Raw genomic sequence first — 576,716 nt, forward strand, 5'->3', positions numbered from 1 at the left:
TTTGCACCTGCGATGAAAGTCATGGTTGATGCTTCTAGCGGGAACCACACTTGTGGGCAGGCAGCAGCAATGCGTCAACATTTGCAGCAATGATAAAACAGGCACTGGTAGTCGATGTGTGGATTTTCTCCTTAAGATCACCAGGTTGCACTTCCAAGGGTCCAGGAACTGGATTTGGCACCACTTGGCAAGTCATGACACTCAGCAGAAAAGCCCACGCACTGGCAGATGAAAGATTTAATGGGTCTGATACTTCATAACAGGGGGCAAGCTCAACGCAAGCCCTTGGAGAACCTTGAAAGCAGGATACAGAAATCAAAGTACAGTTCCTTCACTCCCAGGAACAAAAGCAGCAAGCAGCAGGCCAGCACAACAAAGCAACAGGCAGAGTGGCAGTCCCTCCTACAGCATCCAGCTCTCCTTCCTGGCAGAATGTCCTCAGTCCAGATATGTTCTGATTTTGGGGTGTCAGAGGTCCAATACTTATACCCCTTTCTGCCTATGAAGTAGGCAAACTTCAAAGGGAAGTCTTTGTAGTGCACAAGAAAAACCTCGCCTTTCCCTGACCTGGCTCCAGACACACTACAGAGGGTGGAGACAACTTTGTGTAAGGACAGGCACATCGATAGTCAGGTGTCAGTGACAACTCCTCCCACCACTCTAGCACAGGCAGGCTGATCAACCTGGTGCTTGTCCATCGGATATGTAAGGCACACCTCAGCTCCGTTTGTCTGACTGTCTAGAGTGAAAGCACAAGAGCCAAAATGTCAGCCAACTCAGACATGTCTACAGACAGGCAGAGGCACAGAATGGTTAAGCAAGAAAATGCCCACTTTCTAAAAGTGGCATTTTCAAGCATGCAGTTTAAAAACCAACTTCACCAAAAGAAGTATTTTTAAATTGTGAGTTAAGAGACCCCCCAAACTCCAAATCTCTATCTGCTCCCAGTGGGAAATTACACTTAAAAGATATTTCAAGGCAATCCCATGTTATCCTATGGGAGAGACAGATCTTACACTAGTGAAAAACAAAATTAGCAGCATTTCACTAGTCACACCAGTACATGTCCTACCTTTTAGATGCACAGCACCATTTCCATGGGGCTGCCTTGGGCCTACCTTACCAGTGACTTACTTGTAGTAAAAGGGCAGGTTTGGGCCTGGCAAGTGGTTGCTCTTGTTAGGTCAAAATGACAGTTTACAACTGCACACACAGACAGTGCAGTGGCAGGTCTGAGATATGTTTGCAGGGCTACTCATGTGAGCTGCACAAACAGTGCTGCAGGCCCACTGGTAGCATTTGATTTACAGGCCCTGGGCACACCTGGTGCACTTTGCTAGGGACTTACTAGTGAATCAAATTTGCCTGTCATAGATAAACCAATCACCAATACAGAAAGCATAGGCACTTTAAGCCTGGTTAGCAGTGGTAAAGTGCCCAGAGTCCCAAAACCAACAACAGGTCAGAAAAATAAGAGGAAGCAGGCAAACAGTTTGAGGATAACCCTGCAAAAAAAGCCAGATACAATGAAGAGGAGTGTGTGCGTGTGTTGCTATTCAACAGGTCCTAAATTTCTGTTGTGTGTTTGCTGTGTGATGAAAAGCATGCATGCAAGCATGCAAGTGAGTTTTGATGTGCGGGTCTGCTGTGGCATATGTTGTAGGCTGGGAATGTAGATGCTGTTGGTGCTTGTGTGACGTGTGTGTTAGGAGGGGGTGTCAACGCCGTTGTTATTATTTGTGCGTGTGTGCGGGAGGGTGGCTGCTGGAGAACCAGCAGTGGATGCACGTAAAAGCTCCTACCATGGTGTGAGGCGCCGCAGCAGTTGGGGGAATGGCATCTGGGGACTAGAAGCCTAAAGAGTGCTGCAGATAATCGTTCAGGTGTGATCAGACCAGGTTCCCTGACGCTGGGTGAAGTCCAGACTCAGATGTGCGCAGACAAGCTTGCCTTTAGTGCACCAAGGGGTGTGTGAGAGAGAGAAAGAGGCAGAGCGTAGGTGTCTGGTGGGATGGTTGAAGTAGAAGTGGCAGTTGAGATAAGCTGGTCCTATTTTGTGCAATGCCTTGTATGCATGTGTGGGGAGTTTTAATTGGCAGCGTTTGTGTATTTGGCAGCCAGTGGAGTTCTCCAAGGTAAGGTGTGATGTGGGTGCTCCGTGAGAGGTCCATAACCTAGCTTCCTCTCCTATTGTTGACTTTCTGCTTGTCTGTGACCATGTACAGCATTCCGCTGCATTTTGATTAGGTTTGCATTATATAAATTCCATAAGCATACATATATATCTGCATACAGTATGTATTCTTTACAGGTCAGGAGGGGCCTTGATTCCCTTGTGGCTGTATGGCTCACATCAGGGCCGGACTGGCTACCGGGCGTTTTGGTGTGCTGCAAGCTGGGGGCTGATTTTGTTGATGGGGACCTGCGTGTGCTTAAAACCATTCAAGTGCTTAAAACCATTCCTTTTGCTTTGTTGATTTAGAAGCACACGCAGGTCCCCATCAACAAAATCAGCCCCCACCTCTGTGAAATCAGCCCCCAGCTTGGCAGCACACCAAAACGCCCGGTAGCCAGTCCGATCCTTTCATGGATCATCTTATTGGACTCTTTGTCTCTGTATCCATAGGAGAGTAGAATGGCTGAAGTCCCGGTGTCTGTAGGCTGTATGCCCTTGAGAGTAAGGCTGTTTCTGTATGAGAGCTTCATGTAGAGAAACATGCTGATTGACTTCATGTGATCATATCTCAGGCAGCTTGTTAAATTTCCTGCATCCGTAAGGCTACATGTCTCAGAGGGCCAACCTGGTTAGATTCCTGGAATATTTATGGCTCTATACCTGTCAGGTGAAGGCTAGATAGATTCCCTACCCTGGATAGGTATAGCCAGATAGCCATGAGGGAAAAGGTAAATTAGATTCATTGTACCAGTATGGTGGCCAGTGTTGGCAGCTCCCGGGAGGCAGCAGTGGAGCGGGGAGGAGTTGGGGGGTTAAAAAATCACTTACCTGCCGGCTGGCCGGCCGCTGCCTCTCGTCTGTCCTCTTCCTTGCTTCTTCTGTGCAAACATGAAGCAGGAAGCATCCGGGCTCCCAGGCTCTCCATAGCCAATCACAACGCTGCAGTGTAGCGTTGTGATTGGTCTGAGCGGCGTAGTTCATTGCTCAGCCAGGGAATTGGAGCATGGGCATGTTCTCCACCCATCACTCCTCCTGCCTGCTCTGAGAGCAGAGCAGATCCGCCTCGCCCCTACAGGACGCCGCAGCAGGAACAAATAAAATGATCATAACGTCAAGTTATGATCATTTTCTTATTTCTTTTTTTGTACTGTGAAAAGCAGTGAGGCACGCTCCTCCGCCTTAGAGGAGGTACCGCCACTGATGGTAGCGTTCCCTGGAGGAGCAGGCTGGTAGGTTTCCCTGTGCATGCATGACCATTTGCCTGGAAAGGCGGGCTTTCAGGGCTTTGGGTTCCTGTATCTGTATGGTTGCATCGCTAGGGGCAGTATGGTTGAGACCTTTAGTTCCTGTAGCTATATGCTTGTTTGGTGGCAGCCTAGTTAGAGTCCCTGTATAAGTGCGGTGGCATAGCTGGGAGGGGCAGGATAGCTGGAGTCCTTTTTATTCTTTGTATATCCGCCTGCCAGGGACGTGCAAGTCGGTTTGGGCTTGGTGTCCCAGTATCTGTAAGTCTTTGAGTCTCTATATTTGTACAGCCGCTTGCCTGGAAGAGACAAGCTGGTGTGTTTCCTGGTATCTGTGTGGACACTTCCCTTCTACGGGGAGACAGGCTGGGAACTGCAGTCCTTTTCTCTGTATTCCTCGTGCCTGGGAGCGGAGGCTGCTTGTTGCCTTAAGCCCTTGTTTCTGTGAGGCCGCGTGCCACGCACAGACAGGTTGTTACTAATCCTTATATCGGTATGGCCTCGCGCCTGGGAGGAACAGGCTGGTTAGGTTCTCCGTATGGATACGGCTGCATGCGACAGGCTGTTTATATTTCCTGTATCCTTAATAACTTTCTGTCTGGAGCTGCGGTCTCCTGTGCGCATTTTAGACGGCACGCTGGCCGAGTCCTCGGCTCCTCGTTTACTACCAGAACGCAGAAGAGGGAGGACTTTTCACAGGCGCCTTCTGGGTGGGATGGGTTGACGTTTACAGCCCTGCTTTTCTTGTACACTTGAGGCCTTACTCTAACCTTACCTGTGCGCAATACTTCCTAATTCGGGGGCAGATTTACAAGCCCCTTGCGCCTCTTTTACGCTTCCGTTGCATCACTTTTGTGACGCACCGGCGGCACAAAACCAGCCCTATGCTACGGGGTATTTACAAAGTGACGCATCTGGGAGATGCGTCACGTTGTAAAGCCCTGCGCTAGAAGTAGACGTTCCTGCGCAGGGGGGGAGTTCTGTCGCAGGAACACCTCCTAAAAGTGGCTTAGGGAAATCTACAAGATTTCACTCAGTCACTTTTGAGCCCATGCTGCTTCAAAACGCTGCGCCTGCTTGAAGCAGGCGTAAGGATTGACGCAGCATAGTGAATATAGGGCACCCCAGAACCTTGCTGGAGCTGCGGCGCGCTTGCGACACAACTCCAGCAATGTGCTGCCTTTACGGCACAGATGCGTTACGCATCTGTCCGTTTTTTGCCCCATGGTGCGCCGTATTGAAAATGCGGCGCATCCATGGTGGAGGAGCCCTGACGCACAATAACTGGCGCATCCATGCTGATATGCAGAGATGCGTCAGTTATTGTAAATCTTCCCCTCCATATTTAAAATATAAATGGCGGCGCACCAATGTTTCTTTAGTGATGACGGTTTCATCGATTTAAATATTGAGGTCAAACGACCACAATTGAATTATTGAGTGCCGATTATATGAGGACATTGCTTGCAACTAAGACTCTGTTATTTCTTGTTTTTCTTTATATTTTGTACTTTTATCTGTATTGTTCATTCACCTTTTCTGTGCACCTTGATGTCACGTGTGGCCTGCACTGTAAGTATCCGTTACCATATTAACCTGTATATTTCCTATGTATAATTACAAATACATTGGGCCCGATTCACAAAGATGAGACGAAAGCTAACTTTACGTCTTTCGCTATTCAGAAAGGGCATTTACTACTCGTAAATGCCCTTTGTGAATACCAAAAGTCAAAAAGTGTAACTTTTGGTATGAACAAAGGGCATTCACGAGTAGTAAATGCCCTTTCTGAAAAGTGAAAGACGTAACGTTAGACTTTTAGGTCTTTTGGTATTCACAGAGGGCATTTACTACTCGTAAATGCTCTTTGTTAATACCAAAAGTTGAACTTTTCGACTTTTGGTATTCGCAAAGGGCATTTACGAGTAGTAAATGCCCTTTGTGAATACGGAAAGTCGTAAAGTTAGACTTTCATCCCATTTCGCGCTTGTGAATGGGGCCCATTGCCTTTTGTGTTATCTATTTATATGTGACCGTAGTGTGTGAATTTCTATATCCTACGAACACTACACATGAATCGAGTCATGTTAAAATTGTCCACAATGCTATTCAGATCACTTTTTTGTGTGAAAACAGGCCTGAGGGAATATTTTTCCTTATTTCACATGTGGGCGGAAGCAGCAGGCTGGTCGTTGCCTTGAGGCGTCTTTATTTCTAGGGCTCCATGCCTGGAGTGGCAGCTGGCTGGATTCCAAGCATCTGCATGGCCGCTTGCCAGAGATGGACAGACGGGTTCAATAGTCTCTGTATTTGTGGGTTGCATGCCTAGGAAGGACACTCTGGTAAGATGAATTGTAACAGTATCTCAACATGCATGGGAAGGACAAGCTGGTAAGATTTTCTGTATCTGTATGTCCACATTTATGGAAGGTGCACGGTGGTTTGATGGTCTACATTTGATTGGCCGCATAACTGGGAGGGATAGGCTGAAAAGAGTCACTGTATTTGTAAACCCACATGTTTTGAAAGGTGCGGGCTGGTTAGTGTTTTCGGGACCTGCACCTGTAGAGCTACATGTCTAGAAGGATCAGGCCGGTTAGATTCCCTGTATAGGTATGGCTGAGGCTCTATGCCGTGCGTTTAATTGGGCCGGTGCTCACTGGTACGGAGTACTGGCACTTTTCAATTTTCTCTCCAGGAGTACCAGAGCTTCTCCCTAGACAGGGTGAGTATTGGCACTCACAAGGGCCCAGCATCAGTGTAGATGTTAGGTACTCCCGGGCTCTGGATCAGCAGTAGGTCACCAGTTAGCAAACAGAGAGCTAGCTCTGCTGCGTGCGCTCGACTGCAGCCAGTCAATCGGTTCATTGATTGCGTGCGGCCTGCCAGTTCCATGTTCAAGTGCAAAACAGATTGGGAAATGTGTAACCTGATATCCCATACAAGAGGGAGAGAAGACACTGAAAATAGTATTGCAAATGGAACAGAAACAAGATTTTGTTCATTGTATTCATGAAAAAACAGAATCAGATAGTTAAAGAATTCCGAGCTCCCAATCTGGCATGAGGAAGAGAGGAGGGAAGATAGAGTGGTGCAGAAACAGGAGGTAGTAAGAGCTAACGACGGGGAAAAGAGATGAAAAAACCTCTAGAAACACAAGAGGAAGTGAAGGAAGAAGAGCAACTGAGTAAAGGAGAGAGACACATAGGAGAAGAAGAGACAGGACAGGGGACAGTAAGACGGACAAGGCAAAGGAGAGAAAGGGGGACAAGTATATGGAGGGACCAAAACAGGTGCAAGATGTGAGGGACAGAAAAGAGGAATTGTATTGTTGTAATAACATTTATATAGCGCCTACTACCCCTGACGAAGCGTCAAAGCGCTTTTTCGGAAAGTAGCACGCTACTCCGGAACCCATAAAGTTATAGTGGTGAATTAGTATAGTGAAATATGACAGTAATTTGAGCGGTGGATATGTTAGTCAGTTATTTGGATTGAGAAGGATAGTTGAGGGACAGAAATGGGAAAAAGGTTTGCATTTGCATAGCGCTTGCTACTCCTAATTGGCACGGGAAAGGTTTAGACATGTTGAATTGATAAAAGGCAAGGGGTGACATTATTTGGGCACAGAAAAGAGGTGTTTCGTGGGTAGAAGGAGGGGAGACAGCAGGGCAGTGGTGAGAGGCCAGGGCAAAAGCAAGGGAAAATGGCCATGGAAACCATGTAGTATCGCATCCCAACGGGAGTCTCTAGGAAAGATCTTTTTTAGCTTAGTCTTCTGGCTGCTCTGACATAACATCTAAATGGTTCAGTGTTTGAATATGAGTCCTGTAAGAATATTGTAAGGGTGCAATCAATCTTTTCTGATATAGCTACCTCTCTGCTGCACCCAATCAAATGCGGCTCTATGAAGAAGTATTCAAAGCTAGGTATAAAATCTAATTCAAATTATTCACATACTTTTTTTCGGTACGTTTTATTCTCTCAATAACTGTGCCATAGCTTCAGCCTTCAAAGCAGCTGGTCCTGTACCATGCTCCTTTCAATGAACCATTGCCCTGCACTATCAGCATACACATGCCGACCTGTAGGGATGGGTCTATGTCACCATGCTCGTGGCTGTGCGTGACTGACTATGCCAGTGAGCAGGACGTCGGCTTGGGACCAGAGCCAAAGCAGTAACTAAGGAAGGTAAAAGCAATTGAACATCCTAAACAGTTCTGAACTCCTGGGTCTCACAGGGCCTGCTTTGCCTGACTCACTTAGGCAGAATTACTTGATCTCATTCAGAATGTCATTGAAGAATTCTCCAACCTGCCAACTCATTTGTGATGCCTCTTTCCCGCCTCTGAACTATCATTCCTCATACTAACTTGCACTGAGGCAAATTTTCAGTTGCTTGTAAGATCTGCCAATCTCCTAGTTAGAAAGGGATCAAACTTAATCAATATGCAGATATTTTTTCACAAATTGAACACAGCATCAATAATTGTGCATAATGTGAATATGCAGATATCTTACTTGCGTCTTGTGTAAACTGAACACATGAAAGTTACCCATTTGTACATGCATTGATAAAAAGAATACTCTACAGATAGCAGAACTATTTCTGTATTATTGGCAGAGTTCCATACCAAGAAAACCACAAAAAATGCTTGTCTCCTAATCAGGCGTTTAGCCCCGCCCCAATCCCTATCCGGTCTCTTAAATTTGGTAAGTACTTGCACTTATTAGTTTCCATTTAAAGCATGGGCTGTATGCCAAAGAGGGACTAGCTGTTTAAATTCCGTTTATCAGTAGGGTTGCATGCCTTAGAGCAGTAACGTCGTTATTGTGTCATGGGTCCTAGGGAAAGGAAAGACATGGCCGCACTGGCAGCTGTTTGTACGGTGAAATACAGCGATATTCAGGATTCAATGAGCCTCTCAGGTTTCTGGGCCCTGCTGCCACTAAACCTCCCGCACAAATGGGAGATACACCTCTACCTAAGAGGGTAAGCTGATTAGATTCCCTGTATATGCACGGCCATATATCTGGGGGGGAAAAACTAGTTAGAATGTTCGTATCGATATGGCAGCATGCTTGGGAGAGACAAGCTGGTTAGATGTTCTTCATCAGTATAGACAAGCTGGTCAGATGTTCTTCAACATTATAGGCAAGCTGGTTAGATGTTCTTCATCAGTATATGCAAGCTGGTTTGATGGTCTTCATCAGTATAGGCAAGCTAGTATAGGCAAGCTGGTTAGATGTTCTTCTTCTGTATAGACAAGCTGGTCAGATGTTCTTCAACAGTATAGACAAGCTGGTCAGATGTTCTTCAACATTATAGGCAAGCTGGTTAGATGTTCTTCAACAGTATAGACAAGCAGGTCAGATGTTCTTCAACATTGTAGGCAAGCTGGTCAGATGTTCTTCAACATTATAGGCAAGCTGGTTAGGTGTTCTTCATCAGTATAGACAAGCTGGTCAGATGTTCCAGACCGAGACCAGGAAGACGGTCACCCAGGCCCTCGTCACCAGCCGACTGGACTACGGCAACTCCCTCTATGCCGGAACCACTATCAGACTCCAGAAGAGACTCCAGCGAATCCAGAACGCCTCAGCAAGACTCATCCTGGACATCCCCCGACACGGCCACATCTCCGGACACCTGAGAGACCTGCACTGGCTCCCGGTCAACAAGAGAATCACGTTCCGACTCCTCACCCACACACACAAAGTCCTACACAACCAAGGCACAAGATACCTCAACAACCGGGTCAATTTCTACACTCCCACACGCCAGCTTCGATCAACCAACCACGCCCTCGCCGCCGTCCCCCGCATCCGAAGAGCCACCACAGGAGGAAGATCCTTCTCCTACCTCGCCGCCAAGACGTGGAACTCCCTCCCGACCCACCTCCGCCTGACCCAAGACCACCTCGCCTTCAGGAAGCAGCTCAAGACCTGGCTGTTCGAGCAGTAGCGGACCCCCCCTCCCCAAGCGCCTTGAGACCCTCCGGGTGAGTAGCGCGCTATATAAATGCTGTGATTGATTGATTGATTGAACAGTATAGACAAGCTGGTCAAATGTTCTTCAACATTATAGGCAAGCTGGTTAGATGTTCTTCAACAGTATAGACACGCAGGTCAGATATTCTTCAACATTATAGGCAAGCTGGTCAGATGTTCTTTAACATTATAGGCAAGCTGGTCAGATGTTCTTTAACATTATGGGCAAGCTAGTTAGATGTTCTTCATCAGTATAGACAAGCTTGTCAGATGTTCTTCAACATTATAGGCAAGCTGGTTTGATGGTATTCATCAGTATAGGCAAGCTAGTATAGGCAAGCTGGTTTGATGTTCTTCCTCAGTATAGACAAGCTGGTTTGATGTTCTTCATCCGTATAGACACGTGTTTTGAATTTCTTCTTCACTTTAGATAAGCTGATTTGAATTTCTTCATCAGTATAGACAACTGTGTTTGATGTTCTTCAGCAGTATAGACATGCTGGTTTGATGTTCTTCATCAGTATAGAAAAGCTGTGTTCTTCATCGGTATAGACAACTTTGCTTGATGTTCTTCATCAGAATAGACAAGCTGGTTTGATGTTCTTCAGCAGTATATCTCTATATTTCCGACAGGAAGACAAGTTGGTTGGAATCTCTTTACCTGTCCTGTGCCTTGGAATGACAAGCTAATAAGGTTCCCTGTTATAGTATGGCTGCATCGCTAGGAGGGACAAGCTCACTAAATTCCCTGAATCAGTGCGACCACATACCTGGTAGGGACAAGGAGTTTAGAAACACTGTATCGGTATGGCCGCATACCTTGGAGCAGAGGTTTTTGAACTGGGGGGCGGGCTCCCCTGGGGGTGCCTTAATTTATCCCAGGGAGGGCGCCAGGCTCGGAACAAGAGAAGCATCTTGCTGATAAAAGTGCTTTGTTTTAAGTGGGAAAAAAAGAGTATCAGTAAGACACTCTGTAATGTGCAATGGCTGACACCTTTTGTCATTTACATACTGGCTGGGAGTAGATGTCAAAAGAGGAGAGACTCCAAATATTCCTTAAACTTCCCCCTCCCACTATTACTGATAATGAACTGTGGATACTTTTACACTTTAGTAAGACCTGGCTGACCAGAATAATATGTTTGGCAATCGTGTATTTGATCGCATTTTTAAAAAGTGTTATAGAACTTGACTGCAATATTTAAAGTGTAGACATATTTAAACATTGCAAATTTATTAAAATAATTGTTATAAATTCAAGGGGTGCCTGATGATTTAAAACATTTTTTTTTTATGGGGGGCCAGGCTTTAAAATGTTTGAAGACCATTGGCTTGGAGGAACAAGCTAGTTAGGTTTTCTTTCCATTATGGCCGCATGCCTGAGAGGGACGTGCTGGTTAGATTTCTTGTATATGTGTTGTGGCATCCGAGGAGGGTGCAAGCAGACCAAATTCCCTGTATCTGTATGGGCGAATGCTCCGGACGACCTGGTGGAGGTTCCCATACATGGGCTGGGTGTGCCAGGGAGCAGCAGCGGGCTTGGTGTTCAGGGATGGCCTGAGCTTTGCAGTGTAATGTAGATATGTATAGATCAATTTGGCACCAAAATCCAACACAAAGTACACACTTGAGCATATGGGTAACCACAGCTTAGCACACACTGTCTGTTTGGCGTGATTACCTTTGGAGATCTGCAAATATACTCGTATCACGTGCACTCATGACACATCTGAGAAAATATCCTTTCACACCCTGGAAGAGGAACTTTATAGGGACCAGGGCTTGACTCAACTTGCAGCTAGGCCCTGGCTCCATAATAAAAAAAAAAGGAGTGGGAGAACTTTGCGACCAGTCCTGTTGTGAAATGACGTTGTCCATTTCGCCTCATGCGGAATCACCCTGCCTGGAACAGCACAAGTTTACAAAGACACCCCGTCCACCCCTCTTCGTTAGTTCGACGCCCCCTCTGCCCCTCGGTACTCTTCACTACTGACTCTGGGGACTCTTACACAAAGCTTTACCATTCCCGCCTGCTGCCTGGCATTATTCTGAACTGGGTCCATACCCCCTCTTCCACGTATCTGATCCAAAGTGCAAATGAGGCTACAAGCTAGCTTGCAAATCTTCACCAAAAGCCCAAAATATAATTCAAATAAAAATAAGTAAAAACCTACACACAGTAAAGCAGTTCAACATTTACCTTAGTTAATGCCTCCTAACTGCAAGCCAGCAAACAGGGAGGCGTGCTAAAATCCCACCCCAACAAATCCTTGTTGTGTAAACATCATGGTGGGGAGTTTGTAATTCTCAATATTTCTCACGCACCGGGCGCGGCCTCTGCAAAGCCGAGGTATAGGTTCTGGGACCTGGGAGTGACCTTGTGTTGCCAAAGGAACATTTTGACAACAAACTAGGGAGCAAACAAGCCGTGAAGGTGAAAGTCAAACAGTGGCCTGCTCCAGAGTGTATGCCTGTCCGTCGGCGCTGCTCTTCCCAGGCTTCTGTTGCACCAGACTGTGGTGCAGGGACATCCACCCAGCTCACAATCCGTCCACTCACTAAGATCCACCCATTCCACTCAACCACCCGTTAGTCAATCCATCAGTCTGTCTGCCCATCCGTCCATCCCATTTACGCAAGCACCCATGTCCCTCCATTCACCCATCTGCCCATTCACTCTCCAAGGTCATCCATCTATCCTTGTGGCCAATGCCACCATCTATTCAGCCATCTTCTCACGCACACCCCATCCGGTCAATCCTACACTCTTCACCCATCCATTAATCCATTGCCCTGCCCATCCACCCCCTTCCATCCATCCACCCATTCATTCATCAATCTGTACACCTATCCACCTCAAACAGCAATGATAGAAACATCAACATCCTCAAGTTAAATGAAAACCTGCTGTGTAAATACAAACCTTAATCTCAAATTATATGTGAGGAAAATAAAAAGGAAGGAAAATAAATTGGAAAACCAGAATAAAACCCCCAAAAAGCAGGATAAGCAACAGGCCAGAGCTTTTCAAAAGTTCTACAACGTTATTGTGTTCTGTTAAACATGTCTCTTTGTTCCATTCAGGACTCGATGGCATTGGATAACTGCAGTGAAATCCAGTTTTGATACCTGTTCCGAATCAAGTTAAAATTGCATCGCGCACCTGTCAACGGATTAATATACCATTAGGCTGTAACACGTAACAGTGCTGAAATCACAGACACCTGCTGCTCTTGCTTAGCTCAATAAAGGACAGCGGGCATCACGCTGAAATCGCGGCTGCATGGGTGCTGCTGTGGGTGTTCCCAGAAACACCCATGGAATCTGAAACATTCCCAGATTTACAAGGTTTCGTAAACCACAAAACCCTGCAACGCTGGCATCCTTGCACTATGGCGAAAGGGAGCCTGCGATGGCGCATGGCAGCCCAGTGTGCTCCAGCGCAGGGGAAAGGGACACGAATGTGCTGTATCTCATAGATACGCGAAACAGCACCATTGAGCCCTTTTCTTTTGATGCAGGGCAGCGCCGCAAGATTCCTTGCGACGCTGCCCTGCGCCAAAACCTTGTAAATGCGGCCCTGTGTATTATACGAATAGGTCATCCCCACACCATCATCTGATAGTCGATGCCCGGTCCAATGCATATCATCATGTGCTTGCGGACCCCGACTAAGGCATGGAGCAAACCACAAAAATGCACCAGGGCGTTTACCCCTTCAGTCATCATTACCACACTGCATGTAGTGTTCTGCCTACATCATAATTTGTGTCCTGCCTACATTATTGTCCTAATATGTAAAGCCTGCATACATCTGCATGGTTTTATCTGTATCCTTCTTACATTAATATGACTCTGTGTGTGTCCTGTGTAAAATAATCACGGCAGAAGTTGTGTCCTTTGTATATCCTCCAAGTTCTAATTATATCCTGTTTAAATCACTACAGCTTTATTTGAACCCTGTTTATACCATCACGGTTGTAGTTGTGTTTTGTTGACATCCCCATAGGTGAATTTGTGCGCTGCTTACACCCTAATGGACATATTTACAGCCTGTATGTGTGGTCTGCTTTCATTAATATGCTTGCATTTGCTGCAGCGGCTGCCATAAGCAAAGGGTGGTGGGGCGGGGGGTCACACGGAGGCGTCGCGCAGACGGGGGTTGGGAAAACAATATAAAATTGAAAATAAAACACCTTCTCCTCCTCTTCCTGGGTGAGGTCCAAAACAGTCCATGGGACGGACTCCCATAGTAGCCAGGTGCTTCAGAGCAGCATGGGGATTGGTCTGAGCAGGCAGGAAAGACACTGTGCCCAGACCAGGGAGTCTGTGGGGTTTCTCCAGCCTGGCTGCCTAATGCAGCTGGGCTGGAGAAAACTTAGTGCGCTTGTGTGTTTTGGTCAGCCTGAGATGGCCGGCCAAAACACATATGCCCACTGTGGGAGTGGAGTGAACGTTGCACTCCTCCTCCCCCCTCCCATGCCTCAGCCCCGCCCCTCGCAACACCGCTGTCTAAGAGCCGGCAAATGTAAAATAAAATGATGCAAGAACATCGTTCTATTTTACATTTGCTGGCTCCGAGCCAGGCAGTGGGGCGATGCTCCTCCGCTATTGCGGAGGAACACCCACTGTGTATTTGTAACATTCTTAAAACATCATTCAAATAGTTGTTTTCAGCTTTTCCCGGTTTCATTCATGCATTGCGGGTTGGATCAAGGCTGGAAAATCTTGGAATAGAAAGGCTGGGCCGGCATCGGACACGCCGCATGTATGGCGGTCCTGCCGCCCCCGATGACCACACAGGGGCGGGCCTGTCGCGCGCATGGGTGACGCGACAGGTGCGTCCCGCCAATCGTTGGTCTCTACGTTGTTGGGGCGTGACCCGGAAGTGATTGTAATCACTTCCGGGGCACGCATCGCAGCATGGCTAGGCCGGTTAGAACCGGCCTGGCGCGAATAGATTTTTGGAATAAAAGGCTGTGGAGCGGCGTAGTCTACCTCTTTGCTCGCCGCTCCCACAGCCTGCCCCTTAAGGACAACAGCCTCGCTAGGAGGCTGTATTTTTATTTTCTTTTTGTTTGTGTTCAGGTGCCGGCGTCGGGCGGCGTTTTCCAGGCTTTCGGAGCAGCGAAGGAATTCCGGAGGTCAGAGCGGGTCTGGAGCAGCGAAGGAATTCCAGAGGGCAGAGCGACGTTGGTGCTCCATTTCCCGTCGGGAGCAGCGAAAATAATCACAGGGACAGAGCAGCATAGGTGCGCGCGGGACACAGCGCAATTGGTATGTTGTATGTGCGTTTGAGTGGAAGGTATTTGCTTAAAAGCAGACCTGGCCGCGTAGTCGTTAATGCTGGTACACTGAGATTTCTCCTTGAACCCAGTGAACAACAGTAACGCGCTTGCTTAGCTTAAAGGAGGTCGTTGTTTGTTTTTAGAACAGCTGTGTGAGGTGCGCGACCTGGTGCAATCAGCTGAACAAAGCGCGCGCTATATTAAATTCGGTGGAGGCACTGTAAACGAGTGCAGGGAGATTGTGGAGGGCGCGTGTATAGCGCCAATTTGTAGAGAAACAAGCGCGTTGAAAGCGTGGTTGGGGGGGCTTAAGTATAGCTCTCAGTGTCGTTAATAATTCTGCAGCTGACATTCAGTAGTCATCTCGATTAGAGACGCAATCTTGGAAACAATTTCAGTCGCGAGGCTCCGGGGCAATGTAAAGTACAAAGCTCTCGGGACCTATACAGTTGGCAGAAGAAGGTGCATGTGGCTAACAGCCTCTTTAGTTGTGCATTGCAGCAGTTTAGCGCGGCGCGTCACTGTGGCCTAATGGTTAAGGTCTTACACTCTTACTCTCAAGGTCAGTTGTTCAATTCCTGGTGTTAAGGTATCTGTTTCTTCAATTAAAGGTGTAGGAAAAGTAATTTATTTTGCCTCGATTAGAGGCTTCACTCGATTTGTTTGGATTTTATCTTGTAATTTTGTCGCGCAAGGGTTCAAGGGCTGCGTCTGCCGCCCATCTGTCTTTCTGCTTCTGCTAGTGCTTCGACTGCTCCAGACACAGTGGTGAACATGTGCAAGCTATTTGAGCCCTGTGGAGGCCTTTAACAGAGGCACTCCTTGACAAAGAAGTCTGGCAGGACCATTTGTGCAATAAGATCCTGTATTTAAAGGTTGGTGAAGGCGCGTGTTTAGCGCGAGGGTGCCAGAGCCAATTTTAGCAGGACAAAAAAGCATTAAAAGCACGGGGGCAAGCATAATTTGGAACATTCTGTGTGGATGGCGGGATTGGAGCGAGTTAGGCACAAATCGGAGGGGGTTAGCCATGGGGCCTGTACAGTCAATGCCTGCACCGTGGGATTTTGAGCACAGCATCAATCACCATAACGGTGCATCTGGCTAGCGTTGGAGGTGGGATATCTGAGCAGCCATGTTGGGGTGGGGTATTCCCCATTGGGTTAGCATCACATTTAGACGGTTGTGGGGTCAGGGCTGGGCAGATTATGTTATGAAAGCTCTGGTGACTTTTGAAAGGTATTTGGTAACAAACCTAGGGGAGTGCTATTGGGCAATGTGCTACCCACTGTTTTAGCACCATGTTTTGGGCTCACGTGGGAATCAAGGGCTGTTCATGGAACGTTTACTTTATCATGCCAGTTTTCCTGGATCATGGGAGGCACAGCTTCTCCCAGCCTCTCCGGAGGCATCACCCGACCTTGTTCTTGCTGTAATCTAGATTACAAGCAACTGGGTTCAACGCGGGGTGCGCAGCAGTTGGAATGTTAAAACTACAAGTGTCAAGACACCTTAAAACGAATTAGCTATTGTCAACAATGTACTTGCAACATCGGAAGCGGTTATTGGGTCTGTAGCTCGTTGGTGCGTGTTATTATGGCACCGTATTACATGTGCATTGATACTGGGTTGTTCCTAATGGGTTTAACATTTTAAGGTATCTCCAGCTACACTGTGAACTTACTTTTGGTTATGTTGGGCATGGCTGGCTTTCCCTGCATGATTTTAGCAACAACTTGTCTTTTAACTATGACTTCAAAGTGAACTTTGGAGCACCTCGAACAATAGGTGATATTTCCACCGATATCTCACGCATTTGGTGCACAAGTTATGTACATTTTATCCCCTGTGCGAACCTACTGACTTTCGCCATAACATGTGAAAAATATAAGGAGGTTACTCTCAGGCCTGGTTTTTATTCAGGCCTTTTTTCTGGTTACTAGTGCCTTTTTTGTCATAAATGGCAGGGCCTCATCATCTTCCCAGAATATATATAGTCTATAAGCTATCTATACAGGGAGGCTATTGTTCAGCTGACTGGTGTTAGGCAGGTACCATATGAGAGGGTCCATATATGCCTTATATGATCTACAGTGAGTGAGTGGCTAGGGTAGGGTTTAGCACAGGATCATATGGACTGCTCAAGTTAGGCAGCCACAATTGAAACTCACGCCGCCTGGTCCTAAAAGCCCACATTCAGCCAGCGATCACTGAGAAATTCTTTGGTCTGTGCCTTAGCTGATGGCATGGGATCGCAAAAAACAGTGATAGGTTTAGATCCATCACGTTATCATGCCTGTTTTTAAACCCAGAGAGAATGCAACTGGTGCTATGCTAAGCGCTCTCAGCGGACAGTTTGATGTTAATGCACGTGGTGCTATGCCAGTCCTCATTGAAAAGTCTGAAGTCAATGGTCGGCACAGTACTTGAATTTTTGAATAGAAAACTAAGAGCGAAGGTTTGCGCGCCCATGATGGTTTGTAACACCATGCATGGATAAGTGGGCTTTGGCCGCTTCACAAGGAATGCAAGTATGGCTTCGACATTTGTAGGATTACATTGAGTTTGGGCCGCTTCACGAAAAATGCAAGTTATAGATGCCGCTTTTGTCAGTTACGCATTCTTTTCACACTTAGCCCAATCTTGGGGGTTTACCGATTGGGGTAGTTACCTTTAGCGTGATGAGGGGGGCTGGTGCATCAGAATGCAAAGAGCTCAAGGTTACAGGCCCATGCGTGTTAATGGTCACATTGGAAGTGTGGCAGCGGCAGGTTTTTGGCACTTATGGCCTGGCCGGGGCAATTTGTTGCCATCAGGATGGCCGAATCATTGGCGTTTGTAGTACGAAACGTGATTTGCTCTTCAGTGGCCATTCACATCCAGATATTCCAAGCTGTCATGTGACAGCAACCCATTCCACAGTTGTGAGGTCGGTCCTGCGAGGCGCTGGCCCAGGTAAGGTCACTCAAGCGCATTCTCGCCACGAATGATGTCACATCAGTGCGTCCCATGCCTTGCTGTCACGCCTTCATGAGTACTTAAGCACACGTGTGCAGTTACACATACAAAGTAGGGTACTGCCGAACAGTATCTAGACACCCATTGCACCGACACCTATACATTAGAAACCCATTAGGTCACAAGGAGGGTGCAGCAATATATGCCGGTGGTTGTCACATGGTACCGGTGCACCCATGTGCTCTATTGATATGTATGCATATTACTAATTCATTGTGTCACACTTTATCTCTGCACCCAGGTGCCAGAACACTGGTTCATTGGATGTCCGTGTTGTAGCATACGCTACCCGTCCGCCCTATATACCTGATCAAGCATTAGAGGCATATGGTTTGTCACGCGGTATCTCTGCACTCGATTTCTGCGATACACTGTACCTACAGTTCATGGCTTGTGCACTTATAGTGTGTTTGGATGCCTATTAGATCTTGCATTCGTTTTGTGTCACACATTGTATCACGCTGTATCTTTTACCCAAAGTCAAAAACACTAATCATCTGTGTTTGATTCTCATTTATGTATGGCTGGATCCATGACTGTTACATGAGAGGCGCTCCACACCACAATGACTGCAAGATGTGGACAGACAGGGGGACCGGAAGATCCGGGACGGGAGTGGCAAGCAGCGGAATCAAGGCTGATGGGCGATCAATGGAAAAGCTCAGGAGGTGCCGGCGTGCAGGGGTGAGATGGTGCTGCGCATGCACTGGATTGGTTGAATAGATGTGTGTCAACCATTTGTTGTTGCCAGCCAGGGTATTTAGCAGTACGCTACTTTGCAGGTGTAGGTGTCAACCATTTGTTATTGCCAGATGTGGTATTTTAGCTGTACGCTATTTCACAGGCCTAGGCCTGGCCAGCTCGACTGAACCCAGGTTTTAATAGGCGGATCCAGCACCCCTGGTTGGGAAAAGGTATTCTGCCATTACGGCACCCGTGCTCGCAGGTGCCATCGTAGGCGAGCTGTTGGGATGCTCCGCAGTAGGGGTAGAAGCTTGCGCAGACCCTATCCCAGAACATAGTGGTCCAGTGTAGGTTGTGTTCCAATATATTTTCATGGGGGATCTTGGGGGGCCCGTAGGGGCCCTCCTGGTGTAGCCTTCCAATGGGGCACTTCCACGGCAATGGGTGTCTGTCTGGGGCATTGTGTCTATTGGGGCACATCGCGCTGCTATCAAGTGGGGCTGTTTAGGTGGCTCCCAGAAGATGTCATTTAAAAGTCAACCCTCGCATTATTATCCTACACTCAGGGTGGGGATGACCGGGTACGCTTGGGTAATAAGGGGGGCTGGGCAAAACACTAGTCACAGAAGTAGGCGGGTAGGCACGTCTATGCCCGGGGTACATCCGGGCACGAGGACTGCAAAGATCCCATAAGGGGAGGCTATCTAGGGCTCCACACCCCCGGACTATAGAGTCGCGCTTCTTAAAAGACGGCATCCATCTGTCAAAGTTAGGGATTTGTAATTTTTATGGAGGATCTTCTAGCCGAGTTAGTTGGGTATAGGGGCTGGGCATGACCTTTCGGTGAGTTTTTTGGGGGGGGCCTGATAGTCGGTCAACTATGCAGGCCTGTGGCGGTAAGGTCATGATTGGTGAGCAGTAAATTTAAGGTCCTTAGAGGGCGGCGCCATTCTTGAATGGCGTCGCCCAAGGGGGAGGGACAAGTGGTCTCTCATAGAACTCCAGGGGCAGTTACAGCCGGTTGGCTGGATGGGTGCGGGGGAGGGGGAGTCACGCTTTTCCAGTAGGATGCTTGGCCACCCCGCACGTGCACAAGGGCGCAAGTAAATGGCGCATAACTGCAAGGGCCCCTTATGGAGAGAAATTACAGGACGTACGGGGGTGACCTGGGGGGGAAGTACCCTCACGGGAAATGGGCTCTCTGTGCATGCGCACTCCGGTTGGAGGGCGGGCATAAGGGCGTACGGGGGCGACCTGGGGGGTAAGTACCCACACGGTAAACGGGCCCCCTGCGCATTCGCACTCCGTTTGGAGTGCGGGCATAATTTGATAAGGATCTGGCACCTGTTAATGACCTTGCCGTAGGCTCAAAATAGGGATACGCAGAAAATGAAATGTTATTGTTATGATTATTGATTATGTAATGTTTAGATTCGGATAGGAATATCTTTGTATTAGAGATATGTTAAGGTTAGGAAAATTACACCTGTACCTATCCAAGTAATCAATGTAATGGTTTTCTGCGAATTGTTTAAATATTATAATTAAAATTGTTGATTTAATTTTATGTTAATAAATACGGCCGGGGGTTTACGACTCCCTAATCCAAAAATATAAATCCCTTGTGTGAGGCGTGTTACTGTCTTAGTATTGATAAGGGAGGAGGGGGTCTCGGCTGTACCTGCCCATATAGAAAGGCGGGGCCGGCATCGGACACGCCGCATGTATGGCGGTCCTGCCGGCCCCCGATGACCACACAGGGGCGGGCCTGTCGCGCGCATGGGTGATGCGACAGGCGCGTCCCGCCAATCGTTGGTCTCTACGTTGTTGGGGCGTGACCCGGAAGTGATTGTAATCACTTCCGGGGCACGCATCGCAGCATGGCTAGGCCGGTTAGAACCTGCCTGGCGCAAATAGATTTTTGGAATAAAAGGCTGGGGAGCGGCAGAGTCTACCTCTTTGCTCGCCGCTCCCACAGCCTGCCCCTTAAGGACAACAGCCTCGCTAGGAGGCTGTATTTTTATTTCCCCACCCACCGTCCCCTAAAAGCAGGTATTACAGGGTGTATTGTGAAGAAGTTAATTTTCAGGTTCACATGGTCACATTTATCAGATGTGTGATGATTTTCTTTCCCATTGTTTTAGGAGATGGTTTTATTGAACAGGTCATGTTTATTGTTGTATTTTACTTCCTTCAAGTTAACATGATAATGTCTATTCATAGGTGTGACAGTTTATTTCCCATTATTATGGGAGTTTGTTTTTTCTTGAATAAATTGTTTATTGTCGTATTTTAGTGCTATTCCTTGGTCAGGCGGTAAGGTCATGATTGGTGAGCAGAATTTAAGGTCCTTAGAGGACGGCGCCATTCTTGAATGGCGTCGCCCAAGGGGGAGGGACAAGTGGTCTCTCATAGAACTCCAGGGGCAGTTACAGCCGGTTGGCTGGATGGGTGCGGGGGAGGGGAAGAACACGCTTTTCCAGTAGGATGCTTGGCCACCCCGCACGTGCACAAGGGCGCAAGTAAATGGCGCATAACTGCAAGGGCCCCTTATGGAGAGAATTTACAGGACGTACGGGGGTGACCTGGGAGGGGAAGTACCCTCACTGGAATTGGGCCCTCTGCGCATGCGCACTCCGGTTGGAGGGCGAGCATAAGGGCGTACGGGGGCGACCTGGGGGGAAGTACCCACACGGTAAACGGGCCCCCTGCGCATTCGCACTCCGTTTGGAGTGCGGGCATAATTTGATAAGGATCTGGCACCTGTTAATGACCTTGCCATAGGCTCAAAATAGGGATACGCAGAAAATGAAATGTTATTGTTATGATTATTGATTATGTAATGTTTAGATTCGGATAGGAATATCTTTGTATTAGAGATATGTTAAGGTTAGGAAAATTACACCTGTACCTATCCAAGTAATCAATGTAATGGTTTTCTACGTATTGTTTAAATATTATAATTAAAATTGTTGATTTAATTTTATGCTAATAAATACGGCCGGGGGTTTACGACTTTCTAATCCAAAAATTTAAATCCCTTGTGTGAGGCGTGTTACTGTCTTAGTATTGATAAGGGAGGAGGGGGTCTCGGCTGTACCTGCCCATATCACTGTTCGCATCAGACATATTCCATAAATGCTTAATCCCAGGCCTCACATCCATAACCAACCACTATTGGAAATTAGAATCAGATAAAAGATTAGGGCTCATATCAATGTGGTTCATGCAAAGGAGTGCTGCATGGACATTTCAGCCTACATTGATCGAACAAGGAAAAATTGTGCAAAGCCAAATCTACAAAGTCATTTGATGATGATGTCATTAGTGGTGTTCGTGCAAAAAATGACAGATCTTTGCATTGCTAAGTCTTGTTATACGATGCAAGGTGAGGGAGTGGTGTATTGTATGAAACTTGCAACCTGAAGTACACCCTTGTGTATAACCCAGGAAAGGGTAAGCTGTGTAAAATGAGTCTTTCACTTAATTGACGTGTGAGAATGTAACACAATAGTCCACTTGTTAATTTTTTGCACCTCGTTTCATTTGGTGGTACGCTTTCATGTAAAAATTTTGAAGCAATGCTAAACTAAAAAAGTATTGGCAAAGTCAGTCAATAAAATTAAACTTGTTCGGTTAATTAAAACCATAAAAGCATGCTACATTGTATTGGCAAAGTCAATTGATCTCGCCTATGTTATATCTATTAGCATTGTTAATGATTTTGTTTAGCCATGTTGTCATGGGAGTCGATTCACCAAAATGTCCTGGGGTAGCAGAAGTGACATCACATACCCTTTGACCCTAATTACATCACAGGAACTGACATCATATGAACCTTGACCATGATTTTGTCCAGGAAGGCATCTCTCATCACCCTAACATCACAATATTTGGCATAGCTAAAGTTCCACAATAACTGTATGATTAACACCCTCAGCTGTCCACATTTAGAGCAGTATCTTTGAACAAAGTAGTCTCTACACTGGCCAAGATGAAAAGCGGCTCTCCCCTTGACCCTGCCCCTGTAAGATCCTTAAAAACAGTGTCCCCTAGCATAGCTCTCACTATCATGGAACTAATCAACATCTCTCTTTTGCAAGGCTCTGTTCCTCCGAACTGGAAGAGCGCTGTTGTCAAGGCTTTTCTCAAAAAACCTCAACTGGACCCTGATGACATGGCCAACTACAGACCAATCTCGCTTCTCCCATGCATCAGCAAGATGGCTGAGAAATTGGTTAATGTGCAACTTTCCCAGTACCTCGAGGCCAACAAACTCCTGCGTCAGTCTCAAACTGGATTCCGCCCCGGCCATGGCACGGACACCGCACTCCTCGCTGTCATCGAGGAGGCAAGGTGCATTCTGGATTCAGGAGGATCAGTGGCAGTGATCCTCCTGGACCTCAGTGCAGCCTTTGATACGGTGGACCACCGTGTCCTTCTCCATCGTCTGGCCAGGGCAGGAATCGCGGGCGCTGCGCTCGCTTGGATAGACTCTTTTCTATCAGGCCGCTCATTCCAGGTTTGGGACGGCAACTCACACTCTGCCCCTCTACCACTCTCAAGCGGAGTCCCCCAGGGGTCTTCGCTTAGTCCCACCCTGTTTAATGTTTACATGGCCCCCCTTGAGGATGTCGTTACCCCTTACGGGATAAAAATAGTGAGCTATGCGGACGACACGCAACTGGTCGTCTCATTATCTCACCTTGACAACCACCCAGACAACCTATTGAACTGCCTCCAGGACGTTCACGGCTGGATGAGCGAGTCCTCTCTGAAGCTCAACGGAGTGAAAACTGAAATCATGCTCATGGGCAAGAAATGGACAACCATTCCCCCGTCGGTCTGGCCAGACGTTTTCGGTGAGGTGCCAACCCCGAAAAAGGAAATTAAGACACTGGGAGTCTGGCTGGAACCTGAGCTGACCATGAACACCCAGGCAGCCAAAACAGCAGGAATCTGTTTTGGACTCATGCGATCCATCCGCAAGATCCTTCCACTTCTTCCTCCCCTATCCAGAAAACTACTGGTTCAGGGTCTCATTCTTGCCCGGCTAGACTACAGCAACGCCGTCTACCTCGGTGCCCCCGAATCCACCTTGGCGAAACTCCAACGCACTCAAAATGCGGCGGCGCGGCTCATTATGAGTCTCCCCCCCAGAGCTTCGGCCAGGCCTGCCCTCAAGGCCCTACATTGGCTTCCTGTGCGCCAGAGGGTAGAATTCAAGGCTCTGTGCACTGCCCACAAACTCATCAACGGTGTAGGCCCAGCTGCCCTGAAAGACATGGTCACCCCCTACAAAGCTCCCAGACTCCTGCGCTCGGACAACGAACGCCTGGCCACTGTCCCTAGATTCAGGAAGGTACGCACCGGTGGGCGACGCTTTGCGGTCAAAGCGTCCTCAGGATGGAACTCACTTCCTCGCAGCCTGCGTCTGGAATCCTGTCACCTCCTCTTTCGTAAAAGACTGAAAACTTTCCTTTTTCCCAAATAGTATCCCTCCCCCTCCCCTCAGATCTCCACTGATCTCATAGCGCGGGGATGCCTCCGGGTCACCAGGCGCTCTATAAATCGCTAAATAAATAAATAATATAACAGCATAGCACAGATAAATGTCTATTTTAGATGCCACCTATTTTATGGTGTGGACTTGAAATGTGAAAGTTCTGGTGCATAATTCTTGCCCTGAATTGCTGAGAGTGATCAAAGTAAATAAGGTAGACCTTTTCTAGGCGGGGGTTCTCCCCCTGAGAAAAATTTGAAAAGGATGGGGTGAAATCGTGCATTTTAAAGCAAAATTGTGCGCGTGTGAACGTGTGTATATTTATATATATATATATATATATATATATATATATATATCATCCCCAGAATTCCACTTCGCAGTGAAACAAGTAGCACGCACTCACAGTCTGTTGAGTTTTACCCAATTATTTTATTTTCCTTTTTAGTTCTCCAGTCTCCAAATTAACCAACGCGTTTCGCCATCCACCGATGGCTTGATCACGCCATCGGTGGATGACGAAACGCGTTGGTTAATTTGGAGACTGGAGAACTAAAAAGGAAAATAAAATAATTGGGTAAAACTCAACAGACTGTGAGTGCGTGCTACTTGTTTCACTGCGAAGTGGAATTCTGGGGATGATACAATACGGCATGGCTCTGCCTTAGCACAGCACCGGATTAAGACGCGCCAGGGGTCCTACGAACGGAGCCGATTTGGGTGGATATATATATATATATATATATATATATATATATATATATATATATATATCATGTGAGCAAGGGCCGAGTGGCTCGAAACGCGTCATGGACTAGGCACGTAACCTTTTTTGAATAAACACCATTTTCAAGCACTGGCGATTGAAGTTGTCCGTTCCTATCGTTGTGCGAGACTGCACATTTGGGAAGTTTCTTTGATATATATATATATATATATATATATATATATATATATATATATATATATATATATATATATATATATATATATATATATATATATATATATATATATATTGGGACCCGCAGTGGAAAACTATATAAAAATCACCTGGTTTGTCCAGCAATGTGTGACAGAGCTCTTCAGTTATTCCATGTTTGTTCATTTCGTGATGTTCGTGTTTTTTGGCTGTGCAGTGCTGGTGACCACCTACCCTCATAGCAGATATGTCTTCTGTAAATTTAAGAGGTATGAGTTACAATTTGCTGCTGGCCGCTAAATCAGGCCCTTAGTATTTTTTGTGGCCCATAATTAATGTATACGCAAATACATAACTATATTATGCGACGGTGAGCCATAGGTCAGCTCTTCTTACCATATCTGCAAAGCGTAAGCAAGTTACTAATTGAGCTGTTTACAATTCGTAGGTTGTAAGCTGAGAATTGCGCTTGAGTGTGCGACTGGTTTCTGGGCTCTATTGCTGGGCTGTGAATGGTGCAATTATCTAGGAGATAGAAATGTTTTCAGCTGTCTTTGGAAGGGCCTATCCTTCTGGGTGCTTCTAAAGTTGGCCAGTATTGAGTCCCAGAGCTTGGCGGCTTGTACTAAGAAAGCAGTGCCTCCTACAGATGTCTTATGGTAAGCTATTATGAGAATCAGTGGTGCAAGCCTGGAGCACATTGTTCCGTTTGATTTGTATTGCTTGAATTTAACTTGCAGGTAGAGAGATCCTTTTCCTTGGGAGGCTCCTTGGACAATGCAGAGTACCTTGAACATTGCCCTTCTAGCTATGGGTGTAGGCTATATAGTGGATTAACTGCAAGACTGGAACCATGCTTTCTCTTGGATGATGGCAGGGAAGAAGCCTTACAGCAGCACTTTAGATGAGTTGTATTCTGGGTATGCTGAATGTGGGTCCACCAAGTGGTGGGCTATTGACATAGTCAAGTTTAGAGATTACGAATGTGAGGAAGGATCACAGTTTATGCTGGTATGCAAGGAATGGGAGGATACAACATAGTGTTTTCATTGTGTAGAAGGCACTCTTTGTAACATTGTTAAAATGTAGTATCAGGAATAGGTCTGAATCCACGATTACCCCTAGGTTTCTAACTTCTCTTGATTTTGTTGGTGGGGCTTAAAGTTCCTTAGGCCATATTGCAGTAGGCTGGTATTTTTGCCATTGTCCACAGGTCATGATCTCTGTCTTTATGGCAGCTTTAGATGGTTATTCATCATCCATGTGTTTATGGCACACAAGCAGTCATCAAGTAGTGAATTATAAAGGTCTTCAGGACTATCTGTAGGAAGCTGCCTCTGTATATGATATTGCCACCAGGTGGTAATACTGTGAACAGAGTTCAGGGGTTCCCCAGAAGTGCACAGGGCTCAATGTAAAGCCCAAAGTACTCTATTTGTGGTAGTGTGGTCGAGTAGCCTAACACAGAGAAGTGGAAGACATTTCTTGCACAACAGTGATCAATAATAGACACACAAATCTAGAAGGAGATCCAGACTAATTTAAGAAAATTATACTTTGTTTATATCTTATTTTTAAGATAAAGGTCTTCACCTTATGGTAAGGAAGGTTCTCATAAAAAATACTTTTCATGTTTCAGAAGCTTGACAGTGCAAATTTCATAGCAGTTCGATATTAACCAGTTGAGAAAAACAATTGTACAGTGTAACTGGTACGTATACCACTTACAGTTCCAGTTCAGTCCGCGGGTGTCTCAGGCCAACACTGTGGGCAATTTCGGTCGTGGGGGACTGGGGGCACCCAGAGGTGCGAGTTTCAGTATCTATGCCGTGGCGGCCGATACCTGCTATGATATATTACACTCACGATCTGACTAATGTAGTGGGGTGGTTTTCAGCAGACTACCAACACGGTTACAGTCACAGTCGCCGGTTGCTGACTGCTGTCGATAGAATGGAGAAGTTCCGCCATCGTCGGACCATCACGGGGAGGTCACGGTCAGACAGGCGGTTCTAGAGCGCCAGGAGGAGGCAAGTAGGTCCACATGCAGGAGGGTTCAGGCTCTCGGGCACCGGGCTGGGCACAACTCAGGTCAAGGGCCGGGAGGATCCCTCGAGGTCGTGGAGGCTGTCCTGCTGCGAGGTGTTCTTCTGACCGGGTAGTCACGTCGACACGAGTGTGGTCAATGGGCACCTTACCTGGAGTGTTCGTGAGAGGGGGCATAGACCTCGCCCTGACTGGAGGGGTCCCCCATCTTCAAGATGGGGGGGACTGAAAGTTGTGCTTCACCTCGCTTCCCCTACCTCCTATCATTTTGAATTTTCCCACCACATTTCCAGTCCAAAGTGGGGCTGTAAACCAGGGGCTGCCATCTGCTGCTAGCAGCAGAGGCTGGGGGTTGCATTACAGAGGCAGCAGGCCTTTGAAGCTCCCCTCTTTGAGTACTGGCCTATCCTGGGGAAGGAGGCAGGACACCTCGGCCCAGGATGTGCATTGTCTCTGGTCCCAGAGAACAGGGGCTCTCTACGCAGGGGTCCAGAAACATGTCGGGTGATGGCAGGCTGCCTACAGTCAGAGACCACACCTGGGTTGTTAGGGATTCAGGAGGCACCTCTGAGGTGCCCTCTCGATACATGGTACAATAAATCCTACACTGGCATTAGTGTAGATTTATTGAAAGGCGTAGTTTGGTACCAAACACTTCTGTATTCAGTGAAGGCATCATGGTGCTGTGGAACTCAAGTTGTTGAGTTCCCAGCCCATACACGCTCAATGTCTTCACTGGCACTTACAATATTAGGAAATGGTGCCCAATATTGTAGGGGCATATCTGCTTGTGTAGTTATGCACTCACCTGTAAGTATAGTGCTCCCTGCCTTAGGGCTGTGAGGCTTGCTAGAAGGGTGACTTACCTATGCCGTCAGGCCGTGCTAGCTGACATGGCACCCAGGTAGGGTGCCATGTCGACTTTGTAATTTTCTCCCTCACAGGGGTATGCAGGCGGCATGGGCAGTGGCATGGTCCCGGTGAGGAGGTACCTAGGGACCCTCCTCAGCTCCCAGGCCCTAGGTACCCAAGGTACCATTTACTAGGCTAAATGTCAACACAATGGATGGTAACTGTTCCTAAAAAGGGAACATTTCTGCAACTTATTCTAGATGAGACATGGTGTGTCCAGAGTTAGAGAAGGTGGGATAGAAATAGAAATGGGGGAATTCCTCCTTTAGAAATTAGTGCCCTCACACACCCTTGCGGGCGTTGTGCTTCATCATTGGGCTTAGTTCCTCGTGGGGTTGGTGCTGCAGTCCCCCACGGGCCCCGCGAGAGGGCTCTTTGTCGGAGATCTTTTGTAGGAGGTGCCGCAGTTGTGCATGCGGGTGTGTGGGTCTAGTGAAAACGTGAGTGTGTGTGAAGATACAATGACCTCGCCGGAACCCTAACACAATTTTATTCAAGGGTCTGGAGGATAAATTAAAATCATGGGGACTGGAGCCTATCCTAAAAACAAATATGTAGGAGGGACAGGTATGCTGCCGCTGCTCTCAGTCCGTGAAAGGGATGTGAAAGTGCAATAGGGTCAGCATGTTTCGCGCATCCGGTGGGTCCCTAATGGATCCTCAGTGCGCTTCGCCAGGCCCGTGAAAATTGATATTAAACTGTGGGAGTCAGAGAAAGACACCCTGTACTCTCACAATACCCAAAGGTAAGGTCAAATGCGTCTAAGGCGCTTGGAGACACGTATTGTCCGTAGTCTCGTTAGCCCAACCCCTCTGGAAGTAAGGATGGGATTCGCTGGCGAGTGCTTCGGTTGAGAGGAGATAAAAGTTCCCCTCTCTTGATAGCCTATTTACCTGCCCTTCCGATCAGGATCGCTGGCGATGGGTATGGTGACACCCGCAAGGGTGTGTGAGGGCACTAATTTCTAAAGGAGGAATTCCCCCAATTTCTATTTCTATCCCACCTACTCGACCTCTGCACACACCATATCTCAACTAGAATAAGTTGCAGAGTTTTTCCCTTTTTAGGAAGAGTTACCATCCATTGCCTTGACATTTACTCTTGGGAGCACTGGTACTGGACCTTTTCTTTTGTCCACAATTGCTCCCTGTCCCTCCCTTTTGTAATATGTTACCATTTACTAGGGACTTACAAGGGGCAGAAGTACCAATTGGGGAGTTGTTTTAGGGAAGGAGCACTGGCACAGGGAACCTGGTTGGCAGGGACCCTGTGCACTATGTTTGAAACCACATCAAAACCGTGGTGGGGGGGCTAACCATGTAAAAGAAGCACTTTCTCATACTATCCATTTTTAAACAATTCAAGTGTGATCTGCATAGTTCTACCAGATAAGTTGTATGATTTAATCATATGTGGTAAAGGGGTTAGACAGATCTTGAACAAGAAAAGGGAACATGGTGGATCCCTGAAGAAAACCATAGTGTTGTAGGTGAGTGGGTGATATGAAAGGTTGTAGGTAGACTATTGGGTTTCTTTCAAGGTAAATATTGAGTTTGTGGAAGTCTAGTTTTTTCCATTGTCTGTATGAGTGTTTGTTGTTTTTGATGTCTTTGAGGTGTTTTTATTGATAGGTCTGTTGATTTTGAAAGTGATGATGTGTTCACTCCAGCTCATGAGGCAGTTGTCTGTAACAATGACTTGTCCCAATGGTGCAAATATGACAGCTAGAGTGTATCCTACGCAGTGAGTTTGGACACAAACAATTTGTTGGAACTTGAAGTCTTCAAGGTTGGTTGTGATAGCTGTGTTTAAAAAAAAGAAAAAATAGTTTTATTCATAATCCTCATTTCACCATGGCTACTGCATTCTGAACCGTTTACGTGCACCCTCGATCCATCCATGGTCCATGCAGATTCAGACTCTTGGCCTCCATGGCACTAGTCTTATACGGAGCGAACGGGGTCCTCCTCCACTAAGTCCATGGCTTGATGTAATCATTGGACCATGTATCCAAATTCGTAACCAACCAACAAACTTTAAATTAAAACCCTATGCTGACCACTTCAATTAGTCCTTCCAAAACTCTTTTGGCATGTGTGGATTGCATTTAATATCTAATTTACATGTCAAATTTACTGTATTTTACCAGGCTACCGGGTGGGGAGGCAAGGGGTCTAGCCACCTTATACAGATCTCTCTTCTTGCCAAAAGCAGCAAATAGAATAATAGGCCCCTCTGCTTGCTGTTCAAAACCTGTTGGAAAACACTATCTACCCCATAAAACACCAGTGTTTCTGTCAGGACAATGTTCTTGGTTAAAATATCCCTTAAAGTGATTTCAACATTCTTCCAGAATTCTCGGATACCTGGGCAAGTAAAGAAAACATGGACATCACTGGCCCTTAAGGGATTACACCTCTTACAGCTGGGGACTGGTTGCGATACGAACTTAGATAATCTTTGTGGAGTCCAATATATCCTATGGATGACAAAAAATGATGATGTTTAAAATTGGGTTACAGCAAACAAATGATGGATGGAATGCTGACAATGCAAACATTCTCCCCCAGTCAAAAGATCTGGGTTAAATCCATCGTTCTTTTGCTCACTACGCCACCCCAGTTTGGACCCTGCCATATGCAAATCAGTCTTGATCCTGTGCTCCATGGGAACAGTCCAGACCAAACTGCCAGGCCAGATCCTCCCTGGACCGGAAACAAGCATCCTGGGACCGGTTTCAGGGTATGTCACCATTCTTCAGCCAGGCTAGCTTGAATCCTGTGGCACAGTGAGCAAGGGGCCCACGTCTGGGCATACCCATCCCACTTAGGGCAAAAAGGGTTACAGCAAACAAATGATGGACGGAATGCTGAGAATGCAAACATTCTCCCCCAGTCAAAAGATCTGGGTTAAAACCATCGTTCTTTTGCTCACTACGCCACCCCAGTTGGGACCCAGCCATATGCAAATCAGTCTTGATCCTGTGCCCCATGGGAACAGTCCAGACCGAACTGCCAGGCCAGATCCTCCCTGGACCGGAAACAAGCATCCTGGGACCGGTTTCAGGGTATGTCACCATTCTTCAGCCAGGCTAGCTTGAATCCAGTGGCACAGTGAGCAAGGGACCCACACCTGGGCATACCCATCCCACTTAGGACGAAAAGTGCTACAATTGGCCGGCGATACAGAGACATATAATGTTTTCAAAGATTCCATCCACAAAGATTGTATACAGTCTTCCTGTAGTGTACTTGTCCAGATGTCCGAGGGGGCCTTCACTTTATCTTCTTCTGCCTCCAAAAACTGCCACTTCTTTAGTGCCTAGGTTAATATCCTGTTGAGAGGCTTCAAAATCGAAACTGCCCCGCACCTCCTCTGCACTAGTGGAGGACTATAAGGTAAGCTGTAAGTATTTAAACCTGGGTAGCTTATTGCCTGTCCTATTGTTTAATGCCTCCCACGGAATCATTCCATCTGCTGATAGGAGATGCCCCCAGTTTGTTATTCCTGCCTGTGTTAGTGGCAAACTCAAAGCGTCTTTCATACACTCCGGTGTACCAGGGTATTCCCAAATTGGCGAAAAATCCGAAAAGTAGCCGATCTTTAGTAGTCGTCTAACTGTGAGCCATAGTTTCAATGCAGATTTTAGGACTTTTAGCCTCACTTTAAAAAAAAAATGTTGGGCTCTGAATTTATATAAGAATGCTTTAGGGCTTAAGTCATTAACCATTTCACTCAGTATTAACCCCCATGTGCTGCTCGAAGGCTCCCCTACCAGCATGCGGATGTTTTTAAATTGGAAGGCCATGCAGTAAAGTTTGAGGTCAGGCAGTGCTAACCCACCCTTTTTAAGGCCGCTCCGTAATCTTTTCCATGACAGGCTCACACCCCGGGATGCCCAGATGAAACTTGATATTTTACCTTGGATTTTGTTTATTTCTTCTTTAGAAAAGCTGAGATGCACTATCTCATCTGCTAACAATTTGTAGACTTCAATTGGTATAGAATCAGGTCCCGCTGCTTTTCCGTTTTTCATACGTTTGAGCTGCGTTCTGATATCCCCTTCTGTAATGGGAGCATCAAGTTTATCCCTCCCCTCAGTTGTTAAGACTGGGAGACACACATTATTTAACTAGTATTTCAATGCCTCTTCCTCTGGCCGCACTGAGTCCGTATATAACTCAGAGAAGAGGGAGACCAAGTTCTCCTGTATTTCCTCTTCTTTGTTTGTGATGGTTCCCTCCTGATTAATTATCAACTCCCTGATGTAGTTTCTCGTTCTCTCAGCCTTGGACTTCCAAGCTAAAAGTGCTCCAGCTTTTTCTCCGTACTCAAAATGTTGCATGCGCCCAGTGGCCCACCTTTCCCTACATTTAAGATCTAGTTTGATTTTATAATTAATCCTAACTTCCTCGAGATTTTTCAGAGTCTCCTCCCTCTGCTGTATATTATATGTTCCCTGCTGCGCTCTTCTTTCTAATATCCCGATCTCCTCTTTCAATTTTTTTAAATCAGCCCTTTCCGCCTTATTCTTAAAGGAGACCAAACTTTGTAGTACCCCCCTGAGATAGGCGTTAAAGGTGTCCCAAATAACTCCTATTGGGGCTGATTGGGTATTAATCTGAAAAAACTCAAGAGAGGCTGCCTTCAGGCGAGCGGTCGCATCTTAAATCTAATAGTATGGACCTTTTTAATGTCCCGCCGGGGAGGTAAGGCCTTGCTTCAAAACAACTATAATAACTGTGAAGATCCCACCCCCCCTCCCTCCCACTCCGCCATCTTTTTTTCCCCCCAAAAGTATTATATATATATATGTATATGTTTTCCTATTTATATTTATTTGTGCTCATCTTAATTGTATACATTTTCTTTTCCAGATCTGAGTTTTTGGGGAACATGGTGGCCGCGTGGTAAACGGTCACGGACCGCCGGGTGACGAAGGTGCATGTAATGGGTTTCGACCTCCCTCTTACCCCTCACTTCACCCATTCCACCCATCTTTATTAAAAATTGAGTTGTTTGTAGTCAAGCTAATGCAAAATTGGCCGTAACTTTCTAGAGAATGAATGAAAATAAAATACTGGAGTGCACACATGCCGATCTGTAGCATTCTGGCCAGGAGATCAATGGTCTTGGATTCGGCGCCAGGGGAGAGAGAGTGTCTATGTGGTTGCAGGCACCATGGCTCCTACGGCACGTTAGAGCAGCACGTATGCTGTGGGGCAGCGCTGGTGGTGTCAGCACCAGTCGGAGTGCGGCGTGCACGGTGTGGAGGAGCGTCCGCAGTGAGTGTATTGCAGAGGGGAGCCCCAGTGCAATGGAGAAGTTCTATAAGAACTCACACAGCGTTCATCTCGGAAGTGGTTGCCCCCTATGGAGAAGGTCAATGTCACGGCAGCTAAAGTTGGTGAGAATGTCGGTGTAATTCAGACAAAATATCAAGATACGCCCTGCGTACGAGAACCTTTGGCACTTTGGGAAGCCTCAACGGGGTAAGTGACGATTTTACTTTTTCTGCCAAAAGGGAGACAGTACTGCCAGCACCATCCCCTCAAGAGTGGTAAGGGCAAAACACCCATCAAAACTGAAAACTGCAAGGGAAGAGCCCACGGGGGTGAGGGGAAAAAATCTCCCCTACGCAAATTAGAGTCACCTCGTCCTTAAAAACTTATTATAAAGTCTTAACTTACGGCATGGCTTCCAGAGAAAAAGGGGTCGCAGGGAACAGAAGCATAGGGGAGCCGTCAATGTTACCCATTGAGACATCTGAGATGAGTGGAGCTAACCCCAGTTTGCTAGAAAGCAGCATTAGTAAAGGGGGGCAAATGGGGAGTGAAACAGGGAGCAAACATGGCGCTGAGATTCTTTTTCAGGACACCACTCAAAACATGTTTAGCGCTCTGTCCACTCATGAGGTAGATGACCGACCCGAAACGGAACAAGAGAACTTGTCAGGCCTGTTAAGTTGCCCCTCACAAGCTGAGCCTTCAGTAACAACTCGACCCAACCCAGAAAACTTAGATACGCCATTGGCATCCATTCTTATGGGCCTCCGGGAGGAATTTAAAACGCGATTTGAAACTTCAGAGGCAAATCAAGCTGATTTCAGGCCTCGTGCTCCGTGCTTGCGCAAAAATTAGATGATGTGGTCGCTCGGACAGGGCAATTGGAGGTGGAAGTCAGCTCAATGCAAAATTATATAACAAAAAACTCCAAAGGAGTAGAGGCTCTGGTTAAAGAAAATGCCAACCTTAGAGATGACATGGAGCGAACAGAAAATCATTCTTGTAGGAATAATCTGCGGATTATTAATATACCTGAAACAAAGGAAGGGTCAAATATAAAGGCTTTTGTGATAAAATTGTTAATGGAGACGGCTTTAAAGGACAGACTGGACATTAACCTTGATTTGGAGATTCAGCGGGTCCATAGGGATCCATTCAAGAGAAACCTGCAGCGGCAAAAGCCAAGAAAAATGTTGGTAAATTTCCTATCATACTCTGTCAAAGAGACTATTCTGCTTGCTGACTTTAAAAATGGCCCCAAAACACTTCAGAAACTGACGTTCAATATTAGATCAGACGTTTGCCATGCAACAGACCAAAAGCAATGGGAGCTGGGGAAAAGAATGGGGGAGCTAAATAGCCTAGGAGCTAAGGCTAAACTAAAATTTCCAGCCACGCACCGTGTTATGTGGAACAATCAAATGCGCAACATACGGTCTATAGACGAGGCAGATAGCCTGATAGAAGATATGAAAAATAGGTGGGCGGCTTTGATTAAATTATTGTCAGCTTAAGGATAGCTGTGGTTGTGGTTAGATTCTTCGTGTCAATATTTGAGGTCTCCTAGATTGTATAGGTTTGGGTGGGACAGATGGGTGTTCATTTCCGTAACAAGAAAGACATCTTTAAAGTTGGCATTGCTGGTTGGTGGTTTATATATTAAGAGGCAGGAATAAGTAATAGTTGGATTGGGGTTACATCTTACCATCAAGGAATCACAGCAGTCCATGTTGACGATTTAAATTGTTGCTATTAGTAGCATTTTCTTTTATGAATAACAGCCAAGCCTCTTTCAATTTTATAATACGATGTTTGTTATGATGAGAAAATCAAGTGGGATGATTTCATGGCATGAAAGTGCAGAATCTTCGCTGATCCATGTTTCTGTAATGAGGTCTAGTGTTGTTTCTGAGAATAGGTCAAAGATGTCAAAGTGATTTTCCTTAATGGATCATACAATTGAAGAGTAGGCATTTTAGTTGTTGCATTTCTTTATTCTTCAGTCCTGGTTCTTTGAAAAGGGATGTGTAGTGTCAAATGGGTGGAGGTAGGAGGGCATATTGGAGTTTGATGTGGCTGGTTTGGGGATGTATTGAGGTTGTGGCTTTTGGTGGAGGTGGAAGGGAGATTGTTTGATTAGAGAAATGAGAATTTTGAGATATGTTGATGTGTGTGGGCATTTGTGGTGGGTATTGGTGTTGTAACTGTTATGTTTGGTAATTTGGGTAGAGTGTGGGGGTTTGCAGTGGAAAGGTGCAATTTGGGTAGCTCCTGATCATGCATTTGCGTCTTCCTTATATTTATAGTTTCCTTCTGGCAACTGACATTTTATTTGTGAGTTATTTGGGTTCTGGATATTGAATTGTTATATTTTCTATGATAGGTTGTGTGGTGTTACTGTTCTGGCTGTTTTTGTTTTCCTAACGTTAGATGGCTGATGTCCCCATTAGTAGTGAAAGTCACTCAGTGATTGTATACAAGGGGTTTGCATTTAGTATGGGAGGAGTTTAGGGAGTATGAACAGATAACGTTTTTGTAATTGAGGGGTTTCTTACCTGAATATCTTATGGTGGAGATGCAGAGCTTCTGTTCCTGGACCCTTTCCAGCCCTAAAAGGCTCAAACATGCAACACCCTTAACCTACAGCCCTTTACATGGGTGCCTGGGCTGGACGCCCAGAGCCCTAGGGTTAAACAGTTTTAATGATGAGGTGATCTTGGGCCATGAGACACCTAGCCCTAACCCTGATGAATCAGAACCTTAGCCCTATATCCTAGAGCTCATAAGAACCCTAGGTCTAGCAAACAATCAGAACCCTATCCCTAGCAACCAATCAGTAGCCAAGCCCAAAGCCCTAGGTTCATTAGGAACCCTATCCCTAGCAACCAATCAGTAGCCAAGCCCCACGCCCTAATTACACTACGACCCTAGCAACCAACCAGAATCCTATCTCTATTACCCTATCAATAGCCAAGCCCTAAGCCCTAGATCTGCCAGGAAACCTAACCCTGGCAACTAATCAGATACCTATCTCTAGCAACCAATCAGTAGTCAAGCCCCAATCCTTAGGTCTACTAAGGACCATAGCAACCAATCAATAGCCAAACCTGAATCCCTACAAGCAGTGAGAAGCTTGGCCCAGGTGAAAATCCGAAACCAGGTACAGAAGCCATTAAAGCTCTTGGTTTACTAATCATGTGACCACAAACTTAAAGGCTGTGCAAGGTGGCTGGGAGGCCTGGGAGACCTATCATTAGGCCTGAATGGGATTTGAGGTGCATGAAGTGGCTACTTCTTCAACTCACACTCTCTTTGGTTATAGAATGGCAACATACCCACTTTCCAGTTCCTTTTCAACACCTGCAGGTAAGGCCTCTTTTATCCACTAAACAATGCTTTCATAGACTTCCAAAACTAGCTCTTGTACCCCGAAAACTAGTTGCTCCACTGCCAAAGACAATTTTACCCACAAAAAGCAGATTAATGCACCCTCTATACACGTAAGCAGGTGCGTGCATTCAGTTAATTTGCCCTTTTTGCTTGCTTTGAAGGGTTGGGGAAAGAGGGTCAAATGTGCTCTTTAGTAATGTAATACAGTGTGAGGAAAAAGGAAAGCAAGTTGAACAGTGGCACACTGCCAAAAACAGCTGGCTTAAAGTGAAGCTTTCTACTCTTATCACCTTTCACTCTGGCCTTTATCTCCGGGTTGGGCAGGGCTTCCAGTAGATGGGGGTGGCCCAAATGCAGATGGCTACATTGTGGTTCCTTCTCTAAACATAAGGAGCTGTGGAGGGTGAGGTGGGAGGCCTGCTTGTGTGATTCTGCACCCAGGCCCACACCTGTCAATAAATAGTATGCAGGGGTGGCTGGTGACATTTGAAAGTGGTGGGCGTAAAATGATTGGTATACTGCACCGTCGCGAGCGAGTGTAGCGAGTGAGCCCGAACCCCCATAAGGAGGGTTCGGGGGGGTTCTCCCCGTGAATATTTTGAAAAAAGAGAAGAAAAATGGTGCATTTTCAAGCAAATTTGAGAAAGCAGGAAGGTTAATAAAGCAATTGTGAAAGTGCAGTTATAACATTAATAAAGAGATGTCATATAACATAGGTAGCTGCTTATTCAGTATAACCACAGAGCTTCATAACAGACTTCGAGATACAATGCATTTCTGAGTACCTCACTCACAGATGTTTTTTATTTAGCAAACTAAACTGGTTGCAAAGTAGCAGCATTCAACATTGTTTACTTTTTGTAAATTTAATCAGCACGTCTCTCTTTAAGAGCAGCAAACTTCTCAATAACTTTAATGTTAAAGTCCGGGATTCAGTTTCCTTACCTTTAACTCTGGTGTTTGCTGGGTCGTAGCCGGGGTGAAAGAGCAGCAAAGGAGGTCTTGTTCTTCGCCGGAAAAATGACCAAAAATTTGGTAATGGTTGTCAAGCTTTAGAAGGTGCTGAAAATAAAAATAGAAACAATTTATTAATATATGTGATGGATGTGTTAAGCTTCTTCCTGGTACTTGTCAATTTCTTTCTTTGAGTTACAGAGTACGTTGATGTGGGATTTAGAGCAGAGAACTGAACAGACTAAAGGAAGAAAAGCCAAGTGGCTTTAACGTGGTGGACGTGCATCTATATTTGAAACAGCAGCTACAAAAACATGAGCATTATACCTTAAAAATGTTTTTCAACCCACACAGTTCTTGAAATCAACAGGAATGTTAATGGAGAAAACTGCAGAAGCTTTCTGAGTTCCAACGGATAGGACAAACTCCCTCTAAATCTAAAAGACACAACTTAAAAAACTGACAAATCCTTAAAAAACATCTATGGTACATTTGCTGTAATCACAGCCCAGCCTGTTGGCAAGTACTTGAAAATCTTGGAGTTATAAATGAATAAATGCATACGTTAATGCTAATATGAATAGATATCATTGTGGAATTTCTATTTTTTTTGGGTGTGCCATTATTTAGTAAAAAAAAGTCGTTATTATGAAAGCAAACAGTCGTGGGCTTTGCTTAGGGGTGTTATGGAGTTTGGCGGGGGCAGGGTGTATCGCCCCAGCTTCGTCTTTTTTTGGGTGCCTTCTTTAATCTGGAAGATGATGGTTGCCTCCACTGTACGTAATAGTTTTTCCAATTTAAAAAAAAAAGAGTTTAATAATTTCCCTGCACCGCTTTTTTATTGCTTCCTGTAAGAAATCACTTCATTAGGCGGGAGGCAGGCTTCAAGCACCATCGTTTCTAAACAGGACTCATGCTGTGTAGCATGAGTGTTTATCGACAACACAGTGCACTCTGATTACACATGACATGACCAGTACTTTTTTTAAATTGAGTTTTATATAACTTGACCCGAATCGGGTATCAGAGCGCTTTACGTAGCACCAGTTGTGTTACATGAGGACACATTCATTTTTGTTCGGCACGGGGAGGTTCAGCGTCATTGCCGAACGCCGAGAGCCCGAGAGTGAGACTCGAACCCGGTTCTCTAGATTCGAGGTCCACCACCACCCTAGCCGTTAGGCCGACTCCTCTACTACTTGCAATTGCAATTTCAAATACAATCTTACTGCCTCCTTCTAGAAGCCAGCCACTATGCGTGAAACTTTTAACTTAAAAGTTTCACGCATACTGGCTCAATAGTCAAAGAGACTATTCTGCTTGCTGACTTTAAAAATGGCCCCAAAACACTTCAGAAACTGACGTTCAATATTAGATCAGACGTTTGCCATGCAACAGACCAAAAGCAATGGGAGCTGGGGAAAAGAATGGGGGAGCTAAATAGCCTAGGAGCTAAGGCTAAACTAAAATTTCCAGCCACGCACCGTGTTATGTGGAACAATCAAATGCGCAACATACGGTCTATAGACGAGGCAGATAGCCTGATAGAAGATATGAAAAATAGGTGGGCGGCTTTGATTAAATTATTGTCAGCTTAAGGATAGCTGTGGTTGTGGTTAGATTCTTCGTGTCAATATTTGAGGTCTCCTAGATTGTATAGGTTTGGGTGGGACAGATGGGTGTTCATTTCCGTAACAAGAAAGACATCTTTAAAGTTGGCATTGCTGGTTGGTGGTTTATATATTAAGAGGCAGGAATAAGTAATAGTTGGATTGGGGTTACATCTTACCATCAAGGAATCACAGCAGTCCATGTTGACGATTTAAATTGTTGCTATTAGTAGCATTTTCTTTTATGAATAACAGCCAAGCCTCTTTCAATTTTATAATACGATGTTTGTTATGATGAGAAAATCAAGTGGGATGATTTCATGGCATGAAAGTGCAGAATCTTCGCTGATCCATGTTTCTGTAATGAGGTCTAGTGTTGTTTCTGAGAATAGGTCAAAGATGTCAAAGTGATTTTCCTTAATGGATCATACAATTGAAGAGTAGGCATTTTAGTTGTTGCATTTCTTTATTCTTCAGTCCTGGTTCTTTGAAAAGGGATGTGTAGTGTCAAATGGGTGGAGGTAGGAGGGCATATTGGAGTTTGATGTGGCTGGTTTGGGGATGTATTGAGGTTGTGGCTTTTGGTGGAGGTGGAAGGGAGATTGTTTGATTAGAGAAATGAGAATTTTGAGATATGTTGATGTGTGTGGGCATTTGTGGTGGGTATTGGTGTTGTAACTGTTATGTTTGGTAATTTGGGTAGAGTGTGGGGGTTTGCAGTGGAAAGGTGCAATTTGGGTAGCTCCTGATCATGCATTTGCGTCTTCCTTATATTTATAGTTTCCTTCTGGCAACTGACATTTTATTTGTGAGTTATTTGGGTTCTGGATATTGAATTGTTATATTTTCTATGATAGGTTGTGTGGTGTTACTGTTCTGGCTGTTTTTGTTTTCCTAACGTTAGATGGCTGATGTCCCCATTAGTAGTGAAAGTCACTCAGTGATTGTATACAAGGGGTTTGCATTTAGTATGGGAGGAGTTTAGGGAGTATGAACAGATAACGTTTTTGTAATTGAGGGGTTTCTTACCTGAATATCTTATGGTGGAGATGCAGAGCTTCTGTTCCTGGACCCTTTCCAGCCCTAAAAGGCTCAAACATGCAACACCCTTAACCTACAGCCCTTTACATGGGTGCCTGGGCTGGACGCCCAGAGCCCTAGGGTTAAACAGTTTTAATGATGAGGTGATCTTGGGCCATGAGACACCTAGCCCTAACCCTGATGAATCAGAACCTTAGCCCTATATCCTAGAGCTCATAAGAACCCTAGGTCTAGCAAACAATCAGAACCCTATCCCTAGCAACCAATCAGTAGCCAAGCCCAAAGCCCTAGGTTCATTAGGAACCCTATCCCTAGCAACCAATCAGTAGCCAAGCCCCACGCCCTAATTACACTACGACCCTAGCAACCAACCAGAATCCTATCTCTATTACCCTATCAATAGCCAAGCCCTAAGCCCTAGATCTGCCAGGAAACCTAACCCTGGCAACTAATCAGATACCTATCTCTAGCAACCAATCAGTAGTCAAGCCCCAATCCTTAGGTCTACTAAGGACCATAGCAACCAATCAATAGCCAAACCTGAATCCCTACAAGCAGTGAGAAGCTTGGCCCAGGTGAAAATCCGAAACCAGGTACAGAAGCCATTAAAGCTCTTGGTTTACTAATCATGTGACCACAAACTTAAAGGCTGTGCAAGGTGGCTGGGAGGCCTGGGAGACCTATCATTAGGCCTGAATGGGATTTGAGGTGCATGAAGTGGCTACTTCTTCAACTCACACTCTCTTTGGTTATAGAATGGCAACATACCCACTTTCCAGTTCCTTTTCAACACCTGCAGGTAAGGCCTCTTTTATCCACTAAACAATGCTTTCATAGACTTCCAAAACTAGCTCTTGTACCCCGAAAACTAGTTGCTCCACTGCCAAAGACAATTTTACCCACAAAAAGCAGATTAATGCACCCTCTATACACGTAAGCAGGTGCGTGCATTCAGTTAATTTGCCCTTTTTGCTTGCTTTGAAGGGTTGGGGAAAGAGGGTCAAATGTGCTCTTTAGTAATGTAATACAGTGTGAGGAAAAAGGAAAGCAAGTTGAACAGTGGCACACTGCCAAAAACAGCTGGCTTAAAGTGAAGCTTTCTACTCTTATCACCTTTCACTCTGGCCTTTATCTCCGGGTTGGGCAGGGCTTCCAGTAGATGGGGGTGGCCCAAATGCAGATGGCTACATTGTGGTTCCTTCTCTAAACATAAGGAGCTGTGGAGGGTGAGGTGGGAGGCCTGCTTGTGTGATTCTGCACCCAGGCCCACACCTGTCAATAAATAGTATGCAGGGGTGGCTGGTGACATTTGAAAGTGGTGGGCGTAAAATGATTGGTATACTGCACCGTCGCGAGCGAGTGTAGCGAGTGAGCCCGAACCCCCATAAGGAGGGTTCGGGGGGGTTCTCCCCGTGAATATTTTGAAAAAAGAGAAGAAAAATGGTGCATTTTCAAGCAAATTTGAGAAAGCAGGAAGGTTAATAAAGCAATTGTGAAAGTGCAGTTATAACATTAATAAAGAGATGTCATATAACATAGGTAGCTGCTTATTCAGTATAACCACAGAGCTTCATAACAGACTTCGAGATACAATGCATTTCTGAGTACCTCACTCACAGATGTTTTTTATTTAGCAAACTAAACTGGTTGCAAAGTAGCAGCATTCAACATTGTTTACTTTTTGTAAATTTAATCAGCACGTCTCTCTTTAAGAGCAGCAAACTTCTCAATAACTTTAATGTTAAAGTCCGGGATTCAGTTTCCTTACCTTTAACTCTGGTGTTTGCTGTCAAGCTTTAGAAGGTGCTGAAAATAAAAATAGAAACAATTTATTAATATATGTGATGGATGTGTTAAGCTTCTTCCTGGTACTTGTCAATTTCTTTCTTTGAGTTACAGAGTACGTTGATGTGGGATTTAGAGCAGAGAACTGAACAGACTAAAGGAAGAAAAGCCAAGTGGCTTTAACGTGGTGGACGTGCATCTATATTTGAAACAGCAGCTACAAAAACATGAGCATTATACCTTAAAAATGTTTTTCAACCCACACAGTTCTTGAAATCAACAGGAATGTTAATGGAGAAAACTGCAGAAGCTTTCTGAGTTCCAACGGATAGGACAAACTCCCTCTAAATCTAAAAGACACAACTTAAAAAACTGACAAATCCTTAAAAAACATCTATGGTACATTTGCTGTAATCACAGCCCAGCCTGTTGGCAAGTACTTGAAAATCTTGGAGTTATAAATGAATAAATGCATACGTTAATGCTAATATGAATAGATATCATTGTGGAATTTCTATTTTTTTTGGGTGTGCCATTATTTAGTAAAAAAAAGTCGTTATTATGAAAGCAAACAGTCGTGGGCTTTGCTTAGGGGTGTTATGGAGTTTGGCGGGGGCAGGGTGTATCGCCCCAGCTTCGTCTTTTTTTGGGTGCCTTCTTTAATCTGGAAGATGATGGTTGCCTCCACTGTACGTAATAGTTTTTCCAATTTAAAAAAAAAAGAGTTTAATAATTTCCCTGCACCGCTTTTTTATTGCTTCCTGTAAGAAATCACTTCATTAGGCGGGAGGCAGGCTTCAAGCACCATCGTTTCTAAACAGGACTCATGCTGTGTAGCATGAGTGTTTATCGACAACACAGTGCACTCTGATTACACATGACATGACCAGTACTTTTTTTAAATTGAGTTTTATATAACTTGACCCGAATCGGGTATCAGAGCGCTTTACGTAGCACCAGTTGTGTTACATGAGGACACATTCATTTTTGTTCGGCACGGGGAGGTTCAGCGTCATTGCCGAACGCCGAGAGCCCGAGAGTGAGACTCGAACCCGGTTCTCTAGATTCGAGGTCCACCACCACCCTAGCCGTTAGGCCGACTCCTCTACTACTTGCAATTGCAATTTCAAATACAATCTTACTGCCTCCTTCTAGAAGCCAGCCACTATGCGTGAAACTTTTAACTTAAAAGTTTCACGCATACTGGCTCAATAGTCAAAGAGACTATTCTGCTTGCTGACTTTAAAAATGGCCCCAAAACACTTCAGAAACTGACGTTCAATATTAGATCAGACGTTTGCCATGCAACAGACCAAAAGCAATGGGAGCTGGGGAAAAGAATGGGGGAGCTAAATAGCCTAGGAGCTAAGGCTAAACTAAAATTTCCAGCCACGCACCGTGTTATGTGGAACAATCAAATGCGCAACATACGGTCTATAGACGAGGCAGATAGCCTGATAGAAGATATGAAAAATAGGTGGGCGGCTTTGATTAAATTATTGTCAGCTTAAGGATAGCTGTGGTTGTGGTTAGATTCTTCGTGTCAATATTTGAGGTCTCCTAGATTGTATAGGTTTGGGTGGGACAGATGGGTGTTCATTTCCGTAACAAGAAAGACATCTTTAAAGTTGGCATTGCTGGTTGGTGGTTTATATATTAAGAGGCAGGAATAAGTAATAGTTGGATTGGGGTTACATCTTACCATCAAGGAATCACAGCAGTCCATGTTGACGATTTAAATTGTTGCTATTAGTAGCATTTTCTTTTATGAATAACAGCCAAGCCTCTTTCAATTTTATAATACGATGTTTGTTATGATGAGAAAATCAAGTGGGATGATTTCATGGCATGAAAGTGCAGAATCTTCGCTGATCCATGTTTCTGTAATGAGGTCTAGTGTTGTTTCTGAGAATAGGTCAAAGATGTCAAAGTGATTTTCCTTAATGGATCATACAATTGAAGAGTAGGCATTTTAGTTGTTGCATTTCTTTATTCTTCAGTCCTGGTTCTTTGAAAAGGGATGTGTAGTGTCAAATGGGTGGAGGTAGGAGGGCATATTGGAGTTTGATGTGGCTGGTTTGGGGATGTATTGAGGTTGTGGCTTTTGGTGGAGGTGGAAGGGAGATTGTTTGATTAGAGAAATGAGAATTTTGAGATATGTTGATGTGTGTGGGCATTTGTGGTGGGTATTGGTGTTGTAACTGTTATGTTTGGTAATTTGGGTAGAGTGTGGGGGTTTGCAGTGGAAAGGTGCAATTTGGGTAGCTCCTGATCATGCATTTGCGTCTTCCTTATATTTATAGTTTCCTTCTGGCAACTGACATTTTATTTGTGAGTTATTTGGGTTCTGGATATTGAATTGTTATATTTTCTATGATAGGTTGTGTGGTGTTACTGTTCTGGCTGTTTTTGTTTTCCTAACGTTAGATGGCTGATGTCCCCATTAGTAGTGAAAGTCACTCAGTGATTGTATACAAGGGGTTTGCATTTAGTATGGGAGGAGTTTAGGGAGTATGAACAGATAACGTTTTTGTAATTGAGGGGTTTCTTACCTGAATATCTTATGGTGGAGATGCAGAGCTTCTGTTCCTGGACCCTTTCCAGCCCTAAAAGGCTCAAACATGCAACACCCTTAACCTACAGCCCTTTACATGGGTGCCTGGGCTGGACGCCCAGAGCCCTAGGGTTAAACAGTTTTAATGATGAGGTGATCTTGGGCCATGAGACACCTAGCCCTAACCCTGATGAATCAGAACCTTAGCCCTATATCCTAGAGCTCATAAGAACCCTAGGTCTAGCAAACAATCAGAACCCTATCCCTAGCAACCAATCAGTAGCCAAGCCCAAAGCCCTAGGTTCATTAGGAACCCTATCCCTAGCAACCAATCAGTAGCCAAGCCCCACGCCCTAATTACACTACGACCCTAGCAACCAACCAGAATCCTATCTCTATTACCCTATCAATAGCCAAGCCCTAAGCCCTAGATCTGCCAGGAAACCTAACCCTGGCAACTAATCAGATACCTATCTCTAGCAACCAATCAGTAGTCAAGCCCCAATCCTTAGGTCTACTAAGGACCATAGCAACCAATCAATAGCCAAACCTGAATCCCTACAAGCAGTGAGAAGCTTGGCCCAGGTGAAAATCCGAAACCAGGTACAGAAGCCATTAAAGCTCTTGGTTTACTAATCATGTGACCACAAACTTAAAGGCTGTGCAAGGTGGCTGGGAGGCCTGGGAGACCTATCATTAGGCCTGAATGGGATTTGAGGTGCATGAAGTGGCTACTTCTTCAACTCACACTCTCTTTGGTTATAGAATGGCAACATACCCACTTTCCAGTTCCTTTTCAACACCTGCAGGTAAGGCCTCTTTTATCCACTAAACAATGCTTTCATAGACTTCCAAAACTAGCTCTTGTACCCCGAAAACTAGTTGCTCCACTGCCAAAGACAATTTTACCCACAAAAAGCAGATTAATGCACCCTCTATACACGTAAGCAGGTGCGTGCATTCAGTTAATTTGCCCTTTTTGCTTGCTTTGAAGGGTTGGGGAAAGAGGGTCAAATGTGCTCTTTAGTAATGTAATACAGTGTGAGGAAAAAGGAAAGCAAGTTGAACAGTGGCACACTGCCAAAAACAGCTGGCTTAAAGTGAAGCTTTCTACTCTTATCACCTTTCACTCTGGCCTTTATCTCCGGGTTGGGCAGGGCTTCCAGTAGATGGGGGTGGCCCAAATGCAGATGGCTACATTGTGGTTCCTTCTCTAAACATAAGGAGCTGTGGAGGGTGAGGTGGGAGGCCTGCTTGTGTGATTCTGCACCCAGGCCCACACCTGTCAATAAATAGTATGCAGGGGTGGCTGGTGACATTTGAAAGTGGTGGGCGTAAAATGATTGGTATACTGCACCGTCGCGAGCGAGTGTAGCGAGTGAGCCCGAACCCCCATAAGGAGGGTTCGGGGGGGTTCTCCCCGTGAATATTTTGAAAAAAGAGAAGAAAAATGGTGCATTTTCAAGCAAATTTGAGAAAGCAGGAAGGTTAATAAAGCAATTGTGAAAGTGCAGTTATAACATTAATAAAGAGATGTCATATAACATAGGTAGCTGCTTATTCAGTATAACCACAGAGCTTCATAACAGACTTCGAGATACAATGCATTTCTGAGTACCTCACTCACAGATGTTTTTTATTTAGCAAACTAAACTGGTTGCAAAGTAGCAGCATTCAACATTGTTTACTTTTTGTAAATTTAATCAGCACGTCTCTCTTTAAGAGCAGCAAACTTCTCAATAACTTTAATGTTAAAGTCCGGGATTCAGTTTCCTTACCTTTAACTCTGGTGTTTGCTGGGTCGTAGCCGGGGTGAAAGAGCAGCAAAGGAGGTCTTGTTCTTCGCCGGAAAAATGACCAAAAATTTGGTAATGGTTGTCAAGCTTTAGAAGGTGCTGAAAATAAAAATAGAAACAATTTATTAATATATGTGATGGATGTGTTAAGCTTCTTCCTGGTACTTGTCAATTTCTTTCTTTGAGTTACAGAGTACGTTGATGTGGGATTTAGAGCAGAGAACTGAACAGACTAAAGGAAGAAAAGCCAAGTGGCTTTAACGTGGTGGACGTGCATCTATATTTGAAACAGCAGCTACAAAAACATGAGCATTATACCTTAAAAATGTTTTTCAACCCACACAGTTCTTGAAATCAACAGGAATGTTAATGGAGAAAACTGCAGAAGCTTTCTGAGTTCCAACGGATAGGACAAACTCCCTCTAAATCTAAAAGACACAACTTAAAAAACTGACAAATCCTTAAAAAACATCTATGGTACATTTGCTGTAATCACAGCCCAGCCTGTTGGCAAGTACTTGAAAATCTTGGAGTTATAAATGAATAAATGCATACGTTAATGCTAATATGAATAGATATCATTGTGGAATTTCTATTTTTTTTGGGTGTGCCATTATTTAGTAAAAAAAAGTCGTTATTATGAAAGCAAACAGTCGTGGGCTTTGCTTAGGGGTGTTATGGAGTTTGGCGGGGGCAGGGTGTATCGCCCCAGCTTCGTCTTTTTTTGGGTGCCTTCTTTAATCTGGAAGATGATGGTTGCCTCCACTGTACGTAATAGTTTTTCCAATTTAAAAAAAAAAGAGTTTAATAATTTCCCTGCACCGCTTTTTTATTGCTTCCTGTAAGAAATCACTTCATTAGGCGGGAGGCAGGCTTCAAGCACCATCGTTTCTAAACAGGACTCATGCTGTGTAGCATGAGTGTTTATCGACAACACAGTGCACTCTGATTACACATGACATGACCAGTACTTTTTTTAAATTGAGTTTTATATAACTTGACCCGAATCGGGTATCAGAGCGCTTTACGTAGCACCAGTTGTGTTACATGAGGACACATTCATTTTTGTTCGGCACGGGGAGGTTCAGCGTCATTGCCGAACGCCGAGAGCCCGAGAGTGAGACTCGAACCCGGTTCTCTAGATTCGAGGTCCACCACCACCCTAGCCGTTAGGCCGACTCCTCTACTACTTGCAATTGCAATTTCAAATACAATCTTACTGCCTCCTTCTAGAAGCCAGCCACTATGCGTGAAACTTTTAACTTAAAAGTTTCACGCATACTGGCTTAACTACTAATGGCGGGTTCCAGAGTAGGGGGTGGCCTACACCCCAAAAAGGCTCTTCAGTGGTGTTATAGGAGAGCTCCTGTGAGGGCAGACAGCAGCCTAGCGCGTGCAGGCTGAAGGGGCCTCCTCCCCAGCCCTGCCGAGGCAATGCACTCCGAGGCATCAGTATGTCCTGCTAAAGCGGCTTGGATCTCGCATTCCAGCGTGTTGCTGTCGTGAAGCCCGGAGAAAACATTTTACCACCCTTCTTTAACCTCTGAACCCTCACCTCGGGCCGGAAGAAGGGGGCTGGCGTAGGGAGCAGTTCTGTTCTAAATAAAGGTCTCCATGTGCCCCGTGAAGAACTGTGTGAGAGAACTGACATCTCTCTTGTTCTTTCAATCCATCTATCGCCCTTGAAACTCTCACATGCACATATTCTGTCTCTCTCTGTCACCAGAGAGCGGGGCTGGGCATGTTGAGCAAAGAATAATGCATGTGTCCGTACGCATGTTTGTAAAATGACGGTGGCTGTCTGTGTGTTGTGTATTCGTGCGCGAGGGCGCCTGGCTGCAGATGTGTATAATGGTATGGATGGATGGTGTGCAATAGAGGGTATCTATGTATGTTGCTATGCATCGCGTTGTGCTTCTCTTTAAGGTGTTTATGTGATTGTGAGCATGGGCGTTTATGGGCACTTTGTTTAAATCAGTGTGTGCATGATTGTGTGCAACGTGTATGTGTATACGTGTGAATGAGAGAGAGCACGTGTCAGTGAACGTCTGTGTTCTTTAAAGTGTGTTTCAGTCTTCTTGGTATAAGAGTAGGTTTTCAGCTCCTTCCAAACTCTCTGCTAAGGGGATAACGTGCACCCCCTACCGTGGCCTCCTAACAGAAGGCTGCTCGGAGCTCCTTCCAGAAAGTAGTTCAATCTATAAACCCAGCGTAGGAAGAACTCCTGCTTAGCAACCTTTTTGTGCCGTCTCCCTCCTACCTTCCACGAGTTCCCTCTCTCACCTCAGAGGAACACACCTGGGTTTAACTGTCTCCCTCAACGACACCGGTCTGCCTATTGCCCTGTCGCAAATGTGCCCTTTTTCAAGCTAAGAACCTCCCAAACTCCCTTCTAAGGGGAAATACTCCTCTCTCTTAAAATGGACTCTTTTCTACTTCCCTTCAAATGTGAGCTCCCTCCGAGCTCTGTCGTTCCCATGTCTTCTTCCTAAGCATCGTTCCCGTCATACAAGGTCTCTCCCCAGCTTCCCCCTGGGTGAATCTAGGGATCAAGTGATCTTCCTGGCTGCCTCACTACAGCGTTCTCCTTTCTAGGTCCCGCCAAAAACGAGCTCCCTTCAAGGGCCATTTTGAGATGAACTCCCACAGGCCAGTCCAAGTCCACGTCTCCCAGTGCCTCGCTTTTCTTTCATATTGTAAACTCAACTGCAATATAGTAAATAGATTTATATCGCGGTTACGAATACGACCCCTAGCGACTCGCTAGGGGTCGTAACCGCGATATAAATCTATTTACTATTTGCAGTTGAGTTTACAATATGGAAGAAAAACAGATGAATATTAAAGATACATACTAGATTGTTCCTCTGATGAATGATGTGGTGACATTTTGCGACAGGGCAGCGAGATGTTTCAGGGCCTGTACTACTCACCAATGGACAACCGTAGACCGACGTAGTCACGGGAGTCAGGGACAACACAACAACAATTGCTGTGGACAACGATAGTAGTCACGTCAGTCACCACCACACGAGTCAACACGACGGGTCCGGGAGAGCTGACACACTGTATGTACAGTACACGTAGAGCAGTACACTGTTGTCACCGCCGCCACGAGGTGTGTATGGCAGACAGTGGCACCGTGCGTGATGACGCGACGGACTGCAGAGTACGCTGCGCACCTCATGGCCAATCACTGTTCACTGTGTTCAGACATAAGCCACAGTGATTGGCCATAGTTGCGCGGCACCCAATGCAGTTTCTTCGTAGGCTGCCGCGCGGTGTCTGAGACTGTCTCAGGCTCTCAGCCAATCCAGAGACGCTGCATTAGCAGCGCCTGCCCTGGATTGGCTAAAGAGCACGGATAGGGTTCGGCCATACCGAGAGACGGGGGCTGCTGCATGAGGCAACCCTCGGCCTCTCGGCCCCCTCCCTCTCAGTACAAGTGGTGCCTAGCTGGCTGACAGACAGTGTGGCGAATGCGCATGCGCTTGCTGGTCATGAGCCAAACTCGAGCATGCGCAAATTGCGAGCCGCTGTCAGTCAGTCAGTGCATGGGTGAAACAACTGAACTGTCACTCAACTTTCTTAGTGCTCGCCCCCCGGCCCCACCCCCTTCATGTCCCGACTCCCGCCCGGGGCCCGAAACACTAAGCTACCAATTCAAATATTCATTGCTGCTGCAAGCACGCACCGCGTGCGTAGTGGGGCAACGCCCCTACGCCTCAATGGACGCACCGCTGCTGATAGTATGATATGGTATAGTAAGGTATGGCCTGTCATTGTATAGTATGGAATGGTATGACCTGTCATTCTACAGTATCTTTTTTGTTGTATGGAATGTGTGAGAGACTGGCTTGGTATATGATGCACACTTATGTAAGTGGGCGCCCTGCACCAATTAAGACAACCCGTATAGTGGTTTTAAAGGTCTTAGAAATCCCCAGAAAGCTCTCTAAGTGGTAGCTGTGGAGAGCAGCCTTCAGGCTTAGTCCAGAAGGAGAGTAAAGCAACTTGTTTTACCAGAACACAATCTAATAGGTATAGATTAAAGGAAAAAGAACCACACATTGTATTTATAAAAATATGTATTTATTATAAGACACTCACTAACATATACAGATATATCCTACCCGGAGATATACACAATACACCCAATACTTTGCAATAGAAACAGGTAAGTAGCACAGACTGCACAGTGGTCACCAGGGGAGACCAAAACATATACTATAATAGTGGTATGCGAACCACGACTTGAGTCAAGACTATACCTAGAGGACTTAGAAGTGTTAGGGACCCAAGGAACCACCCAAGGTGAGTATCTAGAAACCCCACGAGGTTGTGTGCAGTGTGGGAACATGACCATGTTCTCTGTACAAAACAACATGTAAGTCACAGTTGCAATTTTAAAGAAAGAGGACCCTTCCCAGTGGACCATAATGAAACTTTGTGGGAGAGAAGAGGTTGGAGAGCCACCTCACCCCTAGATACCATTGGAACCAGGTTGCCTGCAACAGGGAATCCGGGTGCTTAGGTGTGAAGTGGCGTCGGAAACCTTTGTCAAACTCAATGGGAGACTTCAGGAAGATGCCGCTGCTGGAGAAGGTGAAAGTGTCCGGTGGAACCCATAGATGGATTCAAGGTGAAGAGTACCTGCAAGCAGAGGGGACAGAGTCTAGATCACTTGGGTGTGACCAAGGGGCACGGAAGACGAGTACCCACCGATGTCGGGTGCTGCAGGAAAGATGACGGTGACCTTGGAGCTGCAGCTGTGAGGACCAGGCGATGCTGTGGAAGGCCAGGAGACATTCACCAGCTGTCCCACGTCAGATGTCGAGAAATGAGGGGTCGGTGTCCGTCGGGAGCACCAACAAGCCTTGGCAACTGCAAATAACATGGAAAGCGAAGAAGGTGCAGTGTGGGGACCAGCAAGGTCAAGGGGACTCACAACAAGCAGGGGAGTCAGGGCAGGCCAGAGCAATCAGCGGAGCCCAAAGAATTCAAAGGTGACCCTTAACAGGACCTACAGGCCGGAGGCACTGGAGTCGCAGGAGGACCTCGAGCAGATCACCAAAGAAGCAAGCCCACGGTGCAAGTGATGCCCGTGAGGTTGAAGATCTTGGTCACTGGTGATGCTTGAGGTGGGGGCTATTCGGGGCCCGAAGATCTTGATGGAAGGAAGCCAACAAGCCTTTGCAACTGCAAATCGACGTGCTACACAGGAGTTGGGTTCCTGAGACTTTGATGAGGGATACTGGCCTCAAACTTGGTGAGAGGATAGGGCAGGCCTCGATGGATGTGTAGAACCACCACCTGTGTTGCTGAGCCTTTCGCATCCATGGGAGCCCAGGATCAGTAGACCAGCCAGCTTAGTTGCGGTGCTTGCAGATGCAGGGAATTGACTCCTTCACTTCAAGGGAGATTCCTTCAGGTGTCTTGGATGCCCATAGGCCTTGGAAGGTTTCCTGTATGGAGCACAGGCACAGACGTTGCAGCAGACGAGCAGGGTGAAGTGATCAGGAGCAGCGGGAGTCTTCCTGGTTGCAGCCTTGATGCCCAGAGCGAAGTCCAGAGAACTCCAGAGTGCCCAGACAGTCGAAGACAAAATGGTGTCTGAAATTAATCATGTCACACGGTGAATCTAGGATCCCACCCTCAGGTGAGCCCTTAAGTACCCTAAGGAAAGGGTTGAGATGATTCAGGGTTCCCTCCCAGGGGAGGGGTTGGACAGTGGGGAGCATACTCCCATGTCCTTTGTACAGTTTAGCGCCAGAGCGGGAACCAACGGCTCCCTCAGCTGGTTTGAACTAGACTATGCAAGGAGGGCACCAAATGTGCCCTTCAAGCAGACTAAGTGGCGCTGCAAGCGCTCCTACCAGGCCCCAATACACTAAACCCTGTCTGGGAGGTGGTCACACCTCCCTGTGACAGGATACCTATTGTTCTGCCTTCTCCTGCTCGAGCTTGGCTCAGCAGCAGGAAGGCAGAATTGGGTCTCTGGTCGGCAGGAGCCATGATGTGCTGTCCGGGTCTAGAAGACTGGTACCGGGAGCACTGAGGGCCTAACAGAGGGCCTTTACATTGCTTGGAAGCATACCTCCCACACCGGAGGTGTGATTTCAACATGTTTGATACCAAACATGACAGAGTTCGTTACAGCCAGTTTCGAGATGGTCATCGCGTAATGATGCGGTACCCCTCTATATGTTATATGGCTGTCTCACTTACAACCCGGGAGAATGGACACAAAAGTGTGCAGGAGTATCCTGCTGATGCAGGTGCACCCTCACACTTAGAACAGAGCACCCTGCCTTCAGGATTGAAAAGGTCTACTGCAGGAGTGACTTATAGGTTTTAAGTGCAGTGACCCTAGATATAGGGATCCTATATCTTTTGTAAGTGGTGTTAGCACCAGCTTACACAGGTTGCAATGGCAGGCCTGTAGTGACAGTTTGAATGGTCTCAATGGGTGGCATAAATTATTGCTTTAACACATGGGGACTCCTGGGGTACCCATGTCCTGGGTCCCTAAGTACCATATACTAGGGACTTAGAAGGGTACTCCAGTATCCAATCGGAAATGTCCCTAAGTACTTACCATAACAATTTAGGGGGGAAAGCAGAGAGATGGGGTCCTGATTAGCAGGATCCCAGTCAGACTAGTCAGAAACAGCATAGCACTAGGCAAAAAGTGGGGGTAACCATGCAGAAGGATCCTACCTTCCTACAGTATGGTATGGCCTGCCATTGTATATCTCTGCAATGTATGGTGGCCTGTCATTGCACAGTATGGTATGGCCAGTCATTGTGTGGTATGGTATGGTATACAGTATAGTACGACATGTCATTGTATAGTATATTATGGTTTGAGCGGCCATTTTATTCTATGGCATGGCCTGCCATTGTATGATGAGGTATATCCTTTTATAGTATGGTATGACTATGGTATGGCCTGTTACTGTATAGTATGATATGGTATGGTATTGCCTGTCATTGTATAGTATGGGATGGTATGGCCTGTCCTTGTCTAAGATGCTATTGTATGATATAACCTGCCATTGTATGGTATGATCTGGCATGTCATTGTATAGTATGGTATGGTATGGTATAGTATAGTATGGTATAGTATGGTATGGCATGGCCTTTCATTATAAAGCATGGTATGGTATGGCCTATAATTGTAAAGTATGGTATAGTATGATATGGTCTGTCATTGTATGGTATGGTATAGCTTGTCATTGTATAATATGGTACGGTATGGCCTATCATTGCATAGTATGGTAAGGTATGGCCTGTTTACTACAATTGACGCTTGAGTAAATGAGTTTTGGGCCGGGTTACTTGGGTTAGATTAACATCTTATATAAATACCCGACAGCATGAGTTTGGAATGGGACCAGTAATATTGTACAGCTTCATGATCCAAAGGGGGACCCGGCAGTGGTGCCCATTTTCATCATTGGTCTTTGCTCTGGCAATGGAGCCCCTGGTATGACAGTTGCGCCAACAGGTTGCCAACTGGGGGATCCTGGAACCGAACACATATCACATTGTATCACAACATGCAGATGATGCATTGGTATACCTACGCGATGTGGATGCCTCCCTCCCAGAGCTGATGCTCTAGCTGGAAGACTTTGGGGGCGCATCTGGCCTTAAAATGAATTGGACGAAATCCTGTTTCTTTCCCATGACCCTGACTCCTATACCGCTGAGCGTTACACCGGTGAGTGCACGTCTTCGCTGGTCTTATGGCACCTTTTGGAACGTGGGTGTCCAGATTTTCATTCAGAGAAAGATATCAAGGAGAGCAACGTACAAAGGTGATGCGCTCCATCCGACAGCTGCCACCATTATGGCTGTCACTGCCTTTGTCCCCGCTGGAGAGTGTAGTGATATCTAAGATGCTGGTGGTGTCTAGATTGCTCTACTTCTTCGCTGCACTCCCGATCATATTGCCCCAGTATTTTTTTCATGAGCTTCATGGGCTAGTTTTGGATTTGATATTGGATAATGTCAGACAGCGGGGTGGCTCTGACCACAGGGAGTGCCCCTTTCTGAAGGGTGGTCTTGGAGCACCCAACTTCGAACTGTACTATGCTGCGGCTCAGCTTCAGTGGCCGATGGGATAGCTTCCGAGTGCCCTGAACGGGCACCTATTTGCAACCTGCTTGGATATCTACACTTAGTTGTCTACTCCTGGGAAACGCCTTCCACACGAGACCCACCGGATGACTGTGGCTAGGCTGTATTGCCACCATTTTTGTACATGGCAGAGATCTCTGCCTCCCTTACTCTCCTGCCATAGAGCTGTGGAACTTGCTGACATCACTGCAGCAAGGTAAAGACTCAACGTAGACATTTGGACGGAAGCAGGAGAGTCCCAATTTGGAAAGCTGTTCCAAGATGGAAAATGTATGGCATTCCAGGATATTATGGGCTTCTATGGCCGCGCTTTACAGGCCACTTGGGATACTGGCCATATGGAACCTGCTCCGTCCCCCACATTGCACACAATCCTTTCCCATGGATTCATGTGACACAGCATTACTAATCTTTACACTTACCTTAACACTGTACACACGGGCTACTGTATATGGGCAAAAGACAAATAGAACAAAGTCTTCACGAAGCCAGACTCCGACAAAACCTGGACCAAACCTGGACAACAGCTGAAAGAAGTATCTTGCAACCCGTGTTTTTGATTCACGCAATTTAACTACATACCCCAGGCTTACTTATCCCCACAATGCATACAATTATGTTCCCGACCCTGACCTCTAAGTGCCCTGGATGCAGACAAGCAACAGCTTGGTTTTACCACATGGTATGGGACTGCCCGGTAATTCACGGGGTCTGGCAGGAGATTACTGCCACTGTGGGTGACCTTACAGATCCCACCCATGCCTCAACCATACTTACAAGGGATATGCTCCAAAGCCAAAGGGGACTAACACCTACATAGGTTCATTGACCTTGCCTTTGTACTGTTCAAAAGACAGATAGCGATGGCATGGAAGACACCTGCAGCTCCCGACCCCCAGCACTGGCTGACCACATTGCTGATCTTGGTGCTTGCGGAAGAAAACACCCTGCGGCTCCTTAGAATGAGAGGGAATACCAGAACAGGGGGCGACTGCGTGGAAACATACCTTACTAATGCGCAGGCAAAGAACGACAAAGAACGACACCCACCCACCTTGAAGGTACTTCTGTCCTCTCATAATTGACATTATACCTGTAGTGGGCTACATACATGGTACCGTTAGGGCTGCGACTGGCACAGCTGCCTAGATAGCCCATGGTGGTCATCCCGTCTGCTTCCTCACCCCCAGAACTCCCCTTGCCCTTCGAGAGTATGGTCTACCCACGCAACAGATGCTTTATTTTTGCTTCTTCAGGGGATGGTCTGAGAATATTGCCAGGGTTGCTTTGGGTTCCGAGTCAGGCCCTGTCAGGCCCTGCCCCCCCCCCACATGCTACAAGTCATAGCTAGCAGTGTACTGCTTACCTTCTAACACACAAACCTGCCCTGTCGCTTAACACATTGACGCCCTTACACGATTGACAGTATTTCCCATTATTCTTCTCTTTTACGTATAGGCTCCACAGATTAAGCTTTTATAGTTGGTGTTTATTACATGTTGATTCTAATTCTGCCCTTCCCTTTGTAGCCGAAGTTGGTTGCTTCATTGTATGCTCAGGACAATCGCAATGATGATTGGTACATGCCTTAATTGATGATGTCATGTTACAACATTGTTCCTTTCCTACACAAAAATGTCAATAAAATATGTTTGAAGGTATGGCCTGTCATTGTACAGTATGGCATGGTGTGGTATGATAAGATATGGTATGGTGTGGCCTCTAATTGTACAATATGGTATGGTATGGTATGGTATGGCATGGTATGTTATGTCCTTTCATTGTATAGTATGGTATGGTGTGGTACCACCTCTCATTGTATAATACGGTTTGGTATGACCTGTCATTGCTTAGTAGTATATGATATGATACAGTATGGTATGGTATGGGATGGGATGTATGGAATGGTATGGCATGTCTTTGTATATTATGGTATGGAGTTCTGTCATTGTGTGCTGTGCTGTGGTGAGATATGGGCTGTCACTGCATAGCATGCTATTGTGTGGCATGCTCTGTCATTATATTGTATGGTATGGAATGGTACAATGTGGTCTGCCATTATATAATATGGTATGGTATGGCCTGTCACTTTATCGAATTGTATAGTATGGTATGGCATGGTGTGGTATGCTATGGTATAGTACACCATACTATGCTATGGTATAGTACAATATAGTATGATATGGCCTTTTCTTGTATTGCATAGTAAGATATGGTATGGTATTAGCGTTGTACAGAATAGTATGGTATGGTACGTTATGGCTTGTCATTGTATAGTATGGTCTGTTATTGTATAGTGCGGCATGGTATGGTATGGCCTCTCATTGCATTGTATTTTATTGTATGGTATGATATGTGTTGTCATTATACAGTATGATATTGCCGGTCATTGTGTATGGTATGGTAGGGCCTGTCATTGTATGGTTTGGTATGATATGGTATGGTATGGTATGGTACGATGAGGTATGGTAAGGCATGGTATAGTGTGTCATTATATGGTTTGGGATAGTCTTTCAATGTGTGGTATGGTATGCTATTACATGGTATGGAATGTTATAGACTTTTATTGTATGTATGTTATGTTATTGTATGGTATGGCATGGTATGGCTTTACATTGTATGCTATGGTATGGCATGTTATGGCCTATCGCATGGTATGGTATGGCCTGTTATTGCATAGTATGTTAATATTTGGTATGGTATGGGATGTCTTTGTAAATTATGTATAGCATGGTATGTTTTGGTACAGTATGGCCTCTCATTGTATGGTAGGGTATGGTATTGTTTGGTATGGCCTGTCATTATTTTATATAATAAGGCCTATCACTGTATAGCATAGCCTACCATTGTTTAATATGGCAGGTTATGATATGGCCTGTCATTGTATAGTATGGTATGATATGGTATACAATGGTATGATATTGACTATCATTGTGTAGTCTGGTATCGTATGGTATGGCCTGTTATTGTATAGTATGGTATGGTATGGTACAGTATGGTCTATCATTGTAAAGTATGGTATGGTATGGCATGGTATGGCATTTCAATGGATGGTATGACCTTTCATGGTATGTTATGGTAGGGCATGGCATGGTATAGTATGGTATGGTACGGTATGGCCTTTCATGGTATGGTATGATATGGTGTGGCATGGCCTATCATTTAATGGTATTTTATGGAATAGTTTAGTATGGCCTGTCATTGTATATTATGGTACGAAATGGTATGTTATTGTGTAGTATGGTATGGTACAGTATCGTATGCCATGGAATGTCATGGTGTGGCTTGTCTTTGTATATAATGGTATGTATGGTCAGTCACGGTATGGTATAGTACGGTACAGAATGGTACGGAATGATATGATATTTTATGAAATGGCATCTTATTGTATGGCATGGCCTGCCATTGTACAGTATCATATGGTATGGTATGGTAGGGCATTGTATGGTATGGAATGTTCTGTCATTGTATGCAATGGTATGGTGTGTTATAGAATGGCCTGTCTTTGTACAGTATGGAATGGTATGCTCTGTCATGGTATGGTTTGCTATAGTATGGTATTGTATGGTACGGAATGGCATGGTATTGTATGGTATATTAAGGACTGTAGTTGGTTAGTATAGTATTGCCGTTCATTTATAGCATGACATAGCATGGCCTGTCATTCTATAGTATTTTATGGTAGGATATGGCCTTTCATTGTACAGTACAGAATGGTAGGGAATGCTAGCATATTGCCTATCATTGTACAGTATGGTATCATATGGTATGACCTGTCATTGCATGGCATGGTATGGCATTGTACACTATAGCCTGTTCTTGTATTGTATGGTATGGCCTCTTATTGCATTGCATGGCATCGTATGGTTTGATATGGTATTGTACCTGCATTGTACAGTATAGTATGGTATGATACATTATAGCTTGTCATTGTATAGTGTGGTATGATCTGTCATTGCTTAGTATGGCATGGTATGGTATTGCCTATCATTGTATTGTATTGTATGGTATGATATGTCTTGTCATTGTACAGTATAATATTTCTGGCCATTGTGTATGGTATGGTATGGCCTTTCATTGTATGGTTTGGATTGGCTTGGTATGGTATGGTGCAGTACGCTACGGAATGGTACGGTACAGTATGGTATGCTATGGTACGGTATGGTGATGTACAGTATGGCATGCCATTGTGTGGTATGGTATGGTATGATAGGGTGTTGCCTGTCACTCTTCTGTTTGGTATGCTATGGTATGTTCTGTCATTGTATAATATGGTATGGTATGGTATGGTATATGGCATGGTAATGTATGGTATGTTATGGTACGGTATGGTATGGTAGTGCATGGTATGGTATGGAATGGTATGGTATGGTGTGGCCGGTCATGTGATTATGGCCTATCATTGTTTAACATGGTATGGTCTGTCCTGCCATTCAATAGTATGGTATGTTATGATATGATATGGCCTATCATTGTATAGCAATGTATGGTATGGTATTGTATGGTATGAAATGCTATGATATTATCTATCTTTGTATATTATGGTATTCTGTGGTTTGGCCTGTCATTGCCTAGCATGGTACAGTGTGGTCTATCATTGTACAGTATGGTATGGCCTTTAATTAGATGGTATGGTCTTTCACTGAATGGGCTTGTATGGAATAGTTGGGTATGACCTGTCATTGTATAGTATTATATGGTATGGTCTGGTATTGCATAGTGTGGTGTGGTATATCTGTGTGTATTATGGCATTGTATGGTATGTTATGATATGGTATAGTATGCAATGATATTTTATGATATGGTATGTTATGGTATTACCTGCCATTATTCAGTATGGTAAGTCAATGAATGGTGTGGTATGGTATGATATGGGTTGTCATAATACAATATTGTATGGTATTATCTGTCATGGTATTGTATGGTATGGTGAAGTACTGGGTTTTTCAGAACCAACCCAGCGGTGCCAGGGAACACACCCGAAGACTTCGATTTCTTCCTGTCTCAGACCACAGAAACACAGAGTCTTCTAGGTGAAGTCAAAGATCGTATTTATTGGCTGCAGACCAATCACAGGTATCCGAGAAGTACAACACGATGTATGTTCTCAGGAGACTGCCCCCAACCAAAAACCAGTCTTTTCTAATATACAAAATATTACGCTCTGGGCAACACCGCCCCTATTTTACAAGTGGTCGTTCACATATTTTCGCTTCAAAGGAACAGAAAAGTCATGATGATAATCCCACATTTCAGCTCGGTCAGCACATAATTATTTACCCAGCGAGGTTCAGAACCTTCATCAGATTTCAGCGGACCCCAATAAAACGGGCACCTCCTCCTCGTAAAGCAAGCCATAAAGTAGGAAACAGAGTCAGGTGTGAAAGAGATTAGTCAGGGTTCGTGTGGAAAGAACCACTTTATGGTGTGTCAAGCCCTGGTGCTAATCCCATTTGGCCGCAGTAAAAGGAACCGGCCGAACAGGACTGACCTCGGGCAGTGGAGTCAGGTTGCACAGGTCACCAAGAAGGCACAGAAGGTGTGCGTGTCCTTTAGGCCTAGAAATGGCCTTAATTCGCTGCCTATGTGAGGGCAACCACAGAATGGTTACCGTTCTAAAATGGAACCCGAGGGTTCGATATGTAGTATCGTATACACGGTGAATTCATCGGTGAAACATGACGAAAACACTCATACATACCGCATTAGTCATTTGCATTTTGCGGATACCAAAATCGGCATGGTGGGACCATGCCTCCAACATGGTTCCGAAATTTACAGTACCACAGACCCTCCTTTTGCCCTTACATAGGCAATAACTATACTCATACTAATCTGAGTCCAGGTCTATATTCATAAGGCCATGGAGGTGTTGCTGTAGCATCATCCTATTGCTCAGCTCGTCCCTTGATACAGGTCTCCTTACACATGATGTAACACAGAGGCTACACATTACAGGAGCACACTGTACACATAGACAGAACAGGAAAAGAATGGCTAAGATCGTCCCAGTGACTATTAGAATCTTCCATCCCCAAGCTGATATCAGTCCCCAGAACCACCCCATCATCGACCAATCTCCTTTATCCACGTGAATGGATTCGGAAATTTTATGCAGTTTGGAGATGGCTTGATAGACTGTCGGAGCGTTATCTGGTATGAAAATACAGCAGCTTGATTGGATAACCTTACATACCCCACCACGGTCTGCAAGTATGACATCTAGAACCATACGGTTCTGCAACGTCATGAGGCGATCCGCTTGGAGCTCCGCTGTCAAGTTACCAAGGGCACCAGCCGTTACATTAACAGTGGTTTCAACTACACGAGTCAGTTGTCTCAGGTTCCTACTATTGACCATTGGTCCCCAAGACGGCAGGAAACCCAGGAAAAAGTCTCCAGCTTCCTGACCGGCAGTATCCTCCTTACTAACAATGCCTCTCACAACTCTGGTCTTGTGATAATCAGAGGCGGCAGTAAATGTCGGCGGTAGCAAATTTGCAACATAACACGTGCCCGAGAAATCAGGGGGCAACCATGTATATGCTCGATCATTACAAACAAAGTATGTACCCTTGGCAGCCAAAAACGCAGGGGAAAACTGTGATGGAAAAATGTACGTTTCAGCACAGTCACTCTTCCCTAATTGAGCTCTTGGATTCTGACCATTACCTTGTAAACAGAACCGACCTATGTGAGGTACGACCCAAATCGGAGATTAACTTTTACGCTGTTTCTCGCCCAGACTAATGCTATACCCCGTCGCGTTCCAACCCACATAAGCTCGCAACTCATCCTTGGGAATAGATGAATATGCATCGATATCTCTGCTCATATCAGCAACTCCTTTCATCAAGGCCTTATTGTTCGTGCTAGGTCTAGTGGAACGCGGTGGTCGCGGGGAGTAGGTTTCAAGCGCAAAAAGAAACATAGTCTGGAATGCCCATGATGACCCATTATAGCTAAACGGCAGCACTAGATATGGGATACCCTTATTAATGGTATGCGGCATCAAACCACACACCCAGCAATTTGTCGTATTCATAACTAGTTGGTGCTGGTGCAGAAGTTGACTAAACGAATTGTTTACGAACTCAGAACGTCTAGCTTGTTCGTGTTCAGGCAGAGGGTGGAAAGAGTGTGAGGAAACAGAAGGAGGAGGTATGGGCTGTATAGTGGGTGCAAACGGCACTTGAAAAGACAATAATACATAACCTACAGAAAACATCATCATGCTAAATAGGACAAACAGACATAATATTACAAAACGTTTGCCATTCATTACTTTACATATTCTGCTCTTAAAATGTATTTCCTCAGCGGGTCTCTTCATCTCGAAAAACTCCATCCTCTAATCGTGCTGTTCGCGGTGGATGAGTGTCTTCTGCTAAGGAGTACACCTGTCAGTCCAGGGAACGCCCTAGACCAACCAGACCGTTGACCTAATGTCTCCGGCTTGTACCCCAAAGTCTTGGCACCGCGACCCTGCAGCTGAATCCGGATGGCGGTTCGAAAAAGCAAAAATAAGAAAGTTTCTCAGATGGAAGAGAGAGCTGCACTTCTCAAAAAATAAAAAATAAAAAGAATTTTTATTTGTCCATAGTTCTCGGCCTCAATTTGTAACGACTTCTTGTAGGTACTGTTTGGTCTTGAAACAAGAGTTCAGGCTCTGTAGTGTCCAATTGAATTGACGGTGGCACAGTTTCTTGCAAGATGTCATCGCTTTCCTTCTGAGAAAGCGTTCCTCTCACTCGTGCATCGCTAAACGGCAGAAAACGAGGCACAATCTCAGTCTCTGAATCAGCGATCCCTTTCTGGACCCACTGGTCGTAAGGCAAAGGCAAAGGGACCCTTTTGCAGTGAACGCCGTGTATCCAGTTCTTTTTCCCTTTTACTCGAACAGCCGATCACGTTGAAAGAAGGACGAGATGGGGGCCGGTCCAACGGGGCTCATCATTCTTTGTCCTCTTGAAGTTTTTGACCAGCACCCATGATCCAGGATTGATAGGATGTCCTGGAGCTTCAGAGACCTGAGGCAGAGTATCATGCACCTGTTGGTGTAAAACACGCAATTTAGCCGTCAATTCATACAAATAATCAAGCAGTACTGGATGTTCGATCTCACTGAATTTTGTAGGCCTTGGCACTCCCCATATATTGGCCGGGCGGCCAAACACGATTTCGTAGGGACTAAGTCCCACTCGTGAATGCACAGTCATTCTTGTTGATAGGAGTGCTAAGGGCAGAGCATCAGGCCATTTAAGACCAGAACTTGCTTGAATCTTAGCCAACTTAAGTTTCAAAGTGCCATTGTAACACTCTACTAGTCCAGCTGATTGGGGGTGATTTGCAGCGTGGAATTTCTGCTTTATACCTAGTCCCTCACATACATTCTTCATCACTCGTCCCACAAATTCACTCCCATTATCACTCCATACCATTCTTGGCATTCCAAACCTAGGGAAAAATTCCTTGACAAGGGCTTTAGCTGTGGATAAGGCAGTATTGTCTTTTAGGGGATATGCTTCTATCCACCTTGAAAAGGCGCAGACAACAACAAGTACATATTTCAAATTGTTGCACCTTTCCATGTGGATGAAATCTAGCTGCAAAACCTCGAACGGATACGTTGGAGGCGCAAAATGACCAGCTGGAGTTGGGGTTCCCCTACCAGGATTGTATTTCAAACATACCATGCAATTTTTGACCACATTCTCTGCACACTTGGGAATTCCAGCATTCTGCCATACTGGAGCAAACAACTTACAAATCCCTTTCACACTGATATGCGCCATTCCATGTGCCATCGTGACCACTGGAAGCACATATGCATCAGGTAACAACCATCGCCGGTGCTCTGACAAATCAATCCAACAACCATTTTCATCCAATTTACCCTTACTTTCTTTCCACATGCTCAATTCTTTCTCTGTGGCTTCAGCTTGAAGGGACTTCACACTCTCTATCGTGTCTTCACACATTCCAACATCACCAACCCATCTTGCAGGACCTGCAACATACATTCGATTCGTCACATCTTTTGCTGTTTCTATCGCGATTTCGTCAGCAAACGCATTACCACGACCAACATCATCAATAATCTTCTTGTGTGCACTGCATTTCACAATCGCGACTTGTAACGGTAAGGTCAGTGATTCAAGGAGATCATTCACCAACTGACCATTCTGAATCTTAGTTCCATGCAAAGTCAGGAACCCACGTTCTTTCCACAAGCGCCCAAAACTATGGGCCACACCAAAGGCATACTGACTGTCAGTATATATGTTCACTTTCATTCCTTTCGACAACACGCATGCTCTTGTAAGTGCAATTAATTCTGCTGCTTGAGCCGAATTATGTGGTATACGTGCAGTTTCAACAATCGTGTGCAAAGTCGTGACAGCATATGCAGCAGTCGTATCACGATTCGGAAGCTTGAAGCACGAGCCATCCACCCATAAGGTACCATCACACTCAACCAGGGGAGTATCTTTAAGATCCACTCTCCCTTTTGTTTCTTCTTCTGTTCTGAACAGACAATCATGTTGTTCAATCTCATCTGTGTCTGCTGAAATCGGTAATAATGTAGCTGGATTCAACGTATTGCACCTCTTTATGTGCACATGACTCGCTAGCAGTGTCGACTCGTACCCTGACAATCGAGCACTAGTTAAGTGCTGTGTCTTGGTCCTGTTTAACAATGTGTCCACTGCATGTGGAACCATTACAATCAACGTGTTATTCATTACTAACCCAGCAGACTGTCGAATAGACACAGCTGCTGCCGCTGTGGCTCTCAAGCAACTTGGCAATGCCTTAGCTACTGGATCCAAAGTCGACGAAAAATACGCGCATGGACGCTGTCTGTCTCCAAAAGACTGTGTCAACACTGACAATGCACAACCTTCTTTCTCGTGAACATACAATGTAAAAGGTTTACTGTAGTCGGGGGTACCCAACACAGGAGCCGAACATAATGCCTTACGTAATTCCGAAAAACTCTTCTGACACTCTTCAGACCATGGGACGGGATTCGGTGTATCTTTGCATGTTAATGCTATCAAAGGTTTTGCCAGCAAAGAAAAACTCGGGATCCACTGCCTACAGTATGAAGTAATACCCAAGAAAGCACGCACTTCTCTCTGTGTTCTTGGCACACTCAATTGTGCAATGGCCTGAATTCTTTCTGGGGTCAGTTTCCTTCCCTCCTTCGACAAGAGATGACCTAAGTAGGTCACTTCTTGTCGACAATATTGCAGTTTTGAGAGAGACACTTTGTGATGAAAGCCAGACAAATGACGCAACAATGACAATGTAGCTTCTTTACAAATCTCCTCAGTATCCGCGGAGATTAGTAAATCGTCAACATACTGAATAAGGGTAGCACCACTAGGTAAAACAATTGCATCAAGCTGCCCTTTTAAAGCCTGACTGTATATTGATGGACTTTCACAGTAGCCCTGTGGAGCGCGTTTAAAGCGGAAGCTGCGACCTCCTAAACTAAAACCAAAAATATCCCTGCTTTCCTCTGCAATCGGAATGCTAAAGAAAGCATTCTTTAAATCAATCACTGAGAACCAAGCAGCGGAAGCTGGGATCATAGTTAACAAGGCAGTTATATAAGGGACAACTGGAAACTGTGGCACAACTATCTTATTGACCTCTCTAAGATCGATCACAAATCTGTAAACAGGTGGCTGAGAAGGGTCAGTACGTTTTAAAACAGGCAGAACCGGACTATTGCAAACGTTGCCTCTTGTCTCTTCAATTACATCCTTTTCAATCAAGTCATAGATGATCGCTAACAACGCTTTCTCACCTACATTAGAGATCTTGTACTGGGGAATGCATGGCAATTTAACATTGGCTTTCAAAGTGACCACGTATGGCGGTATTTCTAAGAGACCCACATCATTAGGACCAGAAGCCCAAAGGCCATCCGGAAGAGACGACAATTCAGCTGGCAGTTTATTCTTCGACAAATACATTGGAGAAATCACTTCCCTACCCAGTGTAAGTTGTACTCCCGAGGGGGAACAATATAATGTCGCATGTAATCTCTTTAACAAATCCAATCCTAACAGGTTTTCACCACATCCTGTCGTTAGGATAAGGGGTGCTTTCAGCTCACAAGGTCCAACAGAAAGGGGCATAGGACTAGAGATCGGGTTCCTAACCGGGGCGCCAGAAAAACCTACCGAAACATTCATTTCGCCAGACAAAGGCGCGCCAGGGAGTTTTGAGTGCATAATTGAACTCTTTGCAGCACCAGTATCCAACAAAAAAGGCTCTGACACACCCGCTGTAGTCACCTTAACATACGGTCCACTCTGATCCACTGGTACTGAAACAACTCCCTCTCTTTGTCTACGGCTGTCCTAGTAATCATTACCTTCCGCATTTCCATCTTCTGCATAATAGTCGTTATTATAGTACTGAGCTGTCCCACCAGTTACATTGGCCTGCTGATCAAAACTGTTCATCGTATTTTGATGCGGAAGAGGACTCGCGTTCTGGGGAACATTCCCACGCCCTCTACCTCTAGGAGCTTGCTGACCACCTCTACCTCTCGCGCCATAAGCATTATTCGTGCGCTGCAACAATATAGGACAACTATGCTTAAAATGATCTTCTTGTTTGCAATACGAACACTGATTGGGACCCACAGGAACACGCGGTTGGGAATACCCGAACCTTTGCGAGTTACTCTGAAACTGTTGGGGTTGTTGATAGTTACTCTGACCTTGCTTATAGTTATTCTGATCTCCACGTGGCGGGTAAGCCTGCTGTAAAAGAACCTTCGTCTTTAATTCTTTTGTTTTCTTGTCTGCTCTATCCTTCTCATCTTTATCCCTATTTTCGTAATACTGTGCAGTAGCCAGTATTTGCGCTGATGAGGAAACAGCCCAAGAACTCTCTGAATCTTTTAATTTCTTACACAACTCGGGAAGCAAATTATGCACAAATTTATCAACAAATAACCGTTGACCACCTTCCGTACTCATGTCTTGACCACTGTGGTCGATAAATGTTTCTTCAAACCTGGTGAAGAAATCAGACACTGTTTCGTCTTTCTTTTGTTTGCATGCGGATAATTTATCCCAATTCACACGCATCGCCGGCATTAAAGTCTTCATGTAGGTAATAATTCTACCAGGGAGTTCTGTTACTAAGGGCTCAGGTTTCACACCACCAACTTGTCTAGTGTCTGTAGCAATGATATTAGCCCATGTGCCACCTAGTTCTGCAGCATGATCTGTATTATGAATCAATCCCCATAAAGGCTGCGGAACGACATTCCCGAACAACATATCTATGTCAGCTAAATTCATGACACACGATTCTGCGGTTTGTGATAACTCCTTATAATATCCTGCAGGGTTTTTACGGGGGTCAGGCAATGTCTGCTTAAGCGCTATTACTTCAGCTCGCTTCCATGGCACGTGTACCAAAACACGCTGAAAATGTGGCTGAACAGGTGGATTAGCATTTAAATCACCAGGTCTCCAAACTGGAGGAACCTCACGCATCGGATATTGGCGCGCTTTTACCTTTTTCCCTACAGGGAACTCCTGTTCGAACAACGACTGATGACAATCCCCATTCCTGAAGGACAACAATGTCGTAACTGCTCTATCAACATTGCGTCCCACAATCGTGCCTTTCTCAAAATCGACCGTACATGACACAACTCCTGCGGGCTTGAATCTAGACCATGATCTTTCAATTCCTCACAGAGGAATTCACACATTTTCTCGAAAACGTATCTCTGTTTTGGTGCTTCCCATTGATGAAAAACATTTACAACAGATTCCACATCATATCTTGAAGGAAAAACAATCCATTTATGTGCCATGCGGTCTAATACTTCTTTCTCTTCAGAACCTGGCAGCTGACTACGCAACTGCGTACGTTGTGAACCAGGGGTCGCACTAGATGACCCGAAGAGAGGTGACATAAGACTAGTGACCGCACTAGCTATTCGTTGTCGTGTAGAAGGAGAAGTTGAGGCAAGAACAGGGGGAAAGACAGAGGGAAGAAAAACGGGTGCCGATACAGGTACAGGGGTCGTATCAGGAAGAGCGCCGAGGGAGGCAGCTGATGTACTAGGTAAAGTCGCAGGAAGCGCAGAAGAGATAGGCAGCGAAACCGGCGGCCCTTGAGAGGGCTGCGCCGTAGGGATAGGAGCCGGCTGAGGGGGAGCTGGCGGCTGCGGGAAGGCTTGCGGCAAATTAACTAGAGGCTGTACATTTAAGGGTTGCGGAGGTGCTGTAGCACTCTGCGCATACGGGGGTGGTGAACTCAGCAAATGTGACATTAGGGGATCTTTCTCCTTTTCTTTTGACGCATCTTGCTGAAGGGGCGGCAAAACTGGGTAGCATTTATCAATCACTAGTTTACGTTGCCTGTGCAGCTGCTCATTCATTTGTTCTTCTTCATTATCTTTAAACTGTAAGGCTGCTTGCATTATCGACATACCTTTCTCTCTTTTATTTTTCTTCACTAATTTAATTTCTTTCTGTTTGGCTTCCTTTCGCCATAGGCGGAAAGAATCAAACATCGCCGGCCGGGCTTTCTTTTTAAATAATTTAACTTCTAAGTTATCTAGGATTTCTGTGCCGAAACTACCATTTTGGGGCCATTTTAAAACACCATCCTTCCTGGTGTATCGGATCCATACTTCATTATACGCAATGGGGCCCACGCCATGTTTCACATAAAGCTCATACGTTGGAGTTCCAATTGGAGGAACCGGACACGAATCCTCTAATCGGGAGTCCCTATTACAACCTAAACAAAGCAAATTTCCAAATATACTAGAACCAGGCATCGTCGCTCACTAGTCTAGTTTCAAACTTCAAAGGATTATCGAATACGATAGTTTCGTGAATACACGAGTCCTTCGGCTTTGGCACTTGCAAGTTCCAAATCAAAGCGATCCCGAAGGGATACCAAACTAAGAACCAAACTAAGAACTGGGAGACGCTCCACTTATACTTAACTGAGGTATCGATGACGTCACCAGAAGATTCGTTAGATTGTTTCGCTCCACCAAATCATCAAGGGTCCAAAACAGGGCGATAGTCAGGGCAGCAGTCCTTTGTAGCCGTCGGGACGCGGAAAACCTCGCAGTAAAGACTTTCGGACCAAGTCAACATGCAGGGGTCGATGAAGTGGTGGCCTTCCTCCAGAATTTTCACACGATGCTCCTCACGAACCTCTGGCTTGGACCGGTACCGCTGAAATGGCCCACGTTGGGCGCCAACTGAAGTACTGGGTGTTTCAGAACCAACCCAGCGGTGCCAGGGAACACTTTGAGTTCTTCCTGTCTCAGACCACAGAAACACAGAGTCTTCTAGGTGAAGTCAAAGATCGTATTTATTGGCTGCAGACCAATCACAGGTATCCGAGAAGTACAACACGATGTATGTTCTCAGGAGACTGCCCCCAACCAAAAACCAGTCTTTTCTTATATACAAAATATTACGCTCTGGGCAACACCGCCCCTATTTTACAAGTGGTCGTTCACATATTTTCGCTTCAAAGAAACAGCAAAGTCATGATGATAATCCCACATTTCAGCTCGGTCAGCACATAAATATTTACCCAGCGAGGCTCAGAACCTTCATCAGATTTCAGCGGACCCCAATAAAACGGGCACCTCCTCCTCGTAAAGCAAGCCATAAAGTAGGAAACAGAGTCAGGTGTGAAAGAGATTAGTCAGGGTTCGTGTGGGAAGAACGACTTTATGGTGTGTCAAGCCCTGGTGCTAATCCCATTTGGCCGCAGTAAAAGGAACCGGCCGAACAGGACTGACCTCGGGCAGTGGAGTCAGGTTGCACAGGTCACCAAGAAGGCACAGAAGGTGTGCGTGTCCTTTAGGCCTAGGCATGGCCTTAATTTGCTGCCTATGTGAGGGCAACCACAGAATGGTTACCGTTCTAAAATGGAACCCGAGGGTTCGATATGTAGTATCGTATACACGGTGAATTCATCGGTGAAACATGACGAAAGCACTCATACATACCGCATTAGTCATTTGCGGTTCGCTGATACCAAAATCGGCATGGTGGGACCATGCCTCCAACATGGTTCCAAAATGTACAGTACCACAATGGTACAGCATGGTATGATATGTATGGCCTGTTATTGTTTAGTATAGTATGGTCTTTTATTGTATAACATGGTATGGTATAGTATGGTTTGGTATGGCCTGTCATTGTATAGTATTTTTTTATATGATATGGCCTTTCATTGTATAGTAAGGTAGGCTTTGGTATGGAATGCTAGAATGTTGCATATTGTTGAATAGTATGGTATCAGATGGTTTGGTCTGTCATTGTATGGTATGGTATGGTATTGTACACTATATAGCCTGTCCTTGAATAGTATGATATGGCCTCTTTGTATTGCATGGTATGGTACTAGCATTGTACAGTATAGTTCGGTGTGGCAGGTTATGGCTTGTCATGGTGTGATCTGTCATTGCATAGTACGCCATGGTATGGTGTGGCCTGTCATTGTATTGTATTGTATGGTATGATATGTCTTTTCATTGTACAGTATGATATGGCCAGTCATTGTATATGGTATGGTATATATGGTATGGCCTGTCAAGGCATGGTTTGGTATGCTATGGTATGGTACGGTAAAGTATGATATGGTGTGCCATCGTATGGTATGGTATGGCCTGTCACTCTACTGTTTGGTATGCTATGTTCTGTCATTGTATTATATGGCATGGCATGGTATGGTATGGTTTGGGCATGGTATGGAATAGTATGGTATGTTGTATAGCATGGTTTGGTATGGTCTGTAATGACTTATTATGGTATGGTGTGGTATGGTCCTTGTTTATTATTGTATGGTCTGCCATGTTATGGTATGTTCTTTCATTGTATGGTATGGTAAGTTTGGTACGGTATAGTATGGTATGGTAATATAAGACTTTTCATTGGATGGTATGGCATGGCATAGCATGGTATGGTGTGGTTGGTATGGTATGGTATGGCATGGAATTTTTGACCTGTTATTGTGTAGCATGGTGTGGGGTGGTCTGTCATTGTATAGTACAGCATGATATGTTATGGTCTATCATTATATAGTATGGTATGATCTGTCATTGTATGGCATAGTATGGCCTGGCATTCTATAAGGTATGGTCTGTTATGGTATGGCCTATCATTGTATAGTATGGTATGGTATCATTCATCATTATATGATATGGTATGGCCTGCATTGTATGGTATGGTATGTCATGATATGGCATTTCATTGTATAGTATTGTATGGCCTGTCATGGTATACTACAGAATGGTATGGTAATCTTTGTTACAATGTACACATTAAGTTAAGGCAGAGGTCTTCCAACTTTTTAATGCCGAGACCCCCGTCAAGATTTTTTAGGCGTAAGGACCCCCTCTTGACAAAAATTACTAAAACTTGGCACTCCTCATCATTGACAACTATCAACAACCATAAACGCCCCCAATTCCCATAGCAAGTCATTTTTACAGTGGGGAAAATATATTAAACAGTGTTTATCAAACAAAGGTCAGTGAGAGTGGAAGTCTGGTCAAAGGTGTGGCTAAAAACAAAGGGTCTCATTAATGAGGCATTGGCGTAGGGTAGCGCCGCATTGCCACGGTGGCCTACGCCAACGTGGAAGGGCAAGAATGCACCTTATTTATTAAATATGGTGCATTCCTGTCCTTTCCCCTGGCATTGTCACACAAATTGCTGTCAAGTGCCAATGTAGGCAGGATTGTTTTTATGCAGGAAGGGGCACCTTCCTGCACAAGAACTATGCCCAGAGGGGTTTCCTCTTTATATGTGAGCTGCAGAATGCAACACACATGAGGAGAGGCAAAAACAAGGAGAAATGAACTATTTCTCCTTGTTACACCTGCTGTGGAGAGGTGTAAGGTTTTGGCACTGCCCCAGGATTACATGGTTTTGTAAATCTGGGGCAGCATCAAAATCAATGGGTGTTGCGTGGGAACCCCCACCGCAATGCCCATGGAATGCCTACTTGACAGACTAAGGCAAGGCAGGGACTTGCGCTGCTTTGTCTTACTCCATATCTATGACGCAATGTAAAGCCACGCAGGGTGACTTTGCCTCACCTCATAGATATGATTTAGACGCTTGTGCTATCGGAGCATCAAAAAAGTGACGCTCCAGCGGCGCAAGCCTCTCAAAAATAAGTCCCAAAATATTCTGTACGTTTTTTTAGGTCTTTCACCATCAGGTAGCTACATATAAAATAATTGGTAGCTTAAATGAAAAATACATTTTAAAAAGTTGCTACTCAGTGGGAAATGCACTGTAGTAAATTATGAAACTTCTATTAGTTAATGCACTGAAGAGGTCTATGTGTAACCAGAGAGCCACAGAATTTTATTTGTTTGGTGCAGTGGAGAATGGTAACTTGTTTATTTTTAGTGCTACTTGGTAACAGCCTGTGACAAAAAGCACTGTAAATGTGTAAGTCATTATTTTATTCTTGCATTACACACTTTATAAGATGGACTGCTACAAACTGTGCAAATAGTTTTAGGATGAAATGGAGCTTCCAAAATGTAGACTTTAGTAATACCGGACCATAAGTAATGCATTTAATTGTTTTGCATAACGGTCCCTTCAACATCTCATCTTCTCAGGGGTACAAAGCGCTGTGTAAATTACAATTAAAAGCATGCACTTTACAGCCCAGTTGTTAACTCTTCCTACTACCTCTCAAAATAAAAGCAAATCTTTGCCATCACAAAGCAATTAAAGCTTGAACTGCTCCCAAGCACCCTTTACATTTGCAGATTAACTCATAACACACAATTGCATTTCATTTAGGCGCCCTGGCACGAAGGATTATTTTACCTGTCTGCCCAGCCTCTTCATTTCAAAACACAGGAGACTCAATTAACTTCAGCTGAAGCATTTTAACGACCGGAAGCGTCATGGTTTCCAAAAGGAAGAGCACATGTTTTAGATTCCAGGCAGAAGGGAGGCCTGGAAATGGGTGGTCCCCTTCCCAGGGCTCCATGGCCCTCCTCAGGGGTCGCACCCCACAGATTGAAGACCTCTGAGTTAAGGAATTAAGTGCAATAGAAGCAGCCTAAAAGACAAAAAAGAGCTACAAAATATAATGTTATTTTCATACTAGAATATTCTATCTAACCTGCAATCATTCAAACATAAACCAATTTAAAACACACCCTGTTTTTTGCATTAAACATTTTAATCATGCTAAAGAAATTCTATAAATCATGAAACACATACCAAAAAAGCACTTTGTTACAAACTGAACTAGTGATTACTTAATAACAATAGTGTGAAGCCATTAATGTGTGTTTTTAAATAATTTTGAAGAGTGGCCCGGTGAAAGCAAAAGTGTGGCGCAAAACCAGAGACAAGACAACATGAAAACACACACACTCTTACAAAAGACAGAAAGCAGAAGCAGCAAAAGGCTGCTCCCAAAACAGGAAGTAGTACTTAGTCTATAATCCAGGGATGGGGTAAACACACAATCAGAAAGTCAAAACTCGCCAACAAAACAGGATCCAGCAAATGAGACTGACAATGAAGCCAACACGTGGTAAGCAATGGGTGGGCTCTAAGTATTTTGTAAGTAAATTAAATATCAAACGCGCATGTGCGTTCAGAAGAGACCTAAAGATGAAGTAACTGAGCCTACAATTACCTTAAAAAAAAAAAAAACATAGGTATGCTACATGAAACTCACCCCACATTTGTGCTCATAATATCTGGGAAACCCTAGTAGTAGGAAGAAACACCTGCACAAACAGACAAGCATATTTTCTTTCAGTGACTGTATCACCTATGGTAGCAGGCCAGGGCAGCAGATGACACTGTACAAGCAATAAGACCCTCCAACACATGCACCCCTCAACACGAACTTCATCAATTGTCTCTCTGTCACAAAAGCACAGTTATCAGCAAAATCCAAGTGGCATGGAAGAGAATCTAGGGCAGCCAAAAAAGAGAAGTTCCACACTTCTACAAACAAGACATACCATAAGACAACCACCTCCACATAGCATACTCTACACAGGTAGGGATTCAATAGTTTTGAAGTTTGGCTTTCTATCCATTCAAATAATCTTTATTCAATCATTTCCCAGATGATCATAAAAGACGTACATGATTTAAAACACACATGGATTAATATAAAAACAATCAAATATTTAAGAATTTTAAAATGCAGCAATAAAAATAGAATACATACCAGGCACAAATGCGATAAAAAAAACTATTCTAAAAACGTGAAATAATGTAATACAATATCAAACATCATTAAAATGAGACTTATCTTCACAGAATACCAAGAGCCTCTAATTGGTGACATTTCCTCCAACATTATGTTGGGACATATCAGAACCTCTGCAAAGTCTTTAAAGCACAATTCAGTAACAAAGTAAAAACAAATCATCGGACCAAAAAATAGGTTTTAGAAGAACATCCCTAAGCTCAGTGCACCACAGTATCAACGGCTATGGCAATGGCACATCATGATCCATGTAAATCGCAAGAATCTTGGGAAGGTTTGAGACCTCATCCCCCTCCCACAGATCTATAAAATCAGTCAGAGAAGTTTACACAAACCATACCAAGCCACCAGTCTTCCCCTTCCAAGCAAGCAGATTGCCCTTGTTTGTCAATAATGAGGTACAGTTGGACTTAGTGGCACAATAACGTGAAAGGATGCCGAGCAATCATCAATACATGGGAACCTCACACGATTTTTTTGCATGAAGCAAAGGTCCTGCTTCCCAGATGCTGGTAATGTTCTAGTTTTACCAGAACACAGGCACGTTGTCAAAGGCTACTCGTTTGGAAACCCACTAGTAGGATTAACACCAGTGATCAATTAACCAACAGAGCCTAATACTCTATGAAAAAACACTTTTGTGCCACTGAGCAGATTTCTGCTGAACCTCTCAAAATGAACCTCTATCAGGACCAATAATTTAAATTGATGATACCACAGAGAGCAATTTTAAAAGTTGCTCTGGAGAATTGTGCCACAGCTCTCAACTGCCCAATGTGTGAAAATCTTCTGGGCACTGATGCTGTCTGGATTACACTACTCCAACGAGGTCTACTCAGAAACCTGCAAAAAATGCATTAAAAAGCTGCAAGGAATTCATAATCAAGCTCACAGACTCCACATAACCATGATTAAAATGGGTCAAATAATCACAAACCCCCTTTGGCGTCACACTGTTAAATCCCAGTGGGCCAGAGAAGCAAATATAATTTTCTGAGTTTATTGCATGACGTAAAGGTGTACAAGCGTGGAGCTCTTCAACAAACCGCACCCCAACTACATTATCTACCTTCCACGCAGGTAAAGCGGGTCCAAAACAACCTCTCGCATTATCTGATATCACGTCGTTCCATGCTGACTTTCAAGAGCTTTCCCTTCTGGCACGAATCCAAAAGGGGTCCCACACTCCCAAACCTTCCCCTTCTGCCTCTCTGCCATTCAACACAGGAACGCACCTTAACAGTCCATGAAGTCCAGAGAGATCAATCCCACCTATTGCTTAATTTGAGCCAGCTGATTCTGGTGCTCGGCACCGGCACCTAACTGCCGGCACCAGAGCTTACGACAGTCTGTCGCATGGTGGCACTGTCTGACTAATTTAGATATGAACATAACAGCTGCGTATTAGTTCAATTTAAATTTACAATGATTAATACCTGCCTCTCAAACCATTCTTATAGCTTTGGGGGCCTGGAATAGTATGAATTGTCACACATGTCAGAGTGTGATGGTTAGCAGCTGTATCTGTACTGTCATTGGCAGCTGGCAGGGGCAATGTGTGGTGCAAGCTGCAGTGGCTTCCCGACGTGAGCCCCGGCACTTATTCTTTTACAAATTAAGCATTGGTCCCACCTCAACACTTTTTAGAATGGAAGGTCACCCATTTCCAAGGTACCCTGCAATTTATCTTTTCCAAACTTGGTTCACCTTCAAACTGTTCACAAGCTACTTAGATTCTATGGGCCTTCATGCATTCCACCAGAAAGACCTCCCTACACACCATGCAGTGGACTCAGTACTGTGAAGTGACCATAATGAAAAGCAAAGCACTTAAACACGGTCAAAAACGAATTGTGGTAATAATAGTATCTAAAAATATCTTCAGCATGTGGAGGACGCATTATTGCCTGCCTTTAGTGTTCTACCCTAAAAAACGCAGGGTGACATTTTGCCACGAGCAACTGCAGAGTATTTTCTACAATTACATGTATCAGCACATACAAAATAACCCATGTTATACATGACACAGTATGTGTGTGATATGAACTGCATAGCTATTTAGCGGATAATTATGCACCTTGCATTTTCAGTATTTTAAAATACTTTTTACAATTACTTATTTTTAAATCAGTTTAGTTTGTTCAAATACTATTTATTTTTCAACATTAATTATGAATTGTGCTGTAATTGCTCTGCAAACTTAAAATATAATCATCCTCTGAGTTTAAATTCATTAATTTTAAATCTTATCTGAAATCTCAATGCATTTTGCAATTCAGAGAATAACTTTTATCTAGGAGACAAGTAAAACAAAAACCGATCAGGATATAAACCATCCCAATTTTATCATAGTTAGTGAAACAGCCTGATAGTAGTTATAGGCCACTCAGAAAACCTCATTTAGTCACTGGATCACTTGAGCCAACAGTCCAAGACCTTTCCTCCTTCTCCTTAGTTATGATAAATAAGTCACGTTGGGCCATATGTATCAAAATAGCATTTTGCGATTACCAAATTGCGATTTTTCACCGAATCGCTATTTGGTCATCGCAAAATGCTATGTTTGTAAGGAATCGCAAAAGATTTAGCGATTCCTTAATATTGTTAAATAGATTCAGTAAATAGGTAATCGCTATTAGGTAATACTACTTCATTTGTTCCTATGGGCCTAAAAGCCAGTAGGTGCAAATGGTTTTGCATTAGCTAATTTGCGATTACCTAATTGGTAATCGCAAATTAGGTCATTTATTTATTTGAAAGTTTTATATAGCACTGGCTAGACCGGAGGGCATCAGAGGGCTTTACAAGACAAAGCATTGATAGAAGGATTCACAGATTGCCATAGTATGACAAGAGGGGATAAAAGCAGTGTAACATAAAATACGTATTTTATGTAACCTAAAATCCTGCTTGCAGTTTTTGGAACCAAGAGACCACCTCCAAATTTACAAACGTTGTACTACAAATTGTGTGGTTTTAGGAAAGTCATTTCATTTGCTTATATTTCAGTTCATTACCTGCTAAAAACAAGCTAGGAGCGCCTATAGACTTTTCAGTTTAGTAAGCATAAACTACAATGACAGTGAACCACAGAGGGTATTCTTTTAAAAAGTAGTGGAAAGACATCCAACTGAAGAGCATGCAAAAGAAATATACACATGGGATTTCTGGTAGAAAAGAGAAGGATCTGTGAAAGAATTTAATTTGAAGTAATTGCCAATGTTAAGCAGAAGCCAAACAAATGTTAAACACATTGCATCAATACCCACAAATTGTGTTTAAAACAAGGTTCCACGCAATATGCACATACAATCGATGCAAAGCCAAGGGTGCCCGGGGGCCTGAGCCCCCCCGAAGTATCCCCCAAATATATGTGCACCTGTAAAGCGCACACATGCCCTAGGGCATGTGTGCGTTACATGGCCCTTTGAAAAATGCATTTTTGTGCATTTTTCAGAATTTGCACATGATTACCATCGACTTGGAGTCAATGGTAATAGCATTTTTCTAATTGCAATCATTTGGCAAATGCTTGTGAATTGTGTTAAGGGAATCTCAAACTGATTTCCTATTTGTAGTCGCAATTTTAGGTAATCACAATTTTTGCGATTACCTAAAATTACGACTACAAAGCCCTTCATACATCTTGAAAGGCTATTTTGCATTAGTTTGTGCATGCAAAATCGTGTCCCGTTGTTCTTTGTTTCCAAATAAATACTCGTTCCATCATGTCTCTGATAATGTCCTCCAGTCTGTAACATATTCCTTATTCTCACGTCCGCTCACTATAGAGGCGAGGTTGCTGGACCATTTTAGGCAGAACCCCATAGTGATAGACAATCTAAACAACAACAAACACATACATGAAAAAACTAAAAGAGTGCCAAATAGTGAACAAACGCCTTAGAGTGTTTTCAACAATTATATAGAATGGCTAACAGTCAAGAGCATATATTACCAGTTTTCACTGTCAAGTTTGAGGTAAGAGTTGGGTAAAGGATGTATAAGCCTTGAGATTATAACATCTATGCAACCCTGTTAGGATAAGGACAGACAGAAAGTAAAAATGCAAATATCTGGTGAAAATCATGATGAAATTACTTTTTTCGAGCTTTTGCATACATAAAGTTTCTTTGCAGTAGTGGAAGCTTTAAAAAGAGCAAATTAACTAACACTGGAGGGAGGGCAAGCTGCTGGTGAGAAGCTGGAGCTTCTACATCAGACGAAAGGGCAGAAGTCTGTTCCAGGGTGGAAGAGCCAGAACAAAGAAGGAGCAACCTTCCGACACCTAGTAAAAGTGGGGAACACAGATCTTACACTGGGTCGCAGAGCACTAAGGGTGCAGCAAATAATGGATGATCATGGCTTTCAAGACTTGTAAGTAAACATGTTAAACAACATGGAGAACCATACGGTGATATATTTGTAAGAAAATAAGTGCCAGGGCTCTCGTCAGGAGGCCACACAGGCTTGCATGACCCATTGCCCCAGCAAGTGCTGCCAATGCTATAGTCAACACAACTATTAACCATCACACCCTACAACTATGACAATTCAGACTTTTCCAGGCCCCCAAAGCTATAAGAAGGGCTTGTGCAGCAGGAGTTTGTAATTTCCGAATGTATATTGCATTATTAGAATATTGGAATGTTGGAAGCTCCATTAAAACAATGGAGTGCTCCGGGCTCTCCGGGCTTATAATGGCTGGTATAAGCCCGGAGCTCCAACATTCCAATGTGTCTTTGTTCACAGCTGTGGCTGTGAACAAAGGCTTCAGGGAGCCTGAGGGGATTTGAATCCCCTCGCGCTCCCTGAAGGCTTTGTTTTATTTGTTAGAACATTCTGCCCTCTAGTGGCAGAATGTTCTAATAGCTTTATAGCCCTTTGTAGCAGGGCTATACCGGCTATTAAAGTCCCGCTGCTTTGTTAAAGTCCCGCGCCTTCAGCTCGGGCCTTTAACGCTGCAGCGGGCCTTTAATAGCCGGTATAGCCCGCTACGGCAGGCTATAACGCTATAATAAAGAACTGTTATGTTCATCTCCAATTTAGTCAGTGACAACATATGGCAGTCGTTCATTAGTGCCAATGTTGAGAGTTAAGTGTCGGTGCCAAGCACTGGAAAGCACCGCTCAAAATAAGCACTACTGTTGGAGGGGCAGGTAGTACTTGGTGAACCCATACAGCGCAAACGTTTTCACATACATCATTTTCTTGTTACACAGATCCATGACGCCTTCCCTCAACTTCGCTCAGTTTGGGCCCAAGATCTTGGTCATCTGATAGACGATTATTGGCTGGAAGCTTTGGTATCCCAGCGAGAGGACACCATTGTGGCCCAGTTCAAAGATTTATACAGTTAAATACCTTCTTCAAGCTCATGTCACAAAGTCCAAGTTGATCAAGAGATCTGTAGAGACTGGGCTCAATATCAAGGAATTATGCTTAAGCCTTGTTTCACATGGTCCTCGATTTTGGACAATGAGGTGCGCACCTTTGGTACCTGATGGGTTTGAAGGGCAATGGTGGCTACACGAGGTGATTGAAAGAGTGGGCGCTGTATAGTACCTATGGCTCTCCAGACAGTTTTGTGCGTTAGAGGACAGATTTTTCTTTATTTGGATCTGCTATCTTGGGATGATAACTCTCCATTTCCTCCTTGTTTTAAATGCCAATAAAAAGTTTTACTAAAATATTGTGAAAAAAGCAGATGGAGCTTGAAGATGTCGAATGAAGGTGAAACTTTTGAATGTTGAAGTAAAAAATTGAGAAATAAGTGGGTTACTAACCCCTGAAGTGTCCTGACATAAACTCAGCACAAGCCAGAAAAAAGAACTGGAGCAGTGAGGCACATGCCAGTACAGTGCCTGCTGGGACAAAGAAGCTACTGGCTTTTTAAAGAAAACACTACTCTTATCCGGTATTTTACCCTGTGACCTGACAGGCACTCTTTCCCAGCATTTTCCCTAACACAGAGTGAAGATTAACAGGTTGTTGAGGATACTTTACACAGGTCTTCACTTAGGTGTTTCAATGTGGTCTTAAGACTTAAAACATAGACAAATGCTGGTAAAGATGTGCTATCTATATACTGGAGGAGGCTCTACTAGACTGTTTCACAGTTAAGTGTCTACCTCCAACTAAAGATTGACTTTCATACATAAAAGAAGCGTTTCGGGTTCTGGGTGCATAGGAAAGAATATTCTACATTTAAGGGCCTCATTAAGATGTCAGTCAGAGTTGCCTCCGACCGACATCTCTGCGGTTGCAGAACCGACCGACCTCCGTTCCGCAGTCCCAAACCCGCAATTACGATGCAACCACACATGGTGCGGTCGCAAGCTCCCATTTTCCTGTGGGAGCTTGTGTGGCGGTCGAAAACCATAGAGAAATGGGAGTTTCTGTAAATCCCTGCACCATGTGGCAGGTACCTCATGGTGCCTGCCACATGGTGCAGGGATTTACAGGGGGTACCATAGGTGCGTCTAAGACACACAACGATAGGCTGTGGAGGGAAGGAAGCCCTGCTAGAGACCCTCAAAGTCACTTTTCGATAGGCTTTCTGTGTCGGAAAGCCCCCCATGGAAAGCCTGTCGGAATCTGACATCATAGTTCCAATGGCGGAAATGCCTTCCGTTAGGGATTATGTGTGGCTTCCTTGAGCCCGTATGAAGCCAATCGGTTTGACCAGCAAGTTTACATTCCGACCACTGACATTATAATTCGGCGGTCGGAATGTAAACCAACTATGTCGGTCGGTAAGCCTCCGACGAGCGGTCAGAGGCTTAACGAACAGCATTGTAATAGGGCCCTAAGACTTTATTGAGGATCCTACAACACAGAAAAACAAGCTACACGAGTTTGGCCAAATAATTTTAAAACAGAAAATTTAATAAAGTTACATTTTTAAACAAAAATAATGAAAACAAATTCTGCTCCCTGAGGTGTCTTTGTTGAATTTGAGCCCGTAGTTTTCCATCTAGGCCCTGATCTCCACCATTCCGGTAAGACTGGCATTTGACAAGGGAGGCAGCGGGCTCCTAAGAAATTCTTTGAACCCTACATTTGCATGACAAATAAAACACTTATTACAGTGTAAGAATTATGATGGTAATTAGAGTTAGGGGTGTTTTAAGGGTTAGGGTGTGGAATTGGTTACCTTCACATTTTCCATTTGAGGTTGAGGGTAAACAGCAAATACTACGACCACCGAACAACGCGTTGCCTTTGCAATGTGGACGGAACAACGAATAAGTCTGAACTATGCATTCCATTTACAATGCAAGTCGTTACAACAGCATGCATTAGGTAAAGCGGTGTTGGAGGGGCAGGTAGTACTTGGGTACAGGAGTTGTAATAGTAAATAATACTATTCCAAAGTCCAGCGCCCCCCCAAGGCAAGTCGTTGTAAATGACTTGCGTTGTAAATAGAATGCGTGATTCCAACGCATTTGTTGTTCCGCCTTGTTAAGCAACACGTGGGAAAGGAAAGTGGGGTTGTGTCATACAACCGAGGTTGAGGTTGGGAGCATAGTTAGGGTGATGGGTTTACGTTTAAGGTTAGGATTGTTGTTATTCCTCAAGGCTCTGGTTTATATGAGGGCCATGACTGGGTTTAGGATTAGGATATCGATTAGTAATCAGGGATTTTGCATATTCTGGTGTTCATAATTGTTTCATTATCAGCAAACAAACATTTTTTTTCATTATGGGATTGATTCATAATCGCTTCTTCATAAACATATTCCTTAATTTTTGCATAATTCATCCCTACATGCATGATGGTTGATCTTTGCATCTCTACGTGTAATTGACGAACTTCCCTTCTGTATCAAAATCCGTTTTAATGTTGGACAGGGCAGGTCCTTGCAGTGCACTCTGCGCTCTTAAAAGGGACTGGCGCCTCACACGTTGTGCGCAATGATATACAATGGAGATTTGACGGATGTACTTCAAAATATCCTTCATTTGAAGTTTCAAATGAGGGGAGTAAAGGGCAGGGCGAGAGCTTTGTGGAATAAAACTAAATGTTTTTCTCATCCAGCCCTCTCCATCAGAGAGGAAGGAAGCTAAGTCTCACTTACAAGTTACATGCAATATACACAAAACATCCGTTCCCTTCTTGAGTTTATAAACAAACAGGGCCTCCAGAAAACATTTGCAAGGCTTTCAATTTTTCAAGTATTTAAGGAACACAAAGATCCCAGTGCTTTGGTCAAAGTGGCTATCTTCAGAAAATATACATATCACTGAAAAAACACAATTATAAGCTGAGTTATGGTTCTTGCTCACACCTTCACAACCACTGAAATTAGCAATTCACTGTATGGAACGCGCACTACCCACACCAGAACTCCAGTCATCCACCAGGTTTAACTCTTTTGTGATTACCTTTTTCCAGTGTCACTTGCAAATAGGTTTCTTTTGTACATTGGGAACGACTGTATTTATGGCGCGCATTGGCATTGTGTACATTGCATAGCAGAATTGCCGAATTACAGTGGTTTTGGAGTCTGAGCAAGAACCATGACTCAGTTTCTAACTGTGGTTTTTTCCCAAATAATTTCTATTGATTTCTTTCTCCCAATCCCCACACCCAGTCTTCAGCTATAAGAAGTGGGGAGTTGCCCACAACCCAACCAAATGTGGATCCTGGACCCCATTTACCGTCCCTCTCTCTGGAGTTGGGTATTAAATGTTTTACAGACATCACCGCCCTTTATCCAGTATTACAATGGATACAACCGAATAGTAACCACCTTTGTATTGTAAGATCTTCATTAGAAGTGATTGTCTTAAAAGGAGCTGGAGTTATGGCCTGTTTACCGATATATATCTTAGTCATTTATGAGATGATGCTGCTCTTATTGGGCCTGATACTATTATGTTTGTGAAGGTGTCATATTTATGTTTATGTTTATGGATTTATAAAGCGCATGGCTGCCCGAGGGCTTCCCAGCCTATCGGGCTTATAGAAATTTAATACAGTAAAGGACTCAAATAGGTCAGGCACTACAACATCTTGCCATATGGCTATTGAGACTCCTGTGTGCATAACACATTCAGACCGGTTGCATCCATAATCGCATTGTTCCCTATATATACAATTTAGATTAGGGACCTTACCAAGCAAAGTAGGACATGCAACTCTCGGGCAATGTATTTTGTGACTGTAGCCGGGGCAGAGAAGACAACATACAGTGAGAGTTTTTACCCGAATCTCATGAATTAAGACAAATATGGCTCCTCCATTGATTTCAGAGCTACTGTATTAGGTTTTACCTTAAAGTACTACAACTCTGCCATTGCACAGTTGTAGCTCTGACTTTGTCTCAGTCGCCTCTTGATTATGGTATCCACGGTTATTGGTGAATAAGAAGGCATAGAGAAATCGGAAGGAATGCTGTTTTACACACTAAATATTATGTATGATTTCAATAGGATTTCCTTTACATGTGTAAATGTGGGTATTTTATTATTTTTTGTGTATTTTACTCTCTTGATCTTTATGTTTTTGGTTTCTATTTTTTATCATACATTTTGTCACTGTTTTATGCTTTATCTGTCGCTGAAACAATAAACTATTTTAATACGTTTGTAAAGCTCTTCAGCGTTTTGCCCTGTTGCTTTTTTATCTCAGGGTAATTACTTTTTCAAACCCTTCTTTCTATTCAATGGTGCCTAATTGCTGTCTAATTCTTTCCGAAGACTGGCATTAAGTGAACGGTCATGTGGTGTCCTTTTGCTGAAGTGTGCATGGTGCGGTCACTATTGGCTTTAATTTTTTATTTACTGATTCAAGATGGTAAACATCGGTAAACATAAAAATAACAATTTTTTCTGCAAAAGTGGCAATTAAAAATAAAAAAAAGGACTGCAGGAGTTGGGGTTTCTATGAGGTAACAAAGGTGTGAGGGTAGGAAGGGGAAAAGCAGAACACAGATGGTGGGGGAGAAAAGCACACTAGGGAGAGAACACCACAGAAGTATACATGAGAGAAAGAGCAACACAGAGTATGGGGTGAAGGAGAGAAGCACGGGTATGAAAGAGACCGTGTGTGGTAGAGAGAGCAACATGAAGAGGGAGGGTGGACAGAAGCACATAAGAGAGAGAGCTGGAAAACATATGAACACTAGTGGAGGTCTTAATAAAAAAGAAAAAAAATAGTATCTTAAAAGTGAACTGTGGAAGAATACAAGTAAAGAGGATATCCTGTAGGTGAGGGGCAACCACAAGATAGACAAGGCAAGCCATCAATTAAGATGCAAGGAAGTGAGAGTGACAATAAAGCCAACCAATAATAAACAATGGGGGGAGAAGGCTTAAAGCCCACTCTAAGATTTTGGTAAGCTGACAATAAGCCTTTTGCGGTCATAATGTTGAAGCTATCTGTTTGGCTTGACCTAAAAAACAGCAGTGGACAGTATGCGTGGGGGGAGAGAAGGGGCATTTCTATGAATACTGAAAACATTATTCTGATGGGTAATTTTTATTCCAAATTCCTCATCTTTGAAATGTCCTCAACTGCTGGGGTGAGACCGAAGAACATTTTATGGTTCAAAAGTAGTATTGTCTAACCATAAGATGCTACCTAGAAATTGCAATTCAGAGGAAGAATCTTGCACTGCCGCACTTGTGGCATCAGATCCATTTCCACTCGGGCTCAAAAACAATGTTATCCTCATTTTGTTCCACAGAAAGAATCTTAATTGATATATTTTTGCCCAGTGGATCTTTAACTATATATCTAAGGAGCTTCCTGACTATAAATTTTGTCTGGTACCGATGTGTGATGCCATTGATGGGCACCCCCGGTCATTTGATCACAAGAGCTGTTTTAGATGTTCTTCTTAGTAGAAGAATGTCGCTCTTGGACCGAAAAATCTTTATTGCTTGATACAAGATGCCTAGTGTTCACTCAGTATCAGAGCACCCAACTGTATCTTTCCAGAGACACGGGTGCCAATTTGAAGTCATTTACCTAAGCCGCATTGGAAACTGCAAAAGAAGTGCTTTCAATTTGTAGCGAGGTCCTATCTTCAAAGGCGGGTACTGCAAGGAGGAGAAGGAACCTCCTCTCTGAAAGGGGACTCTGGGGGGGCGGTCCTTGTGGAGAAAAAGTGCAGATGACGTTGGGGGTCGTACAGCTGCTGAGTCTCTGTAATTACAGTGCATGCACAGAGGGAATTAGCATTCCCTCTGCGCAACAGAATGGATCTGGTGATGGATGGGAAGCTCCATGTTGGGATCACGTGCAGTCCACCATTGCAGTTGAGAGCTGCTCGAGCGGTGCTGGCACCTCAAGGGAAGAGTGGCCTGAGGGAGGTCTAGGAATTCCGATTTGGCGGTATTAGCTGGAAGAGATGAGACCCCCGCAAACGGCAAGGGGCCAGGAAGATGAACGCACGCTCACAGCACAGTGACGGATGTGTTGACAGACTGGACAGGCGTGAGGCAGGAAGGGTACAGTACTGGATGTGGGAAACGACAGATGGCCCTTCATAAGCAGTGTTAGGGCCTTGGCCAAAGTTCATGAAGGAGAGGAACAGAGGGAGAGCAGGGACAACAGTCCTTCATCAGGATGGGCAAGACCGGAAGTGAGGAAAGGTTATATGGCCCGCAGGAAGAAAACCTTGAGGGGCTGTCAGGGTCATCTTTAGTTGACAGCAGCAGGGGACAGATTCCGGAGGTGCTGGTCATGACGTTCACAGAAGAGGGAATGAAAATGAATATGGCAATGATGGCGGCGAGCATTTCTGAGCAGAGAAAGATGAGTGATTGAGGGGACCTGGAAGAGGTCTGGGGTGCCGGGAGAGAGGCTGGTTGAACTGCAGCCCCTGGCGCCATGGGAAAGGGCCTGGAGGGGTGAAGTTGCAGCTTTCAAAGGGGTGGTGCAAAGAAGAGAGCGCTGCCAAGAACAAGTCAGTCTCCCCGCGAGCAGAGGTGCAAGACTCAGCAAGTGAGTATGAGTAGGGGATGGTTGATGGGTGGCCTGGGAAGGGGAGGAAGACTACAGCAGGGAAGAAGAGGTTAATGAGTACCTGGACCTTTTCAAATTGCTACATAGGGAAACGTGTAGTGAGGAGCAGTCAAAAGTTGAAGAAAGGAATTTGACAAAAAATGCCCATGGTGACTGCCAATATTGACATATATAGATGGCAGTGTTCACAATTGACGCTAGTATAATGTGTAGAAAAAGCGTAAATGCAGCGTGGCACTATTTAAGTAAATGCACTTAATAAGGACAGCACATTTTAGGTTGGGGGTGGTATGGCTTTGTTACAACAAAGAGTTTTCAGCAAGGAGGGGATTGGACCCCCTGAAAGCATGGGGGAAGCTGGACAACAAGTTTTGCTTTGAATACATGACCCCAACAAGGCATATACCATCAGCACACAGAGCGAGATGTGTGCCATTGGCACACACTTCCTTTCAGGTGAGACCCACCCATGGGAGAGGGTGTGGGCTTAGGCAAAGCCCGCATCGAAGGAGCATGTTGGGACTATAACAAAGGTGCCCGTTACAGCGCCTCACGCAGGTTCCGGACCGTGTACTCCAGTGGAAGCAGGAGACATCTTTTCCTCTCGCTTCACAGGGCAAGAACCAAAGTGTGAGCAGAGGAAGTCAAAACGTGGTTATGGGAGAGGGTCAATACACCAATTGAGATGGAGGTAATGGCCCTCTGGCTGGAGAAATACCCGAACAGGGCAACTGTGGAAGGTGGGTTGACTGGGGGTTATCAGATCCCATACAGTGGGCAACGGGCATGGAGATGGGCCGCCAATTTGCGATCAATGAAAGGGTTGATGGGGGTAGTGCTTGTAAAGGAGATTGAGAAAGGCAGATTGGTGGGCCCTTCAAAGACCTGTCAATACCTAATTGAACATTTCCGTGCAAGGGATAGTGCCAAAGAGACTGCTGGGGAAATCCATATTTATACACCATTTGTCCTGGCTGGAGGGAAAATCAGTAAATTATTACATTGACAGAGAATACTGCATAATTAAGTATGAGGGTATGGATGAGGCAGTAACCTGGAATGAAGCTGTGGCAAGGGAGCGGAGATGGGAAAGACTGACATCCAGTTAGGTTTTTCCCTGTTGCCGGTACACCTAGCGGACTTTACACCATTGGACAGACAGTTCGGCAGAAATCTTTATGTTGACAAGGCAATGCCTATGGGGTGCTCAGTGCAGCATTTGAATGCTTTAGCATATTATTGAAATTAGGGGTGAATTTGGTGGCTGTCTCTGAGCCGATAATATATTATCAATATGATTTTCTTTTTGTGGCAAGGACAGAAGGACACAGGAATGTTCCAGATTGACGGCAGTGATGCAGCAGGTGGCCAGAGAGTTGGGGATACCGTTCGCCGTGGAGAAAGCTGCAGAAGCTGCCACCAACTCTTACCTCTCAAGGGAGTGAGCTAGACTCAGTGGCAGAGGTATCATGAATATTGCTTGTAGGGTTGTAACTCGGAGGGGAGCCTTTTTTTTGGGGGGGGGAGTTTTATATAGTGCCAACTCAACCCGAAGGTATCAAAGCGATTTACATGAGCATCAGTTGCGTTACGGATGGACACATTCATTTTTCTAGGCACGGGGAGATTAAGGGCCATATGTCGAAAGCAAAATTGCGATTGCAAACGCCGAAATTCGCCGAATTTCGGCGTTTGCGATCGCAATTTTGCTAAGTGGTATGTAGGAAGGCAAATCTGGGTGCAAAATAAGGAATCGCTAAATTTGCGATTCCTTATTTTGCTATTGCATTTAAGGAATCGCAAATTTTGCGATTCCTTAAATGCAATGTAAGAAGCACCAAAAAAGTGCAATTTGGCCTTAAGGAATCGCAAATTACCACCAACTACAGGTTGGTGGTAATTTGCGATTTCTTTCACAAATGCATATTTTTGCATTTTTCAAAGGGGCATATGGTGCACACACATGTCCTTAGGGCATGTATGTGTGCCACATGTGCACCCATGCTCGTTTCAGGGGTGCAACAGGGTGTCCTTTTGACACCCTGGCACACTTGAAATTGCATTCTCAATTTGCGATTCTCTAATTGAGAATCGCAAATTCAGAATGTCTTCCCATTCATTCCTATGGGCCTCTAGGCCCATAGGAATGAATGGGGAGGTATTCCTTAATTGCGAATTGCAATTTGCAATTCGCAATTAAGGAATATGTAGGATTCGCAAAAATATTTGCTAATCCTACCTACATTCCGTTTTGCAATTCTCTAATTGCGATTCCCTAAAAATTGCAATTAGAGAATCGCAAAACACGTTCTACCTACATATGGCCCCTAAGTGATTTGCCCAGAATCACAGGATGTTGAGCGTCCCTGCCGAGACTCGAACCCCCTGTTCCCCAGCTTCGAGGCCAACCGCTCTAACCATTAGGCCACTTCTGCAGGTACATGACACTGTTAATGAAAGGTGCATCCAAACTGCACCACAGGATTCAGATCACAGAAGCAGTGAGGCAGGACCTGGGAATTTGGATGAGATTTTTAGAGGATGACAATGGATTGTCAATGTGGATGGCCTGTAGACAATATGAATAGGGCATCAAGACATTTTCCTACTGTTCTGGGGCGGGAGGATTTGGTGTGTTCTGGAATGGCAAATGGTGCGCAGAGAGATGGACAATGACCAGACGAGATGGAAGGACAGAATAGCCTTTTTGGAATTCTTTCCATTATTGTTGGCAAGAGTGCTGGTAAACAGGAGGGTGGTTTTTTTCGGTATTGACAGTGAGGCAGTGGTGAACGTGACCAACAAATTATCAGCATCAGACTGGTGGGTATTGGGATTGTTGAGAGAGCTGGTGCTGAGATGCATGCATTTGAATGTGGTGTTCGGAGCGCAGTACATACATGGATGGTAAATTGAGATCATGGATATTTTGTCAAGGTTCCCGTGGTCGAGGTGCTGTGGTTTGGTGAGAGAAGGAGATCAGAGACTGGAGCAAGTTCTGGGGGTGCTGTGGGAGCTGAGAATAAGGCAGTTATTGGAGGGGTCCCTAGAGTCATCACAGAGCACCGCTTATAGATGGGCGTGTATGGAATGTGTTCTGAGGGTTGCCAGGACGAGAAAGAATGACAGGGAGGGGACTGAGTGTCTGAAGGAGGATGTAGTGAAATTCATGATGTTATTGGTGGGAAAAGGGTTGTCACAATATCTTGAAAACTAGCAGGAGTGGCCTTCAATGGGAAGTGCTTTTGTGGCTATGAGCCTCGTGGGGGAGAACGGGTGAGGAGAATACTCAAAGGATGGGTTCGGAAGAGGAGAGCAAAGAGGGAGAGTTGGAGGGCCATTTCATTGATGATGCTGGAAGATAAATTGACCCAGGCAAGAACTGTGAGTGCGTCCGCCTGGGAAGCAGTTATTTGGGGCTATTTTTTCGATGACATTTGTTTCAGAGTTTCTGAAGTGGTGGGAGCAAAGAATGGGGGATTGGAAGTGATGGATGTGGGCACGTATGACACATCAAGTTGCCCAGAAGCAAGAAGGATCAGAAGGTGAAAGGGTTGTGGGTGAGACTGAAGAGGTCGGGTAATGCAACAATTTGTCCAGCAAGGTCTTATGAAGCTTACCTAGAGGTGCGAGGAGATGAATCATGGAGGATGTTTAAGCAAGAAGGATAAAAAAATAGGTGACGGACAGGAAGGTGCTGGGAGTTCTGAGAAAGGGCTGCCATGCATTGTCCTCTGTGCAGAAGGACACATCTAACTCTGTGGCACTGCGGTTTTAATAGAGACGGGCTCCCTCCCTGTACGCTTTGCCTCTGGGTACCTGCAGCCATGAAAGCCTGTCCCTCATGAGGCATCACCTTATTTGGGTTCCATCACTCCACGGTATTGGAAGGGGCCTTGGTCAATGGATGGCCTCGGAATGGCAGAGGATAAAGGTCATCAGGTAGTCTTTGAACTACTTCACCTGTGCACTCCTTTTGATACAGTCAACCACATCTTACTTGCAAGGCTGGCCAAAGTAGGTGTCAGATGAAGAGCTATGTAGTGGCTGGCATCGTTCCTGTAGGGAAGAATGCAAGCAGTTCATCTTCCCCTTTCCGCTCTTCTTTCAGAGCATTCGGGCACAAATTATTCAGGGTTCTTCCCTTAGCCCAACATTATTTAATGTGTATTTAAAACCTTTTGCCAAGTTTATCAGATCCCATGGCATAAAGTTTGTAAATTATGAAAGCGATACACAACTAATCCGTATGTTAGATTACACTTCGCAGTCCCTCCAGTTTTTTTTTTCTTGCATACATGGGTAACATTTCGCACTGGTTGAAGGCCAAGTCAATTAACTTCTAAAGGGACAAAAGCAGGTTTATGTCTGTTTTTCAGGGACATTTTAGCATCCTCTGCCAGTGTGTTTTTGGACACTTGAGAATAATTCACTTCTGCGTACTGCAAAATGTGTTCAGAACTTGGAAGTCTACATGGGCAGTCTTCTATCTCTCTTCAGTCATGTCAATAGGCTTTCCTCTATCTGATTTGGCCTAATGAGTGCACATAGCAACATATTACCTTTGATGCCAACCCTCTTTTGCCCTCTAGTGGTGCAAAAAACATAATTCTGAGCAGACTGGACTTTGGCAACGCCCAGTTTCTAGGTGCACCGGGTTATCTTGTTCAATGCCTGCACCATATACAGGCTGCAGAAGCAAAACTTGCACTTTCTCTGCCACGTCACTCCTCTACTGCAGCTGCTCTGGAGTCTCTTCATTGGCTCCAGGTAGCCGAGAAAGTCCAGTTTAAATCACGTTGCATAGTGCATAGAGCTTTCCATCTCACTGACCTCCTCCATTTTGATACAAATTACAATGCTGCATTCCACTTAGATCTTTACACTCAGTTAATGCTAACATCCTGAAGGTTTCCAAATTTAAGAAAGCTTGAATGGCCGGTAGGGCATTCTCTGTGCAGGCAGCCAATCTCTGGAATAGTTTGCTGATCATGCTCCGTACCATCAGTCACTTTTACACTTTGAGGAAAGCACAGAAAATTTGGCTTTATAAACTCTAGGTTTCTGCATGTGGCTGGATTTTGGTTCTGATAGCCACGTATGCACAACATAATAATAATAATAATAATAATAATAATAATAATAATAATAATAATAATCACCCACGGACCTGATTTATTACAGTATTGCATCACCCTTGTGCCACACAAGGTGACGCAAAATCTAGATTCAGATTTACCAAGTTACGCAAGCCTGGGGGACCCTGTGTGGCTTGGTAAATCTGGTGTAACACCGCTGCCTTGCGTTACACTGAGTGGGGGGACTTTATGTGGGTGGAGCGTGGGTGTTCCTACACATCAACCCTTGCTTTCTGATGCATTCCCAGATTTAGCAACACTGGGAGACCTGGGAATGCATCAGAAGTGTGCGCCTCCCTACAGAGGCGCAATGAGGAGAAGTATGTTTAGTTCTCCTCACTGTTTCCTCAGCACACTTAGAAAGAGAAAAATGCCTTTGAGGATTGTTTTCGTGCAGGAAGGTGCCCCTTTCTACACAAAAGCAATTCTGGCTACAATGCAGGCACCCTTGCACTACTGTGCAAGGATGTCCGCATTGGCATTGCATTAGCGCAAGACAGCACATTCTGCGCCAGTGCAGGAAGAGAGCAGGAATATTGTCGCCTCCCTTTCACGGAGCGCAGCACCAAATCAGCATCATCACCGCCTCAACATCATCACAGCACCACCTCAGCACAGCACCACCTCAGCACAAATACAGCACCACCTCAGCATCACACAGCACCATCACAGCATCAGCACAGCACCACCTCCTCATCAGTGCACCATCACCTTAGAACCAGCGCAGCACCATCTCAGCATCAGCGCAGCACCACCTCAGCATCAGAACCACCTCAACATCGTCACCACCTCAACATTATCACAGCACCAACTCAGCATTAGCACAGCACCACTTGAGCACCACCACAGCACCTCCTCAGCACAATCTCAGCATTAGAACAGCACCACTTGAGCATCACCACAGCACCATCTCAGCATCAGCACAGCACCACCTCCTCATCAGTGGACCACTACCAGTGCAACACCACCTCAGAACCAGCGCAGCACCATCTCAGCATCAGCGCAGCACCACCTCAGCATCAGCACCACCTCAGCATCAGCACCACCTCAACATCATCACAGCACCACCTGAGCACTACCACAACACCACCTGAGCATCAGCACAGCACCCTCTGGCCTCAGCAGAGCATCACCTCCTCATCAGTGTACCACCACCAGTGCAGCTTCACCTCAGCACTAGCACAGCATCACTTCAACACCAGTGCAGCACCACATCATCACAGCACCATCTCAGCATCCTCACGGTACCACCACTGCAACAGCAGCAGAGTATCCCCACCATAGCACCAGCGCAAGCCCACCTCAGCAGGAATTAAGCACCAATGCAGCACCACTTCTGCATCAGTGCAGCACCACCTCAGGATCAGTGCAGCATCTCCTCAGCACGGCACCAACTCACCACCATTTAAGCATCACTCAACATCAACTGAGCACCACAGCAAAAGCACACCACCATCAGTATCACTAAGAACTACCTTAGCACCACCTCTGCACAAGCACACCACCACCTCAGTATCACTCAGCACCACTTCAACACCAGCACCGCATCAGTGCAGCACTACCTCAGCTTCAGCACAGCACCATCTCAGCATCAGAGCAGCACCAGCTCAGCATCAGCACCACCTCAACGTCATCACCACCTCAATATCATCACAGCACCACCTCAGCATCAGCACAGCACCACCTGAGCACCACCACAGCACCCCCTCAGTATCAGTACAGCACCAACTCAGCATCAGAACAGCACCACCTACTCATCAGTACACCACCACCAGTGCAGCACCACCTTAGATCCAGCGCAGCACCATCTCAGCATTAGCGCAGCACCACCTCATCATCAGCACACCTCGAAATCATCACAGCACCACCTCAGCATCAGCATAGCACCACCTGAGCACCACCATAGCACCATCTAAACATCAGCACAGCACCACCCACTCATCAGTGCACCACCACCAGTGCAACACCACCTCAGTAACAGCGCAGCACCATCTCGGCATCAGCGCAGCACCACCTCAGCATCAGCACCACCTCAACATCATCACCACCTCAACATCATCACAGCAACAGCTCAGCATCAGCACAGCACCACCTGAGCACCACCATAGCACCATCTCAGCATCAGCATAGCACCACCTACTCATCAGTGCACCACCACCTGTGCAGCATCACCTCAGTACCAGTGCAGCACCATCTCCGCATCAGTGCAGCACCACCGCAGCACCAAAGCAGCATCACTGCAGCACCAGCACTACCTCAGCACCAGGGCAGCACTACCTCATCATCACAGCACCACCTCAGCATGAGCACAGCAACACCTGAGCACCACCACAGCCCTACCTCAGCATCAACACAGCAGCATCTCAGTATCAGCAGAGCACCACCTCCTCTTCAGTGCATCACCACCAGTGCAGCACCACCTCAGTAGCAGCGCAGCACCATCTCACATCAGTGCAGCACCACGTCAGCATGAGCAGCACCTCAACATCATCACCACCTCCTCATCAGTGCACCACGACCAGTGCACCACCACCTTAGAACCAGTGCAGCATCACTTCAGCACCAGTGCAGCACCACCTCAGGACCAGCGCAGCAACACCTCAACATTAACACTGCACCATATCAGCATCAGCACAGTACTACCTCTGCACCAGCAGCAGAGTAGCCCCACCTCAGCACCACAGGAGCCCCACCTTAGCACCAGTGTAAGCCCAACTCAGCATCAATTCAGCACCAATGCAGCACCACTTCAGCATCAGTGTAGCATCTCCTCAGCACAGCACCAACTCAGCATCACTACTCACCACCAGAGCATCACCTCAGCACCACCTGAGCACCATCCCGTCAACAACACCTTAGCATCACTCATCACCACTCAGCATCACCTGAGCACCAGCACACCACCAGCTCATCATCAGTACAGCACCACCTCCTCATTAGTGCACCACCAACAGTGCAACACCAACTCAGCATCAGCGCGGCATCTCCTCAGCACAACACCGACTCAGCATCACTCAGCACCATGTGAGCACCAACTTAGCACCACCTGAGCACTATCGCATCACCAACACCTCAGCATTACTCAGCATCAGCACACCACCATCTTAGCATGAGCACAGCACCAACTTATCATTAGTACACCACCACCAGCGCAGCACCACTTCAGCATCATCGTGTGGAAACATGTAATATTTTACATTAGCATAAGCAACAGCCATTTTGGCTGTGGCTTCCATTTCGTTTCCTTCTTAATTCTTTTGTCCTCTGCTGTTCGCCTTTTCACCCTGCTTTTGTCATCAACTTTAGTTGACCTCTTTCGACATGGCTCAACAATGTACGTGCTGGGGGAGTTTGTAGCTGCCGGTGCACCTGGTCTTAGAGGCTATCTATTGATCGTTTACTGCTGCCATAAGCATTCCTGCTCCCCCTCCCTATTTGATGACCAAGTGGTCATCCATCGGCCCTTGTTTGCGATAGTTATTTCTGTGTTCAAACTTGTTCTTTCCATTTCTGTCCATATGCTTACATTGCAACAAAACTGTATATAAGGACGATGGTTTGTGAGTTCAGTGTACCTCCTCCTACAATACTTGAGTGTTGTGTGGACGTGGTCCCGCTCATGAGTGATTAATAAACTTGTTGTTTTACTTCAGCTCCAGTACCGATCTCTCTTTTGTTAGTCTTTGGACCCGTGGACGAGAGGGTGACCCTGCACCAGTGTGCTCACTTTTGGGTACATTTCCACAGTTGGCGCCCAGCACGTAGGGCCCCATCGGAGACGCGGCCGTCCAAACGGGTGGTTTCGAGGGAGGATCGAAATATTACTGAGGATGCGCACTGCATGAGGAGACCCTTGTCTTTGCAGGCCGACGTGACTTTTCCAGTTTTCCCGACTTGACCCTTCAGGTGGTGGCCGGTCTTGACTGGGGCTTTCTTTGGTGTATTCTGCAGTGACCATTAGGTCGACCAGAGATCAGCAGGTGGGAGTTGGAGACTTCTGGTTGGTAAGGTCGCTGAAGCGGCACTCTTGATTTGCTTGGTTTGGTTTTGGTATTCATTCTTTGCAAAGACTGAAGGCAGGTAATGTGGAGATTTTTCTCCTTTTGGAATATTTGTTTGGAGTAGTAATATTTTACATATACTTGTGAAAACATGCCTGTTCTCAGCACACTCTGTAAGTGGTGTTGCTGCTCTTGTGGTACCAAGAATGCTTCAGAACAAAGTCAGCCGGCTCCTCCAGAAGGGACGCCAAATAGAGAGATGTATATTAAATATGGTATTTGTCCCATAATGTATGGTTCATTGTGGACCAAATACACAAAGAAAGAGTCCGATTTACAATGGCCAGTTAATGAGTCATTCGATTTTAAGAAAGTTCAGTATGTAGAACAGTGTTTATTTAAAAGAAAGAGTAGACAGGATATGTTTGATTGTGTACGTATGTGGGATAAAGAAATTCGAGAAAGAGCAAAGAGAGCAGAAGCTATAGCAGACAAAGAGCAGTGAAAGATGATATATCAGAAAGGGGTGGAATTAAAAGACAAAGAAATGAAAGAAAGAATAGAAAAGGAAGATAGAGAACGTTGATTAGCGATAAATGGCCAGTATCCTATTAGGCGCCCTATCTATCCACTACTTAATACGCCTCAGGATGATTGACTCCTATTAGAACGACCCCCACCCCATATAAATTTCCCGCTCCAAGTGCCCCTGAGGATGAGGCTTTTGATGAGGAGCTCTCTTCCTAGGAGGATAAAGATAAAGACAAGCAAGTTGGGCGACAGACTCGCTCTACTTTGACTAAAGCAGAAAAAGATACATTAAAAAGCACTGCTAAAGAGGAAGCTCGTCGGACTACTACAGCGACGATCCTCATAAATATGGTTGAACCTTAGAATGATATAGACCAGTTATATTTCGTAGAAAAATTCTGTTGGGCGGTAATATATGGTTGGCGGCATATTTCTGACAAAACAGAACCAGCTGATCTGAACGTTGATTATAAGCGGTTAGTAGATGGGACTTACCTGTTTTCAGATATACCTGATACGATTAGACGAATAGTTAAATTACGAAATGAAACATTACATTTAGGTAAAGGAGCAAGAATTAGCTAGAAAGAGTAAAGTAGTAAAAGCAGTTCTATCCCAGGCAGAGAAAACAGATGTTCCGGTGAAAGAAGGCAATTCCGGCAGTATTAAAGTTACTATGAAACCAATGCGTGAAGCTGCACCCCTGTATGTTCCCCCCGAAGGGTGCGGGAACAAATGATGATAAAACTTCCGATGATGCAAAGGGATATTTTATATATAATTGGGTTTATACTCCTTGGAGCAGAGCAGATGTTATGGCTCTTAAGGCTGCTTTGCGCGACCCTCGGAAAAATCCCGCCAACTTCTATGAGGAGGTGGAAGGCACCATCAGCTCCTGCACTATGACCTTGCCAGATATTGATATGTTCTTCGGGCTCATTTTGCCCCCTGGTATGTGCAGAACAATAAGCAAGATAGATGACAATGTGGCTTTTGGTGATCCCTGGTAACATTTAGAAGAAATAGATGCAGACAGGGAGCCTGCGCAGAAACCTCAGAAGGAGATATTAGATCTTCCTAAAGCTATTGTGACTAAGTTACAGACTCTCACACCCCATAAGAAAATAGATTGGACTACGTTAGCATCTTGTAAACAGAAAAAGGATGAGTCCGTTTGTGATTTCTTTTCAAGATTTGAGGAGACATTCCATGATTTTAGTGGCCAGTCTTTTGCCGATGATACGGGTAAGCATTTGTTTGTCGACAAATTTATCTCTAATATGTTACCGGTAATAGTTAGTCACTTAAAGGCTAGTGAGAGTTCTTGGACCACGTCTTCCCCAGTTTCCCTTTTGACCATGGCCCAATATTATGAGCGACAGGAACAGGAAGTGAAAGGCAGGGAGGATAAGAAGGTTAAAGACTTAAAGACAAAAGTTATGATGGCCCAAGTATATGGTTCACCATTTAGGGGAGGTGGAAGAGGTGGACGTGCAATGTATACAACCGAAGCGCTCCCTCTTCCTCAGACAAATTTGTCTCCTGATCAGTGTGCCTATTGTAAAGAGACTGGGCATTGGCGTTCTGAGTGCCATCTTTTGCGAGGTCAGCAGTACCAGCGGGGAAGGGGAAGTATGAGAGGACGCCCAGGAAATTCAAGAAACAGAGGAGGTGCAGGAGCTCGTCCCAGGTTTGAGGTAGTTGAACAAGGGCCAAATTACTCTAATACTTTTGATAGACGAAATCAATGCCAAATGTCTGATTAGTCTGCTGATGCACTTGCAGATTCCGATTACTCATAGGGATGCCTAGGATGGGGTAAGGGACCGGTTGAGGTGCCAATAGATCAAATGGGTCCTTATGTTGACGCAAATGTCTTGGGATCTACTGATCGGTTTCTGGTTGTCACAGGGGCTACTCATAGTGCTCTGTCTAAAAGATTGGTTCCTAGGGCTCCCCTGTCCGGCACAATGATAACATTGATAGGATTCGATGGAACACCTACACCTAGTCCGCTATCACAGCCACTTGAATTCGGACTTGACAAATTCACTGCGGCATGTCCATTTTTGCTTTCCCCTAACACGCCGGACAACATTGTGGGTATCGATATGCTTAGATATTTTTGTGTTACAATACGTTGTTCTCCGGAAGGTGTGCGTGTTATTTTGAATGACAATCATCCAATGGTTGAGAGGTCCTGTCTTATCAATCAGGATGCCGCTCTGGCATCCCTACCTTGTACTCTGTGGGCCACATCAGATACTGACGTGGGTCAAATGGTTATTCCACCTGTGCATATTCAAGTAAGGGAAGGTGTCACACTGCCTCATTTGGCGCAATACAAAATATCCCGAGAAGGTGAAGAAGCATTTGCACACATTGTTCAGGATTTGATAAAAGTGGGGGTAGTGGAAGAAGTCTCCTATAATACTTGCAATAGCCCTATCCTTCATATTTTGAAAAAAGACACTGACACTAAAATTTACAGATTCATTATTGATTTGCGGGAGGTTAATAAAATTGTAGTGCCTCAATAGCTGGTAGTTTCCAATATCACAACCCTTCTCACTATGGTCCCTCCCACTGCCACTACATTTTCAGTGATCGATTTAAAAAACGCATTTTTCTCAATACTCATTCACCCTGAAAGGCGTTATCTGTTTGGATCCACATTGAAAAATAGATCCTTCTGGTTCTGCAGAGCTCCACAGAGCTATACAGAGAGTCCTAGCATTTACAGTCATGCATTAAAAAGACAGCTTGATTTCTTTCCTCTACCAAAAGGGGTGGCCCTTATCCAATACGTCGACGACATCTTGTTACTGCAGATACCCCTGAGCAGTGCGAAGAAGGAACACTGTTATTGTTATAATTTCTTGCCTCTCATATTTCACAAAGTCTCGCGAAAGAAATTGCAATATTGTAGACAGCAGGTTACCTATTTAGGTCACCTCCTGTCTAAGGAGGGACGTGCACTCACACCAGATCGCATTCAGACCATTTTAGATACTCCTGTGCCCCGTACTCAGAAGGATGTCCGTACACTGATTGGCCTTACTTCTTTTTGTAGGCAGTGGATCCCCAGTTTTTCCCTCATTATTAAACCTTTGTTGACTAAAGACACTCCGATGCCCCTCCCATGGACTACTGAATGTCAGAATGCCTTCCAACAGTTACGCCAAGCTCTTTGCCCTGCACCAGTATTAGGAACTCCAGACTACACTAAGACTTTCATACTCTATGTACACGAGAGGGAAGGTTGTGCCCTCTCAGTTTTAACACAGATACATGGTGATAAACAACCTCCTTGTGCATATTTCTCAGCTGTCCTTGATCCAGTCTCTCGCACTTTGCCTGGATGTTTCCGAGCAGTGTCAGCAACGGCTGTATCTATACATCAGAGTGAAGGAATAGTTTTGTCACACAAACTGCTTGTGTTAGTACCCCATTCAGTTGATGCTTTACTAAATCAAACGAAAACACAGCATTTGACTAGTGCTCGCTTGACAGGATATGAATTGACACTTTTGGCCCCTCCAGCACCACCTTAGCATCAGCGCAGCATCAATTCAGCACAACACCAACTAGACAGGTTCTTTAAATTAGCGAAGGACAAAAAAAATCTACCCATAAAGAGTAACTGGGATGAATTGTATAATCCTCACCAAGACTGCATATTAAAAGTTTTTGCTGGATCAATATATGTAACAGAACTACACGGACTGTGCATTAGGGTTTTCCCGTGTGTTTAGAAAATTGTATCGATTATTTTATGGTGTTTTTATGTATATCTTTTATTGTAGATTGTTAATGTAACGGCCATTGTTTGACAACAAATGTATTCATAGATTATTTTTATGTAGAAAGGAAATACAGTGAGATATTTTTAATTAATTAAAATCCTTTGATGTGGAATTTCGTCTTTAGTGGCATTTGTATTTCTAGAATTGGATCTGAGGAAAGTATGATTGAGTTGGGCGAATTCAGTAACTGGTTTACTTATTAAGTTATAGTTATGGCTCCAAGGGAAAGCCTCTTTTTTCTACCTCTTCCAGCTTAGCCACACACAATTCCACAAATACCTGCAGATTTGCCGTGCACTGAACACTTGCTGTTTCGACCTTACAGGCCTCCCTAAGTACAACCTGTTGGAGGCCCACCGGCTGATGGACAGCATCAGCAGCAACAGTGTTTCACAAATATATTGCTCATTAGTTCATAACTCCCCAGATGAAGTTGAACCCCTGAAGCTGAAATGGATGGTTTGGGTTGGGGAGCTTGATGGAGCAGACTGGTGCAATGCACTTATGGCCCCCAAGGAAACTGTTATATCGCCCAGACTGCAACTTATCCAACCGAACTTTCTACGTGTGAATTAGGGGTGATTGGGAGTTTGTTGGCATTGCGCGATATAGCACAGTAATGGAGCTCCATTACCCTGCCTTCAATTGTGGAATGGAGGAGGGCAATCTATTGGTGGTCCAAAATGGAGAAGACTTTGTTTAGAGCACGAGGATGCCCACTGAAGCAAATGGGGACAATGGTGGAACTACTATGGACTGGGAGGCATTACAGCACTGGGAACTGATGTGGGAACTTGTTGGGGTTGAGGTGGGGAGGTGGGTGGCGAGCAGGGTGATGAAGGTCGGTGTGCACTGACATGTTGTTAAAGAAATGTCAATACAATTTGGTTTATAAAAAAAAAGAGTCTAAAATGTAATGAAGATGTTACTATTTCTTACCAGAAGGTTTCTGTCTCATCCATTTTAAGGCCTACCCTGCACTTACAACACTTGTACTGAGATGTCCAGTACTGCCCTCAATGCATTGCTCCTCACCCTCTCAGCACCTGCCTCCCTAAACCATCTCTCATTAGCCCAATACAACTAGGGGCCTATTTTGGAAGGTATGTCACTCCTGCATTCATCATCTGGCCCCTTACTCAGTGTTGTTGGGTTTTACAGTATTTAACCAGCCCTGCGTGAAACTGTGAATTTATACTTGTAGACTTTTGTAAATATTTTGTCAAAATTGTTTAAAATTATGCAACATTTCTCAAAACAAAGCTTTACAGTATCTCACATGAAAATTGAACATGAGAGTATAACTCTATGCCAGAAGTAGGCTTATTACTTCCATATCGCAAAGGGCTAAAGTTAAAATCCCTTCAGCCCCTCACCAGACCCAAGAAAGACTCTCTGACAGTCCAGATCTCCTATATACAACAAATTAGCCTTTGAAATATCTCTCTGTGGCAAAACGTATTACATGTAAGTTCCATCCATCAATCAGAGGTTTGCGTGGCTACTCACCCGTGAGGGTCTCAAGGCAATGGGGTGGGGGGTGCTGATCCATCTGGGTGTGGAGGCTCAGTCGAAGAGCAAGGTCTTGTAAGATATCCGTTTACAGAAGAAAGGTGGCTTCGATTTTAGACGTTCTGCAGCCGGTAAACGGAGTCCATTGCGATGGGTTCTAGCAACCCCTATCAAGTGCCAGAAGATCATTGAGTTTGTCATATATGCAATTTAGCCTCACACTGCACAGGTTTTTTTAATATGACTATGCACCACAGTCAAAAACTGCACACTAAAATTCTGGCCTGTGTTAAAACGTTCTGTACAGAGGTTTACAACTTTTAACTATTATTAGTAAGAAAATGCATAAAACACTGCATTGAGCACTATTCAATTTCTAAATGGATCAAAACGGCACGGTCTGCTGAAATCTAACCTATATAGCGTATTTTCAGTAGATGATTTTGTTAAAGAAATCCCTGGGTTAAGGGTTCTCCTGAAAAGAGACTCTTTTGATGTAGCATGGTATACAGCCTTCGAATTCACAAAGCCCTTTTTTTAATGTAAGTCACAATTCAAAATGTGTGGAATGATTCTGGTAGAAATTGGGTTTTTGGTTGGGGGATATGAACTCTAAGCAACAACCACAATGTCAGTCCCTGAAATAACCTGTGCTTAACCCTCTGGTAGCTTGGCCCAAAAGCAGTCAAGCTTAACTTAGAGGCAGTGTGCAAATTATTTATGCCAAACCAAATTGGTAATAAAGTGAAAACAACACTGAAGAGAAATCCTACATCAATTTAGAAAAATAGAATAAAATCTAATCAATCATTTGACACCAAAATAGCAAAAATCCAATCAGTAGAACCGAAGTTATGATTTTTTTTTAAAGTTTTTAGTAAAAAATAGCTCCTAAAAGTTCAAAGCACCAAGCACTGACATCTAATTGTGGTAGACTGGGGCAAAGTTGAAAGTTATGTCCACCGCGATGAATAGGGGTTTGGGTATATGAGGTGGTGTAAATCTGGATGTTTTAACACAAAACATATTGGTGGCCAGATTCCCTTAACCGTGCAATGATCAAAATGCTGCAAATGCTCCTTTGCAACATGTTTGCTGCTTGGGAATAAGAAATTAAGTAAACGGTTTTGTTGCCAGTCGATATCATAAAAGGTTGTGTTGCCAGTCGATATCATAGAAAGATTTCAGTGACAACCCAAAAATGGCGGAAGCATTCTGAAAAAAATATATATATATATATTCACTATTAATTTCACTTATCTATATATCTGCATGTGTAATACAGCGTGACGAAGAGAGATGTTTATGCTTCAACGGTATTTGTTTAAAAAAGCAGACTGACATTGTATGATTTCTCATGCTTTCTTACTGAAAAATAAGGCAAACTGATATTGTATCACTCTGTATCATTTGTCACGTCTTAAAAGTGTAAACAATGTTTCATTCATTACATATTTTTTAACAAGAAAAATAGAACAAATTCAGTGTGCTCTCTTTTTTTCCCCATGCCAAAATATGTATGTAACATGTACTGGAGCAGTTTGCTCCATTCCTCCTTGTTTCAAAGACAAATCAGTGCAAATGTTTAATCCAATCTATTGATGGACATCCTCGTCAACATCTCAGTTCCTGACCAGAGCTATTGTCAGCCCCTCCTTGTAAGTCGGCCGATTCCTGGAAAAATAAGCTGCCTATATCAACTCATTTCTTAAAAAAGGGGACCCACCCAATATCCCCATATATGACAGAACTTTCAATGGTTGTCGCCGAAGCAAGCTGATTGCAAGAGGTGCCTTTGTGTCCAAGCAGGATCCTGCCAGAAAGAAGCAAAAGATAGGCACAAATCGCCATATAGGAAAGCATCGAGCTCACCGTGGACTCTAATGGAGTAGTGACATGCCTGACGCCTTTGATATGGTCCAACATCCCACTCTGTACCAGAGACTCGAACTGAATGAGATTCAAGGCGCCGTCCTACACTGGACTGAGTTCTCGTTCTCTCTCCCTCCTTTCTGCTTCGACCCTTTTGCCCTCTGATGCAGGAGTCCTTCAAGAATCCACCACTGCCTCCCTCCTCTTTAACGAACACCTCAGAAAGCATTCAGAGCAGTTCTTCATCTGCAGTTCTCACTGGTACAACTAGGTTGACACATAAATTTCAATAAAACTCCCAGCAATAAGTCATTTGGTGGAAATGAATTATCATAACCAAATCACAGCAATAATAGAGATACAATCAGGCCTGTGGCAAATGGACCACCTACAACCGGTCCACTATTTGACTAAAAGAGCTTGGCACACTTCCTTACCCATTGCTCCAAATAGGGATTTAAGATGTGGTCAGGGGCTTGAACTCCTCCCTGACCTATCAACTTAACCAAGTAACAAATGGAGCCTTTTATTTGATGAGATGGCTACATCAATGTTTTCCTTACTTGAGATTCCATCAAAAGGTACGAACTACTTAAATCTAGTACTCCACCTGCTAGACTACACCAACGGTAGACGCCTTGGAACTTCACTTTAAGTGAACACACATTAAAATAGCCAATAAGTCTGGCATTGGCAGTCAGCCTTTTGGCTTATTTAATGCCTGTTTTTTGTCAAAGGTTTTGAGAAATGTTACTGTTGGGAGTGCTGCTAAAAGTAAAAGTACTTTTTTTTAACTCCGAAAGTACACATTGCTATAGAAGCCCCTGGCATTTAAACGAACTACTTTTGTGTGCCCATGTTTTACTTGTGAAAGACAAAAATACCATTATTTACATTGAAGTTAGCAAATGACTTGAGTGGACTGGCCGGTTCCCATGCTGTAGTAGGTGGAAGAAAAATGTAAATTGCACATCAACGGAACAAAGTATTAAGAAGCCTGGCTGAAAGCCCCAATACCTATTTGACTTATACATTTTTGAAAAACACAAGGTCTTTGGATAACACCAGATTATTAAAAGAGCTATAGAGAATCCAGAATGCAGCGAGATAACTTCTTAACCTTAATATCAGGTCTCATGTTTCTCCAGCACTTCAATTTCTAAATTGGCTGCTCTGGGGGTACACCTATCAGTTTCAAATTAATGTGCAAAGATCATTGTCCAATTGCCCACTTAGGATCCGCACTTCCGCCAGCAAACACTGTGAGACAACCAAGGCGGATCACTTTGATTAAAGCTCACTCTGCTACCATATCCCGTTTTCTTAAATAACTTTTAGGGGGGGGGGGCGGGGGTAGAAATCCTTCTGGCTCCTAATGTCTAAAATAGAGAAAAAAACTTTTGCAGCAAGAATAGGAGTCAATTATAACCGTCCTAAATTCTAGATAGCACTTAAAAATTGGCTCTAACAGTGCTATGTTATTATAATTAACCCAGGAATTAGAATCTTATCCCCATCCGCAGACGTGTCTGCTCTCACATTATTCATCAACCCCTCATGAGCAGGTCAGTACAGCAACGCTTCCGCGCCATGTTTAGAGTCCATCTCAAAAAAACAGGCCCCTCCCCCAAACCCCCATACAGCTCAATGTATAACTTAACTGGCAGTCCAGAAAGGATGCCCGGGATCCTGGTGCGCGTTGGCGTGCTTTGTAAGCCCCTAATTGGTAAAAAACGCTTTATAAATGCTGTGCAGCGTGTGACTCTTGAATCCACTGAGTAGAAGGTTGTGCTTCAAATGTGAGACTCGCACTGAGAGAGACGGTGTAGCAGGAGTGATGCTTGCATTCAGTGAATGAGACAGGGTTCCAGGAGTGAGACTTTCATCCAACGAGAGACGACGCACTCCTGCGAGTGACGCGCGCACCCGCTGACTGACACTGCCCTCCTGCGGCTCTTGAGGGTGAGGCACGCATCTACTGAATGACGATGCCGCACAGTGTGTGACACTGCGCCAGTGAGACACGCGGGTGAGACGCACAAGCATTGAGTGAGGTTTCAGGCACCGTTTGGGAATGAGCGCTGAAGGCGGACAAATGAGCTCCTTTGTAATTCTTCCGCAAATCCCCGCGCTCCGGGCAAATTTATTGCACTGATTCAGAGGAAGTAACGGAGAAACCTGTGCCTGATTTATCTGCCAAGTTTTTTCTTCCAAAGAAGGCAGACAGAAGCATTCCACCTCAACTCCTGACACCAGGGCCGGAGCAGCCGCGGCTTAAGCTCTTTTACTACAATGTGTAGCACACACTGAGCAGCTGGCATCGCAGCGTTCGCCCGAGAAACCCCCTGAACTGTCCGCACTGAAAAGATGCTGCTGAGACAGCCTGCCCGATAGGACCTTTTTCAAGTTTCACCGGCGTACCAGGAGCTAGAGGTCGCGAATTCAGATGGGAAGATAGCGCCGCGTCGCCACACAGTCCCCGCTGCCACCTGACGCAAAGCGAGGATCCCTCCCTCCCCCTCTCTGCCCCGTTCCCGACTCCACACACCTTCCCTGTGCAGAAACTTTCTCTAGCGCTGGGCGACGCCTCCTCGCGCGCCACGCCGGCTGCGCTCTCCTTAGGATGACTTGTCGGCTGCTCGAGGCAGGTGCGGAGAGCTCCGCCGACACGGCCTTCTTCGAAGGCGCGCGGCCACAGGGAGCGGCGAGGCAGCGCGTGCAGGACGACCTCCAGGGTGCCATGCGGGCTCCTCCGCCGTCCCCTCAGACTCCGGCGCGCGAGGCCTGAGCGCCGAGAGACCTCTACACTCCCAGCGCTAGCCAGTCGGGAGCCTGGGACAGAAGTATGTGCCTGCGCCACATGCCATTTTGGATACCGAGGTCGCCATCTGGACTCTGGAGTTTGCCCAAGAGTGAGAAGGACAGGCTTTACCCGGCAGGTAAAATTGTGTGTGTGTTCTTTTATGTGTGTATTTTTTCATGTGTGCAAGTATACGTGATTGTATGTATGTATGTCTGTGTGCGTGTCTCTATAGAGGTGTCTGTCTCTTTGTGTGTATTTATGGGTGTATCTTTTTTTAGGCGCAAATCTGTGTTCCTCCCTGTGCGTTTGTCCCTGTGTGCGTCTTTGTGTCCGAGTGTATGTGTGTATGTGTGTTTGGGTGAGCGCGTGTCACCGTATACGTGTCTGTGGGAATATGCAGGGACGTAACGCAGGCCCCTGGTCCGCCGCCCCCCCCCCCCACCCCCCACCACCACACACACACACACACACCCTTCTGGGCCCGAAGACCTCAGGGGTTCTCATTTCAGCTACCAATGAATATTTGCGATAAATGGGAGATTTGGTGGCCCCTCGTCACATTCCGCAAGGTAGGCATCTTTTTGCGATATGACACTGGGAGTGTGTATATGTGTCTGCGTGTGTGTATGAATCTGTGTGTCTTTGTTTGTCCCTTTATTTGCGTATGTTTGTGTCCTAGTGTGTGGGTTTGCTACATGTGTTTGTTTATCTGTGTGTATGTAGGTTTGTCCCTGTGTGTGAGTGTGTAGATCTGTGAGTCGGTACAATTGTCTGTGTGTGTTTGTGTGTCTGCTTGCGTGAGTGGCTGGCTGTTGGTGCCTGTATGTCCCCAATGTTTGTCTTTCGGTGTGTTGTGCCATTTTCTGTACCAGAATGTTATATTCCATTCCTCCACTGTTAAAATAATGTCATTGTTGCGAGGATCGCTACAGCACCCAGGCATAGGTTGTAATGTGAAGAGGGCTTGAAAGAAGTACATCAGAAATACAGCAGACTCGGGTCTGTGTCGACTGTACCCCTCGTACAGGAGTAGCATAGTTTGCTGAATAATTTAGAGAAACCCCATCCCTCCTCTGACTATGTGCAACTTTAATGCAGACACGAAACCGTGACCCTTACTATGAAGATACGAATTACCATCCGCCCTAATGTGGGTACACGCCCTCCGTGATAATTGGGGTACAAAGCATCACTCGCTGTCACAATATGGGCACCAAATGAATCTACGGTTTGCATACTACACCCCTGGCAGTGTGGGCAGGGAACACCCCATATAGATGTGGGTATGCAGTGCTTTAAATGGGCCGGTACTGTTCGGTGCGGAGTACCGGCACTTTTTTTATTTTGAGAGGGAGAGTACCGGCACTTCTCAAGAGAGACGTAATACTTTTTAATTGGAGAGTACCGGCACTTCTCAGAAACAAGCAGGTACTCTGGTACTGAGTACCTGCGCTTCTATTGTTACGTTATAAGAACTGGGTATGTGAATGAAATGTCTGATAACCGAGGGAAAAAACGGGACCCGTGAACATAACACGTCAGTTCCACCACGCGTTCCGTTGTAACTCACGTACGACTGTCTCTGCTGTTCCCTCGCCGTGATGTGGGTCCGAGACGCTCCAGGGCTATAATTGGTAAGTAAACACCTCACTAGTAGTGTGGATATGAAACTTCGCCTGTAGTAATTCGGATTTGAATCGTCCCATGTAATGCGATAAAACAACCCATCGCCTTACGAATTAGGCCTTGGCGATCACGCGACTATAAAAGAGTTGTTTATCGTATAGTCGGAACGAAATAGGTGCGGAAGTGAGAAGCAGCCCCTGATACGCGAGTGTAAACCATCACCTGCCACTGTAAGGGGTGTTCACACGCAGTGGCAAAAACTGGCATCTCACAACTTAAAGTAACTTTTTAAAAACTTTGTAAACTATTCGTAGCGCAGCACTTGAAAATAAAAGTAGACAACTGTATCGGCCATTCAGAGCAGTCAGGGGGGCTGGAACTGAACTTCGGGAGGGGGCTAACACGTTAATAAGGTGGGAAGGGGCTAACAATTCAAGCAGTGGGGTGGAGCCAAATATTTAGCGCCAGTATGAGAAAATGTAATGCCAAATTGTGCATTTTAATTGTATATGACAACCCAATAGGATTGGAACAAACATGTTTTATGGATTTGATACTTTACAGGCAATTGACAGCGATCTTTAGATAGGGTTTTGGTGCAGACAACCCGAATGCATCTTCTACAGATCTCAGTACAAAGCACACTAGATTTGATTTTTCGCAACTTTTTAAAAAAGACAACTCTTTTTGCCAAGTCCTTCTGTGGCAGGTCGAGGTTCTCATGAAATATTTACCATTGCGTGTCCAAGAAGCGATCCTGTCCAATTGCTGACTAAATGTATTACTGTCCAGTGGGGCGTTGTAATATTTGCATGTGTGCAGCCGCATGAATGGGTGCATGTATCCAAATATGGAGCTCAGTGGGACACCACCACCTGATGTTGTGCTGCGAAGAAATCATTATAGGGGCTAAACGTCTCCACTGATGTTTTTAAGCAATGGACCCGCAAGAGCAATACCACCTCTTTACAGCATAATTTAAAGAAAAAACCAATAATCACTGTTTCACAATATATCGTAACTACCCGATGTCGAATCAAGGGTTTCCATCCACTATACATTTTTTGTGACATACAAAGAGAGAAAAAAATACATAGTTTTCAGTTTCCAAACAGTACTAAGTTGCTATATGGATTCAAATGAACAGTGGGTTATAGTAAGTGCTTCTGCTATGATATACTGATATGGGCAACTATTAAAATAATGACTGATCCGATCACAGGCTCCATAAAAACATATGCAGCTTGAATTTGTCTGACTCAACATTCCCACTGTAAGTGTTCTAGGAATTGCGTTTGTGATGTGTGTGCAGGTCTCTCGGTTTGTGGTTTGATGTTTTCTTAATCATGACTAACATCTCAGTGACTCCTAGCGGACTGCTTGCATAGTTATTTTACTGCCACAGACTTGCCACAGACTAAAAAGGGTTAATTCCTACCAGAAATACATTAGCATAAGCCCTAGTGTCTAAGAAGAGTACACCCAACACTAGCATTCAGAGGCATGTTTGAAAACATAGCTGTAATTGGAAGAAAAAAGGAGGGACTTTTATTGTGTGAAGTTATACATGTTATCCACATTTGCGTAGTACAGTTCCACCATTTTATGGGCCCGTAGTAGTTTTAAAAGAGGATGTGTTTGTACATACAAGTTTGGCTTTTGCTGAGCCCATCTTTATATAGGTTTTACAGACTAAGGAAGAGAGGCTTTTGCCCTGTTCTCTCTCACTAAACTCTAGCCTTGCATACTATCTAAAGAACTCTGCTCTGTTGTTCATCAGATCATTTGCTGGTGTTTTCCTCAAGTGCTATAAACTACACGGTGGCTGCTTCAAGCACCTGAAGTAAAGACACAGGTGGAGACTAAGATGGGTCTACAAAGGTATAGGTGGCAGCAGAGAAATTGGCATATTAAGCAAGGTCTGGTCTTCCTTGTGTGCCATCAATATCTATCTATATTCGATCTTGAGAATCCAGGGATGTGTTAGACATTTGTATTGAGCTCTATTGCTATTAGTATGATCTCGCATTGTTCTCAGGCTCAGGTATATTGTACTATGTTACAGGTGCATTTTTGTCAACCTTGATATCTCTTATTGTGGACAGGTTGCATGCTACTCCGTGAGAATGTTATGAATGCAAGATCCTGTGTTTGTCCTGTGACTTTCATGGGCAGTGTTTTGATATTACGAGTCAGACTAGAATTGAGCTCCTATTCCATTTTTTGCTGTGCCTATGCATGAATATGAAGTGAAAAGGAGTGAGAGACAGGTGGTTTAGACATTACATTCCAGTGTATGGATGGATACATGAAAGCAGTATGGCCTATGTGGAAAGTGCTTTGATGTATGTGTGTGTTAGAGATTACTTAAACCTCGTCATAAAAAGTGTGAAGCTGCACATGCACATATTGGTGTAGAAGAAAAGCGTGAGGACAGGTGCGTTTACCTATACGTGCCATTTTTTGCAGAGGTCTGTATTTCCAGTTCAAATCATTCTAGAATATGGTCCAGGATGAATCATTTACAGCCTTTCATGCTGTATTCCACAGAATACAATCATTAGCAGTATGGGGCAGGACCCTTATACCGTGTGCTATTCTAAATGGACAGTGAGGTCCACGGTGAGTGCTGATAGCCCAACCTATAATGGCATCAAGGAAACAAATGAGTGAGGGTCAACTGAGTGATTCTGAGGAAGGGATGTGTTTAAGTTACTTAACAAGAGAGGAGAGTAAGTAGGTTTAGTTAGAGAAAGGGCATGATGAGAAGGGAATGGCAAGTGGCCAGCCCTTACCTTACCCGTACAGATGGAAGACAGCCATAACCTCTCCACTCTTCATCTGGAGCTCACACCCTTTATAGGAAAAGGTGCATTGCTACTGTTCATGTCCCCAACTTCCATTTCTGCCCATTCATCATCATTTTACTCATTTGACAGAATGTATGCATTGTGCATGTATCCCTGTTACGTTTCTCAGTCGTGTGACTAGCTTCTTCAGTCCAGGTTCTTTCTTTGCTTTCTCATAGTTTGAGTGCTGTTTATCCCATTATGAAATGAGAACTACAAATCCAAGACTGCAAAGGAAAAACATGGGCTTGACTATCTAATTATACATGGCCCTACTGCACAATCTCTGTTTACCCACTTTTTAGTGTAAACAGACAAAGAGTAGCCCAATGCCCTTCTAACTACCCAAATGCCTAATTGCTCCCTATATGTTGTAGTCGAAGAGACTAGGTGCTGCTTCCCAAGGCAAGATACTGAAGTATGAAAAAAGTGATGGATTGAATGCTTGAATTAATCTCAACCACAGAAAATGACTCAGGCCCGCATCCCAGTCCATTGTTATTTTGCACACCATGCCACCCCAGTTGATATCCAGCTGTATGCAAATCAGTCTTCACCCTGCTCCAATGGGAACAGTCCAGCCCGAAATGCCAAGCCAGGTCCTCCCTTAACCAGAACACAGGCAACCCAGGACCAGTTTTGTCTGCTATGGGCTCATCAGACGGATTTAGCTTGGTCCCAGTGAAAAGGTAAATGCATCACTCTGGTCATTCATGTATGACAACCAAACACTCTCCCCATAGGATTACAACAAATACAGTACTCTTTCAACAGCTATTTTCCTGCAATGTAGCTGCTACCCAACTAAAAATGCACTTCCCCACTGCACCACACATAGGAGTATGAAGCGCTATATAAATGCTAAACTACAATGCAGCTCTTAGCCCTATGCCCCTATCCCTGTACTCTTAGCCCAGCATTCATATTTCTTTGTTCATAACTTTGTACCCATAGAGGTACACCCATAGACCTCTAGCTAAAATCATACATCCTATCGCCATAGTCGTGTATCTCCAACACTTAGTCTTGAGTCCATAACTCTTTACCCTTAACCCTGCATCTTTAACCCTGGAATTATGTCCTCTCATAGTTTACATCTAAACTAATACATGCTGTTGATATATATTTTTAGATATTGTATGCTCTGATTATTTAGGGGAGACAGAACTATCCATATTGTCCTGCACATGATGGCTACAAATTGCCAAATCAACCGAAACGCATCAACGTTTTATGTGTACAGAATCTGCTTAAAATTCTGATACCATAGATGTGAAATCGTTTGACTCATTAGGAATCTTGATCAATGATTATAGTGGATCAGCATCAACTAAATAGACTTATTTTTACTGTCTTATTGACTTCTCCCTTGCTCTTTTAGTTATTTTTGAGGGTTCATTTTGCGCCGCATTGGGGTGTTTTTATAAGCTATTGTATGATACTCTGTGATGTAATTTTTAATGTGGAACTTTTTATATATTAAGTGCTGATATTTATTGCATGTAAATTACACGCCAACTGTCATTGTGTTGAAGAACACGTCATTAAAACTTTGTGCATTTTTATATCCTTGTGGTACTTGCTTTGGCAATAGAGAATGATTCTAAAATAGCTTGTTTGATGACTGATTGTTTTGGTATGGTTTGTTGTAAAAACTTGTGGATGATACACAAGTTTTCCAAGGGGAGATTGCAACTTTACTGTTTTAAACGGTGCTCTGTCCCCTTGTTCGTGGGGCCCCTCTCGTTTTTTGATAGACTAGAAAACCTCTACTGAGCGAGACCGCAGGACTGGCTTTAGCGCTGGCCGCTCCCGGTGCGACAATCACCGTTGGCGCCCCCACACCCCATTACCGCCTCCTCGGATTCTCTTACTACCACCGGGCAAAAGTGCCCCTCATCTCTCCAATCATAAATTATTGCCAAACACAGTGACCCCCTGAGGTCAGCGCCCCCTCCACAGGTCGGCACCCAGTGCGGCCGCACCAGTCGCACTGCCCTAAAGCCGGCCCTGCGAGACAGGCAGAGGAAGGGAGTTGTAAGTTTGCATTTGTCGAGCCGTAGCTTTTTACAGGCTGCCGTTCAAGGCCTACGATAGTTCTTAGTAGTAATTGGTAAATTGTCCTCTAGGAACACAGATATGGTATATATTGCAATTGGAAACTCCACCTCTCCTGGGTGAGACATTTCGTTACAGTAAATCATTTGGTGTGTGTCTTTTGCGGCACACAAGATGGGCCTGAGGAGGGATTTGGGTTGCATGCCAGAATGCGGAGGGAAATTATTTTGTGATGAAAATATATTGTAGCCTATGTATCAAAATAAAAAATATTGTGAAGGTAAGTATGTTGTAGAGAAGTACAGATTTACTACTCTAAACTCCACCTCTGCATACCTTAAGAAAAAATATATATTTATGTGTATACATATGTATATTTTTTCAAAGAAAGAAAAACCAATGGTTGAAGTGAAATTATAATTAAGTGTTGGAATAAGTGGAGCTAATGTTAAACAAAACACAATAGCCACTGAAATACACTTATTGACCTGAGTGCAAGATGGCGGCTGAGTGATTAAGCCGTAGGTGGCTTCCGAGGTGACGGTGATATTCTTAAAAAAAGTATAAGATGAAATACTAAAATGTTGAACCCCCAAGTGGGAAGCATAAGAGCAAGCGGTTGAGCCGAGACTGGTCGAGCCTTACCTGGTTTGAAGAGCTGGGTTGCGGTGCTGGTGGAGATCGCAGAACAGCTGATTGCTGGGGTTGTAGAGGTTTCGAGCAGGAACTGGCCCATACCTCAAAGTGGAGCAGGGGGGACGGGTCCCCAACTTGCATGAGTATTATGGGACCAAAGACCGGCGCAAAAGGCAGAGACGCGGCCCTCCATGCCAGCCCACAGGAATCCCCACAGAGAAGCGTGGCAGAACTCGAGACGGCTCCAGTTACGGCTCCAGCTACGGCCCACGAAGCTCAACTTACGGACATCCAGTGGAAACTGGAAAAGTGTGAAAATTTTCCGGAATTGGAAGGCTGGAACTGGCCTCAGGAAATACAAAGGGCACCCCGAGTTCCGTATACTATGCGACAGCCAGCTCGCCCAGACGCTAAACCAAGGGCATTTCTGGGTTACTTCGGAAATTACAGACTGAGACAAAATGTGTTTGAAAAGGCGAGACCGGAAGCGCAGCGAGCTGCGGAAGGGTTTGCGTTTTTCACTTGACCAGATTTTTGCCACATCACCGTGGAACGTCTGCGCCAAATGATCAATCACTTTCAGGTGAAAGGAGCACAGGCTTTTCTCCTAAATCCGGCACGACTGAAAGTAATCTGGAACGATCAGACTAGTTTCTTCAAGTCGGAGATCAACGTGAAGGAGTTTTTAGATGCAGGGGGGAGATGACTTTTTCCTCTTTTTGGTTTCCTTCAACTTTGTCTTTGGCGCAGAAACTTCCCGACTACGTCCAGGAGGGATCTTGATTAATTAGGGCTCCAAGTGTATAGTGATAAGCAGCTTGTCTTTTTTTGGGTGTTTTGATTGTTTGCTTTCTTTTTTTCTCTTCTCCTCACAGCTCTTAGTAAAGTGGGGTAGGTAACAATAGATAAAAAGTGTGATGAGATATTAAAGGCACAGGGGGGACTATAAAGACACACATATTTATCACACAAGTCACCATCGGGAGGGCACCACCGTTCATCAACCACAGACCTAGGTAGGTCTATTGCTTCACAAGGCAGGAAGGGGGAGAGGGGTGAGGATGGGGTAGGGGGAGGTGGGGTGGAAAAGGGGGTAAAAAAAACTCAGAAAAGCAGAGCATTGTCGTAACCTGAATAGGAGGATTGAATTTAATTTGAAGGAATGGTTCAAGGGGCAACCCAGGTGTCAAGCAAATTTTAGGGATGGGTATGCTGACTAGTTGTTCTGTAAATATTGGGGGCTTGAATGATACGGGTAAGAGAGGTAGGACAGGTGAGGTGCTACGAACATTGGGTGCTGATATCATATGCCAACAAGAAACCTATATTCCTTGGCAAAAGAGAGGGCTCAATGATATCCCTGGGTATATTCAGGTAAACAGCTCATCACAGTCTACCACGACTAGAGGCGTTGCAATCCATGTCTCTAATCGGATGCCAGCCATCAATCGAACTCTGTCAGATAAACGGGGCAGGTAAGCGATTGCCTTAATACCTAGTGGATTAACATTATGTACGATCTACGGGTCGAATTTCGATGATCCAGATTTGCTGTTAGAACTCGAACTGGCATCCTGGCCATCCCCCTTATTATCTGTGGTGACTTTAATATCCATTTAGATACACATGGTTTCGTTAGGGGAGGGTATCAGGGAAGGAAGCCACAAGTTTTTAAAGCATTAAAAGCTCTAGTGGACAGTAATGGGCTAGTGAATATGTGGTCTCATAAAAAATCCGGGGACTCAGGGTACACCTATTTTTCGTGCCCACATAGGAAGTATGTCAAGCTTGATTACTTTTTTGTCTCCGCCTCTCTTAGAGGGGGCTAACATCAGGAATTTACCTAAGGTCCTGTCGATTCACAACCCTCTGTTGCTGGAATTTGAGGCTCAGGGACATGAAAGATCTTTTACAAAATGGTTCTTTGATCGGAAACTCTTGGCCACTGAAGGATTTATGGAACATGTGAGGGGGTGGACCAGGCAGTTCTATGACATGAATAGGTTCAGCACCTCGAGGGAAATTGTGTGGGACGCGTTCAAAGCAGGGCTTAGTGGGGAGATAATCAGCTATGTGGGGTTTCATAGGAGAAAACAGAGAGAGGCATTACAACAACTTACGGAGGAACTCTCTAAATATGAGGAAGAACATATGGTGGCTATAGTTCAAAAGCAGGAGGAGCTACAAAATCGCCTAGAATTAAAAGTCATAAGCACCAAGGCTAAAAATTAATGGATTTTACAATAAAACAGTTGCTGAAATGTTCCAAACCCGTGTTAGGGATCACTATGAATATGGAGAGATGACAGGAAAACATTTGGCACTCCAGTTAAAACAAAGGGCAGCAGTAACAATATCTCAAGGCTAAAAAGGAAGGATGGTAAAATGGCTACTGAGCCCCAGGATATATTAAAAATATTCGCTGAATTCTATGAGGATTTGTATAGCTCCAGGGGTAGTACACTAACAACAGTAGGCACAGGAACCAATGTAACTGCTCCAATTATTCAAGAACTAGAAGAAGATATCGCAATAAACGAGGTTATTGAGGAACTCCAGGCAATGGTTTCGGGTAAGGCGGCCGGCCCAGATGGGATTCCGATGGAGTTCTACAAAGTTTTACAGATAGATCTAGCACCCCTGTTGTTAGACCTGTTCCTGGCGGTTCAGCAGAATGGGATTCTGCCGCAATCTTGGCAGGAGACTAACATAGTCATCTTTCTGAAAAACGGCAAAGGCTGCAGAGGATCCAGCCTCATATAGACCCATCTCTCTGATAAATGCTGACGAGAAGCTATACTCCAAGATTATTGCGCTTAGATTAGCAAAAATAATCGCCTCCCTGGTGAGTCCATGGCAGCATGGCTTCATTCCAGGTAGAGGAACAACGGACCATGTCCGTCGCGTAATATGATTATTTTATATAGCGGAAGCTTCAGGAGAGCAGATGTCGCTGATACTACTGGACGCACAAAAAGCCTCTGATCAGGTCGAGTGGGCATACCTGTGGAACAATCTAAGAACTAATGACTTTGGCCCACATGTATTAACAGCCCTAAGAGCAATGTATGTACAATCAAACGTGAAGATACAGCTGATGGGGAGGGAATCGGAAAGAGTCAAGATCACTCGTGGCACAAGACAGTGCTGCCCCTGCTCCCCTATCCTTTTTGCGCTCTATATTGACCCCTTAATCGGATCAATGCTAAACGATCGGGCCATCAAACCAGTAGTGGTCAGGGGATATAACACCAAAGTGTTAGCTTATGCTGACGATATAGCAGTTGTTACCCCTGACCCATTAGAAGCTATAGGAAGAATTGAAGACCTTGCTTTGGAATTTGGCAGGCAGTCAGGCTACGGTTTAAATACCGATAAAACAAAGATTGTCTGCTCTAAATCCACTCTATGTCAGGATCCACGGAGGCAGCTATATATTTAGGGATAAACATAGCTGCGGAGGTTGGGACTATATGGGATATCAATTCGGCGCCTCTCCTAAAGAAGATAGATGAGGATTTAAAAAGAATGGATAATCTACATCTTTCCATAATAGGTAGAGGTAATGTCTTAAAGATGACAATGTTTCCTAAGATTTTTTATCTACTCCGATGTATACCGTTAGAACCATCAAATATATATATATTTTTTTTAAATAGATGGGATGTTCTCACAATTTATATGGGGCTATAAAAAGATCAGGAGATCACTGAAATTAATTACTCTACCACAAGATCGTGGGGGATTGGCCATTCCCAATTTATTATATTATCATTGGGCTATAACGTTGCAGCAAATGACCATCTTATTGAAACCTAAAACATGGTCGAAGCCACGTTGGGAGGTCAGGATAGGGAAGTCCCCCCTTCCATTTATGAGTTAGCCATAGGTGATGCAGCACCAGGAATTGTATTGAGGCAGCTGGAGGGTAGCTATTATAAGAGAACACGCTTCAAGCCCCTAAGAGCAACCTGGAATGTTTGGTGGAAGGCCAGTAAGATCTTGAAAATCCCAAAGGTGCAGAGATATTTATTGCTATGGCGATCATCAATATTCCCGGCTCCACTCTACAACAAAATAGGTAGAACCTGGGGACACGCTGGAATTAATAATCTAGGATATATTTCTAACCTGAATGGGATTATGTCATTTGAAGAACTCCAGGAACAATTTGGTGTCGATCCTAGGACATTCTTTAAGTATGTACAAATCAGGGAGACAACTAAACCGGTTGTTTCGCAGCTTACTAGTTTAGCTTGAATCCCGTTGTTAGAATGCCTATTGTACAGGCAGCCACGTGTTAATGATTTGTATTCAATACTGATGAGTGCTAACTCAGACGACATAGTCAGGTCAGAAAGTGCGTAGGCGGATAAACTTGAGAATCAGGATGTTGATCTGTGTAGATCTTTAAAGCTGTCTAAAATGATATTTCTATCTGCTAATCTCAAAGCCCAACACATTAAAACAGTATTCAGATTATATTTCACGCCAGCAAAATTGTTCGCTTGGGGGAAAAGGGAAAACAACTATTGCCCAAGATGTGGACAGGGTCCTGCAGATGTGGCTCACATGTTTGCCGATTGTGGCAAATTGCATGTTTTGAAACAGAGGATTGAAACTTTCTTGTATCAAACCACAGGGCGGGCGGTCCCATTAACTCCAACGATGATATCATTTGTCTTTGATGAGAGCTTACAGATTGAACCGACTCAAATATATTTATGTTTTATGGTAACAGCAATTTTCTGTATAATGATTGCCTCAAAATGGAAAGATGTATGCCCTCCAACATATCAGGAGTGGTATGCTAGACTTTTTCATGTGTACAACTTGGAGATGGTGTTGTATATAAATGTAAAGGTAGGAAAGCGAAGAAAAGGGGTCGTCAAGTATGGGGGCCTTTGATGGAGTAAGAGGAGATATAGGAATATTGAATTAATTAGTCTGGCTGAAAGGTGTTTCCTTCTACGACTTAGTCTCATTCATCTCCTCCTCTTTAAAATATTCTCTACCTCTTTTAAAATGTTCTTTTTGTTATCCCTCTGTTTCTTTGTTTCTTCTTTTCTTTATGCCTCCGTGTTCACTAAAGAAATAGATCGGGTAAATTAAAAGGAAGTTAATTATGGTCAGTGTGGGAGCTGGCCTCATGGCGTGGTCCTGTTTCCCCGCGCTAAGCCGCACGAGGTCCCATGCCCATCGGGGCCCCTCCATCTTGGATTGCACGTCACTCCACGTGACCACCTGTATGACCCTGCTCTACCCGGCCTCGGTCCCAGCGAGGTCCGACATCGAGACGCCAACCCCTGGCTCGGGGGATACCACGTGAGCCCTTCCCACTCTCGGCGGAGGGCAGTATCGATGGGACCCCCTACCGTCTCTCCACACCTGGGTGTGATCACCCCACAGCTCTCTGGGGCCTGGCGCCTCTCCTGCTGGGCGGCTGGCCGCCCCCTACCCGTCCTCTCCGCCCCCTCCGGGCGCACGGGTCCGGACATCAAAGGGCCCTCGTCCTATATCTGGGGCGACCCGACAACAGGGCAGTAGTTGTATCCTGGAGTCGAGAGCCCTGCTGATCGGATCGCGGCTGACCCTACGAAGACGACTCACCCTGAACCACCCCCTTGAGCCCTGCTGACGACGTCGCGGCTCCACCGTGCTTAAAGACCTTCACGAACCTTTGGGGCCCTGCCGACGCTGTCGCGGCCCGACCTTGTTGAACCTTACCACCAGAGCCCAGCTGACCTCGTCGCGGCTCGACCTAAGCGGAACTACCATCCGAGCCCTGCAGACGACGTCGCGGCTCTCCACATCCGAGCTGCTCTGAGACCCGCATCCAAGGTCTGGCGCAGAGCCCTCCCGTGCCTGGCTGGCACTAAGACTGTCCCGCTACCCTATCCTCTTGAACGAACCCTGAGACTCTGACCGGATCCCTCGATCCCTCTGTAAATATTGCACGTATTACTGCCGATAAAGAATCTAATCTCGCAACTACTATTGAGTCCTGTGTGGTGGTGTTACTGGGCCTAGTACGATCAAGAGAAAGACCTCCCCGAGGAGGCTTCTCAGCGGCGCTCGGCTATACCTTTGCGGTAGGAAGGTGCCGGAATAGTCTCCCCGACTACCCGGCGGGCCTCCCTTCAACATTTGGTGGCCAGCGGCGGGATCCGAGCAAACGCAATCGTACAAGCAAGTAACGCAACCACTACCTGACCAGACGAGAAGAGAAAAAGGGAACCATGGATGGCCAAGAAGCAACCATGGCCGCAACCCTCCAGTTGGAGAAACTGGAGGAATACACCCACAAGGAACTCAAACTATTCTGCAAAGACAAAGGGATCCCAACCACAGGATTGGGCACCAAGGAGAAAATGCAGAAAGCCCTGAAAGCCTGGGCAGAACCCGAGACCCCTCCACCCCGAGCCGAAGGGACCTCGGCCCGGGACGGAAACCTGCCGACCACGGCCCCGACAAACGGGGAGCGAACCATCCCAGACACCAGCCTTTCCCCCGAAGAGATACGAGAACGGGAAAGGGCCCGGACACACGAAATGGATCTTGCCCGACTCCGGCTGGACGGTGAGCTCCTACTGGCAGAGAAAAAGATAGCCCTGGAGCAACTACGACTACAAGAAGAAATCGAGGAGAAGAAAAGGCATCGGGAGCTAGAGGAGAAACGGCTAACCCTCGAGCACGAGAGGAGCCTTAAAGAACTTGAACTAAAAGCTAAAGCTGGGGAGACCAGCAACCCCGGAGCCCGGGACGCCCTGCCCTCGACCGAGCCAAAGGTGCACATCCCCAAGGATGTCGTCAAGGAGTACTATAAAAATGACGACATCCAGCAATGGTTCTGAGCGTACGAGGTAGCCATGACCTCCCATCGGGTACCCCGGAAGGATTGGGGTGCCGGCCTATGGGGGAGGTTCCTCAGCGAGGGCCGGGATACCCTGCTACAACTCCCCGACGCAGTGATGACCTCGTACGACCACATGAAGGAGGCCCTACTCACACGCTACGGACTATCGGCCGAGATGTACCGGCAACGCTTCCGGGACTGCAAGAAGATCCCCGGTACCACATAGGTCGAATACGTGGACTTCTTCAGCCGAGCGTTGGAGGGATGGATCAAAGGGAGCAAGGTCACCTCATATAACGAACTATTCGACCTCATTGTCTGGGAGCACCTCGCCAACAACTGCTTTGTGGAACTAAGGCAACACCTCCTGGACAGTAAACTGACCGAGCCCCGGAAGCTCGCCGCCGAAGCGGACCAATGGGTCAACACCCGGGTCCCCAGGAACCCCGTGGGGGACTACCAGCGGAGCACCACGGGACCTCCCCGCCAGCGCGGCGGAGGAGGGGGGTCCCACCGCAGTCGAGACTTCCCAGCTGAACCGCCCAGAAGTCCGCCACGAGGGCAACCAACCAACCCCGCTTCCCCGACCCAGGGCCGAAGAGGGACCGCCCGGTCTGGACCATGACCGACAGTAACCTGCTTCGGATGCCAACAGACCGGCCATTATGCAAGTGACCCGGCTTGCCCCGTGAACCGACGGAACGGGACCACGGGGCCACCTCCCCGACAAATTGCCGCCGCAGCCTTGGGGGAGGGAGAGGATGAGGAGGAGAACCACGACGACGGGTCCCCCGAGTGGGAACCAGCCGCCATGTCGCTTGTATGCCTAGGCTCCCGAGAAATGGTGCCCCGCGCCACCATCCCAAGCAACACCCAGAAGTACCAACAGTGGGTCACCATCAATGGGCGACGGGCCAAGGCCCTCCGGGACACTGGGGCCAGTGTGACCGCTGTCCGCTGCCATCTGGTGACCCCCGAACAGATCCTACCACATGTCCTCTGCCCTGTCCGGACCGCCGACAACACCGAGAGCATGTGCCGGATGGCCCGAATCCCCTTCGAGTGGGGAGGGGTGTCCGGCACCCTAAAAGTGACTGTCCGCGACGACGCCCCGGTGGACTGCCTCCTGGGGAACGACCTAGAGAGCTCCCCCTGGGCCCAGGTGGAGCGCCAAGAGCATCTGGGGATGCTAGGACTACCCGAGTGGGCCTGCGCCACCACTCGGTCCATGACCGTCCAGCCAGCTGCGGCCCCGGCCCCCGACAAACCGGCGGGCCCCGAACCATCCACCTCCTCCAGCCCGGAGGAACCTGACGAGGAGGCCGGGCCCTCCGAACTTTCTTCCAACGAGGCCGCTCCCCTCAGCGAGATCCCCGAGCTGGCCCAGTGGCGCCACGACGGGGGCCCCACCCGTGAACAATTCCAGCAAGAACAGAAGGGCTGCCCGTCCCTCGAGGGGGCCCGACAGCAGGCGGCCGCCCAGGCTGCGGGGGACCCCTCGGGAACCCACTGGGTCTATTGGGACAATGACTTATTGTATAGCGAGCAGAAAGTCGCCGAACTAGGGGCCAGCCGGGTGCTGGTGGTCCCCCTCCGATTTCGAGAATTCCTCTTGAACCTGGCACATGACGTGCCCCTCGCCGGACATCTCGGGCGGGACAAGACGTAGAGCCGCCTCGTGACCCATTTCTATTGGCCCCGAATGAGACGAGACGTGGACCAGCACTGCCGGTCCTACCCGACCTGCCAAGCTAGCGGGAAGACTGGGGGACGCGTGAAAGCCCCCCTGCAACCATTTCCAGCCGTCCACACCCCGTTCGAACGAGTGGGGATAGACATCGTGGGGCCCCTCGACCCCCGGACCGCCCTGGGCCACCGCTTCATCCTGGTACTGGTCGACCACGCCACCCGGTACCCAGAAGCTGTGCCCCTCCGAACTGTGACCGCTCCAGTGGTGGGCCGGGCCCTGATGGGCATCTTCTCCAGGGTGGGGTTCCCCCGAGAAGTGGTGAGCGACAGGGGGACGAACTTTATCTCGAAGTACATGAGATCCCTCTGGCAACAATGTGGGGTCACCTATAAATTCACCACCCCTTACCACCCCCAGGGGAACGGACTGGTCGAGCGGTTCAACCGAACCCTGAAGGGGATGATCAAGGGCCTGGAAGAGCCCCTCAGGAGGAGATGGGATGTCCTGTTGCCCTGCCTCCTGTTCGCCTACCGGGAGGTACCACAGAAGTCCCTGGGCTTCAGCCCCTTCGAACTGTTGTATGGGCACCCCGTCCGAAGGCCCCTCAGCCTGGTCAAGGAGGGTTGGGAGGCGAACGTCCAGAGTGCCCCGCCCGACGTCTACCGGTACCTCCTGACCTTGCGGAACCAGACTCGAAAGTTCCGTGCCCTGGCAGAAGCCAACCTTGAAGCCAGCCAAGAAGATATGAAACGCTGGTATGACGAGAATGCCTCAGCCGTCGAGTTTGAGCCGGGCCAGCAAGTCTGGGTCATGTCACCCGTGGACCCCTGCGCCCTGCAGGACAAGTGGACCGGGCCCTTCAAGATAGTTGAAAGGAAGAGCCCCGTCACGTACCTGGTCGATATGGAGTCTCCGAGGAACCCCCTCAGGGTCCTGCACGCCAACCGGCTCAAGCCCCATTTTGCCCGAACTGAACTAAGCCTACTACTGGCTACCGACGATGGGGGTGAAAGTGACTCCGAGCCCCTACCAGACCTCCTGGGGTCCTCGAGCCAAGACGGCTCTTTGGAGGGCATCCACCTCTCCGCCACCCTGACACCAGAACAGCGCCATGATTGCCAGAAGCTACTGCAACCCTTCGCTGCCCTCTTTTCTCTCACGCTCGGGGTAACCCCCTGGTGTGTCCACGACGTGGACACGGGGGATAGCCCCCCTGTACGACACCGCACTTATAGAGTGCCTGACCGAGTCCGGGCCTGCATAAAGACCGAGGTCGCCAAGATGCTCGCCCTCGGAGTCATCGAGCCTTCCGACAGCCCGTGGGCCAGCCCGGTAGTCTTGGTGCCGAAGGCTGCCGCCCCCGGCACGGCCCCCGAACTTAGATTCTGTGTCGACTACCGGGGCCTGAACGCAGTTACCAAGACCGATGCCCACCCTTTGCCACGAGCCGATGAGCTGATTGATCGCTTAGGGGCCGCCCGCTACCTAAGCACCTTCGATCTCACTGCCGGGTACTGGCAGATCAAGCTCACTCCCGGCGCCCAAGAACGATCAGCTTTCTCTACCCCCGACGGCCACTACCACTTCCGGGTGATGCCCTTCGGCATGAAGAACGCCCCAGCGACCTTTCAGAGGCTGGTAAATAAGGTCCTGGCCAGTCTCGAAGCCTTCAGCGTGGCCTACCTCGATGACATTGCTGTCTTCAGCGACCACTGGGCCGCGCACCTAGGACACCTTGGGGAAGTCCTGGCCGCTCTCCAAAGAGCCGGCCTCACAATTAAGGCCAGCAAGTGCCAGATCGGTCAAGGATCTGTGACCTATCTGGGCCATCAGGTGGGGAGTGGCCAGGTGGCCCCCCTCCGGTTAAAAGTGGATGCCATCCAGGCGTGGGAGCCCCCCGCCACCCAAACCGCTGTCCGGGCATTCCTGGGCCTCACAGGCTACTACCGATGCTTCATAAAGGATTACGGCAGCATTGTGGGCCCCCTTACGGAACTCGCGTCAAAGAAACAACCCAAGGCGGTGCACTGGACGCCCCGCTGCCAGACCGCGTTTGATACTCTCAAAGCAGCCATGTGCGCTGCCCCTGTGCTACAGGCACCCGACTACAGCAAGGAATTTGTAGTCCAGACCAATGCCTCGGAGTACGGGGTCGGGCGGTCCTCTCCCAGCTGGACGCCAAGGGCCTCGACCGACCTGTGGCCTTTATCAGCCGCCGACTGCTGCCGCGAGAACAGAGGTGGAGCACCATCGAGCGGGAGGCCTTCGCAGTGGTATGGGCTCTCAAGAAGCTCCGGCCCTACCTTTTCGGTACCCACTTCAGGGTCCAGACTGACCACCGGCCCTTGCGGTGGCTCATGCAAATGCAGGGCGAGAACCCCAAGCTGTTACGCTGGTCCATCTCGCTACAAGGGATGGACTTCACTGTTGAACACCGGCCCGGCAACGACCACGCCAATGCTGACGGCCTGTCCCGATTCTTCCGCCTCGGCGAGGAGAACCCCCAAGAAGATGGGTGACTCTCCCTGCCTTCAGCTGGGGGGGACGCGTGTGGGAGCCGGCCTCGTGGCGTGGTCCTGTTTCCCCGCGCTAAGCCGCACGAGGTCCCATGCCCATCGGGGCCCCTCCATCTTGGATTGCACGTCACTCCACGTGACCACCTGTATGACCCTGCTCTACCCGGCCTCGGTCCCAGCGAGGCCTGACATCGAGACGCCAACCCCTGGCTCGGGGGATACCACGTGAGCCCTTCCCACTCTCGGCGGAGGGCAGTATCGATGGGACCCCCTACCGTCTCACCACACCTGGGTGTGATCACCCCACAGCTCTCTGGGGCCTGGCGCCTCTCCTGCTGGGCGGCTGGCCGCCCCCTACCCGTCCTCTCCGCCCCCTCCGGGCGCACGGGTCCGGACATCAAAGGGCCCTCGTCCTATATCTGGGGCGACCCGACAACAGGGCAGTAGTTGTATCCTGGAGTCGAGAGCCCTGCTGATCGGATCGCGGCTGACCCTACGAAGACGACTCACCCTGAACCACCCCCTTGAGCCCTGCTGACGACGTCGCGGCTCCACCGTGCTTAAAGACCTTCACGAACCTTTGGGGCCCTGCTGACGCTGTCGCGGCCCGACCTTGTTGAACCTTACCACCAGAGCCCAGCTGACCTCGTCGCGGCTCGACCTAAGCGGAACTACCATCCGAGCCCTGCAGACGACGTCGCGGCTCTCCACATCCGAGCCGCTCTGAGACCCGCATCTAAGGTCTGGCGCAGAGCCCTCCCGTGCCTGGCTGGCACTAAGACTGTCCCGCTACCCTATCCTCTTGAACGAACCCTGAGACTCTGACCGGATCCCTCGATCCCTCTGTAAATATTGCACGTATTACTGCCGATAAAGAATCTAATCTCGCAACTACTATTGAGTCCTGTGTGGTGGTGTTACTGGGCCTAGTACGATCAAGAGAAAGACCTCCCCGAGGAGGCTTCTCAGCGGCGCTCGGCTATACCTTTGCGGTAGGAAGGTGCCGGAATAGTCTCCCCGACTACCCGGCGGGCCTCCCTCCAACAGTCAGAATAATTTATATATGTATAATGTATAGATGGAAAAATTATGAACTGTACTTGGTCATTATGTTTTGATGTCTGGATTAATTGAAATTACTGCTTCTCTGAATAATAAAATAAAAAACAAAATGGAAAAAAAAAAGAAATACACTAATTGTAGTTTAGTGAACTAACTATAACTTGCACCCCATTATGTAATGTTTATGACCTCGCATATATCACTCATGACATGTTCAATTACATCATTGGTGGCATCAGTCATGACAGTTCTTTCATAGCCTCGGGGCAGAACATGGTTCTAATCTGCCTCAAGACTTGGACTCAGTGCCTAGGCTCTGACAAAGCCCTACATCAAACCTTCTCAAAGCATCAAACCTCCAGTGCACATGGGAGTGAATCCACTCATTTTCCATATAAAAAAGAAAAATCTGTGGGACATTGCACCAGTATTTCACCTCTCTTAATCGGAGAATCCCGTAGGATTTTAAAAGGACTCTCAACACTAGAATTCACTAGTGGCATGCTTCATCATTGAATCCTTACCCACAGCACCAAGTGTGTCTGTGTGGGATTAACCTTCCGAAGGAGGGAGCACTTACTAAGCATGTTGCCAGTGGGTTCTGTGTTATATATATATGAAATTACCCCAAGTACTGAGTACACTTTATTCAGTATATGGGTACTTGGGTAAGGTTTAAAAAAAAGAAGTATGGCAGTGAGGATAAATGAATAGTGCCCTGCATCTCAATCAAGAAAGGTCTACATGTTTCAGCCACCTAAGCCCGAGACGGGTCTCGTGGCTTTCCTCAGGACCTATATCTGGCAGATCTCTATTCTCCTAAGCGTGAGGAAAAAAAACTATTCTCAGCATACATACATCCACTACTAATGGTATACAAATGTATCATAGTATGATGAGGATTACATTCATACATGCATGTCACAAACACTACACACTCCTTTGGTTCACTGGCCTTTGATATACCTATAAATATAAAGAGAAACACATAGAAAAAATGGAGGAAAGGTAACAGTCCTAGTTACGGGATACACTGTCCTGGAAGTAGGTGCCATATCACCAATAGTGAGCACTGCAGTCTCTACAGTATCAGGGGTTGTGTAATGACCTAACAACACACAGAAAACATGCATGAAAATACAGTGCCTTGGTGTAAGCCGTAGAGGCTGTGCTATCTAATACAGCTATCGTTGTATTTGTCAATTCCGCACTCATGCAAGATGATATGCAATGTAGTAGTAGGCAGAAGAAATACCTCAGTATGGAACACATTAAGGTCCATAGGGTATAATAAAGGTGGACAGCCCCTGTAGTCACACACTGTGAAGATGGCACAAAGTGAGATTATCAAAAATAACTTCTCAGTCCTCTTCTAGGTATGCGTCCACCCCCGCGTGGTCTGTAACTTACTTCATCAAGGGGACCAGTCTGGCTGTTGTACCTATTGAAACTTCTAAACCCTGCATCTTGCATCAACCGCGCACTGCAGAGGCTTAAAAACCAAACTGGTGAGGTGCGTTGTGACTCCAATAGATCCAGAGTTGATCCTTTTCAAAAAGAATGCTTTCTGTCTTTCTGGTTGGATTAACTGGAGTTTAAAGAATGACCCAGATCGGGTATTTTACAGTGTGATTCTCTGAAATATAATTGTTGCTTATTTTAGTCATGATATTTATGCCTCTTATGTTGCTTCTGTGTTCGTCTATCCAGATCTTCCTGCAGGTCATTTTAATTTACTTCATGTTACATGAACTGGTGATCATATTTGTAACATATGATGTGTTGCAGTTAATGTGTTTCCTCAATACCCAGGTTTTTTTCCAAACCCAGATCTGTTGTTTTGGTTGGGGTTGCAAAGTGACACACTGCATGAGCTTATGGGAAATGCCTGTGACAGGTTAGAGACCTCCACAATTGTGACTCAGTAGTAGTTCTGTTGATGGGGATGCATGGTCCAGTATTGACCAAATGGTCTTGCAGATTTACACCACTCTTGTGGGCAAACCTTGGTCTTTCAAAATACAGTTGACCGGAATTGATTAGGTGCCAGTTTTTATAATTGATCCTCTAGATGTGATTGGAGGTTATATTGTATGTGGCAACACAGGTTAGGATGTCCTCAGTATGAGGTGGAGAGTCAAGGAATACTTCTCTGTTCTGAATCCAATCTCTCTTCAAGCTTCTCGAGATAATAGAATCTGGATAGCTCCTAATCTTCAATTTATTGGATAGCTCCTCTGATAGTTCTTTGAAGTTGATGATATTGCTACTTACCTTATAGGCAATTTTTATGGCTCTCCTGAGCCATAAAAATTGGCTATAAGGTATGTTCTCACATAGCGACGAGGATAAAAACTTCTGAACTCAAATAGACTCTTCTTTCCCGTGGGTTTTCTGTAGATATTGGTCTTGAGTCCCCCATGTTTAGGAATGATGTTAATATATAAGAGTGGGAGAGTTAATCTGCTCATTCTATGGGTAAATTTCAAATGCCGATCACAGGTGTTCATCCAGGATTCGAAGTTGTGGACTGTGCCCTTGTCCCCTTTCCAGATAATCAAGATATCCTTGTTGCATTGTTTCCACAATGAAATGTGAGATCTGATGGCGCTGTGGTTGCTCAGGACAAACATATCCTCAAAGTGGTGTGCATACAGGCCCCTCACACTTGCGGCAAAAGTGCTTCCCATGTAAGACTTGTCAATCAATCAGGAGTTATAAAGAGTGGCTAATCGCCCAATAGGGTATCCAGGCGCTTTCCGGTCCCAGAGGCTTATTCAAACAGCCAGGTCTTGAGGGCCAATCGGAATTCTGGAGGTGAGGTGATGGTCTAGAGTTGCGTAGGGAGACTGTTCCAGGTCTTTGCTGCGATGTGGGAGAAGGAGCATCCTTCACTTCTGCTTAGGTAGATGCGGGGAGTATGAGCAAGTGAGAGGGCGGTGGAGCATAGTCTTCTCAATGGTTATTGGAAGTTCAGATGGCAGTTAATGTAGGTGGATCCTTGGTTGTGTAGAGCTTTATATGCGTGGGTCAGTAGCTTGAATTGGCATCTCTTCTGTACGCGGAGCCAGTGGAGTTGCCTGAGGTATGGATAGATGTGGGTTTGTCTGGGGAGGCAGAGGATGAGTCTGGATGTGGTGTTCTGTATAGTCTGAAGTCTCTGTAGGAGGTATTTGGCGATTCCTACATAGAGGGCGTTGCTGTAGTCCGGTTGGCTGGTGATAAGGGTCTGTGTCATGGTGCGTTTTGTGTGTAGAGGTAGCCACTTGAAGATCTAACGTAGCATGCACAGAGTAAGGAATCAGGCGGAGGAGACTTTGTTGATCTGTGATCCATGATGAGCTTGTTATCTATGATGATTCCGAGGTTTCTCGCGTGGTCGGAGGGAGTGGGTGTGGGTCCTAGGTCTGATGACCACCAGGAGGCATTCCATGTGTTTCTGCTTTTGCCAAAGATTAGTACTTCTGTCTTACCTGTGTTCAGCTGCAGTTAGTTGTTCTTCATCCAGTCAGCAACACTAGTCATGTAGTCATGCATCTATGGAAGTTGGTTCTGGTGGTGGGGTCGTCAGTGAGTGAGATGATGAATTGGGTTTTGTCTGCATGGGAAATTATGTTGAGATCGTGGAATCTGACGATGTTCACCTGCAAGGCCAGATATGCATTGAAGAGCATGGGGCTGAGGAATGACGCCTCAGGGACACCTCAGGTGATCTCCTTGGGTTTGGAGATGATAGGTGTGAGATGGATCCTCTGGGTTCTTCTGGTGCAGAAGGAGGTGATCCAGCTGAGAGCAGCTCTTTGGATGCCGATGTGGTGGAGTCTTCCAATCAGCATGTTGTGGGATATGGTGTCGAAGTCTGCCGTGAGGTTGAGGAGGACCAGAGAAATGTTTCTCCTCAGTCAAGGAGGGTTAGGATGTCATCAGTGGCTATGATCAGAGCGGTTTTGGTGCTGTGATTCCTGCGGAAGCTGGATTGGGAGGTGTTGAGTGGCTAGTTCTACTCCAGTTGTGTCATGAATTGCTTGTTGATGATCTTTTCCAGTACCTTCACTGGAAATAGGCGCAGGGAGATTGGCTGGTATTTTTTTGAGTTTGCTCGGGTTGGCGGAGGGTATTTTGAGCAGTGGTCTGACTTTAGCGTGTTTACATGCATTGGGAAATATTGCGGTGGTGAGAGAGGTGTTGAGCAGGGTGGTGAGTTCCTGCCGGGAAACAACCTTTACAACGCAGTTATTACATCGCACTACATTCACAACGCAGTCATTACATCGCAACATCCTTTACAACACATGTCACTACAACGCAGCCATTACATTGCATGTCACTACAACGCATGACACTACAACGCATGTCACTACAATGCAGGCATTACATCGCATGTCATTACAACACATACCATTACAACGCATAGTACCCCTACACTATCCAACACTTACCCTACTGTTGCACCCCCTGGAGTTAGAATAGTAATTTTTACCGCTACACTATCCAACACTTACCCTACTGTTGCACCCCCCGGAGTTAGAATAATAATTTTTACCCCTACACTATCCAACACTTACCTTAAATGCAATATGCGTTGTAATGGTATGCGTTGTAAAGGTATGATGCGATATAATGAAATGTGTTGTTAGTGTAGTTTTAAAAAATTTGTTGTAGTGGCATGCAATGTAAATGTTTGCGTTGTAAAGGATGTTGCGATGTAAAAACTGTGTTGTAAAGGCATGTGTTGTAAATGTATGCGTTGTAACGTCATACATTCGTTCCTGGCTGATCCTTTGGTTTCCGAGCTTGAAAATGTGGTACAGGCATGGGTCTGTGGTAGCCCCAGAGTGGATGGATTTCAAGGTGAAAATGGTGTCCTGGGTTGATTGTGGTGGTGGCGCATCGGCCGGGGAAGTCCATAGGTGTGGGTTGGGGTGTAGTTTCTAGATATAGTTGCAATGTTGTCGTGAAAGAAGTCAACAAAGTTGTCGCACAGCTCCTGTGAGATGTGATGTTGTTTTCCCTGACCGCCAGGTTGGGAAATTCCTTAACGATGTTGGTTTTGTTGGCGCTGGTTTCAATAGGTGCGGCTAGGGCTGCCTTTTTTGTTGCCCTCAACAGGTGATGGTAGAGGTTGAGGGAGGTGTTGGAGGCTGCCCTGTCGGAGATGCCCTTACTAGGGTGCCATCTCCTCTCCAGCTGTTTGCTGTCTCATTTTGCTGTTCTGAGTTCTTGTTTGTACCAGCTGGCCTTTTATTGATGATTTTCTCTAGATGTTTACGGGTTTGGAGGTAAAGTGTGCCTTGAAACTCACAGAAGTTTTCAGTAAAAGCCAGCCTCACGTATCCCAGTACAACGTATTGTGGGGTAATATCTTGAGGGAGGCCAGTGTAAAGGCTTTTAGGGGCATATAGGCAAGACCGGCGATAAAATTATCGCTGTTTTAGCGGCAGGAAACTGCCGCTAAAACGGCGATAATGGGCTTGCTAATATGCGTTATAGAATTCCAATAGAAGCCCAGGTTAGATGTGCAGGACATCTAACATGGGCTTCTATTGGAATTCTATAACGCATATTAGCCAGTCCATTATCGCCGTTTTAGCAGCAGTTTCCTGCCGCTAAAACGGTGATAATTTTATCGCCGGTCTTGCTAATATGCCCCTTTGTTTCTAGGCCTACCAACAAACTGAATGAAGGATTAAAGAATGCATTGTGTAGGAGCAGTAAGAGATCCTTTGTAACATTGAGATAAATAGGTGTACGTTGTACGTTTGGTTGAAGGAGGAAAAAGTCAGCAAAATGTTTTAAAGATACCAAAATCCAGTTCCTGATCCCTGCCTCCTCCACCATATTGTGTATGGTCAGCATCAAGCATGTGGGGATCTTCTGTGATCATCCTATAGCGTCTATTATCTGCTAATAAGCACTTGCATTCAGTCACGTAGTCATTGAAGGTCAGGATAACAATGCTGCCCCCTTTGTCTGCTGGTTTAAAAATGATAATTGGGTCACTGCCCAATTACTTTAGTGCCAACCTTTCTTCCCGGGTGATATTGTGGAAGGTTTTTATTTTTATAATGTGTATGGATTCTAGCTCCTTGAAGATTGCCTTCTCATAGGCTTACATCTCAATAGGATTTGCTGCCGTGGGAGGAAAGAAGGTTGATTTGATTCCAAGGTCTGTATCATCTTTCTTGTTAGAAACTTGTTGTTTATTGAAAAAAGTGCTGCACTTGATCATTCTGCAAAATTCCACTAGATCAAATTGTAAAATTCATCTAAAGGAGGTGTGGTGACAAAACCCAATCTCATGTTTAAAACCTTGGTTTGGCTTGGTGTCAGTTCTTTCTTAGTGAGACTGAACACTAAGAAGCACACACGCTTGTTCCCGATGTCTGGTCCTTGGTCTAGCTCCTGGTTTTGACACCCTGTTTTGTGCCGTCGTCTTGTACCTCCTTTTTTCCTCCCCATTGTTGACCTTGGCTTCTCCTAAAAAAATGTGTTCTAAACCTTGGAGGCTATCTCAGGGGGTTGGCCAAGTATAAAAGTGTCCATCCAAGCCCTAAAATGTGTTTGGGGTGGTTGAGAAAATGGGGTTGCCCAAACCTGGCCCTTGCCAGGGCTGGTTCCATCCTTCTTAGTCAGTGAATCTGCTATCTGAAGTTTCATTGTCTGTTCTTTTGGTAACTTGATCCTTAGACAGAATGTAATGTGATGTAAAGTAGGGGATGCACCTTCTCATGAGAAATTAATTTATGGATTTTTGACTGGGTAAGTAATTTCTACATTTCGGTCATGTCCTTGTTAATCTGGGCACCAACAATACACATAGACCTCAGTTTTGAATCTCTTCATACACAACCGAGCCCCCCCTTTAAATGCATTTTAGTCAAAAACGGCTGAATGGATTTACACCAAAATTAAAAAACATGCTTGATAAGTAAGGTTCTAACCTTTTACCAAATTTGGTTTAATTCTGTTCAGCTATTTTTTCTAAATTGGAGAGCAATATTTCCCATGGGAAATCACACTTTTCAAACCCACCTTTCTCTTGGTCCCCACTTGACGACAGATCAGTGCTAAAATTTCCAAGAAAGACCTTAAGTGGAAGTACATTTTTTTTGGAAAACTTTTCATGCAGATTCTCAAATTGCACCAAAGGTATTAGCAAAACAAAAATCGTTCTTCCTTTGAAAACACTGAGCTAATTATAAGTACACAGTGCCAACTGCCACTGTGTAATATATGTGTGTATGTGTGTGTATAGATATATATTTATATTTACCTTGAAGATATACATATGTCAGGGTACATACATGTGGAGTTACATACATTGTGTAAAGTCTACAAACATTGTCTACCTTAACCAGAAGAGAAGTTTCTCAACTTTCGCCCAACTTTGAGCCAAAGTACAAAGCTTTGCTCATCCATTGTCATAAAATAGAACTCTGGATACAAAACGTTGAGACTATTACATTATCATCAACCGATTAGACGTCCAAAATGAACTACAGATCCCATTGTCCTAGGTGAACATTGGTTTTGGCTCTCTTTTAAGGTTTTCTCAACCTTCGGCAACCTAGGTTTAGCTGTTCTGTCAGCTGCTTATACATCACTTTGTCTGATCGATGGTCTGGATCTACATCCAGAAATGCAGCCTTATGAACATTGTTATATTTGTATTTGATGATCCCATGTGCTTTTCGTCTATGCATATGACACCTAAGTGCCCTGAGGCTGCCACAAGGTGGTTCGTAGCGTTTTATAAAAATCCCACATAATATTTAAAACATTATGAAATATCAACATCTTTAGGCAAGCTATGAAACATTGGTTATGCCAACAGTCACTGAGTATTTACCGAGCCAGAGTTTTAACCACATGCTTTAGACACAAATGCCAGGCCCCATAAAAATACCCTCACTGCCTCACAAGACAAACATTGCACAAACTACATTAACCTAACTCCTACAACACAAGGTGGATCAAGGAAAGTTGATGTGGAGGTAAGAATAATATTTATATCCTTATCTTAATGATGTAATGCTAGGTAATGTGATGGCTGACTATTAAGGGTTGATTTTACTGACAACAAGATTTCTGCCTCCCCCCCCCCGCCCCCAGGATGATTGGGGGTTAGCCACAATTCTGTCCAGGTGGGGAGGGAGCAAAAAGAGCACTAGAAAACAGGGATATATATTTTTTTTTAGTTACAAAAAATGTGTTGTTTGTGAGTCGTCCAGGCATTTGGTCTATCCCCTTCCCTAATGCCCCAACAGTATTTCTGCCCCTCTGAGGCGCAGAACATCCCCATGGCAAACAAGAGGACATTTGGATTCTTTTGGGCTTGTTTTGACAGATGGACTGGTGGATTGGGGATAGATTAACATTTCTGCTCATTTGCCAGCTGATCGCTGTGCTAACTGGGCCATGTGTGGCTTCCACCCAGGGAAACCTACTTAATCCAAAAGTTTCTGAAAGCTGGACACTCAGGGGAGTCCATGGTGGTGTGCCTTGTGTGGATCACACAACATTCTCTTATCCACAATGCCCTTCAAATGTATAACTTTGACAAAAAAACATGCATTTCCCCATTTTTCTGTGAGAAAAATTACAGAATCTGTAGAGATCTACAAATGTCCTACCATCCAGCAATTCCACGCTTCTCCTGATAAAAACACTACCCACCTATGTGGCTCACCCAAGCGCCCACAACAGGAACAGCTCAAACCAGGGACCATGCCAAGACCATATTGACTTGGCATGGCCCCTGGTTTGATCCATTCCTTTCGCAGGCACTAGGCTCAGCCACACAAGAAAGAGGGAGAGATGGATAACAGAGAGAACTAGAAAAGTGAAGCGCCAACTGGTAGGCTGATGGATGGGCAGGGAGATAAGAAGGGGGAAACGCAGGAGGGCAATTAAGAAGAGAAGGATAGCGCGTTGGGGAAGGTAAAATGGGGACAAGGGCAAATGAAGAGGTGTCTACAGAAGAAGTAGTGGTGGAAGGAAAAGAGACACATGAGAAGTAGTAATGAAGAAGGAAGAAAGTCATAAAAGAGTGAGGGCACAGAAAAGGGAATGGGGAGACATAAAGAGGGCAAAGCGAGGGGAGAGAAAAGTGACAGTGGATGGAGAGAGGAAGGTAAAAGACATGGGTAAGAAGTGAGCTCTTAGAAAGAGATTTAAGAAGAAGTAGTAGAGATGGAGAAAGAGTTAAGGTGAAAATCAACGAGATCGAGTAAAAAGTGGAAGTGAAAAAAGAGAAAATAGAAAATAGAAGTGTAGGGAATGAGGAGAGAAGTGGAAGAGAGAAAAAGACAACAACATGACAAAAGGAGAGGTAGAAGGAGTTGGAGGAGAGAAAGGGGACGAGAAAGGTAAGCCTCTAAGTCAATTTAAAATCGCTCAAATTTGAACCAAAGTCATCGGCCGATGAGCCTTAGACTGGCCCATTTACACCAAAGTTCTAAAATATGTATTTGGTGGGAATTCCCAACAAGCACCTGTGTCAAGAGGTCATTAAATCCTGTAACTTCTGACCAATGTTGCTGTAACGTATGCTTTAGAATGTATCATTTGCACTGTTTTTCTGAAAACTATGGGGCATATTATCAAGAAACGGCGTTAAAATTATCGCCGCTTTAGCGGCAGAAAACTGCCGCTAAAACGGCGTTAATGGGCTTGATAATATGCCCTTGAGAGTTCCCATAGAAGCCCATGTTCTGGTGTCAACATGGGCTTCTATTGGAATTCTCTGCGGCATATTATCAAGCCCATTATCGCCGCTTTAGGTACAGTTTCCTGCCGCTAAAGCGGCGATAATTTTAACGCTGTGTTTGATAATATGCCCCTAACTATGGTCGGGGTGAAGGGGAAGTGTAGAGGGTGGAAGGTGGGGAGCCCATACCTGACCAAATACATGAGCCCGAGGCGCTTACGTCCCCCTATACCCCCTGTAAAATTAATTTAAATACTATTTAGCTTAAACCAAATGGTGCACCCGCCCTGCCTTTCGCTTTATGCCTTCGCTCCACAGCCACCTACTCCCAATAATATTCCTGAGGCAGATGCACGGTTAGAATTGGCGTTTTCTCGTCTTATCTCTCTCATCCATAGTAATACCTCATAAAATTATTTTCGATCTCTCCTGTGAGACGTGCGCTGGGGTGGTGCTTTGTGATATCTCAACAGCACTCTCTGGACAGCAGCATAAATCACATCGATGCGGGCCTGGGGTTGGTTTACAATAAGGGACACTCAGAGGGCACCGATATGCACAGTAGTTGTTGAAAGTAGGTGACGCAAGAAAGAGCTGACTGCCAAAAACACTATGGCATCCACTCAGGGCCCGACTGGGCGTAGGGGGCGACGGGCGTTTTCCCGGCGGGCCGGAAGGGTGTTTGGTACAGGGGGCCGGTTTTGCAGGAGTGCTGCAATATCGCCCCTTGTACCAAAAGCAGCACAGTGTTTCACACCAGCATCCCCTCCTCCCCCCGCCCAGATTTACTTGCCAGGGCCGGGTTCCGTTCCCATCCGGCCCTGCATCCACTCATTCGAGCAGAAGAAACACAGGCATAGTATTAACTGGTGCAGGGGTACAAGAACCCACTGCACGCAAATGTCGATGGTCTATTACCATCTAACCGCATTTTCCGTGATTGCATTAGGCACTAGCAGACGTGGTATGCCATTGAAAATACATGTTATGTCGGAGTGGTTGAAATCTTAAAATTCGAACACGATTTTGTAGTTTCAAGCCGTAAAACCCCGGGACCTTGGGTGTTGGAACTACATCCAAAAAAAATATGTTTATTCAAGTGAAATCTTGTCGACTTCGTCAATTTGTTTTGATAGTAATAGACACCCCTGCGGCGTACGTGCCCCCAACCTTTCTGGGGGCACCCATGGAGGCCAAGACCAATGATATCTGTGTGATCTTGGAGACACCAGGGCCCGAAATCACATTCTACAGGGTGTCCCATCATTTTGCGTTACTCCCCTGGATTTGCTAAACTGTATATGTGACTCTCACAAATATCCCTGGGGAATTCCTTTTGGGCCTTGTCTACCCAAGCACCCTGAAAGACCAGCTCCTCTGAAATCACGATAGGATCCATTTCTGTGCCATACAGAAAATTACCCAGATCAATGGGGTTATAGAGTTTGCCCAATTTTTCTCTCTCCCTCTAAACGGAGAAGACGAGCAGGAGAACAGACGGGACATCTTCTGTTTTATTTTTTGCTGATGACTTGTTACTTCCTTTTGGGCATAAGAATCTATGTTGAACTGTTGAAAACTAATGCTGATGTCTTGTTGCTACCTATCTCCAAGTCAGGCGTAAGAATTCTGCACGTGAATCTGTGTCAACATATCAAAACTAATAATGTGATAACATTTAACTTGCCAGTATTGATCTTTTGTGCTCTAGGATGGCTTTAGTTGTGAACAACACAATGTATAGAGTGGGCTTTTGGTCAGCCTTTTGCTTATGATTTGATGGCTTTATTGCCCGTCTCACTTCCCTGCTGCTGATTCAATAGCTTTCCTCCCTATCCTTGCCCCACACAAGGTGCATTTCGGTCTCACTGTATTTTTATTGGATGGCACACATCTTTCAACTGCTGAAGTTAGACATTGCACTGCAGCTCATTCGGGGGACTATTCTTTCTCTACCTCTCCCTGAAATGCGTAAACATTTCCCATTGTGATATTTGGGTCCTGAGAGAGGGATGTAGTGCTGTTTGAAGAGGCAGCATTCAGTCCTGAATTGAAGGATGGTTATGGCTAATCTTATAGGCACAGGGAGGTTATTCTAGATCCTGCGTATTTGGAGAAGACCTTTTAACTCTTTTTACATTTCTTCATCTCCAGGCTGATATTGTCCTGGGTGGAAGCATGATAAGAGACACATAAACAAGGCTAAGAGACACAGAAAGTGTGTACTTGCAAGCCAGATAGGCAGGGTACAAAGCATAATGACTTTGTAGACACTACACCTCCAAAAGAAGGTCCCAGACTTTGAAGACCGCTCTGGTGAAACAATATATGCATTCAGGGGGAGCACAAGGAGGCAGAGTGGAGCAACATGTCAGTCTTCTAATAGGTACAAAAGGGGGGTGGTGATGGACGGAGCATCAGAACCAATCAAACACTCACATTGTTGGCAGGGTATGCTCAGACGTGAGTCCCTTGCTCACTTTGACACTGGATTCAAGCAAGCCTGGCTGAAGACGGCTGAAATGCCAGAAACCGGTCCTAGGAACCTTGTTTCCGGTCCAGGGAAGGCATGGCTTGGCAGTTCGGGCTGGACTGTTCCCATGAGGCGCAGGGTCAGACTGATTTGCATATGGCCATGTCTGAACTGGGGTGGCAGAGTGGGCTAAAGAACGGTGATGGATCAAACCCAGATCTGTTGATTGGGTGTGAGTGTTTGATTGGTTCTGATGCTCCGTCCATCACCACCCCCTTTTGTAAGTCTTCTAATAGAGCATGTTGAAACAGCTCTTAGACATCCACTTCGCCGAACCACTGGAATTTCAGAGAGCACACAGGTTTCACTCACACCAGTCTCATACTTCCTCCCAACCTCAAGCAATCACTGATATCTCCTCTGACACACCCAGGTACACATTATCTTACAGGCGGCAAAAAAGCACGAGCGACCCTCCAAGCTGGGCAGCCAACAGATCCATATTAACGTGGACGTCTTATCATGATACATAGGTAAAATGCAAGAAATTCCTAGCCGTGCAACCAGCACCTCACCAGCATGATATCAAATATGGTCTTCTTGACACTGCAATGATGCTCATCACCCTCATTGGTCAAATGTCGGAGTTCTCTGACCCAGATACTCTAGCAGACATTTTAAGCATAGCAGGGCGCACAAAGATGGAGACGGAGCATCGGGTAACTGCAACAGGAAAATAGACTGCACACAAGCAGCCAAGATCAACGATCCAATAGGACGGATCCCATACTAAACATTGCACTCTGCACCATAGAAAAACAAGCAGCGTAGAACTCATCGGATGGTTGAAATTTTATCCCAAGACAGGGATAAATCATGCTCGCCATTAAAAGACAGGAAAAGTGAGGATACTGGGGCTTTTAAAAAAATATCCTTAATCATCACCTGTTACTCTTTGGGTCTTTGGCAAGTGAAATGTGGTAGTAACTATACTAGTTATTGCTGTCCCTATTGGGGTGTCCCTTTAATTACTACTGTGAAAGCCAACACTGGAAGTATGCCAATATCTGACTAAGATGCAGTAAGCTCTTTTCCCCCAGATATATCCAGGGGCTTCATCTACACTGATATCAGACCCCCTGAAGCAATAGACATATTTCGCTCAGAACGGCGGGGTGAATTGCCCGTGCCTTCCATGTTCCCATGAGGCACAGGGTCAAGACTGATTTGCATATGGCCATGTCTGAACTGGAGTGGCGTGGTGAGCAAAATAACGATGGATTAAACCCAGATCTGTGACTGTGGGTGAATGTTTTGCCAATGTGCAACATTCCGTCCATCATCCTGTGTGTTTTACTGTTCACCCTATGTGGGAAGGGTATGCCCAGACGTGGGTCCCGTGCTCACTACGCCACTGGAGTCAAGCTATCCTGGCTGAAGAGGGGTGTAGGCATGGAGCCCACCGCGGGACAGCCATGTTGCGCTGTTGCGCTCCAGCCCACTCGAGGGCATCGCTACACTGTTGTACTCTCTGCAACGATGCCCAACAGCCTGGAATCCTGGGCAAATTACTTAACATCCCTGTGCCTTACAATATGTAGGGTCCCCAGGTTACGGAATTGGTGCTCATGTAAAGGGCTCGGTGACCCGACGGCTCGGGTCGCAGCTCGCGCCATATAAAAACTCTATAAAGAATTTAAATAAACAAATAGTCGTAGTCCAGCTCTGCGGGCATACTAAGATCCAGTGACCCAGCTGCCCACAGAAAAGGCAGTGCCAGCACACAGTGGATACATGCTACCGATAAAATGCAGGGGCTTTTATGGTCCTTGTCAGGGACCCTAACGCATGCTGCAATTTTGCACTGGCCAGTCGCAAAGGGGGTCTAAAAGCAGCTACTTTGGCTCAGGTGCGCTTACCATGGCATTTTAAGGTTAGAGGAGGAATGTCTACTTGCGTACTACAGCACAGGCTGTAGTATTAGCAGCTGCCCTTGGTAAACACTTAATTGAGGGCCCCTGTTTGGGAGCAGCGTTGGTTTTGATAAAGCCCAGCACCCCCTTTATGCCCACTCAAGGGAAGGTACTGCCAGTACACGGGGACACCCTTCCAATTGCTAAAAATGAGTTTGCATACAACATTCAGGGTGGTGGCGCGTTCTCAACATGGTTACACAGCAGCAGCTCACTATTAGTACAGAAATAACAGGTACCCTCCCACTTAGCATACAGGAGGTTCTGTTTTACCGGTGAAACCGGCTAGTGATGGTAAGTGTGGAACATATGGCCTAAGCAGCGCAGGGGAAGCTGTGCAGGTAGGCATGCCAGGGTCGTTAAGTGAAGCGCTGTGGGTCGGTATTGTGACAATTGACGTTCGTTTGCTCCCACAGGTGAGAGGATCGAACTGAAACCAGTTCTTGGTTGGCACCAGCGGATTAAGGACGGCGTCCTTTGCGAGCAATAGGAGTTGGCTAACCAGCGGGTTGCTACATACAATTAGGGGGCCATCAACGAGGGGGGTCATTCAAAGGGTGGTCCAAGCAGACCCAGGCATCATAGGTTTAAGGCATTCAAGAAGGATATTAAGGGACCAATTTGAACAGCCCCGATTCCCTAAAGGCGTCGCTGTTCCCAGGACCCAGCTTTGCGAGTACGAACTCCCGGAGCTGCCCCGGTCCACTGGTCTTCGGTTAATAAGCTTTCATGGCTGCAGCTCCAGGGTTTTCAATTTCTGTTAGGTTCAGAGATAGCTCTCCACCAGCCAGGTCACATGACCGCAGATTATGCGTAGGCAGGTAAAGAAAGCACCTTATGTTAGTCAGCTCCAGATACCACAGGGGAAAGGTATTCAATTAGTTAGAAGTGGAAAGGTGAAGGTTTTGTTCCCACTAGCACAGGAGCTTTTATGCATGGGTGCTGTCATTCGCCAGGCTAGGAGGTTAGCTTCTCTATTTCAGAACAAGTGCCGAGTATGTTACTCCCTGTCCTCTCATCCAAGTACGGGCTAACTTCTTGGCATGTTGGGATACTGTAGCAAAAGGGTTATGGGACACATAGGCTGGGTAAGGGACGTACTCAAGATCAGTTCTCATGCCCATGGCCGGCCTGCCTTGCCACTGGTTAACAGCCCTTCAGTGGGAAGTATAATTGCACTCTCACCCTGGTAGTTATAACCCAAAGAGAGGCGCTGCGAAACGCTGAGCGGCAGCCGGCCCGAGGGCCTTATTCTTACATCGGCTGGCACCAAATGGACGAATACCATGCACTTGGGTGGGGCATCCCTCTGCAACCATGGGTAGGTTTGGGTCGCCCCCGTAAGACATAATTACCCGCGCTTTAGCCAGGACAGCAGGTGGGTGGTGGTCGTGGAATCTAACAGGGGTGCTGCGGTGTATAAAAGTCAGTATACACTGCGTTAGAGTCGAGTGGCAACGGGGTACGAATGTCCTGGCATTACCTTTATTCCGGAAAAAGGGCAAGTAGTTGCACAGAAGGTTCCCCGTATGTCTCCCACAGGCTCGCCTGCCCCCCCTGGGTTCTCCTACTATCCTACTAGGGGCTGAAGATTGGAAGGGGCCCCTCCTGTCACCGTATCATTAACACGGGGATAGTCAACGCAGGGGTAGATATACCATGAAGTGCATGTTTACTACTTTGGTTTTCCTAAGTTTTGGGGGTCAAACTAGGTTGGAGCTTTAAATACACAGTCATTAGGAAGCACCTAGCATTCCGCCAATCCAAGTAAGGGCAGTTGGCGATAGATAAGTAACAGCAAGGCGGTTAGCAGACACCGGCTGGTCAGTGACAGCGGGCCCCGGGGGCACTCGCGCTTCACCACCACAGAGAGGCAACCAGTCGGGTACCAGGGTGTACGCACAGGTGAGTGCGGTGTGCTTGTGCTACTCGAGGTTTTCATGACCAAGACGGTTTGTGGTAGCACACTAAGCTTATGGTTTAAGGTCATCCTGGGCCGCAATTACACAGCCCAGTAGGAGCACTTCATCTGGGGGGGAGCCTGGCCCATGTAGAGGTCACGCCTAAGGAACCCATGACCCAGGCGTTGCGTGGCATCGCCTGCAGCAAATGTTAGGCACCATAGTACAGACAGTGCGCCCTGTATTGAATCAGACAGTCTCCATGCGGGTATGCCTAGGGGGCTCCACCAGAGGGAGCTGAGCGGGCGAAATTCCCTGCAGGGAGAAGGGTTGCAGGGCAAGTGCTGGGGGCAGCCTGGCTCATTGTCGCAGGACGCCTAGTCATGGACATTCCTGTGCGCCTTCATTTGGCATGCACAGGGACCGTTCAAAGTTAAGTATAATCCTTCTTGCCTTAATAGCCAGAGTAGGCAGGCGGGTCGGGGAGTAGTCACCTAGCGAGTGGGTGCTGTTCCTTAGATGGGCACGCTGGTGTTCAGACACACTTGGCGCTAGTAGGACGGCAGCTAGGTGAGAGCAGCAAATAGATGGGGCTTTGTGAGCCTGGGAGTCGGCATCGCCCCCGCCCAGACTTGGCTCGGGGCTGAGGCAACTCAAGCAGTGGAACTTTCCCTCATGGGGGTGGATAATTCTTGGCACAACTTCCCAAGCCTAACTGGTCTTTTGTTTCATCAGACACTATCTGACCCAGGCTAGCGTCAAGGGCTTCGGGATATAGATGGGGCCATCTAAAACCATAGGGATGGTTCTTTTTCATCTAGATTGCAGGAAGCTCCAGACAGGAGAGGGGCAGGTAAGACTATAGCTGCTTTGGTGGGGGGCTCTGGTGGCGACGGTGGCCGCTTCCAGAGCTGTGGCGGAGTTACAGGGTGATCTGGAAGCAGGCCGGTACCAAGGGTACCTCTGCGCGGCACCATAGGGGGTGCCAGTGCCAAATCCGAGGAGCTTCAGGGTAGGGTCCCGGAAGCCGTGTCGGCGCCCCGCTAGTCCTTCGGGCGGTTGTGGGCCTGAACAACTGGGGGTTTGCCATGCTACGCTCCGCCCCAGGAAGGGGCGTGAGTAGAAGGTACCAACGGTCACGTGATCCTGGAAGAGAATCACTTGGACGGCAGCAAGGCGGGGTTCGCCCCAGTGCTGCCCGACTCATCAGTAGGGGTGGGCGGAATTTGCGAAATCCACTTTCGCAAATTATCGCGAAAATGTTAAAAATTATCGCAAACACGCGGAAATATCGCGAAGATGCGGAAGTTTTTTTCCCGCATGTTCGCGAGATTTTCTGCATGGTTGCGGCTCGCCAACTTACCCATGTGGTTGCTCGCGGGCACGGCCATCTTGTTTTCAGTTGTCTCGCGGTGCATGATCGCAAGAAGAAAGACGTGATCGCGCGACGCATGACGTCACTGCGGGCGCGAACTGTCGCGAGACAGCGCAAATGGCTAAAAACAATACAACATCTCATGGAGAATGCGACTGGATCAAGAAAACTTGTCGGCGAACGCAGGGATTCAGGTAAGGCGATCGCGCGCGCGAGAATGTATTATTTTACAGCGCGAGCAAGAAACAAATTATCGCCAAGCTGCGGAATGCGGAAATTTTGACATTTTCGCGCTTTCCGCGGAACGCGAAAATGTCAAATTATCGCAATTTCCAAGAACGGAACGAAATTTTAGCCCAGGCCTACTCATCAGGCAGGCAGGCGGCCCAGTTGGTTGCCTGCCCTTGGATCGCCCGTAAGATAACCCACCTATTACATAACGTGTATGTAATAAACCTGCAGCCTTTTGTACCCAATCAAACAGTCTGAGTGTGTGTTATTATTGGGTAACGTATTTTGTTGGAGGGGGGACTGAGGGGTGCCAATGGCGATACTATGAATATATCATACTTTAAACACTTACTCACTAAGTTCACAGTAGACACTGTGGGCGGCGAGTAATGTCACCTGGTGGGACCCTCTTAAAGAGGGAGACTGCCATTACAACAAATAGATGCCTGGCCAAGACATCTAGACGAGGTCATAACGAAAACCACAGTGACATACAATGCAGCTCACTCTACCCAGAAATGGCGCCAACTGGAAAGCAGATAAATTTGCCCTTAACCAATACTACACATCCATGGCAAAGAAGGCCTTCATGAAACGTGAGTGCCAATATTACGAGCTGAGTGAGAAAGCAGGCAGAATGTTTTCCCTCCAACTTCATCAAAGGGATGCCTAGTTGACGATCCCTGTTATCCGGAAACCAAGAGGAAGGCTTCTTACTCACCCAGGGGACATTTTGGGGGACTTTGCCTTGTGTTACAAGTGCCTCTACTCGGTTTCAACCTCGATCAATCATGAGGAGGAGGAGGACAGTTTCCTTGATTCACTCTCCTCCTGCCCTCTTTCTCCGATGAAGGTCGGGCACTCTTAGAAGCAGAGCCTGAGCCAGAGGAAATGCCAGCTATCTCTAACCTCCCCACTTGCATATCCACAGGGGAAGAGGGCTCACCAAGGGAATTTTAGAAGACTTGCAAACCCCCAAAGACTGACAAGGAAGCAGAAACGTCAAACTCCCTTGGTGCAATTTCCAACAATGCCATTATTACCTTGCTACTGCAAGGTGTTAAGGATCCATAGGACTGTGGGATCCACAGGGCCATCTGCCTTTTCAATTTGGATGTCAAAATCTTTGACAAAATACTGGGAAGGGTACTAGGTGGCTAGGGCATTTTTAGGGTTTAGGGTGGGTGAGGGTATTTGGGTGGCAAAGGTATTTTCAGGGTTTAGGGCAGGTAAGGGTAAATAGGTGGCAAGGGCATTTTTAGAGTTTAGGATAGATAGGGTTTTTTGGGTGGCAACAGTATTTTTAGGGTTGAGGTAGGGTAAGGGTATATGGGTTGCAAGAGTATTTTTAGGGTTTATGGTGGATAAGAGTATTTGGGTGGCAAGGGTATTTTAGGGTGGGTAGGGGTATTTGGATGAGAATGGTACTTTTAGGGTTTAGGACGGTTAAGAATATTGAGGTAGCAAGGGTATTTTTAGGGTTTATGGTGGGTAAGGGTTTTTGCGTGGCAAGAGTATTTTTTAGAGTAGGTAGGGTTTAGGGGTTGGGGGGCCAATAAGGTTATACATATAAATTTCTCGCCAATTTCGAAATATAACGCAGCACTCTCCTTGGGGTTTAAGCCCTCTACTCCTTCACCTACGCGTTTCACCCACACAGGTCTTGGTCACGGTGTATAGCGTTAGTCCATCTAAGCTTTCCCCTAATTATACCAACCTCCCACACGGCCATTTATGAGGCATTGTGGGATTGTTAGTTTTGTAAAATTAAACAAAAACAGAACATAATTAAAGACAACATTTTGCAATTATTTAAGTGGAATTATCGTTGCACAACTTATTAGCATAGCATGTAGTATGACCAGTTTCTAGTATGGATGTGAATACTGCTCACAAAGTACCACAGTTGTTTCAGTTAGCAAAGGAGCGTGTCTTAGTGACCAATGTGTCTTTATCAATTCCACTTCAAGTGAGTTTGTTACCATTGTTGGTTTTTAAATCCATCAGCCACTCTCATTGGTTGATTGTCCTGTAGTAGGTGTATTCCATACAAGTCCCACAATGCACTTCACTGGTTGAAGTACATCCTGATGTTAGTTGGTGCTTGTTTACACAGGGAACAATGCCACTCTATTTGTGTTCCTTTTCCCTCGCTCAACCATTATTGCCACATCAGGAACAGGCACACATGCAGGCGTTCGTTTTGTAACTTGCGCTCTTCGTTTTTGTAAACGACGATTTGTATCGGCTTTTGTGTTGCTCCTTCTCGGCTCATGACAGTTCTAGCTGCGTTCCTTAAATGATCCACCAAATGTCACTAGCTGGCAGCTGAACTCTTTTCAGAGTGGGTGCATCCATGCGTGCTAGTGACTGCCCGCCATAATATTTCTCACCAAAGTTCAAAAAAACAAGGCGCACTCACGGGTTGACACAAATCCAATTTATTGGTCCCAAGTTTGCGGGCAGGCAGATGCGTTTTCGACACCCATATGTCTTTATCAATGCCACTTCAAGTGAATTTTTTACCATCGTTGTTTTTTATATCCATCAGCCACTCTCATTTGTTGATTGTCCTGTAGTAGGTGTATTCTATACAAGTTCCACAATGCACTGCACTTGGTTGAAGTACATCCTGATTTTAGTTGGTACTTGTTTACACAGGGAACAATGCCACTCTATTTGTGTTCTTTTCCCCCACATGCAGGCGTTCGTTTTGTAACTTGCGCTCTTAGTTTTTTTTGTAAATGACGATTTGTATATATATATATATATATCCAGAAACAAAAGGCTCAGCCTGCAAGGACGCACTCGGGAGGTCACAATCATCCAAGGGCGCTGCCAGCACCACGACCACAGAGTACGCCTGACGCGTTTCGAGTTTCGAGTTTCCCCTTAATCATAGGCAAAAGTACTCGTTTTTACTCAGCTGCAAACAATTTATTCAAAAATGGTGGCCCGCCAATGGGCTTCTAGATAGAAAGTCCTGGAGATTTATGGGACTTGTAGTGTTGCAGCCTGAATCCTGACCCCAATGGGTATGGTATGCAATCATATTACACATCAGCCTTGAAAAGGCTGCGAGGTAGTGGCAGTGTCCAAAATCCATGGGCGGCCTCCCCACAACAGCGCAACAACATCTATTGCGCCCGTGGCCCCCTACATGTCCTGGGGTGGTGCATCCTCCGCGCCCGGAGCCGGCGCGTTTAACATCCAGAAACAAAAGATTAAGGGGAAACTCGAAACGCGTCAGGCGTACTCTGTGGTCGTGGTGCTGGCAGCGCCCTTGGATGATTGTGACCTCCCGAGTGCGTCCTTGCAGGCTGAGCCTTTTGTTTCTGGATATATATATATATATATATATATATATATATATATATATATATATATATATATATATATATATATATATATATATATATATATATATATATATATATATATATATGTATATATATATTCGCTGAAAAAACCATAGGTTTCAGGGGTGTTATAGTTAGCTGGACTTTTCACTTGTACAAAACCATTGAAATTCCCCCGTTATAGTTAGTTCAGCTAACTATAACTCGCGCGCCCGCAATGCACTGCTGATGACGTCACATATTACATCACTCATTACATGGTCAGTGAATTTCTGAGGTTTTTTAAATGCTAATTCCTAACTATAACGTGCCTGAAACCTATGGTTTTTTCTGTGAATTTCAAAGGTTTTTTAAATGCTAATTTCTAACTATGCCTACAGAGATAGGACATGTGAAGAAAGGTGAAAAAATGCACAGAAAGAAAAAAAAGAAGTGCAGAAAGAAGCAACAGAAGTCCTCAAAGACGAAGAAAAGTGCAGGAAGAAGGATAACGTGCAGAAAGAACAAAAAGAAGAGCAGAAAGAAGCCTTGTTGCAAAATCATCCTGTACCCTCAACTTTTTCAGACGGATACTGGTGGTAACTGAGACTGACTAACCAGTCCTAGAGCCAGTGCTATGTTAAAAGACACTTAAAATACAATGAAAACACCTACATACACTAGGGAACATTATGCGTTGGGGTCCCCCTGTGATTAGCATGACCTCCTCTGTAAGCCCCTAGTATATAATAGGGCAGGGGGATTAAAACTACCTCTTAAAACAGGCCACAGGGCGTTTTTGCACACATTAACTCGGGCCACGTGCCCTCCCTTCACCACTGTGTAAACACGCCCTGTGTCCGTTTTTAGTTGGGAGATTAAGTTCATTTGAATCCTGAGGGTCCCTAGGGTCCAACTAGCCCACTAGGTACCTCCAGTAAGTGCCACAGAGCTGCGTTGCAGAGAGGTGTAAAAAGTGGCACGGCCTGGACCACCTCTCTGCAATGCAGCTCAGTGGCGCTTACTGAAAGCACTTGGTGGGCTAGTTAGCCCCCAGGGGCCCTCAGTATTGAAGGGAAATTATATCCCCAATTTAAAACGTGCCATAGTGCGTTTTTGCACACATCACCTCAGACCCCGTCCCCTCCCTTCCCCACTGTGTAAACGCGCCCTGTGGCTGTTCTAAGTTGAGAGATTAAGTCCCCTTGAATCCTAAGGGTCCCTAGGGTCAAACTAGACCACTAGGTACCTCCAGTAAGCGCCACAGAGCTGCGTTGCAGAGAGGTGTAAAAAGGGGCTTGGCCTCAGAACACCTGTCTGCAGCGCAGCTCCCTGGCGCATACTGGAGATGCCTGTTGGGCTAGTTGGCCCTCAGGGACCCTCAGTATTGAAGAGGAATTAATTCCCCAACTCACAATTCGCCAGGGGGCGCGTTTGCAAGGGCTGCAAGGAGGGGGCGTGGCCTCCGGCACGATGCCAGTCTTTTATTTATTTTAATTTTTTAAGAAGGGGGGCTGTGTGGTTCCCCTTCTTATTCTAATTTAGTGGCCATGATGACCACCTCCCCCAGGGCCTGTCTCCTCATTATATTTTTTTGACCTCAATCCCCAGGGCCGGCCACTGTTTTTTATTATTTTTTAAAAATATATATTTATAGACACACCTAGGACATGCTGGACAAACCGTACGTACCTATCACCATGACGATTTGCGTGATATTCATTAAAAGGCGACTATGCATACAATGAATCCACGTGGAATGTATTTACACCACTAGTGAAGCTCTGACATGTCTGATGCCCTACCGTGCCTAATCCCGGTAGACACCCTTGTCGCTTATTTATACAAACATGGGTAGCTATTGACGGGCACATTTAATACACATGCACACCAAGCCATTCAAAGGGGATTCGACAAAAATTCGACAAACTATGCAAGAAACCCCCCTCACGGTTAATAAAACACACATCCACTGCCGGATGTATAATACTTTTTATTTTGCTCTCTGGAAAGGGGACGAACATCACTTGAGAGTCACAGCGCGCTCCTGGCAGAGCCCAATGCTGTGTTACACCCACCATTGCCTGCTGAGTGCCACACACCTCTGTGTTGTATTCCACTAGCTAGTGCATATGCTATGACACTCTCTAGCCCATGTGCACTGTAACACCACCCCGTGAATATGTCATGCCACACTTGTCTTCGCACGGGTTATATTGCCCCATCTAACGTGCCTTCCTCGATCCCTATGTTATAACGCACAGTGCTATGCCATACATATTACAATCTGGGATCCATATCTTTGTCACAGTGCATATGCAACGTTACACTCCCCAGCACATATTTTATATTACAACTTTAGAGACTAGTTAGGTTACACAACACTGCCCTGTGCATATTACACTCCAAGGCGCATATCGCATAGCACGCGCTAGTGCCTGTGCTATCTCGCGCTCTCCAATGAATCTGTCATTGCGCACAATGTATTGCATATTATATTTCACGCCCGGTTCATCTTATATCACACTTTTTGGTGCATAGTTTATACCATACACTATATCTAGTTTTCATTTTCAATCGTGCTCTCAGGACTATGTTCTATATAACACTGTGTGCACCTACCCTTTTCACGGGCATTACATTTTGCGATAGGGGGTGGAGGGTCAGGGGGTGTTTCTGCTAAGTGAGCCCGGAGTCACAGTCACAAACGTCCTCTTCTTCCTGAATAAAAGTGAGATTATGCTGCATACTTGTTCATATTTTAAGTAGTTCGCACAGACACACGTTTTAAAAACAATAAAGTTCCTAATACCCGCCTTCTCTGAACAGTTAGCTTGCTGCCCCATCCCCCTCCTCCCTATCCTCTGTTGTGTGAATCCATGGACTAGCCTCCTCCCTCCTGCCATGCATGGTCTGATGTGCTGCCACTGCCCTCAAATTAGTATGATGTACCAGTCCACTCCTCCTGCCCTCCATTGCCCAATTCTATGCCCCATCATTGAGCTCCTGCTTAAACTCTGTGCTTAGCTTGCTGCCTCTATTCTCCTTCCCCCTGCCCTCCGATGTCTTTGTGCATGCCCCTGCTCCATCCTTTTTGCCCACCATGTTCCATGGACCTGCCGCTCCTATCTACTCTGAGTGTTCTGTTGAGCTGCCACTCCCCTCCCACCTGCCTAGCATTGTCAGATGACTGTAACCTGTCCCTGCCACCTCCACCCTGCCTGTCCACATGCCATGCCCCTATCCTCTTCCTCCTGGCCTACATGGTCCATTGTACTGCCACACCCTTCTGCCCTCCCTGGTCTGTTGTGCTGCAACTGCTCCTCCTGCCTGCCCGTGTGGTCTGTTGTGAGGCCCCTTCCCCTGAACTTTCTTGTCTGTGCACAGGTCCTGACCCTCCCTTCTATCCTCCATTGTCCTTTGTGCATGCCCCTGCACCCTCCTTCTTGCCCATCATAGCCATTGTGCTGCCACTAACCCTCCCACTTGCCATGCATGGTCTTCTGTGCTGCCATGGCCCCTCCCACCTTCCCTGTGTGGTCAGTTAGCTGCCCCTGACCCCCTCCCACCTTCCCTCCATGGTCTGTGTGTATGCCATCACAGTCTCAGTGTTGCTCTTCATGGTGTGTCTTGCTTCTAGTGCCCATCCTGCCTGACCTCCATGGCTATCTTGCTGCTCCTGCCCTGCCCCCTTGCCCCCAGCCCTCTGTTTACATGTGCAGACCCCTACTCCCTCCCTCCTGGCTTGTCTGTTCCATTGTAATGCCCCTGATCCGTCCCTCCTGCCCTTTATGGTCTGTTATGCTGCAGCTTTCTCTCCTGTCTGTCCATTATGGTCAGCTAGCTACCATTGCCTCTTGCCCCTCTGTTCTCTGTTGTCCATGTGCATGGTCCTGTCCCCTCCCTCTTGCTTTCTATGGATTGTTGTGCTGCACTCCCGTCCCGCATGCCCTGTGTGGTGTATTGTGCTGCTGTAAACCCTGATGCCTGCCCTGCAGGGTCAGTTTGGTGCACCTCTCCATGTCCCTCCTGTCCTCTGTTATCCAAGTCCATGTCCCTACCCCATTTCCTTCCATGATCCAATGTACCATACTTGCGAACATTTTGAACTTGGTAAGAGGGAGATTTTGAAAAAAAACTGGGGTATTGATTTTCGCCTTTGAGTTACATTGAAAAAGAGGAGATTGTAGACAGGAGACAGATCAAATAAAGCCCATTTGTGCTTAAAAACATTGGACGTTTCCTGGCTGAATCGGGTCTGTTACTACCATTGCCTCTTCCTTCTGCCCACAATGGTCTATTACATTGCCACAGCCTCTCTTGCAAGTCCTGTATTGTTGGTTTGTTGCCCCTGCCCCCCTTTTCACTGCCCTCCATAGTCTGTTGTGCTGCCACGGCACTTCCTGCCTGCTCAGTGTGGTTAAATTGTTGCCTTTGCACCCTCCTACCTGCCTTCAATTTTCAGAGTCCGTGCCCCTGGCCTCTGCCTCTCAACAGTATCCTAATGAACAACTAGATTGCTAACATTCTATATTTATTACAAAAGTGTGGAACGCCTGACCTCATCTTGATGTAATCAAAACTGTAATACCTAGAGCATTTCCTTTAGAAATTACATATATGAGAGGGTCTTATTGGCATCAAAATTATGGTTAGTGCTCTAAAAGACTAAAATAAGGACATATTTTCTGAGTTTTCAAATAGCGACAAAGCACTTTTAAATTATTTGTTATCTTTATGTTTTTTTATCCAGTTGACCACTTGATTAAATGTTGCACTTAGGGGAGAGGATGTGGTGTTACTTCCAGAACTGCAGACTTTGCAACTGGGGAACCAGGTTGGAGTTTCTGCTTCAGCTCGACATTCTGTGATTCTGGTCAAATCACTTAGTCTCCCCATGTCTACAACCAAAATGAATTTGTTCTTGTGTGATGTAACCAATGCTCATGTAAAGCACTCCAATACCTGACAAGTCTGCACTATATAACACTGCAAAAACACAAAATAATAAGTGTTTTGCACACTTCTGTCATTGGGCTATATTTGGGCTACATCTGGGTGATTTTGGGCTACATTTGGGCTCTTTTGTCTCTGGTGGCCATCTTGGGAGACTTATTTGTTATGAAGTTTCCTAATTTCCTCATTTACTGCAGTCTCCTCAGTAGGAAATACTTTCAGTTTTTTATTTTGATTCCATCAAGAAGGCATTCAGATGTGTCACAGATTTGCCATAAATTCAGAATGTTAGCACTCTTTTTGCTCATTAGGGGCCTCATGTAGGTCGCCAAATACCGGTCGGTAACGGCCGATTTTCGGTAATTATACCGTTACCGACCGGTATTTTGGCTTTTGGTATGTAGGGGGATCATTTTTGAATTCGGTAATTTACCGAATCGGTAAAATTACCGAATCGGTAATTTTACCGATTCGGTAAATTCCGAATACAAAAATGAGATGTAGGGGGAGTGTGTGGGTGATGTTTTGAGTCGGTATTTACCACCAACTAATAGTTGGTGGTAAATAATGTATGGTTGTGTAAACGCATGTGATAGCGCTTAGGAGTGTGCAATGTGGCAGACATACATGCCCTTAGGGCATCTATGTGTGCCACATGTGCGGACATGGCCGAATCAGGGGTGCAACAGGGTGTCAATGTGACACCCTGCCACCCTTGCAAGTGTTCCCCCCTGTTGGAAACAGCCCACTCCCACTCCGCAGGGTGGTGGTGGACTCCCCGAACACACTGTGGTAGCTTGGCTCGAGTGGTCAGGAAACAGGCACAGTGCTAAGCATACAATATACCCATACAATAACCATGCGTGCATCCGTTCCAAAAACGACTCTACACCGTAAAAATTATGAAAATTTTCCTCTTTATCTTTTTCTCTTAGTTGCTGATTGGAAAAATAAATAGGTCAATCACAATATACAAGTTTCAATTAGTGCAGGTCAAATAAATATTGGCTGTTTGATGAAATAAATAGGGGTGATCATAAATAACAGGGCATAAATACAAGTGCAATATATACAGACAATTAAATACTTTGAGGCAATAAATACTGTACCCATAAATATTGTACACCATCAAGTCCTGTGGACCTATAAATATAGTGAAGCAATAAATAGGTAAAAATTCAATAAATACAGTACCCCCAATAAATAATTAAAAGTATACAGCAACCCTCATATAATCAGATGACACTACAATTCTTAAGGGCTGATTTGGCCCAGGCACAGCTTGTAGGGTTGTGGAAGGCTTGAGGGGGGGCTACTCCCTGGCTGGGACAAGGCTGAGGCCTAAACTGAGGTAGACCAAAGGGGGGAATACCAGTGCCCTGGCTTTCTCTCTCCACACAACCTCTCTAGGTTAGTCCCAGTTCACCCCAGGCACAGTCAGGTTGGTTTCAGCACCTCCCTAGCCCCTTAGAGCAGTCTCTCAGGTCTCCACAGGGCCTTAGGCGCCCTCTACTCCACTTACTGCCCTTTTTCTGATGTTCCGACGCCGCTGGAGTCGTGTCGATGCCGTGAGGCGGTTCCGGTTCGGTCTCGGCGGCCTCGGCACAATGTCAGTTCTTTGACGACGCCGGTAGGCGGTTCCGGTCCGATGTCGGTGGCCTCGGTTCGATCTCGACCTCCAATTCGACGGCGTCGGGCAGTCTCTTCACGATGTCGACTTCGGGCGGCTCCGGTCCGATGGCGCTCTCGGCTCCGATGACGTCAGCCGGCCTGGCCTCGATGTCGACTTCCGGCGACTCCGGGGTGCGATCCTCACCCCCGACCTCCGGTGCTCCTCCACACAGGATCCGGGCGACTCCGGAGTGCGATCCTCACTCCCGACCTCCGGTGCTCCTCTACCTCGGTCTCCGTCGACTCCGGAGGGCGGACTTCACTCCTCCGATGACGCCGCTCGCTCGACCTCGGTTCACTTCCTCCTCGACCTCTGGTATTCCTCACGACCTCCGTCGGCGCCCTCTCACGACCTCAGGCGGCTCCGGGTACGACGTCTGCTACTTCAGTCAGCGCCGCTTCTCCACCTCGGGCTCCAGGTCTCAGGCTACTCGACGCCGGACTCCAGGGAAACCAGTTTCCAGGTCAGGATCTTGCTGCTTTCTGCTTCTAAGGCCTGTTCCTGCTGTTCAGGTCCTTAGGATGAGTTTTTCTGTCCTCTTCCCACACAGGGCTATAGGCTGGGATCCATCAGTAGGGACAAGTATCAAGGGTGGGTTTATGGACCCCACTCCAGGCACAAGTTTCCACCCCTGCTGCTTCACTCCTTCCTCCTTCACTGTTGTGCTCCTCTCTCTTCACCAGTCAGGTGCCAACTGCCAGCTCCAACTGCCAACTGCCTCTCTTATCCTCCCAACATTCTAAACCGCCTCCAACTGTCACAGAGTTCTGGAATCTCCTGGAATGTTCTGGAAGGTGCTGGTAGGTTCCAGTGGATGCTGGTGATGTCACAGGTGGCCACCATCTTGTGCTCCAGGCCCTCAGACAGAAGTTTTAGGGGTAGCTAAAATGGCTCCCTGAATCTGCAGCAACACGAAAAAGTCTGGTGGTTCCCAAAAAGGAAAAATTCAAACAGGGTTTGAGGCAAAAGTGGGACAAAATAAATAATGATGAGGAGGGACCACCCAAAGGGCTGACAGGTCTAACACCCCCATTACCGAATCGGTATTTACCGAATCGGTAATGAGGCATACCTTCCCATCAATGGGAAGGTATGCCTCATTACCGAATCGGTAAATACCGATTCGGTAATTACCGAATTTTACCGATTCAGTAATATTTTCCGAAGGATTACCTACATACAAGTTACCACTTCTTAAATACTTATTCGGTAACGTTCGGTATTTAAGAAGTGGTAACTTGTATGCTACCTACATGAGGCCCTAGATCACTGTAGTAAAGCTACTGCTCACCAGGGAAAACTGCTTCTGGTATTGAAAGAGCATGCTTCAGTCTGCATGTCATAATTTTTTAATGAAATAGAAGAGGATTTGAGAAGTCACTCAAAATGTGCCCTAATTTTTCTTTCTGCAGCACTTATCATACTTTTTATGGGAAAATGAACCCCCTCATTTTGTTCCTTTTTAAATTAAATGTTTTAAGAGTTACCACTTTAATCCAAGCAAGATGGCTTCAGGTGTGCCATATGTTTATCATAAGTAGGACTGTTAGCGCTCTAGTTGTTCTTAGGAACACTCTGGGAAGCTGCAGTAGAACACAAAGGAATCAACTGACAGTCTCTGCCCTTGTTGGATGTACATGTTTTACTGAGAATGTCAGACTTCATTCTCACATGAATGAGAAAAATAATGTGAATTTACAGAAAATAAGCTCTCAGTTTAGCTTATAGATCACCTTCCAAACCTCTGTGGGAAAAGCATGAGAAAATATTTTTATATTTATAAATATTTCAATCATGATATCCCAGCAGAAGGCTTCTTCACATGGTGAAATCACCTTAGAACATACCACAATTCCTAAAATGAGTATGGTACCATCAACAAATGATTTATAATGTAACTAAAGTCTTAAAACCTTCTATTAACTGCAATGATTTTTAATGAGGTGCTATCATGTATATTGGTCCCAAGATGGCTGCCAACACTTCTTGGATGAAGTGCTGACAGCCAATCAGATCTCAGGATGAGATGTGTGGTTAGGCTCCGCCCACATATGTATATGATTTTACTTTTTATTTTCTCAGGAACTACTGAACAGATTGACACCAGTGCAAAAGGCACTTCCCTGACCTGAGGACTACCTCTCTGCCAAATTTCAAGTAATTCTGTTGAGCCGTTCGGGCTGTAGCTGTGTCTAAAGGTCCTATGGAAAAATGCATGGGGAAAACGCGTTTTGGGACCCCCCTTTTTTCTCGGCCCCCGCTTGACGAATCACCCCGAGACTTTCAGGGTAGGAGCTGAGCAGAGCGCCCCATTAGTTTTGAAAATGTCGCGAGGATTCGTCAACCAGCGCCAAAGTTATTCAAAATAGAATTTTGAGATTTCCTATGGAAACTAGGTTGTAACTATAACTATCTACTGGCGACCGCCAGTACATAATATATATAGATATCAATATTTCACTGTATATCGCTTGAGTCTTTCAAACAATGGATCCGGACCACGGTATGGTGCAATTATAATACTTTATTCAGTGCAGGACGGCATAACCCGTTTCAGCTCTCACGGGAGCCTTGATCACATGACAAAGTTCAGCGTTATCATTGGTGTAATCAAAGTGATTTGTGCAAGCGTGACAACATTCACCTGTGCAAATTGCGCTATAGACATAGAAAAGTTACTGTTACAAATTCGATAATGGATTGGTATCGGCATCTATATACACAAAGGTAAAATTGATAAGATTTGATAAAAGTAAAGCCTTATTAATTCACAATTTAATAGTAACAAAACTCTAATTTGATTTTGGTTAATACCCTTTTTGGTTTTGTTTACAATATAATCCTATAACTTTATTGATCACATTGTGTCCCTTGGTGTATTACTGCTTAATCATGCCCTTGCGTATATCCGCACATATTTTTAACTAAAGTGCTTGGTGTGTTTAAAGTGCTTTGTGCTACATCACCCAATTCCCTGAGTGTAAAATTAATATACAGGTTGACACATTGATTCTTGGTTTCATGATTCTATTTAGTTTTTCTTGAGGGCGAGCTTTCGTGGCTTTATTTCCGTCTAAATACTGGAGCCCCAGTATAAGTCCAGTAATGTGTGTGCTATCGGTGGCAAAATTGTTTGTTAGCAAATGGCAGATTCTGACCCAAATGGGGCATATGATTTAGCTTAGCTTAATTGTGTAAGTCAAACTACTTTATGACGGTGTAAATACCCATAAAGCCTTTTGTCTGTCTGGTGTATGCGGGTCAAGTCACTGTTCTTTATGTGTGCTATCATTTAATTTACGTGCTAATGCGTGACAATTAAAGTGCAAGTGCTATTTGTCCATTTATGTCACATGCATGACTTGTGCAAATTGGCATCAATGTATTGTTAATAAGATATTTTTGACAGTACTCAATGTATATAGATAAAATTATAAAAATCACAGTAAAATACCTTGATTGCATTATCCTTATAAATGGAAAAACGTCAATAGAGCATATAAAATACATATAAAAATCACCAGCTAAAAACCCTTGCATTTAAAATTTCCAGATAAATAACAATTTGATGTTCAATTAAATTAAGATAAAAAGGATTCAAATGTTAAGAATTGTCATTCAGTATTTTACAAACACCTATATAGATCTTCTGTAACATTCAGCCCCATAGGATGTTTAGAATTTAGCTCCAAAATGTATCTGGTCTCTAATTGGCGCAGACGTTGTTCCCTGTCCCCACCTCTTTTACTTGGTGGGACTGAATCAATCACAAAGTATTCGAGGTCCTGACTCCTTGATCCATGAACACTTTTAAAATGGCGTGCCACCGGGTAGGTGTTGTCTTGGTTATTTATCGCCCTGAGGTGCTGTAAAATTAGTTTGTGCACCTGTAACTTGGTGCTACCTACATACTGTAGGTTGCACGGGCAAATTAAAATATATACAGCATCTTCAGTTTTACATGTCAGAAATTTGGATATTTTAATACTTCTGGCACTGAATGGTGTTGTATACACTGTCCGATGTTCCCCTTGTTGGCATGCCTTACAGGTTTTACATCTGTAAAAAACCGTATGTGTCTGTAACCAATTGGTATTGTCTATGACCTCAGGGCTGGTTTTCACCAGTTCATCCCGCATTGAGGGGCCCCTACTAAATGTAATGGAGGGTTGAGTCGGCAACCTCCTACCAATAACCGGGTCACTCAGTACCATAGGCCAATTCTTTGTGATGATTGATTGGAGCTGTCTGTGCTGTTGGCTGTACTGTACAATGAATCTAAATTCCTCTACTGTTTCGGTGTTTGCCTTTCTATTTTCTTGTTGTGAGGCAGGGGTTTCTGAGGCCTCATTTTTGGATAATAGCAATTGATATCTATTGTAGCGCATAGATTTTAAGATAGCGTTGTCTATTACCTTTCTTGAGTAACCCCTCTCAAGGAACCTAACTTTGCTTTTTGTCTGCGCTTCTCTTAGATATACACACACACACACACACATATATATATATATATATATATATATATATATATATATATATATATATATATATATATATATATATATATATATATGTATGTATTATATATATATATATATATATATATATATATATATATATATCGAAACACACCTGGTCCTCAGTTAGTGAGCAGCGTTCATAACACCAACCTTTGCACCAAGGAGCCACGAACCACCGATTTGAAGCAACAAGATGTTTTATTGAAGCTGTTTAGTCCTCTTGAAGACACATTTCGGGCGTCACTCGCCCTTGTTCACATCAACGAGGCAAGGTAATTAAGCCATTTTTAAATAGGGATGCCTAACCCATGTGACCACACACCAAGTATAAACATAGACAAAATACTATGTACATACAATTATTTCAAGTGTATACAAAACTACAAAAACTTCCGTCTTAACGCTAAATTATTGCTTTCATCCATTTCATTGCAAGGAGTGCCTTTAGATATACATAATTGCTGTTTAGAATACATCTCAGTTGTAGAGCAAAGCAGAGAAACATATGTGAAATACATATGTTGTCCTTATAGAATCCAATTCGATATATTCTTGGAGTCAAAACAAAACAGGTCCAGAGTTAAATCTCATAACACAACAAAGTTATGCAGACGGCAAATTGATACAGTCCATGAATCCAATTTCATCTGTAACAAGGTGAGAAATAAAACAAATATAAATATGTATAAATACTCTAAAAGCATTAAAAGAGCTATTCAATAATATTGATAATGATATGATTACAGATAATGCAGCCAAGCCTATCTTCAACATATGTTAATCAACCCGACAGTGTTAACATATCTGCTCAGATGTTGTATGGACTCTTTGTTTGATGTTTATGAATTTTACTCTACAAATAAGACTAAAACATGGGCCACTATACTGTCCTAGTTATAGGACTGTGTTCTCAGCGTGAAGGAACCACCTAGAGCATTTGTAGTATGTGCAAATTACTCAAGAGTGTGATTGTGCAAATAGTAAAAAATGTATTTAGCTCATTATAGTGCCTGTATATCTAAAAACAACAAACATCAATTTTTCACATTAAACTGGAATATGCTATATACATAGAATGTCATAGCATAAATAATCCACATGTGACAATTACAAATATACAAACACTATATAAAAAATCTAAAATAAAGGGGAATAGAATACATATACGAAGTATAAATATAAATATAAAAAACACCGGACTTAAAACGGATATCAAAAAAATACATGAATGTGACAGGGCGTTCGATACTGTAGGACCGCCCTCCTATAATCCGAAATGTTGTACACCAGATGCCTCGTTGACCCCTTCTCTCCCCCTGCAGCAACCCGAAGTGACAGGACCACTGGAGGAGACATATCCCTATTATACGCAGGACTGGCCCGTGGAAAGCGGACAGGGCTCCTTTAACTTCGCCTTTCAGACTGACGAGACCACTCCCACCGATGACGTCACGTTGCTAGGATACACAAAAGCGGTGGGATTCCGGAAGACGACGGACGGCGTTTCCCAGGAGGCGGAAGGAGATTCAGTGCAGAGAAGGAGGACGATTCGAGAGGGGAGAAGCGGAGGTAGCAGTACGGACGAAGGGAGACCGGACGAAGACGACACCGACAAGCCAGGAGGCCAACGTTACCACGAAGCGCCCGGCCACGTTCCCAGGGGAGGAGCGTGGCTCGAGCAGGTACGTGGAAGGGTAGCGGGTTGGTTGGGGAGAGCCACCTCACCACCATTGATAAACCCAGACCCGTAACACCGAGACCGAATCCAGTACCCTGCCCTAGTATCCCCCCTCACACGTGCACCTCCCCTCACAGTCACGAGAGAGTGAGAGCACTACAAGCACTTGGTTTCCCTCACTCCCGGCCCTACTTGTGTCCCGGCGCACGAGATCCCCGACCTAACCAGTACTTTCGTCTCTTTTGTCCTATACGACGGAGGGAAGACACGGAGGGAACCAGACCGGGGAGTCAACAGCAGCGGACCTGAAGAGCGAATAGGAGCGTGTCGTCCTGAGTGTCAATCCGACAGTCCAAAGACTGAGGAAGCCGGAGACAGACCAACCTTGTACCGAACATTATTGGGAGAAGCCCTGTACCCGGTTGAGAATAAAGTGCTCGACCACCCTGCATTCTCTTGTTTGTCGTCTCTGCCGCCCCTGCCCCGTCACAATGAAATTCTAAAGTGCTGGTTCATAGGAAATTATGTAAATCCTCAGTATTGTTTAAACCGGATGGGAACTTAGTATCAAGTTCAAGAATAAGTTTAGATTCCAACTGTCTCAGGGCTTTTTCACGGTCACCGCCTCGACGTAATTTGGGGATTGCGGCTGCCACAAAGTAATTTAGACAACGAAGATCATTGTTATGCGTTGATTTAAAATGGCGAGCCACAGGATACGTGGTGTCGTTATTGACAATGGCACGTAGGTGCTGTAATATCCTGACATGCACCTGCAACTTCGTACTACCCACATACCTAAGTCCACAGGTGCATGTCAGGACATACACCGCAAACTCAGTTTTGCAAGTAAAATTACCCCTAATGGCTATTTTAGCTGGACTAAAAGGGGAAAGATAATGTGTGGTATTAATACCGAACTTACAAGCCCTACAAGTAGTACACTTGGTAAAGCCATTTTTGGGCTGTAGCCACGTTTTGGCTGTAGTTAGTTCCGGGCAAGCCTTTCCTATTTGTGTGCGCATAGAAATGCCCTTTCTATATGTGACAGTTGGTTGAGATGGTAATCTAGTAGATAATACTCCATCCGTGAGAATAATCGGCCAATGACGTTTAATAATGGCACAAATTTTCCTCTCTTGTTTGTTAAAAGCTGTGATCAACCTAGGGGCAGAATTGTCATCAGGTATGGAGTCCACTTTATTATTGAGAAGAGATTCACTGGATCTTTCCTTAGTTTTATTTAAGGCTGTTTTTAAAATCTTCTCATTGTATCCTCTATCTATGAATCTCCTGTACGCTTCCTCTGTACCTCTATTGAAGTCTTCATAGTTGTTACAAATTCTTTTTAGACGCAAAAATTCTCCATATGGGATGTTGTCAACCATATGTTTAGGATGCGAGCTGCTGGCATGCAAAGTCAAATTGCCAGCTGTTTCTTTTCTATATAATGTTGTTCCTAATGCTCCATCTCTTTCATATACTTTTACATCTAAAAAATCAATACTTTTACTACTTATGTTGGACGTGAATTTGAGATTGGCAGAATTGATATTCATTTCCTCAATAAATTGTGAAGCTTCAGTTTCGCTGCCCTTCCAAATTACAAAGACATCATGTATGTATCTCATCCAGTACAAAACATTTTCATTAAACACATTTGCATGGGTGATTTTGAGGACCTGCTCCTCCCACCAGCCTACATGCAAGCATGCATAACTGGGGGAGAAGCAAGCCCCCATCGCCACGCCTCTTTTTTGAAGGTACAAATCATTACCAAACATGAAATAATTATTATGTAAACACCAGGAAATCAAATTTAAAAGCATCTTATTGTGGTGATAAAACTCAATTGGTCTTTGGTCCAGAAAGTGTTTTATTGCTGCCAAGCCTGTGGAGTGTTCAATACTGGTGTATAGGGATTCTATATCCAATGTGATGAAAAGCAAGTCATCTGACCATGTGATATTTCTATTTTCTATTTTTGATAGAAAATCACCAGTATCCTTAATGTAGCTCGGTAGTGCTTTAACAAAATCTTGTAAAAAGAAATCAACATACTGGGTTACTGTTTCCCCTATACTGTTAATAGCTGATATATATATATATATATATATGCTCTATAAAGGCATACATGGTAAAGCGATATGCATGGTAAAATGTTTCCTGGTAAAGTGGTAAAGACTAATGAATTGTAAAGACCACGTTGTTGAGGCATGCATGTTAATGGCATTCATTGTTCCATCATACAACCCTTTTGGAGATGTGGAGTAAGGGGCTGCCTCCAACTACATGTTCTCTGGCATTGAACCACTCTCCATCCATACTAGGCCGCTATGTAGGCAGCTTTGGATGTACAAGGACTGCAGGTCCATTCATTGATACATCTGCCCTCCTTCATGACATGACTGGCTGTGTGATACCAAATAAACACAACCAGTGATGGCTTGCAACAGCTCTTGCGGCTGCAACGGTGTGTATTTTGAGGCATTGGAGGCAGCCTCCTCTCCCTACCACCACGGAATAGCTGACAGAACTGTTCAGAATCACAGGGTGTGAGCAGATAATATATGAAATAAATGACCAATTTGGACTTTTGAGGCTATAGTGGAACATTCTTTAAACCCACGCTGCACTTGGACTGAGACTACTAGACTAGTAACAGGGTCCAGTGGATTTTCCTTTGTTCTTCAGACCTGGGTGTAGGACAGGCTGAACTGTAAATATAGAGATTCAGCAGTCGTTCGGACAGAAAAATGTAAAAAGGGGTCTCAGCAGAAAATAACAAAGCCCCTCCTTCAAGCCATTTTTTGTTGGAATAACCGCAGATAGTCCTCAATCCCCACCTAACAGTCCCTTGCACTAGGTGGTGGAGTGTAGGGCAATAATTAGACGCAATAGGGTTTCAGACATGCCAAGTTTAGACAATTTTCTAGGTTTGGATGATAAACTTTATCAAAGGCTGTGGGAAAGTCGATGAAGGTGGAATATACTGGGGCATAAACTGGGGAGCCCCTGATAGACATATTTTTTAGTATCAAGTTGCAAAGCTGCAATATTATCTAAAATACCATGCTTTTTCTGAAGCCCAGTTGTTCTAGTGGAATGTTGCTTCAGTAAGCACTTAACAAAAACTTGCCCAATGGGACAATTACACTTCCGGTCCAAGATGGATGCACTGTAGACTTGGCATAACAAAATTCAAAGACTGGGAGAATATCATTGCCCAAAGTTTATCTTCCCTTTTATGACTGAGATTGGAACTTCATCTGGTCCATCGTGCAGATCGAAGCCTCAATCTTGTATATAGGGGGTGGTTCATAACTAGCTGTTAACAGCTCAGAACCTGCGGGGAGACCTCCAGTACAGAATGCAACTCCTGGATTATCATCATATAATTCCATTATAAAACTGCCCCATATATCCTCATTGATGGAAGAGGGGCGCGATCTGACTCTTGACCCCAAACAGTCTGCAATAATTTCCCAAAATGTTCTTACATCCTTCCTAAATGCGGCTTCTCTTAAATCAATACATTCATATTCTAAATTTAGTTTTTTAAACTTCTTTTCTCCTCTTTAGTAAGGTTATCAGTCTATCCCTTTTCTTTGAGAAAGAGATACATTGAATTCTAATCAATTTTTTCATTTATTTGTTCATAGAGAGGTGAGGAAAGCACAAAGGTTTATGAGAAGACTTAGCATGGATCTGGAAATCTTTACTAATAATATGCTTCATAAATTGACAAACAAAGTGACATACATCAGCTTTCCAGAGGCCTATCTCATTAACTGCCTTTCCAATAGCCCTTTTAGGTTAGAAATCCTGACAGGGATCGATTGCGTTCTGCCAGCGTTCTTATTAAACTTGGAATTAGCACCATCAAATTTCCACAACCCTACTGATGACATCATTACCTCAAGAGAAAAAACTAAAGATCTATGATCACTAATTTTCAAATCAAATCTAAGATTAAAGGCAGAATAAGAGGCAATGAGATAATTATGGAATAGCCCACAGAGATTTATGAGTATATTGGGCAAGAGAGTTATGGACAAATCTACGATTTATAATCACACCATCATTCTTTCTTTCTAGTAGGCCAAGTAGTAATTGTTCCCTCTTATCTGTTGTTACTTTTCACGGGAAGTGGATTGGGGGGGATAAGTAATGCTTCTTATTTTTCAACATCAGCAAACAAGCTGATACAGTGGTTAGAGACCTTACAATTTAAATCTTCAACTAAGATAACCTGGAGTTCGGCCCCCGATCTGTAACCTCCCTTATATAGGTGAAAATGTCAGGCAGCAAATTATTACGATGTGAATCTGGGGAAATATAAACATTTACAACTAAAATGGAATCTCTCATGATCTTGCCCAAGATTGGGTTACTCTTTATAGTCTGGAAAAGATTGAAAGAATACAGGAAGCTATTCCTGTTGCATGCCCTTACCTAGATGAAGCGGCATTACAGCTTAATACAAAATATCCCTCTAGAAACAGGGTCAGATGGGCACCAGGTTTCCTGAATGCGGATTACATCAGACTTCAAGCTATTTAAAAAATCCAATTTCTCATGTTTATTCATTAAACCAGCTGCTTTCCAGGAAACCACTGTTAAGCTATTATTAACTACAAGATTTAAACAATGGGTCCAATGTACCAGCACCATTAAGTGTACCGGCCAACTAATTCCATTTAAACCGATCATCCTCAATTATGAAAAGAGCACACCTGGACCCCATAGGACCACGCTTAACCACATATCTCCCTCCCTTCACTACCGAGACCTGTGGAGGCTTTGAGTTTTCACCAGAAATCTTGTTTGAAGTCAATAGATAGCACTCCAGGAGAGAGCGACTCAAATTTTCATACTATTGTTTATAGTTTTTATTTTACCAGGGCGCAGGAATTATATCAATAGCTCTACATTGAAGGGAGTCAATATTTTGCAGGACCAGACATGCAACTACTGCAGACTGAAACAAAACCCTTGCTTTACTCACTGAAGGAGAATGCAATAGTGTAACAAGGGAAATACCACTAATTTGAATTATCTTCAAGTTGTCAATATCCACAAAGCATGAGAATAAAAAGGAGGGGTTCAAAATTAGATCATGATCAAATAAGGGTACAAAATCCAACACAGAAGTAACTGCAGTCAAAGAGGAGAGAGAAGCATCTTTTCAACCTGCCCATGCAATATTTGTACTCTCTATCGGATCAGCACAAAAAAGGTTCAGCAGCTGGATTAAAATGAGTTAACAAAGAAATATGGGGGAGGGGGATGAGAGCAGCCGCAAGTACATCATCTACTCTTCTAGCCAGGGGCTCAATGGTAGACAGATCATTCTTTGAGAGGTGAACATCTTTAACCCTTAAGCCATTTCTATTGTCATTAACATTTGTATTCGCCATAACCCCCTCAGAGGCAATCTTACAGTTCTCTTGAAAATAAAAGATTTTGTGGCCTTTTTGAAATTCTTTGTCATTGGCATGGCTCGCAGGGTCAATAAGTGGTGCAAGCAGCAGTGGCCTCCTGACGAGGGTCCTGGCACTTATCTTTTACAAATCAAATGCTGAATAGGTAATCGCTACCAGAATTGAAGTCTTTCACGTAATTATCTTCATATTTGCACACAGTATAGGCTCAAGGGCCCAGGCATTCTAAGGCTACATTTCTATCTCATAATGGATAGGGCTTTGCAATCAGAGTGTTGGAAAGACCACAAATGAACACTTTGCTGAGTTTATTCAGCTAGGCATATATTCAACTTCTGTAATTTTGTAACTCCTAATAGTGGTTAGATGATCTCTCTAGAATGTTACCTATATGTCTGAATTGGCCAGAGGGAAAAGAAAGGAGAGGATAAAACCTATAGTGCATGTCAATTTATAAGAGATTTTGCCCTAGCCCAGAGACAAACTTTAAGTCATGTTCATTTGTACTTCTTCCGTGTTTAGGGCTTACTGGTTGCTGGGATGTTTGCCATTATTTTTTCATGAAGATTAATGTAAGGCTAGGGCAAGCTTTCAGGAACCATGGGCTAAGACTGGGTGATTGAGGGGAGGGATGAGATATTATGCCTTCTCTCTGAAAAATAACTTCACTGAAAGTAAGAATTTTCAGCCATGGATAGGTGGGGCCAGCATGCACTGTTTATATTCCCTCTGGTCTACCTTTCTCCTTCCTAGACTCACAAGATTCACCGAGTGAATGGCCTTATTGGAATACAAAGCTCAGGAGGAGGATTTAAAATTATATTCAGCATGAACATATCATGGGAACTGCAGAGAAATGTTTAACTGCAAGCTGACTATAACCTGGAGCACCCTGTCTCTAACTTACCCTTCCTCCATCACAGTGCTAAGCTCCATGACCTAGGCCATGACAAGAACACCACACTGGTCACACACACACACACCAAACCAAATCACTTCCCACGTAGGCTGTCAGCAAGTACAACACCCATTTAACCATGCACTCTGCCAAAGTAGAGCATTCACTGACACACAGACTCCCCTTTCCTCTGAAGAACAGCATTTCTTTAGGGAGACTGACTCATCCCACCCAAGAGGACTCTTTGAAACTGGGGAGCAAAGAGGTTTATTGAGTGAGCACTGTCTTCAGTCTTAATCAGGGCCACTGAAATTATGCTATTCTATTGTAATTACATTTATATAGTGCTTACTACCTCTAACAAGACATTGCAGCGCTTTACCCTGAGCAGCACACTGCTCTCGAACCCAGTTAGTTCAGTGGTTATCGTTGGTTATTGGGATTGCTTTTGTGCTCTGTAGGAGTCAATTCCATGCATTTACTCCAGTGTGTTTGTGCTGGTTTAAATTAGTAAGAGTTAAGTGTGATCATTAGTGGTGAATATGTAAGGTCATGCAGATGGCTGGTGAGATTTGTAGAGGAGCTAGATGAGATTACATATTTCTAGGTTGCAGGATATGACTTTCAAGGAGTGATAGGTTGTCATTCTTAAGATGGGGTGCAGGCAATTTACTGAAGCACAATAGTGGCGATTAAAGAAAGCATGCAAATAACTTAGAGTAGTCTGTACTCAGAGAGAGGAGGTATGCAGCGGATGGGAAGTAAGGAGAGGGTCATTCAAAGAAAAAAGAGAGGCGACAATGAGAGTCCTCATGTAACGCACTGGTGCTATGTAAAGCGCTCTGATACCCGATACCGGGTCAAGTTCGCGCTACACAAAACTACGTTAAAAAAAAAAAAAGATAGTGCAACATTAGGTTCTTTTTGATAAGCCCTATAACCAGGGGACCAAACTATCAGCTGTGAGGCTACTGGTAGACCACTGCTTCAGCAAAACCAGCTGAGTTGGAAGCTTAAAGTAAAGGCTCAGCGCATATATAGGAAATAATCCGGAGCTTTAGGCTGTGCTTGAATGAAGCAGTAACCTCATGATAAAAGCAAACGTGAGATAGTTTACAGGGTAAATAATGCAACATTTCTGTGGCTGTTGTATTTTCTTCATAATTCTGTGTTTAGCACACTTGTGAAATAATGCCCATCGGGGGCAAAAATATCCAATTTCGACATTAAAGGATAAGCAGTCATTTTACAGATGGTGATCGCTGTATAATCTGGGGCTAAAATGGTGCTCACCAGTGATGTAGCAAAATGTGAGGGGGCCCCTTGCAAAGTACATGGAGGGGGATTCCCCCATGCGCCAGACCCAGTAAGGAATTCTCAGGCCCACCCGTGCACAGTGCCGGAGGGGACCCTGGAGCTTGGCCCCCCGCAATGTGGGGACTATTGTTACGCCGCTGGTGCTCCCGACAGTATTAGCCTGTGTTGCATCAATGTAACATAATGTAGCATTGTCCTTTGTTCAAATGAGGCCTCTCCGTGCTTTCACTGGGGGCAGGAAGGCTGTGAGACCTGAGGATAGTGATGTCCTAAGACTCATGGTTGGGCATCTCTAGAGCTGAGCTAGTAAGGTATTACCCCATGCGTACGTTGAGGAGTCCAATGTATCAGGACAACTCTGGGCCCCAGATCCAAAGAAAGCGCCTCGAAGCAGGTTGGACTGCGCACCACACCATGACAGACTTTGCTCCTGGGGGCTCGGTTTTTATACTTTTCAGAACTGATCTCAACCAGATCCCAGAAACATGTCTTTCTTCTACAAAGTCTGACCATATACCTGCCAAGACGAGCCCAACTATTACACTGATTGAACAACCTTGATTCGCAAGAAGGCCAGGTTTACGGAAAGAGATCTGCACACCCTGTAACACATCACAAAGTTGACTCCTTGACCCACACTAGCCCCACCAGGACACAAGTCGGGGGTACATGCAGGTAGACAGCGTCCACCCACTTATTTCTCAGAGTGGATGCCGTCCACCCTGCCAAGGAGTTGGGCCCCAGTGAATTATGCTGAATTTGTCCCAGTGTGATTTTGCAATACCTGGACACATTCAGCAGTGCCGCCTGTGCGTTGTCTGCTTTCCTTTTCCAGCAGCAACGAGCAGGCCGGGAGTGGCCTTTGTTATTTTAAATTCGGGTTGAGGCCAAAACAAAGGCCGAGGTTAAGGGGCCATCAGGCCTCCTTTTGTTCTATCCTGGCTGGCAGCTATCTGGAGCCTCACACCTAGATGGAACTGCAATGGAGGGGAACAAAAGGCACGCAGCTTATCACTTCACAGGTACTTAAGAAAGGCAAGGTTTTTATTTTTTTCAGTCCTTGCGTAAAAGATATATGCACGCACTGTAAGAATGTCAAATGTATTGGTCTGTCCTAGTGTTTTCACAAATATCAATTTAAATATCACTATTCTGTTTTATTTCTTTTATAGCTCTACTCATCCCAATGCAGGGCATCAGTGTGCTTTACATCCCATATACACATTATATGATAACAAATCATTTGTTTGTAAATCAGTGTACAGGATGTGTCATATGAGACAGTGAGGGTTACAAGGTGTAGGAGTCACATCTTTCATAGCTCACTGTGCTATATTAGAGGGATTACAAGTTATGAACTGCAAGTAACAAAAGGATCTCTCTGTTTAAAGCAGTAACCAGTTTACCTAGCTACATGAAATAAAAATCTGTCATCTGCATGTTAGATGATGTGCTTTGAAGGAGACAAATTAACCCTCTATACTACTTTGATTCAAAACTGAGACTAGACAAAACACAGATCTATCAAGTAAATGTGTCAACCTCCAGAGTTATCCATAAGATATTTTAAAACGCACATTTTGCAATCAATTAAGCACAACAGATGTACTGCCACGTGTCTCCTTGTTGCCAATTTCTTGTGGCAGAGTTAAAAGAAAAAAATCTATAAAATGAGGCCCAAATTTTGCATCAGGATTGCGTCACTTTTTGGCACAACCCTGAAGCAAAATCTCATTTGTTAAATCTCGTAATGTACTTAAACGCACTCATACTAGACCTTCTAAACATGCGTGAGGTGTTAAGATCTGATGTCACTTCTTGTGATGTCACTTTCTGTGATGCAGTGCCCTGATGTCATGTGCCATGATGTCACTTGCATACTGTCTATCTTGGTTAATCCCTCCACTCCTTTTTTTAGGACTTGTACCTTGAGACCAACAAACACCTCCAGTTTCCTGCTCAGGAAGGGGGAAACATTGAAAACCAAAGTAAACAACCCCAGATCTTAGATGCCTGGTTAACGGTCCCTAAGAACAGGAGTTGCAAGGGGAATGCCAGGACTAGCAAAAAGCAAAAGAAACTGGATAACCACAGCTCTACTTGGTGCCCTAAATTGAGGGTCTTGCCAGCAGGTTTTGAAATCAGCACAATGGGGTGGAATACCTATTCTGGAAACGAGATATTGCCTGTTTTAAGACGAGACTGTGTTCTTAGGAAGAAAGGGATTGGCAGCCTACAAAGAATAGTGCTTCCTAAGTCATTTCTAAGGTGAAACATTCTTGTCTTTAGAGAAACCAAGATGGTTAAGATTCTCTAGAACCTCAAACATGTGGTTAAGTATGTGCTCTCTACCGGCCTATAAATCATCAATACAGGAGCTATTGCTTCTTTGGCTCACCTAAGATAGTTGGGTTGCACAGTTCAAGCGTAATCACAGTAAGCCATGGGTTTAGTGTTGGTGCCACATTCAGTATAAACTAAAAACTCAAACTCATAAAGATAAATGAGTAGAGGTCTTTACCGTGTAAAGAAAATATCGATTTTAACTCCACAATGCAAATAATATAGAGTAAAATTAGGCCATACACAAGAAAACTCTCTTGCTTTTACCATGCTTGAGTTCAGGTCTTTAAGTGGGATAAAAATCTGGGGGAAGGGGGGTCTCTCAAAGCGGCATGGCCAATGTAATTATGGGCGCAGCTTAAAGCACATAAGGTATAAATATGTGCTCAGCATAGTGTGCCGCCTGACTTCTACTTTGCTGTTTCTGTCATTGCATCCAGATATATGACACAACAAGTAACATCATACCTACAACAAGTCAGGACTATTGGCTTTGTCAATGGTTGTTAGTTGCATAAGATAAATTAGCAGCAACTATGGCTTGTATATAATATTGAAAAAGCTTCCACTTAAAGCCCTGGTGATACCACGACAATGTTGCTGCTCCTGAGTTTCAAAAAGAGAAGGGAAATCCAGAGAGAAAATGACTCTCTATTAAAGGATTTCCCTTTCCCTACAACTCTCACCTGGCATGACGTCATTCCGTAACTTCACTAGTGAGAAGTGAGCAATGTGAGTATGCACACATCCATGTGCCTGCTGTTACTGAGGTCTGGAAAAAAACGGACCGCCTGTGCCAGGGCACAAAACAGAGCCCGATAGAGACTCGTTTCGAGGCCCCTTTTAAAAAATGCCAGTGCTCAGCACTGGTGAGACCCAGCCTACTTAAAGTCCTGCTTGAGTTGCAACGCCAAATAAGCTGGTTAAAGCTGGAGCCTAGTTACCATGGGCACAATGCAGTCCTTATTTTGAGCCGGTGATTTCTTTCCCACCCTCAGCACCGGAGCTTGTTAACACCGACTCTAATGACAGTTCATCACATGGTGGCGCTGTCTGTGTAATTTTGAGATGAGCACAACAAGTGAGTTTTATAAGTCAATATACATTAAAAAGGAATAATACCTGCCACTCATGACATTAACCCCTTCAGTGCCCATGACGAGCTGGACTCGTCATGGGCTGCGGTGGCGCTGTGCCCATGACGAGTCCAGCTCGTCATGAACTCCGCCCGCTAATACAAAGCGCGGCACTGGGCGGGGAAAGGGGCGGGCATGCAAGGGGTTAATATTGCTTTGGCTGCCCTGGAATAGACTGAATCGTCACACTGGTAGGAGTGTGATGGTTAGTAGTTGTGTTGGTACTGTCATTGGCAATGCTAGTAGGGGCAATGGGTGGTGCAGGCTGAAGTGGACTCCCAAGACGGGCCCAGACACTTACTTTTTTACAAATTAAGCTCTGCCAGTGTTTAATGCGTGTCAGTGGATGCAGTTGGTGGGCACCAGCACTCACGTTTAGGGGCTGGCATTTATTTTTCATCATTATTAATTATTGACAAAAGCTTTAATTAATTATTGACGGACGGTTCAAAGCCTATAAGGTCATGTCATAATCCTGATAGTGAGATTACTTTTAAACTATAAGATAAACTTTATGAAGTTGTTTTCCACAGATATATATTATCCCTGGGGAATATATGGCTCTTCCATTTGTCTTGGCAAATATAGTGAGTGTGTGAGTTTGTTCATTGGCCTGTCAGAAGTGAGCATTTTGCGTAAAGGAGCTAAGTATGGAGTAGCACACTGGACCCCTCTCCAGCCCCCATCAAATTAAGTGAACTGCGAGTAGATACGAAACCTTCCATGTTTGCCCAACCGCCTTGATGAGCCACAAACGGTGAGCAGCCACAAATGGGGACCCAGCAGTGTTGAAGACGTCCACTCTTGGCTGAATGAAAATGCACACTGCTGGGGGGAGGGGGGGGGGGGTGGCCCTAAAGCACAAAAGTCCTACCCACCCGCCAAAGGGACTTGTGACTACTGCCCTATTTTAGACTCATATTGCCCTTGTGCCTCAGACATTGTATGGCCCAGTGTTGTACTTACATGAGTACTTCCTGGCGCTGTTTACATGCTGATTGGCTATTTCTACTTATAATAACACTGACTCTATTGCCATTCGAGACAGCAAGTGAGTTTTGTTTTTTGATGTCTCGATGCTTGTGCATTGGTAGGAGGTGGACTTTCCCCTGTGAGCATGAAAGGAGCACGCTTTACCGGCTTCATCCTTAAATATGGCGGCCATTTTGTACTCATTTTTACCTTCTGAACTCAATGGAAGCCGAGGAAAATGTGTGCTAATGTCATGAAAAAAATTATAATGAGACTCAAGAGTAGCAATGTTTTTCTTAAACTGGTTAAGTGCCTCATCAGTTGTACAGTGGAAAAATACAGGCAAAAGGTCAGTCAAGAGCTCTGTACTTAGACTCTTGTGTCCGACTGGACATTTCCATCCATGCATGACGTCTTCTGATTGGCACTTTAACCATTCTCTATGATACTTTCTCTTTCTCGTTACAGGTAAAACTTGCATCCCGCTAGGTACTAATTATTACGCCGTTGACCCAGTCTGCACAATATGGCCAGTTTGAGGCAATTGTAATGTTGCAGGTTACGGAAACAAAATATGGTTAGCCCTGTAAAAGCGCAAGGAAGGAACTGCTGTACACTCAGTCAGTGGGGCCAGCAGTAAGGTATCAGTGTTCAGTGTTCTCAGCATGGGGTGTTTATCACTCAAATCTACAATCAGCTCCAGTGCTGAATCATTCATTGTCTTATAGTTTATGTGCTTAAAGGATTTGAAAATCGCAGTGTGCCACGCTGCAGAAGTTGGCACCTGGTTACTAGCTAAGTGCGCGCACCACTCCTCCCTTAAGGCCTTTAAGCTCATGTGTGCCTGCGGCCTTTAGTCACATCACGGGTGTTTACCTTATGAAACCCTGTTTGGACAGGTGTACTGCGTTGATATTGAGAGATAGAAAAAGGACAGAGAACTAGACGTTGCTATTGGTACAGCTCGAGCGGTGGCAGAGGCAGCTGGCATCCTTACTAGAAAGGGCCCATGAAGTTCAACACTGACTCCACAAAATGCCCGTGCAGCACTGCAGCCCTCCTCCCCCTTAGCGGGAGTATTGACCAGCACATGCCCAAAGACCATGCATAGCTAATTGACTGACAAGACAGTCAATTCGAGGGCTCCGAATCAAGACTAAAATTCCATTCTGCATTTCCTTCTTGTGATGAAACTTTTGCTTCATTCATGGCGCGATTTGATCCATTGGGAGATTAAGGGGGGAGGAGGGGCAAGCCGACACCAGACCACTTACTGTGTGTGAAAAAGGCCGCTTTATTGAAACAGGTGCATATCACAATTTTAACTCCTTGGCCACTGCCTTACAAAACTAACGCCTCGCTATACAATAACTTCCTGACCCCTTGGTCTTTCCCCCCACCCCTACGATCCCCACATCAGTTCCCCCGTCCCCCAAAATACAACATAACATTCCATAACCAACATATAACCCAATCCTACACCATGTAGCCTTTCCAACTCCCAAACTCCCCTGACCGTAACCCCTACCTGCCTTCTGTGCAACTGTAACTATCCAACCTCTAATCTAAACTTATCCAAACTGGTTACCCTTTCCCTGTTCCTGGACCCAAACTACCAAACCTATAACAACAAACTCTAGCCAATCCCGGCCAACTGTCAACCACCCCGCCACCCAGACAGAAGGGGGAAGTGTCGGCGGATACGCCCCTTCCTCCCTTTTGTCTGCCCCCCCCACCCCCCAAAAACCCTGCGGAACTGCCTGCTAGGCTTAACGCCGGTAAACCCCTAGCAACCGCGCCAGGACCTCCCTCAGCTCCAACAAATAAAGATCCATCCCCATCCGGGACAAGTGTACCCCATCATCCCGAAAGAGCTCCCGCGCATCATACCGGAGGTCCTTATGAGCCACCCGTCCTACCCCTACCTGTCGACAAAATTGCACCATCTCCGTGTTGAGCTTCCTCCTCGCTTTATCCACCGCCCCAGGGTTTACCGCCCCCCTCCAACTCCTCCGCGGAACAAATTGAGGTCCATACAATGGAACACCCTGCCCATTTTTCCTTGATCAAGACCAAATCCTTTTTCATCGCCCGCATCAGCGCCAAACCTGTCTCCCTGACCATGTCATTCTCCCCCAAATGTAAAACCAACACATCCGGGCACCGCCCCCCCCTCAAAATCCCGTTCAATACTGTTACCAATTCCTTCCATCGCATACCACCCCTTCCCCGCCATGCCACCGAGAATAAATCTTTATTGAACCCCAGGCCCTATCCAAAGTAACTCTCCCGTGCCTGGACCTGTGCCCGCCTCACAAACGAGTGCCCCACAATCCAAATGGCCATCTCCCTGGCGAGGGGTCCCATAACCGAACCTGAAAAGAAAAACAAGAATGAAAACCAGGAAAACACCCGTTAAAACCCTACCTCTCTCTTCATTTTTACAGCAACCCACCCCCAGTTTCGCTGCGCACATACCGCTGATAACAATTCGATGACCACCTACCCAAGTGCATTATGTCCCCACTCTCCCAACCCCTCGCATGCGCCTCAGATGCCGCCCCAATTCGGAAGGAATGAGTGCCAAAACCCTTCTCCTCTACCCCCAGTCTCCTCAGCGCCTTACGCAGCACGGCCAGTAACTGTGAAGCCTTAACGCCGCACCCCTGCCGATGTACAAAGACCAAGTCCCCCCGCCCCCCCGAGCATGCCTGCCACCGCAAACCCCACCGAAACGGACAAACCGACGGCGAGCTCCCCTTCTTCAAAGCAACCCACTTCCCCCGGCTCTTTTGGTCCGTTTTAGCCTTCCTGAGCCAAATACTAACCACCTCCGCCCCGAAAGAGACCTCGCCCCAGGCCAGACCCCGATTCCCTTTGGAGCCCAACAATTCCGACACCCGAAAGGCCCCGAAAAACATCCATGACATGATTGTGGAAAAAAGCATGGCCTCCCCGTCATCCAGACAAACCCCCGACAGAGCCCCCATCACCCCCTCCAAGAGCTCCCAGGATAGAGGTTTCCTCACCCAAGCCGTGCTCCCACATTCCCGCGCCCAACCTTCCAGAACCGGAGGGGGCGTAGCCCCACAACAGCTTCCCGACAAAACCGATCCCCGCTAGCTTGCCCCCAATTGTCACCTTCGTCAGGCCTCTTTCCACTAAATCCAATATGAACTGCACCACATCCTCCTGTCTGGCTGCCCCGGAAGCCCGCCACCTCGCCCCTGAACGGACAAAATCCTCCCATGCCGCCCGATATGCCAACCGTGTAGACTGTGCTAATGAGCCTAAAACCAATTGTAGCATCCTGTGTTGCCTACTTCCCATAGTTGGTGGGGTATTCTGTCTGGATTCACGTCCGCGTCCTTGGCGAGCAAACGGAATCTCCCCCACTGCGAACGAGACAAAGCATCTGCAATGTCATTGTCCACACCAGGCACATGCACCGCGCGAAACGCCATATCATGTCTCAAGCACCCCAACACAAAAACCCTCAACAACTTGAGCACCTGCTCATCCCTTGCCGACTGCCTGTTGACCACCTGCACCACAGCCATGTTGTCAATCCTGAACGTGACCCTCTTGTTGGCCAACAAAGCTCCCCACAATGTGACCGCCACTACCAAGGGAAAGAATTCCAAGAAGGCAATACTTCTGCCGCCCGCCATCCAGTCTGAGGGCCAGGGTTCTGCGCACCACCTCCCCTGCCAGTACAGCCCAAAACCCTTGCTCCCCGCAGCATCTGAGAATATCTGCACGTCCCACACCATGTCCATCTCTTTCATCAACGGCACCCCATTATACTGTTGCAGGAAAAACTACCACATCCGCAAGTCTTCCCTCACCCCAGCGGACAGCCGCACATGGTGGTGCGGGGGCCTCTGCCCCTCCAATGCTCTCCCCAGTCGCCTACAGAACGTCCGCCCTACTCTGACTACCCTACAGGCGAAATTGAGATGTCCCAGCAACACTTGTATGTCCCTGACCGTCACTTTTTGTCGTGCCAACACACTTGCCAGCAGCTCCAACATGTTTTGTTTCTTATCCGCCGTAAGGCGCGCCTGCATCAAAACGGAATCCAGCTCAATGCCTAGGAAAGCTAGTGCCGTGCTAGGCCCTTGTGTTTTCTCTGGGGCCAGCGGCACGCCAATGTCCCTCGTGATCTCTTTGAAGCTGTCCAGAGCCTTCTGGCAGTCCGCGGAGCCCGAGGTGCCGACAAAAAAGAAGTCATCCAAGTAATGCGTCACGCCTTGGTGACCCGTCCGTTCCGTAAACAACCATTGTAGGAACGTGCTGAAACATTCAAAAAGTGCGCAAGACATGGAGCAGCCCATCGGCAATGCTTTGTCCACGTACCAGTGGCCGCCGAATTGTATGCCTAACAGATCCCAGTCATCTGGGTGAACTGGCAGCAGCCGGAAAGCTGACTTTATGTCGCACTTTGCAATCTGCGCTGTTGCGCCCGCGGTCACCACCAGTGACATAGCCACGTCAACAGAGGAGTAAGATACAGTGGCCGCACTTTCCTCAATAAAGTCATTGACCGACCCACCTTCCGGCCATGACAGATGCTGTATCAGGCGGAACTGACCCTGCTCCTTTTTGGGCACCACTCCAATGGGTGACACAATCAAATTATGCGGTGGCCAATCCTGAAAGGGTCCCGCCATGCGGCCCTCCTGTACCTCCTTATCCAGTTTTGCTTGCACCACCTGTGGGTGCTCCCGTGCCGATCTTAAGTTGTCTGCCCATCTACGTCCCCTTGGACCCTCATACCCCAGCCTGAAACCGTCCAGAAATCCCAATCGTAGTCGTTCCGCCGCTGTCCTGTCCGGATACCCCCCCAAGGCGCCTGACTGCCACTGCTGACCCCCTGTCCCCTGTCCCTGGGCCCCCCAGCACTTGACCAATGCATGCCGCTTTCCGCAGCCGGAGCATTTGTGCCGAAAACGGCAATATTCCCGCGTGCACGTTCCTTTATTATAGTCCCAGCACGCACCTTTCTCTCCTGTCGCACCTCTGCCCGCTCTTCCCACCCCCCCTCGGGTGGGACCCCCTCGAAAGGGCTGGTACGCGAGCGGTAGCCCACTGGCCGTAAAAATGGTCTTCCCCGACCCCGCGAGCCCCATCGTGTGCTGCCACAGATCTGTGTCCAGCTCTCCCCACTTTGCCTCCGTATCCCACGCCATGCGTGCCCTGAACTCTTCGTCGTATTGTGCCCATGCGTATCCACCCCCTGTAATTTGTGCCTTCCGAATTACGTCCATATATTTAAACATGGCCACCGACCTCTCTGGGAATTTCTCACAATACACACTAGCGTAAATGAGAAAAGCCGCCGTCCAATTTTCGATCGCCAACGGCACCTTAGGCCTCTTTGCCAACTCAAACTCTTCCTCTTTCGAGCCCTCCTTCGCCCTGACCTCCCTGTGCAGAAGTTTGAGCATCTCCACATATTCCCCTTTCCAGATCCTCTCTTTAGTCGTCACCATCAGATGCGCCCCCAAGGGCTTTGTGACCCCCATATACGGCAACCGCTTGATCTTGAGCTCCTTACTTTCCAACTTCGTCTCCCCCCCCTGTCTTGCCGTCGCCTGTCCCCTTCTTGTCCGTCACCCCCGTGTCCCTCTTCCCTTCGTCCCCCTTACCTGCACCGTCCGTGCCCACCGACACATCCACCACATATGCTCCCCTTCTCAACCTCCCCCCAACCCCCCCTCCCCCACAGGCTCACCCACTCCTCTGGATACCATCAATGGGCGCCCGAGCAAATGTTTATTACCTGGCGCCAGTGTCTCTGTTCGCCGCTCCTGGCGTCCTGTCCTGAGGGCCGAATCGGTCTCCCACCTCGAAGTCCGACCCGTGGGCCGCGCCTGGCGTTGTGACACCTGCAAAAGACTAGTCACAGTATTACTCGGCCCCCCCGCCCTGTCGTCCACATCACGCAACTCCCCCTCTTCCATGCTCTCCTCCTCGTAGTCTAGCTCCTCCTGTCCTACACCCCCAGCACTCCCCGCTGGAGGCGCCAACTACCTGTTCAGTAAACCAACATCCTCCGTTGCGTTGCTTTTCTGCCGCTGTCCCCCGGGGCGCTGTGACCCCATGGGTGTTGGGGCTGGCGAGCCCGTACCGGGCCTACTTATGCCAGCCGCGCCGTGATCCCGCGCCGGTACAGGATACGCCGCCCAAGGCTCCACCCTCCCTTCTCCTTGGTGCCGTCGAGCCGCTCCCAGCCCTACCAAGTCCGGCACCCCGCGACGGTCCAGCTGTCGTTCCCCCACCTGCAAAGAAAAGGAATGGTCTGGTGTGCTGGGCCTAGCTCCTTTCCGCCTACCATCCCATCCCCGCTTACCGGTCCCCCACTTACCCGCTACCCACTCCTTCCCCACTGCACTCCGATTCACCGCCTCCCCCCCGCACTGTCCCCGTCCTCCCCGTCGCTCCCCTCCCACGCCCCCGACCCCCCCACCCCTTGCTCGCTCGGCCCAGCTCCTTCCGCGTCCCCGTCCAGCCCCCGTACTCCTGCCCCTCCGTCGCCCCCCCTCTCCCCGCCCCACCCCATTCCGAACACCCCCCCACCCCATCAACTTCCCCCCCCGCCCCAAACGCCCCCCCTAAACCCTCCGCCCAGGACTCAAAAATGTCCAAGCCTTACCAATCCCGCTCGCTTCCCTCCGACTCGAAAAGCACCGGGGATTCCCCCCCTGCTGCACACCCCACCCCCCCGTCGTCCGCCTGCTCCCCCACCTTCCCCCAGCGTATGCCGTCAATCCCGCGCCCCCGCGCCCCCCTTCGAACCCCCCCGTGCCATGTGCTCCCCCACTCGCCCCCCCCCACCCGTGGGCCAGCCTCTCTGCCAGCCACTTTGGTATACTGACGCAAACCCCCTCTGGGGCCAGGCCCGTCCCCCTGCCAGTGCTCCCCGTCTCCCGCCCGCCCCACCTGAGAGCCCATCCGCGCGCCCCCCCCGCCTCGCCGTCCTCCCCGGCCTGTCGCGGCTGTCCCCCGCCCCCCCCCACCCTCTCCCAGTCTCACCAGGGACGGGGCGTGCTCCTCCGCCCTGCGCCGTCCACCGCTGCCCTCTGCCCCCGCACCGCCGCCCCGCCCCCCCGAACCCTCCCACTAATCTAACACAAACGGGGCAGCGCTCCTCTGCTCTGCGCTGCCCCAGGATATTGCCAACCGGCTCGTCCTCTCCTGCCCGTCTCCATGAAGCCTCCCACGCTCTGCCCCCTCCCACCGAACCGGCGCCTCCAGGGTCGCTCCCCTGGCAGAAGAGCGGCCCTGCCACGAATGTCCCCGCGCCCCCTCTACCGCTCTTGTTACGGCCGCTCCCCGTGTCCGGGAGCGGCCTTCTGATACAAACGTCGCCCGCGGCGGGAGAGCCCCAGACGCGCTCCCCCGCCGGGGCGCTCGACCCCGCCCCCGCACCAGCGACGCCCCAGTCGGGCCCACACCCTCAAATCCCGGGGCGGCGCTCCTCGCATACGCGCCGCCCCTGCCACTCACCGCTCTTCCGGGGGGCGAACATGCTGCGGCCGCCGCCGCCACACCCGCAGATGCGCGCCTCACGGGGCGCGTCGATACCGCCAACGGCGCCTTCGGTATCAGGAGATCCATCGTCCCCGCCTCGCTTAGCAGGCGAATCGCCTCCAACACCCGATAGTCGCCGCCAGCCGCCATTATCCCCCAACTACTCTAACAAACCTGACAAAAAATTTTAAACTTTACTGCCAGCGCTCCCAGCCACCAGGTCACCAAACCTAAAATGGTGGCTGGGAAAGCGCGTAACTGGCATATATACCTTTTGGGCTATTTTTACTAGAATTGGGCTACATTTGGGCTACTCCCAAATGTAGCCCAAAAATTACAAAATGGCCGCTTCGGCCACGCCCCCTCCTCCCCCCTCCCAATCTGCCCGGGGAGCGGACCTCGCTGTGCTCGTCCGCCCCCCAAGCTCCCATTGCTACCCTGGGATCTAAATTAATCAACATAGAAGAAATAATCTTTAACTAGTAGTGTATGAAGTTGCAAAGACTTTCTGCCTGTAATTCCTACAAATATAACAATTCCAACCGGCAGGTCACAAAGTTCTCTTTAAGTGGGGTTATCGCACCTTTCTAAGTTGTGAGAAAAAATCAGTAACAGCCAACCAGTTTTGAATATGGGCAGGTATTTTGCCGAATCCCCACCACCCCCAGACCTACCCTTTACCTGTTTACTTGTTGACATTTAGGGGACCACATACCCCCCTTCCCCCAAGGCATCCGCAAAGGAAAGTCAACACACAATAGCTTGGGTTAGGGGTCAAAAAACCCCGGCCATATTTTATTACAACATAACAAAACATTAATTTATATATTTGCATTATTTACAAATACGCAGAAAAGTCCAATCCCTTACTTTGCAATATACAGTACTCCATTGATGTGTACAGTATTCCAGTTGGCTATCCTTAACATGTTTCTGATACATAGCCATTCCTGTCTCAGCTAAATGTTCAACAATCAAACCTTTTCTGCGTATCCCTGTTTGAGCCTACGGCAAGGTCAATGACTGTTCCAAAGATCATGCTAGGGTCCACCCTCCTGCCGGAGTGTCTTGCACAGGGGGCGCAGTTTGCCAGAGGTTACCTTCCCTAGGCACCCCCTACACCCTTAAATATTATCTCTAAGGGGCTGCGCTGTCATTGCCAAGTTTCCTGTGCCACTGCACATGTGCAGGGGTTGGCCCAAAATGCCTACCGGAACCGGAACTTCCCCTCCCCCTGCACCCTTCCAGCCTACCGGTTGTAACTGCCCCCTGGAGTTCCAAGAAAGACAAAATCTCCTCTCCCCCAGGCGTCCTCATTTACCAATGGTGATGCCTACTAAAGACCAACAAAAGTATGCCCACCAATCATGACCTTACCGCCTGAAAAGGATACTTCATAAAATACAAAAACATTGCCCTGAAAAGAAAAACAGGTTAATAAAATTCAACTATTGCAACAACAGAAAACAGCATACTTATTAATTACAAAACAATTTTACGAATTTCTAGGGAACAAAACTTAGCAAACAATCACTTTAGCAAACACTAGAAACTTCTGCCTTAGGGGATGGTGGGTGGGGAAAGAAAAATGATGCGGCCTCCGTCATCCTGGAGACTGATCCAGCGTTGCGCAGCAGCTGTGGAGCGGTGATGCTAGAAAATACCCACCGCTCCACAGCCCCCTTTTATCCCCGACAGTGGGAACCGGCTAAATCCGGCTTTCGGTGTGTTGTTTGCCTCACTCGTGACCCGGAAGTACTTAACTACTTCCGGGTCACCTGCACCATTGACCAGTCGTGCGGGGGGGGGAGAGTCAGGGAGGCGAAACACGTCACGCATGTGCGACGCCCGCCCCTTGCCCCCCCCAAACGTAGGGACCGGCACAAACTGCCATAACCTGTGGCGTGCCCGAGTCCGGTTGTCTCCTCCACATATGGCCAGGTATTTTGCCTAGTCCCCACCACCCCCAGACCTACCCTTTACCTGTTTACTTGTTGACATTTAGGGTACCACATACCCCCCTTCCCCCAAGGCATCCGCAACGGAAAGGCAACACACAATAGCTTGGGTTAGGGGTCGAAAAACCCAGGCCGTATTTTATTACAACATAACAAAACATACATTTATATATTTACATTATTTACAAATATGCAGAAAAGTCCAATCCATTACATTGCAATATACAGTACTCCATTGATATGTACAGTATTCCAGTTGGCTATCCTTAACATGTTTCTAATATATAGCCATTACTGTCTCAGCTAAATGTTCAACAATCAAACCTTTTCTGCGTATCCCTGTTTGAGTCTACGACAAGGTCAATGACTGGTCCAAAGATCATGCTAGGGTCCACCCTCCTACCGGAATGTCTTGCGCATGGGGCCCAGTTTGCCAGAGGTTACCTCCCCAGGCACCCCCTACGCCCTTAAATATTATCTCCAAGGGGCTGCGCTGTCATTGCCAAATTTACTGCGCATGTGCAGGGGTTGGCACAAAATGCCTACCGGAAGCGGAACTTTCCCTCCCCCGCACCCTTCCAGTCTACCGACTGTAACTGCCCCCTGGAGTTCCAAGAAAGACAAAATATCCTCTCCCGCAGTCGTCCTCATTTACCAATGTGATGCCTACTAAGGAACGACAAAATTATGCCCACCAATCATGACCTCCCCGCCACAGGCCAGCATAGTTGACTGACTATCTGTCCCCCCCTGCATCTAGGAGTTCATGCCCTGTTCCATGCCCCCTCCAACCAAGCTAACAGGTTTTCTAGATACATTTTGTTTCCAAGCCTGGCGAGATGCACCCCATCCTGCAGAAAAACCTTTCCCCCTTGATGCACCCATGTGCAATCGTCTGCAACCGTGGGGAGCGAAACAATTTAACTATACGTTTATTGATTCCCTTCACCGAGTTGTTCAAGGCCCAAACAGACTCGCCCCGCCGCCACTGGAATCTGGGGATGATGTGCGACCATGCTATTACTGTCTGTGGGAACCTTTTCTCCAGCCAACCCACCTCGGTGACCAGTGTTCCTACCACACCTTTCCTGACCGGGTGAACCAGATCATTGCCCCTTAGGTGCAGAATTACTGCTGCCGGTAGCCTATGCACTCTGTCTAGTGCACTTCCTAACATGTCCCTCAGCTGGTCAAGACGCAAACCCCCCCGGCCATAGAAAGAAACATTGACCCCTGCCTGGCGTGCCCGGTGTGCATAGTTGCCTGAAAAGAAAACATGTTTTAACCTGCTTACATAGGAGTGACCAACTATCCACACTTCCGCTTCCTTGCGCCCCCAGGCGGGTACCTGGGATGCAATGGGATCCAGCGACTAATGAGCCTCTGCAAGCTTCCTCCCTGTGGGACAGGTCATGGAAACTGCAAACAAAGCCAAAAGATAGAAAACACCATCAGTAACACCTAGCGAAAAGCTTTTACATCATATGTCAACACGCACAGAGCACTAGACACCAGCCGCAAGCTTCCTTCCTGCGGGACAGGACAATGGAAACTGCTAAACAATCCAAAAGATTCCAATGATACTGTCAAGAAACACCACCAGTCATTCGAATTTATGCCACATTGTTTTTAATCGGACCTTTTGTTAAAATTATTCTGTGTCATTCCATTATTGCATAAATTGTCAAATTTTTTCATCATTTATGCTTGAATGAGAGTGAGATTGATGGATATGAATGTGAGAGATTGATTTTTTAAGTCATTGTTTGTTAAAAACATTTAAATAAATTATTTTTCTGTGCCTTTGATAAATATTTTGGTTACCTATGTTCTTTCCGTCCATTTTTGCCTTATTATCATCCACATATTCTAAGTTGGTTGCCTTAAATTTGTACATTGACTGATTATTGTCCCTACCTTAAGGAACCTTTATCTTAATAGTAGGGGGCCTCTTCTTTTACATTATAATGATACTGTCAAGAACATAACCACAACATAGCTTCCTTACAGCATATGCAACCACACATGGCGCCTGTAACAGTCTGAGGACCACCTACCACTCCTCTGAATCGCGCTCCCCGGTAATCCCCTGGCCGTGGCTTCAGTAGTGATCCCTATTCGAAAAGAGTGGGTACCAAACCTTGATGGGTCCAAACCGACCGCCGTGAGGGCCATACTCATTACCCTACTGAATTGGAATTTAGTTAATGGGGTTCCGTCACCGTGTATTAATAGCGGGCCCTCTGAACTTTGCGACCGCTGCGTGATGGAATCTTCCATATTGGTAATGGGAAGCAAGCACTACCCTGTGCTTTTTGAAGGATAATCTGGTCTCCTCTCCCACTTTGATCGGTCTTTGACCTAGGGATGGTTACCAGCAGTGATCCCCCATGCAATTTAACGTGTCTGCATTGCAGCCCCCATGCCAGTTCTGTTTGTTTTTTGCTACTAGTTCCCCCACCCTGAAAGCACCGTAAAAATCTAATGAAAAAGCCGCCCAAACAGAAACAAGAAATGGCAAAGCCAATATGTTTGGCTTTTTCATAAGTGTAAGTGCTTCTTCGTTGAAGGGCATTTTTGTGTGTGTGTGTTTGGGAACAGGTGAGTAGGTGAAAGTGTGAATGAGACAATAAGTAGATAAATGCATAACAAGTGAGTGCAGGATGGTGGAATGCATGGCACAATGAATGTGGGAATGGATGAGTATGTGATTGAAAGGTTGGATTAATGGATGAGCGACTGTATGAACAGGAGAGTAAAGAATAAATGAGACTTCATGAATGGACGAGTGAGTACTGAATGAATGAGTGGATGATTGACTGAATGATCCATACATGATTGAGTCAAAACATGGATGAATAGGTAGAGATGAGTATTTGCTTTACCTTATTACTCAGCAAACATTGGTGCAAGTTCAGATTTATACCATTACTCAGTAATCCTAAATGCATTCGGATTTGCACTATCACTGTGAGATCTTGAGTCTCTTAATAATGCATGCTGTCAGTGCTCCAAACTGCCCCCAAATTTTGCTCAATTTAGCGAGCTGGCATCCGATCGGGAGCGTTGTAGTCCCTGTTGGACGTTGCTGTTTCCCACTGGACCCGTTTCTCTTTGTGACAACGCGTGAAAGTACAGAAGACACCATTTAAGCATTTCTGAAAAGAACGACATCAAGCATCTTAGTTTAAAGGGCTGTTGGACTTGGTCCTTTTTGCAGGGTCCCTGAACTTTTTGCCTTCCTCCTGTATTTTGTCTGACCTGTTGGCTGTTTTATGACTCTGGCACTTTACCACTGCTGATCAGTGCTAAAGTGCATATGCTCTCCCTATTATATAAATTGATGTATGGATTAGTGATTCCTTGATTGGTTGGTTTGGTTTACCTGTCAGACCCTAGTACAGTGTACCAGGAGTGCCCAGGGATTGTAAATCCAAACACTGCTGGTAGGCTTGCAGCACTGGTTGTGCCACCCACAGAAGCAGCCTGTAAAAGTGCGTCTAAGGCCTGCCATTGCAGAGCCTGCGTGCAGTCTGGTACTGTCATGCTGACTGGGCAAGTGCACCCACTTGCCATTCCCTAAACCTTCCCTTTTCTTCATATCAGACACCCCTATGGTAGGCCCAAGGGCAGGGTGCATTGTAAGTATAAGGTAGGACATGCCCTGGTGTTTGTGGCATGTCCTAATAGTCAATTACAGCCATTTTTGTTTTTCACTATTGCAAGGCTACCTGTTCTCCGTAGGCCAGAATGGGCAGTTTGATTATTACATCTTATAATCCTAACTGACTCAGGGAACATGGTAGAAATTCGGATTTAGTATGCCTGAACTCAGAATGATAAAATACATCTTTTAGTGAAGTTGGTTTTGACATTCTGTGCTTGAAAATACCACTTTTAGAAAGTAGGTATTTTCTTGTCTAACCATTCAAACCTGCCTCTGCTAGGCTGTGTATTCCTTGTCTAGAGTTTGAGTGACAGGGCTGGGGATTCCAGGAGACGGTGAGTCAGCCCAGTGGTGAATAGAGAGATCTGCATCTAGATGGGAGGGAGGAGTTGCACCTGGGACGTCAAAAGGACTGTGCCTTCCCTCCACAATGCTGGCTCCACCTCCTGTGGTGCGTCTGATATCTCTGCCCTGCACTCTGAAAGGAAAGAAGGAGTCATGTAAACAAAGTGCTCCAGGACTGACCAGAACTGGTTTGGACTAGGCAAAGGCCTCTCTGCCTTCAGAGAACAAAGAGAAACTTGGTATAAATATTGGGACCCAAACCCAAGAACTTTAGATCACTTTGGGAAAGAAGAAGAAACCTTTGCTGAGGAGTGGAACCAGAAGAAACTGAGGAGAGACTATCCCTAAGCTGAAGTACTGCTTGGGGGATTGGCCTGCAGTGGTTGCCTGACTGCCAAAGAAAGGAGAAAGGACTTTGTGTGCATTTTCATTCAACTTGTGTAAGGATCTCCAAGGGCTTGAAACAGAGCTTGCCTCCTGCTGAAGTCTCAGGAACAACAGACTTCAACCACCAGCTCCCCAGAGTTCTTTGGAAGTGCCTGCGGCTGTTTTGGGCCTTCTAAGGGACTGCGTGTCTCACGGAGAAGAAGCATATCGCCGTCGCTGCCGTCGCATCACTGAACAAGGGTGTCGCCGCTGTAGCTGTCGCATTGCACTGCATCACGAGAAGCGTCCCGCAACACCGAAGAAGCGTGTCGCTGTCGCAGCAGCTGCCGTCGCATCACTGAATAAGGGTGTCACCGCTATCGCATTGCACCGCATCACGAGAAGAGTCTCGCATCGAGGAAGAAGCGTGTCGCAGCCGCTGCCATTGCATCGTGGATGTCGCCGCTGTAGCTGTCGCATTGCACCGCATCAAGAAAACAGCCTCGCATCCACAGAGAAGCATGCCGCCGTCAGAGCAGCTGCCGTCGCATCACTGAACAAGGGTGTCGCTGCTGCAGCTGTCGCATCGAGCAGAAGCATCTCACATCGTCGGAGAAGAGTGTCGCCACCAAAGCTGCTGTTGTCGCATCACCGGACAAGGGTGTCGCCGCTGCAGCTGACGCATCGAGTCGAGTCTTCTCGCAACATCGGAGAAGCGTGCCGCATCAGGAAGATCTTCATGTCTTTATTTCTTTGCACCAAACTTTCATCGCATCACCATCGTTGCAACACTTTCGTTGCCCTGTGTGTCGCATCTAAAGGTACATTTAAGATCTAAAAGAGAACTAAGCTAAAGTCTACAATTTTTAAAGTAACAGTATTGTGGATTTTTGTCGTTTATGGTCTTGTGTTAAATCTATATAAAGAATACTTATTTTTTATATAAAACCTGTGTGGTGTCCATCTGTAGTGTTGGCACTTGATTACTGTATGTTTTCACAAATGCTTTACACACTGCCTCTGAGATAAGCCTGTCTGCTCGTGCCAAGCTACCAAGGGGGTGAGCAGGGGTTATTTTAGGAGTGTACCCCCTTACCCTGACTAGAGGCAAGGGTCCCTATTTGTCACAAGTACCTACCTGTACCAACTAGAGACCCCCAAATCTAACAAGGGCCATTAAGTAAGAAAGTCTATAAGCATTTACATCATTAGGGATACAGCAAAAACTCAGTAAAGTTCTAATGAAAATCCAGCATTAACTTGCCTCCTGTTGCAGATCCAGCCAGGTCCAGTGCAGCAGATGAACTGGACAGACCTCTGGAGCTTGTTGTGTCTATGTAGGTCAGAACAGGAGGTCAGTCAGCTGACTCTTGGATTCACTTTAGCCTGTGGGCCTATACTCACACAGCCTTGTGGTCTTTGTAGTTATTCTCGCAGAGTTTCACAGTGGAAAACAGCAAAGCCCCTCGATTTGTTTAGAAGTCCTCTAGTGGGATGTTGAAAGAAGTAACACTGGGTCCCTGCAAGTAGACCAAACCAAAAGCGGTCACGTCGTTGCGTGCACGTTGCAGTCATATATATGATTTGATTTTGAAACTAATGGTTACAGGGACGTTATAGTTAGGAATTAAAATAATTAGAATTAAACTCACATACCCATTCACAGACCAATACAGGTTCTCACACACCCACTCACTGATTCATAGTGCCACTTACACATCCGCTCACTTATAAAGCCAGTCACACTATCACTAACTCATCCAAACACCTACTTTTGCACCCACTCGCTCACCAATACAGCCACTCACTCATCCAGTCATACAGACATTGAGACACTAACACACCCACTCATACACCCATATAGCTACTCACACACTGAGTCAATCACCATACAGCTACTCGCACTCCTACTCACTCACCCATACAGTCCCTCATCCAGCCACTCACTCACCTATACAGGTACTCACACACCCACTCACTTACTCATACAGATACTAACACATGTACTCACTCATCTATACAGTCGCTGGCACAAGCACACACTCACACATACAGCCACTCTCACATTAACTCACTCACCCATACAGTTGTTAACACACCCACTCACTCACCCATATACCACTTATGCACCCACTCATTCATGGATATAGCCACTCACACCCCATCACTTACCTATATAGCTTCTCACATACCCAGTTATTCACCCATTCACCACTGGCACGCCCACTCACTCACACAGCCACACACAGTCACTCACACAGCCATACAAACATTCACACAGCCACTTACCCACCCATACAACCACTCACACACCCATAGAGCCACTCAGTAACCTACTCACACATGGATACACACAGCCACTCACATGATATGTATTACAAATAATATCACTCATTAGTAGTACACAAACTATACTCATTTAACTTTTGTAGTATCTTAGTATATTTCTTAAACACTCAGAAACCTTTAGAAAACACTCTCAATCACTAGATGATGTCATGAATTACTGAGTGGGTGTGTGAGTACTTGCATGGGTCTGTGAATGGGTATGTGAGTGGTTGTGCGGGAGTGGGTGTATGAAAGATTGTATATGGGTGTGAGTGGGTGTGTGGGTGGTTCTGTGGATGATGTCATTTGAGATGTCATCAGTGGTGTCATGATTGATGTCACTGACCTTGTCATGAGTGATGTAATATGTGAGATCATAAGCAGTGCATTGCAGGGGTGTAAGTTATAATTAGCTCAGGTAACTATAACTTCTGAATTTCTATGGCTTTTTACAAGTGAAATCTGAGCCAAACTGTAACATCCTTGTGACCTTTGGATTTTCCAGTAAATTTTGAAGTTTCAAAAAAGTTTTGTTTTCCTAACTGTAATCTGTAGCCTTTGAGAGTGAGTGTGTGAGTGAGTGCATGAGTGTCCCAGGGGGTGTGTGAAGGAGTGCATGAGTGTCTCAATGGGTGTGTGCGTAGTATACTGGGGGCTTGGCTGGTGTAATTAAGGGTGTGGCTTAAAAACACGCAAGCTGAAAATCTAGCTTAGCATAGTGTGCCCTCCGACTGGTATTTTGCTGCGTTTGTCATTGCATCCAGATATATAATACAACAAGTAACATGACACCCCAAATAGATGTTCTACTGTAATATCCACCTTGTTCATGACAGCCCAGTCCCGTAGCATCTGCACCTCAACTGAGACACCGCACTATCTTGTACCTTGCTTTTTGCCAATGTAGTACATAAAGGTTATATTGTCTACTCTGATCAACACTATAGGTTTAGCCTTATAACCTAAAACCCCAAGATGTATATATAGAGTAACCTTAACTGTTCCAACCATAGGCCTCCTGTAAATGGTTCCTACATCTGAACTCCCCAACCTTTCCTCAATGCATGCACTGAAGACCTGCATTGAGATTCTCTCCACCAGAGTAGAAGCTGTTTTGGCCTTCAGGATACCAGAACCGCACATGTTCCAAGAGTATGCCATTGCTGATCCAGATTTTGCTGTATTGGATTTATCTGCAACCTGCAGTAGAGACTGCCTCTTGGGAACAGAAGGTCTCCACCAATGCTTGAAGTTTTACAACTCACTCTGCTGAGGGAAATGCTTTCCCATGCTGTGTCTAGGATAGAAATTGAATTACATAGTTTTTGTACATTCAGTTTTTGACCAAATTGATGGTTAAGGTTGAAATTAGTGGCCTCTTCCTCCAATAAAGCCTTGATGAGCCAGTTGTCGAAGTATGGATACACCATGTGTCCTTGTCTCCTTAGGAAGGTGGCCATGGCCACTAGGCAGTAGGCACTTTCTGAATATTGACGGAGCTGATTTTAACCCAAAAGAAGTGCTTTGACTTGTCAATATTGTCCCGCTACAGAGAAATGGCGATATTGTATGTCATTCTAGTGTATTGGGATATGAAAGTAAGTGTCCCAAAGATCCAGGGAGACAAGGAACTCCTCTACCTAAAGCACAATAAGGGCTTTATACAGGCTGTCCATCCAAAAGGATTGCTTCTTCAGAAATGATTTCCGTTCTTGAATGCCTCAACTGCCTAGTTTTCCAGATTACCTGGGAATTTTTGCACCTTCTTGATCACTCCTTTAATAAGTAGAAGTATTTATTTTTTCTGTTCTCGTAAGTGCAGATAGTGCTGCTTCTTGGGTGGATGACTGAAAGGCTTTTCTAGACATTTCAGGGTGTGCCCAGATTGTGCTATTTGGAGTACACAGCAATAGATAGGTTATCTGTCCCCATACTGCAGTCAGAGGGAGGAGACAATGATGAGAAGTCAGGGTCATTGTTAATCATCCTGGGCGCCTCAATGAGCAGTGCCCCGCTTTTTCCTTCTTGATTTTTGATTGCCCTGATGTTGGCCTAAGTTCAAGTAGTAACCTTGATCATATATGACTTGTCTGGTGGGGTAATATTGTTGTCCTTGACTTCCTTACTGGTTGTAGCCTCCAATGTAGACCTGAGAGCATCTGCAGCCACAAAAGAATGTGGAAGTGGTGCACCTGTATTGCAAGATATCTAGCGAGCATGCTGAATCAGTATGTTTTTTATATTGTGCATTATGACGTCCACATGCTTGCCAATCAGGGTTTATCCATCAAAAGGCATGTTGGGGAGAGGGCCTAGCTTGTCTGGCCTAAATATGGCCACGTCCTAGGCGAGCTCCCGATGCCGTCTCTAATACCCGGAACGATCCTTTGGCATCGCAGCTGGTATGCTATCCTGACCAGAAGCGAAATGTAAGATAAGTGCTGTGCCTCCGAGTGAGCCTACTCTGACCTTCGGTGGCCACCCCTTAGCTCCACTACGCCCGTGGTGGGAGCCGGCCGGCCGGCGTGGCCTACCTGCTCCCTGGGGTGCACACCACACATTGGGTATGCGTTCCCCTCCCATTTGCGGTATGCGATGCCCTTGGTTCCCGGGAGCGTATCAACCGCTAGAGGCACCTGGCTCGATTTGAAGCCTGGAACCTGCCAGCATCTGGGAGACGATCGCAGCAGGCCTCACTCCTGCTGCACCTATCCTAATCGCTGGAGCTCGTAGGTGTGAGTCTACAGCGGTACAAGCATGGTGCTCTGATCCGCCCCCCCCACCCCGCTGGGGCCCTCTTCTACTATCAAGATTCCTGCTTACCTGTTCAGCAGCCATTAGGTGAGGCGCAAGGGAGGCGGCAGACCTAGGATAGACTTGCCTGCATCCTCCCGTCTGTGGCCGGACCTGGGGTGCGTGGGACTGCAGCTCAAAAGGAGACAATACAAGCTGAGCTGCTGTGCAACCTGAGAGACAACGGGGGAGCGAACACAACATCTTCCCGGGCCCCTAGCTCACAATAGCTGTCACTAGCACCTGGATTCCCGCACCCCCATGATTAAGTGCACTGACTGGGATCTGGTACACGCAGGGGTGCACAGCCGGCGATCAACAATATTCAGCAATACCTAATTTTGATGACCCGCAAGTTTTCTACTCACTACACAACAAAATTGCACACTATGGACACATTCCACAGATCTGGGGGAGTATTTTCACTGTGCACTCTTTCCCGAACTGGATTGATCTAGGGGACCCCCAGGGAAACCTGCAGTATCCGCCCGAGCTATAAGTACGATAGCCGAAGCCAGCTGAATGGTAGATGCTTGGCAATATAAATTTCCTTAGGGTAGGTTCTACACACATTATTCCTCCGTACACGACATTCATACACGTATTGATTATTGTCTGGTATCACGTAGCTTGTTGTCTTGCATAGATCATTGTGAACACCTGCCCCAAACTTATTCTGATCACTCACCAGTGAAGCTAACCCTAAAAATTGGAGACATACAGCAAAGGCCTGTATCTGGCGCTTTCCACAATACTCACTTATAAACACAGTGTTCCAAGAGGAGCTAGCTCAGGTGATCGATGAATATTTCCATATTAACCTGGGTAGTCTAACCAGCATGGCCCCAATCTGGGAGAATTTAAAGCCTATATTCGGGGTATCACAATTGCAAAACACGGAGGGGTGCTCTGCTGTATTCGAAACCGATTATATAAGCTGGAAGACGAACTGAAAGAATTGGAGCACGTGGTGCAAGCTGGGTCCAGCCCACAGATACTAGCACAGACTAAGGCTAAGCTAAGGGGATATAATAAATTAGCACAAAACGAGTTGACGCACCTAGAAAAGTATGACTCAGCTAGGTTATAAGGCGAAGGTAAGTGACCAAGCGCCACTCTGGCGGCCCTACTTCGTCCTAATCGAGCAGAATATGAGGTCCCCATGGTGCACGATGCACAGGACGTGACAATACGTGGAGCAACACAAGTAGTGGATAGATTTCGCAATTATTATGCCGGCTTGTATACTTTGTGACAAACACAGGATGAGGATACCACGTCTGAGTATTTATCCTGCATTGCAATGAAGTGGCTCTCCAACGCTCACAGGGAGAGGCTGATGGCCTCTCTCTGCACAAGTGAGATTGGGGCTGCGCTTAAAGACAAGCCCAGTGAGAAGGCACCGGGATCGGATGGCCTCACTGTAGCCTTTTATAAGGCATGCCAGGACAAACTTATTTCACTCCTGGTCAACCTTTTTGAAGAGATGCCCCGAGAGGGCATTATGCCTCCAACAATGTGGGTAACACTGCTGAAAGCGTTATTAAAGCCAGGCAAACCCCCAGAGCAGTGTTCATCCTATAGGCCTTTATCATTGCTAAATACTGACACACAATTGCTTGCCAAAATATTAGCGTTCAGGTTAGCTCCTCTATTTAGCAGTATTATAGGCCCTGTATTATAGGCCCTGAACAATCTGGGGTTTTCCCCGGGCGGTCACTAACCAGTAATCTCTGCACTCTCTTTGGTGCAATATCACACATAGTCCCCAGTGTCCGAGTCCCAAAAATAATCCTCGATGCTAAAAAAGCATTTGACTCAGTTGAGTGGTCCTTTATGATGGCGGTGCTGCGATGGGTGGGCGTTGGCGATGTATTTCTAGAGCAAATTCAGGTTCTGTACACTAAACACGTGGCGTGTGTGCACATGAATGGAATACTATCCTCTCCAATATCAATTACAATGGGAACAAGACAAGGATGCCCGATCGTGCTGCTGCTATATGCCCTAGTTGCGGATCCGCTGGCGTACGCTTTTCGTGAATACCATGCTCATCGGAACATCAGAATCCCCAATTATAACCTGATAATCTATGCAGATGATACACTATTGTATGTATGTGACCCCAAACAAAATCTAACTCCAGTACTGCGCGAGGTAGTAACGTTTGGGGGGATTCGGATTTATCCATAAACTGGAAAAAATTCACTTACCACACCTACTCAGCTGGAATTCCCACTAGTGTGGACCAACAAACCAGTGCGCTTTCTAGGGATTCAGATACATACCGATCCAGAAGTGATAGTGGGAGAAAACTATGGGCGTGCAGTGCAGCAACCAACAGAGGTCATGGAAAAATGGATTTGACTCCCCCTATCATTGATAGGCTGTATAGCTATTATGAAAATGATTATTCTCCAGTGCTTTTTTGTTTGTTTGTTAATATACCAATACTATTGCCTAAGACTATGTTCCGCAATATACATACATTGCTGATCCGCCTGGCCTGGGCAGGAAAACAGGTGTGTCAAATGGTCCACACTGGTTCTACCCTACGCATCGGGTGGTCTTGACGCACCTGACCTTGAGGCATACTATAGAGCAGCGCCAATCAAGCACAAGTGTCATTAGCTACACGAGCCGCCAGAACTCCCTCATCTGTATTTAGAGAGAGAGGAAGCTGACCCACTGACACTCCCACAATACTTACTTAGTACTACTCGCCGCAAATTTCATACAACAGACCCCATAGGCGTCACAAGATATCTGCTGCGGAAAACAGCACACGAACTGTAGATTAAATTGCTGTACTCACCGAAACCCTCAATTGAATGGTGCGTATGGTTCCCTTTGAGGGCAGCCAGGGCAGCAATTCAGACGTTACATACCCTGAAGATACGCTGTATGGGTGACTTCTTTGTAGACGGGGTCCTCAACACCTGACATGACGCCGCTTGCTCGATACCTCTAACATAGGGCATGTCAATCACTGCGCACATTTTTAGGGCCAGACACATCAGAACCACAGGAAATGGCTCCACTGACCTAACTATAACAGACAAATTCCTCCCGCCGGGGTATTTTATCACTATATAAGCTCATGCGATCAAATGCTGCCCTGATAAACCCAGAGGTCCAACAGGACTGGCAGGATAACCTGGGAATAGGAATAACAGACAAAAAATGGCTACACTGCTGCACAATAACTAAAACTATGTCACAAAGTGGGCAGCATCGATTGGTATATTTTAAATACCTCAATCGGACATATTATATCCCAGGACACTTATACAAATATGGGTTGAGTAATGACGATAGATGTACGAGATGCAGAGCTGAGGGGCAGAATTTGGGCACCTAGCTTGGTTTTTCCCTGGGATCTGCAGATTCTGGGCTCCAGGAGGGGGTAGGGCTGTCACTACCAGAGTCGCCACTTATATGACCCTACTGGCCTTCGATTACGACGTACCTAAAATGTATGGGCGCTTGGTGGCTCTAGGTATTTTAATGGCACAGAGAAGGATAGCTATGCGCTGGATGAGGGGCCCCTTTCCAATAATATGGCACAATGACATGACCCACTGTAATACTCAAGCAGACACCTATAATGCTCTCAAACCGCGCGACATATGAGGGCCATATCAAGCACACTTGAACAAAATGACAAATATGGAAGATGTAGACAATAATCAGAAAGCAACAAAATCAGAGCAAGGGGTAGTTACTACAAGTGTTGAATGAACTGCGCAAGTAATGCCACTTAATAAAGGAATTGTCGCTGCTTGTCAAAGAATGCTGACGCATTTGCCCTCAAGGGTGGAAAGGAATGAGGAGTAAAATAAAATTCCCCTGGCATGACGACTGGTTAAAAACAAGGTGCGTGCTGTTTAGGCTCCATGTATAATTCAGTCTTAATTTTCTCTCCAGGCTTTATCTAAATGGATATGTACTTCCTCGCAATATGGAAATGGTTACTACTTGTTAAATGTTGTAATTGATGCTATTAGATGACACAAAGTATGACTGTGTGCAAAATGATAAATAAAGATTTTTAAAAAAATTTAAAAGGCATGTTGGGAAACCGAGTCTGCACCTGAGGATGGTACGACATGGACATAAACCAACCTTGTCTTTTCAGTACCACTGCTCCTACAAGCTGACAGAATCAAGCATTCGAAAAATTTATTGCTGCATCTATAATGGAAGCTGCTGCATTTTCACCTTTCTTCACAGTGGTCTTAGCCTCTTATCTCCTGTTCTCAGGGATTAAGTCTACGAGAGTTAAAATGCCATGCACCGTTTGGTGGTCAAAGAGGCCTAGCATGAGCATAGCATCTGCTGCTTGAGGGAACTCGCTGCCATGGAGATGACTTTACTGCCTAAGTTGTCAAAACATCTTTCATCTCTATCTGTAAGCTTAAGGTATCGGATTTATGAACTTTTTTGCAACCAAGTCATGCCATCACAACGCCTAAACTTCTCAACAACACTTGGCGTTCAACCAGTCCATGATATTTTCTTCAGGCCTCACCCTCTTTCCGTCCATCGTGGAGAATTCTGTACTACTCCTCTTAACTGTTATCTTTTCCCCTCTTTACATGTTTTAAAAGTGTAAAAATATCAATGAATTCCCTTTTCCTTAGGGAAGTGCCATGCTATTGATTGTCTTGGAGCTCCCCTGAGATTGAGGTTGTTTTTTCTACCTCTGACAAAGAGTCTACTGTAAGTACAGACTGGCCCATGTGATTAAACGACTGTGCCGTGTTGTTACTGCGGGTACCTGTTAATCTGGTCTGTAGTTGCTGCCTCCGTCTGATCCCATACATTTGTGACTAAAACGTTCATTTTTTTTTTTTTATTGAAAACCAAATGTAATACAATACAATAAATCCAGCTGTACGTCATATAAAATTTCATCAAAAATAATTGCACACATATTAATGAATAATAAATAGCGTATATTGATCAATACTTGGTATTTTCGTTCACTATTCTTTACATGAGCCATTTTCCGAATCCATTCGATTTTAGAAGGAATTAAATCTGATCGCCATTTTTGAAGTAAGAGAGATCTGGCGACGGCCATACCAATATAAAGTATTTTACTCCACTTCTGTGCTGCCTGCAAATCTGGATCATAGCCCCACAATATCAATTGATCATTCCAGTTAATTGAAATTCCGCATTCTATTGTGAAAAATTCAAAAATATCACTCCAAAACTTCTGAATCAGTGGGCACTGTAATATTATGTGAGTCCAATTTGCGGCTGGGTGGATATGGCAACGGAAACAATGACCCGATTGACTAGGATAGACCTTAGCAATAAAGGCAGGAGTTCTATACCATAGCCATTTACTGAAATAAAGCATCCTTCTCCAGTTAGCGCCTCTAATTGAACTGAAGTTTAAGCTATTGATTGTAGTCCAGATATTAACTGTAAGTTCTTGATTTTCATATTTACCCCACTTTGTAATTGCCTTAGTCTCCAAATCTGACCCTTTGATTCTAGTGTTAGAATCCGGGGTCTCTGGTTGGCGCAGGTACACACTTGTGACAAGCAGGGCCCCTTTCCTCTAAGTCAGGGCGTAGGATTATCTCTTTAAAAATAATCCCTGCTCACCCTCTAGGTAACGTGGCGCGAGCAGTCAGGCTAGATTCCAGAGGGCATTAGGTTAAGCGTTCAAGATATCCCACAGAATAATCACCACCCCACCACACAGAGACACAAGGCTGTATTTATGAAAATATAGTTCTTTATATAAATCTCTTATGCAGGCTTCAAATACAGTCTTCTCTCTTTAAATAAGATTCCAGTTACTTTCAAGGCTTTTAGGCAGTCCACAGATGTAAAAATGGCAATGTTCTACTGAAAACAAGCTTCTTTGGGGTATTGTGCGCTTCCTAGCGCCTCCGGTACGCTTCGTACCGCTGTTTTGTCGTGTCGTGCCGTTCCTCATGCTTCTCGCGTGAGCACGCGTACTCGGGACGTGAACCGTACGGACCGTACCCTCGTAGGTACGTGTCGTACATGTTCGGTACGCCTCTCTCCAAACCTCACGCTTCCCGCGTGAGCACGACAATGTATTTGATACTGGATGGGCCGCACAGAGACATGGACGTGCCGTACACGGACGACAGTGCAGGTACGGCTCGTACGGAGTGAAGTACGTGTCGCACCAAGGCGGGCAGTTCTCAATACCTTTGGTCTTGGGCAAGAGGGTTGCAGCAGCCTCAGGGGTCCTTAGAGGGGCGTCCCACGTCGCGTTGTTGTCCCTCCTGATCAGCGGGCGGCGATGGTTCGTGGGGCGCTTCGGATGGTCCCAGGCACACGACCCAGTTCAAAAGCAGGAGGGGCAGCTCGGGGGCAATTTCTTCAGCGCGTCGCGCTGTCGGCTTCACTCAGGGGACGAACGGTGCACGGGTCCTTGCAGTGATCTCGGCGGCGCAGGGTCGCAGAGGCTCGGCGCTTGGAGCCTTCTCAGTCTCTTCTTTGCGGTGCAAGCTACGGCTCGGGGGCAGTTGCTTGCGGTGCTTGGGCCAGGCAGGCAGGCCCTTGCGGTGCTTACAGTAGCCCCGGTGGCAGACGTCGCGGTGCTCAGATGAGGGGCACACAGGTCCTCTGGGGTCAGCGTTACAGGATCGCCTCCAGCAGCTTCTTTCTTCTTGGGGAAAGGTAGCGCCCACTGTTCCTGGGGCGCAGGTCAGGGGGCAAGTTCACCAGCAAGCCCTTGGAGATTGTTTAAAGCACAAGTTGATTAAAAGTCTTTTCTTCTCAAGTCCTTTCTTCCTCTCCTTCTTGCAGCAAGGCACCCACCACAGGCCAGTCTCACAGGTCAGAGACAGTAGTCCTCCATGCAGCTTTCCCAGGTCCTTCTCTTCGGGCAGAGTTTCTTCTTGGCACAAACAGGATCTGATTTCTACGGAGCAGAGCTCCTTTTTTTATAGCACAATTCTTTTGTTCTTTGTCGCCAGGGGGCCTGGCTCAGTCCAGTTTTGGAGCACTTTGTTGTGGTGACTCTGCTCTTTCCTTTCAGCAGCAGGGCAGAGACATCAGCCGCTCCACAGGGGGCGGAGCCGGCATTGTGGTGGCAGAGCACAGGTCTATTCAGAGTCAAAGGTGTACTCCTCCCAGCCATCCTGGTGTAATCTCTCTACCCACCACCTGGCAGCCAGCCTGTCTCCTGGAATTCCCCAGCCCTGCTCCTTTACTGTTACTAGGCAGAACACACACACACAGCAGAGGCGGACTGAAATGGCCAGGTCAGTAAATACTAACTTTCTAAAAGTAGTATTTACAAACACAGGATATTAAAATAAACTTTACTAAAATAAGTATTTTATAATTCTGAGTTCAGGCATACTAAACTTGACTTTCTACCATGCTCTATGAGTCCACTGGGATTACAGCGTGTAGTAATTCCAGCAGCCCATTCTGGCCTATGGAGAGCAGGTAGCCTTCAATAGTGAAAAACGAAAATGGCTGTAATTCACTATTAGGACAAGCCACACACATCAGGGCATGTCCTACCTTATACCTACAATGCACCCTGCCCTTGGGCCTACCAGAGGGGTGACTAATATGTAGTTAAGTGAACGTTTGGGGACTGGCAAGTAGGTGCACTTGCGCAATCAGCGCGACAGTACCAGACCGCGTGCAGGTTCTGCAGTGGCAGACCTGAGACACATTTTACGAGGCCGCTTCTGTGGGTGGCACAACCAGTGCTGCAAGCCCACCAGCAGCATTTGTATTTACAAGCCCTGGCACTCCTGGTGCACTTTACTAGGGGCTGATAGTAAACCAAATAAGCCAAACATGGACACCAATCAATGTATACACTTTTCCAAAGGGAGAACTTGCACTGTGGCACTGATTAGCAGTGGCACAGTGCCCTGAGCAGCTAACACCAACAAAACACAATGAGGCACATCAGCAAAAAGTGGAAGGGAAACTCACGCCAAGGTGCCAGGTCTAACATCTAGCTAGTATTTATTTCCACTCCCCAGGTTTTTTTATTAGTTTATCTCCCAGCAGATCATAAACTAGCTGTTTCTGAGTCAGAATATGAAACAAATCGAGATTTTTGAGAAATTTACTAAGGGTAATATATGAACCTTAGAGGAGAAAATCTCCAGGGATTAATTGAGACTTTTCTCTGACGCTAATCCATTTATTGTTCCGAACAAAAACCCAGCTTTCGACCAGATTTGAGAGAGAATAGCTGAGTTTTAGATACCTGCTTAGATAAAAAGTTCAGCAGTGGGAGTTATATCATTAATAAGTGGGATAGAATAACGTCTAAAAAAGGCCTGATATTTATAAAAAAAAAACAGTGCAGACACTTATATCTGACTAATTTTGGAGAACGAAATATTGCTAATGGGTGATGGATCTGGTTGTCTTTAAACATTAAGTTCATGAAAAAGTTAATAAAAGAACCCGACTGTAAACCCTGCTTAAATCTAGACATGTATTGTGCAAAATAGTATTCTTTGAGATTGGGGAGGGCTAAACCGCCATCTTCCACATTTTCATATAAAGTGCTGAGTGCAATTCTGGGAATTTTCTTATGCCATAGAAACGCTGTAAACATTGACTCTATTTTTGTAAAAAAGGAATTTAATAATACGCAGGGAATTGTAGAAAATAGGAAACTAAACAGTGGAAGCACTGACATTTTGATCAGGGCAACCCTTCCTAAAATGGAAAGCGGAAGAGAATCCCAGCAGAAAAATAAGTCCTGAACTTTTCGTAATAACGGAACGAAATTCAGATCATACAGATCTGAAACAAATGGTGAGAAGTAGACCCTTAAATACCGCTTAGGATTCGGATTAAAACAGGAAAGAATATAGGGCTGTAAGATCTCCGGTGTACATCCACTCAAAATGATCTCCGTTTTTCTTTTAATAATTTTATAGCCGCCAAATGACTTATATAAGTCAAACATCCGAAAAACTTTGGCCTGCGATTCCTCTTCAGGTTTTATTAAAAGCATAATGTCGTCGGCATATAATTTAATATTAGCCATAGACGGAAACGGAGGACTAATATGCCAATTCTTTCTGATCGCAATCGCAAGAGGCTCAATAAAAAAAGTGAATAGCACCGGAGATAGCGGGCAGCCTTGTCTAGTTCCCCTTTTTACTTTTACCTGACCGACCTGTGTAGAATTAATAATGATGTTAGCCGCAGCATTCTTATATAAATTTGCCACCAAATCTATAATTTTGGAAGGGATTCCAAATTTTGTTAAAATACAAAATAAAGTCTCCCATATAACCAAGTCAAAGGCCTTTTCAGCGTCCAAAAGCAAAACTAATGCTGGAATCTTTCGAGTTTCAAAATAATCCAGTGCTTCCACTAAAAAATGCATATTAGTTCCCAATTGCCTTCCTGCAATAAAACCATTTTGATCAGAGTGTATTAAATGCGACGCATACCCATTAAAACGATTAGCTAAAAGTTTCGTAATTAGTTTATAGTCTGTATTTAAAAGAGTTATCGGGCGGTAAGAATTAGGGTCCTCACCACTTTTCTCTTTTTAAAAAAAACTAACTACATTCCCTTCTCTAAAAGTTTGTGGTATGGGTCCTCCTTCCAAAATTGAATTAGCCAGAGTAAGGAAAAAATCCAAAATCTCGCTAGCAAATGTTTAAAAAAACTCTGAAGGGAGGCCGTCTGGACCACAGGCTTTACCATGCGGAAGGTTCTTAATAGCTTCCCCTAGCTCTTCTCTTTCCTTTTCCTGAAGAAACGCTTCCAACAATGGCTTATTAATGGGTTGTTCATAACCATATATCTTCTCAAAATGTTTGAGTATAATGTCTCCTATTACTTCCCTATCCTCAATGCGGTGGCCTGAAATAAGGCAGTTTAATGCCCGTTCCCTTGCTTGCCAAGCTAGGAATCTTCCGGTGTAATTACTCTCCTCATAGATTTTTTGCCTATGCTGCTGATAAGAGAGCTCACTTTTTACATAATAATTTTCTGCAAGATTCCGTTTGGCCTGCTCCCATTGTCTATGGTTTGCCGGGGTAGGGTTGGCAAGAAAATTATTTAGAAATCTTTGCAAATTTTGTTCAAGCATTTGTTTTTCCTCTTTCCTTCCCTTTGAGATCTCTGCATCTTTAGCCACTACAAGCCCGCGAATAAAGGCCGGAAAAGTGTCCCAAATCATATGTTAGGGGCTGAGCCATAATTTCGGTCGAAAAACTCTCTAATTTCAATTTTAATTAAGGAAATCCAGGTATCCTCTGATAGGTACTGATAATTTAATTGCCATCTTCTTAAGGCTTTCTTACCTTCCCCTAGTTATAACTCTAAACTAACCAGTGCATGGTCCGAAAACCCGCTCTGAAGATTTTTTTGTGATTTAAAACACAAACTCTGGGAGATAAGAAAAAAATCAATCCGTGAGAACGACTGGAATCTCCCTGAAAAACAAGTGTAGGCCGTTTCAGTAGGAAATGCAGCACACCAAGGGTCGACAATATCAAGTACTGGGCTGTAACTTTGAACCACTTTGAGGGATTGATGCTTTAGGTGTTTTTTCTCTTTTGTTGAAGAATCAATCTTTGGATTCATCAACAAATTAAAGTCACCTCCCACAATTATCTCCCCTGACACTAATAATAAAGATTGAAAGAATGCCTCATAAACGGTGAGATTATACTCCACTGGAGCATAAATACTTGCAAATGTCAGGGGTCTATTTCTTACCTTGCAAGTGATCCAGCACCATCTTCCCGCCTGATCACTTGCTGAGTTCACCACCTCTACCTGGATTTTCTTACTTAAAAAAATAGCTGTTCCTCTATGGGCAGCAGAAGAGGAGGAGAAAACCTTATGCACAGCCCATAATTTAAACATTGGGAACTCTGCTACTTTACCCGCTGGATATGTGTTTCTTGCATCAGGATTTCCCCTGGATATTCTGTCTTAATCCAGGCTTCTATAGCCCTCATCTTTCTCTCATTATTGAGGCCGTTAACGTTGAAGGAAATTACTTTCAACAATTCCCTACCCCCCTCCAATCTCCCTTTCATTAGATCTATCAAAACATCTCAAGCAAAATTCCCAATTGTTTTTAAATACTTGTGTAACAGTACCCAGCTCCCGTATTCCCAGGGCACCTAGCAGTGAGGAAAATAACAGTCCCCCCTTCAATTTATCTAATTCATGCTGGACATATGGATTAAGCTCATAGAAATGTTTTTCATTTTTCTCGATATGCTCCCTCTTCACCCCTGTGAACCCTCCCTTATAACCCCCCCACCCCCAAGGAAGTGTGGTAACTTCTCCTGACCACGCTGGCCACCTTCACACCCTCCCTCGACATTTGTTGGGTGTCATGACCTTACACCCTAGGTGGCCGTGAGTGACCCCTCTACCCTCCCCTTAGAAAAAAGACTAAAGTTAATAATATTACCCATTTGGCATTGGCAACTCTTTTTTTTCCCCTCTCCTTCCTTCCTTCCCTCTCCTCTCTTCCTTCCCTTCAATCTGCGCAGTGTAGCAAAAGAGTAAGATAAGTTATATGAGTGTTAAACAGAGCCAATAGATATAAGTCAACTACAACCCTAATAGATCTAATGCAGCCACTGATAGATAAATAAATAAATAAATAAAGTGCAATGTGCAATATATACGATGGGCCAAAAAAAACCAAAAAAAACAAAAAAGCCTTTCATGCAACAAAAGAGCTATCAACCACCTCCCTTCATAAGAAATTGAGGTAGACCATATATCAACTCCATATCAGGCAAGGAAAGGCATGATAAAGAGCATACTAAAGTGCAAAATATCCTAAATATTAATCTGTAATGCATCAATAAGCCTGCATATCACCTCTTCCACGCACATCGTGGAAAAAAGGTGCGGGCCTATAAAATGCCATAAAAAAAATAAAGAGATATCAGTAGATGCTCCATATAATAGCCATATAGAAGAGAAAGGATAAAGTGCGATATGTAATATGCAAAATGTGCAGAAAAGTGCAAGTTGTACATCCAATCTATGGGCTTACTATAGCATATAACTATATAAAGAGTTTGGCAAAACGGACTACAATTGCTGCATCCCCCTTGGAAAAAATACCCTGCACAATGCGTTACACAATGCGTTAAAGAACGACCCCGAGGGACAGCAAAAAAAAAAAAGTGGAGAGAATACAATGCAGAATAACAAAGAGAGAGAGAAAAAAAAAACCTGAGTTTAACCATTCACTTAATGAGAGACTATCACAGACTATGAAAAACTAAACTTAAGACTATTAAAATAAGTCTGTTAATCACTCATTTTTCATTGTCTTGGGCCATCTTCAAAAGTAGTTCTTGAGCTTCTTCAAGAGAAGACCATAGATGGAACCTTCCTTTCCATAGGACCTTTAATTTGGACTGCTGGGCAATCGAAGCCTAGTCTCCTGCATTCTTGAATTGACTCAGCAATCGTACAAAGTCCTTCCGTCTCTGTGCTGCTGCCGCCGACATATCAGGGAATGCTCGCACTCTGCCTCCACCGGGTAGGGCAATTTCTCTCTTCTGGATTGCTTTGGTTAATACTGTCTCTCTATGCGGTAATCCGAAAAGTTCACAATCATTGTCCTAGGGTACTTTGCTCCAGGAGATTTGTGAAAAGGAACTCTATGGGCCCTCATTATTGTAAGATCTTCCGGGGCGTTATCCAGCAGATGGTTTCTAATTAATGATTCGATATAAGCCACCGGGTTAGGTTGACCATCTATGCGTTCACTGTCCTCCGGAATCCTGGTGAAACGCAAATTTGAACGCCGTGCATAGTTCTCCATCTCGTCTATCTTATTCTGAGAGACCTGGACTTTCTTCTGGAGAGACGCAATGTCCGAATCACATAATGCAGAGTGGTCCTCGATATCAGATACTCGATGTTCCAATTCTTTAAGTCTTTCAGGTATTTGCTGAACCATAGTTTCAATCTTATCTAGACGTTGATGCAATAATGAGAGTTCCTGTGCTTGTGCGGTTTTACACTCTCGGATTTCTCCCAGAATAGTTTCAAAGAGCAGCTGCATCTGTGTTAATGGGACAACCATAGAGTGGGCCGAGTTTGCCGGGTCTACAGGGTTTACAGGGTCTAAAACAATATCAGTAGTATCCTGCTCATTATTAGTATTGTCCTTTCCCTGCTGGAACTCTGGATTCCTTACTTCTGGCCCTGCGTCTAATCCAGGTTCGAGTTCGAGTTCGAATTCGGGTTCTGGTCCCATTGATAGCTCGTGCTCATGCTGTACTGGGGGAAGTGGAGACCCCAGGGCTTCACCTCCCCTGGAATTATTTTGTAACATTCCCATCATTACCCCCTGATTCGCCTGAGCGGCCGCTAGCAGCTACCTAGGTTGAATCTGATCTACCAGGCTTTTTTCAGGGAGAGTCTCTGCTTCCTTCCCCGGCGGGAGCCTAGTATATATAGCAATGGCTGTGCCTTTCTCCTGATTTTCAGAGGGCCTTTCTAGAGGAAAAGTCTTGTCCGCTGAATTGACCAGTGTAGTCATCTGATTGATCTTACGATTCATAGAGAAAACCGGGTATTCCTTAGAGGGATTGGTCCCAGCACCCAAAGTTAACAACTCTACTACTGCTCCTTCCACGACCTTGCCTTCCACTCCAGTTCCTAGATCTGGTGAAAATTCCAATGAAGTAGAGGTAGGGGTAGGGATAGGGGTAGGAGGAGTTCCAGGAGAATCTGATAGTGTTGAGGAGAATTTCTGGGACAGAAGGGCCACTTGAGAGGTTGTAACGTTTCTATCCCTCTGAATATTCTGAGCAGTTTTACCTCTTCTCACAGCCAGGATATGAGCCTGGGCTGTCTGACGCCTGGCTTTCTGAGCTGATGAAGGGGAGGTAGGGGGGACTGTGACTGGGGCTCAAGCGCGTGCTGTTGCGCCTCTCAAAACCATCTGGCGCATAACTCTTAATTAAGTCCCCAGATCACTCCATTGAGCAGAGTAGGACAGAGTATTAGTTCACCAAGGGAATTTTCAAATCACAGCAGACTCTTCGTCAGAACTGGCCAAGCACTTTCCTTACTTTCTCAGCTTTTAATTGGGCTCTATGAGTGCAATCAGTCTCAGTTCGTTGCTCACTAACTTCTGCTGTTCAGCTCCTCGTTTCCTTTTCGCCTTCTTTTTTCTCCTTACCCCTCCTTTCCTTTCCTTTTTTCCTTTTTTTTTTGTTTATGCCTCTTTCGTGTCTTATTTCCACCCCCTCAAGCTGTATTGCTGTATTGCTCCACCCAGTCCCGGATATCTCCTCTGGATCCTCCGTACCTGGATTATTTCTTCTTCCAAGAGGCTCCTCGTCCTGTTTCTGTCCCAGTGATCTGTACAGCCGCCGTCTCTCTCCAGCCCCGGACAACACTCTGGCTGCCTCCTGAAGAGCGGCCGCCGAAGCACCAGCGAACACCGGGCAAGACAAGCTGCTGTCAAAATGCCCGGCAAAGTCGTGACACAGAGCCCCACCAAACTGGGAGCGCGAAGACCTCTTTACCGCTCAAAATCCAATGGGCGTCTCCAGCTCACTTCTTCCAGCGATGGCGTCCAGCTCTCAACAACCTCCAATTTCCGAATCCACGGCACCCCTCACAGCCTGCGCAAAAGAAGAGAGAATCCCTGCCTCGTCTCGTGTCCTGCCGCAGGCCACAAAGAGCTTCACTCGGCAAAATCCCGGCGAAATTCTCCCGAAAATCACCCGCATCACTAACACGCTGAAAACGCCAGCCAGGTACGAGTCGCCATTACTGTGGGTGGGGCAGCGGGTCACCTGTGGCTACTCGGAGGCGTGGTTCTCCGTAGCCATCCCACTGATGACTGAAACTTTCTTGATAGAGGTGTTGGGCTTGTTTTGATCAGCCCACATACAACTAGCTGCCTTTTTCCCCTTACCCAAAACAGTACCCAGAGCAACATCGTCCGAATGTATCGCTTAACTTAGTAAAGCCAGTAACTCACCCCAAAATTTCATTCTGGCCCACTATGGGCCTGTCTGAGATCGTAACCTTTGCCTCTGCTAAGTTTGTGGTTTCCTAAGTGGTTGGAGGGCAAAATGGGTCAACCCCGCTAGAGGCAAATTTGTGTGGGGGCTTCACTTCTGAGACAAGAAAGCTGCCTGTTCTACCTCCAGATCTGTCTTCTGTTTGTTTTTATTTAGAGGCCCCAACTCTTTTGGTAAGTCTTTTCCAGGCCCCAAATTGTTCTCCTTGTTGTGGGTTAATGTTCTGCCCCTCCCATATTGGGGGTTCAGGCCGGGGCTGCAGCCCACTTGTTGCTGTCTTGATTGTGTCTGACTCATTGCTTTCTCCTACCCATGAGCCTGTGCCAATGCTGCAAAACGCGCTCAAAATTCCGAAGCCAATGCACCATTGCCCGGGGCCAAGGAGCTCTCAGTGCATAATATCGACTTCACTATTCATGGAATTCATCCCGTCTCCCATCATTCTCCCAGACCTCCCTCAATGAGTGCTTGCCAGCGGTGTGGCTTTAGCTAGCTTGTCCATGGCATAACCAGTGGCTCACCAGCTTGTACTACTCGGAATCTGTATGCTCAGCACTGGAGAAGGCCTCACACTCTCCTTCCAGTATGTCAGACGTCAGCATCCAGTTTTGCGCTGCCTCGCTGGATTCCATTTTAAAAAAATTGTTTTTTGGACCGGTTTCGGGGTTTCACCCCTCTTCAGCCAGTATAGCTTGCCTCGCTGGATTCCAAAAGTGAGTTCCAGTAAGGTGGAGCAGGTTTACATACCCTCACGATCCCCATCCCTCCTGCCCATGGTGCAGCAAATGGCCTTTGAAGTGGCCAGTCCTGGCCCAGAGAGGTGAGAATCTTTCCTGGGGATGGGTGCAGTCTTTCCTCCTGGCTGGTGTAAGTTCCTTTCTTGGGGCAGCCTTGACCATTCCGGCTAATGTGTGAGGTGTCCCCCCCCCCCCAGGGGACCCTGGCTAGTACCCTGACCCCTTGATCTCCCCTGTGGGTATGGGCCAGGGGCACTCTTGCCAAGAACATGCAGGCTTCAAGTCTGCAGAGCAGAAACTAAATACAGTGTGTCTACATGTGAGTACAAATACTAATATGATGAATCTTACACTTTCTCTTCGTGATTTAAAGGAAACGTGCCCTGAGAAACCAGGTATGGGTTTTTCAATGAGCAGAGTCCAAATACAAACTGTTGAGTCTAAAGAAACAAGCAGGGAAACATGCCAAAAGAGGTGCAATTTTTCACGCTACAGACCCACTGAAACAAACACATAAACACAATTAAAATTAAAAGCCCCCACACCGCATATCTCACCCCGGTGCGCCTTCATCGGGCGGGGTTCAGTCCGACCACAGTTTGTACCAGGTGTGGCCACGATCCAGCTGACTTCCTTCACATGGTATGGACCTGCCCCCACCTGGCGCGGTTGTGGAGGGACATCGAGGAGGAACTCACCGAAATCTTAGGGTGGGAGGTCCCCCATGACCCAAAGCACATGATCCTGGGCATCACTGATGGACTGGATGGGTCTCGTAATGAGAAATTGTTTTTTACTACAGCTATGGTGGTTGCCAAGAGAGACATTGCGGCGTCCTGGAAATGCCCTGAACCCCCGAGTGTGGGGCGATGGCGGACTGGGGTGGACTGGTGCGCCACACAGGAGAAAGTCATGTATGTGGCACGGGGTGCCCTAAAAAGTATCAAAGAGTCTGGGGGACATGGTTGGGGGGAGGTCTAGACTTAAGGGGATCATCCTAATTCATTCTGCTTTGTGTTTATTAGTGTCTGTGTACTGGGTAGTGCAATTTTGTGTATGTTGTCCTAAATCATTATGGTATGGTGCTGAATGGTTGGTGCTTTCTTTTTGCAAATCAATAAAAATGTGTTTATCAAAAAAAATTGAAAAGCCCCTGAGGCTAGCCACTTATGGGTAGATACGCAAGCCATAATGACTCACGAGCACACAATTATCATGATCTCGCACATGATAACACTGGCAGCAACTTAAATGACATGTAATCAGTACAAACCCTATATCCCCTGTGATGTACTGCACACAAAACCACACGTAGCATTATAAATGACATCACCAATTATATTCCAATTGACATCACCAATGACATCATTGATGCCATCTCTCACAATTGAGTTAGTTAGAAAATGATCATGTGGAGTCATAAGTGCCAGGATCAAAGACCAATGCTGAAAAAATCCTATTCGAAAGAGAACAAAGATGGGTACACCGCCTCTGCACAGACACCAATGGATTGAATGATAACATACCCTGGTTAAGTTTCAAATAACTTCGTGCAAGGTCTTGACCCTGAACACCCAAAACGTGAGAAGTCCTTCCAAAACTATGCCAGATGCAATCTCATGTTGTACCTATGATGCGATGGACAATATCATGTTTAACACGAGATAATCATAATCCAGACCCCAACTTGCTCTCGACAAAACTTCCCGTTGTTTAGCCTTAAAGAGAATGACATTCACAAAACATCACAAGGCTCTTGCCGTGAAAAACAAAATCTAAAATAGATGTACTAACCAATCACCAACACATATCAAACGTTGAAACTTCTAAAAGTAAAGCCTTTTGCATGTATAGCCTCTTTTTCCATTTTAAATTTTAATTACAGCTCATAAATTATTTACAACTTTAAAAACAAGCCTTTTGCGAATACTACTTCTTTTTTAATCAAAACTACACTTCATAGTGCATATCACGTCATACACATAACGAGTCTTTCTTCGATTCATACCAACGATGACAGATAGAGTCCTTCCTCGATCTCTATGAAGAAAGCACAAAACGGCAAGAATACGGGATCTCGTTCAGTACGAGCCCTGCAAGCCAGCGTCAGCACAAGCTGTGCAAAGCCCGCAAAGGAGGTACGAAGGAGGAATCCTGTGAACGGCTAGCAGCTCTACAGCCCTCAACAACCACACGGTATTTAAAACCACCCTACCCCCACCCATCCCAGCCCTATCCCGTTTCTATTTACAGGCTACGCGCTTACGGTGGCAGGCAGCAGCCGCAACACGGATGCGCCCAAAAGGAAAAGAATAACCTTAAGATACTGGTAGAGTGATTGTTTATGAAAATCATCATAAACCCCATTCTTTGAACTGGAGAATACCGATTCACACATTCACTAGGTCCTGAGGAATGCCCAACGACCCCCTCCAGGGGCGCTAGAGGGGCAGAAACATGTCGACCATTTTTGATTTGGACACTTTAAAGTGCTGGGGTTACATAATCTGACCTACTGCACCACCATTTTTTAGAAGTCTACCAATACACCTGACAGAATAAATTTTGCTTTTTGAAGGTAGTACTGGTAAGACATTTTTAACGTTAACTTCTCACGTTATTTTGCACCTTTTTTGCACCAATATTTCTGATCACTACTGCGAATTAGCGGTTCCCTCCAGGTGGAGGAAGCATAACACACAAGAGACCCGATGATAATGCTTACACGTATTTAAAAGGCGGAGAACCAAGATACACCGCCAATACCATCAAAAATACGTGATTGAGGGTTCTCATAATACCTATTTAGGTATTAGTGGTTCAGAAAACGACCCGAAAGACCCCTATTTCCAGTTACAAGTGATCCATTCCCTTATGATTCATGATATATAACTAGGAAGAAGAATGGATGACTGCTCCTTCTAGCTCCCTTCTCTTGATCACAAGATAAGTGCCAGCAACAGTAATGCCATAAAGGATGCCTTATCTTAACATTGATGTAATAAAATGTGTTATTTGGGATGTCATTAGAGAAGTGTCATAAATGATATAATTTATGAATGCCATAAATGATGTCACACGAGCTCATGAGGAGTGAATGGCAGACGTTTGAGTTGTGGTTTGCATAGCCAAATACTACTGGCCAGCTTCAGGGGACACAAGGGTTTTGTTTCGCACCTTTAACTATACGTTTCTTTTACCGAAAGGTTTTTATATTATTTAAAACATATATTAATGTTTTATGAGCCAAACAAACCGTAATTATGCCTAACACATTTGTTTATGTGAATGTTATTTTGTTTTGTATATTATATTACATCCAACTCCCTTTTTTCGGATACCACTAATCCCAGCAGTCTGAATGGCCAACAACTATGTGCACAGCCTCCAGTCCTGTGTAATGGGGAAGGATGGAGTTTGCCCAATTTCTGCACCCAACACCATGCAGCATAACCCTCACTGTGCAGAGGATTGCATGCAACCCACTGTGCAGCTTATCAATTGCCTGCAAACCTGAGTTGGCCATAGGTCCTGGCTTGTGGCTAACACCTGCAGATATTGTGCAGCTAACTCATTTTGTACATGGCCTTTAGATGTGCATAATGCAGTTTGGTTCCAGTTCTTTCTCCTGTGACCAGGCCTGGCTCCCATTGCACTGTATAGTGAACCCCTACAACTCATAGCCTTCAGCATGTGCAGCAGGGATTGGCCATGCTCTGTGCCCAGGCCCTTCACCCAACCTTCCATGCAGCCAATCTACATTATGCATCACTGTTAGCCTTACCAGGCAGGGCTAGACCACACATAAAGTCTGCATACAACTTCCAGTGTAGAAATCCCCTGCTGTGTACAGCCTTTGGCCATGCAAAGTCCTTGTTTCCAAACCCTCTGTCCAATCGTCTCTGCTGACAATTCCCATTGCCTGGTGACTGGATGCAGGGCCTAGACTGTGCCAAACCACTATGGAGAAGAAGTACTATGACTTTTACGCCATGTTTGCGCCACAAAAGTGATGCAGATTGGCGAAAATTCTTCCTTTTCCTATTTAGGGTCTTATTTACTAGCCCCTTGCACCGCCAGTACATCACTTTTTCTAAAATTAGAAGTGAAGCACCAGCGGCGCAAGGACCTTGTAAATAAGCCCTTTACTTTCCAGTGCTAAACTTGTTTAATGCTGTAAATAACGTAAAAGTAAAGCAAAGCAGCGCTATTGCATTACTTAGCGCCTTGGGGGTGTTCCATGGGTGGACCATGGGCATTCCCATGCAACCACCCAAGGTTTGTGACGCTAAACCCAATTTACTAAGAAAAGTAGACACGGTTTAGCATTAAAAAAACTGTGCCCTTTTGAAGTAGGTGCAAGGAAGGAGAAATGCTTTCATTTTGCCTTCCTTTTCTGACTTTGGACGTGTGCTGCACTGTACAGCACACAAACAAAGAGGGAAAATGATTTAAGTCAATCTATGCATAATATTTTGTACTGGAAGGCTACCCTTCCAGTACAACACCTATAGTAGACTACCGGAGACACCCTTGCACTATGGTGCACCGCAGCTGATTTCAGCGCCAGCGCTAGGGAAAGGGGAGGAGAGTGCCATATTTCAGTAAATGTGGCGCTCTCCTGCTCTCTCCTTTTCACGCAGTGCAGCATTTGCTGCTGCTGCACTGCGCTGCATGAATAAGTGGTAAATCTGCCCATATGTGTTCAAACACCGCTGCACACTGTATTAAGCTGTTGGTCTGCAGCCAAGTCCTACATCCAATAGAATCTGCAACGAACTCCCCCTGAGCACACCCTCAGTCTTGTGTGGTTGCTTCATTTGCAATTCACGTATAAAGCAATGTTCAAAATGCCTCCCTAACTCTTCAGCAGTTATTTTCCAAACGTGATTCATAAATTGGGAGAGCAAATGTGTGAAACATTTACCAGAAGTCCGAGGAAGAATTATTAGCTTTGTTTCAGCCACTTCACTAACATTTTTTTAATGTGAATTTTGACTTTTTTGTGGGACATTTCAATTTCCACTCCTCGCTGATGCCTGCCCTAGGCCCTCAGGGGTTGTTCACCAAACATATCTGAACTGGACATGCCAATTCTTTATACGCACTTGATGAAAAAAATATCTAAGCTAATCTGATATGACATTTTATTCAAAGGTCAGCTTGTGAACCGGTTCATAAACAAAACTGTCAGTATAAATTGTAACAACATTGCACTGTTAATATTTACAAAAACACAGGACAAATTTACACCAGGCATAAACGGGTTACCGTTTAGAACACGCAGTACCTTCGAGACACGATGCGTGATAATCCATCTAGCTAGCAGCTTTTTAAATGTGCGCTTGACCAAATATTCCGTTAAAACTTTAAAGAGTAACTACACATTATAGGGCGAAAACTATGACTCCAACCCAAATAAACTTTATGCAGACTCGAGAAACTGTGCCAAAATTAAAAGCGATCAAAAGATTGCTTTTGGGATGTGCCACTAGACCTAACCATAACTACGGTCGCTATATTCAACTTTATATTTTGTGGGTATTTGTCGATGTATGTGTGTCACTATGCGTATCTTTGTGTGGTGTGTGTGTGTGAGAGAGAGAGAGAGAGAGAGAGAAAGAGGAAGCGCTTTGAGTTATTAGAGACATCAGTCGGATGCACGCGCAGATGAACGATAAGAGATTAATCAAACATCCTTTTCAGTTATCGATGGCTGTGCAGACCTGTAATATTTTGTGCGTGTGCGGTGACTTCTGAGTCCAACACTTTACAGTAGAATGTTTGTACCTATAAACACATTTTTATATTTGTATACACATAGTTAGATAGACAGGCACACAGGCGTTTACACTGAGAGAAAAGACTAGCTAGGCAAAAAGAAAGCCATTGGTAAAAAGCCAGCCACTATATATACAATAGGCATATTGGCAGGCAGGTGGGTGGGTGGTCACGTAGATGGGTAGTATATAGACAGATGGGCGGGCTGACACAGTGACGGATGGGCTAGACAGCTCAGTCGACTGACCGGTGTGGAGACAAAAAGACAAACAGCCACGCAGGCCTACACGAGCATACAGCTGTGTGTGTGCGTGTGTGTGTGTGTTTGTGATAGCAACACTCTATTAAACTATACCAGAGTGAAAACACAATGGAGTGCTGGTCCCATCTCTTGAATTAGAAAAAGAGGTGTTCTTAATGTGAGATATATATATATATATATATATAAAGGTATCATAATGTGCTGCTGTGACTTTTGATGAAATGTCACGGCTCCGGAATTGGGCCTCATTGTTTTTTGCTACACGATATATATATATATATGAGTTATTCCGTAGAACAGATGCAATTGTAACTCCACACCGTCACAGCATATACGGACACGGACCATGAGTAAGTGCTGAATTATTTTATTCTGTGCCTTTTTGCCGCCATAACGTTTCGGCTCCTCCGAGCCTTGATCACATGACATATATATATATATATATATATATATATATATATATATATATATATATATATATATAGAGAGAGAGAGAGAGAGAGAGAGAGAGAGAGAGAGAGAGAGAGAGAGAGAGAGAGAGAGAGAGAGACATCCGGAATAATGAACCCTTCACGAGATCGGAAACACACTTCAGGAATAACACTGCTTCTCTTTCATAGCCAAGTATTGGATGCAATTATGACTAAAAATAGTATGCTTGCTCCCTCACAAACATATGCACGTACGCTGCCAATCGGTTTATTGGATAATATATCTCCCTGCAGTGGAATTAGCTGTGACATGACGTGACAGGCATTCCCAAGCAGGAGACGCTGCCAGCACACTTGCCTACTTGTGCGCTCGCTGCCTCCAGCCATTTCTTCTGACATCAGCCATGGAGTCTGTCTGTGCCCTTAAAAAGCAGCGAAGCGTACCCACGACGCAGAGCAGGGCAAACAAGGCAAGGTGGTCGCGCCAAATGTGCAAGGGAGACTGACGCAATCAGGCTCCTGGCTGGCAGCAGACACCTGTGCCAAGCAGGGCCAGAGCCTCAAGCCTGAAAGTCTTGTGCTCCAATTCTTCATCAAATAAGACGAATTCCAGCTGTACACGAGGCTGGGGGAGCTCATCGCACCGGTTCATACCGCCTGGGTGTGGGAGGGCTGCTGGCGCGTTGCTCCTTATGGTAAAAAACATAGCCACCGAAAGGATGCAACACAAGTACTATACTTGAGGGTATTATTATGTCTTAGATGTAGGTCATCAAAAGATTTTTGAGAAGTCATCTCTCAGAGAAGTCGTCACATGAGGAAGCATGCCTCGATAAGTTGAGGTTGAGACAACTTCTCAAAAATCTTTTGATGACCCACATCTAAGAGTAGTCAGTAAACCAAATAAGATATAGCTGACATAATAATACCCGCAAGTATAATTCTTGTGTTGCAGAGATATACCTTACCCAAGGGTTTTCAATTAGGTACTTAAGAATTACAAGGGTATTATGAGTTTGGCTGGCAGTCCTCCAAAACACGGCGTTGGTGAAAGACCCACCTATGCCATTCTCACTGCAGTCCTACTGCTGTATTATAAGAGCCACGCGACTTTGGTGGGGCATTTTGTGCCAAAGGTGCATCTACACACACACCAGGAGCAACTTAAGCAAGGGAACGATGAGAGGCATTCTTTGTTTTACCTGTTTGCAGCTGTCATGCCTGTCTTGCTGGGAGCAAAAAGAACAAGCACTGGTAAATGGAATAGGTTTCACCTACGTAATTAATATACATTTAATATAATTTTGTTGTTGTTGTAAGTTTTAGCTTGGTTAGCAGTTGTGTGATATAAGTTACTGAAACTCCACAAAAGTGTCATGACTTGTTTATTGAGAAAGCCAATATATTGTGTAGTAACTAGTGGTAATATAATGCAGGGAGATTAGCCAAAATGTGAAGGACAAAGAAAATAAACATGCAGCAGCCAAGCACGTTTGAAATGTGTGCAGCCACGGGGAGATTAGGTAAAGGGTGGAGGACAAACCAAAGAAGCACACTGCAAGCACTGTGCTGGCAAAACGTAACACAAATGTCATAGGTTTGTCTGAATGTTGAGAACATTTTTTTGTTGCAACCTTTCAACCCTTGCAGGAGTGGTATAAGAAAATGTATCAGTTTTGATACAGATCCCGGCTGTAGGTGTTAAAAAAAGGTTCACAACACATTATGGTATTAATTGTTTATAGTGTATGTGTTTGCGTATGTGTGCATGTGAGTGACCAAGTGCAAGGAAGAAGAACGGAGTGTATGCTTGATGAGTGGCTGCCTGCTTTGGATCCTTAGCACTATTGCACTATATCCTTGAAATGCGTGCTAACACAAAAAGAGGAAATCAAAGACATCAGACAAACAAAAAAAACATGCAGACGACAAGCATGCTTCAAATGTGTGCAGGTTTACAACACAAAATGGTATCGTCTATACATGTGAGTGTGTGTGCATGTGTGTGTGTGTGTCTGTGTGTGTGTTTGTGTGTGAGACGTAGTACAAGAAGAAGACAGAGTGTAGGTTTGATGAGTGGCTGACTTCTTTGGATCCTTCGCACTATTGCACTATTTAATTTACTGTAGGGGAGGAGGCAGATTACACACAGTGGAAGTGCATGCTTGAAACTAAACCTTCAACAGCACAGGGTGGGTGAATGTATGACATTGTTCTGCATTCTGTCCATCAATCGTTCATTTTGCATTTGTCACTCCGAGTGGAACGGGTATGCCCAGACGTGGGTCCCGTGCTCTTCATGCCACTGGAGTCAAGCTATCCTGGCTGATGAGGGCTGAAAGCCTGAAACCGGTCCTAGAATGCTTATTTCCAGTCCAGGGAGGACCTGGCCTGGCAGTTTGGGCTGGACTGTTCCCATTGGGCGCAGGGTCAGGACTGATTTGAATATAGCTGGGTCCAAACTGGAATGGCATGGTGAGCAAAATAACGATGGATTTAGGCCCAGATCTCTGTACTGGGGTGAATGTATGACATTATTCTGCATTCTGTCCATCAATTGTTCTTTTTTCATTTGTCACCCAGAGTGAGACGGGTATGCCCAGACGTGGGCCCCGTGCTCTCCATGCCACTGGAGTCAAGCTATTCTGGCTGATGCGGGTTGAAAGCCCGAAACCCATCCTAGGAGGCTTGTTTCCAGTCCAGGGAGGACCTGGTCTGGCAGTTTGGGCTGGACTGTTCCCATTGTGTGCAGGGTCAAGACTGATTTGCATACGGCTGGGTCCGAACTGGAGTGGCATTGTGAGTAAAAAACAATGGACTTAGGCCCAGACCTCTGGACTGGGGTGAATGTATGACATTGTTCTGCATTCCATCCATCAATTGTTCTTTTTGCATTTGTCACTACAAGTCAATCTATACAGCTCATTCCAAATCCTCTAAGCTATCTTCTAAGCCGAGCCGTCCTGACGCAGGAGAGAGGAAACAAGTGGGGGTTGAAGCTCTGCCTTGAGCCACCTCTCTTTAAAACAAGTGCAGTTGGAGGTGGCTATGAGGGAGGAAAGAGAGAAGGGAGGAACATTACTGAGCTACGTTGCAAGAAGTTTATATGGTGTCAGTAACAGGAGCAGGGAAGCTGCCAGAAAAAAATCTCCTCAATTCAATCTAATCCGGTACACTCAGTATCCTCGTAAAGCTCAATGGCTGAGATGACAATGTGAGGCTCTGAACTTTTTGACCCACCTGTCACAAAATTGTCAGCAGTAAGTGCTTAACCCACTGATGTTTTATTTAAATGGCTTCTGTGCTAAGATCTAACACTTGAAACCCTGGAGGAAAATAGATGTTTACCCATACCCATTCGTGCTACGTGACCGGGCATGGTTTTTTTAATTGGAAAACAGAGGCGTGCCGTCAGTTCCTGTTTCCTTCGTCCAGCGACATCATGGGAATTATAATGTAGGGCTATTTCTTGACTCAGGCAGACACTCGATTGTAGGGAGTCGTTCTGTACTCGTATCTGCAATCAGTGAAAATGCATTTAAAACAAGCACTGGCATAGCCAATAGGTCTCGCTTTTGGGACCTTCTAAGTAATCAGTTATGCAGCACAATATCCTTGGTGCAACCACATCAACTGTTGTGTGGCTAAACACTTATAAGGTCCCAAAGGCGAGACCTATTGGCTATGCCAATGCCTGGTGTGGTTGTGTGTGTGGTTGTGTGTGTGTTTGTGGTTGTGTGTTTGTGTGTGTGTGTGGTTGTGTATGTGTGTGGTTGTGTGTGTGGTTGTGGGTGCGGTTGTGGGTGTGGTTGTGGGCGTGTGTGTGGTTGTGTGGTTGTGTGTGGTTGTGTGTGTGGTTATATATGTGTGGTTATGTGTGCGTGGTTGTGTGGTGTGTGTGGTTGTGTGTGTGGTTGTGTGGGTGGTTGTGTGTGTGTGGTTGTGTGTGTGGTTGTGTGTGTGGTTAGGTGTGTGTGGTTGTGTGTGTGTGGTTGTGTGTGGGTAGTTGTGTGTGGGTAGTTGTGTGTGTGTGGTTGTGTGTGTGGTTATGTGTGTGTGGTTGTGTGTGTGTGGTTCTCTGTGTGGTTGTGTGTGTGTGGTTGTGTGTGTGGTTGTGGTTGTGGTTGTGTGTGTGGTTGTGTGTGTGGTTGTGGTTGTGTGTGTGTGTGGTTGTGTGTGTGTGGTTGTGGGTGTGGTTGTGGTTGTGGGTGTGGTTGTGGGTATGTGTGTGGATGTGTGGTTGTGAGGATGTGTGGTTGTGTGTGTGGTTGTGTGTGTGTGGTTGTGTGTTTAGTTGGGTGTGTGGTTGCATGTGTGGTTGTGTGTGTGTGGCCGCTGGTGTGTGTGGTTGTGTGTGTGGTTGTGTGTGTGGTTTTGTGGTTGGTTGTGTGGGTGGTTGTGTGTGTGGTTGTGTGTGTGTGTGGTTGTGTGTGGTTGTGTGTGTGGTTGTGTGTGGTTGTGTGTGTGGTTGTGTGTGTGGTTGTGTGTGTGGTTGTGTGTGTGTGGTTGTGTGTGGTTGTGTGTGTGTGGTTGTGTGTGTGGTTGTGTGTGTGGTTGTGTGTGCAGTTGTGTGTGTGGTTGTGAGTGGGATTGTTTGTGGGGTTGTGAGTGTAGTTGTGTGTGGTTGTGTGTGTGTTTGTGTGTGTGTGGTTGTGTGTGGGTGTGTGGTTGTGTGTGTGGTTGTGTGTGTGTGGTTGTGTGTGTGTGTGTGGTTGTGTGTGTGTGTGGTTGTATGTGTGTGTGGTTGTGTGTGTGTGGTTGTGTGTGTGTGGTTGTGTGTGTGTGGTTGTATGTGTGGTTGTGTGTGTGGTTGTGTGTGGTGTGTGTGATTGTGTGTGTGTGGTTGTGTGTGTGTGGTTGTGTGTGTGTGTGGTTGTGTGTGTGTGGTTGTTTGTGGGGTTGTGTGTGTGTAGTTGTGTGTGGTTGTGTGTGTGTGGTTGTGTGTGTGGTTGTGTGTGTGGTTGTGTGTGTGGTTGTGTGTGTGGTTGTGTGTGTGTGGTTGTTTGTGGGGTTGTGTGTGTGTAGTTGTGTGTGGTTGTGTGTGTGTGGTTGTGTGTGGGTGTGTGTGGTTGTGTGTGTGTTTGTGTGTGTGTGGTTGTGTGTGTGGTTGTGTGTGTGTGTGGTTGTGTGTGTGTGGTTGTCTGTGTGGTTGTGTGTGTGGTTGTGTGTGTGGTGTGTGTGATTGTGTGTGTGTGGTTGTGTGTGTGTGGTTGTGTGTGTGTGTGGTTGTGTGTGTGGTTGTGTGTGTGTGTGGTTGTGTGTGGTTGTGTGTGTGTGTGTGGTTGTGTGTGTGTGGTTTGTGTGTGGTTGTGGCAGTGTGTGTGTGGGTGTGGTTGTGTGGTTGTTTGTGTGGTTGTGTGTGTGGTTGTGTGTGTGGCAGATGTTTGAAAGCCACCCTTGGCAGTGAACCAGCAGAGAGTGATAGATGTAATGTTTGCTTTCCTCTCACTATGCCCAGCCTGCGCCCTGTCACATGAGAAAGGCTCCTGCGAGCGACCTCCATCGAGAGAAGCGCTCTCGCCTCAATCCGCGGAACGATATTACCAGAAGCAAAAGCATGTGGCTTCAAAAACAGGAACAGGCCTGGGACCCAGAGCGCGCTTCCAGGAAAGTCTAACAGAAGCAAACAATCCAAGCAGACACATTGGATCTGTCAAAATCTCGGATAGCCCAAGGCAAGAAGCAGAACAGGAAACGAAGAGATAGGATGAAAATGAGAGGGCGCTGTGGGAATGTTTCTTTCCTAACCGCCTTCCAACATACACTTATTTCATAATAAGAGCAAGGGTGTCGGGCACGTCAAGAGTGTATTTATTGCCCAGGTAACAAGGGCATAAGGTCCACAAAGGCAAAAGGGGCTGCATGCCATTTTATACATCTTAGACAGGCAACACCAGATTACATGCTGTGCCTCTTAAAGCAAAGGCCCAAGCTTGTAAAATATAAACTACAAGTCCCAGAATGCAAAGTGCTGTTCACTAAATAGTCATGGCTGGATGAAAGCGGCACACATGACAAGCAGCCACTTGAGCAGCTGTGCATCTACATCAAGTACCCACGTTAAGTCCCACAATCTTGATATGAGAGTTGCCAAAAACCTAACCCATTGTGGCAATCTTGATAATGGAACGTGTACATGCCACCAGAAAAGAATGAGACATTTTAACTGCAGGTAATGCAAAAAACAACACCCGGGATACCATGTTCCACGTAAGTCTTCATTTAACACCTGAATGAATTTTGGGAGTTGTAGTGACTAACCACCCCTCTGAGTACGAATTGAGCTATATAATTTAGATTCTCCACAACAAATAAGTTAGCGAAAACCGCGTCACCACGAGAGTAGCGAGCAGCAGCTGTGTGGGAAGAGAGTGCGGTGTATTGTATTAGCTTAGAATTTAGGTAACGCTTTCTGCCCTTGGTGAGACGCAGGAGCGCTCTGCCGACATACAGCGTGAAGAAGAAAAGCCATAAGTGATCTTGGTGAAAGGGAGCTGGAACCGGTGAAAATACTCGAATGAGAGAACAGCTCTAAAACTTCGAAAGGCTCGTTGAAATAAACTGTATGCCACCCCTACCGAAAATGAACCGGAAGGGACTATTAAAAGGGACATATGTTTGAAATCAAGCACAATCGAGTGGTCTCGTCAGTGAAAAGCCAGCGTCTGTATAACTGTCTAAACAAACAAGGAAGACAAAAGTAGCGTGTGTCTTCCCGTGGGCTCGAGCTCCCCGTGCGCTGCTGTACGTCAGTCTCGTGCCCAGATTGAAGTGTCACTTTAATCTCGCTAAACGCGGGCTTTGAAGCGGCAAGGGGCGGGGGAGCGCATTCCAGGCGGGGGAGCGGACCCTTTGAAGTAGGTGCACGCGCCAGTGGGCTGAAGCGCTTCTCAAAAGTGGATTGCATGGCGGCACGATGCACGTGATTGTGCGCGTGCTCGCCATGAAATCCACTTTTGGGAGCACTTTTGGGAGCCCCTTACTAGAGTCTCGCATTGCGATTGCGACGCAATAGCTAGGCGAGACCTAAAAATGCATTACTAAGAAGACCGTATAAAACTCACGCTAGGAGCTACAGGGGAGGGGGCAGATTACACACAGTGGAAGTGCATGCTTGAAACTAAACCTTGAGCAGCAAAGCGTGGGTGTGGGAATTCTAGGAATAAGCGTGACATCACGCGGGAAGAGAGGAGGAGGGGGAAGTGAAATGAACAGGGAGGTGTACATGTGTGAAGGACAGTGTGGAGTATTGCTGCATACGGGGCAACTCACCAGCATCCATGAACAACAATGTGGCAGGGCAAGACTACCACAGGAAACCCACTGCTTACCTGGGCACAGTCGGCAGCCAGAAACCGCGCTGACACAGCCAGTATACAGAGAGTAGTCATTGCCAAGCCAAACCTCAACCTTGACAGAGCACACTTACCAAGCCTACACCCCATCAGGAATCAGATAAGCTTTCGTACAATGGCAAGATACAACATGATTCGAGTGATATGCGGAATGGTGCTTCCAGCTAGATGAGTGATGAGAGGATCTGACTGACTTCCATATGGTTCACCCCATGTGTAATTTAGGCAAACTACACTAATGATGGAATGCGGCCACAGTAAGCGCTGGTCATGAGCAATTACTCCAGCATTTCCATCCATTACATTGTTATGTTGTCTAAGTGAGGCTTTGTAAGTGACGTGTGGTACCTAGGCACGGGTCCTAAGCTCAATGCACCACAGGGCCATAAGTCTGATCTCACCAAGAACCCACCTAGGCCAAACTTCCTGTACAGCATCGAGTGGGTATTAGAGGACTCTGCCCACGATTGCTTCCTGCCTTTGGCTCAGGCAAGCAATGGATAGCGCCTACAGTATTGCTCAGTACTTCAGACAGATCAGAGCTTTTCATCCATGACTTTTGTGGTGCGAGAGTCATCCTTCAAAGGTGTTCAACAATGACAGATTATTTTGGACTTTCTGTGTTATATAGCTGATATGCTTTGAAGCTAACGAGGGTGTAGATGTAGCCAACATCAAGCACATCACAAGAACTCAGAGGGGAAACAATATGTCATAATTTGTCATACAAATACATATTCTCCCACAAGAAAATCTACACATAGTATGGCCACAAGTGCCTTAATGCATCATGCCATAGTATTTATGTGACGATTACTGTCACAGATTGGCACGTTCAAAGTGCCATAAGACAGATGTTCCATTACCACCAATATACACAGATAGATAGATGTATGGATGGATAGATGGATGGATGGATGGATGGATGGATAGATAGATGGATGGAACTTCACATTCAACCTTGCTTCTAGATTTCCAGCTGGTCGGTTGTGTCGTGTGTTTCCTTTAGTGACATTGTAATTTTCCCTATGTTGGCCTAATTATGAACGCTGTAGGCGTCTTTTGCTTTACACACGTTACCATAGCATACGCTTGTTTTTGTGCCACATCATATTTTCACATATAGTTACCACACATTTTGGTCCTTTTCTTGGGATTAAGTCTGCACAGCCTACGCAAGGTCAAATAACACTGCCTTTTATTATTCTCTCTGGTTGAGCACTAGCACCGAGACATAATGGATACACCCAGCTGCTGTTTTTGAAAACTCGAGTTTTGTCATATAACTCAGGAGATGTTGTTCTAACACACACAGAGAATGGAGACTGGCAGACAGCGCAAAGTTCCTGAGACACGAGCTGCATTAGCTGGGATGTAGAATAACTATCTAAGAATGCTAAGGTATGGGGTCCGCTGCTAAACCCAGAGATCTATAATCTATAACCATTTAGCTTTCGTAGTGAGGGTGGGTTTAGGCAAATTTGTCAGATAATATGACAGGACTTTTTATTGTTTATGATCTAATAGCTATGCTAATTGCATTACTGTCCTGTATTTGTTTGCTAATTGTGGTACAACTATTGCACATTAGAGCACAATAGTTTAAATAAACATTATCAACTTTCATCGTGTATCTTCTCTATTTATTGTGGACAAGAACGAGTGAGAGAGGAACAAGGGGTGACTTGCTTCCGCGATCCATGAGAGGGTTAGGAGTGTTGTGTTTTGGGGTGCCAAATCACTTGCCTCTCTGGAAAGGTTTGGAGGGCAAATGAGGCACTATAAACTAGTCGGGTTAAGGCCCATAGATAATGATGGGGTTTGGTGACTCAGTTCCTACATGCTGATGTTCTATGGTCCCAAGCATACGTCTGTTCTAGAGCAGAATCCCTGCAGCAGTTGTTAGCTATAAACAGGCAGAGGGATCACATCTTCCTCCTCGACTGTCAATAGGCCAAAATGTGTGCTTCCTTGAGGTTTTCGTCCCTCATGAAGAACAATGAAAGCAAACGTTTAGTGCCTGTTTTCCTACACTAATCAAATGAACTCCAGGGTGAAGTGAAAAAAGGTTTTGATTGATTGAAAACTGTATTTCATATTTGAGATAAAAAATAAATTCAGATAAAAACATTACTTTTAAAATAGGTATTTTTTTGAGTAAAGTTGCGCCACACTATAAATTCTGTGTAGGAGAAAATACTCTTCCAAGATGGCCGGTGTTTCCAGGCAGTGTCACTGTCTAGGACACTGCCTGTCCTTCAAAGAAGATTTGGACGGACGGAAAGTGTTGCTACTCTTACACTTCCATTTTTCTCTGGTAACCAAAAGGACTGCTATGGTCGCCCCGGCACCAACAATTGATCAAACCGAATCCTTCAGCTCGCAGTGTTGGTACTGGAGCGAGCAGTGTGTACAGAACTACCATGGTCATCCACTGGGCCCCACTTCCACCACCAAGAGCTGCGCCATGCTTGCTGAGTTTGTCTGAGATGACTGCTTCACCATCTCTGTGGCCAACATAGAAAATAAAGCACTGGAGGATTAATTAAGTGACAGCAACTGAGTGCCGGTTTGTTTAGAGATGCATATCAATACACTGAAAATATTACCACTCACTCTTAAACATGGTTACACAACAAGAAGGCATCCTTTTATTAAAATGCACTAACTATAAATGCATTTTGTTTAGTGTGAAAATGTAGGGGCTTCACATACCGTAGCAGTGAAAAACATGCAGACGACAAGCATGCTTCAAATACATGAAGGCAGGAAGAGATTATAAGCACTCTTCAAATCAGTGCAGGCAGGGAGAGATTAGTTAAACCTAAACAAAAACGAGATACAGTCGAAAAGGGAAAAAAAGAAGTTCCACCCACCAACGCTGATTGTAGGAAGCTGGCCCTGTATATGGTATTACCACTGGGTGGTGATACCGTGCACAGAGTCCAGTGGTTCCCCAAAAGTGTATAGGTCTCAATGTAAAACCCAAAGTGCTCTATTAGTGGTAGTATGGGCGAGCAGCCTTAGGCCTAACACAGAGGAGTGTAAGACATTTATTGCATTACAGTGATCAATAATGGATACATGACTCAAAAAGGAGATCCAGACCAATTTTAGAGAATTATACTTTGTTTGTACTTTATTTTAAGACCAAAGTCTTTGCAATAAGGTAAGAACGTTCTGAATTAAAAATACTTTTCACTTTGAAAAATCAACGCTTACAAACTTTTCAATGTTATCCTATAGGGAAAACAATATTGCGGTTAAACAGGTAAGTAAGGCACTTACAATCCCAGTCTTTGGAACCAATAGTCAGCAAGGGGCAAGAGTCAGGTGACTCCCAAACTGCACCACCCGCGGCACAGGGGCAGCCATGTGCAGAGGTCAAAATTTGAGTTTGGCTTAATGCTTTTCAATAGAGCCTGCAGTCACACTGCTTGCCGGTAGGTATATCTGTTGCAGGGGCCAGGCTTTGGGGGTAAACACCAGCACAGGGAGTGCCACAAAGCAGCACCAAACATACACCATAAGCAGGACAAGGGCGGCCGGGTGCCGGGTGCAAAATCAGCGTCCGGTACCCAATGCTTTTCTATAGAGATTCTTCTTTTAGCCGAAAGGCTGCAGGCGTAGCACCGGAGGCTGCAGGAGGGAGACCAACAACAGCAGAGATAAGGAGACATGTAGGGGGTTGTAGGGGCACCGTCAGTTAAGCTCACCAAGGTACAAGAACTTCGAGTACAGGGATGCCTTTCAACAGGGGGAGCCTCTGGATTCACACTGCAGGTGTCACCATAGAGATCAGGAGAGGTGAGCCAACAATGGACACAAGGTCAGGATTGCTAGACTGACTTCATTGTACAGGTGAGCCACTTAGACATGGGCTGCGGATGTTGGGTACAGAGTGGGTAGGAGACACGGATCCACCTGGATTCGAGGTAATTGGAGCTTGTTTCTTCTTGGACAGGTCCACTGTCCACAGGAGACTGGAGACTTTTTCAAATGCACCAGTCCTCCCGGGGTTTTCAGAGGTCGCTGGCTGCAAGACTGGTCACAGGTACGCAGAAGTTGGAGACAGGCCGGTTGGGCTAGGGAAAAGGCAGTCGTCGTCTTCAGTCTTCTCTGCAGGGTCATCTTCTTACTTCTTAGGTCAACACAGATCTAGTTTCTAGGTTTGGGCGAAGCACCTAAATACTAGATTTAGGGGTGTTTTAGATTTATGTCCGTTTTAGGGGAGTGCCATGTAGGGCCAATGGGCACCTTAGCTGGGGTGACTACACCCTCTATTATGCCACCCTTCTGTGGGAGGGGGCATAGACCTAGCCCTGATTGAAGGGGTCTCTCCATCATCAAGTTAAATGGGACTGAAAGATGGGCTTTACCTCGCCTCCCCCACCTTAGAGGTGGAGTTGGCAGACCTCCTATTCCTCTAAGTTTTCTCAATGGTTTTCCCACCCAGAGTCGCAGTGATAACCAGGGGCAGTCATCTGCTGCAGCAGTAGAGACTGAGGGTTGCATTACGAAGGCGGCAGGCCTTTGAAGCATCCCTCTTTCAGCACTGGCCTATCCTGGGGGAGGAGGTGTGACACCTGTGCCCAGAATGCGCATTGTTTCTGGTCACAGAGAGCATGGGCTCTTCACCCAGGGGTCCAGAAACATTTCTTGTGGTGGCTGGCTGCCAACAGCTGGTCAAAGACAGGGGTTGGTAGGTTTTCAGAGGGCACCTCTGAGGTATCCTCTGGGTACATGGTACAATAAATCCCACACTGGCATCATTGTGGATTTATTAAGAGGAGTAGTTTGGTGCCAAACTCTCCTGTGCTCAGTGAAGCCATCATGGTGCTGTAGAACTTCAGTTGTTGAGTTTCCAGCCTATGTACTCTCTATGGCTTCCTTAGCATTTACAATATTAAGGAATGGACCCCAATATTGTAGGGGCATATCTGCTTCTGCAGATATGCCCTCGCCTGTCGTATAGTGCGCCCCGTGTTAGGGCTGTGAGGCCTTCTAGAGGGGTGACATACCTATGCCCTCAGGCAGTGCTGGTTGGTATGGCACCCAGGGAGGGCGCCATGTCGACTTTGTCATTTTCTCCCTAACAGGGGCATGCAAGCTGAAAGAGCAGTGGCATGGTCTCAGTGAGGGGGGTCCCAGGGGATCCTCTTCAGCTACCAGGCCCTAGGTCCTCAGGGTACCATTTACTAGGGACTTGAAGTGGCAGAAGTACCAATTGGAGATTTGTTTTTAGGGAAGAAGCCCTGGCACAGGGGACCTGGTTGGCAGGGATCCTGTGCACTACAATTGAAATCACATCAAAATCAGGCAAAAAGCGGGGGCTAACCATGCAGAAAGAGGAACTTTCTCACACGGATGAAAATAAATAATTGGGCCTTGGGAGACTGATAAGAGTAGCACAAGTGGAAAACAACAGGAAATAGTATGCTACAGCCAATAGAAACAGAGGAAAAGTAAGTGGCAAGCAAGGGAACCAATGAAAAGTGAGGCTGGGATGTAAGCTCCTTTTAAGATTTATATTAAATGTAATAGATTTTTCTCAAGCATATCGCAAGCGCTGTGCAGGTGAAACCTAAATAATTAATGTAGGAAAGCCAGTTCTAAATTGGCAAGCCTTCTGATACTGAAATGCGAGCAGCTCTAAGGTGGATGGGCCACCGTCTATAGGTTTATGATGGCAGAGTCACCTAATGCTCAGCAGTAGGCAAACCAAGCTGTCCCACTCCTTTACATAAAGCTGAGGAACCATAGTTTTGTCAGACAGGGCATCTGCTGTGTGCGAATATGTGATGTTACAACGCGATCATTTACATCGCGGTTATTACAATGCAAGTCGTTACAACGACTTGCGCTAGAGGTCCTGGACTTAGGAATAATATGATTTACTATTCCAACTCCAGTATGTGTAACAGTAGGGAAGGTGTTGGAATAGGTTGGAATAGTAAATCATACTATTCCTTAGTGTAAAGCGCCATCCAGCGCAAGTCATTGTAACGACTTGTGTTGTAATGACCGCGATGTAAATGTATCGCGGTGTAACGACTGTGTTGTAAAGGTCGTTCGCCGCTGTATGCGGACTTTGTGCCACATCATTCTTGTGGACAAGCCTTTCGCCCCCAGGACTGTGGTGCCTAATTAAACTGCTCTGCAGTTGTAAGTGGCAAAATACTCATGGGAAAGGTGAGAAGGGTAGCATGGGCACCTCCTATAAAAAAAGGAAATCACCTCGGGGCAAACACCGGTATCGAGAGTGAGTCATGTGTGCCCCAAGGTGAAATTTCTGCAAATCGGACATCCCCTGACCTTTGACAGATGCCCAGCATCTGCCAAACCCTAAACTAACCCATTTGTTCTTTCTCAGCTGGATCCAGGGAATACAGTTCTGTTGAGAGTTTACAAAATCCTTAGTAGTGCTGTCCACTGAAACTAACTTGTGGAGTTTGTGCTCAGTTAGTCTCGTAGAATATGTTAGTCAGACATTCTACTGTTGACATAGTAGCCAGACCTTCGATTTGGTGCCAGTCTACCACTGCCATTCATTTTCAACAGTCTGCCACTCTAAGAGCCATACCTCATACCGTCCTGCCGATAGAGATACTACTTTGAAGGATTCATTGGCCAAGTCACCCCTTTAAAACACATTAGTCAACCTTTTGTCTTTCCCAATGCTTTTTTGTGGATGCTGAATAGCATTGACCTTTATTAAAAACAATGGTGTTGCCAATGCGGAAGAGCCAGCATCACGTCAGTGAGGTATACACTCATGCGTCACCAAGCATGATCACGTATGTTTTGTTATGCTGCAGTGGTCCTGGCCTCATGATCTAGGCCTGTTCATGCATCACCACACAACTGCAGGTATGTATCTGGATGCTGCAGTGCCAGTGTCCATTACTGTTTTATTTTACTGTACCGTTCCAAGACAGTGGTGTTAAACTGCAAATATAAAAAATAAAAATAAATTGTGCAAAAGCGCATTAAAAAAAAAGAAAAACCTACTAGCGAATTGCAGATTTAAGGCCCTCCCAAAAAGTAAAAATAAATAAAGAACTAGATGGAGAGGGGCAGTGGATCAATGTAGGAGTCGGTGTATGGGGTTGACGCCACCGACACCCTAGAAGTAACACTGAGTAAGGAGTGGCATCCGAGCACTGGAAGAGCTGGAAAGGGTATATAAAAAAATATAAGTGTGATGAGGAGGTCGAAAGGTGGATTCAAGGTGTGTGACTGCGGATTTAGCTTTATCCAGTGTTTAGGTAGGAAGGGGTTTGAAGGACTTGGTCGAGTAGCTTTGAGTTAAGAGCGTCCTTGTGGGACAATTTTGTGTAGGTGAGGAGGAATGAGTTCCAATTGATCACCCCGTCCTAGATACAGTTGTTGTGTCTCTGGTACTGAGCAAAGAACATTAGAGGCAATGGTGAGCTGGAATGTGACCGGAGTGGTATGCATTATATAAAGACTGGCAGAGGATATGTGCGCTCTCTGAAAGGGCAAGAATTATAATGCAGAACAATACGGCAACTGCCTAATTTTCGAGTGATATACTAAACGAATATCACTCTTCAAAACAAGGAAAAGGGATTTCACGTGCCAACTCTTCCCCTTTCAAGCCCCTCCCTCAAGATATCTATCTAAGTTTTTACTACGGTCAAAAACTAAGGCGTAATATAAATTAAATGACCGTAATAAATAGAATCATGAATGTTAAAAGGAAATGTTTCTTTAATCAAGAAACTTTGCAACATCTTTATTCTATTTACTACATAGCATCAAGCCCCGCTAGTTACTACAGCCATTAATTCAAGGCCGATTACGGTGATGCCTTATAGACAGAGCTTCCTGTAGATCTATTGTATAGGCCACCGGTAACCCAGAAAAATGTCGTAGGACTCATTTACAGTTTGGAATGTAGGAAAAATTTCTCTGAAAGCAAGAAAGCATTCCCTTGGTTACTTTTCAAAGAGGGCATTGAATTCAATTGTTGCTGTTTAGCGGACAGATACGTCAAAAACGTTGCTTTTAGTTACATACAGACAGAACCCCCTTCCACCCTATTTTTGTGCTTTGTTTTTTAGGAGTAATTGAGAGAACCTTCTGGGGCAGATTTACAAGCCCCGTGTGACACTTTAACGCCGCCGTTGTGTCACTTTTGTGACACAGCGGTGGCATAAACAATGCGCCACGTTGCGACACATTTACAGCGTGGCGCATCTAGGGAAATGCCTCAAGTTGTAAAGCCCTGCGTCACATAATACCTGCGTCAGGTATGATGTTTGCAGGGTGGTCGTTACCACGCAAAAAAGCCTCGGAAAAGTGACAGTGAAATCTACAAGATTTCACTGAGTCAGTTCTACGATGCCACTGTGTCAAAACCTTACGCCTGCTTGAAGCAGTCTTAAGGAGTAACGCAGCACATTAGAAATAGGCATTCCTGAAAATTGCCGGAGTTGCGTCGTGCTTGCGACACGACTCCAGCAATGCGTTACCGGTACACCAACAGTTGCGTGACGCATCTGTCGATCCTTGTGCCACGGTGCACCGCCTTGTAAATGCGACCCATCCATGGTGGCACAAGGGTTTTTTTGCGTCACGCAATTGAACTGATGCATCTCTGTTAATATGCAGAGATGCATCAGTACTTGTAAATCTACCCCATGGTTTTTAGATTCTGTGGTGTTACGGCTTTATGACTCTAGCTACGTAGTAGATAATAAAAGTAAACTTTAGTGCTAGTTTTTCATCATAATGCCAGCAATGCCGGATGTGATACCATGGGTTGAAAAAGGCACAGATGAGCACGGTGGTATGCTCTCTAGTGATTGTGGGTGGTCTGTGAACGAGCTGGGTGGTTATGTGGTTGTCTGGGGCATAAGATTGATGGATGTATTGGGTGTAAGCGTGTTCCTCATAGAGCTCACTCTGAATGCATGTGAAGTTGTGTGGGAAACAGCTAATGATGTGCATACAAACTTGTTTTTAGGGAAGTTTAATGTATGTTAGGCTTTCTCACACACCACATATCCACACCGGCATGCAACATTTCTTATCCAGTGTTCCCCTATCATACCGGGCCTTACACTCTTTCTGATGATTAGTAACTTTCTGCACTACCTCATCCAAACCCACCTTTTCTACTCCTTTACCTCTCATCAACCATCCTAGAGTTATCTTCGCATTACCTGTTCTTTCTCTCCAGCATTCAAAAGGATATATGCCACTGGCCTTGTTGGGAGCTCTATAGTGGTCCCACATTATTTGAATTTAACACTCTTCACGGTTTCCTTTCTACCCCCATCCGTCTAACACATGGCTTCATTACCCTATTTAACCTCTTGACTTTTGTGTTCGCTAGAGAATTATTTATAGCCATCCTTAATGTTTCACACCCCTTCCCCCCCCTTCAGGAAATCCTACATCTCCTTTGAGATAAGTTGTATTCCATTAGCAGAATGGTTTCCTCCACACTATCCAAGACAAAATGCTGTTTTACAAAATTCAACCTTAGTGGCAGTGTTTCACTATACCTTCGCACTTTGCACTCAACCATTTGGAACTATAGCTTGCAAGGTTCAAAATAAACCTTTCTGTCTGAAACAAAGCCTCAAATGGTCGAACAGGTAAACTTAGTTTAATCCACAGTTTTGAGGGGTTCTACTTGTGACGATGGTGAATTTCTTATATGTTTCCCTTCAATTGTATCTGCTTATTGGAAACCTGTTCTAACTAGCTCCTCTATCATTGTCCATTGTAGGCTACTAAAAAATGTCCCTGGCCTTATCCTTGGTCACTCTCCTGACCAAATGGCCTCTGTTGGCTAGATAAATACTTTTTCTCTAACTTCAGCTTTATAAACTAACTCAAACTATCTTTGGAGTCACCCTTCTTCAATGCATAACTTTTCTTTCGCATGCCAGTAATATCCAATTGTTGTTCCAGCCACCCTCCTGTCTGCCCACCCATGAGCCACTTGCCTAACATTTATCAGTCACCACCTACACCTCTTTACTCAGAGTGTCTTCTTCAATCAACTTGATGTTCCTTGAATAAACAGGTTTTGTAGAGCTCACTCTTACCTGTAAAGGCATCCTGCCACTTAAGGTAACTGACATTAGCGTAACCATTTACAAGGAAGTGAAGAGAACTGTTTTCACTTTTTTATGAAAAAGATAGTGAAACAAACAAACCTCAGTGAAAAAGGAAGTAAACAGGTTTTTGAGGGTGTAAAGCATAAAGTCCAATACAAAGAAGCTATAGGTAGCCAATGAGGAATCTTGAGATGGAGGATAATCGAGGTACATACTGAAAGGCATTTAATAAGCTTGGCAGACTAATTTTATTAAATTCCAGACAGCGGATGAGGTAACCAATAGTGCCAGGGTAAAGATAACTAAGTGGGACAAAACAGTTGTCTGACGACAGTCTTCCAACAGTTCATAGTCAAGAGTGGAATAATCTCATGAAGCATTCTGATGCAGAAAAAAAATAGTGAAGAAACTCTGCATATTTTGCCTGCAGATTTCGTTGCTGCTGGCAGACCAAGAACAGTGTCCAGGACAAGGCGAGTCTCGCACAGCTCTGAGTGTTACTAATGCAGCATTCACCAGTGCTACTGGCCTAACCCGTCAGCTAACAGGCGTGTGCAGCCCATGATTAGTTTCCTCATGAGGTCACTGGTCCCACCTACCTTCCTTCCGAACTTGTGCACAACAAAGGTTGGACATTACGAAGAGCATGAGACCTGGTAGCAAAGTCTATACAGATGTGCTCATCAATGAGTAAGTGCCTTCTGTGAATACCAAAATGGTAGTAAGTTTAGGATTTTGTCTTAAATTAGTTCTGCGCACGCCGTTTTGTAACTTACATGTGTGCTGCATGAAACAGCACACATGTAAGTTACAAACTGGCATTTTAGGTGCACTTACTCATTTTGGTATTCACAGAAGGCACTTACTCATCAATGAGTAAGTGCCTGCTGTGAATACCAAAATGAGTAAATGGTAGTAAGTTTAGGATTTTGTCTTAAGCTGGTTCTGTGAATCAGGCCCGCTATTTTTTTTTAAAGGTTTGTTTATGTACAGGAAGGGACACCTTCCTGTACATAAACAAACCATGGCATTGTGCATTTTCCATGTGTGCTGCACAAGGCAGCACACATGGAAACTGCAAAAACGAGGAGAAATAAAGCATTTCTCCTCGTATCGCCAACTTAAGACCAGGGTTTTCCTGGTCTCAAGTTTGGCGTTAGCTCCTATTTACGCTGTCCTTGTGAATAGGGGGCAGCGTAAATATCAATGGGTGTTGCGGTGGAAGGCCCACCACAACACCCACTGCACGCCCCTTTGACGCTAAACACAGCGTGAAAGGGGGCCTATTCACAAGGCAGCGTTAAGCCACGTTAAGTGGCTTAACACTGACTTGCGAATAAGGCGAGGCCCCTATTGTCACCACAACATCACTGAAAGTGACGTTGTGGTGGCGATAGGGGCTTGTGAATATACCCCATGTGTAAACTGTATAATTTCTTCAGCGATTATGGGTACCCTTAACTAGCTGCCCTTACTGAAAGAAAGTTTTATATTGGATATATTCCATTGCCTTAGTATATGTTCGTTTAGACAGCTGTGACAACAAATGTTACAAAACTGTGCTTCATCCAATCCAGTGTTGGCTATGACGTTCAATACATCTGTTTCTCATAAATATGGCGTTAATTTACAACAAAGTGCGAAAATTATCAGTCATATGCCTTTTTTTTTACTTTGCATGGAACAGAATACTAGAGTTCAGGCTTATTACGGCCAGATTGCTCAAACTGCCTACACTTTCAAGCACCTATGTGTGTGCCAGTCATTTTTGTGGTGGTTACTCAATCTATTGTTTGCTGTGCATGGACACATACTTTTGGGAGACATACACTAGGAAAACTAGACTTTTACAGATATTGACGTCACTCATACTTGAGCATCTTGCCTGAAGAGTCTGTTACTTGATACAGTATTTCAGCCTTGAAAAAGTATAGTGGCGAAACACGTGTCGGCTGCCCTTTCTTTTGATACTGTACCAAGTAAAGAAGACTTTGAAAGAATTAGAAGAATAACAAACAACTTTTAATAACCTGTACATCGGATATCATCATTGGGCTTACAGACCATTTACACTGAACTTTTGTGTGCTTCGGTACTTTTTTCCTATTGCTTCTTGGTGTAGCAGGTTCTACTGTGGGGAGTTCCTATCCTGCTACCGGGAACATGAAGGAAGAACACAAGGGCTTGCATGCTATTGCTTATCATTTTGACAGACACTACGGAGCATATGTAAAAGGGGATTGCACCACCGAAATGTCACTTTTACGGGTGTTCCAGTGGTGCAATGCCCTGCTCCATATTTACAAAGTGGCGTTAAGCCACTTTTTGTGGCTTAACGCCGCTTGTAAATATGGTACCCTTCCATGCAGGTATCTGCAGGAATGGGGCGTGCAATGGGTGTTGCTGTGGGTGTTCCACCGCAGCACCGATGCTTTTTGATGCTGCCCCTGATTTACAAGTATCTGTAAATCTGAGGCAGCGCCAAAAACTAACACCATGCAAAAGCAGGCGCTAGATTGCCGCAACAAAGAAAAAATACTTTTATTTCTCCTCATTTTTGCTTTTTCTATGTCTGCTGCCTTCTGCAGTACACATAGAAAGAGTAAAGTGCAATTAATGGTTGTTTTGTGCAGGAAGGTATTCTTTCATGCACCAAAACAATCAATAAATGATAGCGATTTGATTCTGCAGCACACATAGAAGTAGCAAATCGCCATTATTGATTGTTTATGTGCAGGAAGGGACACCTTCCTGCAAATAATCAATCATCCCTGCAACACAGGCACTCTTGCACTATGGCGCAAGGGTGTCTGTGTTGGCACTAGGCAGCTTTTTTTAGCGCGGGCGCTAGGGAAAACACAGGGGTGCGCCGTATTCTTGAAATACTGTGCATCCATGCATTTTGGGAATGGTGCAGCACGGCACTGCTAAATTTGCAGCTGTGCTGTGCCATTTCCTTTGCACATATGCCCCTAAGGGCATGAGTAACAAATATAAACTCAGAATGTAAACTTACTACAAAAGTGTAAGTTACGTCTTCACTCCCTGAGTATCGCAATTGGCTTACTCTTGTGTGGGTGGCAGTGCTTTAAATGGGCCGGTACTCACCGGTACGGAGTACCTGCACTTTTTAATTTTCGCCTCTTGAGTACCGGAACTTCTCCTAGGACAAGGAGAGTACCGGTACTCATGGCGGGGGCCTTGACACAGGTGGTGCGCTTCATTTTCTCGTGACTCGGCAGCACTTTTCACAGGACCCCTCTGCTCCTGCAATCCTGAGCTGAGTTGCACAGGAGCACGAGAACAGCAGCTCTTCTCACCTTGACACAGCAATCTTGTGCTTCTCTGGAACTCTTCCAGTATCGTAGGGTGGCTGGTGGGTGTTTGTTTACCCGTTGATCCTGCACAGTAGGAGTTGAGAGTCCATCCTAAAATTAATGGAGAGGGCGTGGGGCGCATTCGTCAGGGCAGTACAGCTTTTTAGCATACCATGGTTTGAAATGACTGAAAATGCTAGTTCATCAGCAATTTAAATTAAGCATTTTTACTTGAATGTAAATCCCTGCCCTTGCCGCCAATTTTACGATTACCCTCAAACAAAAAAACACTTTACAGGCAACACAATTTTTTTTTTGCTTTGGTGCATTTAAACCACTTGTTTCGTATGGGAAACCATGTTTAACCCAAATGCGACAGACAGCTCCATGGAATGCTTTAGACTTTTAGACAGTTATGGATTTTAGCTGGTAATGCTTTTGCATGCTGGGACTCTTAGTTCTCCTTTCTCATTCTAAGTAAGGGTTTCTAAAAATTCCAGCATGCAAAGCTTTCATGGCAAAATTCAGAGACGTTTTTGAACATACCCTTAATATTATTATTAGGGCCATAATCATAGGAGAGAAACTTCCGATATTTTAACTTTGCACTTGGATTTCTTGCATATGAAGCTTGGAAAGGTTGAAAACCTAGCCCCACCCCTGGCTCCGCCCCTAGTCCCGCCCCACACTCCACCCCCTAGTCCACCACTCTTTTTGGTGAGTACCTGCATTTATTTTTTCCATTTAAAGCACTGGTGGGTGGGTGACGCCCCTCCCTAAACCTTCCTAACTCCTCCCTTACACCCCCACCTATTGCAGTAAATCTGCCCCTTCTTTAAGCCACTCTCCTGTGTCCTTCCCACATTTACTACAAAAACGAATACTGACGTGTGAGGAGACTGCAATCAAGTGGAGAACTCTGCACAAATAAGTATAAGTAATGCAGAGGTGTAAAACTCTGCACATACTTTGTGAATTGCAAACTGTAGTACGTTTTTTGTAATACTACAAAACGTACTACTAATTGCAGTTTGTGAATCAGGGCCTATATTTAGTAGTTGGACTTCTTGTTCTGTACTCTGGGTGACAATGCGAGCACTTAAGCATTTTCGCGGGCCGATGCCTTGGATTTCACAGGTACGATAAATTGAGTAGGCAAGAGGAGAGTATCTCCGCCTGGATAGAAGGAAATAAGTAAGTGTTTATCTGAGAACAGTGACACTTTATAGCCATCTATACATATACTTTGACGTTTTAAAATTTGTATAGGGTTTTTCACAATTGACTTCTGGGCTGACTGATCTTGGCATCCAGGCTGTCAACATTTACAATGTCCCTCCACATCCCGGCTTCCGGCATCTGGAGAAGCAGCCAGACCAGGTATAAAGAAAAGGGTATTTTCATGGTCTATCAGGCAGCAGCAGGAAGCGAGGGATTTCTTGAGCAGCGGAAACAAGCCACGCATCCGCCTTACCTGGTGGCAGAGGAGCTGAATTTTTTTGGCATCACCTTGAATGCTAATTTGAAAGGAGAGCAAATACCGTGTGGCAGCGCAGCTCTGTGGAGGCGCAGATCCTGCTCCAGGGCGCAGGGTGGCCATGAAATTGCTTTACACATTTTTATGTGTGTGTGTCCCTGACCGATCGATGATGTGGACGTCTAATGTAGAATTTAAGAAAGAAAGACAGTGGTTAGCAAATAATTCTGTAATGGCGGCGGCTGTGACGCGATCCCGCAGTGCGTACAGTCTCAGACAAATGCAGGGGAGCTCGATGAACATGAGGAGAGCATAGGTTAGATAAGCAGTAAAAGAAGGCCTGAACTACTTCTGGTAAGGAGAATAATAAATACGTTAGTGCAGAGCGGATCGCGTGTGCGTATTTCAGATGCGGCAGTGGTGCTCACATGTAGTGTGCGAGGGAACGAATGTCCGCTGTTCGGTGTGAGTGCGACTGCAAGCAGCAGCAGCAGCAAGCAGGGGTTCCCAGTAAGGACTTGTTCTTACAGTAGTCCTGGCTTACTACTGAATTGTAGGAGGGGGTAAGTAGACCTTTACATTTCAGACTGGTTAGTGGTCGTTGTAAGAACGTTTTTTGTTTTTGGGTCGTATTTATTACGTAACTCTGAAAGGCCATTCCGAGTTCTTGATGATCATGTTTTTGTGAAGTTACCTAACCACATATTTGGAAAATAATCGGATGAAACGCCGAAAGTGCTTCGTGCAACCGACATTACCAAAAGGGCTTCTGGATTTGCTCCTATTTTTTTTTTTTCGAATGCCTAAATCTGTGCTGCAGGAAAGTGGGTATCAGAGATTGTTGAAGACAGTCTGGAAACCGGGAATGGAACAGAGCTCTTCATTTTCAAGAGCCTTCAATGGCTTTGCATCTAATTGCGTTTTGTAGTGTTGAGGCTGAAGTAGGTAAGTTGAGAGCATGTTGCCAAAAATGTATTGAATAGAGAGGGGCGCAGTAGTCAGTGCACAAGGTGTGCAAGGGCTGAACTAGCTCACTTGTTTGAGGGTCCAGTCTGTATACTTTACGTGTTGGAATGGCTTGCATGCAAAGTAGATATTACATGTGTTTGTGTGTCTATCTGTCTGGCTGTGCGTGACATTACAGGTGTTTATGTGTGTGTGTCTATCTGTGCGTGACATTACAGGTGTTCATGTGTGTGTGTGCGTGAATTTACAGGTGTTTATGTGTGTGTGTCTGTGCGTGACATTACATGTGTTTATGTGTGTGTGACTGTGTGTGTCTGTCTGTGCGTGACATTACAGGTGTTTATGTGTGTCTGAGTGTGTGTTTGTCTATGCATGACATTACAGGTGTTATATGTGTGTGTGATTGTGTGTCTCTTTGCGGGACATTACAGGTGTTTATGTGTGTTTGTTTCTGTCTGTCTGTGCGTGACATTACAGTGTTTATGTGTGTGTGTGTGTGTGTGTGTGTGTCTATCTGTGCGTGACATTACAGGTGTTTATGTGCGTGTCTGTGCGTGACATTACAGGTGTTTATGTGTGTAGGTGCATGAAATTACAGGTGTTTATGTGTGTGTGAGTGTGTGTGTTTGTGCGTGGCATTACAGGTGTTTATGTGTGTGTGTCTGTGCGTGACATTACAGGTGTTTATGTGTGTGTGCGTGTGTCTATCTGTGCGTGACATTACAGGTGTTTATGTGTGTGTGTTCGTGAAATTACAGGTGTTTATGTGTGTGTCTGTGCGTGACATTACATGTGTTTATGTATGTGTGACTGTGTGTGTCTGTCTGTGCTTGACATTACAGGTGTTTATGTGTGTGTGAGTGTGTGTGTTTGTGCATGACATTACAGGTGTTATATGTGTGTGTGATTGTGTGTCTCTTTGCGGGACATTACAGGTGTTTATGTGTGTTTGTGTCTGTCTGTGCGTGACATTACAGTGTTTATGTGTGTGTGTGTGTCTATCTGTGCGTGACATTACAGGTGTTTATGTGTGTTTGTGTCTGTCTGTGCGTGACATTATAGTGTTTATGTGTGTGTGATTGTGTGTCTCTCTGTGCGTGACATTACATGTGTTTGTGTGTGATTGTGTGTGTCTCTCTGTGCGTGACATTACAGGTGTTTAATGTGTTTATGTGTGTTTGAGTGTGCGTGTGTGTGTCTGTCTGTGCGTGACATGCTGTCGTGAGATCAAAATCCGTTAGTTAATAGTAGCAACGTTTTGACTCAGTTAAATAGTATTTAATAGTTAATAATTCCTAGTGAGTCATCTAGACCCTGGCAGCCGATCCGACAAGCCACATGGTGTGGTATGCCACGCCAATCAGTGGTCAACCACCTGCCATTATTACAGGTCTGGATTTTTTTGAAACACGACAGTAGCGCTGCAAGCCAAAATGAGCAACGTCAAGTGGTCGGCCATGTCATTGCAGCAATGCACCCCGACCACATTTTTTTGTTGTTGACACATCTCCAAGTGCAGGTTTGTTTCGGAAAAACAAATAATGAATGTCCCTGGTGTCTTGGGCGTGTGCCTCTCCCCTCTTAAATTGGGCATGCCTGTTACCCACCTCAAATTGGGCTGGAGCAGCGTGAGGAGGATGCACAGAGCATACCCGAGGACACCTCAATGCCTCGGACTTCTAAATGATGGCCCTAATCAATCCTCGTCCATCATAAAGTTGATGTGAAGCCAGATCGGCGCCGTATGGTGGCATTTCCTAAAGCTTTACGGTGCTCTGTTTTAAGATGCTGCCATTTGGACTCAACCATCCTCATGTGCATATGCAATGGATACATTATTTAAAGGGGTTAAAGGAGGGTTCCAGGGCTCCTCTCCAAAGATAACGAAGTTAAATGAGACAATACTTTACTAAAAACGTCAAGAATGTTGAAGATGCATGCGGATTACCAATAAGAAGTCTATGTGGAAAATAATGGAAAGGTGTTTTCCAAATCTGGCCTATTTCCATGAAGAATGTTTGCCCCAGAACCGTGACTCATTAAATATACTTTTAGGTTTCATCAACTATTGTGTGTGTTTTCCTAATAATTTTGTACAAAAAAAGTTGAAAAAAGAAAACATTCAAATTAGCTCATTGATAACAAATACTTATTTATTTATTGAACGCTCTAACTCTGTTGAGTGCAAACTAATTACACTTCAAAAGACAGACATTTTTACGTCAGATTAAAAAGTAACATAAACAAGGCACTAATGTTGCATGGTTTCCAAAGTAGATATAATCATATTGACTGTCTTTACCTGAGCCCATGATCTCCAGCTGTTCTACCGCAGATTCCTTTTTAGGAGACTGCTAATTCGAGTGCATTCAAAGCTCTGCATAAAGCTGAAACAAAGCATTCAGTCACTGAACAGAAGACGCTTATTCATGGACGCTGAAAAACCTTTATTTGTATAGAATTTTGATAATTTGTTTGTATCTAGCTCAAATAGGTCAAAAGTTATTAAAATCGACACAAACAGGGTTTAATACTTTACCTAAACTTTGCAGAAGTTCATTGGGCAACTTTCAGCTGTGGTTGCAGTGCTCAAGCCTTTGAAAATGTGTCAGTTTGGGTCAGACACAATAACCATCGCCCGGTTATATACTGGGCCAAACGTATTATCTGCAGCAGGAATCAAACATTTTGACTACCTAAACTGAATTTAAACAGGGTGGAAAGAATGATTACTTTCTTGCCTTAAAATGTTTTGTTTCATTATAAACTCATGCCCTGAGAAATGAAGCATGGGAATCTCTACATAAGGCCTCTTTAATGGGAGATAGCTCGGCTTATTGGAAAGCTGTAAAAGCACCCTTTTTAACTCCTGGAGGTGGTCCGACAATTGAAATTGTTATAACTGAGGACCAATGGATTGATCACTTTACAAGAGCATATAATGGTGAGGGTTACCCTGACTTGCAAGCAAATAACAATCAAGGGGAAATCTCCCTGGACTCTCCGGCCCAATACTCCTATCTCCAGTTTACACTGGAGGGAGTGAATAGGGCTATCTCTGCAAGCCTGGACGGTAAGGCCCCTGGGCCTGATGGGGTCCCTGTGGACTTGTTCAAGTCAAACATGACTCTATGGGGGCCAATTATCACCCAGGTAATCACTGCTAGTTGTTTTGCCCCTTTTTTGACAACTTGGGTTGAATCAACTATTGTGCCAATCTTCAAAAAGGGGAACCGCCAGGATCCTGGATGCTATAGGCCCATTTCATTATTGGACTCCCTGACCAAAGTAGTTGGTCGAATAATTTTAGAACGGCTATACGTATGGGCAGAAGTTAACAAAGTGCTATCTGATATTCAGTATGGATTCCGTGAGGGCCTAGGGACAAATGAACAGAGCTTAAATTTACCTATCTTTGTCAGGAAATACACACGGGTGAAGGAGGGTAGGTTGTTTTTAGCTTTTGTGGATCTTACCGCAGCTTTTGATTCTGTGATACATGGTAAGCTTTGGGAGAGCCTCGAAGAGATGGGGGTAGATGCCCAAATTATCCATTTTCTTAGGCGCTTATATAGCGATGCGAAGGCGCGAGTTCGATTTCGCCTGAGTGGTGATCGCACTGCCCCATTTCCAATAAGGAGGGGGGTTAGGCAGGGATGTGTCCTAGCCCCCTTTCTTTTTAGTCTTTACATTAATGGCTTGTGGGAGGCGCTGACTAAAGATAATCAAGATTTCCCCCAAATAGCCGGACATCCTGTACAGCCCTTCTTTACGCTGAAGACGCGGTTTTAATGTCACAAACGCAAGTAGGTCTGCAGAGGGTGCAAGATAGTTTTTCTAATTTTATGAGTAATCTTGGTCTCAGGGTGAACACCTCAAAGACCTTTATAATGAGGTGTGGCCGGGGTAGTCGGAGGTGTAGGGATATGTTTGTGGAAGGACAGAAGATAAAGCCCACAAAGAGAAGTTCATATTTTGGAATACTCTTTGATCAAAATGACTCATGTGTCCAAGCCGTACTAGTAAAAAAAACTAGCGTTTTTAAGGACTACTGCCGCACTTGTTAACTTTTCGAGAAAGTTGGGCAGGAGACCGCCAGTAGAGCTTATTCAGATTTACAAAGCGAAAAGTGCCTCCACAGCTATGTATGGGGCAGGGATATGGGGATTTGTTGACACATATACGTTACAAACGGTGGAAAATACCTTCCTGAGATATATTCTGTCTGTTCCGAGTAGTACATCTTCGTATGTGTGTCATGCCGAGTTGGGCTTACCATACATTTCTGATCTTATCAAAATGGAGCCTATTTTACTATGGTACAGGATATGCACAAAAGCAGAGAAACAGTTAAATAGGGATATTTTAATGGACAGCTTGAAATTGGAAGAGGTTCTAACTATCTCCAGGGTAAGGTATGTCTGAAATTCTATGCGTGACTTAGGTCAAATAGAATATTTTACTGACCCGACTACCATGCAGACTGTAACGAGAAAGGACCTAAAAAAAGAGGGTCTTCTGTTACTAGACACGTTAAGAACGTCGGCTGGAATTATAAAGCCTAGTGTCCAGTATAACCAACTGATTTTAAATACTTTTAATATTCAACCATATTTAACATTTGTACCTGGTGGCCATGACAGGTTCTTATTGACTACAGTTTGGTTTGGGATCTTTCTTCCATAGACTAGTAAGCTTCCCAGAAATGAATGACGGAGCTCGAGAATTGCAATTGTGTCCTTGTGATAATCACTCAGATCGATCCACTATACAGGAGGTCCTATTTTGTAGATTCTATAGTGAATACATAAAAGCTTGGAGTATTCCAATCTTAAAATCCCTGGGGATTAGACCATGTCGCCTGGCCCTCATTGTATTACAGCTTCTTGATAATGTACATAGAGTGTGGAGGACAGGAATGTTTTTAAAGAAAGTATTTAGCCACAGGAAAAGCATTGCAATCTAAGTGCTGAGGCCGTAAAGACATACAGGGATATTGTTATTAACTCTGAATTTTATAATTATTTATATATAATACACTCTTTTATTGCTATCCTGTGTAACAAATTGATTATTTTTATGTGCTTTTATGATTGTATGATACAGCGATCGAATAAAGCTACTCTTGACTTGACTTGAACTCATGTTTACATGTGTTTTTGTTTGGAGCCTTAGGGCCATATGTAGGTAGCTAAATACCGGTGGGTAACGTCCGAAAATCGGTAATTTTCCCGTTACCGACCTGTATTTAGCCCATTCTAATGTAGGAGGCAGGTTTTAAGGATTCGGTAATTTACCGATTCCTTATTTTAAGGAATCGGTAAAATACAGAATCCTTAAAGGCTGTGTAGGAGGCACTCTAGTGAGTGCATTTGTGCATTCAGGATTCGTTATTTACCACCAATTACAAGTTGATGGTAAATACCGAATACCTTTAAAAAAAGCAATAATTTGCTTTTTTCAAGGTGCCATGTGGTAGACATACATGCCCTTAGGGCATGTATGTGCGCCATATGTGCACACATGCATGATTCAGAGGTGCAACAGGGTGTCAATGTGACACCCTGCCACCTTTGAATATGCTCCCCCTATTACCGATTCGGTATTTACTGAATCAGTAATAGTGAATGGCTTCCAATTCATTCCTATGGGCCTCAGGGATGAAGGGGAAGGTGATTCCTTATTACCGAATCAGTATTACCGATTCTGTATCTTTTACCGAATTTTTAGCTACATATGAAATATCGATTCCTAAATACCGAATCGGTAAAATTCGGTATTTAGGAATCGGTATTTCAGTTTTACCTACATCGGGCCCTTTATTCCTAATATATTGTGTGTTTAACATGGAGACAAGAAGCATGAAGAGACAGGAACGCGTTCACTGTCACTTTAGTAAAGGATCAAAAATCAGAGTGGCTATATGAAAAAAGAGTACAACTAACACTAAGCAGAGTCAACTTACAGTGTCACTATTTTCCTATTGTGGGTGAGCCTCCAGTCTGAGGCCTGTGCGATGCTATTGGTTGACAAACCAGACTCTCTCTCTCTCTCTCTCTCTCTCTCTCTCTCTCCCTCTCTCTCTCTCTCTTGTGTATCAGGATCAGCTTTAATCAGTTGTTTTCCGTGACGTACAAACAGTCACACATGTTATAAAGGAGGGCTTCCCCCCCTCACTTCGGCGGGTAGAACAAGAAGTCGTAAATTTCAATCTAAGGACCAGTGTCCTACTGCTTTTTAGTGTCCTTTTCAGTGTGCTGTGGACCATCGGCAAAACATCTCCTGTACTTATGTTTGAACAAGTTCAAAAGGCTCTAAAAAAAAATTCTATCATGGTCGTTCAGAAACCACCATGTCCAAATTTCGGTTTCCTTTGCACTGAAAACGTTGGTTTAAAAAAAGTACAACAATCTATATTTTTAAACAATAAATACTATCATTTGTTTGCAGCGTTCAGTTTTCTAGACTATGTCCTGAATCAAATGGGCACTACTCACAATTATCCCATCTAATTCGGAACCTTCTGTCTTAGAGATGGTGACAGAATGAATTGCATTGTGAAAAGTTACTAAGCTGGGGGAAGATGAATTGTGGTTTATTGAGTTATTAGTGTCATCAACAATTTTTGACTAACTCTCCTTTTATCTCCTCCTTCTTTTCCAGGTGACATCGTCTGGCTGTGGAACTCATCTTTTTTCTGGACCCTAATTCCAGCCCAAAGAAGGCCTGTGAAACGGAGCTCCATGTGGCTTCTACATCAGGATGGCTTCCTAGAGCACGATCTCAAGAGCACCTGGCCTCCCACCATGAATGTGTCAGTTGCCCCAAATGCCACAGACTCACCAGATCCAATTGGAGGCCACGCCATCTGGGAGGTGGTACTGATTGTTTTGACGACTGGTATCCTCTCCTTGGTCACCATCATTGGCAACCTGATGGTGATGGTGGCCTTTAAGGTCAACAGCGATTTGAAGACTGTCAACAACTACTTCCTGCTGAGCCTGGCCTGCGCTGATCTGATCATTGGAGCCCTTTCCATGAACCTCTACACTATGTATATTATCATGGGGTACTGGCCTTTAGGGAGTGTGTTCTGTGACCTCTATCTTGCTTTGGACTATGTGGCCAGTAATGCCTCCGTCATGAACCTCTTGGTCATCAGTTTTGATCGTTACTTCTCTATAACGCGGCCTTTAACTTACAGAGCAAAAAGGACTCCAAAGAGGGCAGCCATAATGATCGGTATGGCGTGGACCATCTCTTTCGTCTTGTGGGCACCCGCCATCTTGTTCTGGCAGTACATAGTTGGAGAGAGAACAGTTGGCCCAGGAAAGTGTTACATTCAGTTCTTGTCAGAGCCGATCATTACATTTGGCACTGCCATTGCTGCATTCTACCTGCCAGTCACTATAATGTCGATACTTTACTGGAGGATCTACAGGGAAACAGAAAATCGCACCAAGGAGCTTGCAGCTCTACAGGGCTCGGAGAGTGCCAGCATTGTTCAGCCAGCCATGAACAGCTTTAGAAGTACAAGCAGCTCTGACCAATCTCAGGCAGTGGAGACACCAGCCGCCACAATACAAAGGCCGAGGGTTTGCTGCTTTCCAAACTGGAAACAAAGCCGGTTGGCTGAGAAAACTCAACAGGAGAACAGCAGCAATGGGAGCTGGAATAACACTGAAGAAGGCGGTTCTGCTGACTCCTTGACTTCTTCAGAGGGAGAGGACCAGCCATTTGAAATGAAGAGCATTTGCTCTGTTGTGATCAAGTTGCCCATGATCAATTCTGTGGTTCGCTCGCCCAATACAGCTAGTTCTGACGGGTCGAGTGAAACTTTAGATAAAGACAGCCCTCGGCAGGCCAGGGCCATGCTGATGAATTCCTCTAACAACACAAGCAGGAATAATACCTGTGATGTCCCAACGGGGACCCCACAAAAAGTTAGCAGTGCTAGGGCCAACAAGCGCCCAATGAAACAAAAGCCACTCACCTTGAACTCTACTGCTATAAAAGATAGGGGGACCCCCAAAGCACAGGCACCAATCACCAAAAACCAGATCAATAAGCGAAAGAGCATCTCCCTGATCAAGGAGAAGAAGGCTGCCAAAACCCTCAGTGCAATCCTGCTGGCATTCATCGTTACCTGGACCCCCTACAACATCATGGTGCTTGTGTCCACTTTTTGTGGAGAAGAGTGTGTGCCGAATACCCTCTGGGAGTTGGGCTACTGGCTCTGCTATGTTAACAGCACTGTCAACCCCATGTGTTATGCCCTTTGCAACACCTCCTTTCGCAACACCTTCAAGATGTTGCTCCTCTGCCACTGGGACAAGCGGAAATGGAAGACACACAAGCGGCCGGCCTCCTGCTATAGGACCCCGGCACACTGAGTCTCAAGATGGAGCTGCAAGTGAATCCTTTTATGGTAAGCTATGGTTCTCTGGCCTATATTTCACTTCTGGATCAGGCTTACTGCTGCCTGTAATTTCTATGCTTGGGGATTAGCAGGAGAGAAGTAAATGAAATAAAAGTGAAGACAAGGGGCTACAGTTGTGTTCATCCCAGCATTATTGTGTGTCATACCAGTAGATCCCTTACACCTACAAGGAAATTTGATCTTTTTGTTGAAAAGAGGAAATGGCAGGTCTCTCTCTCTCTCTCTCTCTCTCTCTCTCTCTCTCTCTCTCTCTCTCTCTCTCTCTCTCTCTCTCTCTCTCTCTCTCTCTCTCTCTCTCTCTCTCTCGCTCTCTCTCTCTCTTTATTCTCCATTAGAGAGGGAGTGTTAGGAGTCAGAAAAAATTCTCAGAGAACCTCTTATCTGCAAGCAATGATAAAGTGGAGTCCTGCCAGAGTAGCCGCAAATCAGAACGCGCACACACAATAAATGGTATTTTACAATTATATGATTATTTATAAATCATATTAATTATAATTATCATGGTTATTATAAACAACTCAGCAGATAACATGTAAATCCAGGAAAATGTTAGTTAAACCCAATTATATTTAATCACACATCCCTGTCCCATTATTCCATTCTGTACTTATTACGTATGAATGTTGTCAGCTGTTTAACTTGTATTACTTCACTAAAGTTTTATTATTTCAAGCCAGGTATAGATTCCCTGTACACCGTATGCTGTCATCGGGTCAGCAGTTTGAATTCATCACACTATCATTTCCCTCAAAAACCAATTTTTGTGTGTAACCCCATCCATGCACTGGTACTTTATATACTTTTATCAATAATGGGGTAATTGTGGAGTGAGCAGGGAGGCATTCATGCTTGGATCCTGTGTAAAAATGTAGTCGTAGGATCACAATTACAGAATTCTACAATAAAAATTCCACACATTTCCCCTTTACACAAACTTAAACACCAGCAATAAAAAAAGAGAAATACCAATAAAATAGTTTATTAAATGCAAATCTTAAACAAGAAATTTGTAAAGAATATCCACATAATTGCAGGATGAGAATATATACGCTAAATTGAGGAAAAAGCTGTGACATCGGATGATCTTCCTACCATAAGTTAGAAAACATTGACCTGGTTTAGACTTTGCCAAACAGTACTCAACCCATCAGGATGGTGAAGGACATTACATGCGTCAACCTGATGGACTACCATCCACCAAATTCTTATATTACTGCTGGTCATTCCTATACATTGAAAGTAACCATTGTCATAGCAGCTCCTTTCAAGATACAAAGGTTTTGTGGATGGCCACACTGGTTTTGATGACAGTCCACAGAACATTTCACATATTTTGTTTTTGAAAAACAAATTCCTAAAATGGGAGTTTAAACAACCTGAGAGAGTTTCTCCCTTGACAGAAAGCAGAAAGCATATGGTACTTCCATCTCTAAATGAGGCAAGCAGGCCGAGAGTTTGGGGAACAAGGTACATTACCCATTACCACACTGATGAGCATCTCCCAGACCCTTGTTTTCTCAGCAACCCCCTTAACTCCACCACACTTTCTCTGGGTGAAACCTTTATCATCCTGTTCAAATTCCACATTCTGTGATCTTCCATTTATATTGCATTGCAGAAGAGTTTGATTAATTTGAGAGTCTCTGAGAACTTAGATGTTTTCATCCCTAACCTGCAATTTCTTATTTTCACCAAATTGCCTACGAGTATTTCATGGGTTACACTGGCATTTTCTCCTCAAACTTCACTTTAATTTCCTGTATCTTACCTTCTTCTTTCTTCCTCAACAACATTCTATTCATACATCTCTAAATATCTGTTTCTCTTCCCATTGACCCACGATAGGCACATCACCAAGTTTGCCTTCCTATTTCCAAACAACTCAAAAAGTATTTTGTCCATGGTGGAGTGAGGTGTGAACATTATCCTCCTTCTTTAACTCTTCTTGCCAACATTGTCCTCTGGCACTTGCCCTTTGTATGGTTTCCTTGAACACTATGTTAAATCTTTCCATCATCCCATTTGCCTTGGAATGAGAGATCTTCTTGTGCATCATGCCTCTCCTCCCTGAGTACTCCTACATTTCTTTCAAAATCATTTACACACCATCATCTGTTATTTTGAAAACGTTTTCTCTGGAATACTTCTACCTTTCAAATTTCATTGGTGTTCATCACAGCAATCTCCGGCCACCTAGAATACAAGTATAGCACCACAATTTTATATTTGTCAGAGCTAAATAACATGATAGGACAAACTACGTCCTCCCAAGGACCTGTTGAAAGTGCTATCATCATCATGGGCTGAACTCTACCTTTCCAGATCGATCTTATCACTACATAGACATACTTTTTGTTACCGTTCTTCCCACATAAAAGATCCATCTCTTGCCATTGAAACACATCACTTAATCTCCCTTTCGTTTTTTACATCCCCAGTTGGTTCTCGTATGCACAACAACTAGCTGTTTTCTCAAACTTTCTGCCAGAATCAATCTCATACTACGCCAGACCATCTCTGCATGACAAGTCTTTGTTCTTCTATCCTTCGTTTATTTTACCCCAAAAGACCTGTAGAGACTGATGTTTTTTTCATCTCTCTTCTCCTGTCCTCTCCACTTCCTGTCCAATGCCATCAGTAATGACACATAACTTGGACTCACTATCTTCCTCCTCCGCCATTCATTTCTACATCATCAACAGATATTTGCTTGACTAGCCAAGAAAAGCAACCAGAAGGCAATCCTTTGCCCCTTAAATGAATGTTACCTAAAGTTTATTCTCTTGGAGTGAAAATACTAATTTCCTAACTTTGCTGGGATTGCACAATCTTCTTTGTTCAAAAATACTTCCCTTATTGGCTTATGGTCTACTTTTATGTCAAATTTATTGCGCCATTCAAATGTTTTCATTTCCTCACTGCCTGAATAATGCTAAAGCCTCTTTCTCGATTACAGATTACATGCATCCTTCCCCTTTCATTCCACTAGATAAAAATATAATGTCTTTTTATGTGCTACCTAACCCTTGCAGAAGCACCGTCCTGAAACCTTTTGCACTGGCATCAGTCATGATGAATGATTTATCTCCTGGCTCAAAACTTTGCAAATAAGGTTCCTTTTCAAGACTGTAGTTTATTGAATTAAATTCCTCTTCACACTCCCTGTACCACTGAAAAACTATACCCTTCTTTAGTAGTGCCCTCATGTTCTTGGTCCTCTCTACAAATTTGTTATACTTCTCTGTCATTCCCAAGAACTAAACTAAACCTTTATTCACATAGTTTGCCAACGTATAGCACTAACCACTTCCTTTTTTGCTTCAATGCTTCCTGTTATTTTATGCCCAATATGTTGTATCTCCTTGGGGTTAAACCTACATTTCTCCGCCTTAAGGGTAACACCACTTTCCTTCAGTCTTTGTAAGACCTCGAATAATCTTTGATCATGCTCTATGTCACTTTCCTCATAAACCAACACATCATCATAATGGCGTTTTAATCCAGCAGTTTCCTTTAATTCTCTCTCAATAATCCTTTGAAGGACTAAAGAAGCCGAAATGAGACAAACAACATTTTTTAAAATGTGTACTTTCTAAACGGGGTAATAAATGCCATCGAAACTTCTCATTTGGGATGCAACCTAGTGGTAGGTGAAGGTCATATCTACAGATCAAAAACCTTTAACATCTTTTTTCATGGACAACATTTCTGTGATATTGGAACGTGGGCAATGATCAATTACACACACTTATTTAGCTTCTAGGTTTGGGCACAGCCTGGCATCCCCAATGGCCTTGCATGCTACAACATCTAGTGCCAACTCTATCCTTTCAACCTCCTCTACATTACCATTCTCCTTCAGTTTCTCTAAGTCTGTAAATATCAATTACCTGACCCTTAACCTATTTCATAATCTGGTTCTCGAACAATATTCTCACCTATTCTAGATTGGACCCTTTGTTTTATTGCTGGGACTGAGTTAGGATCAGGAACTCACCGAGGTCCCTTTGGTGTAACTAACTGATTATAGAATTTCCTCTTATTGAAACAAATACTTTCCCTACAGCATGCACCCTCTAAACTATATTTTATCGACAAATTAGCCTCAAAACGTTATGGGTTCCCAATCAGGTTTAAAGAGTTTCACCTTGCCGCTCAGCTGTTTCTCTCAAAAACATTTCTGGGTATCAGTGTAATGCTAACTCCTGAATCAAATCACATTTTTACTTGCATGGATTCAGTCTACATCTCATCTATAAGTCCATTCTCACTCTTATCTTGAATTTGCAAAACAACCTCAACACTGGTATCTTCACTTTCATAGTTAACCTCTCTCAGCTTTTAGTCTGCTGTATGACACTATCTCCTTAATTCTGAGTTTGGCCGTCCAAGGACCGCCAGACTTGCGGGGCGCAGCGGTAGTGGTCCAGCCATCGCTGCACCGGCTGTTTGATCGCCCAATTACAACTTGGGCAGTCGGACCACCATTGCACTGCCACAACCGCCGTTCCCTGGTGACTGCGCAGCAGATAGGGCCTCAGCAATATACTGGCGTTCCTGAAACAAAGGGGGCCTTACAGGGCCTCCTATTGCCCATGTGCATGGGGATGCATTCAAAGGTGCATAACATGTACCCCAATGTGTGCATGCACCCCAGTTTCTGCATGGCATGGACTTAACAGTCCATGCCGTGCAGAAACTGTTTTTGACATTCCCACTGCGGTGCCCATTTTCAGAGGCACCGCTGTGGGACTGCCAAAATAGCCCGCCAGACACGAGAAAACTCGTAATCTGGAGGGTGGTGTGCACACGGGTTTGGCGGTGCGGGCAACCAGCTTGGCAGTCCACTTTTGCACTGCCAAATTCGTAATGAGGCCTATATCATTTAAAACAATGTCAGCATACACAAATATCAGAAAATTAAAAATATCCCAACCCTATCCTTAAACAGTAAACGCACAAATTTTGATGTCAAAAATATTATGGAAAAAATGTATAGAAGACAACATTGTAAACAAAGTTAAGAAATAACAAATATTGCCTACACTTTAAAACTACGGAAATATAACAATCATGATAACCAAAATATCAAAGAATGATATAAAAATAGGTCACTATAAAATTAATATACAACAAATAAATAAAGAAAACACTAATTAGCATTTACCATAAATAATGCAATAAAGTTCAAACTTGTCTCCAACCAACCTAACAAACTGAATATAAAAACAGTTAGAAAATCACAGTATGTTATAAAAAATATGCATAACTACAAATAAAAACATATGTACAATTCAACTAGATCATCATGTGTAATGGTAATTATTTAACAATAAAAATAGTTTTTTCTTCGAATTAAAAAACATTCCAAAAGCCTGTTGTAGTTATTGAAAAATATTGCACAGCAATACATGGTGTATATTAAATGAGATGCTTAGAAAATATATTAGTAATAAAATGTAAAAATGATACTGTATAAAAATGATATTAATAAGTAGGCTAACAATTAATTCTATAAATGACTGCACGTTTTTAATGTGCAAAATAAATAAAAAAGCTAACAGTTCATGGCTATCACATTTAGTATTCCCACCCCAAATATGACCACAATTTTGAAAATGTTGGGCTTTGGAGGTGTGATCAGATTTACTATTTCAGAACCAACTCTAACCATATTGGGAAAGTGTTGGGCTTCGAGGGGGATTCAGATTTACTATTCCCATTCCAAACTTAACCACATTGAGGAAAGTGATGGACTTGGGGCAGGGTTATATTCCTATTTACCATCCACACTTAGGGAAAGTGTTGAATCTTGATGGGGCCCAATTTACTATTCCCTCTCCAAACTTAACCACTTCGGGGAAAGTTTTGGACTTTGAGGAATTTAAGATTTACTATTCCAAAACCATACTTGACCACATTGGGTAAAGTGTTGGACTTTAAGGGATTCAGATTTACTATTTCAACTCCAATCTTAACCACGTGTGCAAGGTGTTGGACTTTGAGGATTTCAGATTTATTATTGCAACGCCAAACCTAACCCCACTTGGGAAAGTATTGGAATTTGCAGGGGTGGGGAGATCACATTTACTATTCCCACTCAAACCTTGACCACATTGGGAATATGCTCGACTTGTGAGGGCTGGGTTCAGATTTACTATTCCAACTCCAAACTCAACCACAATATTGAAAATGTAGGACTGTGGTGTGGGGGTCAAATTTTTCAATTCCCACTCAAAACTTAACAACATGAGGGATCCAAATGCAAAAGAAATAAACAAATTACAAAATCACCTTTTTTAAAATAAATAAATATATTAAAAGCAATTGAATCCAATTATTTTAATAAAACAAATACAATGCTAAATTTCTTTATCAAGGAACAAAAGCCTTAAATTAAATTATATTTTAAAAGCGTACTTATTAGAAATACATTTTTATAAATTACATATATAAGATTCATATTAAATAGTTAAAACTTAACAAAAAAAATGTAAATGTTTCATTTATTTAAAAAAATATATTGTATAAATCTTAAAATGAAAAACAATAATGAACACAGCAATTTTACCATAACAAGCTTAAACAAATAAAAAAAATACCCTCCACCCTATTCGCCATTTAACCAAAACATACTGCACCTAAAAGTATTATACAAAAAAGTAAAAAAATATACAATTTATTAAATTACATAAAATACACTTTAAAAATGATTTCAGTTACAAATATATTAAACAATGATATTTTAATATTATTCCTAAATATCAAATAAATGATAATCTTGAATGCAATATTGTGACCACAATATTTTTGACATGTAAGTGTTAAAAAAACCAATTTGTTAAAAGTGTGTTAAAAATACTTTATGTAGACAATCTCGTCCATCAAAGTGGCAAGTATAAGAAACAAAGAATTGTGCAAGCATAAATAGGTTCATACGTCATTTGTGCATATAAGCAGCGTCTCGTGCGATTCAGTCGATTCATATAGAGCATAATACAGATAAAATACGACGAGCTGATGCCGTAGAAATGTAAGTGATAATATTTGTGTCTAACGATATTCTTTTTAGTAGCACCCTTTTTGTCTATGTCAGATGAAAAACATTTACCAAAATTACCTTTTCTATCCACATAACTTGCAAGTGTGTGTCCATCCAGAAAATTCTATTTTATTGGCCACATGACCATACGCTCCAACAGTAACATTAGCCCTAGAATTGTTTCTCCTGTTTGACTTTGCTTTCATCCGATTATTGTGTCTTGATAACATAAGTTTCCACGCTACTCCCATTTTCTTTCTTAATTTCATCCTCACACTCTGGACTACGTTCACATCCTTTAGTAATTAATAAAATTATTTTAAGGGTGGGGTCGTCTATCAGCTATAACTGTTCTCTTGTCTCTTCCACACTGCATCCTGATATTAACTGATTTCTTAGGCTTTCTTCCAAGCTATTTCCAAAATTACATGTGAAACCAAGTTTACATAATTCTGTGACATATTCTTCTATTGATTCCCCCATTTCTTTGGACCCTCTTCCTAAAGTGAGAGCGTTCCTCGCGTTTGAAAAGTAATATAAGTCTACATTTTTAATACAGGTTTTATATTCATTAAGGCCTGAAGTTTGCTCACCAGTCAATTCAGGAAGATGTTCAAATACGTTTTAGCCTCTAGGCCCCAAAAATCCATTCATGCCAGTGTTATATGTTCTTTACTTAATGGTATGCTGTAGAAATGAGCCTAGTAGATATGAGCCTAGTCATTGAACAGTTTTTTCTCCATTTGCCCTATTCTATAACTGGATCGCCAGAACTAATTAAAAAATGTAAAAAAAAATTAAAAAACGGTGGATCATTTACATTTTGCATACTAACTAAATAATATTATGGATAGCAAGCTTAAATGTAGTTCTGAATAACTGAAAATATAAATGGAAAAAAGTTACTTAAAAACATACATGTGTGTGAGTGTTTATATATATATATACATATATGTATATGTTAGATCTGGGGTCTCTAGTTGGCAGGGTAGGTACCTCTGTCCAAGTAGGGACCCTTGCTTCTAGTCAGGGAAAGGGGGATACACTGTTAAGATAACCCCTGCTCACCCTCTAGGTAGCTTGGCCTGAGCAGTCTAGGCTATCAAAGGCAATGTGTAAAGTATTTGTACCAACACTCACAGTAACACAGTGAAAACACCACAGATTTACTCCACACCAGTTTTAGAAAATTAATGTATCTTTACTAAAAACTTCACAAGACCAAATACTACAGACAAACCAACATATAATTCAAAAGGTTACTTTAAAGATAGTTCAAGGGTTTGCAGAAAGTACTCCAGGATGTAAAAGTCAGTGTCCTGCACAATGCGACTCTCAATGCACAAAATGCGACACTCTCGTGCCCAACAGTCCCTGTAGTTGCGATAAGGTTCCCAAAAGCTATCACAAGGAAGATGGCAAAGGCGATGCGATACTCCTGAGATCCTGGGGAGGCTTTGCAGCAGCCCTGCTTCACGCAGCAGAGGTGGATGCGCCGGCTCCGATCTGTAGGGGGAGGATGCGATGACTTTGGCTTTCGTTGCGTAGGTTTCTTAGGGGGAAGCTTCACGCACAGGTTCGATGCGACACTCTTCGATGTGGCACAATGCGCGGCGCAGCGTTGACTTCCGGCGCCGCAACTCTCGATGCGCCACGGAACGGGACTCTGCGTCGACGCACGCAGCGACTGGATACTTTCACGCACCGGCAGTGGTGCGGCCCGCAAACTGGTTCTGCGACGACCCTCGCAGCGTCAGGAATCTTCTCGCACCGGGACGATACTCGACGCACTCGGCGATGCGGGGACTCCGGGAGCTGCGATGACGCCTCGATGAAATTCTCCTCGCACTCTCGTTCTTGCGACACGCAATCGGATGATGCGTTGGGTACCAGTTACTCTTTTTCACGCTTCTGCTTCCCAGCTCCCAAAACACAGCAAAACGACCTCCTGAGGCCCCAAGACTGGGCAAGCACTCCAAGGCAGGTCAGAACTCCTTCAGCAGAGTTCCAGGGGAGCTGGTGGTGAAGTCCTTTTGTTCCTGGGACTTCTTAACAGGGAGCCAGCTCTTCTCAGGCCCTTGGAGATCAGAATCAAAAGAAGGGGACACAGCAAAGTCCTTCCCCTCTCCTTGGCAGCAAAGCAAAACAGCAAGCAGGCAGTCTTCTCCTCTTCAGTTCTTTTCAGCTTTCTCCTTGGCAGAGGTTTCTTCTTAGTTCCAAAGTGATCTAAAGTTTAGGTGTCTGGGGTCCTCTTCTTATACCCCTCCAAGTCTTTGTCTCTCTTTGTTCCAGTGGGGGGATTCCCCTGCTCCAACCGGTTCCTGGGTGTGCTCTGCTCTGGAGCACCTGGTTCCTTTCAGAGTGAGGGGCAGGGTCGTTAGACGCTCAGCAGGAGGTGGAGCCTTCCTTGTGCCAGCAGAGGCAGAGTCCTCAGCCTGGCCAGCAGGGGGTGGAGCCAGCATTGTGTTGGCAGGGGCAGCCCTATTCAAACCCAGGGACTACTCCTCCCACCCATCTAAAGCAGATCTCCCTATTCACCCTGCTGCTGACTCATCCAGGCTCCTGGAGCCACCTAGCCCATCACATGACACCAGTCAGCCAACCAGCACACAGGCACACAGGAAGGTGAAACAGGAGAATAGCTACTTTCTAAAAAGTGCTATTCTCACAGAGTGAATTTAAAAAAACATCTTGCTAAAAAGATGTATAATTCAATTCTGAACACAAAGATACCAAACTTGGATTTTCTATCTTGCCCTTATGGGAAGATAGGCATGTAAACAGCCTTCCCCATTCTATCCGATGGGCAAGATAGCCTCTCAGCAGTGAAAAACGAAAACACACCTCAGTACATGCCCTACCTTTCAGATACACTGCACCCAGCCCAGGGGGGTACCTAGGGTCACCATAGGGATGCCTGACATGTACAGAAAGGGAAGGATAAGGCCTGGTCAGTGGGTGCACTGGCCAGGTCGACATGGCAGTCCTGGACTGCACATAGGCACTGCAAGCAGGCCTAAGACATTATTTTAGCGCTACTCCTGTGGGTGGCACAATCAGTGCTGCAGCCCACTAGTAGCATTTGAATCACCAGCCCTGGCACACGCAGTGCACTTTACTAGGGGCTAACAGGTGAAACAAATATACCAATCATGGATAACCAATCAATATAACAATTTATACAGAGAGCATATGCACTTTAGCACTGATCAGCAGTGGTAAAGTGCCCAGAGTCCTATTGCCAACAACCACGGGTTAGAAAAAATAAAGGAGGAAGAAGCAAAAAGTTTGGGGATAACCCTGCAAAAAGGGCCGTTTCCAACACAACCCCCTTCCAGCCGAAAGCCAGGGTAGACCAAGCGATACCTCGATGGGATTCCCTGCTTAGGGCGATAGAACACGGAAACTGGCCCAAACAGCAGGGCACTATTCCTGTTCTATGCCTTCCTGAACCCGGTTGGATCTCTCCATCCACACTCTCAGGGTCCATTACGCCAACCCATGTGGAACCCTTCTCTTCACCTGTGGACACCACCTGTACAGCACCCAGCCTTAACTTGCTCACAGGTGTGTCCCAAGAGACAGACAGCAAGCCGCAGTGACCAGTGGCAGTGGTCAGGGATGAGACCCAGGCCTTATGCCTCTCAGGGCCCTCAAACCCCTGTGGCATCAGAAGGTGGGGGGCAGTAGCCCCAGGTGCTGGGCACCCTTTGTCCACTTCCTTTCCTGTCAGGTCGGGTCTGACAACCTGGCACTGACCCACCAGCCCCGGGCCTGTATCCGGTGGCTGGACAGGAGGCTGGAATAGGCTTTTCCATACCCAGTCCTCCTCTTCCTTGGGGCTCTGTACCCTCCCACCTGGAGCGGTACCCCCTTCTAGAATAGTCAGGGCACCTGTGGCAGGCGTCCTGCACCATTCGCCCACAAGTTCAGGGGTTCTATCCTGCAACTGGGATCCCAGGTCAGGGGGGACACCCCAGACCTGGCCCTCCAACCTAGGGTCTACACCCTCCAGTCTCTCCGGAGGCGTGGGTTCGAATCCCACCGCTGCCACCAATGTTAGATCTGGGGGTCTCTAGTTGGCAGGGTAGGTACCTCTGTCCAAGTAGGGACCCTTGCTTCTAGTCAGGGAAAGGGGGATACACTGTTAAGATAACCCCTGCTCACCCTCTAGGTAGCTTGGCCTGAGCAGTCTAGGCTATCAAAGGCAATGTGTAAAGTATTTGTACCAACACTCACAGTAACACAGTGAAAACACCACAGATTTACTCCACACCAGTTTTAGAAAAATAATGTATCTTTACTAAAAACCTCACAAGACCAAATACTACAGACAAACCAACATATAATTCAAAAGGTTACTTTAAAGATAGTTCAAGGGTTTGCAGAAAGTACTCCAGGATGTAAAAGTCAGTGTCCTGCACAATGCGACTCTCAATGCACAAAATGCGACACTCTCTTGCCCAACAGCTCCTGTAGTTGCGATAAGGTTCCCAAAAGCTATCACAAGGAAGATGGCAAAGGCGATGCGATACTCCTGAGATCCTGGGGAGGCTTTGCAGCAGCCCTGCTTCACGCAGCAGAGGTGGATGCGCCGGCTCCGATCTGTAGGGGGAGGATGCGATGACTTTGGCTTTCGTTGCGTAGGTTTCTTAGGGGGAAGCTTCACGCACAGGTTCGATGCGACACTCTTCGATGTGGCACAATGCGCGGCGCAGCGTTGACTTCCGGCGCCGCAACTCTCGATGCGCCACGGAACGGGACTCTGCGTCGACGCACGCAGCGACTGGATACTTTCACGCACCGGCAGTGGTGCGGCCCGCAAACTGGTTCTGCGACGACCCTCGCAGCGTCAGGAATCTTCTCGCACGGGACGATGCTCGACGCACTCGGCGATGCGGGGACTCTGGGAGCTGCGATGACGCCTCGATGAAATTCTCCTCGCACTCTCGTTCTTGCGACACGCAATCGGATGATGCGTTGGGTACCAGTTACTCTTTTTCACGCTTCTGCTTCCCAGCTCCCAAAACACAGCAAAACGACCTCCTGAGGCCCCAAGACTGGGCAAGCACTCCAAGGCAGGTCAGAACTCCTTCAGCAGAGTTCCAGGGGAGCTGGTGGTGAAGTCCTTTTGTTCCTGGGACTTCTTAACAGGGAGCCAGCTCTTCTCAGGCCCTTGGAGATCAGAATCAAAAGAAGGGGACACAGCAAAGTCCTTCCCCTCTCCTTGGCAGCAAAGCAAAACAGCAAGCAGGCAGTCTTCTCCTCTTCAGTTCTTTTCAGCTTTCTCCTTGGCAGAGGTTTCTTCTTAGTTCCAAAGTGATCTAAAGTTTAGGTGTCTGGGGTCCTCTTCTTATACCCCTCCAAGTCTTTGTCTCTCTTTGTTCCAGTGGGGGGATTCCCCTGCTCCAACCGGTTCCTGGGTGTGCTCTGCTCTGGAGCACCTGGTTCCTTTCAGAGTGAGGGGCAGGGTCGTTAGACGCTCAGCAGGAGGTGGAGCCTTCTTTGTGCCAGCAGAGGCAGAGTCCTCAGCCTGGCCAGCAGGGGGTGGAGCCAGCATTGTGTTGGCAGGGGCAGCCCTATTCAAACCCAGGGACTACTCCTCCCACCCATCTAAAGCAGATCTCCCTATTCACTCTGCTGCTGACTCATCCAGGCTCCTGGAGCCACCTAGCCCATCACATGACACCAGTCAGCCAACCAGCACACAGGCACACAGGAAGGTGAAACAGGAGAATAGCTACTTTCTAAAAAGTGCTATTCTCACAGAGTGAATTTAAAAAAACATCTTGCTAAAAAGATGTATAATTAAATTCTGAACACAAAGATACCAAACTTGGATTTTCTATCTTGCCCTTATGGGAAGATAGGCATGTAAACAGCCTTCCCCATTCTATCCGATGGGCAAGATAGCCTCTCAGCAGTGAAAAACGAAAACACACCTCAGTACATGCCCTACCTTTCAGATACACTGCACCCAGCCCAGGGGGGTACCTAGGGCCACCATAGGGATGCCTGACATGTACAGAAAGGGAAGGATAAGGCCTGGTCAGTGGGTGCACTGGCCAGGTCGACATGGCAGTCCTGGACTGCACATAGGCACTGCAAGCAGGCCTAAGACATTATTTTAGCGCTACTCCTGTGGGTGGCACAATCAGTGCTGCAGCCCACTAGTAGCATTTGAATCACCAGCCCTGGCACACGCAGTGCACTTTACTAGGGGCTAACAGGTGAAACAAATATACCAATCATGGATAACCAATCAATATAACAATTTATACAGAGAGCATATGCACTTTAGCACTGATCAGCAGTGGTAAAGTGCCCAGAGTCCTATTGCCAACATCCACGGGTTAGAAAAAATAAAGGAGGAAGAAGCAAAAAGTTTGGGGATAACCCTGCAAAAAGGGCCGTTTCCAACACAACCCCCTTCCAGCCGAAAGCCAGGGTAGACCAAGCGATACCTCGATGGGATTCCCTGCTTAGGGCGATAGAACACGGAAACTGGCCCAAACAGCAGGGCACTATTCCTGTTCTATGCCTTCCTGAACCCGGTTGGATCTCTCCATCCACACTCTCAGGGTCCATTACGCCAACCCATGTGGAACCCTTCTCTTCACCTGTGGACACCACCTGTACAGCACCCAGCCTTAACTTGCTTACAGGTGTGTCCCAAGAGACAGACAGCAAGCCGCAGTGACCAGTGGCAGTGGTCAGGGATGAGACCCAGGCCTTATGCCTCTCAGGGCCCTCAAACCCCTGTGGCATCAGAAGGTGGGGGGCAGTAGCCCCAGGTGCTGGGCACCCTTTGTCCACTTCCTTTCCTGTCAGGTCGGGTCTGACAACCTGGCACTGACCCACCAGCCCCGGGCCTGTATCCGGTGGCTGGACAGGAGGCTGGGATAGGCTTTTCCATACCCAGTGCTCCTCTTCCTTGGGGCTCTGTACCCTCCCACCTGGAGCGGTACCCCCTTCTAGAATAGTCAGGGCACCTGTGGCAGGCGTCCTGCACCATTCGCCCACAAGTTCAGGGGTTCTATCCTGCAACTGGGATCCCAGGTCAGGGGGGACACCCCGGACCTGGCCCTCCAACCTAGGGTCTACACCCTCCAGTCTCTCCGGAGGCGTGGGTTCGAATCCCACCGCTGCCACCAATGTTAGATCTGGGGGTCTCTAGTTGGCAGGGTAGGTACCTCTGTCCAAGTAGGGACCCTTGCTTCTAGTCAGGGAAAGGGGGATACACTGTTAAGATAACCCCTGCTCACCCTCTAGGTAGCTTGGCCTGAGCAGTCTAGGCTATCAAAGGCAATGTGTAAAGTATTTGTACCAACACTCACAGTAACACAGTGAAAACACCACAGATTTACTCCACACCAGTTTTAGAAAAATAATGTATCTTTACTAAAAACTTCACAAGACCAAATACTACAGACAAACCAACATATAATTCAAAAGGTTACTTTAAAGATAGTTCAAGGGTTTGCAGAAAGTACTCCAGGATGTAAAAGTCAGTGTCCTGCACAATGCGACTCTCAATGCACAAAATGCGACACTCTCTTGCCCAACAGTACCTGTAGTTGCGATAAGGTTCCCAAAAGCTATCACAAGGAAGATGGCAAAGGCGATGCGATACTCTTGAGATCCTGGGGAGGCTTTGCAGCAGCCCTGCTTCACGCAGCAGAGGTGGATGCGCCGGCTCCGATCTGTAGGGGGAGGATGCGATGACTTTGGCTTTCGTTGCGTAGGTTTCTTAGGGGGAAGCTTCACGCACAGGTTCGATGCGACACTCTTCGATGTGGCACAATGCGCGGCACAGCGTTGACTTCCGGCGCCGCAACTCTCGATGCGCCACGGAACGGGACTCTGCGTCGACGCACGCAGCGACTGGATACTTTCACGCACCGGCAGTGGTGCGGCCCACAAACTGGTTCTGCAACAACCCTCGCAGCGTCAGGAATCTTTTCGCACCGGGACGATGCTCGACGCACTCGGCGATGCGGGGACTCCGGGAGCTGCGATGACGCCGCGATGAAATTCTCCTCGCACTCTTGTTCTTGCGACACGCAATCGGATGATGCGTTGGGTACCAGTTACTCTTTTTCACGCTTCTGCTTCCCAGCTCCCAAAACACAGCAAAACGACCTCCTGAGGCCCCAAGACTGGGCAAGCACTCCAAGGCAGGTCAGAACTCCTTCAGCAGAGTTCCAGGGGAGCTGGTGGTGAAGTCCTTTTGTTCCTGGGACTTCTTAACAGGGAGCCAGCTCTTCTCAGGCCCTTGGAGATCAGAATCAAAAGAAGGGGACACAGCAAAGTCCTTCCCCTCTCCTTGGCAGCAAAGCAAAACAGCAAGCAGGCAGTCTTCTCCTCTTCAGTTCTTTTCAGCTTTCTCCTTGGCAGAGGTTTCTTCTTAGTTCCAAAGTGATCTAAAGTTTAGGTGTCTGGGGTCCTCTTCTTATACCCCTCCAAGTTTTTGTCTCTCTTTGTTCCAGTGGGGGGATTCCCCTGCTCCAACCGGTTCCTGGGTGTGCTCTGCTCTGGAGCACCTGGTTCCTTTCAGAGTGAGGGGCAGGGTCGTTAGACGCTCAGCAGGAGGTGGAGCCTTCTTTGTGCCAGCAGAGGCAGAGTCCTCAGCCTGGCCAGCAGGGGGTGGAGCCAGCATTGTGTTGGCAGGGGCAGCCCTATTCAAAAGCAGGGACTACTCTTCCCACCCATCTAAAGCAGATCTCCATATTCACCCTGCTGCTGACTCATCCAGGCTCCTGGAGCCACCTAGCCCATCACATGACACCAGTCAGCCAACCAGCACACAGGCACACAGGAAGGTAAAACAGGAGAATAGCTACTTTCTAAAAAGTGCTATTCTCACACAGTGAATTTAAAAAAACATCTTGCTAAAAAGATGTATAATTAAATTCTGAACACAAAGATACCAAACTTGGATTTTCTATCTTGCCCTTATGGGAAGATAGGCATGTAAACAGCCTTCCCCATTCTATCCGATGGGCAAGATAGCCTCTCAGCAGTGAAAAACGAAAATGGCTGTAATTCACTACCAGGGCATGCTACACACCTCAGTACATGCCCTACCTTTCAGATACACTGCACCCAGCCCAGGGGGGTACCTAGGGCCACCATAGGGATGCCTGACATGTACAGAAAGGGAAGGATAAGGCCTGGTCAGTGGGTGCACTGGCCAGGTCGACATGGCAGTCCTGGACTGCACATAGGCACTGCAAGCAGGCCTAAGACATTATTTTAGCGCTACTCCTGTGGGTGGCACAATCAGTGCTGCAGCCCACTAGTAGCATTTGAATCACCAGCCCTGGCACACGCAGTGCACTTTACTAGGGGCTAACAGGTGAAACAAATATACCAATCATGGATAACCAATCAATATAACAATTTATACAGAGAGCATATGCACTTTAGCACTGATCAGCAGTGGTAAAGTGCCCAGAGTCCTATTGCCAACAACCACGGGTTAGAAAAATAAAGGAGGAAGAAGCAAAAAGGTTTGGGGATAACCCTGCAAAAAGGGCCGTTTCCAACAATATATATATATATATTAATCGAAATAAAGACTTAATGAAAAAAAAAAATAAAGAAAAAAATATATATTTATATATCAAATAAGGCATACTTTCTGATTAGAATTCTATGTTTGTGTATCAAAAAATTCTTACAGGATAAATAAGAGATTATATACTTTTTCATCCCTCCCCTAACTCTTTTTCCAATGAACAGATCTTAATGTTTGTTAATACTCAGAAGTGAATCCAGTCAAGCCAGTGTTTAGAATTATTTATATAATGTAATTGACTGTTTAGGGCTGAAGTTATTTTTTAAGGCAACCCTTAAGCTTGGAAGTGAGTGCTGACTTGATGTCTTGCGATGTTAAACCATTTATACAGCAGTGGGTGGCAACCTCAAAGGTGACCAACCACAGGGGTAGCTACACAGCTAATAATATAAGGCATGCATGAGAAAAAACACCTTATTCAGCAAGCGATTCTCGGAAGGTGGAGCACAGTGGGGGCAGGCACTGCTGAAAATATGTAAACACAGGTACCAGATTGGATATCGGTGCACCCACCATTAAAGAAAATGTAGACTTTTTTTATATATAAATATATATCTATATATATATATATTAATATAATATATATCTCTATCTATCTATCTATCTATCTATCTATCTATCTATCTATCTATCTATCTATCTATCTATCTATCTATCTATCTATCTATCTATCTATCTATCTATCTATCTATCTATCTATCTATCTATCTATTCACTGAAAAAACCATAGGTTTCACACATGTTATAGTTAGCGGAAATTTTACTGATAAAAAACCAATGAAATTGCCCCGTTATAGTTAGTGCTGGCAACTATAACTCACGCGACCGCAATCCTCTGCTGATGCTAATACTGTATTTAGACACTTATTTGCCCATGTCTTCTTCCATACATTTTTAGCTATACATATATTACAAATATTTTTTTTTATAAAGACACATATGTCATCAGCAGAAGATTGCGGTCGCGTGAGTTATAGTTGCCAGCACTAACTATAACGGGGCAATTTCATTGGTTTTTTATCAGTAAAATTTCCGCTAACTATAACATGTGTGAAACCTATGGTTTTTTCAGTGAATTTGCAAGGTTTTTTAAATGCTAATTCCTAACTATAACGTGTGTGAAACCTATGGTTTTTTCAGTGAATTTGTACGGTTTTTTAAATGCTAAGTTACTTTACGCCATTCGAGGCGTGCGCGCCCACTTAACGCAGTGCGTTCCGTGCACGGTTTTTATCAACTTTAATAAGCCCTGTACATTTGGTGGCCTTCGGCCACCAAAAGCACAGGGGGTGGGGTCAATGTGGATAGTGTTTTTTTTATTTCGATTTTATAATTTCATGTTGCCAAAATATAGTTTTTTTACTGATGTAATAAGCCCTGTACATTTGGTGGCCTACGGCCACCAAAAGCACAGGGGGTGGGGTAAGTGTGGATAGTGTTTTTTTTATTTCTATTTTTTACCGTACGCTTACGGTAAGCGTACGGTAAGCGTACTCGGCGAAATTGCCGAAAAAAAAATAAAACCGTTTTTGCTCTTGGGGGATGTTTGGGGACTCCCTCAACATGACTATGTGGGAGGGAGTTGTCAAAACAGCCCCGTAACATGTTTTTGGGCATCATGTTTGATAAATAACACTCAGTGCGAGAGACAAAATGGCGGACGCCGCTTCCTGGTTTCGGCCGATTCGAATGTTTACTAAGATCTAAGAGCCAATCAGAATCGCGCTCGCGCACGCCACCGTACGCGTACGGTAAGCGTACGGTAAGCGTACCGTAAGCGGGCTCAGATATATATATTGATTTAAAGGCTATTTTCTCAGAATCTACTGAACAGATTTACACCAAACCTACAAAAGGCACTTCCTTGACATAGGGACTACCTCTCTGCCAAATTTCTAGTAATTCTGTTCAGCCGTTCGGGCTGTAGCTCTGTCTAAAGGTCCTATGGAAAAATGCATGGGAAAAACGCGTTTTGGGACCCCCCTTTTATCTCAGCCCCCGCTTGACGAATCCCCCCGAGACTTTCAGGGTAGGAGCGGAGCGTAGCGCCCCACCTATTTTGAGAAATTCGCGAGGATTCATCGACCGGCGCCAAAGTTATTCAAAATAGAATGTTGCGGATTTCCTATGGAAAAGGGGTCCTAACTATAACTACCTACTGGCGACCGCAAGTGTCTCATTGTATGTATATATATATATATATATATATATATATATATATATATATGTGTATAATATATATGTGTATGTCTATATATAAACATATATATATAAATATATGTGTCAGTGTATACATAAATATATATATAATTATATATGAATTTGTGTGTGTGTGTGTGTGTATGACTGCAATCTTTGTGCACTTTCGGTGAAATAAAGAATAAAAGTTGATTTACAGTTGTTGTGCCGCTTCTTTCCTTCTCTGTCGAACTGTGGAAGAGGGGTTGCATTAGTCTGTTGAAATATATATATATGTGTATGTGTGTGTATATATATATATATATATATCTGTCCAAACTATTGATGGCTGATGCCAACAGGTATTTAAACCTGAACTTTAGCGTGTATCATGAATAATGAAATTGCAAGTTTGCACAATGCCATGATAGCGCTACAACAACTTTTTAGTTACAAATTTTAATACTGCATGTCATTTGTATTTTACTCATCATTTTAAGGGGACAGATTGAAAGTTTTTTCTTTAAAATAAATATATTTAAACATGTACTTCTTTTTAAACTTGATGTTGAAGGTCCCCTTGCAACATTGATGAATATGTTGTCTATGTCTATGGTCGAAAAACATGTGATGTTCAAATGCACTGGTCACTTTAAAAAAAAAATAATGTAACAAATGTATTTAAGCAATCACGCACCGAATAGCGCGTCATGTGATCAAGATCCCTTGAGGATCGAAAAGCGTCATGCGAGTGATGTGGTGCAAGGGAGCGGAATAAAACTTTATTGCACTTATCTGTGGTGCGTCCTCCGCTGTTTGAAAACGCCGGGTGAAGAAACGGCGTATGGAGTGTTCTACATATATATATATATATATATATATAATTCTCTGATTTCTTTAAAAAAAATCAAAATTAGCCAAAGCAGTCCTTTCTTGATGTTTATGTTAAATGATCACGTGATTTCTGATGTAAAACTGTAATGATGCAAAAATCTACATCGTGATCATCGTGCATCCGCACCGAAACGTGTAGATTCTTCTAACGATTTAATACATTCATTGGACTAAAACAGCACTGGAGTGCAGTCGTTTTTTTCTACTGTAAAAATAAATCAGAGAATTTTATCATTCACAGTGCTCGACGGAGCGCTGCGGCAGCTCGCCAAAAGAAGAATTATATATATAAATCAGCCGCGGTCGGTAGTAGGAGTACCTGCAGGGCGGTGACGTGGGGAGGGGGAGGGGCAGGGTGGGGGGCAGTAAACTATGGATTACGGAGGTTTACAGGTAAGTTAACATATGAATTTCATTGCGTGCACAGCATCGCATTTGGGGATGCAGTGCACGCAACGAAATTCGTTTTATTAATTTATATGTTAACTTACCTGTAAACCTCCATAATACATAGTTTACTAACCCCCACCCTGCCCTCCCTCTCCCCACGTCACCACCCTGCAGGTACTCCTACTACCGACCGCGGCTGATATATATATATCATCAAACGATTCGAGAGGCAGCGCGCACAGCGGCCGGTGCGCACAGCGGCACAGCGAAGCGGAATACAGCATCGAGATTAATTCACCACCAAAAAGTATTTTGTCGCACTCCAAGGATTCATATTTAAGCAAATTTTATTTTCTTGCAACCATCAAACCAACGCGTTTCGACCTACTTGGTCTTGATCACGATGATCAAGACCGAGTAGATCGCAACACGTTGGTTTGATGGTTGCCATAAAATAAAATTTAAAAAAATCTGCCGAAATATGAATCCTTGGAGTGTGACAAAATTATTTTTGGTGGTGTATATACTGAGAGAGAACAAAAATACAATCATCCAAAACTCCGACAAAGGGGGCTGGGGGTACGCTCCGTACATACGGGGGGCTGGGGGGTACGGGGGTACGCTCCGTACATATGGGGGGCTGGGGGGGGTACGGCGTGAACATACGGGGGCGGGGGGGGGTACGGCGCGTACCGGGCACTTGTTTGGACATCTCCATGGTTGCTATGGGAGTTCGCTCCGGACGGTCTTTTTTCCATACAGTTGTACAATCGGATGGATGGGACGGATCGTAATTGCGCATTTGGACTTCAGTTTTCCCATTTGTACGTAAAAATGTCCGGGGACGTGTCGGAGACTTTTCCCAACCCGAGGACGTGTGGGGGAATTTTCCCAATACGATTTGTATGGACTTTTTCCCATACGAATCGTACTTGGCAGTTTGTACGGCGCTTTTACCATTTGTACGGAAAAAAGTCCAGATTCAATTCGGTTGGGGACATTTTTTCCAGGATCCTAATCGGCACCACGGTGTTTTATCGTATATTAGTCAAACAGTATGTTTTTTACTTTTTTTAACACAAGCACTTTGCACTAAAAGATTTTTGCACTATTTGAACATTTCAGGCGATCGGTTTACATATGAATGGTTTACATTGAACAGTACTGTAATTATAGCTCTGATATTTGACCAAGTGATTGACGGCTTATGCCAATAGGTATTTAAACCTGGACGCCAGTAATTATCATGAGGAGTGAGGTTGCAAATTTGCACTATGCCATGGCACATTTATAACAGCTTTTAGTTATTTTTCAATACTGTATGTCATTTGTATTTTACATGTTATTTTAAAGGGACAAATTGGAAGTTTTTAAAATGTATTTAAATGTATACTCTTTTAAAACTTGGCTTTTAAGGTCCCCTTGTAACATATATGCAAATGTTTTCTATGTCTATGAGGTCGAAAGCAATGTGATGTTCAAATGCACAGGTCACTTTAAAAAGCAAAAAAATGTAAAGAATGTATTTAAGCAATCACGCACTGTGTAGTGCGTCATGTGATCAAGATCCCTGTGGGATCGAAACGCGTCATGCTGGTGATGTGGTGTAATGGAGCGGAATAAACTCGATTGCACGTACTTGTGGTCCGTCCTCCGTTCTTGAAAATGCCGGGAGAAGGTACGGCGTATGGAGTTTGCTTCATACATATACATATATACATATATATATATATATTCACTGAAAAAACCATAGGTTTCACACACGTTATAGTTAGGAATTAGCATTTAAAAAAACCTTGCAAATTCACTTAAAAAACCATAGGTTTCACACATGTTATAGTTAGCTGGACATTTCACTCGTGAAAAACCTTTGAAATTCCCCCGTTATAGTTAGTGCAGGCAACTATAACTCACGCGACCGCAATCCTCTGCTGATGACGTCAGATATTACATCACTGTATTTAGACACTTATTTACCCATGTCTTCTTCCATTAATTTTTAGCTATACATATATTACAAATATTTTTTTTTCAGAAAAACACATATGTCATCAGTGATGTAATATCTGACGTCATCAGCAGAGGATTGCGGTCGCGTGAGTTATAGTTGCCTGCACTAACTATAACGGGGAAATTTCAATGGTTTTTCATGAGTGAAATGTCCAGCTAACTATAACATGTGTGAAACCTATGGTTTTTTAAGTGAATTTGCAAGGTAGGTTTTTTAAATGCTAATTCCTAACTATAACGTGTGTGAAACCTATGGTTTTTTCAGTGAATTTGTACGGTTTTTTAAATGCTAACTTATGTATTTTTTTTTTTTTTTAAGGTTTTTCACCGTGCGAGTACCGTACGCCCACGTTACGCAGTTCGCAGAATTTTTCCGTTTCAACCGTACGCGCACGCTACGCGAACTCCGCGATTTTTCGCGAAACAATGAAAGGAAATTTTGGCCCTTGGGGGTCCTTCTGGGACCCCCTGACAAAGGCTAGGGGGTCAGGAACTGTCCACCCTGCCCCCTTTTCACGTTCTCCACCTTTGTTTTTCACCCCCTCAGACTGCGAGAGACAAAATGGCGGCCGACACTTCCTGGTTTCGACCGATTCAAATGTTTACTAAGATCTAACAACCAATCAGAATCGCGCTCGCGCACAGCAGCGTGCGCGTACGGTAAGTTTTACCGTACGCGCACGGTGCGCGCTTATAGATATATATATGCTTTTAAATGCTATTTTCTCAGGAAATACTGAACAGATTTACACCAGACCTGCAAAAGGCACATCCCTGACCTGAGGACTACCTCTCTGCCAAATTTCAAGTAATTCTGTTCAGCCGTTCGGGCTGTAGCTTGGACTAAAGGTCCTATGGAAAAATGCATGGGGAAAACGAGTTTTGGGACCCCACCTTTTTCTCAGCCCCCGCTTCACGAATCCCCCCGAGACATTCAGGGAAGGAGCGGAGCGCCCCACCTATTTTGAAAATTTCGCGAGGATTCGTTAATCGGCGCCAAAGTTATTCCAAATAGAATGTTGCGGATTTCCTATGGAAACACGATCCTAACTATAACTATCTACTGGCGACCGCCATTAGATAATATATATATATATATATATATATATATATATATATATATATATATATCTATATATATATATATATATATATATATATATATATATATAGATATATATATATATATATATATATATATATATATATATATGTATATATATACCTACTGTCAGTCACAGTAGGTAGTTATAATTAGGGCCTAGTTTCCATAGACAAAGTGTATTTTGTTTTGCTAATAACTTTGGAGCCATTTGACTGATCTTCACATGATTTTCAAATTATTACACCAATCGCTTCAGCAGCCATTTAGAAAGTTTTGGGGGTCAAGAAAAAGAGGGGGTCTCAAAACGCGTTTTAATATGTAGCCAAATCCCCCATTAAACTTAAAATAAAGACAAGGGGGCAGGGTAGAACCATTTTGACCCCTAGGCCTGGTGGTGGAGCCCCACAGAGACCCCGTCAGGTGCCAATAACATTCTTTTAAATTAAAAATCCTGCACATTCACAGAGGACTCGTGGGAAGATTAAAAAAATCACAAGCATGGTTTTCCACACTTGTGTTTTACTAACACGCCGCGTGCTCTCCCTCCTGGAGCCATTAATGGCCCGGGGGAAGCCATCCCCCAGGGCTTGCTCCAGCTATGTCCTGGTGTGCCCACCCCGGAACATAGGTGTTGCCCTTCCCACAGTGGTGTAGGCAGGGAAACCTGTGGTTCCTCTTGCTTGATGTGAGGAATTTCAAAGCTCCCACCAAGCGAGAGCAAATACTAATTCCACTTCCAGCGGGTGGGAGCATGAAAAATGCTGCTGCCCACTGGGAGCAGGCTTTTCATTTGTTTCCCTGCCAACACTGAAGTGGGCATAGAAGCAGGTGAAAATATTGCTCCCACCCGCAGGACCTCAACCCCTCTTTAAAAAAGCATGCCTCTGGGGATGGGGTCTCAAGGGCCTAACAAGGCTCGCAGAGGGGGGCCACATGGCCCCCTTCACTTTAAAAAAGATATGGCCCTTGAGAATGGGTCCCCAGGACTTTTTAAATGCTCAAGGAGGGGGGCACTTGGCCCCACTCCGTTTAAAAAACATAAGGCCCTAGGGTAGCCAGGTCCTTAATGGGCTTAATGAAGCTCAGGAAAGGGGGGGGGGCACTTGGCCCTCTCCCCTTTAAAAAAAGTTAGGTCCTATTGGGGGTTTGCTGTAGGACTTCGGCCATGTGCATGAGGGGTTCGGCTTTACGTATGGTATTAAAATACTAATGTATGTTTAAAAAAACCTAGAAATTCACTGAAAAAAACAAAGATTAAAGTAACGTTATAGTTTACTATGTTAAAAAGATGTCTTTTTGTTTACAAAAATACCCCATAGAAATGTACTGAAGAAAACAAAGTGTAAAGTAACATGATGGTTGGGTGAATATGTCAGTGACAACATAAACGTTTTGAATAAAAAAAAAAAGAAATTCACCAGTTATAGACTTACACCCCAGCCATGCACTGCATATGACCTCACATATTACATCACTCATGACATGCTCTATGACATTTATGACATCACTGATGACATCTCAAATGACATCATTGATTACATCACTGATGACATCATTCAATGAGTGTTCTAGTTTGTTTTACAGTTTACATAGTGGCAGGTAACTACCATAATACTTTTCTACCTAATTTTGTTTAGCCTGGGTCCAGGTAATGGGTGTAACTGTTTATAAAACACATGTGCTCCTAATGCACCATAGCTGTGCTCCTCACAATCTTTTGTTTCTGCAGAAAAAGGGGTATATTTATAAAGGTATTACGCCACAAGAGCATCACTTTTAACGATATTCCAGTGGCGCAATGCCCTGCTCCCCTTTTACAAAGTGCTGTTAAGCTACCTTTTGGGGCTTAATGCAGCTTTGTAAATATGGTACCCTTTCACGCAGGTATCTGAGTGAAAAGGGCGTGAAATGGGTGTTGCTGTGGGCATTCCACCACAACACCCATTGCTTTTTTAAGCTGCCACAGATTTACAAGGATCTGTAAATCTGAGGCAGCGCCAAAAACTAACGCCATGCAAGAGCAGGGATTAGAATGGCAATATGAGGAGAAATACTTTTATTTCTGCTTGTTTTTGCTTTTTCTATGTGTTCTGAATGCTGCAGCACACATAGGAAAAGCAGAATGCAATGAATAATTGTTTATGTGCAGGAGGGTGTCCCTTCCTGTACATAAACAATCATTAAATAATGAAGAATTGCTACTTCTATGTGTGCTGCATTCATCAGCACACATAGAAGTAACAAATCACCAATATTTAATGCAGGCACCCTTGCACTATGGTGCAAGAAGGCCTGCGTTGGCACTTGGCAGCTATATTTAGCACCAGCAGTAGGGAAGACACAGGGGTGAGCCATATTGCTGTAAATACAGCGCTTCCCAGTGTTTTGGAAATGTCGGAGCGCGGCGCTGCCAAATTTGGTGCAGCTCCGCGCTCCGACATTTCCTTTTACATATGCCCCCCAAGTTTCCAACAGGAGAAAGATTCTATGTAGTAAATATTAACTTTTCTAACCAGCTTTGAGTTATTAGAGTGAATTGTGTCAGCATGATAATTTATACTTAACATAGAAAAGGGTGTGCATCAGGCACTAACTCACATATGTGTGCTTGTTTTGCTTCAGAAGATGGGCTATCTGTAAAGTTTTCTCCACAGTATTAAGGGTGCAGATAGTATGATCTTGGCAGACTTCAGGTCTTGGTTATTTTTAGCAAATAGTGTATTTTTGACAACTGTTGCATGGAATGTGCACTGTTCTAAGTAGATTCTTTTGAATACTGTTGTTTGCAAACAGTGTGCTTAAAATGAACTCTCTTCATAGAGTGAAAACTGTTTACAGTACTCAGTTCTCCACAATATCAATTTCATTTCTTTATGTAGTTTTGGTGTGTTTCAGCAGTTTAAAGCAGATAAAAGATGTCTGTATTAGTGCTATTGTTTTGGAATTGGCATTCATCATTTTGGATTTCTCTGAACAGTTGTATACAGATTCAACACCGTACTCAACCGGGGCTTTCCATGTATCTGTGGTGGATTGTTAATGTGAACTAAGCTAGCTGTAAAGTGCATGGTATAGCGTCATCGTTGCAAAAAATGCATGCTTGCTATACCCACGGGAGTTGTATCTGTGATAGTGGTAATAATGGCTGATATTCTCCTGAGTTATTTTGTACTTACTGTCAGGACACTAATACCATATTAATTTTGAACCAATATGTGGGAAAGCTAAGTTTGGATGATGTCATCAGTGATGTCATAAATTATGTCATAAATCATGTCATGAGGGATTTCGAATGTGAGGTCATAAGCAGTGCATGTTAAAAGGCAAACTTATGATTAGTGCTAAAGTAAATTATTTTTTAGGGGTTTGCATATTAGAATAACTGAATAATATACCCTGTGTGCGGACATTATTCTGAAAGAGAATTGCTTTTGTATTTTAACTCAACAGGAAAGAGTGCATACGTTTCAAAATGTTTCAAAAGTGATGCTTGAGTAATACAACAATATCTGTGTAGAGATTGTCTATCGCCTCAGTTCTTCTGGCTCTCATATTGACAGGTTTTCCCAGCAGGTTCATTAATATTGTAATAGCATACTTTCCATAGCCTATGTATGTGTTTCTGCATTAAAGTTGCAACTATAATACAGAATGAAAGTAATCGGTTAAAAAAAATATTATATAGTATTAACTTTCATCATATAAGCTGATTTTTTGAGTGTGTGACTACTCTCACAAGACGCTTGCCGCATACGAATACACAATCCCCTGTGTGGACTCCAAGGGGTATGTACTTCCTGGTCGGCTCTCGTAACCATCTCGCAAGATCGTACATTTGGGATTAAGTTAAAAACAGTGTCTTCCTGTAATTCTGAGCAATGTAACAAATTATAGATGTTGATTGTGTTAGTAAAATTGATTATGATTTGTTCCATTGAATATATAATGCAATAATATGTTTACAATCTTGTGAGACGGTCATGGGAGTCGAACACACAATCCCCTGCAAAGACTCTGGGTATGCTGTGCTTCCTGTTCGGCTCTCGATAGCTACCCGAGATATTGTGCATTTGCAATTTGGTCGATAACACTATTTTCTTGTCATTCTGATCAAATTAAGATATTAGAGATTTTCCTTAGCTTAGAAAAATTGATTATGAATTGTTCCATGAAATGTATGAAGTAATAATATTTTTACGATCTCGCAAGATGCTCACAGGAGTCTCTCAAGTGGTCTGGGAAAGGAGCCACACCCTAAGGAAGGATTGCGATTGGTTCATATGGATGTCTTTATTTAGAAAAAGAAGATTCCATCCTTTTTACTTTATTTCCCTGTTGGATTTTGGTGATCTGGCTTGGTCTCCTTTCTTGTTTTCCTTCCAACACAAAGATGTCTTTATTAGACTCTGATGAGCATACAGGGGCACCAGTTCAGCCACCTCAGCATCCCAAATAATCCTTGCTGTAGCAGTTCTTTGAAATATGGCCTGGTGGTAAGAAAGTTTCTGCATAGTACGTCACCTTTGATCTTTGCAAGAAGGAGTTCAGCTGGGGAACCAGAAATAAACAGTATAGTATGAGTACCAGAAGCATGTGGAGGTATCTCAGATCTAAGTACCCGCAAAGGCTTGCTTGGGTAGAGTTGGGTCAGGCTGCGGGGCTAGACAACTCTTGAGGTGCTTCCACATCATTTGCTCTGGAAGATACTGTGCCTGCTCAGGTAGTAAGTGCAGAAGCAGGCAATAACCCTGCTTTTCTGAATAAAGCACTATTTGCTGCTTGTGTAAGCAGATCAGTTTTTCAGCAGAGACAAGCAGGTCTGCCCAGAAGAAGCTTGTCCAAGATCTCAAATGACCCCCAGGCAGTAGTTTTTGTTTTTAACAGTCTGTTTTCAAATGTTTCTCTTTTTTCTTTTTAAGGAGATGTTGGTGTTTGCTTCACACCTCAAGCTGTGTGTTTTTCTCCTAGCCCATTAACAACATTAAAAATAAATAAAAAAATGTTAGAAAACACAATTTTTTTAATACTCATTGAAACCTGTAAAAAAAAAGTCTCTTTTCTGAGCTACCCTATAGTTTCATGATTTCTGTTGTTTGTACTATGTTTTTCCTATCCTCCCCTCCGCAAAGCTATCGCGAGAGCCAGGGAGGCAATCCCTCGCGTCCAGTCCATGGGGCTAGTGATTCCTGGTTTGCTCTTGTGAACCTCTCGGGAGACCATACTTTTTATAATGGAGTTTGCATTTACACTGTATATATCCTGATATACTATGCATAGTTTATATACACCAGACTACTAACAGTGTGTTTCGTTTAATGAAATGCAATCCATTATATAATGGTGGGAAAAAATAAATCACTTAGATTTATGAAGAAAAAAAACACTTGTGTTATGTGCATGAGACCAACATTGGTACATAGTACAAACTGATACTCTTTTATTTGTTTTAAGTCCATTCATCATTATTAGAAAAAGTTCAATCAATATATATTCGTTATCCTAGGTAGACCACATAACAACAATGAATATGAACTTTAAAGCTTTTTCTCTGTTATATCTACATAGAAGTTTGTAAACATTTCTTCTATATTAGGGTGAGGGAAAAGACTAGCCTCTCCACTGACACCTCTCTCTGGGCTGACAGATGTGCGTAGAATGATGTGAGGAAAGACTGCCTTTCCTCTGAGACCTCTGTCTCGAATGACGAGTAACCAGTTTAAGGAGGGTCTGGCCTCTCCACTGCGTCCTCTCTCGTAAATAACTAATTTTGCAGTAGGGTGTGGAGAGTGACTAAGCTCTACACTGACATCTGTGCTCATATCTCACACAGTGATGAGTATGCATAGTAGGGTGTGAGAAGTAACAGTCCTCTCTGCTGAAACCCCTGTCATGGATGATGTTTACGCATAGTATGATGTGTGGAGGAACTAGACCCTATGCTGACACCTCTCTCTTGAATGAGGGATTTGCGTAGTTATGTGTAAGAAGGGTTTTACCTGTCTGGTTGCACTTCTCCCCAGGCTGACAGATGTACAACTAGCACGTGGTGAGGCAGAGACATCAATGCTGAGAAGTCTCTCTTGGATGACAAGCATAGAGACTAGGGGCTGGAGAGAGACTTTTCTGTCACGTCAGACCTCTCTCCAGAGTAACACGTGTGTAGTAGACTGTGACTAGAGACTGGTCTCCTTGCTCCTACCTCTCTTTTGTTGATGAATGTGCATAGCAAGGTATAGAAATGGAGTATCCTCTTTGCTGAGAACTGTGTCTTGGTTGATTGGTGAGGATAGTTGAATGTGGGGATGCACTCACCTCTCCCTCAGATCTTTCCCCATGGGGACAATGAGGAGTAGTAGGGTGTGCACAGGAACAGATTTCTCAGCTGAAAGTTCTCTCCAGAGTCACAAGCATATATAGTAACATGTCCAAAAGAACTGCCCTTTCCACTATCACATCTCCACCAGCTGATAGCTGTGAGTAGTAGAATATGAGGATGCACCACAGGCCTCTGTGGCAAAACCTCTCTTTTATATGAGAGGTCTGTATATTACAGTGAGGACAAGGACTGATCTCTCCAGTGAGACCTCACTATTGCATGACAAGTCACCATAGTTGGGTATTCAAATAATTGTCTTCACCATTAACAATTCTCTTTAACATAAAAGATGTGCTTTGTAACGTATAACTATATATGCATGCAAGAGCACTTCTGCACTCCCTGAAGATGCAACTTGCAGTTTTAGTCAACATTACAATACTGTAATAATATTAAAATCTATAACAACTATAAGCAAACAAATCAGTAGTAACTTTAAACTTGATTACAAAAAGCTATTTAACAACATTACAAAACTACAACAGCAACAACTACATTAACAAATTCTATCAATAACTAAGAAACAAAGCAATCAAAATTAGAATGTCTTCATCACATTATGATGAGCAGCTTGGGGTAGTTGCAGCATGTATGGCATATTTCTGTATTACGGCCAGCTAGCAAAAAAGTCGCAGTAACAATACACAGGAGTAGAGCCCGTTAACCCAGCTGAGACCGGGCATAATATGCAACAAAAAACAATGTCTCAACTGGAGGGTATTTTTGAGGAGAAAACAATATAGCGAGGTGAGGTCAATCACAAGAGAACGGAGAACAGGGAGGGAGACCACAGCATGAGCCAAGGGTAGAGAAATTGAGGTTTATATACAATTCTGCAAGTGGTTAAGAAGCACTACAGTACATATACTTGTACAATGACCATAACACACAGGGTGAGAACTGAACGTGCTGGTGAATTGTGAACGACGCAGTGACACAAAGGTGTGAGAAACAGCATGAACTGCGCAATGGACAAGAAATACAGAGGTCAAAAAACAATGTAAATATATACAATTAAGTACAAAAAATTATTTTGATGGTTTAGCTGACCACAGAAGGGCCTAAGTTCTAGGCTGTGTAGTCGACGGCGTTTCAACCTGGATAATTTCAGGTCATCATCAGGACAGGGGTCATAGGTTAGAGGGTAAGGCTTCTGGTGGAAATAAGGCGTCGCGTAAATAATTGGCTAAATGGGTGGACGCTGTATGATTCAAGGATTCCAGCCCGGGATCCAGGGAGAGAAGGACGCGAGCTGGCCAGCCGGCCAGAGCGTGAGGATGGAGGAGAGGATCCGAGAGGGGGGCCGGTACTGGGCGCAAGGGCAGTATTTATATTGTGTGGTCCCAAGTTATGGATTAATACGAATGGGATACTAGAGTTATGGATTGATACGAATGACATGGCTTGGATAATTAAGACTGGACTCACCCACCTAGTAAGAGACCTGTATTAACTTAGACCCAATACTATATCTATACCCTATCATAGGTGAGGGGTTGTTGACAGACACCTTATTCTTGCAGGTGTTTTCCGCTCTTATCCACTTGGAGCTGCTGAGCCCAATCGGTCTCACCTCTAATTCTTGTGAGGTCCCTCTTCATTCAGTCAAGGTAACTATAGGGATTGGTACACTTATTGATGCCTACTTTCCTTGTATAGCGTTTAGAAGTGGTAAACTCTTTTGTATTCTACTCTTCGGTGCCCCACCCCACCTTTCCTGGCCTACACCCACTATAGTCCTGAGGAAGACCCCGTTAGTAAGGATTACAAGGACCTATACCCATTGTTGCCAGTATTATCGACAGTACTTGCTTTACTGTGATTTGTTGTTTTCCGTACATGGCTATGTGATACACTGTATTAATCATTGGAATTATGAAATCTTTTGGCTAAATGACATGCCAAGTGAATTTTAAAATTGTGACATGCACTATACTCTAAACTTCATGTACCCCACTACTCTCACCCAAATCACCAAATTTTCCTTATTCTTTTTCCCTTTTTGAGCTGGCCACTCAATTTTTTAAAAATGTTTCCTCAATTGAAATATGTGTTCAGTGTGGTTAAATAACACTGTTGCAAAAATACGCTTATTTTTTATTTTGTTTGTACATGATTATATATCCTTTTGACACTGTTAGATGTACTACTACTGGGACCACTCCTTATTATACTGTCTTATACCCAGGTCCCAGTGATTTTGGGTTTACCCATTTATATAACCATAAAAACAAAGGGGCACTAGCTATACAATCCTCTACAAACTCTAGTCCCAATTCCTAGTGACATAGCAGGTTGGGGACACTATTCGGAGTCATCAATAACCTTTTGGTGAATTTGTTTTTCAATGTTTGTAGCTGATAGCTTTTATGATGTCGCCACACCCCTGCCCCATATGTTGCGATAGAAAGACAGTTTGCTTTATATAGGATAATTAATTCTCTCACAGGCTTATGTCCCAATTTACGTGCAAAAAAAAATAGCCATCTACAACCCTATTTGTATGAAGGGCTCTTACTGGGACAAGTGGTGCCGAATTCAACCGGATGTTATATAAATTCCCCAGGTCGTAAAGTTGTCTACCTTTTGTATTCTCTTATCTCGCACAGTAAAATTCTTGGTTTTCGTGGTCTTAGGGCAGCATACCATAATAAATGATTTAGTCAAATTAATTTTTAGGTTGAGTGAAGACATAAACTCGTTAAAAAGTATCAAGGGATTTCTGCAGGCTATTAGCTGTTGTTGCCATTAACACAGTGTGGTCTGCGTAAGCTAATAAGGGAACGGGTTTGCTACCAATTTTAGGAAAATTCAAATCCTTACTTAATAAAAGGGCCTACAGACCATTTGTGTATATTAAAAACAAGAAGGGGGCTAAAATGCACCCTTGTCTGACACCCTCTGTTGAGGCTATCAAATCGTCTTTTTCCCCTTGGGTGCCATATCTCATGGCCACTGTGGTATTCAAGTGTAACCTGTGGAAGAGGAATACCAATGCTTCTTCTAGGCCCATGCCTTCCATCATAGCCCACAGTTTGTCCCGATTAACAGTGTTAAAGGCACTGGACAAATCCATGAAGGCCAGGTGGATAGCGCCTTTCCTGGCCTTCACGTATTTGTTAATAATTAAGGACAAGTTAAGCCATACATCTATCATGCCTAATTCCCTCCTGAAGCCATATTGTGTTTTAGACATGACCGCTACAGTGGTTGCCCAGGCCTCCAAGCGGGCAAGGAGAACTCTACCTAGCACCTTGGCTGTGGCATCAGTGAGTGAGATTGGCCTGTAGCATGCCGGATCGCTTCTGTTACCCTTTTTGAAAACAGGGACCACTAATGCCTCCTTCCAGGATATTGGCATGAGGCCAATGATAACTGCCTGAAAGACGTTTGTCAACAGTGGTGCCCACAACTTGGGATTGCTTTTAAAAATATCAAGGGGCACCCCATCTGGGCCCAGCGCTTTCAAGCGGATCCTCTGAGCTAACTCCTCCTCAATCTCAGATACTGTGATGGATAAACTAAGTTGAGTGGCTGCAGATAGTTCTACGGGCAGATCCCTTTGAAACTCTTCTACCCTCTTGTGCTGGGGTTAAAAATACCAGTAAAATGAGCTACCCAGGCATCTTCCAAAATCAATGAGTCCATCTATCCCATTTCTTTAGTAAAAAAAGGGCGGTTGATAATTGTATAAAAATGTTCTTTGTAGCTTTTAGGGCTCTCTCTCCTGGTCTTCCCATGATGAGCTTCTCAATTCTGCTTTTATTTCCTCAATCACAAGTTAAAATATTTGTACTTTGCGGATTTGACTAAATCTATGTTGTGCGGAGTAGCGTGGTGTGCCCTTTTTAATTCCTTATGGGCTCTAACACACTCACAGTTCAACCATCAGGCCTCCTGGGGTTCCCTGAGTTGGACGCTCCTATTCAGCCATTTGGCGACATCAGAGCACAGTAACCCAAACTCCAGAACAATGTCCCTTGGTGAAGAGTATAACTGCAAACACCCCATTATTGTGTGATCGTAGTGAATAAATGATAACAGTCATTCTTCACTATAGTCTGTAAACATTTATACATCTTTCACCCACAATCACAAATTTACGTCTAGTGTGCAGCTAATTGTTATTCCTTTCCCCTGAAAAATTCCACATCCTCTCCCAGCGCATTTTTTTCACTAATAAATTATAACATGCCATCAAACCTGATTCCATAAAAGTTTATAAAGTAACATATTCCTCTTGAGACATCTTTGCTAACACTGAGCATAATGTTTCACTTTGAAAATAGCAGTATGACCACTCAAACACCTTATAGGTTTAAAATGTATATACAGTGAGGTGCATAAAAACACTAGGGTGTGTATTAACACATTCCACAATTTCTTTTAAATTTGAGAAACGATGCATAGTAAACAAGTGGAAGAAGAAATCAGGAAATGTGAGTGTTCCCAGGGTCCGTCAGAGCCTCACTGGTACAGGCTCCAATCTTCCATCAATCAGTTGGCGCTCTTGAGCACCGGCGGTGGAGCTTGCTTTGTCCTAAACTCGTTCCTAATCTGCACAATGTGTCGATAAAGGTGGTACACTTTCAAAGTATACTTTCTCTAACTAATATCCAAACAACAAGAGCAAAACGGATGCAATGTTTTTGTGTACTCCACTCCCTCTTTGGTACTGCTACTAAGTACTTTCCTACCTTATGCAGTCCATCCCTAATCTTTCTTGTTTTCAGACTTGGCGGTCCTCGTCCGAGGACGTAAATTGTACCTGGCCCCTCCAGGCATGGTGTGATCACTGAACAGAGGCTCCTGGATAGCTCATATTTCTGACGGAACAGCCTTATTCAAAACATCATCATTCTCTTTGTCACTTTGCGTCCAAATCAGTTTAACGTCACTAAAAGGCACGAATCTAGGCACTTGTTCACATTCAACGTCTCCTTTACCCTCCTTGACACCTGAGCATAAGGCAACCTCAAAGGTATTCTTTTACAATAGGTTGCATGGACCCAATTCTTTCGACCAGCAACCTTTACATCCGTTTGTGTAACCAGAAGGACTTGCTCCAGACCTTTCCACCTAGGTTCCAGATATTTCTTCATCTGAATTTTTTTTATGAGAGTGTAGTCTCCAGGCTGGATGTTGTGGCCAGGTACCTCTGGTCTTGGAGGTAAGGAATCTCGCACCTGTTGGTGAATAGAATGCAAACTTTCTGTGAATTGTCCAAGATAATCAAGCAACACAGGGTGTTCAATATCAGAGACTCCCCAGACATTGGCCGGGCGCCCAAAAACAACCTCGTACGATGATAAGACAGTTCTAGAATGTGCCGTAGTCCTAGTTGAAAAAAGAGCCAAAGGAAGGGCATCTGGCCAGCTCAACCCTGTAGTCTCCTGAATTTTTACCAATTTTCAGTTTTAGTGTACCATTGTACTTCTCAACCAGACCTGCTGACTACGGGTGATTGGCAGCATTATATTTCTGCTTAATGTGCAAGCCATCACATATTAGCCTTATCACTTTCCCATTGAAATGAGACCCGTTGTCACTCCAGATAATTCTGGACATTCCGAAACGAGAAAAGTACTCTTTAATGAGGACCTTCGCCTTTATGGTAGCCGTATTATTTTTTTTTGTTTTAAAAAAATATAAATATTTGAGTTTTATATAGCGCTGGCTAGACCCAGAGGTATCAGAGCGCTTTACATAAGGTTCCACAAAGTTACAAAATTACATCAGTTACAAGTTACATTAGTTACTAGAAAAACATTTCAAGAGCATAGAAGACGAGATAAATGGAGCTTAGAAGGGAAAGGGGGTAGGGTAAAGGGGTAGGAGGGAAATAGGATGGAGAGACGAAGGAGAGTCTGCCCAAAGTCCGGCTGTGTATTGTCTTTAGGAGGGTGAGCCATAACCCATTTACTGAACGTACATATAACCACTATGGCATACTTGAGATTGTTACAACGTTCTAGCTCAATGAAGTCCATCTGAAGGACTTCAAAGGGAAATGTAGGTGGTGCAAAGTTACCGGATGGTGTGGGGTACCCTTTCCTAGAGTGTGTCTCATGCAAATCACATAACATTTCACCAAATGTGCAGCAGTCTTGGAAATATTATCATTACACCAAACTGGGGCCAACAATTTACAAATACCTTTTGCACTGAACTGAGTTGGACCATGAGCCATAGTAACCACAGGGAGTACATATGCATCGGGTAACATCCATTTCTGTTCTCCAGACAAATCAATCCAACACCCTTCTTCATCTAAACTGGCTGTACTCTCTTGCCACCCCACTAATTCTTCTATTTTGGCCTCACTTTGTATCTCTTTCACACTCTCAAATGGGTTTTCAAACATGGCATTCTCTGGAACCCATCTAGCTGGGCCTGCAACAAACATTCTCTTCATCTTACTCCGAGCCGTTTCCTTGGCTGTCTGATCTGCAAACACATTTCCTCTACCTACATCATTTGTCACTTTTCTATGGGCACTACACTTCACAATAGCCATTTTCTTAGGAAGTGTTAGTGTTGATAACAATCACAATATCAGGTTTCTATGTTGTATCTTAGTACCATGGGAGTTAAGGAACCCTCGCTCTGCGAACAGGTGCCCAAAATTGTGCGCCACCCCGAATAAATACTGTCTGTCTGTGTAGATATTGACAACCAACCTTTCGCTCAATTCACAAGCTCATATAAGGGCAACAAGTTCTACTGCCTGGGCAGACTGATAGGGGACCCGTGATGTCTTAACTACTGTGCACAATGTATTGATGGCATAAGCTGCAGTGGTGGTGCCATCTGGTAACTTAAAACAAGAGCCATCAACATATAGTTCTCCTTGGGGATCAGATAAGAGAACATCAGTCAAGTCTACCCGTCATTTTGGCTCTTCCTCTGTTCAGAAAATACAGTCATGTTTGTCAACAGCATCATTTTCGGAAGGGAGGGATAGTAACGTGGCTGGATTCATAGTGGCACATCTAATCGTGATATGCTTAGCAAACAATGTCACTTCATAGCCGGTAAGACATGCACTGGTGAGGTGCTGTGTCCTTTTTTTATTCAAAAGTGTGTCCACAGCATGGGGTACCATAACTGTAAGGTCAGTATCGAGTACAAGTCCTGACGATTGTCTGACTGAAGTGGCCACAGCCGCGACCGCTCGCAGACAGTTCGGGAGCGCCCTTGCGACAGGATCAAGCACAGCAGAAAAATAAGCGTAAGGTCTCTGTCTATCACCAAATCTTTGAGTCAAGACAGAAAGAGCACAACCAGCCATCTCATGAACGTAGAGCACAAAAGGTTTCCAATAATCAGGTGTGCCTAGCACTGGAGCAGAGCAAAGCGCAGATTGTTGACATTCAGGCATCAAAGGCAAAGGCTTATACACTTCTTTTGTTGTTATTGCAAGCAGCGGTTTGATTAGTAAGGAATAATTTGGGATCCACTGCCGACAGTAGGGAGTGATGCCTATAAAGGCATGCACATCCTTTTGAGTTTGTTGACATGGCATTTTATTAATGGTACTGATGCATTCTGGCGTTAACCTTCTACCCTCTTTCGACAGAAGGTGACCTAAATAGGTGACCCCCTGTCGACAATATTGAAGCTTCAAAAGGGAAACCTTATGACCATGATGTCCCAGGTGTAACAATAATTGCACCGTACTATCCTTGCAACCTTGCTCCATATCAGAAGCAATTAACAAGTCATCTACATACTGTACCAATACATTACCTGGAGAAAGTGAGAGGGAATCCAACTGTCTTTTTAACTCTTGTCTATAAATGCTAGTACTTTCAGTATAGCCTTGAGTAGCACAACAGAATCATAAACCTTTACCAGCCAGCAAAAATCCGAACAAATACCTACTATCTGGGTGGATTGGAATACTAAAGAAAGCATTCTTTAATCAATCAATCAATCAATATGAACTTTATTCGGATAAAAACAACATATCCATAAAAGTACAAGTTTAAAAGAGACACAATTCATTATAATTAAAAGGTTATTCAGAATTAATAAATAGGTCATAATTATACAGAACCATTAGATGAAAGGTTTGAGGCAAAAAACCATTTGAATTAACCGGGGTGCATAGAGTTAAGGGTATGCACCGCCGTTTTCAAAAAGGATCCCACCCGAAAACATAATTCATCATCGCTTATAGCTAGCACCATCCCAAAGGCTGCCTTATAATCAGTTACATGTCTAGCTTTAAAATATGGGATCAGGAATCTTTTAGTGAAAAGTAGATAATAAGAGCAAAAAATAGGAAGTGTAACATTGATTGCTTGTGTGTATTATTACAAGGGCAGTATAAAAGATCAAGGTTGGCGGTAAAACCAATAGGAAATGACAGCAGATATTTAATTGTGTCTGTCCTTAGCCTAATAAGTAAGCCCCTTTCCCAGTGGCCAATAGGTTTTGAGAGATATCTAGGCATCGCTGGGATCATATTCTCGATTTGCATATATCTGGCAACTGAGGTCTTTTTACATTCAGTTGCTAATCTTGTTTCTTTATATGATGCATAAAGAGATTTTTTGAGAGTTTTAATACTAATGGAGCTATAATCTAAAGGATTTAGAAAGAGACATTCCATATTCACGCTACTTAGACTTTTGTGAACTGCTGCCAACCACGGTATGTCCATCCCTTTATCACATTTCAAACAATCTAAGATTATCTACCTTGTCAATTGTGCAGCGGGTTTTTCCAAATTCTCAGCCAGAACAAAGTCGGGCGAGCCTTAATATAATCCTCTATGTACGGTAGATTGAGTTCACTATGACCAGCATACGTAGAGGAGAAAAATGGCGCGCCCAGGACTTTGCGACAAAATCTATTCTCTTCACGCTGGATGGGGGTGCTAATCGTATTCCCCCAAACCTCCGCCCCATATGTAGCAGCTGGTGTACATTGCAATCTGTAGATTTTAACAATAGAAGCCACTACCTCTATGTTTCTTGGCTTAGGTAACCTAAGTATGGTATTGATAGAGTTAATAAACTTCCTTTTGCAATGGACCACGTGATCATTCCATAATCCATTAGATGCGAATACCAACCCAAGATACGGGAAAGTGCAAGTGCTTAATAGTTGATTAGAATTTATAACAATTGAGAGATTAGAATATTTCTTAGACCCACATGACATCAGAAACGATTTTTTAAAATTAGTGCATAAATCTAGAGTTACCATAAACTTCACAAAACCCTGAACCAGGGCGCGTAGGGCTTTAGGGGTACGCCCCATTAAAACTGCATCGTCAGCATATAACAATGCAGGGATTTTGTTTCCACTAATAATTGGGACGTCACGAGTTAAGATCACCAGGGATTTGGTTAGATCGTTAATATGGTAATATACAGAATGAATAAGAGGGGGGGCCAGGGCACAACCCTGTCTGACCCCCCTGCCAACTTCAATGGCTTTAGAGATCTCACCGTCCCTACTAATACGCACCCTGGCTTTTAGATCTCTGTGCAAATATACCAGGAAGGAGACTAATGAATCGTCTAGCCCAAGATTTAAAAGAGTTGACCACAGCCGAGATCTATTTACAAAGTTGATCTATCACAGAGAAAAGTTTTGCAGTAGATAGAATCATAGTTAGAAGCGTGGTGATATCAGGAACCACTGGGAATTGCAGGACCACAATTTTATTAACCTTGCGCAAATCAATTACAAAATGACATACATCACCAGCACCATTAGGAGAATCTTGAGTTGCCCTTTTTAAGACCGGAAGAATGGGACTATTGCATACGTTACCTGTAGTCTCTTTGACAACTCCCTTGCATATTAAGTCCTGAACAATATCAAGAAGAGCTTGTGCTCCTGCCTTTGGTATTTTATACTGAGGAATGCTGGGCAATACAGCATTATCCTTAACTTGTATAAAAACTGGGGGTATATGCAATAAGCCTACATCAGTGTCTCCAGTGGCCCATAACGTGGGTGAAACTTGTTCAAATTCAGGTAGAAGGGGAGCATCCTTAGATAAACATTGTCTAGTACCTACGTCCGGCCCATGGTAATTTAGACACCATCTGGTGAACAATATATGGTAGCATGCAACTTCTTTAGTAGGTCCAAACCCATCAAATTAAAACCACAATTGGATGTTAGAAGGAATGGAGAATCCACAGTAAAAGCCAACAGTAAGGCAAGAGGGCATGATATGGGGGTTACAACCGGTACGCCTGAAAAACCCACCAAAACATTATTATGGCCAGACAGGGGCACCCCAGGGACCAGGTGTCAGGCAATAGAGCTTTTTGCGGCACCTGTATCAGTTTTTGAACTGGTCCCGTACACTGTCCCTGGCAGTCCTAGCTGAAAAACTTCCCTGTCACAGCATCAATGTCATAGTCATCATTGTAGTACTGCCTATCCCTAGTATCGTCAGAATAATTGTCAGTACGATCTACAGGGGCAGTAGTGTGTTGCTGCCTATTGGTTCCGCGGCCCTGATTTCCGAACCTCTTCCGCTAGTGGACGAAGCATTGCGCAAAAGTACAGGGCACTGGTTACGCCAGTGACCTTCCTTGCAATAAGCACACTGATTCTGTCCCAAAGGTGTCATGGGTGGCTGTCTAGTGCGTGGAAGTTGATGTTGGGGTCCCCGTCCCGTGGTGTTACCTCAATATGCCTGGTGTAGTAATACCTTTGTCTTCAGCTCTTTATGATTTTTATCGCTTTTGTCTTTCTCTTCATCATCCCTATATTCGTAAAATTGCACATATTTAAGATCACAGAGGGGGAAGATGTAGACCAAGTGCTCTCAGCTGCTTGAAGTTTAGACATTATTTCGGGAAGGAGATTAGTGACAAACCGATCAACAAATAAGCAGACTCCTCCCTCCGTAGACATATCTTGCCCACTGTAATCTAAAAACGTTTCTTCACACCTAATGAAAAAATATGAAACACTTTTGTCTTTCTTCTGCCAGCAGGCAGTCAATCTGTCCCAACTAACTTTCCTGGGGGGAATGAGTGTAAGCATATATGTTATTATGGGACAGGGCAGGGCAAGCAACTCAGCACATGGTTAGTCTCCTGGCTTCCTATCTTGGTCCCAACCCCTAATTACATCCCACGTTCCACCCAACTCGGCGACATGATCTAGGGTATGCACCTGTGGCCAAATATCAACTGGAACTTGTAGGCCAAAAAACATATCAATATCAGCAAGGGTCATCACAGTGGAAGAGGCAGCTTCTGTCAATTCTTTATAGTGATCAGTAGGATTTTTCCTAGGGCCGGGCAACGTACCCTTAAGGGCCAGAACCTTACCTCTTTTCCATGAAGTATAGACCCATTGTTCCTGAAAACGGGCAGCCACAGCTGGTCTGGTAACCACCCCATGCTGATCTGTTAATTCAGTAATTTCCGCATGGTAAATGGGGTGAACTTCTCACATTGGTAATTGAGTTATGTGAGTAGGACTCTTATCATGTAGTCTGCCTCTATACGTAACGAATATGGAAATATTCCCGAACACTTGGCCCGGCTCCATGTTTATTACATAAGCGCCTTCATTAATATCAAATAGTATTTGGGGTGCTTCCGTTCCAATATGTGTGGGCCAGAGGTCAATTAAGGTGGAGGACAAGTACTTAAGGGCATGTTGCTGCAGAAAGGGGTCAAAGTCTTGCATTACCTGCCAGATATCCTCAAAATTATAAATTGGGTTGCGAGTCCACCTTATTGCCTTCTCCGCTATTTCTTTTCATTTCAGAAGATTTTTATTGATTGTTTCCAAAGCAAAGACTTACTTACAGTACAATACATGGGGGTTCTAACAGAATAGACATAGACATATCAAAATAAACAATAGGAATAGAGCAATAATTACACGACCAATCATCGTCACAAGTTCACAGAATGATATGCTGTATCTTGCAGAATAGCGCATGTAGTATCCCTGTAATAAGGTTATAACACTCTTTGTTCGGCTGAATCTGTCGTCGCTCACATGGGTAAAATCGAAGGGACATCGGAGAGAGTTAGTAGAGAGCCCTGGCATAAGAGGTCTTGTAGGGGGATATAGCTATAAGTGGGGAGATTCATGGAGGCTTGTGAGAGGTAAAGTAGTGGTCAAGGGTGTCCCACATGTGTCTGGAGGAAGGCCTCCATGGAGAGATCTGCTATTTCTTTCTTCTCTCTATCCCCCACTCCGGATCGCAGTAACGGACCTGACCATTCTCTGAATCCAGTCAGATCCCTATCTTCCAGGCCGCGCACTGGTGTGTCAGTAATTAATGACAATGGAGGATGAATGACTGGGACGGGCGTAACAGGTACTGCTGCAGTCAGGGATTGTAATAAGAGGGAAGGAGTAGGAGGCACGTTAACAGGGGCAGTAGGTATGACAGCAGTAGAGACTGATGCACCTTGTGCAGGCTGTTGTGGTTGATGGGGACAACAGGGTATATCCATTCTGGAACATATGGTGGCGGGGGTCGAGCATCTAGTAGGGTCTCCACAAAAGTATCACCATCTTCCTGAGCCATATAGGACCTATCAATTTACAACCAAAATCTCTTATCTTCACGTTCTATTTATTTCCTGCTTCTCCTTATCGTAAGCAACAGCCTTCTGTGTAAAGGTCTGCATACCTTGCTTTCTAGCATCCTTTTCCTTTTTCAATCGCCTCTGTTTGGCCTCCTTCTGCCAAGTACGAAGGGATCCGAACATGGACTGTCGACTGCTTCTTTTAAACAGTTGTTCATTTATAAATCCCACCTTTTGTTCATCAAAAGAGCCAGTCAAAGGCCACTGTAACTCTGCATTGTCCCTTGTATATTTGTGCCATAACGTACTAAACATAAAAGGGCGAAACCATGTTTCACATACATTTCTTTCAACCGTGCATCTTTAATAACAGCACAAACTCCAAAGCTTACTGAAACCAGGCATTGCAAGGCAAAGAAAAAACTAAATTGTTATTTTACCTGGCAAAGTATTTGCAAATTCTTTTCACCAAAACAGTCTTAGTGCTGAAACAAAAACGATTTACAGTGGTATCACATTCACAAAAACTGAAACAGACTCACCTGGTATCAGGATCTCAGACAGACCAGTTCTCCCCTGCCAACTCTTCCGACCAAAAAGTCAGATCACGAGTTTGCCGTTCAGGACTGCAGTCGGGATGATCTCTGGGCGAGGCACCTTCGGGTGGGACAGAGGCAGCAGCTGCGAGAAACGTATCTCTTCAGGCAGGGATCCCTGAGCCTTCGGTCAAAACTGATGGTGTTCTCGTCCTTCCTTCCTTCTGTGGAAAAGGGATGGGTCATGCCACGATGGAGTCCCTGTTTGGGCGCCAAATGAAGGAAGTGACCCGCTTAGGGCCACCCGGGTCACCGCAGACCACCTCTCAGCCTCCCATGCCAAATGAAGAATCAGAGGAACAGTGGAGAATACAAACCAATATTGTTTATTTGTATATGCTCAGAGCGGGGCTCCATCTGCACAGTCCCGCAAGAGTACTATAGAGGCAACTGACTTACGGCAAGCATAAAGATACATTAGGTACATTGTATGATTAACTAAGAACACGCCCACAGTGGAATTTTCCCAACAGATGCGGCCGGACAGGGTAAAAAGAAAAAAACTTCTAATCTCGTATCTTGCACAACTCGGAACATTTTCAAGGCCGTATCACCCTGCGCTGCGATCAAACTGCGAGGCAGGTGGGAGAGGGCCTTGCCCGAGAGGGAAAACTATGTGCTGACACAAGCAGGTCTTCATTACAGAAACAAAACTCAGCAAGGGGGATTTCGCGCAATAGGGAAGGATTCGTTTCGAACACCACACAAAATGGATATCACAATAGAATAACGGTTATGGTCCAAATTTTGCCTGCACACCGTTCGTCCCAAATGTTTTTAGATGTGCTCACTCTTTTGGGCCAACCGAAAAACCCAATTCTATGCATATAACTCCACAGTTTTGAGGAGCAAAACAGAACTTTTTTGTGAGAGTCTAAAGAGATCCTTTATAAATCACAAAGCTTATTCACCGTTTGAACTGTTTGGCTGTTTTCATCTTGGATATGTCATCCTTTTTTATTGTTGGGTGTGTGGAGGTACTGGCCTCTCTGGTAAGACCTTTCTCTGTAATAATGGTGTGCATAGTAGGGTGTCGAGAGGGACTGGGCTCTTCTTTCAGCCCTCTCTCTCAGATGATGGGTGTGCGTAGTAGGATGTGGTGAGGGACTGGCCTCTCCTTTCAGACCTCTCTGTGAGGTGACGGGTGTGCATAGTAGGGTACAGAGAGGGACTGGCCTATCCACTCAGACCTCTACCTTGGATTAGGGATGTGTGTAGGGGTGTGTGAGGAGGGACTAGCATCTCCTTTCAGACCCCTCTCTCAGGCGATAGGTGTACATATTAGGGTGCAAGGAGGGACTAGCCTCTCCTTTCAAACCCCTCTCTCAGATGACAGGTGTGCATAGTTGGTTATATGGAGGGACTGGCATCTCTGCTGAGGCCTCTCTCTGTAATGATGGGCGTGCGTAGTAAGGTTTGGAGAGGGACTCTGCTTCCTTTCAGACCTCTCTCACAGAAGGCAGGTGTGCGTAGGAGGGTGTGGGAAAGAACTACCCCCTCCTTTCAGACCTCTATCTCCGATGATAGGTGTGAGTAGTAGGATGTGCTAATTAGTCTTAACTCACTCACGCTACCCAAACCAATGAGCATAAATAGAACCTGATAAACACCATCTCCAGTAAGACTCCTTTCTACAGTAACAAGTGTGGAAAACAGAGGGGCATATTATCAAGAACATGTGATAACCATTGCAAAAGTTACTTAACGCAACCTCCAACATTGCAGTCTATCGCGGGAAACTTACGCTGTGTTAACCAAGTATTAACAACACGGCAGTACCATGCGATAGTCACCATATAACGCGTCAAATGGGCGTGTTAAAACAGCCACGCCGCAAAAATGAAAAACACGAATGCAAAAAAAGCTGCGATGAGGCCAAGCACAAAACAAAAAGCTGTGAAAACCAGCGGCAGGCCTGCAAATCCCACGCGTCTGGCGGGAAAATGCACCAGAAAAACAGAACAAGAAAAACACACCAGAAACAATCCAAAGTGCGCAGCAACATGGATGCACCCTGACCGAGCGCAGCGGGCAACGCGAACCCCAAAAGCCCCACAGACCACCAGCAAGGTACAACGCGTCGGGGAAGGCCAGGGAGAAGAGGGAGAGGAGGACGGGGTACAGTCCACATTAAAACAAGACCAGCGTCACAGAAGTGACAGAACACTACCATCAACTGACCCACAATCAGACTACCTGGAATGCAGCCGGAGTGTCGAGGAGGCCAATGGAGGAGGCCAAGAGGCGCTGGCATGACGTGAAAACCTAAACCAGGCACCAAGACGCCACGATTAGGAAGGCAGCAACGGCGAAGGGGTGTGAGCCCTGCGCCATAGGAGGAGCCAGAGGAAATGGAGGCCAGTCATCAGTGTGGAGACGGTGCAAAGAGGTGGGAGTACGGACACAGCTCCATAGGACCTTACATAACAACAACAACAGGGTGAGGAACGACGGGGGGCGTGGCCTGATGCCGATGTAGAAGGAAGCGGACCTCGGAGCTCCTCCGTGGCCTCACTCCGTTGTAATCGATCCTGCTGTATTAAGGAGGCCCCTAATCACTCATCCCGAACGAGAATATCTGGTGCCCTGGTGGGAGCTTCCTCGACAGCGTAGGTGGCTGGATTGCGGAAAAAGGAACGATTCTTTGTCCCGACTGTGCACTGGCCACGGCGACCTATGATGGCGGCCGCAACCTAACGGAGAGATCGCCGTGGACTACAATGTCCTGTGTGTTACGAACTGCACCTGAGGAGCGGCGGGGGGTCCTGAGTCTGACCCTGGCACAGAGGCTGGTGGCAGTTCTGGCGAGGGAGTGGAGTGCGGGAAGAGTGGAGCGCCGCGACCTGGCGCCGCATCCTGACCCCAAAATGGTGGCTCTGAATTGGAGTGGAGGAGCGGACTGGCTGTGAGCGTGGTAGGAGAGTGCTGAGTCCTGGGGGGCGGCGGAGCGGCCCCGGTGTCATTGCCGACGTGCAATGCTCGACTTCTGCTGGGGACCGGCAAGTTTGTAGGCCTCCTGCGGGGTGGTGCATGACTGGCAGGCGGCCTCCGCAATACGTCTGGGGCATTGGCAGCGGCGAGTGGGCAGCTGAGAATACAACCCTCCTCGCTGTGTTGGGAGTGGGCTGTGACAGCACTGGTGGGCAGTAGAGTCTTGCTGAGATATACCCTGCTCTACCTAAGGGTGGGACGGCACCCTGCCTCTCTCCCGGCCTGCCCCGATTGGATGGCCCTTGGTTTCTGCGGCGTGACTTGTATAGAGCGTGGGGGTCGTGTGGAGGAGCTGACCGCTCTGGTAGCGGCGGTGGAATTTGGGCATGCTTCTGGAGGCCCAGCAAGAACTGTCGCCGCGACGACACTCGGCCCATGTCGACTGCTTGGAACCAGGTGGAGTTTTTCCGGGGTGGCGGTCTTATAATGGTCGAGCCCTGAAGAGTGCCTGGGTAACCGAGTCCTACGTGTGAGCCGCTGGACTTCTGAGACATACTGCTGCATTGAGGGTGAATTGTGGCAGTGTTGGTGGGCCGGAGGACCTTAACGATATGCTGGCTGCCCCCTGAGTTGCATTGTCTGAACAGCGCTTCTTCCTTCCGCCCTTCTAGCTGAGGCCGGGGTGGAACGTGGATCTGCTCCTGGGATCACCTGGCCTACTTGCCCCCAATTATTAAATTAAAATGAGAGGAACCCTTGTGCCAGACCAGGAGATTAGGGTACTACTGACAACTAGAAAAGGAATTCCCTTGGTGGAAATTTTATGTAAAGATAAAATCTTTAAACTAGCAACAAAAATTATTGTAGCCCATGTGTTAGAACTTACACAAAATACGATTGGACAATACAATAATAGGATTTTAAAAATTGTTTTATTAAAATACTAGTTAATCATCTTAAATAAAAATAGACATATGACTGTCTATACTTATACAGCAAATTTGTGGGCCATGTACGCCTGTGTTATACATACATTAAAAGTAAACATATTTCATTTAAATCAATATTTCCCTAAAAAAAAAATTTGTAATGAAATCAACAAAGAAAGGAAAAGAGAGAAAGGAAAGATATTTCTCAAACAGATTCAATACATCGGCAAAACAATCAACAGAGAGACAAGAGAAGACAGTACATTTTGTCATTAATTATCACATCCAAATTAAACACTTGCTAGCTAGTCCTTGATACACTTTACTCGGTTTGTATCTATAGGATAAGCTGTTCCACGGATTGTGCAAAGTACAGCGTCGACGCGTTTCGATGTTTCTATTTAATATCCCATCTTTATCAAGACACACACATATACGTCTCTCATTATATGGGCACTGATTGGTTGCCGTTTATGTTTCAATCCTGTAAGTAGATATAGTATATTAGTTTACATACAATTTGGTAATAAAATCATTTTCATATTTTTTATACATCCAACCATTATACTTATCTCTTTTAATAGTAATGTACGCTACATCAAATGATTTGGCCATGTTGGTAAAATATTTCCTTTAACCTTGTACTTTTTCATTTTGCACATTTGCTCTGTTATGTTCTAGCAAATGGGCTAGTCTAGGTAAGTATCTCATGTATAGAAGAGAGGGTTAAGTCAGAAGATAAATAAACCCCCAAACCCTTTACTAAATGGGTAGATCACCATTGTGAACATATGTGGGCAAAAAAGGGGGAAGAAATTACCTTATTTCATCTCATTATATCCTGGGGTCTGTTTTTGTACTTGCCCCCAAGGCTGGGTGCAGCTACACCGCACGCCAGCTCTTGCTTGGGACTTACTCTGCTTCAACTGATTTGCTGGACGAGAATGCTCCAACAATTAGGCGCAGTTGTGATTTGCAGTATCCTGATTCTGGTGGATTCTTGCGTGGTCCCAGGTGAGCAACTGAGCTGGGCCGTGTGTTCAAGAAAAAGGGGCTCGTAGCCCTCCAAGATGAGGACGGGGGCACCAATCTGGAGATGAGGACGTTGAGACGTGGAGCTCAGGTGTGGAGGCTCCTGGAGGCCCTACTTTGGCGTATATAATGCAGGCCACCACTGCGTCACGGTAGGCCCTTGAAACAAAGATGGACACTATTGGTGTGGATCTCGCTTTGCTCAAGGATGACCATAAGAAGCTAAAGGAGCGGGTAAAGGCGACTGAGAAGACATTGGAGGAGGTACCAGACAAAATGACCAACTTGCAGCACTCCTTGAGGCAGATGGAGCTTCGAATTTTGGAGCTGAGGGTGGAGGACAGTGAAGGGCGCTCTCGCAGGAATAACCTCCGCATAGTGGGTATTCCGGAACGTACGGAAGGGGATGATGCTGTCTGGTACTTGGAAGGCTGGCTGAGGTTGGAGGTTGCCCCGGAGGGGCTGTCCCTGTTTTTTGCCCTTGAGAGAGCCCACAGAGTCACGGGTAGACCCCCAAGGCCGATGGTGGCAAAGTTACTACACTACCGTGACAGAGACCATCTCCTGCAACAGGCCCGAGAGAAGCAACATCTACAAATAGAAAACTCCAAGGTGATGCTCTTTCCGGACTACACCAAAGAGGTACAGAGACAATGCGCCTCCTTCGTTGTTCTTAAGCGGAAATTGCGTCAACTCCACATTCCTTATGCAATGCTCTTCCCGGCGCGGCTGCAAGTGGTGGACAGCACCGGCACGCTTTTTTTCACCACCCCGCAAGACGCGTGGCAATGGCTGGAGACACGTCAGACGAGGTCGAGGCAGAGTTTGACAGCGAGCAATGCGGAAAGACGATCCCCTGAAGCTACGAGCCTGTCGAGGGCTCTCACGCTGCCGGACCGTCGCCTTGAACGAGACAGAGCTGTGCAAGCAGTGGCTGCGATCAGCCAGAGTGAGACCAGCCCGGCTTCTGCTTCCTCTAACCGAGTGCTGGGGGACACTGGCTCCTCTCCAGCTGGCAGCACGAATGGTGACTCTAAGGCTGAGCTACCAGAGGTCACTCCGAAGACGGTGGACTTGTTTGGCTGATCTGGACACTGACAGTGGGGTGAGATAAATTTGCAATGCAGTTCAGGATTGACTGTTGAAGGGTGCATGTCGTGTGGGAAGAGGGGAGATGGCACCAATTGATCACTATTATCGGGGCTCCCAGGATGATGTTACTGTTCATATCAACACTGGGCGGGGGGAGAGCCGGGGGGGCCTTTGGGACCCATAGGGATGGCGGACGTCTCACTACCCATTTTGAGCAAGGTTGATGGTTCTTTCAGTTTGGATGGGAGCTAGTTTAAGGGAACCTATCCTGGAGAGGGGGAGTTGGGGGAGTTGGGGTGCAAGGGAAGAGGGGGAGGGTGGGAGCAAGCATGCCGCTACGGGAGGTAGGGAGGCCAGCATTTATTCCATCACGCCATGGGTACCGCTGTAGGTATTAAGTGTCTATCTTGGAACATTAGGGGGATGCACACTATCACTCATCGTCACAAGATTCATTCTTATCTAAGAAGACGTGGGGTGCAGATAGCACTATTACAGGAAAGGCACTTAAATAAACAGGAGGGACTGGCTTTGCAACGGAGGTGGCGAGGGCAGGTGTTCTGTACCACATACTCGGCTTATGCACGAGGTGCATTTGTCTGGGTTAGGGCGGGGGTACCGTTTCAGAGTACTGGGCAGGTGATTGACTCTGAAGGTAGAGATGTTGTGGTGACGGGGTGCTTAGATGGCAGAGACATTGTCCTGGGGAGCATATATGCGCCCAACATGGATCAGGCTTTCTTTTTCGTACACCTCTCCGGGGGGAAATTGGCACCTTTGTTGACTGGTTCGGTGCTCCTGGGTGGTGACTTCAACTGCATCACTGACGTTTCCCTAGATCATTCCCATCATCCCCTTGCAGACTCCCCGGTCCACAGGTTGGCTGCAGTGAGGCGGGATTTGCAACAACAATGGGTGTTGACTGACACCGTGAGGGCGCGCCACCCGTCTGGCTGGGACTGTTCTTACTTCTCATCGATACATGACCTGCATGTTCGGTTGGACTCGGCCCTCAGCTCCCCAGATGTCCACGTGGGGATGGTACACAGTGAATACTTGGCTAGGACATCGTCTGATCATAACCCACTGTTGACAATACTACATTGGCTGCGGGATCGCCTGCCATCCCCACTTGGCGGCTCCGGCCTGATACATTAGAGGGTCCAGTGTTCCGAGCTAATATTGGATCGGCCATTGAAGAATATTTTAGGGTTAACGCTAACACAGCATCTTCTTTGATGGTTGAATGGGATGCTTTTAAGTCGGTAGTTGGGGGCGCTGCATAGGAGAGGTAGTAGGAGTACGCAAAGTGTTGCTGCAAGACGTACTTAAGGCAGAACAGAAGGTACGCGATTCGGAGAAGGAGCGCCCGGAACGTCCGGACAGGCAGGCAGGGTTACTTGAAGCTCGAGAGGAACTAGCAGTTCAAATCGAGAGATTGCGCTGCTTCGATTATAAGGCCTACACGGATAAGGCGCACGCGGAGAGCGATAAGGCTGGGGCACTGCTAGCCTGGCTGGCCAATCCGGCGCCTAGAGGGACAATGATACTGGAATTGAGAGGCCAGGAAGACGAGGTGTTTTACACCCAAAGGGTATTAATGCTCATTTCTTACAGTATTATACCGAGTTATACCGGAGTAGGCTGGGTCCTGGGCTCCCGGGTGATGAGGAATTTCTGCCAAGGGCAGAGCTACGACAACATGAGGCCGAGGACGCCGAAGCTCTTGGTCGGGACATCAAAGTAGGCAAAGTGCGTAGCGCCATAAAACACATGGCCTGAAACAAGACACCAGGTACCGATGGGCTTCCCGTAGAATTTTACGTCGCCTACACGGACGTTCTGGTGTCCTGTTTGGTGGCGCTCTATAACAGGGCGTGGCGGGAGGGTGCCCTCCCTGCCTTTACGCACGAAGCCCTCATAGTTCCCCTCCTCAAGCCGGGCAAACCTGCTTGGCATCGCTCCTCGTACAGGCCCCTCGCAATGCTTAACCTTGATTATCAATCAATCAGTGACACTTGTAAAGCGCGCTACATACCCGTAGGGTCTCAAGGCGCTGGGGGGGGGGGGGGTGCCGCTACTGCTCGAACAGCCAGGTCTTCAGCTTCTTCCTGAAGGAGAGGTGGTCTTGGGTCAGGCGCAGGTCGGACGGGAGGGAGTTCCAGGTCTTGGCGGCCAGGTAGGAGAAGGACCTTCCTCCTGTAGTTGCTCTGCGGATGCGGGGGACGGCGGCGAGGGCGTGGTTGGCTGATCGGAGGTGGCGTTTGGGAGCGTAGAAGTTGACTCGGTTGTTGAGGTAGCTCGGGCCTTGGTCGTGTAGGGCTTTGTGTGCGTGGGTGAGGAGGCGGAAGGTGATTCTCTTGTTGATGGGGAGCCAGTGAAGGTCTCTCAGATGTCCGGAGATGTGGCTGGATCGTGGGATGTCGAGGATGAGTCTGGCTGAGGCGTTTTGGATCCGCTGGAGTCTCTTCTGGAGCTTGGCGGTGGTCCCGGCGTAGAGGGCGTTGCCGTAGTCCAGTCGGCTGGTGACGAGGGCCTGGGTGACGGTCTTCCTGGTCTCTGTGGGGATCCACCAGAAGATCTTCCGTAGCATGCGTAGGCTGTTGAAGCACGCCGAGGAGACGCTGTTGACTTGCCTGGTCATGGAGAGGGAGGAGTCCAGGATGAAGCCCAGGTTACGTGCATGGTCTGTCGGTGTGGGTGCAGTGCCCAGGGCGGGAGGCCACCAGGAGTCGTCCCAGGCGGAGGGAGAGGAGCCCAGGATGAGGACCTCCGTCTTGTCCGAGTTCAGTTTCAGGCGGCTGGTCGTCATCCATTCGGCTACCTCTTTCATCCCTTCGTGTAGGTTGGCTCTGGCGGCGGCGGGGTTGTTGGTCAGGGAGAGGATCAGCTGGGTGTCGTCGGCGTAGGAGATGATGCTGAGGTGCTGTTTGCGTACGATGGCCGCGAGGGGGCTCATGTAGACGTTGAAGAGGGTGGGGCTCAGGGATGATCCTTGGGGGACGCCGCAGATGACTTCGGAGGCCTCTGACTTGTAAGGTGGTAGGCGGACTCGCTGTGTTCTTCCGTCGAGGAAGGAGATGATCCATTCCAGCGCCTTGTCCTGGATTCCGATGTTGCTGAGGCGCCGTATTAGGGTGCGGTGGCAGACCGTGTCGAATGCCGCGGAGAGGTCTAGGAGGATGAGGGCCGCTGTTTCTCCATTGTCCATCAGGGCTCGGATGTCATCGGTGGCGGCGATGAGGGCGGTCTCGGTGCTGTGTTTGGCTCGGAAGCCGGACTGTGAGGGGTCGAGGGATCCGTTCGTCTCGAGGAAGGCGGCCATCTGCTTGTTGACGGTCTTCTCGATGACTTTGGCTGGAAACGGGAGAAGCGAGATGGGGCGGTAATTCTTGAGGTCGGTGGGGTCCGCTGTTGGTTTCTTGAGTAGAGCGCTGAGTTCGGCGTGTTTCCAGCTCTCGGGGAAGATGGCGGTGTCGAAGGATGTGTTGATGATGTCTCGCAGGTGGGGTGCGATGACAGCGTCGGCCTTGTTGAAGATGTGGTGGGGGCAGGGGTCGGTTGGTGATCCGGAGTGGATGGAGTTCATCGTGCGGATGGTGTCTTCTGTGCTGATCGGGGTCCAGGCGTGGAGGGTGGTGGTGGGGGGGGCTGGCTGGTCGGTCGTGGTGTGCGTTGGTTGGTTGTTGAGACTGCTGTGTATGTCCGCGATCTTGTTGTGGAAGTATGAAGCCAGGGAGTTGCAGAGGTCTTGCGAAGGGGTGATGTCGTTGTTTCCCGCGTTGGGGTTGGAAAGCTCTTTCACGATGTTGAAGAGTTCCTTGCTGTTGTGTGCGTTGTTGCCCAACCGGTCCTTGAATGCTGTTCTCTTGGCGGCGCGGATCAGCTGGTGGTGTTTCCGGGTGGCAAGTTTGTAGGAGGTCCTGTTGTCCGGTGTCGGATCCCTTTTCCAGACTTTCTCGAGGGCTCGGCAGTTCTTCTTGGAGCTCTTGAGTTCGTCGGTGAACCATGGGGCCTTCTTGCTGCCGGGTCTGCTAGGCGGGGTCCTCAGCGGGGCGAGTTCGTCCGCGCAGTTGCTGATCCACTTCGTGATGTTATCGGCGGCCTGGCTGGGGTTCGCTGAGCTGGCAGGAGGGTGTTGGCTCAGGGAGGTGGCGAGCTGGTCTGCTGTGATCTTGTTCCAGCTTCTGCGGGCGGTGTGTTGCTGGTGTTGGTGGGTCGTTGTTCTCTTGAAGGTGAAGTGGACGCAGCTGTGGTCCGTCCATTGAAGCTCTGTGGCGTGGCTGAAGTCGATGTCTGTGCTGGATGAGAAGACGGCGTCGAGTGTGTGTCCGGCGAGGTGGGTGGGGGTGGACACCAGTTGCTTGAGTCCCAGGTTGGCGAGGTTGTCGAGCAGGGTGCTGGTGTTGTGGTCGTTGTTGTTCTCCAGATGGAAGTTGAGGTCTCCCAGGAGGATGTAGTCAGCGGAGGGGAGGGCGTGCGGGCTGACGAAGTCGGCGATGTCGTCGCTGAATTGCGTGCGTGGTCCAGGGGGTCGGTAGATCAGGGTGCCTCTGAGGGTGGTGTTCGGGTTGGTGTGGATCTGGAAATGCAGGTGTTCGGCGCTGGTCAGGGTGTTGTCGGTGCTGGTCGTGAGGCGGATGGTGTTCCTGTGGATGATGGCGATGCCTCCTCCCATCTGGTTGGCGTTTCGGTCCCTCCGGACGATCTTGTAGCCCTCTGGGATGGCGATGGCGATGTCGGGAGCTGAGGAGGCGTTCATCCAGGTCTCCGTGAGGAAGGCAACGTCTGGGGCTGTGGTGTCGAGGAGGTTCCAGAGTTCGATGGCGTGTCTGTGGACGGAGCGGGTGTTGAGGAGGATGCACTTGAGGTGGGTGCTGCTGGAGTTCGACTTGGCGGGTGCTGGTGCGGGGCTGGTCCGGCTGCAGGAGAACTTGCAGGCGTGGCAGCTGAATGGTCCGTGGGTGCGTCTTGGAGTGGCTTGGTGGCATTCTGGGTGTCTGCCGGTGTTGAGAGCGGTGAGGGTGGCGGCTGAGTACGTCAGGCGGGTCGGTCGGGCTCTACGGGGGCCAGGGGTCCTGGCACTGGGCGCGGTCCAGGCGCGGACGGGCGCAGACGGGCTTACCTTTGGCGCGCCTTCGGCGCACAATCGGCGCGCCCGCTGCGCGTGACCGCTGCGCGTTCGCACGGTCGCCATTTAAGGCGAAGTGCGCGGGTGGGCGGGGCAGCTGGGAGGCGGGAGCGGGGAGGGTTACAGAAGAAAAAGGGGCGGGGACAAGCGGCGGTGGCGGGAAGGGAGGGCGGGGGGCGGAGCGGTAGGCGGACAACCAGGAAGGAGGGTACACACGATACAATACTGAACAGGCACAAAATAGCGACAAAAACGGGGAAAAGCAGAGAAAACAACAGATCAGTGAGACAAGCACAAATACCTGACAAAACAACCAGCCGAATTCTGGCCAGTCGTTTGATGCCCCATATGACGAAACTAATCCATATGGATCAAGCCGGATTTATACCATCTCAAAATACCGTGATGAATGTGTGCAGACTTATGCGCATTATGGGGTCCGACACCCATGACAAGGCAAAGGCCTGCATTTTTGCGGTTGATATCGAAAAGGCCTTTGATAGCCTAGAATGGCCCTATCTTTTTAATGTTTTGCGGGAATTTGGCTTGGGAGTATGCTTTATACGGTGGACGGCGTTGCTGTACGGTGCTTCTACTGTGAGGGTGAGGACTGGGGTCTTGATCTCTGCTGCTTGTGCAGTAGCTCGGGGGACGAGGCAGGGGTGCCCTTTATTGTTTGCCCTGGCGATGGAGCCCATGGCTGCACAGGCCAGGTCAGGGCAGAATTTCTCTGGGCTCTTGGTGGAGGGACAAATGCAGCATATAGCATTGTATGTGGACGATCTCCTCATGTTCCTGCCGAACGCTGGGGATGCCCTTCGCGGTGCAAGGGCCTTGCTGGAGACCTTGGGGAGGGTGGCAGGACTCCGGGTGAACTGGACCAAGTTGTGTCTGTTTCCTACTAGATCAGACAGGTTAGACCATCGGAGGGCGGGGGATGTTCCGTGGGAAGGCCGGTGCTTGCCATACTTGGGGACTCAGATTTATCATGTTCATGACGACCTCTTGGAGGGCAATGTGGGGCGAGCGGTGCGCGGAGCGAAAACCTGTTTTGATTTCTGGAGGACTCTTCCTCTATCTGTTGCAGGCAGGGTTGCCTTGGTGAAGATGGTCATCCTGCCCAGGTTTCTCTATTACTTTGGGACGCTCCCCGTTTGGATCCCAGGTAAGCTCTTTGCCCAGCTTAATACTTTGATTACAGGGTTTATATGGGGAGCTGGGAGACGGAGGGTTGCTCTGACCATCCTGCAGCAGCCCAGGGCAGAGGGAGGCCTTCCGCTGCCGGACCTAGAGGCCTATTATCATGCCAGGCAGCTCCAATGGTTTACGAAATGGGTGGTGGGCCATATTAGGCGCCCGGGGGACCAGGGGGGGTTGGATCCGAGTTGGCGTCTTTTGTCCTGTGTGCTGCTACAGATACCATTGGGAGGTGACTTGCTGTCACCAGACTTATGCACGGTGCAGCAGTGTTGGGCACGCCTGACCAGGAGGGCACACGTCAAGACTCCCTATGCGCCCAAGATCCCGCTGAGGATGTGTGAGGCGTTACCTCACGGGGGGATTGGAGCCAATTGCTGACCTGGGAGGAGGCGGGAGTTACCGCAATAGGTGACCTATATAAAGATGGCAATCTCCTCCCTTTTAATGATCTCAGGGAGCGACATAATCTCCCGCTATCAGGAAGCGCTGGCGAAAGGGATTGTTGGAACCTAACACGTCTCTCGCCTGTCAATATATAGTAGTGGCGGCGGGAACTTTTAAAGCGGTAACCTGCCTCTATAGGCATATCACCCGGGACATGAGTCAACCCTTGACAGCGTTGCAGCTCAAGTGGGAGGCGGATCTAGGGGAGCCCATTGCAGAAAAACCCTGGGTGGCGATTGTTGAGCGGCCATGGAAAAGTTCTCGGAATGCGCGCTTTCAGCTCATCCAATTCTATGTCTTACAGAGGACCTACCTCACGCCCGGCAAAATTAATGAATATTTTGGGGTGTCAGCCACTTGTCCCCATTTTAATCAGGAAGGGGCGAGTTTTTTCCATATCTTCTGGGACTGTCCACAGGTGGGAGGGGTGACGACTGCTTTGACGACTGTGACGGAGAGGGAGGTAGCCATGACACCAGGGGTTTGCTTGTTACATTGGTTTCCACACACTGCCAAGACTAATATTACCAGCAAGTTAATTGATTTGGGGTTGGTCTTGGCTAAGAGAGAACTTACTTCCCACTGAAAGGCGAGACAGGGACCTAGTCTAGCGCGCTGGGATAGGGAGCGGGTGAAATGGGCAGAAAGCGAAGGGAACTATAGATTATGTATGGCTCAGCGTAGTGGGAGCGAGAAGTCATTGGAAATGGCTCGAGCATGGGTGGCACTCCTGGAACTGGCCAAGCACCCGATTGTAGAAGACGAGAAAACACTCGATGAGGGGGAAGGTGCAAGGGCCCCCTGAGCAGCCCTCCCCCCACCTGCGGGAGTAAAGAGCAAGATGGGACCAATGAGACCCTGATAGGGAACCTCCCCCTGTGTTCCTTATCCGCTACAGACTGCGACCTGCGAGGTAGGGATTCTGATAGGTGGTGTGGGAATTTTGTTTGACTTCCTGAATATTTTAGAGACCGGCGGCATGCTTGGGTGGGTGGTTGGGGTGGGGGGTCTCTGTTGGGGTGTTTCGGAAGTGTGAGGGTAGGGAGGGGGGCGGGAGTTCTTGTTGCTTCACAACACCGGACTGGATCAAGCATGCAGACAAACTGAACTGTATCCCGGGTTCCTTGTGGGGGGATGGCTGATACTCAGTAATGTGCTCCTGAGATCCCTGGTAAGCTCTTTCGCTTGCAGTCACCCGTGGGAGATTGTTCAGTTTGTTATTGTAACCATTGTACTGCATACTGAGTTCCCAACTTGATCATCACGATGCCCACTGGGTTGAATGTATGTTTTCTGAAAATCAATAAAAGTCTGTTAAAAAAAAAAACAGGGTGAGTAACGACCAGGGACTGGGGTACGGGGGCAGATGGGCACAATGGCACACATGCACAAGTAAGTAGAGCACACTGCACACCCACAATGACCCAGGATCTTGTCCCCCATTCCTGTGGCACACTGCAGCACACACACATAGCAATAACAGCGCATCCCATGACAATGTGGCACAAAGTGCAACACCAACACTTCAAAACAGGGGACACAACTGGGTCCGCACATGTGCAGAAACAGGCCACTCACATTGAACAGAGCAGGAAACTGTGAGATGCATACGTACGTGTACTACCTCACATCCGTCACGTAGTCCAAATGTCCACTGTCCCCCCTCAAATTGCCAGCACCGCCCAAACAGTCACAATGTACATTGTCACACAGTCTGCATGTCAACAAGAACAATGCGCCCACATACATGTCAACATGCATCTCCCCTTCACATTGTAGAGGGACAAAAAACATCTCCAGCAGGCTAGACCAGACAACCCAGCAGTGATGCCAGAGACGACCACCACACCTTCGACACCGACGCCCTATAACAGCTCATGGACATCACAGGCAAACCATCCCGAGGAATATGGCAGCCAAGCTACATAGATGAGACCACAGCCCCAGCACAGACCACACAGCAGGAAGCACCCCCCACCACGGCTGGCTCCCAACACTTCCCCGAGGCACACATCACATTCCAATGCCAGGTGTCAGAATGCCAAAAGGAGGTGGCCGAACAGGTGCGGGTGGGCTCAGAGCTCATGGAAGCCGAACTGGACCACATATGTGGGTGTCAAAGTCCCATCAGGGACCACCTACACCCCACAAAGGAGACCCACACTGCGACAGAGACACATGCAGATGGACATTCACAGTACCGAACCACGCCCAGGGGCACGCACATATTAGTCACACACCCACATTGGCTGTGCATACGACGGCCCAGTCCACTCCCCTTACGTATTGAGTGACTGACGACAAATCTACATGTCCAAGCTCCAACCCGCTGCCTGCGGTGACATGTCTACTTCTGCTGTACACAGCACAATCTAATGTCATAGGCCCCCCAGGCCCTCATGCATACAACAAGACCACAGGGACACAAACATATATCATGTTGAACTGGCTACGGGCACGTGCGCCCGGCCCCTTTATTGGCAGGGCCCCAGGTACAGTGATGCCTGTGCTGGGTGTTTGTGGGGTGAGGATAAGCCAGCCCGCATGGAGTGCCTGGTGCTGGCAACAACTTAAACAGTGGACACCAGTGCAATAAAAACAGAAAACACCTGCATAACAGAGTCAACTGCTGAGCAACATGGAGGGAGCCGAAGCAAGTACAGAGGTCACCCAACATGCAAACAGAAGTGTTCGTGAGTTGCAGTGCACTGAGGTTGGGGCACTAGACATGAGCGCGCTCATGTGAAGAAATTGCTAGGATTGTGACCCTTCGGGTTAGTCCAGATGCAGCTGCAGTGGGAGGGTGTCACACCTGCATCATCTTCCTCATCAACGTCCCAGGTCTCCCAAACTGCCTAAGTTGACATTGCTGCGTGAGCTTCCCACAGCACATAACCAAAACAATAATGTACGAAGATTCATGGTGCACTGAGTTAGTGGCACCTGGAGTGCTGAGCAGGGGAACAGGCAGAAGATGGCATCCACGACAGGTGCGAGCAACTCCCTCAGTCTGCCAGTACGACTGTTTCGGCACTGGCAGTTGGAGTTGGTCATGATGGTGGTGGCGTGTGTCTCCTGCGGTGATGCGACGTCCGGGCCGGTCAGGACTCGATTTGATGTGTGAGCCCTGGTGGACCGCATTTGAGGCCGGAGGCAGCGGACAGCGCAGGGCCACATGCACATGGCGTCGATGTCCCCAAGACCACCGTCACAGAGGTCATCCAATATTCATTCAGACAGGGTCCCTGACATGAGCTGCACAGAATTAGTGGCCCCGGATGCACAGCGGCCGGCACAGGCACCCCACCACGGAACGGTGACTTGCGGTACAGTCAGATGGGCCACGCGAGCTGAGTGGGTCCTCATCAATGTCCGAGGTGTATGTGGCAGAGGGTTGCAGGGGTCAGTGGAAGGTGTCCTGCAGGGCATGATGCAGAAGTTTGATGTTATCCGGAAGCAGCAAATGGAGGAGTGGAAAGCGACAGCCTCGTTGCCAACACCAATTAGGTATCAGCCACATGTGGATGAAAACTACCCCCTAGTCCATAGACTCAGACGCCACCAATGTACGACCAGAAAGTGTCCATGAATGTCGGGGAACAGACTTAATGGCACCGGGGCTGGGAGGGGATGGAGTCTGCGATGATGCCCGTACACTGATATGAACTCTGCCATTGCTAAATCAAGGCTCTGTGACCTACTGGACCGCAGTGTAGGCCGGAGGCAGCGGTCGGCAGTGGCCCACAGCCACGTGTCGTAGGCTCGCGATGCACAGGGTTAGGAACACCAGGGCAGTTGTCGGTAGTGTTCGATCACCTCCGTAACAATGATCCTATTCCCTCAGGACTGCAACGCGTCATCCTCTTACGCCTCTCCTTGCTTGCAATATGTATCCTGCCTTTGAATAATCGATGTTCAGTTCCAATTCTGTGACCTACTCATGCGCAGCGTAGGCCGAGGGCAGTAGTCCGCGTGGGCCCATAGACACGTGTGATTGTAATGCTATGCACAGACTCGGTGGCACCACATCGAAGGGAGTATAGTGACATAAACACTGCCTTAAATAATGTTCACTGCCATGGTGTAATAAAGACTCAGTTCCAAATGTGTGACCTACTGTGTCCGCTGTGTAGACCGAAGGCAGTAGTCAGCAGGGGACAACAGACATGTCGTAAGAATGCCATTGACAGAGTTGGTGGCACCACATCGAAGGGAGTACACTGATATAAAATCTGCCATGAATATATGTACTCTGCCATCATGTAATCAAGGCTCAGTTCCAAATGTGTGACCTACTTGACCATTGTGTAGGCCGGGTGCAGCAGTAGAGTACGTCAGCGAGAAAGCGGGCCTGTGCCGTAGAGGCCGTGATGGTCTTAGGAGGCTGCCCGGGTCGCAGGCTTCGGGCTTGGAGCTTGCACCGGCACGTGGTGGGCCCTCCTTGACACACGCCGGTGTCGGCAGGTGATCAGTGTGGCCTGGCTGTGCAGACACGGGCCTGACGGGTTCGGGGTCCAGCAGGCCGGGGTACGGCAGGCGCACAGGATCGCAGGCAACTCCGCTCATGAGGACGGTGTCGGCCTCGTGGCGGGGTGAGAGGCACCGCCCTGGCAGAGACTTGGGTATTCCGGAAGAGGACCACACCCAGGGCTACGTACTTTTTATTCACACCCCTACGCTGGCCTGGTGTATGCTGGGCCATCCCACTCCGCTCACGCTTACGGGGGGGATGCAACAGGCAACATTTCTGTGTACTCCCCCACTGGCTGGGGTGACATGGTTGCATCCACTGTCCACTACACTCCACACACCAGCGGTGTATGTCACCATTGATATGGGTGTGTTCTGATTACTGCGGTCTGTCCAGCACATCGCCGCCACTCTTGGCATTGTGTACTTTCCCAATCATGGTTCTTCTGCCTCCTTCACACCTGCCTGGTTCCCACCTCTCCCCATATTCCGCTATTGTGTGGCTGAGGTGCCATGCCGTTGATGGCTCATGTTCACAGCTTGCCCAGGTTACCATTGTAAGTTGTTCTGTTGTGTCTGGTGGGTGGGCATATTGTTTTGCATGTTGTGTGTGATTTTGTGACGTGTGCATTGCCAGAATTGTGAGTTGCATGATTGTAGAGTTGAGGTGTGTGGGGTATTCATTTGGAACTTGCCAAGGGGCTGTGCATTTCCCTTGGTGCCATCCTGGTAGCGCTGGTTGATGATGGACTGTCGGAGGATGAAGGAATCATGCACATTGGCTGGGTATTTGGCGACGACGTTGGTGGAGATTCCACGGTGTTCGGATGTTGCTTGATGTGTGACGTGTGCTTTCTGTTGCGGTGATTGTGTGCTGTGTCACTAGGAGACACAGGTAGGACATGTGTGCTGTGGATTACCCCAACACGTGTGTGCATCCAGCTATGGCGTATGGTCCTTGCTTGGTCTCCAGCGGATCCTGTGCATTGTGGTGGACGTATAGATACTGGGGTCCCAGGCTGATGGTGGCATCCAGGACAGGCGTGAGGGACTTGGATGCGGCTGGCTGTGAGACTCCTCCGACTCTGGCGGGTGTTGGTTGGGGGGTACCAGAGGCCAACAGGTGCATCACAGCCAGCAGCTTTGGGTGGGGTGGGATTTTGGTTATCCGCTGTGTTGGTGCCGTCGGCCTGTTGGGCGATGATGGTCAGGATGCGTAGGACGGTTGTCCTTTTGAGCCTGTAGCGGGTAATGGCATCCTCTGGTGTTGAATCTGTGACGCTGGTGTGTTTCCTGTGTGTCTGCTGTCTTTGTCCGTGCTGCATCTGTGGTGGTCTGGGGAGGGGTTTCTGGGTGGGGGTTGTGGTCCTGGGTGTGGTGGCGGTGGGTGTTGTTGCCCTATTGGGGCTCCGGGCTGCATGTTCAGTTGCTCTGGGGCATCTGTTGTTCTTCATGTTTGGCTTTGGGCTGTGCTCCCTTGGCTGCTGCCAGTTGTCATCAGACTTTACACCAGGTCAGAGTAGGTGTTAGTTTCCTGGTGCTAACGCGCCTTATCGCATGTTTTGTGATCTTATCGCCAATCTGGCTGGTCGTTGAGAATGTTGAGGAGTGGTGTTATCGCAGCTTTTTGCATGGGAACGCCTACTCTGCATCTCATTAGCATTAGTTGCCGGGGTCATCTGTGGCGATGTTGTTTGTGGCTGCTATCATGGATATTCTGGTGTTATAGGCTGTTTACACCAGCTTGTGAATGGTGTGATAAATGTATCGCAACTTTGGCTGGAATAAAGTGGCGTTAGCTCGGCGATAGCTCCTTGAGAATATGGTCCAGAGTGTATTCAAACATCACTTACTCCTTCCTACTTTTCACAATCCCACGAGAGATACGCAAGAGAAACATCTACAGTTCTCAGTACGTATCTGTTGCGCAATTCTTCTAAAAAACGAGAACCACAATATGCATTCCAACTAGTATAGTGTACTGAGACCTCCTCTACTCCTTTTTACTATGCACGATCCCATGAGAGCCCTGCATGATCGTAAAATTTAGTTTAAAAAAATATACATTTATTTTCTTTACAGTAGTTATCCCTTATACACCCCCTTTCTAATCATAGGGGGCAGCATAGCTTTCTGCTGCCCCCTTATATAGCTTCTTTACTTCTTTTCCACTACACCTCCAATTTTTCACAGTAAATAGGAATGGCAGCAATTTCATTTCTAAAATTCCAACAGCCAGCCAATCAGAGTGTTCACCTTCACAGGACTCACACGAGCCTCTCGCTTCCACGAGGGTGTGAAGGCTCACGGGCCAAAATATACAACTAGAGTTAACCCTTAATATCTCAAAAACTACCTAACAGATTTACACCAAATCATAAAAAGCATAATCTGTAGACCAAGATCTAGCTTCCTGTCGGATTTGTGGCCTCATTACGATGTCGGTCGGGGAGTCTGACCCACCGATTATGATGGTTCTGAACACCGTTCGGTCGGACTTCCATTGACTTCAATGGTAGCCTGTGTTCCGACCGACAACACACGCTCCCATTGCAAAAAGGGGTGACAGCAGAAAACCCTGCACCCTGTGGCGGGCACGCCAAGCTGCCTGCCACACTGTGCATGGTTTGAAAGAGGGGCGCCATGGGTACCCCAACGGGCCCCAACTGGAGGCCTCTGAAGAAGGGGGGCCTGTTACAGGCCCCCAAATACAGTTACTGACAGCCTTTTCGTGTGGCACTGACCGAGTTGGAAACGCTGTCAGAATCCAACTTCGTAATCGGTCGGTCGCAAACACTGTCCATTGAGCTGTACAATTCGGCTCTGACCGACTCGGAGTCTCCGAATGCCGGTCAGAACCAAGTCTGAATGACGAACAGATTCCTTTTATTGTAATCGGTCGGTCAGAAATGTATCCGAGTCGGTCAGAAACATGGGTTATGACACGGGTTAGGAAAATCCGAATGCCATTCAGAGCCTTTCCGACCGACATCATAATGAGGCCCTTGGTATAATCCTGTTCAGCAGTTTTTGCTATAACCTCTCTTCAAGAAGTCTATGGAAAATGCATGGGGATTTTACATTTTGGGAGCCCTCCTTTGTCGTGCCTCCTGCTTGACTGTGTTTTTTCTCATGCATGCCTTATATTTTCAAGTGTGTAGCTACCCCTGTGGTTGGTCACCTTTGGGGTAGCCACCCATTGCTGTGGAAATGTTTTCACTGCGCAAGACTTCAAGTCAACACTCATTTATGAGGCTAAGGATCGGCCCAAAAAAAAAAAATTCAGCCCTAACCAGTCAATTACATTATGTAAATAATTCGAAAAACTGGATTGACAGGATTCACGTATGAGTGTTAATGAACATAAAGATCTGTTTACGGGAAAAAGAGTTAGAGGGAGGGATGAAAAACTATACCATTTCCCATTTTAGTTCCTAAAGGAATTTTTTGATTCACAAAAATAGAATCCTTATGAGAAAGAATGCCTTAGTTGATTTGGAGTAAATCCATTCAGTAGTTTTTGCATTTAAAAAAAGTTGCTCAATGCTATTTAAAGGATTGAACATTTCCTATATCCCTGCTGTTTTAACTTGTGAATCATTACTCACATATCCTGTCAATCACATTTTGACTTTTTTTATGAGATATGATTGGCTGGAGTAATGCTAAAAAAATATTCTGCCATTTTGAAACTGTTGTGAGTGTGCTCCAACTTGCAAGTTCCGCACTGGGAAAAAACATGCCATGGTGACAACCAGGACTATGGTTGTGGGTCCCAAGACATGTTAAAAATATTCAGTAGACAAGAAAAAAATCATCAAAAGCGGCATGCAACTTGCGAGCTCCTGTGCATTCACTTTAGATCTCGTATTCAACTGAAGAATAGGGTTTGGATGATGGCAGGTGGGTTGGCGCAGGGCCTTGCTTCGCTGTGCACGGCCTCTGCACTCAAATTGGGAAATAAGCGATTCATAAACAAGCACTTGCAATGCAATAGGTCTCGCATTACTGAAAGTTTGAGCTATTAGAGTTGCAAATAATAATGCAACGGCAATAGCGCAAACTTTCAGTAATGCGAGACCTAGTGCTCCAATACCTTTGGGTCGAGTAAGCGCTATAGGCGCGAGACCTGAAAAACTTCTTAAAGTAAGCACTGCTGACAGGCACATTATCTCTCTGAGGTGCCTGAGGTGGATTTTGAATCTGCGACTTGCTGGCTACACACAAAAAATTGTGACAGGCACGTTAACCCACTGATCTGACGTGCCAGGTGCACATGGAACTCTAAACAGGCACGTCAACCCACTGAGCTGTCTTAGTGGATCTGGACCCGATGATTACACACACATCTCCATGGCAGGCACATTAATCCACTGAGCTGTCTTGCTGGCATTCGAAAAATACGACACACGCACCGGGCGTCTCTGAGCCAGGCACATTAACCCACCGGGATTTCTTGTCCGCTATAATCACTAGCAGCTGTTTGTGGCCAGCATCTGGCCCGGCCTCTATGGTGGGAATGTTCAAGTAGCCGAGTTTATCGGTGAGAACTTCCCATGACAGCACCTCTGCCTGCAAGATGTTTTAGCGTCTCCAGCTCTGCGCCGTACTCCCACACTCCCCCCCACACACAGCCCAGCGCCTCGTCTAACAGCGGAAAGCCATTAATACTGGGAAGTTTTCACTTGAAGTGAGCGGAAATATAACATGTGTCCTTTTCACACGCAGGCTTCAATCCACCACCCGCTGTGACCTATTTACAGATGTCTGAGATCCGTTAGTTCATGTGTGTGTGTGTGTGGTGTGTGAAGGGGGGGGCGGGGCACGTCATGAATGGTATCTTGGGGACATCGTTATGGGGAATGTGGTGTAAGAGAGAGTCACCATTTGTCTGACAGATCCCGTGTGTATCGATTCACCTCACCCCTGCCCCCACGTGACCGCTGGCCCGCGCGCGGTCTCTGGCTTTGCCCTGCCTCCTTCATTACACTAGTCATCCATTATTTCCGCCCCAGGCCTGTTTGGGCCCATTTACCGCCTGGGCCTCCCGCGCTTATAAAGGCAGGTTATTCATTCCCCTTACCGCCTTTCCACCTGGAAATGTTGTCTAATGCACCCGTCCACCCTCCCGCCAGACCACCCGCTGGCATTTTGGGACCAAGGGCTTCTCCAAGTGCTTTTCGGGAAAACTGCAGGCTCGTGGTGTATGTATGCCATCGAGGGGTCACAGAGCCTTTCATGTGGAGGCAGAAAATGTCCAGTAGCAAAATGAACCTACACTGAAATCCAGGCATCTCTGTGTGACCGCGCCGTGTGATCCTGGTCAAATGACTTCACAGCTGCGTAGTTCGATTTCTGCCAAGTCTGGGCGCACGTACCCAAGAAGGGGTTAAATGCTGGCAGAAAGCCACTCCCTCCTCAGCATTGTGACTATATTTAAATATATATACATTCCTCACTCGCCTCTCATAGGAATTGTGCTAGTGTGAGTTGCACAGTGCGTGGTACGAACCGACGAGTGTGAGCTGTGAGTAGTACAGGGAGTGGTGTGAACTGGCGAGTGTGAGTTGAGTAGTATAGTGCGAGGTGCGAACCGGCGAGTGTGAGTAGTACAGTGGGTGGTGTGAACTGCTGAGTGTGAATTGTGCATGGGACGAGTACTAGGCTGGATTCTGACCCCTAGGCGCGTCTGTGATATGGTTAGTGGGGGGTGTATAGCAGCAGTGTGCCCAGGTCCCTACCCCTAAGAATGTTAGCGGATAGTGAGAGGCGCACCAGTAGACTAGCTGCCACTCTCAGAGGTCTGTCGGTGTTACTGGGTGGGCGGCATAGACGGATTCTGGAGTGTGGCTACCACATCTCGACCTCACGGTGTGTGTTACTGAGTGTGATGCACAGCAGTGAAGGGCGTCTCTTCCCACCCTCCGATCCCTACGGGTATTAGTTACTGCTAGTGAGATGCCCAGCAGTGCCGGGTGTTCTCGGGTCGGGCTCCTCGCCCATAGGCAGCGGCGGGCAGTGCTAGCATTGGCCCCCCACGCCCCGAGGTGCATCAGTCCGTGTTTCTGATTTGGACAGCAGTGCAGGGGTGGAAGATGCGCTCCCACGCCTATGAGCGCAAGCCTCTGTCCGGGTATGAACAGGGGGAGTGAACGAGCAGCCAACCTCTCTTTCCTTCTTTCATTTAGTTGCTTCCCCGTGAAATGGATCCAAAAAGAGAACAATCCCGCGAGTGGTGTGCGCGCGCACCACAGCGAGACATGTGCTTTCAATTATCGCGCCCGTGTCTGGGCATGATAATTGAAACCACATGGGCTTTGGTGCGCGTAACCAATAGGCCATGGGCGGAGCAATGCGCCCGCCTTTGGCCTATTGCGTGCTCTGTTTTAAAAAAAACAGGCAATCAAAGCCCAATCGTGGAACCCAAAAGGAAAAGCACACCCACGAGCGTGTGCGATTCCAGGGTCCGTTTTCAAACCCCAGACAAAAGGGCTCTCGCCTGCGCGAGCAGTGCTGCGCCCTGCAACGCAGGGCGCGAGGCCTAAAAAAAAACCCAATGAAAGTCACTGGAAAAAAAGCAAAGTTTAAAAGCCAATTACTGTTTAGGCTCAAAACGTGACAAACCATTGAAATTCGCCAGTTTATGGTTACCACATGTCATAAATCATGCCGCACGCCATGAGGCTTTCTTGATGGTTCTTATTTTGATTCTGTACTTCTTTCAAATTGGTGTTTTGTTCATGGCTGACGCAAGGAGTTATGGTGTGCATTTGTAACCATGATTGCCTAATTTTTTAGCTTTGTTATGTTTGTGCTTTTCCACATAAAAAGCACAGTTAAAGTGCAGTTATGGTCATGAATTGAAACCGAAAATTCATAAGTTATGGTTAAGAGCACAAGCCATAGTTTGCACTTTTTCATTGCATTCCCAACTATAACGTGCAATTTCCTTTGTTTTTTTCCCGTTATAATTCACAACCATATCTGCACTTCAACTGTTTTTAAGGGGATATCTTTTTTTGTTTTAACAAGGGTGAGGTGATATAGCCAATGCAAGCCATAATTTCACTTGAACCTTTTGTTGTTCTAGTAAATTCTTGTGTTTTTGATCATATACAACATCCAAGAGTTCACTGCACCCAGATCTCTATAGGTGGCCATCAGCCACTTTGCATGCCCTTTGGCAGTGTGCAGGGGATTTGGTTAGTGGCGGCTGGTGCTTTTATAAAGTGGCGGACAGAAAGTTAAATATAAAGTTCAAGCAAACTTGAATCAAGCGTAGGGGCGTGAGGGGGTGCAAAGCTCTTTTCTCTCGCAAGAATATTTGAGAAAAGAAAGTTGGCTATAATGTGTTTTTTAAAGAAAAGCGAACATTTACTCACAAAGACTCAGCACTCTCCTTGAAGTCACGCAGACACATCACTCACACTGCACTCACACAGACCCAACACTCACTATCTACTCTGCATGTACACACAGACCCCAGGCTGCAGCAGCTCTAAATACTCTCTGCCCACTCAAGCAGAGCCCTGCAATGTGTTGAGGAGGGACGGCAGGAGTGCCTAAGGCCGGAGCTGATGGTGAACCCTTGGTAAGTGCCAATTGGGGGCAGAGCAGACATGTTCTGTACTTTATCTTTACAGCCTGTTCTGGACCCAAGAGACCAAGAGTCAGAACAACAACTGCTGCTATGATCAGTATATCTTCAGATGTGGCCACACTTAAATATGTATTGTGCCAAGAATGGACTGTAAAGACAGAGGACAGAAAACTGATGACCTAAAATTGGAATTTGGAAATATATGTGGAGTTCCTGCATACCCTTTTAAAAATGAAGAAACTAAACAATAGGAGAGACGCAGAGAGCACAGGAGGATAAAGTGAGCTTCTTGTAGAGAAGCCTATTGCCACAACCAGACTTGCATAGCTTTTCTGCTATGAGTGTTGTAATGAGGGCTCTCTGACATGGACCCTGGGGGCCAGTGTCCCTTCCTTTAATACCAGAAATAAACATTGGTACACACTCAAAGCTAGGGGAGGCTCAGGGCCAGTCAACCTCGACTCCTGGCTGTTGCCCTATGTTCCTTTTGCACCTCACACTCAAGGAAACAGAAGAATTAAGACAGAGAACTTCCGGTATCTGAAATGTACAACCGCTTAGCAGCACAATCAATCAATCAATCATGAATTTATAGAGCGCACTACTCATCTTTAAGGGTCTCAAGAGCCAGGTATTGACGTCTTTTCTGAAGACTTGCAGTGTAAGGCTTCATCTGATGCTGAGGGGGATCGTTCCAGGTCTTGGCCACGATGTAGGAGAAGGATCTGCCCCTCATTCTGGATGAGAGGGACTTTGGCAAGAGTTAGGTCGGTGAAGTGGAGGTTTCTCTTGGGGGCGTGGAAGGAGATTCTTTCACTGAGGTATTGGGGTCCAGTGTTATGGAGAGCTTTGTAGGCGTGTGTCAGCAGTTTGAAGGTTACTCTATTTTTGACAGGGAGCCAGTGGAGGTCACGGAGGTGCTGGGTGATGTGGTCATGTCATGGGATGCTGAGGACAAGTCTGGCTGCGGCGTTCTAGACGATCTGGAGTTTGCGAAGGAGAGTTTTGTTGATTCTGATGTAGAGCGTGTTTCTGTAGTCCAGCCTGCTGGTGATGGGCGACGGTCTTCCTGGAGAAGGAGGGATCCATTTGAAGGTCTTGCGGAGTTGCGGAGGGTGTTGAAGCATATGGAGGACACGGCATTGATCTGGCGGTTCATGGTGAGTGAGTAGTAGAGTATGATGCCGAGGTTGCGGCTGTGGTCTGTGTGGGTGGGTGGGTTTCGAAGGGTGGGGGGGCCACCAGGTATCTTCCGATGCGGATGGGGTGGATCCGAGGATGAGGACTTCCGTTTTCTCAGAGTTGAGCTTCAGGCGGCTGCTGCTCATCCAGAATGCGAGGTACCTTATTCCTTCCTGGAAACTGCCTGATGATGTCGGGTCCTTGGTGAAGGAGAGGATGAGCTGGGTGTCGTCAGCGTAAGATACAATGTTAAGTCTGTGTTTTCTAACAATGGTTGCAAAGGGGGCCATCTAGATGTCGAAGAGCGTGCGGCTGAGGGAGGATCCTTGGGGTACCCCGCATCTGATCTCTGTGGGCCTCGGAGAGAGAGGGCGGGAGTCTTATTCTTTGTGTTCTGCCAGAGAGAAAAGAGCTAATCCAGTCTAAGGGAGTTCCCTGTATGCCGGCGTCATGGAGTCTGGCAGCTAGTGTGCTGTGGGAGACGGTTTCAAAGGCTAATGAGAGGTCTAGTAGTTTGAGGGCTGCAGTGTGGCCTTGATCGAGGAGGGTGCGGATGTCGTCAGTGACGGCTATGAGGGTGGTCTCAGTGCTGTGGTTGCTGTGGAATCCGGATTGAGATGAGTCAAGGATGTTGTTTGTTTCTATGAAGTGCGTTAGCTGAGTGTTGACAATTTTCTTAATTATTTTGGCAGCGAAGGGGACGAGAGAAATGGGTAGTTCTTGAAGTCATTCGGATCTGCAGAGGGCTTCTTGACGAGGGGTTTGACTTCTGTGGGTTTCCAGTTGTCAGCGATCATTTCTGTTTCGAGGGAGCAGTTGATTGTCTGTCGTAGTTCTGGTTCGATGGGGGAGGTGGCACTGTGGAAGATGTGCGGAGGGCAGGGGTCAGTGGGTGCTCCGGAGTGGATGCTTTTCATAGTCTTTGCAGTGTCTTCTGTGGTGACAGGGGTCCAGGTGTGGAGGGTCGGCTGGGTGGCCTCACTGATGGAGGGTGTTGGGTCGGTGCCTTGGTCTTGGCCCTCGAAGTTGTAGTAGAGCGTCCTGATCTTGTGGTGGAAGGAACTGAGTTTGTTGCAGAGGACCTGGGATGGAGGGACATCGGAGGTTTTGCTGTGGGGTCTGGTGAATTCTTATATGACGGTGAAGAGTTCCTTGGAGTTGTGGGAGTTGGAAAGGATTCTGTCCTGAATTAAGTTTCTTCTTCGTTGATCTAATGAGTTTGTGGTGTGCCGTGGTGGCGGCCCTGTAGGCGGTGCGTGCTTCTGGGGTTTTGCTGTTTTTCCATGCTTTCTCCAGTCGATGGCATGAGAGCTTGGATTCTTGGAGGTTCGTGGTGAACCAGGTGGCTTTTGTGTTATGTTGGCTGTCGGAGTTCTGGAGGGGGCGAGAGTGTTGGCGAAGTTGGTTATCCATTGGTGAAGGTCTTTGGCTGCAGTGTTGGCATCTTCTGTGGTAGGTGGAGGAGTATATGGAGGTGAGGTGTTTTTTGGTAATCTTGATCCATTTTCTGCATGGGAGGCGTGGCGTCGGCTTGTGTGTGGTGGGTTTTTTGAAGGAGAAATGGACGCAGTGGTGGTTCACGATGCACACACCCAGAGTTTGAGCTGGCAGTGTAGTCCAGCACACGTATCTGCCAGAGGCGAGCATGTTTACTTTTTGTTAGTTTTAGTTTGAGTTGGACAGCCAGAGTAGCCACATCACATCTGGTTGATGTAGGGGCCATCTTAGAGATATAGTTTATATTATGAATTTGCATACTACATCATTACCAGTGCTAAAAGCGTCACTTTGAAATGGTGCAACTCTAAGAGGAAGCAATAGAGGAAAAGTGGAGGGCTGCAATGCATCCATAGTTGGATTACAATAACAGTTATAATCTAACAGTGCAAATAGATTTGCAATGCTGTTCAGAGCTGTTCTACGCCTTGCACCGGTATATCAGTACTGAGGACAAGATATCGGGCACATCCTCTGCCCAGTAAATTCTGCTATGGATGAAGCTCGTACCCTGCCGGCCCTGGTGGTGGGAAGAGTGCACACAGAGGCCTCTGGTCACAGAGGCAAAGGGAATGGCTGAAAGCTGCACCCTGCCAGCCTCCACCCACCATGCATGTATGTAGGTGGGCTCTAGGGAGTGGTCTAGTATGTTGTGTGTTGGCTATGCTCTGCCGGCTCCGGGGCAGAGGTAGCGAGCACAGGGCTGTAACATTTGGCCACACTGCTTCACCAAGAGCCTGCTGTGCTTAGCTAAAGACTAAACACAACAGTGCTCATGACCTCACATGTGATGTCACTGATCATGAATTACATCACCAGTGATCACACTGATGATATAATGATGATCAGTTAAAATTACTAGCCATGCGGGGTTAAACTGCCATTCCTTAAGGTGCAAATTTAAACTAATAATTGTTCAGTGAGTGGACATGTGACTGACAGAACACAATCTCTATCTGTCTCATGTAGAGTGACATTCAACCAGCTGGGTAGAGGATGGGGCCAGGACTGAGTCTTGACTTCAGCTCAACATATTGTGATACTAGGCAAATCCCTTAATCTCCCCGTGTCTACAAAAAATGCTCTTGTGTAATGTAACTGGTGCTCATGTAAAACACTCTCATACCTTCAGGTCGACTTCGCACTCCATAAAATTTGAAACAGAGTATGATGCAGAAAGGCGATGACGAATGCCTTCTTTCTCAAACCTGAGAGCAATATCTTCTCGAGTTAGGGCTCTTACAACACCTACACCAACTTGCAGCAAGATGGCAAAATTATATGAGAAAATTAAATCATCTACTCATCCTGTGGCAGCCAGCATGGCTCCTGGGTGGCAGGGCAGGCATGGGGGGGAGATGTGCGGGGGAGTTTGTGCACAATGTAAAAAAAAAAAAAAAAAAACACTTACCTTGCCACCACGTCCAGCGTCTTTGCTCCTGCTCTCCTCATCTTGACTCGAGGAACAGGAAAACAGGAAGCACAGCCAGACTCCCCTGATTTGTCTGAGAGTCCTGGTTCGACGCTCAGCCAGGGAATGGGTGCCTGTGCATGTTCTCCATGCAGCCTGTAATGTAGCCTGCATGGAGAACAGGGAAAGTGTGCATGACTGTTTTGGCCAGCTCAAGAGGGTGGGCCAAACAGTCATGTGGACTTAGGAGTGGGCAAACCACTCCTCCCCTTCCCTGCTCCGAAAGCAGAACAGCCCCACCCACCCGCTCTCAAAGCAGCACAGAAACATAAAATAATAATAAATCAAAGTTATTATCATTTTATATCTCTTTTACGTTGCACTGCTTAAAAGGAGTGGGGCGACACTCCGCTGTGATAGCGGAGGAGCCGCCACTGTACTCATCACTGGTCTGGGTAATGGAGACAACACGAAAAAAAATTTGCTATTCTGCTCTCTACACAATCCCACATGGGGAAATGAAATGCACAACTCTGAAAGAAACAGATGCATGACCAATCACTGTAAGGCTTCAAAAATAGTCATACAGTGATTGGCCATGTTCTGTAGTAATCCCACCCCACAATTCTTTTGATCCCTCGTAAGTGTGGAGACAGATTATCCTGAATTTGCACACTGCTTTAGAAAACAACCAGTCCGTGCCTTGCTCTCATGCTTTTTTTACAAGTAAACAGAAAGAGAACAAAGCAAGGATTGGTGTGAGCAGGTGAACCCGGTGCTCCAAAGGAGACTGAGACTGCTGTGCTGTGTTTCCCCCTGGCTCTTTAGCAGGGCTAGTTTAAGAAGCCTAAAGAATGCATGTCTGGTTGGCCACTGTAAAAGACCTGTCTAACCCAACATGCACATTAGGCTTTACCTGCTGACTGCCAATCAGCAGGATTGGCACCCCCTACCTAACCCAGACAGACACATGGAAATCAGAATGGCACACTGCAGTAAAAATGACAATTTGGCACTATCGGTAATTGGCAATGTGTGAGGGGGCAAAAGGCATAGCGGGTTAATGTCCCCACGCCCAAATGAAGAAATTGCTGCTGGAATTGGCCACAGTGCCTGGCCTCCATTAGGCCCCTGTACTGAACTCATTGTGTGTGGCAAACACTTGCTGTGCACAGCCTTTGGTATTTTGTCTCTGGGCTGATCAAATAGCCTGACCTGTAAACAGGCCCTGCGCCCCACCCTTTGTGGGCATACAGTATCCGCTGCACATGGCCTTTGGCAGTGCTCAACTGGGGATGGCAGTAGAGTCTGCCCTCTGTCTGTGCCATGTGCCCAACTATCCTTGGGTGACCAATGCCCCAGTGCATAGCCTTTATCTGTATGCAGCTGGGCTTGACCTTGGGAAGGGTCTTCTGTTTAGGCCCTCTTTCCAACACTCCATGGGTGGCCAGTCTGTCTCTGAATGGTTATGCAGTGGGTTTGCCTGCAGGGCCTGGCCTCCAGTCCTTCCGCCATGTTCAGTGCGGATGGCCACTGGGCAAGGTATGGCCCTGCACCCGACAGTCTATGGGCAACTCTCCCTATTTGCATGTGACCTTCAGCTATGTGCAGAGGGGGTTGATAGAAGTGCATGGCCTCCAGCCATGCCCTTCACCAACCCTCCACAGGGTGCCAACACCTGCAGTGCATAGCCTCAAGTCCTGGATTGAGAGACCTTCTGCATGATCTGACCTACAGCCAGACCCTTCACCAAATATTTCGCAGGTGGTAAACCTCTGATGCACATGGTCTGTGACATTACTTTGTGAGGTGTTGGCTATAGGGTCTGGATTGATCCCACCCGCAGCATCGGACCAATTCTCACATCAGACTATTGGCAAAGCACAGCATCAGTGCTCCAGAGACGTCATTTTTTTAGAGGGAGGGTGTGGGATCCGCAAATACTTTTGCTATCTGCAGTGGGGTTGACCACAGAGCTTTGCCTCTGGCCAGTCCCAGCACCCAACTCTCTACGTGTAGCCAGCTCTTGATGTGCCTACCATTTGGTGGGTAATAACCAGTCTTGATAACCCTAAAATTAAATCTCTTCATTGCTAACCTGAACCATTTATTTAAACATTCATTTTTTGAAAACTACTGAACAGATTAACAACAAAAGCACCATGCTTAATGTTTTTTCCCTGTATCAAACAACAAATAATCCTATAGGAATTAAAATGGGAAATGACACTTTAAGGATCCATCTTCATCATGGTCCGTGCTTGACAGGTAAACACGAAACTTGCCATGTGGAACCCACAATGTAAGAACTTATTTTGAAGATTTTCATGCAAATTCGTCAATTTCCAAAGTTATTAAGAAAATTAAAAATGCCTTTCTCGTGAAAACTCTGACATAACCATAACTACACTGGGGCTATTGCAGCTGGTGAAAATATATCTATATGAATAAGTCTCAAAATTGGGCTTTGTATTAAATGGATGCTCCCTTTTTCCTGACATGGTTCTGCTGTGATGCCTCGCACTCCCCTGATTTGGGGGACCTTCCTGAAATCATATGCGTATGCTAGTCTGCAAAGCCCTGTTACTGTCTATTCACTAACACTTCTGAAAAATAAATGTTCTTCTGGCCTCGAAATAGGATGAAATTTATGACTCATCAAATTTGTTCATGCCCTCTTTTGCTTCCTTGTTTGCGAGTCCTATACATCCATACATGCATGTCTGTGTGTGTGGGTGTGTGTAATGACAGAGGAATATATATATATATGTATATATATTTTACCCAGTGGTGGTCGCCACTGTGTAGTTCTAGTTCGGACTGCGATTCCATTGGAAAAGCACTTTTTGGTTTCCTTATAACTTTGGCGTTGTTTGACAAATCTTTGGAAAAAGTTCCCCAAAACTTTTCTTCCACCTCAGCTCCTACCTGGAAAGTTTCCGAGTGAGCTGTCAAGTTGGGGCTGAGAAAAAGGGGATCCCAAAACACGTTTTCCCCATTCATTTTTCCATAGGAAAATTAGGCACAGCTACAGCCAAAACAGCGGAACAGATTACACCAAATTTGTCAGAAAGCTAGATATTGGTCCAGAAAGTGTGCTTTTTATGATTTGGTGGGAATCTGTTCAGTAGCTTTGGAGAAATCAAGGTTAAAAATTGTGTATATTTCATGCCGCAGAGGATCCTCAGAGCTGACAGATCTCAAGATGAGATCTGATTGGTTGCAACCCCATCAACAAAGATGTGGTGGCAACCATTTTAGGACTTGAGGACTGAGTCCCTAGTCCTCAAATAAAAAGTAAAAAAAGACATAAAAAGGCAAGGTATGGATTTCCTGTCCCCTATGGCCTGGTTGGGGTGGTGGTACAGAGGGACCTCCTAGTGGCTTAAATGTTTAAAAAATGAATTACCATAAATCTGCATTGAATCCGCAAATCAGCAGTATTTTTAAAAAAATGTATACTCATGCACTTATAAAAAAAAAGATGCCCTACATGGAGGCCAGGGCCCGGGGGCGGCGCAATCTACTTTAAAGTGGAGCAGGCAGGTGGCCCTCCCCCTGAGCTTTTATGAGGCCCTGGGCCGAATTAATTATTAAGGGCAGTGGGGCGTGTGGCCCCCATGCCTCAAGAGAAAGGCCCAAGACACTCCTTCTCCAAGGTCAGATTGTTTTATTACAGGAAGGGGGGTGCGCGGCCCACCTACCCATGCCACAAGGAGGTCCTGGGAACCAATCTTCGGGGGCTGATTTGTTTTAATTACGGGGCGATCCAAAGATCAGCTCTGGGAAAACCTACCCCTGAGCACGATCTCAGTATCCCAGGGACCCCATTCCCCGGTACCCTGCGGTTTCCTGCCTGGGAGAGTGCAGCATACCCTGCCTGCCTCCTCCCTGGCAGGGAACATAACTTTGCCCCCACCCATCGGAATCAGTAAAAAAAGCTGCTCCCTACCAGGGCAGGAGTAAAGGAATAATGCTGCCTCCTGCCAGCACCCAGTACGGTGCTGGCTGTAGAGCCAGCAGGGATTGCGGGTGCCTCAGGGTTCCCCCTGCTGCCCCAATGAAAGATTGTTTGTGAGTACCCCGGGTGGGCACTGGGACACCCACCTAAAAATTCTAAATGGTTGGCTCCCAACATGTGGGTCAACTGGTGCCCCCCTCCCCCACCACCACGACTTTCAACCAAAATTAAAGATGTGGGTATCCTGGGTATTCATAGGTACTCCCAAAAAGTAGAAAAAAATAATAAATGTATTCACCAATTATAGGTATCTCAAGGAACTATTACTTGTGCTCTAAAGTAACTATACCTCACGCACTAGCCATGCGCTGCTATTTACCTCCAGTATTACATCACTCATTACATGTTCGATGTCACCATTGATACCATCAATGCAACATTTGAAAATAAATCTTTGATGACAACACGGTGAATGGATGGGGAGCAACTTATAGTAACTTTAGAAAATGAGTTATATTTAATTTAAATAACTATAACTGGTGAATTTCAATGTTTTGTTTGTTTAAAATAGTTTGTTTTAACTGACATTTTCAATTCTCACCTAACTGTAACTTATATATATATATATCTCACTGAAAAAAACACAGGTTTCAGGGATGTTATAGTTAGTTGGACATTTCACACGTACAAAACCAGAGAAATTTGGCTGTTATAGTTAGTTCAGCTAACTATAACTCGCGCCCCCGCAATAATAATAATAATAATCCACATTTGTAAAGCGCGAACAATCACCCGTAAGGGTCTCTAGGCGCTGGGGGCCGTCGGGAAGATTAAGCAAGCTATTGCCCAGAGTCACATGGTACTGGGCTAAGCTGCCTCCGGCGGGGAACCGTGATCCCCAGATTCCGGAGTCAGTCGCCGTGGCCGCTGCGCCACACAGTGGTGATGGGAGGGGGTGGGGCCAGATATGACAAGTGTGCAAACACGCCATGTGGCTCATTTTAAGTTGGGGTATTAAGTCCCCTTAAATCCTGAAGGTCCCTGGGGTCCAACTAGCCCACCAGGTACTTCCAGTAAGCGCCACAGAGCTGCATTGCAGAGAGGTGTAAAAAGGGGCTTGGCCTCGAACCACCTCTCTACAACGCAGCCCTGTGGCGCCTACTGGATGTACCTGGTAGGCTAGTTGGCTCCCACGAACCCACAGGATTGAAGGGGAATTAATCCCCCAACTTAAAATGTGCCAAGGGGCGTGTTTGCACACATGTCACATCAGGCCCCGCCCCCTCCCTTCACCACTGTGAAAACGCGCCCCGTGGGGCTAGTTGGCCCCCAGGGACCCTCAGGATTGAAGGGGAATTAATTCCCCAACTTAAAACGCGCCACAGGGCGCATTTGCAGAGTGTTGCTGGGAGGGGGCAGGGCCTCTGGTGTGGTGTCGGCTTTTTTAAATTTATTTTTTAGAAGGGGGCTGTGTGGCCCCCCTTCCTTTCCTATTTTTTGGGCCCTGGGGACCCCATCCCCCAGGCCTGACCCGTATTTTGTTCATTTTATTTAAAAAAACTGAAGGGCTGGCCTTTCCTTTAAAAACATTTTTTTTAGGGGAGAGGGGCCGTGTGGCCCCCCTCCCAGGTTTCTTCTGGCCCCGGGGACCCCATCCCCCGAGGCCTGGCCATCCTTTTTTAAGTTTATTTTTGGGCCCCCCTCCTCTGGCCAATTATGGCCCCGGGGAACCCCATGGGCCAGCCTGCCTTTTTTAAAAATTATTTTTGAGAGGGGGGCCGCGATGCCCCCCTCCTCAGGCCATTTCTGGCCCTGGGGAACCCATCCCCCGGGGCCGGCCTGCCTTTTTTAAAAATTATTTTTGAGAGGGGGGCCGTCGAGGCCCCCCTCCTCAGGCCACTTCTGGCCCTGGGGGCCCCATCATCCGGGGCCTGGCCACTTTGTTGGGGACCGTGGGGAGACCCCAATACCCACATGGTCCTTGCCGGCTCCCCGCCTCCTGCAGGAGCCGGCATTGCTTATCCACATGGGGAGCTGCTGACATGCAGCTCCCCTTGTGGAAAAGCAATCTGCTTTGGATTTTGGAAGAGAGACTCTCGCTTCCAAAATCCAAAGCAGAGTTTGCTATGACAAGGCAGGAGCCACATGGCTCCCGCGCTGTCATAGCAAACAGCAGTGTCCTGGGGTGCCCACCCCGGGACACTGCAGGAGCTGGCCCTGGGGTTGGGCGGTCCCCAGGGCCATCAAGGGCTCCAGGAGGGGGGCGCACGGCCCCCCTCGCAATGTGAGTGAAGCCCCGGGGAGGTGGTGGTACCCGGGGCTCGGGGGTCCATATCGGACCCCTGCATTAGCATTTTTAGCCCCAGGGAGTGGCAGTCCCCGGGGCTGCAGGGGGGCCCTGTGCCCCCCGCAAATATTTTAGACAAGACCCAGGGGTGGTGGTCCACGGGTTGTGTGGGGTGCTCAAGCCCCCCACACAGGTTTATTTTATTTAAAAAATAACAAACCCCAGGTGGTGGTGGTCCCCGGGGCTGTGCCCCCCGCAAATATTTTAGAAAAGCCACGGGGTGGCAGTCCACGGGTTGTGTCGGGGGGCTCGAGCCCCCCACACAGGTTTATGTAAAAAAAAAACAAGCCCCGGGTGGTGGCAGTCCCCGGGGCTGCAGGGGGGGCTTGTGCCCCCGTGAATATTTTAGAAAAGCCCCATGGGTGGTGGTCCCCGGGGCTTGGGGGGGCCTTGGAGGCCCCCCACACATTAACATAAAGGAAGCCCCGGGGGTGGCGGTCCCCGGGGCTGCGGGAGGGCCGCGTGCCCTCCCGCATAGTATTTACATAGCCCCGGGGAGGTGGCGGTCCCCAGGGCTGCGGGTGCCCCCACGGGCCCCTGCATTTATAAATTATAACTTGGGCAATGCCCCCGGGACCTGGCACACCCGGGGGCCTCATTTAAATGAAGCGCGGAAGCCCGCGCTTCATTTTGTTTCAATAATTTCGGCAGGATTCACAACCCCAGTGTGAATTCCGCCGAAATTATTTTAAAAAATCCTTTTTTTTGCCCCTGGGATCCTTGTAGGACCCCCTGAGCAGGCCTAGGGGGTCAGGGTGTTTCTACCCTGCACCCTTTTCTTTTTTTTCACCTTTGTTTCACTAATTTCTTGCAACTCGGTTCTACCGAGTCACAAGATGGCTGCCAACACTGCCTGGTTTCGAGTCTTGGCAGCCAATCACAGTGAAGCTCGAGGTCGGGAGGATTCGTGAACCCACCGCATCCCTAGATATCGAAACTTTTATTTTTTGAACTTCTTAGCAACTACTGAACGGATTTACACCATTTAAAAAAAAGGTCGCTTTCTAAACCAAGCACTACCTTTTTGCCAAATTTGGTGTAATTCTGTTCAGAAGTTCGGGTTGTAGCCTTGGCTAAAGTTTCCTTTGGGAAATCATTTTCCAACTTTTATTTTTTGAACTTCTCAGGAACTACTGAATGGATTTACACCATTTAACAAAAAGGACTCTTTCTGAACCAAGGGCTACCCTTTTGCCAAATTTGGTGTAATTCCGTTCAGCAGTTCGGGTGTACCCGTGTCTAAAGTTTACCATGGGGAAAACACGTTTTGGGACCCCCCCTTTTTTCTCGGCCCCTGCTTGGTGAATCACCCTGAAAATTTCAGGACAGGAGCTGACCTGAGCTGATCACAAGTTTTGAAAATTTTGAGAAGATTCGTCAACCGGCACTAAAGGTATTAGAAAAACGTTTTTCTTATGAAAACTAGGTCCTAACCACAACTATCTACTGGCAACCGTCAGTAGATAATATATATATATATATATAAATATACATTATCTACTGGCGGTCGCCAGTAGATAGTTATAGTTAGGACCGTGTTTCCATAGGAAATCCGCAACATTCTATTTGGAATAACTTTGGCGCCGGTTGACGAATCCTCGCGAAATTTTCAAAATAGGTGGGGCGCTCCGCTCCGCTCCTACCCTGAAAGTCTCGGGGGGATTCGTCAAGCGGGGGCTGAGAAAAAAGGGAGGTCCCAAAACGCATTTTCCCCATGCAATTTTCCATAGGGACCTTTAGTCCAAGGTACAGCCCGAACGGCTGAACAGAATTACTTGAAATTTGGCAGAGAGGTAGTCCTCAGCTCAGGGATGTGCCTTTTGCATATATGGAGTCAATCTGTTCACTAGTTTCTGAGAATATTGCAGTTAAAAGCACATACATATCTATAGTCGTGCACCGTGCGAGCACCTTAACGTGCGCCAGCGTAATTCTGATTGGTGGTTACATGTTAGTCAACGTTCGAATCGGTCGAAATCAGGAAGTGTCGGCCGCCATTTTGTTTGTTTTCAGTGCGAGAGTGAAAAAGGAAGGTGGCGAACGTGAAAAGGGGGCAGGGTGGAGAGTTCCTGACCCCCTAGCCTTTGTCAGGGGCCGAAGGCATAAAAAAACATTTTAATTATTTTTTTTTAAATCGCGGGGGAAAAACCCCCAAAAAAAAAGATATTTTTTTTTTTAATATGTAGTTTATTGTAAAATACATATATAAAAAAAATAATAATACATATATAACTTAGCATTTTAAAAACCGTACAAATTCACTGAAAAAACCATAGGTTTCACACACGTTATAGTTAGGAATTAGCATTTAAAAAACCTTGCAAATTCACTTAAAAAACCATAGGTTTCACACATGTTATAGTTAGGTGGATATTTCACTCGTAAAAAACCAAAGAAATTCCCCCGTTATAGTTAGTTCAGATAACTATAACTCGCGCGGCCGCCACTCTATCACAAGGATGATGTCATCAGTGATGTCATGAGTGATGCCACTGACCATGTCATGAGTGATGTAATATGTGACGTCATCAGCAGCGGATTGCTGTCGCGCGAGATATAGTTATCTGAACTAACTATAACGGGGGAATTTCATTGATAACATGGTTTTTTAAGTGAATATATATAAATATATATATATATATATAGATATAGATATAAACATATATATATAGATATAGATAGAGATAGAGATATAGATATATATAGTATAAATATATATATTCAATGAAAAAACCAAAGGTTTCAGGGACGTTATAGTTAGAAGATTAGCATTTAAAAAAACGTTAGAAATTCACTGAAAAAACCATAGGTTTTACAGACGTTATAGTTAGAAATTAGCGTTTAAAAAACCTTTGAAATTCACTGAAAAAACATAGGTTTCAGGGACGTTATAATTAGTTGGACATTTTATTCATACAAAACCAGAGAAATTCCACCGTTATAGTTAGTTCAGCTAACTATAACTTGCGCCCCCGCAATGCACTGCTGATGACGTGACATATTACATCATTCATGACATGGTCAGTGACATCACTGATGACATCACTGATAACATCTCAAATGACATCACTGATAACATCATCCATGTAAAAATCTGCTGCACCTCCTCACACCTGAATATAACCTTTGATACACCCACTCTAAAATACAGACTACCATTTTCGAAATAAAAGACACATCAATACCAGTTACTAAATACGCACTGACTGGTTCATAGGTCTATACACACATCCACTCATTCACCCATACAATCACTCATACATGCAGTCACTCATCAATGCAACACTATCATATACACCTATACAGACACTCACACACTGCCACATATCCTGAGTTACTCACACAGCTAGACAGTCATGCAAAGAATCAATCACACTTCCATTTACTCACCTATAGAGTTCTACAGACACCAGCTCACTTATTCATACTGATACTAACACATAAGTACACTGTTATAGAATCATTGATACAAATAGACACTCATCCATGCAGCCCCTCCCACAATTACTGACTCTCACATATAGTTATTTATATACACTGTCACTCACATATACTGCCTTTTACATATGTAGTTACTTGCACATGGACCACTGAAACATCCATTCACTCACCAACACACCCATACACACACTCATCCACCCATACAGCTGTTTCCACATGTACTCTTGAACTCATACACCCAGTGAATCAACCACTCACACAACTATGCACAGAGTCACACACCTCCCACCCCCACATACACACACTCAGGCAGCCATACAAATTCTCAGGCAAGCAATCAATAAGTCTTATACACACTCATGCAGCTACTCACCAACCCATGCAGCAGCTTACACAACAACAAACAAACTGATACAGACTTTCACACAGTTTAGTCACTAACCCATGCATTCAGTAAGACACGATTAATCCCACACTTATACAGTCAGTCACATACCTAGTAAAGCCTCCATACAGACATTTATACAACCACTCATTCTTCAATGCAGCCTGGCATATATATATATATATATAAAACAAATTTAAACTTTACTGAAACACACAGTCACTGGATGAGGTCATCAGTGATGTCATCAGTGATTTCATTTGAGATGTCATCAGTGATGTCACTGACCATGTCATGAATGATGTAATATGTCACGTCATCAGCAGTGCATTGCGGGGGCGCGAGTTATAGTTAGCTGAACTACCTATAACGGTGGAATTTTTCCGGTTTTGTATGAGTGAAATGTCCAACTAAATATAACATCCATGAAACCTATGGTTTATTCAGTGAATTTCAAAGGTTTTTTAAATGCTAATTTTTAAACTATAATGTCTGGAAAACGTATGTTTTTTTCAATGAATACATATATATGTGTATATATATATATGTATATAATATATATCCAAGCTCAATTCCGCCGTTGATGCTCCTCAGCACTCTGGAATGGGTGCGGCGTTGCCGTGGTGGCGGGTCCATGAATTAATCACAGCTCGTACTCCCTTTGTTAAAAAAGAAGGTGCCGCACTCTTGGATGATTTGATATTAATTTATTTCATCAAAAGCAAAAAGCGGGACGCGTTTCAGCTTGCGCCTTTTTCGACTGCTATAAACTTTGTGGATTTAGCTCTGCCATTTTATTTTGCAGTCACATTTGCGTTATGACGCCTGTTTCATAAACATTAAAAATGGACATCTATTCACTGACAAAAATACAATGTCCAAAATGCATTGCAACTGACAATGTTTTTTCCACTTTGTCCCTCCGATTACCAACACTATGGAACATTGGTACGTGATTTGGGACTACACAGACTATATGATAAGCCCCAAATAGAATTGGTTTCTTTGAGGCTGGAGGATAATGTCTAAAGTAACGTAGCCCCAAAGAATATAGGAAATGTTCCTTTTATAATTCTTGGTAAACGGAGGGACTAAGTGGAAAAAACATTGTCAGTTGCAATACATTTTGGACATTGTAGTCTTTCAACAATACAATATGAAAAACCACACAAAGTCCTTCTCCGCTGTTCATGATTAGTGTTTAAATAACTGAAAAAAACAACTGTTCCAAAATTTGCATATGATTAAGACCTGCTTCTAGGTTGAAACGCGTCATGCTGTGCTATGGGGACCTGTTGCTGAATAAAAGCTTTTCTGAAAGCAAACTGGATGGAGGGCCTGACTGCACACTGAAGGCAGTGTGTGTGTCTTATGGATATATATATATAGATAGATAGATATATATATTCACTTAAAAAACCATAGGTTTCACACATGTTATAGTTAGCTGGACATTTCACTCGTGAAAAACCATTGAAATTCCCCCGTTATAGTTAGTGCAGGCAACTATAACTCACGCGACCGCAATCCTCTGCTGATGACGTCAGATATTACATCACTGTATTTAGACACTTATTTACCCATGTCTTCTTCCATTAATTTTTAGCTATACATATATTACAAATATTTTTTTTTCAGAAAGACACATATGTCATCAGTGATGTAATATCTGACGTCATCAGCAGAGGATTGCGGTCGCGTGAGTTATAGTTGCCTGCACTAACTATAACGGGGGAATTTCAATGGTTTTTCACGAGTGAAATGTCCAGCTAACTATAACATGTGTGAAACCTATGGTTTTTTAAGTGAATTTGCAAGGTTTTTTAAATGCTAATTCCTAACTATAACGTGTGTGAAACCTATGGTTTTTTCAGTGAATTTGTACGGTTTTTTAAATGCTAAGTTATGTATTTTTTTTTTTTTAAGGTTTTTCACCGTGCGCGTACCGTGCGCGTACCGTACGCGCATGGTGCCGCGCGCCCACGTTTCGCAGTTGGCGGAATTTTTCCGTTTCTACCGTACGCGCACGCTATGCGTACCCTGCGAATTTTCGCAAAAAAATTAAAGGAAATTTTGGCCCTAGGGGGTCAGGAACTGTCCACTCTGCCCCCTTTTCACGTTCTCCACCTTTGTTTTTCACCCCCTCAGACTGCGAGAGACAAAATGGCGGCCGACACTTCCTGGTTTCGACCGATTCGAATGTTTACTAAGATCTAACAATGAATCAGAATCGCGCTCGCGCACGGCGGCGTGCGCGTACGGTAAGTTTTACCGTACGCGCACGGTGCGCGCTTATAGATATATATATGCTTTTAAATGCTATTTTCTCAGGAAATAATTAACAGATTTACACCAGACCTGCAAAAGGCACATCCCTGACCTGAGGACTACCTCTCTGCCAAATTTCAAGTAATTCTGTGCAGCCGTTCGGGCTGTAGCTTGGACTAAAGGTCCTATGGAAAAATGCATGGGGAAAACGCGTTTTGGGACCCCCCCTTTTTCTCAGCCCCCACTTGACGAATCCCCCCGAGACTTTCAGGGAAGGAGCGGAGCGCCCCACCTATTTTGAAAAGTTCGCGAGGATTCGTCAATCGGCGCCAAAGTTATTCCAAATAGAATGTTGCGGATTTCCTTTGGAAACACGATCCTAACTATAACTATCTACTGGCGACCGCCAGTAGATAATATATATATATATATATATGCGTGTGTTTGTGTTTCTTCAACAAGTCAAGTTTGACCTACAGAAACTTTCAAAATTCTAAAGTTATAGTTATAACTTTCATTTGCAATTTATCCACCTCCATCAAATTATTATAATTAGCAGACCTCGTTACACACTCAATTCAATTGAATTCAAAATACCGTTATTCAATTTGATATAGCAAATTATTATTATTAACAGTACAATAAAAACAATTCAATATCATTTCATTATTAAAATGCAGTTTCATGAATAACAATGAATCATCCCCGCTAAAAACCATGATAAATACAAAAAGATTTCAATCATCAAAGAAATTAAGATACAGTAAGGCTAGCTTTGCTTGCTTAAAATCCAAAGGTAAATAAAGGGGACGGTTATATAAATCTATCGTAAGCTGGCCCATAAAAATAATGTGTAAAAGGTCTAGTGCAACAGCCATTTAAAATTAGCAAGACGTACGATCCAAGGGTTTATGCCACCCCACTAGTAGTTGTGAAAACAAATTCAGATGAAAATAGGTTAAAAGTACTCTGTGCAAAACCAGTACATCAAAAGTTAAATACTATTCAGTTTTACTCAAAGATTTCACCATAGCATAATGAGTGCACAGACTTTTGGACAATGAACATGTAGCCCTTTTGTTTTGCATATGTGCCAAGAAATTCCCCTTTGCCTAGACAATATATGATTTAGAAATCAACCCTGGATTACTAAAAGGTTTGGTTTACCCAGTTCTCCCAAAGTGATTTTTATATAATTCAACCATGGTATACGATGACAATGATCCAGGCCCAGACAGTCCCTTAAAATCTTCTTGTTAAACTATAGGTCGCTTTTTAGCCATCCTAAAAAACACAAGAGTATGGGGCAAATTGGTATGTAGTCCGAAATAAAGCTAGCACCCAATTCGTCTTGTACACTCTCTGAGGATAAAGTCTGGGGGGCCCGCAGTATTCTCCTAACAAATGTGTTTTCTGCTACTTGTAACAAAAGGCATGGCATTTATCATCAGATCTCAGCCCCAAACGACACTGTTGATACACATTTCGCTTTATAAAGATGTGATATAGACTTAATGTGGGTATATGTCCTAAGCGCCTATAGAAAGCATCAATACTGTATGCTATGCTGTTGAAAGATTGGACATGTCATCTCATCAGAGGATCCTAATTCATTTTACAGTCCAACAAAATACCAAGGTAGCAAAATGTATACACTCTGCAAATATGATGATCCTTAATTGAGCATGTTTTAGTTTTAACGTTTATCGGGCCTAGTGCCATGGTATATGATTTAGATTGATTATCAGTCCTAGATTTTCCATACAATCATAAAATGTGTCTAATAAAAGTTGCAAGCCATTTGTTGTACGTGCTATAAAGACGGTATTGTCCACGTACAGTAACTCTGGGACCAGCCTGGTTCCAACTTTCAGAATGACTTTACAATGATTTCCTAAAAACTGCTCTAGCTGGTTTATATAAAAAATAAAAAGCATAGGAGCCAATATGCGGCCTTAACGGAACAGAAAGTGCGCAGTGGATTCTCCATTTGGCCCAAATCTTACAGATACTTCAAGCTCCATGTGAAAATCAAGCAGAAAAGCTATGAGAGCATCATACACCGCCATGTACCTCAGCACAGCCCAACGTTTCGATCTATTCACTGTATCGAACGCTGTGCTGAGGACCATGAAGGCTAAATTAATACTTTCCTTTCCTGCAACCATTTATTTGGTGATTAATAGAGGTTCAGATTCTGTTCCACTGTTTCTTGTCCTGGTCTGAAACCATATTGAATTTCACACATAATTTCCTTGCTATCTGCCCATTCAATTAACTAATTGAGTAGAACCCTACTAAGAACTTTCACTGCAGTGTCTGTTAAATAAAAAAATTGGTCAGTAGCACCCTGGGTCCACTCGGTTACCTTTTTTTAAATTGGGAGAATAGCTGATTGCTTTCAAAATGTTGGAAAATGGCCTTTACTGCATTTAAATGTTGAGTAATTGATGGGACCCAGAGGTCAACACATGATTTAAAAAGGTCCCCAGGACCGTCCAGGCCAGGTAATTTACCTGATGTGAGGGCCACTATTCCTTCCCTCACCTCAGCCAAATCAAATTGTAATTTTAACTCTCTAACAAAAGATGCTGTGGGGTGGGGTGGCTGTCGTTCGCATGAATATGTTCGAAGTGGACAACCCATTTCTGAGCTGGGATAGTTTGGCCCATGTCTGGTGCTGCTAACTCATTAAAGAGGGGCTGGTTCACAGATTTCCAAAAGGCCAACCTATCTCCTGAGATACAGGCCTCTGTTAGCTCTTCTCAAGCTTCTCTTCTAAGAGCACTCTGCTGATTCCTACACGCCAGCGCATATAGCCTTCTGGCCTCCTTTACTGCTTCATTCGATCTTGGCTTATGTTTGCGGGCCATCTTCAAATCTTTATGAGCCTATGTACAGCACTTCTCGAACCATTTTAGTCCATGTCTGTCTAACCTTTTGCTTTTCCTAGTTAGGGCAATCTGAATCTCCTTACAGATATTTGAAAATGTATCCAACATAGCTTGATCATGGGAATCCAATAGCAGTCACACTTCAAATTCAGAACTACACATTTGTACCAAATTCCTCATAAAAATTCCCGGGATAATCTTGACCCATTCAGTTCCATGATCTTGCTCCTTAAATAAAATAGGTTATTTATATGGGTTGGTAGTCTCATCCCTAACATCATACAAACCAAACTCTGCTGTGAGTGGGTTATGGTTGTTGTTAGCGCTCCACTTTGTCTTTGTCTAAGAAAAGGAATAAGGCATGCAGTCACAAAGATAAATTCAATAGTGGAATTGGTAACTCTACCCTTAAATGAAGGGACTAAACCAGAAGATTCCTACTCATCTTTAGTCAAAAGATTATTAAGATTGAATTCAGAGAACATAAGATTTAAAATCTCTCTGACAGGAGTGACTAAAATGGACCTGCTCTAGATCATTATGTTGGCCCTGTTTCCACCTATTAGTACTACATGAGTAACATGGATGGATGGTAAAATCCCTGAATAGCTAAATTATAGTCGAGAAAGACCAAAGAAGTAAAGTTTTTTCCCAGAATGTTCTTAGCTCTACCAGCAATACCTCTGATGAAGGTGAGTTATAGATGTTAATTGTCAAAATCTTTACCTTGTGCAGGAAATATAAAAGGGCACCCAAAATGATTACTGAGTCGAAGGATAGTAGCCCTGTGCTGTAACCTAACCCTAAACTCACAAATGTTGCCAAACCCCCCTGTGCTCTACCATGTAGCGAGGCTTAGGCATTAACCTGAAATGCTGTGAACCCATCGAAGAAGTAAGTCCCCTCCTCATCCCAGGTCTCTTGGAAACACATGACATCAAAAGACTTACATAAATCAAACCCCTGTTCATCTTCCAGTAAAGATCTTATCCTTGCTACATTCCCACAAAGTACTGCCAAATTGTAATGAGTCTCTTTGTGAACCTCTTTTGTGCTGGCTTCCTTACCAATTAGGCGTGGGGAACCCAAATGAACTAGCACTGCAAATGTTTGACGCTATTGGGGCTATTGACAACCCTCTCCCTAACTGATTAGGGACCCGGGCAGATCGGATTATGCTTGATAGAAAAATCTCAGGGGCAGTAAAGCAATATTACTGGGTTCAAACTGAGTACTCTAATGTCTAAAAAGCAGACTTTTAGCCAAATATGGTGATCTGAAGTTGGCAATAATGCAATCTCCTTGCCGATCTACTAGCCAAGTTCCAATCCAACCCACCATCCTTGCCAACAAAATATTTTTGGCCAGTGTGAATGTGAAATGTTTGTGATGTCCCAGCCAATTCACAGTCTTATTGAGCAACTCTTCATGAGTCTCCTTTTGGTCCTGCCGCAAACAGGTAACTCCCAAAAGGATTATCACATATGGGCACGATGCGGGCGGAAGGCCTATTACCGGCTGTTTTACCAATTGGACGCCCCTCCTCCAAAATTTTCTCCAATCTATTTACCTGTGTCATATTAGTGGGGTGCCCCCTAGGCTGAATGCAACTGTTTCCTTTTGCAACGCCCCCTTGACTAATTGAATTGACACGGTATTTGAGCCAACACATGGGGGGGTCGAATCACTGACAGAATATCGAAGGTCAAGATATCGACCTACAGAAATATCGAAGTCAAGAATATCGACATCCTATCTACATTATGGTAAGTACAAAAATATCGAAAAATAAATATTGATGGAAAAAATATCGTTAAAAATATCGTTTTTTATTTAAGTTAAAAAAATAATGGAAAATAAAGTAAATAATACATATAATTAAAATAAACATAGTTAAAAATATTTTAAAATGTTTAATTGATAAGTAATATATATATAATGTAAAAATAAATTAAACATATACATATAATATATAATATATATACTTATAATTGTTTATAATTATTTTAATAACTTATAAATTGTTAAAAAATATCATATACATTATAAATACATCTATACACATAAAACAATAATATAAATAAAAATTAACTAAATATATATAACAAATTAAAACAATCACATTATTTTAATCTTTTTAAAATGTATTATATACTACATTAACTAAAATATTACAAAAAATATTAGAAAGCGGAGGGAATAAAATTACTATTCCAACTCCAAACAGTGCAACAGTAGGGAAAATGTTGGATAGCGTAGGGTTAAAAATTACTATTCCCAACCCAGTGAGTGCAACAGTAGGGAAAGTGTTGGATAGCGTAGGGGTAAAAATTACTATTCCCTCTCCAGTGAGTGCAACAGTAGGAAAAGTGTTGGATAGCGTAGGGTAAAAATTACTATTCCCACTCCAGTGAGTGCAACAGTAGAAAAAGTGTTGGATAGCGTAGGGTAGAAATTACTATTCCCACTCCAGTGAGTGCAACAGTAGGGAAAGTGGTGGATAGTGTAGGGGTAACAATTACTATTCCCACTCCAGTGAGTGCAACAGAGGGGCAAGTGTTGGATAGCGTAGGGGTTAAAATTACTATTCCCACTCCAGGGAGTACAACAGTAGGGAAAGTGTTGGATAGCGTAGGGGTAAAAATGACTATTCCTACTCCAGTGAGTGCAACAGTAGAGAAAGTGTTGGAAAGCGTAGTGTTAAAAATTACTATTCCCACTCCAGTGAGTGAAACAGTAGGGAAAGTGTTGGACAGCGTAGGGGTTAAAATTACTATTCCAACTCCAGTGAGTGTAACAGTGTTGAAAATGTAGGATAGCGTAGGGGTTACATTAACATACTTATTAATTAAATAATTTTAGTGAAATAAATAACATATTAATAATTAATTAACAAACAAATTAATAATAAATACCAATAAAATTAAATTAATATTTACTTAAATAACATTAAATTACTTCCCACCCTATTCCCCCATAAACACACAACCCGCTAAGCATAAATAATAACACAATTAAATTAACTATCAATTAATACAAATTAATTACCAATTAATAATAAATTAACAATAAATTAATTAACAATAGCGATAAAAAAGTATAATTAATATAATTATAAATTAATAATCTAATAAAAATAATTCGAAATTAATAATTGATTAACAATAAATTAATAATCAATAACAATAAATAAAAACAGATTAATTAATTAATTAATTAATTACAATTACATTACTTCCCATGCTGTTCCCCTATAAACCCACAACCCGCTACACATAAAAAAGAACACAAGTAATTTACTTGTCAATTAATAAAAATTAATTACCAATTAATAATAAATTAAAAATAAATTAAATAACAATACATCAAAAATTATAATAAATGAATTATAATTAATATAACGATAAATTACTCAATCAATAAAAATGAATTACCAATTAATAATTAGTTAACAATAAATTAATAATCAATGACTATAAATTAAAACAGATTAATTAATTAATTATAATTAAATTACTTCCCACCCTATTCTCCTATAAACCCACCACCCGCTCTGATACATGGGGGCCGATTCCGATCCTGTATTTTTTTTTCCCGTACGACTCCTATCCGTATTTTTTTCTGTACGAATCGTACAAGTCACGTCCGACCTGTGAAGTACGATTCGTACGGGAAAAAGTACATACGGATCGACCCGATCTGTACGAATCGGAGCGGGAAAAGTTTTACGAGACGGACCCGGACACTTTTCCGTACGAATCATAAAAACACAGTCCAAGCGTACAAGTACGATCCGGACCGGCTTACCGATTTACGATTTGTACGGAAAACGTCCGTCCCGTACACGGGTAATGACTTGTACAAATGCAATGTCTGTGTATGCACCGTACAGTAGCAATGTCGCTGTACGCACCGTACATAAGCGATGGCAGTGTACGCACCGTACATAGCGATGGCGGTGTACACACCGTACATAGCGATGACGGTGTACGCACCGTACATAAGCGATGGCGGTGTACGCACCGTACATAGCAATGTCGGTGTATGCACCTAACATAAGCGATGTCGGTGTACGCACTGTACATAGCGATGGCGGTGTACGCACCGTACATAGCAATGTCGGTGTACGCACCGTACATAAGCGATGTCGGTGTACGCACCGTACATAGCAATGTCGGTGTACGCACCGTACATAAGCGATGTCGGTGTACGCACCGTACATAGCGATGGCGGTGTACGCACCGTACATCAGCGATGGCGGTGTACGCACCGTACATAGCGATGGCGGTGTACGTACCGTACATCAGCGATGGCGGTGTACGCACCGTACATAGCAATGGCAGCGTACGCCCCGTACATACACAGGGCATGGGGCCGTGTGTCTGTACGACGCGTACCCCTGTACCGTACTGAACCACGGACACTGGAAAACAGCACAAGGAGGGTCTATTCGACTCGCACAACACCACAAAACACGTCTACACTGCACAAAAAATGTAAAGGACTCACCTGGACACATCCAAATAGGCAAACAGAGGGGCAAACTCACAACCACCTCTTATGACACACCCACCAAAAATTCAAACTGAGCCACACCCACAAATGGACCAATAAAAAGGGCCCACACACACAAACCATGAGCCTTTGCAACAGACGCACTGCAGCTACAGAGCACACACCAACAACTGCACCCATCCACCTTACCATATACACCTTCACACAACCTCCTTCACACATACCCCTCTACACATTCACACCCACACCGTCACATTCAGACCCACACACCCACAACCATCCACACCCTCACCCCACACCATGCCCACAGACAAGAATCCAAAGTTCACAAGGGAGGAGCTGGAGATCCTTGTCAATGAAGTCATCAGAGTCGAGCCACAGCTGTTTGGAACATTGGTCAGACAGACCAGCATAGCTGAAAAATCACGCCTGTGGCAGAGGATCGTCTATAGGGTGAATGCTGTTGCACCCATCAGAAGGACCAGGAATGAATGCCAAGCCAGGTGGTACTATCTGCGGAGGGCGGTCAAGCGCAAAATGAATGAGGACTACGCCCAGAACAACATCACTGGAGGTGGTGTGCCCCGCAGACCAGTACATTACCATCCCTGGGAGGAGGAGGTGATGGCCATGCTTCCGCCGGTGGGAGTACATGGACTCCAAGGAGTTGCAGAGCCTGGTGAGTACACAAACAACTTACGTAACATGGGGGTAATACCATCCACTCCCCAACTACACCAAATGCACGCAACTACCCCCAAGCCATCACCGGTCAGAACCACAGTCAAAAACTATTCTAATGCCAATAACATGTGTATGCCCCATTGAGAAAGCAAGGCCATGCTACGTCCCATGCTACAGAAAGCACCAACCCAAGAATGGATGTCTGGTATGCTGGGAGGGTGGGTGGCACAAAACGCATGTTTGAATCATAAATCAGACACAATTGCCCTCATCCCATATGGCCCAGCTACATACCCATACACCATGTGCAATGCACAGGGATTGGGAAAGTACTGACAAGATAGCTCACACTCGGCCTGGGTGTAGGCAGCACAAGGCCCTCCTGTGACCAGTGCAAACACAAACACCAAGACAACAAGGTCAGCTATCTAGGACAGGAACTCACACTCACTGTCATGGCAGCATGCTCCATGGGGGGACAGGTACATCACCTGGGAGCCCCACTGCCAAATCACACTACACCCACCAGCAGGCCCTGTCACACACACCCCTTACACCAGCAGACACCACCAGGACAGGCAATGGATTTACCCACTGTCACAATGGACATGCAACACAACAAGACCAATACATAGCCGAAGAAGCATCCAAGCCACAAATCAACATGTCAAAGACTCAGGAGAAAATATCAATCTGTCCCCCGCAACATACCCATCCACAAGTGAACATTGAGGAGATTGCTAGGCACATACAACTACCTGGAGGAACAGTGCCAACTTGAATGTGTATGAAACATGCAAGTTGCATGAAACAGCATTAACATTGTCTGTCTCTCACACACAGGGCAACATGATGAATATCCCCCCAACAATGGGGGGGAAGAATCACAGTCACAGGCTCGGGAGGAACCTGATCCCACCGGCAGCGACGCCTCTCAACACTCCGCGGATGACCCTGACTGACCTGGACCCTCTGGTGTCCAAGCCTCTGCAGAACCTGGTTCAGGACCATCTGTGCCAACCACCACCCCCATTCCTGCCACATCCCAGGAGACACCGAGGAGCCCTGCCCGCAGTGAACAACTAAGCCAGTCTGACCAGGACGGACAAGGTGCACCGGGCACCCAGGAGGAGGCAGACAACACCGACACTGCCATCCCTCAGGAGTCCCGTAGACCCGATGTGCCCACAACGGCAGGCCAGGCTCGTGTGGGCAGGGGTGGTGGGAGTGGAGGACGGCGGAGGCGAGAACCTGACCAGCCAGCTGAAGGGACCGGTATGTCACACATCCACAACATCATGGAGGCATACCGGCGTGACACCAGGGAGTTCAGCCAGGTAGTGCTGACCCTCACCGAGATCAAGAACCAGCAGGCCGAGCAACACGCCAGTCAACAAGAACACCAAGGACGGATGGAGGCAAGACTGGCTGAGTTCCTGGCGGTGCAAAGGGACATAAGCCATTCACTCCGTCGGATCGCTGACAACAAGGACAACCCTCCCTGTGCCACCAGGCAAAGACCACCACCAGCCACAGGGAGGGAGGAGGAGGATTTGTCCGACGGAGCGTCCCAAGCATCGTCAAGGCCTGCATCTGAGGGTCCCGCGAGGAAGGTGGGTCGTCCACGGAAAAGACCATGAGAGGCAGCGGCCCATCCACATCTCCCAGGTCACCTGGCCTGGCACCTGGCCTTCATGTGCGACAGCATCACCTCATTTACTGACATCATCTGCCACATGGACTTGCTGGTCACAGTCTGACCAATGATGCCAAACACTGTGGTCTGGACTCTGATGACTTCAAATGCCAAGGATCCCATCTTCCCCTGTGAACTTTGGATTCTATGGTCCCTGCATAGCACCTTTTTCTGTGCACAAATCATGCCCCAGAGCTATAAATAAAAAATTTAGACATGAGATTTTATGTTGCAGTCATTTAGCATGATTACACAACATACGTGTGGGGATATGTCGAAGTATGCCTGAGTGTGGAACAAATTCTAGCCATCCCTACACTTGGATCTGAGTCCGCTCGAGGACACACATGGGTCACAATGTATCAAAATACAGACATGGAGCCCAATACTCACACGTGATGGCCTCAAGATGCTGAGGGGGGGCTTGCAATACTGATCAGACAGACCAATTTGGAAGAGTATCATGAAGGTGTAGAGGTCATGGGTCATGTTGATGTGCCCGGGGAGGAAGTCCCAGGTCTGTTTTGCGAGGTGGGAGAACTATCTCCTGCATGCAGTTTTTATGTGGATGTGATGAATGGTGGCCAGGGCAAGGTGGGCTGCATGGAGTTGGGGCAACAGGGTGTTGGATGACAGACATCCAAGGTCGGTGTTGGGTCTGGGGTTGTGGACTGCCTCCTGAGTGTGGTTGAGGTGTCTGAAGGTGATCCTGCAGCACACAGTGAGCCATTGTACCTATCTCGGGTGGACGGTGATGGGGCTGGGGTGGGGGATGTTGCAGAAGAGGTTGGCGGATGCACCCAGGATGTGGACAACTTCTCCTGCAGTTTTGCTGTTGTTCTCCGTAGAGGTGCTGTAGTTGAGCCGGCTGGTGTCGTGGACCAGGGGGACGGTCTGTCTTGCCTTGGAGTGGATCCATCTGTGGGTCATTTGCAGCATGTGGGGGGTGTTGCAGCATGAGGTACAGATGGTGGTGAGTTGCATGGTAATTGTCAGCGATGGGTCCATGATGAACACCAGCTTGCGTGCGTGGCCACTGGGTGCTGGTGCGGTGCACAGACCAGTGGGACACAAGGAGTTGAGCCAGCTGTAAGGAGACAATGCTCAGATGATGACTACTGTCCTGTCCATGTCCAGCCTCAGGTGGCTGATGTTCAGCCATTCCTCAATGGATCTCATGCCTTCTTGAAGTTTGGATCCGGCAATGGCTGGGTCTTTGGTGAGTTGGAGGAGCATCTGGGTTTTAATGGCATACGAGATGAGGATGAGGTCGTGTGCGCATGTGATGGTGGAGAGGGGGGTCATGGAGACATTGAAGATCGTCACGCTGAGAGAAGAGCCCTGTGGCATGGGCCAGATGACCCCAGTGTACTACATGTTGCAGGGTGGAGGCAGACTCCCTGGGCCTTGCTGGTGAGCGATTTTCTGATTTAACCCTGGGCCCTCCTCTGGATACCAGTGTTGGAGATGTGTGAGCTGACAGTGAGGTAGCACATGGTGTAGAATGCCATTGAGAGGTCAAGGGTGGTGGCCTCACCATTGTTGAGCATGGCAAAGTTGTCGTTGGTGGTGGCAATGCTGATGGTTGCAGGGGTTTGATTACTGTGGAAGATGGTCTGGTGCCGGTTGCCTGGAGAAGGTTGCATGGAGGAAAATTGTCATTTGCTTGTTGAGTGTCTTCCTGATGACATTTCCTGGGTAGGGAAGCAGGGTGATGTACCAGGTGATCCTGCGGTACTGCCGTCCATTGTCTAAGAAGGGCCTGGGTCTCTGCATGCCTCCTGCACCCATGGAATGTGGCAAACTCAAAGGAGACATTCAGGACGCGCTGGACGTGGGCTTCAAGGATGTGGAATGATGTGGTTCAGATGTTGTGTGGGATGGGGCCTGATGGAGAGCCAGAGTGTAGGTTGCAATGAGCCAGGTTGTGTCATTGCTGCTGATGGGAGTCCATAACCTGATGGGGGTTTGTCCTGCGGATAATAGTGCTGTCTGCGTCTGTGTGCCAAGGCTGTCATGTTTGCCCATGAGCTTGCAGTGGTACAAAGTTGCAAGGGATGTGATCTGCCTTACAAGGCTGGGGTGTCTTGGATGGAGATCTGCTGTCAGTTCACTCACAATGCTGATGAGCTCCTTGATGTCATGTGTTTGGGTGTCTCGGCACTATCTGAAGGATCTCCACTTGTCCTTGCTGATGATATGGTGATGGCTGTGTGTGGTGTTTTCCAGGGCTGTAAGGTAAATGATGGCTCTTTGTGTTGTAAGGAGTGCACAAGAGTGCGGCTAAGTCTGTAGGAGTCCTGTAGGTCTGCCTTGTCCCAGGTGCCTGACTGTTGTTGTGCTTCACAGGAAAGTCCGTCAATGTGGTAAGATTGTTGGATCAGTTGCTGATCCAGTGCGTGAGATTTCAGGGTGTGGCGGGGGTGTTGTTTTGAGTGTCCCACACAGCTTGTCGGTGGTGACTTACATCAAGCATCTTTGGGGGATCGGTAGCGGGGTGTGGGGCAGTGTGTTGCTTGTCGGAGACTTGTAATCAAATGTTGATGGACCAATGATGGATGGTGGTGTGGTTCCCCACCAGCAAGAAGTTACTGGCACACAGCCACATGTAGCCCGTGGAGGTTAGGGCGTGCGTGCAGATGTACGTGTTGATGGCTTAGCAGAATAGTGGATGTAGTCCTGCAGTTCTGTAGAGGAGTGTTACACTGAGGGTTGCCATGGAGTTGCTGCAAACCCGGATTTGTGACTCTGAGGGTGTACTTGTGAATAAATAGCAATTCATCCCCCGGAACTGGTGTTGCCGTCCCTGCAGGTGGTCTTGTATCCGTGTGAGATGGCAATGAAGACGTCATGTGCTGAGGATGTTTTTGTCCAGGTTACTGTCTTGAGGGTGATGTGTGGGGCTGTCGTGTTGAGGAGGTAACAGAGTCCAATGGCGTGCTGGTGTACGGAGCGAGTGTGGAGTAGGAGGCACATTACCTGCTTGTTCTGACAGGGTCTTGTAGGCTGGGCAGCGCTGTGTAGGCAGTTGGAGTAGCACACTCAGCATGCAAAGGTGTTGTGTGTGTGCTTCGGGGTTGCCTGATAGCAGGAGGATGATTGTCACGATGACATTGCTTGGAGAGTGGCTGCAGCATGAGCCTGTTGTGTGACGTGGGTCATGCAAAGACTAGAGGGTCGTGCACTGTGCATGTTGCAGGCGCATACGTACCTGCCTTTGGCATGGCGCTGGGGCTACAGTGGCACAGAAAAGCTGCTGCCTGCATTTCGAATGGGTGGAGGGGGAAGGGCAGAGCATTTCGGAGGCGTGGGGGTTGTAGAATCAGGGCACTCGGTGGGGCGGTGCCGCAGGTGAGGCAGCAGCAGGCGGAAGGGGTTGGAAATTAGGCAAAAAGTAGCACACACAGACAAGGTCTGAAAGGCACAGTGCAACAGGTGTATGTAAAGGAAGGAGTGTCAGGTCACTCATGGGTCCTTACGAGAAAATGTATGAACAATAACCATAAATTACAGCCACTGGATCAGGCAACAAAATGCGGAGATGCGCAAAGGAGACACATCATCAGCAGGCGTTCACGTCCCGTTGTGGGGAGCAAGCTGCACAAATACATACCCAACAAGGTACTTCATGCACAATAGAGATCATTAGCCATAAAGCACTGCATGCATGTTGCCAAAGTACACATACACACAGATGCTCACTCTTTGACAATTATGCCATAGATGACGCATGCAAACTGTCAAGAGAGCTGCAGTGACAGAGATGAGGCACTTTGGATTGTGCTGAACACCTTTATTCCACATACACACACAAAGGGATATGCATCCATATTAACAGACTCACAGGTCAGTTGACACAACATGTGGGACATACGCTGGACACCCCCTTCACAACACGGATGATGTAAATCCCAATGAACTGGCACACAAGTTAAGGAGATGAGCCAAACACATCCTGCTGCACACGGAGAGGCTGCAATTCCCCATGGAGCCTGTTGTTGTGATGTCCCCCACTATGTCCACCCGTAGCATCTGCAATGTTTCAGAGGCAAGGTTTACACACATTGATGCCTTCATCAGACGGCACACTCCACTACAGATGACTATCAAGAAGGGTGACTATCATGTCATGGGAGTGATGCTACATGTTATATGCTCCATGGTGAGAAGACATGTATGCATGGTACTACAACATGCATAGAAACAGTCCCCACACATTCCAAACCCGAACCACCACAAAAAATCCTTGCTGCAAACCTTACCAAGACTGACCTTTCCACATGTCAGTGCATGGAACGCTGATTCAGCACACGTTGCAATCCTCATGAGGAATAGCAGGAGGACAACGATGACAAGAGCAGACAACAGGCGCTAAATACCTGGGAATGACAGACACACAAGAAGACACCTAAAACAATTCTCACCGCACACATGGACATTTACCAAACATGAACAATGTTTGACACATGCAAATTTCAATGAATGTCTCTCCGCAAAACTGTGTGGCATGACATCATCACTCTAGTGACACATCAGAACACACATCCAAGTGACTTTGCATTCAGTGAGCTGGACACACACATTGCAACACATGCCACTCAATGCTACAAGCTTGCACACTCATACCCAGTGACTCACCATTATGAGAAGAAGTTGCGTATGAGCTGATTCCGGATATCCTCCTCCTCCTCCTCACTAGCCTCGTGAGCAAGCCCTTGAACCTCCGGTTGGATGTTCCTGCTCATCCGGATCCAGGATGAGTGGCACTGCCTTCTCAACTGCCATGTTGTGCAGCATGCAGCACACGAGGAAGATTCAGCAGACCTTTTCCGGGGCATAAGGGAGGGACCCGCCTGTCTTGTCCAGGCACCGGAATCGGCTCTTCAGGAGGCCAAACGTCCTCTCAATCACTCGCCTGGTCTGCCCGTGTGCATCGTTGTACCTGTGATCTGCAGCTGTTCTTGGGTTGCAGAGAGGTGTCATTAGCCATGGCATGTTGGGATATCCAGAGTCCCCTACATGGAAACAACAAGTAAAAAACAGGGTCAGGAGATGCCGTAAGAGCCAAAGATACCGCAACACACAGGACAAACAGAGTATACCCACCAACAAGACATGCTTGTTCGTTGTGCAGCTGCAGCATCATTTGTGGCACCCTGCTACGCCTCATGATGTAGGCATCGTGTGCTGATCCTGGAAAACGTGCACAGACATGGGAAATCAGCATGTTAGCAAGACACACCACAAGGGCATTTATTGAGTGGTAATGTTTTCTATAGAAATCACCCTTGACATCTGTCAACTCCTCAGGAGTAGGAAATGTGATGAATTCATCAATGTGCTCCAACATGGCTGCTAAAACATCACGCAGGACACGGCTGAACATTGTCTGTGACATGCCACCACCATCAGCTATGGTGAATTGAAACGTACCTGTGGCAAAAAAATGTAGGGCTGCCATCACCTTCATCTTTGGGGTCAGTGCAGTAGGATACCTGTGTTGCGGTTGGAGGTTTGGTGCCAGCCTGTCGGTCAAGTCCTCAATCAACTGTTGAGTGAATCTGTAACGTCGGATGCAGGCACGTTCCCTCATTTCACCCAAGTCTGGCATTAGTCTTGGGACAGGTGGTGCCCTGCAAGAGATTGTTTGGATGAATGAAGATTGAGAGTCGGCCAACATCAATGTCAATGAACATAGCACATGCTACACTGCTAATACACATCAGGTAACTATGGAGTCGGGTGTGTGCAATACATCCAGGACACATATGCAAGCTTGCTGGCACTCCTACAAAAAGCCAGATACACCTGTTGATTGTCAAGTCTACATGGCATGCCCTGAAATGAGCTGGGGGCCAGTTTGAGTGAACAGCCAGAGATATCACCAGAGTGACACACATCCACATAGCTGCATTGGAAGGATGTCATCTCATCCACACAGCTGACTGCAAGGCACACGCACAGGTCACATGGAATGTCAAATGTACATATCAAACACATTGCGATGAAGGGGTACACGTGACAAGTAAAAAACACAGCCATTGAGACAACGCACACATGTCTGACTGGGAAAATATTATGCACAATGCACACAGACCGTACAGCCGTGGGAATCCACGTGTGGCATGGTGGGCGTAGATGTGTCCCATCTCCACACAGACCCCTGTTGGATGCACCAACAGCAGATGCAGTTGACGGGACACTGACATCAAGCTCATGGGAACACATGACACACACCTGACATAGTCCCAAAGGGGCACGGTGATCGAGACCTGTCAGTTGATAGAGTGTCCCTGTCCCTGGCATCAGGAGACAGGTGCGGGTGTTGATTACTGTGCCATCCCACTGCTGCTGTGCATGACACAGTTGGACTACAGACACACATGTGGCAAGTGGCAAGGTGATGTGTGCCACATAGTGCCCCATCACACATGACATGTGTCCACAGGTCATCACACATCAATTGTGCAACTAGATGAGATGACCTGTGCAATATCACTGGCTAACACACCTAGGGCCTGCACATGTAAGTATGCAATGACAAGTACTTGATGGACATCCACGTGCGACTCGTAGCCCTCCATTCATGGTATGTGTACGCCTGTATTACCATTGAAATGAGTACACGTACATGTACGCACTGTACTACTAGTGCATGCACCGTACGTGTACTACTAGTGCGTACCCATACGTGTACTACCTTAGTACACGTACGGGTACGCACTAGTAGTACACGTACCCGTATGTGTACTAAGGTAGTACACGTACGGGTATGCACTGTACTACTAGTGCATGCACTGTACGTGTACTACTAGTGCGTACCCGTACGTGTACTACCTTAGTACACATACGGGTACGCACTAGTAGTACACGTACCCGTACGTGTACTACTAATGCGTACACGTACCCGTACGTGTACTACTAATGCGTACGTGTACGCACTAGTAGTACACGTATGTGTACTACCTTAGTACACGTACCTGTACGCACTAGTAGTACACGTACGGGTACGTGTACTACTAGTGCGTAAACGTACATGTACGTACTAGTAGTACACGTACTCGTACGTGTACTTCCTTAGTACACGTACCTGTACGCACCTGTACGGGTACGTGTACTACTAGTGCGTACACGTACGTGTACGCACTAGTAGTACACGTACCTGTCAAACGCACTGTACAACTGGTGCCGTAGGGGTACGTGTGAAACGCACCGTACACCCGCAAACAGTCCGTGTGTACGCTTCGTTTCACCATTGTACTTGTGCCATAGGGGTACGTGTGAAACGCACCGTACATCCGCAATCATTGCGTGTGTACGCTTCATTTCACCATTGTACTTGTGCCGTAGGGGTACGTGTGAAACGCACCGTACCTGTGTGTGGATTTAAAAATTACATAGGGGACACATAAGAGACAAGTATTAGGCCCTAAATGCATGCTGGTTGTCATGGAGACAGAGTTTTCAGTTGGAAAGTGTCGATCATGTGTCCTGGAACAGTCAGTTGGCCACAAAATACAATGTTGCAAAGTGATTGTTGACTTGACATGATGCTCAAAATGTGAACGATGCGAATGCTGTCATTGGTGTATGTTTAAAGTCATTGGTGTATGTTTAAAGGGATTGGAGTAAACGTAGGATGCTAATGAGTCTGACCAATCACTATGTACTCCTCTAAATGAGTGCCCCTCAGCAAGACAGATATAAGGCAGCCAGAACCCATGAGAGGGCACTTGCCTGCACAACTTTCCAGTCGACAACATTGCTGCTGTCTCTGCTTCCTCTGGACCATGTCGCGTACTGTGGAGAGGGCCCAGCCATTCACCCAGGAGGAGAATCAGGCCTTGGTGGACGCCCTCCTCCCAGAGTATCCCAAGCTGTATGGGAGACCAGGGGAGCAGGTGAGTGCTGAGTCCACTACCTTTGTCTAGGCACCTGTTGTGTGACTGTCAATATTATGTCCAGGTGGGACAGACATGCTATGTTGTTTAGAGTGGGTCCCAGGGTGGGGGACATGCTGATGTCTCTCATGCAGAGCCTGATGTAGTTCCTGTGTGCACTCCTCACTTGCATTGTGCTTACTGTGACTTTCACTGCATAGTGCATGACACATTCAGCCTGTGAAATCCTTGGTGGCTTTTTTTCCTATTGTCCTGAGGTGATTCAGTGCTCCCCCCGGTGTGACAGGTGACTGTACCCACAGATGTGTATGAGTTGAGTAGACCTGTGGTGAGAGTGTCCAAATGATGTGTACGACCTCATGGACATTGATGTGTGTGAATCTTCCTTTACATGTGGGTGAGTGTCTATGTGAAGTGCTGTGGCACACCTGAATGGAGGTGGCAACATATCTACCCATCTGATGTGACAAGTAAGCCGTGCTGTGTGTCTGACTTGCATAGCTAGCATGACACCTGTGACACCCCACTGGCAAGTGGCACATGTGCAGTGTGAGGGTTGTATCTGCTGTTGTCAATGACAGGCGAGTGATCTGTGCTTGGGTGTGTCTGTCTAGTATGCTGAGGGTGCGTCAGTGGAGTGGGACATGTGACTGCTTGGCACGTGCTGGCCATCAGCCTGCTGTTGCATGTGCTGCACAGTGTGTGGCATGATTAGTGAGTGTGTCACAACCCTCATGCCAACAGGTTGACTTTCAATGCCATGTAGTGCATTGGGGCTTGCACACAGGCCAATTTCTTATTGTGTATGATGTAATTCCTGTCTGCATCCTATGCCCTGTTCAACATTTCTAAGAGGTTCAAATGTGTGTCTCTGGAACATGGAGCAGGTATATTGATGGTGTGTCACTTTGTCATCCTGACAGGTAACTACCTACGAGAAGGGGGTGATTTGGAACCACATCGTCAGGGCCGTGAGATCTGAGGTGGAGCGTCGTCGCCAGCTGCCACAGGTCCGCAAGAGGTGGCAGGACATCCGGAGCTGGACCCGGCGGATCGCCCATGTCCAGCTGGGGCTCGACAGTCCTCGCCCCCACGGCGGACGCCGACGGCTGACCCCCCAAATGAGACGTGTCCTGCCGGTGGTCTTCCCAGACCTCGATAGGCAGTTACAGGAGAGACTGCAGCAAGGAGGGGGTAGGTACATGGCTGTTTGTCGTGTTATGTGTCGCAGGCTTTTGTAAGTGCTCTGTAGCCTGGATACACTTCCAGAGTTGATATGTGCAGTGCATTTTCTGTTCCCGAATGTCACCTGTTGCTCTTTTTCATCCCTTCCCCTCCTTGACATATGTCCCCTGGTCTGTGTGTAATCACATTTGCACATGGTCATCTAGGGTGCCAGTAAAAGTGCACGTTGCTGTCTGCATCATGTGGGAGGGTGGTCTGTGACTTGTGTTGGTACCTTGCCTGTGCCATGAACTGTTCACTATGTTGGGGGTCCATAGTTGTTGTCACTGATGCTGATTCTCCACATAGGAGTGTGAGCTTTCAACTGGACACCCTTGCAGCATGCATGACCAATGTTGTGGCCTCAGACATGATGTGCATGAGTGTGAGATATGAATAGTGCCATGATGGTTGAACATGGTACAGTCAGCTCATTCCAGGACCACGGAGCAGTGTGCCCACTTCAGTCCCCTGAGACACCCTGGCCTCCTAATCATGTGTGTCATCCAACACTGTGCACTTTCTCTGTGTGTTCTGCATAGGTCTGCCTCTGTGGCATTGTTCTCTGGCCTAGTTTGTATTTTGCTAATGTGTGCTACCTGTGTCCACTGGACAGGGATACACCGTTTTGCTAGTGCGTACTCACACTGGGCAGTGCCTGTGTGGCTATTCACAACAATCTGTTGATGGTTTTTTGTCACAAATATGTGTTTGCAGCCTCACGATGTGATGTTGTGTAAATGAAGCTATTTTTCAAGCACAGTTGACATAAGAGGAGTCAGTTCTTGATCTGTATCAATCACATTGACTCAGGTATTGGGGGGGGGTGCGGGAGAGGCATACATGTGCAACCCTGATTTTTCATTGCCAGGTCTGATTTGTGTGTGAGAATTGCCTGTACAAAAATACACTGTGCAGTGCCCCTGTGATGGTGGCCAGTGCTCAATGTTCGTGCTTTGCAGCCTGTGTCATTTTTTTACAAACATGAATCCTGATCATACATTTTTTGCACCTGTGTGTGGTTCTGATGCAACGCATTTTGGACTTTGTGTGCTGACATCTGTGTGTACATTCTGGCTTGCCATGAGGGTGTCCCCACAGTACAGCTGGGCTTTTTTACCACCCAATTGCAGGCCCATTAGCTTATGCATTGTCCTGGGTGTGGACATGCGTGCCACTCCAGATGATAGGCAGTAGGTCATATATGTAGCCAACTGTGTAATCAGGTGACGGATGGCCTGGTGACAACTGACATAATTAAAGTTGTTACTCTTTCAAAATCGTACCTTGGCACTCACAGCACTTGTCAACAGTTGTTCATGTTTTAAATGTGGAAATTGGATGATTTGTGTTAAGTACACTGATGTGCCTGCATGAAAAAAGTCTACCAAGGAAGCGCACACCAAACAACATTTCAACTTTCATGGAACACACTGGCACCTATTCAAAGAAGCCACTGTTCACATTAAATGGTGTTGCAGATTCTCCATATACATGTTCCCACAGTGGTCTTGATTTTGTGAGATTCCTTTGTTGTTGGTGATACAAACTAACGAGTCTCAAGACATCAAGACCTCCGTGGGCCCATGTATATGTACTTTCTGCAACACCATTTATTTCTAACGGTGGCTTCTCAGAAAAGGTGCCAGCTTCTTCAATGACAGTGTACATGTACTTTTGTGTGCACTGCCTTGTGCGACATATTGCATGCAGCCACATGAGTGTTCTTTTCACAAAATGGCCAATTGGCACATTCAAAACATGTAGATTGTGTAAAGTATTGTGAGTCAAGCCTACCCATCTCACCGGGTCCGCCCGGTGAGATGGGTAGGCTTGACTGGCCCTGACACGAGCAGTAGAAACCTGTAACTTTATGGCTTCTCCCTTGATGTCAGATCCACCGGGTACTGTTGACACCCTATAACTCTAACCCTTAGGTAAGAGCAGTGTCATACAGGTAGTACAACTTATGTGCTGTATTTAAACTGATACAAACCATTAGGTCATGTTTTGTAGATTGTCGTTTTTTACTAGGTCCTGAAGAATCGCAGTCAATGTACTAGAAGCGAGAAACATGTTGACCACACCATTTGCACTCTAGCCCTGGTTCACTCCGGGAAACCATAGTCCCCATGAGCACCGGCTATTCTTGATTTTACTTGTGGCAGTGGACCACCAGAATAAAAATTGCTTTCCGGTACCTTAGGCCACATTTTATCCTCACCCACACTATCTACTCTGTCCTGGCCCCTCACCCCCACTTCACCCATAGGCAGTTGGACAAAAGATCTCGGATAAAGAGCCCCTCTTTGAGGTGAGCCCGTTGGGCATTGCACCGCCTGCCCAACGAGGAGCATTGCCGATGATGAAGCATGACACTCGCAAAGGTGTGTGAGGCCATTATATCCAACAAATTGGATACTCAGGGGTTGTTCTCCATTGAGCACTAACCCTGTTTCCCTAGTGATCCTTTCCTCCTTCCTTCCTCAAGGAACAGCCCAGTCATCTCCTTTTGTTGCCTCCATGTCATCAATGATGTCTGAGCAACGCAGGATTCTGCGGTCCATGGACTCTTCACTGACGGAAGCAGTTTCTCTCCTGCGGCGCCCTGTCCCCCCCTACCCCAGACCCATCCACACTACCCTCTCCCATGCCTGCCAAACGCACACACAGACAGTCACGGGCACGCACCCCAACAGACACATCCAGCACACCCCCAAGTAAGGCACAGCGCACACCTCCTGGCACGCACACTCAGGGGGATGTAGGCACACCCACAGGGTCTGGGGGCAAACGACAGACATGCAGCCTCACAACCCAGTCCCTCCAAAACCACTCCCCTTAGCTCCCCTGCCAAACTGTCACCCAAAGAGCTCTACATGGGTGAGCTGGCCCTCACCCCCACTGTGACACCACCCCGCAAGCGGGCGAGGAAGTCCCCAGGCAGGGGAGTTGAGTCCACCCCCATGTCCACCCCCTCCCCCAAGAGTGCTGCACCCCATCCCTCGGGTATGGTCCATACCTGAGTTGGCATGGTGCCATTGGGGTACGTGTCGTACGCACCGTACCCACGCATTCATGCGTGGGAACGGTCCGTACCTGAGTTGGCATGGTGCCGTTGGGGTACGTGTGGTACGCACCGTACCCACGCATTTATGCGTGGGTATGGTCCGTACCTGAGTTGGCATGGTGCCGTTGGGGTACGTGTGGTACGCACCGTACCCACGCATTTATGCGTGGGTACGGTCCGTACCTGAGTTGTAATGGTGCCCTAGGGGTACGTGTGGTACGCACCGTACCCAGGGTACGGTCCGTACCTGAGTTGTCATGGTGCCGTAGGGGTACATGTGGTACGCACCATACCCACGCATTCATGCGTGGGTACGGTCTGTACCTGAGTTGTCATGGTGCCATAGGGGTACGTGTGGTATGCACCGCACCCATGCATTCATGCATGGGTACGGTCCGTGCCACTGTTTTAATACGCATCCTATCCCAAATTTACTGCTGCCGTAACGGGGTACGTGTGGTACACACCGTACCCATGCATTCATGCATGGGTACAGTCTGTACCTGAGTTGTCATGGTGCCGTAGGGGTACCTGTGGTATGCACCGTACCCAGGGTACGGTCCGTACCTGAGTTGTCATGGTGCTGTAGGGGTATGTGTGGTACGCACCGTACCCACGCATTCATGCGTGGGTACGGTCCATACCTGAGTTGGCATGGTGCCGTTGGGATACATGTGGTACGCACCGTACCCACGCATTCATGCGTGGGTACCGTCCGTACCTGAGTTGGCATGGTGCCGTTGGGGTACGTGTGGTACGCATCGTACCCACGCATTTATGCGTGGGTACGGTCCGTACCTGAGTTGGCATGGTGCCGTTGGGGTACGTGTGGTATGCACCGCACACACGCATTCATGCATGGGTACGGTCCGTGCCACTGTTGTAATGGTGCCGTAGGGGTACGTGTGGTACGCACCGTACACGTCCACTTCCATTGTTGCGGTGCGCAGGGGTTGCTGGACACGCCCCTCCAAGTGACCAGACCCTGGTGGTAATGTATGGCCTCCATTTTATAGGTTTGGGTTTGAGTATGCGGTATGTTTCGTGCCCCTCACCCCCCCGGCCCCTCGGTGTTGTTCTCACCTTCTGCGGCGTGTGCGTCGGGTGCGGTGCACCAGGTCGTCGGCCAAGAGGACCGGGATGACACATACGATGGGGTTCATGGCGTGTACGTCGCATACCGGGGCTCTGTTGCGTAGCGGTTCGCGTCGAACTCTGCTTTTCCGGCTGTGTTTGACTTCCGTAAAAAAAGAGCCGTACGGAGTGACGTAGGGACGAATCGTACTTGCTGGTCCGGAAACCGCTGCCTGAATACGTCCGGACGTCGCGTACAAGCTGTTCCGGATCAGAATCGTAGGTATTTTTTCCACGTACGGTCTTTTGTACGATTCGTACGGAAATAGGCTTTCTGTGCGTATCGTACTTCCTAGGTTGTAAGGACAGTTAAGCGGGTGCGAGTCGTACGGAGAAAACGCTCCGTACGACGATTCGTAGGGCCTTTTTACAGGATCGGAATCGGCCCCTAAATCGCTAAATTTACTCTAAAAAGAATTACTAATTTCTAAACATTTAATATATGTATTTAAAAATAATAAAAAATATATTACAAAAATGTTTAAACATACATATAAAATACATACTAAAATACATAACACTAATATAAATATCGATATTATTAACAACAATATTTTTCCTAACGATATTACTTACCTTAAGGTCGATATTCTGTTCACCGATATTCTTGACATTGATATTCTGTCCCTACGATATTAAAAACTCGATATTAGAGTAGGTCGATACAAAAAAATCGATATTTTGACTGCGCACCGGGGTGGTCAAACATAGGTCTTGAAGTGGGAATGGGCAATCGGCTAGAGGGGTGCCCAGGTAAGTTAGTTTCTTCTGAGCTTTGAGACTCATCATTTCTGTGACCTCCATGGCTGAAGTACAAGAGTACCGTTCTGGAACATCCCGTAGCTTTTTAAGGTACAATAATGCACAGTCTATGGTGTCCCGTCATTAAAATATCGGGAGCAATTCCACCCGCAGAAGCTCGAACATTTTGGCCCAAGCCATCCTCAGTCAAGCTCCTTGACCCACTGATGTCCTAACCCTCATCATACTCTCCTTTTCCCGTTGATAATAAAGTTGGGTGGGTTTCTGCTTTGTCTAAGGCAGCAGTAGGGCACGGCGGGAGCTGAATACTCTGGGAAACCTTTTTGATTGCTTTGGGTCTAGTTAAACGCTTTGTGCATTTAGCCTCACCCTGAGTGTGTGGGCTATCAAGAGAACAAGAGGTCATCACTGGAAGTGTAACATCTTCAATAGGAACAGGGGAAACCAAAGACAATTGATTTGAAGTGTTCACTGGTAGAGCAGTAGAGCAAGGGGAGGTAAGTGGGTTGTTTTTAGGTCCCAGCCGAGCCACCACAGTAACAGACAGCATCTTTTCTGTATGATCTATTTCATTCCTAATAGCGGTCATTGCACACTGAATCATTCTGTCGAGTGAAAAGGGTGCCAGAGAGGGCATTGCAGTACTTGGGCCACCTCCCAAATTCTTCTTTCCTATTGTGCCTGTGCACTCCTATTCTCTCTTCTCACACTAAGTCAAAAATCATTCCTCATCCTAGGAAAGCCAAAAACCAAGAGGGTTGGCCCAGCCTAGCCTCCTCCAGGCTCTGATGTGCACCGACGGGCCCGCCCTTGACCCAGGCACATCCTGGACATGCCAGCATGTGTCCTGCACTGCGAGATTCCCTTGGTGCTTTTAAAGCATCAGCACCAGGCCCCTCTTACAATGACGGGGTGACTGCCGGGAGGCCGAGTCGCACTGCACTAGGGCCGCACCAGGAACCAACAAACAGGTGAGCATTGTGGGCCTAGAAGGGCCAGTTAGAAGTATCCCACGCTGCAGGAGTCCCTTGGCACTTTTAAAGTGTCAGCGCCAGCCCCTCCGACAATGGCAGGGTGAATGCGGGTGGACCATGTCCCACCACAGCAGGGCTGCAACAGGAGCCAACAAGCAGGTAAGAGTTGCAGGCCTCGAACGGCACGTTAAAAGTATCCCCTTATCCAGTATTAGGGGTGTCTTTCATAGATTCACATGCCTGAATCATTCCCCGTCGTCGAGACGGGAGCCTCCGGTACATAAAAAAGTAATGTCCTATAGACATACATAGAGAAAAATAGGCCTAAGGGCCTCCCCTTAGCCGCCTATCATAGTCCTTATGTAAAAAGGACCAAACTCCTAGAGCCAGCCAATCAGCTATCACCTCCCTCTAGAACCTTCCTGGCAGGAGCCTCAGTCCCTCAGATTTTCTACCGCACGTTGTGCTAGGGAGTCTCCAGCCTGAGTTCTCCTCAGGATTCCTTTCAAACCAGATTATTCACGATTTTTGGTGACTTTCTTCTTCAGGATTTCAACACTGACTACTTCAGGCCTCTTTTTGCTGCAGTGAGTTTTTATTTTATCTACAACTCCTGGCATGTCTGACTCCCAGAGGAAAGCCCTTTTCAGGGCTTGCTCTTCATGTGGGAAGAAGAGGCTTCATGTGGACGACAAGCATGAGCTATGCTTGTATTGCCTTTACCCGGACCACGTCCCTAAGGACTGCAAGATATGTAGGTCTTTTCCACATAAGACCTTGAGAGACAGGGAGGGCCGCCTGCTTATCTGGCTGGACAGGCTTAAGGACAAAGACAGTGTGGTGTCCTCAGAGGCGAGCTTTTCCGGAGCTTCTGAAATCTCCCTGAAGAGGCCGAGAGTGAAATCTCCTGGCCCCTCAGACGCTCCTCCTAAGAAGACGCACAAAAAGTCTTCAGAGGCAAGATCTTCGAAATCCTCAGCGTCTGGTAAAGTCTCTCCTACTTTCAAGAAGCCTTCTCTGTCGGCCTCAAAAATTGCGACACCATCCTCTGCGCAAAAAAGGCCATCAGGACACGTCTCCACAGCAACAACGACGGTGTCCACGTCCACAGCGGCGTCGACCCGCTCGTCGACGACGACGACTCCATCATCATCGTCTGCAGGTACCCCTATCTCGTCTATTATACTTTTGAAACCGTCGTCTAAATCATCGTCGACGACGAGGATGGTCCCGTCGAGGACCTCGTCGACGAGGAGCCCTCCGTCGACGGAAGAGTCGACGACGAGGATATTGATGACGAGCGCGTCGACGACGAAGGCATCGTCGACGAAGATGTTGACGAAGATGTCGACGACCAAGGCATCGTCGACGAAAGCGACGACGAAAGCGTCGACGACGGAAGCGTCGACGACGGAAGCGTCGACGACGGACGCGTCGACGACGGACGCGTCGACGACGGAAGCGTCGACGACGAAGGCGTCGACGACGAAGGCATCGACGACAAAGGCATCGACGACGACTGAATCGTCTACGACCACATCGTCGACGAGGACTTCGTCGACGAGGAAAATATCGTCGATGGGGACGCCGTTGGTGACACCCGAGCCGTCGACGGGAACGTCGTCGTCGTCCGTGGGACGGAAAAACACGGCGATTTCTGGGCAAGGATCTGCTTCCAGACCACAGATTACCCCGGAAACAACATCTCCAAGTAAGGTCCAAACCAATTTACCTCTGGAGATCCTGCAGAGTGAAGAGTCCGAAGAAGAGTTCTTCCAACAGGCTACTTCCCCTTCCGAGCTGTTTGTCAAATGCCAAAGCACGGACGAGGAGCAGGAAGATTCAGGCGCGCAGGAGCGCCCCGTCCAGGAACAAGTCCGCACGGAGGTCACCCCAATGGTCTGCCTCCCTCTGGCAATAGTTAAGGACCTCAAGTTCCTTATCAGGGATTACAAACAACGTTTCCCGGAACCACCAAGACAGGATACAGGGGTCCCAGTGCCAGCTACAAACACCCCAGCGACAGCCCCAAGGCAATCACGGCCGGAAACGCAGGTCTGCCACGAGCCGCCACCTCAGGTGATAGACTCAACGGATGAGGAGGCTGAGGAGATGGAGGAAGGCGAGGTCCAGGGAGACCTGACGGACCAGGATGACGATGAGCAGGAGGACTATGTAGCATCTTCACCACCTTCCCCACAACCGCGCCAGGCGGATTCACCACCTGTGGATATCGGGGGTTTTCATAGGTTAGTGGAACGGGCTGCGACGCGGTTCCATATGGCCATGGAGTCGACGGAAACCGAATGCTTCCTCCATGACTTTAAGGAGCAGACGAAGAAGACGGCCAAATCCATCCCTATCATTGACTTCCTCTGGGACCAGGGGAAGAAGTTGATGCTGACGCCAGCTTCAGTTCCTGCGGTCGTTCCGCGCCTGGACAAGAAGTATAAAGCACCGTCCACGGCGCCAGCTTGCCTGACTGGCCACCCGAAGCCAGATTCGGTCGTGACCCAAGCGGCCCAGAAAAATTCTCGAAACCCATCCTCTCCTCTGTCAGCACCACCAGACAAGGAGGGCAGAAAGTTAGACACAATAGGCAAAAGGTTTTCAACCACTTCGGCAATGACCATCAAGGTGGCCAATTCCATAGCCCTTTTAGGGCGTTATAACCGCCAACTTTGGGAGGATATTGCCCCATACTTAGCAGAACTTCCGAGTGCCGTACAGGATGAGGTGAAGGCACTCCTTTCGGAAGGCCAGTCTTCTGCGGCAGAGATCATCGATTGCGCCATAGATGTAGCCATGACAGGCTTCCGTCAACTGGCTGGGGCTGCAGTCCTGCGCCGCCAAGGATGGCTCAAAGCAACATCGTTCAGGCAGGAAGTGCAAACGAAGGTGCTAGATATGCCCTTCGATGGACAGCATCTATTCGGAGATAAAATTGATGAGGCGCTCCAGGCCATTAAAAAGGACACGGACACGGCTAGAGCGCTTGGAACCTTACAGGCGCGGAACCAGTCCTTTCGGGGCAACAAGTCTAGAGGTCAGTCTTCCTACAGAGGATCATTCCAGAATAAGTCCTCATATTCGTTCCAGAATAAGACCCAGTACCAGCAAAAGCAACAGCAGGGCCGACAATCATCTTACGGAAGATCCAATTTCAGGGGTAAGAACCAGAAAAGGGGCACCGGAGGACGCCAGTGACCACTTACTCCAGCCAGTCCAGCTACCATCTTCTTCTTCACAAATTGGAGGAAAATTGACCCATTTCCTAAAAAATTGGCGCATCATCACCTCAGATCGTTGGGTGCTCCAACTTCTCAGATTCGGCCATTCCCTAGAATTTACTGCCATCCCGCCTGCAACCCCTCCCCGCAAGTCTCCACACAGACATCTGCGGCTGCTGCTCCGGGAGATATCGGAGATGTTAAGGAAGGGAGCAATAGAGCGAGTTCCATCAGCTCAGAGGGAGAAGGGTTTCTACTCCCGTTTCTTTCTGATACGCAAGAAAGAAAAGAAGTGGAGGCCCATCCTGGACCTCAGAGCACTCAACTCCTTCCTAAAGAGTCAGTCGTTCAGGATGGTGACGCTCCAAGAAATCCTAGGCATTCTGGAGGAAGGAGACTTCATGACATCCTTGGATCTTCAGGATGCTTACTATCACATCCCGATACTCAAGGGGCACAGAAAGTTTCTACGTTTCGAAGTGGCAGGACAACACTACCAGTTCAAGGTCCTTCCGTTTGGCCTCAAATCCGCTCCGCGGATTTTCACCAAGTGCCTTTCTCCTGTGGCAGCTTTCCTACGTCAAATGGGTCACCAAGTTTTCCCCTACCTAGACGACTGGCTGGTCAAGGCGCCTACGGCCGTAGGCGCAACCAAATCCTTCAACGCTTGTACCAATCTTTTCCAACATCTAGGATTGACGCTCAATCTTCAGAAATCACATATGTCCCCAACGAAAAGCATTACCTTCCTCGGGGCTACCTTGAATACGGAATGCGCAAGAGCATTTCCCTCAGACGAGAGAAAACACAGGATCATATCCCTGGCCAAAACGGTGCAATCAAGGAAATCCCTGAGAGTTCGCACCTTCAAGTCACTCCTGGGGATGATGTCTTCCTGTATACTACTCATCCCTCACTGCAGGCTGCGGATGCGCCCTCTGCAGGAGGCTCTCTCGAGCCAGTGGACTCAGAGTGCAGGTTCGTTCGAGGACATCATAAGCATAACACCGCAAATATCCAGGAGTCTCGAGTGGTGGAAGGATACCAGAAACCTCTCGAGAGGACTACCGTTCCTGCTGCCAGCAGCACCACTGGTGATCACCACAGATGCATCTCTAGCGGGTTGGGGAGCTGTCCTTCAGGACCTCAGAGTCAGCGGCAAATGGTCGGATCAGGAGCAACGCCTCCATATAAATCTGCTGGAGTTGAGGGCTGTGTATCTAGCTCTGCAGGCCTTTTTACCACGCATCCAGAACTCTCAGGTGCTCGTCAGGACGGACAACACCACGACGATGCATTACCTGAACAAACAGGGAGGAACGCGTTCGCTCACGCTATCGCGCGAATCGCAGAAGATCTGGAACTGGCTTGTTCTCCAGGGGATTACGCTCAGGGCGGACTACGTCCCGGGAAAGGACAACACCATTGCGGACGCCCTAAGCAGGCAGAAATCTCTCTCCCACGAATGGGAGCTCGACGACAGTGCAATAACACACGTATTCTCGGAATGGGGAGCCCCAAGAATCGACCTGTTTGCCACCAGGGAGAACGCCAAATGCCCAAGCTACGCAAGCTGGCATCCCCAACCGGAGTCGCTCGGAAATGCCTTTTCCATAGGCTGGTTCAGCGTATTTGCGTACGCTTTTCCACCGTTCCCGATGATTCCCAGGGTCCTCAGGAAAATGAAGGCGGAGCCCTGTACACTAATTCTGATCGCCCCGTGCTGGCCGAGGCAGCACTGGTTCTCGGACCTTCATCGCCTCTCCATCAGGACGCCGATTCGTCTTACACAGCTCCCGAACCTACTGACGATGTCCAACGGGCAGGTGCGATACCCGAACCTCCAATCGCTCAGGTTATCGGCCTGGCTCCTGAGCACAGAGAGTTCTGCCATTTGAACATCCCGCAGGACTGCAGGGATGTGCTAGCAAAAGCGAGGGCTGACAGTACCAACAAAACCTACTCCCTCAAATGGAAGCGCTTCTGCGTCTGGTGCTCGGAGAAGGGCCTGAGACCACTTCATATCACACCGGAGCAGATATTGCCATATCTCCTGCACTTGGCACAGTCCGGATTAGCGCATGCATCCATAAAGGTGCATCTAGCGGCGATTTCACGTTTTACCAGGACTTTTCAAGGCCCGTCTCTGTGGTCCAGCAGACTTGTTAAACAGTTCCTTAAGGGTCTTTATAGGTCCTTTCCAAGGCCCCGACGGGTCCCACCGACATGGCACCTCAACTTGGTCCTTAACCAACTCATGAAGCACCCCTTTGAGCCCATTCACCGAGCCTCCATCAAGTACATCTCATGGAAAACGGCTCTATTACTGGCGCTCACATCTGCCAGGAGAGTCAGCGAGTTGCAAGCTCTCTCCATTCAGGAGCCCTTCATGCAGTTCAAACAGGACAGGGTGGTGCTGAGGACAAATCCCAAGTTCATACCGAAAGTGCCTTCAGACTTTCACCTCAACGAGCCGGTGGTCCTACGCTCCTTCTTTGCCAACCCTACCACGGCAGCAGAGAGGACGCTCCATTCTCTGGATCTCAAACGGTGTCTTAAGTTTTATATAGACAAGACAAAAACCTTCAGAAAGTCTTCGCAGCTATTTGTGGCCTACAGCAGACCAAGGCTGGGTATGCCTCTCACAAAACAGAGCATTTCAAGGTGGATTTCTTCTGCAATAGCGTTCTGCCATGAAGGGGCAGGACGGCCGTTGCGAGACAGGGTGGAAGCACACTCCACCAGAGCGATGTCCACATCAGCAGCGCTGTTCGCTGGAGTGCCGATTTTGGACATCTGTAGAGCGGCGACGTGGAAGTCACCGCATACCTTCTCCAGACACTACTGCCTGGATGCCGAGCTTACGAGGGATGCGGCAGTGGGCCAGGCGGTGCTTCGCCATCTATTCCAGTGAGGTGAGCCTTCCAACATCCCGCCATCCTGGTATGCACATTCTTTACTGTTTTACTATTTTGATGTATGCCAATGTTTCGAACTGTTATGATAATGCTGTATTATCTCAAATACCTTTATGGCATGTTACATCAGAAATGTGCATAATGTATTGCTAACTACTCTGATTCAGGCATGTGAATCTATGAAAGACACCCCTAATACTGGATAAGAAACGCGTTACTTACCTGTAACAGCAGTTATCCAGTATTGGTGTCTTTCATAGATTCACATGCAACCCTCCCGCCTCCCCTGGAAGGACTCACACCTCTCTCTAACTATATTACGCCTACCTAGCTTGGTGCGTACGAAAATCTGAGGGACTGAGGCTCCTGCCAGGAAGGTTCTAGAGGGAGGTGATAGCTGATTGGCTGGCTCTAGGAGTTTGGTCCTTTTTACATAAGGACTATGATAGGCGGCTAAGGGGAGGCCCTTAGGCCTATTTTTCTCTATGTATGTCTATAGGACATTACTTTTTTATGTACCGGAGGCTCCCGTCTCGACGACGGGGAATGATTCAGGCATGTGAATCTATGAAAGACACCAATACTGGATAACTGCTGTTACAGGTAAGTAACGCGTTTCTTTTCGGCTAGCTAACCAGACAACACTAACTATAACTCACCACTCAACATTGCACTGTGTTGTAACAAATAATGTCATGTGAGAAGTTATAAGTGTTATGAATGTTATGATTTCGTATGCTATATGTGATGTAGTATGCAAGGTATAAACAGTGCATGGAAAAGTCATGAGTTCTAGTTAATGTAGTGTAGCCAGTGAGGTGACAAGGCCGTGTTCGGAGGTGGGCAACTCATAGCAATTTGCAGGTGGTACATAAATTATAAATTAAAGTTAGAATTATAACTTTAACACATTTTTATGTTTGTACATTTTAGGTTGGGTTTCTATAGAACGAATACATGAGGTATTTCTAACTATAAATTATCTTAACCTTTGTCTTTTTTCATTTTATGTTAATGGTTATTATTGTTTAATGAAAATATGTTTCAAATTGCAGTGTGGAGTGTGATTGATTGGGGTGTCATAAAGTGGAGTTTAGTAGAGTGCAGAGAAGGAGAGTGTTGTAGAGTCTAGTGTCGTAGAGTGGAGTATTGTAGTGTCGAATAGAGTGGAGCTGATTAGAGTGGAGTGACGTAGGATGAAGGAGTAAAGTGTTGTATAATGGAGGGGTGTGGTCTGTTGTATCATGGAGTGGAGTATTGTAGAAGGAGTGGCATGTTGTACAGTGTAGGGGCATGTCGACCAGTATAGCTAAGTGTTGTACAGTGGAATGTCGTTGACTACTGTATCATGAAATGGAGTGTGGTGTAGGGGAGTGTCATCGAGTAGGGTGGCATAGAGTGTAGCAGAGTGTCATAGAGTTTAGTGGCATAGAGTAGAGTTCAGTGGTGTAGAGTGTGGTATAGTTCAGTGTTGAGTGTAGTGTCATATAGTAGAGTGGCGGAGAGTCTCGTAGTGTAGTGTTGTACAGTGGAGTATCATTATTTGTGAGAAAACATTTCATGGCAGAGTAGCGAGTTACAGTTAGTGTTGTCTGGTTAGCAAGATGAAATGAGTGTGTAACGAGGTCTGCTACTTATAATAATTCGACGGCAGTGGATAAATTGTTTAGTAAAATGCATTATAATAATTTGACAGCAGTGGATGAATTGTTTAGTAAAAGTTATAATTATAACTTCAGAATTTCTTTTATTTTTGTAGGTTAAACTTGGTATGTATAGGGAAAATACGTTTCCTAATTATAAGTCTCTTTAGTCTTTGTTTTTTTAATTGAATTTCAAGTGTTTTGAATTTAAAAAAAATAAAAATCTGTTTCAAATTGTAGAGTCCAGTGTCGCAAGTGGAAAGTTGTTATGTGGAGTGTTGTACAGTAAAGTGGAGGAGAGTGTTGTAATGTCTTTTGTCATAGACTGAAGTATGATAGATTTGAATCGAGTGGAGTAGTGTATCATACAGTAATGTAGTGTAGTGCACAGTAGTGTAGTATAGTGTACAGTTGTATAGTGGCATGGTGTTTCATATAGTGGAGTTGAGCATCGTAGACTGGAGCAGCAAGTTGTTCAGTGGAATGGCAGGTCAATCAGTAGAGTATGATGTCATAGGCTGTAATAGAGTGTTTTAGAGTGGAGCAGGGTGAAGTAGATAGAGTGTCATAGAGTGGAGTATTGTCAAGTGGAGTGTTGTGGAGTTCAGTGGAGGGGAGTGTTTAGAGTGGAGTGTTGTGTCATCAAGTCGAATGGCGTATCGTAGACCGAAGTTGAGTAGCATGTCGTCGTGTGTCATACAGTGTAGGACAGTGGTGTAGAGTGGATAGGCATAGAGTGTAGTAAATTTTTGTAGAGTGGAGTTGCATACAGTGGAGTAGAGTGTCGGACCAGTCAAACGGAATATAGTACAGTGGCAAAGAGTAACATGAAATGTAGTACAGTGGAGTGGAGTATACTGGAGTGTGGTAGTGTAGAGTGGAGTAAAGTGTCATACAGTGGCGTGACGAGTCATAGACTATAGTGGCATGGAGTGCAGTTGAGTGGAGTGGCGTAGCATACAGTCGAGTAAAGTGTCATAAATTGGAGTACTGTGTTGTTTTGTAGAGCACAGTAGGGTGTTGTACAATGTTGGAAAGTGATGTAGACTACAGTAGAGTAGAGTAGCATACAGTCTAGTTGATTTTTGTAGAGTGGAGTGGTGTACAGTACAGTGTTGGCATACAGTTTCATAGAGTACAATGGCATTGAGTGGCATAGAGTGGAGTGGCGTACAATGGAGTAGTGGAGTAGAGTGGAGTACTGTGTCAGAGTAGAGTGAAGAAAAGTAGGGTGCAGTGGCATACAAAGAGTTGCGTACCGTGTCCTATAGTGGACTAGAGCATCGTAGAGTAGAGTGGAGTACAGTGTTGTGCAGCGGCATACAGTAAAGGACAGTGTTTTGCAGTGGAGTAAAGGGGTATAGACAGGAGTAAAGTGCCGGTGAGTGGCATACAGTGTAGTAGAGTGTTGTAGAGTGGAGTTGCATAGGGTACAGTAATGTGTGAAACAGTGGTGCTGCATAGAGTGGATTGTTGTATAGTAGCGCAGGGTGAGGTAGTTTCTCGTACAGCAGAGTAGAGTCAAGTCGAGTGGTGTAACTTAGTGTGGAGTAAAGGACAATACAGTGTATTGTTGTGTTGTAGAGTAGAGTGGCATGGAGTGGAGTATATAGTGGGTGGTAAACTGTTATAATTTGGATTGGGGTCTCTAACAGTAGAGTGGAGTGCTGTGTCGTATGGAAAAGTGTTATATAGTGGAATGGAGTGTATGGGCTTTGAGTGGAGTATCGAGTTGGGCAGTGAAGTGTACAGAAATAGAGTGGAGTAAAATGTCATACATTGCCATGAAGTGTGGCAAACTTGTATAGAGTAAAGTTATATAGAGTGCAGGAGAGCATCATACAATGGAGCAGAGTAGAGTGTAGTATCGTAAATTGTAGAGTAGAGTGGATTACCGTATAATGGAGTAGCATGCAGTGAAATAGCGTACTGTGTATTATAGTACAGTGGAAGGTAGAAGACTGGAGTGGCACAGAGTGGAGTGGTATGCAATGGAGCGGTGTAGAGTGGACTAGGGTACAGTGGATAAGCACAGTGTGGGGTGGCATACATTGAAGTGGTGTAGCGTACAGTCAAGGAAACTGTTATAAACTGGAGTGGCATCTCATACAGTAGAGTGGAGTGCTGTGTCGTACAGTTTTGGAAATTGTCGTGGGGTGGAGTAGAGTGTTGTACAATATGGGCATAGAGCTGAGAGCAAATTTGGACATTGGAGTGTACCTGTATAGCGTTGAATAGAGTCTAGTAGACTGGCATAGAGTGTAGTAGAGTGGATGAGAGTACACTGGAGTGATGTAGATTGGAATAGTGTAGAGTGGAGTAGTATAGTCTGGAGTGACATGCAGTGAAATAGTGTAGACTGGAGTGGCATACACTGGAATGGGGTTGGGTATAATAGTAGACAGTGGAGTGGCGTCCAAGGGAATAGTGCAGAAGTGAGTGGGGTAGAGTGGAGTGGCATACTCTGGAGTGGCGTAAAGTGGAGTAGTATACAGTGGAGTGGCATACAGTGGAATTGCATAGAGCCGAGTAGCATATAGTGGAATGGCGCAGGGCGGAATAGCATACACTAGAGTAGCATATAGCAGAGTGGCATACACTGAAGAGGCAAAGAGTAGAGTTGCATAGAGTGTAATAGCAACGTAGAGTGGAATTGTATAGAATGTAATAGCATAAAGTGGAGTGGCAAAGAGCGGAGTGATGTACATTGAAGTAGCATAGAGTGTAATAGGTTTTCCTCCATCGTGGGCGGAGGCTATTATTATTCTAATTTTTAAAAAGGGCTCAAGGAACGATCCTGCCTGTAATAGACCTATTTCGCTCTTGGACTCTGCTGCCAAAATCATGGGCAAGGTGATTTTAAACCGTTTATCATTGTGGCTAGAACATTTTAATGTTGTTAGTGATCTACAGTATGGTTTTATGCAAGTTAGAGAGGCACTTGATGAATGTATTAATCTGAGCCTGGTGATTGAGAAGTATACCATGGCAAACAGGGGTACCCTGCATATGAGATTTATGGATTTAACGTAGGCCTTTGATCGAGTCAATTGATCTAAATTGTGGCAGATCTTGGGGGAATTGGGTATGGAGCCGAGTCTCATATCCTTCCTGAATTATGCCCATAATAACACCACTGCGGCGGTAAGGTTCAAGGAAGGTGGTAGTTTGACGGATTCCTGGAAGGTTAAGCGAAGGGTACGTCAGGGGTGTATTTTGGCCCCTGTGCTGTTTACACTCTATATAAACAAACTTGGAGACCTCCTCATAGTCAGTACTAAAGACATCCCAAGAGCAGGGGCCAAATGGGTCCCTGCGTTATTGTATGCAGATGATGCAGTGTTGTTTGCAAGGACCGCCATAGTCCTTCAAAATCTTTTAACTGTTTTAATTGATTTTATGCAGTCACTTGACTTAACAACCAATTTTACCAAATCACATACAATGACGATGGGCAGTAAAATGGCTGCCAAGACCAAGTTTTTTTGCAGAGGGGTGGAACTTTCGAAAGTGTCAACCTTCCCTATTCGGGGTGTTGTTCGACGATCATGGGACCTGGGCGGCACAAAGGCAACTAAAAAAGAACACATTGGAAAGAGCAGTTGGGGTCTATGGGATTTTGCATAAAGGTTGGGATCTAATCCAAAACCTTCCCTACTCAAGGTCTATAAAGAAAAGTGTATCCCTATGGCGACATATGGGTGTGATGTATGGGGCTATAAGGATGTGAGGGACATTCAGGGGGTCGAGAACATATTTATGCATGGCCTCCGTGCTCTTCCCTCAAGTACCCCTGCCTTTATTTTGCATGAAGAGCTTGGCTTGGGGTACATTTCCGATTACATTGCTATTGCACCTCTGATGCGTTGGCTGAGGATCTGGTTGAGTACCTCCACCAGCCTGAACCAGATGATTATAGTGGACTGTGTGGCCCTTGATGGGGCCCTTCGTATTCCATGGCTAAAATAAATCAGGGAGCAAATGAGGTGGCTGGGTTCCTCTGACATGTACAGCAAACCCAGACCCTTAGGCCCGGCAGCCATTAAGGATGTTAAATTGAAGTTTTTGGCCAGGCAGCAGGTGACCAGGGAGGGCTTGGAATTAGCCAAGCCCTCAATGAGAAGGTATGTTACCATATGTCTGACCCCACAGTCACAGCCCTATTTGTCATTAGTCCCTAAGTTGCAACATCACTTTGTTTTAACTAGAGTTCGGCTGAACCAGGTACCTTGGATTTTAGCCTTCCTCAAGGTGTATTCTTTGCCAGGTACCCTTCCGTAAGAAATTTATACTGTCATTATTGAGAGAGGCTAACTTTGTTCAAGTAAGGCCTGCATTACTAATTTTGCAAATGTTATCTTCCCCTGTGGTGTGTTTGGGGGTTGCGCGCTTTCTGTTCGGACCCATGAGATTCAGGAAGAAGATACCCCTGCAGTAGCTACGTAACATCTCTTTAAGCATGCTTATGGCATCATATGCTCTTTTTATGATCTTTCAAACGTCTAATTAAGGTATTTTTTTATAAAAACGTATCTCTTTATGGTATCCTAATCGCTGTATTTCAATTTATGTATTGACATTTGCTAATTGACTTTTTATAATGTGTTTTAACTTGATTAAGTGATTAATTGTAGTATATGCACAATGTTTATGATGGGGCATTCTTTTTGTAATGGCCATGTGCACTTTCCCTCTCTTAATGTATTGATTATTTTTTAACGTTTTTAATATGTTTTAATTGTCTGCTTTTATGGCTTTTAGTAGCCGAATAAAGTATGTTTGACTTGAGTGTAATAGTGTATAGTGGAGAAGCGAGGAGTGGCGTATAATGGAGTGGTGTAGACTGGAGTGGCTTACAATTGTGTGGGGTAGAGTGTAATAGCATACAGTGTCGCACATTGGAGAGGAGTCCGATTGAATAGCGTAGAATTAAAAAGTGGCATAGAGTGGAATGTCATACACTGGAGCAGTGTGAAGCGGAGTAGCGTACAGTGGAGTGTCATACAATGGAATGGCATAGAGTGGAATAGCATATACAGGAGTAGCGTATAGCGGAGTGGCATACAGTGGAGTGGAATACAGTGTAATAGTGTATAGTGGAGTAGCATACAGTGGAGTGATGTATAATGGAGTGGTGTAGACTGGAGCAACATACAGTGGTGTGGGGTAGAGTGTAAAAGCATACAGGGGAGTGGCGTAAATTGGAGTGGGTTCCAATCAAATAGCGTAGAATAAAGTGGCGTACAGTGAAGTGCCATACAATGAAGTGGTGTTCAGTGGAGTAGCCTAGAGCGAAGTGGCATAAAGTGAAATAGCGTACAGGGGAGTGTTGTAGACTGTGGTGGCATACAGTGAAACAGAATAGAGTGGAGTGGCGTACAGTAGAATGGTGTAGAGTGGAATAGCGTAAAGTGGAGTAGCGTCCAGTGGAATGACATACATAGAGGGACGTAGACTGGAGTGGTGTACAGTGGCGTTGCGTACAGTGTAAAAGCGTAGAATGGAGTGGTTTAGAATGGAATATCGTCAAGTGGATAGGTGTAGAGTAACTAGCATAGAGTGGAATAGCGTATAGTGGAGTGGCTACAGTGGCATGGCATGAAGATGTATGTCAAATTTGGCAGCAATGTAGATTATGGTGTGCAGAGTAACATGAAACAGCGAGTTGCGCTGCCTTGAGTTTCTCCAGATTTGCCAGCCAATGCAGGGCCACCATGGTGGCCTTGCGTTCCTTTGGAAATCTTACTTAAGTATTGCATTGCCCATGTGGCACCATGAATGACGCAAGTGAACCGCAATCGAATAATACAGCTAGGACTCAGTTATATTTTGAGCCATGGGATACCATGATAACTTTGCTGCATACCGTTGTACATGACAATGACAAGCCAGTGTATATTAATTGAATAATGACTGCTTTTAGAGAATGAAAAAGCAGCCATACTGTTTTTACTACACTTTGGCTGTGGTTATGTTATGTTATGTTAATCAATTTGTAAAGCGCAACGGTTACCCTGGGGTGTCCTGGTGCTAGTTACCTATCCTACTTGCCTTTACCAAGAAGAGTCAGACTAATTAGTGGCAGTGGGGCGATTTTAATGACTAAACAACCAACTCTTAAGTGCCCTTCTAAAAGGAAAGCAGATCCGGTGCATTTCTGAGCTGAGCCGGAAGATCATTCCACGCCTTAGCTGCGCCGAATACAAATCTTCGGCCTCCCCAGGAGACCTTATTTATCTTCGGAACCGTCACCATTTTAGCACCTGAGGAGCGTAGATTTCTTGTGGGTGTGTACCACTTGAATTGATTCTGTAGGTATTTTGGACCAATCCCATGAAGTGCTTTGAAAACGGTGCTCAAAGCTTTAAAAAGTACCCTCTTCCTGACTGGGAGCCAGTGCAACTTCTGAATTTCCTTGGAAATAGCCGCAAACTTAGGGACCCCGGTAAGTAATCTAGTGGCTGCATTTTGCAGCCTTTGTAATTTATTCAGGAACCGTTCCTGAACATTTAAGTAAAGGCTGTTACAGTAGTCAAGTTTTGACAATACCAGGGCAGAGACCACTGTTTTCTGACTCCCTGCTGGCAGGAAAGGCAGAATTTTTTTCACCGTCCGCAAGACAAAAACTGTAGAGGAGGATACTGAATTAATTTGGGCCCCCAAATTCAACTTGTCATCTACAATTACTCTCAAATTTTTTACTTTTTGAACCGGGGCCGGGAGTTTCCCCGTACTAACAAGCCACAAATTTGCATTCCAAAAATTGGGGATATTTCCAAAAATGATCAACTCTGTTTTAGCAGAGTTTAGCTTCAAGCAGTTATGTGCCATCCAACGACTCACTGCCATCATGCATTCATGCATTCATGAAAGCAGAGTTCTATGCCCCCCTCCAATCCTGGCCGTAAAGTTACCACGATTTGGGTATCATAGGCATAGGAAGTCAGATCATAACCCAAGGTCTTGATAATGGGGGCCAGAGCTGAAACATAAACATTAAACAGGGTCGGGCTCAAAGAAGATCCCTGAGGAACCCCACAGGGCAACACAAACGGCCTTGAACAGTGCTCACCCATGGCGACCACTTGGGATCTATCAGCAAGGAAGGATTTTATAAGATTCCAGGCCTTACCCTGAAGTCCGCAAGCCCTTAACCCGTCCAACAAAAGCTCATGGTGGACGGTGTCAGTGGCAGCGGACAGATCTAATAATATCAGGTCGGCCCTTCCACCCAAATCCACCACCTTTCTGATTTCATCCGTGGTCTTCAAAAGGGCTGACTCCGTGCTATGACCACTCCTGAAGCCATATTGTGTTTCATCCAACGCCTGGGTTCTATGAATGAAAGCTCCCAATTGTATATTCAGTGCCTTTTCAACCATTTTAGCTAGTTGAGGGAGCCTGGATATTGGGCGAAAATTTGAGGGGTCAGCCGGGTCTAAATTGGGGTTTTTTAGAAGGGGTAAAATTGACGCCTTTTTCCAAAGCCCCGGAAAGCACCCGGTATCAATCATAGAATTAAAAACTGGGGTAAGTGCCTTACTAAGTGGTTCTGCTACCAGTTTAGCAATGGCCACCGGACAGGGGTCATAAGGTGATCCAGAGCTAGCCGTTTCCAGAAGACTACGTACTTGCTCTAAAGGCAAATACTCAAATTTCTTGAGGACAGCACTAGAGGCGTTTCTCCGCACCAAATCATCCTTATCACGGTCACATCCCAATGCCATAGGTCCATTTAAAGCCGAAAAACTCACCTCAACTTTATTCAGAAAAAAAGTGGTGATCTTTTCACAGAGTTCCTGGCTGGGCTGTAATGGAACCGGACGCGGGGTGGAGAGATCAAGAACAGTTTTGAATAAAACTTTAGCTGATTCTTTTGCGAGCTCGATTTTATTCACAAAGAATTTTTGTTAAGTAGCAAACAAAAGTTGTTTATAGTTTGCTAATTCCATCCTATAAGCCAGCTTGTCTGCTTCCTTGTATTCTCTCCTCCAAGAACGTTCTAGATGTTTACACCTAAGTTTACCCTGTTTCAGTTCCTCTGAAAACCAGGGGGCAGACGGAGTCAATCTCTTGGGTACAATGCTCTTAGGTGGGGCTAACTTATTACAGGCATTTTCTACCCACTTTGTATACGTGATCGCCCCCTCCTCTGCTCCTAGATTTAAGTGAGCAGATGAGGCTGTAAGGAGTTCCATAAGCACTCCATTATCCATTTTATTCCAGGGTTGGATCTCAATCTGTTTCTCGACCTTTGCCGCCCCTGGGAGATGTCCCTTACTGGATAAATCAAACAAGATGGCTGAGTGATCTGTCCAGACCAGGGGCATAACGCCTATAACCTGGAGGCCGGGCTGATTTTTAAAAATGCCATCTAGCGTATGTCCTGCCAGGTGAGTAGGACCAGTGACCTGTTGAGTGAGGTCGACACTGTTCATGATATCTAAAAGAGTGGCTGTGTCTGGATTCGAAAGCGCCTCCAGATGATAATTAAAATCTCCCAAAATAGTATAAAACTTCTGACATATGCTGTCCTCCAGCAAATGACCAATAGCGGCAATAAAAGCCTGTTTGTTATTCGGGGGTCTATATATTAAGATACCTTTAAAGGTATGATGACTGGATGTATTAAAATTGAAAGCCAGCGCCTCGCATCCTACATTAACTAAAGGGTGGAATACTGCTTTAAATGAGCTGGGATATATTATTGCCAGCCCACCCCCTTTTTTTCCGCCACCCCTGTTCAGAGACTGGCAGATAAAACCTGGCGGAGTTGCTTTAAGCGAATCGGGCCCTGAGGAGTCATCAGTCCATGACTCTGTAATAAAAGTCAATTGGATGTCATTATCCTCAATTAATTGTGCACATTCCGTGCTATGTTTAACCAAAGATCTAGCATTTATCAACATGCATTTACAAGTCGAAGCATTATGGCGCCCGGGCTCAGACTCCCTCAGTTTATAGGGTGCTAAGTATAATATTTCAGGTTGTTACGTTTTACAAAAGGAACATTTCACCGTCAGGAGAGGTTTCCCTGAGTTAAAAGACAGCCAGTCACATTTAGAGTCTCTTCCCTTCCCATTAAGTCCCCGTTAAACTGAGCTTGAATAAGCAATCCGGGAAGGGATACCTACGAATGGTGGAGCAGGGGTCGTGGCACTCGGCACGGGCCCGGCGCGGGCTGGCGCGGGCTGGCGCAGACGGGCTAGCCTTTGGCGCGCCTTCAACGCGCCACCGGCGCGCCCGCTGCGCGCGCGCGCCATTCAGCTCAAAATATAGCGTGGGGAAGCCAGTCACTAGACCGCTCGCTACTCCCAAGATGGCGGTCGCGCAAGGTTCGTGTCCCCAGATAAGGTAAGACTCCAAAAGTCAGGGGTTTTAATGGCTAAAAAGAGATAAAAAAGACCAATACGTCCTACAAGTAAATCAGGCTTTTAAAATAGTTCCCTAATAGGTCACAACATAATTAATACAAAACGAGGCCAAAATCAGTGCAAAAGAGCTTTTAAAATAATTAAAATATACCGTATCTCAAAGGACCACTTCAATCTCCCGGCTCAAGCCTCAGTGTTAGGGCCTTAGATATAGGTAAATAGTAGATCCCCACCTATTACCAATGTATTAAAGTGGTCATAGTTAGGGGGATTTATTTATATTTTTCATATATATGTAAATACGTTTACAGCCATGTACACCAGTAGTTTCACAAAATGTTTTGAAATTCCATAAAGTACAGTAGTGACATATCTCACTAAGGTTAAATGCCTTACAACTTAAAAAATACTTACCCTTCTTATCTACAGTACCCAAAAAGCATCATCTATGCACCATCATGTGTTATCCTGCCAAATTCCATGTAAATTCATTCAGCCTTTTTCGCGCTATATCAAATACAATTGTCCTTGGAAAATGTATTGGTGTTAAACGCGTTTTGGGACCCAGTTTTATCTTTGCACCCTTCTTAATGGTTCACCATAAAAATGTACATCATCACAAAATGTAGAAAATACTACAGGTCTGGAAAGTTTTGTGATAATTCGTCAGACAGGTGGAAAGTTATTATGAAGCTATTATTCAAGGAATTCCTATCTTTGGAAATACTAACTATAACTACAGAGTGGCAATCAGATTTAATGTGATTTCGTTCTCTTTATCGATTTTGTTTGTTATATATTTGTTTATTGGTTTACATGATTATGTGACCATAAATGTGTCTTTAGTTGTTCATGTAGTAATTATGAAACTTTACATATGCAGTCTAGTTTATTTCTTGGACTTCTTTGCTACTTTCAGTAGACTTGTGCTACATATGAAGCCCAATGTGAATGAATGCAAATCATTGTTATATAAAAGTTGAGGTTAATATTTTTATTATTTTTTCCTGGTGGTCAATTATCATGATCTGCAAATAGTAGGTTGTGTGACTCACTGCTACGTGAATTTCTCATTTCGTATTATATATATATATAGTGAGCAAGGCGGTCCGCCGCCGAAACGCGTCTGGGTCATTTTGGAATAAATCTATCTTGCTTTGGTAACTAATCCACGGAGTCGGCGCCTTCTTTATCTGCAAGTTTGGACTGGTTTTGAGATATATATATATATATATATATATATATATATATATATATATATATATATATATATATATATATATATATATATTATCTACTGGCGGTCGCCAGTAGATAGTTATAGTTAGGACCACATTTCCATAGGAAATCCGCAACATTCTATTTGGAATAACTTTGGCGCCGGTCGACGAATCCTCGCAAAATAGGTGGGGCGCTACGCTCCGCTCCTACCCTGAAAGTCTCGGGCAGATTCGTCAAGCGGGGGCTGAGAAAAAAGGGGGGTCCCAAAACGCGTTTTTCCCATGCATTTTTCATAGGACCTTTAGACACAGCTACAGCCCGAACGGCGAACAGTCCTCAGGTCAAGGAAGTGCCTTTTGTAGGTCTGGTGTAAATCTGTTCAGTAGTTCCTGAGAAAATAGCATTTAAATCAATATATATATCTGAGCCAGCTTACGGTGCGCTTACCGTGCGCTTACGGTAAGCTTACCGTACGCGTACGGTGACGTGCGCGAGCGCGATTCTGATTGGCTGTTAGATCTTAGTAAACATTCGAATCGGTCGAAACCAGGAAGTGTCGGCCGCCATTTTCTCTCTCGCACTCTTAGGGGAGTGGAGGAAAAACAAAGTCCGAAAACAGTAAAAGCGGCTTGATAGACAGCTCCCAACCACCCAGTCATTGTTATGGTGTCCCCAAAGAACCCAAAAGGCAAAAAATGTTATTTTCGAAAAATCGCCGATTACGCTTACCGTACGCGTAAAGACAATCTGTAGATAACCATTAACAACGATGTGCCTAATACGGCCTCCGTGTGCGGACGGTGCGCGAAGCGCATCGTGCGTACATGGCCCATTTAGCGTAACGTGGGCACGCGGTGCGCGTAGCGCACCGCGTGCCCACCGTGCGTGCACGGCACTAACTGCGTAAAGTGGGCGCGGGGACGGTGCGCGAAGCGCACCGTGCGCGCACGGAACGAACTGCGTAAAGTGGGCGCGCACGCCACGAACGGCGTAAAGTAACTTAGCATTTAAAAAACCGTACAAATTCACTGAAAAAACCATAGGTTTCACACACGTTATAGTTAGGAATTAGCATTTAAAAAACCTTGCAAATTCACTGAAAAAACCATAGGTTTCACACAAGTTATAGTTAGCGGACATTTTACTGATAAAAAACCATTGAAATTCCACGTTATAGTTAGTGCAGGCAACTATAACTCACGCGACCGTAATCCTCTGCTGATGACATATGTGTCTTTATGAAAAAAAAATATTTGTAATATATGTATAGCTAATATTTAATGGAAGAAGACATGGGCAAATAAGTGTCTAAATCCAGTATTAGCATCAGCAGAGGATTGCGGTCGCGTGAGTTATAGTTGCCTGCACTAACTATAACGTGGAATTGTGGAATTTCAATGGTTTTTTATCAGTAAAATGTCCGCTAACTATAACTTGTGTGAAACCTATGGTTTTTTCAGTGAATATATATATATATATATATATATATATACATATATATATATATATATATATATACATATATATATATATATATATATATATATATATATATGCAAGCACCTAGCGCATTCTTCCACTTCCTGGCAGGCGAGGAGGAAAGCACACGGACACCAATCGTGCTTCACAGAGATTTATTTGGAAGTCAGCACCGGCATGACATGTCATTACGCGTTTCGGCCACCAGGTGGCCTTGATCACATAAGGTAACCGCCATACTAAACATCCTTATATACACAGCACTTTGTAATCACGTGATCATTAGTGATGAACGACATAGAAGAAATATATGTAGTCATGGCCAATCTATAACGGAAATCCTTATTGTGGGCTGAAATATTTCTTTTTCTTATCATGGTAAATTCTTTTGAAGGTGCACAAAAGCATGAACAGTAATGTTGCAATGTGCAAATGCTTGTTGTGCAAAATACGCAAATTGCAGTAACATTGTTGTGCAAAATACGCAATGATGGTGCAAAATACAAATATTCGCACGGGGTATATATACAGGGTGGCCATGTAGAGTCAATTCAAAATGTTTCATGAATAATTCAAAAATACATTGTGTAAAACATTGACATGGTTGCCTAAAAAACAATTTAAGATGTAAACTATAAAAGTTTTGTTGTGCAAAATACGCAATGATAATACAAAGAGCTGTTCTACATGGCAACAATGTTAACCTGGTTCAAAAACTGTTCATGAATGGAATGAAAAGCATCCTTCTAGTATTTAGCAAGAAATGAAAATAAAGAACTAGTGAACAAGCCCTAGGATTTAAAAAATTGATAACAAATATGTCGATCATGTAAATATTGTTCCAAAAATGTGAAAAGGGTGCAAAATGTGGGAGGATATAAAGGATGGGGAGAGAAGGGGAAGAGAAAGGAAAATGAATTTTTGAAAAATGCTGGAGTACATAGAAACAAACAGCATGTATACATAAATTCAGAGGCTGGTTCGACATACATATATGGAAAAACAGAAATTTGTATGGCTTCAGTAGAGATGGTCCCATATACAGTACGGCTGGCAGACACTGGAAGGGCCAGATTGTGTGGAACGTCAACTGGAAATACCGAAAACACCGGAACCGGGAAAAATACATATGACAACCCAAAAAAATTTTGGGGGGAAAAGGGGAGAGAGAAGGAAAGGAAAAAAGAAAAAAGACAAGAAAAGGAGGAAGAAAAAGCAAAAAGAAATGTGTAAGCAAATTTTCGCCATTCATGAACCAATGTTTCAATTTTCTAAACAGTCATGAAATAAAACATGTATTGTTGTACAATATCTTTCTAGATGTGTATACTTTAAAATTGGTAAGGATAAAAGGACTAAAAACAAGGAGCAGTAAACATACAAGCGAAATGTCGATGGATCATCTTCTTAAGCCAGATAAGGCGCTAACAAATCTCACATATAATATAATGCCTGTTTTCAAATACAATTATGTTGGTCTTCAGTGTTGTTGAGTCCTATTGGGGCCTGTCTGTCGAACTCAAGGATATACCTTGTTTCGAGCTGTCTTAAAAACTTTTCTCTGTTGCCCCCTCTGCGTTGTACAGGAATACTATCAACAACAAAGTATTTGAGGCAGCTGAGATCATTGTTATGACATCTCTTAAAGTGTCGCGCTACAGGGTAGCTAGAATCGTTATTAACGATAGCTCTTAAATCTTGAAGAATTCTAACATGGGCTTGGAGTTTGGTGCTACCTATGTAGTTTAATCCTCACGTGCAGTATATATTACACCTCCTGACCATGTGTGGTGCCGTACGATGTGTTTTAGCAAACTCTTGTCCTTTGTCACCAACATACTTGCCATTGAAAGGGTCAAAAAGCGGCAGTACGATGCATGCTCTCAAGCATCAGTGTAAACTGTAATCAGTGTTATAATACATCGTATAATACATAATTGTGCAAACTCTCACTCTTTCATTAACTTCATACCTTCATAGACTGGTGTCGCTGCGCTAACAGGGTGCGCTGTCAAAGTTTCCTCAAATCACACAACGATGTTTATGTGTGTACAATTTGCCAATGCACATCACATCGCTGCTGTTTATATATAGACAAAACCACTTGCAAAATACAGTACTTGTTAAATTCATAACATATCGAGTTATTAGTAATGTAAGTTTTTGCTTACAATACTGTCCGCAAAGAAACTTAAATACAAATATTGCATGATGCAGTTGTCAACAGAACGAAATCTCTAACTAGGGTGCACTACATGTGTTGGTACTCAATGCATCCCTCACATTTTTTCTTCAAGAATGCCTACTTAGGATTTCCTGACTACAGGTATAATAACCAGAATGGAATCTAGAGCACAACAATTGTACACCCTAATACACAGTGTATAAAATAATTCAACCTTGTGTTCGTGAGTGGCTTTCCTATTAGAGGGTGTGGTAATATGCCTGGTGCATATCCAGCATCTCAGGATGTTACTCCATCTATGCAGCCCAAGTGGGCAGTGCATATCCAGCCTATCAGGATGTTAATCTATATATATATATATAGAGAGAGCCCAAGTGGGCAAGAGAGTGTGTGGCATTCCATTATCCTCAACATCCTACCCCTGTTCCCAACTCTCTCATCTTTGTGTATTCTGTCTATTAAACTGTATTTGAGATTCTTCTCATCTCCCCCCATGTATTTGATGGTAATGCCTGCTACTGGGTAAGAAGTGTTGAAGTTCTTGATCGCCCTTAAGAGTTAAATGATCCTCTATTGTACTTGTAGAGTGGTGCTCCCAACATATATTTTGGGTTTACGTCATTTGATATATTCACTCTTTCATGCAAAGTGGCCTTTGAATATATATACCCTTTACCAAACATGAGAGTTTCAGTTAGATTCTCTCTGTTTCTGCATGCCTTGTACTTGCTACATGTGGAATAATGCCTCCCGTTTTGATGTAGATTGTTGATGCCATAAGCAAACAAATTGGAATGTACATGCTACCGGAGTATCTACATTCCTTTGGGGACATAGGAGTTATATATATATATATATATATATATATATATTCACTGAAAAACCATAGGTTTAAGGCACGTTATAGTTAGGAATTAGCATGTAAAAAACCTTAGAAATTCACTGAAAAAACCATAGGTTTCAGGGGCGTTATAGTTAGCTGGACTTTTCCATTGAAATTCCCCCGTTATGGTTAGTTCAGCTAACCATAACTCGCGCGCCCGCAATGCACTGCTGATGACGTTACATATTACATCACTCATGACATGGTCAGTGACATCACTCATGCTAATTTCTAACTATGCCTACAAAGATAGGGCATGTGAAGAAAGAAGAAAAAACGCACAGAAAGAAAAAAAAGAAATGCAGAAAGAAGCAACAGAAGTCCTGAAAGACGAAGAAAAGTGCAGGAAGAAGGATAACGTGCAGAAAGAACAAACAGAAAAGCAGAAAGAAGCCTTGTTGCAAAATCATCCCGTACCCTCAACTTTTTCAGACGGATACTGGTGGTAACTGAGTCTGACTAACCAGTCCTAGAGCCAGTGCTATGTTAAAAAAACACTTAGAATACAGTGAAAACACCTACATACACTAGGGACATTATGCGTTGGGGTCTCCCTGTGATTAGCATGACCTCCTCTGTAAGCCCCTAGTATATAATAGAGCAGGGGGATTAAAACTACCTCTTAAAACGCGCCACAGGGCGTGTTTGCACACGTCACCTCAGGTCCCGTCCCCCCCCTTCCCCACTGTGTAAACACGCCCTGTGGCCATTTTAAGTTGGGAGATTAAGTCCCCTTGAATCCTGAGGGTCCCTAGGGTCCAACTAGCCCACTAGGTACCTCCAGTAAGCACCACAGAGCTGTGTTGCAGAGAGATGTAAAAAGGAACACGGCCTAGACCACCTCTCTGCAACACGGCGCAGTGGCGTACTGGAAGCACCTAGTGCGCTAGTTGGCCCCCAGGGTCCCTCAGGATTGAAGGTGAATTATTTCCCCAACTTAAAACGCGCCACAGGGCGTGTTTTCACACGTCACCTCAGGTCCCGTCCCCTCCCTTCCCCACTGTGTAAACATGCCCTGTGGCCGTTTTTAGTTGGGAGATTAAGTTAATTTGAATCCTGAGGGTCCCTAGGGTCCAACTAGCCCACTAGGTACCTCCAGTAAGTGCCACAGAGCTGCATTGCAGAGAGGTGTAAAAAGTGGCACGGCCTGGACCACTTCTCTGCAATGCAGCTCAGTGGCGTTTACTGGAAGCACTTGGTGGGCTAGTTAGCCCCCAGGAGCCCTCAGTTTTGAAGGGAAATTGTATCCCCAATTTAAAACGTGCCATAGTGCGTGTTTGCACACGTCACCTCAGGCCCCGTCCCCTCCCTTCACCACTGTGTAAACGCGCCCTGTGGCTGTTCTAAGTTGAGAGATTAAGTCCCCTTGAATCCTAAGGGTCCCTAGGGTCCAACTAGACCACTAGGTACCTCCAGTAAGCGCCACAGAGCTGCGTTGCAGAGAGGTGTAAAAAGGGGCGTGGCCTTAGAACACCTGTCTGCAACGCAGCTTCCTGGCGCATACTGGAGATACCTGTTGGGCTAGTTGGCCCTCAGGGACCCTCAGTATTGAAGGGGAAATAATTCCCCACCTTACAACTCACCAGGGGGCGCGTTTGCAGAGTGTTGCAAGGAGGGGGTGTGGTCTCCGGCGCGATGCCAGTCTTTTATTTTTTATTTTTTTTAAGAAGGGGTGCTGTGTGGCCACCCTTCTTTTTCTAATTTATTGGCCCTGGGGACCCCATCCCCCAGGCCCTGCCCCCTAATTTTTTTTTTGAAAAAAAAAAAGTTTGGAAGCGGGCCGCGTGGCCCCCCTCCCGAGGCCTTAATCGCCAGGGGACCCCAACCTCCGGGGCATGGCCTTTTTTTTTTTTTATTGTTTAGGAGGGGGGCTGCGCTGCCCCCCCTCCTCAGGCCACTGAGGGACCCCATCCCCCGGGGCCGGGCTTTTTTTTTTTGGGATATATTTATAGAAAAGCCTAGGACATGCTGGACAAACCGTACGTACCTATCACCATGACGATTTGCGTGATATTCATTAAAAGACGACTATGCATACAATGAATCCACGTGGAAAGTATTTACACCGCTAGTGAAGCTCTGACGTGTCTGACGCCCTACCGTGCCTAATCCCGGCGCCCCCGCCGGTGGGTACTCTCCAAGTAGACACCCTTGTCGTTTATTTATACAAACATGGGTAGCTATTGACGGGCACATTTAAAACACACGCACACCAAGCCGTTTAAAGGGGTTTCGACAAAAATTAGACCAAACTATGCAAGAAACCCCCCTCACGGTTAATAAAACACACATCCCCCACCGGATGTGTAATACTTTTTATTTTACTCTCTGGAAAGGAGACGAACCTTACTTGAGAGTCACAGCGCGCTCCTGGCTGAGCCCAATGCTGTGTTACACCCACCATTGCCTGCTGAGTGCCACAGACCTCTGTGTTGTATTCCACCAGCTAGTGCGTATGATATGACACTCTCTAGCCCATGTGCACTGTAACACCACCCCATGAATATGTCATGCCACACTTGCCTTCGCACGGTTTATATTGCCCCATCTAACATGCCTTCCTCGATGCCTATGTTATGACGCACAGCGCTATGCCATACATATTACAATCTGGGATCCATATCTTTGTCACAATGCATATGCAACGTTACACTCCCCAGCACATATTTTATATTACAACTTTAGAGACTAGTTAGGTTACACAACACTGCCATGTGCATATTACACTCCAAGGTGCATATTGCATAGCACGCGCTAGTGCCTGTGCTATCTCGCGCTCTCCAATGAATCTGTCATTGCGCACAATGTATTGCATATTATATTTCACGTCCCGGTTCATCTTATATCACACTTTTTGGTGCATAGTTTATACCATACACTATATCTAGTTTTCGTTTTCAATCGTGCTCTCAGGAATATATTCTATATAACAATGCGTTCACCTACCCTGTTCACAGGTATTACATTGTGCGATGGGGGGTGGAGGGTCAGGGGGTGTTTCTGCCAAGTGAGCCCGGAGTCACAGTCACAAACGTCCTCTTCTTTCTGAATAAAAGTGAGATTATGCTGCATGCTTGTTCACATTTTAAGTAGTTCACACAGACATTTTAAAAACAATAAAGTTCCTAATACCCGCCTTCTCTGAACAGTTAGCTTGATGCCCCATCCACCTCCTCCCTATCCTCTGTTGTCTGAATCCATGGACTAGCCTCCTCCCTCCTGCCATGCAGGGTCTGATGTGCTGCCACTGCCCTCCATTTAGCATGATGTTTCAGTCCACTCCTCCTGCCCTCCATTGCCCACTTCTATGCCCCATCATTGACCTCCTGCATAGCCCCTGTGCTTAGCTTGCTGCCCCTATTCTCATTTCCCCTGCCCTCCGATGTCTTTGTGCATGCCCCTGCTCCATCCTTTTTGCCCACCATGTTCCATGGACCTGCCACTCCTATCTACTCTGAGTGTTCTGTTGAGCTGCCACTCCCCTCCCACCTGCTTAGCATTGTCAGATGCCTGTAACCTGTCCCTGCCACCTCCACTCTGCCAGTCCACATTCCATACCCCTATCCCCTTCCTCCTGTCCTCCATGGTCCATTTTACTGCCACACCCTTCTGCCCTCCCTGGTCTGTTGTGCTGCAACTGCTCCTCCTGCCTGCCCGCGTGGTCTGTTGTAAGACCCCTTCCCCTGAACTCTCTTGTCTGTGCCCAGGTCCTGACCCTCCCTTCTAACCTCCATGGTCCTTTGTGCATGCCCCTGCACCCTCCTTCTTGCCCATCATAGCCATTGTGCTGCCACCAACCCTCCCGCTTGCCATGCATGGTCTTCTGTGCTGCCACGGCCCCTCCCACCTTCCCTGTGTGGTCAGCTAGCTGCCCCTGACCCCCTCCCACCTTCCCTCCATGGTCTGTGTGTATGCCATCATAGTCTCACTGTTGCTCTACATGGTGTGTCTTGCTTCTACTGCCCATCCTGCATGACCCCCATGGTCATCTTGCTGCTCCTGCCCTGCCCCTTGCCCCCAGCCCTCTGTTTCCATGTGCAGACCCCATTGTAATGCCCCTGATCCATCCCGCCTGCCTTTTATGGTCTGTTATGCTGCAGCTTTCTCTCCTGTCTGTCCATTATGGTCAGCTAGCTACCATTGCCTCTTTCCCCTCTGTTCTCTGTTGTCCATGTGCATGGTCCTGTTCCCTCCCTATTGCTTTCTATGGATTGTTGTGCTGCACTCCCGTCCCGCATGCCCTGTGTTGTATTGTGCTGCTGCAAACCCGGATGCCTGCCCTGTAGGGTCAGTTTGGTGCACCTCTCCATGTCCCTCCTGTCCTCTGTTATCTGAGTCCATGTCCCTACCCCAATTCTTCCTGCCTTCCATGATCCAATGTACCATACTTGCAAACATTTTGAACTTGGTAAGAGGGAGATTTTGAAAAAAAACTGGGGTATTGATTTTCCCCTTTGAGTTACATTGAAAAAGGGGAGATTGTAGACAGGAGACAGATCAAATAAATCCCATTTGAGCTTAAAAACATTGGACGTTTCTTAGCTGAATCTGGTCTGTTGGCATGCATGTTTGTACTACCACTGCCTCTTCCTTCTGCCCACAATGGTCTATTATATTGCCACAGCCTCTCTTGCCAGTCCTGTATTGTTGGTTTGTTGCCCCTGCCCCCCTTTCCACTGCCCTAAATAGTCTGTTGTGCTGCCACTGCCCTTCCTGCCTACCCAGTGTGGTCAAATTGTTGCCTCTGCACCCTCCTACCTGCCTTAAATTTTCAGAGTCCGTGCCCCTGGCCTCTGTCTCTCAACAGTATCCTAATGAACAACTAGATTGCTAACATTCTATATTTATTACAAAAGTGTGGAACGCCTGACGTCATCTTGATGTAATCAAAACTGTAATACCTAGAGCATTTCCTTTAGAAATTACATATATGAGAGGGTCTTATTTGCATCAAAACTATGGTTAGTGCTCTAAAAAACTAAAATGAGGACATATTTTCTAAATTTTCAAATAGCAACAAAGCACTTTTAAATTATTTGTTATCTTTATGTTTTTTATCCAGTTGACCACTTGATTAAATGTTGCACTTAGGGGAGAGGATGTGGTGTTACTTCCAGAGCTGCAGACTTTGCAACTGGGGAAACAGGTTGGAGTTTCTGCTTCACCTCGACATTCTGTGATTCTGGTCAAATCACTTTATCTCCCCATGTCTACAACCAAAATGAATTTGTTCTTGTGTGATGTAACCAATGCTCATGTAAAGCACTCCAATACCTGACAAGTCTGCACTATATAAAACTGCAAAAACACAAAAAATAAAAAGTGTTTTGCACACTTCTCTCATTGGGCTACATGTGGGCTACATCTGGGTGATATTGTGCTGCATTTGGGCTTTTTTGTCTCTGGTGGCCATCTTCGGAGACTTATTTGTTATGAAGTTTCCTAATTTCCTAATTTACTGCAGTATCCTCAGTAGGAAATGCTTTCAGTTTTTTACTTTGTTCCATCAAGAAGGTATTCAGATATGTCACACACTTGCCATAAACTCTGAATGTTAGCACTCTAGTTACTCATTAGATCACTGTAGTAAAGCTACTGCTCACCACGGAAGTAGGCTGCTGGTATTAAACGTGCATGTTTCAGTCTGCATGTCAGAATATTTTAATGAAATAGAAGAGGATTTGAGAAGTCACTCAAAATGTGCCCTAATATTTCTTTCTTCAGCACTAATCATAATTTCTATGGCAAAATGAACCCCCTTGTTGTGTTCCTTTTTAAATTAAATGTTTTAAGTGTTACCAGTTTATTCCAATCAAGATAGCTTCAGGTGTGCCATACTTTTGTCATAAGTAAGACATTCTGTCATTGGGCTATACTTGGGCTACATCTGGGTGATATTTGTGCTACATTTGGGCTCTTTTGTCTCTGGTGGCCATCTTGGGAGACTTATTTGTTATGAAGTTTCCTCATTTCCTCATTTACTACAGTCTCCTCAGTAGGAAATACTTTCATTTTTTTACTTTGATTCCATTAAGAAGGCATTCAGATGTGTCACACATTTGCCATAAATTCTGAATGTTAGCACTCTAGTTGCTCATTAGATCACTGTAGTAAAGCTACTGCTCACCAGGGAAGTCTGCTGCTGGTATTCAAAGTGCATGTTTCAGTCTGCATGTCAGAATTTTTTAATGAAATAGAAGAGGATTTGAGAAGTCACTCAAAATGTGACCTAATTTTTCTTTCTGTAGCACTAATCATACTTTCTATGGCAAAATGAACCCCCTCATTTTGTTCCTTTTTAAATTAAATGTTTTAACAGTTACCACTTTATTCCAATCAAGATGGCTTCAGGTGTGCAATACGTTTGTCATAAGTAGGACTGTTAGCGCTCTAGTTGTTCTTTAGAACACTCTGGGAAGCTGCAGTAGAACACAAAGGAATCAACTGACAGTCTCTGCCCTTGTTAGATGTACATGTTTTACTGAGAATGTCAGACTTTATTCTCACATGACTGAGAAAGATAATGTGAATTTACAGAAAATATGCTCTCAGTTTAGCTAATAGATCACCTTCCAAACCTGTGTGGGAAAAGCATGAGAAAATAGTTTTCTCTCATACATGATTCATGATATCCCAGCAGAAGGCTTTTTCACATGGTAAAATCACCTTAGAACACACCACAATTCCTAAAATGAGTATGGTACCATCAACAAATGATTTATAATGTAACTAAAGTCTTAAAACCTTCTATTAACTGCAATGCTTTTTAATGAGGTACTATCATGTATATTGGTCCTTAGATGGCCGCCAACACTTCTTGGATGAAGTGCTGACAGCCAATCAGATCTCACGATGAGATGTGTGGTTAGGCTCTGCCCAGAAATATATGTGATTTTACTTTTGATTTTCTCAGGAACTACTGAACGGATTTACACCATTTAACCAAAAGGCACGACTGTGAACCAAGGGCTACCTCTTTGCCAACTATGGTGTAATTCCATTCAGCAGTTCGGGATGTAACTGCGATTAATGGTTCCTATGGACAATTGCATGGGGAAAAAACGTTTTGGGAGCCCCCTCTTTTCTCGGCACCCGCTTGCCGAATCACCCCGAGACTTTCAGGATAGGAGCGGACCGGAGCGCCCCACCAGTTTTGAGAATTTCACGAAGATTCGTCAACCGGTGCCAAAGTTATTCCAAATAGAATGTTGCGAATTTCCTATGGATAATAGGTCTTAACTATAACTACCTACTGGCGACTGCCAGTAGGTAATATATATATGTGTATATATATGTGTGTGTATTTTCCCGGAAAAAAAACCAAAGTCTTAGTGACCTTACAGTTAGGTGAAAATGTCAGTTAGAAAATAACATTTTAAACTCAAAAACTACTGAAATTCACTACTTATAGTTGACTGAGGTAATTGTAACTTGTGCACCCGCCATGCACAGTGTTGTGTTTCAAATGTCATCAGTGATGTTATTAATGATATCACATAAGATATTATGGTTAAGGTAATCTGTGAGGTCATAAGCAGTCCATGGCGAATGCGCAAGTTATTGTTACTTGAGTTAACTATAACTGGTAAATTTTCAGTCTTATTTGGAATTTAAAATGGTATTTTTTAATTGACATTTTCACCTAACTATAAAGTCATTTTATTTTTGTTTTTTTCCAGTGAATCTCTATGTTTTTCTTAACATAAAGTAAGATTTTATTACCATACCAACTTCCTACGTGGTTTCCCAACCCCCTGCTATGCTGCATGAGTTTGGGTGCAAAGCCTGGCGTCCAACTCTCTTGCAGGTGCACAACTCCCCTGTGGCCTTTGGCCATGTGTGGCATGGGTTTGGGGTCAAGGGCTGCCACAAGCCAAGCTCTGCACCCAACACCCATGGGTGCCCAGCAATCCACAGTGCACACCCTTCAGTTGTGCGTGCATTTTGTTGGACATAGAGCCTACCCCAACAGATACCCACCCCACTAGTCTTTTATTGTTTTCTTATCTAGCTGGACTCTTCCAGAAGTAAGGATTTGTTCTGGCTCCAGCAAGAGTTGCACAAAATCATGGCGCCACAAAAAGAAAAATAATCATTTGGCCCCAGGGGTTGTTCCTCAGAGACCATAGCACAAGCTCCACAGTCAAGGTACCCCTACTCTGCCCCCTTATACTTTATTGTGCTTTCATTTTCAGGACACAGGGACCAAGTCTTGTCCTGGAATTGGGGCTGCACCATTTCTCTTCATGCTACAGCCAACGAATCAGAGTACGAACCTCTGCATCAGTGGGAGTGAGGTGGTCAAATGGAAAAAGCCAACTCGGCCAAATAGATTATTCTATTATTTGAAGTTGCATGCCCTTTATGCCTACCCATCCCTTAAGCCTAATAAAAACCATTGCTACCCTTTACACCCCTATCCATCCCTGAACAATAAAAACACTGAGTGAGTGGCTGTATGGGTGTGTGAGTGGGTGTATGAGTGACTCTGTGGGTGAGTAAGTGGGTGTCTGAATGGCTGTATGAGTGGGTGACTGGGTTTGTAAGTGGCTGTATGGGTGAGTGAGTGGCTGTTTGAGTGGGTCTTTGGTTAAGCGAGTTGGTGTGTGGGTGGCGGTATTGGAGAGTGGATGTGTGAGTGGGTGTATGAGAGGTTTTATAGTGGTGTGAGGGGTTCTGTGGGTGAAGTCATCAGTGATGTCATTTGAAATGTCATCAGTGATGTTATCAGTGATGTCACTGATCATGTCATGAATGATGTAATATGTGAGGTCATAAGCATTGCATTGCAGGGGCATAAGTTATACTTAGCTCAGGTAACTATAACTGCTGAATTTAATGGTTTTGTATGAGTGAAATCTGAGCTTAACTATATCGTCCCTGTAACCTTTTTTTTCAGTGAATTAAAAAAAATAATGTTATTTTCTAATTATGATGTACCTGTAAACTTTGTTTTTTAGTGAATTTCTAAAGTTTAAAAAAAATATATATTTACTAACTGTAACCTTTGAGAGTGAGTGTGTGAGTGGCTGCATGAGTGTTTCAGTGGGTGAGTGAGTGAGTGTCTCAGTGGATGTGTGAGAGTCTGAGTGGGTCTGGGAGTGGCTGAATAAGTGTCTCAATGGGTGTGTGTGTGAGTGACTGAGTGGATCTGTGAGTGGGTTTGTGAGTGCCTGAGTGGGTGCATGAGTGTCTGAGTGAGTGTCTAAGTTGGTATGGGAGAGGGTGTGAGAGTGTCTGAGTGGGTTTGTGAGTGCTTCTATGCATATGTGAGCCTGTCTGTGAGTGGGTGCATGAGTCTCTGAGTGGGTCTGTGAGTGGGTGTGTGAGTCTGAGTGGGTATGTGAGTGGGTGTGCGAGTCTCTGAGTAGGTCTGTGAGTCAGTGTGTGAGTCTCTGTGTAGATGTGTGAGTGAGTGTGAGGGAGTATGAGTGGTTCTGTAAGTGGTTGTGTGAGTGTCTCATTGGGTCTATGAGTGGGTGTACATCTCTTAGTGAGTCTGTGAGTGGGTGCATGAATGTCTGAATGGATCTGCATGTGGCTGTGAGGTTGTTTGAGTGGTTCTGTGAGTGAGTGCATGAGTGGGTTCATGAGTGGGCGTGAGAGTGTCTGAGCAGGTCTGTGAGTGGGTGTCTAAGTGGGTCTGTGAGTGGGTGTATCATTGCCTGAGTGGGTCTGTCAGTCAGTGGGTGAGTGACTGAGTGTGTGAGTGGGTGTTAAAGTATCTGTGTGGGTGTGCCATTAGCTATGTCAGTGACTGAGCCACAATGGAACCGCACCTGCCCCTTTATCCAAAATGAGTCCACAGTTTTGCACAAAATATCTACCCAAGTGGAGTACTTTCTACTATTTAGTTACTAAGTGCTACCTCCTTGAATAAATGTCCAGTACGTATTCTACACTGAAGCCACATAATGGAGCACGTGGAAATATCACCAGTGACTTTGTGTGTGTTTTGGCAATGTGATTGTTCCAGAAATTTGTGATTACATGAATTTTCCTATAGAGAAGACGTCGCGAGTACAAAGCGGTAAATCTCCACCAAACAAAGGTCCTTCTTCTTAACTATATGAAGTGAGTGCTTCTTTGTTTGGTGGAGAAGTCCTCAAATTCCTCAGCCTCAAGAATGCATCACCATAATCGGTGCAAAAAGTGCTGGGGGCCTTTTGCTAAGCTGCTGATCATCCTGGCGAAAAGCAGGAAGACCATTGCAGACTAATAAGGTGTACGGGGCAGGGCCAAACTGACAGCACTTCAGGTGATTTTGCACATTTGTATACTGGTAGTCATTTAAAGGTATCCACTTGTCACAGTTGCTACATATTGCTCTCCAATAGATCAACAATGCATCCGCCTTCACAAAGCATTGCAGATCATTTTTCAATGTCGAACTGCAGAGAAAACACACTTGCCTTTGTCAAGCTCAGGCGATCAGGACCATTTGTCCTTTACAGAAGTGGAGCTTCAATTGGGGCACCTGCTATGTTTATCTATATAAGTGTTTCCTGTTGAGGTTTCATTTCTGTAAAAGTTTATCAGGTCCTCACGCCAGCCCCCCCTGTGACAGTTCTCCTGTCCAGCTTGCCTGCAGTCCACTATCATATGCTGCCTGTCTACCCCCTGCCCACTGTTTGTGCCTCCACTGCTTCTTTCTTGCTCTGTTGTGCTTTTTCTGCCATTTTTTATGCCTCTCCTGCTCGTTTTTCTGCCCTTTCTTTTGCCTTTTCTGCAGTCGTATGACAGAGGCACGCATGGCTAAATCACGTGTGCCTTTACCACACAGCCCTAAAAGCGACCCCAGCCATAAAAACTAACCCCACCAAACCAGGCCCCATCTCCCTTACCTGTCCATGTCCGGATCTTCCTGTTCCAACGCTTCCACCTCTTCTCGCTGCCCATCCTGAACACTAGCACGCTATCCGCACTAACCACCCATATGCGTGGTTAAGGCAGATGCGTTGTTCAGGTCAGCATGGTTGCGTTTGCGGTGTTCCGCCATGCGTGACTCTGCCCACGTTGCTCCAAACGTTCACCCATTATGCTTATATTTCGGCCCTCAGTTTTGCCTCCTTTTCAGCTTGTTTTCTGCCCTCTGTTTTACCCTCATCTAATCTGGTTTACCTTTTCTGCTCCTTTCTGCTCTCTGTTTTGCCTTCTGCTAATTTTTCTACCCTCTATTTTGCATTTCATCTTTGTTTTCTGTAAACTGTGAAGAAATCAGGTGCCCCAGCGGTGCAGACTCACTACACGCGGGGATGGTTCAATCTACGAGTAGGGATTTTATCTGATCTGGTGCCAGAAAACCTCTAGCTCAGGACAAGTAGCAAACACGTGCACTATATTAGCAACATTCAGGCTGCATTTTGGGGTATTTGTCCCGGTCTCTACCCCAGCTTCCCCTTTTTATGGGCCAGCTAACGATCCTCTCTGGAGTATTGATCTGTCTAAAGTTTCCAATGCATGATTAACTACTGTGGGAACAATGTCTGACTCCAGGATCTTGCTCTATTTTATAGCCAGCGTTTCACAATCATCCATCCTCAACTTACACAGGCATTGGTATATAGTGCTAATTACTGATTTCGGAATTTTGCCATACAGGCATGTCCACACCACAGAATTCGCCACTGTTTTTAGAGCCTGACATCTAAAAAAATAATCCCTAATCTGTAGATATTTAAAAAACATCTGAGGTGGGAGTTCAAACGAAAGTTGTACGTTTTCAAATGACCGGATCCCATTATGATCATATAAGTGCCCCTGACAATTAATACCAGAGCTGGCTCATTGTCTACCAATTGGATCCTGGAAAACCTCCGGGAACAACAGGTTGCCCCATAGTGGAAGCTTGTCATGCATGAGAGACAAAGAGCATTTAGTTAGAATTTAACGCCATATGCATACAATATCCCTGATAGTCTTAAAACAAACTTGTTTAAAATAATTAGGATCGCTAGTTCTGTATAGGAAATTCTACTATCATTGCCTAAAACAAGGCGATGACAGAACTCTTTTTTGTGTGAGGACAAGAGACTGTGAATGCAGCTGGCAAATGCTGCCCAATATAAAACTACTTAACACCCTCTCTAACTTCCTAAAAAAAATTAGGAACACATAGGTGAATAGATTGAAATAAATACAAGCATTTGCAATGCAATAGGTCTCGCATTTATAAGAGTTTGAGCTATTGGCATTGTAAATTTACAATGCCTTTTATTTATGTTTTGGTTTTAAAACAAATATAAGGCATTGTCATTTACAATGTCAGTAGCATAAACTCGCATAAAAGCAGTGTGTGGAGTGCAGCAGTGTGCGGCGTGCAGCAGTGTGCGGCGTGCAGCAGTGTGCGGCGTGCAGCAGTGTGCGGCGTGCACCAGTGTGCACTGCGGCGTGCAGCAGTGTGCGGCGTGCAGAAGTGTGCGGCGTGCAGGAGTGTGCACTGCGGCGTGCAGCAGTGTGCGGCGTGCAGAAGTGTGCGGCGTGCAGGAGTGTGCGGCGTGCAGCAGTGTGTTTCGCGTAGCAGTGTTTCGTGTAGCAGTGTGAGGCATGCAGCACTGTGTGGCGTGCAGCGGCGTGCAGCAGTGTGCAGCGTGCAGCAGTGTGTGGCGTGCAGCAGTGTGCTGCGTGCAGTGTGCTGTTTGCAGCAGTGTGCTGCGTGCAGCAGTGTCATGCAGCATGCAGCAGTGAGTAATGCAGCAGTGTGCAGCAGTGTGTGGCGTGCAGCAGTGTGTATGGCTGGGCATGCTACCTTTATTTTTAAAACCCTGGATGTTGGAATTTGAGATGTTCAAGAGACCACTATCTACATACATTTCTGATTATTAAAGCCGAAGTACAATGCTCAAAATTAGCATAGCAAACATGCAAAATCTATCACACTCTTCTTAGATCTAGGGAGAAAACTTCAGTCTTTTAGTGGAACTTTCTTTTTATTTCGAGCTATCAACATGAGGACGGCAGGTAAGATATATCCGCTTCTCATCTTTACTGAAGTTCAGATATACAAAGAGAGCAACAACTCTTGGTGGTTAGAGTAGTGAAAGCGTAAGCTGCACGTGATAAAAATTAATGTAAAGAATGTGGAGGAGACACGGCCCTAAAACAGTTAAATAAAGCAGCAAGAAGCACAGGGGGGATTACTGCAACCATTGAACTTTAAGATAGATATGGAATTACGCTGCACTTACTAAGAAAGATGAACAACTGGACAAGCAAGATTCGAAGGCAGAACCTCCAAAAAACAGTACTTAAGGTCACAAGTTTCCTGTTCTCACCAAGGTGTCAATGAAAAGTCAGAATTATCGGTGAGTCCTGGGAAACAGTGCAACAAAACAAGTTTATGCAAAGCGAAGAAAGGGGGACACGATGAGATTGAGGGATGCTCCCATATGATTAAAAATAGGGCATTATCTGTTTAACTCTTAGCTGGCCGCTGTGTACAGGAGCTATCTATATCTGTGAGCCTGAAGTCAGAACCTGTTTGTGATTAGCTTGAGTATAGTACATCTTAAAAGTTTATGCTCCAGGGGAAGCAGCTAATAACAAGACAAGCCCGGCGGAGTGTGGCGCGCACGCTTGGCGGGGGAGCGCATTCCAGGCGGGGGAGCGGACCCTTTGAAGTGCGATGCCAAACGGATTGCATGGCGGCACGATGTGCGTGATTGTGCGCGTGCTCGCCATGCAATCCGCTTTTCGGAGCACTTTTAAATGCCCCTTACTATAGTCTCGCTTTGCGATCGCTTACGCGATAGCAAGGCGAGACCTAATAAAAACTTTGGAAGTACTTTCATTTTTATGATGTTGCATTTTTCCCATTATGCCAATTGAAAATGTATGCCAACGACCCAGTTTTTTGGTTATGGATTGCAGCAATGAATCATAATTTAATGTTAATATACGTTCAATCTGTCGAGAGATATAAACCCCCAGATAAGTGGCTGTAGGACAAGCGCCCAGGACCATTGTCTCAGGCTGAAAATTAAGAAGCACTTGTGTCTTATTGACATTTAGCTTATATTCAGAGAACAAGCCAAACGTACTGGCTTCAAGTTCAATAGAATCTATTGCAGATATCGGGTCGGAAGGAAAAACCGTTATGTCGTTGGCATAGGAGTTAACTTTCAGCTGACACCTTCTTGAAATCAAGATTAATATCTGAGTATTATTATGCATCACACAGATGAATGGCTCGATGTATAAGGCAAAAAGTAAAGGGGTAAGAGGACATCCCTGTCTAGTTCTGCAGCGTATTGGAAAAGGAGATGAATGTAAAGTGTCATACTGCAGTTTGGCCTATGGGTTATTATACAAAACTTGTATTCATTTTATATATTTTTCACCTAGGCCAAATGATAAAAGAGTTGCCCACAGGTTGCCCCAGGCCACCTGGTCAAATGCCTTTTCGGCATCCGGCAAGACCATCCCACTATGCCTTGTTGACTTCCTAGCTAAATCGAACACCATGACTGTGGTGTTGAAATGGGCTGTAGTATCCCTACCCTGAATAAAGCCATGTTGCTGTTGAGATACTAATCCAGTCATCATGGGTGCAAGTCTGGTAGCTAAGATTTTAGCAACAATCTTGGCATCTGTATTTAAAAGCGATATTGGCCGATAAGAGCTACATTGCTCTGATGGCTTATCTTTTTTTTTTTTTTAAGAAATCAATGTTCGTCATATTACATGATTCAGGGGCCATACCATGAGCCCCAATATCCTGCATAACCTCCCTCATAAGTGGGACTATAATACTCTTAAAGGTCTTATAGCTTCTGGTAAGGCAGCTGGTAATGAATCCTCCCCAGCTGCCTTACCAGAAGGTAACATAGACAAAGCTTCAGAGATTTCATCATCTGAGATTTCTAGATCAAGTAAAGCTGAGTCTGCTTTACTCAGGATTAGAATATTACTATTATTTAAGTAATTCTGGAGCCCGTCCTGATCTAACGAATGAGTTTGTATAGAGAGTTTCTGGTAAAACAAAGTTCAACTATAGCCTGCGAGTTAGTATATGATATACAGTTCTCCCCTTTGATAGCCTTTATTTGTTTGTTAGCTCTATTTTCTGCCTGCTAATAAGCCAGCGCCCGCCCAATAATTTTGCTATATTCATATTGAAGGGAACGCTGCTTATTGTAGCTCACAGCTATTTTTTCCTTTATAGTCCTGCTCAAAGAAAGATGTTTATCTATTAATAAGATATACAACTGCTCCTAATTTTGAGGCCTTCATCGAATTGCATCTGCAAGAAGGAGTTCTATTGTTGAAAGAGCTTGAAAAGCAGCTCCAGCCATACGTTCGCATCTTGGTTAGTAGAGTCATTACCATAGTTAAGAACACAGTTAAATTCCCCATGATTGGACATTCATTCCCCTGCCATTCTAAAAACTCTAGATTTAAAAAGTCAAAATCCTTGGGATCATCAACATTAGGTCCGTAAATTGCACAGACCACGTACTTAGTACTATTGATCTCTCGCTGCGCAATTGCCCGTGTTCCTCGACAGTCATTTTTTACTCAAATGTCTTGATCCCTAATATTGTAACCCCTCTTATAGAGGCTCTCTGGGATGTGCAAACAATTGTTTGGTAACCAAGCTGCTTAAAAAGCCCATGATCTTTATAGGCTAAGTGAGTTTCTGTCAGAAGCACAATATGGGGCCAATACATTTTCAGTTCCTCCCGCACTAATTGACGTTTGCTTCCATTATTTAGGCCTGATACATTCCAGGCCATACATCTAATTAGCCCCATAAAGATTCGTAGTTAATAGCATTGCCAAGATCATTAAATGCCAGCCCATACTTCCTCAACAAAATATATTCACTAAAGTACCTGTCAACCTTATAACCCCTCATGTATTCGCCAATACAGCTCCCTGCCACCCTGTTTGGCCCCTTATTAGCACCCCTTTTGACATTTTTTCCTGCACCATCTCCCCTCTCTACCCTGAATCTCCTCACCACGACCCCGTATTGTGAAAAAGGAATCACCTCCCTTAAATGCTGCCAGTAAAAAGGGCAGCTATCAGGAGGCAGAACACCCAAAGTGCCCCCCACCTTGCCTCAACCACAAGAAAGAAAAGTAAAGCTGTGAGCATGTAGCAAAATGTATAAGAAACGTAATCTCATATTGTGGGCCCATATATTTAATCTAGGTTGTTAAGTCTTCTTGGCAGCCACTAATTGCCATTGACTTAAGGCTTGCTTAGCCTCCTGTTCAATATATAAGAACTGAAAGTGTCCATCTTTTATAGCCTTTAATCGGGTGAGCTCCTGTAGAAAGACTAGTACACCTGCTGCTTTGAGCGGGTCGATGAGCTGTCGCAGCTTCCAGCATCTGTCCATAGTAGCTTTGCACAAGTCTGATCTGACAAAGATGGAGTAAGAGTCCACCAGTATAGGGGTGCCCGGGCGGGCTTTAATGGGTATAGGCTATCTCAATAAAAAATTACCAGAAAAGATTAGCAGCGGTATAAGATAGCGAGAGCTCGCCTTATATGACAAAAGTTGCAATCTGTGAGCCCACTGTATTTGGCAGTCCCAATCCCAATCTGCAATGTTCCTTTTGGAATAACTGGACTACAAAGGCTCGGGGATCAGAGCCTTCCTTTCCTTCAGGAACCCCGAACAGCCTTAAATTATTGCGGTGTTGCTGGTTTTCTAGATCTTCCACTTTTGTCTGCAGAAAGGGTAGTTGATCATCATGTATTTGTACTAATCTTGTAGTAGAAGTAGTGGCCTCCTCTGTCTCTGCAACCTGTTGTTGTATTTCAGCTCTGTTTCTTATGAGTGTGGTGACCTTGCTTATCACTTCTCCCAGAGACTGCTGAGTTAAAAGGTTGTCTGCCCTGGCCTGCGCATAAAACTCATGGGCCTTCAATCTTTGGTCCTGCAGTACCTGGAGGATTAGAGAAAGTGAAGGCTCTTTAGCACTCTGTGTACACTTCGAAGGCAGCATTTACATGGCTGCCCCCCCCCGCTACAGGACAACCAGATGTTGACCCAGTGCCCGGGCAATCGGGGCTTGGAAGCGATAGGTGGATTGGTCATGAAGGCCCTGGCTAGGACCTGAACTGCACCAAATACCTGAACTTGATATCCATGATATGATGGCTTTCACATCACCCTTAGCTTTACCCCATTTTCGCAGGGGACTGCCATCTGGGGAAGCCTTTGTTCAAGTAGCAGGGCTGTGATGTTGCTGACTACCATAGCATTCAATGTCTCTTTTCACAATCTTGGTTATTTTAGATTTGCCCTTTTTCCCGGGGGAGAGACTTAGCATCCTCTAAAGATTTTACAGCTCCTGGCAAGACACCTAGCTCAGTCTGAGGCAGAACAGTTAATGTTGGGCTGTTGTTTGTATCCTGCTGCTCATGCGCCACCCCCAGAGACCTGTTGCCTTTCTGCTGTCTGAGCTGAATAATGATCCCTGAAAGCCGATGTACCCATGTCATTATAATCCTCTTTATAGTCCAAAGCTTCCGGACCAGATGGTCTTAGCCCCGAGGAATCTTCTGTAGAAGGGCAATCAGGTTTAATATTACCTCCTTTCAGCAAGCTTGCTGTTACATGATGTAGCGAAGCCACCGCTGTGAACTGCATCTCAGAGGGATCGCCATTGAGTGTAGCTTTGTTGCCTTCAATTGCAACATTATCGCCCTGGAAAGACCTGGCCTGTGGTGTCCCTCTGTGGATTCATCTGTCATGCAACCACGGCTGGGTGGACGGCCAGCTGAACCCATTAGGTGCCAGACAAAACCTCAAATGAGTTCTCTAATTTACACATAGTTAAAGTGTTGACATTTGCTAAGGCCACAAAAATGTAGATAGGGGCTTGAAAAATCGGAAGCCACACCAACCTCTCTACACACCTGATAGTACCCCAACCCTAAAACGTCCTACAAAACAATGCTGAAAGAGGCTTTTTTTATTTCAAATAATAATGTATTTGCTGAGGAGGGATGTCACCAGTGTCAGCTACCCTACAATTGAGGAAGGAGCACAAGTAAGGCCCTCTTCTCTCCACAAAACGTCAAGGACCTTCTTGGTTTTATCTTTCTTTTCGACATGCCCCAGTACTCCAGATTTTCTTTCTTTAGTTTTCAATATATGTTTTTTGGATTGTGTGTGTGTGTGTACTTTTCTATTTTTGTCTTTTAATTATTTTTGATGCTTTTCCTAGCATTTTTCACTCATGTGTTACATTTCCAACATGTGTTATAAATCAGTGTGACAGCACAAATTACCTTACTGTGCCAATAACAGCCCTTCCAACTTTTGGTGTCGCTTGTGAAAGGTTAAGCATTTAATTTCTGGATCACACATGCGCTTACATTTGTGCATGCAGTGACAACAATTGCCTTAATTTGTATGTTCATTATTTTTCATTTTCTCACGATCAGCTCTGTATATACACGTCGTACATCCGAACATGTAAATGTTATGCAAGAGGTAAAATTGATGTTTTATGCGTGGGCAGATTAAGTGATTTGCCCAGAATCACAGGATGCTGAGTCAACAACAGGACTCGAGCATGGTTCCATCGCCTCAAAGTCGCCAGATTTGTTTGTAACGATACACACAGCAAAACCTTTCTTTCTCGGAAAACATACACTGCGACTGCGAGTGCCTGCTTTGTCTTACAGCCACATGCGCACTGTGGATTATATTCATTAAGAACGTTGCCCTTTTATATCACAGTGACAATATACTTCATTTCGTTTTTCAACATACTTTTCTTAAAGTTCTTGCACAAACCTTTGGTGTCGCTTGGGAAATGTGTGCATACAATGACAATTGCTTTGTCGATTAAATTTGTGCATTCAATGACAATAGCCTTCATGCTTGAGTTCTTAATGCTTACATTGTTTACGATTAGTCCCCTTTATGTACAAGGCGTACATGCTTACATTTAATTGTTATGCGAGAGGTCAAATTGATGTTAGGCACGGGCAGATTAAGTGGCTTGCCCAGAATCACAGGGTGTTGAGCAGGGGCTTGAACGTGGTTCCCCAGCTCTAAAGTGGGCAGCCCCGCTCGTAACTATACCCATAACAATGCTGAGGACGGCATGCAATTTTCATACTAAATTACCGATAACGAAGGACGTTGCCTTCTTCCAACATTTCACTGTGAATGCTTGAAAGAAGACTCACACATACATTTTTGATACTTAAACTGCTACGATTCAACTTCATGTCCTGGTGGGCACCTCTGCGTTTAAAACATCTCTTTATACCATTAAAACAGCAAGCTATAAACAAAACAACATCCTACTATCTTAATCCCTTCACTTTCTTTACCTTGTGGGTGTCCAACATGGGCCCAGAGGCCAATCGTCAAAAGCATAATCATAATCACCTAAATCACATGCCCATTGAGCATCTGCCACTTCAATTAAAAATAAACATATTCTGATTCTTTCAATTGTTTATTTGACTACATGTTTTTTGGGATGAAATCTGTTTATTGAAGTTTGTTTTACAAGTTTCATACATGGTTAGCACTTTTGGAGCAACATTTTCCTAAGTATACATGGTAGTAATGGGACGGAGTACAATAGTGGGATTTACCTTGCATTACATTCATCTGTCTGAAGTGTCATCAAAATACTTGCAAGTCATATCACTTATCCCTTTAGTAATGTGAGCTTTACGAATTCGGACAGGGTGTGTTCTGTAAACAATGCTTCGCTTCAATGGGACCAGTCCTTTAGCTAGCAATAAACAGGTGAACTGAGTAAAAAGAAAAGTTAACATCAACAAAAATCTCCTGTATTCCCCTCACCTGCCCCCCTCCTCCCCACAGCAAAGCAGTTTCACACATATTAAGCAGTGAATTGGTATTAACATAGGGATGCTATGACCAGATGGTGGCTTGGAACCATGTGTAGAGCATGTGGTGTGTAGCACCTACAGCTCCAATAGCCAGCGCTATGTTAGTGTGCCATATCGTCTGATAGGTGCAGTGGTGAGTTTGTATCCCGTGTGGGGGCCAACTGAGCAATATTCCGTAGGTCTTCTAATATAGTATCCCAATTGGATGCCATAGGGTGTTTGCGAAGCCCTAGATTGTCCTCTGTGCAGTGTGACTCTTTCCACTTGAGCCCAAGCCAAAAGGGACTGCGTCCAAGTCGTGAATGATGGGGGCTCCTCTGTCTTCCATTTACGAGTGATGAGGCATTTGGCTGTTATCAGCACCAGGTTAAGGAAGAGTAAAGTGACCCTGTTTTTTAGGTCTCGCCTGGCGAAAGCAGCGCATGCGCTGCGTTCGCATGCGGAGCACCTTTTGGAATCAATTCTGCGAGGGCTGTAATGCACGCGTCTGCAATGGACAAAGATGGCTGCTCTCGCCATTTGTCCATTTCAAACAGCATGCGCTTGTCCGTAGGGACTGTGGACAGTCCCACGCCATCTTGCGTAGCTTTCATTGTCATAGCAACGAAAATGCCGCTTCGCGTGTGCTCTTAATTAGGTTGGCCTTCACGCGATCGCTTTCGCGATCGCTTTCACTTTCACAGCCAGCTTGTTTTCTTTTTGTTAATAAACATTTTCAAAATACCGATTCAGTGTGTGCAGATTTCTCTCACGTCATTACCCTAACTGACCTTAGTAACGTTTACATTTGATTTCCACCAGAAGTATGCTAACACAGAGCAAAGTTCATATCATGAATTCAATTTTATGTTTAAAATTCTCTTTCACTTCTTTAGCATATTAACAAGGCAACATGTCATATCGGCATAATTGCTTCTATAATTATTTATGTTTGCAGCGTACCTTTGTTGTCAATGTAATGACAGGCCTCTTGACACTGGTGGAGATCTCATTTACAGCAGCAGTTGCAAGGGGTGGGTAGGACCATTGGAGTGCACTCCATGAGCATTGTCCTTTAGCCCTGTGCATAGCCTCTGTTAGTGCGGTGGGCCTGTGTGTGTTGTGCACGATCCCAATGAAGGCTGATCTGAAAATGGGATCACTTTCTGCTGAGCATGTGCATGAAAGGTGACCGTGTAAGTCCTACTGTCTACCATGTTTGTGTGTGCTCCTTGAGTTCAGTCTCAACAGGGGCTGCTCTGAAGGGAAAAAGGGGCCTTGCAGACAAATCATTTACTATCTAATGTGTGAGTGTGGGGGGGTGTCTGCATGTGTCTGTCCGCTGGCGCTAGGGAGGAGGGAAGGAGGAGGAAACATGATGCCATGTCACTCTGGAATTGGTTTGAGGAGCTGAGGAGTCATCGCGCTCTGTTGACTATCTATGTGGCGAATGCGCCTAAATGAGCTGTCTCATGCCACTCACAATATTTGTACATTTGTTTACAAGTTCAAAGGGGTTGATTTCAGCAACATGTGAAGGACAAAAGACTTAGTAGACCCTGTCTGGGGTTGAACCTTGCCCAGGCTGAAAGCTTTCTTACCAATTGAAAGGATAACAATTAAGCTAAATATAGAGGTCTTTGGGCGTATGCACCCAGACAAGCCCTGGATAGGGCCACGGAGCAGTATATGACCACACTCCTTGACACTGGAACTCCCTGAACTCCCTTGCAAGAGTCTCCAACTGAGTGCCACCTCTGGTGTGGCACAGTTGCAGACTGACTGACAGCGCTTGTGTAGCACACACTGCCTGGGTCACCATGGGCCTTTGTGCCAATGTGCTTGCTTCAGGAATGTGGAACAGACATTCACATTACAGCAAATCCTCATTTGAGTGGGAGCCACTCTCATGTATGTAGGTATGCATTCTGCCACAGACGGCTGGGAGATTAATGAATTATGTAAAGATTTTGTTTCATTTCCTGGACCATATTTGGCACACTGACAGTTGCATCCTGCCAGAGTAACATACTGCAGCGCACTGATCCCAGCCTGAGGGTGACTACAGATGGCTGTGAGAAATGCAAACCAGTGATCTTGTTTTATTTCAATCAAATAAAGTACGGGATGCGCTGGCAGGTGATATACTACCAACCAAGAGAGACAAGCATTGGCATAGCCAATAGGTCTCGCTTTTGGGACCTTATAAGTATTTAGTTATGCAGCACAATATCCTTGGTGCAACAACATCAACTGTTGCATGGCTAAACACTTATAAGGTCCCAAAGGCGAGACCTATTGGCTATGCCAATGCTTGTCTTAGTCCTGCAATAGAAACCGAGAATGCACACCTCCCAGGCCTGCAGCTCCAAGCATCCTGTGCAGGCAGATAATTGTGTAGTGACTCCCTGCCAATAGTTTTGTAGATTCTGACATCCCCAGAGCATGTGTAAGAGGTCAGTATCTATGAGAGAACAGCGAATGGAGTCGGCACCTGCACGCCAGAAGTATCCGTTTATTTTTGCCGTGGTGAGGTACGCTCTCTGTATTATGTAGTATAGTATTAAACAAAATCTGGCATTGCGGGGGATATATGTTGGGACCCGCAGCAGCAGGCTTCCATTCCTTGTGGTGCAGGGATGGGCCAGTGCCTCGTCCCGCTTTAGACGAACGGGGTGAGCGTGGGACCAGTATGTGAGTGCAGCAAGTCCGCATAACCAGCGAATCTGATGTCTGCCTGGTTCCATTAAATACAGGTATTGCACAGTGACATGCGTTGGCTGCTCCAGCACCATATTGCCCTATCGATTTCCTAGGACAATCACTAGGGAGGTATATAAGGGGAAGTGACCTGGTGGGAGGACGTCCTCCGCCATTAGGGACTGGTAGGTTGGAGATTATTGTCACTGTAAAGGTCCCCGATTGTGTGGTTACCTGTTTCGTGCCAGGCGGTCAATTCCGCAGATAATGTAGTGGCATTTCGTCTGGGTATACCAAGCAAGGTTATCACTGGAGCATAAAGGGCCACTGCTCCTTTGAAAAAGAAAGTACGGATTAAACAATGATGCGCTACCCCCAACAGCAGGGATTTAGGTTTGGGCGCTAGTGTGCAGGGGTGGAACATGTGCAGTACATCCTGTAGACCACGGGCTGGTGCCATTATCGCTGTGCCCGTAAGTTGTAAGCCTGACATCCATTTAGCAACCCATTGGAGTTGGGAGGCAAAATAGTAGTGCTCAAAGTGGGGCACTGCAAGTCTGCTACAATCTGTGGGTAAAAAGTTTTGACAGGGCTACCCTTCAGCGGGAGTGGTTCCATATGAAATCCTGTGACAGCTTTTCCAGAGACTGGAAATCGGTAGCAGGAATGTAGAGAGGGAGATTAGCAAAATAATAAAGGAGGCGAGGAAGAGCGACCATTTTAACGAGTGCTATGCATCCTGCCACTGACAGCTGCAATGTACACCAGAAAGCGTTCTGTGCTCTCAGCGAGGCAACAGCCAATTGCAGAGTGCCATCATATAAATCCTCTTCCGCGTGGTACACCATGATGCCTAGGTAGCGGAATGAGGAGGGTTGTCAGGGCACGTGGGTCTCATCAAAAAACAGCTGTGGGTCTGCCAATCAGCAGGTGAAGGAGAACAAACAAGATTTGGTCCTATTGACCTCGAAGTCAGATAGATGGGCAAAGCAGTCTTACCTGAGGGCTAATTGTCCGGGATGGAATGAAGGTTGCAAAGATAGATGAGCAAGTCGTCAGCTTAGAGAGAGACGGAATGCAAGCAATTGTCCAGTAGAATTCCCCATTATGCGCTGTCGGCGCAGAGGGCAAGAGCCAGGGGTTCTATAGCTAGTGAGAAAAGTAGGGGTGAAAGTGGGCAGCCTTGGTGGGTTCCCCTGTGAATCTGGAATGAATCTGATATCAGGGGCCCAGTTTTGACCTTCATCGACAGGGCAAGTGTATAATAGTTAGCCAGTTTTAGATAGTGACATTTAATGCCTTAGTGTTTAGTGTTTCAAATAGAAAAGCTCATTCCAGTGACTCAAAGGCTGGCCAAACCCAGTATCAGACAGCCCACTCAGGCCACATTTCCGGGGCATATTTTAGGACTCGGAAGAAGCGTCTTAGGTTTAAGGACTGTGCAATGGCACCAATCCATTCTGGTCAATGTGTACCAACATGGGTACCATGGGTGTCAGCCATGTCACTAGGATCTTGGCGAGCAATTTATCATCTGTGTTAAGCAGCGCTAGAGGCTGGTAAGATCCCAGTTCAGTGGGGTCTTTGTGTGGCTTATGGACTGAGGTCAGCAGTTCTTTGCATATAGAGAGAGGAAGGCAGGAGGCTTCCAAAGCCTCATCGTATAGGGTGAGCAATTTAGGGGAAAGGATAGGTGTGTATGCCTTGTAAAATTCGACAGGCAAGCCGTCTGGGCCTGAGGTTTTGCCTGTGGCCAGGGCCTTGATCGCCTCTTTTACTTCGAATAGCGTGACTGGAGCATTTAGCTACGCTTTTTGATTGGGGTAAGACAGGGCAGGCGAATCACATTAAAGAAGGCGCCTATGTATGGGGGAAGAGCGGTGAGTCTGGATTAGTATATTAAGGAGTAGTGTTGGGTCCGTTCTAGGTATATGTCTCGCTGCGTGTAAGTTGTCAGTAGTGAATTTCAGTGCCACAATGGAGTGTCGGAGATGGTCCTATCTTATTAGCCATGCCAGTGCTATCCTAGACATATCAATAGTAGTATGTGTGCTTGCAGAGTCAGCAGCATAGTTCAAACAATGCAGCCGCTCCTGAAGGGAGACATGTTTGCGTTGTGCAGCCAGCAGGGGGCGAGAGCTATCGGGGTTACGTGCTGCGTCCGCCTCATGTTGCAAGAGGCTGTGTTCTATGTGAGATATATCAGCGTCCAGTTCCCGAAACAGACATTCCAAGCCACCCCTAAGCAGTGGCCTCTGGCTGCCACTTTGAGTGCATCCCACTCAACTAGTCTGGATGCTTCTGACCCATGATTGTATTAGAAATATTCTTTGATAGTGGCATGTAAAGAGGAGTGAAATGGGGGGGTCTTCTAGCGCCGCTGGTTGTAAGCGTCAAGGAGGAGGGCCATTATCCCATGTTAGCTGAAGGCATCGTCAACAGTGATCTGAATGGGTATGACCCAGGTAGTCAGTATATGTTACAAAGGGCAGTTGGGACTCTGTGCAAATGAATTGGTCGGACCTGACATGGAGATAATGTGATGAGGAATAAAAAGAGCACACTTTTGTGTTAGCATGGCACTGCCTCCAGATGTCTACCATGTGCCAGTGCTGAAGCCAATCACTTAACGCATTGGAGGTGCCAGGGTGCTGGGTAAAGGAGGGAAGGATCTGTCAAAGTCTGTGTTAACAATACAGGTAAAATCCTCACCTAGTAACCAGGGTATTTCACTCCAGCAAGAGAGAATCATTGACAGCCGTCAGAGACACAGAGTCTGCCCCGTGTTAGGAGCATATATGCTACCAATAGGAATGTGTCAGCCATCAAGGTGGCCCTTGACAAGGACGTAGCGGCCTTCACTGTCGGTCACTACCTCTTCAGTGGAAAAGGGGTCCCCAGGTCTGATCCATAGCCAGACCCCTTGTGTACAGTAGACGTTAGTAGCATAGACCTGTCCCCACAACAGTGTTGGAGTGTGTTCACTTCAGCTAATGTTTAGTGAGTTTCTTCAATAATGGCTACTTGTGTGGAGGGGCACTTGAGGTAAGCATAGACGGTGTATCAGCGGGAGGAGGTGTACATGCCATGCATGTTCCAGGTTATAAAAGTTGTGTGTGTCATGTCAGTGATGTGAGTACAGGAAGAGGACTGGGTGACATTAGTGACCAGGCTTGTGGCTATAGTGGAAAGGTATAGCGGTGAGTATCGGGTTAAATCATGACAGGGCATAGAGGCAACACCAATTGGGGAAGGGAGAACATGGGATGTAACCATTTAACATCGGTGGGCGGTCAAACAGTGGGTCTACCTGTCCTAACTTGTTGAAAAATGTATACAAAATACAGCAGTAAAACTAGAGAATGAGGGTCTTGTTGGTGGGAGGTGCAGTGGCCAAGGACGGTGTACCCCATACAATGTTGATGTGTGCGTTCCAGCCGATGTAAGAGTTCTCTAGGGGTGATCATGTGCCTCATGTGTGTGTGGTGTGTGAGCTAGCATTATGATGGGGGCTGAGTATCTATAATTGGAATGACAGCCAGTAACAACAACAACAGCATGCAACGTCACGTTAGCACACATAGCTGGTTGCCATTAATGCGTCATGTGCCAGTAAGGGCAGTTCAGATAATGTCATTGGCTGTCTGCGGGGTGACCTCTGATGGTGCCAAAGCATCAGTAGCCACAGGCCAAGTAGTAAGGGAATTGTCCTCACTTGAAGACCGCACAGATCTTTCATCTGGGTTGGTGTCAGGTCAAGTGTCGCTGATTGCCACTGCAGACTAGAGAGCCCATCTTCTTTCCTGTATGACCTGCTCCAGGTCTGGGACTGCCGTAGGCCTGAGAGGTTGTCTTGCCATTCTGCATCCTCAACAGTGTTGTCTGCCACCAGACCTGACGGCGGCTGGTTCTTCTTCCCCAGCGCAATGGGGTGAAGTGAGTCCGAAGTCTCCAGCCATTTCTAAGCGTCTTCTGGTGAATTGAAGAAACAAGTCTTTCCATAAGTCACAACCCATAGTCTTGCTGGAAAGAGCACTAAATATTTCAGGCTCAGGTCACGCAGGCGAAGTTTGACAGCTAGGAAGGAGGCCCTATGACATTGCACTGTTACTGTGTAATCTGGGAACAACATAATGCGTGCATTGCCCACCACAATTTCATTAAGTTTCCTGGCTTCACACAGAATGATGTCTCTGTCATGGTAATGGAGTTGGCTGATTAACATCAGTCTGGGGCTAGAGCCAGGTGGGGGCCTCCACGTCGAGAAGAACTGTGTAAGGGAATCAGGTGGCAGCAGGTTTCGCAACCAGTTATCCAGATAGGAGACAGGGTTATGTCCTTCTGAAAAGCCCACCACACACATGTTAAATCTGCATGAGCGGCCTTCAGCATCTTCAGCTCTGGCTTCAAGGGTGTGAATTCAGTCCATTAACAGCTGGATTGATGATGTAATTTCCCTGGATGCCAGTTGGAGCAATAGTTCGCTCAGTGGTGCACACTTTGTGTACTCTACTAGTGTACGATGATCAGTGTGGAGCAGGTTAAGGTCTGTTGCTATGCTGTCAATCTTACTTTCCAATGAGACGCAAGTGCTCTCCAGTGAGTCTTCTCCACCGCATCCAGTACCATGACCATCTTGTCTTCCAGAGATGTGGGGTGATCGCAGGTGTCTACAGGTTCAGTGGGGCAGACCAAGGTATAATCTCCACCAGTCATATTTGCGGGTGGCGCGGCGGTGCCAGAGCGGAAGCGGCTCATAATGAGGGGGGACACCCTCCCCGGGTCAAGCGCAGACTGAATTGGCTGGGAGCACGTGGTGTAATTATAATTGCATTTATATAGCGCTTACCACCCCTGATGAGGCATTGAATCACTTTTCGACGAGTAACACGCTACTCTAGAGCCCAAAAAGGTTTAGTGATAATTTAGTATAGGGAAATATGAAAATAATTTGAGCTGTGGACATGTGAATCTGTTAGTTGTATTGAAAAGGATAGTGGATGGATAGAAGAGGGAAGGGTCTAGAATGTGTTTATTTAGACATAATAGCAGTAGGAGGAGGTTTGGGATGAGTAAAGGAGAGATGGGGGGGGGGGGGAAGAGTTCCTAGAAGGGGATTAGGGAGAAAGATGAGGTATCGAATGAGTCTAGGAGGGATACACAAGAGAAGGGTATAGAAAGGCTTGTTTGGGAGACCTCAATATTAAAAGAGGTTTGAGAGGATGCAAGGAGGGGTAGAGGTGGGAAAAGTCTGGAAAGGGTTATTTTGGGGATCATAGTAGTAGAATGGGGTTTGGTATTAATCAGAGAGTAGAGGTAGAGAATATATTGAGAGAGGTATATGGTGAGATATAGGGCAGTGTATTGGAGATGCTGAATTAGGAGTAAAGTAATAAATATAAGATACATAAGTACATGGAAGGTAAATATGTATAAGGAAGGTAATATATCTGGATTTAAGTTGTATTTAATAAACTCAGACTTTCAAGTGTTTCTGTACTTTAAGCTAAATTATCTGTTTTTATATTTTGTTCCTTCTAATAATTTAACAGTTAAGCAATTGTAGCTAAATAGTTATGATAAAAATGTACTTATTTATTCAGTGACCTATATACATGTTATACCTAAAATAATATGACCTTAAGTAATATGTACATTTGCTAAGCAGACCTAACGCATATCTATATATTTATAAGCATAATCATTATACACATTTATACAAAGTAATACACATATCTAGATACATACATATAATCCAAATACATGTTTATATACACAGGGATATGCTGTATATTTATGTTTGAGTATGGTGGTTATGTGGGGAAGTGCAAACTCTTGAGAAGTCTTCTGAAGATAGGATAGTTATCCATGGCTCTTATGTTTGGGGGTAACAAGTTCTATAGTTTGGCTGCTTGAACAGAGAAGGATGTGCCACTTATGTTTTTTCTTGTATGATGGGATTTTGACGCAAGGTGCCAATCCAGAGCGAAGGTTCCTTTGTTGAATGCAATTAGTGATTTTATTACTGAAGAAGAGAGGTCCTGTTCCATGTATCGCTTTATAGATGATACAAAGCAGCTTTAATGTGGATCTTCTGGCAACCGGTAACCAATGTAGGGCATTCAAGGCACAGGAGATGTGGGCTTGTGGCTTTACATGTAGGATTAGTCTGGCAGCAGATTTCTGAATCCGTTGTAGTCTTTTCATAGTTGGTAAAGATGATCCGTGGTAGAGTCAATTGGCATAATTAGGTTTAGACGGTACAAGAAAGATAGTTGCCTGGACCTTGTGTAGAAATCCCAGGTGGTGCAGTTACGTTACAGAGTTGTTATAGTAATGAAGCTTGATCTTGCTAGTTTGTCCACTTGGGCATTCATTGATAGCTAGGAGGCCATTGTAATACTGAGGTTTAATACTTCTTTTGATACTTTATGTGGTGTTCCCAGATTGTCAGGCTAGGCGGCGAGTGGGTTATAATTTTCCAATCACCACATGTGAGTATTTCGAAGCATTCAGTTTGAGATGGCTACATGTCATCCACTGATTAGCAGCTCTGAGGCAACTGATGATTTGCGAGTTTCCAATGTCTTTGGGGATTTTCAGTTTTAGGAGTATTTGTGTGCCATCTGTATAGGTGAAATTCATTGATCAGTGCTGGTAATGATTTTGTGTAGATGTTGAAAAGCATGGGTGAGATGATAGAGCCTTGAGGGACCCCTGCTTTTGTTAAGTACAGTTTGGATAAGAAAGGGGGGGCATGGATTACATTTGTTCTGTTTAAAAGGTAGGCTGTGATCCAGTCTAGAGCAGTTCCCTCATGCCTGCTTTGTAGAGTTTTTGTATTAGAGTGTCATGGTCAACTGTGTCAGAGGTAGCTGAGAGGTCCAAGAGAAGGCCGAATCTCAACAACGAGAATTCTCATTGCGGAGATTCCGCCCCAGTGTGAAGTCTCCCCCATGACTGGGGGCCTCTGTCATGAGTGTGGAGGTCCTTTGTGAATCAGGTCTGGAGTGATTTATTGCATGGCATAATTGACAGCTAACATCTGACTACAGTGATTTGAGCTGTTTTCAAATTTTGAAGGCAGTGGCCATCCTTGCATTTCCCTTGTTTTCTGCTTCAGTATCGCTGCCACTTTATTTCAGCTTTGGCCACCTTATTTTTCTTTGATCCCTCCCACTATATAACCACCCATTAACATTTCCAAAACTGTGAAATTATAAAAAATAAGACTTATGGGGAATATTAGCTGAAGATACTAACTGCAATTAGCTGTCTCATATACTTTCTAACCATCTTTACAGTCTCTTTTGTTTACATTTCTATGCATCTTATATCTCATGCAAGCACCATCGCCCACTGTGCTTTACTCTCTCCAATTGTTGATAGAGTGGGTGAATATTGTTTTATTTTCACATCCTTTGTTACCTTTCTATTGCACTTGAACATATTAACTATAATTACTGTAATGTTTTTCATTATAGTTATTTTCCTATAAGCAATTAGAGGCAGGTGCTTGATCTCTAAATTCTATTAAGTCACTCCATTCCTGTACCTAAGCCTTAGAGAGCGTATAGCGTTTCCCCTTCAAACATCAACTGAGTCAAAAAGATCCAGATACATATTGAAAAAAAAGCAGAAATGATTTTGAGCCCATTTTTGCACCTGTGCCTACTTGCAGATGGGCAAAAGCTGCACTTGCTCGGTTTTCACACTCGGCGCTACCACCAGGTTTTTTGCTGGTTGTAACTCTGAGTGCAAAATATGTTAAATTCAGCATTAGCATGCACAAACATGCAAAAGGTTTTGTGCAAGTGTCATCCCTCCTTATTATTGTCAATTAGTAGATTGGGGCAAAAATACTGAGCAACTGGTGCAACAGTAATTTGCTCCAGGGTGTTTCGGGCCTGACATCATCAGTGAGATGTAAATGAGGTCACAATATTAGTTAATAGCTTCTGACAATATAGACATGTATGTCCTAAAATTGCTATCTCTAGAAGTTTTCACCACCCCTGCCTAAAGGATATACTGGAAGAACAGAACAAATAGTTCAAGCTAAGACTGACTCAACCAAATGCTTTTGTGACTCCTAAAATGAAGTGAAACATAAAAGGAGGGTTTTTTGAATTTCCTTTATAATCAATCGAAATGTTTTAAATTAATTTCACATTTCAAAATTATTTTGCGCTATAACATTGCTTAATTGCGCATTTATATCATGGACAAATCCCTATCTGACAAAACATATAATACATCAACAAAATAATCATGATCCCCTAAATTGAATCAAACAAACATACATACACTCATCAAACATTCATGGCCACTATACTCATACAAACTCCACACTGTACATACACTCTAAAAGACTTGGTCCTTGTAGCAACCTGTCTTCTCTTAAAGATTGATTACAACACCATTTAAATAACAAGAAACGTTTTGTGTTTTTGGTAGAAACAATAAAGTTCCAGTATTATTTTTGAAACTAACAGAGAAAGAATTTTTATGGGTGGTGCAACACAAGGACCGATCTGGTCGACGCGTTTCGAACCGTTATACTTTGGGTTCTCCTCAGGACCAACCAATTTCTGCAATGAACAATAAAAAATGCATTTTAGGAAGAAAACTACAGCTCAGAATTTCTACAAAGCACCACCAAGACAAAACCTCACCCACCTTAGAAATTGAAATCTATCTGCCTGAAATACCTTCAACTCGTTCCAAATGACGAGGAACCTAAACAGAAAACCATTTGTGTTATCGTTACTTACTTAACTGAATCCAGCTATACATACAACACAGGACAGACAACCAACTTTTGGACAACAATGGGATGCTATAACGACTTACCGGATCAGGGGAACGTGCCCTCTTTTCCGGCTAGCAATGTTTGTTTGGCTGTCGCTTTACTAAAAACAAACAAATCAATGAACTCCGATTACTACACACGTCGAATGACGTACATTTGCCGATATTCAACCTGCTTCGAGAGTAGAAACACTTACCCAGGTGAGTTAGTGCTTTCGTCTCAAAATGAGTTCCCGCGCCGGATTCTAAAACCAAAATGAAGCAATATGAGTCGTCACCAAAGCTCCTTAACAGTCCATACTATAGTCCTCTGAGCTTACTAACTCCTAGTGTTCTTACTATTGTCGCCAGAACACTTACCGGGAGTTCACCTCTCATAACTCGATGTCTGTGTCAATCCATCCGTGAGATTCACTTAGCATTGTGGGAAAATTATGACGATTTAAACCGAGCCGACTGCCGGAAGTCTGAAGATTGCTGGTAAATGTAGTTTTATCTGGCGACCAGCGAATAATGTGTAGAAAGATAGTAGGAAGGGCGACGTGGGCTTGTGGACAAATCCTTAAAAATGTTTAGAAAAAATAAAGAGTGAAGACGCTTTAACCTGAATAAGTTGAAATCACGTAATTTGTCCAAAGCAACCAAGTGGCTGCTGGGAAATGTGGTTTGAATCCCTTTGGTACAAGTGAGGAATTCTAATGGCGGTTTTTTGTATTGTAATGTAAGCTAAAACAATTCTTGATGTTTACCAAAAAGCGGAAGGGATTCCAAAAGGACCAGCGGTGGTGTGGCTATATATCAGCTGGCACTATCAGCAATCTTTCATAAAAGCAAATCCATGCATTGTTTGTTAAATCAGAAAAACAAAACACACAGGGACGTCAGTGGGTGCATCTGGACAATATCATTCTCTGATTAAACCAATGGTCTGAATATCTCTGCTACTTCATTCAGGCCGTTGATTGCCGTATTGAATTTCATAATGAGTAATGCCTCACGTTGGTTTAATCTGCCTTCCAAATCGCCTCCACGCGGGTCTCGATCAATCTTGGACAACACTGTCCATTTCAAATCCACCTCACTGTGTGACATTGTGACCCAGTGGCTGACTAATGGGGCATTTTCCACTCGTCGTCTAATCCTTGATTTATGCTGGATGATACGTTGTCGGACCTCCTGGGTTGTCTTCCCAATGTACAGCTTTGGGCAAGGACAAGTTATTGCATATACAACATTCTTCGTTTTACAATTGCTAAACGTGTTGTGTTTCCAGTGGGTAGTATTAAATGAAAAAACATCACCCTCAATGGTTTGTTCGCAACATATACATGTTCCACATTTGTGGTGACCAACAACTGGCGGTAATTCCAGCATGCTCCTTAAAGTCCGATGTTCCTGTTTTGGTAGAGCCGCCCGGACTATATAGTTGGCTACACTTTTCTCCTTCTTGTATGCAAACATGGGAGGGGTAGAAAATTCCTCATGGAGGTCCTTAATCAAATACCAATTGCCTAAGATGAGTTTCCGGAGTTGGTGGCTATTCGGGCAGAATGTTGTTACACAAACAGATCTACTGTCCTTATTCCTAGGTTTCTGCTCCAACAATGTCTCTCTTGGTGTCCACCAAGCTCTCTTTAAAGAGTGTTTGAGTAGTTTTCTGGGGTATCCCCTCTCCAGAAGGCGATCTCTCAATTTGTTGGCATGCATGAAGTATTCCTCTTTTCTTGAGCAGTTCCTACGAATTCGCAAGAACTGCCCATACGGTAAATTTTGTCTCAGACTCCGAGGATGGTTGCTAGAAAAATGTAATGCCTTGTTCCTGTCTGTCTGTTTCCTGAAAAGTGTGGTTTCAAGCTCTCCATCAGAAGCCACTACCTTAACATCCAAAAATGTAATAGATTCGTTTGATGATACGCTGCTGAATTTAATATCAATAGATCTTTCGTTGAGCCAACAGACGAACTCATCCAATGATTCCTTTGTGCCAGTCCAAATTAGGAAAATATCATCGATGTAGCGCATATAGTTAGAAATGTTTGCAGCAAATGGATTGTTGTTATATATGAAATTCTTTTCATATAACCCCATAAATAACACAGCCAGCTCCGGGGCAAAAGGACATCCCATAGCCACGCCCCTTGTTTGATAAAAAAACTGCGAATCAAATGAGAAATAATTTTTGGATAGTGCAAACTTTGCCAAAGACAGAAGAAATTCGGTTGGAACTTGAACTGGTCGCTCTCTTTGACCTAAAAACCACTCCAGTTCAAGTTCCAACCGAATTTCTTCTGTCTTTGGCAAAGTTTGCACTATCCAAAAATTATTTCTCATTTGATTCGCAGTTTTTTTATCAAACAAGGGGCGTGGCTATGGGATGTCCTTTTGACCCGGAGCTGGCTGTGTTATTTATGGGGTTATATGAAAAGAATTTCATATATAACAACAATCCATTTGCTGCAAACATTTCTAACTATATGCGCTACATCGATGATATTTTCCTAATTTGGACTGGCACAAAGGAATCATTGGATGAGTTCGTCTGCTGGCTCAACGAAAGATCTATTGATATTAAATTCAGCAGCGTATCATCAAACAAATCTATTACATTTTTGGATGTTAAGGTAGTGGCTTCTGATGGAGAGCTTGAAACCACACTTTTCAGGAAACAGACAGACAGGAACAAGGCATTACATTTTTCTAGCAACCATCCTCGGAGTCTGAGACAAAATTTACCGTATGGGCAGTTCTTGCGAATTCGTAGGAACTGCTCAAGAAAAGAGGAATACTTCATGCATGCCAACAAATTGAGAGATCGCCTTCTGGAGAGGGGATACCCCAGAAAACTACTCAAACACTCTTTAAAGAGAGCTTGGTGGACACCAAGAGAGACATTGTTGGAGCAGAAACCTAGGAATAAGGACAGTAGATCTGTTTGTGTAACAACATTCTGCCCGAATAGCCACCAACTCCGGAAACTCATCTTAGGCAATTGGTATTTGATTAAGGACCTCCATGAGGAATTTTCTACCCCTCCCATGTTTGCACACAAGAAGGAGAAAAGTGTAGCCAACTATATAGTCCGGGCGGCTCTACCAAAACAGGAACATCGGACTTTAAGGAGCATGCTGGAATTACCGCCAGTTGTTGGTCACCACAAATGTGGAACATGTATATGTTGCGAACAAACCATTGAGGGTGATGTTTTTTCATTTAATACTACCCACTGGAAACACAACACGTTTAGCAATTGTAAAACGAAGAATGTTGTATATGCAATAACTTGTCCTTGCCCAAAGCTGTACATTGGGAAGACAACCCAGGAGGTCCGACAACGTATCATCCAGCATAAATCAAGGATTAGACGACGAGTGGAAAATGCCCCATTAGTCAGCCACTGGGTCACAATGTCACACAGTGAGGTGGATTTGAAATGGACAGTGTTGTCCAAGATTGATCGAGACCCGCGTGGAGGCGATTTGGAAGGCAGATTAAACCAACGTGAGGCATTACTCATTATGAAATTCAATACGGCAATCAACGGCCTGAATGAAGTAGCAGAGATATTCAGACCATTGGTTTAATCAGAGAATGATATTGTCCAGATGCACCCACTGACGTCCCTGTGTGTTTTGTTTTTCTGATTTAACAAACAATGCATGGATTTGCTTTTATGAAAGATTGCTGATAGTGCCAGCTGATATATAGCCACACCACCGCTGGTCCTTTTGGAATCCCTTCCGCTTTTTGGTAAACATCAAGAATTGTTTTAGCTTACATTACAATACAAAAAACCGCCATTAGAATTCCTCACTTGTACCAAAGGGATTCAAACCACATTTCCCAGCAGCCACTTGGTTGCTTTGGACAAATTACGTGATTTCAACTTATTCAGGTTAAAGCGTCTTCACTCTTTATTTTTTCTAAACATTTTTAAGGATTTGTCCACAAGCCCACGTCGCCCTTCCTACTATCTTTCTACACATTATTCGCTGGTCGCCAGATAAAACTACATTTACCAGCAATCTTCAGACTTCCGGCAGTCGGCTCGGTTTAAATCGTCATAATTTTCCCACAATGCTAAGTGAATCTCACGGATGGATTGACACAGACATCGAGTTATGAGAGGTGAACTCCCGGTAAGTGTTCTGGCGACAATAGTAAGAACACTAGGAGTTAGTAAGCTCAGAGGACTATAGTATGGACTGTTAAGGAGCTTTGGCGACGACTCATATTGCTTCATTTTGGTTTTAGAATCCGGCGCGGGAACTCATTTTGAGACGAAAGCACTAACTCACCTGGGTAAGTGTTTCTACTCTCGAAGCAGGTTGAATATCGGCAAATGTACGTCATTTGACGTGTGTAGTAATCGGAGTTCATTGATTTGTTTGTTTTTAGTAAAGCGACAGCCAAACAAACATTGCTAGCCGGAAAAGAGGGCACGTTCCCCTGATCCGGTAAGTCGTTATAGCATCCCATTGTTGTCCAAAAGTTGGTTGTCTGTCCTGTGTTGTATGTATAGCTGGATTCAGTTAAGTAAGTAACGATAACACAAATGGTTTTCTGTTTAGGTTCCTCGTCATTTGGAACGAGTTGAAGGTATTTCAGGCAGATAGATTTCAATTTCTAAGGTGGGTGAGGTTTTGTCTTGGTGGTGCTTTGTAGAAATTCTGAGCTGTAGTTTTCTTCCTAAAATGCATTTTTTATTGTTCATTGCAGAAATTGGTTGGTCCTGAGGAGAACCCAAAGTATAACGGTTCGAAACGCGTTGACCAGATCGGTCCTTGTGTTGCACCACCCATAAAAATTCTTTCTCTGTTAGTTTCAAAAATAATACTGGAACTTTATTGTTTCTACCAAAAACACAAAACGTTTCTTGTTATTTAAATGGTGTTGTAATCAATCTTTAAGAGAAGACAGGTTGCTACAAGGACCAAGTCTTTTAGAGTGTATGTACAGTGTGGAGTTTGTATGAGTATAGTGGCCATGAATGTTTGATGAGTGTATGTATGTTTGTTTGATTCAATTTAGGGGATCATGATTATTTTGTTGATGTATTATATGTTTTGTCAGATAGGGATTTGTCCATGATATAAATGCGCAATTAAGCAATGTTATAGCGCAAAATAATTTTGAAATGTGAAATTAATTTAAAACATTTCGATTGATTATAAAGGAAATTCAAAAAACCCTCCTTTTATGTTTCACTTCATTTTAGGAGTCACAAAAGCATTTGGTTGAGTCAGTCTTTGCTTGAACTATTTGTTCTGTTCTTCTAGTTAACTGGGCTCAGTTCAGCTGAGTTTTTTGAGCCAAAACCCGGTTTTGTTTTTTTGTTAAAGGATATACTGATCAGTTTATTTGTTGAGGCTAAAAAACTGCTTGAAGCCAGCATATTTTGGAAACCAAAAAGCCTAGTTATTGCGTCCACAAAACAACCAGGAAAGTTTGCTGCTTGTTAAGATGGTGACCACTGTGATGTTTCATGATGAATGAACCTTTAAATATAATATTCTGTTGCACAATAGATTTTTTAGTACATGGTCCAAAGAAAACAGCTAGACATATGTGGTAGTGTGGGCTGCAAATACATGAAAGTACACACAGTTAATGACGGCTGACAATCCTATTAGCAGCACACACAGGGATGCCAAGTGTGTTAACATTTAGGCAGAGACTTTCTCAGGGTTGCTTGGGCACCCATGTAGTGCGGCGCAATTTAGCCCTGTGCCCACGGGCTTTTATAATGGTAAATCAACACAATGCTTTCTGTCGCTTTGCAACAAATAAGTGGCCATTACATTATTTTCACAGAGCAAAGGAGCATATTATCAAGCACTGCGTTAAAATTATCGCCGCTTTAGCGGCAGAAAACTCCCGCTAAAGCGGCAATAATGGGCTTGATAATATGCCGCAGAGAATTCCCATAGAAGCCCATGTTGACACCAGAACCTGGGCTTCTATAGGAATTCTCCAGGGCATATTATCAAGCCCATTATCGCCGCTTTAGCTGCAGTTTTCTGCCGCTAAAGCGGTGATAATTTTAACGCCGTTTGTTGATAATATGCCCCAAAATGCATCTGTGCCATACAAGACCCTAGCTCCACATGCTCCTGGTTCTACTTTCCTACTATTTACGACTTCACTGAAAAGACATTTATCCACATGGAACCCTCTATCCATCGAGGACACAACTGCAAAAGTGATGACAGGCCCCTGCCTCCACCATATCTACAACCTGGGAAGAGCCAAAATCAGCACTGCAGTCACCTTCCATAATCAACACCTACCTGAAGATAGCCACCTTCCCAGATAGTTGGACACATGCTGAAGTCAATGTCCTCCTCAAAAACCCTGACCCAGCCCCGAAGCACTCTGCAACTACTGACTCACCTCGCTGCTCCCCTTCTCAGCCAAAGCAATCGAGAAGATCATCCATAGACTACTCTCTGACCAACTAGAACACCACAAACTCCTGGACGACTTGCAATCTGGATTCCAAAACAACTACAGCAGGGAAACAGACCTTCTTGCTGTCACAGACAAAATCTGCACGATCCTCAACCGTGTACAGGACACCATCCTCATTCTCCTTAACCTCTCCGCTACCTTCTACACTGTCTCCCACCACATGCTCATCACCAGACTACACACAGCAGGAATACAAGGACCAGCTCTCAAGTGAGTAGCCTCCTTTCTATCCATAAGAACTCGATGAATGAGGCTCATGCCGTTCACATCAGAATCCTTTGGACCTCGTCTGCGGAGTCCCACAGGGATCATCGCTCAGCCCCGCAGTTTTCAACATGTACGTGACTCCTCTGGCTAACATCATCAGATCCCATGGAATAAACATCATTTCCTACACTGACAACACCCAGCAAATCTTTTCCCTTTCCGATGACACCATCACCAACAAGACAAACTTCAAACAGTGGATGACCAGCGTGGCCATTCGGATGAAAGAAAACTGCCTCATGCTCAAGACTGACACATTTGAAATGCTTACCTAAAGGAACAAGAGCTCACCTTGGGACTCCACCTGGTGGCCCACTGAACTGGGACCCACGCCCACTCCAACTGACCAAGCTAGGAACATAGACCTCATCCTGGGCACCAACCTCACCATGAAGTTCCAGATCACCGACGTCACATCCTCATGCTTCCATATCCTCCACATGCTATGTAAAAACTTCAAGTGGCTCCCACAGGACAGCAGACGTACCACAATCACAAACACAATACACTCTACGCCAGCATCCCAACCCATCTTCTTCACAGACTTCACACACAATTGGTCCAGTTAAAGTGTGCACTTACTTGCATTTTTTTTCTAATCCATGGCCGAAGGTAGCAAATTAGGTCCTCAATGGATGTAATCTGACAATGTTGTTAAGAAAGTTTCATATTTCAGAAGTTTGGGTGTTCTTTAGTTATCTGGTAGTGTGTTTTATACGCCTCAAAACCCAGTAACTAAATGCAAAGCCTAATTGGTAGTTCATATCTCTTGTTTTAGAGTAAGTTTGGCAGGCTGACATTTGCCTTTTACCTTCCTGGCCTTCACATGTCCTTGCATCCAAGCTTTGTGTCAACATGTGATCTATTGATCCGATGGAAAGCCGGGAAACCATTCATGCAAAACGTTCACATGCACGCATCATTTAAAAAAAGCAGTCCCGGGGCTATTAGACTGGAAAAGACCGTATTGATGTATCCATAAGCAATGTACACTTCGACGCAAATGTTTGTTCAATATTCTTTCGAACAGGGTCGCTGGTGTTTGAGGAACACACAGATAAGTGCTGTAGGCCTGTGCGTTCTGCTCAAACATCACTACAACTCATCCACTCCACACCGTGTGTGATTCAACCAAGTACACCCGACTGTCTCCATCAATCACCGAAAAGGTCACGATGTGGGCAGTCAGATAAATTATAGACATTCATCAGAAGAACGTGGGCTTCGGTGCGTGCGCCACGGGCACGAGCTCGATCGGTTTCTACCGGTGTTTTTGCCTCTCCCCTGAAGCTCCACTAGGTTCTTGCTCGAGAATTATCTATAACAATCATAATAACTTACTGAAAAGGGAGTTATGGATCAATAATACGCCTACTATACACAGCAAGTGGATTTGTGATCGAGAAAACAATTATTAATTCAATTACTTTTACACATAGAACTGTGAGTAAAAAGTACTTGTCTCAGCAATTTATTTCCAAGCTTGGGAAATCAGAGGCACCGCTTGCTATAGTCTGTGAGAAAAGTGAAAGGTGTGATTTTAATATTTAGCAGTAAAGAGTGCAGTCCAAGGGAAAGGGGTCTGAGCCAGGTTAGTGTGGAGATAGGTAAGTGGGAGAGGCGTCTTAGATATTTACTTGAATATGGTACCTGAATCAACTTAAAAGAATCCTACAAAGGCGCCTTGAGACCCTTAGGAGTGAGTACCCGCGCTTTGCAAGACACGTGATTGATTGACACCAGTTGTTCAGTCTGCATTATCAATATAGGTGGATATCAATCCCCTACGCTGCGTGGCAGCGAGTGCAGACATAGAGTTCATAGTAGTTTAATAGGTAAGCATTTTATGGGTCTGGCTTTACCATACACAATAACTCCACTGCAATGCGGGTGAAAACATATTGGAATATTCTTGATCTTAAGCCACACACTGACCATTCTGCCTGACTCTAATATGGTCGGATATCGCAAAAGCCAAAGGCGACTTGTCATTTTGTCATCTTAGAAACGGAGCAGTTTAGTGTGTTGCTTGAAGATGTGTAGATAGGTCATATACTACTCCTGAAAAATGGAGCCTTGCAAGGGTTTTCGTAAGAGGCATTAAGTTGAAGGACAGGCAGTAGAAAAGCCTTTTCCCCCAGACAAAACTCCCTCTCTTGCAGTTATACTGCACATGATTAAAAAAGGTGTAGTAGCAGCTCAAAAAACAAAAGACCCACCTTCAAATAAAGACTACAGGGTGGTTTACACAGAGAAGGGGGTTGGTGAGCACAATTGAAAAGACTGCAAAGATAGATGTGTACAAGGAGAAAAATTGACTGAAGTGTTGTAGCATTTGCAAAATTATTTGTCCTTTCTGTAACCAGTTTCTCTGAAAACAGAGGAAAATTGTTTCAACATTACAGGAGGAAGGATCCAGAGTCCCTATCAAGACATAAATAAGGCTGTACATAACGTGATAATCCAAAGGTGGAAGGAAGTTGAAAGGGACAGTTTCCCTAGAGTCCTCTTAAAGAGTCATCGTCTGGATCACCGTCTGGAGGAAATCTCGCCAGTTGTTGAAGGGGATTCACTGATGGCAGGCTTATCTTCCCAAGTAAGAAATATTTATGAAGAGTCTCCACCATCATACCTGGTGGATAAAAAGGTGGAGCTGGCAATCCAATGTTCTTTTTCAGTGTCTAACTTCCCCCATTAGAGCGGATACCTGTGCAACGTACATGGTGCATTCATTACTTAAAAGACTTTCAGACCCTTGCAGAATAATTGCCGAAAGGAACTGAACCGTTCTGACATGCTATCAGTGCTAGAATAGCATATGCGTTCTTAACCTGACATCTCTTTTGACAGTTTATGTGCCATGACCCAGCATGTAGTGCTTCAATTACAACTACGAAGAATATCTGGAGGAGGGCTTAGAAAGCAGATCCATCTAAAAAGACCTTTTTGATGCACCTTCCCTTTTTCCAGGTCAAAATTATGAGAATCTCAATTAGAGGAACTGGTTAAAGTATAAATGAAGGACTCCAAGACATCCTGCTGCCAAAGGCATGGTTATTAGGTTTAAAAGACTTGTGCAATGTTCTCCAAATGAATGGTTTCCAGCTGCATTATCGGGGTAAGGGCAGCTTGGGCGAAGACGGCTTGGAGATCCCACCCAGGGGTGACCATTATGAGGGAGCAAAACCTTTTCCACTCTAGTACTTATTGACTGTAAAGTAGATGGCTGCCCCTGTATCAGCTAGAATACCCTTGCATACAACAAAGCATCCTGAAGGGTGAAGTGACTTCCGACAGCAATGGGAGCAATCACATTATAGGGGCGGCGGACACATTTGTTTCTGCAGCAGTCATGAAGGAGGGAGCTGTTGACACTCACCTTTGTTGAGAATTAAGTAATGAGACAGGGGCCTTCCCTCATCTAGGGTTCTGCCCTTGCCATCACCTCGGTGCCCAGAGGGTCGAAGGAACTACTGAGGGTCTTGCAGTTTGCTGACTCTGTTGCCCCTCTGATTCTTGGCTCAACCCACCTTGCACTTGCGTCTCTGGGTCATGTAGCTGGGTGCTACAGGGGGACTGAAAGAGCAGATGGGCCGCCAACCAAACTATCCAGTCATGCAAGAGTTGGACTTTACAGTGACCCAACACACTCATGCTTTCTATGCTTGCCTCTCCTTATGCTTCTATAGGGGTAGCTGCTGCTTCTTTGATGAGGTGTGGGGGCAATAAAGTCCAGTTTACGTGGCGAGTTGGAGATATGAAGATCATCCAGCTGGAATAATCAACTGCGGGCCTGAACTGATTCACCATTTCGCTACAGCATTCAAGCCTCTCCTAGTCTGCCTTTCTACATTTACTGCCACAGACTACGGAGCTGTGAGGGCCGTTCCCGCAGACAGCTGCTCGTGCCAGCACCACTCCATGAGCACTATCATGGGATCCTCTTGGGAGTGTTTGGAGGTCTGTCTTAGGCCACAACAAGAACTCGTCATGCACAGAGACAAGGATCTGAGTATTTAAGTGGTCGCTTCCAATTGTGAACCCAACTCCATTGGGCAGACAAAGGGCCATAAAGTCAACTACACAGTCAGACGTTTCAATGCGGGGAGTGATGACCACTGATGAGTGCCCTCCAGCTCTCCAAATCTCTCGCTCTTGCAGTAGCACAGACGTAATCACCAGACAAGCTTGATCAATTCTTAGTGGCAATAGGAGACACAAAAGCAGGATAAGAGACAAAGAATGATGCAGTGGTAGTAGACCTCAATCTACTACAAGAGGATCACCATTATAGGAGATGATCCCGCACACCAGTGTCATGGTGAAGCAAATACTGGATCTTACAGACAGAATACGATTCCTGGGGGGCCTGGCCGAGGACGAAGAAAGTTAGGTTAAATGCAATATTCTGGGGCTTAAGGGGCATGTCTGAGAATATGGAGGGCTCTGATGCTACTCTATACATTGAGGTCTGTCTCTAGAAAGAAACAGCCCCTCAGACTTGTCGCCTTTTGTTCATATTAGAATGCACCCACCTAGAACCAGCCAGTAGACTGCCCCCTATAGCGTCACCTAGGCCAGTGGTAGTAAAGATCCTGTACTATCGCCATCACGACTTCAACAGATTCAAGTGACAGCTCAAACAAGCCCCCAGTGGTGACTCCACTGACAGCAGAAGAGATCATCTGAAACTGAAAACACAAGGGTTCTGATACAATCTACCCTATCTACCTCTGTATTATTCTGATGTAGGCGAAAGCCGTGAATAATGGGCTTACATGTGATGAATCTGAGTGCCAAGAAATGCTCACTCCTTCCAAGAGTGGCATGAATATTGTGGTGTTTTATAAGTTATGCAGTTGATGGGTAAAGTTGAATTGACTTTCTTTGATCTTCTGCCCACCTTTTTAAGCCAATTATACGTACAAGCAATAGATTCTTTCCCATGGGCCCTCACATGGGCTCCCAGCACCACAACAAATATACTTATCTGTCCAATTTTGGGATGGGTTTGGAGTTTGTTCCTTGCGTGCACCTTGGTTCTGGCTTCTTACCCCTCTAGCCAGAGCTATACTTAATCAATTGCGAGCATTCATCAGTTTTTAGGTTTTCAGAGTTATGTAGTTTTTAATTGTTTTGTCAGTTGACAATTGCATCACTAGCCAGGAGTTACATGGGAGGGTTGTGACAGCCTGTGTTGGGTCAAGCTGTGATGCCTGGCTAGCTTGTGTTTCCCTCTGTGAGAAAACAAGTTCCATGACATACGCATACATACATAGCCATATCTTGGGGACATAGGGCAAGTTCACAATCATTACCTAGAATAGCAGACATATGGGGTCAGCAAATAAACGGTACAAAATTCAGGCGCCACTAATAAGCACAGGTGTGTTTATTGTGGTCCTCCTGAAAACTCGCTTGAAAGACAAAGAGGGAGCTAGGCTTAAAAACATATGGAGAGATCAATTGTTTTTCACAGGATACTCCACATATGCCAGGGGTTGGCTATTTGGGTGCCGCCAGGAGTGCCATTTGAAAGTGAAGTGATTCACTCAGACTTAGAAGGGTGATATATATTAGTCAAGTGTCACCTAGATGTATGCTCTATAGTTTTGGGCCATTTATATGCCCCAAAAATGGATCAATCTGGTATTTTGGAGACAATTGCAGTCCATAATATTAATGCGTTGGCATTATGGTTGAAGGAACGGACACTAATTGACACTTGGCACTTCAATAATGGGCAGCTAAAAGAATACTCCTTCTAGTCACTCCCATATGGACAGCATGCCAGATTAGACAGGGTGCTCTGTTCCAAAAGGCAGCCACATGTTTATCATGTATCTTACCTGGGCAACACACACTCTGATCATAATCCCTTTGAGCTGAGTCTAGCTTGAGGACCACATGGAAATTTGAGCCTTCATGGTCTGAGGATGCCATGTTCAAGGATAGATTGAAGGAGACAACCACACACTATTTGGCATAAAATAGAGGTATCACCTCCTTGCCCCTACTGGATTGGGAGTCATTTAAGGTGGTAATCAAAGGAACCATCTTACGTTCCAAAGCTAACCTTAAAAAAATAGAAATCTCAATTCAGGGACTAGAAAGGAAAATAGTTGGGCACCCCAATCAGATGGAACATCTAAAGATACCTAAGGAACATCATGAGAAGTTACCTGAACAATTGCAGTGTACCGACTCAGTGACATAAATAGCTAAACAACTCTGAATATGATGGGGCCAGCAGATTGCTTCTTTTGCTGATAAAACGGAGCCACCAACACACCCCAATACTCTCTAGTATGGAGGGCTCTGGCAATCTGGCTCAGACACAAGGGGAGATTGATGCAGTTTTTAAGCACTACTATGCAGAATCATACTCTGTGAAAACTGACCTCAGTGCCGAAGCTCTGGATGAGCTACTGTTTGGTGTGATATTGCCTTAAGTGTCACTGGATCATGTTTAAGGTTAAAAGCTTCTATTTCTGAGCAGGAGATCCACAATACACTCCGTATGGTCTGAAGGGCAAAGCACCAGGATACAAAGGCCTTCCCATTGAAGTCTCTGCTGCTTAAGAGACTCAACTGGTTCCCATGCTGCTTAAATTCTTTGAGGAGGCCAAAGCCTTAGATCATGTTCCAGCTATTACAAACAAAGTGATTATCACTCTATACTGAAACTGGGACGGTATCCTCTAAACATGGCTTCATATTGGCCAATGTCACTTCTCAATGCAGAATACAAAATTCTGAGCAAAATACTTGAGGAAAGCTTTCTTCTGAAGTTCCTGGAACATGATGAACAAAGTGGTTTTATTCTGCGACAAAATACCTCTTTAATTAACCAAAGATTTTATCATGTTCTGGAGAGTGCCCCGCAGTTACGGTAGGATCTGACAGCCTGACACTAGATGTAGAGCAGGCATTCAACATGTTAAGCTGGAATTACATGTTGAGGATATTGTGATACTTCATGTAGGCCGCCTACGTGATTCTTTGTACTAGACCAATATCTAGTGGTAAAGCAGGTTGGCACAAATCAGATTCGTACAAGGTAGCCAGGTGAACTATACAGGGGTGCCCACTCTACCCACTATTGTTTGACTTGGCTAGTGATCCCCTATTGGTAAAAAGACTAATGGTGCCACCAGGGGAAATTCGAATATCTGGTGTCCTGCAAGCAACTTCCCTTTATGCCGAAGAAATGTCACTTTATGTACTTGATATTTGTGTAAATTTAACATCCATATCAGTTACCCTGCATGCATTTATTGGTGCATTGTGTCTGAAAGTTAATCCTAGCAAGTCATGTATATTCCCTTTCAGAAAATCTACACCCCCCAACGAGACATCAGTTTGTTGATTGAACAGCATCTTGAAATGGGCATTTCAAACATTCTGCTACTTGGGTATTAATACGCATCATGAAAGCCAGATATATTGGAAGGCAGCCTGGGAAGAGATGCACGCTCCCTCAGATCACGGATCTCTTTCTGGGTTGCCTTATCGTTGTCCGTCATGGGTTGTATTACAATTGCTAAAATGATAATGCTCCCCAACCGCCTGTATTACTTTGACAACTGCCCGATGCTGCTTCCCAATATAATCTTTCACAAAGCAGAACTTTCATTGAGTGACTATATATGGGGTTCGGACAGAAGGCAAATGGCGCTGGCCAAATTTAAACTCCCACTGCGAAGGGCCGTTTGGAAGCCCCGGACTTTCTGGGATACTACTAGTCAGCTCAGCTCCACTCGATCACTTACTGGCTTGTCAGTTATTACACCAGAGACACTGGGCTCACATAAGGTACACATTCAAGAGAGGATGATGCTGAACATTTTTTTACCAGGAGATCAATACCCTAAGAAAGCCCCACTGCCTAGTCTAAACATCACTGGGGTGCCTCAGACATAGCATTGTTTACATGGATACATGAAATCAATCTCCGCCCGAGTGCAGACCTAACTATAGTACTCTTAAATGCCCTTTGTGAATTCCTAAAGTTGTAAACTTAGACGTATGGTCTACGTTTAGACCAATCGTCTAAGTTTACCTTTGTGAATCGGGCCATCAGTTTAAAGTGACTTTATATTTAGATATGGTAATAAGAGCGGGTTAAAATCTCTTAATATGTGATAAAAAAAGCTAAAATACTAAAAAAATCTAAGATTACAGTGATATTATAGTTAGGCGGCATGGTAACGAGATTTTAATTTAGGTTAAAACAAATAGCACAAATAACCAGAGTTTAAAAAACAAAAAATCATTGGTGAATTTCAGTTGGTTTTTTGGTTCTTCGATGTTAGATCTTGAGTTATTCCAACACATAACTTTAACATCACTTTAACCTTTGATTTTCCAGTAACAAAGTTACTTTCTTACATCAGAAGAAAAAGGTTCTTACCTACAGTAACTATCATTCTGGTTGATACTCTATCTACCAGCAGATTCCTCTCCAGCAAAATAATCCGAGACGCCTGACTGGACCATGAAACTTCAATGCCCTCAAGTTGCCAGTAGGCAGCGCTGGCTTCATGATGTTGTGGAGAGGTTGTGGCCTAACGGCTAGGGAAGTCGACCTTGAATCTGGAGAAGCGGGTAAGAGTCTCTGCAACAACGCTCAACATCCTGTGATTCTGAGCAAATCACTTAATCTCCCTGTGCCTAACAAAAATAAATGTGTCCATCTGTAAAGCAACTGGTGCTCATGTAAAGCACTCTCATACTTGATACCTTCAGGTCGAGTGCACGCTATATAAAATTCCAAGGAAAAAAATTATCCTGGAAGTGGCATCAGATGACATCACCAAAGCGATATATAGCACCCAGCCTGGTGTTTTGGTGTCAATTTCCATCCATTTTTTTTGCCCACCTTCAAGGCGAGCAAACAAAAAGAGACATCAGTAAAGCTGTGGAGTACCGAAAGCAATTTGGGATCTTGTCAATTACTGGGAGGGGGACGGGTCTGTGAGGAAGCCACAAGTAGATAGAGTATCCACCAGAAAAATTGTAACCGCAGGAAAGTAACTTTTTCTTCTGATGGCGGCGCCTACCTGCAGATTTTTCACCTGTAGTATAGATTCCAAAGTAAAACCCTGCCCTGGAGGAGGTTTGATGGATGGTTAGGATAGAATATCTTGCAGTACGGAACCAGCAATGCGGCCGTCCCCGCGCACTTAAGAATCCAAATAGTAATGTTTGGCAAAGGTGTGCAGAGATGCTCTCATCACTTCTATGCAAATCTCTGCTATTGGCACTCACCTGACATGAGCAGAAGTGGTTGATTTGGCTCTAATCCCTTCTGGAGGGTCTATATTGGCCAAAACATAGCAGGTCTTAATTCAGAGGATTATCCATTGGTTATAGAGTCCTCTTCTGAACAGCTTTCCCTAATGCACCCTCGCCATGCACAGCTAAATAACCCCCATATTACATCACTCACGACACATTCTATGACATCATTGATTTGCCTTGTTGCCCTTTTGTGTATGGATCATTGGTAATAACACTGGAACATTTATAATGACATCATTGATGACAAAACTGTGCATGGCGGGATCGCAAGGTATAATTACCTTACGTTGTCACTTAAATGTTCATCTATTATGTCACTTCAACCTGTTTTTTCAGTGAGTATATATATATAGATATAGGAATCCCCAATAGGTAGTCATAGTTAGGACCATGTTTCCATCCGTTTTTTGACTTGCCTATATCTTTGGTGCCATTTGACCAATCTTCATGAAAGGTTCCCAAAAAAAAGTGCCCTGCAAATTCCAGTTGTGCTTGGAAATTTTCAGGGTGATCCATCAAGTGGGGGCCAATAAAAGGGGGTGGTCAAAAAAGTGTGTTTTCTATTTTAATTCCAATTGAGATTTTAGACATGATTACAGCCCGAACGGCTGGATGGAATTACACCAAATGTGGCAGAAAGGTAGCACTTGGACCAGAAAGTGTGCTTTTTGTTTTTTGGTGTAAATCCGGTCAGTAGATTTAGAGATATTAAAGGAAATTCAAATTTGTATATCTGGGCAGAGCCTAAGCACAGAGCTCACAGTGGGATCTGATTGGCTGCCAACACTTCATCCAGGAAGTGATGGCAACCATCTTGGAACCAATATGCATGATAGCACCCCATCCCGATTGAAATGCATTGTAGTGAATGGCAGGTTTTGAGGATCACGAAAAGGAAAACGTACAAAGGGTGATAACAGACTTTAGTTATGATATAAATCATTTGTTAATGGTACCCTACCAATTTTAGGAATTGTGGTGTGTTCTAAGGTGTTTTTAACCTTTGAAAAAAGACTTCTGCTGGGATTTTATCAATCATTTTTGAGAGAAAGCTTTTTTCTCATAATTTTCTCATTGAGGTTACAGAATGTGCTCCAGAATCTAAAATGAGAGCATATTTTCTGTAAATTTATCCTACCTTTTTCATATGAGAATGAAGTATGAAATTATCAGTAAATCATGTACTTCCAACAGGAGCAGCCTGTCAATTGATTTCCTTGTGTTTTACTGAAGCGTCCGAGAGTGTTCCAACGAACAACTAGAGGGCTGATTGTCTTACTTATGACATACGTGTGGCACACCTGGAGCCATCTTGACAGAATCAAACTGGTAAAACTTAAAAGATGTGATTTATGTAATGATGTAAAGAAACAAAATGAGGATAGTCAGTTTCATTTCATTTTAGATTCATGCCCCGGCACACATTCAGAATCATTGTAACAAGTAAATAACTTGAATATCAGTATGAATACAAGCAAACATGGGTAATTTTAATGCATTTCTTGTTGAGACTCCAGCCAACACGTGTATCGTTGCCCGGGACAAGACACCCGCGACTTCCTCAGGGCTGGAAAACATATCAAAACATAATGTAAGCACACCATCTTCGGAGCTTCAATAATAAATTACAACTCATGTAAATTATTGGTGATCCCAACTCTTTTCCTCTATACCCATCATAAGTCTTATATCAGTGTCAAAAGGTACCAGACAGGGGACAGTGACCAATTAACATTTCTAAAAAATCATCTTGATATATCCATTGATGACGTTTAATCGAAAACACCAACCAATGAGAAAAACACCATGAGGATAGTGCGAAAAGGTCAATACAATTGTGAGGAGTGCCAGATAGAAAAGCGTGCAGCTCGCGATCTATCACAAGTGACACAACCCGTGCCGGTTATCTACTAAAATATATACTGGGAAAGCCCAGGCCTACCTTCCAAAAGGTGAATAAATCCATGCGCCTGAAATTAGTAGAATCCAAGAAAGCGATTTATTACTCTAAGATTACAAAATAATAAGGTCCACATCCACTATAAGTCACATTCATGGGGTATAAACATACCTTCTGACTGGTTATAATTCCGTCCCAGCCTAATTGTGGCCGGGCATAGCAAGAAATCTCACAGAAGATGAGAATTATTTCACATATATCTGCAAGGATATAATGGGATCCTAATTAGAAAACCAAAGGCAGGAGATTCTGTTCACAAATACTATAATACAATATCATAAGTACATTTAAAGGAACATGGGCTTGTGAGAAAAGATAAAACTGCATCACATTCGTGATGTACACTCTATCAAAATTCAAAACTATAATCTGCCACTGTAAAGATAAAGTACCCGGTTGTGACGGTGAGGTCATCATCATTACAGAAATCAGATGATGCCAAAGTTTGATATCGTCTGCAATGCAGAGTCCCATATATACAATGTGATCAAAAGCAAAATAAAGTTTAGCGCCCCGTAAACCAACACCGTGCGCAAACCACAAAGGCCATCGCTGTGAAATTTATAAAAGAGGATAGGTGAATAAATTCCTTGTATCCGCTTACCAAGGTTGCATGAGATGAAATTAGCTCATGCCAAAAGAGGGTTACTATATTTGAATAGCCCACGACAAGCTAAAAAGACAAAGATAAAAATCTATTCAAGTCACTTATATCAGTCAGCAATAAAAATTCAATAAAAAACGAACGATCACCAAATCTACGCAATCCATACCTGTAAGTTACAGCAACACAGCCTCAATCAGACTCTCGGCTCCTCCGTACGGCCATCATGAAATGCCGAAAACCGGAAGTATTATTTGTAGCGTAAGAAGGCTGGGCAGAGCTCGTGCGCAAATATGGCAAACAAAAACCCAGAACGCGGCCGCCATATTTAAATGGCATGTCCTATTAAGGCGAACTATCTCAAAGGGTCCGAATGTACCTATAACGCTGAAAAGTCAGCGTGATCCGCTTAATCAATGGTAATATAAGGAAAATCCACCTTTATGTTTAATAATATTATCAACCAAGAACGTTCGATCAATATTTGATACAGAAGGGGAATTAGCCCATCAGAATGAACGAAAATTGGTGCATAGACCACAATATAAAGAAAGTAGTTCAGTATTGATAATTGGTCCCAAAATTCGGTGTTGTCGTCCTCAGCATTTGAAAAAATGGCCGCCATCATGAGTAAATTATCTCAAAATTGAAAGAAAGCTCAATACGCTTTATTATACTCAACAAACAAGAACATTTAAAGGCACTAACAGCGTTGCTTATAGAAATCCGTAATTGTCAATAGTTACTTAGGTACACCATAGAATGGTGAACCAGTCCATGACGTAACCCTATTTAGGAGGCAATCAATTCTGTTGCAACATGGTCATCATATAGCAATTAGGTCAATTCGGAAGCAGAATAAATTCAAGATAGAAAATATCTTCCTAAATCAGCACAAACCCCAAAGTTAAGTATTAGCAAACATGTGTCCCTATGTAAGAGGGGTGAAAGAAGAAAGGTCTGAAGAATATCTCCACTGAATATAGAAGAGCCCTGAATATAACATGCAAGGGAATAAAGTTATTTAGTAAGTCTCCAATGAGCCCAAAGGAGATCCCTTCATACGTGAAGTCATCTAAACTAATCTCTTCAAGCTTCACTAGGGGGTAAGAGAAAGAAACATGTAGAGCGTGAATTCCTCATTGATTGGTCAACGTCTCAATGTGTATACCGTACAATATAATTTGCAGATAGATCAACACATTTATAAGGTTGCAGTACGTAATTTTTCTCATAGCAGCAACACAAATTCTACAAATGCGGGGGATGCAAAATCTGCCCTTTTGCTATGAATAATAACAAGACATTTGACAGTCATCTGGGTAAAAAATATGATATCAGAATGATGATAAACTGCAATAGCCGTTATGTGGTATATATGATCAAATGTGTATGTGGGTGCATTACTTCTTAGGAGACTGAGACTTTTCCGCTCTAGGATCAGGGAAATATGCCCCTTGGCATTAATTTGCATATATATGAATATACGGGGACTGTTTATTGGGATATTAGTGACATATTTGAATCTGTCACTACGACTATACATTAATCAGGATGTCATACTATGTATGTAAAAAAAACCAAAAAAAATAAATACATTTTTGTTGCTGCTATGAGAAAAATTACGTACTGCAACCTTATAAATGTGTTGATCTATCTGCAAATTATATTGTACGGTATACACATTGAGACGTTGACCAATCAATGAGGAATTCACGCTCTACAGGTTTCTTTCTCTTACCCCCTAGTGAAGCTTGAAGAGATTAGTTTAGATGACTTCACATATGAAGGGATCTCCTTTGGGTTCATTGGAGACTTACTAAATAACTTAATTCCCTTGCATGTTACATTCAGGGCTCTTCTATATTCAGTGGAGATATTCTTCAGACCTTTCTTCTTTCACCCCTCCTACATAGGGACACATGTCTGCTAATACTTAACTTTGGGGTTTGTGCTGATTTAGGAAGATATTTTCTATCTTGAATTTATTCTGCTTCCGAATTGACCTAATTGCTATATGATGACCATGTTGCAACAGAATTGATTGCCTCCTAAATAGGGTTACGTCATGGACTGGTTCACCATTCTATGGTGTACCTAAGTAACTATTGACAATTACGGATTTCTATAACCAACGCTGTTAGTGCCTTTAAATGTTCTTGTTTGTTGAGTATAATAAAGCGTATTGAGCTTTCTTTAAATTTTGAGATAATTTACTCATGATGGCGGCCATTTTTTCAAATGCTGAGGACGACAACGCTGAATTTTGGGACCAATTATCAATACTGAACTACTTTCTTTATATTGTGGTCTATGCACTAATTTTCGTTCATTCTGATGGGCTAATTCCCCTTCTGTATCAAATATTGATCGAACGTTTTTGGTTGATAATATTATTAAACATAAAGGTGGATTTTCCTTATATTACCATTGATTAAGCGGATCACGCTGACTTTTCAGCGTTATAGGTACATTCGGACCCTTTGAGATAATTCACCTTAATATGACAAGCCATTTAAATATGGCGGCCGCGTTCTGGGTTTTTGTTTGCCGTATTTGCGCGCAAGCTCTGCCCAGCTTTCTTACGCTGCAAATAATACTTCCGGTTTTCGGCATTTCATGATGGCCGTACGGAGGAGCCGAGAGTTTGATTGAGGCTCTGTTGCTGTAACTTACAGGTATGGATTGCGTAGATTTGGTGATCGTTCATTTTTTATTGAATTTTTATTGCTGACTGATATAAGTGACTTGAATAGATTTTTATCTTTGTCTTTTTAGCTCGTCGTGGGTTATTTAAATATAGTAACCCTCTTTTGGCATGAGCTAATTTCATCTCATTCGCCCTTGGTAAGCGGATACAAGGAATTTATTCACCTATCCTCTTTATAAATTTCACAGCGATGGCCTTTGTGGTTTGCGCACGGTGTTGGTTTACGGGGCGCTAAACTTTATTTTGCTTTTGATCACATTGTATATATGGGACTCTGCATTGCAGACGATATCAAACTTTGGCATCATCTCATTTCTGTAATGATGATGACCTCACCGTCACAACCGGGTACTTTATCTTTACAGTGGCAGATTATAGTTTTGAATTTTGATAGAGTGTACATCACGGGTGTGTTGCAGTTTTATCTTTTCTCACAAGCCCATGTTCCTTTAAATGTACTTATGATATTGTATTATAGTATTTGTGAACAGAAGCTCCTGCCTTTGGTTTTCTAATTAGGATCCCATTATATCCTTGCAAATATATGTGAAATAATTTTGATCTTCTGTGAGATTTCTTGCTATGCCCGGCCACAATTAGGCTGGGACGGAATTATAACCAGTCAGAAGGTATTTTATACCCCATGAATGTGACTTATAGTGGATGTGGACCTTATTAGTTTGTAATCTTAGAGTAATAAATCGCTTTCTTGGATTCTACTAATTTCAGGCGCATGGATTTATTCACCTTTTGGAAGGTAGGCCTGGGCTTTCCCAGTATATATTTTAGTAGATAACCGGCACGGGTTGTGTCACTTGTTATAGATCGCGAGCTGCACGCTTTTCTATCTGGCACTCCTAACAATTGTATTGACCTTTTCGCACTATCCTCATGGTGTTTTTCTCATTGGTTGGTGTTTTCGATTAAACGTCATCAATGGATATATCAAGATGATTTTTTAGAAATGTTAATTGGTCACTGTCCCCTATCTGGTACCTTTTGACACTGATATAAGACTTATGATGGGTATAGAGGAAAAGAGTTGGGATCAACAATAATTTACATGAGTTGTAATTTATTATTGAAGCTCCGAAGATGGTGTGCTTACATTATGTTTTGATATGTTTTCCAGCCCTGAGGAGGTCGCGAGTGCCTTGTCCCGGGCGACGATACACGTGTTGGCTGGAGTCTCACCAAGAAATGCATTAAAATTACCCATGTTTGCTTGTATTCATACTGATATTCAAGCTATTTACTTGTTACAATGATTCTGAATGTGTGCCGGGGCATGAATCTAAACTGTTTATAGATCTGTTGATCTTATTTGTGAGGCGTTGGATGATTGCCTCTTCCCTGAGCACCATATTGTGATTTAAACCACCAAATATTTACCGTATTTAGTGAGCGCCATTTCCATCCAGGATATAATCATCCCAACATTTTTTATCAGTTTCATTTCATGTTAAAAGTTTTAAGAAAATCCCTTGCGTGTTGCCAAGACCCACATAGGTATACTGAAAGCCCTGCAATTAGATAAGATAGAAAAATCTAGAGACTCTGGAATTGACATGGAATTCAGTTATGGTCCAATACAATGACAACCAAATTGTGGAGTCAATAATACACAAAGCTTCCAAGCAAAATACAATTGCTTTGCTGAATCATCTCGCAGAGAACGGACACAAGGAGTCCCCTACTAAATTGCAGTAGGAGCTATGATAGTGTCTGAGGAACACATCCTGTAATCCAGAGATTGAAGCTTCCTTTGACACAGTCAGGATGTTTCTGGGACTAGTGGGATAATATTGTCAGTGGATTCCCAACTTTTCCCTAGTGGCTAAGCCTCTACAGAGACTTACACAAATAAGTTTCTGGTCTGCTACCCAGGGACATCAAATGCAGGAGTGTCTTCTTAGAGCTCAGAGCGAAGCAACTTCTGCAGTGCATCAGCACTAGGATTACAAGACATTTATCCTCTATTGTCACGTGTGAGAAGGCTGCGCACTATGTGTGTTGACGCAGACCCACAGGGAAGCAAAATAGCTAGTGGCTTACTTCTCCGCCATACTTGGTCTACTGGCCATGGCACTTCCTGGAAGCCTTAAACAATAGCTGCAATGGGTGTTAGTATCCAACAATGTGAGGGAATAGTTATGGGCTATTCTCTTATTGTGATGGTTCCATATTTAGTTGAGATCTTACTGGCCTGCACTCAAACTCAGCACATGATGAACAGCAGGCTCCCTGTGTATGAACAGGTCATTTTGGAAACAGAAAATGTATCTCTGAGGAAGTGTAATGTCTTGAACTCTGCTACTATTTTGCCAATTCGAGAGAATTACTCAGATGATGATGAGGTTGACCACAACTGTCTTGATGTTACCGAGTTGTGCACCAAGCCAAAGTCTGGCATTCAAGATGTTCCCTTGGAAGAACCTGATTTTACTTTGTGGATATCTGTTGTTTAAGACATGGATGAGGACTTCTGAGAGCAGCATATGCCTTGTGCACCCTATTTGGTGCTATAGAAACCTCCTCGTTGTGCAATGTAACATCTGCACAGGTATTTGAACTGAATGTATTGACTAGAGCATATAGTGTTTCCAACAGTCTTTTACTTCAACAATCAATATGGTCTTGGCATGATCCACAACTTCGCACAGTTGTAGCCTCAGAGGGATTTCTTGACCCCCTTTGGTTCCCCAATGAGGAATGGAAAATATGTCATGGATTTACCAGAAGCGCAGCCTCTGCCTAGAGAGGTACGGTTGTAAAATGTGCAGCACACAAGAGCAGATGGGATTTTGTTACTGCTGGAAACCACTACACAGATGAAATGGCATCGTATTTCGCTATTGGGTCCTGTATATTTAATCAAGAGAACCCATGTGCATCTGGCAACGACACTGTTACAAACATGATGTTGAGAACTATAAACACTTATATATTAGAATTAGGGGATGAAGCTCCAAAGACAGAGAAGGAAAGGTGGGAGAGGTCTGGATGTATAAAGAATCAGAATAAGATTTGGGTTTTTGGGGATAGGAGCCCTGTTTTACCTGATGCTATGCTTTCCCCAATGGCCAGGCATTTCCACGGTTCTATCCATTTAGGAAGAGATACCATGATCCACACCTTTAAGAACTATTGGTATCATTTCCTTTCCATGTCACTGCTGAGAATATGTGTCACAGATACATTACTTGTCAGCAGTTAAATTCAGGCAGGAGGACAGTTGTGACCAGAAGTCGCATAGGAAGGGCTGATGATTCTTTCAATCACATGCAGTTGTAGTTCAAAGAGACACCCATCTGAAATGGACTGCATTACATGTTGGTAATGGTCTGCCCCTACTCCCATTGGGTTGAAGCCAACCAAGAGGTGTGATAGCCTAAAGTTAGCCAAATTATTATTTGGGGAGCTGATCCGTCATTTTGAACTTGCGGTTTCTCTGTAGTAAGTTCACTGTATACACATCAAGAATGAAGTGATTACATTTTTGTATGTAGCACTGAAGGTTGACCAAAGATTGCAATGCTGCTACAAGCCAGAGGCTTCAGGCATTGTGGAGCAGATTAACGAATTCTGAAATCTAAGATGACCAAGGCGCGTCTACCTCTTTGAAATGGCCTAAAGCTCTTCTCTTTGTTTTGATGAATCTTCGCAGCACTTCAGTTTGAACGACTGAACTCTCCCCGCACAAAGTGTTGATGGGGAGATCCATGAGAATGTCCACAGTACCTGCAGGTGAACTTGTGAATATAACAGGTGATATGGTTCTTGACTACTGCAATAGATTGGCTGATGTAGTGCATTCTGTTTCTCTTCAAGCTGACTTGGTGACCCCCATCCCCAAGACAAGAGCTGTGGCATGACCGTAGTCTAGGCAATTGAATACTCTTGAAGAAACACATCTGGAACAATGTTGAAAGCGCCCTTTCAAATCATCCTTTTGATGAACACTGCTGTTAAGTGTGGCGGAGTGGATTCATGCTTCCCACACCAAGAGAGTGAGACAAGCCGGTGAAGAAGTGGGGACTAGAACTTCTGATTCGCAGAGTCAAACTCAAGCATAGAACAAATGCTCAGAGGGTGGAGAAGACAGCATGCAGGGGTCACAATTTCAAGTAGTAACAAGTGCCCAATCTGTGGGGTATGAACTGAGAATAATCCCAATAAACCAAGCAGCTAAAAGTCAGTTTGTTCACCATGAACTGGAAGAAAGTACAAGCACTTTTAGATGGTAAAGTACAGAGGGAAGAGAAGTAGCTGGAAAGTGGTGAGAGATTGAGAACCATTGTATCAGAAGAATGCATTACAGAGACAGTCAGGAAAGAACAAGAGTTAATTGAACAGACTGCTTGTGACAGTGAACAACTAGAAGTATGGAGACCAAAGAGACCAAGAGTGCTGAACCAAAGGTATTCAGCTCCTAAGGGGACCTACTTCGCTAGAAGCAATCCTGATCTGAAAGCCAATAAAATTCAGAATTATTATAGTGTTTTTGGAAATCACCCATGAAAGATGCTACCACAGCTAAAGATTGAATAATATTTTTGATTGAAGAACCCAATTGATATATGTCCAGATGTTGTACTGTCATGTTTTGCAACTTAGGTATCCAGACAAATATATTAGGCTTCCATAGGTATCAAGTAGAAGAGTATAATTCCCCCTTAGGTACCCAGTTGAAAATTGTAGGTTCCTAATCATAAAGTTAACCCGAACTAACAGATTTACAGTCAAAAGAACTGAAAGATTTGCTGATTTGCATAGTAGTGTCAATGAGTAAATTTTGTATTCCTTTTTCTGTTTGATCTGACTTGAGAGAAACTATGTAGTAAATCACCCCAAAAAGCTGTCAAATTTAAATAGTAATTGTGGTATTTGCCATTGTCATGTTAATGATTAACTTACTATTGGGCCTTAACTCACCTATCCAGCGTGCTTCAACTGAAACTAGATCTAACCAGGTCTATTCATATGAGCAACGTAGATTTAATATGAAAATATTACACAAAGATGGTTCTGAGGGAAATTATTTAGGCAGTGTTTAATTGAGACTGCTACATGAGTATTCCAAAGTTATAAATGTAAAAATGTATCACATCTGTGTGTATCTTCCTGTGGTCACTGCAGCTGGCGCAACTTACTACTACCTGCCCCTCATGTATTTTTTAACCTGTAGTCTAAATATCAATCAATTATACACAAACTGGCAGTGAGAGTGGCAAGCAAAGTGCGCACAGGTGTCTGTTCTGGGATACTTATTCTCAAAGTTCTGATCACGCTCTACTTTATGTTGTCCCACCGCTACTGGGCCCCCATCAATAACTACAATCTATACAAATGGAGCGTGTGATTCATCCAAATAATGATAGCGTTTCAAGCAGTGCGCTCATATATAGTCCATTCTCTGTGTATCCAGCAAAGAAAATCCCAAGGGAGTCTTGTTTAATTAGAAAGCCAATTCCGAATTCATTATTCAATCCAATTTTTCAACACAAAGGTGCATTATCCAATTTATCCAGCCAACGCTTTTCCTCCGACGTGGACATCATCAGGACTTCTAATATCATGATAATCATATGACTTTAAATTACATGTTGTGCGCCCATCCTTCTTCTAGTATCAATCTTTGTTTATTGCAAACGGCAATTACGTTCCCCCGCTTCCTTCTAGTGCATCTCTAAAAATGTCCTTCTTTCGTACACCATGTACAAAAGGACCATAGCACTACAGGGCATTAAAGGATTGAAATAAAACATGTAACTCCAACCACCAGTTCACTAACAGTAAGTGAAATTTAACCAGGCTGGAGTCATGTGGTCATTGCACTGTATTCTGCAAATGGTTTAATTCAGTACCCACTTAAGAGACAACGCTAGGAGGGCCACATAAACTGCATTGGAACAATCCACCCTAGATCAAACCCAATCTTCAGACCTTATTGCAATAATGAGGTGCTAGCTTATAAGGTTGAAGAGCCATTGCAACAAGAGACACCCGTGTTCATTCACGCGACTGCAAGACAAAAGTAAATACTTTTATTCATAAGAACTGAGGCCTCAGCACCAGAGTATGGGGGAACTTTAGCACACTGAAAGATGTTGGACCAAAGTGAAAGATTCTCAGGGAAATAAGACCACATTTCATTGTAAATTGCTTTCCAATTGTCTAAATGTATCAGCCATATTGTTTAGTGTTATCCTCTGAGATTATCTAGCGCAATTTAGCATATACACTTCAATTTTGGATAGTGCCACATCACACAGGGTCAAGCTCCCTCCCTTCCATTTTCTTGTAGCCAACTGTAGGCTGCTATTGCTGTATCACTTTCTTAATTAGTTTGTCAAAATGTGACTTTTTAGGTCTTGCCTAACAGCCTGCATGTGCTGTTGCTGTGAGGGGTACTGTATACAGTAAAGAACTTGGAACCTGCCTGTTACTTACCATTTGCCGACTTGATTGCAATTCTTTTGAGCTGCCTCCTAATTGGCCATCATATGCCGCACGTCACTTCCTTTTCGTTCTCTGGAGCATGGACCAAGTACTAATTGATTTCATTCGATCAACGCACGAGGCTATGTGTAAAGCACACCCCCACACTGACACAGTAAAACACACACAATGAGGAGACACCACTCCAGTTTCATTTAGGAGAACAAGTATCTTTATCTACCTCTTGTCGGGGTTAAAAATGCAAGGTTCTCAGAGTATGCAGGGTAAACGGTTTTTGTACCCTCAGGTCAATTCGGGCAACAATTCTTATGCAGTAATATATTCAATTCAGGCAACAATTCTTATGCAGTAATATATTCAATTCAGGCAACAATTCTGATGCGGATAAATACTCAATTCAGGCAACAACTCTTATGCAGATGTTCACTGCAGTTCCAAAGAAGACATCTCAGCCTGGGGGCATTTCCCAGACGTTTTTGCTCACATCTGGCTAACATCCCCAGGTATTCAGGCCCCAGGAGCCTCTGGGGCTATCTCTGCTGTAAATAGGTCGGGCCTCCGTGTTGGCATAGGCCCCAGGTCTTCCCGACTCACCAGTCCAGTCCCTGCGGGGAAATTCGGCCTCAACGCAGCGCCGGCTCTGGATTGTGCAGGACGCTCCTCCGTCCCCAGTCGGCCCGCTCCTCACGTCACTCGGGGAGTTGACTGGGGAAGGCGGGTTGACTCACGGGCATGCTCAGGGCTATCACTGCTGCTCAGAAGCCGGCCTCTGGAATTTAGGGACTCCCGCACTCCTCGGAGCCTCTCTCGCGTGGGTTTACAGTGAGCCCAGGACCTCCTGGACGGTTCCTTGTCCGGGAACCAATCAGAGTGCTGCTTCCCAGGGGCGCGGCCGATGACACGGCTGGCGTCCCGGTTGCCAGGCGACGCTCTTCTCTTCGCACCTTCTCCAGCAGCGCAGGGGCCTCAGCGGTGATCTTGGCCACAGCGTTTCTTCTCCCAGCAGCACAGGTAATGGGTTTCAGATGTCAGGCACACAGCGCGTCCCAGTCACAGCGCTGGTAATGGGTTTCAGGTGTCGGTTGTAGGGGAAGGGAATATGGCAGTCCTTGGGAAGGCACCCTGAAGATGGTATTCCTGGTTCCCCTCTCACAGGGCAAGGTCAGCAGGCAGGCAGGCAGGGTAACTCATTTAACTTCGGGCAGCAGCTCCTAGGATCAGTCAGCCTCAGTAGTGTAGCAATCCCCCTAGCTCAGCACCCTTCACTCCAGCGGAGGGTCCCCAGGTCCAGTGGTGTAACTAACTTATCAGGTTCCCTCATTTTCTTTTATACCCCTAGGTCAGGTGACCTGCCAAAAAGGCGGCAAGTTCTGGCGGCAACCTGGGGGGGTTGGAAGGTTCTAGAAGAATCTGGGGACTCTGTGGTGTCTGTCTATGGTAACAAGAGGTGGGACGGTCAAGGTTACAGTAGCATTAAGTCCCAGCTCTATCCCAACTACTGGTGCGCAGATAGGACAGTGGCCTCACCGCAGTAGCAGGGGCCTGTGGCAACCATGTTGTTAGGAGAGAGCACCTGCACCTCAGCACTGTTTAGCAGCGATAAGGCGCCCAGAGTTCTATGTCCATCCAAAAAATGGCGGTCAATAACGAGGCAAAAAAGGGGGGAAAATGTAGGGGAAGACCACCCTAGGGATGACCCCCCCCCCTCAGCCGAAAGTGGGGAGAGCTACCCAACCTCTAGGGAGTTCTCGTCAATAAGACGGAAGAACCTAGAGAGACCGTCAGCGTTGGCGTGGTCTACTCCGGGTTGGTGTTCCACCCTGAAGTCCATACCCTGGAGGGAAATGGACCATCTCAACAATTTAGGGTTTTCGCCCCTCATTTGCATGAGCCAACGAAGGGGCCGGTGGTCGGTCTGAATCAGGAAGTGAGAGCCAAAGAGGTATGGCCTCAAGGCCCAGACCACAGCAAAAGCTTCTCGCTTGATAGTACTCCACTGTTGTTCCCGGGGAAGTAGCCTCCTGGATACGAAGGCCACGGGCTGGTCAAGGCCCTCCTCATTGAGTTGTGCGAGTACTGCCCCAATGCCATGCTCAGAGGCGTCCGTTTGAACAATAAATTCCTTACTGAAGTCCGGAGCCCTAAGCACCGGAGCAGTGCACACAGCTTGCTTGAGGGAATCAAAAGCTTTCTGGCAAGCTTCGGTCCAAATCACTTTCCTCGGTTGCTTCTTGGAAGTTAGTTTGGTTAAGGGGGCCACAATGGTGCCATAGCCCTTAACAAACCGGCGGTAGTAACCCGGGAGGCCCAGGAAAGCCCTGACCTCTGTCTGGGATTGGGGGGCTCCCAGGCTAGGATGGTCTCGATCTTGGCCTGGAGTGCACCTTACCCCCGCCCACCACGTGCCCCAGGTAGACGACTGATCCCTGTCCGATCTGGTATTTGCTGGCCTTGAGGGTCAGGCCGGCCCACCGCAGGAACTGAAACACCTCCTGGAGATGCTCCAGATGGTCCTCCCAGCTGCTGCTGAAGACAGCGATGTCATCCAGGTAGGCAGCAGAGAAGGTCTTTAGGCCAGAGAGCAACTGGTTTACCAACCGCTGAAAGGTGGCAGGAGCATTTTTCCATCCAAAGGGCATCACTCTAAACTGGAAGTGGCCCTCTGGGATGGAGAACGCAGTCTTCTCCTTGGTGCCGTCCGTCAGGGCGATCTGCCAGTATCCTGACATGAGGTCAAAGGTACTTAGGTATCGGGCGGCCCCCAGCCGGTCAATGAGCTCATCTGCCCTGGGGAACGGATGAGCATCCATCTTGGTCATGGAGTTAAGTCCTCGTTAGTCCACACAGAACCGAAGCTCAGATGTGGTGCCCGGTGAGGCCGCTTTAGGTACCAAAACCACCAGACTGGCCCAGGGGCTGCTGGACGGCTCGATCACTCCCAGCTCCAGCATCTTAGTGACCTCACGCTGGATGCTGGCCTTCACTTTATCCGACAGCCTATAAGACTTGGTCTTGACAGGGGTGCTGTCCCCTGTGTGCACATCATGGGAAAACAGGTGGGTAATCCCAGGGATGAGGGAGAACAAGGAGGAGTATTGCTCCAATACCTGGCATGATAAGTAGGCTAAGCTCTCCGGGCTCCATGACCTACACCTTCTGTCCAGTATCCAACTCCACAGGCTGGGCATTCTGGTCATACCACTCCTTCATGACCACCTGGCTGGCCTCCAAGTTGTCAGATGCCTCTTTCCACAGCTTAGCTATCTGGCTGCGGAACGCCAACATGTAGCTCATTACATCTTGGGGAAGCCTCCTAGGATTCTTCTCCCACCCCTCCTTCACCAGACTGAGGGGTCCCCTAACAGGGTGTCTGTACAGAAGCTCGAAGGGGCTGAAGCCTACCCCCTTCTGCAGCACCTCCCTGTAGGAAAACAACAGACAGGGCAAGAGGATGTCCCACTTCTTCCTCAGGTCCTCAGGCAGACTCCTGATCATTCCTTTCAGGTTCTTGTTGAAACGCTCGACAAGCCTGTTGGTCTGGGGGTGGTAGGGAGTGGAGAACTTGTACGTCACCCCACACTCCTTCCACATGGCCTGCATATAGGCAGACATAAAGTTGGTGCCCGTGTCCGACACCACGACCTTGGGGAAACCCACTCGGGTAAAAATCCCCATCAGGGCCCGCGCCACCGCAGGTGCAGTGATGGTCCTCAGAGGGATAGCCTCCGGGTACCGGGTGGCGTGATCCACCAGAACTAGGATGAACCGGTGTCCAGAAGAGGTCGGTGGATCCATAGGCCCGACGATGTCGATTCCCGCCCACTCAAAGGGGGTACCAACAACCGGTAGTAGTTCCAGGGGAACCTTCAAGTTGGTCCCTGTCTTCCCACTTGCTTGGCAGGTCACGCAAGTCTTGCAAAAGGCATCAGAGGCAATCCTCATCCTGGGCCAATAGAAGTGTGGGACCAGACGAGCAAAAGTCTTATCTTGGCCCAAGTGTCCCGCCAGGGGGATCTCATGCGCTAATTCCAACAAAAAGGCCCGATAGTATTGGGGGACTACTAAGGCCCTTGATGACCCATGCACCGGAGCCTTGGGCTCACTGTAGAGGAGGCCATCCTCCCGGTAAATGTGGTAATTTCCAGTAGCATTTCTGGCTGCTTGGGCTGCGGCCTGTCGCCGCATGCCCTTAAGGGTGGGGCACTCCTTGTGTGCCCGACAGAAGTCCTCCCGGGTAGGCCCTCCTTCCACCTGCCACGCTGCAGGGGTTGGCAAGTCCCCCACGGGAACAACGTCAGCCTCCGTGGACTCTGGTGCGACCGCGGCGGGTGCCCCATCCATCTCATGGGGTGCATTCTCCAGGGAGTTTTCCTGGTTAGCAGGGGGCTGGGCCATTGTCCCAGGCTGCAGCCCTGGTTGACTCCCTCGCCGGGCATCCCTGGACCGGGTGATCGCACAGGTCCATTATGGTAATCCCAGCATCTCTGCGTGTGCTTTGAACTCTACCTCCTTCCAGGCAGTATGCTCAAGATCATTTCCCAACAGACAGTCAACTGGCATGGCAGGGCTCACTGCAACTCTCAAAAGGCCTGAAACCCCTCCCCACTCAAAGGGAACTTGGGCCACAGGGTAGTGACCCACACCGTTGTCAGCCATCACAACCGGGTGGAATACATCAGGAATCACTTGCTCCAGGGACACCAGCTGTCTCCTTACCATCGTCATGCTGGCACCTGTGTCCCTCAGAGCCTCCCCCCCCTGCCCGTTGACAAGGACCCTCTGCCTGTACTTGGCGGTATTTGAGGGCACCTGGGTCTGTGGGACCATCTCACTGTATCCCAGGGATACTAGGGTCAATCCTGCACACTCACCCCCTTATCTAGGGACAGCTCCTCCCCCAGCGCTACACTAGCCACCCCGGGGTTCTTACCTCCAGTAGGGGCTGGGGTCCTTTTACGACACTGGGGATCCCCCTTGTAGTGTTCAACCTCCCCGCACTCATAGCACCGGACAGTTCTGGGCTGCTGACCTTTGTCAGGATAAGTAGGCTTCTGGTAGCCAGATTAGGGCTGGGATCCAAACCCGCTCCCTTGCGATCTGTTTTGGGGGCCTTTGGAGAACTACTTCTTTTTATCTCCCCCACTCTCTTCTGGGGGAAACCCAGTCCACCCTTTTGAGGGTTCCCCCTGATCCCTTGTTGGACACCCTGGTACTGACCCAGGTGTCCGCCTCCTCCGCAAGCTCCCTCGGGTCGGTCAACTTGCGGTCAACCAGGTGTTGGCGCAGCTCTGGAAAACATTTTTCTGGAAGGTGCTCTCTTAAGAACAAATCATACAGCTCTTTTTAATCAGTTACCTTGCTGCCCCGCACCCAACCCTCCAATGCTTTGCGGGCGTAATCCAGGAAATCTACCCAGTTCTGTGTGGGAAGTTTGTGGCTATTTCTAAACTTCTGCCTATACTTCTCAGGGGTAAGACCAAACTTCTTAAGTAACACTTCCCTCATAACGGAATAGTTGGTCAGATCTGCCTTGTCTAGTGTCAGGAGTGTGTCCCTCCCCACCGGAGGCATGTACCTGTACAGGCTACCCCCCAATAACTCTCGGGGACCCCATGGGCTGTTAAAGACACCTCATAGGCCGCTAGCCACTTGTCGATATCGTCCCCCACATTAAAACTGGCCACAACATCTTTGGGCATGTAGAACCTAGACTTCCGTGGAGCTTCAGTAGGTACGCTGCCACCATTTGCGTTGTTGTTAGCCCCTACTTGTAGGGCTTTGATTTCCAGCTCCTTCAGGCTGAGCTCATGGACAAGTTTTCTTTCCTCCATAGCCAACCTCTTCTCTTTACGCTCCTTCTCTAACCTGGCAAGTTCTAGATTAAGCTGTCTCTCCTCCCCTCTGTCCTCGAACTCCTCTGCAGACAAGCTCCTTACTGAGACACTACTGCCTGCCCTGGAACGTCTTCCTGGCAATACATTATCGCTAGTATCTATGTGCAATAGGACCAGTTCTCCTGGAGCGTCATGCTCTCCCTGCCCCTTGTCACTACTCCCTTCCGGGTGGGCCAATGCCCATGCTCTCAAGGTTTTTTGAAGCTCCTCTCGCTTGGTGCCTCGCTTGAAGAACACCCCTTTCCCCTGGCAGAACTCCTTAAGCTGCTCCACTGTGTACGTTTCCAGGTTGGCCATCTCGAATTCCATCTTGCTAGGTAGGGCCTCGGATGTTTCCAGGGAAAACCACTAGGACTTAGGCAACAGGCTTTGAACAAGATCACTTGCAATCAGGCAGTCAGGGAGAATTGCGAGCTTGCATTACATCAGGTGTAGAATTGTGGCGCACACTGAGTCACCGTAGGGTGCTGCACAAGCACAAGCCCTAATCCCACTGCTGCCACCAATGTTAGAACCGGGGTCTCCAGTTGGCCAGAGCCTGCACCCTAGTCCAAGTAGGGACCACCGATTCCGACAAGGTAGCTTGGCGCAAGGGAGGTAGGCTTGCACGAGGCTATGTGTAAAGTAGTCGCGCAGCACACCCCCACACTGACACAGTAAAGCACATACAATGAGGAGACACCACTCCAGTTTCATTTAGGAGAACAAGTATCTTTATCTACCTCTTGTCGGGGTTGAAAATGCAAGGTTCGCACAGTATGCAGGGTAAACGGTTGTTGTACCCTCAGGTCAATACAGGCAAGAGTTCTTCTGCAGATATATATTCAATTCAGGCAACAGAGGAGCCTAGCGCGCAACCAAGATGGCCGCGTAGGTGCGAGGCTCCCGAGGACCTCCGCGACCTCCTGAATTAATCCTGGCGATATCCTGTCCTTGTTGAGGGGACTGTGTCGGGGAACCCGAGCTGAGGCGCCACCCGTTTTTCGGGCTCGAATTGGACCCCGGACACCGGTGGGAGCACCGATCGAAGGTTGCGGCCTTCTCCTCGCCGGCCCCCCGGATTGGAGTAGTAGGGCGATCCGGGGACAAAGTGAACAACAGCGGCGGGCAAGGCTGGGCGACTCGCGTACCCCGCACTTTCACTTTCGCTTTTGCGCCCTCCTTGCCCTCAAGCGAGGTAGGGTTGCGGAGCGGGGTGCGGTGGTGTGGTCTTGTCTAAGTGCCCGGCTGACCCGCCGGCTGTGGGTTGACCTGCGGTTCGGTGGTCGCCCCCGCCTCCCCCCGGCGCCCGTGAATTGGTATAGCGGCCCGTTCGAGGAGATTGGCACGACGGTGGGAGAGCAAGCATGTCCACCAAACAAGATGGCGACCGGGCGAAGGTGAAGACGACCCGCCGTGGCACGGCGCACCAAGCTAACAGTATGGACCGCTACACTCTCCAGAAGGGTTCTCCGGAGACATCGCGCACATCCCCGGCGGGCCCGACGGAGGCATCTGCTCAGCCTGTGGATCTGACCCTCCGGGACGTCATGGGCGCCATCGCAGAGATGAAGGCCTCGGTGGACCAGCGTTTCGACACCCTAGCGCAAAAAATAGACTCGGTCCTGGTGGATGTGAGCCTTGTTAGGGCAGACTTGTCCAAAACGAACGACCGGGTTGATTCCCTGGCCCACACCGCAACGAGCCTCACGACGGATGTGGTGGCCCTCCAGAAGGAGGTGCGCCGGCTTGGCCAGGCGAGCGCCCTGATGGACCGGCGACTGGAGGATTCCGAGGGTCGGGCCCGGAGGAATAATGTCCGTATTGTGGGGGTGCCGGAGGGACGAGAGGCGGAGGCGGCGGATCTTTTTGTGGAAGAATTGATCCTTACCCATCTCCAGCCCCGGGGGCTGAGTAAGCTTTTTGCGGTGGAGCGTGCTCACCGGGTCCCTGGGGGCAGACCTAAGACCGGTGCCCCGCCGCGGCCTCTCATTGCCCGGATTTTTAACTTTCGGGACAGAGATGCTATCCTCCAGACCTCCAGACAACAGGGACCGGTCAAGCTTGACAACATGGATGTGCATTTCTACCCAGACTTTACTCCGGCGGTTCAGAAGCAGAGACAGAGCTTTCTTGGTGTTAAACGTCGCCTACGGGACCTGAACCTTAAGTACTCAATGCTTTTTCCAGCTAAGCTGAGGGTGGAGGTGGATGGTCGCACGCACTTCTTTGACCGGCCCGAGGCGGCTGGGGACTGGTTGGACACTCTGCCTGGAGATCGGGGCCGGGGGGGCGGGGGGGGGCGCGGCTGGCGAGGAGGGCCCGCCGGATCAGAATTGAGGGGTGACTGAATAGGCCTTGCTCTGGACGATGTTCCTTCCCCATTTATTGATTGCATATGTTCCCCTCCTATGGAGGTCGTGCGGGGTCTGTTGGGGGCTTCCCTCCTCCTCTGGGGGACTAGTTAGTTTTTAGCTATGGGGCGACAGGCACACTGCACTTTGGGGGGGCTGTCTGGGCTCATGCAGGGGTGCAGGGAGGGGGGAGTTCTGTTGGGATGGGGGGGTGGGGGGGGTGTGTTGTTTGTTTGCACCGCAAGGCAAACCCGCTACTATATTGTTGTTTTTAAGATGCTCTGTGGGGGACGACCGATTGTTTCGACGTATGATGGGGGGTAGGGATTTGACTGTGTTGTCATGGAATGTTAACGGCCTGGGGGATAGGATTAAGCGTGGTGTGGTCCTGCAGTACTTGAAACGTATTTCACCAGATGTTGTCTTCCTGCAGGAGACACACCTTATAGGTAACTCCTTTCAGGCAATGAATCGGCGGGGCTATCGTTTGGCGGCCCATTCTGGCTTCACTTCGGGCTCGCGGGGGTGGGTATTATGATCAAGAACTCGCTCCCGTTGGAGATCGATGAGGTGCGCCATGATGAGAGGGGACGCTACACTGTCCTGGTGGGAAGAATGGAGGGTAGAGTGTTTATTTTGATATCAGTGTACGTCCCGCCTGGGTTACAAGCCACCACATTTGCGGACCTGGGGCACCTCCTCCTGGACCTTCCGAGTGGCCTGCTGGTGGTTGGAGGGGACTTTAATGCGGTAGCTTCTGGGTCTATGGATCGCCATCCCCCCAGGGACCTCCCCCGGGCACAGGCGTGGCTGCCCGGCCTTTTAGACACGTTGGGCCTGGTGGATTGCTGGCGACTAAAGCATCCCGCACAGCGGCAATACACCTTCCACTCGGGTGCCCATGGTAGCCTCTCGCGGCTTGATTACATCCTTGTCCCGGCGGCCCATGCAGGGAGGGTGGGGGAGGTGCGCCATCTGGCGCGGGGTATCTCAGACCACTCCCCATTGCTGTTACATTTCGATGTCTTCCCGAGGGGGGATGGCAGGGTGGCTCCAATCAATGCATGGTATTTGCGCGACCCCACCATTCGTGCCGATTTGATCAAATCCTTACAGCGTTATTTCGACGAGAATGTGGGGTCGGTCCCTTCGGCCATCTCCCTGTGGGAGGCTTTTAAGGTAGTTCTTAGAGGGGAGGCCCTCTCCTTTATCTCCCATGCCCGGCGGCGCGAGCGGGAGGAGGTGACCCGGGTAGAGGCCGAGATTGCAGAACTGGAGGGTGACCTGGGGAGCGGGGTAACAGATGCCAAGCTGCATGTTCTACACCTAAAGCAGGCGGCCTATCGGGCCCTCGTCACGGAGGCGGCCAGGGGCCTCAGTCGAGAGCAGCAGGGGCGATTGTATGATGTGGGTGATAAGGCTGGCAAATTGATTGCGTGGTTGGACAAGAGGGAGAGAGCGAGTCGCGTGGTTCCTTTGATTGAGAGTGCGGATGGTGCGTGTGTCACCGAGCCGGAAGCCATTGTCTCCTGCTTTGCGGATTATTTCCGCGAAGTCTACTCCCCGGTTTCCCCCTGCTCGGAGGAAGATTCCCATGCCCTGCTTCGGGACATCGCACTGCCCTCCCTTACGGTGGAGGACAGGGATTCGCTGGACGCTCCTCCCACCTCGGACGAAATTGCCTTGGCTATTCGCTCGGTTGCATCCGGCAAGGCCATGGGCCCCAATGGTATCCCCATCGAACTATACAAGCTACGCCCGGATGTGTTGGCGCCCCACCTGCGTGCGATGTTCCTGGCGGCACACTCGCAGGGTTCCCTCCCGCCGGACCAGCGTCTGGCTACAATCGTGGTGATCCACAAGGAGGGGAAGCCCCGTGAACGGGTCGCATCCTATAGGCCGATCTCGCTCTTGAACGCGGAGCCCAAAATCCTCGCCAAGGTGTTGGCCAACCGGTTGGTTGGCGTGGTGGGCGACTTGGTCCACCAAGACCAATCTGGCTTTATACCACACCGCAACACAGCGCTCAATCTACGGCGCTTGCACGGTGTGCTCGCGCGTGTCCCATTTGTGCGGGAGCCGGCCATCTTGGCGTCCTTGGACGCCACCATGGCGTTTGACACGCTTGAGTGGCCATACATCTGGGCGATGCTGGCGAAATTTGGATTTGGACCGGGCTTTATTAGCTGGGTCAAATTGTTGTACTCGGGCCCCTTGGCGCAGGTGGCGGTGAATGGGCGAGTCTCGGCCCCGTTCGCGCTGGGGCGGGGCACGCGACAGGGTTGCCCCTTGTCACCTCTCCTGTTTGCACTGGCCCTGGAGCCCCTGGCGGAGTGGCTGCGGTGGCACCCTTCCATCCGTGGTCTCCGCTGGACCCCCGAGCATGAGGACCGTGTGTCCCTCTATGCTGATGATATCCTCCTCTATCTCGCCTCCCCGCGTAAATCACTGATCGTCCTGGTTGATGTTTTGCGCTCATTCGGTCGCAACTCAGGCCTTGTCATCAACTGGGCGAAATCCTGTGTATATGTGCTTTCCGGGGAGGCTCCGGTCCTACCACGGGACTGTCCGATCCAGATTGCATCCCAGGGGTTTCGGTACCTGGGGATATATATCACTCTTGACCCGGAGGCCCGTTATGAGCGGAATTTGCTGCCCCCCCTCCAGCGCTTGAAGGAGGACGTGGTGCGCTGGCGGGGTCTGCCGCTTTCGCCGCTCGGCCGAGCGGCCTTGTTTAAAATGATGTCCTTGCCGCGCTTCCTCTACGCCCTCCAGAATACTATGGACTTGGTTCCGGCACGCTACTTCCGTGAGGTGGAGGGCCTCCAGCGGCGCCTGTTCTGGGACGGGAGGCCGCGCATTGCTCTGGCTAAATTGACGCTCCCGTGGTACGATGGGGGGGTCGCCCTCCCGGACATTAAACGGTATTACTGGGCCACCCAACTGGCTGCAATTAATCATGGCCTTTACGGGCCCGCCTTGAACCCGGCGTTTGAGATGGACAAGATGCTCCTGCCCGGTGGCGACTACAATCGAGCGCTTTACTCTGCCGCGCCCAACCCCCGTCTGACGGGACCGACGCGTGTCATGGTGCGTGTCTGGCACGCGGCTAATGCAGCTATGGGGTGGAAGGACCGTTTGACCCGGGCGTCACCGCTATATGCGTCAGAGAGGTTGGGCTCCCTGTGGACATCGAAGGGCTTTGAGAAGTGGGACACGATCGGAATCAGCACTGTGGGAGATCTCTGGACGAGGGGGGGATTCAAGACTTTTGCGACGCTGCAGACGGAGTTTCAGCTGCAGGGCAGTGAGTACTTTCGGTACCTACAAGTCCGCCATGCGCTGGGCTCCGTCTTCCCGGATGTCGCGTCCATTCCGGAGTCTTCCCCCCTGGAGGACAGAGTGCTGGATGGCCATGTCCCAGACAGCACGATCTCCCTCATATATAAAAAACTGATCAACGACAGATCGTGCCTGCTGACTAGTCTCCGCGAGGCCTGGGTTGCCGACGGGCTAGAGCTGGACGACGAGGATTGGATTTCCGCGGTGGCCTCTCCAAAAGAAGTGGCCATCCCGGCTCGCCTTCGTTTCGTCCAGCTTAAGATCCTTCACCGGGTTTACGTGACGGGGCCAAGGCTTCTACGTATGGGCTTTGCTGGTGACGGAATGTGTAAGCGTGGCTGTGGCGCGTTGGCAACTTTCATGCATATACTGTGGGAGTGCCCAAAGGTGGAGCGATTCTGGCGTGGTGTGCATGAGGTCCTGCGTGTGGTTACGCGTGTCGCGCTGTTGCCTGAAGCGAGGAGATGCTTGCTGAATGTGTGGGAACCAAATGACTATTCGGTCCCGCAGACGCGGTGGGTGACTCTGGGATACATGATAGCTAAGCGTGACATTGCTCAATTGTGGGGATCCCAGAGGCCCCCTGCGGTGTTGGCCTGGAAAGAACATATGGATTGGTGTATGTTTCGTGAAAAGGTGGTGTATGTGGCGAGGGGTAAGCCTGGGGCGTGGGTGAAAATCTGGGGCCCCTGGAACGCCTACCGCGGGGGTATTTGTGAGCCGCCACAGCTACCGGCTGCCTCGCCTGCTCCGTCTCCCTAGATGGCCCCCCTCCCTTGGCCCTGGGCACGCGGTCCCCCAGTCCCTGATCTATTCCCATTCCCCTCTCCAGAGTTCTGCTGCTGGTTGGGATCCCCCACTTATGGAGCACGTGCTGTCACTTTGGATCGCGGGTTGCCTTGCGGGTTTGGTTTTTTGTGTTGTTTTGTTTTGATAAAAGGGAACCGTACTGTGGGCATGGAGCTATGCGGCCTGCAACATTGATTTCTCCTGTTTTGCTAATCTGCACTGCCAACAGACTCTTACTGTATGTATGCAATATGCTTTTGTCACTCTAGCGGCCGGCCGAGTGGTTGTAGGCCCATACCTGTAACTTTTTCAAACTGCAATAAACGGTTTCAAAAAAAAAAAAAAAAAAAAAATTCAGGCAACAATTCTTATGCAGTAATATATTCAATTCAGGCAACAATTCTTATGCAGTAATATATTCAATTCAGGCAACAATTCTGATGCGGATATATACTCAATTCAGGCAACAATTCTTATGCAGATATTCACTGCAGTTCCAAAGAAGACATTTCAGCAGGGGGGGGAGGGCATTTCCCAGACGGTCTTGCTCACATCTAGCTAACTTCCCCAGGTATTCAGGTCCCAGGAGCCCCTGGGGCTAGCTCTGCTGTAAATAGGACGGGGCCTCCATGTTGGCGTAGGCCCCAGGTCTCCCCGACTCACCATTTCAGTCCCTGCTGGGGAATTCGGCCTCAACGCAGCGCCGGCTCCGGCCTGTGCAGGACGCTCCCCTCTCCCCAGTCGGCCCGCTCCTCACGTTACTCTGGGCGTTGACTGGGGAAGGCGGGTTGACTCAAGGCCATGCTCGGGGCTATCTCTGCTGCTCAGAAGCCGGCCTCCAGAATTCAGAGACTCCCGCACTCCTCGGAGCCCCTCTCGCATGGGTTTACAGTTAGCCCCGGACCTCCTGGATGGTTCCTTGTCCGGGAACCAATCAGAGCACGGCTTTCCGGGGGCGCAGCCGATGACACGGCTGGCGTCCCGGTTGCCAGGCGACGCTCTTCTCTTCGCGCCTGATCTCAGCGCGGCCTCGGCAGTGAACGCGGTGGCTCTTACTTTGACTCAGGGGCCGCGGCGGCGATCTGGGACACAGCGTGACTCCTCCCAGAGACGCAGGGGCCGCGGCGGTGATCTTGGCCACAGCGTTTCTTCTCCCAGCAGTGTAGGGGCCGCAGCGGTGATCTTGGCCACAGCGTTTCTTCTCCAGCAGCGCAGGGTCCGCGACGGTGAGGGGTGACAGGTCTAACACATATGTATTCTACCGAAAATGCTTTCATGCACCCCATATTCATATGCACTTAGGTGAAAGTGATGTAACCTAACGGCCACAGCTACTCACCACTCCACTGCAATCTGCCCCACTCCACTCCAATATACTGTACTCCACTCCAATATATCCCGCTCCACTCCAATATACCCAAATCTACCCCGCTCCACTTTACTCAACTTCACTTTCACTCCAATCTACCCCACCCTATTCTAATCTTCCACACTCCATTCAAATCTACCCCATTCCACCCCACACCAATCTACCCTACTCTCTACTCCACTCCACTCTACCCATTGTACCTCACTCCAATCTACCACAATCTACACCACTCCGGTCCACCCCAATCTACCCAACTCCATTCTAAGCCAATCTACCCAACTCCAATCCACCCCAACCTACCCTGCTACAGTCCATTCTACCCCACTCCTATCCACTCTACTTAACTCCACTCTACTCTACCCAATCTACCCCACTCCACTCCATTTCAATCCACCACTTCCTACTCTAACCAACTCCACTTCACTCCATTCTACCCCACCCCACTCCCATCTACCCCACTGCACTCTGATGTGCTCCACCACAATCTACCTCACTCCACTTTACCCCAATCTACCCCACACCACTCGAATATAGCCCATTCCACTTCCCTTCAATCCACCCAAACCCTCCCCATCTATCCCACTCCAATCTACCCCACTCCACTCCAATGTACCACAATCTACCCTACTCCACTCTACTCCACACCACTCCAATATGCCGCACTCCACTTCACTACAATCTAACCCAATCTATCTGAATCCACCCACTCAATCTACCCCACCCGACTCTACGCAACTCCAGTCTACCCCACCACACCCCACCACACTCTACCCCACTTCAATCTACCCCAATCTACCCTACTCCACTATACCCCGATCTAACCCACTGCACTCCAGCCTACCCCACACCACTTCAATCTGCCCCACTCCACTCCAATCTACTCCACCACAGTCTATCCCAATCTATTCCACTGCAATCTAGCCCACTCCACTACAATCAACCCCACTCCAATCTGCCTCACTCATTCCAATCTACCCCACTCACCCAATCTTCTTCACCCTGACTCTACCCCACTCCAGTCTACCCCACCTCACTCTACCGCACTCCAATCTACCCCACTCCATTCTACTTCAATCTGCCCTACTCCAATCTAGCACACTTCAATCTACCCTACTCCACTCCAATCTACCCCACTACATCCCAATCCACTGTACTCAATCTACCCCAATCCACTTCAGTCTACCCTGCTCCTCTCCAATCTCCTTATTCTACTCCACTCCACTCTATCTACCCCACTCCACTCCAGTCCTCCAGCTTCTACACCCGCACACCCTTACACTCCAATCTATCCCAATCTTCTCCACTCCAATGCACCCCATTGCACTCACATTTACCCCAATCCACTCCAATGTACCCAACTCTGCTCCACTCAACCCACTCCAATCTGCTCTGCTCCACTCCTATCTATCCCACTCCAATCTATCCCAGTCTACTCCACTCCACTCCATTGTACCTACTTCACTCCAACCTATCCCCACTCCACTCCAATCTACCCCAATCTACCACACTTCAATCTACACTGCTCCTCTTAAAACTCCACTTCACTCTTCCCCAGTACATTCCACTTCCATCTACCCAACTCCACTCCAATCTACCCCACTCCAATCTACCACAGGCTGCCCTTCTCCACACAACCCCAATCTACCCCACTCCAGTCTACCCAATCTACCCCACTCCAATTCATTTCAATCTAACACACCCCACTCTATCCCACTCCACTCCAATCTACCCCACTCCACTCCACTCTACTCCAACCTACTCCCCCACTCCAATCTACCCCATCTATCTCAATCCATCCCACTCCAATCTACCCCACAACACTCCAGTCTCCCCACTCCACTCTGCCCCACACCACTCCAATATACCCCACTTCAATCCAATCTACCCCGCCCAACTCTACGCCACTCCAATCTACCCCACCCCACTCTACCCCACCCATTCTACCTCACTCCAATCTGCCCTACTCCACTCTACCCCAATCTACCCCACTCTACTCAAGTCTACCCCACTCAAATCTACCCACCTCCTCTCTAAACTCTTCTTCGCTCATATCTACCCCACTCCAATCTACCCAACTCTATTCCAATCTACCCAGTCTACGCCACTCCACTCAACTCTACCACAATCTACCCAACATCCTCACCAATATACCCAAATCCACTCCACTCAATCCCACCCCACTTCAATCTAGCCCACCCCACTTCAACTCAGTCTTCCCTAATCTACCCCACTCCACTCAACCCCATACCACCTCAATCTACCCCAATCAGTCCCACTCAGTCTTTTTCACTCAAGTCTACCTAACCCACTCTAATCTACCATACTCCAATCTTTCACAATCTACCACAGTTCAATCTACCCAACTCCACTCCACCCCAATCTACCCTACTCCACCCCAATCTACCCCACTCCACCTCAATCTACCCCACTCCATCCCAATCCACCCCATTCTAATTTACCCTACTCCACTCCACTCTAATCCACCACTTTCCACCCCACTCCAATCTACCCCACTCCACTCCAATCTACTCCACTCCAATCTTTCCAATCTACCCCACTCTACTCCAGTAACATAACATAACGTGTATTTGTAAAGCACGCGTATCACCCAAGGGTATCAAGTAGCCGAATAACAGATGTTTATTGTTACCTAACTCAATGGTATTCATTTTATTGACTTTAGAAAGATGTAAGGCTGAATGGACTCAAAGGGATTTTAACCTATTACCATTAGGTCAAACACAGGCCCCTACAGTGGACACATTAGTCCACTAAGCCACCAGACCCTGCCCCAATGCCCACCCCAATTTGCCTCATTCTACTCCAAACTACATGACTTTACTCCAAACTATCCCACTCCAATCTACCCCTCTCCACTCCAAAGTACCCCACTTCACCCCAATCTACTCCACTCCAATCTACCCCACGTCAATCTACCCCAATCTACCACACTCCAATCTACCCCACTCCACTCTGCCCCACTCCATTTCACTCCAGTCTACCGAACTCCACTCCAGTGAACCCTACTCCACTCAAATCTATTACACTCCAATCTACTCTACTCCACCTCATTCTACCCCACTTGACTCCACTCCAATCAACCCCACCCCATTCCATTCTACCCATTCCACTCCACCCCACTCAACTCCACCCCAATCTATCCTACTGCAATATACCCTACTCCAATCTACCCCACTCCACTCTACTCCAATCTCCACTCCAATCTACCCACTCCAATCTACCCTAATATACCACTACTCCACTCTACTAAGATATAACCCAATCTACCCCACTCCCATCTACCTCTCTCCAATCTACCCCACCTCAATGTACCCCAATTTACCCCACTCCACCTTAACCCAAACTACACCAGCCTACCCCACTCCAATGTACCCCACTCTGCTACAATCTACCCCACTCTATCCCATCTTCCCCAGACCACCATACCCCACTACTATCTACCCTTGTCTACCCCATTCCAATCTATCCCACTCTACCACAGTCCACCCCACTCCACTCTACCTCAATTTACCCCACTCCACTCTACCCCACTCCTCCCCACTCCATTCTACCCAATCTACTCCACTTTATTAGGCTCCAATCTATCCCACTCTACTCTATCCAAATCTAGACCACTCCAATCTACCTCAATCTACCTCACTCCACCTACTCTACCCCAATCTAACCCACTCTAGTCTACCTCAATCTGCCCCACTCCACTCTACCCTAATCTACCTCACTCCAGTCACCCCGATCTACCCCACTTCAATCTATCACACTCTACTGCACTCCACTCCACCCCACTCTACCTCTCTCCATTCTACCCTCATCTACCCCACTTCTATCTACCTCAGTCTACTCCATTCCACTCCATGCCACTAACTTGTAGCCATGCTGAACAGCAGTCACACTGATGTACATTATGGCAAGAATACATTGCCAAAGTCAATATCTTTCACGTAGGCGAGACCATTGGCTTTGCCAATGCCTGCATCAAGTAGTGATCTTAAAGTTGAGCTAGATGGATGAAGAGCGGGTTGTAATTTAGTAAAACTGGGGTGTTTAGGGACTGGAGTAGATTTATTGTTACGGGTTTTGTATTTAAATCACTTTTCATACCATATTTGAAAGATGGTTCACGTGACTATGTTTTTGTAAAAGGTAATTCATCTAGAATGGTTTACGATGCATTTTTGGAAAGATCTTACTTCATTGCCTCTGAAAGTTCTCTGATCACTGTTATCCTATCTTTCGATAGGACATTTAAGCAATTCTGTGTAAGTAGGGATCTTGTTTACCCCGCTGATTTTACTTTAACTTTAAAACGAGGGTGATGGTTTTCGGTAATATAAATAAAACCCATCTCTTGTGATATCTGGGTTACATGTGTATTTGCCTACCCTCCATGAAGCGACATGGACAGAGAAGGTTCCAGCACCATAGCAGGGGATTGCACTCGGGGACCCGGGAGGCATTTTAAACCCTTTATTTACACTGCCTGCCAGGAAAGCTCTGGGAACACCGGTTCCTTGTAGATGTGGCTCTTGTTTGCGGATTGTTTGCTTTGTCTGTTTTCAGCTCCTCTAGCCCTCGGCGTGTTTTTTGTCATAGCTAAGTACACAGGTACACTAGCACGCGGCTGCACTGCAGTAGGTTTCTCTTCGCAGGCCTGCACTGATTTCTCTTTTCTTTTCCCATTTCCCCTCTCCCAGGTGGAGGCCCGTCTCTGATTACACATGGAGAACATCCGGCTCACCCTAAGACGACGAGGATGCTGGCTTGGGAAGGGAACAGTGTGGGGTGATGGGTGCCGTCCACACCACCCCCTCCTTTGGCAGGACAGCAGTGGGTTTCAGCAACAGAAGTGCGAAACCCCAAGAGGATCCGAGGCAAAAAATCTCCTGCGCGGGATACACGCTGAAGTCCGGAACACTGTACTGCGATATTCAAGTGTGATCTTCGGCTCTTTTTAAGTGGTGCCCCGATGAATGTTGCGGCACTACGAAAAACTGCAAAACAATTGTAAATGAAGTGGAAAACCCGTAATCAAACCGTGTGATGTGGTGAACACAGTCTTCTTTAGGAATCCCAGCACCAGTTGTCGCCAGTTACCAGTCTGGGTGCATTGCAATGCGCGCTTGGAACAGCACCTGCCTCGATGGAGAACAGTCGCCATCCCTGGAGTGGCTGCACGGGTCTTCGGGACTCTGGTGTCGGCTGCTAACTCAGCCTATGTATATGCGGTGTACATTTGCTATTTCCTAGATGTGTATGAAGTGTTTGCACAGTTATGGGTGTGGGGTTGTCCTCCAAGGCGTATGCCACGTACCTGCCTTCAGAGAAGCAGGTGGAGCCATTACGTTTTTTTTTTCGACATCTTTTATTTATGTATGCCAAAAAAATCTATTCTTTTGAAAACCGTTCCCAAATCGCCCTAGGGATTTTGATGTTTGCATTACGTAGTTGTTCAGAAAGTCTAGAGGCATTGCCAGTTTTCTGAAAAGCCAAGCCTGAGAAGTTACTTTGGGAAACCGGTTCAGACAAAAATGTCCGAAATCATAGTTTAATGAGGATGATTTCAAGAAATATGTAAAGGAGAAATGGTCTCAGTGTCATGCAAATGAGACATGTATAACAGCACTTTTTTAAGGGGTCACATTTATTTCTATTCTGTCATCGAAGGGAAGGTGGGGGAGGGGGCGAGGCTTGGAAACTGAAGGTCGAGTCTGACTCGAAGGTAGAATGGGCATTTCATCTAAGATGAGACCACTTTCTCTCTCAACAGTTTGTCACAGGCTTGCACCCAGAAAATTAGGTAATGGTGTTGCTGCAGTACTGGGCCTTGGTAGAGATAAGGCTAGTAATATGTAACCCTTCAAAACGAAATGGTAATGGCATTTTTTCCGGAGCATCATATACAATCACAACACCTGGATCAGCCCTTAGCCTTGCAGGCTGGGGGGACGCACTGCCATGGCAGCTGCACTACTGCAGAGATAAACAATACTCGTCATTGTCCACAGCCAGCGAATAATACCTCACCCAAGTCTCCTCAGTTGTGTCGTCATCAGGATCCGACATGGCACGCTCTGATCATGTAACACCAAGAAGAACAAAGCCCTAGATGATTGGTCATCCCTTTCATGAGAAAGGCCAAAGGGTCGAATAGTCCTGTGATTTGTGTGCTTATGAAACCAACATAGACGTTCAAAAGGCTTCGAACTGGCCTTTCCAAAGGATCAAGAGGTGACTATCTGCAGGCAAACATCACCATACACCCACAGGCGTTACCCAAATTCTTACAGGTTGGATTCAGGGCAGGGAGCATCAGTCGGGGGCTTGATTCGTAGAAGTTGAGATTAAGCCTGTGGAATGTCCTGGGTCCAATTATGCAGCGGGACGTACAGGACATTTGATTCATATAAATGGGATTGAGGCTGCAGAATATCCAGGCATCCCAGTTTTGACTGATAATTTGTAAGCTCACCGGCTCTAGCCAGTAGGGTATAGGCGCTTGGATATTCAGTGTAGATGAGACTGAATTGTAATTTCCAGGGGTCCCAATTCTTATAAGACAGACAGAGGCTTTGGTTGTTCTGGGGGCTTAGTGTCTAAGGATGAGATTAAGGCAGTGGGATGTTAAGGGGCAGGTGCGGATGAGGTTATGGAATGTCCAAAAGCTTCTCGTCTTGCAAATGGTGAAAAGTAGTCTGTATGATTAAAAAATGGCTGAAATCGAAGCTGGAACAAGACATTCAATGGAAGGGCATGGGACCTTTTGGCTTGTGGGAGCACACTATACCAAACAATTGGCCTCTGTTCATTGTTTTATACCCTAGAATAACATGGAAAAAAATCCTTCCTGGAAGCTCGTTCAGATATCCTCTACTTCAAATTCAGGGGAGATTTTGCAAAGGACTTTGCTCAGTGCACATCTGGACGTTGCTTTCACGCCTCTACCACTGCAATCTGAAACCACGGAAAATACTGTACAATTAAATAGGCACACAGTAGAAGTGACTTTGGGGAGATGGTTATTAAACACCAGCTAGAAGAGTAAATCTTGTTTAAACCATGAGTGGTCTCCTTCCTTTAATACATTAGAAGTGTTTCTTCTGCAATATGTACAGTCATGGTTTGCCTCCATCTTAGACAGGGAGATGGGGCATCATTACGCACAGTGTTTCATTAAAATTGTTTAAACTTGATTAATCTCTAGTGAGATTGGAATGTCCTATTACTTACCGGTAATCTTCATTACTCCGGGTCCCGTAGTCCTCGACACCGTCATGGACAAGTGAGATCTACTATCTCACTGACAGAAAAAAGAACGAAGGAATGCTGGACCTACCCTCCCCCTCCCACTGGGAGTACTTAAGGAGTACCGTCCCAGCATTCCTCCTGAAATACCAAGCACCAATGAAGGCCGGCAGACAGGGAGGGAGGGAGGGAAGTCATGACGGTGTCGAGGACTACGGGACCCGGAGTAATGAAGATTACCGGTAAGTAATAGGACATTACCCCCAGGTCTCTCCGTCCTCGACACCGTCATGGACAAGTGAGAAATACCAAAGCAAACACCGGCATTCATACCAGAAAACACAACAAACCACCAGGATAGCAAACAAACCCAGAGATTTATTGGAAATAAGCAGAAAAAAACATTTAGGAGCGAACAGAGCTCAACACCCCCAATGCAAAACCTCCATCATCCCCCAAAAGATTGAGGAGACGATAATGCCTGATGAAGGTATTAGAAGAGGCCCACGTGGCAGCCCTGCAAATCTCAGAGAGAGGAACACCCCGAACCTCCGCCCAAGAAGCAGCCACCCCTCTCGTAGAACGACCCTGAACCCCCAAAGGAGGAGGAGAACCAGACAGAGAGTAGGCCAAGGAAATGGCTTGCTTCAGCCAACGGCCGATGGACACAGAAGAAGCCTTACACCCCAGAGAAGCCGCACCAAAGGAGACAAAAAGGGAGTCCGACTTGCGGAATTCCGCAGTTCGGTCAAGATAAACGCGCAGAGCCCTGCACACATCCAACAAAGACCACCGGGGACCACCCGGAGAATCCAAGACAGAGCCCAGGGAGGGCAACACCAACTCCTGGCACCTGTGAAATTGCGAAGAAACCTTCGGCACAAAGGAAGAATCCAGGCGGAGGACAACCCCACCCTCCGTGAAAGACAGAAAGGGAGCACGAGCCATCAAGGCCCCCAACTCCCCAAGACGTCGAGCAGAGGTGACAGCCACCAGGAAAACCACCTTGAGGGTGAGAAACTTTAAATCCACCGTCTCCAAGGGCTCAAAAGGAGGACCGACCAAAACCCGCAGGACCAAAGGCAAGTCCCACAGGGGAAAGGAAGGGCGAGGCACAGGCCGGGAAACAGTAAAACTGCGAAGAAGACGAGAAACCAATTCTTCAACATCCGAAAGATTCCCCCACGGGGAACGAAAAGCCCGAACAGCGGCCCACTGGGCACGCAGCGTAGAAACAGCCAAACCCTTCTCGAAACCTTCCCACAAGAATTGAAGGACAACCGGCACGGAACAGAACAAAGGGGAGACACCCAACGCAGAACACCAGCGATTAAAATTACCCCAATGACGATCATAAGCCTTAAGGGTAGAAGGTCGTCGGGAACGCTGAAGAGCCATCGCTAAATGTTCCGGAAAACCGCGCCGTCGCCAACCCTGCCTTTCAACCTCCACACCGACAACCGCAACCGGAGAAGAGACAGGCACGGGGAAGACCGCAGAGGAGACGGAGACAGGGGAAGAAACCAAGGACCCTGCACCGCCAAAAGCCGCACCGTCGGAAACCAAGACCTCCGAGGCCAAAACGGTAGCACCGCCACCACCTCCCGATCCTCCTGACACAACCGGGCCAGAAACCTGGGAACCAGCGCCAGGGGGGGGAAGGCATAGAGGAGACGCGACGGCCACGGGAGAGACAGAGCGTCCACCCCCCAGCAACCCTCCTGCAGAAACCGGGAGCAAAAACGAGGGAGCTGAGCATTGTGCCGGGAGGCAAAGAGGTCCAGAAAGGGACGCCCAAACTTCCCGCACACAAGCCGAAACGCAACCGGGGTGAGAGACAACTCCAGAGAATCCGGAAAGCACCGACTCAGGGCATCCGCCACAAAGTTGTCCACTCCCCGAAGATGAACCGCCGTCAGAGACAGCAGATGGCCCTCCGCCCAACAAAATAGGGGCACCACCACCGCATTCAAAGACGCCGAACGAATCCCCCCTTGATGATTCAGATAGGCCACCGTCACCATATTGTCGGACCGCACCAACACGTTCCGATCGAGCAACAGAGCGCGGAAACCCATCACAGCCCGGGACACCGCCGTGAGCTCTCTCCAGTTGGATGACCGGCGGCTCTCCAGGAGGGACCAACGACCTTGAAGGGAGCGAGACCCCAAGGTCGCCCCCCAACCCAAGGCTCTGGCATCCGAAGTCAAGACCAGAGAAGGAGAAGACTGCAGGGGCAGACCTAAAGACAGATGATCCCTCACAGACCACCAAAGAAGAACCAGGAGGACCACTGGAGACACAGGAATGAGAATCTCCAAAGCGAGGGACCGGGGATCCCAAAGAGACAGAAGGTACACCCAAAGGGGGCGCAGATGAAACCGTGCCCAAGCCACTGTAAAAACAGTCGCCGCCATCAGACCCATAAGACGCAACCAAAGGCGCACCGGAAAGGCTCCCCCCAACCAGAAACGATGAGCAAGGGACACCAACGTCGTCACCCGAGGTTCGGGGAGGAACACACGGTTCAGATCCGAACGGAATCGGGCCCCAATAAAAACCATGTCCTGAGACGGAGTCAGTTGACACTTGGGCAAGTTGATCAGGAAACCATGGGCCCGCAACGCCGAGCACACCACCTCCCTGGCCTCCAGTAACATGACCCGAGATGGAGCATGGATCAACCAGTCGTCTAAATAGGGGTATACCATCACCCCTTGGAGATGAAGCCATGCGACCAAAGGCGCCACCACCTTCGTAAACACCCGTGGCGCCGACCGGAGACCGAACGGCAAGACCATGAACTGGAAATGACGTCCCTGAACACAAAACCTCAGAAACCTGCGGGACCGAGGATGGATCGGTACATGGTAGTACGCATCCTGAAGGTCGAGGGTACACATGAAGTGCCCCGGCAGTACCAACGGAATTATCCTTTGTAAAGTCTCCATGCGGAAAGGAATTCTGGCCACCCATTTGTTCATAACCCGCAGATCCAAAATTAAGCGGAAACCCCCCGTGTTCTTTGGAACCAGAAAGACCAGGGAATAGAAACCCAACCCCGTCTCCAGCGGGGGAACCTCCTGAATGGCACCTTTTCGAAGAAGGTCCAGAAGCCCGAGAGAAAGATGAGACCGCTTTACGCGACTCGAAGGCCAAGGAGTCGGCCGAACACCCGAGTCCGGAGGCGGAGTCGTAAACTCCAGAACATAACCCTGGCGAATGATGTCCAACACCCAGACGTCGGAACAAGACTGAACCCAGGCAGCCAGGAAGAAGCGCAGCCGCCCTCCAACCAACAACCCGGGAACCACCGCCAAAGAGTCAGGAACGTGGCTTGGCAGGAGGAGGGGATTTAGCCTTACGGTCCCGACCACGGCCAGAAGCAAACCTACCCTGGCCTCTCACAAACTGTCTACGAGAAGCAGGGCGAAAGAAAGATTTGGGTTTAGAAGGGACAGGAGCAGTAGTAGAGATTTTAAAGGAAGAGGAATGCTTCTTTTCCTTAAACAATTTGTGTAACTTCGCCTCCAACTCCCCCCCAAACAACATAGTACCCTGAAAGGGCAACCTCAAAGCGCATGCTTTCTGCGCAGAGTCAGTCTTCCAGTCCTTAAGGACAAGACTGCGCCGAGCAGCCACACAAGCTCCCCCGGAAAGAGCCGAAGCCCGCACAACGTCAAAGGAGACATCAGATAGGAGTTCCACCTGACGCTCAATCTGCTCCAGCAAACCAGAACAGTCCGTGGCATTATCCATAGACTGATAGAGGGACTTCAGGTCAGACAACAGTGACTGCGACACATAAGTCCCGTAGATGCCTGCTCGTAAGGCCAGGTGGGAACCAGAATACACTTTACGGAGCGCCACATCCGCCTTCTTGTCAACCGGATCCTTCAGTACAGCATCCTCAGCAAGGGAAGTACCCCCCACCAAACTAGCCACAAACGAGTCAATAGGAATCGAATCAGGTAGTTCAGTAGCCATATCCTGCAGAGGATAGAGTTTAGTCATGAAGCGCAGAATCAGGATGCGATCCGGATCAGCCCACTCGCGCTTCAAAACATCTCGGATGAAGGGATGGACAGGGACATCGACAGTGGCAGCACTCTGAAATTGTCGCAACAAAGGGCCCCTAGAGGTACTAGGCGCGTCTCCGTCAGGGAACCCCATGTTCTCTTTAACATGCTGCACAATTGCGGACATAGTCTCCTTGTCCACATATTTGCCTTTCAACTCCTCCTCTCCCAAACCCGCAGACTCATCGCCACTAGAGTCCGAAGAAACAGGAGCAGGACACCTGCGACGGGATCCAGCATCACCCATCTCAGACAAAGTCTCCCTGATCAAGCGCTTAATATGCGCATCAGCACCAGTATCACGGCGCCTGGATCTGGCAGGAGAGGGAGACCTGGAAGCACTAGAGGAAGAGGACGACCTCTCCCGGTGATGACGTTTCCTGGAATGTTTTCCCATCACAAAAACACACCAACAACAGCAATATTACCAGAGATAACAACCGCTATGCGGTACTCACCCCAAACGCTCGTTTTTAAACGAGTTTCCCCAAAGCCGGCAATCACGAGGCGCCTGACTTCCGTCCCCACGCTCAAAAACCGGAAGTCAGGCATGACCACATCCGGCCGGGGAATCAGCGCCATCCAATCAGAGGAGCAGCGCGGCCGCGCCCCCCAGCAAGCCCAGCAGGCCGGGAGAGGCGGCCATCGGGCCAGGAGAGAACCAACGCGGTATTACACCGCCGCGAGGTCCGGAAATGAAGAGGCCCGCGCCACTCCCCCCAAGCCCAGCAGGGAGGGAGAGGCAAACAGCGAAGGGCCGCCGGCATCCAGGTAAGACCCAGCAGCCACAACGCCCCATCCAGAAAGAAGGCAGGAGCGCCCACGCTCCTGCCGCGTCCTCACACTGTCAGGATGACAGAAAAAAGAACAGGAGGAATGCTGGGACGGTACTCCTTAAGTACTCCCAGTGGGAGGGGGAGGGTAGGTCCAGCATTCCTTCGTTCTTTTTTCTGTCAGTGAGATAGTAGATCTCACTTGTCCATGACGGTGTCGAGGACGGAGGGACCTGGGGGTAATGGCAGCCTTCAGCCCTAGTACACAATGTGAACGTTCTGAAAATGTTGGACAGAAATACTTTCCAGTCAATAACCATCGTTTTTTCTCAGAGGGGAGAAAGTAATGTTCAACAAATTTTACGAACAGTTGGAAGAACGCAGCAGTTTGAGCTTTTTCTCCAATTGTGCGAAACCTGTCAGTGCAAATATGAGCATTGGTTAAGAGAGCTGGCCAGAACTGGGACGTCATATTGAAACAAGGGGGCATTTCTAAATAGCCCTTTGCCCCAGAAAGGTAACTTGGGTTTCGGTCAGGAGCCCATGAAATGTGGTTGACTCTATCCGAGCCCGGTGTTTTTTTTCCGAGAGGTGAAAAGCTGTAAAAGTTTCACAATTTCCACAAGAACTCTCACAGCCATAGACAACTAGATCTTACTAAAACAGAGCCAATATGCTCAAACTTGTACACTAACCAGAAAATAAGATGACCAAAACACAAAAATAGAAAACATGTTTCTATCCCTCCGCTATCTTAGCTTACCAGCATCGAATCATCTCAGAGTTGAGAGGTTGTGCAAATCTTGTTTCCACTTTAGTAAATGCTTCATAACAGTCATTTAAGCAATTAAAGTGGGTACTTTTTTAAAGAAAGTATCTTAAAGGTATTGCGTGGCTGGCAAACGCTCTCACAAATTTGTAATAATAACTGGCATCGTCAAGGCAAGATTTGAGTTGGTCCTTGTCAGCCTGGGAGAGTGAATTCCCTGACTATCTTTCAGACTAAATGTAGGTCTTATTCCATTCTTGGATAGGGTATGCCATAGGTAGATCACCAAACCTACCTGTTTTGGCACTTGCTTCTTTTCAATGTCAGACCGGCTTCATTCAACATGTGTGACATCTTACACACCACATATTTGTACTGTTCCATACCACTCACCAACACTTGAATGCATTTTGGAAGCATAGGATGTTATGACGGACTCCCAGTATTTTTTGCATGACACATTAGAACACACCTCTGCCCATCCAAGCACAAATGGCATCATCCAAACCCAGTATGCCCGTATTGGAGTGATAAATGAAGTAAGGAGTCAGGAAACAGTAGTCAGAAAAGAATCACTAAAACAACTAGCATCACCAATTACATTTAACATTTCTGCGATGATGGCCAGAAGTTGGTGTATACAAGATTGAAGGTCCCTCAGGTCCACACCTATATGCAATCTTTTCTCGAGAACTGTTGATGCTAGGACAATTGGGGCTAGCTACTCAAAATGCTCAGTGCTTTCAATTACACATTGATCTAGGAGTTTTCTTGAAATTCACTAGGAGTTATGTTGACAAATGGGGAATCAGGTGTACTTTTCGGACAATCTCAGTGGCACACCTCTTTTAGCTTTATGTGGCGTTTAGAATTCATCAGTTACCTTAGCATTGAAGTGCCCCAACCCCACCCACCCAGTTAATCCACACAGAGGGGCTCATGAAAAATGCTACAATACATTTGGGTCGAGTTTGCGCTATATAAAACTGGAAAGAGGATATTGCCTTATGGCTAGAGCAGTCGCCCTTGAAACTGGGAAACCGGGTTCGAGTCTCGGCAGGGATGCTCAACATCCTGTGATTCTGGGCAAATCACTTAATATCCCTGTGCCTAACATAACATTAATGTGTCCTTCTGTAATGCAACTGGTGCTCATGTACAGTGCTCTGATAACTTTGGGTCAAGTTTGCAATATATAAATCAAAAACAAAAAAAGTCACTCTCATGAAGTGTTCTTCCTAACACACTAATAGGGTCAGATTTGTTAGGGTAAATCTGATGTCCTTCTCCATTTGATGTCTTCATCCCAGCAGATTCAAACCCTTTTTCATGTCTCCCACTCCTATAGCATAAATCCACCCTTTAACAAAATTTGCATTGTAACCAACTCTTCTAATTAAATGGAGTCTTCATTATATCCTGCAGCTTTGATATCAGGTTGTTCAACAATGTAATCCCGTTCTTAGAATGTGCATATACAAATTTTGCTACTCAACAGGGCGTGGTGAGTGCTAACATTAGTCATCACACAAAGTATCAGTCATCAGACATCAGGCTGGCCATGTAACTGTATTTTACAGGTGGATGAGGCTACAGCTGTGTCCTCACTATTAACCTGGGCCACCTCTTATTAATTCTTTCTTCCAGAGGTACAACCTCAAACATTTTCTTTGAGTTCATCTCCTTGCACGCTCAGGAAAAATGTCTAGTTTGATACACTTCCTGCACAACACTAATCTTCCATTGCACACTGGCCAATTAGCAAGTTGCTCAGGGATACTACAGTGATAACAGTTCATTCTTGCTAAGTCAGTTGACACTTTCTTTAAAAAAAAAAAAAAGCATGGAACTTGTACTTTGCCCTCTAATTTTGCCTCATCTTTAACAACTGTTGTTCGTTGGGTATTTTAATGTATTCAACACAAACCTTGGTCTGTTCAATTCCTTCTGATATAGCTATGGCTTCCTTTAGATGTGGATTTTTCGTTAACATCTGACAAGTTGGTCTCTGATAAGAGAATCACAGAGTTCTCAAAAACGGCAAGTATTAGATACTTTTCTCCAAAGAGCTACATATCTCAAACTTTAGTATATTTTGCTTGAGTTGTAAAGTTTGCCTTTCTAGAACTATATTAACCCTTCCCTCCAAAAGTCCCTGAAAGGAAACTGGAAAACATCTAGTGCTTCCCCTCCACCATCCTCTTGTATTGGTTCAGGAAAAACTCATTGGTTCAGGTATACTTTCCTTACACCCGACACCAAGATTAGGTAAAAGCGTGTATTGCTTCCTTAACAATGAGAATGCCCCTCCCCACCTTCAAATGAAATCAGGGCTGGTCTTAGCACTGGTGGCACCCTGTGCGACAATGTTTGTTGGCACCCCTAGTGACCACCTCCACCACAAATTCCCTCACTACCACACTTTAACAATGGCCCTCAAGTCTCCATAACCACTGTCTCTCAGATGCATTCAATTTGTTTTATAGTGCTACTCATGCCAGTGTAGGGTGTTAGAGCACTTTAAATCACACACACATTGCACAGAGACAAATAATCATAAGTGCGTAAATCAGTGCATAGGAAATGTTACGCAAGACAGAGGACTACAAGGTGTAGGAACAAGTCGCCCATACTGGTTCTATTTAATAACCATAATAGATTTCTGCCCAAATGAACCATTTTTGCAACATTATGATAAGGAAAGACTGGGCAATAAATCATAACGCTCTAATCTAAACCTTGTAGTTTGCATGCAGCTCTTTGATGACAGTTATTAGCTCACTGTTCTACATTTGGATTTTAACCTATAAACTGCAAGTAACAAAAAGGATCTCTGTGCCAAAAACAGTGACCCACTGACCTATTTACATTGTATGCACTCTGTGATCTGCATGGTACACGTTTTTTGCAGTGGGCATATTAACACACTGCACTACCTATTTCCACTAAACAAAACTCTGATCTCTCTCCAGGAAGAACATTAATCACCGGCGTTATTTTGACATTTTTATTGTTGCCTAAAAATTGTTGGAAGCCAGGAAGGTGGCAGCAGGTGCTTTTAAAATTATATAATGCTTGCAAAAAAGGTGCCTCCACCCGAAGTCAGGGCCTAGTGCCATGGCACCAGTCACACCGCCCTAGAGCCGGCCCTGAATGAAATGAAGTATTTGAAAAGTATAAGTCCAAAGGGCTTATTGATAAGCCACTTGCGCCACTGGTGAGTCACTTTTTGCGACGCTCGAGGGGTCTGCTCCATATTTACCAGGCAGCACTAAGCCACTTTTTTGGGCTTAATGCTGCCTTGTAAATACCGTTCCCTTTAACGCAGTTTGTTGTGTTAAAGGGGCATGCAATGGGTGTTGCTGAGGACGTTCCCAGCTAGAACCATTGCTTTTTGACACTGCCCCAGATTTAAGAGAAATGAGAACTCTGAGGCAGTGCCATAAACGTACACCTTCCCTAGGAAGGCATAAGGGAGGCACAAGGAGAAATACCTTTATTTCTCCTTGTGTTTCCTATTTCTAAGTGAGATGCGTTCTGCAGCACACGTAGAAAGTGGAAAACGCCTCTTGTTATTGTTTTAGTAGAGGAAGGTTTCCCTTCCTCCACAAAAACAATCATCACCGCAATGCAGGCACCCTTGCACCATAGTGCAAAGATGCCTGCATTGGCACACAGCAGCCCATTGTGCGCTGGCGCAGTGGGAAAGGACAGGAATGCACCGTATCTGATAGATAGGGTGCATTCTTGCCCTTTACTTTTGCCCTAGGGCAACTCTGCAGGTAGGCACTGCTCTACAGCAAAAACTCATAAATGAGGCCCCAAGTACCCATGGTAAGTTGGGTTCTCCTGCCTCAATGAGACTAGGTGGGTAGCTAGGACATTCCAGCATCAGCTATGCTGAGAACGGGACCACTGCACATAAAGAAATTAAATTGCATCTCAAAAAAGTATCACTGTATTGGACCACGAAGGATAATAGGTGTGCAAAATGTACAATATTCTAAACTCCCATAAACCATGAAAATGAGTATAGTGAGTTTTCCCAAACTTATTTACTGCATATAGTTTTCTTTACCACACTAATGTATCGCCTAAGATGAATACAGAAGGGAAGAGACATTCCAGGGTAGTATGAGAGACAGTGATAGCAGTCACACAAGATCTGGAGAAAAGATTCAATGAAAGGAGAGTTAAAGGATGCATGTGGTGGAACCTGATGAAAAGCCAGCATCTTGAGATGATCCTGTCAGATGCGCACTGAAGAGATCTTGCACTCCAATTATGAAGGAATAGTTTCTTACTTGTTATTCCAGTTCTCTCTCGAAGGGGGAACTCCATTGAAGTCATAAGCACTGAATAGTCTCAGCCACATGAGGGGACTCCGGAGCACTTTTTCACAAAATACATTCTTAAGTATAGATGCTAGCCTATCTTCAGGAAGGCCTGCAAAGTCACTTACGAAAGAAAACGATTATGCAGCCTATAGGAGCAAACTACAATGGCCAAATTCTTCATCTTGTAATTAAAAAGTACCAAGAGAATTATATATATATAATTTCATGATGTTTTTGTAAAACAACATAAATGTCTTTCACAACCCCTTTTTTGATAGAGTATAGAGATGAAGGAAATCAGGATAGTGTAGCCCTATAGGCTGTCATTGTATGAGTTAAAAATGGAGACTGTGCTTTTAAGAACCTAGAGACCACCAGTATCCCATCATGCTCCACAGGTGGCAGTTGCTTCAGTTCTTTGTGAGGTGATGCATGTTTAATGATATGTAGGTACCATGGTTACCTCTGCTCACTCTATCAGGGAGGAGGGAGGGTTGTTTATGGCTTCAACGGAAATTCCTCTACCAGAGAACTGAAGTTAAAGGTAAGAAACTATTTCTTCTCTCATAGAGGATCTCCAAGGATAGTCATAAGCACTGAAGAGAGTTGCAATCCCATCTCTACTAAGTGCAGTGGAGAAGGCAGAGGAATTAGTACGGTAGCCATATAATTAAATAGATTTCTAAACAAAGCCTGTTCTACTTGAGCATCTACTCTAGCATCAGAGTCTAGGCAACAGTGCTTGGTGAATGTGTGAACATATCTCCACGTGGCTGCTTTGCAAATTTCTGGTATAGGGAATATTCTTCCTTAAAGCGGCAGTAGCAGCTTTACCCCTAGTGGAGTGCACTTTAGGTCTAGCTGATAGTGTCTTGTTAGCTTTTTGATAGCAAAGTAGGATACAGGAAACTATCCATCGGGGAATGGATTTCTTGGAAGTGGCTAACCCTTTACGAACCGGACTATAGTTGGTAAACAATTGGTTTGATCTGTGGATGTCAAGTGCCTTATCAAAATAAAACTTCAAGACTCTCCTCACATCTAGAGAAAGACGTGTTCTTTCAACTGGAGTAGAGGGATTCCAATAGAATGTTGTTAATAAGATGGTTTGATTAATGTGGAAATCCAAAATAACCTTAGGGAGGAATTTCGGGTGAGTCCTCATGACCTCTTTGTTAGAGTAAAAGGCTGTGCATGGTTCTTGAGAACATAATGCTTGGATCTCGCTTTGCAGCTCCCCTCACCAATACTTGCTCGAACGTGGTAATATCATCCACTGGTTAAATGCGTGGTGATGGGGAATCTGAAAGTGTTGGAAAGTATTGTCCAATAGAAGTGAAGGATGTATTGATGGAACGATGGTGAGATCTTGAACGAGACAGTAGTGAATAGTGACGATGATGGGAGCGCCTGGTAAATGGAGATGAGCATCTGAAGCTGTGACGGTGACAACTTGAATGATGGCGCATTCTGGACCAAGATCTGAATCTCGGTATGGAAGTGTCTACTGGTCACAGGATTGGTACCGGTATGGTAGGCACAGGAGGCATTGGTGGAGTAAGCAATGGAAGTAGCAGAGGTGGAGGAGGGCATGACGCTGGTGGTGGAGAACTTGGTTCGACCTTTGAAGAAGGGGAGTATGTCTTGGAATACTCCAAGTCTTGGGATGAATAAATATGTCTCCTCTTTTTCCTTGCCTCCTGTTGTCTTGTCGACGTTGAAAGACTTCTCGACGCTGACCGCCTTCGATGCCCCGACGTCAATCTACTTCTCGACAGTAATCTTCGGCGGTGCCTCGATGTGATCCTTAACAGGGAACTTCTACGGCTCCTCGACGCTGATCTGGACCTTGACGGCAACCGCTGTCAGTGCCTCGTAGTCGATAGACTCCTCAACGTCAAACGAGGTCTGTGTGTTGACGTGGTTTGTGTCTTCGACGTCGATCAACTTTGCCTCGCCGATAATCTTCTGCACTTCCTCGATGTAAACCCGGCTGTTGACCGCAAGCAGGTCGGTATCTTCGACGGCAAGCAGGTAGGCATCTTCGGCTCTTCCTCAATGTCAACCAGGCTGTGGACCGCAAGCAGGTAGGCACCGTACTTCACCACGACGATGATCCTCTCGACGTTAACTGATACCAATGGGGTTTTTCTGCAGTTATCTTCCTTGCACGCCTCCAGAGACAGATGACAGAGCCCTTGTAGAGGACTGACCTTCTCCTCACTCTGAAGTCTCATCTTCAGGCTCCGTCTGTTGTCTTTGTCGCTCCTCGGTGTCATGGAAGTGGATTTTCTCCCTGTCTCTCAATGTACATCTTAAAAAGTTCCTTCAGTGGTGACAAGACTCAGGAATATGACTTTCTGGGAGACAGATGATACAAACTTCATGAGGGTCTGTTTTAACCTTCTTTCTCTCACAGGCTTGGCATTTGTGAAACAAAGAAGATATATTTATCTGACTAAATACCTTAATTTTCTGTCGGGAAAAAACTGAAAAAACCAAGGAGCGATCAAAATTGTCGAGTGGAATGGTTGTCTACAAAAATTCTGAGAATTTTGTGGAAAAAAGTCAAAATTGGCCGAGCTCAATGCTCTAGGATCCTGTCAGCAGGAGCAGGAAAAAAGAACTGACGCAACTGCCAACTGCTGAGCATGATGTGATACTGGTGGTCTTTAGGTTCTTAAAGGCACAGTCTCTATTTTTAACTAATATAATGACAGCCTATAGGGCTACACTTTCCTATTTCCCTTTTTCTCTATACTCTATAAAAATGGGATTGTGAGACATTTACACTGTTTTGCAAAAATATCCTGAAATTATATATATATATATATATATATGTATGTGTATATATATATATATATATATATATATATATATATTTATGTATATTCACTGAAATAACCATAGGTTTCAGGGGTATTATAGTTGGCTGGACATTTCCCTCATACAAAACCCTACAAATTCCCCCGTTTTATAGTTAGTTCAGCTAACTATAACTCGTGCCCCCGCAATGCACTGCTGATGACGTCACATATCACATCAGTCATGACATGGTCAGTGACATCACTGATGACATCATTGATGACATCTCAAATGACATCACTGATGACATCACTGATGATGTCATTCATGTGATCATTTGATGCTTCTTGTCACACCCTAATATAGTGAATTTCAAAGGTTTTTTAAATGCTAATTCCTATCTATAACTTATCTCTAAAGCTATGATGTTTAATGATTTTCATTGGATTTCTAAATTTTTCTATTTCAGTGAGTCAATTCCTTGAATTATGTTTTTTAAAAATATTTTTTATCACCATTTTTTAAACTTATTTTACAATTAATTCTTTAAAAAATATATATATATTATTTGTTTTTAATGGTTTTTAAAAAAAATTTAAATTTTAAAACAATATTTAAATATTTTTTTAAAATATTTTTAAACTATATTTTCAATACTTTATTATTATTTTTTTCCATTTTTGGGGGGTTCGCGCACCCTATGTGCACCTTTCTCGATCCCTGCGTGAAAGCATTCGCATACGGTATGCATTGGGTACGTGTTTTGGTGCGCAATTGTAATGCGACCGGTACGCGACTCCAAGCCTATACGCTTGGAGTCGCTATACGTCATGTATGACGCGGTGGGTGCGCGAATCCCGCGAAATATTTTACATTTATAAAAACATATATATATGTATTTCATGTGAATATTAATTGAAGACAAACTCTAAGCTACTCATAAAATTTGTACTTCTAATCCTATATTCCTTTTAAATTCAATTTCGCGGATGCGCGCTCGGTGCGTGCTGCCTATGCGCACGGTGCGCGGATCCCATGTGACCTGAAAAAAAGAGATTTGATTGGTTCATTACACTTCCTATTCTAACTATTGAAAGACCTCACCCATTTCAATCATTCTTCTTTGACCTTCAAAACTGCATCTTAGCCACCATTTTAGAAAAATCTTACTTTTCAGACTGCCATTTAATTTACAGAGACCATCTGAGTGTATCCAGACCTCCCTTCAAGATGCTTAGAGTGTGGATTGTGGGACACAGCTATATTTTCTGGAGCCAAAGGTATGCAGAAAACAAAGGCATTCACAAAGACCTAGGTTTGTCAAATGTAGACATTAAATAGATTGGACAGAGAGGGTTGATGCCATTGGTAAAATCTTTTATGCATCCAACACCCTGACCTCATAATAATGCACTGTGGTGGAAATGACCTAGGCACTTTGACTGGGGTAGGTCTGGAAATGCTTATGAAGGACACCTTTGCAGAATTGATTTCATTTTTTCCCAAAACTGCCTTTTTGTATTCTAAAATTTGCAAAAGGCAGAAATGGAACTGGTCCAATCATTTTTGTCCACAGATTGAGAAAGCTAGGAAACATGTGAATAAATCTGTTTCTGCTTTTCTCCGAGACTATAGAATGGGGTCCATTTACAATAACAATCTGTGCTTTCATATGCAAGAGATGTATAGGAGAGATGGAGTACACTTTACTGATGAAGGAAACAGAGTCTTCCTCAACAACTTTAGACTCTGTATAGGTAGTTACTTATAAGTACCAAAAACTCTCAATGTACACAAAGGCTCTTTTTAGAGCCATTCAAGAACGAAACACTTAAGCTTCATGTTTATTTTCCAAAAATGTCAGTTTTTTCCCTTGGATCCGCGCACCCAACGCGCTAGGAACCGCGCACCCAACGCGAGAGAAATCGTGCACCCAACGCGTTAGGATGCGCGACTCCTAATTTTACCGTAAAAAAAAAAATAGCCCCTATCACTAATTTAATTTTCCCCGGGGACCCCATCCCCTGGGGTTTATTAAAAAATGTTGAGCCCCAATGCCCCCACGGTCCCAGCCAGCTTCCCGCGTCCTTCAGGAGCCGGCATTGCTTTTCCACACGGGGAGCTGCTAACATGCAGCTCCCCGTGTGGAAAAGCAATATCGTTTGGATTTTGAAAGAGAGAGCGGGTTTCCCTGCTTTCTCTTTCAAAATCGTAACGAAGTTTGCTTTGGGAGGGCAGGAGACTCCCGCCCTCTCATAGCAAACAACAGTGTCCTGGGGGTGAGCACCCCGGGACACTGTAGGAGCCGACCCTGGGGGCTGGTGGTCCTCAGGGCCCTCAAGAGCCCCAGGAGGGGGGCCACACAGCCCCCCTCCCTCAAACAATAAAGCCCCGGGGGTGGTGGTCCCCGGGGCTTGGGGGAGCCGTTCAGCCCCCCCACCCTGTCTATATTCTAGCCCCGGGGATAGCGGTCCCCGGGGCTCGGGGACTCCCCTGGGCTCCCCATTCATTTTTACAGATTTTGCTCCCGGGATTTGGCCCCCCCAGGGGCTAATTATTAACGAAGCGCGGAAGCCCGTGCTTCGGTTTTTTTAATTTTTATCGGCCGGATCTGCGCACACTGCGCGCATTTCGCCGTTTTTAAAACATGTTATATTTAGGAATTAGCATTTAAAAAAACCTTAGAAATTCACTGAAAAAACCATAGGTTTTAGGGGTGTTATAGTTAGCTGGACATTTCACTTGTACAAAACCATTGAAATTCCTCCGTTATAGTTAGTTCAGGTAACTATAACTCGCGCGCCCGCAATCCACTGCTGATGATGTCACATATTAAATCATTCATGACATGCTCAGTGACATCACTGATGACATCACTGATGACATCTCAAATTACATCACTGATGAAATCACTGATGACATCATCTAGTAGATGTAATATGTGACGTCATCAGCAGTGGATTGCGGGTGTGCGAGTTATAGTTAGCTGAACTAACTATAACGGAGGAATTTCAATGGTTTTGTACAAGTGAAATGTCCAGCTAACTATAACACCCCTAAAACCTATGTTTTTTTCAGTGAATTTCTAAGGTTTTTTAAATGCCAATTTCTAACTATAACGTGCCTGAAACCTATGGTTTTTTCAGTGAATATATATATATATATATTTATATATATATATATTCACTGAAAAAACCATAGGTTTCAGGGACGTTATAGTTACTTGGATATTTCACTCGTACAAAGCAATAGAAATTCCCCCGTTATAGTTAGTTCAGCTAACTATAAATCACGCCCCCGCAATGCACTGCTGATGACGTCACATATCACATCATTCATGACACGGTCAGTGACATCACTGATGACATCACTGATGACATCTCAAATGACATCACTGATGAAATCATCCAGTGACTGTGTGTTTCTCTAAAGTTTAAATATGTTTTATATATCTGCCAAGGTGTATTGAAGAATGAGTGGGTGTATAAGTGTCTGGATGGAGGATTTAGTAGGTGCGTGACTGACTGTATAAGTGAGTGATTAAATGTGTCTTACTGAATGTGTGTATCAGTATGTCTGTTGTAGTGTAAGTTGCTGCATTTGTTGGTCATTAACTACATAAGTGTCTATATAGGTTATTGATTGGTTGCCTGAGTATTTGTATAGGGGACTGAGTGTGTGTGTGGGTGGGTGGGAGGTGTGTGACTCTGTACATAGATGTGTGAGTGGTTGATTCACTGGGTGTATAGGTTCAAGAGTGCATGTGGAAAGAGCTGTATGGGCGGGTGAGCGTGTGAATGGGTGTGTTGGTGAGAGATTGGATGTCTCAGTGATACATGTCCAAGTAACTACATATGTAAAATGCAGTGTATGTGAGACTAGGAGTATATAAATGACTATACGTGAGAGTCAGTGATTGTGAGAGTGGCTGTATGGATGAGTGTGTACTTGTATCAGTGATTGTATAAGAGAGTAAGTATGTGTTAGTATATGTTTGAATAAGTGAGGTGGTGTGTGTACAACTGTATATGTGAGGAAATGGGAGTGTGATTGATTCTTTGCATGACTGACTAGGTGTGTGAGTCACTCCGTGGATGAGTGGCGGTGTAAGAGTGTCTGTATAGGTGTATGAGTGCATATGATAGTGTTGTATTGATGAGTGACTGTATGTATGAGTGATTGTATGGGTGAATGAGTAGATGTGTGTAGACCTAGGAATCAGTGAGTGCATATGTAATAACTGGTATTGGTGTGTCGATGGTTTCGAAAATGGTAGTCTGTATTTTACAGTGGGTGTATAAAAAATTATATTAGAGTGTGAGGAGGTGCATCAGATTTTGACGTGGATGATGTCATCAGTGATGTCATTTGAGATGTCATCAGTGATGTCACTGACCATGTCATGAATGATGTAATATGTGACGTCATCAGCAGTGCATTGCGGGGGCGCGAGTTATAGTTAGCTGAACTAACTATAACGGGAGAATTTCTATGGTTTTGTATGAGTGAAATGTCCAAGTAACTATAATGTCCCTGAAACCTATGGTTTTTTCAGTGAATTTCTAAGGTTTTTTTAAATGCTAATTTCTAACTATAACGTGCCTGAAACCTATGCTTTTTCAGTGAATTTCAATGGTTTTTTAAATGCTAATTTCTAACTATAACGTGCCTGAAACCTATGGTTTTTCCAGTGAATGTCAATGGTTTTTTAATTGTTAATTTCTAACTATGCCTACAAAGTTAGGACATGTGAAGAAAGAGGAAGAAAAGCGCAGAAAGAAGCAAGACAAATGCAGAAAGAGGCAACAGAAGTCCAGAAAGACGAAGAAAAGGGCAGGAAGAAGCAAGAGATGTGCAGAAAGAACCAACAGAGGAGCAGAAAGTCCTCCTGTGCCCCCAACTTTTTAGTGACGGGTACTGGTGGTAACTGACTCTGACTAACCAGGACGGGAGCCAGGGCTATGCTAAAAGACACTTAGAATACAGTGAAAACACCTACATACACTAAGGAACACTTTGCGTTGAGGTACCCCTGTAATTAGCATGACCTCCTCTGTATTTGCCATGAGTTAGTGCCTGGGTCATTGCATGAGTACATGGGTAGTGACTGGATGATTAGAGTGCTGGAAGGACAGCGCATGGTGATTTTATAACTGCTTCGGTTTTGGCAGAGTGATTGGATAAGTACATGATGCTGGATGGCTGATTTGAGGAGTGCATGGGTAGTGACAGAGGGATTTCTGAAGTGCATGGGTACAACCTGGGTAATTGGAAGAGTGAATCAGTACTGTGTAGGTGGTTAGAGATCTGCATGGGTAGTGCACAGGGGATTGTAGCAGTGCATGTGTTAGTGTCTGGGTCATTCCATGAGTACATGGGTACTGACTGGAAGATTAGAGTACTGCAAGGAGAATGCATGGTGAATTTATAAGTGCTTGGGTTTTGGTGGAGTGATTGGATAAGTACATGGTGCTGGCTGGGTGATTGGAGGAGTGCATGGGTAGTGACAGGGCGATGGCTGAACTGCATGGGTACTGCTCAGGGTATTATAGCAGTGCACAAGTTAGTGCATGGGCATTGCATGAGTGCATGGGTAGTGACTGGATGATTAGAGTGCTGCAAGGAGAGTGCATGGTGAATTTATAAGTGCTTGGCTTTTGGCGGAGTGATTGCATAAGTACATACATGTCACATCAGGCACCGCCCTTCACCACTGGGCAAACGCGCCCCCTGGCCAGTTTTAATTTGGGGGATTCATTCCCTTTGAATCCTGAGGGTCCCTGGGGGCCAACTAGCCCACCACGTATCTCCAGTAAGCGCCACAGAGCTGCGCTGCAGAGATGTGGTCCGAGGCCACGCTCCTTTCTACACCTCTCTGCAATGCAACTCTGTGGCGTTTACTGGACGTACCTGGTGGGCTAGTTGGTCCCCAGGGACCCTCAGGATTCAAGGGGACTTAATTCCTCAACTTAAAAAGCGCCACAGGGCGTATTTGCACAATTATCACATCAGGCCACGCCCCCTCCCTGCACCACTGTGCAAACGCGCCCCCTGGAGCATTGTAAATTGGGGTATTTAATCCCCTTGAGTCCAGAGGGTCCCTGGGGGCCAACAGCCCACTAGCTACCTCCAGTAAGTGCCACAGAGCTGCATTGCAGAGATGTGTAAAAAGGGGCATGGCCTCTGAACACCTCACTGCAACGCAGCTCCCTGACACATACTGGAGTTACCTGGTGGGCTAGTTCGCCCCCAGGGACCCTCAGGATTGAAGGGGACTTAATTCCTCAATTTACAATGTGCCAGGGGGTGCGTTTGCACCCTTGCTATGTCAGGCCCCACCCCCTCCCTGCACCACAGTGCAAACGCGCCCCCTGGCGCATTGTAAATTGGGGGATTAATTCCCCTTGAGTCCTGAGGGCCAACTAGCCCACCACGTACCTCCAGTAAGCGCCACAGAGCTGCGTTGCAGAGAGGTGTAAAAAGGGGCGTGGCCTCAGAACACCTCTCTGCAACGCAGCTCCCTGGTGCATACTGGAGATACCTGGTGGGCTAGTTGGCCCCCAGGGACCCTCAGTATTCAGGGGAAATTAATTCCCCAAGTTACAACGTGCCAGGGGGCGCGTTTGCTGAGTGCTGCAGGCAGGGGGCGGGGCCAAGCAGCGGTGCCGGCTTTTTAAAAAAAAAAAAATAATTAAGAAGGGGGCTGTGTGGCCCCCCTTCTCTTTCCTGTTTTTTGGGCCCTGGGGACCCTATCCCCCAGGGTCTGAACCCTTTAAAAAAAAAAAATGTAAACGGGAAGGGGGCTGCGTGGCCCCCCTCCCGAGGCCAATTTTGGCCCCGGGGACCCCATCCCCAGGGCACGGCCATACATTTTTTTAAATAAAATGTAGGAGGGGGCTGCGTGGCCCCCCTCCTGAGCCCTCTATTTGCCCCGGGGACCCCATACCCGGGGCTGTGCTTCTTTTTTTTTTTCTTCTTTTTTTTTCTATTTGATGGAGGGGGGCCGCGTGGCCCCCCTCCTAGGCCACTCATGGCCCCGGGGACCCCATCCCCCGGGGCCTGGCCTCATCGTTGGGGACCGTGGGTGGTCCCCAATTCTCCCACGGTCCCGCCAGCTCCCCGCCTCCTGAGGGACCCGGCATTGCTTTTTCACACGGGGAGCTGCTGACATGCAGCTCCCCTTGTGGAAAAGCAATCTGGTTTGGATTTTGTAAGTGAGAGCAGGAAACCTGCACTAGCTTACAAAATCCAAACCAGAGTTTGCTATGACAGGGAGGGAGCCGCACGGCTCCCGCCCTGTCATAGCAAACAGCAGTGTCCTGGCGGAGGGCACCCCGGGACACTGCAGGAGCCGGCCCTGGGGGGTGGTGGTCCCCAGGGCCATGGAGGGCTCCACCTAGTGCACAGCCCCGGGGAGGTGGTGAATATTAGTGCCACGGGGCAGTGGCGGTCTCCGGGGCGTGTGGAGGGGCTCGAGCCCCCCATGCAGATGTCTTTCTTTTTTTTTTAAAACCCCGGGGGTGGCGGTCCCCGGGGCTTGGGGGGGCCTTGGAGGCCCCCCCCCACATTAAAAAAGAAGCCCCGGGGGGTGTCGGGCCCCGGGCTGCGGGGGGCTATGTGCCCCCCGCACCTCATAAATCTTGCCCTGGGGAGGTGGTGGTCCCGGGGCAGTGTGGGGGAGATTGGGTACCCCCACACCTTTTTTTCAGTGCCCCCGGGACCTGACCCACCCGGGGGCTTAAATACAACAAAGCGCAGGAGCCCGTGCTTCTTTTTTTTCATTTTCTCTGCCAGATTCACGCACCCGGCACGAATTTGGCCGATTACAAAAAATCATGTGACTCGGTTCTACTGAGTCACAAGATGGCTGCCAACACTTCCTGGTTTGGAGTGTTGACAGACAATTAGAATAAAGCTCTAGATCCACCTCGCCTCTAGATATCAATATTTTAATTTTTTACATTTCTCAGCAACTACCAAACGGATTTACACCATTCTTAAAAAGGTCGCTTTCTGAGCCAAGCAGTACCTTTTTGCCAAATTTGGTGTAATTCCGTTCAGCAGTTCGGGCTGTAGCCTTGGCTAAAGCTTCCTATGGGAAATTGATTTTTTGACTCTTATTCTTTGAATTTCTCAGCAACTACTGAACGGATTTACACCATTTAAAAAAAAGGTCGCTTTCTGAACCAAGCGCTACCTTTTTGCAAAACTTGGTGTAATTTCGTTCAGCAGTTCGGGCTGTAGCCTTGGCTAAAATTTCCTATGGAAATTAACATGGAGAAAACACTTTTTGGGACCCCCCTTTTTTTGCAGCCCCCACTTGACAAATCACCCCCAAACATTCAGGATAGGAGCTGACTTGGATGAAACATTGTTTGGGAGAATTTTGCGAAGATTCGTCGAACGGTGTCAAAGTTATTGGCAAAACAAAAAACGCATTTCCTACGGAAACTAGGTTCTAACTATAACCACCTACTGGCGACCGCCAGTAGGTAATAATTCTCCTGGACCTTTTTTTATGGTTTTAAGTACATAATGAAGAATTGGTCCATTGTAGCCTGCTTCTATAGGCTGCATAATCTTTTTCTTTTTTAAGTGACTCTGCAGGCCTTCCTGAAGAAAGGTGAGCAATTACACTTAAGAAGATACATTGTGAAAAAGTGCTCCGGGGTCCCTGTACATGAATGGGACTATTCAGTACTTTTGACTATTAATAGAGATCCCCTATGAGAGAAATGCTACCTAGGCATGTTCTGAAATGCTACCTAAGCATGTTCCAGCCCAAGGTCTGCAGGGTGCAACCACACTGAATGATGTTTAAATAGGCATGAAGTAAGATAACTGAATGGAAAGGTTTGAGATAAGATACCAGGAAATGACCCACCTCAGCTACAGAGCAGCACACAGCATGTAGTCCCTCAGAGAAAAGATGAACATCTAAATGAGTTCAGCCACGAAGCAAAACGCAGTCAAGAAGCACTGGTGACCATGGTCAATTCACACACACACAGCACTGTGCACCTCAAGGACAGAAGCATGGGCAATCCCTGGAATATGGTGCACATCAAGGACTCCTCAGCACAGCATGAGGATAGTGCTGAGACACAACAGAACAGCAGGACATTCAAACAACAGAATAACGACACATATACATTGCAGCAATTTCTTAGTAAGCACAGGCCACGGAATCATGAGGGCTGAAGGTGCAGTCAGTTACACAGCGCTGCCCCAGAGTACCACTAAATACCTTTCCACTTAAGAGAGTTTTAACGCTTTATGGAAGAAAAAGTTGAAGCACTACTAAAAACTTTCTCCACATGGAGTGTTGATGTGTGAAGTAAGCGAAAGTTCTTAGAGGGGAAAGGGACATAAGGGTTTGGAAGAGCACAGCAAGCGATTTGAGAAGACAACAAGGGCAAGAGGCATCACAGATTTAGATTCTAAATGACGCAGCACAATTATTTCGAAATTAATTAATGTATCCAACTAAATCACCTGACGGAAGATAATTGCAAAACAATCAATTCCAAATATGTTATAGAGTCTTGAAAGTTGCCACTCCTTGAAGGGTATGCCACTTGTGGCATGATTCTCGAGATACAATGTGCGAAAGCACAAAGTGCAAATGATTTGCCAATGGTGACCAAATGAACGAGAAAACCTTGAAAATACACTAACTGTATATGGTGTAGAAAATGTGCCTTTTCTGAGCTGTCATCCCAGGTTTTTCACCTTTTTCTGGAACCTATTTTTACTGGACTTAAAACTCTGTTCATGGTTACTCCTGCTAAACAGAGTAAGGTGCCTGTGCTCCCCTTTTAAACATGGTTAAATTGACTTACCCCAGATTTAAATGTTTAATTTGCTTATAAGTCCCTAATATACGGTGTAGGAAATACACTAAGGGCCTGGAAGTTAAATGCCACCTGTAGGTGTAGCACCTACTGTGCAATTCACAGAGTGAACCTACAAAACATGGCTACAGTGTAGCCTGACTGCTGAAGTGTGAAACCTGCACCGCGACCTGTCGAAAAACCCTTTCTACCAGGTAAAGACCTTTCAAATATTAATAAGTCACCCCTATCTAGGCCTTATAGTCCACACGGTGGGGTGCATGGTATTTAAAAGTGGGTCATGTAGAAAATTAATGTCACTATGTCCCTACAGTGACAAGGCCCTAAAAGATATTTACACTGTGGCAGGCCTGGCTGTCCTATACAGAAAACAGAGTAAAAGAGCACAGAGTAAAATATTAATATTGCTATGTCAGGTTTGGGACCTGCTAGAAAAAATAACTAAACCACTTTTTTTATTAGTTATTAAAAGTCAGATTCAATAGTGAAGTCAGATTTTTTAAATAAGTATTAAGCAAAAGTTAACCTTTAGAAAGTTATGTCTTCTCTGCCTGAAGCTCCTGGGGTGTAATTTGCATTACCTCTCCAGTAGCTGCCAGCCTTTCCTTATCTTTATGAGGTGTGATTCCTTTCAGAAGCCACACAACAGACACATTAGGCCCCTTTGATTGACAGGTCTACCTGAATGGGAAGGGCTTGCTGCTCGACATTCAGGGTGGGGGGGCTGCTGTTATTGGTGTTAGCACAACAGTGTCAAATCCTCCTGAAATGCCTCTCTGAGGCAAATGTAAATCTTTTGCAACCTTGAACGGGATCAAACAGGACCAGAATGCAATTCTTATGCATCCCATGACTTGTTGCTGAAGGACACTGCTTTGTCTTACCAAACCTCTGTGTCATTTTTTATTGTGGGTACAGGGCCAGCTTTTACTGGATTTTAGTGTTAGATGTGGCAGGACCCTAAAAAGTACAATAGCACACTCTCCTATACACCTCTCTCAGCCAACTTGGGTAAGCTCTCCAGCCAACTCAGTTCAACTACAGTGCTGGAAAACACCTGACTTGCTGCTCAGAATTTCCTTGTGGGATTTGAAATATTGCCTTCAGAGACTGCAGTATTACACTGGGTCTCACCTACAAGCAGCTTTAAGCGGACTGTAGTCAAAGAACTACTGTGAACAATACAAATACTTACAGTGGGCTTTGGGTCTCTCTCTCTCTAATTAGACCACAACAGAGATGTGAGCTGTGTATCTCTAATTGCACCATGGGAGAGCAGGAGTCTCTTTCTAATTACGATTAGAGCTGGTGCCATGAGAGTGTGTTAGCAGAACCTGAACAGTATGCAGAGACCATGAAGGAGCTCGAGACTGGGTAATGCTTACAGTGTGTTACAGGCCATAAAGGAAAAGACAGAGGGCCTTACCAGAGGCTCATGGCACGAAGGGGAGGCATCTGAATACTTTTACTTGTGGAAATTGGTTCTGGTCTATAAGTGTGTCTTGGAGTTGAGCTACAGATAGTGATGTTGCTGGTGTGCTGACGACGCTGGCCACCTTCGTGGAAGTGCCGCCACTCCATCAGAGGGTGCCACTGTCTTGTCCAGCATTGTCTGTCAAGAAGCGCCGTCCCTTGACTGAAGGATGAGGTGAGTTGCTGATATGTCTCTGACTTTACAAAACCAGAACGGGATTGAAAAGGAGACCAATCGTGCTCCCATGTAACTCCTCAGCCAAAATCAAACAAATACTGAGCAGGAGAACAACCACCAGGGCCACCTTGAGAATCGGGAGAAAATACCAGAGAATTAAAAGCGGCAAAGTTTTGGAGCCTGTACAAAAATGACTCTGTTGCATGTTCACCCCCAAAATTTTGGACTGATCCTCCTGGATTTTCGACTTTGAGACTGATCTGAGGCCTGCTAACCAGACGTCAGTGCCAGTGTTCTAACCTATTACAAAGTATATGTTGAAATGACTATCCCCAATTGGCATGGACTGACTTACTTATAAGTCCCTAGTATATGGTACCCAGAGCTTGTAAGGCATAGCGTCTACCCAGGTCTACAGCACTTATAGTGCCACCCTGTGTGTAAGACAAAGTACAGAATGGCTCCCAGCCTGCCATTGCAGACCGGAAGAACTGTTTTAAAACTGTAGTTCGACTTTTCCATTTAAACCAATATCAAAGCACCCACTTCCCTTAACAATGTGTGTATCTCCCTTAAGGAAGGCCACCCAAGCCCTAAGGCAGGGAGCTGTATATTATTAAGTAGGACATGTATTTCTTATATGCCCTAATGGCAAGACTTCCAAATTGTTGTGGTTCTTGTTAAAGAATGAGTAGCCCCATTGACTAACGCAGAGTTACCAGATGACCCCTCGGCCCAGCTAACTTCTCAATGACACTTCTAAAATGGATAAGTCAAGGTATCAAATTAAACATGGCATGAAACCCGACCTGATGCCAAAGTCGAATTAATGTAATTTCAATGGAAAAGCAACTTTTAGAAAGTTGCCACTCTGGAGCCCAATTTATCCAGTGGCTTCACACATTCACTGGCCACCAGAAAGCTTTCCGCCCTCCTAGGGAGTAATGTGAACGACTCCCAGCCTCAGGAACACTAGCAGCCTGCTATAGGGAGAGGTATTAACTCCCCCTTGCAGGAAGCCACTCAGGGTGTTGACCCAAAAGGAGAGCTTTAAAGGCGAAGCGGTCCATCGTGGGCAAATGGTGATCACACTCCTGAAGGGTTGCCCCTTTGTTCAGGTAGGCAAGCTGGAGGAGGAAACAGAGAAGGGAGACCAGTTGCCAAAAACGATTTTCCTGCGGCGTGTAGCGTGCAGAGAGCCACACCTCTAGAGTGGGCTACCAAGCTCCTAACATCCAAGGAAAAGTTCAGACATCTTGAAAGTGGACAGAATAGTGCACTCTGGGAATGCTAGATGTCTCACATAGCCGGACATTGTCGCAGGGCTGGAGAGTTCCTGGTAGCCCATTGGCTAGTGACCATGTCATCCCCCCAGGTCACTTTCTGGGAATAAATATGACACAGTTTGTACGATGAACCTCAGATCACTACAGAACTAGAGAAAGGACTGAAGAAGGACTGCCCTGGTGACCCCTGGACTTGGTAAAGAGAGGCACCACAGTCTGCTGAAATGCATTCGCCGCAACTTGGGCTAGCGAAGAGAGGACTGTGTCCATGGCTTCTGACTCGAGGATAGGATGCTCCTGAGCCCCAAACCAAACAAGTGACTCCAACATACCAGACACCTCTGCTCCACCTCACTCGCACACATTTCCCACATATGCAAAAGCAAAACTAGAATTTGCTCAGTCTCTTACCTAGCACCGAGACATGGAACGACCTCCCTCAATACATAAGAGCCTCCTCCTCACTTCTTGAGTTCACAAGAAGCTGATCACCTGGCTCCTCATTTAGACACCTTGGAGACTACACACCTACTCAAGCCCCTGGATACCCTCTCGGTGATTAGTATGCTATACAAATCAATATAACATTACAAAACAAGGATCATTCGGCTTACCCCCTGGAACCAGCAGCAGGGACATTAAAGTTGAAGGAGCCCAACTCAGTAAGTCAGTAGCCACCTCTGCAGACTCATCGCTGAGCACTACTGGTCTTCTCAAGAGACTAATCCTCCATGGGCAAAAGCTGCACCCAAACCTGCTGGATACAGGAATGTCATCTAAGTCCATATTGGTCTCCCAAGAGTTACACCATCCTCCACCAAAGGATTCCTCTGGGACTGCTGTGGAGGGAGGCTGGTATCACTGCATCAATTGGCAATCTACTGCCTCAAAGAGCACTTCGAGGGACCCCCAACCTCTGTGGTCAAAGTCACCCCATCTAACCCATGGACTGAGGAAAAAGGAAAAACCACAAGGACATCCCGTCGACCGCACAGCACTCAGATCATCCTAGTGTATCCTCCATCTCCTGTATCCTCAGCATCAGGATCACTCCATTAAAGTCTATGGTGGTTGTTATGTGAAGTTCAGAACTGGAATAGAGAACACTTTGGTGACCAGGTAACTGTCCAATCACTCCTTATTGCCCCCCCCTGACCTCTTCCCAGCCAGATTTTGTCTACTATTTCGGGCTGGAGTACTTGAACACAATGCTTACGGACTTTTCAAAAGTTTCCAAACATTACTGTTACCAATGCTTGTTTGTGGTTGCGCTTAAAAGTGCTGAGATTTACATTTCCTTTGAAAATCTATATTTCTGGAACCCTCTGGTGTACATCTTTGACTCTAACAATTCATAAAAATAGAATCTATTTTTATAAAATTGGTTTTGGATTTCTTTCGTGTTGTGTGACATTTTTATCCGGGTTTTTGGTGCTGTTAAATCAATGCTTTACACTAGTTCCTTCTTTTTAACCCATGTTGCTCAAAGCCACAGCTACCCAGGGCTGACCTAAAGGCTTTACAAATTAGCCTGACTGGACCCAAAACAAGTTTTGTGAGTGCATCACATAGTAAGGCCACACAGCCATACCATATAATACACCCAAATCCTCACATTGGTGCCTAGCGGTGGGATCTAGAACTTGTGTTTAGCTGTACCAGACCATTAATAAGGTGGTAACCATGGAAGAATCCACCAAGTCGATACTCAGAAGAAAGCTTTAAAGGTTTTGTCAAGCCATGTATATCCAATGTACCGTTTTCCAGGAACTGTCATATGGAGACAAAAAGTCCCCAAAAAGTTGGTCAATGTTATTGCAAAGTACCCAAAGATGGAAAACATAAAAATTGATTTGGCCACTCTGTCTCAGTGAGGATCAATGATATAAGGGCGCTGTGCAGGAATAGGAAAAACATCCCAGGGAGCACTGGAGGATGCCTTCAGACCTTAGGAGGAAGCCAGAAGAGCCCAGGCCCAAGTGGCACAAGAGATCACCCCTGACAGTGGGAATGAGGAAGATGGTAGAGATCTCTTCAACATGGAGGGGGACTGAGAAGACCCTCATGAGAGGAGTTGAGCCAGGGACAAAAGACTTGACGGCCTGAGACAGTTGGCTGTCAAACAGGAGGAGGTGATGTCACTAGAACTAGAACCAATAAGGTATACCGGGAGAAGGGAATCCTGTACGTGAGGCAAGGGACCCTGACCAGGGGCTACCAAGAGAGAGGTGGTCCCCCAACAGTACAGAGATTTCCTCCTTAATCTAGCCCATGATATCCCCTTAGCAAGATATCTGTGGCAGACCAAGGCCTGGGAAAGGCTGGTCAATCACTTCTACTGGCTCCAAATGTCATAAAAGTGGAAGAAGTTTTGCTGCTCCTGTGTCCCCTGTCAAGCCAGTTGCAAGGCATATGACAAACCAAAGGCTCCCCTTATACCACTGCCTGTGGTGGAGACTCCCTCTGAGAGGGTGGGGATCATATTGTTGGTCCCCTATTCCCTCTACTGCTTCTGGCAATAGGTTCATCTTGGTTGTAGTGGACCATGCCCCCAGATACCCTGAAACTATTCCCCTTAGGATTAGGGCTGGGCAGTAAACTACATTGCGCTGGTGGAGTTTGCAGAATTTTGCCATTCCATGCTCTGCTTGGAGTGTGGAGTTTGGCAAAAACTCCACCCGATACAGCATAACAGAGTTTACCAGCGCCGGCTCACCCTTAATGAGATACCGAGCCTTTACTGTGTGAAAGGGTCCGCTTGCCACACCCATAAGATTCAGTCACCCGCGGCCACCGTACTTGCATTGTGTGTGTGTAGAGTGGCGTGCAGAGATGCAGGATCATTCTGGCTGAAAATGTGAACCTCCCTGGTTTGAGTGCCGTAATTCGACATCTGGAGCCTCCTGGTCTGTACTTGCATCATAAGCTCATCACCTCCGCTTCACCCTCCCTCCTGCTGCTCTGGATTACTACACTTGGGTCTAGCGCCTCATTCTGTGTAACAATTGCAGGGTGCACTGCACGGTGTGTATGTAGGGCTCCCACACTCTGAAGCCCAGTTTGTGAGCTCAGCAGCTGGGAGCACAGAGTCTCAGACCCCTTTTGACCACTGCCTTCCCTCACTTTCACTTTGCAGTAGTGGGAGTTTCCATCCTGCAGTGGGGGGGCATCCTGACTTCGGTGGTGAGAGAAGGTGAGCTCTTACCTCAGGCAGTGTCGTGCAGGTATCAGCTTTTCTGAACCCCCTCCTGCAGAGTGGCCTTGCCTCCTACAGCAGCTTGCTGCTTCCCATGCCTCCCCAAGCCTCACTCCCTCCCTGGTCTAGCCAGCGACGGAAGGATCCCGCCGGGGAGAGGAGTTGTAGAATGGGCTATCAGTCACACCAAAGCCCTGGAGCAGAACAGCAGGCACACGGGGAGAGAGGACACGGACCCGCCAGAGAAGGAACAGGTACAGGGATGGAGGGTGCAGGAGCCACCCAGGATGGTGAGATGAACAGGATTCATCCAGTTTGTGGTGGGACATGAGCCAGATCATGGAAAGGCATTTTTTATACAGCTAATCTCCTTTTAAAGCTAATTTCATTCTCAAAGTAATTGTCTTCATTATTTATAAAAACTGTCCCTATGCCAATGGGAGGTGAGCTCCAGCACCACACGCACACTTGTAGGTGGATATTGGGGTGGCCGAGAAATCCTCTGCTCGCATGTGGAAGTCCATTGAATTTGGTGGCGTTTTTGGGACACTCTACGGAATTCCATGAACTGAAACTCCGCATGGTCTGCCCACCCCTACTTAGGGTAGTTACTATTTCTACAGCAGCTAGAGCCCTGCTTTGTATGTTCACCAGAGTTGGGTTCCCTAAGGAGTTCATTTCAGATAGGGGAACAAATTTCATGTCAGCTTATCTAAAAGCTATTCGGGATGAGTGTGGTGTGACTTATAAGTTCATTAGTAATGGTCTTGTGGAGGCTTTCAATAAGACCATGAAAGGCATGATTATGGGTTTGGCTGAGAAACTAAGAAGGAGATGGGATGTTCTCCTATAGTGACTACTGATTACATAGAGGAAAGTTCCGCGGGTTTCAGTCTATTTGAACAACTTTTTGGACACCCTGTAAGAGGTCCTTTGAGCTTGGTGAGAGAAGGTTGGGAGAGACCTCTCATGGAACCCAAACAAGACATTTTGGACTATGTGCTTGACCTTCGCTCCGGAATAGCTGAGTACATCAAGAAAGCAAACATAAACTTGGAGGCACGCCAGGAGCTTGTCAAGCACTGGTATGACCAGAAGCCCTCCATGGTGGACTGTCAATCTGAACAACTGGTGTGAGTCTTAGAGCCTCTGGCTCTCAAGGCCCTCCATGACAAATGGACTGGGCCTTACCCTATTTTAGAAAAGAAGGGTGACGTCACAATTCAGGTGGACCTGGGAACTACCTGACACCCCATAGAGTGATACTTGTGAATAATCTCAAGCTCCATCATGACAGAGCAGACATTACAATGCTCATGGTGACCGATGTGGGAGAAGAAGAGGAGAGTGAACCTCTTTCTGACCTACTATCTACCAATGTCAAAGATGGCTCAGCAGAGTGAGTAGTTCTCTATTCCACTTTGACGGAACAGCAGCATGAGGACTGTTACAACCTGCTCAGTCAGTTTACTGATCTCTTTCCTTGACCCCAGGTTTGACAACATGGTGTGCCCCTTATGTGGACACCGGTGACAGCTTGTCCATCAAAAATAAGATATACATGTTATAAGACCAGGTCAAAGCTGAAGTTGCAAAAAGGCTAGAGTTGGAGGTGATTGAGGCCTCTAATAGTCCATGGGCTAGCCCAGTAGTTTTGGTGCGTAAGCCACACTCCATAAGAGGAAAATCAGAACTGAGATTTTGTGTGGACTACAGAGGCTTCAATGCAGTAACCAAGACTGATGTTCACCCCATTCCAAAAGTAGATGAGCTTATTGATACGTTAGGCTTCAATGCAGTAACCAAGACTGATGTTCACCCCATTCCAAAAGTAGATGAGCTTATTGATACGTTGGGTTCTGCAAAATATCTGAGCACCTTTGACATCACTCCTGCAGATAGCTCTCACACCAAGTGCCAAAAAAGAGGTCTGCTATTTCAACTCCTGAAGGCCACTTTCAATTCAGAGTGATGCCCTTTGAACTGCAAAATGCACCTGCCACCTTCCAGAGGTTGGTGAATAGAGTATACTCAGGTTGGAAGACTTTAGTGCCGCTTATCTGGGTGATATTGCTGTCTTTAGTTCCACCTGGGAGGATCAACCGGTCCACCTCAGAGAAGCGCTTCAAGTCCTTCAGCAGGCAGGTCTGACTATCAAGGCAAGCAAGTGCCAGATAGGTCAAGGAACTGTGGGGCATATCAACAACAGCCGGCGATAATTATCGCTAAGCGCACTTAGCGCTAGGATAATTATCGCCGGCTAGCGTTGATTTTTATCGCTGAGATAGCGTGCTATTAGCAACGCTTATCTCAATAGCGATAAAAATCCTCACGCTAAATGGCTAACGTGAGATTATCGCTGGAAACCCAGCGATAATCTCACGTTAGCTTGTTGATAGGGACAGACAAACTTAGCCATGATATCCTCCTTTCATAGGATATCATGGCTAAGTCAGAAAAATACCAGACGTAAAAAAGCAGTGTTAACCGCGGTTAGCGCTGCTTTTTTTGTCTCTAACAGCGTTAGTGATATTCTTGATAATAGGAGAAATGTCACTTAGCGACATTTCTCCTATTATTTTACTCTGGAACGCCCCCTTTGCATCTCATTAGAGATGCAAGGGGAAGCGTAGAGTAAAAGGGTGCTAACATGCAAATTTGCATGTTAGCACCCTGTTGTTGATAGGGTGCTAGTTTTATCTCTGCTTTTTTGGCTTTTAAAGCCAAAAAAGCAGAGATAAAGCCCTTGTTGATATGCCCCTGTGTTTACCCAGGTCACCAAGTAGGTGGAAGCCATGTACAACCTTTCAATCACAACATTCAGACAATTCTGGCCAGGGACACTCCGAAGAAACAAACCCAAGTCAAAGCCATTCTTGGCCTGACTGGTACTGCAGAAGATTTGTCAAAGAATATAGCACCTTAGGGCAGCCTTTGACATAACTAACCCTCAAAAAGCAGCCGGAAATGTCATCTGAACTGACCAATGTCAAAGGCTTTTGATACCTTTAAGAAAGCTTTGTGTGCAGCACCTATCCCAAAGTCACCTGATTTTAGCAAGGAGTTTATTGTCCATACTGATGCTTCGTACCATGGGTTTAATGCAGTACTGTAACAGCTGAATGACCAGAGTCATGATCAACCAGTTGCCTTTATCAGCACACAACTCCCCCCAGAGAGCAGCATTTGTGTGCCATTCAGAGGGAAACTGTTGGAAAATGACCCTCTCTGAAGGGTCACCCAAAACGTTTTGCCTTCCTCCTTCTCTTTTTTTGACTTCTTTTTGTTGGCTTTAGGACTCTAAGCATGCTGCCACTGCTGACCAGTGCTAAAGTGCATGTGTTTCTTCCCTAAACATTGTAACATTGGTGTATTCACAATTGACATATTTAGTTTACTTGTATGTCCCTTGTAAAGTGGCATACCATATACCCAGGGCTTGTAGAAGTCTTTCAAAGCTATTTAAGGCCTGTCATTGCTAGGTGTGTGTGTGCAGTTTACTGCCAGTTCAACTTGCCATTTACAACCACTTGTTAAGCCTTAAACTACCCTTTTATTACACATAAGTCTCCCCTAGGTTAGGACCTAGGTATCCGTAAGGGTAGGGTGCTGGGTAAGTAAAAGGTAGAACATGTACTCTTATGTCTTGGATGTCCTGGTAGTAACAAACAGCTACATTAATTTTTCACTGCTGTGAGGCCTACTCCTCTCATAGGCTAGCAATGTAAATACTTAATATACTTTTAATCTGCAATTCCTGATTAGAAAGGAGTAGCTGAATCATGTTTTATATCTTTGGAACGGTAATGAAAAACCCTTTTCAATGGTACAGTTGGATTTAATATTACTATTTTAGAAATTGCACTTTTAGAAAGTGGGCGTTTCTCTGCTCTTACTGCTGTGTGTGACTTGCAGCCTGTCTCCAATTCACGTCTGGGGTGGGTGACAGCTACACTTTCTGCATTCTCTCTAGACAGCCACAAACACAGGAAGTGTGGGTGTGACAGATAACTCATCTGCATTCATCTGCATTATGATAGCTCTTCCTGGGCAGGGAGAGAAAGGGACCTGACACTTACACCTGCTTAGGAAGGTCCTGTATTCCACACAAAGGGCTGATTACCCCCTACTAATAGTTTGAAGCCAGGACTAGGATAAAAGGAGGACATGTGCATTTCAGGGGCCTGTTTTGAAATCACCTCCACTTCAAAGGCACTACTGAGTAGAAGTACTGGGGTTCTGGCCCTACGAAGACAGTACACTACTGGGCCTGCTAAGAACTCTGCCAGGAGTTAAGACTGCTGTGCTGCAAGGATTGCAACTGTGCTTGACTGCTGCTCTGGAAGAACTGTTATTCTGCTTTGCTGTGCTGCCTGCTGATCTCTGCCGTGCCGAGGACAAGGACTGGACCCATCTCCCTTGAACCCAGAGTGACTACAAGAGCTTGCTGGCTTGCACCCCTGTTCTGAAGTGTCCAGGCCATCAGAGACTTCCTTCAACCCCGCAACAGCACCTGGACTCAGCCATCCGTGAGTTCTGCCCTGTCAAGTGGTGCTAATCCAGTCCTGGGCCCTTGAAAGAGATTTCTGCTGTACAGAACCATCAAAATTGATGCAGTGAAGACTGCGCCGATCGTAACCGATGCGTTGCATTTCAATGTCAACACAGGAGCAGATCGACGACATTGATTCGACAAACTGCGCAACTCGATGACAATGGATAGCATGGCTCAATGATGTAGCGCCTGCATCATAAAGGGGTTCGTTGACGAAGCCTTTATCATCTGCGCGGATCAGAACCGACGCATTGAATCTTCAATGTCAATGCTTGCTCCATCCAAGCTGCTTTTTCAGCAGGACCTGCATTAGTCCTATAGCCGGCCTGCCCTCCATCGCGGTTGGCCTGAACTTTGGATATACCCCAGTCCAGCGCTACCTCAAGTAACCCCTAATCGCTATTTGCTACTATGCACTAATGTTTAAATTATTCTTTAAAAATTCATAACTTCGGTTCTACTTATTGGATTTTTGCTGTTTTGGTCTTATTTTGCTCATAAAAAATATCTGTGTTGAGTATTTTTGTGGTGTTTTCATTGTGTTACTATGTGTGTTGCACAAACACTTTACACATAGCCTCATAAATAAGGTTATTTTTTAGTGTGTATCTAGCTTACCCTGATGACTAGAGTGGTGGTTGTTGCTTGGACTGGGTGTATACCACTGCCAATTAGAAACCCCATTTCTAACAGAAACCTTTGCTGTGGTTTGCTCCCTGAAGAAGCTGAGACCCTTCCTGTTTGGGACTCACTTCAGAGTTCAAACTGACCACATGCCTCTCAGATAGCTGATGCAGATGAGAGGAGAAAATCACGAACTGTTGAGGTGGTCCATTTCCCTACCGGGGATTTACTTTACAGTGGAACACAGACCTGGGACTGACTATGCAAATGCAGATGGCCTTTCCAGGTTCTTCCACTTAGATGATGAGAACCACCAGGACAAATGTTAGTTACTCATTAGCTTCCGTCTTCAGGGGGCCATGTAAGGAAATGCATCTTTTTGCATGTCACCCTCCACGATTTTGGATTGATGCTGCTGGTTTTTTGACTCTGTGAGGGCACTGTGGCCTGCTAACCAGACCCTAGTGCTAGTGTTCGAACCTATTACAAAGTATATGTTGGATTGGCCATCCCCAATTAGCATAGACTGACTTACTTATAAGTCACTAGTATATGGTACCCCGGGTGCCCAGGTCATGTAAGGCAGAGTGTCCACCCATGGCTGCAGCACTGATTGTGCTACCTTGTGTGTGACAAAGTACAAAATGGCTCCTAGCATGCTGCTGCAGACTGGAGGACGAGTTATAAAACTGCTATTTCGACTTAGCCATTTAAAGCAAAGGCCAAGCACCCACTTCCTTAACAATCTATGTAAGTCTCCCCTAAGGAAGGGCTACCGACCCTAAGGCAAGGCGCTGTATATTATCAAGTAGGACAATATTTTGTATATGCCCTAACAACAAAACTTTCAAATTGTTGCTTTGCTGGGGAATATTTAGTAGCCCCATTGACTTAGGCAGAGTCACCGGCTGACCCCTCAGCTCAACTAACTTCTGAATGGGACTGTCAAAATGGGAGGTATCAGTTTAAAGCGTTGCATTAAAACCCATTTTGATGCACAAGTCAAATTTAATGTCACTTTGTTGGAAAAAAAACTTTTAGAAAGTTGCCACACTGTAGGCCTGTGTTTCCAGTGGTCTCATGCGGTCGTTGGCCACCAGACAGCCTTCTGACCTCCTGGGGAGTTGTGGGAACAAGCCCAATGCTCATGAACCATAGAAGCCTGGTACAGGGAGAAGTTTCATCTCCCGCTTCTAGTAAGTCACTCAGAGTGTTGGTCCAAAAGGCGGGCTTCAAAGATGAAGCTGCCTTTGGTGCCCCTGTGTTAAGGTAGGAAGGCTGGTGGCTGGAACAAAAAGAGGACACGCAGTATCCAAACCAATTTTCCCGTAGGCATGTAGTCCACAGGTAGTCACACCTCTAGGGTGGGCTAACAAGCTCCTAATATCCAAGGAAGGGATAAGACATCATGGAAGTGGGCAGAATAGTGCACTCTGGGATGCCACACATAGCCAGAAGTTGTCACAAGGCGGGAGGGTTCCTTTTAGCCCATTGGCTAGTGACCTCATCATCCTCCAGGGCACTTTCCGGACATAAAATGGCACTCCTGGCAACCTTCACCTCAGATCACTATGGAACTGGAGAAAGGACTGAAGAGGGACTGCAGTGCAGACCCCTGGACGTGGCAAAGAGAGGCTGCACCATCTGCTGGACTATACCTTGGGCTAGCGAAGAGGGGACTATAACTGTGGCTCCTGGCTCGAGGAAAGGATGCACCTGGGCCGCAGCTCAAAGAAGTGACTGACCCCCTGGAACTACCACCAGAGGCATCAAAGCTGATGTAGCCTAACTCAGCACGTCAGTAGCCACCTCTGGAGACTTGTCGCTAACCACTGATGAGCTTCCGAAGAGACCAATCCTCAATGGTCAAAAGATGCACCCAAGTCTGCCTCACCCGGGAGTGTCATCTGAGTCTAGATTGGTCTCCATCAAAGGATACCACTTGGACTGCGATGGATAGAGACCAGTAGCACAGCAGCAGCAGGCCTTCTACTGGCTCAAAGAGGAATTTGACTTTGAGCAACCCCGACCTCTGTGGCCAAAGTCACTCCACCTAACCCGTGGCCCAAGGAATAACCACAAGGATATTCCCATGACCGCCCAGCACCCGAAGCATTCCTTGAACATCCACCTTGTATCCTCAGCATCAGGACCATTCAGTTAAAGGCTATGGTTGTGATGTAAAGTTCAGAACTGGACCTGGAGTATGCTTTATTGACCGGATAACTGTCCAAATACTCCCTAGTGGCCCCCTGACCTTCTTCCTGCCTGATTTGGTCACCCTTGTCAGACCGGATTAGGCAAACACAACTCTTACAAATTTTCAAAAAGTTACCAACCTTTATAGTTACCATGCTTGTTTGTGGTTGTGCTCAAAAGTACTGAGATTTATATTTCCTTTGAAAATCTATTTCGCTGGAACCATCTGGTGTATTTTGTTCATCTTGTACTCTAAAAATTCATAAGAATACAATCTATTTTTGTAAAATTGGTGTTGGATTTCTTTTGTGTTGTGTGACTTTCTTGTGTGGGTCTTTGGTGCTGTTAAATGCTTTACACTAGTGTCCTTCTTTTAAGTCTTGCTGCACAAAGCCACATCTACCCTGGGTTGAGCTAAAGGTTTTGCAGATGAGTCTGACTGGACCCAAGACAGTTTTTGTGAGTGTATTACACAGTAAGGCCACACAGCCGTGCCATAAAATACACCCAAATCCTCACACAGCCAACCGTCCAATCTTGCCTAAGAGACTCAAGAGACCTCGTGATTGAGGCAGAGGTCCACCGAAACTCACAGGAGCTAGTTGGTTGCACAAGAAAAAAACACTGCTGATATGCCATATGTGAACAATGTGAAAAAGCACGCACAGTGACAGAAAAGCCGCTGATAAGAATGGGGAAGAGATTTTAATCCCACTCCCATGGAAGAGTGAACAAATATGTGGATCCAGAAATAGCGGAAAACAAAGTGTTGCATGTCCCCTGCTTAAGTATCAGAGGAAGCAGAGAGCTTCAGTAAAAAAGTCATCATATTTTTTACCTAGACAAATCACCATCAAGAACTACAACCTCTCCTTTGTGACACCAAGGTATCATTCTTAGCAGTGAGGAGATATCTACCTCATCCTTCTTAGTGTCCCAAAGGGCATCACCACTATGAGGTAGGGGCAAAGTCAGTACCCTTTTACTCCCTCAAGAGAGGTCCCTCATGGAAAAGACAGAAACTGAAGCTGAAGCTTTAGCCATAACTGAGGTCGAAAAAGGATAGGAAAATGGGAAAACTTCAAGGGCCTCAAATTCAGTCCAGAGCCCAGACACGAACAAACCATCACTAGAATCCAAAGTTTTGGATTAACAAACCGACAAACTATCACCTAGTAAGTTCAGTTAACTTAGCGAATTGCTTAGCACGACAGCACAACTCCCCCTCCAAAAGCTGAAAATCTTAAATGGTACTCCAGTAGGAAAATTCAGCTTTGTAAACAGCACACAAGAGAGAGACCTGGTAATGAACTGTGCAGAGGCAGTAACCAAATTGGATTTTGCAAATCCCTTAAATAACCACTGCAAGGAGAACTATGGTGGAACACTCCACAAAAACAAATTACCACTGAAAGAGATTTTTTCAACTAAAACCATAATCCCAGCCATTTTCCTGTATTTAAAAAACAAAATTTCCATGAATACTCAAAAGAATATAAAAGAGAATCTTACCTTAAATTCCCCATCAATAAAAGAGAACCAAACACCATTACATCAGAACAGCGCACATGGCAGAGCTATGGCAGTCAGCAATGGAAGGAAAGAAAGACTAAACTGGGTGAACAAGAGTAATACACAAAATAATGGAAGCAAAAAATCAAAACCAGCACAACAAAACCAGGAGGCAGGGCTTCAAAGAACCATCTTAGGGGTGGCAACCGTTTAAGTTCCCCACCTGAGACATGACGATGATAGGTCGAACGATTATGGCACCAAGCCAGCAGGCAGCCATGTAAGACACCACATTCTCAACCCGAGCACACTAAGTCCACATATAGGTTTACCTTAGGGCCCGTAACTAGGAAACAGCAAGGCATACACACAAGCAACTTTGCCAGATCATGAAACAAAATATGTTCATGAAAGATCCTCACAACTGGCCATACGAGCTGAGGCTGTTACAGAAGCAGTAAAATCCAGTCCCGGATTGGATCATTGGATGAACAAAGGCATTCTATGTCACGCCACGCAATCGAATAACACCAGCAAATGGAACATGCATCACTGATACACAAGTTATACATGGAAATAACAGAACTGAGGAGGAAAATTCAAGAGCTCAGGCAAGTAACCTAAGTGGAAAGGCAAGAAATGTATGTCAGCAAGAAGACACAAATGAAGGACGTTGGGAAATGGGGCTTACAATCGGTACGCCAGAAAATCCTACCGAAACATTATTTTGGACTGACAGAGCTGCCCCAGGGACCAGCAAACGAGAAACAGAGCTATTCATTGCACCTGTGTCCACTAAGAATTTCTCAACTGAGCCTTGCAAATCTGCGGTAACATAAGGACTGCGTTGATCTACACATATCTGGACTGGTCCCTCACCTGTCCCTGGCTTTCCTAGCTGTGAGACATCCCTGTCACCTCATCCAAGTCAAAATCATCGTGATAATACTGTCTCCCTCGAGGGTCATAAAAATAGTGCTGGTCAGAGTGATGCAATGTCCCATCGTCCCATGGGGGCTCACAAAACCCAGACCCAGTCCTGGATTGACTTCGTAGACTTCTCAGTAAAGACACTGGATGGTTGGTTAGCTGGACATGAAGTGCATGATTTTACTGGACTTTACAATTTGTTCATGAAGGAACATATATTAAGTAATTGCACAAATGAAAAGTTGCATCAGCATTTGGTAGACCTAGGTCTAATTTCTCCCCAAGAATTGGGAAAGAAGGCAGACCACTGGATCCAGACAAGGGTGACAAGGACAGCCACTGGGGGTGACCAGAAGAAGGTGGTCACAAAACCTCCCCAGGGGAAAGGTGGTGAGAATCCCCAAGATAAAAAGTCTGAGTCTTCCAAAGGGCCCCAAAAACCTGTTCAGGGAGGTGGGTCCCAAACTACTCCCTATGTGCCTCAACCCTATAGGGGGAAGAACTTTGATCCCTTAAAGGCCTGGTGTAATAACTGTAAGAAATCAGGACACCTAACTGTAGATAAATCTTGCCCCCACAACAAAGCACCTAAGGTACCCAGTACAGCTACTCCTGGGACAGCAAGTCTACAGATGGGATCAGAAGTGTGCCCTGAGCAAATCTGGGCACACACTGAAGCAAGTCTAGTTTCAATGGGGGAAGTGGAGTTTGCCACTGTAGCTGTGTGGCCACTCAACTTAAAGAAATATTTGTAATACCCCTGGGTGAATGGAACTAGGGTAGAAGCTCTGAGGGATACAGATGCCAGTGTCACTATGGTGAGAGACACACTGGTTTCCCCTGAGCAATATTTTATTGGGAAAACGTACCCAGTCACCAATGCTGACAGTGTCACCACTAGTCATCCCATGGCCATGGTGACATTAGGCTGGGGGGTGGAGGGAGGGGGGGTTACTGGCCTGAAACAGGTAGTGGTCTCTCCAAAGTTACCAGCTGCATGTCTGCTAGGAAATTATCTGGAAACCTCAGCCTAGGCTGAGGTTGAGCTAAAGGTCCAATACAGTCATGCTGGGCATCCCTGAATTGGTGTGCGTGCAAACCAGAGCACAGAGCAAGAGGAAGGGTGAAAAAGTAGGTCTGGAGCCTGAAATAATGGCCCAACTAACCAAGAGAAAAGGTAAGAAGACTGGGGAACCAGATTCTGTACAGCAGACCACTCAGGACCCCTCAGGACTTGGATACCTCTGAGGGAACTAAGTTCATGGAGCTTGACCCTTACCAGGTTGAACTCTTGGGCCCAGGGGGACCCTCTAGGGAAGAGCTGTGCCAGGGTCCCCAAGATAAAAAGTCTGAGTCTTCCAAAGGGCCCCAAAAACCTGTTCAGGGAGGTGGGTCCCAAACTACTCCCTATGTGCCTCAACCCTATAGGGGGAAGAACTTTGATCCCTTAAAGGCCTGGTGTAATAACTGTAAGAAATCAGGACACCTAACTGTAGATAAATCTTGCCCCCACAACAAAGCACCTAAGGTACCCAGTACAGCTACTCCTGGGACAGCAAGTCTACAGATGGGATCAGAAGTGTGCCCTGAGCAAATCTGGGCACACACTGAAGCAAGTCTAGTTTCAATGGGGGAAGTGGATTTTGCCACTGTAGCTGTGTGGCCACTCAACTTAAAGAAATATTTGTAATACCCCTGGGTGAATGGAACTAGGGTAGAAGCTCTGAGGGATACAGATGCAAGTGTCACTATGGTGAGAGACACACTGGTTTCCCCTGAGCAATATTTGATTGGGAAAACGTACCCAGTCACCAATGCTGACAGTGTCACCACTAGTCATCCCATGGCCATGGTGACATTAGGCTGGGGGGTGGGGGGAGGGGGGGTTACTGGCCTGAAACAGGTAGTGGTCTCTCCAAAGTTACCAGCTGCATGTCTGCTAGGAAATTATCTGGAAACCTCAGCCTAGGCTGAGGTTGAGCTAAAGGTCCAATACAGTCATGCTGGGCATCCCTGAGTTGGTGTGCGTGCAAACCAGAGCACAGAGCAAGAGGAAGGGTGAAAAAGTAGGTCTGGAGCCTGAAATAATGGCCCAACTAACCAAGAGAAAAGGTAAGAAGACTGGGGAACCAGATTCTGTACAGCAGACCACTCAGGACCCCTCAGGACTTGGATACCTCTGAGGGAACTAAGTTCATGGAGCTTGACCCTTACCAGGTTGAACTCTTGGGCCCAGGAGGACCCTCTAGGGAAGAGCTGTGCCAGGGTCAGCAAGACTGTCCCACTCTTAAAAGCCTGAGGCAGCAAATTGTTTCAAAAGCAAAGGGAGATGTCAGTGGTACCCACAGAGCTTATTGGGAAGAGGGATTACTGTATGCTGAGGCAAGAAACCCCACTCCTGGAACCACCAGGAGGGTGGTAGTGCCACAGAAGTACAGGGAGTTCCTCACAACTTTGGCTCATGACATCCCCCTAGCTGGACATCTGGGGCAAACCAAAACTTGGGAAGGGCTAGTTAGTCACTTTTACTGGCCCCAGATGCACCAAAAGGTGAAGGAGTTTGTCAGCTCCTGTGTTACCTGTCAAGCCAGTGGCATGACAGGTGGCCACCAAAAGGCCCCCCTAATCCCACTACCAGTGGTGGGGGTGCCCTTTGAAAGGGTAGGTGTGGACATTGAGGGTCCACTTGAACCTCCCACAGCCTCAGGGAACAAATTCATACTAGTAGTAGTGGATCAGGCTACTAGGTACCCTGAAGCAATTCCACTTAGGACTACTACAGCTCCTGCAATAGCCAAGGCCCTCCTGGGTGTCTTCACCAGGGTAGGGCTTCCTAAGGAGATGGTTTCAGACAGAGGTTCCAACTTCATGTCTGCTTACCTGAAACACATGTGGAAGGAGTGTGGAGTGCAGTAGAAGTTTACTACACCCTACCATCCACAAACCAATGGCCTTGTTGAGAGATTCAACAAGACATTGAAAGGCATGAACATGGGGCTCACTGAAAAACTCAAAAGGAGATGGGATGTCCTGTTGTCATGCCTGCTTTTCGCTTACAGAGAAGTGCCATAGAAGGGAGTAGGTTTCTCACCCTTTGAACTTCTGTTTGGTCATCCTGTGAGGGGACCACTTTGTTTTGTAAAGGAGGGCTGGGAGAGGCCTCTCCAAGAGCCCAAACAAGACATAGTTTACTATGTGCTTGGCCTAAGGTCCAGCATGGCTGAGTACATGGAAAAGGCATCCAAGAATCTTGAGGCCAGCCAGGAGCTTCAGAAGCACTGCTATGACCAAAAAGCTGCACTGGTTGAATTTCAACCTGGGCAACAGGTGTGGGGTTTGGAGCCAGTGGCACTCCAAGATAGATGGAGTGGCCCTTACCCTATCCTAGAAAAAAAGAGTGAGGTCACCTACTTAGTTGACCTGGGCACTAGCAGGACACCCAAAAGGGTTATCCATGTGAACCGCCTTAAACTCTACAATAACAGGGCTGACATCACCATGCTGATGGTGACTGATGAGGAACAGGAAGCAGAGAGTGAACCTCTCCCTGATCTCCTCTACTACAGCCCACAAGATGGGTCAGTAGAAAGTGTAGTCTTTTCAGACACCCTCTCTGCCCAACAGCAGACTGACTGCAAGCAAATCTTGCAACAGTATGCTAGCCTCTTTTCCCTGACCCCTGGTCTGACAACCTGGTGTACCCATGATGTGGACACTGGTGACAGTGCACCTGTCAAAAACAAAATCTATCGTCAGTCAGACCAAGTCAAGGAAAGCATCAAAGCTGAAGTCAGCAATATGCTGGAGTTAGGGGTTATTGAATCCTCTGAGAGCCCCTGGGCTAGCCCAGTGGTTCTGGTCCCCAAACCTCATCAACAGGATGGAAAGAAAGAGATGAGGTTCTGTGTGGACTATAGAGGGCTCAACTCTGTCACCAAGACAGATGCTCACCCTATTCCAAGAGCAGATGAACTGATAGATAAATTGGGAGCAGCCAAATTCCTCAGTACCTTTGACTTAACTGCAGGGTACTGGCAGATTGGCATGGGCCCAGGAGCAAAAGAGAGAACAGCATTCTCCACACCTGATGGGCATTATCAGTTCACTGTGATGCCTTTTGGGTTAAAGAATGCCCCTGTCACCTTCCAGAGGTTGGTGAACCATGTCCTGGCTGGGTTGGAGTCCTTTAGTGCAGCGTATCTTGATGATATTGCTGTCTTTAGCTCCACCTGGCAGGATCACCTGATCCACCTTGGGAAGGCTTTAGAGGCTCTGCAAAATGCAGGCCTCACTATCAAGGCATCCAAATGCCAGACAGGGCAGGGCACTGTGGTATACTTGGGCCACCTTGTTGGTGGAGGCCAGGTACAACCCTTACAATCCAAGATCCAGGCCATCCTGGACTGGGTAGCTCCAACAACCCAGACCCAAGTCAGGGCATTCCTTGGCTTGACTGGGTACTACAGGAGGTTTGTGAAGGGATATGGGTCCATTGTGACTCCCCTCACAGAACTCACCTCCAAGAAGATGCCCAAGAAGGTTAACTGGACAGTTAGTTGCCAAAAGGCTTTTGACACCCTGAAAGAAGCAATGTGCTCAGCACCAATTCTAAAAGCTCCAGCTCATGCCAAGCAGTTCATAGTGCAGACTGATGCCTCTGACCTAGGGATAGGAGCGGTCCTATCCCAGACCAATGATGAAGGCCAAGACTAACCTGTTGCTTTTGTAAGCAGGAGGCTACTCCCCAGAGAGCAGCGTTGGAGTGCCATTGAGAGGGAGGCCTTTGCTGTGGTTTGGTCCCTGAAGAAGTTGAGGCCATACTTGTTTGGTACTCACTTCCTGGTTCAAACTGACCACAGACCTATCAGATGGCTAATGCAGATGAAAGGGGAAAATACAAAACTACTAAGGTGGTCCATCTCCCTACAGGGAATGGACTTTGAAGTAGAACACAGACCAGGGACTGCCCATGCCAATGCAGATGGACTTTCCAGGTTCTTCCACTTAGACAATGAAGACTCCATAGGGCAAGGTTAGTCTCATCGCCTTTCATTTGGGGGAGGTTGTGTGAGAACGTGCTATCTTTCTTGCATGGTATGCCCCCACTTTTTGCTGAATTGCTGAATGTACTTTGACTGAGTGTGCCCTGTGCTCCTACCAATCAGGTGCCCAGGGCCTATGTTCCTTCCCTAAAAACTGTGCTGAAACCTAAAATCCAAATTGGCAAACCCTGGCCACATGTCAGCCCCTGGTAAATGGTACACTAGGTACCCAGGGCCTTGTGACCAGGAAAGGCCCCTAAGGGCTGCAGCACGTATAGTGCCACCCTTAGAGGCCCTGTACCCTGACACAAACACACTGCCCTTGCAGGCCGAGTGTCTGGGTATAGAACAAAACAGAGAGTCGACATGACACACATCCCTGTGTGCCATGCCCACAACACACACTGCCCTGGCATACATCTGCCACCCCTCTAGTTGGGTGTCCTATGCCGGTGGTGTGGGTACAGGAGCATGAGCCCTGTGCCCCTACAGTACCCAGGTCCGTTCCTGGGCACTGTAAGTGCAGTGCTGCCATTTAAAAGTATATGGTGCTGGGAGATCGTCAACATGAACTCCACAGCACCATGATGGCTCCACTGAAGACTGAGAAGTTTGGTATCAAACTTCTCAGCACATTAAACCCGCACTGATGCCAGTGCAGGATTTAATTTACAATGCACGACAGAGGGCATCTTAGAGATGCCCCCTGAACCTAACCTACAATCCACGTCTTGTCTGAGGGCTGCCTAGGCTGCCACACAGCAGACATGTTGCTGGACCCCTGGGTAGAGAGCCATCCGCTCTCCTGGGCCTGCAACAATGCACATCCTGGGCGAGGTGCTAGGTCTCCTCCCCCCAGGATGGGCAGACGAAGCTTCAAAGGCATACCGCCTTTGTGAGCTTCTCCAGGCCCCTTGCTGTACTCAGCAACTGTCCCCTACCGGTTCTAAACCCCCACTCTGGTGGGAAGACTGGCCGGAAACCCCAAGGAAGGACAGGGGGTGTGCCAGCCTCTGCCAACCCCACCCCTCAGGTGGGGGAGGCGAGGTGAAGCACATCTCTGGGCTCTCGCCATCTTGAAGATGGGGAGCCCTGCTCAATCAGGACTAGGCCACTGCCCCCTCCCACAGGAGAGTGGCAGGATAGGGGCTGTACCCACCCCAGGGCAAGGACCCAGTGGTCCCTGCCCTTTATCTACCTGTAACGCCCCTAAATTTAGTATTTAGGGGCACCCTGAACCTTCCTTCCTTAGATCCAGATTCTGAAACAGCAAGAAGCAAGAAGACCTGCCGTGCAGCTGCTAACAAGAGGAAGACACCAACTGCTTTGGCCCCAGCCCTACCTGCCCGTCGACCCTCGAACCTGCTCCTGCTAAATCCCTACAAAAAGGGGGTGGTGATGGACGGAGCATCAGTACCAATTAAACACTCACACCCAGTCAACAGATCTGGGTTTGATCCATCACCGTTCTTTAGCCCACTCTGCCACCCCAGTTCAGACATGGCCATATGCAAATCAGTCTGACCCTGTGCCTCATGGGAACAGTCCAGCCCGAACTGCCAAGCCATGCCTTCCCTGGACCGGAAACAAGTTTCCTAGGACCGGTTTCTGGCATTTCAGCCGTCTTCAGCCAGGCTTGCTTGAATCCAGTGGCAAAGTGAGCAAGGGACTCACGTCTGAGCATACCCTGCCAACTTATGGCGAACAAAGCGGTACAAAAAGGAGGTGGTGATGGACGGAGCATCAGTACCAATTAAACACTCATACCAAGCCATGCCTTCCCTGGACCGGAAACAGGGCAGGGTATGCTCAGACGTGAGTCCCTTGCTCACTTTGCCACTGGATTCAAGCAAGCCTGGCTGAAGACGGCTGAAATGCCAGAAACCGGTCTTAGGAAGCTTGTTTCCGGTCCAGGGAAGACATGGCTTGGCAGTTCAGGCTGGACTGTTCCCATGAGGCACAGGGTCAGACTGATTTGCATATGGCCATGTCTGAACTGGGGTGGCAGAGTGGGCTAAAGAACGGTGATGGATTAAACCCAGATCAGTTGACTGGGGGTGAGTGCTTGCAATGTTCAATACTCCGTCCATCATTTCCTTTGGTTTTTGCTTTGTTTGCCATAAGTTGGCAGGGTATGCTCAGACGTGAGTCCCTTGCTCACTTTGCCACTGGATTCAAGCAAGCCTGGCTGAAGACGGCTGAAATGCCAGAAACCGGTCCTAGGAAGCTTGTTTCCGGTCCAGGGAAGACATGGCTTGGCAGTTCGGGCTGGACTGTTCCCATGAGGCACAGGGTCAGACTGATTTGCATATGGCCATGTCTGAACTGGGGTGGCAGAGTGGGCTAAAGAACGGTGATGGATTAAACCCAGATCAGTTGACTGGGGGTGAGTGCTTGCAATGTTCAACACTCCGTCCATCATTTCCTTTGGTTTTTGCCCTGCTAAATCCCGGCATCTCCCGTGGCCAGCAACCTCACAAACTCTGGAGGACCTGGCTACCTTGTGACTTTAAGCATCTGGGACTCCCACGAGCAGTGGTGCTGCTCAAAGCAAGTAACTGACCCTGGCATCAGCCAGGAACCGCAAACCCTGCACACTCTGCACCCCCCAAGCCTGGCCTGTGCTGGAGTGGACAAAGACCATGAGGACGTCCCCCCAGCGACTGTGACCCCGAATCCAGCACCCATGGACCCACCTCAACGCTCCTGACGACGCCTGCAGCCTCAGAACCAGGGACCCCCGCAACAGCGATCAACAGAGGGTAAGATTTCCCGACACCAAAAGGCACCCCTGCACCCAGTGTCCTGCGGCCCCCTGTGCCCAACTCCTGGGTACCTACCTGTCCTCCAACTACCCAACTTACCTCTCGAAGTGGTGGTCGCACCTGAAGAATCTTCGTCCACGAGCTTGCAGCCTTTGTTCATTCTTGAGCTTCTCCATTGCAATCCATTGAGCGCCCAACGGCTCAAAAGCACCCTGCACCCAGCCGCCCAAGTGGCCCTGGCAGTGCAACTTCTACCCTAACCTACTTCCCCATTTTCCCTGAGGAAGAGACCAGGATACCAGCTCCCAAAGCCGCGTGGCCTGCTAGCCAGCAGCCACCAACCACGGGCCCCCTGCCTCCCATAGGATAACCTCACTCTGCACCCAGCTGCCCCTGTGCCCCTGAGGGTGTAACAACAGTACTTACCTGACCCTGGGAGACCCCTGAGTCTATGCCCAGAACCTTAACTCTGCCAGTCGAGTATTTACCCAAAAGCCGATAACTCACTTTTCTTCCATAGGGTAACATTGACTGGTTTCACTTGAAAATTCTTCTAAGTGTGGAGTTTCTGAACTTTAAAATATTCACCTAAAATCAATCGAGTAACAAAATCGAAAATACTCACTTGCTATTAGGAGAGATCCCAGGGCTGGATCTTGGTGCCCAGCACTGACCCCGAAAAGTAATTAAAACCATATTTACCGCTAACTCAATTTTCTTCCATAGGAAACCATTGACTGTTTTTCTGTGAAATTTCTTCTGTGTCGATTTTTGCAAACTACAAATATTCTTTAAAAATCGTACCAAATGTGAAAACGTAATTACTTACCTGTTTTAGATAGATGCCCCAGTACAGTAGTGTCAACTTTTAAAATACCAAAATATTGCTTAAAAATCGCAACAGTAACTAAAACGTATTTACTCACCTGTTTTGAGGAACTGTCCCAGGACTGAATCTAGGATCCAGTCCTGGAGTTAGAAAAGTAATCCTAAAAGTAATCAATTGCATTTACTTAGTATTTCCCATTGAGCTCAAAGTATAATTGTGTTTGAATTTTGTTGCCAATTGCAACAAACTGTAACTATTGCATTCAAAAGGCTATTGCCTATTGAAAAGTATTTAACTAAAGCATCTCATTCTGAGAAAGTATATTTTGATACCTATTGTTGGTTCTAAAATAAAACAACCATATATTTTTATATACAAACCATTGGCCTAGAGTTCAGTTCTTGAGTGTGTGAGACCATTTGCTGACTGTGTGTACAACAAATGCTTTACACTGATACTGCCTTACTGTTCGACCAAGCTACCACTTTAGAGAGTAAAGTTATATCTAACTTTAGCCTCTGCCAAACCTCTGGGGACTGTGGACTATGTACACACGGTACCTATTTGGGAACAGTATATACAGAGCCACTTTCCTACAACCAGACACCCCCTTCTACTGACAAATCCTGTCCACAAAAATCCCAAAACACACCCTCAAACCGTGTGAAAAAATCAGACACACTTTCATCTTTCTTCTGACGACATGCCGCTAGCTTGTCCCAATCGACCCTTCTTGGAGGAATAAGAGAGTGCATATATGTAATAATTCGGCCAGGCAAGGCTAGTATCTTGGCCTTAGGCTTTTCCCCAGGTTTCCTTTCCTTATCCCATGCTTATAATCTGGTCCCATGTACCACCCAATTCCACAGCGTGATCATGCGTGTGCACCTGCCTCCAAATGTCGACGGGCACCAGCAGACCCAAGAACATTTCAATATCTGCAATCGTCATTACCGTCGATGAAGCAGCTTCCGTCAATTCCTTATAGTATGCAGTAGGATTTTTCCTAGGGTCAGGTAACTGAGTCTTAAGGGATAACACCTCACTCCTCTTCCATGGGGTATAAACCCACTTTTCTTGAAACCGTGCCTCTACCCTTGATCTAAGAACAGCATCATGCTGATCTCGAAGCACTGGCAACTCAGGGTGATATATGGGATGGACTTACCTCATCGGAAACTGGGACACTGTCTTCGGACTCTTCTCAAATAGCCTATCTCGGTAAGCTACCAATGTCGCAACATTTCCAAAACACTCCACAGGCGCCATACCAGCTATGTATACATTGTCTCTGATATCATAAATAATCTGGGGCGCTATAGAATTGAAGGACTGTTCCCACAATCCAATCAGTGTAGCCGACATGTGCTTAAGGGCATTCTGCTGCACAAACGGCTCATAATCCCTCATCACACTCCACACATCTTCAGCACTATAAATGGGATGACAGGCCCACTGAGCGGCCTGATTTGCTACCACCCTTTTTTCTTCCTCCCCCACATCAGATCATACTAAGATCCGTCCCAACCGCTCCCTAGCAGTTGCCCAGTCCCCGTCCCCTGATCCATGTACAGGCGTTCCACTAGCCAGTACTACCGGGGAATGAGGGAAGAGCGAAGGAGTAGTAACAGAAAGAGTAGGCACCAATGTTGTTAATGGCTGTGTTGTGGGCGTAAGGTCTGGAGAAAAAGAAGACATTGACACGATAGGCATAGCAGGGAGACTAGCAGTTATCGCAGGCGTGGAAGGCGAAACCACAGAATTGACAGGAGGCGCAGCGGCTAAAGCAACTGAGTCAATAACAGAAGAAACAGAAACAGTAGGGGCAGAAGAGACAGAAGAAATTGACAACTGGGGTTGTGGCACAGCAGGGTATATTCTCTGTGGGTCGTATGAGGGCGGAGGTCCGATGTCTAACATTTCCTCCACAAATGTATCATTGTCTTCCCGAACCACATAAGACTTTTCACATTGCAATCAAAACTTCCTATCGGCACACTCTATTCCCTTCTCAGTCTTCTCCTTATCATATGCAACGACTTTCTGAGTCACCGTCTGCATCCTTCCCTTTCGGGCCTCCCTTTCTGATTTCATTTGTCTCTGTTTAGCTTCCTTTTGCCACGTTCGAAGGGAATCAAACATTGACTGCCTACTCCTTTTCGCAAACAATTTTTCCTGCAGGAAATTATGCTTTTGCTCATCAAAAGTGCCTGTCAACGGCCACTGCAACTTGGTGCTGTCCCTCGTATATTTGTGCCATAATGTACTAAACATAATAGGGCCAAGGCCAAGTTTAACATACATGTCAAAGCTTGGGGTACCTTCTGGAGGCTCAGGCTGACTCTCTCCCAATAGAGTATCAGTAGAACAACAACGACAACTCACTCAACATAGTTTACTAAGACAGGGCATCTTAAAACAAAAACGTTTCCACTATCCATGCCAAGCAAATATTTGCAAATATCTTACCAAAATTGGTCCGCAGACCTCACCAAATCCAGATCAAAACAATACCATTTTCACAAAGAACTCAAACAAATTCAAGCGCTTGTCCAAAACGATCCTCAGAACGTACTGAACACAAACCAAAGTGGCGCCAAAGCCACAGAACAAAACTCACCTGGTGCACACAGGTCAAACAAAGTCATTCTCCACTGCTGGCTCTTTGGACCAAACGGTCTGATCCAAGGGTTTCGCCGTTCAGGACCCCACCTGGGATGACCACTGGCCGAGGCACCGCCCGGTCAGACAGAGGGGCAGCTGCGAGTACTGGACTCTCTCGTGCAGGGATCCCCGGTCCGCCCGTCTGAACCGACGTGGCCCAGTGCCCCTCACCCATCCGTGGGCAAGAAAGGGTCACTCACCCAATGGGGTCCTTGTTCAGGCACCAACTGAAGGAAGTGACCCGATTAGGGCCACCTGGGTCACTCGCGACCACCTCTCAGCCTTCCATACAAATGAAGAGTTGGTCAGACATTAGAGAATACAGACCAAAGTTATTTATTAGTATGCGCCCAAGCGGAGTCTGGTCTGACCAGCCTCCTTAGATAGCTGCCGAGAGACTGACCCCCGTCCACAAGGTAAAGTCAGATATACATTTCCTACACCCCTAAGACCCGCCCAGACTGGAATTTTCCAGCCTGAGCGCTAATAAACAAAGGTGGTACAGAAAGATGGGCTACCATCCTGAGACGGGGTACACGCTATCTTAGTTTCAAGGTTACTCTGTCCGTGCTTGTCTTTCTGAGAGTGGGAGCAGACCTACCTACGGGGAAAGGCATGTAGTTACAGAATTACCTATTCATTAGTGCAGCGAAGCTCAACCTTGAATAATAAAGAGAAACAATTGAGGCTGTTTTCTGCTGAGGTAGACAGTATGAGACAGAAGCTTCATTTCGATCATGGCACAAAATGGCGGCTGAATACAAAATGGTGCCGCAAATGCTAACTTAACTTGCACAATGCTACAAGGAGTCAGCTAGACACCTTTTGCAGTCCAACACAAACCACACCTATGTCTTGCCCATCTGCTAACAAGACACACATACAAATAACAAACCCTGTAAGTCATGATGAAATCAAATCAGACTGGGAGAATAAAACAAAAGTGGTTAAATGTAGAAAAATCACACAATCTAAAAATAGACCCTTAAAAGATCAACCTACAGATACATTGAAGAAATAGTAACACCTTCTAAAGGATGAACTTGGTCAAATAGAATATCCAGGCTATAAAACTACTGTTGCCATGGAAGAGCACCTACTGCTACAAGATATGAGGTGCCATACCTTAGACTTCTGAAGAGAAGAATTGGATAAAATACAAAAGGAACTTCATTAACTGCAACCTGCCACCGACAACCAGGAAAGAAAGGAAAGACTCCCTCAGAAACAAAGTGCACAAAATGGTTAGCCAACAAACTGGGCGGCAGTATTATAAAAATAAAAGATCTGCGGATCATAAGATGCCATTACAATTGTGCCACAAGCAACATCAGCTGCATCCTAGTCAGCACAGGAACTAAAAATGTAGCTGATTATATGTTGAAGACTATACCGCTAGTGAATCCGTTCTCAGCCACCAGAATCTTGCTCAACCAGAATTTAAGGTAAGAAAAAAGTAAATAATATTTTCCATGTGCAGAGATATTGCTCATCATGAAACTGCTTTTAACAACATGCAAGGTAAGAAATTACAATCCTGTAATAATAAACAACAGCCAATTAAGAACATTGAGTCAAACAATAAACCAGACCCCGGAAAAAAACAGAGCATAATACGATATCTGGCACAGGGTCAGTAGGAACCTCAGATGTCTGTGGTGAAAAGAATCCCACAGCACAGGAGAATGTATCTTACATACAACAGGGTTATTAAACTATGTCAGATCAGACTGACTACGTACAAGTCACATTAACCAGGAATACTTAACCTGTGGATGGAAATCAAAAAGTTCAATAATTTCCTGGAACATTGTAGGTATCCCCCAAAAAATGGATAACAGTGGCTTTCTAATTTATCTAACACCTTGTGATGTGCTAATACTTCAAGAAACATGCATCTCAACACCATGGATCTCACACAGATATATCAATAATTCAAAGTGTGCAATAGAGCTGGAGAAAACAAGAAACAGTGGTAGCATACAACTATTATGAGGAGCTGACAAATGATTCTCAACTAAAGAATGGGACAACATTCGGAAAACCTACAAAATATTGATATTCATCTATTGGACAATACAATCCTAAGAGTAATAAACATCTTCGGCCAACAGAAAAAGATGGATGGTTTCAAATGTCTTACAAGCTGCATTAAGGAAGAAATATTAAAGACCTTCCAGTCAAGAGTATACACTCTAATCTGCGGCAATTTCAACTGTACGATGGGAGAATGGGGTCATGATGACGATTCATTAATGAGCTCAAAACCGCATGCAGCACCCTAACAAGAAGACTTGAATTCACAAAGATAGATGCTAGAGGCAAATGCTTGGGCTGCTTCTGTTCAAATGAAACTCTGATTTCAGTTCATAAATCTGTGACAAGAAAGTCTCTCCTTGCCAACCTATAATGCCCGCAGAGCCCAATCCGTAATCAGATATATTCTGATCAAGAACGTTGATTGGCTCAGGTTTGAAAATGCAAGGATCTAATGGAAGCTGGAAAGTGAACATAATCCCCTAGTTTTGGATATAAAATATAACGTATCGTCAGAGCCCAGAGAAATCCAAATCCTAAAGAACATTTTACTCATTGCCCTATGTTAAGCCTGTGTGATCTGAGCCACAGCCACCAGGGTTTTCAGCTCAGGTTAATGTAGTGACTTTGAGGGTTCACCCTGACAAGGGTTGTAATTATTCCTTGTGGTGGGTAGGCACTAACCCAAATAATTATTCAATTTCTTACATTGGTGTTCAGCAGTGGATCTCAGACTTGTGTTTTGCAGTATCTTACTCACAGCTGAAATTAAAAATCCTTCCCTAAATTGACAGCAAAAATTCGTTCTTTGGATTTTTTAATTGTCTTTTTGTTCCTAATGGGTAATTTTTGTTTTTTTCTCCCCTAAATGTATTCTTCTACTCAATTTTTGCATATTTAGTTTTTGGGGACATGGTAGTGGATCTGGCTAACGTGGAGAGTTTGAGCATGGCAGATCTGAGTAGCATGTGCAAGCAACAAGTACTACTTTGAATAAACTGTCCAAGATGAAGGGGTACTGCATTGCTTTAGGAGCTTGGGAGGTAGTCTATCATATCCAATGCACCTCAGAAGAGAATGAGGATGAGGTTGAAGAAGGAAATGAGGAGAACATTGCAGAAAGATTGTTCTCTCAAAGGAGCAGCATATATGCATTGTCCATAGACCAAGCCAGGGAGCAGTGTGTTGGCCCACGCTTTGTTCCCACTAGAGCTAGAGAACAGGCAGGTGGAGAGGGCTCTAAATTGGCCCATGAGAGGAGTCAGCGCAAGATGGACTTGAGGTCTCGAAGGGCATCTGAGACCAGTGAAATTGGTGGGAGCAATACTGAAGTGCCTAGACGAGGTAAATGCAGGGTCCATATTCCAAAAGCCTAGTTATGTGCTGAGGGGTGACTAAAAATGGTTTGCAGCTTATTTAGTGGATTTGCAGATGCATAGAGTCCCAGAGGAGGACTGGGGGAGACACTCTGTGGAAGCACATGCCAATTTCTCCGAGGGATACCGCACAGACCTTAGATGCAGCTAACCGGGTAACATTAGGGCTCATGAAAGAGGCCTTCATAGCCAAATTTGGTATAAACCCAAAGAAGTATCACCTGAAGATCAGGGATAGCCAGAAGTTTGTACACAACTCTTGGGTGGACTTTGCACACTCCTCTAGAAAAGCACTGGAAGGTTGGGCGAAGGGCAGTAAAGTAAATGATGGTCTGTACCATTTGTTTCTGAAGGAGCACATCTTGAGTAATTGCTTTGCAGAATTACATCAACACCTGGTAGATTCCAAGCTCACTGTGGACAGAAAGCTTGAGAAAAAAAGCAGACCTCTGGCTCAGTACTACAGTGACCAAGAAGGTACCTACCCAGTACCACAAGAAAGGCCGTTCAAGTTCCCATCACCAAAAAAAGGGCAAGCATGGGATAGTTCCATGGAGTTCTCAAAAGGGCTCCAAAAGAGTTTTAAGAAGAGGGATTTCAATTTCAATCCTGAAAACAAGTAGTAGTCAGTAGTAGTAAAAGTTATGGTTTATTTAGACCATGGTCTGTAAAACCAAATAAAGGCATAGAAAATACATTAAAACAATCTAAAAATGACTATACAATTAACAGAAAACTTTACATGAAAATCTACCCAATGCACGCTACATCAAAATTTCCATATTAAACAAGAGTCGAATCGCTTCTTTTCTACTGTGAATTATATAATTGTTGTAAATGGGTCTTAAAAATAAGTGTCTAACTGATAAAAAAAAAACAGGCAATCCAACAAAACATGCACATTTAAATTCTCAGTATGCAATCCACAAGTTCAATGACCAGCTGCATCTAATAATTCATAAAACTTTCCAGAATTTATATATAATAGATTAAAACCCAAGCAAAGTTTCAATATAAGCATACACATCTGAGGGTTTATTACCATTGTCTGGTGAGGATAAGTTGTGTTTGCCTGCCATGATTCCAATAGATAACCAGCTGTTTTTATTTGGGCTACAAGAGCTGAGATTCCCTCACAAATATATCACTAAGCTCTGTTTTTTCAAATGTGTTTGGGGTTCGTCTACTTTATAGTTAGCCAAGTTTAAATTTACTGCTGTTTCTCACAGTTGGGCTCTTACTCTTTCAGCCCATTACCATTCCCTATTAGTAATTTCCCTAGAAAACGCTGAAAAGTAGAGGGATTCATTTCTTACCTGTCAAGTCAAGTCAAGGGCATTTATATCGTGCACAAATCACTCTTACAAGTCTCATGGCGCTTGCAGACAGCTCTGAAAGTGAAACGGAACCAAAAACTAGTTTCCAAAAAGCCAGGTCTTAAGTATTTTGCGAAAACAGCTGTGGTCTGGCATGTTGCGGAGGTAGTAAGGCATTTTGTTCCAAGATGATGGGGCCAGGAAAGAAAACGCACGGCCCCCCTGCCTGGCAGTGTGAATTTTAAGGGGGGTAAGCAGAGCAGAATCACTAGAGCGCAGTGCCCTGGAGGGTTGATACCATTGTAGCTTTGGCAGACAGTGTTTTGGGCCACTTCCGTACATATGTTTATGAATTAAGCATAAAGTTTTAAAGAGGGTTTGTTTTTTCACCGGGAGCCAGTGAAGAGTGTTTAAACAGGTTGCCGACGGGGATCTGTATGGGCGGTCAAGGACTAATCTGGCGGCCGTGTTCTGAAGAGTCTGGAGTCTGTTTATAAGGTCTGCATTTATTGATAGCAATAGAGCATTGCCATAGTCCATTCTGTTAATGATCAGACCTTGTATTAAGGGTCTGCGAGCCTCGAAGGGAAGCCATTTAAAAACCTTACGAAGGCTCCGCATGACACCGAAACAGGTGCCAATAACATGATTCACATGCCCCCTCATGGATAAACAGTTGTCCATGTAGAATCCTAAGTTTCGGACCACGTTCTTATGGGGAGGACACGGGCCAAGCCTGGACGACCACCAGTCCTGTGTCCAATGGTCAGTCGCTTTGCCGAAGAGCATAATCTCAGACTTGGCCCCATTTAACTAGAGATGGTTAGATATCATCCATTTATCCACATGGATCAGACAGTCTTTAAGACGTTGCTTAGTTTCGCTGGGATCAGGACCTAAAGTGACCAGAATCTGCGTATCGTCTGCATAGGATATGACATCGAAGCCATATAGTCTGATCACTGCATTTAAGGGGGTCATGTAAAGATTAAAAAGGGTGGGACTCAAGATGGAGCCCTGAGGGACACCCATCTTTACTGGTCGTTCACTAGAGATGATTTTTCCCATCTGAACGATGGTGCTACGATCCCTCGGGTAGCTGCTGAAACATTTCAGAGCCTTCCCCCTGACACCAACCTCCCAAAGTCGTTGTACGAGAATATGATGGGAGATGGTGTCAAAAGCCGCCGACAGGTCGAGCAGATTGAGTATAACTGACTGATGTTTATCTAGAGCTAGTCTGATATTGTCAGTAACCTCGATCAGCGCAGTTTCCGTGCTGTGTGCTGCTCTGAAGCCGGATTGAGAAGGATCTAAAAGTCCATGGCTTTTGAGATGTTTCACCAGCTGTTTGTTTACCAGGGACTCCAGTATTTTCCCAAAATAGGGTAGTAAAGAGATTGGTCGGTAATTCAGGAGTACCTCAGGATTAGCCGATGGCTTCTTTAAAATTGGTCTGATTCTGGCTATCTTCCAACATGAGGGAAAGTCGGATTCTGCCAAGGACTTATTGAATAGGCTGATCAGTCCATTTAGGACTGCAGGAGCCATAATAGGAAAAAATTTAGAAGGGAAAAGGGTCAGCAGGAGAGCCAGATTTTATTTTTATCATGGCCTCGGTGACAGACTTAAGGTCACATTCCTTGAATTCATTTAAAAAATCAAGAGGGTCAAGTGAAGAGCAAGAAAGTTCTTCAATGTAGTTACGGTCTGGAGAGGAGGGGAAGGTCCGATGAATGTTCATAATTTTTTCCTCAAAAATTCGGATAAGGAGTCCGTCCACTTTTGAGAGACGGATACAGTAGATTCATTTATAGGAGTAGTGAACTCTTTGAGGATACGATATAATACCCTTGAGGAATTTTCTGCCTTATTTATCCGATTAACTAAATAGGATTTTTTGGCTAATTTTATTTCGTTCATATAGCCATGATGCCGCTTCTTATAGTTTTCGCAGTCTACGGGATTTTTTGTTTTCCGCCATAGTTTTTCGGAGGTACGACATAGACTTTTGGTAGTTTTTAGTTGGTCGGTGAAACAGGGAGTGGTTCTGCTCTTGGACTTAATATTCTGTACAGGAGCAATTAGGTCCAGTGTAGTTAAAATAGCTTTATTTAATTGTAGAGCACCATGATTGACATTTGCTGCTGGGTCTATAGAGTCAAGGCAGAAATTATCTTTAAGTAAAGGTGAGGTTACTTTGCGCCAAGGCCTACGCGACACAAATTCGCTATCAGAGTTGGGCTTCTTTTTAGGGATGGTCGGAATGATAAATTTCAATAAAAAATGATCGGTCCATAATAGCGGTTCAGGGGTTTTAACGATCATTTCCGATACATTTGTAAAAAGAAGATCAAGTGTATGGCCAGCGCAGTGGGTAGGCCCGACCACCATTTGGGCAAGACCAAGGGTGCTCATATTTGAAAGTAATTTGTCAGTGTCGGGATTTGAAAGCATTTCCGCATGATGATTAAAATCTCCGATAAGGAGAAAATTATGAGGCTAAAACATGCGGAGCAATAATTTCAAGTAGCTGGTCAGAGAAATCACCCTTTATACCAGGGGTTGATAGATCAGACCTCCTCTCCAAGGCCCATTTAAAAGGCCAGTGATCTTGAAAGTACATATTTCTATCTGACTACATGACACATTTTCCAAGGCACTAATTGTTAAAGCACATTTATAAGCAATTAATAGGCCGCCCCCTCTTTTGTCATTTCTGTCAATACAAATAGTTTTATATTCGGGGGGGAGGGCCATATGTAAGTCTGGACAGGCATGTTCCTGTAGCCCGGTTTCCGTAATGAAACATAAATCTGGGTCAGTTTGATCCAATAAGCCCCATATCTCTAGCGGATGTTTAGAGATGGAGCGGGCATTAAAATAGATGGCTTTCAGTGAAGTATAGGAGGCTATGTGTTTCTTCAAATCCCCAGGACTGACTGGTGCACTGGGGTTGATTAAGACAGATAGGCGCCTAATTTCTGGGAACCGAAGCAGGTCCATTTCACATATGCCGGAGCATTTCGTAAAAGAGACGTTTAAGTCTTTTAGTTGGGTACTTGAATATTGGATAAGACCCATTTTCCAGACAAACAAAAGGAAAATGACCCCAGAATGCGATATGAGACAGGAGGGCACTTGTGTCAAAGGCACAACCATGAACTATCAGGGTTTCTGGCTGCTGGCTGCGGCCAGGCGCGGATGGGCGCAGACGGGCTTGCCTTTGGTGCGCCTTTGGCGTGCCGTTGCGCGCATCTGCGCCCTCGCCCTGCTAAAGTAGGTAAAGTCGCAGAAAAGACTAGAGAGCGAACCTGAACTTCTGCCTGAGACCGGAAGTTGTGCTGACCCCAAAGCGACCCTCAGTACAATTGGCACACGCCGTGACGGCCCGGGGTCAGGGGCAGTTATCTGTTTGGTGGATTGTAGCTGGAGACGAGGTAAGGGCTTGGAATATTTATAAAAACGATTGAGACAAGTTATTTAAAACAGTTAACACATGTTAAAAATGAGTGCAAAATACACTATAGTGCAGGTCATAGGCAATATCAGAATCAAAGATGAAGGAGTAAAAGCAGCAGCCGTTACCGTTATCAAACAGAGCAGCGCTGCGCGCGTCGCGCCCTCGCCCTGCTAAAGTAGGTAAAGTCGCGGAAAAGACTAGAGAGCGAACCTGAACTTCCGCCTGGGACCGGAAGTTGTGCTGACCCCAAAGCGACCCTCCGTACAATCGGCACATGCCGTGACGGACCGGGGTCAGGGGCAGTTATCTGTTTGGTGGATTGTAGCCGGAGACGAGGTAAGGGCTTGCAATATTTATAAAAACGATTGAGACAAGTTATTTAAAACAATTAACACATGTTAAAAATGAGTGCAAAATACGCTATAGTGCAGGTCATAGGCAATATCAGAATCAAAGATGCAGGAGTAAAAGCAGCAGCCGTTACCGTTATCAAACAGAGCAGCGCTCTGTAACTCCAGCTCTCTCGTAGGGAAACCTCCATTGATAGTCATAAGCGTTTGAATAGTTCCACCCGCATGCAGGAATCCCAGAGCACTTTTTCATAGAATATCTTCTTAAGTGTAGACGTTCGCAGTTCTTCAGGAAGGCCTGCAGAAACACTTAAGAAGGAACAGAATGCGCAGCCTAGAAAACAGGCTACATTGGAGAAATACTTCAGATTGTACTTACAAAAAGGTTAAAATATCCCTGAATACGTATATTTTGAAAGGACATTTTTATAAAACAGCTTAAGTCTCTTTTACAAACCCTTTTTGATAAAGGTAGAAGATAAAGGATAGCAGGACAGTGTAGCCCCATAGGCTGCCATTATGTGAGTTTTAAACAGTGACTGCGCCTTTAAAGACTCAGGGACCACCAGTATCCCATCATGCCTAGCAGGTGGCAGTTGGCTCAGTTCTTATTGAAGGAATGTGGTAGTGATAGGTAATCCCAATAATATCCTCTGTTTTAGCCACATGGGAAGTGGGAGAGTCGCTCATGACCTCAATGGAGATTCCCCTATGAGAGAACTGGAGCTACAGGTAATAAACAAATCCTTCTCTTGTAGGGGATCCCCATTGATAGCAATAAGCGTTTGAATAGCAAGCCCATCCCCATCAAGGGCGGTGAAAAGCAACAGAGGAATGAAAATAGGCTTGAATTAAGCAAATACATTTCTGAGGGAAGCTTGTCCCACTTGAGCAGAATGCTTGTTGAATGTGTGATCAGACCTCCATGTAGCCGCTTTACAGATCTCCACTATAGGGACATTTCTCATCAAAGTGGCAGTAGCTGCTTTGCCTCTAGTAGAATGGGCCTTAGGTTTAGTTGATAAGGTTTTATTGGCTTTGTGATAGCATAAGAGAATGCAAGACATTATTCACTGTGAGATAGATTATTTGAAAATGGCTAAACCTGTATGGACCAGGCCATAATTCAGGACATCATTTATAAACAATTGCTCTGATTTACGTATGTCACGAGTCTTGTCTAGATAAAACTTCAAGACCCGCCTCACATCCAGGGAATGAAGATTTCTTTTAGCAGGAGTTGAAGGGTGCTGAAAGAAAGTTGGCAATAAAATTGTCTAATTGACATGAAAGTCTGAAACTACCTTGGGTAGGAATTTAGGATGAGTCCTCATAACTACCTTGTTAGAGTGGAAGACAGTGTAGGGCTCATGAGAACATAACCCCTGAATTTCGCTGACCCTACGAGCTGATGTAACACCTACAAGGAAAGCTGCTGTCCAAGAGAGATGCTGTAGGGAAGCCTTGTGGATAGGTTCAATAGGGGTCTGCGTGAGACATGAAAGGACTAAATTAAGCTCCTAGGGATGAGCAGGATGCCTAATAGGAGGGAAAACCTTATTTAGCCCTTGAAGAAAGTCCTTAATCACTGGGATTTTGAAAAAAGAGATTGTAAAGGACATTTTCTGTCGGCAGTGAGTGCAACCAAGTGGACTCGTATGGAAAAGAATTGCAAGCCAGATTTCACCACATGGAGAAGATAGGGAAAAATTGCATCTTCCTGGCAAGTAGTAGGATCTACGTTCTTGGAGGAACACCGAATGCAAAATCTCTTCCACTTGAAGGCATATGATGAACAGGTCGACAGCCGTTTAACCTCCTTGAGGATGTCCGTGCAGTCTTGTGGCAGCTATAAGTGTCCATACTGAACTAACTCAGGAGCCATTCTGCCAAATTAAAAGTGGAGAGATTGGGGTGAACCATCTGGCCTTCCAACTTCGTAAGAAGGTCTGGCCGACATGTCAGCTTGAGATGTGGACACTGTAACTGGTGAAGGAGGTCCGTGAACTACCATTAACGTGGTCACTCTGAGGGTATCAGGATGAGTCTGGCTCTCGAGTGGGACAGTTTGAGGAGGACGTCTGAGATCAGAGGGATTGGTGGAAAGGCGTAATGAAATTTGCCTGACCATCGATGTGTTCCCCTGAGTCCCTGGTTGGAAGTACCTCGAGGCGAAGTTTCGGAATATTTTGTTTTCTGTGATGGCTAACAGTTGTTGTGCATAGAGCCCCACAGCGGGAAGATATCTTGCACAAAGTCGTTGTGAAGGACCCATACGTGATTTTCTAGCAGAATCCTCCTGAGGGTGCCTGCCTGCATATTTTGCACACCTAGGAGGTGATTTGCTGTGATCTGCAGGTTTCTGGCGATGAGCCAATTCCAAAATACTTCACAGGATAAGGGTCAGGACCGTGTCACTCCCCCCACTTGTTGAGGTAATACTTGGTGGTCATATTGTCTGTCTGAATAGTCAGGGACTGGGTCTTGAATGATGGGTAAAACGCTTTCAGCGCAAGGTGGCCTGCCCGGAGCTTGACGAGATTGATGTGATATGTCATCTCCTTCAGGGAACATGTGCCTTGAATTTGGAAAGGATCTATGTGGGCTTCCCACCCCAGTAACAATACATCTGTCACTATGGTTTGAGAGGGAGCCAGTTGGTGGGCTGGCATCCTGTGAAGGATATTTGTCAAAGAGCACCACCATGTCAGAGATTGCTTCACAAGAATTATCTTGTCTTCCCAGTTGCCTGTTGCCTGGTCCCACTGGTCCTTGAGACATTCCTGCTGGGGACACATGGGGAGGCATACATTTGGAGTGAGGTAAAATACACAAGGCCTTGGAGCCGAGGAGGGATGACACTGGCCTCACTGTGGGGACAGGCTTTTATTAGAGAGTGACATTTGTAATGGATCGATGATAGTCTCCGAAGGACACACTTTTGCCTGCTGTGTGTTGATGGTGGCCCCTAGGTATTGCAGAGTCTGAACCGGGGTGGAGATTGACTTGTTGTGGTTAATTCAACCGTTGAAGGACATTGCATGTCCAGTTGAAATGTCTCTGGGCTTCTGGGGAAGTTGACGCCTTAATTAACCAATCGTCCGTATAGGGATAGATGAAGATTCAGTGCCTCCTGAGATGAGCAGCATATACTGCCATGCACTTCGTGAAGGTTCTGGGAGCTGACTTGAGGGCGAATAAAAGGACATGATATTGATAGTGGTCCTGCCCTACTATAAATCCTTAAGAACTTCCAATGTTTCTTGGTGAAGGGCACATGAAAATATGCGTATTGGAGGTCTATGGAACAGAGCCTATCCCCATGGTGAAGTTGGGGATAGATCAGATGTTGTGCCTGGGTCCAAAACTTTTCTCGTTGAATCCATTTGTTGGCTACTTTTAAGTCAAAAATGGGTCTGAATTCTTCCTTTTTCTTCACCAGAAAGCATCTGGAGAAGATGCCTGTACCCCGTTGTTTGTGGGGGACGACTTCCGCCTCGCACTTCCGTAGAAAGATGTTGACTTTTTCCTGAAGCACATGCAGATGATGGCTGGATGGTTTTGGTGGTATGGTCGGAGGAGGACTACCAAATCTGAGAGCATAGCCATTTTGAACAATATTCAGAACCCAGGTGTCTTTTGTGTTTTTTTGCCACTCTGTTAGAAAGTGTGTGATGCATCCCCCTACCAGAGTGGGAAACGGAAGAGGGGGAAGGAAGGTTCAAGGTTTGTCACCAGTGGTGGGTTTACCCTCTTTGGTGGGCTGTTGGGAAGAGAGCCTTCTAGATTGTCATCACTGCTGTTGCTGCTATGGCTGCTGTTGTTGTGACTGTTAGTGACCCTGGTACCAATGAGGGGTTTGGACCCTATGAGGGTAAAACCAGCGCTGGTAAGGCCTGAAGGAACGCCTTTGCTCTTTCGGTCTTTTTAGGCCGACAGACTTAAGAGTCTCCATTTCAGACTTCATGCGAGCCATTTCTTCGTCATTGTGGCTGCCAAAGATGGAAGATTAAAATCCTTTGCTGCGACATTTTAAAGACGTGAGGTGGATCCACGAATGCCGTCTTAAAGGCACTGCCATGACAATATTCATGTGCTGCTAACAGGGAGTAGTCTGCTGTGGCGCTGATTACTTGGTTGCACACCATGAGGCCATCATTAACAATCTCTAGGAAGTCTTCCCTTTTGTCTCTGGGAAGGTCATCTGCACATTACTGAACAGAGTCCCAGAGCATTCTATCATATCTGCCCAGGAGGGTAGTAGCACTCGTCGCTTTCGTGGTAGTTGTGGCCGTGTTAAAAACTCTGTGCAACATAAAGTCTGATTTTTTGCTCTCCTTATTCAGTGGGATTGTAGAAGCGGGGCTGGAGCCACTCTGCTTTTGGCCGCCAGAATGACCACTAAGTCAAGAGGTGGATCCGATCAGAGAAAAAGATGATTTTGCTCAAGAGGTCCATATTGTTTCTGAAGCCTGGAAGGAGCTGTTTTGGTACAGGCTGGGGACAGAAACAGTTCCATCGCTAGCTCCAAAAGACCTGGAAACCAATGGAAGCAGAGGTCTTGAAGCGGTCTTGAAGCTGACCACTGGTATAGAGTCTCAAATATAACAGATGTGGTAGGTGTGGGGACCGACATCTGAATATTACGTTTTGCAGCACCTCTCACCAGAACCTCCTGGAACGTGGTGATGTCATCCACCGGAGAGATGCGAGGAGGTGGGGAATCTGATAGTGTCGGCGAATATTGTCCAGTTGATATAGAAGAGGACTTTGTGTGTCTTGATCGACATCTGGATGATGTACGTCTATCTATGACTGCGATGGCGAGAGCGCCTAGAGGAGGATGAATGCCTTGATTGACGCCTGTGATGGTGTGACCAAAGGCGCATTCTGGAGCGTGATCTAGGCCTTGGCAGTGCTATAGGCAGAGGCATTGGCGCTGGAGGAGTAGGCACCGGAGGTGGAGAAGATGGACGCTTTGGTGGTGGAGGAGAAGGCAGAGGAGGAGATGAAGAATCTGGTAGTACTATTGGAGAAGAGGGAAAGTAGGCCCTCGAGTACTCTGAATCAGGTGACAAATAGGTTTGAATCCGTTTTCTCCTCTTTTCTTGCGTCCTCGATGTCAAGATGAATTTTGGCATCGATGACTCGACGATGACCTTTTCCTCGATTGTGATCTCATCTGATGCCTCAATGTCGAACCCATCCTCGGCATCAATATATCACTTTGCCTCGACATTAATATATACTCCTCGACATCGATTTTGCAAGGCGCATCGATGGGGCATGGGGCCTATTTTGCCTTAACGTCTATCTGCGTCTTTTTGTCAATGGTGATCTAGTCCTGGATGGTAAGCAAGCCAGTGCCATACCTGGTCTCAACATCAGGACAGGGAAACACTCAGTTTTCTGTCTGGCACCTTCTTTTTGGACCTTCCCAGTTCCTCAGAGGCAGATGTAAGAGCCCTGGTTGAGACTAACCCTCTCCTCGCTCTGAGGTCTTACCTTGAGACTGGACTTGCTGCCTGCGCCTTTCTTCCATGCCGTGAAGGCGAATTTCCTCTCTCTCCTTCATGGTGCGATGTGAAAACCTCTTTCAAAGTTGGCACAACTCTGGAAAATGTTTAGATGGAAGGCAAAGTATGCAGAATTCATGAGGGTCTGATGTTGCCGTCTTCCTCCCACAAGCAGGGCACTTATCAAACAGAGAAGGCATAATAATTGACATAATGCCTCAAAATTCTATCAGAAAAGAGTAAAACATTGAGAGGATGATGAGAGACGTCAAGTGAATCAAAGAAAACAAAATTCCACCGGTGAATTTTGAAGAAAAAAAACCTAAAAAGCCGAGCTTAATGCTCCAGGATCCTGTCACCATGTTCCGGAAAAAAGAACTGAGGCAACTGCCACCTACTAGGCATGATGGGATACTGGTGGTCTCCGAGTCCTTGAACGCGCAGACACTGTTTAAAACTCACATAATGGCAGCCTATGGGGTTACACTGTCCTGCTATTCTTCATCCTCTACCTTTACATTAAAGGGCTTTTGAAAGAGATTTAAGCGGTTTTATACATTTTTCACTTCAAAATTATACGTATTCAGGGGTATTTTAGCCATTTTGAAAATACAATCTGAATTATTTCTCCAATGTAGCCTGTTTTCTAGGCTGTGCATTATGTTATTTCATAGTGTCTCTGCAGGCCTTCTATAAGTGTCAGCTGTTGTTTGCAAAGCAAGTTATCTCAGATGTACTCCACAAAGCAGTGACTGCTGACAACAAGATCAGCAACTATCTTGTGGTGATAATTGCCTGGAGTGGGTTAGGTCACCAATTATCTGACGGTAGCTGTGAATCAAGCTATGCCTGTTGACTGTCAGCAGAGAAAGGACTGGAAGAACACTATCTTGAATGAGGTAGAGCTCATGCTGAGACGTTGGGAATGCATGACTGGATGCTCATGACCATGCGGTCCACAGCAGCCCCTAGGGGGAATCAGAAGGACCCGAACCCTGAAACAGTGGCCCAGGTTCCCTCCAAAAAGAGCGGAGGCATGGGGCATGGGAAACAAGCCCCTAAGATTTTCTGGTTCTGAGCGAAGTCCAACCCTGAAGAGCGGGACCCTCCTTATAGAGGAGGATGTATCTGCCTTGCAAGAACTGCTTGAGTTGGCTAGGAGGCAAGCTGTCCCACTTTGAGGCCCTTTAGCAGCAGGCTGAGGCCCAGACGGACAGATACACCTCTGGTGATCAATTCATTTACTGAGAGATGTATATCTACTGTATAATGAGCCTAAGGTCCCTTTGCTTGGATCAATCCGAGTGTTGGTGGTCCTCAGTGCAATCAGGCCTTTGTATTGGAGCTGACTCATGATACCTCCTTAGCAGGACATCATGGGCTGGCCAAAACTTTTGATCTCCTGGTCACCCACTTTTATTGGCCTCAGATGAGGACCAAGGTAGTTGTGTTCTGCTGGTCCTGTGTGACTTGTCAAGCCAGTGGCTAATCGAAAGGAAACTGCAAGGCATCCCACCAGAACTTCCCCATAATAGGGACACCCTTTGAGAGGGTAAGAGTGAACATTGTTGCCCTTTGGATCCAAAGACATCCTGACGGATAAAGTTTATCCTGGTGTTGATAAACCATGCCACCCAGCACTCTGAGGCTCTACATCTGAGGACAGTGACTGCACCCATGGTGGCCAGGACCCTGATGGGGATATTTACCCGAGTAGGGTTTCCCAAGGAGACAGTGTCTTGCTGAGATACCAACTTCATGCCAGCAACATGAAGCCCATGTGGGATATGTGTGGGATTACCTACAGGTTCTCCACACCTACCATCCTCCAGACTAAAGCGCTTTTTGAAAGGTTTAACAAAGCGCAGAAAGGCATGATCAAGGGCCTCTCTGAGCTCTTAAGGTGTAAATCGGATGCCTTACTGCCATCACTCGTTTGCTTACCAAGAAGTGCCACAGAAAGGAATGGGCTTCAGCCCTTCTAGATCATGTTTGGCCACTCTGTGAGAGGACCACTCAGTCTTGTAAAAGTGAGGTGGGAAAAAGAGACACTCACAAGATGTGAGCTCCTTGGTAGCAAACAGATCTAAAATGGGCCAGTACATGATTGAGGCCATCCTTAATTTGAATGCCAGCCAGCAAATGATTAAGCATGGTTTGAAAACAAGTCCCCTATGGCTGCCAAGAACGTGTGCATGGTTGAGCCCATTGAGCCCAGATCCCTTCAGGACCGGTAGACCGGGCCCCATGAGGTGGTCCTGCATGTCTGTGGACTGAAACCACACTTTGAGAGTTCTGAGTTGACAGTGCTCATGGTGGCAGATAGAGAATAGGAGGGGGAAAGTGAGCCCCTCCCAGATCTCCTATCATACAAAGAGTAAGATGGCTCAGTGGAAATAATAGTCCTCTCTCCAAACCAACCAGCGGGGCAACACAAGGACTGCCGCCCGTTCCTGGGACAGTTCACCTCTCCGTTCTCACTTACCCCAGAGCTCACCAACTTGTGCACCCAGGACATTGACAAAGGGAACAATATGCCTGTCAAGAACAAAATTGTCAGACTTCCTGACAAGGTGAGGGCTAGCATTAAGGATGAGGTATCCAACATGCTGAGCTTGGGGGTGATTAAGCCCTCCAGTAGTCCCTGCTCCAGCCCAGTGGTTTTGGTATCAGAAGATGTGCCACCGGGTAACACCATTGAACTGTGATTCTGTGTGGACTACAGGGTACTCAAGACTGGTGCAGACCCCATACACCGAACTGATGAACTCATTGATAGCTTAGGAGCTGCCAAGTTCTTTTGAGTTGATTTTAGAGTACTGGCAGATTACCCTGAGGGTGCCAAGGATACGACACCATTGTCCACTCCAGAGGGACATTTCCAATTCCAAACAATGCCCTTTGGATTAAAGAATGCCCCTGACACCTTCCAGAAGTTGCTCGATGGGTCCTGGATGGGTTGGAGGAATTCATTGCCACCTAACTAGACATCATTGCAGTCTTCAGCTCCAGCTGGGAAGACCACCTGACCAACCTCAAAGAAGGATGCCAACCCCTGCAACAAGCAGACATAGCTATCAAGGCAAGCCCTTTCCTGATAGGGCATGGTTCTGTGCTATAACAAGGTCAGCAAGATGGTGGAGATCATGTACAGACTGTCAAATAAAAGACTCAGACTATAATGACCTGAGAACCTCATAAGACCCAGACCTAGGTAAGAGCCTTCTTGGCCTCATAGGTTACTACAGCTTTGTTAAGGGGTTTGGGAGCATTGTTCCCCCCTGAATGAACATACGTCCAAGAAACAACCCAGAAAGTTTATATGGACAGAGGCGTGCCAAAAGGTGTTTGACACCCTGAAGGTAGACATGTGCTCTGCACCGGTCCTCAAGGTGCCAGCTTTAATCAAGAAATATGTGGTGCAGACAGATACTTCAGAGCATAACACTGGGGCATGTTCTCTCACATCTTAATGAAGAGGGCCTACACCAACTTGTAGCATTCATCAGCAGACATCCATAGCAGACTTTTCAACAACTTCACCAACTTCTTTAATGACAAGATCACTAAGATCGAACTCTCACTAGACAACAACATCACCCCCCTCACAAAGAACAGCACATCGGAGGTTGATGACATTGCCCCCTTTCTCTCTACCATACCCTGGCTAATCGTACACCCCATGCAGGAAACAGAGATAATCAATCTCATCTCCACCGCCAAACCCTCATCTCATATCCTGGACCCCATTCCGCCCCAACTGACCAAAAAGCTGAAGCTCTCCCTTGCACTGCTCTGGTGCATGATCATAAACAGCTCCATGAAAAATGGAGTAGTTCCAGATTGCCTTAAAGTTGGACAAGCCAAGCCTTTGTTGAAAAAACCCGGCCTTGACACAGAGGATCTAAACAACTTTAGACCGGTCTCTAACCTCCCTCTTCTGTCCAAAACCCTAGAAAGATGTGTACTTCAACAACTAACCCAACACTTGGACAATATCAAACTCCTCGACTCCCATCAGTCTGGCTTCAGAAAAGGCTGCAGCACGGAAACCGCGATCCTTAACATCATCGATGACATCCACATTTCACTCGACTCAGACCAATGCTGCCTCCTCATTCTCCTTGACCTATCGGCAGCATTCGACACGGTAGACCACAAACTTCTCATTAGGGCTCTCCAAGAAAGAGCCGGCCTTGGCGAGGTGGTCCTCCAATGGTTCTCTTCTTTCCTGCACAACCGCACCCAAAAAATCAAAATCTTTACGTCCGACCTTCATCCAGTCAACAAGGGAGTCCCACAAGGCTCAGTGCTCTCTCCGCAACTTTTCAACATCTACATGGAACCTCTCACCAAACTACTAAAAAAAGTCAACATCCGCTTCCATCTCTAAGCAGACGATACTCAGATCTACTTGGAAATTGCCTCCATAAGGGACATTCAACGACTCAATGATGTACTGAGAGATGTCCAACAGTGGCTGTCAAGTAACCACCTTAAACTAAATCCCGACAAAACCGAAATACTCCTCATCTCGAACAAAGAGGAGAACCCCCAAATTGCTGAATGGCTACAAGCTATTGATGCACTTAACGGTAACCTCACCCTGGTAACCTCTGTCAAAACACTAAGCATCACGCTAGACCCGAAACTCGACATGTCCATACACATCAAGAACATAGCTAAGAGCGCCTTCCTTAACCTAAAGCTACTGAACAAAATAAAACCTTTCATCCCGCCCAATGATCTCAAACAGGCCACCCAAGCATTGGTACTGTCAAATCTGGACTACGGGAATGAAGTCCTCTCAGGAATAGCAAAATCACATCTTGCTCCCCTCAAAACAACGCTCAACACGGCAGCCAGAATGGTCACCGAAATCAAGAAATTCGACCACATTTCTCCTGCACTCAGAGAACTCAAGTGGCTCCCAGTGGAAATGAAGGCTAGTTTCAGAACAGCCTGTCTCACTCACAAAACCTTGCACACAGGCAAAGCCGAATATTTGGCGGCTAAACTCAAAAAAGACGGTCAGGCCAGGAACCTCAGAAGCTCGAACTCTCTTCTACTCATCCCGCTGAAAACTCGAAAACAAAAAACTGCGGCTCGATCCTTCGCCGGGAGTGCGCCCAAAATCTGGAACTCCATTCCCCCTCACATCAGAACCATCCCCTCCTTTGTAAAATTCAAGAGTCAACTCAAAACCTTGTTCCTCGACCGCTCCCTAGGGAACCAAAAGGAGCAGTTGGAGCCCGGAAACAGGCTCTATGTCAGCAAGACCGCGAAGCAGAACTCTTCGCCGCCGACCTTCCATATTATTGTTTTATGTGATTATCTGCATTGTATCTGATGTAAAATGCTCCGAGACCCTCGGGTCAGGCCAGTACTATATAAAACTTCTTAAATAAAAAAAATAAATAAATAAAACATCCATGGAGCAGCGGTGGAGTGTAAAAGAGAAGCATTTACAGTTATCCTGGATCTGAAGAAACTAATTTCATACTCCTTCCCAGGTACTGTTTGATACTCCTTCCCAGGTTCAGAAAGGCTACAGGCCTCTCAGATGGCTCTACCAAAAGCAGCTAGAGAATCCGAAACTGTTGAGGTGGTCCATCTCCCTACAGTGTATGGACTTCACAGTGGAACATAGCCATGGAACTGACAATGCTAATGCATATGGTCTTTCCACGTTTTTCTGCCTTAGCGATGAGCATTCCGAAGCAACTGGACAGTTCTCCCTGCTATCTGCTGGGATGGACCCATGAAGGGAATTAACAACTTTTGTGTGATGTCTGCCAGATTTTGTCCCTCATCTGTTTTGTTGGCTTTAGAACTCTGTGCACTTTACCCCTGCTACCCAGTCCTCATGAACCTGTGCTTCCCCTTCAAATATGATTGAATGGCATATTCCTAATTGGCATATTTATCTTGCCTACAAGTCCCTAGTATATGGTACAAAGTGTACCTAGGTCCTGGAAGTTAAATGCCGCTAATGGACTGCTACACCTATTGAGCCATCCACTTCAGTGGAAGTGCAAACACGGCCCTCAGGCATTCCATTGTAGCCTCACTATAGCCATGTAAAAACTGCAATTCAACCTGACAAAATAAACCTTTTGACAGGACAAACCCTCCCTTTTAAGTAATAATATGTCACCCCTAAGTTGGCCATGTAGCCCACAAGGCAATGTGCATAGCATTTAAAAGACTGACATGTAGAAATGTAATGTTAACATGTCCTTACAGTGAATAGAACCCAAAAGCTATTTTCAAAGTGGCAGGTCTAGCTGCTTTACTAGGTAGAAAACCAGAGTGCATATTAAAATACTAATTCTATATCTCTGGAATGGCACCAGCTAGAACGATCATTAAACAAATATCTTTAATAGTTATTAAAATCCATTTCACTGGTGAAGATGGATTTTTAATACATTAAGGGAAAGTGACTTTTAGAAAGTTACCTCTTCCCTGCCTGATGTTCCTGGAGGATAATTTGCATTGGCACTACAGCCTCTCACAGCCAGTGATTAGCCTTCAATAGGTTAGAAAAAGGTATGAAATACCTCCCCGGAGCAAACAATAAGCTGTCCTGACTGGGCAGTGATGACTCCTCTGAACTCTACAGAATGTGCAGGGTGGGGGCTGTGGGCAATCCTTTTTGACACTACAGTGTTAAATCCTGCTTGAGTGCCAAAACTGATATAGCAGGCCTGCTGGCCTAAAAATTGGCGGGTACTTGAAAGGGGGAGAACAGGGTGCCAAGACAATTATTGTGTATCCAATCTGATTGCTGAAGGATACTACTTGTTTCCTGCCAGATGACTGTCTCTGGTTTTGTTGTGGGAACAGTGCCTTCTCCAAATTGGATTCTAGTGTTAGAGGTGGGAGAACACTAGGATTACCATAGTACACAGCACACACACACACACACACACACACACACACACACACACACACACGTAAACACACACATACAGACATACATACATACATACATACATACATACATACATACATACATACATACATACATACATCCCTGAGACCCCACGTTTAGTGTGGCTGAAGATTTTTGCCACCTTGAAAATTATGTGACACATTGCATTTTAGACCTGTCTGCAGTACGGTAAACAGCAACTACAGAAAAAATGGGTAGGGTTGGTCCTATTAAATCCCTTGGTTAAGGAGGGGCTAGGTGTCACCCCGTCACTATCTCATGCCAGGCATACATGTGGCATCTCCTGCACCCACTTTGGAATACTTTCTGGACCTGCGGAAGATCAGAAGTCTAGACCCGCTGTCTGTGACCTGAGAGGAGCCCAGAAGTAGAGGACCTGTCCGCTCTTCTACCCAGGACAAATAAGTGGACTCCAAAGGTCAGTTGGCTGACCTCTAGTGTTGCTACAGGAAGAATACAAGCTGCAGGAGGCTTTTGCCTGTAAGTACCCAGCTGACTAGTGGCAACTGGATCTGCACTGGGCCCTGCTGCTGGCCCTGCGTCACAACCTGTGAGCCTCTAAGTTCATCCACTGAAGTCCTGAGGTGCTTTAGAAGTGTACTCCTATTGTGAATTGGGACTTAAAAGACTATGGGGCTAATTTAGAATTCTGAGGATGGGTTACTCCATCACAAACCTGATAGACAGCTTGTTTGCCATATTACAAGTGCTATTGGATATAATGCAATATGGCAAAGGGGACATCCATCACATTTGTGACGGAGGGAGTATCCCATCCGCCAAACTCTTAATTTCCTACAGTCCTCTCTCTCCTCTTTTGTCTTTCCTCTCTCTTGTTCCTGTGTCTCTTCTAAAGCACATACTGATCCTGCTGCAATTAACCTGGGAAAGTTCAAGAAAATAGCAGAGGGTCCAGCAGCAGCCGCTGCCTTCAGAAACCAGACTGCATAAGCTCCAGCCCACTGGGGAATTGTCAATGGAATAAATGGGCATTCTGATGCTCCCTCAAATACTGACAACATTTCCGGGTTCTAGCCCTTAAAGGTCAAAATCTAAAATACACGAGTAGCCATATGAAGGAAAGAATTCAAGCCAGCTCCCTACCAGCCTCCTTAGCTTCCACTCAGGTTACAGTGGAGATCAAGAAAGAATGTGGAGAAGGCCTCCAAGACATGGTACCATACCTCCCAACCAAATGGATATAGTGCTCTAGTAAACACAAACTGGTGTGCAAGCAGATGGTGCAGTGCATGGAGGGCAGCGCAAGTAGAGCACAAGCCGGTAAAATAAATAAACTGCTTCACTCATTACACTCATTACATTACTTAACTCAGACTGCTTAACTCATTACACTCACTCATGCCTGTATCTTAGCTAGGAAAAAGATTGTAACCGTATTGACAAACTCAAACTATACTTTTGGATTCCTGCATGACTTTGGGTTTCTCTGCATGGAGAGGGATTTTTTTACTTTTACTGGTACCCCCATAAATAATTGCTTGTACATACAAATGTTTCTGGACACTGCTGTTGACACAGAAAATAGCGGCTGTTAATTGTGTTGCAAACCAACACCCACATAATGAAGTATGCGGGGTACTTGGGGTACACCCTTGCCTAGTCCGCTGCTAGAGAAGGTGCCTGTTAAAACCAATGATGCTGCTATGAATGCTGTCAAAATGGATTTGTTTCTTGTACCCTCCTTAAAAGATCTGTCTCTATTCCAGGAGCACGCCTCTGAAAGCAAGAGTAGTACTGGACCAAAAAGAGTTGTACAAGGAACCCGGAATAATGTGGAGAGACAGCTCAAGGCGCACCAAAGAACAAGTTACTTACCTTTGATGACATCTTATCTGATAGAGACTCTATCTAGCCGCAGATTCCTTACCTTAGCACTTTTTTCCAGGTGTCAGACCACACGCCTTGAGCTATCTCTCCACACTCCTTACAGGTTCCTTGTACAACTCTTTTTGGTCCAGTACTGCTTTGGCTTTCAGAGGAGTGCTCCTTTAATAGAAACAGATAAGACGTTACCAACGGTAAGTAATTTATTCATTGATAGAGACTTCTAGCCGCAGATTCCGTACCTTAGAATAGATAGCCAAGCAATACCTTCCCATGAGGTCAGCGAAACAATTTTACACCCTGAGTGAGTGGGCAAAGAGCCCATCCCAACATACCTGACTGTCCAGACAGTAGTGTTTTGTGAATGTGTGCAGCGAAGTCCACATTGCTGCCTGGCAGACGTACAGGACCGGGACTCCGCATGCTAATGCATTGGTTGCAGCCTTGGGTTGGTAGAATGAGCATGCAGCCCTAAGGGGGTTGTTTGTTGGCCAATGTTTATCAGGTTTTGATGCACTGTACGATCCATTGGGAAATGGTCACTTTCTGCACAGCCTTTCCCTTCTTCGCTCCAACATACCTCATGAATAGTTGGTCGGCCACCCGGAACACTTTTGTGCGGTCAAGGTAGAAAGACAATGCTCTTTTTGGGTCCAGACAATGAAGTCACTTCTCTTCATTGGTGGGATGTGGCAGAGCATAAAATGTAGGCAGGTTGACAGACTGGCCTATATGAAAGGGAACAGCAACTTTCGGCAGAAAGGAAGCTTTATTGCAAAGAACCAGCTTGTCTATGTAGATGATCAGGTACGAAGGCTTGGAAAAGCCTGAAGCTCACTGACCCTCTGGGCAGATGTTATGGCCACCAGGAAGGCAGTGTTGATAGTAAGGAGCCTGAGAGGACAACTGTGTAATGGCTCAAAGGGAGCACAGATCAGAAAAGTTAAGAGAAGATTAGGGTCTCATGAAGGCATGATGAAAGACAAAGGTGGGAAAATGTGTTGCCAACCTTTTAAGAACCTATTTACAACAGGGGGTTTGAAGATGTATGGCTGATGTAGCAATCACAGAAAGGCTGAGTTGGCAGAAAGATAGCCCTTCAGGGTGCCCAGAGCAGAGCCCTACTGGGCAAGAGAAAGGATAAAAAGAAGGACCTGAGAGAGGGGAACAGAAAGAGAGTCTACCTGACTCTCTGCACACCATGCCTCGAACTTGCCCCAAGGGCAGGTGTATACACACTTGGTGGAGGGACAACTGGCATCCAAATAACAGTGCACACTTCAGGCAAAAAGTCGAAAGATGTCAACTGTCGCCGTTCAATCTCTGTACATGAAGGCAGAGCGTTGATAGGTTTAGGTAGAGAACCCTCACCTGCTAGTGCAACAGAAGATCCTCCCATAGAGGCAGCCTGATCGGAGGACTGATAGCAATGCTCAACAGCTTAGGATACCAAAACCTTCAAGCCCAGTCTGGAGCCACTTGGGCATGGTAGTCCCCAATCTTTTTGAGATCTTTGGGCTGGAGTTGTATGGGCAGAAAGGTGTACATGAGGCCTGAGCTCCACTCGAAATGAAAAGCGTCTCTGAGTGAGAGCTGCCTTGGAAACTCCAACACGCAGAACTGCTGACATTGCATGTTCGCTGGGGTGGTGAATAGATCTAACCAAGGCTCTCCCCACTGCTGAAAGAGACCTTTCACCATCTCCAGATGGAGATGCCATTCATGATCCGCTAGGCATCTTCGGTTGAGTCAGTCTGCCCTGGCATTCAGAGAGCCCACAAGGTGTTGAAGCACGAGTGAAACACTCTGACGTTCCCGCCATGTCCAGAGACCCAGGGCCTCCTGACAGAGGATCCACGATACCACCCCGCCCTGTTTGTTATAGTTCTACATGTCTGTGGAGTTGGCCATAAACACCTGCTCTCTTCCCTTGATGGTGGGCAGAAAGGATTTTAATGCCACCCAATTTGCTCGGAGCTCCAGTAGGTTGATATGGAGTCTGCCGGAGACCAGATGCCCCTGATCTCCACCTCTTCCAGATGCCTGTGATCTCTACTTCTCTTAGATGACCGCCCCATCCCAGGAGTGATGCATCTGTCACCACTGTCAGATCTGGTTGGAGAAGGAAGAGGGGTCAGCTGCTGACCCAATCGCGGTTTGTTAACCACCACTACAGATCTTTTGCAGTTCCTTCTGAGATCTGGACCATGTTACAGAGATTTCTCTGACGCTGCACCCACTAGAACTTCAGGTCCCACTGCAGAGCCCGCATATGTCAGCGGGCATGTGTCACAAGTAGGATGCAGGAGGCCCAGCAGCCTCAGAATCAGTCTCACCGAAATCCAGGATAGAGACTGAAACAACACTACCATAGCCTGAATATCCTGGACTCGCAGTTCGAAAGGATAAGCCCAAAACTGCACTGTGTCCAGTACAGCTCAGATTAAATGGATCATCTGAAAGGGAGTAAGGTTTGACTTTGGCACATCGATAGTGAACCCCAGCAAGTACAGGAGTTCTACCATAGTCAGGAGGTGGGAGACGACTGCCTATGGTGAGGCCACCTTCAACAGCCAGTCATCGAGATAGGTAGAGAATGGCATCCCTGATCTCTGCAGATGAGTTGCAACCACTGCTATCACCTTGGTGAATATCTCAGGGGTGCTGGCAAGGCCAAAGGGAAGCATGGCGAACTAAAAGCACTGAAAGTACACGTGGCATTCCGTGAACTGAAGGTAACACCTGTAGGCAGGCAGGATGGGAATGTAGAAGTATGCATTCTACAAGTCCAACGCTACCATCCAGTTTCCCGGGTCCAGGGCAGACAGGACTTGATCAAGCGTGAGCATTTAGAACTTCTCCTTCTTGAGGAAGAAATTATGAGGGTGCAGGACTAGGATAGGACAAATGCCTCCCTCCTTTTTGGGAACCAGAACGTAGTGGTAATAACAACCACTACCTACTTATGGCATCAACACTCTCTCTATGGCTTCCTTGGCCAAGAGAGCCATCACTCACTGGGGAAGTAAGGACAGATGGTCCTCCATCAGCCTGTCACTAGTGGGTTACATGGGTGAAGGGGGTAGTCACAAAGGGGCGGGAGTAGCCCCTACAGACAATCTGAAGAACCCAGCAGTCTGATGTTATAGATCCCAGCAGGGCAGGTGGTCGACTGGCCTGACCGCTGGCCTCCCAACTCTCAGGTTCTGTGGGTACTGAGTCCTCAACCACGCAGAGGCTGGGAAGCTTGCACACCAAAGTGGCTGGGCTGGAAAAGACTCGGCTGGAAGGCCCTACCGTGGCCAGGAAAGGGGTGAAAGGCAGACTGGGGTCATCGAGAGGCAATGGAAGGGCCCCAGGGCCTGGCCGTAGCTTGGCTATGCTTGAAGCTCTCTAGCACTGAGTTTGCCTTGTCTTCGAAGAGATGGGAGCCATCAAAGTGCAGGCCAGTGGTTTTCAGCCAGGCATGACACTGTAAGGCCACCGATGAAGAAAATGCTCTGCCCGGCGTGTCGGTCGTGACCAGCCCACAATGAATTGCATACTTAGCTGCATCTCTCCCATTAGGAATAGCTTGAGAGAGTATGGCTATTCCTCCAAGACCATGGGCAGCACCTGCACAACTGTATCCCACAAGGAATGGTAGCAATGGCCCAAAAGGTCAGCGGTGTTTATGGACCGCAGTGTTAGGCTGGTGGAAGAAAAACATTTTCTTCCCTAGTATGTCCAGCCTCTTGTTGAAGTGGTAGAGAATGCACCAGGATTTACATGAAAGGAGGAGGAGGCTTGGACAACAAAGCTCTCTGGGGTGGGGTGGAGGGGGGTGTTGCATGTGGAAGTTGGGGTCTCTTGGGGAAGGGCAGTGGGGGCAGAAAATCATCCTGTGCACAGGATCCCCTGTGTAGGATTTTGACTAAGTCTGCAGCAGGACGTCCATGAGGGTTTTATTAAATGGGAGAAGCGGTTCTGAGGGGCGTCATTCCGGGCTGAAGCACCTCCATCAAGACATTAGACGAGACTGCCACCGAGGAAAAGAAGCCCCCTCCTCCATAACCATGGTAGGGGGGAGAGAGCATGCCAGTATTTGAAGAGCTGTCTAGTCCGCTGATATCTGCCGATTCCTCAACCATGTTGGCTAGGGGCTGGTATTCTTCAGGGTCCAGTGACCCTTCCCAATCCTCCCTGAGTCACAGCCTATAAGAATAGGGCTCAGACTCCAGCCTGGACGGCATGGCACCAGTCAGCGCTGGATGACGCACGTCCGAATCAGTGTCAGCATCTGGAGCGGTGCCAGGGAAGTTCGAAGTGGTACGACGGGCACCGGACCGGATCCATCCATGGATCCAAGTGCCCAAATGGAGCTTAGGGTGTTCTACGGGGTTCACTCCAGAAACTTAGGGAGGCGCAGAGCCAGTCCAGATGCATTCTCAACCATGGAGCCTAGCCTCGAATGACGCTACTCTCTCATCTCGATGGATGACGTCGATGGACGGGGCAAAGTCAAAGACTTCTTCGACTTTTTACTCTTCTTGAACTTGTGGGACTTACCTGACAACTTGGACTGCGACAAGGATCTTGGGCTCCATGGCCAATCCCTGGACCTTCCTCTCGCCCGGGATCGAGTTTGTCGCGGCCTCGCAATTTGGGCAGCAAGAAGCTTGAGGAGGTGCTCCTTCAAGGCCTTGGGATGCATGCAGTGGCAGTCGATGCAGGTCATCACATCGTGGATGTGTTCGAGGCACCAGAGGCAAACAAGATGCGGGTCCATCACCGACATCTTACGATGACACATGCGGTAGGGCTTGAAGCTGGCCATTCTAGTGGACATCCTGCCAACCAAGAGAAAAATCTCAAAAAGACTTCAAAAAAAAGGTTGAAACAGGTCAGTTAAAAAGTGACTGGGTGTAGCTCTCTCTGGATCTGCATTGACTGACATGGAAAGACAACAACTAATGTCAGGTGCTGAGGTGGCGCCTACATAGGCATTGCACTCGTCACTTCCAACGTGGACAACGCCGACAATGTCAAGCGGAGCTGAATGATGCAACCTACTGGCATGCAGGGGTTCTGCTCATGAAAAAGTTTCCAGATCCAGTCTGACACCTGGAGATAATTCTAAGGTAAGGTATCTGCAACTAGAAGTCTCTATTATATATTTCTACTCTCCCACCTTGCATGGTTGTAAAATGGAGATGCCCATGTCAGTAGGGACGGCATGATTTGCCCCTCTGCAACGCATTGGTATGTTCCCTTCTTTTACTCTACTGACCAGTATTTTTGCCACTCTTATGTCACCTGCCAGTCCTATAATGCTGCGAAAGGAATCAACACCACTGTTGCTGCTCATCCTTTTCCTCGGGTCCCCTCTGTGAACCACCAGATGGCCTTCATTCAGATACCTAAATGTGCAGTTTATTCTTATGTACTCCTAATTGTTTGCATGTTTTCAGGGTAGGCGAAGGCTTATCCTTGTTCCTTGTCATTACTTTAGCTAAATGCTTAGGGACCCGATTCCTATTTTGGGATCCTGAGTCGCCTTTTAAGCGACCAAGAGACAAACTACATTTCAACAGTTGTGCAGTCTCTTTGCAGGCTTTAGGGATACATCAACACTTCCATTGTGCCCATCTCCCAGAGTCAGCGGTTAAAGTAGAACAGAGCACCACTGCAGAAAAAGACAGTGAGGATCTGTACAGAAACCCAACTGTAGTGACCTATTGTGTTGCCACTAAATCAGAATAGTGTGGTACAGGCTTTTTCTACTACCCATGCCTTGCACCAGTGAGCCAAAGGCCAATTTATTACATTCATGACAATACAGAATGAAGGGTTTGGTATAGTTTGTGTTAGTTCTTCAGGGTCAATCAAACTCAGAGAACCAGATTGAACCCATATAAGATAGTTATGGTGTAAGAAATTGGGTTATTGGTAGAGGGAAGTGAAAATCCTACTCAAGCAACTACCACAATTCTTGCAAGGGTGAACCACAAAAGTCACTAAATTAACCTGTGTATAACCCTCAGGTAACTTGGCCCAAAAACAGTCAGGCTTAATTTAAATGCAATGGGGCAGATTTACAAGCCCCTTGCGCCACTTTTGCGTCATTTTTAACATGGGGAAAGTAACGCAAAAGTGGCTCAAGGGGCTTACAAATCTGCCCCAAAGTTTACAATTTCTTTTCAGCCCACAAACAGTAATAAAGTTAAAACACAACACAAGACACCCCCCAAACAATTTCAGTACACAATTGTACATTTTAATGAACAACATGACTCCAATTCAAATTAAACTCAATCAGTATAACTAGAGTTATGAATTTTGAAAGTTTTTTGCAAAATTGCACCCAAAAAACCAACTGTGGGTATCTGGTCTTGCGTGACTGGGGCACAGTCAAAGGTTAAGGTCGACCACGATGGAGTGTGGGTCAGATACACAAAATGGATTGGGCCTGGTCGTGACTTAGGAGAAATTTGGAGGAACAGTTTCTGAGAAGGTAGAGTTCTGCGGGGCAAGGTAGCAGATGGTGTCAGAGGAGGAGGCGTAGACATAAAGGAGCCAATGGAGGGGAGTCGCATTGAAGATTGTAACCTTTGAACGTTGTCACTTTTTTTAGAAGTCGAAAATCTCCAGTGGACAAAGCTGCAGGCTGTAGCCAATGAGGGCACCACGAGGCTGGATACCTTCACTGAGAGGTCCCACTTAATAGGATTTACAGCTGCGTAGAATAATGTATCATGAGCTACCACAAAGTTTGTTGACCAGAGATGCACATTAGGTGGGTCGGCTGATAGGTAGGTTCCAGTCTTCCATCAATTCTTGGGAATGGTTGAATACTGTGGAAAATTGATTTTGGGTTTTGTTGCCATGGTACGACCCAACCAAAATTATGTCAAAAAGGACACCCCGGAAACCTTGCATTGGGCTTAAGGAGCAGAGCAAGCCTTTGTGTGAGAAACGCATCATTAACCTCTGCACCAGTACTGGGACTTCCAGATTACAGAAAGCCTTTTACATAGTATTGTCATGAACGCAAAGGTATTAATCTTGGTGTACTTGTGCAAGTTGTTGGGGACCTTATAATACCTATGCCTGTTACTCTTCAGCCATCATCCTTGTGGCTCCAGGGCTCCTATCTTGCTAGCACTGTGTCACTACTGCTGTCCACCTTGTGTAGTCATCAGAGAATATTGTGTAAGGCTCCACATTTACTGTTGTAGTTACTTAGGCTGTGGTTGAACTTCTGCTTACCACAAAAACTCAACATCTTTTCACTGCAGATTGTCCCCATACGAGATTTTATTGTTGTCTGCTTCCCATATAATTTTAATCCGCTAGCCTGCTTTGAATCCTGCCTCCTTTATGCCTACCTCCCAATGAGTTGAACCTCATGATTGTCTTCTTGACCAAACCCCATATTGACTTGCACCAATACCCATTAGTGAACTTGTCTATTTTGTTGATGATGTTTTTTTTCTCAGAAAACATATTGAAGAACTCCATCTGAATATGCTGAATGTACCTTAAATGAAGTTGTTGATAATTAACGTTGCCCCAGGTCCACTAGGCTCACGTGGCTAAGCTTGTCGCCTTGACCGTTGCCTTTATCCATGTCACAAAAAAATCTGTTACCATATTTACTGTCTCCAAACACGTATTTGGAGTTACTCATCACTTTAGGTTGTTGTGGATGCAACAAGAGCTCCTAACTTCTGCGGGCCCCCCTATCAAATTGCTATGTATGTACAAAATCTGTTGAACGTTATTTTACTACCATTTCAAGTTGCCGTTGTGAAAATTAAAGTTCACCAATTCACAATGAAGTGTCCCTAGGGAACACACTGACAGTTGAGGTAGCCATAAAGGCTGCTCTAACCACTAATGGCAAAGCCACCATGCATGTTTTACAAACTGATGTGCTTCTTTAGCATACTCTGAAGGATGTATCTGTATTAAGGGGGCAGGGACCCAGAGCTGAGAAACAAGCATTCCTCCCACAGACCCTTATGAAGGACCCCGAAGGACTGTGGAGGCATTGGCATTGGAAGAATGCTGGCCCTGAAGTTCTTGCTCCCCAACGTTGCCCGTTTGGATAATGGGATTGGCCATGTTGGAAGGGACATTGATTCCGTAGCAACTTAGTGGTATGCACCCTTCTTTCATTTTGTTGCTCAGAATGATTGCCATTCCTGTGACATCTACCAAACTCATAACATTGGGAAATGGATCAAGACCACCTCGCTTCCCAGCTCCCCTTGTGGGCCCTTTGTATTTGCAAATGGACTTTTTTCAGATGCCTAAGTGTGTGCTCCTATTTTTAAGTTCTCATAATTGTGTGCATGTTTTAGGGGTGGGCTACCCCTGTGCACACACGGATGCAATTACTAGCCATAAAACCTTTGAAGGACTTCATCCCTCAGTTCAAGGTAAGGTTCCTCCCTGCCTTTTCAGTGATCAGGGTACCCACTTTATTGCCTTTGCATTCAGTAAGTATGCAAAGCTCTAGGAATCAAACAGTATTTTGACTGTGCATATCGCCCAGAATCAGCTGGTGAGATAGAAAGGAGTCACTCCTCTCTAAAGAATAAGATAGCACAGATGTGTTCAGAGACCCAACTGAAATGATCCAATGCTCTACACTTGGGAGTTTGGTCGATCTGAGCCATTTACTCACAGAGAATTAAACCAAGTCCCTATGAGGAGACCCTAGTCGGACCCATGATGCTCACTTCAAACCATCCAGTTTCACCATCTGTTCTAGACCTACAACTTAATGATGATATAGTTTTGCAGCATGGCAGGCAATTGATGTGCTGTCTCTGAAGTTCTCAGGTACAAAGTATAATGCCTAACTGCCCTACAGAAGCCTGTCATCACCTGCCGTCCTGACATTGGGTCTTTTTGACGCTGCATCAACAAAATTCCGCTCTGAAGCCACATTGGAAAGGAGCCTTTCAAGTGCTGCTCTCCATCGACATCGCTGTGAAGCACTGATGGCTCCCTGTCTGGATCAATTCATCCCAGTCCAAGAGAGCACCTGGAATTCCAGAATTCGCATGCACCGAGTGACTTGAGACTCCAACTTCCATTCAACCTCCAGCTGCCGGACCTGCTTTGCTGAATCAGTCGGGTCCAGATCACAGAGCTAGGCTCCAGCATCTGCACTTCTGCAGCTTTGAGCATCACAGGATGTAGCCCCTCTGTTTCACCATTACCAACGTAATCCATTGTCACTTGCTGGTCACCCGCTACTGAATCCCATTGTTGACATGCTTTGAACCCGTCATAATTTTGCATCTTGTAACAGAATGTGATCTCTCCCCCACTAACCTGACAGAAAGGTTTAGATTCTATTGAAGACAAAGATTAATTAGGATTTGTTTTATTTCAGTGTACTCAGCAACTTAGTGACATGTGTAACCTGCCTCATGCCCACTTCTTCAAATATAGGTCAATAGTTTCTTCAGACTCCTGTATCTTCAAGTTGATCCTTCGTAATTGCATGACCCATCGAGATGTTGCAGGATTTCGTTTTTGCTACAGGTTTAGCTTAGGGAAGGCCCGGTACAGTAGGTGCACACAGTCATGGCAGTATTTCTGAGATTTATGATGAAGTCAGTGGACTACAATGAGAGGTGATCAGAAGCTAGATGCATATGGTGTTCTTGTTAGCCTTGTTCTGAGAATTAAGGGATCTATGTTAAATTTTTATTGTGTATGTTTTTTACTTTCTGTTTCAGTTCAGTGAGGACGTTTAAGTCATAAATGAGCCTGTGGTCTTGTAGTAGAATTCAGGAGGTCATGACTAGAATGGACTCAAGGAAGCATCTGTGGGCATAAATGCTCACTGAGCAATGAAAGCAGTCCAAAAATGGCTGTGAGGCAGAATGACCATTCAGCCCTGCCAAGCCCACCTTTTAATCCATAGGGCCAAGTTCTGAAATGTGTGTCTGATTGTCAATTTGATGTTACAGATGTCCAGCAGACATGCTGTGCCACCCAACATTCAATTGCAGATTTTTCATGTTCACTTCAAGCACCGGTTGTTCTTCACTCCTCCCATGTCTTGATGCAAGTCGCATATAAATCTTGTAATCTACCAATGCACCTATGGATATTGTCCACCTGCAGTGTGAGCATCAATCTGAGCAGACACTAACATATGGTTTGCAATCCTCTTTTCCAGGGCAATGAGGAGCTTGGCTCCTTACACAGCCAATATTTGACCCGGTGACAGTGGAGTTTGTGTCACCTTTGTCCAAGGCAATCAATTGATGCTTTGTGTCCTTTTGTCGTTTGTATCATAACCAAGTTACCCAGAATCACTTTGAGTCCCAAGTTCCCTCCCGTATGTTAGGCAAAACAGGTCAAGCTCAAGTCAGTTGTAGGACCTAGGCATACAAGTAGGGATTATTTTTTTTTTTTTATAAATATTTTTATTGTCATTTTCTAAAACAAACATAACATAAATAACATTGACTGCAGTTATCCAGCATTCAGTGCAATTAGTCATTATAGAAAACAATAGATCTTCGTATGTCTTACATATCCTTTTGCAGCGCAAAACATGCAGTGATTATTGATTGAAAACTATTTCCTGGAGCCATTCCCCCTCCTAGGTCCCCGGGGTTTCTTGGGCTTTTAAGGTATTTGGGGGTCTGCCCAATAGGATCCGATTGGGGATCGTCCCCTATTACATTGAGACCTTAGTACCTTCTCCATTTGCCGAATACCTTCCAAAATCTTTGGGGGCAGCCCCTCGCCTTGTAGGTGACCCTTTCCGCTGCCATATACATGTCCATCCCTACCCTCGATTCTCGCCGCTGTGGTGTGTCTACAGCTCCCCATTTCCTTGCCATGTCTCTTTTAGCTACTACCAGTGCTAATGCAAGGAAAATTAACTGAGGTCTGCCTAGGTCAACATCATATGAAATTTCTAGGGTCCTCCGCTCACCCCATCCTGTGCAATCGGACTCGGTCATAGTGTATTCTATGCAATATTTTATATTGTATAAGGCGAAGTCGTGATTTGATCACCATCTCCCTGGGGAACATTAGGGCTGCCTCGCAGTCTACATTCTCGAGCGCGCCTAGGTTACCCTCCCAGGTCAACCTCAACTTGCCCAGTCTATCTGGAGCATTGTTATTCAGGGTTTTATATGTGAACGAAACAGCTTTAATCGTGATACATTCTTGGAGCATTCTCCCCTCTAATGGTGCATATTCTGGTAACAGGTTATTGTCTTTTTTCTCGACCAGCCAGGCGTGTCTAAGCTGTGGGTACTTCAGGAACTGAGATGGGTGTAACGAGTACTCAGCCTTGAGAGCGTCAAAGCTTTTCATCGTCCCCTTACAAAGGATGTCCCCTAACTTGGAGAAACCTATAGCATCCCAGCCTCCGAAGCCCTTCAATTTATGCAGTTCCTTAAGCCAGATACAAGTAGAGAGTTGATATTCAGAGGGAATTCCTAACTCACAACAAATCAGTTGAGGCCCAAGTGCCCAAATACTCTATGCAGACTAACCTCCGGTGGGCTTCCACAAATAACTTAGCAGCTCCTAAAGTGGTTGAACAACAATCAAGTTGACTCCCTATACATAAAAGGATCAGGTAAAAACAAATATGTGCACCACTCCACCACACCAGCATTGTGATGGTTGAACTACCATGAGCCGTATAGCTCCTATTTTCTGGGGGGTGCTCAACCACCAATGCATGGACCAGGCTTGTCACAGTGTCAGATTTTGCCAAGTATATCAGGTGGACACGCTGGTACTCTGAAATGTGTCTACAAGGGATAGAAAGTTTAAATCTCAGTCCATTGTCTCTCTTACTATGCCCAGTTCCACATGTAGGCCCTGCGCCCACACAGAATGTCATTAAACCCAAACTCTATCCTTGAGAAGCCCCTTATCATCACTAATGAAACCAAACAACCTGAAGTCTGGCCCCATCTTGAATTATAATAACATTTGGATTTTCCTAGGTCTCGTTGAGGCCCCAGCTTCACTTGCCAGCCTTTAAGTCATTACAAAGTACCTTAAGATGGAGTATTTGCTGGTGAATAGGGGCCTTGCAGAAGAAACCTGAACACAATCATAACAGCATACATGCTTCCTAAATTGCTAGTCCAAGGGGCAAAAAAAACAGTCCACAACACTCCTGTCTTCGGAGACTTCCATTGTCTACAATTGGAGTCCGGATTCCAGCTCAAGATACCCTCCTTAACACAAAAAGCCATTTACCTTGGATGCCCTAGCTACTTAAAAGGCAAACTACTTATATTCTGATGGGAAAGAAACGCCAAGAACAAATCTCATATAATACTGAAGACCCCAAAAGAAGACATACTAAACCAAGCCTTCTCATGTATGGCACCTATAATTTGAAATAGTCTTCCAGAAGATTGAAGTTAGAAGAAATCCCTACTCTCTTTCAGGAAAAGCCTGAAGTCCTAAATATTCAAACAACATTAGTAAGTCTGCATGTATTTTTGTAAACCTATGTTTATATCTTCTCAGACATATCTCTTAGCTTCCTCTTCTTACCTATCCCTCTTTGTTTCTTTAATATCAACATAGTCAGTTTAATGAAATGCCTCTTTCTAGATGATCACCGCCAAACCTTTGGATTGATGCTGCTTGTTTTTCAGCTCTGACAGTGCACTGAGGCCTGCTAACCAAACCTCATTGCCAGTGTTCCGAAACTTAAAAGTGAATATTTATGTGGCTTACACTCAACTGGCATATGCTAATTTACTTATAAGTCCTTCATATATGGTACCAGGGGTTTCCAAGGCCTGTAAGTTAAAGTGCCCCTTGTGGACTGCAGCACTTATTGTACCCCCATCAGTGTGACAAAGTAAGACATGTCTCTCAGCCTGCAATTGCAGACTGGTAGAGCAGTGTAGAGACATTTAAACTAATGACAAAGTCCAGACCTTCCTTTTTAATATATAAGTCACCCCTAAGATAGGCCTGTCGAGCCCTAAGGCATGATGCTGTATATTAAAAATTAGGACAGTGTTTTTGTATGTCCTAACAGCAAAAACCACGAAATGTTGTTTTTACTTTACAAAGGCTAGTTGCCCTATTGGTAGGTACAGGGTTATACACAGACAACTCAGCTGTGCAAACTTCCAAATGAAACTACTAAAGTTAGTCAAGTCAAGAGAGTTAGTACTTCAAGGTATCAAAAGAATTGTTGCATTAAACCTGACCTAATGTCCAAGTCGAATTTAATGTACTTTTTGATTATAAGGCAACTTTAGAAAGTTGCCAATCTGATGCCCAAGTGGCCCTTGGCCATTTACAGTTGCTGGCCATGAAAACAGCCATGTGTCCTCCTAGGGAGACATGTGAACGATTCCCAGGAAAAGACAGAACAGAGACCGACTGATGGAAGATTGTTATCTCTCTCTGGCAGGAAGCCACACGGTGTGTGAGCCCAAAAGGCAAGCTTCAAATGGGAAGCCGCATTTGAAGGGCAAATGGTGGACACACATGAAAGGGCTGCCCTTTTGTTCTGGTAGACCGGTTGGTGTCAGGGACAGAGAGTGGGAAACAGTTGCCAAACCAGTTTTCCTATGGGCATGTAGCTCCCATGTAGGCACGCCTCTAGGTTGGGCTACCAAGCTCCACAAACCGAGAAATGGTTATATCATCTTGGGAGTGGGCAGAATATTGCACTTTTATAAAAGGTAGCTGCTACACTTTACAGGAAGTCATCATCAGGCAGAAGGGGACCTGGTACCCCATTGGCTAGGTGTCACTGCATCCTGAAGGGCAAGTTGTGGGCATAAAAGTGTGAATGTAGAAAATCAAAAGGAACTAGCTCCACAGTCGAGGGGGATATGTGTATGTAGATATGAAGAAACAGAATAGTCTCTTTAGGCAAGGGAAACCATTTAGGTTTATAAGAAAGGCCTCACCCACCAACCTAGTTGGTGGCATGCTTCATCATCGGCCCCCACACGGGGTACTGAATGTACCCCAAGTGTGCTACGACGCCTGCAATTGCAGCGGAGCTGGTTGATTGTCAAGGTGAGTGTGCAGTGATGGTGTAGTGCGTGTATATTTAAAAGCTGTCCCTCTGGTCCCAAAAACAAATTCGAATTATTTAATAATGGGCCGTGGGCAGCATTAAAAGGAGGCAGGGGATGGCTAAGGAGGTATCAATGGCCACCACCATCCAGTGGGGTCAACATGTTTCAGCCAGTGCCTGGAAACAGGGGCTGGCTTTCATCAGGACCAAGAAAGTGGAAGGTGAGAGGACAGGTCTAACAGAGTGTGTATAGCCGTCTATGTGAGGCGCACGCTTAGGCGCCTTAACTGGCAGAGGGGGTATTCCTCTTATTTCCAATCCTGTGGGAGGGAAAAGACAAACATACACAAAACATACCACATATAATGTTAGCCTCAAGCAATATCAAGTAACATGAGTACCATGGTATACCGCGGTGGAGGTGCAGAGCGGTACGGCACGTGAGGCAGCGTCAAAAGCGTGCTATAAGGGGCGGTGCACGCTAAAAATATGCGGTAATGTGTCAAGTGGCTCATGGACACAGTAAAAACATGGTGAACAAAAAAACTAGAATGAACCCATGAATGCTCACACCAACGATTAAAGGGACAGGCTCCATGAGTCAGGAGTAGGGGTATTCTGCCACAGCTACGATCTGGACAGGGTAAAAAAGAGAGAGAAAGGGACCAAAAGAGGGGGAAGTAAATAAACTTAACCGGCAAAGAAATCAAAGCCGGTCAGAGATTAGATCCTATTTACTTGTAGCTGACAGAGCTCATACCGCAAACCCGTGTGGCCTCTCTCCGACTCCGTGGTTGGAAATGAGCAGAGAAAGCTGAGGCTTAAATAGCACACCCGCCAAGATAGCGCTCAGGTGTGGGGAGCAGCTGCAGGCAATTAACAGGCAGGTGTCTGTAAAAAAAGAAGGAAACAGAAGACAGACACACAGAGACCAGTAAAATACCGGGCAAAAAGAAAAGAAAGACTAAAAGGACTAATAAGACCAGCGCGTCACACAGAAGGTGTGTAACCGTGCATCGGCAGTGAAGTGCAGCTCGCACATGCCAAGCAATGTGGCGAGTGTATTATGCGCATAAGCAGAGAGGCCAATAGCCGCGGGTAAATCGCGCATGTGACCGACAAAGGGGCATGTATGTGTGGTTCATGGGCAGTGCCTCCAGAGTGGGTAAGGAGTAGCGCGAAGTTACTTATGTCAACTGTAAATCACAGAAGAAGTCAAAAGTGAAACCAAATATAAAAATAAAAATAAAATAAATTAAATAAAGCAGAAGAAGCGCATGTGTGGAGGGACGATCTCAATTATTCAGGGTATTCCAAGGTATCTGGTCATTGAGACCTTCCACATGGGTGGACAGGCGGTATACCCAGCGTTGCTCCTTGTCAAGAAGAAACTTCGCCATGTTATCATGGGTCGGATTAAATTGTTCAATCACAGTCCAGTACATGTCATTGGGGGTATGACCCCATTCAACGTAGTGGCTGGTCAATTTGCTCATTGTTTTTTTGCAACAAATTGTGCTGCGGTGTTCCACAATCCTTAGCCTCACTTTTCGAGTAGACATGCCAATGTACCTGAGGTTGCAGGGACATTGAATCAGGTATACCACATGTGTGGAGTTGCAGTTAGTGTGTTTTTGTTGGTACCACACCTTGCCTGGTTCCAAGTCCAGGTTTTTGGATGGTCTAGTCAGATGACAGATGCTGCAATCCCCACAAGGGTAGTGGCCAGTGACTTTGGGGAGGCCCGAACTGTCGCAGATAGTGTTGCGGATAGGTTCTTTGAGTTTAGGCCGTGTAGAGACCAGGCGATCTTTTAAGCTGGTAGCTCGTTTGTGTGCAAATAGAGGTGGATCACAGTTTCTAGTACCAGTATTTAGGATACGCCAGTTTTTTCTAATGATCTTCATCACTTGATTGCTGGCAGTAGTAAAGGTGGTAACACAGGTGAGGGGGCAGTGGAATCCACCTTGGTATGGTCTTCCAACAGGGCATCGCGGTTCTGGTTGCGAGCCCTTTTATTTGTTGTTTCAACAACCTTGCGTTTGTAGCCCCTCTGTTGTAGCTTCACTGACAGGTCAGCCGCTTGGTGTTTGTAATCGGTAGTAGAGCTACAGTTTCTGCGGAGGTGGAGAAACTGGCCAAATGGTAGGTTTTCCCGCAGCGGTCTGGGGTGAAAGCTGTTGAAGTGTAGCAAGGAGTTCTTGGCAGTGGGTTTATGGAAAGTGGTGGTGGTGAGAACGCTGTTCTCGCTCCTAATAGTCAGGTCAAGGAAGTCCACAGAGTCAGGACTGGCTGTATGGGTGAACCTTAAGAAGGTGTCCCGGGCATTGAGCCAGGTGGTAAAGGCAAGCAACATCTCTGTGGAGCCCCTCCATATGAGGAGGATGTCATCGATGTAGCGACGCCACAGTCTAATATTAGAACTGAATGGATTGGTGTTGCCCAGGATGTGCGTAAGTTCAAAGTGATATACGTATAAACCCGCCACGCTAGGAGCGAAAACACTACCCATGCTGGTACCGTTGGTTTGTAAGTATATCTTGCCTTCGTACTCAAAAAAGTTTTCTTTCAGCGCTAGGGTTGCACACTGAATGATAAAGTGTCTGGGAGTAGCATAGCTCCAGGGGTTTGCAAAGAGCATCTCCTCAAGAACTTGGATGGTGGCGTCTTGGGGAATGCTCGTGTAGAGGCTCTCAATATCGAGACCCACCAGGAGTTCCATCGTGGGGTCAAAGGTGATGTCTTTGAGAATGCCCAGGAGATGCTTTGTATCCCGGATATAAGTAGAGGCCTTTTGCACCATGGGTTTCAGAAAGAAGTTGCAGTACCTCGATAGAGGTTCTAGTAGGGAGTTAATACCGGAGACAATGGGTCTCCCGGGAGGGGGTCTGGGAGGTTTATGCACTTTAGGGAGGGTGTAAAAATACGGGACCTTCGCCTGTGTATTGCATAGGTAATCGGCTTCCTGTTTGGATATATGCCCGTGGCTTTCAGCGTGGTCAACCAGGCACTGTATAGTCAGTTTTAGGCGATCAGATGGGTCCTCGCAAAGGAGTCTGTAGTTAGTGGTATCATTAAGAAGTCTGTGGCATTCGTTAGAGTAATCCAATTTATCCTGTATCACAATGCCCCCACCTTTATCGGCTTGTTTAATAACAATGTTGTTGTTTTCTTGGAGAGACAAGAGGGCATCTCTCTCGACTTTGGAGAAGTTATTAAAAGAGTTAGGATTTTGTAAGCTGATAATATCATTAATAACAGCCTGTTCAAAGGTGGAGATTTCCACAGGGATGGCACATGGAGGTGGAACGAAAGTTGATTTAGGTCTTAGGCCTGTCTCATTGCTCTTCACTGGGGCAGTGGGCTCCGAAGTGTTTTCAAAGAAGGCCTTGAATTTGAGTTTGCGAAAAAAAACTGACATTTCTTTATGTAACTGGAATTTATCCAGTCTGCTGGTTGGAACAAAGGAGAGCCCTTTGTTAAGAACCTGTTCTTCAACCGGTGTGAGGGGAATGGAAGACAGATTGAAAACAAGGGAGGTTTTCTGTGTAATGTCCTGATTCAATGGGATGAGCTTGTCCCCGGTTGGGGTTCCCTCATCCGGTTCCTTGTGTTGGCGCTCACCGGTTCGTTCTCATCGACCCAGTGGACTTGGGGGTTTCTTCTGCGGCCCCTTGATCAGCGGCCTTGTCCTAAAAAAGGAGGGGGCCTAGGGTTGTTGTGAAAAAAAGGTTGCGGCCCCGGGTGATATTGTGGGGGCCAGCCAAAGAATGGTTGTGGTGCCATAAAGTGGGGTGGGGGGTAATGTTGCTGCTGTGGCATACTCCACGGTTGTTGCCAGCGTTGAAACCGGCCTTTGCCATTGGATTTGTTAGAGCTAGTGCTGGAGTCGCTTGATGCCGAACTGGAATCTCCTGACAAGTCAGAAGATTTATCAGTCTTGGAAGGAGCCGTGTAGTTGTCATCAGCATACGGATAAGTCTTAGAGTAACTAAATTTCTTGAGATCTTTCTGGAATTTAGAAATTTTGGCCTGGGTCAGATATTCCTTGTATTCTGCCATTTCCTTATTGGTCTCATCAAGCTTTTTTTTAAAGGAGGTCACTGTGGTCTTAAAGTGACTCTCGGTAAGTTGAATATCAATAATCATGGCATCAGAAAGACATTTGGCTGTTTTGATAATTAAGACTAGCCAGTCCCTGGTACACCGCCAAGCAATCTGGGCCCAGTCTTTTCTGAAGACGGGGTCATCAAGAAAGATCCTTGGTGCGTTGGTAACCAGCAGGCCTCGTGGTGCAGTATTTGAACGGAGATACTCAGTGAGGATGGCTCCGTGTAGGATCGTCCTAATCCTATTGCGCTTCTTTTCGGTAAGTGTGTCCCAATCAGATGTTTGTGCTATGGTTTGAGAGATGTTGATGTCAGCTAAGAAAGCGGGGTCAGAGAGGATCTCACTTACATCACTCTAAGTGAACGCAAGACCTGAGTTCTCAGCCATTATGTGTTACTCTCACAGCTGTGCGCTGCTCAAATATTATATAAATCAAAGAGAGAGAGAGGAAAAAAGGAAGCTCGTTCAATTCCCCTGAGTACAAATGTAGAAAATCAAAAGGAACTAGCCCTACAGTCGAGGGGGATATTTGTATGTAGATATGATGAAACAGAATAGTCTCTTTAGTCAAGGGAAACCATTTAGGTTTTTAAGAAAGGCCACATCCACCAACCTAGTTGGTGGCATGCTTCATCATCGGCCCCCACTCGGGGTACCGAATGTACCCCAAGTCTGCTGCGACGCCTGCAATTGCAGCAGAGCTGGTTTATTGTCAAGGTGAGTGTGCAGTGATGGTGTAGTGCGTGTATATTTAAAAGCTGTCCCTCTGGTCCCAAAAACCAATTAGAATGATTTAATAATGGGCCATGGGCATCATTAAAAGGAGGCAGGGGATGGCTAAGGAGGGATCAATGGCCGCCACCATCCAGTGGGGTCAACATGTTTCAGCCAGTGCCTGGAAACTGGGGCTGGCTTTCATCAGGGCCAAGAAAGTGGAAGGTGAGAGGACAGGTCTAACAGAGTGTGTTTAGCCGTCTATGTGTGGCGCACGCTAAGACTTAATGCAGGAAAAAATATTTTTTAGGGGCAGGCAGAGGTCCCAGGGACCACTACCTGCCCTTAAAAAATGAAACAAAAACGTTTCATTTTTTTTTTTTAATGCATCCTGTTTAAGGAAAATGGGCTGCATTAAAAAAATACAAAGACTCCTTTATTTAAAAGCAGTCCCAGACATAGAGGTCTGCTGAGCCCAGCAGGCCACCATCCCTGTGAGGGCCAGCCATTACCAATGGGTGCGCAAATTGTGAGTGCCTCAATAATATTCATGAGGCTCGCATTTTGCGACCCCATTGGGAATCTCAATCAATTTCAAATGGTCGCACATCTGGCCCTTTGTTTTCCAATTCCCCCTTCAAGCAGGTATTTCAGTACTTCCAGGAATAGTGTACTTTCCAGCCCAGGGAAAACAATGTTGTTCAGAGAGAGGAGAAAACAAAAGTAGTGCTTCACTGGCAAACACTGTAAAGTGGTGCGAATGTGTTTAGGTTTGAATAAATCAATCTGGTCACCTTGCAACCACTCTGACTTGCTTTAGTTAGTTAGTTAGTCTTTTTTCATATGTTGAATGTTTTATTTCTCTCCAACCCGAGGCTGCACTTAGAAATTGAAAAATGTCAGAAAAAGACGACGTTTCAAGCATGGTGTTTTTCTTTTTTGGATCCATTTCACAGAAGAGCAAATAAAGGAAAGGAGGAAAGAGAAGGTAATACCCATTTCTTGAAGTGTCAGTTTTCACTAAATGAGGAGGAGCGAGACAGAAAGAAAGGGAAGAGGGGGAACAAAGAGAGAGGGGGGGCAGCTGCCAGTGGCAGGAGAACTGGACACGGTCCTTGTCTTCTCTGGGCAGGAAGGAATAGACAGTCTTTTTCCTTCTCTGCCCGTTCCGCCCGTCCCCAAAAGCCAAGCCTTAACCAAGCCGTGCGGGAGGCATGTTTCAAATAAGAAAGTAGGGGAACGGACTCTATGAAATTGAAGAAGTTGGGGCACGCCGTGCCCTGCCGATCCCGCCCACTTCGAACACTGGTTGCAATGTATATATGATGCTGATCCGGTCGATGGGGGTCCGTCAGGCGCCACACCTCTGTCCACAAACACAATGGGGTGACATTGGCCAGAGAGGTCAATGTCTTTTGAAGTCTAGGTGAAGTCTAGCCAAAAAACAGTCTCCACTGGTCTACTTGTCTCTGGTTATGGTGAAACCAGCGGTTCCCTTCAACTGAGGCTAGTATCCATCTTGGGCAACCAAACTGCACTCCGACAAGTCTTGAGGGACCAGCAGACTCTGTTGCAACTATTGAGCTTAAGGACTCAGTCTCCCAGGTTGTGCTTCAGCAATCAGTGTTGGTCAAGCGATTCTGGTTACCACCTGCCAAGGCCGGCTTCTTCAGCTTTTGTGGCTCGGGAGCTGTAACAGGAAGTCAGCCATTTGACTTGTGGAGTTCACCTCTTCTGACTAGGGCTTGGAGACAACTTTCTCAAGCAGGGCACCACAGGCACAGTCATCTCTTTGTTAACCCAAGGATCATCAGGTGCTGTCCAGTCTCTGGTGCAGCATCGCTTTGCCAGGTCCAGGAAACAGCAAGGCAGTTTTTCTTTGCTCCACTCTCCAGAGCAGACGTGATCTGAGGTTTGAGTGCCAGGGTTATTTCAGGTTATATGCAGGAAAAATATTTTTTCCTGCATTTGCAAAGGGGAAGGGGTCCCTAGGACCCCTTCCCTTTTGCGATTGCATTACCATCCTCTTGAACAGGTCGGTAAATTGCGAGTGTTAAGCAACCGCAATTGCGGTCGCAAAACATTCGTACATGGCTTGTGAGTCGCTATTAGGAAGGGAACTCCCCTTCCTAATAGCGAGTCACAAAAAACTATTTTGCGAGTTGCAAATTATTTGCGACTCGCAAAATAGCGTTAGTACATGGCCCAGAGGAAAATTGCATGTGCAAACGGGTCGCAAACCTGTTTGCGCATAGAATTTTCCATCGTATATCTGGCCCAAAATCTGATCAGCGGCTGTGTGTTCATTAATGTGGTCTTTTTTAAACCAGACTGCTTATGTTTGTAAGGATATAAGCAATGGGCATTGACACAGGTCCCCTCTGGGCCCTGCAGTCATGGCCTTAACTTTTCAGGCAAAAGCACTCACTAATTTCTGACTAATGGGTGTTGTTCCTGCTTATATTTCACATGCTTAATTTAATCTTGCATTCGCTATAAGTGTTTGCTTTTTATAGGATGTTGTTCATTTTTTTTAGGTAGCATTTTGCTCTTGTCTAGTGCGTAATTTGAATTGAGTCACATCCAGGTGTTTATAGCGGGTCAGGGCAGTGCAAGTTTCTCTCAGTGGGACAGTATGGTGTTCAGTTTACCTCCAGTCTTGCAGGCAGGTCTATGAAGCAGCACACCATAAAGTGACAGTGGCTCTGACACTGAGGTCACAGGACCCTTGAGCAAGGTGGCTCAAGGGCAGTGCGACCGCACCAGGTGCTGACCAGCCGCGGTCCGTGCAGGTAACAACGGTGAGGCAGAGGGGCCGGGTGAGGGGGGATTTCGAGAGACAATGCAGAGGGAAAATTAAATAAATAGTTGATTTTATCTCTGCATCATTCCTTGAGATCCCCCCTTACTGCCCCACTGCTCCAACGCTGTTACCTGCACGAACCGTGACGGGTGTTGACTTCAGGTGGGGGCGTTGTGTTTGCAAGTATAATATGGTTTTAAAAGCACCTACTGCCTCCTTCCTGGCCTCCAACAATTTTCGGCAACAATAAAAATGTAATGATAACGCCAGTGATTAATGTTCTTAGTAGAGAGAGATGGTGTTTCGTCTAGTGGACGTTTTGACTCATGGAAAGGAAGCACAGAGGGTTAATGTGCCTGATGCTAAGAACATGTACCATGCAGATCACAAAGTTCACATAATGTAAATAGGTCAGTGGGTTACTGCTTTTGTCAGAGAGACCCTATTGTTACTTGCAGTTAATAAGTTAAAATCCTAACATAGAATAGTGAGCTATTAACTGTTATATAAGAGCAGCATGCAAACTGCAAGGTATACATTAGAGTGTTATGGTTTTTCAAACAGTCTTTGACTATTCTAATGTTGCAAAAAAAGGGTTCATTAGGGTAGAAATCAATTCTGATTATTAAAGAGAACCCCCAACCATGGTATTATGTTTTAAATTCTGAGTTAGTGTTTCTTCAGATCAATCACTATTAAACTATGCTGCCTACTAGTATGGTGGTCATGTGACTCCTACACCTTGTAGTCCTTTGTCTTATGAAAACATTTCCTATACAGTGATTTATACACGTATGATTGATTGTCTCTGTTCAATATGTGTGATGTAAAGTGCTCTGACACCCTACACTGGTATTAGTGGTGCTGTAAATTTTCTGATACTTTAGTTTGACATTTTTACACATGCTAACAGTCTATGCAAAGATTTTGTCTCATTGGTACCAGTGGAACATATAACTGCAGCAGTGAGAAAGGTGACCAGTCAACCTTTGCAAAGGGCCCTCCACTTCACAGCAGCACAAGTCACATTTTTTTGTAACTTTTGATCCGTTTGAGCTATAAACAATTTATTAGTTAAAATCGTCAGATTATGCAGCAGAGGATGTATTATGTGGCAAATATGGCAGAGCCATAAATATGTGGAAAACATTTGCAAACTAGGATATTTTACCATTCATGTTTGAACTGCTCTTGTGGAGAAGTGCTGATGACAGAAACTCCATGGCTGGGAGACAAATGGCTTGGGATTCCACTTTGAAGGATATTTGGGACATTCTGGGGCCGGTCCGATCCGGGTCGGAAACCACTCCGACCGAGTCGGATCTGGAGTGTTTTCCGACTGAGCCGGACCCCTACAGTCCGTCCGAGCAAGTACGATGCCCACGTATGCTGTCGGACTCGGTTCGGACGGACTCCCATAGAAGTCAATGGGAGCCAGTTGTACGACGCGTACATGCGCTCCTATTGACTGAATGGGTACGTCTCGAACAAGTGCGCCCCCTACAGTGGGTACGCGTCGGTGCCATCCGCGCCGTACATGCCAGTGTGGGGAAGTCCCATGTGTCTCCCCCTGTGCGCGAGTCGTATGGCTGCGGGTGTCCGGGGGTCCAACGCGGACCCCCGAAGTCCGACTCCGGAAGCTTTTGCTAACTGGACACAACGGCTCGCACAGGCTGTCCGACGCGTGCATCGTACTGGCTCGGTCGTGAATCGCATCCATTGCATGCCACGGTTAGCTTATGACCGAGACGTACGGAGCGGCTCGGACCTGGAAACGACTCGTCGGTGAATTTCATGTAGCTCGCATCGTACTGGCTTGCACATACAGCTGTACGAGTCGGACGGAAAACATGCGTACGGCTCATAGTTTTTCCGGCCGGATCGCGTTCGGTGCCCTTCCGACCCAGATCGGAATCGGCCCCTCTGCGATTGAAAACGTATCCCACTTTGTGAATGTATTTTAATGTCAATAAATCATATTAAACCTTAAATAAACATGTGTATCCATTGGTTAAATTAAATAACGTAATAAGCTGTAACCGGTTAGTGAAATGAGAAACAAATACAAAAAATTGGGATGTTGTGCTCTTTCTGCCACACCTCTGACTCAGCCCACTGACCCAATCCACGGGTTATTCCCGCCCTCCGATTCTCTGCCCACAGTTCCCCAACTTTTTTTCTCCCACTTCGACCACTGCTTGCAACAGGACCACTCCATTGATGTCTATGGCAGTTTGCCCATAGAGCCTGGAAACGGACTGTAGACTGCTTTGATTGCAAGGTATCTGTCCTGCTAAACCTGATAGGCTCCTGCTACTTGCTCCCTGTTGGAGTTGGTCGCCCAAAGTTAGCCAGAATAATCAAACACAACTTTTAAATAGTTTTTTTAAGTTTTCAAAGTAACAGCTAACTGTTGTAGCTGCCAATGCTGGTTTGTGATTACAGTGAAAAGCAATAATTTAAGATTTGCTTAATAATTTATATCTCCAGAACCCTCTGGTTGATTTTGTTCATTTTGGTGTTTAAAAATTCATAAGAGTAAGATCTATTTTTATAAATTGGTGTTGGGTTTCCTTTGTGTTGTGTTTCTTACTCAATTGTTTTTGAACTTCTAAATGGTTTGCACGTGTTCCTTTGTTAAAGCCTGACTGCTCAAAGTCACAGCTACCCAAGGTTGAGCTAAGGGTTTGCAAACGAGCATGACTAGACCCAAGACAGATTAGTTTATTACACGGTGAGGTCACAGAACCACACCATATAATAAATCACTTTCCTCACTGTCACTTATCACATAATGTTCTCTATTGTACTTCCTGTTATATGTAAACTGCACCATCACCTGTGTGACTAAACCCACACAATGTAAATATATCTAATAAAATAAATAAACTATGTGAGAATCACTGCACCAAGGAGCCAACCAAAACAAAGAAATGCCAAGGGTGACGTCCATTGAGCTACCTAAAGGATCAGCTGTGAGGGAAGTCATTCTGGCCAAGTAAAAGTCAGAATAAGCTTCCTACGTCTCCTCAGACACACACAGGGCACGAGTCGGGGGTACATGTGGGTGGAAGGCGTCCATCCACTTTTTTCACAGGGTTGTTGCCGTCCTCCCTCCCAAGAAGTTGGGCCCCACTGAAAAAGATGCTGAATTCGTCCCTGTGTAATTTCTAAACACCGGGACACATTCAGCAGTGCCTGCACGTTGGTATCAGCAGGAGAGGATGGGGCTCTCTTATTTCTGACTGCTGTTGAGCGCATAAGAAAGGGGTCATCAGGCCTCCTTTTGTTCAGTCTCTTGGCTGGGAGCAGTCAGGAGCCTCACTCCTGATGCAAATGCAGCAGCGGGGAAACAAAGGCTCACACCTTGTTAGCACTTCACACATACTTTAAAGAGGCAGCTTTTCACTTTGTTCAGTCCCTGTTTACAAGATATGCATGTGCTGTAAGAATGCCAGCTGTGTTGGCCTTACATAGTATTTACACAAAATAAATAGCATTTACATAGTGCCTACAACTCCAGAGGAGGCGTTGTAATAATTTAAATCACTTTTTTTTTTATTTTAAAGCACTATGGCTAGAGGAAGCTTTACGCTGACAAGAGGCAACATTGTTTTATGCGTAATCTAAAAAAGTGTGAATCTGCTGCCTAAATCAGGAGGGTTTGCAAGTATATTCGAAATGTACTCATGATACACCTGCTAAACATATATGTGAGGGCTTAAGATCTGATGTCACTTCTTGTGATGCCACTTCCTGTGATGTCACGTGCGTGATGACATGCGCCTCACGCGCCACAATGTCATGCGCTATGATGTCACTTGCATACTGATTAAGTAGGTGAGTCCCCCCCCTTTTTTTTTTAGGACTTGTGCCCTGGACACACACAACTTACAGCAACACCTGCTGAGGGGCACGTTCTAAAACCATAGCCAGAAGGGACCATCCAAGAGCAAAATGAGGCCCACTAGTATTGCTACTGGTTGTGCATTGTTTATTTGGCGCAGCAGTGAACGCAAACCCCCCTGCGCTGCACGCACACGTCGACATTACGTCATGGTTGTAACGTAAAAAGGGCACTATGTTGGCCCCCTCAGTTACCATAACCAATGACCAGCATACAGCTTGCCCTTTGGTGGACTCCTCGCCCTTGGTTTTTCAACACTAATGCTCTCCCTTTTAGCTCGCCTAAATGTATTTAGTAAATATACACTTACCTTTCAGCTCGAACTGAGGAGATTTATGTTTTTCCCCAGAGAGTCTAATTTTGCTCGATCTAAGTTTAGACTAGATGGAGCCTCGAGACGGATCCAATGTCCCCTCTTTGCTTTCAAGAAGCATTTGCCCATTGATTTCGTGTTTTCTTCCCTTATTTAGTGGGAATACAAGGCTCACGGACGAGCCCGCCTGTTCGGTAACCAGAACCCTTTCGACACACTCGGCACAGGACACAGAATGCAATAGTGCCGAGAAATGGGATTTTCTCCAGGGAGAAGCGAAATTTCACAGATCCAGTGTCCTCTGCGTTTTGGTGGAGAAAGCAATGGTCGAAGCGCAGATGAAAAATTACACATTTGGTTCCACTGCTGAACACCCGTGACCAGAGAACAACAGAGCACGCGGCGACTGGCGCTGAGAGCAGAGGGACAGCTGGAGTTTCTTAAACTAGGTTACTGTGTTGAGGTGGGCCTGGCCAACTAAAGGGGTCAGTAGACATTCACGATAATAATTCAAACAACAACCACACTCCCCCTTCTGGGGCAGTGAAGTACGGTTGTTAATTAGGGGTACAGAGGTGCCAACTCACACGGTGCCATCATGTGTCACACGATTTCGGCTCCCTTCACACGGCCAACAGGTGAGGAGGCGAACTCCAAACGATGAGGGAGAGGATGTGGGCTCACGGCCAGAACTGCCGACTTTGGAGCTGGGGAACCAGGTTCGAGCCTTGACTTCGGCTCAGCATCCTCTGATTCTGGGCAAATCACTTAATCTCACTGTCCCGAGCCTACCAAAAGAAAAATAAATGTGTCCCTGTGTAACGTAACTGGTGCTCATGTAAAGCGCTCCTATAACTTGGGGTCGAGTTCGCGCTACATAAATCGACAAACAAAAAAATCAAACGGAGGCAGGATAAAACGAAGTGAAAACCACGGCAAGCAGTAGGTTTCAGCTCGTTTTCGAAGGTTGTAAGGAGCTGATATTCTTAAAAGGTGTGAAAACACCCCAGGACATCGGTGACCGCCTCGACGACCCTTTGCTTTTGTATTTTTTAGGAGGGTTGGAGGACTTGGTGAGAGGCAGAGCGCTTATTAGTAAACTCTGGGAACCGGCCCTGCCCTTCAAAGGCCCCGCCCTCTCCAAACACTGTAAATATTTTGTAAATTAGCAGGTATGGCTAGGCCTTTTGGTACGCTGACACTTCCCATGCTACCTTTAGTCACAAAAGTTAGAAAGGCAGCAGCAGGAAGAGAATGGTAAGTGGCCTAAAAAAAAGTATTTTTATATATATATATGTATGTGGCATTTAAATAGTGCAGGGCTGATTTATAAGTCCCTTGCGCCACAAGGGTGTCACTTTTAATATGGGAAAAAGTGACATAGTAGCGGCGCAAGAGGCTTGTCAATAAGCCCGCGCATGTAGCCAAAAGTCAGACAGATCCAGGATCCAGGGCAGCGTTTGTAGATCCTTAATGAATACCGAGATGTCCTCAACGTGGCATAGGGTAACCCTTTTAATGTAATTGGTCGTGGAACAGCATGGAAGGCCACTTTTATTAACCTTGGCATTTCTGTAAGTTATTGTCCATTTGGAGGGCTAGGAGACCTGACTTTAACCCAAAGCGAGCAAATGAAAGAGAGAAAGAAGGAGGAAGAGAAATGTAGGAAAAACAGTGACAAAGGGTGAAAGCAGTGGCGTAGCAAGGGGGGGTGGGGGTGCTGTCTGCCCCGAGCGGGACAAGTTTTAGGGGCTGCGGCCTCCCGTCGACACCAGGGCCGGACTGGGAACCAAAACCGGCCCTGGCAAAGTGCTCGGCCGGCCCCCGGGGCTTGGGGGTGCCGCCGAGCTCTTTGCCAGGGCCGGTTTTCATCCGATTTTGTTACAGGGCCAATTTTGCAGCTATGCTGCAAAAACGGCCCCGTAACAAAATCGGCCCCCAGAGGCCCAAAACTGGCCCCCACCCGTGCGGCGCACCGGGGGATTGCCCGGTGCCCGCTACGGCCAGTCCGGCCCTGGTCGACACACCGTTCTTACCTGCGGCTGCCGCGGGGCGTCCACCGCAGGAATCGCCAGCACACCCCCTCCACCTTTTCATATGGCCGCGCGGGGCGGCAAAAGCAGGGGCCGCCATAGGCGGCGAAAGTCTAGCTACGCCTCTGGGTAAAAGAAGAGATTAAAAGAACCCGCAAGAGTGTGATACAAACAACTGAGATTTTAGGGTGGTGAAGAAAGGGGGGAATCAAAACTGGGCACCTTTGAAATTCAGCAACCCAAGCCTTTGGCAGTGCTGGTAGCTGGCTCCTAAGACACATTTTGTGCCCATTGCAAATATTTATTTACATTTTTTTTCCAACTAAGCAAACTTGAAGCCATATCAATAAAATATGCCGCAGATAATTCCAATAGAAGCCCATGTTGACACCAGAACATGGCCTTCTATGGGAATTCTCAAGCGCATATTATCAAGCCCATTACTGCCGCTTTAGCAGCAGTTTTCTGCCGCTAAAGCGACGGTAATTTTAACGCCGTTTCTTGATAATATGCCCCTCTGTTCGGTGGGATGGCCTGTCTCTGCAATCAGTGGGCAGCAGATGAAATTCTAACCTCACATCTGGTCTTGCTTCTGCAGCAGCACTAAAGGGCGAACTGTAAAATAAGAAGCAACTATCACTGTCAGGCTATGCGCATTATAAAAGGCCATTAACACACAATCATAGGAAAAAGTTACTTACCTTCAATAACGATCTTTCTGGTGGTTACTTTATCCACCTAAAGAAGAAATCCCAGGTGTCAGGCTGGATCAGGAGATTCAAAGCAGTGAGGTCGGCGGTAGAGGGTACTGGACTCGGTCAGCCCAGAAGTGACGTCAGGTGACACCACCGAAGCCATAAAGCACTTGCCCCAGCACATCAACATCAGTTTCCCCAGCCTTCAAGGCGAGATATGGACTTATTGACATCTATGAAGGATAGCAGTACCAATAACACAGGATGGAATCTTATTAACTTGTCCTATAATTCACCCATCAAACAGAGAGGTGGGCATGTCAGTTAGGAATCTGCAGGTAGAAAGAGTATCCACCAGAAAGATCATTATAAAAGGGAAGAAACTTTTCCTTCTGATGGATACTTCTATATGAAGATTACTTACATGTAGAACAGATTTCACAGCAATACCCTGCCCAGGAGGAGGTTTGATAAATGATTAAACAAGGAAATCTTGCAAGATTCACCTGGCAAAGTATTCATCCCTGCGCACCTCCGCATCCAGGCAGTAATGCTTCGCAAAAGTGTACAAGGAAGCCTGCATTGCCGTCTTACAGATCTCTGCAATGGGGATACATTGTGAGAGTGCAGAAGTGGTTGTCTTAGCTCTAGTGGAAGTGGCTAAGGTGTAGCAGATCTTCCTGCAGAAAATTATCCAAGGAGATAAAGTCCTCTTCTGTACCGCCTTACCCTTTTTGGAACCACAGAGGTCAATAAAGAGCTGGTCGTCCAACCGAAAGTCCTTGGTGCGGTCCAGGTAGTAGTTAACCGCCCAACGATGTTCCAACCAGTGCAACCGTTCCTCCTCTTTCAAGAGATGAGGTGAAGGGAAGAAGGTCGGAAGAGTAATAGATTGGGCAAAATGGAAAAAAGAGTGACCACCTCAGGGAGGAAAGCAGCACTGGTGCGCAACACCAATTTGTCTGGAAAGAAGGCAGTGAAAGGGGACCGACAGCTAAGGGCTTGTTATTCACTGACCTGTCTAGCAGTTGTGAGTGAAACCAAAAACACAGTTTAAAGGGTCAAACAGAGTCCCCCCCAAAAAAGTTACAACCAGATATAAGTCCCATCGAGGATCCACAAATAGAATGGGAGGAAAAAGATTGGTCAGGGCCTTATGAAAACACATGAAAACCGGGGACATAAATAGGAATGGCTAATCGGGCAGACAGAGGAAAAGCAGACAAGGCTGCTAAATATCGCTTCACAGTGCCAATAGCACATTACACCAAGCAAAGGAAAGCGCAAATTGCAACACTTGAGACAGTCTGGTCTGAAGCGGATCAACACCATTATCTGCCAGCATAAGCTGACTTAGTGGAGTGACAATGCACAGGAACCAACCACCTCCTGTGATAACTGAAAGGAGCTCAGTTGTCCCTGTTAAAGCTCCATGTATGCAGGTGGAGGTCTCAGAGATTGAGGTGCAGAACCAATCATCCCCTACTGCAATAAAAGGTCCGGTATGAGTGAAAGGCAAAGTGGGGACATGTGGAAAAGCACAGAAGGTCCTCATATTACACCCTTCTTGACCAATCGAGGGCAATGAGAATGGCTTTGGTCCAGTCTCTTGCAAATCTTCCTAAGAGCTTGAGGAGTCACGGGTATGGGGTAAACAAGTAATGCAGGTGAATGTCCCATCTCAACTGATACACATCCCCCAAGGTTCCTCTCAACAGATACTGGAGGGCGCAGAACTGCTGGCACTGACCATTTTCTGAGGAGGGGAATAAGTACACCCGAGGAGTGCTCCACTGGACGAAGATGTCCTGAACTACCTCCAGCCAGAAACACCACTCTTGATATGCAAGATAACACCAGTTATCTCTCACATTTACAGACCCCAAAAGGTGATTGTGGTGAGCCAGATCCCCTGGGGGTGTGCCCAGGACCACAATCTCAACACTTCCAGGCAAAGGAGGTAGGACCCTACTCCACCTTGCTTGTGCATGGACCACAGTTCAGTCATGTTTTCTGTCAAAATCTGGACAGATCATTCCACAATGGAGAGGAAGGACTTGAGTGCCAGCCAAATTGTCTTCAGTTCCAGCAAGTTGATGTGAAGCACTTGCTCCTCTGGAAACCAGAGGCCCCTGTTCTCCAGATTCTCCAGATGAGCTTCCCGCAATACAGTGAAAGCATCCGTCACTACTATAGAACCGGTCGGAGGAGAACTGAAGGCCATCCCGTGAGTTAGGCTCACTTCGTTCCCCCACCAAGCCACTTCCGCTGTAGCACTGAGGGAGCTCACGATGAAGTCTGAGAGGTCTCCCACATACTAGAGCCACTGCCTGCAGAGGCACCACTGCAGGCCCCCATGTGCCAATGTGCATGCAGCACAAGGAGAATGCAAGAAGCTAGGAGAGCTAAGAATCAATCACAGGACTCTTAGGACTGTGACTCTAATGCCTTGGTGGAAAGATTAAACCATCTTCTGGATGTCTTGCATTCTCTGTGGAGGAGGCAAGGCGTGGAGAAGGGTGGTATCCAGTACCAACCCTATGAACTGGAGTTGTTAGAAGACCCAGGTAAGATTTGGGGTAATTGATCGAAAAGCCCAGGCTGAACAGCAGAGATGGTGTTGCCCACAGGTGGCTCAACATCATCCCTGGTGAGTTGGCTTTGAGAAGCCAGTCATCCAGGTACTGGATAATGGGGTGCCCGACCTTCTGAGATGGACGCAACCACTGCCATCACCTTCATGAAGACTCCAGGTGCCGAAGTTAAGCCAAAGGTTAATACCGCAAATTGCTAGTGCATAGAACCCACCACAAATCGCAACTAATTCTGATCTGACAGCAGAATAGGGATGTGGAAATACAAATCCTGCTGATCGAGTGACACCTTCCAATCTCCAAACTCCAATGCCAGTAGAACTTGATCTAGGATCAGCATCTTGAATTCTTTCTTTCTGAGAAAGAAGTTAAGGCTTTTGAGGCTTCTTAGAATCAGACGCAGATCACCATCCTTCCTGTGCACCAGGAAGTAACAAGCAGAATAACCCTGGCCCTGTTCCACGTCTGGTGCTAACTCCACTGCTCCTTCGATGAGGAGAGCCATCAATTCCGGATGCAGACTAGCCAAATGGTCGAGAGGGGGAAAGGAAGTGGGTGCTTGGGGGGCCAGAGCCTCAATGAAGGGAATGGTGTAGCACTATTGCACAATTTAAAGGAACCACTGGTCCCAAGTATTGGCCTCCCAAGCAGGAAGAAAACAGGACACTCTCCCTCCCACAGTATGACGCAGTAGAGAATACAAACATTCTAGTTTATTCACTGCAGTGGAGTCCAATCAGACCAGCCTCCTATGATGGCTGACGAGGGGACTGACTGTTACAAGCTTGATGTTACATTATGTATGTTACGAAGCCTACAAAAGGCCCGCCTACCATGGAAAAATACTGGTAGGTGTTGTAATACAATGGGGATACAAAACATAAGTCTCGATTCTGCAGCCTGGTACAAGCTATCTACATTTCAAGGTTGTCTGGCCTATCCTCCCCTCTAGATAAGTGGGAGAAGGCCTGGATCTCAGAAGAAAGGCATGCTCTAACAAGCTAACATGGGCATTGAAGAAACAAAACTTACCAAGAACCATTTCTCGTAAATGAGCAAAACACAGTTTAGAATACGCGAGGAACAGTTTTGATTGCATCTGAACATGGCGTACACCTAACTAAAATGGCGGCGCTGATGTCAACCTAACTGGCGGGACATCTGTATCAACTCATTATATCTTACACACAATACGTAAATATATTGTATTGTATTTAGCTATATAAATGCTAACATATTATGGAGTAAAAGCTAAAGGTAAGAGATAAAACTACGTTTCAATTCTATCAGACCCTCCTTTTAGCACGTTTAGCTAAATCATCTTTATTTGCGCTATCGGGTAAGGGTCTTTAAAATTCTAATAGCCAAGAATAAACTATATTGGATAAACAATAATGTGGCTAAATATTTTTACATCTAGTAATAAAGTTAATTGAAAAGGAATTGCGGTATTAATCATCAGCTACAAAAGAAACATTAGAAACAGAATCGACAAGGGTGGTATTTGATCCAAAAACTCCCTCATCCAACTGCATGACAGTGTCGAACTCTTGTTGAAGCATTATTTTATCATTTGTATCATGAATCAAACTTCTTTTGGGTGTAAGATGAGTGGCACAATATGAACACAAAGGAAGACACTGTATCAGGACACAGCAACAGATTAGAATAACAACTAAATATATCACTTTCTCTAAGATCCAGCCCCAACCACCAAACAGGGACCAACTTCAATTTCCTCTCTCCTTGCCCTTAACGTTCAACAAAATGTCTAAAATGTATTGGGTAATATTTTTTTCCATATTAGTGATGCCCACCACGCACTGATCTCCTATTACAGCGCATGCTCCGTCATTCTTAGCTAGAATAAAATCTACTGCATACCTTGTTGGTTCGGAGTATATGCGCATACTTTCTGATTGAGTGGTGATGTCTCGTAAAGCTGCCACTGTCGAACTGGATAAAATTTGTAATTTACATCCAAAATACTCTCTAGCACGTTCACCTCTGGCCATAGCAGTACCACCGAATGTGATAATAGAAGAAAGGATGTACCTGAAAGTAATACCATTGCTATAATTATTAACTTCCAAATCTGTAACTCCTTCACAGAATTCCTTAGTCAAAGTTCTTTTTACCCATCTTATATTTGGTTTACTATGCCTGCAAGGGACCCCAAGAAGCAGTATCATTCCCAAAGCTACATCCTCTGTACCATTGTACATATTGGAATATGTGCCATTGGATAGAAAATAGAAACCGGGGTGTGCATAGAGTTTACCTTGGTAATCCAATGGAGTATATCTAGTGCTCATTCCTTTCATACTAGGGTCGTCCTTTTTCCCTAAACGTAGAATATTTTTGTATACTATTTCTCCAGAACAGTTAAGATACAAATAAGTATTAGTACTATTTAATTCAGGGGCGTGGCTTGGACGGCAACGGGTTTAGACGCCTGAATCCGGCGCTCCGCTGAACCTGGAGGCGAGCAACAAAAAGAACACGCAAGAGCTAATCAGATTAAAGAAAGGAGCAAACCAAAAGATAGCGGAACTACCAAAGAAGAAAACGACTCGAATTGCAAGTTTCAGCCACAACTGCTAAATCGAGAAATTTAAGGAGAAGAGGATCTCCCGGAGCTAACGGCAGAAAACCAAGATGGTGCCCGCGAGGGAGCCCCTCCGCCGTTGCGTGATCTGCTGCTGCTGAAGGCGCCCAAAATTTACAATTGAAAACCGGTGGTCCGACTTCAGAGCCAACGTAAGGTCAGTGCTGTAGACCACCCATGGCGAACATCGACGCATCGTGGATAATAGCAAAGAAACTATAGTTGAGGAGGATACACGCTCATTTATAACAAAAACGAAACCACCGATGGGGTAAACAACTCAGGACCTAACGATTTTGCTGAACGCTTTAAAGAGAGTGATAGGAGGAGCGCACCAGAGGTGGCACACCTGAGTAACTCCTGTAATAGTCGCGCCGACACCACAAACTCGGTAGCTACCGACAATCAAGCTCCTACAAGTGAACACCGGAGGTCCGAATACCGGAGGTCCGATTGATAGCCAACGTAAGGTCTGCTGCTCAAGGTGCCCAAAAAACCTACAAGAGAGCACCGGAGGTCCAATTGAGAGCCAACGTAAGGTCAGTGCTGTAGACCACCCATGGCGAGCATCAAGACATCGAGCTTAATAGCAGGGAAACTCTAGTGAGGAGGATACACGCTCACCTATAATGAGAACAAAACCACCGATGGGGGCCGCCATCTTAGTTTTGAATATCGGGTAAACAACTCAGGATCTAGCGATTTTGCTGAACGTTTTAAAGAGAGTGGAAGAGACGCGCCAACACCACAAGCACAGTAGCTACCGTCAATCAAAAGCTCCTACAAGTGAACACCGGAGATCCGAACACCGGAGGTCCGATGCAGAGCCAACGTAAGGTCTGCTGCTGAACGTGCCCAAAAACCTACAATTTGAACACCGGAGTTCCGATTGAGAGCCAACGTAAAGTCAGTGCTGTAGACCACCCATGGCGAGCATCGAGACATCGAGGATAATTGCAGGGAAACTCTAGTGAGGAGGATACACGCTCATCCATAACGAGAACGAAACCACCGATGGGGGCCGCCATCTTAGTTTTGAATATCGGGTAAACAACTCAGGGTCTAACGACCTTGCTGAACGTTTAAAGAGAGTGGATAGGAGGAGCGCATCAGAGGTGGCACACCGGGGTAACTCCTGGAATAGACGCGTCGACAACACAAGTACTGTAGCTACCGACATTCGTAAGCTCCTACAAATAAACACCGGAGGTCCAATTGAGAGCCAATCGTAAGGTCCGCTGCTGTAGGTGCCCAAAAAACCTACATTTGAACACCGGAGGTCCGATTGAGAGCCAACGCAAGGTCAGTGCTGTAGACTACCCAAGGCTATCATTGAGACATCGATAATAAGAGCAGGGAAACTCTAGTGAGGACACTCGCCCATCTATAACGAAAACGAAACCACCAATGGGGGCCGCCATTTTAGTTTTGTATATTGGGTAAACAACTCAGGGCCTTACAATCTTGCTGAACTGTTAAAGAGGGTGGATAGGAAGAACGCATTAGAGGTGGCACACCGGGGTAACTCCTGGAATAGGCGCGCCGTCAACACAAGCACTGTAGCTACCGACAATTGCAAGCTCCGTGATTTCGCCGCGCTCTCAAAGCGAAAGTAAAGAGGAGTGCGAGCTGCCACTGCAGTCACCACAGGCAGTTAAAAGCGGCATACCCAGTAAACAAAGGGGGTAATAATCAAAATACAGTCTCACTAAGACTGGAGAATAAGAGGCAACAAAAACACCAAAATTTAACGCCAAGCTTGGGAGTCAAGAAACTAACCATAGAGCTGTATACGAGAGGAAAGATCAGCCAGCAGCAAAAGAGAGGAAGGATACTGGAAATGGCTGGCGCCGAGGGTAGAATCACGCAGCAGACAAAAAAGAACAAGAGTGACCCTCTGGACTCCCCTATCAAACAAAAGAATGACATCAATACTACGCTGGACATGATCCTGAAAAAACTGGCTGATGTACACGATCTAGCAAAGTCGACTAAACTAACGACGGATGCTATACAGCTGGAACTGGCTGCAGTCAGAGCCGGAATCCACTCGGCGAATAACAGACTAACGGAAGTAGAGCAGAGGGTGAGCGATATAGAAGATGGTGACCAAAAAGCAAACAAAACTCTGCTAGAGTTATCCAAAACAACAGCAGTACTTCTCAGACAAACAGCAGAATTAGATGACCGGAACAGACGAGGGAACATTAGAATACTAGGGGTCGCATAGGGAGAGGAGGAGAAAAGCGGGTCGTGCATCACTTTTTTACAAGACATGATCCCAAAAATAACAAACTTAAAGTTTGACCTTCCTTTCGAGCTTGATAAGGCATACAGAGTATCAGCCTTCAAATCCTCAAATAAAACGACCCCGCGGCCCATTATATGCAAACCTCTCCGCTTACAACACACAGAAGCCATTTTCGCAGTGGCCAGGAAGAACCATATCATACAGTGGAACGGACAGAAAATAATTCTCACCCACGACTACTCCAAGCACACAGTGGACTTAAGGAAAGGTTTTCTGGCGCAGCGTGACAAGCTAAGAAAAGAGAACATTATTTTCTCTTTCACGGGCCCCTCAAAATTCAGAATCACCGACAAAGGAAGAACACACGTATTCGAAGACCCCAAAGATCTGGCTAGATACCTTCAAGGTCCAACTCAGGAAGAAATGGAACTCTCTCAGGCAAACACTATCAAGAGAAGAGCCTCGCCTGATTTAAGAGTGGAATGAAGGAGTGTACGAAACCCCAAAGAAGGACTAGGGGATCAGCCTAATCAACTTTGGACTTACCGCTACCTTTAGAGACGCGACACACGATCTACCTCATACAAGACTCTATCCTAACAGGGGGGCGCTAGGTGACGCTGGAGCAAGATGGCCGCGCAGTGGTGAGGCTCCCGTAGGTCAGCCCATCATACTGCCGATTTCTCCTGATCGGCGGATGTGACCCCCTCCCAATTGCCGCTGTGGGGTCCTGGCGACTTCTGGCACCCTCGCAGAACTTTTGGGCGGTGAGCACTGAGGCGTGCCGGAGTAGTGCCCTTGGCGGACTTTGGCCGGAGCGCTGCCCATCCCACCGGGAGCTGTGGGGCGGAGCGCGAGACTACGCGAGCTCGCTGCTCCCACGTGGTGTGCGGGCCGCAGTTTGAGAGGAAGTGCGGAAAGAGCTGAATTCGGAGGAGAGGGGTGCCTGACCCGGCGGAGCTGCCCCAGAGCGGACTGAGGAGGCTATCCCTGACTTCCTTGCTGCCACGGTGAGCGGGAGCCCTGATTGTGGCCTGGGGCGGGTCCTGCTATCGGCGGATGAGACGGAGGTCGGTGCGCTCGGCGCTGAGCTGCGGTGGCCAGCCTGCGAGGAACGTCGAGGGACCGATGGCTGTAGGGGCCTGCTTTCCTGGGGAGGTGATTGCTGTAGGTGTCCCGGCGGAACGCGGCCCTGGAGATAACAGTGAAAGAGGGGCAGTGAATAGACTTCCAGCGACATACTTTGGGCTGCCGCCGTTGCTGCGGGAAGGGTCCTGGCCGGGGGCCCCTGGATACGGCACCACCGAGTGGCCGTGGCGCTGGGAGAGGTGCCGGGTCGTTGGCTGTGCTGCGGGGACTTTCCTCCAGGTGGACCTGCTGGAGGAGTGGGGCGGTGCTGCCGGGGCACCGGGCACTGCTGCGCCGGTCACTATGCAGCGAGGAGTGCTGAGTATGCTTGCTGCCCTGTCCAGTAATATCTGAGGCGGATAGCTGTGTGGAGCCTGGCCTGGTGGGGCTCGTCGCTGCTGAGCGGAGAGTGGGTGAGTCTTGCCCAAGTGCTGGAGGGCTGAGCCCGGACGTCCCTGCGGGGGGGTGTTGTCGTTGGGGCCCCCCGGGTGTCCCGGCGGAGAAGCCTACTGTCTGGCGGGGATCGTGGCGCCCTGAAGACCATTGGGGGACTAGTTGGATGGCTGGAGCTGGGGCTGTTGTGCCGCTGGGGCTGCCCGTGCCCTGATGCCACTTGCCCCTGGCCGGCATCATTCGAGATGCCACAAATTGTTGTCCCTACCTGTGGATTGCGGCTTGGTGTGGCTTGCCTGTGGCCGGTGACTGTTGTGGAGACTCCGTCCCCAGGGTCGGGTGGCGATGGAGTGGGCGCCGTGTGCCCAAGCGGCGGTCTGTGGCCAATATTAGCTGGGATCCCTTGCTGAAGGTGTGTGGGACGTGACGAGAGAAGCAGTGGGTCCCCCCGCTCGGGGAGCTCTTGGCCTGTGCATAGGGGACATCACGGCGGGAGACCGGCTCGCTGGGTCGGCGCCATGGGTAAGCCTAGGCCCAGGACTGCTGACTCGGGTCGTGAGTCGGCGGAGGCGCCCTCCAGCTCATCGCAGGGGACTGCCGGAGACCCTGTACAGCGGCAGTTCCAGGAAATTTTGGCAGCCATAACGGGCATGAAATCTACCCTCCACCAGGATATTACTACGCTGTCGGTTGGGCTGGGACTGCTGCGCGATGAGCACAAGAAGCTGGCGGGAAGGGTCAAAGACACTGAAACTAATCTAGCGGAGTTATTACCGGCTAAAGCGGACGCGGCCCAACAGTTACACGCGCTCTCGGCGAGGGCGCACACCCTGGAACGTCGAGCGGACGATGCGGAAGGAAGAAGTAGGAGGAACAACGTTCGGGTGGTAGGTCTGCCAGAAGGCGCGAAGGAGAACGACATGGTGGGGTATCTGGAGCCATGGCTTAAAACTGTAGTGGCCCCGGAGGGTTTGTCTGGATTCTACGCTCCTTGAGCGGGCCCATAGGGTCCCGGCTCGTCCCCTTGCACCGGGAAGGCCGCCGAGGCCAGTGATTGCCCGACTCCTCCACTACCGTGATCGGGACCTGTTGCTACAAAGGGCGAGAACTGTGGGTCCTTTCGTGGTGGGTAACAGCAGGGTGACGCTGTTTCCTGATTATACGCTGGAGGTCCAACGCCGGAGGGCCTCTTACTTGGAGGTCAAGAAAGCTTTGAGAAAGGAGAACTTGCAATATACCCTCTTGTTCCCAGCGCGCCTCCGTGTGGCCCTTGATGGCACATCCCATTTTTTTGACTCTCCTGCGGACGCCTGGGAGTGGTTGGAAAAGTATACAGGCGGGCTATCAGCTGAGGACCGCCGCGGGAGGTCGGCGCCCCGAGGCGGGTTAACTTGCGGAACTGGTCTACGGCGGCGGAGACGGTGTGCCCGGGCGGGGCCCTCGACTGTGCAGGCGGGGCTGGAAAGGGCGGTGGCCTTGAGGGCGGTGGAGTCTGTGTCGGGCTTGCCCAGCCCACCGGCGCGGGATGAGGAGGGGGCCTCCGCTGAGGAGTCGGCGGAGAGTGGAACAGATAACTCTTCGACCAGCAGTACGAGACTCCCGGTGATCACACCTCAGAGTGTAGATGAAATAGTCTGACATTGTGCTGGGAAGAGTTGGGAATGCATTGGGTGCCTCGCTGAAGTAAATTGTTTATGTGCGGGATGGGAGGCTCTTGGGAGGGGGGTCTTTCCCTAGGCGGTTGATGCTGGCTTGCTGGCTAGAGGGCCAACCCTGGGCCAGCTATGTTCACCCCTACCTCTGAAGTAGTCGGAGGAATGCCTGTTAAGTTACATAATGTTTGGATGGGTACTAGTTTTGAGGTAACTGTCCTTGGGAGGGGGGCGAGGGAGTTGTGGGATGTTTTTCGGGGTCTCCGGCATGGCCATAGTGGGTTGACCTTAAGGCACTGGATATATTACGTACCATGGGGACACTGAGCGACCTAAAGTGCATCACATGGAATGTACGGGGTTTGCATACCATGAGCAAGATACATGCATATCTGGTGCGGAGGGGGTCCAAGTGGCGTTTCTCCAAGAGACGCATATTGCGGGTGGCAAGGGGTTAGCGCTCCACCGTAGATGGAGGGGGCAAGTGTACCATACCTCTTTTTCTGCGTTTGCGCGAGGAGCATTGGTGTGGATTAGGGCTGGAGTCCCCTTCCAAATGGTGCAGTAGGTTGTTGACCCGGAGGGGCGCTATGTACTAGTGCAGGGCAGGATAGATGGGAGGGACATTACACTGGGTAGTATTTACGCCCCAAACACTGAGCAACAGGCCTTTTTCGCTTCACTGTCCCATAAGCTTTCATCATTCTTATCTGGCCCAATCATGCTTGGGGGTGACTTTATCTCAGTTACAGATGTCACTCTTGACAGGTCCCATCCGCCGCTCCTGACGGCGCCATCTGCTGTGGCTGCCAGGGCCCGTGGTGCGTGGCAGGCAAACTGGGGGTTGTTGGACACCTGGAGGAAGCGTCACCCAGATGAGAGGGACTACTCCTTTTTCTCTCCGATTTACGACTTGCACGTGCGGTTAGACGCAGTGCTTTGCTCCTCTGATATTCACATGGCAGTTTAGCACAGTGAGTATTTGTCCAGAATGCTGTCGGATCATAATCCCCTGCTGTTGCGGCTCTGCTGGGTCCCGCGGTGCCCGATGATTCCTGCATGGCGGCTTAACCCGGAGCTGTTGGAGGACCCGGTCTTCCACGACGTAATTGGTAAAGGGGTAACCCAGTACTTCCAGGAGAACGTGGGCACTGCCTCCACGTTGGCGGCAGAGTGGGACGCCTTCAAAGTGGTGGTAAGGGGGCTATGTATTGCGCAGAAGATAGGGGTGCGGAGGGTCCTCCTTCAGGACACAGATGCTGCGGAGCAGCGCCTGCACACCATGGAGCGTACTCGCCCGGAGCACCCAGAGGGGCAGGGTGATCTGTTGGAGGCCCGCGAGGCGGTGGCAGCGGGGGTTGAGAGGTTACGATGTTACGACCATAAGCGGTATCTGACTAGAGCTCATGCGGAGCGCGACAAATCTGGTGCATTGTTGGCGTGGCTTGCGAATCCCTTGAGGCAGTCGGGCCCTATATTGGCGCTAACGGACCCTGCGGGGGAGATGTGTTATACCCAGCAGGGTATAAACTCTATCTTTGCTGGTTACTACGAGAAACTGTATGCCAGTAAAGTCGACTTGGATGAAGACTGGTTGGTGAGTTTCTTGGCTGGAGGGGACTTACCAGCTCTCGCCAAGGGGGAGGCGGACTTGCTAGGTCAGGACGTTACGCTTGGGGAAGTCCAGAGTGCAATCAAGCACTTGGTACGGAAGAAGCCTCTTGGAGTGGATGGGCTCCCTATCGAATTTTACACAGCTTTTGTCGACGTCTTGGCGCCTAGGCTGGTGTCCCTCTATAATCATTCGAGGGTGGTGGGTAGGCTCCCTACTGCGATGCGGGAGGCGCTGATTGTGCCGTTGCTGAAGCCCGGGAAGTCCCCCTCTGATGTGACTGCTTACCGCCCACTGGCTATGCTCTCCACCGATCATAAGATCTTAAGTCGGATATTGGCCTCTCGGCTCCTGCCCTGTATAACTCGGCTGGTTCATGGAGACCAGGCGGGGTTTATCCCCAAGCGAAATACGGCCGGCAACGTCAGACGCCTCCTCCGGGTGTTGGAGGCTGAGTCGCATAACTCGGTCTATTCTCGGTCGACATAGAAAAGGCCTTTGACAGCCTGGAATGGCCGTATTTATTTTAGGTCCTGCATGCCTTTGGCCTGGGAGATCGTTTTGTGGCCTGGACGGAGCTGTTGTACAGGGATTCCACAGCCCGCACTAGAACAGGGGGGCTGATATCCTCCCCTTGCGCGGTGGGCAGGGGGACGTGCCAGGGGTGCCCTTTATCGCCGCTGCTGTTCGCACTGGCCATAGAGCCACTAGCGGCTCAGGCCCGAACGGGGAGTTGGTTCGGGGGTCTCCGGGTGGATGATGATACTCACTATATAGCGCTATACGCAGATGACCTCCTCCTGTTTTTAAATAACACCCGGGGGGCCCTGGTGGGAGCCAAGAGGTTGCTTAGTTGTATCGAGCACTTAGCAGGTCTGAAGGTGAATTGGTCTAAGTCGTGTCTCTTTCCCGCTTCCAGGGTGGCGGGGGGCCCCCGTTCTACAGAGGAGGTACAGTGGGAATATACCTGCATAACATACTTGGGGACGCGCATTTACCATGACCGCACAGACTTAGTGGAGGGTAATGTTGGCAGGGCGGTGCGTGGTCTTCGAGGTAGTATGGATTTCTGGCAGTCACTGCCATTGTCCCTGATGGGAAGGGTGGCTCTTCTCAAGATGGTGGCACTCCCCAGGCTGTTGTATTATTTCAGGACACTACCAGTCTGGGTCCCGGCGTCGATGTTTAAACAACTCCAGCAGATGATCACGGGGTTCCTGTGGAATACTGGCCGACGTCGGGTAGCTTTAAATAAGCTGACGAGGCCGCGGGGTGAGGACGGGTTGGCGGTTCCAGATCTAGAGACCTATTATTTAGCCGCTCAATTGCAGTGGTTGACCCAGGCGGTGGCTCGAGAGTTCCGAGGAATTGGTGAGGGTGCGGGGGGGCGGATTCCTGCCTCTCTCTTAGCCAGGATTATTTTACAACAACCGCTCCGTATTGGGGAACTATCTGCTGAGGTGCAGACCTTTCGGCTCTGTTGGATTAGGAGTCAGCAGAGGGCGCAGATTGCCTGTCCATATGCGCCAGAGATACCTCTTTTAATGTGCCAACAGCTGCCTCATGGGGGCAACTGGTCGGCGTTGACGGGGTGGAGCGATGCAGGTTTGACAACAGTGGGGGATCTGTACGAAGATAGTGTACTGTTGCCTTATGAATCTATTTGTGAGCGTTATGGTCTGCCGCGGGGGGACTACCTGCTTCACTCGACCTTGGTATCGGCTATTCAGCGTCGGTGGAAGAGTGGATTATCGGAGCCGCAGACATCTATGGCTTGCCAGTATGTGGTGTTGATGGCAGGCACCATTAAAGCGGTCACATGCTTATATCGGCGCATGACTACTGAAAGGCTGGCCCCCATCGACAGGTTAGAGCAGCGCTGGGAGGAGGATATTGGAAGGGACATACCTGATAAAGTGTGGGCTGAATTGCTTGAGCGCCCTTGGAACTGTTCTAGGAATGCTCGCTTCCAGCAGATCCAATTTTTTATTTTACACCGGGCTTATCTTACCCCAGCCAAGGTTCAATGCTACTTCCATACACTCACGGCGTCCTGTCCCCGCTGTCGAGCGGAGGGTGCTGACCTCTGCCATATGCTATGGGGTTGCCCTCAGATTAGGGCTTACTGGTGGGAGGTGTGGACGTTACTCTGCACTATCACGGACAGGGAGATCGAATTCGGCATGAGCCCGTGCTTGTTGCACTGGTTCCCCCACACTTCCAAGAATAAAATAACCAGTAAATTTATAGATATAGGGCTGGTACTAGCCAAGCGGGAAATCACTGCTAACTGGAAGTTGCAGCGGGGGCCAAGATTGCAGAAGTGGAGGGCGGAATTTACTCGGTGGGCAGATTGTGAAGCGGTTCTTCGGGTGCAGTCGGCTACCCGTGCTCATAGTGATAAGGCGTTGGAATCAGCCCGTGCTTGGGGTGTACTGGCGGAACTCTTAAAAGCTGCTGACACTGATACGGACGTGGCCTCTGAAACGGAGGTGGCGCGGGTCCCGCCCTCCCCTGAGTCTGGTTAGAAGAGAGCTGAGGGATCAGACAATAGCACACTTGGGTTGTTGGTGGTCCTGTGTTGGGAAAGTCTATGGAGTAGAGTAAAAGACTTGAGTGCCTTGATATGTATCCAGTCAATAAGTCATGCCGGAGGGGGGTGTGGGTAGGGGGTGGTGGTTGTGGGGAGGGAAGTACCACGGGGTAGTTGTTAGGTTTTAGATTAGTTGTATCAATTGCACCGTGGAGCCTTCTGAGTGGAGTCTCCACGATCTATACGTGTACTATCTGCCAGCATGTGGACACTGGATGGCGGACTTACAAGGGATTACTCCGCAAGGTTTGCTGGGGGGGGCACCGAAACAGTTAGTATACCATTGACTTACAATAGGGATGATAGTATAAAGGAAGCTGTACCTTAGTATGCCTCATGTAAGCACTGGATCTTGATTGTACTGTTTTCTTGAGTGATTAAAATGCAAATAAACATATTTAAAAAAAAAAAAAGACTCTATCCTAACATTATCTACCTCGAGTGCTCATATGGCCGAACCAACATCAACAAAGAATCCGGACACAACTGCGGAGACAAGGAAGAATTATAAAAGAACTTTGTTAACACTAATATCCTTTTTATAACTTTTTTATCAGGAAATTATAAGTGTGAATGTAGTAACCTTGCGCATATGCCTACATGGATCATTAGGAAACTCCGAGATGTTAGACAAGATATGCAGTAATAACAAGGATGGGAAATAGAACTATAAGAAGCTTTGGCATACAAAAACGTAGGTTTCCAGGAGACGGCGGAGCAGGATCTTTGCTGTCGCACGTTCAAAATTCTATGTGCAGGAACGGGGGGATGGAGGGGAGGGGTATTTGGGGGTTTTAAAATGTTTTTTATGTAATGTTAGTAATGTTAGTATCGTACGGGAGGCACTCATGTTTCTTTTTCTACCCGCTGCAACCTCTTCTTTTTAAACATTCCCATCTACACACTTTCACTCAAGGCAGAGAACGACACCAGTCATTGGTAGGGTACATGGAGGAGGGACCAATGGAGGATGGCAAAGGTATCTCACACCCGAGGTTTCGAAGGGAGGGGGACTATACTGAGCGAAAAACGGGAAAGGACATGATCATACAACCGGTACCTAGCAGAACAAAATGGCAATAGACAACACGAAATCACTAATGTCCAACCTAAAGATAGTATCCTTAAATGTTAAAGGGCTCAACCACCCAGTGAAAAGGAAATTTATTTTAGACTACCTAGCTAAAACTAAAGCAGATATCTTCCTCCTGCAGGAGACCAGATTATCCCTTGACGATGCAGAACGGATTAGAGCGAGATGGGTTGGACAGATGGCATGCTCTCCAGCCGTAGGAGAGAAACGGGGTGTGATCACTCTGTTAAATAGGAACTCCAAAATAGATATAGAAGACCAATATAGCGACGATGAGGGGAGAATACTGTTGACACATCTGAAAAGGGGGGAAGAAAACATCCATGTACTCAACATCTACGGTCCAAACGCTGATGACTCTGAATTCTGGGTGGGCATCTCTAAAAGGTTGGAGGCAATCCCACAAAACGACCTAACAGTGATGGCAGGTGACTTCAATTTGGCGCTAGACTACACTTTAGACAGACAGTCTCAGTGCCACTCACTCCCCCCAAGCGCACACAACATACTACGAAACTTATGTACCAGATTTAATCTTAAAGACACATGGCGGCTACAACACCCGGACACAAGAGACTACACGTTTTACTCCAACCCACACAACTCATACAGCAGAATAGACCACATTCTGATCACAGGAACACACACCCACTTAATAGACCACACGGACATAGCCACGAGAAATGTTTCAGACCATTCCTGCATCAGTCTACTGTTGTGTGGGTGGCACAACAAGGACCACCCATGTAGATGGAGATTTAACACCGATGTCTTGTCAGACCAAACCAACAGATTCAAAATAGAGGAGGCCATTAGGGAATATATTAACTTTAATGACACTGTAGGCACCGATCCTAAAACCTTGTGGGACGCACTAAAAGCCACAATTAGGGGGACAATTATGGACATTAAAGCCAAGATGAACAGAAATGCGAAGGCACAGCTGCGCTAACTAGAGAAGGATATACAGAGATTAGAGGCAATCCATATCTCAGACCCAAAGAATGTAGGTGCACTCACAGAACTCACAAAGAAGAAATATGAATTCAACAGAATTTTGAGCGAAAGAGCTGGTATGTGGATAAACAAATTTAAAGCATTAAACCTATGCGAAGCTAACAAAGCGGGGATGCTCCTGGCCTCTTATCTAAAACACAAACAGAGACAACATACCATCTCATCAATCACAGGCTCACAAAATATCTCACACACAAGACACACAGAAATACTACGGACATTTAGTGATTTTTATCAAGACCTCTATAAAAAAGATCTAACGCTAGAAGAAAATGGCTGTACTGAGTACCTAAACAAACTAAAACTCCCAAAGTTAACACCAGAAGAAACACACACCCTAGGGTGGGAGATAAGCGCCACTGAAATTGAGATGGCAGTCAAGTCCCTTAAAGCTAACAAGGCACCCAGGCCAGATGGATACACAGCCGCCTTTTATAAGACATTCTTGACTCAATTACAACCCACTATGAAAAAAGTTTTTAACTACTGCGAAGGGGCGAGGATGGTCTCACAGACCATGTCTGAAGCTATATTATAGTTATCCCCAAAGAAGGCAAAAACGCTCAGCTGTCCCAAAATTACAGGCCTATCTCTCTGATTAACGTTGATTGCAAGATATACGCAAAAATCCTGGCAACAAGACTTAATAAGGTACTGCCTCAATTGATAGGTAACTCACAAGTTGGCTTCCTCAAGACACGCATGTCACACGATAACACCAGACTCCTATGCCATATACTAGATAATGCCGCCAAGTCCGACAAACCAGCTGTGACCATCACACTAGACGCAGAGAAGGCATTTGATAGGGTATCGTGGCATTTCCTAGAACAGTGCATGCGAGCCTTTAACCTGGGGAACTCCTTCATGCGGAAAGTAATGGCACTATACGTAAAGCCTGTTGCCCGTATCGTAGTCAATGGGGCGGTATCAGAGCCCTTCAGCCTACAGCGTGGTACAAGGCAAGGCTGCCCCCTATCCCCCTCACTGTTCCTGATAGCTCTTGAGGGGTCACCATCAACGAGGCCACAATCAAACTAGCCGCATATGCGGATGACATTCTCATTGTCACAGAGAGCCCTAAATCCTCTATCACGGCACTCATGGACTCCATAGACAGGTACTCAGTCCTCTCAGGCTACAAACTCAATAAAAACAAGTCAGAATGCAAACCACTCAACATACACACCACAAAATACATACTGGGGGACTCAGGGCTTGCCTGGCAAACCAATTTCATAAAATACCTGGGTATATACTTTGGGACTGATCTTAAAAGCACACTAGAACAAAATGAAAAACTAATGTTGGACAAGATAAAGGTGCTACTGGAGGGCTGGTCACCCAAATTCATTACTTGGTGGGGAAGGATAGAGACAGTAAAGATAATGGTCACCCCTACGGTCAACTACCTGGCAAACATGCTCCCTCTAGTACTCACAGACTATTTCCATCGCAAAATAGACAAGCTGCTGAATAACTTCATCTGGCGAGACAAAAAAGCAAGGATGAGCCTTAAAAAAACTAAGACTGGGGAAAACTCTAGGGGGGTTAAACCTAGCGGACTTTAAAACCTTTCAAACAGCCTTCTTAGCAAAACAGGGGAGCTACTGGATCCTGCCCGAACAGGAATACACTCCAGTATGGCTGAAATTGGAGAGAGACATACTAAATAACCTTGCGCCCTTAGCCCTATTAACTACCAACAAACAGTCACTAACAACAAACCCAATACTCAAAAATACCAAAAACGCTCTACTGAAAGTGGACCAGAAGATGGAACACAGCATAAAAAACTCGAGATGGGAATCTCTGTGGGCAAACGCTAGAATAAAATACAGGGGCAAGCCACTCTCGATCAACTTGTGGGGGAAAACAGGGATCTCCCACCCTATACAACTTGAAGAGGGAGGGAATCCCATCACTTTCAATATGCTAAAAAACAAACATAATCTACCAGACATAGAACTATATACTTTTCTAAAAATCAAAACAGCACTGACCAAAGCGAAACTTTACACTACCAAGCCATCAATCTTCCAGTATATGTCTAACCTTAATAAATTAGGCCACCAGGTATCGCATCTCTACAGACTCCTAAGATCCAGCCCGACCAAAATCAATGAAAAAACACGCAAATACTGGGAGTCCCAGCTTGGGGACTCACTTAGCGAAAAGGAGATCCAGACGCTATGGTCATCCCCCACACAAAGCAAAATATCTCCGGTTCTAGCACAGACAAAGTTTTGGACACTACACAAAATCTACTGGACCCCTGCGCGTTTGGCGTCCTTGGAACTGAACCTCAATGACCAGTGCTGGAACTGCAAAAATGGAAAAGGGGACCTGGCCCATCTCATATAGTACTGCCCAAAAGTCAAGGATTTCTGGAGAAAGATCTTTGCCTTCTTAAACAATATGCTAGGTTGTAACCTTAAAACTGAGTTTGCCACCCTAGTAATTGCTTTCATTAGGACAGATGCAGACACCCAAGACAGAGATCTACTCGACCTCCTTCTAACAGCAGGAATAAAAATGGTACTCAATAATTGGAAAGACACCTCCAAGGCAAAGTTTAAAGGATGGCTCAACTGGGTGACATACCTTAGGGGTGCGGATTCATTGGCCCTACGAGATTCACCATAGAGACAGCCCGACAGGAAAATGTGGGCAACCCTGGACAAATACCTAGACCCGTATGATCCGCCCTGAATAGGACCAGTAGAACTAGTCAGACAGCAACCCACATTAGACAATAGCGAATACGCTAACTCTCTTTCTGTGCCATCCTCTCTCTCTCTTCCTCTGGTCCCCTGTCCCAGTCCCTCTCTGTGCTTTCCATGAACCATAAGAGTGCAGTGGGTTGAAGATAGCCGAAACAGGCTAATTGTAACTTAACCTTTACAACCAAAGGGGGAGACCCTGTAACAACAAGCGATGCAGAGTGCATATTAATTGTTTTATGTATGTGTTACGTTATATGTTTATATGTCATGGCTTTTGGGGAGAAAAAACAAAATCTTAATAAAAATGTACTGAAATTTTTAAAAAAGTACTATTTAATTCAGGTCAAGACACAGGATATATTCCCGCCTCTCGAGTGACAGTAAGATCTCCATGATGCTGTCCTGTCAGTGTGAT

At 45.9% G+C, this 576,716-nt stretch overlaps 1 protein-coding gene across 2 annotated transcripts; it reads left to right on the plus strand.

Moving 5' to 3' along the window:
• Positions 1-32,953: 32,953 nt before the first annotated feature.
• LOC146798603 (muscarinic acetylcholine receptor M1-like) lies at positions 32,954-455,105 on the plus strand. Of its 2 annotated transcripts, none has more exons than XM_085625907.1 (3): positions 32,954-33,273; positions 241,609-243,373; positions 452,740-455,105. In XM_085625907.1, the coding sequence occupies exon 2, from the start codon at positions 241,689-241,691 to the stop codon at positions 243,336-243,338; it is 1,650 nt and encodes a 549-aa protein (XP_085482033.1). In that variant the 5' UTR covers positions 32,954-33,273; positions 241,609-241,688; the 3' UTR covers positions 243,339-243,373; positions 452,740-455,105. The 2 variants fall into 2 exon arrangements, with proteins under 2 accessions (XP_085482033.1, XP_085482032.1); XM_085625906.1 differs by lacking the exon at positions 32,954-33,273 and adding an exon at positions 104,283-105,407.
• Positions 455,106-576,716: the final 121,611 nt, after the last annotated feature.

This window comes from Triturus cristatus, chromosome 9, assembly GCF_964204655.1.
Source record: "Triturus cristatus chromosome 9, aTriCri1.1, whole genome shotgun sequence".
Classification (NCBI taxonomy): Eukaryota; Metazoa; Chordata; class Amphibia; order Caudata; family Salamandridae; genus Triturus; species Triturus cristatus.

What these genes read in the sequence shown, in the direction of transcription:
- LOC146798603 (XM_085625906.1), top strand. Translation starts at nt 105,314, where the DNA reads ATGTGCCTGCGCCACATGCCATTTTGGATACCGAGGTCGCCATCTGGA. An exon ending in GGACAGGCTTTACCCGGCAG is followed by an intron (nt 105,408 to 241,608) that starts GTAAAATTGTGT and finishes CTTCTTTTCCAG; the next exon opens with GTGACATCGTCTGGCTGTGG.